The sequence below is a fragment of the Neodothiora populina genome, assembly GCF_041146345.1.
Source record: "Neodothiora populina strain CPC 39397 chromosome Unknown canker_contig_17, whole genome shotgun sequence".
In the NCBI taxonomy this organism is placed as follows: domain Eukaryota; kingdom Fungi; phylum Ascomycota; class Dothideomycetes; order Dothideales; family Dothioraceae; genus Neodothiora; species Neodothiora populina.
Window position 1 is genome coordinate 606,792 of NW_027191406.1, and position 469,373 is coordinate 1,076,164.

Below are 469,373 nucleotides of genomic sequence, written 5' to 3' on the forward strand. Positions count from 1 at the left end.
ACTAAACGGTCATACATAAAGTATCTCGGTCGACTGTGCTGCTCAGCTCTTCTCATGCAAATTAATGGGGTCTCCGAGAAGGCTAAGCTGAAGAGTAGCAAACATTCTCGATGGAGTATTGAGTACCGTCTCGAGACGTTCAGTAATTAAGTCACTAAGTCATGTTCGCCCCGCCGGCCTCGCCGTATATCCACAGGGTGCATTGCACGATACACTACTACTAAGGTAAGTAACGAACAAACCGAACACCCTCGGGCGGATTACCATATCGGTATGAACCTGCGTACGGCACTTTGCTTCTTGGTCTCACTTTACTCTAAATTTTTCCGAAAAGCAATGCAGTCATTTTCTATACACGTGCGCATACAGGATACAGCCGCTGCTGCTGGTGTATTGCATACTGCAAAGCATGAATGTCACACCCTTGCAACAACAAGGGCAGTATCTCGAAAAAGAAAACAGCAGGGCTCGCGCACTACGTCTGCACCTGCAATAGTTTGCCTCCTCATAAAACCTACTCCGGCTTGCCTGCCTGCCTCCTGCATTTGCATTTCCTTCTTTCTTGCCATACTATTGCCCTCTTGCCTTGCATGGCATTGCATCCGCAGCAACATCCTCACCCTTGTACACACCGCTTGTTATTTCTCCGTGCTGGAAACCAAGAAAGAATGGCACATGACCCTTAACCTACTTCCCTATCTCCCAGCACCGCAGATATTGTATGCATACTGCAAAATGCAACATCTCAATCTGCCGTGACATTTCAGGCGAAGCCATTGCCGCACGTGGACGAAGAAGGAAGAAGTAGAAGCCCTGAAAAGATTCGCCGCGCTGCACTGCGCCTATGCTTCTGTTGGGATACTTTCCTTTCTCTACGAATGGAAATGGTACACACACACACACACGTCAAGCCCGTTATCTATCCACCTCGCTCATCCCAAACCCTTGTATCCCTGTCCTCGACCTAGTTTTGTTATCTGCCCTCCACCCAAGCCAGTGGTTCCCGGACCAATGCAACCCACTAGCCTAACCAGACGCTCGAATCTCTGTGGTGCCAATCAAAGGGGCCAACTGAGGTAAACACACGCCGTTCTTCGGTAGTAGCACTCCTTACTGCCCCCCGTGTCGGTGTGATTTCAATCGTGCTTTGTACATTGGGTGCGCGGGGCTGGTCTGTCCGATCCTAAATGGGCTTGCGAGAGACGGATGTATCGCACTGCTGAATCGAGTGTGCGAGCTATAGGTGGCTGGCGCCTTGCTTGCTTGCTTCGAGGTGGACGGCTGCCTGAGGTAGATAGTCTCCTATACACGTTTGTCTCGGCGGCTTTTGAGCATTGGGAAATCTCTACGATAGTGCGGTAGTGGAGGTTGGTATTTTTCTTGAATCATCATATGAGGTTGCACGTGGAGCGAAAGTGAAAAGTAAAGGAAGCCAGAAAGTCAATTGAATCTAAAGTATTATGTACTTAACAAAGCAATAAAGAAAAAGAAAAAATCCCCCAAAAGCGAGAGAATGTGGTGTCATCTCTCGAAACCACCAAGAAAGCGAAAGAGAACTCAAAAGTGTTTCTTTTCGGACCAGAAGGCCAGTTCAGTCATGAAAACAAAAAAACCAGCTAAATCGGAAAACTACCAAGACCTCATGAATCGAAACGGCGAATGGAAGAAGAAGAAAAGGGTCATAAAAGCATCTGTCCATTCCATTAAAAAAGTATCAATCTAAATTTCCAGTCCCCAGCGTGAGACGGGTAAGAAGCTTTGCGTAAGCGTGTGTATTTTTTCTGTTGGTTGGAGCGTAAGAACACGGCTCTGGCACGTTTCCTCAGCCCAAGGTTTCATGGTCGAGTCGTTATCCAAGCTCCAGTTGTAAGATAGTAATAGGTATCACCGTTAGGGAACAGACGTTGAGGCACCCATTCTTCAGCCCAAGGTCAGGGGCTTCAAGTATGTTCCACTCTCGGCAGAGAAGTCGGAGGGCAGATGTTGGAAAAGAAAAGGAAAGAGCATTAGAGTGTATAGACAATTTAGAACTTCTTCAGGCCCTCAGAAATGAGACGACCAAGATCAGTTGCCTAGTGATGTGTTAGCTTCTATGTTGATCGAGTATGTCGATGTGAGAGATGAAACTTACGTGAGGGTCCTTCATCATGGAAAAGTGGTTTCCGCCCATGACACCGTACTTCATGTTCTCGACACCGCAGAGTTGACCCCAGCCGTTGTCGCCAAAGTCTGTGCGGTGGTTCAACAACCACTTCATGGGAGCGGGGTCCTCATCCTCAGCTGGAGGTGGGCGTGGGTCACCGGGGTTACCGGCGACACCATCACGGCACCAGATGGCGTATGTCGATATAGGTGCAAGCGAAGGTTGCGGCTCGTAGTCGGATAGCGAACGGATTGCAGCTGTGAAGTGAGGTAGGAGCCACTTAGGAGTCTTGGTTGGGTCACCAGTGCCTAGAAGTCCAATCTCGTTGAAGAAGATGTGTAGACGAGCAGGGAGAGGGTCAAGCTTGACTGGGCAAGGAGAGTCAAGCAAAAGGAGCTTCTCGACCTTCTCGCCATTGGCAAGAAGGGCTTGCGACACAGCGTAAGCGATGACGCCTCCTGCTGACCAACCACCGATGATGTACGGGCCTTGAGGCTGACGACGCTTGATCTCTGCAAGGTAGATGAGCGAGACGGTCTCAATGCCGCACTGCCAGTCATCTGGGTTCTTCATGAATGGACAGTTAAGTCCATAGGCCGCAACGTCAGATCCGATGTTGGGAATGCTCACGTATGATGTGGCAGAGCCTGATCCATCAGGAAGAAAGAATATCTTTCTCGTGGCTGTCTTGGCATTACCTTGAAGAAGTACAGATGTAGCTGGGGGATATTGAGAAAGATCGGTCAGCTTGGCATTGACCTTGTCCAGCTGAGGGGTCTTTTGCTTTCTCTCAGACTTGGGAGCAGAGGGAGCTGCAGCCTTGGGCTTTGGCTTGGGGCGCATACCCAAAGCATTCTCAATGTCCTCGATGCAACCGTTAGTAGAAAGGAAGGTGGATGGTAGATCGATGCCGGTCTTCTCGCGAAGCTCTCCCAGGATAGTCAAGCTCATCAAGGAATCCATGCCGAGTTCAGCCAAGTCCGCTTGGTCAGTGATTTCGGAAATGTCTACTCCCATTTCCTGTGCGATGATGTGGCGTGCTAGACTGACTTCGCCAACTTCCGAATCAGGAATTTCGCGGACGGGTGAGTCAATATCGGGTTTGCCTGCGTCACTCGGTGCAGAGCTAGGGGCAGAGCTTGCAGGAGTGCTCACGTCATCTTCGTATGGTGTAGCCAAATCGGTGGAAGGCTCAGAGTCGGATTCCGAGAAGTCCTCCTCATCGACTGGTCCGGCAGCACCATCGAATTGGGAGAAGTGCTTCTTCATCTCTCCAACGGTGGGGTAATCGGTGAACAGAGAAGAGCTGATTTCCATCTCGAGATCCTCTCGGAATTTGGCAGAGATGGTAAGCGACATGAGCGAGTCAACGCCCAGGTTTTCAAATGCTGCCTCTTCGACAAGTTCGGACTGGTCCACATCCGTCTCAGCTGCGATGATCTGCATCACACGCGAGCTGACTGTTGCTCCTTGGGACTTCTTAGCTGCGACCTTCTTGGGTGCTCTCTGAGCCTTGGACGCAGGCTTGGAAACCTGGGCCTTGGTCGTTACGGGTGCAGCTTTGGCTACAGCAGTCTTGGTGGCGATGGGCTTAGCGGCAGCGACTGCTTTGGCAGGAGCTGCGGCAAGTGGTGCCTTTGCTGCGGTACCAGACTTCTGTTGAGGAGGCAGGAAGGTGTTGAGAACGCGACGGGGGATTTGCTGAAACTTGAGGCCACCAACAACGGCGACAATCTCGTCGCCCTCCATCACATAGACATCGCCAACGTAAATATTACCAGGCTTGGGTTGCATACGGACGTAAGAACGATATTTGACATCGGCAGACACCTTCTTCGAGATCCTGATGGACTCCCAGCCGTGCGAAATGCAGACGTTGGCGTCAGAGTCAACAAGGTCGGTAGCGTTGACAATGAAACCAGATATGTGAGCCATGCTGTCGATCCAGTAAGGAGCGCAGAAGAAATCGCCGTCCTCAGGCTTGGTCTGGAATTGGACCGAGGCTGTGGCTTCTGTAGTGTCGTTGTTGAGGATAACTTCTTCCATACCACGGTATTTCTCGTCATAGTCGACGAAGCACTTGAAGAGCTTATAAGCCATACCGCGCTGAATCACGTGAGCTTCTCTGCGCTTGCTCTTCTCCTTGAGAACATCAATTTGGGAGTTGACCATGAAGTTGATGCGATCCCAGCTCTCCTTCCACGATGATATGTCCTCGTACTTGACCAGGCAGTGGGCATGTTCCTGGATGAGCTTGCCCTCGGGAGTGACGCTGCGGTACTTGAGGTGAACAACTCCTTCGTCAAGATCTGCCTTAGCCTCAAGTTGGATGTGTTGTCCTTCAGCGGGCTGGTCAAACTTGGCAATGAATGGCTTCGGTACTTCCATGCTTGCAACGTTCATTCCAATCTCTGGAGCATTAGGGCGAAGTTGCTTGTACATGTAGTCAGCAACAGTAAGAGCCATGTCTCCATAAAGTGAAGATGGGCACAATGCAGTGCCGTTGACCTGGTGACCAATCACAGCAGCGAAGAGCTTAGGCTCTGCTACATTGGACTGCACAACTACTGTGCCAGTGTTCTCATCGAATTCTTCGTGTACGACCTTCTGGCAAGATGTGGAGAGGCGTTTGACGGGCTTCTCAACAACTGGAACAGACTTTGGAGCCTCAACAGCCTGAGGTGCTGCTTGTGGAAGTTCACCCTTGGTCAACGTCCAGTTGTTCTGGTAGTCGAGCCAATATTTCTTGTCATCAAAGCTATAGGTGGGGAGGGTGAGCAGCTCTTGGGCGTCGTTGAACTCGCGATGATACTCATCAAAGTTGATAGCAACTCCAGCAAGACTCAGTGCGCAAAGGGTGGTGGCGATAGTCTTCCAAGCATCCTCGCCACGACGAAGGGATGGGACGGTGACTGTTGCACCAACAGATGCCTTGACCATGCCTGAGCATACTGGGTGGGCGCCCACTTCGAGCCAAGCAGTCTTCTCATCGAATACCTTGTCCTTCTGGCCACTGGTCAGGGCTGTCCAGAAGTTTACGGTCTCACGTGCATGGCTAGCGAGGTACTCAGGGCCGACGATACCGGCATCGCGAATGACATCGCCCGACAAAGGCGAGAGGACTGGTACCACTGGCTTCTTGAATACTACAGAAGCAGCAATGCTCTTGAAAGACTCCAAGATGGGGTCGACCTGGGCAGAGTGGAAGGCGAAGGGAACATTGAGCTTGGTAGCCTTGAAGCCTCGTGCGCTGAGAGTGTCGTTCGCGGCGCCAACGACCTCTCCACTGCCGCAGAGGACAGTCTCTTCTGGACCATTGATGCAAGCGATCTCTGTCATCGAGGAACCGAGTGCACTACGTATGGCATCAACACTGCCCTTGACGGCGAGCATACCATGCGTGTGAGGAGTGCAGTCTTGAACAAGAAGCTCGGCACGACGACCAACAAGCATGACCATATCGCTGGCGGAGATGACACCAGCAACATGGAGAGCAGCGTACTCGCCGAGACTGTGTCCAATCACAGCGGAGGGAGTGATTCCCCACGAAGCCCACATGCGAGCAAGCGCGACCTGGATGCAGGCCATACCGAGCTGGACCTTTACCGGAGAAAGAGTCTGAACTTCGGTGCCGTCCAGAAGCTCGAGGAACGATGGAAGACCTTGGGAAATCGCGATGTCGTTGAGGTAATCAATGTCATCGCGGAAAGATCTCAAGTCTTCGTAGAGCTTCTTGCCGAGACCAGTATATTGGGAACCCTGACCAGTAAAGCAGAATGCAGTCTTCGTGGGTACCATCGGTACAGGGCTGTACGATTCCTTCGTCTGAGCTTGTAGAGCATCGTTGACCTTGGCGACATCGGCGATGGGGAAAGCCACGCGATAGTTGTGTTGGATGCGACGCGCCGTGGAAGTGTAGGACAGACTGGTCATGGTAGTCTCTGGGTTCTCAGATAGGTAGGACTGAAGTCGCTGGATGTTACGCTTCAAGGATGCGATGGAACGAGCGGTGACTGTGACGGGAAGAGTACCTCTGGGATCGGTGACCTTTGGCTTCTCGGCCACAGGTCCGTCCTCTAGGAGGATAGCCGTGTTACCACCAGCAGCAGAGAAATTGTTGAGGAAAATCTTGCGTTTGGATGCTCCGTTTCGAGGGAAAGCCACCTGAGTTTGAGAGATGTGAACGTTGCGCTCGCCAAGGTCCTTGGGGAAGGTCTTGTTCATCTCGCCCTTGATACCAACGTTGGCGGGGATCGCGTTCTTCTTCATCATCATCATGACCTTGATGAGAGAATTGATACCAGATGCTGCTTCACCGTGACCAATGTTCGCCTTGATAGCACCAAGATGAAGCGTTTGCTCGGGGTTACGGCGTCGGTGGCGAGGCGCGAATACATTGGTAACAGAGGTCATCTCGATACCGTCACCGGCCTGAGTACCGGTACCGTGCATCTCGACGTAGCTGATCTCATGAGCGTCGACACCAGCATTTGCCAATACCTTCTTATACAGGAACTCCTGGGCACCCGCATGAGGATGAGTAATGGAGACCGCTTCAGCAGAGTGGTTGGTAGCAGCACCCAAAATGCAGCCAAGGATATTGTCCTTGTCTGCGATGGCGTCCTCATATCTCTTCAAGATAACAGTTCCACATCCATCGCCACGGCAGTACCCATCAGCAGCATTGTCGTATGTCTTGCATGAACCGGTCTTAGAGAGGAATTGACCCTTCGAAAGACCAGAGAAGATATCGGGGTTGGTAAGCACGTTAAGACCACCGGCGCAAGCAGTATCGCAATCGCCAGCCCATAGTGAGGTACAGGCAAGCTGAATGGCAGCTAACGATGACGAGCATGCTGTGTCGACCGAGTATGAGGGACCACTGAATTTGAAATAGTAGTTGATTCTACCAGGAGCGAAAGCTCGGACACCACCGGTGATAAAATAAGTATCGACATTTTGCGCAGCGTTGATCTCACGCCAATCATCGGAGGTCTGGCCGTAGAAAGTACCAATTCGGTGGAGTTTCGTTGAGGGGGTGCGATTTGGGACATAACCAGACATTTCCAAGGCCTCATAAGCGGTCACTAATGCCAAGCGACCCATCGGATCGGTTTGTGCGGCCTCGCGGGGCGACATGTTGAAGAACCGGGGGTCGAAGAGACCAGGCTCATCGATGAAACATCCGAACGGGGTGTGAGACTTATTCTTGCCCTTTCCGGACGGATCACAGTGAGCGTCGGCGTCGAAACGGTCCGATGGAACCTTACGGTGGACATCGAGTCCCTTCTCGAGTAACTCCCAAAGCGCCTCATGACTGGCAGCACTAGGGAAGCGGCCAGCCATGCCGACAATGGCAATTTTGTCGTTCTGGGTACGACCCTGAGTTGCTCGCTCGTCTGGAGCTGCCCAAGACGTGTAATCAACAGCGGTGACAGAAGACGCGCCACCAGCTTTGATAGCTGAGACAAGACTGTTGGCAACATTGCTGACGCCGATAGCAAATACTGTAGCTGGAGCGCTAGCATTGGCTGTGATCTGAGAGACACTCTCCTCAAGGAGGTAATCCCAACGCACTGGAGCTTTGAGCATATCTACCAAAGACAGCTGAATTAGTTCCAAGGTGTTTTCAGCGACGTGGCATTTTCCACTCCAAGCCGAGTGAACCAAGGAGTGCGGTTGGTAAGCCTTGAGGATTTCACGCGTCTCGTCACCAAGGATCTTCTGGAGTGAGATATCACTGTACAGATGATCCGCGTGATAAGGAGCATAGACAGGCAAGGACACCTTTTGGTACTGACGAAGAGCCTCACACTCCTCGAACAGTCGCTTTGTAGTCGCCGGGGGGCCGCTTATGGTGATTGCCATAGTGCTGACAGCACTGATGTAAGCTTTGCTAGAGATAGATAGTTTCTTCTCTGCATGGTAAGCGTCAAGTGCCTTCTGAGCTGCTTCGTTGGTGACTCCGGCGACAATAGTCGACCAGCTTTCCTTCTTCTCATCGCCCTGGACGAGAGAGAGTTTGGCGTTGTTAACGCAGTTGCCGACGCGGAAAGCAACCCGGACAGTCTCAACGGCCAAGGGAATGAGGTCAGAGGTTGTCTTTGCAGAGACGACGGCAGCAGCTGCAAGAGAGCCAGTGCAAAGTGCAAGCACACGGGTATTGGCCTTAGTGGGCAGATCGTCAGAGTTCTCGGAAAAGTAACTATGTACAATTAGTAGGGTGGCAAGATAAGCCTATTTGACTCGGTACTTACCCGATATAGTGTCCCAACTGTGCAATGGTGACTAGGGCGCTTTCCATTTGAGGCAGCTTGAAGCCAGTCAAGCCTTTCTCATAGTAGGCTTCGACGAGATTCGAAATGGTAAGGAAGTCGGGAATCGCATCACGTTGAGTACGAGGGAGGGCGTTGATCTCTTCACGAAGAACAACACTGGCCCTTTCAAGAAAGGTAGATACCAAAGGATTTTGGTAGCGGAGGACCACTTTGCGCAGCAAAGGGTACTGCTCTGCAGTCTGATCTCCGAAGAGCAGGACGTTCGACATCTTGCTCAAAAAATAATTGAAGGGGCCAAAAGGGTTATGACTACTTAGTTGGATATGTCAAATGAAACAAGAAACCTAGACTCGGGATCTTGCTAGTGCGGTACGAAGGTGAGGCAGTTCAATGTGGAAGAAAGGACAATGAATGAAGTGTCAGTACATATGCTCTGGGCTGTGAGCTATGTCGAAATGGCTGAGAGATAAAAGGAAGGGTCGATCGAGATGTGGGCTGGACGTCTCGAAGCAACGAAGGGTTGGGATGATCTCTGGAATGATAGCAGGAAAGAGGTGATGGTATATATTCGCATAGCTATTGAGAGGAGCATGTGCATTGGCAAGGCTAAGATAGCTTGAATCGAACCACATCCCTAGTGTAGAGCCTTGTTAGTGCCGACAGCGGATCTTCGCGAAGCATTGATACGACGGGTCGACCATGACCTCCTTGAAGGCGCCGAAAGGGTAGCATGTCAGCTAGGATCCATGTTCCTGACGTTGAGAATAATCGAGTGGATGTGCAGCGGTAACCGTACGGCCCACTCCTGCGGTAAACTAACGTTAATGAGCAGCATGGCACAAGAGACGTAGGAATCTCCGACCATGCTATTGATAGCCAAGTCTAAACTGAGCTAAGCGGCTGGGAATGTCCAAAACGAAACCAGATAGACAGAAACAAACCCATCGATGCTAGGGTGCATCGATCTTGACGGGTGGAGAGCCGCCGGACAAAGTCCGTGTGCTTGCCTGCCTACCTGTCTGCCTGCTTGGGTTCATGCTCAAAGAGTAAGACAGGATCACCGGAAACAGAAGGCTGGCAGCAAGGTTACGGACAGCATGTCGAAGTAATGATGCGATTGCCGAAGATCATCGAGTCCGAAGGGTCAAGTCCGTATCGAATATGCACGACAACATTCAGAGAAGATCGAGGTGCTATTTCCTTACAAAGCGCCCCATCATATGCTACAGTCTGGGGTTTGTCACGGCTTCTGTTACCTGAAGACTGATAAAGATATGGATGTGTTGGCTTGGGTGCGTTACAAATGTCGTTCCTTGGCCGTTAGAGTAACGAGGTTGGTCACGTAGGAGACTCTGACGCTAGTTTTCGAATGTCCGACGTGAGCGGGTACCGTACCTGTATAGTAGTGTCAGAGATGCAGCTGAAAATAGACCAAGATAATCTTGGGTTTAAAATTGTTATGACAGATGCTGCGCGCTGCCCATTTGAGACCAGTGCGATATCTTACCCCGAACCTACGGTCTTCGAACACAGCTATTTCGAAGCGGACAAACGTGTTTGCGGTATGGCTGGATGCTCTCCGCAAGTGGAGAGGTCCAAAAATAAGGTCCTTGCCTTATCTACTGACTGACTTAAGGTACCGTAGCTTCCTTGCCTTACCTTACTTTACAGCAATGATCTAAGCACAGACCCTACAGTGGGTTCACTTCCTAAGGTACGATCAAGATGCAGGACTGAGATGAATAATCAAAATCTATCTTCGGGAGCTGCTACTTCGAATATTATCAATCTTATGCTGCTTTTGCGTCCTTCATTGCGAGACGATCTTGTTAGTCAGACTCGATGCATAGAAGATGTTCTCGGGTCTGCAAGTGCAGCTAAGCCTGGGATTGTTTTTCTCCTGTGAACCAACACTTTCATCACGGTCCCCTGTAAATCCGTGTTTGAAACACAAGTTATTCTTATTGCAATTACATCTCGGTTTCTGTTAGGCATACTCTCCAGTGCAGCCTTGCACAAATTGAAGACGTATTGAGTTCTGGCCACTGAAATCATGTGAAGTTCTCGAATGACAGCTAGCTGATATTACCATGCTTCATTTGTCATCTTTATGTGAAGCATATGGCGTGCCAATGCCATGTGAGCAAGTCAGCTCAACCGTGAGAACGCAAAAAATTCAGATCAAATACGAATGCTGCGACGGAAGTACGTTTCATTGTACACACTTGCTGCCTAGAAGGAATGTTATCGTAATTGAATGATAACATTGTCCTTTGACCTTGTCCCAGTGTCTGTGGTGATAATAATGCCCATGTGAGATGCGTATGACTTGTGTGTGAATGCATCGGGGTGTCCTTATCAGCCGCTTCAGTCCGCATGACACTTTGTAAATCATCGGTGAAGCATCATCGTCCTGATCAATCCTGCACAAGAAAAGCAGCCAGTCAATTGCTTTACCATACATGGGTTCCTCCTGTTGGTGCAACACGCCTTCCCTGCAGACCTGGCCCCGAGCCATGTGTGCTACCGTACGTATGGGCGTCATTGAGTCCCGTTTCACAACTTATGCAGGGCAACCCTCACAGCACAGAGGGTGGCCAAAAGCTACACTGCACTCACCAGCTCACCGCACACTGAGGACGGCATCTTGATGTCGAGCGGCTTGATAAAAGTCTCAGAGGTTGCAGTGATACTGCGATTCGAGTGATGCTGGAATGCGAATATGCATATTCGTTGGCTAAATCTATGTGCGCAAGTTGGCTGAGGTGGGCTGAAAAGTTGGCGGCACACCCAGCTCCAGTCATTCGCCACTCTCATAGAAGTAGACGATAACGATGATCTTCGCCTGGTATATCTCGAGGTTGGGCACTTTAACATGACTATGTCAATGATTGACTCGGTACCGCAGCTAGCCTCGTCATTGGAGATCGACGTGCCGAGAGTGTGTTGTATGCAGGGATAACCATTATTTGGACTGACACGCCGATAGGAGAATTATATGTTTTCCTTGTTGGAGGCTTTTGATGATGATCTGTGCGGTGATGTCTTCTGGTCACGAACGGCTGTAAGAAAGACTGTACTGTACTCAGCTTCACGATCAGTCTCCTCGTATTGTTCGTAGCAGTCCTTTGGGATGCAAATAGACTTAAGCTCATGCGGGAGGAAGTGGTATGTCATGACATGTAGCCAGCTGAAGGATGAATGGCTGACTGCCAAGGAGATAGAGCTTTGCCCTTCAATCTCGATACATACCTTACCTGACTTAGTAGTCATACAGCACAGCACGAAGGCAGCTGTACAGGTAGTATTGGATTTGTCGATCATCCCCGTGGAGAAGCAGTGGTGGCTTCGAAAACACAGTAGCTCCGTACCACGTACTGCAGCGGACGAGCAGCGGTCGAGCCATACGATCGGACAATTGCGATGGGACCAGCTAAATCCCAATTAGGAATCACGAGTGAGGTACGATGGCCATTTCGGTCCGCAAGGCAATGCTCAAGGAATATTTCGACAAATCATTGTGGTGGGACGGAGAGCAGGGACTCGAGCTTACAGGTGGCGGTCCGTGTTTACCGGGTGGAGCACAAGGTGAGATAGTCTCCTTCATCAAGTCTTATGTGCTCTATGCAATCAATGCCTTAGTGTGTGCAACAGGGTGCCGGAAACCTGACCAACTTTTCAAGAGTTTGACGCTATCCGCCTGCTGACTCAACTCATCAAAGATAACCGCTTATCGACTTGATCATCGATAGAGATATGTATCATGTCACATCCAACTCACTACGATGAGCATCCAGGACATTATTCTACAGACATAGAATGCAAGCTTGAAGAGGTCTTCCTTCCAAAGAATACTTTAGATGGTGGCGGGCATCCAGAGCACTATGGTTGTCAAGGTTTCGCAGCCTTACTGGCGTAGATTCATCTTATCTTCACGTCCAAGCTTTACAAAGCTGTCGTCAGATACGACACTCTTGGCGCATTCTATTAACAACCTCAACTTTGCAACAACGTAGCACTCGTTGTTGTATCAGCTTTGAGCATACGCGAAGATCTCCAGAATGTATGGCATGATATTCGGTGGTATTATGTACTGTTCTTCTATACAAAGGACATGCGAGTTGCATATGGGGAAGATCTACCGTAGTTTCCCTGATGGTATCGTGTCACAGTCAGTCGCATTCGATAAATTCTCCGACGCATCATACATTATGCATGCGAGCAGGCGTTAACACCGAATGGCATACACACGACAGGGAAGCCTTGTTTGACGAATGGCTGGTACGGCTTTGACCGCCCTAGCCAGATTTGTGTAAGCGGTGAATTGCTTATAACCACACCAAGGTACTTGTCAGATGTACCCTCGCGGGAATGAAGTCCACATGTTTTGGAGTCGTTACATTATACTGTAGGAAGTCAGAGTCACGATATCTAGACATCGGATGCATGGCCCGCGGGAGATATTCGAACACATTGTGGCTGTAGTACAAACTGTATCTAATACCCGCGAGCCAAGCATCATAACTCGTTCCGTCGACGAAACACTCAGGCAAGGTACCTGATACATCTCGGGGTACGGCAGGCAGCGCCCCGCGTAGCAAGGGTATGCCTGACAGAGTTCGACACGGGCGAATGGCCTTCTCCCATGGATCAATAGGCTTCAGGCAGATCTTATTTTTGGTGGGGAAGGCTGGTCTTTCATTCCAGCCTAGAACTCTTTCCTTCCTCTACCGCCCCAAAACATGTTTGTGGTAAGAAATCAGGATAGTGACAAGCAGCATGTCAATCGTGGCTGCCCATCTGTATTCAGGAATTAAGACGGATTGTTGTTGGTGAGACTGGGGGTCCTGACCATGTGGATCGTCAATGGCGTGTTTTATGCTCCGCAAAATAGGTCCTCCGTAGACTACTTTAGTTCGCACTTGAAGCTTAGTAGCGATCTGCCTTTTCTACTCCGCGAGATGTTACCTTAGTACGAGGAAGATCTGCACGGATACCGCGCACACTGTTATTGTTGTTCATCCTGTCAGCTCAGTACGGAGCATAAATCTACCAATAGCGACCAGGAGTGTCCGAATGATCGTACAAGGGTCTTAGACGATGATGAACACGCTTGTAGATTCTATTAGTGGCAATACTCATCTTCGGAGGATTTTCGCCAGCGACCAGCTCGAGTATACTTGTACACAATGTGCATGGTCGCTTTATGGCATCCCAGCAGGTTGTCCATCGATTTCGTCACCACTCTGATATGGGCTTCCAGATTGTGTGCCCGGCAAGCCCGTTGAAAGCGGGCCAGATCCCGGGTTTGACAACGGTACTTTTGTTGCATTGCTGGGTACGCCACGATACAGCACAACGTCCATAGCAGATTCATTACCTCCGACTTTTCCAGGCAAGCAGCATACAACGATAAGAAGGATATGTGAGATTGGGCAAGTCTTGTAGGACATAATCCTCCGATGTGCTCATCTGTTAGTGAGGCTGGCACCACTGTGCCACGCACATGCGAGGCTGAAGGACAAGCCTTACAGGGTAAGCGAGGTTTCCTGATAGAGAAACCTCACTGCATCGATGCCGTATAATCCATGCACATTGAAAGATTCGATCTGCGTTAGGATTAGCGCCAAGCATACCGGGCTGTCGCGCGGGAGCTAGTCCTCACGTTTGTTTATCTCACCGTCCGTTGGGGCCATGCGGACTGGTTGATGACTCGTGAGATCATGCAAGAGCCAACCATGCCGTTATCGTCAAATGCTTCGATGGTGTGGTTCGTGGATGGAGTCCATGCTTCGAGTATGCATGGAACTACGAAACGCCTCTCATGATACATCGATTATACGCTACCAAACATTCTCCCCCTGGGATTACATGCCTCGCTTCACCCGCACCTTTAGTCTCGAAGTCATGAAGTATGCAAGACCCAAGATGCGCAAGAGGAGCCAAATCAAGCCCAAAGCTTCTCACTGATCCCTTAGCTTTTAATAACATATGTTGTTCAGCCTGCACATATATTGCTCATGCCGGGCTGACTATTGTGACACCCCTTCTTAGCCTGGTGCTTCTGCTTTCTCCTTCCAGTCTTGTTATATTGTTTCCAGTTCATACTCTCTTCGGTCTTCACCTTTTCCACTTCTAGACTTTCGATTCACCCTCTCTACTGCTGTAATATACCTCTGCAATGGTTTTCTGTACGTACTGTGGACATTCGTTCACACGTGATGAACACCTCGAAAGACATATATTGACCCGTAAGTATACGAGCATGAGACCATGTATCGGCTTCGGTGATCTAACATGAAGATTAGATACCAATGTCAAACCTTTCAAATGCTTCACCTGTCATATGTCCTTCGCCAGAAGGTGAGATATCCTTGTATCCTTGTGCTCCATGCCGACCCCACTGACCACGACCTCAACAGGGATCTATTACAGCGCCACTATACCGTTCACGGAAGAGACCAGAATCAAGAACCTATCCCAGCTGCCAATGGTATGATCCCAAAGTCAGCGGGCCGGACGCCGATTGCATGCAGCAACTGTGCAAAGACAAAGACCAAATGTGATAAGAAGTTCCCCTGCAGTCGATGTGCAGGCAGGAATCTTCGTTGCACTCTTCGACCAACTCGTCGGTCCTCCAAGAATGCTAACAGGATGGGGCTCATAACTGCGGAGACGATCGCAAATGGGGTGGCAAACGGTGCAATCCCTCCAGATCAGACCGTGGCGGCAGAGAAGGCTCCTCACGGCTCTCCCAATGGTGGCGAGCAACATGTACATGCAAAACCTACGAGCCCCAGCATCAAGACCCAACCCATCATATTGGAAGAGAAGCCTCACAGTGAACACCAGCCACCTCAATACTTCGATCAACCTACAAGCGGACCGTCTCCCCCGACCCCTGCAGTCATGTCTCCATTAACAACCCCACTGAATGGCTTCATGCAATCCACGCCCCTGTCTGGCTATGACGAATTCATGCAAGCCTCCAAGGAAGGGTCGGAAGAGTCAAGTCCTCGTTTCATGCTTGATTGGTCACAGATGCCAATGCCAATGGGATTTGACCCGATGTCACGTCCCGAGATGATGATGGGTCCAGAAATTGGCTTCGATCCTACCCAATTGAATATTGTTTCCTCCGCCGATGGGATGCTGACCATCATGCCGGATCTCACAACGAATGTGGCACCTCTTATAACACCGATCGAAACACCAAAGATGGAGCGGGCATTCTCAGATCTAGAACTCGGCAATCACATGAACACATACAACCCTCACGGCAGGCAGATGTCAGCTGCCTCCATTGGCTCTAGCAATGCTCACGAGATCAGTGCCGTGGTTGCTGCTCAGGATGGATGGAACGTATTCAGATGCACTCCAACCATCCCGCCTGGCACTTGTCCTACGACTGCAAAACAAAACCTCGAGCAGCTTGAACAGACGCTTCGAAATCACGAAGGATGGAGCACGTGGACGCCTGCATGGGACGAAGGTGACTTCTCCGGTGGCGAGCCATTGACGGTGATGCAATTGCATGAGAGTACCCGGGACAAGCTGCTTGCCATCACGCAGACCTTCTTACATCGAGCCCTTGAAACTCATCGCGAGGTAGTAGGTGGTTCGCCTACAGGTCAATCGCCTCTCTCGAATAGCGGTTCAAACTTTGTTCTACTGCCTCCTGCGCGCGTACTAGAATACTTCCTCCGCTCGTACGCCAATAGCTTCGAGAAGTACTATTCTTTGACCTCCCGTGGCGTTCTCGATGCCAACGAGCTGATGCATTGCTACAATGATAAAGCATCAAGCTTATTGATACTCATGATGATAGCGCAAGGAGCAATGAGCATTCCCTCCATCGAAGCAAGATGGCTTACTGGAGGCCTCACTGAAGCCTGCCGGATATCTCTGTTCGATCTCATTGAACGGAACATATCTATGGCTAGCGATCCCATCGCGCTTCACTCAGCTCTTCTGTACACTGTCCAAGCCGCCTGGAGTGGCGACAAGTGGCAAATGGATATAGCTATGGGTCAGAGAGGCATGTACTCATATATGCTCCGACACTCAGGGGTCTTGGAGAACAAGCCTGCCGTCCCGACGACTTTCGATCACCGATCCAATCCGGATTCGCTTTGGAATGAGTGGATACAGCATGAGAGTCGTAGCAGATTGATCTACTCATGGGTCATGGTCGATCAAGATTTGGCCCTTTTCCACGACACTGCCCCGTTGTTCTCAGTAACGGAGTTTGGTGCTCCCATGCCGGATGCAGATCGACTCTGGCAAGCCAACAGCGCTATGGAATGGTCATCCGTTTTCGAACAGGTGCACGAATTCACTGGGGGCTTCTCATCTGTTGGATCTGGAGCACGGCCTCTTTCTTTACGTGATCTCTTCCAACACTTCCTTGACGATGAAATGGTCTCGCATGGCATCGAGATGACCGCCCTACAGATGAGATTACTGCTACACCCTCTGCAATCCATGGTATGTCACTATGGTCAACTCATCAGTTGTTTCTCAGATCCGGCTGCATCACGGAACAAGACTCGCACTGTCACCGCTGCTTCTACTCGTTGTCGACTCGAGGAAGTGCAAGCTCTGCTTGGACGTTGGTACAACCTTGCAGAGAGGTATCTCAAGTCGAATCCTCTTTGTGCCATGATGCAAGCAAACCTGGTGATTTTTCACCTCATCAGTCTGAATGCAGTCACCAACTTCACAGAGATTGAACGATTGGCCAGGCGCGAGGCATTCGATGGTACTTACCAGCAATTGGTATGGATCCACAAGCGATGCATCTCCGATGTTGAAGAAGCCATTTTCCACTGTGGCCAGATCTTGCGGACCATCAGATCTATGCCTCGTGGCGTAAGACCTCCTTGGTGGGCTGGCGCTGTATACCGTGCCGCATTGGTCCTATGGACTGACAGCTTGACCAACAAAGAGACGCCGTCTCCCACTGTTGGCCGCAACTTTCTCCCAGCTGCTGCTCCCTTGGTTGCAATTGATGCTCTACCGGCAGATCACCCCCTTATTGTTCGATATCTGAGCAAACACGAGGGCACGCCAAGCCTCAGTAAACGAGATGGGTCGCAGGTCCCAATGGATCATGCGTTCCCAGTACTGTCACACTGTATAGAGATCATCGATGAGGGTGCCGCCAACAGATTTTCTGATGGCATACGCAATAAACTTGACAGACTGATGAGAAGTTAAGCGATGCACTAAGTGCCACACCTAATATTTAGGATGTCTCCTAGTGGATTCTGGTGCTCATCCCTGTGGCGGGTGAGTTGGTTGGAAATTCGTGGCGGCTTCTGTCGCGGGGCAATTTAACGATAATGACTATTTGATACCACAGCAGGCCTAGAATGGAGTTAGTAACAATGAGACAAAATGATAATCATCTCAACAAATGTATTGGCATATCCGTATAGTCGATTGCGATTCGTCAACGTGGACATTCGTCTCCGCGATAAATCCTGTTTCACAGATCTGGAAGACACGATTGACCATCCTGTATGCGTACAATGTTTGTAATTGCAAATTCCACGAAACGATTTATCCAATGCTCAAAGACCAAGTGGACGACAGCAGCTTTTATCATAGGAATCGCTCGAAAGGCTCTCCAATCGGACAATGAGGGGGAGCAATCGTAACAATACTGCGAAGAAAGCAAATTTATATTTCGGACGTCCGCCAGTTCTATTTTAATTTATCCTGCTTCCTCCCCTCGCACTTCAATCAAGGGCAAAAGGAGATCTTCCCCTTTTATGTTTTTCAGAAAGCTCAGACTTTATCATGTATGTAGGGATCCCCACGATTCGCTCCGTATTGTATGTTGATCATGGGGACAATGACTTTTATGCAGAAGAGGAGGCAAGTTCTGCGGAGGGCGAAAATCTTCTCTGAATATCGAGTGATCAGAAATAGAGAGATGCTGTATATCACGTTTTCTGCACTGAGTCAGTCGCCTGCTTGGATGGATGTCCTCGACAATTCGCGTTGCGCTCGTAGGCGTGCTATTGTAAGGACACCAGCCCTGGTGTATTGTCACGGAGGAAGGTTGCTATGCATTACAACCAGCCCTGTCGTCAGCTTTTGCATATTCAGCGACTGTATCTATCCATTGGAAAGGATACTTGGAATAAGAACATAGTCCAACGATGTGCATGGTCCTGGACAAATGGAGAAAACAGTGGTGCGATCCCAAAGGATGAAGACTAACGAAACACAATCTTCTATCCAAGGCATGGGTACCTTGACAGCGTACCGGCGTGAGTGTGCTTAGCTGAGGCTGGCGTGGTAAGGAAAGCGCTAGCCAGGATCACGAGACTCATTGTAGCAACAGCTTCGCTTACCCCATGTATGGCACAATGACAACTGTAACAAAATACTGACAGTGGTCGTCTGGTCGTTCCGGGAACAGCTAGCGTTGCTTCGTCATGGGTGGTTTGTGAATCATAGCTGGCTTATGTCAGAGGTCTGGTAGTGCAAGGCCGCTACCAGCACTCGAGCAGCATACAGTACGCATCATCGCCCTGCGTGTCAGACTGATGACCGTCAAGACGGAACCGCCATGAGACCGACCTCGTGCTTCGCAGCACAATCACCCTGGCTAGCCTGGCATACTACGAGGCCGCTGGGACATGCATGCAGGTTGTCAGGCTGATCGCATTGATTACCCACGTGTTGCTGTAAGGAAGATGCTGACCATGCTGGCGCAATGGAATGATGCGTGACATGTGTGGGACGAAGATACAGCATTTCCAGGGATCCTCAGCACATGTACCAAGCGAGGCCCGATAGCCTTAATGGGCTCGAGATTAGGTCGCAGATGTGCGAGTACAACAATCGTATACCCTGACGACTCGTTACTTGCACGACTTAGTTGTATTGCATGCATACGGGATATCCGATAGTCTTTGCGGTATTGACATTCTGGCGATCTCTGTCGGTCGACGCTTGACTTACACAAATAAGGCTCACTACTCGAGAAGGTTGTGGCAGGTCCGTGGAGTGGAGACCGATGCAGTAGACTTACTGCTACACTGCCTCTTGACTTGATGACTGCGTGAGGTAGTATCTACTTCGACTGAGTATGTCAGTCGCTCTTGTCCTCGCCTCGGGCATGAACGTGGTTCCGTAGCCACAAAACTTCAGTTCAGACTAGCATTTTCCCGTACTCATACTGTATTCGATTCTGGAGGGTCCGACATGTTGTCGAGTCGGCGAGTTGGCCACGGCTGGTCGTTCAAACAACGTTTACGGGATGCTTTATTTAGGCTAGCGCCAAACAGTTCGGCCCCCCATCCCGAGCTCCACTTGCACTATACAAAAGTAGATATCACTAGTACCGGAGTCCGAAGCCTTGGCATATAGATTTACTCGGCAGAACCGGTGCGGCGTCTATGCACCGCTATTCGAGCATAACCAAGTCGCGACGCGATCATAGCAGATCTGTTCGACGATAGCGAGACAATGATTCCACAACCCTCTATCTCGAAACCGTCGATGTTTGGCCACCCCGAGCCTCAACGTGCCGGTTGTTACAGAGGGACCGTTGTGTTTGAGGCTTGGAAGTTTCAACCGGTGGGTCTATTGTGGAGATATCGTGGTCGGTCGAGGACTTGAGGGTACGTGCAGACTCCATTTCTGTCCTGCGGCAGTTCGCCCTTCGGCGTTCGAAGTTGCGCGAACCTCTGTGACAGTTTGAGTTGAGAAGCCCAAGCCTTTCGCGCTTCTCTGAGACCGACAAGAGGCTTGTTGCATCGATATACCCTAGAGCAAACCTGGGCAGTGGAGCGGCTCTCCAAGATGGTACCTTGTAGATCTAGTAATTCTCCGAAGAGCATCGGCCTCTCGAAAGTGCGAGATATGTCGAGAAATACGATATATAAAGCTGTATTGAGATTCAAGATGTGGTATATTCATCAACAACAGCAACTCAGACAGACAAGCATTCGCTAGATCAACTAACTCCCCATCAATCTTCAAAAAACTTGTCAATTCGACCAAATCACCTTCTTCAAAACCAATCCTCAAAATGTCTTCTACCTCTCGTCTTGATGGCAAGGTCGCCCTTGTTACCGGTTCTGGTATGTATACCACTGAAACATCCATTTGAGTGATCCCCAGTGCTAATGCTGATTTCTAGGCCGTGGTATTGGAAAGGCAATGGCCACCGAGCTCGCTGCTCGTGGTGCCAAGGTTGTTGTCAACTACGCAAACAGTGACGAGGCTGCCAACGGAGTAGTCGACGAGATCAAGAAGAACGGAGGCGACGCCATTGCCATCAAGGCCAACGTCTCCGACGTCTCTCAGATCGTTGAACTCTTCAACAAGGCTGTTGAGCACTACGGCCAACTCGACATCGTCTGCTCCAACTCCGGTGTGGTTTCCTTCGGTCACATTAAGGATGTCACCGAGGAGGAGTTCGACCGTGTCTTCAAGATCAACACCCGTGGACAGTTCTTCGTTGCCCGTGAGGCCTACAAGCATCTTTCCGTTGGTGGTCGCATCATCCTTATGGGATCCATCACCGGTCAGGCCAAGGCTGTACCCAAGCACGCTGTCTACTCTGGTTCCAAGGGAGCCATTGAGACCTTCGTTCGCTGCATGGCTGTCGACTGCGGTGACAAGAAGATCACCGTCAACGCCGTCGCTCCCGGTGGCATCAAGACCGACATGTACCACGCTGTCTGCAGAGAGTACATTCCCGGCGGCAAGGACCTTACCGATGACCAAGTCGACGAGTACGCCGCCACCTGGTCTCCTTGCCAGCGTGTTGGTCAGCCCATCGACATTGCTCGTGTCGTGTGCTTCCTGGCTTCCCAGGATGGCGACTGGGTCAACGGCAAGGTCATCGGCATCGATGGCGCCGCTTGCATGTAAAGCTTTAAAAAGCCAAGCAAATCTGCGAAGATGATAGCGAGGACTATTCGTAGTAGATAGTCTGGATAAGCAGGAGTTCGACTGGACTGCATATAAACAGGCGCATGGAATGATATCCTATATAAGGAATGAATACAATAATTTTACATCTTACTGCATTTTCAATGTCGTCTATCGGCGATGTCAAACGAAGTCTCACCCTCGAGTACGCAGACATTTAGCTGATTACGACCTGTTTTCATTTTCAGAGGTGGCCCTTGAGCAGTTCGCCTTAACACAAAGAAAACAGAGACGAATATCTAGGTAGCCAAACCAACAGTCCAACCATCAGATAACCTCGCAAACCCACTAACCCACCCATCCCTCCGAATCACGCCGCGGGAAGGAGCAGCTGTCACGAATCCCACTCGTATCACTGCATATGTCAAGAATATAGTCTTGCGTGTGCGAAGTTGCCTAGAGCATAGTGTGCATTAAACGTCGAGGACTGATTTAGCGATATATGGCCACATTAGTGTAGGATTCTTCCCGAAGCTAGGTGGTTGCTGGTGGATGGGTCTTGAAATAGATCGTTGGTAAATGGTCGTTTTTAGGGGGAATTGGTTTGGTGCGCGATTCGGGGCTTTTTGAAGGGGGACCCTGTTCGTGCATGTCGAGCGTGACTCGGGTGATCTCGATCTCGTCCTGAGTGCCTCGTATACTGGCTATATGGTACTATTGTAATGAAAGGGACATACAGTTGATCGTTCAATGTCCTGAGTATACACAACAGGTTTGCGCGGCCTTGATCTTGACCTATGTCCTATGGAGTTCCACATAATCTACGCTATGATAGTACACATACTCTCGGAGTGACAGGAGTATTATAGCCTGGAAAACTGCACGATCACACCAAAGAGAAGGTAAGAAAGATTGTTTCACACATACACGTATACGCATGAAGCAAAGATATACAGTAATTTGAATTTATATTGTACTTGTTGACGCAAGGCATGCATGCCTATGATATCAAGCTGCTATAGCAGACCTTTGCATCCTTTGTGATACATTTGCGCGCAGCATATTTACTGTTCCCCTTCCAATCCATCGCAAATGACCATCACTACGTTCGATCGAATCCTGAGCCCACTGGAACAAGAGTCTGAGGTTCCAGAGCGCGTCTCTATCATGCGATTTTGCCACGCTCTTCATCAATGCGAGTCTTGTATCATAGACTGTTCCATGCTCATCGAGATGTATAGCACTATGCACATCGGCTGGCAATATAAGATCCAAGAGCGTCTGATCGAAATCGCTAAATGCAGGGAGAGAGAGAATCCACTTCCACATCCCACGCGAAGCGACCAGACCGGTTTGCACGTCGTTGATCGAAGCCAATGCGGAGCTGAATACCGTGCTAGAGGAATCGTAGGAATAGCTGCGCCGCACAAAGATTGTTTGACGTTGGCGGAAGGCTGAGATGTGGTCCGGATTGGTCGCAAAGTCAATAGTAACTTGCCAATAAGCAGGATTGTGCGTGCTAATGCGGGCAATGGTATCAATTTCTGGGAGCAGACAAGGAGCAGTCATAAAACTTTCTGTGCCATCGCGTAGGACAACACTAAGGTTCATGTCGATAGGTCGTGCAGTGTCAATGTCTTGGACTACCAGACATCGAGGCTCTGCTGCAAAGACCCAGAAATGCCTGAAGGCTTGCAAATGGACGCGATTGTCAGAGACGTCGCTAGGGAAGAGAGGGTAGAAGGCACATAGTAACGCAGCGATGGCAAAAATGGAGGTGCCGAACGTATAAGTTCCACCACCCAGGAACAGAGCCCCAATAGCGAGATGGGTAGCCATGTGAGATCCGTATGAAGTTTCCGGGTCGATCCGTCCATGCAGGGAGCGCAAATATCGAAAAGTTTCGAGATCGCCTGTGCCGGCCATAATGGTTGCAGCCGCGAGGGCTAGAACGTCGATACAGCGTCGCACCGTGTTTCGTGCTAACTTTGCATCGTAATAGAACGCCTCCTGTTTTGCCACGGTGATGAATAGTTTCAACGCACCCAGAACATCATCACGCGCAGCTTGATTGCCACTGCCCGCAAATCTAAGGCTTAGACTCCAAGCTAGGCCAGTGACAACATTGAAGAAGGGCACATCAGCACTCTTTAGTTGTGGAGACCTAGCTGTTTCATAGATGAGAGCTGAGTGGTCATGCCCATAGTAGCGACTGCCCATATGCTGCGGTAAATTAGCGCGGATCCAGCCGGGTCTACCAGTAATGTCGTTCCACATGATCAAATGCTTAGCCACCGTCCGTAACAATAGCATGTCTGGTCTTACATGCTCGAGTTGCGCTACAGTGTCGGGGACTGTGATTTTCTGCGCCACTGACTGATCCCCTGTCTTCATGTAGATGAGCGCAATCGCAATCACGGCTCCAGCAGTAGCCTTATCCACAACATGTACAAGGTCGACTGGCCGAGGACCGATCGCAACATTCAGCAATCTCTCCAACAATCTCATACTACGGAGACCTTGTAGGTTGCGTCCTTTCCCAAGGTTGATATACCCAAGAGCAAAGCCAGCTGCCAATCGGTATGACTCGTCTCTGAGTACGTCCATTGTACTGCCAGGATCTTCAATTTCCCGATGTTCAATTTCTGATAGCATAACCTCACTCATCCTCCGGTGTTGGGTGTTATAATACAGTAAACCGATACCCATCAGCCCGGCAGTCTGAGTTGATGGAGAAACATTGAGCTCGGCCGCACCCGGTGGCAGCATACGAGTAATGTGAACCGAGAGCATGCGAGTTATCAACGTGTCCATCGATCCAATATGCGATGCCGACAGTCCTAGTAACAGTCCGACAGAAGTCATGTTGTGTTTTGGTGTCAAGTACTTGAATGCAAGCCACTTCGCAAGATTCCGCAAATGGCCATTGATTCCCAGAGCTAACAGGAAGCCTGCATGTCGGTTCCCAAGCTCATGAGGTTTGTTGAAGACAATCCACGAGGTGTCGATACCTTTTGCGTTTTGTGAGATAGTGAGACCAGCTGAGACGCCGGAGTGGAAGAAGGCCCACCCAAATTTATCCTCGGTGAGAGTAGTACGGTCTGCAGTGATTGTGGTATCCATTGGTTTCATCTGACAAGAAGTGCTGAAGCCTTTAATGGCGAAATGTTCAGACAGTAATGGTCGCTGACTTTCAAAATGAACCATAGCGAATCCAGGAGCCAATGCTATTGTCCGAACCATGACCCAGTTCATGACCCGCTTTTGTTGATCAAGATGTTCAACTTCCGACCATTCGGGCTGTGGAGGACACTCAGCGACCTGTACAAGTGTTGGGTTCAGTAGTCTCAGCGCATCGACAAAGCGCCTGTCTTCAGAAAATATCAGTGAGACAATGGCATGTCTGTCGGCCTCATGTGACTTTGATAACAACGAGACGCGATCTGCACTTGTGTATATTGTTTGCATGTCATGTGGTGGTATTAGAGCTTTACTTCCGCGGGAAGTCCTCTTGTCTTGCCGCACCATCGAGTCGGGCTCAGCAAGAACTAGTAAGTCCTCGCGTCCTATAAATTGCAAGAGATTCGAGGGCCAGGTCGTAGGAGGCTTGCTTTGACAGCGAGTGATTGCCTCTCTAATTGGTGCAAGTACAGCTTCGGGTAAGGTTGCGATTACTCGCGACGTCAAACCACATGCTGCAAGAACCTCTACCGCTGTTTCCGGCAAAGATCCGATTCGATCGAATTGTCCAGCTAATTGCTGTAGTGCACACGAACGCGGAAGAACCTCTTTCTCCAAGCGAGTTCGACTTGAAGAAGAGCGCGCGGTGGCTCCAATACTCGCTATCTGCTCTAACGTAAGGTAGGCCTCCTTGTTGCCCTTCAAAAGACTCTGGCCTATCCACTCATATATTGAGGGTGGTCGTAAGTGGTGAATAAGAAGCAGTGCGTTCGTCTTACGCATGGTTGATGAAGACAGCTCCCATTGCCTAGGAGTGCACTCGAGATCATAGTAGCTTTGCGGCCCGAGATCCCATTCTTCGAAACCAAGCCAATGACCAAATTGTGCGATGATGGCAGATAGACATGCCATCGTCGACCTACCAAGAGGAGACTCAAAAGTGATGTCCAACTTCGACTCTTCGCGGAACAAGTGCAATGCGAGCATTAGTTTACTAGCACAGAGCGTCCTGGCATCAGCACAGTCAGAACTGACCAACCATTCGAGCTCATGAGTCGCCACATCGTGGAGAAAGTGGCGAGCCACGGCTTCATACTCGGACATGGCGACTGGTACAGTGTTGTCAGGGCTGGAGTGCATACGCTGTTTGCTCTTTGTTCGAGACTTGGGGGTAGGCCTCTTCTTAGGGGTCGTTGAGCTCTGCAGCCAGCCCCAAGCCTGCTTTGGCAATGTCCTAGTTTCAGAGGAGGCACTCCTAGATGTGAGCTGACTATCGTATGCTGCAGTCGGATCTCCAGGCTTCGGCTCAAGATGATGGGCATGGGACCTCGGCTTTACTGATCTACCAATGGACCCTACAGCTACGGCGAACAAGGCGACAATTAGAGCTTCCCACTCGATATCGAGACTCCCCTCAGGTTTCCGAAGCTTGCCAACAGCAAACCTCTGGTATACACTACACCATAGCATGGGTAGAGATCTGCCTTCCCGTCCTCGGAGTACGATCTGACAAGTTTTGAGGATTCGCTTGATGACTATGTTCCTAGGGCTTAGAAGCAAGCGGAGGCGATGATCCCCACTTGGTGTCGCAATCATGATCTCTTGTGAGTGACGTGATGTACCGAGGTTGAAAGGTTCGTCAGGAAGGCTGATAGTCCTTCGGTGTCCGACTTCTCGTCGGGCTCTGTCGAACATGTGATAGATGTGCGTCGGGTCGGACAACCTGAGTTTTTGAGGGAGGTAAATTGGGTAGGCGAGCCCCTGGGCGGGCACCATTCTCAATCCGCCTTTGGTCATTGAATAAATGAGAGCGTTAGAATTTCCATCTCTATAAGTTGCCACATCATGAACGTCAGACACTGTTTTGCGATCGTCCATTACGGGAATCGGCAACATTTCCGGATCAGCCTTGGCTTGGTCGCGAGGTTTCGATTCATGCTGTTTTCGGACACGATATGAGACCACCACCACATTGCCAGAATCTCTGTCAAGGACATGAATGTCGATGTGACGGTCATCACTTTTGGTAGGTAGGTCACTCAGGAGAGTGAAGACTCTGACATGACCTTTCTGTAACAAATGCCTTTCATTTGGCTGTTCCGGTCTGTGTAATGGGATCGAGTCGAGCTTTCGGGTCACCATTTCTTTCCTCAAGCCGTCTGGTCCACAGCCGAAAGCGGAGTCCAAGCTCCCGCTTTGGAGTGTGGCACCGATCAATCTTCCTGCAGATGCGTATTCATCATCGAGATATTCATCCTCCAGACGTAGACCACCACCTTCCGAGTGATCGTCAGCAGCGCCGATGCTTCGACCGAATACGCTTCCAGGGGTAGATCCGCGGCTCTTCCGATACAGATTACTACCAAAGCTTCTGCGATCGTGAAAACTGCCAATCGAGGGGCCCCGCCGTCCGCCACCACCAAAACTGGCACCGAGGGCGGTCTGCCTTATTGATGGATCTCCACTAGGGGCTTCAATTCGTGAAAGCATTGAGCTCACTCGTGTTGGAGCCCTACTGGAACGCTTTATTGGCATGTAGTCTGGATCCATTCGCAACTCCATTGACTCTTCGCCGTCCGGTAATTGTCTCGATGTACCAGAATATTGCGACATTGCCGATTCCGTGGGAAGACGAATGGAGGCAGCCAAACTTTCTCGTGCCCTATCCATCTGTCTGATAGCAGGAGTAGTGAGACCAGTAAGAGTTCCGCTCGTTTGAGAATCTCCTTGTCGGATCCTCGCAGCCTTGTGCGCTGCTTTCTGGGCAAGCATGTCCGAGAGATTTTGTGGTTTCAGATACCATGCTTGCCATACGTTGACATCCCAAGTCCGTGAGTTCAGCGTCACCATGAACAACAGAGGAGCACTTCCTACAGGGTTCACAGATGCGAGCTCATCTTCAGTGGACATATATATCAACTGTTCGTCTTGATCCATCGGATCGTAATCTACGATCATGTCATCAGGGTCCTCGGCACGCGAGAAGCGCGAGATGCGGGAAAGAACATGTGATACAGGCGCAAAGTCGGAAAGTGGGTTCGCAAGAGAATAGAACATAGGCAGTGTGCCCGGACCTTGGACGGAGTTCTCTGTGCTGATCACATTGAATAAAGCCTCAAACTGAGGGTTCATCCAGATCCGTTCATCCAGTGACCAAGCGCTGTCAGGCAAGGTAGAATTTGCACTGGGCTGGAGTGAAAGACAGGACTGAGAGGCAAAGGATGGATGCGGAGGAGGAGGAGGAGGTGGTGGTGGTGGTGGTGCATGATTCGGACTGAGAGCCTCCTGGCTTAACGGAGGCAATTTTCGCTGTATGACGATGCCTTGGTATGAAGCAAAAACTTGCTGGACTTCGAAAGGCAAGTTGACCACCCGACTCGGGCCAGACAGATAGTGGATTTGCACTTCATTCATGAGCACAATGACCAATGCTCGACTCGACCTCGAGACAAGAGGAGATGGACAATCGGCCAAGGGTATGGCGAATTTGGAGTCGGAACCTCTGCTACCCCAGCGAGCCGTACGCTGCATCTGCTCCTGAGCATGTTGATTACCCGTGTGTCTCAGATGGACAGCATGACCACCAGATGAGAGTGGCTGGTTTTGGGTTGTGTCATGAGGGAAACTTGTCAGTAGAGCCTGACACACTTTCTGCTCTGGCGAGGCAAATCTGTAGACTTTCCTCACATTGCCACCGATTGACCACACGACGCAGTCGGCGGTGTATAGGACTTCTTCTTGATCACCATCGTGTTTGGAATTGCGAGTGAGCCAATGATAGCATGTCGAGTCGGCTGTTTCTGGTATGATGGACTCGCTAATCAGATAGGAAAGTGCTGAAGGACGATTCAAGCCCAGAGAAACAACATCAGCCATGGTAGGGTACGGCACACTCTGCAACAATCAACATGATTGTGCAATAGCAATTGCGGCAGAAAGATGATCGACTGAGAGGCAGTCAATTAGCATCGTGGTGTTGACATTTATTTTGACTTGATCTGGTCGAGACGCGTCGTTTACGCCTTCCCCACACCCTTTGGTGTTGATCGTCTTTGTGGTGTCTTCAGTTCAAGCACGGAAGCCAAAGCTTCTCCACAACATGCATCTATCTTTGCCGACATCAACAATTAACAAGCATTGTCGCCACTTCTGCCACACCGCCCGTCATGTTCGACGAATATGATCGGACAGACAAGTTACCTGACCCGCACGTTTCGCGTCACGGAAGGCGGGCTCACTTGAGGTTGGTCTTCACTGTGGGCGGAAAGCGATCTCAAAAGACTGATTCATCTTATTGACTATCATATCAGGTATGAGACATCACAGCGACTCTATCTCTCCAAGGTCTATCCCACGCGCTCACATCGAGGCGCCGAGGTCATCGTCTCTGGCCATGAGGACGGTGTCAGCATCATATGGAAAGGCGGCAAACCTCTGAGCGCAAAGTCGCGCATGGTCATCGCCCAGGACAAGAAAGACCCCAATGGAGCGCCCTCAAAAACAGAATGGAACGGAGTGGTCTCTGCCCAGGAGCTGGATCAAGCAGGCAAGCCTTTGGTCACACATCCAATCACTGGCGACGACAGACCGGCTTTCTCCTCCGAGGAACAAGAGCCAAACGAGGACGGAACGAGCATACCTTTTACCCAGGAACTCAACCTCTCATTAGGTAGCCCTGTGCTAGACCTGGCTTTTCCCACTATACCGCCGCCACCATCTTCGAGTCCTCTATTCGACCCACACGTACCTTTACTATGTCAGACCAACATCGTGTTCATCGTGGTTTGCGCAGACGCTTCGGTGAAGCTGATCACAATCCCACTGACACCTCCGAGTGCTTCTGCAAAGCGCTCGAAAACTCTGGGAGCCCAGATCTGTACTCTTTTCCATGCAACGCCTGGTCGAGAAATTCCTAGGGCTGCTACACTCACCTGGACTTCCCGGGATAACACGCCTTCTGACACTGCCGGCGATACTACGATGGAAGATGCTGGTCCATTGAACCCGAGAGATCAGAAGCTGGATCTTCTTGTCGCTGTGGCTGTCTGTGAGACGGCCAGCGCCTTACACTTTTTCCGCGTTCCTACCGAGTTCGATCCGGCCTCCGGAGGAAGGCTCCCTGCGGCCGCCCAGACTTTTCAAACAGTCCAGCTTGCTGCTCCAGCCCAGCACGTCTCGTTCAGCCCAGCAACATACCCATCTCCTTGGCACTCACAACTCTTGCTCACTGATGCAAAAGGTATGCTACGCATATATGACCCTCTAATTTCCGACACTTCGCACAGCCGGCCCTCTTCCCGAGACTCTGTACAAGCTGCCCCAGCTCCGCTAGGAGCATGGGTGATATCATTCAGTAGCCCGTTCCATCTCACAAAGGAGACTCTCAGCGCCCACTCCGCACTAGCTCGGCGGAAAAGCATTCTCGACGCATGTTGGGTTTCAGCTGGCCGTTCCGTCATGGCCCTTTTCAGTGATGGAGAGTGGGGCATATGGAACGTTGAAGCAGCTGCGCCCAAGTCTTTGAACAAGGGCCCAGCGACACCACTGAGCTCTTTTGCCCTCCGAGGCTTCATCGCAGAGGGATCGGGTACCGATCATGCTGCAGCGGATCTGAGAAGCAGGTCGAATCAGCGGCTTGCACCGATGACTCCCAACACGCGTAGAGTACGTCAAGAGTCGCTCTTCAGTGGCCCTACAAATGCGGCTTCTGGCAATGCACGAAGGGGAGGGATATCCGCCGTGTCGACTCACGATACCCACGGTTCGGCCGATGACTCGATTGTTTTGTGGTTCGGAGGCGAAGCGTACCACGTCCCTAGTCTGATCTCATACTGGCAAAGGAGCGTAAGTAGCAGTGGAAAGGATGTTGGCTCGCTGTATGGCCCAGGTCTCGCCCGCATCGAAGGCCTCGAGATGTGTGGGGAGATTCTCAACAACGTTGCGCAATTCCCTGCCCCCCATATGCCGGTCAGCCTCAGCGGTATTGCTCACAACGAAATCATCGTGACTGGCGAATACCGTTTCACAATTATCACAACAGTGCGACCAGAAACGCCGGCGCGCTCTCTGTTTACCCGTGACACGAGCCATGTCTCCACGGCGATCGACTTGCACCTCCTCGAGAAGGGAGAACTCGATCTCGGTGGCGTTGACCGACTTCTCGACGATATGGGGCCTCTTGGCGGTGAACATATCAATGGGTTTGGTGGCAGGCCAAAACGGGTTGGTTTCGCTCGTTGAACGCTTTTCACGAAACCCAGAACGGCACAGACGCAGGTCAAGAGCATATACCCATAAGGTTTGGATAGATATCAGCATTGCATCTTCCCACCACCCGCAATCTCTGCATCACCGCTACTTCCTCGTGACACTTTCCCTCTCCCATTCTTCACATTCTTCGCGTTGCAAGGTGGAGCATTACTCGATCAAGTGCCATGATCTCTGCTCAGTATTCAACGCGATATATTGAAAGATCTGCAGCGCGCACAATGCGACAGTCTTCCTGTTGTTGAGAGCGCGCTCGGTCAAGACATCTTTTATCGCAAAACCCTGTATCCGTTGTTTCTGCATTCCTTTTTTGTCCGAGTAGAGGAGAGAAACGAGGACATGGTATTGCATTGAGCCTTTTCCTTTTTTACTGTTTACTTCTTCTTTCGGGATCACTCCCGAGAGATAGATATAGACGGTGATTCAGATTGCTCCTCGTTCGATATGCTACTGTGTTTCTGTTTTCTCCTTCTCTCTGATGTGGACTGCTTTGACGTAGGGGTTGGTGTCACATTTTAGTCATTTCTTTTGTTGTCCTCATGTGCTATCTTCGTGTGTTGAAATGGTTATATATGTTTCGATTACTTTGCTCAATCATCTTCTATTTATGACCGAGGAGGGGGTATCTTCGATGGAAAGGGAAAACAGAAAAAGACTACCGGGACGTGGTATTAAGCGACGAAAAGAAGTGACGTCCCTGGACCTGCTCGTGTATATATATATATAGGTCCCCTCTGCCCGACCTGTATGCCCATCTGCCTGACTCGGCGTCAACCCGAGACATACCTATGCACCGCCAAACGCCAAGAACACCCACCTATAAACACCAACCTTTAGCCCTGGCAACGACCAACAAGCACTACTCACCCTCTCCCCGCGCGTAAATCAACGACTTCAAACTGCAAACCGTCCAGTTCACAAACGTGGCCGGGTCTCAGCGCGTCGGTGTAGAGATTCGTCTGCGCGTGCGGGTGGAAGATGCCCGGCTGGTTGCAGCTCAGGATGGCGTTTTTGCCCGTCGGGTCTGTCAGGCGGAAGATGCCATGGCTGGGTTGTGCTTAGTGTTGCGTCATGAGAATGTGTTGCCACGGAGGGAGAACAGACGAGAAGCAAGGCAAGGAAGGACAGGGGGGGGGGGAGGGATCCAAAAACATACTCTGGGGATTTACTAGGCGCACACACAATAGCCACACTCTCCGGCAGCATGACCTGATAGCCAACACTAGTATGCAAATCTCTAGAGCTCAAGAAACAGGTCTGGGAAGGGTGCGTGTGGATCCATCCGCAGACAGTCAGGCCCTGACCATCGACATGATCAAACAGATCGACGTCGCCTTGCTCGGTGACTTCGCATGTGTCGCTTGTGCTGATCTGGTCGGGCACGACGAGGCGCGAGATGAAGAATGCGTTGGAAATCAGGCTGCCGCAGAGGATGGCGCAGGTCTCGAGGTTCGAGGCTGTGTTTTTGGCGGCGATGGAGAGGAAGGAAGAACGGAAGGCGGTAGGCAGGAAGAGGGTGCGGAGAGGTAGGCCGCCTTCGGTCTTGGCGCTGCTCTCGAAGGTGTAGGATGTTGATGAGAGATCTTCTGTCTTTGGAGGCAAGGTAGGAGCAGTGCTAGACGGTAGCGATGTGTCGAGAGCGTGTTTGGAGGGTAATGCTGGTGCCTTGGAAGGGACGAGTGGTGGTGAGGAGATGGCAGAGATGGCAGATTTGGGCGGAAGAGTAGGCGCTAGAGAAAGATCGCGCGACTGCGGCACTGTTGGGTAATTGTACCGTGAGGCCAAAGGGGTTTTGCTGTTGCTGTCCTCGGTGTGACGTGACTTGGAGCCGTCGAGCTGCATGCCGATTGCTCTGATACCATTGCTGAGGTCGTCCATGTTCGCGTCGCCGTGCTCCTGCCTGCTCGCATCGATCCTCCTCAACTCTCGATTGGCCAGCATGAGGGCGAGCTCGTTGTGTCTACCAGCGTTCAAGACCAACGAGTCTGAGCCGTCAAAAGACTGTGAAGGCGACTCGGATGCAAGGACGGCATGTTGGGCTGCGGCCTCGCCCTTGCCATCCGCCGCGGCTTGTCGCGGCGCACTTCTCCTGCGCATGAGCTCCTGGTATCTCTCATGTCGTCTCTTCAGCTCCGGCTTGAGCACCTCCAGACGCGCAATGTCCTGGTTGACCTCTTTCCTGACCCTCGCCAAAGCAGGTTTGAACTCGGCACTCGTCTTCGCGTCCGGATGCTTTGCGATTTGCGAAAAGTAGAACTCGGCATGCCGGTAGTAGAAGAGGTACGCGGCTTCCGCATTGCCGTCTCGCTCGTAGTTGGCAGCCTAAGAGTGCACAAGCTCGGGTCAGGACGTTTCCTTTCGATTCATGGTGATTGATGATGCCTGCAAAGGAAACACGGAGGAATGGATCGATGGCTCATACTTGGTTGAGCATGCTCTGGGCTGTGCGAAGGGCTATGCGCAGCGGGTAGCTTGTGTCGTGGTCGAAGTTGGAGGCATCTTGGACGATTTCCTCTATGCTCTTGGGAGGCCGTGGCTTGTCAGACATGGCGGTGTCTGCGGACGGTGTACAGATGAGTCTGTCTGGTGTTTGTTTGTTCAAAGTGTACGAGGGGAAGTGGACAGGGTCACTTCCAGTGAGATGGAATGTGCTGCTGCACCATGACGTTGTCGTCGTCGCTCTTTCCCTTTTCCCCCACACTTTGCGGAGAGATGATCCCAACACCCCCGAACCTTTTTTTCTTTGCGGACGACAATTAATTAGTAGAATTCGATGATCATTTCAAGGAGCATCTCGAGAAGATTTATTTGTCCTCTACATACTGTACGTTTCTCGTGTCGGAAACGCGTGAGTCGGTGTCTTCTATAGCATCTCTCTCCAGACTGCTGCACCTTCTTGTTTCGTGGCGCATATCAGACTTTCGGCCTCCATGTGAGCCTGTGCTCCTTCCATAGAACTCATGTCTGCAATTCATATCGACTCTCCCTACAACTAGACCAGAATGGCCACAAAGACGGCTTCGAATATGGCGGCAGTCTTAGACACGACCAAGAAGTTTCCCTTGAGCAAAACTCTGGCTTCCATCTTCCCTTATGACACACTCGGCTTCACCAGAAGAATAAAGGTCTCGGATACTATTGACATCGTGAGTCCCGATCTCTGCGGTACGTACGCAGCCGTGAGATGCTCCGACCGAGTCGACTGATTACAAAACACAGACGATGTACTGAACTATATCGGACCCTCCTTGGAGGAATACAAAGGCTGCGACATCATCGACATACACCCCGGAGCTTGTCTGTGGTCGCAGAAACTTCATGACTTCCTCAAGCCCCGTCGCCACCTTCTCATGGAGCCTGACCAGAGATACTATGAGCCGTTTGTAGAGCCTCTTCTAACGACTCCCGGTTCGACCTATCGACACACGCTCTTGTCTGGGGCACACCCCAAGGAATACTTTAGCTCTTATGAGCAGATCTTCAATGACGAGGAACTACTTTACAAGAAGAAGCCGCTTGCCGCCGGCGATCCCCAGTTGCGGAAGCCCAACAAATCAATACTCGTCACTGGCACCTTGTCTCGACGCTACAGAGACAAGCGCTCTCACATCAACCACGTCAATCATGCAAACATGCTGCTCAACCACATGGTTCACGCCTCCCAGACCAATTCTCTGTTTCACGTTCACGGTCTGGTCCGCATGCTCTTCTGGCATCCCGACATCTCCAGGACCTCTGTGATACCCGGTATGGCCTCGATAAGATCTGGCTTTTCCGCCGCCTTGGATGCCGCCGCCGATCTGGTGGAAGTAGCCGGACGGGACAGATCCATCTACATGGACGAGGACGAACACGAGAACAGACTGTCCGGCAAATACCGCAAGCCTGATCTGGAGATACTGAGCGCGGAGAATGTCATGGAGAAAATGGAGCGCAAGGGCATGCATATGCCTGCATGTCGTCAACCAATCCTCTACAAGGCGGCGCTGCAACGCAAAGGTCTGTCTCCAGCCGAGAGAGCAGATACTCTCAGAGCCCAACCCATCGCCCATCTCCCGGAGGACTTTTCTTTGCCCGAGGCTTTGGATGCGCATGAGGAGAGACTCAAGAACTTTTGCAAAGTAGTCCTGAGGACAACAAAGAGCCCTCGAGAAGTGTTGGATTTTCCTTACAAGTACAAGTTCCCCGAAAGTGCGACGAAGACACTGAAAGAGAAGGAACGCGCGCGCATCGGACCCTTTATGGACATCTGGGGCGACCATCTGGCACTGGAAGTGGTGCTGGCGAAACAGAAATCAAAATCTCCAGACAAAGTCTCGGCTGAGGTGGAGCAAAAGCTACGACGATTGGCGGTGCAATTGCGAGAAGCATTCTTGCACAAGAACATGATAGCCAAACAGTCACGTGTGCATGCGCAATCCATGGTCAACGAAGCGCACGCCTTCGACACCAAGATGCTGGCGCACGACCGCCGGCCGTATGAGACGCTGGTGGTCGAATCCAACGAGTTCTGGCCCCGTTTCGGCATGTTCCTGCTTGACATCCAACCGAGACAAGAAAACATGGCAGACGAGGTCATGTCGGCGGTCACGGCCAGCACGACAATGCGCGAGCTGGTGACGGCGCTGTTCCAGCTACATGCTTCGTCAGTAGCGGTTGCTCTCGACCGCATGGCACCTAATGCCGCGCAAGATCTGTTGCCACAGGCACCGTCGATAATGGATGCGAGCAAGGGTGGACGACTGGATGCCGAAGACATGACGGTGCGCATGCTCACGCGGGATATGATTCGGGAGCTCACGAGCGCATATCTCGAGTGGCCGTTCAAGCCTGATTCGACCGAGGATGGCGGCACTTAGTGTAGTTGTTGTCCGGTATTGTTTCATCTGTTCACACCATGTAAATCATCATGTAAGTAGACCATATGCCTGTATGAACATAGAAGAGCAGTTATAGAAGGTTGAAGGGCTTTTCTTGTGTCTGCTGTTGTTACAAAAAATGTCCCTGATCTGGGGATATACACATGTCCACCACAGCGATCGCATCCGCCGCATTCACTTCGTCTGTCTGGGCTTCCCTTTTCTTCTAGTGTGTGCCCGTCCTGAAAACGCCCGCTATCCCATGCAAACAAAACCCCGCTTTTCTTGTCCCCGAGGCAGCCACCAATCTTTAGGTAGAGCAATCCATCTACTTCTCTCCACCCTTGCCCTTTCCGCTCCTCTTCGCTTCATCATTCGAGCCAGCAGCACCTCCATCAGCAATCGCCTCTTGCCCGTAATTCGCAATAAGGTCGAGCAGAGACTCCTCCTGCACAGAAGGATCCAGCGCCTCCTCTCCATCGCGAGCCTGATCATGTCCTCATTAGCCAAACCCCCCCCAAAAGCGAAAGCAAAAAAAACAAAAAAAGAACAAGGAGAATCCTCACCTCCTCGGCCCCAACAACAGTCTCAGCATCCCAACCCCTACCAAAGCGGCCTCTGAACCTCTTGAGCCGCCCGGCCTCGTCCTCCTCGATATTCAACAGCTTCTGACTGCTCGGGTTCCACAGCGCGCTGTTGCGCACGTCTTTGGTGCTGCGGTAGATGGGCATCGGCGACGTCGTGCGTTGCGTGAAGGTGCTGCCGTCGGAGAGCGTGACTAGTTGGGTGAAGGTGTAGGGCCGCTTTGGGCGGCGCAGTAGAGAGGCGTGGCGGGTTTGTTGGTGCGTGATGGTGGTGCTGAACTGAGCTGTGCTGCTCGTTCGTCGGGTGGTTTGGGAGAGCATGGTTGCAGGTTGTCCTTTCCAGTGGATGGGCGTTGTGGGTCCTGACCTGGGTTGTCGAGGTGCTGTTGTGCTGTATACCTCAGGTATACTCAAAGGGCGTCGTCCAAGAAGTTTCAATGCCAAGCCTCACCTCCGTCTTCCGCTCCGCCCCCACATAAGATAGATAGAGTCCGAGGGAAGGGAACATCGTCTTTGAAGATCGGCCAGAAACAAGAGACGATAATAACAATATCGATATCGCTGTCTGTCGACCGTTGCTGCAAGAAAAGGCATTGGCCACAACAGAATGGCATCTAAGCATCCGCTCGTCCAGGTGCAAGATGCTGCCAGCCGCTTCTATAGTGCTGTCTTTGCCTGGTCCCGGCAGCGGTCACTTCAATGTATGACTCTTCTTCAGTGAACAATAGAAACCCGATGGTTGAACTGAAGTCGTCTTTCCAGCATCACATGGTCGGGTCATACTCTCCCAATACCGTGCCACGAGATGCTCGTCCAGGCACTATGCGACGACATCTCCTCGTCCTCCTCGGCCTGCACAAACAACAAGAACAGAGGACACAAATGACACAAAACCACAATATTATAGTCAACTCAGATTTCATAAGCTCCCACTCATGTTGCCCGCGAAGCGACGCACCATCCATCTCCCCGCGGACTATGCCGAGTACATCTTCATGGAGTGTGAAATCGCGCTCAGAAACATGACTCGGCTCACGGGGACAGACTATCAATTCGACATGAAGTCTTTGGACAGGGAGTCTAAAGTGCCGCGCCGCCTGTTCTTCACTGGAACAGAAGAAGGCATCTTAGAGGTGACTGGCCGACTATTGAAGCTCTGCGACTCGATCGCCAAAGAACTGAAAGATCAGCCTCGAGGGCGCATCGAAGATGATGCTCTCTTCCGCCTCGGTCGCATTGTAGATGCATCTACGCCAGATAGGGTGGACCCACCCGAGGCTATACGTGTAACGCACATGGGCTTCACCCCGGCGGAGCGAGAGGCCCTATATCTCCTGACATCCCCAGCTCTCAAAGCGATAAAGCACCGATTGCGCCTCAAAGAACTCGAACTTGTGAAAAAGCCCCAAGACCCTGACCAGGTCGCCAGCCTGCGCCTCAAGGGAAATCTCCCGTCTATCCGAGGCGCGTGGGAAGAGGTCGTGACTCTCCTGAGTCCCCACGTCGACAGGGTCCTTCAGACCGACTTCAAGACAGCCATGCGAGCCGTCGCGGCCCCGGTCGCAGTCCTGACCTGTTGCATCCCACCAGACCCGGCCAAACCTAGCAAAAAGTCCAAGTCCCCCGAGAGCAGATATCGAGGCATGACCGTCTCGTCCTTCACCGCAGTGACATTAACCCCCAAGCCCATCATTTCCTTCAACATCCGCGTGCCGAGCCGCACCTGGGACGCCCTGCGCAGATCCGGGACGTTCAACCTGCATATCCCTGCGACCAACGAGCTAGGCAAGACGATAGCGCACGCCTTCACGAAACCGCACACGAACCCGACGCAGACGTTCGACGAGCTCAAAGCGCAACACATCCCCGTCGTCTGGGGACGCAGCAAGGCACCGCAGATCAACGGCTCAGGCATCCAGCTGCGCCTCGACTGTCGGCTGTCGGACATCACACCGGTCACGGTCAGCGATCACGTCGTCGTCTTCGCAGAGGTCTCGAACGTCTTCGATAGAGATGCACACGTCAGGGCAGCGCATAGGCAATGGGCTGAGAGGGAGAAGAAGAGGATCAGCGGCGAACAAGACTCTGCCGCCGACACTGCTACTGTCGGTAGTTCAGGTGTTGCAGAGGAAGTGAAAGACGACTCCATGGCGCCGACGGGTCTGGTCTATGCTCATGGCCACTACGCGCGCGTGACGGAGCTGGACAAGGAAGAGGCAGACGAACCGCTCTCTGCTCCAGCTGATACCGCTGACGCTACTGGCGCCTACGATGCCGACACTACTGCTGCTGTTGGTCGCGCAGAAGCCACCAGCGCCGAAGACGCCGCGCCCGCCGCCGTCTCGTCAGAGCCATCGACTCCCTCATCGACCGTCAAAGCCTAAGGCCGGAGAAGAACCGCGAGTATATCGACCTACATATATGAACAGAGGCCTCGTAGGATGTGAAGGGAGAGAGGATGAAGTAAACAAATGCACGATAACAAGGCAGAAAAACACAATAATCATAACAATCAGACGACATCCTGCAGGCTAGGTACCCGCTTATCTAAATCACCTACAGTATATGCAAGCGTACGTACATTGTGAAGCCACTGATAGTACTCGCCGACCCATCTCATAGACGGCGAAAGATAACGTGAAGAAATTATCGAACACAACAACCCAGCGGAGTAAGACCTGATATAGACCACATATCAAGTCTCCCACAAAAGCATCATCAGACGAAATCGGAAAGAGGGCTGCAGAACAAAAGGATCTCTGACGAAGAAAAGTGCCCCCGAGTGATTATTTGGTTTCTTTGTTTGCGTTACTTGTATCCGCGTATAGGTGTGATCGGTCATCAATTCGACTTGATAGGTGAGTTTCTTTGTAGGTACCTATTCATCTTCTGTCCTGTTGAGAAATGCCTGATCCTGTTCCCGTCCGTTCCCCTGTTTTTCTGCTCCTTCCGTTTGGCTTATACATGATTTCCAATTTCCTTTCCCGCTCTCTGTTCTTTTCCTCCAAGTACCTGTTGGGCAAATGCTGCTAGCGGTTATACATGTACCCTTTTGGCAGGAGGATCCCTCGTTGTCTTTGGTTGTATTGGTTGGTACTTTGGTGTCCGAGCAAGCGCATGAGCAGTCCTTTTCGTGTGTCTGCTCTCTACTTTCTTCATCTAGCTTTTGCGTTAGAAGTGAAAACGCTTCTTGAAATCGAGGATCGTTGAAATTATAGTCCTGCGAGATCCAAGTATGTCGCTTTTCCTTGGTCAGAGAAGTCTGAGATGCCCACTCTTCTAGCTGAGACGCTTCCGAGCATCTCTATCACGTGACATTTTTAGATCCTCAATTGCAAGTCTAGGGACGGTCCTCCCTAGTGGACAACTCGCCACAGTGGCTCCAGCCTCATGCATGTATGCATTCCCACACCCCATATCCTCTTTTCGTCCATTTTTTCGTTACCGTAATGTTGACCTTCTCTCTCATGGCAAATAGGCACCGCCAGCCAGCACCAGATTCATCTGTGTGAACCGAACCTTGTACACAGGGCTCTTCTTGGTGGGGAACGCAGAGATTTGATCAGGCGACACGACGACGTCCTTGCCTTTGCCCTTCTTCTGTTGACCACTCGCGCCTCCTGCTCCAGCGCCAGATCCTGACTTAGATCCTGATGCGCCGCCACCGCTACCGGTCGCTGCGTTCGAGCCGTCGAGTTTGGCGACGGCACTGCTGCTTCCGGATTCCGTCGACTTCCCGCCGTCGGCTGCACCACTGCCACCGTTTGCGGCGGCGCCGGCGGTAGCAGTGCCGGAACTGCTGATGCTGTTGCTGTTGGGATTCGGAGGCTGCACATCCCAGGTTCTCACCGTACCGTCTGCGCCACCGGATGCGAGGACGCTGCTCTCGACGCTCCAGTCCAGAGTCCATATTCCTCCGCGCACGTGGCCCTTCATGCGCTTGACTAGTCGTCCGGTCGCGAGGTCCCAGAGTAGTATTTCGCCTCTGTCGTCAGCGGATGCAACGAGCTTGCCGTTGGGCGCGCAGGACAATGCTGTGATGTTGCCTAGGTGGCCAGTAAAGAGACGGACGGCGTTTCCGCGCTGAATGTCCCACATCCGTACGCTACGATCTGGGGAGCCGGACGCTGTGAAAATGTAGGCCGAGTTGGGATGCCACGCGGTGACGTCGACATCAGAGTCATGGCCTACGAACAAACGGTGCGGTGCGATGTGTGCTGTCGACCACAGACGCGCCGTTCGATCTGCACCAGAAGAGACAAAATAGTGGCCAAAAGGTGAGAAGCGTACGTCCCAAACGGGCGAAGTATGTGAGCGGTAGACGACAAGATTGGTAAAGGTGTCCAGAGACCAGAGGCGGATCGTCGAGTCGGCTGAGCAAGAAAGTAGATATCGAGGATGTGATGAGTTCAACTGTGGCGTAGGCGTCGCGCCATTTGTTTGCGTGTCGTCGGATGGGACAGCGATTGTGGGAGAAAATGACAGCGCATAGACAGGGCCCGAATGGCCTACTAATCTGCGCGTTGAGGAAGGTTGTTGTGAAGCGGGATCGAGAGGGGATGTGAGTGGCTTGTTGTCCAGTGACCAGACGCGAATGTAAGACTCCGAGGTTCCTACGGCTGCCAGTTGATTGTCTCCAGAAAATTCTATGCAGTTGAGACTGTCGAATGTGTTGTGAAAGGTAAACATCGTCACGCTTACACCAGGACCGACACCGTCAGTCCTACCTTCGATCTTGAAGCGATCACGATTTTCCCTGACGCGTTGCACCTGCATCGCAACGTCTCGAGCAAGTGATGGCGGAAACGGAATCCCCTCGCGCGAGGGCGCATCGTCATTGGGCTCCTGCTTTATTCGTTGTTCGAACTCCTCGAGGAGCGTGTTGCGACCAGGCGGAGGAGGGTTTGCAGCGTCGTTTTCTTGCAGTTCCGCTTTGACGTCTTCCATCAGATCATCCTCTAGCGGCATAGGCGCAAGCTGTAACTTTGTGAGAACCGGTGGCGCCTTGAGATCGGTATTCGCAGAGCCAGGATTGTGACCAGGGATGCCCTCGTCTTCGGCAGGTGTTTCAAACCCGTCTGTCGGGGCTTGCATAATCCTCGCCAGACTGCGCTCCTGTCCAATGGCCGCTCGCTCTCTAGCCTTCACGTCCATATGGGTCTGGACGATGTTCAAAATTACAGAGCCACCTTCGACGTCGTTAGCCTCCAGGAATTGCACAAAAGTTGAGAATGCGCTTTGGGTCAGTGTAATGCGGTAGCGGTTATTGCGATATAATTGTGCGGTCTGATTAGTTTGAACATGCTCCGGGAGGGAGATGTTGGAGAGTGCGCGACAGTCATCCTGATGTTCCTTCTGGAAGCGGTCGCTATATGCCTTGAAGAAGTTCTGGCACTGTCTAGGGTAGTGCTCAAGAGCCAGATTCAGAAACGCGTGGACAAAGATGGGCCAGAGAAGACGGCCAAGCTCGCCTTTGTAGATGTCGAGTGCTTTCTCCGTCCATCCTAGAATCAGTGTATATGCTCGGTCATACATTTCGCCACCAGCCTCCTCCGCTCGGGAAATGATGGGTCGTCCGTCAGGATCTTGGTTGGCTGATTCTTTCCTCAGCATAGCTTCCGTCCGGTTATACCCCTTTTTGGCCAGATACTCCAGAACCTTTAAGTGAAATGTGTTATTATTGGGTCATAGGGGAAGAGAAAGCAAGTAACTGGAAAATGAACAAGATATATAGAAATTGCGAAAACACGTGCAATCTGTGAGTCGAAAAAGGACACTTGTGGAGAGCATGATAATCATCAGGAACGAAGAAATATAGCAACAATTGAACATGCAATGCCTCCATGACATTCATGTTGCGACAACGAGTGCCACGCTTCGAGACTTGCTCAAAGTGAACATCGATGACCATCCACCCATTCACGGAGTAGACTCTCAAGGGCTCTTGCTGCTTTGATGGAAATCGTACATACTATTTGATTTAGATTTTGTTGCGACTGCGGTTGGCCTGGAGGCGGGGGAGGTGGCTGCTGCGGAGCCTGGTGATGCTGCTGGACCACATTCTGAGGGCCTACGCTCGCCGTTCGCTGCGGCGGAGGCTGTGGACCAGACATGTTGGATACAATCAATGGATGTAATCGCAGGACAGATGCGAGTGGGAGAGAATAGTCTTGGGTGAAGCGCAGATCATACAGTACATAGACGAAGCGCGGCGATATCAATCAGGGACGTGAAGTCGCGTGAAGGTCTTGGCACGCTTCCCCACGCTTTCCTGTTCGACTGTGGGTGGAAGCATCAAATGAATCTATTTCGTGAATTGGATTTTGTCATTGTCACCTTCATCTCAATGGGCTGATTATCTACTGTCATAGCAGGGGACGAGTCCTGCGAGCTATATCCATTCTTTGTCATCATGGCTCCAGCACCAATGACACCCGCCGAGCGCATACGCGAGCTGTCTGCAATCAGCGCCGACGTGCCGGCCATGCTCTCCTCCGCGGGCAATGCAATCAGTGCTCTTACCAACAAGCCCATTGATCGCGAGGAAGACGAGGAGAACGGCACGAATCCCGGACCCAGCAAGAATGCGAGCGTCGTCGCCCACAAGGAACTATTTACAGAGAATGCGAAAGCATACTTGGTGAATCTACAAGCCATCATGGCACGCTTGCGCCGTCAAGCCTACGCGCTCGAAGAGGCCGGTATCATCGCACCTGAAGCACCGGCATTGAGTTCGACTGGAGACAGTGTCCAGAGAGCAGGTGCAGCAGCCGCCGCGCCCACTGCAGGCATGGCCAGGCGGGGTGCTCCAGGGCAAGGCGGTGCCGCCTCGCAGAGACAACAAAACACCGACGATGGAGAGAGAATCACAAATGGCGGCTTAGGCAATCTTGACGTGGGACTGTTGAATTCGCGAGGCAATAGCGTCGGGATTGAGAAGGAGGCTGAACTTATCGCCGAAGCCAAAGAATTGCTCAAGGAATTCAACAAACCAAAAGGATCAGGGGAGTGAACAGGACCATTGGACACATGGAGGTGCTTGCCACCATCAGCCTATGAAGTTACGACCAAATGCCCGTCTATAACCTGGTTGCAATGCAGATTCAGTCAGGTTCCTCGGGACAGCCAGATAACCTCGAGAGCACGGCTGTGTTGAATATCAGCCAGGCTTCATGTGATATCTGACCAGCCCTGTGAAACTACGATACTGCCTCATGACATGGTAGAACTATCTCATAGACAAGGTCGAAGAGCATGTGTCAGACAGAGAGGATATCGATAACCGTGGTGGACTTTTACTCCACAATCGGGTACGAAACATGTCCCATAACAAGAATCACAGAGAAGATACAGTAAAGTAGATCAAAGCAAAACCAACGGTCATAGTTTCTTGTCTCTTGCATGCCCAAGCCTCACATCCACAAGATACCTTGTGATTTAACCAATAGTGGTGGCATCAAGCACGCACGCGGAGACAGAAGCGGGCAGCAGACGGTATTGCCAAGGCCCAGCGTGATTGGACAGAATTTTGTGCAAGTCGTCGCTCCCACATCAGAAGTTAAAGTAATTCCCCTCGACAGTCCTTGTCTAACCCAACTCACATAATATATCAGAACATCCAGCAAACATGGGTGTACCTTTCGACTACGCGCCCGAGCGGCCAGAGCACATCGATGCGATCCTCAACGGGCTAGATCGCTACAACCCGGAGACGACGACGGTGTTCCAGGACTATGTCGCCCAGCAGTGCGAAAGCCAGACCTACGACTGCTACGCCAACCTGGCCCTTCTCAAGCTGTGAGTCCCACCTGATTCTCAGAGAAAAAGAGCATGCTTGTGTGTTCGGAGAGACGGGGGAAAGAGGCGGGGAACCGACAAAATCGAAAGAAGGCGCAAGATGATGACTACGTTTTAATCCACGTTTCCTATTACCTGATGGGCTACCTCGGGGCATGAATCACCCCAAGCCCAGCTGCTGTTTTATTATTAGCTCTATCTGAATAATTGCGCCTTTCCGTCTCTTTGGACACATAAATCGCAGTTCTGGCAGACTTCATGCACTTTTACAGAAAGAGTCCAAAGAAGGAACACCCTGGCTGACAGGATGGTTGTCGTTTCGCGACCGTACAGATACCAGTTCAACCCTCACTTGACCCGCGACGAGACGACGACCAACATCCTCGTCAAGGCCCTGACCGTCTTCCCCGGCCCAGACTTCAGCCTCTGCCTTTCGCTCCTGCCTCCCCACTCGCTCAAGCCCAACCCAGCCGCCGACTCGCTCGCCGAGGCCGTGCAAAAGCTCGCCGCGCTCGACAGCCTGCTGAACAACGCCCAGTACGACCAGTTCTGGTCGTCTCTCGACGGCGACGACCTCTACGCCGACCTCATCGCTGATGTGCAAGGGTTCGAGGACCTGACGCGCGTGCGCATGGCCGTCGTCATCAGCCAGAGCATGCAGAGCGTCGACAAGACCCTGCTCGGCGCCTGGCTCAACGTCAAGGACGAGAGCTTCGACCACTTTGTCAAGGAGGTCTGCGGCTGGACCGTCGAGGGCGAGACGGTCACCATTCCCCTTAATAAGGAGAACGAGGCCCGCGGCACCGTTGTGAGGGAGAACGTCAAGTTTGATCGTAAGTCTTTTCTCTTCTTATCCTTGCCTCATCTACAGCACCGCTAATCACAAAACGAACAAACAGAATTCTCAAGAATGATCAAGCGCGCATATGAGCAACCTGCATAGATGATAAGGGGGAAAAAAAGGGAAAAAGATTTCTACAAGATCACAAGTCTTTCTTATGCTGACACGAGCATGGCGTTTTTTGTGTTGACGGTTACATAACAAATGAGAGGAGAGGAGAGAGTTGAAAAGCAGGACCGGTGACGGGGGAGAGAAGCGACAATTTACGGCTTCCTAATGAGAAGCCGACGGCGCGCGTGCCTGGAAGAAAGGGTGATCCATCAAAAAGTCCACGGATGTAGAGGAGATGCTTGGTTCCGATCGTGTAATTGAATCGTCTGTCCCAAGAAGCCTAGAGATACAGGGCGGGGTTCTCTAACCAGTGTTTCAAAAGCGCTTGACCTCGAACCCCTCGAGCGTCCTTTTCTTCTCAATGAAATCCCATAACAAAAGACCGACCTGAAATGGATAATCGTGATGTTCTCCACGTTAGCATCTAAATCTAGTTCTTGACTTTTAATGCATGCTACTCTACTCTACCCAACCCCTATCCCGATCCCGTTTATGTCTCGTACAACTCTCTGACCAATCACTTCCTCGACACCTGCTCCTCCCACTGCACAGCAGCATACTCCTCAACATACCCAACCTGTCTCGGCGCCGCACCTCTAGCAACACAGTCCTTGGCGCAGACACCCAAGATGACAGTACCCCACTCCATGCCCTCGAGGCCCAACTCCTCGGCTTCGAGCTCGACGATGGCGTGCGGCGTGAGCTGGAGTTCGAAGACGCGCTCGGCGCCGCAGTTGGTGCAGCGCGGCATACCGCTGCTTGTCTTGACACCAGTAGACGCAGAAGAAGAAGAAGAAGAAGAAGAAGAAGAAGAAGATGAAGAAGATGCGAGTTTCCTGCCCGCGGCGTCCGTCTTGCTATACAGCAACGGCGAGCCGGCGAATTCGTAGCGCAGCACTTGCTCTGGGTTCTGGGCCAGTCGGTCGGCGAATTTCTGGAAGGTCTTGTCCATTGCGGACTCGAAGGCGGATTTGTTGTCGTCGTTTGTGGAGGAAGATGTCGTCGTCGAGTCTTCCATGTTGTCGATTTCCATGTCCGTCACGCGCGCGTTGGCTGGGACCGCGTCGTCGGGCTTGTCGAGGGTTTCGTAGTCTGCGTCCAGGTAGTATGATGGGTATGAGGGCGGGAAGGCATCGGCGGCTGGCCAGGGTTCTGCTGGGCCTAAGGGTTGTTTTGGTTCTTGCTGTTCCGATGGCGCGGGAGAGGAGATGCGGGCCTTTGAGGCAAAGGTTTCGGATAAGCTAGGGGGATTCGTCGCTGCTGGTTGTTGAGGCGGCTTGGCTGCGAGCGAGGATGTGCCCGCGAAGGGGTTCAACGGGCTTGAGTTTGAGGCGAAGGGATTGGCCGCCGGTGAAGACGACGCAGATCCTAGAGAGAATGGATTCGCAGATCCAGATTGCGAATTCGAGGGTTTTACACCGAACAGCGACTCTCCGATCTTCGGTTGCTGCTGCTGTGGCGCCGGTGATGGCTCTGGCGCAGATTCTTGCGTCGGAGCAGACTTCTGTTTCGGCTCCGGTATGTGACTGGCTCGAATGGCGCGGAACCCTCTGATACTACCCTCCTTCCTTCTGCATGTCTTCCTTCTGCATCCAAACAGATACAGTCGTCGTTCGTGGCCCGGGAAGCGTTCAGGAAGGTCTCCGTTCAGCTGCAGGAGCAGAGTGAGCAGGTTGTTGCATACTTTGCATTTTGCGAGACCACCGGGCGGTGGACTGTCACTATCTAGCCACGTCTATATGAGAGAGGCATCAGTACTTTTTTCAATGTCAAGGAGCTCATAAGACTGAGAGTCATACCGGTAGTCCACCCAATTGGTTGCTTGGATCATCGGTGGGTTCTTTCGAGGCGTATCCGAGCAGGACATTCGTCTCGGTGAAACTCTCGTCGTCATCTGCGCCAGAGGAGTCGCTGTCGTAGGAAGCCATTGTATAAAGCACTTCTGTTTCTATTGTCTGGTTGTTATGCAGTGATACAGATTTCCCTTTATCAGAAAAATAATTGGGCTGATCGTCATCTTTCTGCCACCCCGCATCTTTTTTCTGCACGGGCCATTGGTCTCCTCTTCGGGCTATACCAGACGACTTCATTTGTTTCGAGGACAGTTATACACAGTAAGGTAATCAACCGACAAGGTCACTGAGAATCTAACCTACTACCCGTTGGCGTTACTGGCACTGGTCAAAATATGTAGTGGGGCTTTGCTCGTAGTTGAAAATGTCCTCAAGCCGTGCCTCGGAATTGTGTCTTGTAGAATAGAGAAAGAATACCTTACGAAACCCAAACACCCCCCTTACCAATGACACCATGTCCATGCTAACCTTATAAACTGTAGCGCGCGGGCCCATTTGACCAAGTACAAAGTGATCGTGACGGATAACAAAAGTAAGCACCGTTATCCATCTCAATACTTCAGAGATCCCTTGCCTCGCGATTTCCTGACGCCCTCCAGCTTCTTCATGAGTGTTTCATGCAACTTCTTGTTGGCAGCCCATGACTCCTGCAACTTCTTCATGCGCACCGTCGCAATGACCATCAATCCTACTGACTTCAGAGTTGGACGAGTCTCGATGAACGTCGTGTGATCGGGCGTGATGCCAATCTCCTCGAGAATCTTGAGATCTGCCTTGTTGCTGTTCTGTCTGTTAGCTTACTCTATCGCAGAACAATATCGAAAAGAAGACCTATTCATGACTTACCAAGCGTCGTACATCTGGATCTGCAGAAGCATGAAGTGTTTTGAAAAGGAAAGTCCCTTGCGGAAACCCTCCTCGCGGCTGCACTGCGCACGAAGGTACTGGATCTGTTTCGCCAGACCTCTGAGCTCGCTGGCGTGTGTCTTCTCTTTCGCTTCGATGATGCTCCTGATTTCTGTTTGGACAGAAGAACGATTGCTCTCCACCTCGGCGCGTAGGTTCTTGAGCTTGTTTCGTGCTTCGTTCTCGCGAGTCACGGACGTTTGCAGCTTGCTCTCGCGCTCTGCGAGTTGCTTCCGCAATCCGTCGTACTCGACCTGAAGCTCCTGCAATTGTGCTTGGAGCTCATCACGTTCCATGTTGACCGTGTCGTCTGAACTGCTTTGAACATTCTTGAGCTTCTCCTTGAGCTCTCTCTCCCTCTTCTGTATCTTCTCGATCCGCTCGTCCCTTTCGGCGATCTGGAGCTGCAAGTCTTCCAACTCGATGTTAGCATCTCGCAGCTGGATCCGGAGTTCAGCTTCCCGACGAGCGTGTCCTGAGCTGCTGCCCTTGCGCTCTCCAAGCGCTAGTTCCATGTCGTACAATTGAACTTTGGCCTGTCTGAGATTCCACACTTGTTGCTGAAGCTCTCTTTCCTTGGTCGTGAAGCTGACAACCTGCGCGTCTCGCTGCTCCATCTCCTCTTGAAGGGCCCGAAGATCTCTGTGAGATTCGCTGAGCTGAGCCCGAACCTCGCCTTCCTTCTTGACCAGGCTCGCGATCCGCTCGTCACGTTCTGCTATCTGTAGTTGGAGGTCTTCGGCCTCGATCTTCGACTGTTTGAGCATCTCGTGGAGGTCTTTGCGCTCTCCAGCCATTGTCTTGTCTTGTTGCGCGGACTCAAGTTCGAAGTCCAAGGATTCGATCCGATTCTCCAGCTTCGTTATCTCATTCTGTGCCTCGCGAAGCTTGACTCTGAGCTCGTTGCGTTCACGAACAGGAGTTCCGTTGGCCTTTGCTTTCCAGGCTTCGTCGAGCTCCGTCTCGAGATCGTGTATTTGCCTTCTCATGTTCTCGCGCTCCATGTCGGCGTTCTTCAGCTTCAGTCGTAGTTCGTTGCGCTCGCGAACGGGGGTACCGTTCCGTTGCGCGTTATCCAATTCAGACTCGAGACTCTTGACCTTGCGACGAAGCTCGTCACGCTCGCGAACAGGAGTTCCGTTCTGCCGCGCAGATTTGAGTGCGGTCTCCAGGCTTCGCACCTGCTCTTGTAGTGAGGACTTCTCGGCTTCGGCTTCTTCGAGACTAGACTCAAGCACGAGAATCTCATCCTCGAGCGCCTCTAGTGCTTCTTTGTGCTGGCTAGCCATGTCAGCCTTGGACTGCGCTGCAGCCTTTTGAACTTGTTCGAGCTGGTCCCTTGCATCTGCTCTAGCTTGCTGTATTTGACGATCGAGAGCTCGGATTTCTGACTCCTTCTCTTGCTTAGCCTTGCGTAGCTGGCCTTGCAAGTCAAAGATCTCGTCTTCCTTCTCTTTTACCACCTGAATTTTGGCTTCGGCTCTCGCTTGCTGCAATTGGCGGTCGAGGGCTCTGACCTCGGATTCCTTGTCTTGGTTGGCCTTTCGTAGCTGGTTGTGAAGCTCTAGTATCTCGTCCTCTTTTGCCTCCACAAGCTTTTGCTTCGCCTGCACGTCATCATTGAGATGACCAGCGAAAGATTGGTCCTTCTCCGTCGATTGGAGTCGTTCCTGGAGCTGCTGCACCTTCTTCCTGTGCGACTCTGCCTCCTGTTCGACGTTTTGTAGCTGTGCTTCGAGCTCGTCGAGTTCGGCATCCTTTTCTTCCGCCAAAGACTTGATGGTGCGTTCGAGATTGCGGATCTTGTCGGCCTGTTGTGTCAGGGTCTTTTCCTTCTTGGAAGGGGACTCTGTTGCAGCCAGGCGAGCCTGGATCGTGCGCAACTCCTCGGCCAGTTGTTGTGCTTCACGATCCTTTGACTTTACGTCTTTCTCTAGTTGCTCGATACGTGCAATCTTTTGACGCAGCTCGTCTTGATCATGACCTTTAACCCCGCGCAATCTTGATTCCAGGTTCTTGATCTCCCTATCCTTTGCTTCAAGCAAGTCATCCTTTTCATCAAGCTCTGCATCAGCTTCAGCAGATGATGCTCTGAGCGTTTCCTGGAGTTGCCTGATTTGGCTTGCTTGCTGTTCAAGTACATGATTGTGTCGAGCTGTGGCATCATCAAGTCCACCAGCACTGGCTCGCAGCTTAGATTTGAGATCCGAGATCTCGCCTTCACGATCCTCCACTACACGTGTGAGTTCCCGGAGACGCGATTCACCTTCCTGAATCAGACGGTCCTTCTCCTGCAGCCTGACATCTGTTTGCTGGGCCTCTACGTCCCAGCTGCCTCGTGCGGTCTGTAAGCGTTCCTGCAGGGAGCGCAGTTCTCCCTCCTTTTGCTCGAGAAGGCGGTCGTTCTCCCTCAAGTCGCTGTCCTTTTCGCGCAGCGCTGCCGAATGAACAGACTCGACATCTTGTAGCTTTCTCTCCAAGGACCTCAATTCCTCATGTTTCTCGTCGATGATCTGGTCTTTTTCGCGTATCTGGTTTTCCAATTCAACCAAGCTACCACGTAGCTTCTTGCTCGAACGATCTCGGTCCTGGGCTGATTCAGCCTGTTTCCTGACTTGTCGGAGTTCCTCGTCGCGCGTTGCAAGTTCCTGGTCCTTGGCGTCCAGCTCTGCTTCCAGGCTCGCGACATCCTCTCTCAGTGTTTCGAGCTCTTCTGAGTCGCCCGATGCCGCCCGGAGTTTTGCTTGCAGTGCATCTAGTTCTTCGTCCTTTTGGTCGATTTCGGCTTCCTTGGCCCGAAGCTCGGCTTCCAAGTCTGCCACGTCGTCTTTGAGATCCTGAGCTTTTCCATCGGAGCCCGTTTCTGCGAGTTGAAGTCGTCTCTGCAAGCCATCGACCTCCTGTTCTCGTTCGTCGGCAAGCCTCTGGCTCTCTTCAGCAAGCGAGCGCAGGCGTGCCAGCTCTTCCTTCATGATGCCATCCGTGTTGTTCTTCTGGACTTCATGGGCATAATCGCGTAACTGAGTTCTGTGGGCATCTAGGTCTTGTTCGGCGCGGTCGAGGGCCTTTCGTTGTTTCTTCATCTCTGCTTTCATGCTGGTGACATCAACCTTGAGCTCGGCATTCTGCTTGAGGGTCTCTTGTTGATATTCATTGCCGTTCTTCTTAAGGTTCTCCTCGAGGAAATGAATCTTCAGCTTCAGGTTGAAGTTTTCCTTCCCTAGCGCATCCAGTTTCTAGTACGAGAGTCAGCTTCATCAACGATACCTCGCTAGAGTTGGACTGACCGCTTCCTGTTCGCGCAAGGTAAGGATGTTTCCTTGGTCAAGAACACCGCCTTGTCCTCTTTGTGGTAGTACCGGAATAGGCGTGGACATGATACTGCTGCTTGCCACATTCGGGGGCACAGGCGTGGCTTCGCCTTGTGAGCTCCCTGTGTAGTCATCCTCGATCATACTGTTGGTTGGCAGTCCTGGTGTGTGGGATTCTTTGTAGCCGGGCTTGAGGTATGCCGGTGTTGCTGGAGCGCGTCCGCTGAGCACACTACGCAACAAATCTTCGTCGTTCTCCTTGTCTTCGGCCCGGCCATAGTTGCGGTAGCGATTCTGTGCCGCGCTCTTGAGTAGTGGAGTGAATTCGTTCCTCGCCGGAGCGTTTCGTCGATCGACCAGGTTCCTTGCGCGTGGCGTTTTCATCGAGTTCCCACCACCTCGAGATCTCATCTGGCGCACCAGATCATTTGCTGGATCCTTGGATGGCGAAGGGAACGGTTGCACCATGGAGAAAGACATATCGCCAGCGGTGAAACGCGTAGCATCTGCGTCGGTACGCGGCGTGTCTGGATAGTTGTAGGCCATGATGAAGGGGGATTATATGTTAGTATGCCGCTACTGCATCCGGACGCGTGGGCGACTCGAGATAACGAGTGCTATACAAAAACAATGGTCGAGGGATATCCACCTTGGAGGATTCAAGGTAGAGTTACAGATACAAATGTTTGTGCTTTGCATCAAATGCTTAAGAGTTGTTGCTTTGTTGTTGACGCAAATCAACAAACTATTCCGCATCGAGAAGGAAGCTCGGCCCTTGGGTTCCTGCCAAGCTTTCGGACCTGAAGCCTCAGGCGCTGACGCCCTGATTTTGGCTTTCTGATTCGCCCATGTGGAAGGTTTACTTATTTCATATTGCTGTCGACCTTGCTGTATCTTGCTACAGATAATTATTCACATCTTAGCAAGTGAGTGCGGTCGCAAGTCGTCGCTGAGGTTGTTGATCAACCTGTTTGCGCGCATCTTTGGGAACAGCAATGGCTTGAGACTTGCAAAGTAATCTGCTCGCTCATGTCAGTGTGCCATCTGGGTTCGCATCTGTTCAGACAGCCATCGATGCCTCACAAGAGACGTGCTCTCCTCTGTGCAAATGTAGTCAGCAGTCAATGGCTACACAGCCTTCCAAAACACACATGTCGCAGCTACTATAATGTGCGCAAACTTCCACCATCTGCTCCCTCAGCCGGCCCTCCACTTGACGAGCAGGAGCACAATGTGGATATCGATCGGCCGTCTCGTGCTTTGCCAACTTCACCGTATCTGGATCCGCGAGTGACCGAGCAGAAACTATCAGCAGCCTACAAGTACGCAAAACCTCGGCAGGATCCCTCTGATCAGACCGAGTTTCAGAGACGCCTCGCCCGGAACCCATATGGTATGGTCTTCCCCTGTCGCTCATTGTGAGTGCGCAAACCAGCTGACTGCCTTTCGTCGTCTAGCCCAAGCACTTTCTACAGCCGTGCGTCACTGTAGTTACTCTCAAACCAGGTTGCCTCAGCATTTCCTACTTCCTTTTGCCACAGCATTTGAAACTCGTGAAGAAGCTGGCAAGATTACCAAACTAGCGCCTACTATCACCTTGCTAGGTAAGGAGAAGAAACCGGCTTGCAAAACTCACCTGCTTGGTTCGAGGGCAATATTGCGTCGCATGAGCAGAAAGAAGACATGGCAACGGCTGATCAGTCGAGAAATGCACGAGAGATTCAACGTCAAGGCCAAAGGGGAATGGAGGTGGCCGGAGGACATTGAGGACATTGTGTTGCAACATTTGAGGAGCGATGTCGTCGCAAAGCTGAGATGGGCCTTTGATATGGCCAATGCTAACTTGGTCATGCCCGTCGATGCAGCCAAGCTTGCGTCCGGCGAGCATGCTTGTACACTGCGTCTTGCGGCATCCGCATCCTCATCCTCGAACGCAGACGCCTCTGACACAACTCCACTGTTCGATCTACCGGTGTTGCTGGGCGATGAGTTCTTGACAAAACTTATCCAGGGCACAAGATTCGCGGAGAACGATTGCGTCGTCGTCGCCGACAGCCACCTCACGGTTTCGGCTCGCATGCGCTTGCTGAGACTGCAAGACTTCCTGGATGATGAGACCAAGTGGACCTCATGATGCGCAAATCATTATGATATACACCATATACAGGTAGGCCTGGCGCAATCTCCCTCCCTACACTTATGTACGTCGTGTTGCTCGAAACACTTCTCAAGCAAGCCCGGTCTGCCTTTGTACATGTCGCAATGGTCACCGTCCACTACTTCAGCAGGACCGGTGCTACCTGCTTCGCCTTGTCGGCAAGCTTTTGCAGCTTCTCCGCGCGGATCTTGCGCACATATCGGAACAACAGGATAAAAAGCAGCTCCATGCGCTCCTTAGTCATCATCAAAATGCCTTGTACGAGCAAACCCTTGAGGATCTGAGGGCCAATGCCCTTGAACAGGCCAAGCAGGCCCTCGTTGTCTATGATGTATCTCATGACTTCACTGAAAGTCTTGAAAGGCTTGCCCATCCTGGCGGGCGGGGGTCTAGATTGCAGGCCTACTTTGGCGACGATGAGGGGTTGTGTGACAATGGTAGCCAACGCCTTGGATAACGCCCCGAGGACTGTTCGGCAGATTAGTACGCTTTCCAGATACTCGAAACGGAAAACCACTCACTGAATGCCTCATGCGGCCTCAAGCTCGCTTTGCCAGGGTAAAGCGCGTCCTTGAGTCGCTGGTATGCGCCATAGGTGATGGCGGGATTTACTACTAGCACTAGACTAGCCTTCATACCTCTCCACAAACCAGTCCATCCATCCTCACTGTCAATCACCTCCTTTGCCGTCTCGAACAAGCCTCTCTTGTCGCCCTTCGGCTGCGTCTGCTGTCTGGTCGTCACAACAGCGATGGGGATGGTGAACAACTGCGCCAGCGCGCCAGCGACAGCACCAAGCGACAGCTCAATGGCAGTATTTGGTGGTTTCGGCGCCGATGCTCGCGACATGTAGACCGTGCGAACGACAGAGTACCAGTAGAAGTACGCAAAGTTAGTACTCGCCACACCGATCAACGAACCCAGCATGCCAGAATATAGACCCGCGATGCCCTCGTCTTGGATGATGGATTTGATGGCGTGTCCGGTGCCCTCGTAGTGCCGATCGCCAGTCGTCGTGGCGACTTCGTCGGGCTTTCTCTTGACTTGCACTTGAAGCCGTGTCTTGACTCTGTTTTAGTTTTCGTGTCAGACCGGACCTGTCAAACAAGTAGTATCGTGACTCGTGGCCTTCGAAAAAGAGACTCACATGTCAAGGGGATACACGAGCGTGTTGGCCATGACCGCACCCGTCGCTCCAGCCACAGCGAGTCCCCAAGCTGGGATCGCCGCCTCCTTGGAATGAGCACCCATCCTCTCGTTCGTCGTCGGTTCACAGAATATGTGCTTTGACACACGAGGGAGCTTCCAATTATGCGTGATGCGCAAAAGAAAGGCGTTCAATAGAGACGAATGGTGCAGATTTCCTGGGGGAGCCCGCTAGACCAGATGGTGGTCTTATCCTTTTGACACTGCTGCGTGGAGTTTCCTTGTCGATTGTATCTACTTTGCGTCTCTGTATACGTGAGCTGTTCAGATATATATCGTGGACTTTCGACGAGACGTCTAGGTGTTAGATCTGCTTCCGAGAAGCACAAAAGAGGTAGCTAAGGTAAGGAGGTAGACAAGGTGAGGTGTGCAACGATACGCCCGCCGGGCTCATCTGCTGCAGCTCAGTACACCTTAATGGGCGGGCAGCACAACTCTTTACCGATAAGGCGTAGCATATGCGCCCTGTCAACCGAGGTCTCGGGGTTAAGGTGACGAAAGCTGAACCGCGGCACCGGTTTCGCAGCCTCAAGAAGCAATGGAAAGCAATACGAGGGCAGCTCCAGCTAAAAGGTAGGACTGTGTGTGGGGTAGATGAACTGTCGAATACCTCGAGTCATTAGTGTGGTTTCTGACATGCGGCTATTTGATGTGCATTATTCGATTGCATTTACTTGCGACTTCATAGTCCCGTTGATTCTGGGCAGGATTACAAATAGCGAATAACTACTGAAAATCACAATCGCCATCATGATCAAGTCGCCGAGTCGTTAGTGGATGAGCTTTTTCTGTCCATATGGCTACTCTTTCTGTCGACGAGCTTGACCGACTGAGATCGGAAGCTGAGGTAACGACGCGGACAAGTGCATATAGCCGCTGGAATCCACTAACCATCTCAGCGACTAGAAAGCAAAGTGCCTCACGCGGACTCGAAAGACAATGCACTCGAGTTGGCTCTATCGGCAGCAGAGCTATCGATGAAAGCGCTCAAGCTCGCTGATGATCCCATTATTCGAAAAAGCATCAATGCGAAAGTGAAATCGCTCCTCGATGACGCAGAGCGTATCAAGTCCTCGCCAGATTGGACGCCGGGGCAGACTCAACCCACTGCGAATGGTGCTGGTCGTGAAGAAATCGATGTGGCTACGATCAAGAACCTCGCTGAGCCGGTCTCTACGCGTGTGTTGACTAAAGCCGAGGACATTCTCCTGCTCAGAACATCTAAGCTCAATGGATTCAAGTTTCCCCCTTGGAAGGGATCGCCTAGCAATTCAGACTTCTTGCGGGCAAATGGCGAGGAACTGTTCTTGCATGTACTATCGCTTCTGCGTTTTCGCGACTCATGCTGACATTATGGTAGTGACAAGCCGGAGTTGCGTCTGTCATCGATGCAGATGAAAGTCTTCGATGATTGGAAACGACCGGCCGAGGCGTTGCCACCGCCCCCGTGGCTAGCTAATCAGGAGGATCACTCAAAGCTTGGTCCGACCATGTATTCGGGCAAGGGCATTGATCTGGTGCAAGATGCTGCCACCGATTGCTCTGTCGTGGCTAGTCTTTGCGCCTGCGTCGCGAGAGGAGAACGTGGACATGCTCCGGTCCGTATCATAGTCTAACATGCAACTCAGACAAGGACACCACTCTCATGACAGTCACAGATCCTGCGCAATGTTCTCTATCCTTATGATCGAACGAACCATCAACCAATATTGTCTGAGAACGGCAGATACATCCTCAGACTCAATTTCAACGGCGCATACAGGAGGGTCGACATAGATGACAGACTACCTGTTTCGAAGACATCTAGGGTCATACATGTGGCTGATAGACAAACGCCTGGCCTGCTTTGGCCTGCTTTGGTCGAAAAGGCATATTTGAAGGTCAGAGGTAGCTACGATTTTCCGGGGAGCAATTCCGGGACCGATCTGTGGATCCTCTCTGGGTGGATCCCAGAGCAAATATTCATACAAAGGTAATCATTATCTAATCTTACGACTCTATGCAACAGCTCACATCCTACCTTAGCGATGACACTGTTCCCAATTCTGTCTGGAAGAGAGTCTATAGAGCTCACAAATTTGGAGATGTTCTACTCACCATGGGGACTGGCAAGATGTCTGCTCGCGCTGAGAAAGAAACGGGCTTAGCAGGAGAACACGACTACGCAGTCTTGGATCTTCGCGAAGTGGACGGTCAGAAGCTACTTCTAGTGAAAAACCCGTGGTGTGAGGGTACGTCATGGACCGGAAGCATGCCCAGGATCGAGGTTCATGATGGCCAAGAGCTCGATGTCAACAACGACAGTGAGGTGGTGCGCAGCTCTCGTGATTTGTTGAATGCAGATGATCAGCTCACGCCGGGGACTTTCTGGATCGACCTCAACAGTGTCTTACAGCACTTTGAGTCGATATACCTGAATTGGAATCCTGGATTATTCAGAAAGCGGCAGGACATTCACTTTTCGTGGAATCTGTCACTCACAGATGACCCTACTGCCGTGCAGGGAAAGTACAGGAGCTTTGCTGCCCATCCACAATTCCGCCTCACCGTAGGAAATGATGGGCTGCTATGGATACTGTTGTGTCGTCACTTCTCTGATGCTACAGATGAGTCTCAGAGCAAGCAAGCGCGTGACACACACTCGGCCGGCTTTATCAGCATATACGTATATGACAACAAGGGCTCCAGGGTGTTTTTGAGCGACAATGCTCTGGAACGAGGACCATTTGTCGACTCGCCACAGACACTTTTAAAGCTTGACAACGCGGTCGCTGGAAGACAATACACGATTGTGCCAGTGGAACAGGATCTCGAACATCGCATCCATACTTTCACCTTGTCGACGTTTTCCAATTCAAACATCACCATTGATCACGCGTCGAGCAGGTATCCATACGAGAAGACTGTCCCAGCCTCTTGGACTCTCGGTACTGCCGGTGGTAACGCGCATTCCCCAGAGTACCGTCAAAATCCGCAATTCAGCCTAGGCCTGAGCCACAAAGCGTCTCTGAGCTTGCTGCTTGAAACGCCAGTGGAGCATCTCAATGTCCACGTAAAGCTACTGCTCGGCAATGGTAAGCGCATGGAAAGCGTCCGGTCGCGCGATATTATAGTCGACTCCAAGGACTACCGACGCGGCTGTGCGCTCGCTACCATTGATGATCTGGACGCGGGCGACTACACAATTATATGTTCGACTTTTGAGACTGGACAGACCGGGCCGTTCACTCTTCGTGTAGACAGCACGCAGCCCGCCCAGCTGAAATTATTACCACGCGAGGGAGCAGGGAGGGTCAGAATGCAATTGAACAGTCCCGCATTCGAGACTCAGCAATTGAAGGTAGCGGCCCAAATTTTGCCCAGTCGACTCTCCAAATTGCGGGTATCAGTCAAGCATAGCAGCAATACTCAATCGATGCACCGCGAGCGTAGCATGCTTCGTGTTAGTATTGAAGCCGGGCGTGGACCCGAACGTCAGGTGTTGACGGTCAGCGGCGACGGAGGGTACAGCGATGGTATAGCAGGCGTGCGCACCGACGAGATCGATCTCTCGCCTCAGATGGCCAGAGAGACATACATGTGGCTGGTCGTCGAGCGGATGTTCACGCCGCGTGATTTACCAGCAGAAATGCTTCAAGTGGAAATATTCGCCGAAGCACCCGAAGCGGTGCAGGTGGGCGGTTGGAGGAGGTGGGATGATTGAACTTTGGGAAAAGCATGTCTGCCTCCGGCACATTATCTCAGCCTAACGGGAACGAGGCGCGACTGTCAAGCGGGGCTCGTGATGCTACTCTACGTTTCGTGTCCTTCTCTTGTTGTTTGTTGTACAACTGACAACATGATTTAGTTTGTGTATAATCAAGAGATACATAGCTAATATCTGTAATAGATGGACCGAGGATTGATGCACTACCATCGCAGAGCGAATACACTATACAAGTACAAGCAGAAGTACTACGAAAGGAAAGAAGAAGTTGGATTATTGATTTTTACCATGGAATCTCGACTACCCCACGACGACAATCGATCAGGCGATGCATTTTGAAGCCGCAGGGTCACTAGCAGCAGTAGCACGGCAGTAGCACTTGCGATACAGTAGGTCTCGGCGCCGTCGGTCTACGGTGAGTGATGTGAAGTGACGGCGACTTGGCCGCCGTAAAAACGCCGTGTGGAATTGTCGAGGTGGGGAGATGATTGGGAGAGGATTTCGTGGTTGAGGAGTTTGGCGTGACGTAGCTGGGTGCTTTTCCCGAAGTCAGAGCTCTCGCTTTCGCTTTCTCTCTGTTTCATCCAACCACGTTCAAATACACATTTATCCTCTTTCTCTACACCAAAGTCTTTTCTGCAAATCTAAGAAACAACACATCTGCAGCTCTGCAGTTGACGTATACACATTTAACATCTGTTCACGTCAATCCATTTTAAGATAATAGCAATCACTGGGAGAAAAAAGATACCCCGCCATGGCGCAAGTCAACACATCACCGCCCACGATGCCTTCTGGCAAGAAGCGAATCGCCGTCATGACCTCTGGAGGTGATGCTCAGGGTATGTCTGGAGCTGTCAGAGCCGTCGTGCGTCAGACCATTGCTTCTGGCTGTGATGCCTTTGCCGTGTACGAGGGCTACGAGGGTCTCGTCAAGGGGGGAGACATGATCAGACACATGTACTGGGAAGACGTGCGTGGCTGGCTCTCCGAGGGAGGCACTCTGATCGGTACCGCACGATGCATGGAGTTCAAGGAACGTGCCGGTCGTCTACAAGCGGCCAAGAACATGATTGCCAAGGGCATCGATGCACTTATTGTGTGCGGAGGTGACGGCAGTTTGACCGGAGCAGATAGATTCAGAGAAGAGTGGCCCAGTCTCGTCGAGGAGCTGGTCACCACAAAGGTCTACACGGCAGAGGAAGTCAAGCCCTTCCAGCACCTCAACATTGTCGGCCTGGTCGGCAGTATCGACAATGACATGAGCAGCACAGATGCCACCATTGGCTGCTACTCGTCCCTGCAGAGAATCTGCCAGGCTGTCGACTACATTGACGCAACCGCCTTTTCCCACCAGAGAGCCTTCGTCATCGAGGTCATGGGCAGACACTGTGGATGGCTCGCACTCATGGCCGGTGTCAGCACCGGTGCCGACTTTGTCTTCCTGCCCGAACAGCCCCCGTCGGAGAACTGGGAGGAGGAGATGTGTGGCATTATCAAGAAGCATCGCTCGCTCGGAAAGAGAAAGACGATTGTCATTGTCGCCGAGGGCGCTCACGACGCCAACCTCAACCACATCGCGCCCAACAAGGTCAAGGATCTTCTATCGAACAAGCTCGGACTCGACACCAGAGTCACCACTCTCGGCCACGTTCAAAGAGGAGGAACTGCGTGCGCTTACGACCGTATGCTCGCCACTCTGCAGGGTGTCGAGGCTGTCAAGGCCGTCCTCGACTCTACTCCTGATACTCCTAGCCCCGTTATTTGCATTGTCGAGAACAAGATTGTCCGCAAGCCCCTGGTCGAGGCTGTCAGACTTACCAATTTGGTCGCAGAGGCGATTGGCAAGAAGGACTTCAAGACGGCAATGAAGCTACGAGACGCCGAGTTCTCCGAGTACTTTAATGCCTACAACATCACCACTGACACCGAGGACCCGGCACTTCTACTGCCTGTCGAGAAGCGTCGTCGCATCGGTATCATCCACGTCGGTGCCCCTGCCGGTGGTATGAACGCAGCCACTCGCGCCGCCACCGCCTACTGCCTCACCCGCGGCCACACTCCCATCGCTCTGCACAACGGCTTCCCTGGTTTCGTCCGCCACCACGATGACAAGCCCATCAGTTCCGTCGAGGTCATCTCTTGGCTCGACGCCGAGAGCTGGGCCAGCAAGGGTGGTTCTGAGATCGGCACCAACCGTGCCCTGCCCTCGGAGTGCGGTTTCGAACACACAGCCAAGGCTCTCGAGAAGCACAACATCGACGCCCTTTTCGTTGTCGGTGGTTTCGAAGCCTTCCACGCCGTCAGTGAGCTTCGCCAGGCGAGAGCCAACTACGAGGCCTTCAAGATCCCCATGGTCATCCTTCCCGCCACTGTCTCCAACAACGTGCCCGGTACCGAGTACTCTATTGGCAGCGACACTTGCCTGAACGCTCTTATCGACTACTGTGACGCCATCAAGCAATCCGCTGCTGCTTCAAGAAGACGTGTCTTCGTCGTCGAGACCCAGGGTGGTGCTTCCGGATACGTCGCTACCATTGCCGGTCTGTCCATCGGAGCCGTCGCCGTCTACACGCCCGAGGAGGGTATCCACCTCAAGATGCTCGCCAACGACATCGCCCAGCTCAAGGAGCAATTCGCAAAGGACAGGGGCCAGAACCGCTCGGGAAAGATCATCCTGCGCAACGAGAAGGCCAGCAAGACATACACGACCGAGATCATCGCCAACATCTTCAAGGAGGAGTCAGGCGGCAAGTTCGACTCGCGTTTCGCAGTGCCCGGACACGTGCAGCAGGGTGGCATTCCCTCGCCCATGGATCGCGTGCGTGCGGTGAGATTCGGAGTCAAGTCATTGCAGCACATTGAGCAGTTCATCGGCAAGACGCCCGACGAGATCGCCGCCGACCCGATGAGCGCGGCGGTGATTGGTATCGTCGGAGCCAAGGTCAAGTTCAGCGCGATGAGGCAGGTCGAGGAAGAGGAGACGGACTGGAAGGACCGCAGGCCGAAGAACGAGTTCTGGATCGATCTGTCCAAGATTGTCGACACGCTCAGTGGCCGCAAGAAGCCCGTGAACGAGGAGATTGCGTGAGCGTTTGAATGAACTGAAATAAAATCAATGAAGACTTTTCGAATAATGGCTTCTTCCTTTTCTTCTGGTTTTGGTTCTCATGTTTTCTTTTTTCTGCATGCATGCATGCATGCATGACTTTACGGCACATGGATATTGTCTTCAATCTCTGGAGGGGAGGGGCAGGAGACGGCAAAGTAGACGAACAAAACAAGAAGATACAATAAACTCAAAGGGTGCCGCAACAATGATTCTCTTGGTGAGAAAAAATGTCATTCACATCTTCTGTACTCTGTTATCGGCGGTTAGGATTTTCCCTGTCTTATTCTTGAGGGCCTAGGTGAGGCGATCAAGTATTCCCAAAGACAAAGACGCCCTTGCCATGCCTGAACCCATCCAGAGTCCCCTGAACGGCCTCGATGAGCGTCTCGCCCTTGGTCTCATAATCCCACCTCGTCTCGCTGACGGGCACATCCACGAACTTCTTCTCTCGAGTGAGCTGCAAAACATGTTCCAGCGTTTTGGCTTTTTGTTCAGGATGCGCCTCGGCCCACCGACTGACCCAGAAGCCATCGAAGCCGATATCCTTGAAGATCTGCAGACTGGCAGGCACAGAGACGGGCTTGCGCGACATGGCGCCGTACGTGACGACTCGCGAGCTGTCCGCCAGGATCTTGGCCATGCTGTTGACCAGCGGGCCGCCGACGCAGTTGAGCGCCAGACGCACCTTCTCGCGCCCGCCGTTCGTCCACTCTGCCACTTGGCTGCGGAACTCTCGAGACTGCGCTTCGGCGTCTGTGATGACTATGTCTGCGCCCAGAGCCAATAGCTCGTTTTTCGTTCTCTCCGTCTCCGCCTCGTCGGCGCGTGCTCTGATGATGTTGATGCTCTTGTAGCCCCATAACTTGCCGAGCTGGATCGCGGCGCGGCCGACGCCCGAGTTGGCGCCGTTTTGTATGAACCAGTCGTTCTTGTCCGGGTTTGGAGAGACAAAGTCGAGCAGCATGCGATAGGCGGTGCACGGGTTTATGCTGGCGGTGCCGACCTGCACGGGCGACAGGTCGGTCTTGTCGGTTATGCGCACGAGGTTCTCGACCGTCGTCTGCGCGTGTGTGCGCCAGGTTCCGAAGCCCGGTAGCCGCATGACGACCCAGTCGCCTCGGGAGAAGTTCTTGACGTTGCCGCCGACGCTTAGCACTTCTGCCACGCCCTCGTTGCCGCCGACTGCTGTGGGCTCTGGCGCGCCCAGGGTCGTGCTGAAGGTTGGTCTCGAGGGGTACACGCCTTGGATCTGGTTGATGTCTGCTGGGTTGATGGGCGAGGCTAGGAAGCGGAGCGTAACGAGGTCTTTGGACGCGGGAGGGATTGAGTGTGAGTGCAGTTTTAGAACGTCCTTTGGTTCGCCGTATTGCGTAAAGGCGAGCGCTTTGGTCTGCTCGTAGCCGTACGCTGAGAGGTGTCTTTTGGCTGTCATCGTCGTTGTTCTTGCGATTGTGGGTTGCGTTGCAGCATGGCGTAGTAGTGGTGATGATGATGATAGTGAAGAGCTGCAGCCGAGACTACTCGGTGCTTTGGTGAATTGTCGTAGTGCTAACGACATAATGGATCCTCGAGTCGAAGAGAAGAGTCGAGTTTTGTCGTGGTGTGATGGTGTATGGTAGAATGATTGACTGATTTGGTTAGACCTTCTCAGACAGGTTACTGTAAGTCCGCCAGCCGACCACTGAACAAACAATGACGTCGCCCGCCATGTTCCGACGCCAAGCTCCTCTCCACTCCTCCGGCCCTCTTCCTCCGCCCCAGCTAACACGATACCTACCGCCTGGCAGTAATGCGCCTCATGCAGAGGGGCCTTCCCTGGACTCTATCGCTAACACCGCAATGGTCGTCGCCAGTACACACGGATATCACTCTGGACAGGTACAAGCACAAGGATACTGGCTGTTCTGTACTCATGCCCATCTCGCCAGCACTAGAATTGTAGAAACAAGAAAATTGACGTGCGGTAACGTGGTCAACCTGATAAGACGACTCACTCCCTCTCCCCTGTATCTGTCTATGTGCTGGAAGGTACTTATACATCCATAGTCCTCTTGTATGAGATATACAAGACCCTTGCAGTATCAAGAGATAAGGTAAAAAAGCAGGAAGCAGCGAAGCGAGGACAAGATGTGACGATAACAAATCAATTGTTTGTCTAGCCGCAAGTGGCTAGTCTGTGCTCGAACTAGTTGCTTGAGGAGCATGTGGCAATCACTAGGTAATCGAGCGTTGGTTACAGTGTCTACTGTGTGGACTTGAAGAGCTGATTGGAGAACGATCACCCATTCATACGGCAACGAGAACAGCAAGCATATCAATGACAAGTAAAAGGAACTCCACAGCAGAACTGACGACAAGACCCAATCCCCAGAATCACTGATGCTCATGATACCGCCGACACATACCTCTAAGCCACGGCTTACAAGCACCAATCTCGCCACTGGCACCAATGGCCGCAAACGACGTTGTAGCCCTGGTTTGGAAGAAAGAAGAACCCAGCACCCTCTCGTTAGTGCCACCTCTCCCTCCTCCTCCTGAACCCTCTATTCCGCCCTCAGAGTAAGTAGGAGGTTGACAAAGCGCGCGAACACAACTCCCGCAAAACGCCCTCTCGCAGACCTCGCAGCGCTCGCTGTTGATGACATGTGCATCCACCGCCGACGACGACGGTCCACCACCACCAGGTCTGATGAGTTCCCTGCACGCCTCGCATGCCTTCGTGTACGGCCACGTATCCGGCTTCCACGGCACGAGAGCATGGCGATCGAGATTCTCGATGCCAGGTCTCTTGAGCTTGACGACCAGCTCTCTCAGGAAGCGAGGGTGCCATTCGTCCTTGTGCGTTTCGAGCAACTTGTCTGTCTTCTTGTATGCGAAGAGGTCGAGGATCAGACGGCGGGTGGGCGCCGAGTCGCGCATCGTCGAGTCGTACAGGATCCATGTGTCCGAGGGGGTTGGTACGCTGTTGGTTGATTCTGATAGCCGCGCGATCGTGTCTAGGATGTGGTTGTTTAGCGCCAAGGACAGGAGACGGTCGGATAGGCTGTAGAGGTCGAGAAGCAGGAAGTATTTGGGGGAGCCGTGCGAGTTGCGCAGATCGCCGTCTGAATGTGTAATGGTCCAGTGTGGGCTAGAAGGAGGAAATGGAGAATAAGGGGTTGTCGGGCTGTGAAAGGAGTGACGGGTCGACGACGACATGCCCGGGCCGGCGTTGTGCAGTCGCAGACCCCATCGACTTGTGTCTGGCATGGCTGGCGCAGCTTCATTGCAGGCAGGTGACAGGGCGGACGGAGTGGTCAAGCATCCTGTGTACAGCCACCAGATGAACCACTCGAAAACCTCCGGCTTCTCTTCTGGCAGTCTCACCGTCTGATCTAGGCCCTCGGTAAAGGTCCCGTTCAGTGCAGCAGCGAAAAAGGGTGAGGCCGATGTCAAGAGTTCGCGGTGGATGGTGTATGTAGTTGGACCATGACTGCCTTTAGTCGATGCTGATCCCACGACAACGGTAGCAATCGAGTTGAAGCCCTTGAAGCTTGTGCGCAGGTTGTAGCGTGGTTGAGGATATTGAGCTGTTGGAGCGCACCGCAGGCTTGGTAGGGGTCCCTCACATGCACATAGCAGCTCGGAAGGTGTTGGCGATGGTTGCAGATCCTCTGCCATGGTCATGCAAGGGAGCAGAAGACTCTCGCGCAGGTAGATGGGCATGCAATCGTGCAGTTTCACCCCCCAATTGCACTCGTTGCCACGTAGATTGTACGTATCGAATCTCACTGCACCAGGGCAATAGCAATCTGCCAGAACAACCTGCGTCTGAGGGACCATGGGACTAAGAGGCAGGGGAAGTCGTGATAAGTATCGAGATTGCGCTGCATGGTGTCTGACTTCCAGATCTCTTTGTTAAACATGCAAGCGTGTTTGTCAAACTGCCGAAAACGGACAGCTTCACTCTCACCTTTAGCTTCCCATCGACCGGATTTGTGCAGGCGTATGTACGCTTGGATTATTCACATTTGGCCGAAAGGGGGTTGGAACGGAGGACAAGAGAGTGTGCGTGGCAAGAAAGATGGCAATTTTGGAACAGCACGAGAAAACCCACTGGGAACATAGGAATGTGCGCAGCGTACCTGCAGTTGCTAACATATTCTTATGGAATGCATCCACTTTAGGAAACCATCCGTTTCGGTAAAAGTACAAAATAAAAAAAACCCAATTGCTTTTTTGGTATGCCACTTGACAATATGTTCGCTCTAGTGGGAACGCAAAAAATATCGAGATCTTGAGCTATAATCGAGGAAGTGGTCAAAGCCCTACTTCTGACCTGCCTGCACTTGACCTGAACCGGGGGTGTTAGCAGAATTAAACTACTGCGGCGGAATAAAGAAAACTCACCAAGACGAGAGTAGAGCATGAACAATGCCATCTGGTTGCACTCTTGTGTACCAGTAATCGTGACGAGACGCTCGTTGCTGTTATCCTGAGGTTCGTTGATTTTGATCACACTTCCGGAAAGCTGTCTGATCTCATTGATCTTGGCGCCACCCTTACCGATGATGGCACCAACCATGTCGTTGGGAATGAAAATCTGCTGGGTCAGAGGCTGGCCGGGTACCATGCCCTGCACAGGTTGTTGTGGAGGACCTGCGTGGCCGGCCGAAGGTGCGCCACCGTGAGCACCGTAAGGAGTCGGCGCCTGGGGACCGACACCGACATAGGGCTGAGGTTGACGTGGAGAGGCGGCGCTGTAATGGATAGGTGCAGCTGGGTGCGGCTGTGCGGGCTGGGCATAGGCGGGTTGCATGCCATAGCCTGCCTGTGGGGCGCGCTGTGCAGGGTTTTGGCGACGGAAGTTGTCAGGAGGTCCCCATTGGCCGCCAGCGGGCTGTGGAACGTAGGGTACCACCTGCATACCACCGGGCACAACACCGGCGGGAGCGCCGCTGCGTGTGGCGTAGGCTGAAGCTGCAGCGCCGCCAAATCGTTCGGTCAGCTGTTCAACGAGGGTGCTACCGACGTAGTAAGTGGCAATGTGGACGGCATCTGCAACACCAAGAACGACAAGAGAGCGCTCGGTGGAAAGAGGAAGACAAGAGTCAGAGGCATTCAAACGAGCACCGGAGGCTTCCTGAATCTCGCGTATCCTCACACCGCCCTTGCCAATGATGGAGCCGATCAAAATGTGAGGGATCAGTAGGCGGAGCGGATATGTCTTTGACTGGGGTGTCGAAGCAGCCTCGAGGGGCTCCATGTTGAGAGTGCGAATAATGAGACCAAAGGCCTTTGCCACGGCATCGACAAGACCGCTGACGGTCAGAATGCGCTCTACGGCACCTCTGGAGTAGTCACTGACAGTACACTTTGCACCACTCATACGACGGATCTGAGTGACATTCTCACCACCTTTTCCGATGACAGTAGCTGCCTCGGCACTGGAGATGATGGCTCTTACGTGCAGCCAGTTGCTCTCGTCCTGTTGGTGGTATGCACCTTGATCCTGTGCGGCGTGAGAGCCGTTGGCGGCGCTAGACTGGATAGGTTGGGTCTCGAGGACTTGGGCAGCCGAGGGCATTCCAGAAGGGGGAGCATCGGGAACGACAGTGTCGCCTTGGCCGTCTGTGGCACCATTGGTCGAGGCAGGTGCTTCTGAAGTGGTGGTGGTGGCGGCGGCGGCGACTTCTGTCTCGGGCTTTTCCACAGTCTCTCCTGCGGCGGCCGGAGCAGCTGTGGGCTCTACAGTCTCTTGCGGCTCTTTCTTGTCCAGGGCGGGTCTCTTTGCGTCAGGCTGGTCGGTAGGGCCATTGGGCGATGAAGGTTCCTCAAGGGGCCGCTTCTGCGAGGGAGCGGTAGTGGGAGCTGGTGATGCTGGCATTTTGATGTGTAGTGTGGGGTGTTTGCGTCGAATCAGAGGCGTGGTTTACGTTCAAGCCTTCAGTTTCAAATTTATTTGCACCGACGGTCAAGTCGCGAACGGGAAAGTGAAGTTGTTATGGAAGCTTGTTTTGTTTATTTCGCAGATCTTAAAGTACAGATTAAGGGGCTTTTCTGGTGGTCGGAGAAAGAAACGGTGTCGGGCGGATTCTTGTAAAAGGTGTTGGAAAGCGGATGGAAGACGACGAGGACGCAGAGAAGAGGATGGTGGTGATGGTGGATCAAGGCTCGCCAGCAAAGTGTAAGACGGGAGATGAGTCTGTAGCAGTGTGCGGTGCTGTACTGATGGAGTGTACTTGGAGTATACTGTGCTATGCAGGGCAGCTGATGTTTGAGTGGTGGTGGTAATGGTGGTAGAGTTGTGCTGCAGAGAGAGGTTCGGCTAATGGACCGAGGGTAAGATGGTGGGCAGCAGAAGGAAGGCTGTCAATGTTTCGCAGGAGAGAATCTCTGACTCGGACGCAGATGATTCCGTGTATACTCGGAAGAGGTGCTGGTGATGGCAAGATAGAGGCAGAGATATGAAGGTTTTTTTTGGAGAAGTGCGATGTGCGATATACGGAAGGCGCAGAGCTAAGAAACCTCGAATCCACCTGCCAAACCTTTGATCGCGTTACGTCAAGGCGAATGAACGCTGATGTGGCGCGAGAAGAGAAGAAAGAAGAGAAGAGGGGGGGAACCGAAAGACAAGAGAGAGCAGAAGGGAAACGTCACTCGATGTGATGTAGTGGACGATGTAGAGATGGGTGTTGTACCTTGGGGGATGAGGTAAGTGTAGAGGCAAGTGCAGGAGGAGCAACTAAGGTACGGCACAAGTAGAGTAAGGTAGGTACGCTATGTCGTTTTGAGGAGGCTCAGAGCAAATAAGAGCAAAGCAAAGCAAAGCAAAGCAAAGCAAAAGCTGGAGTGAGGAGCTTCCCGTGTTCTCTGTCAGGGCTTTGCTTGTCTCTTGTGCGCTTGCGACCATGACTGCGCTATTTTCTCGAGGGGGCCAGCTGGTATCACGTGCACACTTCGGCTCTTTCGATAACCTTAAGGCAACTCCCAAGGCACCTCACGCGAGGCAGTCGACAAGGCGCGGCACGAGTCAGGTATTCTACAGTAGATAAAGAAATGTACAGGGCAATAATGAATTCGACGAGTGCCTCCTGCCTCCTGCCTGTGCTTACCTTGATCTCGAGGGCTGATCGCGGGGCTGCTGCTGCTGCTGCTGCTGCTGCTGCTTCGTGTCAGGTACTCTGTGTACCAGAGGATGCCTTGTGTATAATAAGGTAAGGTGTTTGTGTGTTGTATGTAGTGTGTCCTATCATGTGTACAGTACTAGAAAGTGTGTCAAGTCGAGCCTTGGCGGAGAAGAGAATACCGCTATCAATGTTCACGGCTGGAATAAATTGGTAATTGGAGTAGCCACCTAGTTGGTGAAGGAAACGAAGTGACTCGGACACACAGATCATATGGCTGCACATGTTGTAGACTTCTATCTAACCAGTGTCCCCTTTTGAACGCAGAGTAGACAGAATCAATCACAATATAACAGCAATGATTATAGAAATGGGATCAGTAAAAGTGACGCATTATTAGGGTTGTTACCGTGTTGCAGCAGGCACAGCGAAGCAAACCACCACCAATCCCACCCTGCTCCATAGCGTACAAAGACGTCGTCGTCTTCTTCTTCTCTCCTCCCACGCATCCATCTGCCTCCCCCCCTCTCCCGCCATCTGCACCCTGTCCCTTCAAGTCTGCGTGTTGCTGTCACTATTTCATCCTGAGGTGGATTTAACTATTCATTTCAGCCAAGCAACCCAGCCTAGCCTGCCGATTTCTTCGATTCATACCGTACCATCATACCAGCATACCAGCATACCAATTATTCTTCTCCCTCCCATCGTCACAGTCTTTGTTCACAAGACCCATCACCTGTGGCTTTAACTAGTCATGGCTCAACCGACCCAGCTCGCATGTGAGTATCATGTTGATTTCTGATACACATTCATGACATGTGACACATACTGATGATGGCGCTGCACAACAGATCGCACCGCCAAGGGCGTGGGTATCCTCGATGCTGCTCCTGTCTACGAGAACCTCGCCGGCTTCCAGAGGCCCGAGGGAAACCTCCGTTGCTGCGTATACTCTCCCGACGGCAGATTTTTTGCCTGGGCCTCCCCCGAACAGGTCACCATCATCGACGCCTCTGTCGGCCACGCCGTCTCCGTCCTGCCGGCGACCAATGTCTTCGAGCTCGGCTTCTCCCCTCTTGGTACCTACATCATCACCTGGCAGCGATACTCCAAGGACGAGGACGGCAACGCTACAAAGAACCTGAAGGTCTGGAAGACCATTGACGACGATGCAGGCGCCGAGGGTCAGCGCTCTGTCGTCGGTCAATTCGTGCAGAAGAACCAGACTGGCTGGAACCTGCAGTACACGCAGGACGAGCAGTTGTGCGCCCGCTGCGTCACCAACGAAGTCCAATTCTACCAGCCCTCTGACCTCGGCACTGTGTGGAACAAGCTGCGCGTCGAGGGCGTCCAGGACTTTGCCCTGTCTCCTGGCAAGCAGCAGAATGTCGCCGTCTTTGTGCCTGAGCGAAAGGTAAATCAATAGCCCATAATCAATCATGCAAAGCATCGTCGCTGACGTGTCTTGCAACTCTACAGGGTCAACCCGCTGCCGTCAAGGTCTACAACGTCCCACAGTTCAACCTCCCCGTCTCCCAGAAGACGTTCTTCAAGGGCGACAAGGTCCAATTGAAGTGGAACAACCTTGGAACCAGCGTCATTGTCCTCGCCCAGACCGAGGTCGACAAGACCAACAAGAGTTACTACGGCGAGACCAACATGTACATCCTCAGCTCCAATGGATCCTTCGACGCTAGAATCCACCTCGACAAGGACGGACCCATCCACGATGTCTCCTGGTCTCCCAACTCAAAGGAGTTTGGTGTCGTCTACGGCTATATGCCCGCCAAGACGACCATCTTCAACCAGCGCGCTGTCGCTCAGCACAGCTTCAACCTGGCCCCTCGCAACACCATCATTTTCTCGCCCCATGGCCGCTTCGTCATCGTCGCCGGTTTCGGCAACCTGGCTGGTCAGATGGACATCTACGATATGGAGAAGAACCACACCAAGATCTGCACCATCGAGGGTAGCAACACCAGCGTCTGCGAGTGGTCGCCAGATGGCAAGCACATCTTGGCTGCCACCACCAGTCCCAGACTCCGTGTTGACAACGGTATCCGCATCTGGCACGTCAGCGGTGCCTTCATGTACAACGAGGACATCAACGAGTTGTACCACGTCACTTGGCGCCCTCAGTCGGCCGATCAATTCCCGCTCGGCAACCCTCTGAGTCCCGTCCCTGCTCCTCACCCTTCGGCAGCATCATTTCTTGCTACCAAGAAGACACCTTCCAAGCCTGTCGGTGCTTACAGGCCCCCTGGTGCTCGTGGTACCTCGACTCCTCTGCATTTCAAGCGTGAGGACGAGGGCGGCGCCGCTTTCATCAACACTGGAATCTCCTCGACCAACGTCGGATCCAATGGCTTTGGCAAGCCCAGGAGACGCGAGGTGCCCGGTGCCGAAGCTGTTGACCAGCTGCCGCCCGGCGCCGCTCCTGGTGGAGGTGTCAGCTTGACCGGCACTGCAGAGGGTGACGAGAACCTCAGCAAGGCTGCCCTCAAGAACAAGAAGAAGCGCGAGGCGAAGAAGGCCAAGGAGGCCGAGGCCAAAGCCGCCGGATTGGCTCCTGAGACCAACGGAGACGGTCGTCCCCGAAGTCGCTCAAAGTCAGGTCGTGATGGCTCTCGCAGCCACTCTCGCCGTCGCGAGGGTGACGGTGGAGCACAAGCCAGCCACAGACAAAACAACAAACCCGCGCAAGCACCCGTGACTGCTGCAGCTCCCGCACCCGCCGCTGCCGCTCCTGCCATAGACGTCACCAGCCCCGCCGATGGCTCGCCTCAGGACAAGAAGATTAGAGCTCTCCTCAAGAAGCTTCGCGCCATTGACGACTTGAAGATGCGTCAAGCTGGCGGCGAGAAATTGGAGGGCACTCAGGTCATGAAGATCGGAACCGAGGAGGGTGTGAGGAAAGAACTGAATGCTCTTGGTTATAACGAGTAGTACATGTAAACTGGCGACGAACATGACATGATCAGGACATGCCTTTCTTGACTGTAAGGAATGAAGGGGAGCAATAACAAAAGAACAAAACATTCGATTACAAGGAACCAAAAAGAAAAGGCAATCGCTTTGCCACTTGGGATAGTATTTATTCCCAAGTACTGACTTGTGTCGTCCCCGTCCCAATAATGATGCGACTGCTGCTGACTAGTGGATGTACTTGTAATGGAAGGAGAGCAGATGGTCGTCCGTGATCTCCTTGGAAGTGACGTGTACTCAACGTATATCGAACCCAGATGACCGAGGACAAGGTATGCCAACCCAGCAAAAATCAAGACATCTTCTAGAAAACTAAACAGCAGGGAGAACAAACCCACCACTATAACTAGAAAGACGGACAAGAGAATATACGTACACAGCCTGATTCCCTGCACCTCCAGCCAGCCAGCCAGTTAAGCAGAGCGAAAGAGAAACAGGACGTAGAAGTAAAGAATGTGAAAATGAATAATAATGCAGCTTAGATCGCAAGAACAAGAACAATGTCATCAGACTCCAATCGCTGAACTGTATCAACGACTGCAATGTCTATGCAAGCATAAGACCCTGCAGTGTCTCTACTTCTGCTTGTTTTACTCAACCTTTCACATCAACCGTCAATCGTCCGTCATATAGAGTGCAGTGGATGTGAACGTGCAGCAGGCCGAAGCAATTGTCGCCCTAGATTCCGACACCGTACCAGTAAGTGAATACAATGGAAAAAAGGAGGAAGAGGGAGGGAGAAAGGACAGGGTTTCCCTCTGTATTCCTCACCACCCCTTCGCTTTGGGCCTATTCATTGCCTTTCGCAGACTACAGTATAAGCCAGCCAGAAGAAAGATTCAACCGTCATCTACAGCAGTGCAGTGATGTGCATGTGCCTTACTCAACCATCTGTGCCTATGTACCTATGCTGTCCATTGTTTTGACCTTACGTTACGTTGCGTTGCTTTTGCACTTGCAACACTCGCTTCGCTGTATGAATGGGCGGTTGGACGGTCACGTGGGGATCTGAGAGTTGATGTCATATTGCTTGTTAGACGAGATGGAGGAGTTGGAGTTTACTAAGGTATAATTCGCGAGGGGTTGGAAATTACTGGGACTGTACGGAGATCAAAAACAGGATGGGGTTGGGGGAAAGGGTGGGTTCTCGCTTTACTGCAGATGTTCACGTTCTCTGGTATTGGGGTTTTCTTTTATCAATTTTGTGATCTATCTGGTTACTTGATGAAGTACATCTGAATGCTAGAGATTCCAGAGCCAGACACATTTGAGGTTACGGATTTCCCCTTGAAAATGTCTGTCTTGGCCAGGGTGGATGTGTATGCTATATCGCCATCTTCCATCACGTGTGTGGTGGAAAGTCAATAGAAAAGAAAAAAAGAGGACAGTGTAACTCGCGCCAGGATATCAGCATGAACAAGTGATCTGGACCAAATTGGGTATATGGATAAGATAGCCACCTCCTACTCCCCCAGAATGCATACCAACTCCCTCAAAGCATTGCAACAAAGAAAACAGAAGTCAGAAATCCAACAATAACCAGCGCTCTGGTCACACCAGCGCGGCGATCCTGTTCCAGACCAGCATGAACACCAACGACCGCACCAGAAGTCTGAGCCTGCTCAATGATTCTTGGCACGTGGCGCTTCTCAACGTACGGCAGCGAGCGCTCCGAGATGTCGATGACAGGAATATCCAGAAGCGAGAACCCAGGCGTTCCGTCACGCTTGGTCTTCGAGGACGAAGCGTCAGCCGTTTCCTGGTACATCTTGATCGAATTGATGAGCCAATACGCATTCGCGAAAGCGCCGGGCCGCTGCCCTACAAACGAAGTACAGTCCGAAACGCCCGTCTGCGCGGCACACCCTCCAGTGTTGTAGACTTGGTCTGGCCAGTTCTGCTTGCCGCAGAAACTCTGGTTGATGACGATGGAGAGGTTCGACAGGTGCGCGTCGAATTCGCAGCCTTGAAACTTGGCCACGGGCTTCTGCGACCATGAGGATGGGTCGGGCGAGGACCCGGCGGCGAGGTCTGCGGGGACGGTGCCACGTGGGTAGAACCAAAAGGTCAGGGCGTCTGCTTCCCAGAGCATGGCGTAGACTCCGCCGCCCTGCGTGTTGAACTTAGGTCCTGCGGTCGAGTGCGCTCGGACTTGACCATTCATTTTGATAGTGTCGTTGACCGGCGCAGTGATGGAGCAGCCTGCGTTTTTGGGTTGCACGGGATCGTTGACATCACAGTCCACGGTGGACATTGTGCCTGAAAAGGTAGAAGAGTCGTTGCGCACTGCGCAGCCTGCAGAGGTGTGTAGAGTAAAAGCGTTGGTGACTTGATTGTTCACGCCCTCGAGAATGTCAATCTCTCCGTTCTCTCCAGGCCAGACTGGATTGTGGGAAAGCATCCAAAGAGCAGGCCAGGAGCCGCAGCCGGAAGGAGAAGCCTGGATGTCCGCGACGAGAAGACCGTGAGTCCAAGCCTGCTGGGACTGTATGCGGACGCTCTGACGACCTGTAGTGGTGACGGACTTAAAGTCGACCCCGAGATACACAGACGAATCTGTCTGAGAGCCCCCGACGAGACCTATGAGCTCGTTCTTGATGGCTGTTTTGGAATCTACGTATTGCACAAAACCATCAGTGGGGTCACTGGCAGTGAAAAAGTCGAAAGTGTCGAAGAATGAGGCGCCTTGGAAGGAGTCCGAGAGAATGTAACGTGCATGTGCCGTCAAGGCAAGACATGACACAGCGACCAGCGCTGTCAGAGAAATGTTTGGGGATGCGGAAGGCATACTGATGATCTCGGTAAGAAAATATAGCTTTTTGGAAGTTGATCAAGGAGAGTTGCTATTTGTAAGGACTGTGCAAGCGGGCACCGAAGCACTCGCAAGGTAATGATCGAATGCCGTGGCAGGAACAAGAAGGAAGGAGGAGAGTCTTGGACATGCTGATTCATATACTGCGAGCAAGGACATTGTCTCAATGGTTAGTTGCACAAGGGCGACAATGGAGGGGACAATGAGCGTGTGTAACAAAGGGTTCGAACAACGCAGCGGCAGCGCCTTCACGCTCTACCAATCGAGTGGTGGGGTCCATTGATAGCATTCTTTCATTGATGTGTCATCCTATGGATGATATCTATTACAATTGGTTATCAAGGACAAGATGAAGTCGAGATGGGAATAGCAGGAAAGACTTAAGCGCCCGCAATGCGCGCTTACCAAAACTTGACCAATAGGGGACGTGCGCTGCGACTTTTCGTGAGTGATGAATTATGCCCAGCTCTTCTGGATAGGGACCTAGCAGCGTAGAAAAAAGATACATCATATCTCGATAGACATTTACAACTTGCCCTCCGCCTGTGCTTCCCTGACCTGTTCAAAGACCTGTAAAATGGATTAGTACGGAACAAACATTCATTGATTAGGGCCGGACTCACCTTGAGAAGCTTTCTGCGCGCTCCGAGTGCGTTCACACCTCTGGCTTCCAGTCCAGCATCGTCAAGTTGCACAAGCTCTTGCCAAGGGATCTCCTTGAGATTATCAGTGTACTTGTGTAGTCTCAAGCTACGAAGCCAATTGGGTACATCGGACAACAACGCGATGTCAGTAGGGTCCTCTGGGGGCTTGGAGCTTCCTCTACGCCCACGTGGGGAGCGACCGCGTGCGTCAGAGTGATCCGACAGATATCCCTCATGTGAGCCAGGCATGCCCATGTTCATGCCCATGCCCATTCCCATGCCAAAGTTGCCGAGGTTCAAAGCGCCGAGACCGTTGTTGAGCAGAGTGGCCTGATCGTAAGCGGAGAGGAAACCGTTGCTCTGAGGAATCGGCAGGCTGATGTTACCCATACCGGGCGGACCAGAGATTGCGATTCCAGGAGAGCTGGGTCGAGAACGAGAGCCCTGCTGTCCCTGAAGTTGAGCAAGCTGTTGTGCCTGCAACTGTGCAGCCTGCTGAGGAGTGAGGACTTGGCCGAGCTCGTTCGTCATGAGGATATTTGCGCTCGGCATGTTGTTCTGCATGTGCTGCTGACCCTGGCCTTCGCTTGAGCGAGCGCGACGGTACTTTTTGACATCGTCTAGCTGGATGCGGTTATTGACGGTCGACAAAGCAGCGAGTTTCATCGCGGTAGCGTTTGCAACCATATCTGCCTGGTTTGCACTCTGCTGCTGAGAGAAGTTTGGAACCATAGGAGTGTTGACCATGGAAGCCCAGCTGCCATTGGGGTTGTAGGGAGACAAGATAGACATGCCAGCTGCCGACTGATCAGGTGTGCTGATTGTAGTGTTCTGTAGGTTGGTATCACCAGAAAGTTGGAAAGGTCTCGGTGATCGCAGGCCGGCAGAGGCTGGGGGCTGAGCGAATTGACCCATAGGCTGGTGCTGCTGGCTCTGGGAAGACTTGGGTCGGGTGATGGGAGCAATGTTCTCACCACTGGGTTTGTTCCATGGCGAAGGGGAGAGCGGGGCTGCAGCGGCGTCCTTCTTGAGGCCATCATCGGGAGTGGAGATTGTGGGGGCGATCAAGGAGGAGCGGTCGCCGATGGTGCTGTTGCGGTTTGAAGTGGGAGTATTGCCAGTGTGCTCTTTGAACTCAGCCTTTTGCTTAGCAATGGCAGCCGCGGCATCGGGGAACATAGAGTTGATAGTATTGGGGTCTAGACCAGATGCACGCTTTGCACCGGGCGAAGGAGGAGGCTTGCCAAAACCAAAAGAGCCGCGCGAGGAGTCGATGTTGAGCTTGTTCATGGCGTCGTTGAGACGAGCGGACATGGGATCTGTGTGATGATGCCGATTAGCATGTGTCTCATGTACAAGGATTCTGCTGCTCTTCGGTACAGTGCTTACCTTTCTCGGCAAAGTTTGCTGGTGACAACACGCCAGACATGGGATGGCTCTTGGCCATTTGCTGCAGAACCTGGATGAAGAAACGAATCTGCACCTGAGTGGTCTGCTGCAACAAGGCGTAGAGAGCAGCGGTGCGTTCAGGCTCGCTGAGCACACGGAACCACTGCTCGATGGCGCTCAGCTCATCCTTGAAATCCTGGTCCAAAGTGGCGGCAGCCATGTCTTCCAGTGTGGTCTCGTACTGGTCAATATCGGCAATCCACTGTTGCGCCGCCTTCTCCGCAGCGTCGTCAGCATTGTTGATGCCCTGACCTTGCTGAGACTGAGAAAAGTAAACCTCCGAAGCGGGACGAATGCCACGAGTGGCAAGGGGCGATGAGGCGGAGAAGGCGCCCATGTCAGCAGACGCGCGCAGATGGTGGCCGGCAGCCATGTTGCGAGACGAAGGGGGTCTCAAGGTCGAGCTCGACGCCTCAGGCGTGCTGTTGCGGTTGCCAATCATGTGGCTGGCCGACATGTTGACTGAATATCGGATACTTTCAGTGAAATCTGGCCTCACTTGACCAATCCTGGTTGCTGGAAGATCAAACCCCAAGCTTTGTTGTGGTTTTCAAGTGAATCTCGAAGTCAGAGATAACCGAACAAACAGTAGATGTGCAAAGAGACACCTGTATCTTGTCGCCTGAAGTGAACAAAACAAGTAGATCGGCGGAAAGGAGTGTAATAAGTGATGCGAATTACTGTCGGAGAGCCTGCAGTTCCTGCTGACCTCAAAGGTCTCCGCTGAGTGTGGGTTTTTCTTAGGACGTGGTGTATAGGAGTTTTGATGGATTGTGTTTGCAAGTCAAATCAAATGACTAGCGCGAGCTGCTTCTTCCGTACACCAAACGATTTCGCCGTGGTTGCGCGACCGTTGAATGCTAAGCCAGATGCTTGCCTCCTGTGTGGACGGAGCTTTGACTCGGTTAATTTCTTGACGTTGACAAGGGCGAGGGAGAGAGAGAGGGGGCAACGGTGGGAGGGAGAGTAAGTAGAAGTACAAGACCGCAAACCCAATGCAGAAAGCGAAGATATGATCGAGTGGGTCAGCTCGAGGACAAAGAGTGTAAGAGAGTATGAAGCAGTGGTGGATGAGAATCACTGAGGAGCGACGGTGCTGAGATGTGTGGAATAAATGGCCCTGATGCTTTTACACCACACACACCAAGCAACTCACTAGCGGGGGACAAGCCGCGAGCACCAGCGAAGATGAAACAATCCACTCTGCTGCAACCAAGAGAGGGAGCGCGCCTCACACCAGTACTGTACAAGTAGTCAAAAAGAGGGTCCAGTGGTCCAGGGGTCGACCGCGCTTGAGCTTGTGCCCTTTCGCTTCTGCTATTCTGGAATAGGCCCCGTGGGTTTTTCTCCGATAAGCCGTTACTGCACGACAACATCCATGCTCGCTAATACTGTGCATTTCATGTGTCTACAAACCTTGGAAGCAGAGGGTGCGAATACTCAAAGTGTTGTTACATGCGGTCGCCTTTACACCTGTTTTCACAGAAGATCAGGTAGACAATCCCTGGAGTCTCTTAGTACACTAAATCCAAATCCAAATCCAAATCCAAGACCAGATCCAAATTTCGCACTCTGGTGCATGACGCTGGTACAACGAACACGGCCGACTAAGGTAACGACGCTCCGGCTTGCTCCACGTCGTGTCGAGAGCCGTAATGAAAGCATTACGACAATCTGATGGACATTCCTATGTGATCCCGAGAATCCCCTGCAACTAGGCCAGATGATCACGTTCATCTTCTAAAAACATTGCGTTTTTCTGAAGATCATATGCCAAGACGCCTCTTCAGGTGTGGTTCGCCGCGCGCCAGTCAGCCCGTGAACCCCTTTTTACATCTGACCACTACGTAAACATCACTGATTCGCTTAGCGACATAGTTGCTTGTAGATAATTACATCTCCCACTTGCATCTACTGTATCTAGTGGACAGGCGGAGCACATTGCGCCTATTGATATCAATTGGACAATCACAATGCCTGACGAGGAACGTCAAAATTTCAGAAGCCTGTCTCCAGCTCCTCCTTTGTGTATGCTCTTGTCTTGTGCTCTCCACGGATGTGCACTCTCGGTCTCCTTCTGTCCAGCCGCATGATCTACTATGTTAACCATCCCCAATCATTCAGAAGCACCTTAGCTGTTGGCGCGACAATGACCGTCTACACTCGAATCCATGCCATTTTGATTAAGGTATGAAAAAGCACTGTGTGGATCAGGCCAAGGGTAGCCGATTCAGTGCCACCAAACGAACGCCCGATGATCCAAGTCATGGACATCCAGCTGCAGTCGCGCTTTTGCCCTGGGTGCGGTGCCCTGCCATATCCCACCCCTCGCTCCTTGGCCCCTTCCCATTCCTCTAAACCATGCGTCTTGTGTAGATCACATGGATTTTCCTCGCCGCCATGACAATTGCGTGCTAATTAGAGAGTCGACTCATCACTCGCTGGGACCCTCGCTCATCGCGGCCCTGACGTCTGCCGCATCTGCCTCCAGCTCCACGGCGTCAGCCTCTAGGCGAGTCGCCTGAGCACGCAAACGCACAGCGCGAGCGCGGATCTCGATAGCTCTGACTTCGAACTCAGTAGCCCGACGTCCGCTCTTCTCCACGCGGTACGATGGGGTCGTGGCCTGTCTGTGCTTGTGACTGCTACGTCCTGCTGTGGGTGGCGTGGCCTGGTAAGCGTGCTGAGCCAACGAGCGGGTGCTGTCGCCTTGGGCATTGGTGGAAGCGTTACTGAACATCGTATTGTCGACCTTCGCGTCTGCCTCGCTGTTGTGCTGCTCCGCCTCTTCGTTCCAGTAGGCCTCCCCATCTTCTTCGATGTTGTCCTCCTCCATCTCCCCACCTGCCTGCTGGTCGGCCTCCTCATGTTGATTGCGCCTCATGCCGTCAATGACTCGTTGAACGTCCCCAAGGAGGACCTCGACGATCTTGCGCTGGGGATGCTTGGGATTCTGTTGGCGCTGAGTGACTTCAAGATGAAGAAGCTCCTGTGCAAATGACAGCTTTGTAGAGGTCATGGTCGAGAGCTCTTCCAGACTGCGAAGCAATTCGACGCTCCAGTTCCACCATACTTCTTCCGCAACGCCAACGTCTCCAATTCTGGCTTTGGCACCTTTCTTGAGCTCCATACGAGGACGGAGGTGAAGTGGAAGACACTCTTGAATGTTGCATGTCCAATTAGATTCTATACGTGTTTTGCGATTGACCTTGATGGTCTGGTCTTTCGGATGCAGCTCAGTGAACTGTCGGCGTTGGATTTGATGTGGTGCCATAATTCCAACGCAGCTTTTGAAGAGGTCCAACGTTGCAACGACCTTAGAAGTCGAATGAGAGAAAGTACAGATCGAGCATAGATGAGAGAGGTTTTGGTTGGTAGTTGGTCAGGAAGGCGCAGGGTGCATGTGAGAGAACGCACGTGCCTTTCTAATTTCAAGGCAGAAGGCAAGTCAAGGAATGGTCGTTGAGTGTATGTGTACTATCAGTGAATAGGTAGGATGGATGATAGTCCTCAACACCTGCTTGATAGCGATGTGATCAACCAATCTGAAGCCTACATTGATGGCGGAGACAACTCAATAGATGGCCACAAGAGAACATGAACAACATTATAGATGACCACTGCCTCTCCGCACCTAGAGCGATTTGAAGCCCGCGAAAGTTGTGCTACTGATAGAGGCCACAGACAGGGAGGCTGACAGGCAGAATCCCGAGATTGACCATTTGGATGTCCACTACCTTCTTTCTCTCCTTCTTACCACAGTACGCTGATCGACCGACACGCTTACAGCATGGCCGTGGGCCGCTTCGATAGCAACGTTGTCTTGAAAAGCCATCCAACTTTGGGAGAAGGGACAGATATGAGATTATGAAAGCTCAACATACCTTGCAAGTCACTACCTTACCTACATGGGTCACCGGCTGACGAGAGTGCTTGTCACTTCGCCGACTCTCAGGGCTTGGATGGATGTGAGTGATCTTTGGATACCCCATTCGATCGGCGGGGTCAGAACGCACTCTCTAGCTCGACGCTGGCCTCTCGCACGTCAGCGACGAAGATACTCATAGTAGAGCCAGCGAAACATATTCAGAGCTGCATGAAACAGAGATCTGTTCCGCCGTCGGGGGTACGCACTGTCCCAACAATCTACAGACTTATTGCCGACTATCTCTAGGTCGTGGTGTGTAGTAGGCTACAACATTGTCGCAAGGAAGAATGTCCGGTAGTAGTGCCTGGCTCGCGAATGGTGGATTTTGAGTCATCGCCACGAAGGTTTGTCCCAGGCACGCATGAACCAACAGATGTATCTGAGCTATGCATCGAATGAGAAGGTGATCTGATGCAGGAGGGCTAAGCGTGGCAGGGCACCACATTCCTCATGGGTAAAAATTTGATCGGTGAAAGACATCGCTGTAATTGGTATACCGATACTATGTTTGCAACATCTCGGTCTATGCCTAGTCTTGACGATCTCGGCGGTGGACGAGAGCATCCTGTCTCGGAGTGTCCGGGAGGTTTAGATTGACACCCCGGATTCTCGAAAGATTGGGATCGCAACACGACGGCTCAAGGTCACCGAGTCGAAGCTGCACATATGCTTGAGGCTCCATCGGTCCTAGCACAAATTATCGCTACCGGCATACTGGGCTACGCCATACTTACCTTACTGTCCGTACCTTAAAGGAATATCAAAAGTACGATGATACACCACAAAAGTACAGGTACGAGCATCCATGGTACTCTTCTGTAGGCAGAGCGCACGGACGATGGAGGAGGTCAAGAGACGAAGTGTGTTTAGACAGGCACTTACAGCCATTGCTTTCATGCTATCATGGCTCCGTCACGACCCGGGCTCCTCGCAGCAGTACCTGAGCATATTCACCAAGGCGACGCGCAAAGTAGTAGAGCGAGTACCTCTGCATTACGGGCGTAGTCGTTGTTCAAGGATGACTGCCATGGGAGGGTGGGGGGTTCATGACCTGTCGGCTATGCACGCGCTATAACCCAAAGGGTAAATGGTAACGTAATGTCCGTGACACCAACTGGCGGAATCCTTCACCGCTGCAACAAATCAACTGCGCCCCATGCGATCGAATGGCTCTCCCCGACGATTTATCTGGGGTCATCCTCTGCTGCATGATGGGGAAGGGTGAATAGACTCTCCTGCTCCCATACATGATGACGGAACGCCATTACAGAGTTACGCGACGGTGCCTCGAGGGTCCTCGATGTACTCGAAGGTCATTGGATGTGTCCTTTTACCACATGGCTGCTGCTTATCAATTTTTGAAGCCGAAGTCCCGGACGGACATGCTCGCTAACGCCGTCTCATGGATTCCTACCCTGACATTGGGAATTGGGGGCCAAAGACTTCCCATGATTGGACCTGCATGACTGGCCGAACACTGCGCCTTACGATACCTATTCTTAATCACACTCAATTAACATCCCGCGTCATGTGGAAACGGACCATGCAGCCTTGCAGGGCTGTGTTCCTAGCTTAGAGTCACGGTTGTTGATCCTGCTATACATTTCACTTTAGACATGCTTCTGAATCTGTAGGTCCTTGTCTCTCAGCTGGACGTTTAGCTGAATTTAGTTCATGCCCCCCATCGGGTACGCCTGCACTGAGTGAAACGCATACTTGACCGGTTTAGACCCTGGAATATGGGGCCAATGTGAAGCCTATGGGAAGCATATTATCACAGATCGTGTCCACAACCCATCATCCTATTCTTTTCTTTCCATTCAATTTGCTTCTGTCAATTCCTCATCATCTATAACAAGAACTACATCTACTTTACACTTCACCTCTACTAAAGCAAAACCTTGACATATATATTCGTGATACAAGTTGCAACCATGAATGTGAGCAGTGAGGCATACTACCAGCCACTCTTGTTCCAGGCACAAGATGTGAGCGGCCTTGACCTGCCGGTTGTGTTCTCCCAGACCTCTATGGAGTCAGAGCAAAACATGCAAAGGCTTGCCTTCCAAGACGTCGAGAGTACCTTCAACCCATTTGACATGTCATACTCTTCGCCCATGCCTTGCACTCAGACATTGCCGGACACTCCCCTTCAACATTGGACTTATAGTACTGAGGAACAATACACACTATCCCCATATCCTCGTCCTGAATCGCTATGCCACAGCCTGTCCCCCGCTCCGGCAGATATCGAATGGGAACAGCATGTACGCAGCCAAGCCAGAGCAGTATCCAGGGTTCCATCATTCACATCCATGACGAGTTCATGGACCAGCTGTGAGCAATCTTGCCACACACGATCAGACATATCGCGGTCAGCATCACCCAACGCGAATGAGATGGCCCGGTGGGGCAAACAGGAAGGCCAAGGCAGATGGCGATGTGCTTATCCAGGGTGCACCTCGAAGTCTACCTTCTGCCGTGGATGTGACCTACGCAAGCACTATCGCAGGCACACCAAGTCACTCTTCTGCCGAAACCCAGAATGCAAGCAATCGAGAGAAGGGGGTTTCTCAAGCGAAAAGGATCGCGCAAGGCACGAGGCCAAGCACGATCCCAAGATAAGATGCGAGTGGAAGAATTGCAGCCGAGTGTTCAGCAGAGTTGATAATATGGTACGTTAACACCAGAAGATCCACCTTTTCCCTTCTTCAACTGCTAGCAAAACATACTAACGGACAGACAGCGCGATCATGTCAAGCGGATACATCGCAGGAGGCAGAACAAGTAAACCAGCATCGAAGAACGAACAACAGCTCAAGCGATTTATACGAATGATTATGATAAGTGCATGGCGTTTTGGCGTGGGATATTGACTTGTCGTTCGCTTCGACTGTCGAGATGGGGTGGCATCTGGGATGTGATTTTTGTTTCCAATTACAGCTTAAAGGATGGATCCCAAAAGTGGCGCAATGGGTACTGGACGAGACATGGCAAACTCCAATCAGAGATTTTATGACACATGACAAAGCTATAGAAAAGTTCATAGCTGAATTAGCAATCTTACAGCAAGTGTACTAGACCCGTTCCTGAATGCCAAAGTGAGGGAGGGGTCTGTTGGAGCGTCGATGATCGCTCGGAGTAACTGCTACTCGGTAGATAAGGTACCTTAGTCGTACGAGTGACGTCTATGAAGTACTGGGTACAGTAAATCTGTTACCAGATCGTTGTGTAAGTAGTAGCCAAGGATTATAAATCGTGATGTACCATATCGCAAGTCACTGTAGCTTACTGATCTTACCCTTGTGTCATGTGGTATCGTAGGGTATCCTAATGCAAGGTAGTATCGGTAGGTAACTACTGTACGAAGGGAAATCGTACTCTGAAAGAGCCCCAAGCAGCTAACTTTACGAGAAGTAGGTAAAATAAAGGGTCCTGCAGTACAGTAGCTGATGATGATAAGGTATAGTGTTACAAAATAGACTAGAGCTTTGACCAGCGGTGTCCCGGTCAACGTCTATTTACACTTGCAAACAATGGCGGCTGAGCTTCCTCCATTTCTTTCGCGCATGATCAAGTGTATAGCAAAAAAGGGACAACCCATATACTCATAGGACAAAATGGGTCGCAAATACTCTTCGGATAGCAGCGACGACGGTCTGCCTGAGCTTGACGATTTCATCAATTCCCATGTGAACAACCTGCACAATCTACGAGCGCCGACACTCATTCCAACAAGCCGGCCGTTTTTGGTCGCGTCGCCTGAGCGAGCTTCTGCATCTCGCACAGCACAGAAGGCCGGTGCTTCGCGCGGTACTATAAGGACGGCAGCCGTGAAACAGGAGGCAAAGAGTAAGCCTGCTGCGTCGAGAGGGACTCGGACTGTGAAGACGAAAACTAGCTCGAAGTCGACCAAATCTAAGGACACCCGTGAAGCGCAAACCTCGACCTTCTCTACCACGAGTAAATTGCGTGCGACTCCACACAGGAAGGCAAAGAATGCCGTACCAGTCGCTGATCTCCTTTCTGAAAGCGACGATGACGATTCGGAGTACATGACTGCCGAGGAAAAGGAGCAGTCAGATGTGGAAGAGAGCATATGGTGTGACAGTGAAGTCAACAACCACGGTAGCGAAGGTAGCGAAGAGATCGAAGCAGATGATGGCGACGATTTTACTTTCGTCGTGAAGAGGACCCATAAGTCCAAAGACGATATGCTGTCTCGGCTCAAGTCGTTGCAGGTCAGGACTATCACTCCAGATACTGAGCTGAGCGACTCGAATGATGATCTGGATAGCAATATTTTCAGATCAAGAAGCCCGCGCAAGGCTTTGACGACGTACAAGAGCCCTGGCAAAGTCAAGAAACAACCGATGTTCCCTAGTACAGACTCTTCCGACAAGGAGAATGACAGTTCCGTAGGATTGAAGCTGTATGTTGATGTCCTTACCGGCTGGAGCAAGTGTGATCGGACGCTAACCTGAATACAGACCGACATTCACACTACCTCGACCTGGACCTGCATCCACGATCGACAGGCCATCCACTCCACCTCTGCCTCTCTCACCATCCAAGTCAAAGCTGGTATCTCCTTCAAAGAAAAAAGCTCGCATCCCAACTCCGCCCCACCGACCCAGTATCGATGCATTCTGGAATCCGCATGCCGTGAATGACTGGAACGACCAGTACTCTCCTCAGAAACCACTAGTATCTCCCAAGAAACATCGTTTCCTGCAGCTTGACACCGATGCATCGGAGACATCAAACTCTGCACCAAAAACGCTTCAGAGTCCCACCAAGCGGACTCGCGCAGAGATCCAGGCCAAGAAAGACTTTGAAACCCGCAAACACAAATTGTGTGAAGAGTTCTTGGAAGAACTTGATCAGCAGGTCACAGGTGGCAAGATCAAGGAGCTGGCTGCGTCAACAGGCGGCGTTCACTTCGTATGGTCCAAGACGCTCAACTCCACCGCGGGCCGCGCCAATTGGCGCCGAGAGACAGTGAGATCAACCAACGCAGACGGGACAGCAAAGTCAATAAGCAAACACCACGCTTCGATCGAGCTAGCGGAGAAAGTGATCAACGACGAAGAACGTCTCTTGAACGTCGTCGCCCACGAATTCTGCCACCTAGCCAATTTCATGGTCAGTGAGATTAAGGATCAGCCACACGGCCGACAATTCAAAGCCTGGGGTGCCAAGTGCACGAAGCTGTTCGCCCACCGCGGCGTCGAAGTGACGACGAAACACTCGTACGAAATCGACTACAAGTACATCTGGGCATGCACAAACGACTTGTGCAGACAAGAGTACAAACGCCATTCGAAGAGCATCGATCCCTCCCGTCATCAATGTGGCATCTGTCGAGATAGCCTCATGCAGGTGAAGCCTGTGCCTAGGAAGCAATCGCAGCAGAAACCAGGCGGTAAAGCTGCCGTGGGCGGATACGCCGCATTTGTGAAAGATAACTTTGCCTCTATCAAGCAGAGTATGGTGGGTGCGAGCCACAAGGAAGTCATGACTGCACTTGGACAGCGATACAGAGAGCAGAAAGCTGCTCTTGCTGAAGCAGAAGAGGTGGAATCGGCAAAGGGTGTGGATGATATGGTCAAGGCACTTGAAGTGGTGACTTTGGATTGAAGGGGGGAAACAAAGTGCTGTTTCTATTTGTAGATTTTCTTGTGCATTATACCCCTGTTTTTCGTTCCTTTGCTTGGTTTCTTGTTCTAGCAGTAGGTATGATATGTACATACTCTTGCGCCTGACGTGCTTGATCCTCACTTCTTACATGTAGCACTAACACGATGTTGTTGATGTGACGCGATCGGTCTTTCCCTGTATCTACCCATCTCCAGCCCCTCTGTGTCTCCACCACAATCGCCCCCTCTGACCCTGATGTCTTTCAGAGATGAATTAGATGGATAACTAAGTTCTACTTCCACTGGGCGGCCCTGGTTTCCTGGAGTCTTAACCCACAAATCGCCCACTCGCCCCAGGAAGTGCAGACTATACCCAGACCACCCAAAACCTGTAAGAGGTAGATAGTAAAGCTAATCCCGAGAACCACTACACGAAAAGCCCCCACTCCCTAATCTCAAAGGTCTGCAAGATCCTCTCTCTATGCGCCAAAGCCCTCTCTATCAGCGCGCCTTTCTTGGCCGCCTCGAGGTTGACGTCTGCGGGGTCATACTCGCCTGGTGAGTGAGGCACGTTGATTGAGATGACGATGTCCGTCTTGTGAGCTTCGAGACGGATGAGCAAGATGGTTATTGCTGTGAAGTCTGGAGTTGGTTTGGGGGGTTTTGAGGTTGCGGTCGATGTTTGGGTGGGAGGGGACTGGTGCTGTTGGGTGGCGAGGAGAGTGTAGGATTGGATCGGGTTTGTTGTTGTATTGCTGTTTGCATGGATGATGAGGTTAGTGGTCGTGCATGTTGTGTGGGTTGATATTGCGCTTTGGTGGTCGGGATGCAGAGTCATGTGTGAGATGGCCTCCCGTTCGATCGATGAACAAGGTGATGAGGACACTTGCTGGGCATGGAAATGCGAGAGAAGAGTAACGATGGAGGACGACCAAATATGCCCTCTTTATACAAAAAGGGAAGTATCTCTCGACAGACGAAACAGGAAAGAACAGAAGAATAACTTACGGTAGCTTCTGAAGAAAAGCGCTGTTCGTCTCCCAAACCTGAGTTCCTTCCGTATCATCCTCGACTATATCTTCCAGATGATACTTTAGGGCCTCGAGATCAGTCTTGCAGTTTTCTTCCTCGCCGACACGCTCGAGGATGTCAAAGACAATACTCGTGAAGCCGTCTTTGTCAAGGAAGACCTCTTGTGTGTCTGGAACCTGTCTGATGTCGCTACAGTTTGCAAGACAAATGTTGTTAGTCTCTTGTTATTTGATATACATTGACAAAAAAAAGTTCCAGTGAGAGTAAAGGCTACGATGACATCTTCCCTAGCGTTTACATGGATAGGAAATGAGCATGCGAAGGGAAGAATAGTGGGTTAGACAATATAGATGTATACGATGACTTGAATTTCCCTTGCTCTTTCGGCCATAGAGGTGCCCTTTCAACAAAATAGTAATCAGTCATACAACATACCTCACATCTCCAAAATTTGTTGGTAGATCGGCTCTGATGGCACCACCGTAGAGATCGACACTTTTATATGCAGCCATATCTTGCGACCTGTGTGTGATTGAGCTCCAGGATTGTGGTAACGAATTTAAAGTTGGATTTCCGCTGGCTCGCAACTCTGGACCGATACGGCACCTTTTCTTTCAGTAGATACTTTACATAAACAATATTTACAAATCTGTCAAGGTGGATATATCACATGTATGATCACATGGCTGAGCTGCTGTTGCCTACCATACCACGGTAGTTGAGATGCATGACTAAGCACTTGGGAGACGATGTACAGTAGGGCAGAAAAACACTAAACGCAGACACAATGCATGAGGTATACGAAAATTGTGATGTTAGTGAGATTTTCTTGTATGGCAAGTAGTTTTGCCACTGAGAGGGGCTCTATATGAGCTACAGCTGTTTCACTGTCAAGCAACATTTGGAAGCCGCAATTTTGGTGTTGTTTTGGAAAACAATTATCCAAGTCTATATCCTGCACTGCACACCGCCTCCTGATGCCATGGCAACGTTTTGCTGTCCATTCTGCATCCTCTATACGTTTGTTGCCAGGCAGCCAGAAGCAGCGGATGAGTTGCGTAGCACCATGCCTAAGCTAAAAGGCTTCTTATAGTTCCAACTGCATCTGGAGCATCCCAAATGTGCTGTTGCTGCGACTCGAGCCCTCTCCCCTCGAGTGTAGTCGCATCCGTGGCAGGTAGCCCTTCGAGATCAAAGTCCTGGGTGCCGTGCAGTAATTCCTCGCAAGTAGGTTTCGGCCATTTTAGGCAGTTGCGCTAAGCGTCTACGAGGACCTTGGCCGAAATCGATGGGTCGGGAAGTGGAGGAAAATTGTGGTCGTGCCCGCATCGGTCCAGCTTCACGTACTCTCTCCCAGGCCGTCAATATCGGTCATGTCTTCCTCGACTGTCCTTTTGCCATTGTCTGTCGTGATACCCACGGCAAGTTCAGCTTCTTTTTGGGAGTAGGGTTCGTCCTTCAACTGGCGCACTCTGTAATGATGTTAGCATGGCGAGCTCCAAGAAGCGTACAAGGCCAGGCGCAGCCCAAAGCACATGCACGAGGGAAATCAAGCGATTTTTCATCTTCGTAATCACTTTTGAATCTCTTGAAGAAAAATTGCAAGAATTTCAAGCAGGCTCACCTTCTCCTGTGAGGCTTCCCTTTGCCATGTTGTATGAGATTGAATTCGGACTCGAACCATTTTGCACACTCAGTGCAATACCACTGGCCCAAGCCCGGCAGGTCTTCTGCTACTTTGGTTCCCTTGTACTGGTCGAGATGTTTTTCCTTATGCAGATCTGCATGAATCTGATCGAGATCGCGCGTATGCCGTCTCGTCTTCTTCTTAGAATCGGAGCCACGGATGGCCGGCATGGTTGATATTAGAAGGGCGCAGGACAAGAGTTGTCGCAGACAGATTGTCAAAACCGAGAGATTGTTCAGATGTGAAAATGTCGCTCCGCTGTACTGTAGGTGCTGTATAAGGCACTGTGCACGATCGAGCACGATAATAATAAATTTGGAGTGATTACCTTTTAGGGCTCCACCATGCGGCGGTGCGGCATGTGAAGGCGGAGATGTGCGGGCCGTGCGCTTGAGCCACCCACAACAACGAAGCTAGAGGGAAAACTCGGTCTGTCTGGAAGTGCTATTGCCGAGGCCATCCGTTGGCGCGGGCAGCATATACGGGATTGGTGCGAAGAGGGAGAGGCAGGAGGGAAGAGCGAGATAGCAAGTGACAGAGGGTGATGGCAAGACTGTAAGTGTGTTCATGTTTTTTTTTTCGTGGGTTGTGTCATATCCACCTTATCAAGAGCTATACGCCAATACCGAGCTTGGGGGGGTTCAGTTCACGGTATGTACAAATACTCGCATCGGTCGCGATGACCCCGTAGCAAAAGCACCTTCACAAGCTAGCGACCTGCCAGCCAATCAGAAGATAGGCAAGATTACCCAAGGCTCTCCGTCGGCACGAGGGGACTAGCAGTCTTTAACGTGTGCTTGTCTTTCTCCAGTGAACTTGCTTTCCTTTCTCTCCACCATCCTCCCCAGTCCACCATTTATTCTTCTTCTTCTTCTTCTCGTGGCCACTAAGCCGACAAGGCAACTGGTCCAAAGTCAACTGCCTCTTGCCGTTGACATTCACATAATGCTGTCCGCACGCGCAGCAGCGCGCAAAGTGGTATGTTTCTTCTTTTTTCCCGCTTCTATCTGATAGATGAAGAGCTTTACTCATGCCCATTGCAGCTCGGCCGTCGCGCCTTTGCCACTGTCAACGATGCGCCTCTCACCAAGAAGGTCGAGATGACCCCCTGGGAGAAGGGCCACTACATCAACTACGCCAAGATGAACGAGAACCTTGCAATTGTCCGCCAGCGTCTCAACCGTCCTTTGATGTACACGGAGAAGATCCTCTACTCCCATCTCGACGATCCTCACGGACAGGAGCTCGAGCGTGGTGTTTCTTACCTCAAGCTCCGCCCTGATCGCGTTGCTTGCCAGGATGCCACCGCTCAGATGGCCATCCTCCAGTTCATGTCCGCCGGCATGCCCTCTGTGGCCACCCCCTCCACCGTCCACTGTGACCATTTGATTGAGGCTCAAATCGGTGGCGAGAAGGATCTCGAAAGAGCTCAGGACATCAACAAGGAAGTCTACGACTTCCTGTCCACATCTTGCGCCAAGTACAACATCGGTTTCTGGAGACCTGGCTCTGGAATCATCCATCAAATCATCCTCGAGAACTACGCTTTCCCCGGTGGTCTTATGATCGGTACCGACTCTCACACTCCCAACGCCGGTGGTCTCGGTATGGCCGCTATTGGTGTCGGTGGTGCTGATGCCGTCGATGTCATGGCTGGTCTTCCCTGGGAGCTTAAGGCCCCTAAGGTCATTGGTATCAAGCTTACTGGCCAGCTTTCTGGCTGGACCTCTCCTAAGGGTACGTTTCTTTTCTTGTCCATATATCATCTCTTTTTCCAGATCAGAAAACTCACACCGTCACAGACATCATCTGCAAGGTCGCTGGCATCCTCACCGTCAAGGGTGGTACTGGTGCAGTCATCGAGTACTTCGGCGAGGGTGTTAACTCGCTCTCTGCCACTGGTATGGGTACTATTTGCAACATGGGTGCTGAGATCGGTGCCACCACTTCTCTGTTCCCCTTCAACGACAGGATGTACGACTACCTGAACGCCACCAAGCGTAAGGACATTGGCGATTTCGCCAGAACCTACGCCAAGGAGCTTCGCGAGGACGAGGGTGCCGAGTACGACCAGGTCATCGAGATCAACCTCTCTGAGCTCGAGCCTCACGTCAACGGTCCCTTCACTCCCGATCTTGCCACCCCCATCTCTCAGTTCAAGCAAGCCGTCAAGGACAACAACTGGCCCGTCGACCTCAAGGTCGGTCTCATCGGCTCGTGCACCAACTCTTCGTACGAGGACATGTCCCGTGCTGCCTCCATCGCTCGTGATGCTCTCGACCACGGTATCAAGGCCAAGGCTCTTTTCACCGTTACTCCTGGATCCGAGCAGATTCGTGCTACCATTGCCCGTGACGGCCAACTCGCCACCTTCGAGGAGTTCGGTGGTATGGTCCTCGCTAACGCATGTGGTCCTTGTAAGTCTTTTTTTCCCCCACTATTTCATTGAAAAGCAACATCACTAATACAAAGAGCAGGCATTGGTCAATGGGACCGCAAGGATGTCAAGAAGGGCGAGGCCAACTCGATCATCTCATCTTACAACCGTAACTTCACTGGCCGTAACGATGCTAACCCTGCAACCCACGCTTTCGTCACTTCGCCCGACCTTGTCGTCGCAATGACCATTGCTGGCACTCTCGACTTCAACCCTCTCACTGACAGCCTCAAGGACAAGGACGGAAACGAGTTCAGGCTCCAGGCTCCCACCGGTGACGGTCTTCCCGCCAACGGATACGACCCCGGTATGGACACCTACCAAGCCCCCCTGCCGACCGTTCTTCCGTCCAGGTCGCCGTCTCCCCTACCTCCGACCGTCTTCAGCTCCTCTCTCCCTTCGCGCCTTGGGACGGCAAGGACGCCCTTGACCTTCCCATCCTCATCAAGGCCGCCGGAAAGACCACCACTGATCACATCTCCATGGCCGGTCCCTGGTTGAAGTACCGTGGTCACTTGGACAACATCTCCAACAACATGCTTATCGGTGCCATCAACATCGCCAACGGCGAGGCAAACAAGGTCAAGAACGCCATCACTGGTGCCTGGGATGCCGTCCCCGCCACCGCCCGTGACTACAAGAGCAAGGGCATTCAGTGGGTCGTCATCGGTGACTGGAACTACGGTGAGGGTTCTTCCCGTGAGCACGCTGCTCTCGAGCCTCGCCACCTTGGTGGTCTTGCCATCATCACCCGTTCTTTCGCCCGTATCGTAAGTACCATTCTACTTTGAATCCTTATCGAAATCATCACTAACAAGGAGCTACAGCACGAGACCAACTTGAAGAAGCAAGGTATGCTTCCTCTTACCTTCTCTGACCCTGCCGACTACGACAAGATCGACCCCACCGACAAGGTCGACATCCTGTGCACTGAGCTCGCCGTTGGCAAGCCCATCACTCTCAGAGTCCACAAGCAGGACGGAAAGACTCTCGACATCAAGCTTTCCCACACCTTCAACGAGGGACAAATGGACTGGTTCAAGGCCGGTTCCGCCCTCAACTTCATGAGCAAGAGCAAGGCTTAAGTTCGTGAAGCTGTTACGGGGATTTTTTGAAGAGGAAACAGAAACCAGTCGGAGTCTTACCAACGCGTTCGATTGGACGTAGAAACGTCTTGTCGAGGAGTTTTATGGAAGAGAGAGATTGAATGAAGAAGCGGCATCGGCATCTTTGTGTATACCTTGTATTTTTTTAGGCGCATTTTCCAAATTTCATTTTTGAACACAATTATTCCTTTTTCCATGATCATCTGTTTTACCTGTGACACTGAAATATATTTCCTCGTGCTTTTGCCACACAACTCAGCGAACCTGCTTGTCGGTGCCCTTGCCCTCGTTGGCATTGCTCTTTTTCCGAAGTCACTGCCTCGGCACTCAGTTCTACCTCAAATTCTGGCCTCGCTTCTCCTTTGATCCGTTTGTGTGTAACTCTGCTTTCTAGTATTGAAACCGAAATGATGAAATCGTAGCTTTGTATTTAGTCACGTTCCTTTCTGAATCGAATTTAGTAATTGACGATATCATAAACTTGTCTAGGAGGGTAGTGTTGTTCTATTCTCTTTCTCTGGACTTGCATGCTTATCGCTGCCGTGACCCTGGCCATTTGCCTTAGTAGTCCAGTCGTTTGTGGCTTTACGATGTCTCTGCTCGACATTACATGTTCCTAACTTTGATCAGATGTGAAGATCACCTCGATCTCTGGTTGTTTTGGCAATTATGATATTCGAGGCTTTTAATCTAGTTTCTTCTCAAGCCCATGTTCCGTCATCTCCCACAGAAGCTTCGCTTACACAAAATTATTGCGTGCTCAATTATACATATTTCTACCACGTCTATTCTTTCAAGTAAACTCCATCCTTTGGGTTGGAACTAGTGACATATGTTTGACGATATATGGACCAGTATAACCACGTTTTTATCCTACCTATGACGGGCGCTGAAAAGTCCGAATGTCTATAGTACACGAAGTAGTTGACTTCAAGCGAAATCAACCAAACTTATTTCAGTTCTTCATCAGTCTGCTACAGTACTTAAGTTCTCCTCTCCTTACTCCCACCCGGTTTTATCTGCACGCGCGGAGAGATAAAAGCCACAGAGGTTCCCATACACCGACACTATCTTGCGTGATGAGATCGAACGCCGTCGATCGCCGGGCAAAGGACAGGTCTTCCTTGTATCTCGTGACATATCATCGGAGTGATATAGTACTCTCACTTGCTTCAGAGAGTCTTAGCGTCACATGCTCAACGATTGGGATCTGGGCACATGGTAGGCAATGACAAGGTGGACCACAGGAGACGACAACCTGGCGCGAGGGGCGAGCACGCGAGTGATCGACGGCCGCGAAGTCGGCAGTATAACCTGAGGATCTAAAGCGACTTGAGAGGGAGATGGGAGTAAGGGATAATGTACGTAGTACTGCTGCTAGTTTTGGTGATGATGATGATGATGGTGGTGAATACGAATATTTCAATGAAAGTACAAAATTGTCTTGTGCTGGTAGTGAAGGGAAAGAGTAGTGAATCTTACCGCACGCAACGCGAAGTGTAACTTCTACCAGTCGTGTAAGCACCTCAGGGTATCCTAAGAACTGACATGCGCCTGTATATCATTGCAATGCTATTCTACTTACTGATATTGAAAATCTACCAAACCATCGAATGCCGTGTCAGTTACATGTTCGATACGACTTCGACCCCTCGCTTTCGCAGTACTAAAGAGATACATTTCATATCCCTCCCACATCAACGCAAGGTGATACCAACACTGAGTATAATCTTGCTGTAGGAAAGCAAGCAAGCAAATAATAATCCAGTATGTCCAATAATCACTGCATGCAATGACCTGTCCTGCCGTCCTCACGCACATTTGCAGTAAGTACCAGAAGTAGTCGGGCTTTTGACGATTGTACCGATGGCACGTGCACGGACTTGGCGCTGCAACACTCGCTTAGGAAATGGGCGGCCCACCTGGGCTTCAGAACTTTTGGCAGCTGAACGAATCTGCACACAACCAGTTTCATCGCATCAGTCAACCGTCGCAATGGCCAGTGAGTAGTGCTCGACGAATATTGCTGCTGTGAGAGTACTAATGGATTTTTCCAGAGTCGAAGAACTCGTCTCAGCACAACCAGGCCAAGAAGGCCCACAAGAACGGGTACGCGATAAACCTCTGTCCAAATTGAAGAAGAAGCGCACCGGATGCGCTTGAAATTCATCTTCAATTGCTGTCGCCTTACTGGAACCTGGACTAGTGCTGACGGAGAAAACCCAACAGTATCAAGAAGCCCAAGACCCACAGATACCCTTCGCTCAAGGGTACCGACCCCAAGTTCAGACGCAACCACAGACATGCTCTTCACGGCACCATGAGAGCTCTCGTATGTTGCTCCCCAACAAGCGACTACATCGACATCCAGCAGCTAACGTCCCTACAGAAGGAGGTCAAGGAGGGCAAGAGAGACGCTGCATAGAGGACTTCATGATTAGTGTCGTTTCTGGGAACATCTAGCGGCGTCATTATGGATCGGAAGCTTTGCTAAGAGAGCCTGGAAGACTCCTCAGTATGCCATGAAATTTTTCTGGTTGTGCCACGACATGACAACGATCGTCAAATCGCCCAGTTCGCCCAATTTCTTTCGTCTCCATCTTTCATCAGTCTTCCAAAGTCCGTTGCAGGACTTCCCCACCCCCTCCCGACTCCATACCCACTTCACAGGAAAAAGGCATTTGTGTGTACAGCAACCCGCATCATTCTCAGCGTGGTTGTTGAAGGATAATTCTACGTGCCAATATCATCATCCTCTTCATTACCAAAAACTTGATCTCTTTCTCAATGAGATACTTGTTCATGGAGAAGAGGATACATACTCAAACCACCATTTCCTAATCCTAAGTCTTGAGCATGGCCCTTCCCAGAAACAGAATCAAATAACAAAACAATAAAAAGTGAATCGCCTTTTGATGCATTGCTCCGATGAAACTGTATAGCGAGGTCCACCAATCTTGGTAATGTGACTTGGTCGCACCTTCTAAAAACAAATAAGGCAGGTACCCATCTCCACCATCCCACAGCTAGGTGTCCTTCCCATGCCGTTCTCGCAGCAACCTTCTCTGTTCACTACCCGTATCCACCACAGACTAAAGATGCCTTGGAGATCGCAAGGATCACATACCCCCAGCGACTACAACAGTGCAAGCCCTGCTACGATGGACCAGTCTTTAGCAATGGCTGACATGGTCCAATGGACGCGACGGGTCCAATCACTACGCGTGCGGACTCCTCTTCCTCATGTCGATAGTGACGACGTCTCCTCAGACATGGTCACAGCTCTTACGACACCCAGGAAAAAGCTTCGTCCTAGATTGAGCTCTTACTTCTCTCATCATATGCCATCAACTGGTATTGATAACCTGCCCCGTTCAAGTCCCGACCTGGTCTCTATGCCTCAACAGCAGGAGCAACCGGACTCGCGTGACACTTATGTGTGCCAGATCGAACCCCAAAGATTGATGGAGTGCATATTGACTAAGCTGATGGTGGATCCATTCCACACGCTGGATGCTCGGGACAACAGTTCGCTCCTGATGATATTCGAGTCTTACCGCACTCTCTGTGACCAAAACGCTGCACTTTCCGAGAAGCTGCAGAACGAAGTTGACTGTAGGTATGCTGTAGAAGTCGAAGCCGAAAAGACAGAGAAGAGGTGGCAGCAGGAAAGAGAGGACTACAGAGCTGAAGTAAGACGGTTAGAGATACTTGTTGCGAAGGGCCAGCGCGGTCTGGTCGACCTGGTGAATGCCCGACAGTACAGCACCCTCCGGAGAGACAGACGTAGAGCAGAGGTCGCAATCGACGCAGATCATAAGGAAACAGTCTTTGAGTTCTTGGAAAGGACCAGACTCGAAGATGCTGAGGCCAAGAGATCTCAGAGAGGTGCGTATCGGTGGAAGCCAGCTGACTGGCTATGACTGACCTGTTACAGCTTACCACCATCGTCGGACCGAGTCACCGTCACGCAAGATGGCAGTATTGTCAGCGCACTTTTCTATTGATGACTTGCACATAGAGCCACCAGATCAACCCTTTACAGATAGCAGTGAACTACCAAACTTGTTCGACACACCCGAGCTTGACGAAAATCTGCATGACAATCAACATTTAAGCTCGATGCCGGACCAGTTGCTGCTAAGCCCAGGATCAGTAAAGTCTGGAGAGGAAACAACGACTTCTAGCCAGTCCAGCAATTCGATTATTGAGGACGAAGCCGCACGAGCAAGATCTTCAAGCCAAGGTAATCGATCGAGATCAGAAGACCAGGAAGCACTGGTAACGTCGCAATGGGACAACTATCATCATCTGGCTGAAAGTGGCCATAAATGGGCAAGCTGGGAAAGAGGAATGCCGAGTAGTAGATCACTCTCCGACGCAGTAGTTAATGTCCAAGGACATCAACCATGGCAGAAAACTAGACCTCAACCTCTACAGCTTGTGCCAGCGAGGCGCTTCTCATTCGACGCAGGAGATGATCACACCATGGAGAGCGAAGAAATTTACTCGCCAGAAGCAGATATCCGAAGCTTTTCTTCCAATGAGCTCCATACACGACGCAAAGATAAGGTCGCATCAACGGCGCCCCAATCTAGTCTGGTAGACTCGAGACTGCTGACATGGTCGCCTCCAAGCCTCTCTCCTCGAGTATTAACGCCAAACGCCCCGTCCAAGATTCCTAGCCCAAGTTTCGACTCGTCTCTTGCGAAGCGTAGACGTGAAGATTCAGATTCAAGTGTCCTTACAGCCGTAAGACACAACGATCAAAGTGTATCGCGGAGCAGTAGGGCAAGCTCCCGGGGTGCTACATCCTCGAACCTAACCGACGTAGGGTTTAGAAGCCCACGTGCTAAGGATCAATGCAGCTCTAGCGAGACCGAAAGACCAGCAAGTGGCCAACAACTCATAGATTACCAGAACGGCCTACGTAGAAATCCTAACCTTGCTATGGCAGCTGCGCGAGCAGCAACAGTGGCGCCAGACGAACAGCGTTCGGCACAGAACTATTCTTTCAATCACTACGGTTGGAATCTCAGCGGCTCATCGAAAGCCTATACGCGGCCGAAGCAGACGCGACCCGGCCAGGTCGCTTACGAGAGAAGCAAGGAAAACTCCGGGCCACCGCAGAAGTCCATGGACAAGTAGAAGGACGCAGACCCGAGATTGCCTGCCAGACTACGAGTGGAAGCACTAGACTATGTCAAAAGTAGGAAGGGTGGAGGAAGGTTCCTCTCCAGAGAAATTGTACTTCAGCGCATGATGTAGAGCAACTCACCAGCCACTCATGCATGGCAGCAGAACAGCAGTGAAGCACGTGTCCTTGGTTCGCTCTAGAAGGGATGCACACCCCAACTACCTTAACTAGCTCACCTCGCCACAGTGCCACGCAGCTATCCAGCGCATCATGTTGTATCAACAAACCACGTGCCAAAGTGAAGTCCTCGCCGATGACTGAGAGCCTTCGAGCACACGTACTGTACCTAGGTGACTTGGGGAGAACATCCCACTAATATCACAGCGTTTTATGGCATGGTTTGGGCAAATCTACTTGGTCCGCACCTGCATGTCTTTGTCCCACATGTACTGCAAGCCCCTCGTGGGACACGCCAGGCACAGCCCCAGTTCGAGAAATGAGCAGACCCGCGAATTCTACCCAATCCCACGGTAAAATGGGGACATGCGGAGGGATTCTCGGCCCAGGATGACACAGTAGTAATATTTTTCTTTGTATTGAGCAAAAATTTAGAAACCGGATGCTCACAATGAGCTCCGCGTAGCATTACACCATGCGCCCTGCAAGCTCCTCTTTGAGAGCAGGATGATCTCTGGGTCATCGTGAAAGTGTGTCATTTGGCCCGTGGAAAGGAAATGAAACGTGGAAGCGCCAGCCACAAGAGGGCCAATCTCGCGGGCTCCTCTTGATGGGCGAGAGAGCCCAGCTCCCGTAACAGCCATCTCGTGATGGGGTAGACAGAAAACTGTAAATGGGCACTCGGGGATGGGCTCATGCAAGTCTCACATCAGGTACCAGGCACCAATTGGAGGTATCGTGAGTGAGTGAGACCCGAGTCGGAAGAGTCTGTACCAACCATGTCCGGGTCCGAAAGGGCTAGATGTGGGTGTGAGGCTTTGCCAGTTCCCGTGGAAAGTTGGTTCAGCGCGTGCGGCAGGTAAAAGATACCTACATTACCTACCTTTGTGTGCATCTTTAGGTACCTCTCAACGTGCCGCGAATACCTCACCTTTCGAACAAAGGACCACTAGCCACACCCCGGCCTCGGCCTGCACAGCCACAAAAGAGGGCAAACTACCTTATGGTTGAGCGCCACTAGTCTACTAGCCACAACCTGCTCCCAGGATCGGGAAAGAGATGATCGCAGGAAGAGGTACCAATCCCAATTGAGCTCCAGCTCGTGATTTATGGAACATGTGCCGCATTTTCCGATGACAAGCCTCAGATGTTGTACACAGCAAGCAGATGATCAGCGTGTTTAGGATCCCTGGGAACCGTCCAACACAGTGTGCCTGTAGAAAACGCGTACAAGACTCCATCGTGGCAGCGCATTACGGGGGAGGGGTCAAGTGCAATCAGACTTGCATCATGCCCCCGAAATTTATGACGTTCTGGGATCGCTGCTCCCTCGCTCGCTTATGTACGTATACTCGAGTTCCTATTCTTAGATCACGAGAGATGCTCGAATACCAATTGACTTACGAGGGAGAGGGGGAGCAACAAATCCTCCGTATCAGCACGAAAACGGGCAGACAAAAACACACCTGGCTGATTGTTTGCATCTTACGAGAGGGGCCACGACACAGTCCCCTAAGGTTTGAGTGACATCCAAACAAAGAATGGTCGCAACACAAGTCCCGCTTAGGGAAAAGTACGCTTGTACAGTCAAACCAACAGCCAGCTCCAGAAGTCGCAAGCGTCTTTTGGAAAGTAAGTTGAAATTAAGCTTCGCAGGGCCGAAGTGCGACAGCCACACTCGCAGATGAAGCTGGGGAATGGGAGATGGAGATGGGAGAAAGTACCTTACTGAGGGGATCACGGCGGCACCACCGACCCAATCTTGCTATGACGGGATGGGGGGGGGGGGGGGGCGATAGCTGCGCAGCATACGACCAGCGGTAGCAGCGAGGATGAAATGTGAAACAGCAAATTGACGTATAAATTCATGACCACAGTAATTGCATGGGAGGATGAAATGAAGGACACGGGAGACATGTCACTCTAGGCCCAACGCCAGCCGCGCCGAATAACGAGGTCTGAGTGCTAAGCTGTCCTCGGTAGGTGGACGCACTTCTTCGACGTCATAGGTGAGGTGCTTTGGGCACAGAGCAGGAGGGGAAGGACCAAGAGGAGCATGTGCGGGTAAATCATATGTAAGGTGTAGATATGGAGTGGTGCGCATCAGCTGACTCTCTCTGTCGAAAAATGTATGGTGATTACGAGTATACGTACGGGGATTATTCCGGGCGGGCCAAGGTGATCTGTCGACAGTACCCGAGGCGATGCAGGGCTTGCGGTGGGAAATGAAGATCATGTTCGGTATGTATTATCGCAGGCGACGGTGATCGAGGCGTTATGGCAAAAAAGGATCGGAGGGTAAATGATCGAAGATCGAAGGTCGATTAGACATTGGTCCAAGAGGGCGTCCCACAATGATACGACTCAAGCGCCGTTCTCACCGACGAATGGCTCCTTCGGCCTGCGGGGACTATGTCGAGGCTTGGAAAGTCTACTTGAAGTAGTGTGGCGCTCTGACTAGGTAGAGACCGCGACGAGGATTCCGTGCAACACCCTACCTCTACCTTAGCCGAGCCTGCGGGAAAGCCTAGGTACCCTAGAGTACGGTAGTGCAGAACAGCGGTTTGTGCCACACAGGGCAGGTCTTGCACAGCCACGCGTGTGGCGTTAGCTCCGAGATGCATTCAGAGGGGGCTAGCCTGTGTCTTAGTTTCTACAGCGAATCGAGAGCAAGAGAAAGGTGGACTACGATCATCCAAAGCGATTGCGCAGGGCTCGATGATAACTCTGATGCACTTGTTGACAGCGAGGGCGGGCAAAGCTCAGCACAAGCGCAAGCGCAAGCGATGCGGCGCAGGATCCGTGCGCGCGGTAGCTCCTCATCGGCCCCTGTCACTGCGCCAGACTAAGACAGTCAGTTTAATACTTAGGTTAGCCATGCTCCGCTGTGCTGTGGCTTGACTGCTCTGTGCCCTTCCTTATTATTGCATGCGTTTCATACTCAACTCAGTGACGAACTTGACGTGAATACATACGGAATTTCCTGGCCTTGTTCAATGTTCATCTCTCGCTGAGCACTTTCTCTTTTAAAGACTCTGCCTGTCACCTGCGAGTATTGTGGCCTGCAAGCAGACATGTTCGCGAAAAGGTGAGTTGGAGCCACAGCTCTCTTTCCTTTTTTTCACTGCCACAGATCCACGCCATCGTACCGACTGTTGCTTCGAGAGATCAATCATTACTACCGCGTCTTAGCTGCATGAACCATATAGCTGACAGTGAGATTTCCCACCACAGAAAGAGTTCGCAGAAGCCGAACGACGAGCTATACAACAACTTCAAGCTCACGTTCCCCCAGCTACATGGTCGCAATGAGAACAATGTTTCCATTTCGCCCACGCAACCGGGCGCACACCAACTAACAAATCATGTCAGCGACGCTCTGGATGTCGCTTTGAATCCTCGGTATGCGATTTGCTGATGCCCGTCGTTGTCAGACTGCATATACTTATACTAATTATTGCGACAGTCAATATGCTGAGCAACAACAACAGCTCAAGGACATGGATCCAACTCCCCGTGGCTCAAATGACCCTTGGGCCTTCAGCACCGGACTAACCCCCTCAGTGCTCGATCCTAACAGTAATTCCTTCAATACATTTGCCAACCAGATGCCTGGGTATTACACTCCCACTCCTGGTGGCACGAACACTCTATTCCACCCTCAGGCAGGTGATCTTCACACTCCGGGCATCTTGGGCCTTGGTACTCCTCTTTCCATGCCGACATCAGACAATGCCATTCACTCAGGTCACAACATGGGCATCTTCCCTTCGCAGATGCACCAAATGAGTCAGAACCACTTCTCAAATATGAACCCATTTCACATGCATCATCACCAGGCCTTTCCGCCCCAGAGCTTCCAACACCAGCCGGCCATGTTTGAGAATATGCAAGCACATACTTCAGACTCTCCTATGGCTGATGTCAACTTTGATGTGGACATGCAGAACCAGCCGACTGAATTGACCTTCGAACCTCAAGGACTGAGCAATGCAATGATGAATGCTCCCCCACTCCATCCTTCGACTGAAAAGTATGTGGCCCTTGCACTTCCCATGAAGAGAACCAAATACTAATTACTTGTGTGCAGATTTCGTTACCATGTCACACTTAATGCGCCTACTGCGATGATTAGACATGCTGACGAGATTCCCATCACCTATCTCAACAAGGGACAGGCGTATACTCTATCAGTGGTAGACACCGCTCCGCAACAATCTGTCGTCGGTCAACTTAAGTACCGCACATTTGTTCGCGTCTCCTTCGAGGACGAGTCGCAACGTCAACGTCCAGGAGCATGCTGGCAGCTCTGGAAGGAAGGTCGCGGTACCAACGAAGCACACCAGCGTGGAGGTCGACTACAAGCAGTCGAATTCGTTGAGCCAAACCAGATGAACGGAGGAGGTGAAGATCCAACCCGCCCACACATCGAATTGGAGTCTGCATCATTTGACGGTTTCTGTGTCACCTGGACTCCTTCTGGAACTGGAGTAACCGAGTGCCCTATCTCCGTTCGTTTCAACTTTCTATCTACAGACTTCAGCCACTCGAAGGGCGTCAAAGGCATTCCCGTCCGCCTGTGCGCCAAGACAGAGCTACTCCTCGATTCCATGCCTCCTGCATCGCCTCAACAGCCAGTCCACGAAGTTTGCTACTGCAAAGTCAAACTTTTCCGCGACCACGGCGCTGAACGCAAGCTGTCCAACGACGTTGCTCATGTCAAGAAAACGATCGAGAAACTGTCTCAGCAGATATCGCAGGCCGAGGCTGGTATGAGGGACATGAACAAGCGGAAGCGCAGCGGATCCATCTCCAATAAGGCTACTTTGAACCATGGCCCGGGCAAAGTACCCAAGCACAGGAGAACTTGGTCAATGTCTTCGACGGCGTCTGGCAATGGCAAGATGTCCGCCGAGGACGACCTACAGAGAAAACTCATCAGCATGCAGGACATGTTTGGCTCTACTCGTCCAGCTAGTGTCTTGTTCCTACGCGGCGAGGAAGGTGATGATCCGGATGTTCATCCTGTGCACCTTGCCGGAGAGCCTATCGACCTTACCAAAGTGGAGCGCCCGGATACCGCAATGTGGGAGAAGCAAAGCTTGAAGACCACCTCCTCGATCGTCTCACCTACTCCAAGTAGTCAATCTCTGGCTTCGAACAGTCACCGGAACTCTGTCAATCAACCCTCGGCCTTTGCCCCACCTTCTCGCGTCGACTCCTCCATTGAATGGGGTAAACAATCACAGAGTTCGTCTATGGACCTACAGTCCTGCAACCCGCAACAGCTAGCCAGTCCACCTGATCAGCCGGTCAAAATACAGACCCGCTCGCCCGCCACTGGTACCTTGTCCGGTTGGATCGAGAGTCTTGGAGTTGATCCATCTTACCAGCCACCTGCGGAAAGAGCGATCAAGCCTGGTACGTTTTCTTCCTCTACCCCTTTGCTTTGTATGAGCCCATTACTAATAACACGTCTAGTCGCATGCTTTTTCATCCAACCAAGAGTGGCTGGCAAAATGGCGGAAGACGGTTACTACCGCGCAGTCTACCTTCAGCAAAGAACACAGAAGGACTTCACCAACGCAGTCGCCATGAAATGTGGCATCGAACCAACTCAAGTTGTCCGGACCATTCGCATCAGCCGCAACGGTCTGCACGTCTTAATGGATGACGAGACCATTCAAGAGATGCCTGAAGGCCAGGACATGACTGCAGAGTTCACCGAGGTCCAGCCCTCAGGCACACGACGCACTCGCGAGTGGGACTCTGGTTCCACAGACATACAAGTGGATGGTGACCTCTCTAGCATCAGTGATCACCCGTCTGTTGGTTACGAGCTCAAACTTCTGTACTAAGTCTCGAGCTTGACACTCAGCCATGATGCTTCGACTTCCAGTCGACCGACACGAACGTTACGAGACAGAAACCTTTCCAGTTGGTGTGATCCTGGCACGATTGCCCTGGGCGCATCAACTTTTGGATCACACCCGCCCAGCTTCATCGGAGATATCATGCCTTCATTTAGGATCGAATTGGCGAACGAGATACCCACGCCTCGATATCGGGCCCTGTTTTTCACTTGCGCTGTTTATTTGATACCCTTCTTTGCGAAATACGTATTACCTTTTAATGCACATCTTCGGTGCGTCTATCAGACCGCCTTCATTTCTGTCTAGCCTTGCTGGCACAAGATCATCACGCGGAGGGATATTGGTTTCATCAGGTCAACCCTTCACAGGGATAGCAAATGGTTTTTTCTCATTCCTTGGTTGGCGGGACACTGGTGTTTTGGATATTCTTGTGATACCCCAATATCAACCGCGCGTTGATTTTCCTTACAACAGTACATGAATTTCATCTCCTATCACAACAAGGAGCATTGCGGTCGTTCCTCTTCCAAAACACCAAAATTTCGCTTCGTGATTTCAATGATAGGCTACGTACACATTGGGACTATGCACAGAGTCAGCAGAGCCACCGATTTTCTCGATCTATGCACGCTTAGATGAAACTGTGGCACTCCACTCAACGCTGCAAGCACGGTGATGTCAAGTGACGCCTTGCCGTTCCCCGCTAGAAGTACGCGCGTGCATACTTTCGGTCGAGGAAATACGTACCGCAACGATAGTGGCGGTGACAGCGCACCACCGTTGCGTTTACGCCACATCTGTGCTGACTCGTTCATGGCAATCATCATCAACGGACGCCGATCGAAGCATTGGCCATATGGGTACCGTGCTTCGGGCATGACCGGATCAGCCGAGTAGCGGCTCGGCGTCACAAATGCTTGGGTCCGGCATGCCAAAAGCTTGGAGGGTTGAGGGTGAACGGAACGCCATGCTTCCTCAGCCACTACATTTTCTACAGTCATAATGGATATCTTACTTGTCTTCATTTGTTGCAAGGGTTTGTCTATGCTACGACATCCGCTCTAGGCGTGCTTGTACTGATGATGCAGATTGCAATCCGCCTAGCGCCATCGTTCCACACATCTGCTATGCAGAGGGCAAACCAGAACTGCGGGAAAACGAATACAAGCGTGCTGCGGCAGATCAGAGCCATAACTCTCCGAAGGAGGGTTCATGAGGGAAGCGAAATGGGAAAGTCGGAAATACGATATCTGGAATATTGTGCGAAAGCTTTCGCGATCTCCATCCTTTCCTTTCCGCTTGCACCATCGCCATGTCATGTTCTGCGTGCGCGACCCTCTCTCAAGATTAAACGCTGCTGATTTGATGGCGGACAAACCTCCGATAATGCGACAACGCCTAGCGCTGGGCCCTTTCGCGTTCTCGTCCATTATGGTGTGAACCGATAGTGCGTGTCGCATGGTTATGACATTATTTTGGTCTTTATTGCAAAATAGTCCATCAAACCAAAGCGATTTGCCTTTAGTGGTGGTTCATGTACCACAGGCCAGATAGCTGCGGCGGTGAAGGCCGTTCGCTATGAGCACGACTGGTGAAGATCGTGTAAGCGTATGACATCGGTGGTGAATTACCCACGTGCGCGCTTAGACCTGCTTCCTTCGACACTGTTACATTGCTGAGCCACTCTTCATGTGGTAGTGCACTGTAAATCCGAGCTTTTCTGAAAGAGTTACTTGGCGAGAGATTGTGAAAGCTTTTCGCAGCCTGTGCCAAATGAGGCCGCATTTGGCGATGCAGTACGCAGGCCATGTGGTAGTTGCTATGGAGTCGCGATTTCCGAAGTGTGGCTAGTGAGAATGCAAATGATGGAGCTACTGCACTAGACGTTCATCCGTACCTTACCCGCCAAGGCTACATGTCGAGATTGTGTTCTCTGGTCCCCCTTAGAAACGGGGTCCTAGCTACATTAACCCGCCCACCCACCGGGAGCGATATATTAATAGTGGAGACATCTTCCTACAGCAGTCGCACGCCAGAGCCGCCAAAATAATCGGTCTTCCTCGCGAGCCTCAATTTCGCTTGAGGGAGGGTGTGTCAGCCTCATCGTTCGTCATCATGACGACCCCCTTCTGGACCATTTGGAAATTTTGACGTGATGTTTGCTCTATAGCAGATGTGTTGTATGTACACTGGTACTCCTGGTCCCCCTTCGACAATTCTATTTTTGTCCTCACGCTTCATCAGACCTGCCGCCTCACGGACATTGTGTAATTTCTTCGACTGACCAACCAGCTTACGCAAACGATGATTTGCTGTGCACCTAGAGTTGCCCTATGACAGTACAATCCCATCACTTGGCGACAAGTAATCGCCAAGGGTGACTATGGATTTGCTCACGCACTATTACTTACTGCTAGACAACGTAGTCACCCTTAGCCGTCCATTTACTTGGGACAGAGCTCGGGCGAAGTTCGTTATATGTGAAATAGAACGGAAAGAACGAGCCTACCGCTGTATAACACCGTGACCCAAGGATAAGTGATTCACAGTCCTCGGTTCCATCGGAACCCACAAACTAACGGTTCACTTGGCTTGTCATATAATGATAGTCCAAATTGTCGGCCATCACTCCATCTTGGAAATTGATGTAGTCCGGCAGGATAGCGGTCTTTCCGAAGATACAATATTGTAAGGTGGGACTTGTGAGACGTGTGGATACCCATGGTCGCCTACCATTCCTTTGCTCAGCACATTGTGTGTGCTTGTAAGCATTGCGCATATCTACTTACACAAGGTCCCGCTACTATGTGCAAGTGAAACAGCGTCCAGAGTAAAAATGTCTCTGACTTTCTGATAGCTCGGCATGTGTATTTCGTAGGCCTAATTGGGATATAAGTTCGGGAATACCCTATGGACCGCCGAATCACGTCAATCATGGCAAGCATTCTCCCGAGGCACTCTGGCATTCATACACGACGTGACTGGACTGATAGATGCGCCACGCGGCGGATGCGACGCCATTGGAATGAGAGTAAGTATCATTGATAGCGGGATCTTGGGCAGGGCGGGAGCGCATAGCTTGGTTGCCGATCATCGTAAGCGAACGTAACCATGGTTCACCAGCGAGCTTCATAACGCTGCTCCGTGAAACGCAATTTGAGCAACTCGTGGTTGTGGCTGGAGCGTACAACTACAGATGTCTCGAAGAACTCTAACAGCCACTCCATTCAACTGCCGAGCGATATGTTTATGGGGATTGAGCATGGTACACGTGAGCAACGAGACAGCGCCGCTGGTTGGGGCGTGGTGCTATTCATGGGTCCTATCTCATACTACGACTAGTATCAGAAGCTCGCTTTCAGACCTAGGCACCAGGTGACAGAGTCTGCACTACGCTGTACTTTGCCTTCCTGTTCCAACTTCTTCAGGATCTTGAGCAACCCCCCTCGGCCGGTGCGTGGAGAGACTCAGGATAGTCCTTGTATATGACTTCCACTATATCTATTGACTTCCATTGCATGCCTCGGCCTGAGTTGTCTTTACTCAATACATCCAGGACCTGCCGTTCTCGCTCCTGGCGGTGCTTGATATATTCTTGTATTTTCGACTTGCCGTCGTCGACAACTGCACCATGACCAGGGTATGCTCTACCTGAGAACTGATGCTGCATGTTCTCCAGACTCTGCATGTACGCAGTATAATCCTCGAACACAGCAGTGCCATGGCCGAGAACGTTGTCTCCAGTGAACATGGCATCTTCCTCTTCGAGGATGAATGCCATGTGGTCAGTAGTATGGCCAGGGCAGTGAAAGGCTCGAAGAGTTGCCCCTTCTATGTCAAATCTTTGACCATCGCCAATATCAAGCTGATTCGCTCCCGGTCGATTCTTGTATATCTTCGCATCTGGGGATATCTTTAAAAGGTCATCAACACCGCTAACATGATCATGATGCCAGTGAGTCAGTATTACGCGGTCCACAGTGACTGCTTCTTCTTCTAGCACTGTTTTCACGGACTGTGCCCACGCTGGGAAACCTTCTCCGCTATCGACTAGAATGCGTTTAGGACCTTGTCCGACAAGGTACGTATTTGTGCCTGAGTTTTGTGAATATTAGTCTTTTATGTCACGCACACATGTCTTAGTAGACCAGGACACAGAACCTTGTAAAGTGAACTACTAACATCAGTATCTCTCCATATATATTGACCAAGGATGGAGTGTACCTTTCCAGGATTTCCCCCTAGTATCCGAATCACTCTTGAGCTCAGCCTCTCTATGTTTGGGAGTTGAACAAGATTCGAAGCCATATCTACCAATACTCGTCTGGCTGCTGAAGATAGTAGGATCAATTCCTACGACGAGTCTCACTCTATGGGACGTGTGGAAGCTTGAGCACGGTATTGTGCGTTTGTTACTGCGACTCTAGATCGAGTGTTCTTGTACACACAGAACAGTCCTCGCTTGAGGCAGGTGTGCTGCTCCTTATGTCTGCCTTGAGATCATATGGCATTATACTGTGAGTAAGCAGGGCAGGACTACAGCCTCGGCTTCGCGGAGACTTCCAGATCGTACTCTGTAGAGCATTCGCCTGTGCAGTCCTGTAATTTATTGAAACACGTACTGTAAAAGGTCAAGGGTCTTCCTTCCTCATTTGTACTATTCTCCCTCGCTGACCACTACTCGGTGCAGCACTGCGTTACACTGGGCAATCGACCACGATACAGTACAGTACATTACTGTTCAATACATTGCTGTGATACAGACCTTTGGAGACAGGATATTGGAACATAACAATAAGAATTACAACATCTGTTGAAGTTAACGAGCATCTTATACACAACTTGCGCTATTGTACAGCTTTTTCGCTACGGGGACCGTAATATACCGGATATTTGCATCCACTTTTTCTCAGTGCACTGTATCTAAACCACAAGACATGCCACACATGGATGGAGACGACGACACCCCGTAAGATCAAGCAAAGCAAGAAATCAGCAATCTCAATGAACTTGATCTAACACCCGAGTAGCGTTCTTGCGCCCTCGGCACTGGCCGCTCTACGAGAATTTTACGTAGAGAGGGACACTCGAGAAAAGCAATTCGAGGATCTCAAGGCAGCTGCGGAGAATGACTTTGATGATCAAGCGCCGATTGCCATGGAGTTGTTCAGCGAGAGTTGGCAGGACAGTCAGTTCTGGTATAAGGATGCCACGGCCACGACGTTAGCGGAGCAACTTCTCGACGGCGTCACACAAGATAGCAGGATCGCCGTCGTGTCGGCGCCGACAGTGTATGTCAAGCTGAGGAATCTACTGGTAAGTGTATTGTCAAGCAGCTCGGGGATGAAAAATCACTGATAAAGGTTCTAGCTTGACCGCGAGAGATATCCTATCCGGCCACAGCTTACACTACTTGAATTCGACGAGAGGTTCGAGGTCTTCAAGGACGAATTCGTACCTTACGACTTCAAGCAACCGCTCAAGCTACCTAGTAAGGCTAGATTGACGGTAGACATGGCACGACAGATGACTGACAGAAGTTGCTAGAATCCTTGAAGGGAGCATTTGACCGAATCATCTGCGATCCTCCTTTTCTAAGTGACGAATGTCAGACAAAAGGTACACCGCCCATTCCACACTACTAGACCGTACGAAAGTTTCTAAAATTCCATACAGCTGCTTTGACTGTTCGCTGGCTAGCAAAGTCTTGGGTAGGACCGTCTAATGAGGCGAGTGATCCGGTGCGATTGATCTTGTGCACAGGCGAGCGCATGGAGACACTTGCTCGCAAGCTGTATGGCAAGGCCGGCATGCTGACGACGACGTTCCTCCCCGAGCACTCCAATCCATTGAGCAACGAGTTTCGATGCTATGCGAACTTCGAGTGCAGTGCATGGAAATGGCAACCGGAAGCCATGGCCACGAAGCCTTGAGGTTATGGAGGACTGCGTTGTATAGAACGAGTTTTGGTTGAGTGTCATGGCAGCATCGTATAGTCGCTCAATAGCTGGACTTTGCGCTCACGCACAATCTGTGTATTGTACAATGAACCTTGCCAATCACAGAGTCGTGAGTGTCTTTGATCGAGACCCGAAGTACAGTAAATACTAGTAGACCGGTTTCGGCTCACAGTAGACCGGGCAAAGACCAGAGAATACCTCACAGTACAGATACTGCCTCGAAGCACGCGAAAGTGATCGGCATCGTCATCAAAAAATACCCCACATCAACATTCCCTCGGGCATTTCTTGGAGCTCCAAGATATGAGTGATATGGTGCCGCAACTGATAACAATCTCACCTTCTCCCCAACTATCAATCCATACACGTTTCGTAGACCTTCGCTTTCTTGAAAGCAAAGTAATCTAGCAATCATGTCTGCCGCATCGTGCATCTTCTGCAAGATCATCAAGGGTGAGTAGTCAATCTATGTACCTGGAAAGTAAAGATCTCATACACAGTATCTGACCAAAGCCGCGCAATGAAGGCGAGATCCCATGCCTGAAGCTATTCGAGAGCGAAAAGACGCTGGCCTTCCTGGACATCCAGCCCCTGTCGACCAACCATGCGGTGCGTCCCGTCTCATTCTCTTCTGACTCCCCAGTCTACACAACAAGAAGGAAGCCAGAAAACAGAAACCCGAAAGAGACAAGACTGACTCGGGCGGGCACCTCCAGCTCGTGATCCCCAAATACCACGGCGAGAAGCTGACCGACGTACCTGACGACCACCTCAGTGAGGTCCTCGTGAGCCACCCCCGTTGCATACCCTGCCGATAAAGACCCAATGATTGAGTGATGAAACCAGTCCGTCCTCAAGCGCCTAGCTGCAGCCTCCGGCGCAACCGACTACAATATCCTGCAGAACAACGGCCGGCTGTCGCACCAAGTGGTCGACCACGTGCATTTCCACATGATCCCAAAGCCCAGCAAGGAGCAAGGATTGGGTATTGTTTGGAATGGAACTGATCCGGGCCAGGAGACGCTTAAGAAGGTTGCTGAGGAGTTGAGGAGTAAGATGTAGATTTCTCTTGCTCTTTTTACATCCTGGGGCAGAAGAAGAGAGGTTAGGGGGAGGGGGCGTCAAGTGGAGTGGGTTTGATTGATCATGAGCAAGGGAGGCGGAGAGGGAGTTACTTTGTTGGAAGAAAAGGCATTGGAAGGAGACGAAGAAGAAGAATGGACAGATGAGTTCTTGGAATAGGCGCATTGCGCAATTGTAGAAGCAATCGGAGATTGCGGCAAGCCGCCCTTCAACTTGGATCGTAAAATGCCCATGATAAACTCAGTCGCATCTGTAGAGAGTGGTGTTGTCGCGTCGCTTGTCCATTTGTGGAAGACAAAACACCACGAGTGATGTACTGAATATGAGAGCGTTGACAGGACACGTTTTAATTTATTGCCAATACTGCCTTTGGATACAGAATCGTGCGATTTCGGCAACCGGTCGACTGCTCGTGGAAAGTCTACATCATACCACTCAGCAAGACGACACTACCGCACACCCAAGCAGGCCACCACACAATCCAAACGGTCACGGCGGTCCACACTTTCTCCACCTTCCAGGCCCACGCCGCCGCCTCTAGCAGGTCGACGAAATGCTTGCGCGAGAGGTGACTGCCAATCATGAGAACAGCAGGAGGAGAAGTAGCGATCATGACGGCCACGGCAAGTATCGCCAGCAAGACTCGGACGACAAGAGGAGAAGACTTTGGCGGCGAGAAGCTGCGCACGAATGACAGAGGTGCGGCCAAGATGCCGACGAACAGAGCTTGAGAGAAGTTTAGCGTTGCGAGGGTCGAGAGGGCGGCGCCGAGGAGAAGTAGGGAGAAGCATTGCATCAAAAGGTAGTTTTGCGCGGATAGCTTCAGCACACGGGAGAAAATGGCGGCGATGACGACGGGGGCGACGACGGTGCATGCCAGAGAGAGGATGGTGAGTCCGTCCGAGGTCTGTAAGTGCGAGTCAGTATCGTAGTCGAAGTGAAGAGAAGCGAAAAGGGACATCACCTTTGCTGGAGCTTGATTGAAGACATAGAAAGGAACCAGGCCGAGGACATGGACAGTGAAAAGAGCGGCCAATGGAAGGAACATGTCTCTCTCAGCCACGGCCAAAGACTCTGTTGCAATGACAGCAATGTCACCACCTTCCTTGATCACGGTCATCTCTGGTTGCTTCTCCGCTATGGGAGAGGCAGGCTTCAGGTCTGGCCGAACAGGCTGTCCACTCTTGACCCAGAGCAGAATAGCAGTGATGGTGAAATTGACGGCAATGAGCATGGCACTGGGCAGGTAAGTGCCGATACTGACGAAACGATGTTCATGCATCAACAGATAGAAAAAGAAGCTCTGGTGCAGATGCTCGAGCAAATTGTTGACGCTTCGGAAAACACTCTCGACGACTCTTCCAAGAGACATCTCATCGTGCCATCCAGCGCCGACAGTCTGTAAGGTTATGGCATCGATATGATAAGGCATGAAGCTGCTGTGGGGACCACTGGCGTGGCCGAGAGCCTGGCTGAGCATGCCTCTCAACATGGTCTGAAGACGAGAAGGATACTTGTCGTCGTGGTCCCACATGCGCTGAATCGTGCAGCCGATGCCGATTTGGCCATTGGCGATGTTCACCGCAGTGTTGAAGAGATCGAGGTTGGGAAGTTGTCCGTTTACTCCGTCGTAGACGATATGCAGTTTATCGAAGCGATGGCCCCATGGGCCAGCCGGGTAATCGATGGCCACAGCAGCCTGCAGTGCTCCTGCCTTGATGTCGAGTGCAGACACAGTTGAGGGATCGTGAGTGTCGTGATAAGCGTCGACCCAGGCTTGCGGGCCGTAGGTGCTGTCGGAAGGGATGACAATGATGATGTCCTTGGACCAGATGGACCATCGTTTGAAATATCGTGCCAGACTCAAAACCAGAGAGACTCCGCTGTAATTGACCTCGCCGTTCATATTGCGCCACGCTCCGATGAGGACCATTGCCTCTGTGGCATCTGCTCTCGGTCCCTGGAGGACGGCGTAGACATTGCGACCACTCTTAGCCTGGCCGGACACGTGATAGGTGTAGTTCTGGATGCATGTCTTCAGACCGCTGGCGGCGAGCATGTCTGCCAGCTTCTGCGTCCTCTCATCCTCGGACAATTCGTTCATGGCAAAGACTTCGTGTCTGTAAGCGCGGAACACATTGTGCTCACTGCCGCCATAATAAGTGTGGACCTGGCCGGGCAGGATGGCATTCTCGGAGACATAGGTGCGTCTCGAGTAGTCGTCGAGGGGGAGCAATAACAGCCATGCGACTCCTATCAACACGCACAAAGCAGACAGATACGGGGGGGCTCGCAGCAGACGGGGATCATGCCGAAGACCGAGCACACCAGCTTTTTTGTTATTATCGTTGTTAGTGTTCCGACGTTGGATAGATAAATAAGAGGACAAGAGAGGACAGACTTACATAGGAGTGCCATGACACAATCAAAAGGGACAAGTCGGCATCACCCAAACCATCAAGGAGAGTGGTGAACAGCTACGGTACCGTACAACAATGATATTGTACAGTACAGCATATCTGGCGAGCTGTATACGATCTAGTGCACCATACTAGTCCAGCAGATAACCCCGGATTTACATGTCGTCAAAACAATTCAATTGCACGATTCGCTGTTCTGTAAGCCCGCCGTCTTTTTGCTCATTCGCGACGCTTTGGGTCTTCTGCTGCCCCCCTCTACCCCTCGACATTTTCTTCTGCCACTGTGTCATTGTGTGCTGTATCTGCTATATTGTCCTTTGATTCTGCACTGTCGGGCTACTCGAGCCAGAGATCAGAAAAGTCATGAACTCCTCCTTTCTGCAATTCGACCCGCGTCGCGTGCGGTCATACCTCTTTCGCCTGCCGCTATGCACCAGACTATTGGTTGTCGCCATCGTTGCCTTTTACATAGCGAGCCTGACATTACCGTGGTTCACTGCTTGGGCATCTCTGATCCCCAATGAGATTGGAATTGCCACTTGTATGCGATTGCCCCTCTGTTACCCTATATGTGCCGCCACTGATCGTCTCGCAGTGTATCGATTGAACACATTCCCTCTTATCCATCTGGGCTTTTTCCATATGATCATCAATGTCTTGGCCCTCACTCCTCTGCTTGAGAGGTTCGAGGCGGAGAACGGGTCATTGGTCACTCTTTTATTGTATACTGGCCGTCAGTGTTTCATTCCCGCGTGAGCCGCTTCTGGTGGTACACAAACTGACATGTCCACAGCATTCGGCCTCATCCCTGGCTTGATCTACACCGTCATCGAGCGCTTCATCTTCAGAGGAAACACGAGCATAGCAGGCGCGAGGTGAGTGACTATTTCTCTGTCGCCTCCTCCGACACTTGAGACTGACGCAACCCGCTAGTATCTGGGTCTTCTTGCTCCTGTCTGTCGAAGCCGTCAAGACATACAAGACGAATCCATTCTTCGCTCTCGGCCCCTACAACATCCCTACGTGGACGACCCCCCTGATTGCAAACGTCGTCGTTGCTGTCCTGGTCCCGAACACGAGCTTCATCGGGCACTTGTGCGGGTGTGTGGTTGGTTACCTTTGGGGGTTTGGCTACATCCGCTTCCTTGCACCCCCCGAGAAGATCCTGAGATTCATTGAGGGAAAACTCAACCTTCTCGGTCGCATTCCTCATTATGTGTCCGTCGACCAGAAGACATTCGGAAGATACGGCGTTCTGCCCTCGACATCGACATCACCCAGAACGGCACCCATCCTCGCCAATCCTGTCGGCCCTACACCAACATATGTCGCCACGTCGCAACGATTGGGTCCTTGAAAAATTGCCCACGCCATGTCAAAGAAAATACAGCTTTAGTCAAGATAAATAATTATGTAATAATTCATGCAAGAACTAGTCCTCTAGTTTGGGAACGATGCTTTCCAACCACACAAGAAGGTCCTGCAGCACAACAGGCGAAAGAGCATGGCCCAGGTCTGGGTATTCCTTCAACTCCAGAGCCGAGCCGAAGCCGAGCTCCTTGAGTTTGCCCACAGTCTCATCCCATCTGGTGTGAGGAATGAGCCTGTCTTGGCCACCACGACCGAGAAAGAGCGGGACTTCGCCAACAACATGCGGCAAGCCGGCTTCGGAGCGCATGGCTTGGATCTTGTCTGGTAGAGGAAGATATCCCATGAGGCCTGCGATGCCCGCAAAGCGACCCGAGTGACGTGATGTCAGTTCGGTCAACAGTGAAAGGGCGCAGCCTTGTGAGAAGCCGGCGAGCACGATGCGGTTTGTCGGGATACCCTTGGAACAGAGACCATCCACCAGCGATTCCACATACGCCACGCTCTTGCGCAGGCCCTCTTCGTCCTCTTCCTCCGCTAGCTCCGGTCTTCCTGCAGGCGTCGCCCTCAGCGGCGTGGGATTGTACCAAGCGTTCTGTCTGGCATCGTGATTGTGAGGAGCATTTGGGAAGATCCACTGCAGATAAGGCAGCTTGTTTGCACGTTGAAACTGGTTGGCAATGTCTGACCGAGTTAGTTTTGCCTTTGGTCAAGTGTGCATGTCCTACCTTCCCAGCCGTGGGCATCATCGTCTAAGCCATGTAAAAATATAATGGCAGCCGAGTGGGCAGGATCTTGCGTAGGTGATTGCGCAGGCTTGATGATGGGGCAGTCTCTCTGCTGTCCGTAAGACATGTCGAATGATAGAGGTGAAGGTGGTGGACGGATGGGAAGGGGAGCGTAAAGTGACATGGTATTAAATGGAACTCTAATTCTACGATTCGTATGAATAACATATGGCAAACTGTACTGTAGCTTGGAGAGCAGTATTGAACCCCTCCACCCCTCCTCCTCGGCTCGAATGTGACGATGATGAGGTAAGGTAGGTCTCCAGATCATCATCACCATCACCACCACCACCACCACCACCACCACCTTTCTTAGCTACGGTAAGCTACCCTTGGCTGAACAGACCTCTCGAGTCGCCGAGTGCCACCAGTACACTGTGGCTCACTCCACTTTGTTTCATCATGTCATCGGTAGTTTGCGGATGGGGCTACGAAAATCACAAGGTGAGGCCGGCCAACAGCCCAGAGGATCAACGACTTTGGTCAAAACACTGGAAAAAGAAACTCCCATTGGACCGTCGGTCGTGTCAACCCACCCCCGCTTTCCCGCTACTCGACTTAACAGAAACAATCAAGCGTACTATGTGAGCTGCGGTAGAGTTAGTGGTGGGCGCAGCACTTTGTACTAGAGTACTAGCAGCAACAGCAGCAGCAGAGATGGCAGAAGCATCATCATCACTATCATCATCATCAACATCATCATCATCATCATCATCATCATCATCATCATCATCATCATCATCATCATCATCATCATTCGATTTCGGGATGAGTCGGTGGATGACGGAAGTCATTCGATTCGACTTGCGGGACCCATTTGTTCTCTTGACTCGTGGGGTTTTTGTGGTTCTCGACTTTGATAATGCGGTGTGGTGACAGAGTGAGATGGTAGTACAGTAGACTACCTACCTAGTAGTCCATGCCTGCCCGCATTTTCAGATAGTACTCTATCACATGTCAGATCTCCGCAGTTGTGCTTGCTGTGAACAGATATATTCATCTCTCTTCTTTCTCTTTCTGGACCCAACGCGAACATGACACGACACTACACACGACATGACATGACACGACACGCTGCAATCAAACATCAACAATAGATAGGAAATTAAATTATTATTTTAATGCCGCACATCGAAGAACTACCCACGACCGCAAAAGCCGCAGCGCCAGGCTACAGCTACGTGGTCGACAATGGCTACGACCCGTCCAAAGTCGCCATCAACCCGACGAACCGCAAGCGCGTGCGCATCTCTACAACTGGCGCAGCAGCGGGACCGAGTGCGGGCGACTTGAGCGTGCGGCAGCAGACGGCCATCCAGAGACAACTAGACGAACTGGACAAGGACAGCCATCGGGCTGTCAACATCGCGCTGCCGAGACGCAATGATGGAGCAGGCGCAAGGAAGAAGCAGACGACGAATGTCAAGCGCATCATGAACTCCGGCAAGGACTTTTCGCATTATCTCGAGGAAGAGGAGGCGGCGTTGGCCATGAGGGGTGGTGGTGCTGGAGAGACTGGGGGTTCAGATGCGCCAGTGACGAACACGACTGGTATTGGCGCTGTGTCGTTGTCGTCGTCGTCGACTGATCCACCGCCGAAGCCACCGCCTCGAGCCTCCAAGACTCCCATCGCCAGACGGAAGAGCGCCATCGTGCCAACTGCGACCAATACCAGTGGCGAGTCTAGTCCTGCGCCTACGCCGGCTTCTGCGAAGACTATGCTGCCTCCTCCTCCTCCGGCCTCGGCCTCTTCTGCTGCTGCTGCTGCTGCATCTCAACCCACGACAAAAGACCTACCACCCACAAGACCCACTGCTTCTTCGGCGCCTACGTCTACGTCTACTGTCCCACGATCAGACCTCCTCCTCGCACCAATCCACCCCACCCCACCACCCACAACCGCTGAAATAGAAAGCCTGCTCTCCGCCTCACGTCTACGCTACTCCGCGGCGAGATCCGCTCCCCCGCCTGCTCTTCTCGCAGGTTCAGCGCGGCCTCCTCGTCGCGTCTTCTGCGAGATTTGCGGCTATTGGGGCAGAGTCAAGTGCATGAAATGCGGGGCCAGGGTCTGTGGGTTCGAGTGTCAGAGTGCGCATGATGAGAGTAGATGTATCAGGTTTTGAAGCGAAGAACAAGACTGTCACCAAGACATTTCGGATGGCAGAGGAGGAGAATGGCGAGGAAAAACTACTGTTGTGGTTTCTGAGTACTCGGCATTTCTCTCTCTTCCTGCTACTCAATTATATCAAGGAGAGTAAGGAGCGTCTAATGTTAGGTTCATTCATCTCTCCCTGTCTTCATACGGGAACCCGTCTTGCGGTCGATGTCACGGTTGACCCACTCCTCGCTTCAGATGCCTCGACAGCTGAAGGAGGCCTTGATGTATCTTGTTAGTTCAAGACGACTGCACGCTGTGCGATGAACAGTCCAGTACACCACTCTACAACATATCAGACCTCTGCGTCTGCTTGGTTCCTGTTCTGTCAGAAACAAGAAAGGTGCAGGATGCACGGTGAATAAAGTAGATGCTTGGCCAGGACTCGGTGTCTTCAGGGTTTTCTTTGAAAGGATGCGACAGGAGCTAGCAGCTGTGCAGTCTAGCTTGGTAGAAGCTACTGCTGTGATATATTGCAGCGGTAATCAGATCATGAGGTGTACCTAAGGTACCTTGCCTCAATGTGCAGAAGGTTCAGGTGCGGCACGGTGCCAGCGCAACACACGCAGAGAAATTGCAATACCGTGCAACGTGGAGATAGTGTGCAGTACAGAGCGGAGATTACTAAAAAGAAGGGGAGATGTTGTCATATACAATTAAATGTGTTATCAAGCCTGTCACCTTTGGGCTACCAGACATACGTTACCGTAGCACAAGAAAGTACTCTTGGTTATCTCCAACGGTCGCAGTGAAGGCTTCTTGTAGTCGGTGGTAGCAGTGTAAAAGGGAGATACCCGAAAAAGAAAAGAGAAATGCCCAAAAATTCATTACGCTCCCCCCCCCCCACCCAAAAAAAACCGCAAACAGGAAACTCCGATAGTTCTGCCAAACCAAACCAACGATGATCCTCTGAAAGATGAAGGAAGTGACGCCGATCAACACCGCCATGACACAGCATACAAGACTCGTCTGTCTAGCCAAATTGTCCTTTTCTTTGGTCTCAAGAGACACCGCTATCGCAATGGAACAGAGCGGAAAGTGGTGGACAGAAGAAGGAAACAGCTCATCTCTGGCTCTGGCGAAGCTTCTGAATTTCCTCCCTCACGCTGCCTCCACTAGCTCTCCACCAGACATCACCGCCCCAGCGAAGCAATCTCTCGCATGCAGCGGTGGGAGTGTCGACGGCGGGTCTGACATCCAGAAAGAAAACCGGCTCGCCCGTGGGCTCGGGAGGACCAGAGTAGTAATCGATGACATAGCGCCTCTCGGACTCATTGCCGTCGAAATCGAATCGTCGCACGTACCAGTCGTGGCGATCAAAGGGGGGCTCGGTGTTGTATTTGGCGGGGTATAGCCACCCCAAGACTTGCATCATGCGTGCCTTGGGTGTGATCTCGTCCGGGCGTCCCATGAAGCGCACGAGAGATGGGTCCTGCCATTTGATCTCGCCTTGGCGGGCTGCGGCCAGACGTTCCTTTCGCTCTATGAGCTCCGTCACGAGCGGGGCATTCTCTTCTCCTCGCCGCGAGATTTGCCATCCGCGCGCCAGTCCGCCGCCGAATCGGCGCTCCCAGTCGTAAATCTCCGCCCAGGCGCCTTCATTGAGGAAGTTGTGCACAGCCACCATGGACTCGACGTGCTCGGCGGGTGTGTCTGTGTAGCCCTTGCGCAGCATGGCGTTGTACATTTGCTGAGGAGAAGGGTATTCCCACATTCCGGTGCCGTCGCCACGCGGGATGGTGGATGCCTCACGGTCGAGAGGGAGATTGACACTCTGGTTGTCGGCGCGCTCGTTGGAGATGACCTTGGGCATGTAATTGAGCGGATTCAGCTTCGAAAGGGTCGAGGCATTGCGCGGTGGTGTGGTTTGCTTGTCGTCTGGTCCCTTTTCAGGTGGTACATACGGGCAGGCGCTCGCTGAGGTTGAGGGTTTTGTTACTTCCGTCGGTGCTGGGTTTTTGGGAAGGAGAGGCGTGGAGCCAGACTTGTGCATGGGGCATCCCGGCTGCGAACAGTGTCAGTATCGTATATCCTCTGTTGCCGCAACACATGCGACCTACCGGAGGAGTAGCACTCATGTCAGCTGGCATTGGGTGCGGCGCAAGTGGCGCTGACGGCGAAGTGTTTCCATCTGCCCAGAACCAACCCATGACGACTTTGAGGTGTGGAGTGTGGTAAAAGTATGAACACAGAGGCACTCGACGGGTCAGTCTCAATTATGGAATGACCAGGAAGACCAAGAAAAGAAAATATTAATATCAATCGATAGAGAGGCAAAAAATAACACAAGCCTCACCTTCCTCGTCTCGTACACACAAAAGTTGCTTCTTTCCCCGGCCATAGCAGTGCCAAGCTCCGAATCTAGCCGCTTCCGCATCGTCCTCTCCCGATTGATTACCGCTTGCGCCATTGGATTGATGGATTGATTTTCTAGTCTGATATTTCTCCTTGTGCATGCTGTACTGTATACATGACTCGTGCTTTGTTTGACTGTCAATGCAACAATCCACCACTTCTGATGGACGACGAATGACACACCCCTAGCAACATTCGGGCTTCCCTCACGATTCTGCCTTCATGGCTGCGAGGCTTCCCGTTCCTCTGCTCGAGAAAATCGCCATGATACCAAAGCCAACATAGAATAGAGCCAAGGGGTAGGCCACCAATCCTCGCATGCCAGTCATCCTTCCCACTGCGCAGAACATGGCGCTGCTGCTGTACGTGCACCAGCAGATTGCCGCGCTCGTCATGAGATACCCAAATAGCGTGTCCAGGGGTAAACCAATGCCCACAAACGACGTCAGCACGAGCGGCAAAAGACAATAGCCCAGCACCGAAGCCGATCTCCAGATGGTCAAGGTAGATGATAGATGGCCCTCGGACTGTGAATTGTTTGGGTCTTGCGCTGCTGATGCCTCAGCCGGTGAGAGAGGTGGCGACATCAAGGACAATATCCAGTGTAGGGAAATGCTGCCCAGAGCCGCGAGGCCGTAGATGTAGCCAAAGTGTAGCTTGCCGGACTACGCCAGTTAGCTCATTTCAGATTGCTTTTGCATGGATGTATCACACTGACCAGGAGTAAGAAGGTGCCGAACAAAAGAAAAAACAAGATTGGACCAGCGAGGTCGGAATCATCCATGATGTGCTGATCTATCCTCGCAAGCGGATTCAATACAGTGAGAGTCTGGTGGCACGCCGGCATTAGTATCGTTTATAATCGCATGACCCCCCTTCCCCTTCACATGCCTGCTATGACGCCTTACCTTTGTCTTGATGTGTCCAAAGTTCACTCCCAGCTCTTCCAATAGTGGCGGCTCTCCATCATAACCTTCTGTGCCAAATGCAGCGAGCCAGCCTGTTCTGAGCCCACCTTGCTCTCCCATGCGACCAGACACTCCTGGTTGGCTTCCGAAGCCACCACCGAATCCGGCTTGTGCTCCACCATTGAAGGCTTGGAAAGGCGTACTCGTTCCTGACACAGGCTGCGTCGAGTAGGTGGAAGGATAGAACTGGAGGTTTTGCGCAGAGCCGTAGGGCTGTTGTGGTTGTGGTTGATAGTACGCCATAGTTGCCTAGTGATGATGCTGCTGGCACACCCTGTGGGCTGTATCCGCGGCGTGAGAAGTGTTCGCTGAGGGTCAGGTCGATATGCACAAACAGTATCGCGTTGTATGTCCAGGAGATATAGGGGCACTAGACCTGTAACGACAAAGTAATTATCTTGGGGATTGTTGTTGTAACATGTGTTTGATACAGCGAGACAGCTATCAACTTTACTGTAGCAGAAACGCCAAGTGTTGTGGGGTCGGTTCTGCCTACCAAGTATGCCACTATCTACTTTGTCCTGTCGACCCGATCTCCGAGTCCTATTGTCTAATCTCTGCTCATGGCTCCTCTTCTTCGACAACAAGACTGATACCTGCCTTGCGTTCACTCGCAATACATATAGAGTGCTGTCTGCTGGTCTTGGACAGGGAGGTAGTCTGGTTGCTATAGGTCGACCCATGCGTTGGTGACCTTGACTATCTGATCATCCTCTTTTTTTTTTACCTCCACGCGGTCGATCGGAATGTCATAACATCTTGTGTAGCCCTGGAAGGACATGGCTTCACAAAGAGCGAGAGACATCCATGCCAGCTACAGCGGTGTCATCGGTGGATCGTCCTTTGTTTCACCGAGAGGGCTTCTGCTTTTCCCTCCATGACGCTGTTCAAGATGAAAGAAAGACCACCACCGACGTGCGAGTAGCATCGTCCCTCACTCCCAAAACGGCCACTTTCATAGGCGACAGTTGCCGTCGGAGTCAGTGGCCTGGTCAGCGACTATGCGTATACTAGATGCGGTGCATATTCGACGATATACTTCCTGAGATCGTCGATTGTCGTGTCATCCCCCGTCACTTTACGCGAGTCCGACAAAGCAGCCTTTATGTAAAGGCAAGTCAGAGTCAAACACATAAATGGAGGGTGAGTCTACGTGATGTGAAAAAAGGCCTATTATCTTTTCGTTGCGCATACTCCTAGCAAATCACTTTTCTCCATATCGCGGCTTCTTCCTGTACATAATTCTGTCTTGTAATGATGAATAAGATTCTTCACTGGGAGCAGCGCATTGCTCTCGTCCGTCACAATCTGCACGCGGCTAGTCGCAGTGGTGACTTCACTTTCTTCAAATCACTCCAGGCGCACGGCTTCATGGCCGGTATCAACTATGTTTCCGCTCTTTCTGCTACACTTGGAGACGAGGCCGATGCCGTGTTAGCAGGACTCGATGATCTCAACGCGTCAATTGCATATATGCACCAGGACGCCTTTAAGAATGTCTATAACAGTGTCAAAAGCAACTATGTCGAAAACGACAATAGCAGCGCCGATCATTTTGCAGACAAGTCTAGCATCTACGTTGATGCCACCATGCAGAAGCAGATGGCCGATCATTCCATATACAAAATGACGAGTTCGGCCATCGCGCTGATTCAGCAGCAAGCTGAGCCGGCTCAAGATGCAGCGGCACATGTGTGGATCACTGGCAACACCATTGTCGCTGATGCCATGGAGATATGTCTCAAGCATATCGATCTGCTCGAGAACAACAGGACAGACTTCATCCGCCTTGAGGATTCTTGGGAGACTGTGAAAGCTTCTGTCTGTCTTTCAACCACATCTCTCAAGGCTGTGTTTAGCTTGATGGCTGTCGAAAACAGCGCCAGTGATTGTCAGCAACCAAGCACCTCAGTCGGGTCCTTCAATCTCGGTGGAAGCAGTATGTTCAGGCGCTTGTCCAGTGCCTTTTCTGGGGGTTCAAATCCTTCATCTCGTCGTTCCTCCATGTCGATAGCGCCATCTCCTACAGGACGGAGAGACTCGTCGACGTCCGAGTACAAATCACCAACCTATCTGCGCAACTCGGTGTCCAGCTCGGTCCCGACTTGTTTGCCTCGTTCCTCGAATCCCTTTTCTCCCACACGGCTCGACACGATTCCACCTACCCCGATGTTCGATGAAGAAGTCAATCCTTTTGACAATAGCGTTCCTTTGCCGCCTGTTCCTGCTCTGCATGTGCCAGAGAATCGGGTTAGCCAGGCTGTCATGATCTTGATGTAGGGTCGTGGTCGTGGTCGAGGATGTGAATGACCAGTGTACTTTTTTGAGCAATAAACAATTTGGCGGGCATGTACATAGATTTTGTTATATTCTTCACTTTGTTTTTGAGATGATGTCTTCTTCTGCGCCTATCTACTGTGAACTTTCTCTAAGGTTAAGCGGGCAGTGTGTCATCTATGTGACATTGCTATCTGCCAAGACTTTACGAAACGACAGCATATTACTCTCGTAGTTATAGTTATATAAATACACCATACCACAAACACAACGATCAAAGTAATCAGTATTATAATAGCAATGGGACCGCCAAACGAGCCATCGATCTCAATCCGCGAATGGATTAAATGGGCAAGTCATCCCCTGCTCTTCATAATCGTGATAGTAAACAGGCATGACTTACATATATATGCTCATACACAGATGCCGGACGCAGAAAGCGAGCCAACATCGACTCTAGTCCTGACGTCTTCACGCAAACAATTCGTCGATGTGCGTATCCTCAAGCCCACTCAGCATGGGGAGCCTGAACTGCCCAGGGAAGGTTTGTGATTTTCTTTCCTTTGCGGTTTTGCCGATTTATTTTTTGTTCTTCAGTGAGGAGATGTCGATATGCAGTCTGAGGTATAAGCGATATATGGTTTTATGAGCTGTGATATGCCATTATCAGGATCTCTGTATCTTGTTTCTTCACAGGTGGAAAACAAGAAGCAAGGAACACTTGAAAAGCAAGTTCAAGCTCAAGAACAACTACTATACGAGGAACTCTATGGGACCAACTCATCTCCTTCTCCCCTTCCCTCTCAAACCTACATGACCAAGAACAAGCGCAAGAAAGCACATGACATACCACGCCAAACCAAACCCCCCAACCCATACTAACCACCTCCCCCATCTCAACCAGGCGGCCCCATGGCCCGCCTCGAATGGGGCTTCGCAGGACACTCCCACTCAACCATCAGCGACCCGTCCTCGACGCCTCCCACAGTACACTCAACCTGGACGCACACAATCGACTCCCAGCACAAAGACTGCTCCAACGTCAGCGACTCGGGCGACATGTTCGCGTGCGCAGACGGGATCCACGTGCTCGAGCGCGGCGAGATGGTCAATCCCGCTACTGGCAAGATGACTGCGTACGAGGAGTTTTGGGCAGATTATCCCGCGGGGTATGTGCGTGAGAGTGGAGAGGAAGAACAGGGCAAGCGGTGGAGCGTGGTTGTTGCGCTTGAGGAAGCGGATGCGGGCGTCAAGGGCTTGGTCGTCAGAGTCGGCGAGTGGTGTCAGGGGATCATTAGAGTCGGAGACGAGATTTGCGTTGAGAGGTGGCGGTGGTCTTCGACTTCTGCTTCTGATCCTGCTTCTGGTGAGCGAGGAGGAGGAGAAGAAGAAATCGATAATGGCTGGAGACGAGTCGCTAGACTGGGCAGGCTCTTCCTGCCTTGCGCCCTCACTTTCATGCCTGCTGGTCTCAAGGAGGGGAGTAAAGTCACGTATGGCGATTATAAATGGGAGGCGCAGGAGGTGTTCTCGTGGTGAGGATGATGAGAATTGGAAGTTGGTTGGATGCTGTGCCGGCTGTCTCTTGCCTCGAAAGAACGCTCGCGATTTGTCCGTTTGCGGGATACTGGATACTGGATACTGTTTGCTCAACTATCTGACTCCGAGTCTTTGTGCACCACCACCATCAAACTCTCTTCATGAAGCTTTGTTTCTCATTCTTCCTTCGTATTGCTTAGTTTGTTTCATACATGATTTATTTTTGCGTATTATACTTTTTTTTTCTTCTATCTCATAGGTAGTCGATTATCTCTCCCGCGGTCATTAAGCTTTACATTGCCTTAGGTCAATTCACCAGCGCTGTAGACATGGGTCGAGTTGTACTCGTAATCGCCGACTCGGTGAGGACCGGCCATTTCGCAGTGGAGCACACCGTCGGAAATGTTGAAGGTCGGCACGAAAGCGAAACCCGGCTTGATTGTGCGCAGTAAGTTGTCGGGCTGATAGCTGGGGTCGTAGAGGGTCGTAAGAAAGAGCGTGGCAAAGCGAGATCGAGGATTACCACAAGTAGTTCACCGAACACAAGACACGCAGGACCGCTCCATTGTAATGTTGCGACTAGAAGAACAGATGGTAATATCTCAGGTAAAGTACCTAGTCTACCTTACCTACCTATGATGTTGTGCTTGCGGGATACATAAAAGGCTACAGGTATAAGGTAGGTAATTAAGGTAGATGACGTGCCGCGTAGAAGGCGCGGTCTTGGCGCAACCCCAGCCAACGGGAGCTTCGTCGTCGTCGTCGTCGGCCATGTTGAGATACAGGATACAATTATCATCTCTCGTTGCATCTTCTACACTCATCATTTTTTGTTGCATATACATCAAGATGTCCGAGGGTCTTTTCTTCAACATCACTAGTGGCTACATCGAGGGCATCGTGCGTGGCTACCGGAACACCCTCTTGACTGGCCAGCAGTACAATAACCTCACCCAGTGTGAAACCATCGATGGTCTGTCCGCCCCACTTGCAGTTGCCTCTCCATTATCGCTGACTATTCTATACAGACGTCAAACTCCAATTAGGCCCCGCATACGGTGACTACCTCGCTTCGCTGCCTCCCAACCCCTCCACATCCTCTCTCGCAGACAAGACGCTAGACAAGCTGGTGTCCGAGTTCAGATATGTCCAGGCAAACGCCACGGGTGCTCTGTCCAAGTTCATGGACTATCTTACATACGGCTACATGATCGACAACGTTGCGCTCCTCATCACCGGCACGCTGCACGAGAGAGACACGCGAGAGCTCCTGGAGCGATGCCACCCCCTTGGCTGGTTCGAGACGATGCCTGCCCTCTGCGTGGCCACCAACATTGAGGAACTCTATAACTCTGTCCTCATCGAGACCCCGCTCGCGCCCTACTTCAAGGGGTCCCTCAGTCATCAAGATTTGGACGAGCTCAACATCGAGATCATCAGAAACACGCTCTACAAGAACTACCTTGAGGATTTCTACGAATGGGTCAACTCCCACCCTGAAGTTGCCGGCACTCCTACTTCCGAGGTCATGTCAGAGGCCCTCGAGTTCGAGGCCGATCGGAGGAGCATCAACATCACTCTCAACTCTTTCGGCACCGAGCTGGCCAAGCAAGATAGAAAAAAGCTCTACCCCAACTTCGGCAAACTCCACCCGGAGGGCACTCTTATGCTTTCGAGAGCAGACGACCCCGAGGGTGTGAGAATAGCCGTGGACGGTGTCGCCGATTACAGAGCATTCTTCGATCAGACTGGTATGGGTTCGAATTCTGGTGTTGGCAACATGAGTGGTGGCGCTGGTGACGAGGGTAAGAGTCTGGAGGATCTGTTCTACGAAAAGGAAATGGATCTGTCCAAGCTGGCTTTCACGAGACAATTCACCTTCTCCATTGTCTACGCATGGGTAAAGCTTAGAGAGCAGGTCCGTTTTGTGTCGCATGTCATTTGTGATAGGTTGAAGCTAATCTGTGTCACAGGAAATCCGCAACATCACTTGGATAGCCGAGTGCATCGCACAGAACCAGAAGGACAGGATCGGAAACTACATCAGTGTGTTCTGATCGTGTCTTTGTGGTTTCTGTAGCTCCCTTGTACTTTATTTGCATCCATACCCTGTTAGCGTAAGAGAATGAAGTGATCCCTTCCCGCCCTTACTAAGTGCCTATGATGTCGTTCGTAAAGTCGAGTCTCGGCCTATGTCGTTTGACCCAATTTCAAGGCGCGGCCACTCCAGAGGCGCCTTCTCCGGTTTTGGGCGTTGGTCTGTTCAATGTCTTTCCACTTCTCTTTGTCATCCTTTTCTTCATCTTCCTCACTACACTCTAGCCCCTTTGCATAGTAATCTTCCTCGAGTCGTGAATCGGGAAAAGACATACTGAAGTTTTGTTCCTTCAGGCTTGCCTTACGTTTGTCGTTGACCCGACTCGCAGTCTTCTTACCTCTATTCGCGAGCGTTTCGCCTAGCAAGGCATACCCATGGCCCATTACGATTTTGGAAGTGGCATGCCACTCCCTGTCCACACATCCAACACCAGTACTCTTATGCTCGATCCTCCTGGATATGCTGACCATGCGGACGCTTCTGTCTATCCAGCAGATATTGGTCGCAGCGGTGCCGAAGCTACCGACATAGGTGATCAGGATGATGCTCAGAGCTCAGACGCCGACGCAACACGCATTTGTATAAGTGATAGCCAGCAAGTGAATCATGAGGAAGTGCACATTCCAAGCAAAGCCGCAGTAAGTCCTAATCGCCATATGCGCAACTGGTCTAATCCCGACAAATCAGAACGGCATGCCGCAGTTCATGCCACGAATGGATGAAGAAATGCGCTTCTACCTCACAGCCCGATACATATCTCCTCGTTTTCTGATTGAGATCGATCGGTTCCTTGCCGACCATGCAGAGTTGGCCGAGCTCAAGCCCGACTGGTGCAGGACATTGCGCGAGCTCCTACCTCTTCAAGCCTACTTGTTTTTCGTGAGAGGATACACCAAGCCTGCGCGCTATGTCCCCGGGTTGAGTGAGGCAAACAGCTATGCTATTGACATTGATCTACTTGTCGATTCAAGACTAATGCCTCTGACAAGGTTATACCCTTTACATCTCAAGATCTCGGCCACAAACGGATCCCACCATTTGTCGCTCCTGTCGCCCATAGATACGATGCTGAGCTGGCCGACTTCCTGCAAAGCCATGCATATCGCTATGACTTGCTACAAGCTCTTGACCAGCGCTTGGGTGAAGTGATCATGAAACTACGCCTTGGACAGGCCATGTCGGCCTACGAGTACAAGCTGCTTGGCTATGGCATATTCGCCCACGCAGTCGATGCTTACAAGTACTTTGAGTATGAACATCGAGAAGGCTGGCTCCCCCTAGCTATTACCCTGACCATGGTGAGAAACTTGCGCTGACACTGACTTCTGTGTCCTTCTATCTCACACTTCATGCTATAGTCATCCTGAACGAGCTCCCTGAGAAGCGCGACCACTGTGAGCCCGAACCCGACGTTCCTCCATTCCCGGAAGATGGCTCCAGAACTTCATTGGACTATCTCGAAGTCCGCTTTGACATGGCCTGTGCCCGTGATGCAGGCGCCAATGTGATAGATGTGTTACTACAGGCAATGAGAAGACTCCTCAGAAAGCGTGGGTTCCAGGGTCGCGAAATCAACCGTGCGCACAGGCAGGCGATGCGGCTGATTGAAGAGCAGCGCCGTGTCCGCGATGGCGATGATGTCGTCACCATGGTCATGAGTCTGGCTATGTCTAGAAAACTGATGATGTCCAGAACGAAGATCAGCGAGCACAGTATCAGCGGATTACGCGATATGCTGTTGAATTTCCAGGCGATGGATCAAGACAGCCTCAGCGAGAGACAGATTGCCACGCGTCATGCTGCTGAAAGGAACATCGTGGTCAAGGTCATCAATAGGGCAGAATCGACAAACTCGATCACTTCACAGGAGGTCTACAACTTGCTGGCTGTCATGCCACTCACCGGTCGTCTTCGCCGCAAACGTGAGAGGAAACACGGCCGACCTGACATGCTTGGGTTACTGTAGCAGTGGATCTAGATACCGATGATATTCGGAGGGTTGACAGACGTTTCACCATCACTTCTTCTTTCGGACATGGATTGAGATAAGGCGTGTGGCAAGGTGTATCTCGGGGTCGCTTGAATAGTGCGATGAGTAACGCACACACGCTGGCCAGATCAACAACACCATCCAAGGAAGCAAGGATCTTGTAAGAGTAAAAGGCCATCGTGAGTGTGCTTATATTTGCGACGTCATCGCGTCGATGATAATGCAAAGTGCCAGTTGGTCCCATCCCGAACGCCATGCTGTAATGCGTTTCATGTTCGTGAGCTGCTGTGCCCATTCGTACACAACACTAAAAGCTTTTCCGATACTTCAATCGCCTGTGTCAAGCTCCAGATCAAGCTGGACACCATTACTCACGCCGTAGTCTTCAAGTGTCAACTGATCCTTGAAGGGCCTCTCACCCTGTCTCTTCAGCATGATCTCATGAGGTTGTCGACCAATTCTCGCAGCCACCATGGCCTTGAATGCTTCTACAAAACCAAGTTAGCACAAGCTTTTCCACGATATGAGTGACAGAACAAAACTCACTGACTGGATCCGAGGCCAAGCACGGAATAGCAGCCTTGGTGCCCAACCTGTCGTTGACATTGACAATGATCATGGGCTCCGTCATTCTGGGAGCAGCAACAGCAGCGGGTTTGGCAGCAGCCTTCTCGCCGCCAGCCTTGTCCTTCTTCTCCCTGCGCTCGTCTTTCTTCCTGTCGTCTCTGCCCGTACTCCCATCTCTCCGTCTGTCGCTGTCTCTCCGCCTGTCTGGATCCCTCCTTGGCGAGCGATCCCGTGGTCGGTAATTGTCGCCTCCTCCGTTCCTGCTGTCTCTGCCGTTGCGATCACTGTCCCGTCCATAGCTGCGGCGATCGTCCCTGCCGTCTCGGTTGTCCCTGCGAGGCGATCTGTCTCTACGAGGCGAGCGATCCCTATACCCTCGGTCGTAGCCACGTGATGACGATGAATTGTTGTGACTGTTGCTGTTGTCCCTTGACTTGTCCTTCCATCTGAATCCTGAACTTGAGGATTTTGGTTTCCGCGGTGGTGAACGTGATCGGCTGTGCGTCTTATCGTCGTCGACCTGCGTGTCTGCCATTATGACGGGTTTGATCGCAGCAGGCTCCTGCCGATGTCTACTACGAAGATATGTATCAATAATTTGGTCCACCTGATGGTGAACTATCAACACAGATAGATCTACGAGAAGTTATGAATGTTTGAACTTATGACGCAGGTGACGCCGAGGTACATGCCAAGAATGCCCGCGAGTCATGCTATATCAATGTTCGGAGTCGTCCTCACGCATATCGAAGTCAAGTTCGTCGTTGACAATAACACTGCATCCATGCATTGGACGACGCAGACATTGCTAGCCTGTCGGTGAGGCCCCTGGTTCAAGTACGAAGGCGTGCGCGATCATGCTCACGATCAAGCGACCGACGCCGACAACAGTCCTCTACACGGTGTCATCTCGCTCGATGAATCGAACCATTCCCGAGCAAGTGCAGAGATATACAACAGCGATACTCAGAATCCTAGTAGGCACATTCGCATCTCTAGTCCTGCTACAGGAAACCAAAACCTTCTTCCCGTCTCACTTGAAAAGCCTTTTCTTATTCTCGGATTATCTCATCTTGGACCACTACCCGGGTCAAGTAGCCTACTCGATCGCGTCGACGACGTCTTGGAAATGGGTCGTGCCGCTGTGTCTCCTGACGCTGTGGTTTGCCTTTCGCAGAGGCTACACTGAGGAGTCATTGTTGGTCATCAGGGGCCTGGGCGTGCAGACTTCTACGTCTTCTCCTACTTATCTGTCTACTTCTTCGACTCGCTTCATCCCCACGTCTATGGTTCAAGATATCTTTCTTTACGAGGCTTTCAAAGGCTTCGAGGTCAAGTTCTATCTTGCTATCGTTGTTGAGGGGGAGGAGGAGGTGGTTGTCGTTTTCCCAGTAAGTTCTCCGGATTGCTTTTACCTAGTATCCAGCAGAGGAATGGCAAGCATGCATGTTTCTTTTGTTTTCATTTTACTCATGCAAGTGCACAGAGCCTGTTACCAGAACGCCAGGTTTTGGAAGACGTCTGGCGAGGTGCGAGAGCTTGTCTATATGAGCCTAAAAGCTGAGACGCGGCTCAAAGCCCTATCGCCCACGGTATACAGCTATCTATTCGACCATCTCGTCTACTTGCTCCTTCGGCGGCCTCTTGCCATTGACATAGCCTTTTCTCTCCGCATAGCGAGCGTTTATGACGTCCACCGTATCCATGCGTGCCTTGTCCTTGATCGGGGTGTATGTTCCCACCGGACGAGCCCAATTGCCACCATCAAACACTCGAACGCTGCGCTCTGAGTGCGGCGGAAGACCTACTTGAACTGAGAAACCCTTGCCTTGGGCAGCCACGACATCGAGTAGACTGCCGGCGAGCACCTCGTCTATTTTCCGTTCATGCCACACCTGCCAGAGATCGTCCATGATCCCACCACGGCCATATTTGCCGTCACCTCCATCTTTCTCCTGACTCTTGTTGGTTTCGCGGCCGCCTGTGTCTCCAACATAGATCCAGTTCAAAGTATCTTCTTGACTCTCCTCTCCGAACTCTAGGTTCCCAGGGAAGATGCAATCCCACAGGACTAAAGGAGCGTCCGTCGCCATCTCATATTTTGGTCGGGTCGGATACTTTTCCATATCCAGCAGATCCGAAACAACCGAGGGTGGCTCCAGTCCTTGACCTACCAAGAACATGACAGCAACAAGGTGTCGCACCTGATGCCAAAGAAAAGCAGATCCGTTGACGTTGAACGTATACACTTTGGGCGGTCCTCCTGGTGTAGCTTGAGCGTTGCTCAAACTCGTCAGGCCCTTAGTCGTAGACCACTGCGCAAACTCCGGCTGTCCAACGTATCCAACTGGGCCGTCATTCATAGGCACCTCGGTTACACTTGCATGGAAGATGCGCCTTTCAAAGTTTGTAATTTGCTTTGCAGGATCCACCTTGCAGAAGTTCCTGAAATCATGCAGGCCCTCAAGACGCTTTGCGGCGTCTTGCATGGCTTCGATATCCAGCCAGCCTTCGCGCATGGGCTTCGAACCACGCTCTGCGGTTTGCTCGATCATGCCCTTGGACCCTGGCACAGGCGCAAACGCAGGCTGAGTGAAGAAATATCGATATCTTCTTTCTCTACACGAGAAGCGAGCAGAGAAGCCCTCGGGCGGAGTAGGACACCATGCCAGCATGCGGATATCCTCAGGCAGGACCCGATTCAACAATTGAATGTATGCCAACTCGTCGGCGATCGGATCCCAATCCTTCTCTTCCTTCCTCACATACTCCTTTCCGTCTGCCTCGGCTGCCTTTGCCTCGGCTTCAGCCTTCGCCCGCGTCTTTGCAATCGTCTCTTCTGTCGGTCGACTGCTTCGCACACGAATCCCTATGACCTGTCCAAAGGCGGAGACACCTCTATCTGTGCGTCCACACTTGCTGTACTCGGTTCCCTCCCAGTCAATCTCGCCTTCCGACAACTCAGCGAGCCGCGTGGGAAATATGAGGCGAGTCTTAGTCAGCGCCTTGAACAGCTCTTCCTCGATCGTCGGCAGAGGCGTGGTGTTGTTGGTATGATGCTCGAAGCCATTGTAGCGTTGACCCAGATATGCAAACTTCAGCGCGATGAGACGGGTGTGGTATTTACTCGGGTCGAAGGGCTTCTTCGGCTTTTTTGTCTTGACGAATTTTGTGAGGGGAGGAGATGTGACTGCTGCAGAAGCAGCATTTGGTCCATGTTGGAAACTGTGAAGAAAGTCCTTTGTATGAGACGTTTGACGAAACGATATATTTCTACATAAAGCAGACCAGGATTCAAAACAAAGAAATGCAAGCCTGCCTCTTTACCCCCCTTCCCTCGTGGCACCATCATCGAACTTCGACGGAAGAGGTGAGGTGTGGAAGCAAACAAAAGAAAACCGCAACTCGTGATATCAATGTGGGACCTACCTATCATTCTGCTTCTTCAGCTGCGCCTCGAGCTCAGTGACTCTCTTGACCAACTGCTCATTGCTCCACGCAGCGTAATCCGTCATGGCGCGCACTTGATTCTCTGCAAGAGTGGCAGTGGTGAATCGCAAAGACGGCACTCGCCCTGCCGCGAGACTTCTTCTCAGAAGGTGGCTGCTTGTCCTGCTCGTCTGTGTCACGGAGCTGCGCAGTAGACTCGTGCGTAAGGCCGTCATTCACTGCCGACTGGCTAGGTATTTGGGTGACTGACCGTATGACTGCTCTTTGCGCACACGAGAAAGGTCAGGTCGTGAATGTTGACGTCCGGTGTGGCTTACCGTACGGTTTTTTTTGGCCCTTGGAGCATTGGAGAAAGTATGATGCATAAATGGTCGATCGATTTAGGCTTGGCGTTTGCATGAGTGAGTTATGCTGTTATACAAGGCATTATGTATGTTATTATTTTCATAAGTAAGTATGTACAAGCATATTTCGCTAGCATAACTGCCCTGCATCTCCCATTCGCACCAACACCACACCTAATTAGCAGCCACCGCAAGCAAGTGAAATCTCCACAGCAAATGCGACGTGCAACACACTGTCACCCTCGACAGGGTGATACTCGGGCCTATCCAAAGACCTAAAACCCAATCAAATCGACCAATCAATCACAATCTCTCGATGTCGGAGGATTTGACCCCCATCTGCCGTCAGCAAAGTGCACATACACACACACACGAGAGAAGAAGCGAATGTAACCGGAACCGGGGAACAGAAGATCGCGAAGAGGGGCAGAGACCAACAACAGATCAGCCAAGGCCAAGACAGTAGAATCTCGAGGAAGAAGGCTATTAACAAGGCACACAGGGAGGGGGAAGAAAAGCGAAAGACAATTGTTGCGAATCATGGGTGGGTCTGTGCGTGGGTGTCGAGGGCCCGACACACACACAACGAGAACCTGAAAGAGAGAGATTGCGTTGCGTTGCGTTGCGTTAGCGGCGATCCGGCCTTACAGAGTCGGTACTTCTCGAGCTCAATCTCGGGCTCATTCTTCGGGCTGGGCGTGCTACGATCTACGCCTACATTTTAGATCTCTAGTTGCGTGCTGTGCTGCACACTGCGCACCACCCCACTACTGCCCACTCTGCTTTTGTGTTTGCTATGCTTTGCTTTGCTTTGTTAGTAGGTGAATGCGGCGGGCCGCTGCGGAGCAGAGCTTTAGGTGCTGGGGTGAGATGAGGTGGTACTCCACTGGTACAGAGTTACAGTACATGGTGACTGTACTGCTTGTACACGATACACGGATACCAAATTCTGATGTCAGTCGAAGGTGAGAGTTTGCCTGTTTCTCCGACTCGGCAATTCATGGAAAACTATCGAAGGAAAATCATAGAAACCAGTACTGTATGCGAGAAACGCAGGTTTATCAACTGTTGGAATCGGATCTACCGGCCGGAAGTGAGGTCCAACTCAGATTGACGGAGAGAGAGGGGGGACAAACCAACCAATACGTAGATAATTTCGCGGAAACGGTGCTATTATTGCCCAATGTTATTAATGATCTGTGGAGATGGTTAGAGCAAGCCGGAGAAGAATGTTCCTGAATTTTATTATATTGATGTCTCTGAATGCTCTACACTCTAATATGTGATTGCAGTCATTTCATACAGTAGCTGGTGGGGTATCGTGCGAATACAAGCAAAAAAAAAAAAACAATATTCTTCAGTACAGGTCCAATCAGAGGCCATGCAGCTGTGCAAATGGCTCTCGCACATCTCGCTCATCCATCCATCTCGGACCGCGGGGCACTTAGTGCACGGACTATAGTCGTCTTTTGTCTTCGAACGCCAGTCCGTTCACCACGTGCACCATGCTATGGTTTGCAAGACATGGCAAACTGGCAAGGCAAGGAAGGAGAGTGGTTGCAAGGAGTCATACGCCTCTGCGCTCTCATTTCTCACTTGTCGGACTCGACAAGCTGCATTGTCGGGCGTGTGGCTGGAGCGTTCTTGCGGCGTGCACGCGGTCTTATTTTCCCCGCCAGGTCCGCGACTCTTTTCCGGACACTTCCCCGTACAGGGGCAGAGTCAGCTCCCCGACTGGTCTTTGCTCATTCACCCCCAACCTCGTGCATGCTAGATGGCTTGTCGATTTCCCAACTTGCTAAGGAAAGGAGCTCCACTTTGCTCAGCGAGGAAGTCCCGCAATTGTTTGTGGAAACAAGTTCGCTGTTTTCCAGCAAAACTCAAACCAAGCTGACGAGCAACGTCGAAGCCTTCGGCGAGTTCTCGGTGAATGTCAACGTCCCGTCAATACATGCTGACCCAACACGTTTGTTGGGCCTTTAGCATTGCGGTGCGACTTCGTCGTGCGGGTAGGTAAGAAGTATCATACTTCCCAGTGTGGCTAATGCTTGCCTTCACTGTGAAAAATCAAGGCCCGCCAACGTTAAAAGGTTTGTTGATGAGGTCAAGAGTTGGCAGCTCAGTCCTATTCGGGTTGAGCGACAACCAGGCACGCTCGATGATGGTCAATAGCCATGCTTCTTCTTCCTGGGCCATCTTTGCTTGCACCTTGGCGATTTTTGTTCGCTTGACCCGCATGCCTGGCTGTTCCGGAAGCTTGGGATACATGGTTTTCGATGACGTTCCAATTGTCCTTCTTCGGTTTGAAAAGTACGAAAAGGATGGGAGAGGTGTTTCCTCGGGCGTTTGAGGTGGCGTCATGACTTTCTCGAGCTTTTCACATTGCTTGATCAAGTCTTGCATGCCAAAGTTAAGATCTTGGGCTCTCGTTTCGGCGTGCTCGTAGTAATCTGGTCCCCAAAGTTCGTCCTCCGCCAAGGCTTGTCTCAACACGTTGACGAAGAAATCGAATGATGGCAACGTAGGTCCGCTCTGTGGTCCCGGTCCATGTGCATCGGAGAGCATGCATGCGGCAAGAAGAACACGGATCTGGCACTCTCCATCAATGCTGTGCTGTACGACGCATCCTGGGCAAGCTTTGCTCAAACACCAATCTTCGTCATCGGCAAGAAATGATTGTAGCCATACAAAAGCATTTCGGCCTCTGCTGCGGAAAGCAAATTCTACGTCTGACGGACGTTCGGATTTCGTCCATTTTTGTGCCGTGTGTGTTGCGTGAGATGTGAGAGCAACAATAGGCGCTAGAAGAGCATGTAGAATATCTCTCATGACAGTCCATGCTTGGAGGTCATCCTCGTCCTCTGAGTTGTGTTCTTCGCAGAAGGTGTTGCATGAGTTGTCTGCTAGATATTGGCGTAGAATAGAAAATCCCTCCGAACTGTCCAGTAAAATGGCATCCTGCACAGTAATGATGAAAGGAGTGGCATTCGGTGATGCCAGACAATGTGTGCTCATTGTGCTTTGATCCATGAGCTAAGGAGCTCTTTTTGACGTGGTATCCAGTGCGATAAAGTGAAATAACTTCCCTTGTATCATCAAAACGGGGAGAGGAAATGGGCCTCGAGCTTATATAAAGGTACCATTTGTCGAATCGCCAAGCAAATGATCTTACCCGACTACAAACAAAATCACTCACATGCACCCGGCGCTGCGCCGGTCATTGGGGCTCTTAGGGTGGAACCTTCATTGGGCGCATGTGACTGCGCTTTGGTTTGTCCAAGTTGCCGCGAAGCAAGGCCCAAAAACGAACGTGGCGCTCGTTTCGGTCCAGAGCTGAACCCTGACTCGGGATTTGGAGCGCCTGCCACGGTTGACGCTACTCGTGGCCCTGTCAGATGCACTTGCTATTGTTTTAGTATCAAGCTTCCGGGTTCTCTAGCAAATCTACCGATACTGCGAAGCAAGATGGATTGCTGGCATATGAGTGTGGAAAACATTCAGGAGTATTCGTGTAGACGTGTTGGGTTCAATGCCTTCTCCCTAGGTAACCACGTATACCCGGCGGCTATGTTGTGATGGGTGGCACAAGTAACGTGAGCGAGCAGGATGATCCTCGGAAGGGGGCTTTCATAATTGAGATTTGATTAACGTTGAACGCGTTGTCTATCGGCGAAACATGGGCCTCCAGGCGTTAGGGCTCTATTGACACCAAGATGCCCGCTGTGCCAGCTTTGCTTCCACTTGTACTTTGGGCTCCATCTTCCTGACAATTCGAGAAACTCCGATTTAATAAACTCCGCACCATTGGAACCAGATTCTCCACGATTGAATAGCGACTGGCGGTGGCAGGTATGGCTTGGTGTTAGAGATGGCGGCCTGGACCAACCTGACTGCTTAATCTTTCTATCGCTCAGAAGTCCCTGTGCCACCTGCTCAAGCTCCTGTATGGAATTACAGATCCGTCGATCCTATCCTTCTGTTACGGTGTAGGTGTGTGCTGCTGTCGTGTGTCTACAGTCAACGAATAGTCACCGTCACTATGCAACGTGCTGACCACGTCACGGCTCAGCATGTGTCGCCAGACAACCGTGCTGTAATCTGTGTGACGTTTGTCAACAGATCGTCTTCTCAGGATCACCATCCAACAACACGTGCAACCATAGGTCGCTTAAACTGCCGTACACCGTGATACTGTGGTAGACCTCAAAGTAAAATTCATCGGCTTACGCTCCTCTTGCGGACGATTTGGAAAACTTAAACCCTGTGGTACCTGAGCGCGGGGCCCCGCTTGTTCTGGATCATCCAACTGTCCGGTTATGATGATGGGCATACAATCAGCCCTGAAACACCCTCATGGAACCGCGGCATCACGAGCGTAATGGACACAGGTTCAATGTTTGGGCGTTTCACTCGCGCATGGTACGCAATCTGACTAACCGCACGGATGTCCACTCATCTCTTCTATCGATTTCACTGTCTGGGAATCGCTAAGACTGAAGTCAGAACGCACTTTTTCGGCTTTTGCGAAAATCATAGAGCCGCTGAATACGAGATCGTGTCCGTATAATTGCCTTTCGCGAGGTCTTCGTTATGTCTTCACCCCGCAGACTCCATACTTTCCCCTCACTTCCCAGATTAATCTTCTGTCACCATTGCTTAGCATCGCTCTATGAGGACGGAGGACAGTTTTGCCCAAGACTCGACTCCTCAAAGAACTTGCACTTCTTCCGTCCACACGAGGTTTGGATGTCTGTATCTATGTGACCATGCTCCATCTACACGGAGCAAGTTGCGCCGACTGCTACCATGCGTTCTATATATGAAACGCATGCGGGACTCGATGTAACAGCGGACGATGGTATTCAGATCACACATAGATGAGTATAAGAGGAAGGCATTCTCGTCGAGGTAGGTGTTGAATCGTGCTCGGTGTCCGTCCAATTCCAGCCATGAGATCCTGTGGTATTTCGCCTATTTGCAGTCTGCTGGCTGCCTCAGCCGGCCTTTCGTGGGCCGCTGATCCTTCGTATCCAATTTGTCAAAGCAAAGCAAACTTCGCTAAGACCATCGATGGTCGATACTTTGATTTCAATGGTACCGGCACGCCGAAATACTTTGCAGGGACCAACACTTGGTGGCTCTCTCAGATCATGAGTGATGCTGACGTCGACACCGTATTGAGCGAGATCAAGAAAGTGAGTTACATGTCATCTGCTGCTCCATTCAGCCGCCCGATCTGGGCGGCCTCACGAGTAGGGTACACTGACTGACGTCCAACATCAGACCCAGCTTCAGATCACCCGTGTATGGGGTTTCAGTAGTGTGAACCAGGACCCTGGTCAATACGTCGTATGGTTCCAGCTTCTCAATAGTACCGGCTCTTACATCAATTATGCCGACAATGGCATCCCTCGCCTGGACGCAGCAGTCTCCTATGCCGAGAAGCACAATGTCAAGTTGGTGGTGAACTTCGTCAACAACTGGGGCGATCTCGGAGGCATCCCATCGTACAACACCGCGTTCGGCGGCGACGGCACTACTTGGTACACGGATGCCACCAGCCAGAAAGTCTACAGAGACTACATTGAGCTGTTGGTCAATCGTTACAAGTGCAGTCCAGCCATCTTTGCCTGGGAGTTGGCTAATGAGCCTCGCTGCCATGGATGCCCAACATCGACCATCTACGACTGGGCGAAGAACACGTCGTCTTACATCAAGCATTTAGACCCTAACCACATGGTCACTCTCGGCGACGAAGGTTGGTTCGGTTCTCCTGACAATATCGGTGATGGCTCCTATGCCTACGGAGGAGGTGAGGGAGTTGACTTTGTCCTCAATCTCGGCATTGACACCCTCGACTATGGTACCTTCCATCTCTACCCCGACAGCTGGAACTACAACGAGACATGGGGATCAACATGGATCAAGGAACATGATACCGCTGGCGCAGCAGTTGGCAAACCAGTCGTGCTCGAGGAGTACGGCGGTCCTCAGACCGCTCACGATCATGCCTCTGTCGAGGGTCCGTGGCAGGATACTGTGCTCAAGGACACCAAGATTGCGGCGGACCAGTTCTGGCAGTTCGCTACGATTAATCTGACGACCGGGAACAGCCAATATGATGTCAATGCTATTTGGTACAATGACACCGAGTATACTACTCTGGCAAGGGAGCATGCGGCGGCGATGCTCGACAAGGCCATTTAGCGCTGTAGCTCGAGCTGTGCTGAAACGAGGCTGTGTCTCAAATGAAGCGAAGCACCTTTGGAGTAAATTACCCTGGGTAATAGAAGCAATGTGCACGATTTTGACGCTGGGACGTTATATCTACTATTAGATATTAGACGTCTAATCTCAGAGCTGACTTTCGCAATTGGACCAATCTCGTTGAGTCAGACAGTGCTTTTATGATTGAGGTGTGTTTGGTAAGAGGGGTGTCCAATCAATTTGCAACATTGAGCACGTGAAGCCTGATCATATTCATCAATTTGAATGTATGTAGACAGGGTCGCCCTATATTCGTAGATTGCACAAAGACGAGTGCTTCTTTTCAGACCAATGGAAATCGTACAATAATTTATACATACACTTTTGCTGTAACTTGATAGCCAAAAGTGCAAAGGACTACTTGATCTTCTTGGCCTTGAGCTTGATGGTCTCCCCGTTGACAAAGATACCCTTTCCTTTGTATGGCTCAGGTTTCCTCCACTCGCGAATCTCGGCGGCAAATTGCATGACGACTTCCTTCTCGATTCCCTCGATCAAGATACGTGTTGGCTGAGGTGTGCTGGCCTTGACGCCCTTTGGGATGGGTAGTTCGATGGGATGCGAGTAGCCAACCTTGAGAGACACGAATTGCTGACCGGGAAACTCGGGCTGTTTCGTCACTGCGGTGTTCTCAATCGTGGCACGGTAACCGACACCGACAAGCCTTAGAATAGCATTATGACCCTCGCTCACTCCGATCATGTGGTTTTGAAGATATGCGCGTACAGTCCCTTCACCTTTGTGTCAGCAATAATGTACAAGTGATTCTGATCCTCTTCGCTTTTGCTGTTCACTCACCCCACATTTCCCTCTGATGCCTCTCCTTGTCATCCAGAATGCTCAATGTATGCGAGCGCTTCGCTTCATCGGTGTGAATGGTCATGTATGCAGGAATCGGATAGCTCATTTTTCCCAGCGGTCCTTCTATGTCCACGACGGCTCCCGGTTGATCCCTGCTCACACGTGCACCTTGTCGCGGAGCAGGCGACTTGTTGATGGTGAAGGTGACCTCCGGCGGTAACGAGATGGGTGCGCTGCCAATCTTCGAACGACATGATGTGCTTGTCGAGAAAGCGAGTGATCGCTGGGTCTGGAAGGCCGGAAGAAGGAACGATGGGATGGACAGCTCGGTAGCTTGCGTACTACTGGCTGCGTTCAGACAGCGCCGTCGCGCTGAAGAGAACATGTTGGTCGTGAATGTGTGTAGATACAGTAATTACCGTCGCCTCAAGTCTGCGGAGTGAGCAAATCCCAAAGTTATCCCGAACATGTTCAGAATGAAATCCCGCCCCGCTGTCCTTGGCATCTCCGTGCACCAGACAGAAGCTCCGCCCTGACTTCAACTCCGCGCTCTCACATGCTTACATCAACTCAACTGCCTTATACGCATAGAGTGAGTGGAGTATGGCTCTACGCCGCTGACTCGAATCTGAGATACGAATAATCCTCGTAGACATACTTGTGGTGCACAGTGACTGGTCGAGTTTCTTCAGCTCTCATGGAATTTCGTTCAAACATTCGAGGTTGTAGGTTCGGCATGTAGTATGTTGTGGCTCCTTCCTTTTACAATCAGAGTTCCTTCTATATGTTCTCTCTTAGCCATCTCTACCAATCCTCCCTCCTACCTCAACTCTTGTGATCGTAATAATTGCTACTTGAGCGAAGAGGCTATTCATCGCAGACCCTGACTTGGAAGACGACGTTGCACATCTAGCTGGTGACCTTTAGCTAAAGCACTGTCCGCTCAGTATGAAGCTGAACATCAAGGATGCTTTGCTGGTGGTGCCTCTAGTATTGCACACGACCCGAGCCTCTTCGGTAGCACATGAGACATCTCAGCAGATAGGTGAGCATGGTGCTAAGCAAAGTTGTAATCTATAATCTCATGCTAACAGACTTGAGGAGACCTCGCCGCAGCGATAGACATGTCACTTACTCCTGATATTGGTCTGCCGGACTCGATCAGCACTGTTGCACGTACCATGCAGTCAGTGAACAATATGCCATCTTGTGCCAAAGTTGCCTCAGCTGCATTACTCAACTCTTGTGCTCAATTGGATTCCGATGCTGCCGCAAAGATGAATGAAGGACTCGACATCATGCTTGACAAATCAAAGTCTATCTACGCCACTAGGCTAGCAGTCTGCGAGATACTGGATGTCGGTGCCCACATCACCAGCGCCTGCTCCACCTTCAAACCAAAAACACGCAATAGTAGGACATCAGGTTTCACCGCCTATATTCGACGTCAAAAGACCAGTCCATCAATGGCTCATTATGATGTCTATGATCAAGAGACTATCAAGCAACTCGATAGCTGTAAAGCTACGCTTCACGCTACTCCTCAGTCTTGGACGTCCTTTTCTAACGCTAGGCAAAACGCTGTCGTGATGTGCAACGCCATGAGAGCAGAGGTTGAACGAGGTACGCCTGTTCGCCATCAATTCAAGAACAAGTCACTAAAGATCGCTTAGATGATGCCATTGCATTCCATAAGATTATGATGGAATACCATGAAAACGCCACCAGCAACATGGGTCAGGCAAGCGACATACTCTCCTCGGTCTTGACCAATTTCAAGTCGGTTCGACAGGGTATGGAGAGCTTCCATACCGAGCTGAGCAAAGACAACGAGGCCATGTCTGCCGCAGTTGCTGAGCAATGGTCACGGATTCGACAGGCTCTTGACAGCATCCACGACGGGATAACTACGGCTCAACAGGTATGGCTCCTCGTTTACAACTCTGTCTCATGCCACTGACCCTCGCAGGCTACACATGAACTGAACGCCGATCTTGATGGATACAAAGCTCAATCCGACCTCATTCACGAATCGTCGGTCACAGCTTTCAAGGACACGCAGCATCGACTGAAGCACGCTCAAGAGCTTGTTTCGGATCTTCAGGTTTGGAGTATGAATATATCCGACCTCGCTACTTGTAGACTAAGAAATGGTTAGGCGAGATCGCAAGCCTCACTGGCTAGCCAGATGGAAATGGACGAGACGGTCAACGTAAGGTGTGATTTATCATTGCAATCCCAGCGGCACTGACAGAAGCTAGACGCTACACATGAACACAGTCAGCGCCGCTGAAGTAGTGACCTACCTCCGAACCATCGTAGAAGATGTCCAGATGGGCCTGATGACCATCAACGTGCAGGTGAACAACACCCAATCTGCTCTCTCGTCTCTCCGAGCAGATCTTGGACCACTTCAAGAATATGCACACTTGTTCAGCAATGTATTTGGGTCGGGTCAATCGTTGAGAAACGCATTCGTGAGGATGCTGCTCTGGAGCACGATGTCTCTAATCATGTCTACATCGATCTCGATGGTGCTGTCGTGTCGAGGCTGTTTCCGCGGACAATGGCTTCGTCAATTGATACTGTCTCTCTCACTGAGCTGTGGTACGTGCTCTGCCGACCTGAATGATGGCCTCTGACTGACCGACGTATAGTATTCACATGTTATTTGAACTGGTGCATCCCCTGGACGGCTGTGTCGAAGTGGGGATACTCTTGCCGCGACTGGACCCTACTGGCCTTGCCCATATGCTTCCTCGAGATCGTTGCTCTCGCTGATGATTTGCAAAACAATCGCCTTTTCAACATGCTATACTGCTCAAAACGCAAGAAGATGGAGGAATTTGGAGTTGACGCCGATGATGCGTCGGCTGGTACGATCAGCAATTGAATTGCGATGCGAGCCTGGAAGCCTGTTGAGTCTTGACCGACTGGTTTCTACGGCACACTACGAAAAAAATAGAGGTGTTGATACCTCGAACGATTCACGAATTCAAAAACACTCATAGTATCTGTTTAGCAACAGGGCACCCTTCGTCGCTGAATGCTTATAGCCAGAGAGAAGTCTGGTGCCCTTAGACGAGTTTTTATTCATTTACAGGATACTATTAGCATCAATCTACAAATGAGCGCGAATGACTGCAAGACTGTTGTCAGCTATCGAACGTGTTCAGTGCCGTGTAAGGTACAGTAGTCTCCCAGTCGAGGACGATTAGTAGGTACTCTGTAAGGTAGGTACTCGGAGGCTCTTGCCCTCTACGGCTACAGATCCATCTCGCTTGAACTTCGGCTTATAGCGATAACTCCCAGGGCCGATACTGTGAGCATTTTGGTATTTGCGACAGACTTGACTTCTGTAGATCTACCCTAGACGTCATCTTTGTCTGCGATACCATATTGAGAGAGAGCAGGAGCCAGTAAGGTGCATTTCAAAAAGGGGGTTGGACAGGTGCGAGCTCAGAGGCCAGGAAAAGATGGCGGTGCCGGAGGACGACAGCAAGACTGGCAAGGCCTACAATGTCCTTGTACGACTTGCATTACCGCCGTATACGATCCATTTCAAATCCTCGACCTACATGAAAGATGCGACAATGGAAATGCTGGACAGAAAAGTGTGCAAGGAGTGTCTACGGGCGACGGCGCAAAAAGCAGAAGTCAGGTCAGCATCAGCAACAGCATCGGCAACAGCCACCACACTGGCAAGGCCAGGCCTCGCGCGAAGCACGGCAGGTGCTAACTGCCAGCAGAGACGCTCTCGGTGCCGATCCTTCTTTCTGGAATGAAATGGTTATTCTGTTTCGCGCCGCTATACCCTCGCTGGAACGCCGGTCTTTCGCCGTCTGGGATCCATCAGCCGTCGACTACGAGTCCACATCTGGCAATCTGATCGCAGCACACTACCCCGGCCTATGGAAGGACCTTGAGAGACTGAATGACTTGGTTTCGATATCCAGGAACATTTTGACGATAGGCGAAAGAGCGCAAGATCTGGCTGCAGAGTGTGCATTTGACCAGGAAGTCTTCAGGCTGGTGAATTGCTGCGTCAGAGTCACGGCCAGAGGCTTCGATGGCGACGCCGGGACTGGCGATGAGGAGAAATGGCAGTGGATCGTGAATGCTTGTGTGTCTATCGAGGAAATATCATCTATCTCAAGGCCGGACGCTAACATCAGGAACAGATAAGAAACTGCTGATCACATCACTGCAATTCCTGAACAATCTTGTCGCGCAGAATGAGCGACGCAAACTCATGCTTTGGGTCGCTCTGTTTGACAACTCTACAGAGAGCATATTGTCAGACGATCCGGACGACTCAGCGAGCCCCAGTTACGCCGGGAAGATGCCCGAGCCACCTGTCTCGACAAGTGATATCTTGGTCGCCTTGGGAGAGTCAGACCAGGCAAAGGTTGATGCTGCCGCAGATGCGCTAAGAGCGAAGCGACTACTCGCGGGTAAGGACCAGCTGAAGCCACCTTCGAGACCTGTTTCAGGCTATGTCCTGTTCGTCAAGAACTTCCAGGCAGAGGCCAGAGATGAACTTGGTCCCTCTGCCACACCTGATCTGGTTGCAAAATCGCTTGCGACTCGGTGGGCCAACATCTCGGACGCCGACCGATCGTCGTGGAACCGTCTCTACGACACTCTGATGCAGGAATACGAATCGGATCTGGCAGCTTACAACGAAGCCAAGCGCGTCGCACAAGAAGAGAAGGCGCAGTTGGACAGGGCACACACAAGCCAAGTTGCAGCTCGTCTTGCGCATCTCGAGGAACAATTGAGTGATAAGTTCCGGATTGATGGTGCACGAGTGGCGCCGCTTGAGATTCCTGTGTATGCCGAGGATGGAACCGTGTCCTTCCCTGAAGAGCGACATGACACAGGACCAAGGCCTCTTGAGGAGGAGGACTACAAAATGACCTTTTCTGCAGAGGCAGGCACTAAGATCCTCGAAAGTGGCAAGTCTGAGCTGATGAAGAGACTGGAAAACTACCCGGTTCCACCTCAGCAATTACAAATTGCAAGCCCTGCATCCCCGATTGTCTCTCCTGCATCACCAGTGTACGACAACCATACAGACGAAGGCGACGAGGGTCTGAAAGAGGAGAGCGAAGAGGAGGAAGAAGAAGAAGAAGAAGAAGAAGAAGAAGAGGAAGAGAGCGAAGAAGAGGAAGACGACTATCCTGGTTCTACCGAGGATGGACGCGGTCTTCTCACTGACGTTCCTCTTATTCTTGGTCCATCAGAGATCGAAGTGCTCCCGATGATAGTAATGTCGGGCATTGTCCCTCCGGCCAATTCGCCTCACATAGCGTCTACGACAGAAGAGACAAATGCGATTGTCAACATGCACACAGTGAGATGTCACCTTCTGCTGGCTCAGGACAACGGCAAGAACCTCCTGAGGGAGCTGCTTATATTTGTAGCAGCGTGGGACTTGCGAGAAGAAGAGCTTTATTTCAAGTTCATGGTCAAGATCATGGAAGCGATCCTCATCAATGGTTTGATGCCCTATGCTTACCACGCTTTCCGAGACAAGTCGAGATCGAAAGATATCATCTCTCCGGCTCAGGCGGTCATCATGAAGCTGTTGACCAATATCTTCCGCTCTCGTGCCGAAGCTGCGAAAGCGAAGCCTTCACCATCTGTTGACCTTCCATCCTACCCATTGAAGGTGGATGTTCACATTGTCAACTTCATCTTCACCGAGTTCAGACAGCACATCATCCCGCAAACTTGCGCCTTAATATTCCTTCAAGGCAAGATACACCAGAATCTAGCATCACCAGAAGATTTCCCGCTTAATCTGTGGGACATGGAGAGGATGTACGAAGGCGTGTATCAATACTTGGAGTTCTTCGCCGTGCTCACCGAAGAGAGCATCTGGAAGGACGTCATGGCGGAGTGGGAGGTTGCGAGCGAACTAGTCACTTTACTAAAAGAATTAGAAGCAGCCATTCCCAAACTTGGACCTGGCGGCGTGACCCATTCGCCAAGTCCAAGGAGAGCCGTTCAAGCCTCACAAGGCAGCGCCTCGCCGCATCCACCGCCTCCTGTTCCCACCAATCCTAAGACTCCGCCCGTCAGTGTGGAAAGACCCTTTGATCTTTCTCCTGAGGTGGTGCCTACTCTCCCGCCTCTGCCGATACCGCCAGCTGAGTCTGCGCCTCCGAACACTACCATCTTCGAGGCAGAGACCCCGCTGGCCTATCCCGAAGACCCGCAGGATGAGCCGTCCGACTTTGAGTGGAGGAACCTTAAGAAGTTGACTGTACTTGTCTTGTCATCGCTGATCTGGAAGAACAAGAAAGTCCAAGACCAGGTACGAGAGTACGGCGGTCTCGAGGCTTTGGTTGGATGCTGCCGACATGACGAACACAACCCCTACATCCGCGAACATGCCATCATGTGTCTCCGTTTTGCGGTGGAAGGCAATGAGGAGAATGCCAAGGTCATCAAGAAGATGGCAGGTCTGCACATCGAGGGTGGAAGCATGACGTTGAACCCGTCATCTGCACTCGCGGGGTATCACATCGAAGGATCAGTGCCTCAGGAAGTGCTCGACACTAACGGCTACGAGACTTTCATGGACGGCAAAGGCCAGGTGGGACTCCGGAGAAAAGACAATCCCGCCATGGCTGGCGCGAGCAACTACAGCATTCAGCAAGGACCAGCCAAGCCCAAGACGCAGACCAAAATGACCGCGGAGAAGGCGGCTGAACTGATGCAGACTGCGCTGAGGGACTTGCCTCTGGGCGATAAGATCCTTGGTGACAAGGACAAGAAGGAGGCGCTCGCCAAACTGGATAGGGCCTTTGAGCAGCAAGACAAGGGAAAAGGCAGGAGATAGAATCTTCCACGAGAGAGGTTTGCAGAAGATGGCAGACCTCGACTACCGAATAACTTGACCGGAAGACAAGCAGCTGAGCGCCTGCAAACGTCGCTGCAAGAGCCGCCGACGCAAGATGGGGCGCCACGCCAACGGATGGAGACTGTATCATACATGAATGCGCCGCAAGGAGATGGCCATCACAACAGCAAGTCAGGAAGAGGACCAATTTCCGAAGCGCCCGTGCACGCAACAGGTGCCCTTCATGCAGCTACAGATACAGCTGTTGGCTTGACAGGGAAACACGCGGCGCAGCTCATCGGCGCAGCGCTAGGAAACCCCAGCCTCGAAGCACCTACCATGATGGTGAACCGCAGTAAGAGCGTCAGTGGTGACTCGACTTCTGGTGTGACAGCGCAATACGCCTCGCAACGCATCAAGACCGCTTTACGTATGTCGCGTGAAGGATTGCATCCCTCGAAGCCGTCAAATGATGACTACGATCGAACAGCTCAGCTCTTGACTCTAGCACTGAACAAGTCGCCGGGCGGCAGGGCGTTGTTGAAAAGCAAGCCAATGAGTTGGATCATCGCCGCAATGATCCAAATCATGGAATGGAGCGACAACGCCAAGAAAGTCAAAGATGTGACTGCCGCCGCCGCCGCCGCCGCCGTTGCCAGCAAGGGAGTAGAGGCGGATACGACGAGCATCGATGTAAACCCTACTGGAGACAGCGCTCCTACAGGGCGCTCAAAAGGAGGCACCGAGACTAGATTCAGAAAGCCGGAGCATCAGTCCAACGAAAACAAAAACAAAAGTACGAAATCACGAGACACGAAGACGACTGCATGGGAAGAGGAGTACAGAGGGGCGATCAGACAGAACGAACACACCATTCTTTCGCAGCAGCAGACAAATGCCATACCCAGATCTTCTTCATCTTCTTTTTCAGCTCTATCTTCCTCGGTCGCTTTCATGCCATCGACACCTCCATCAACCATTGACCGACAAGAAAAAGCTCGACGGTACTACTCTCGGAGAGCGACGAAATGTAATCAAAAGTCGTAAGATGGGTAGTAAGCGACCTATAGTCTGCCCCTGCATGTTTTATCCTGCATCACCGCTCCTGGACGTGATGCGCCAAGTACACCAGGGAGATAGGAGAAAGGGAATCACGGACTTGGTTATCCTTTTCTTTGGATAGTGTTTCATTGCTTGTATATACACCAGGGAGTTGTCATTTCCAAGACGAAAGCACCATTATGGGGTTGGGGAGGAAGGAAAAGGGAGGGATGTGAGTGTTTTGACTAGCGATGCCTTTGGGTACAGAAGTCTCTGAAGAGGAAAAAGGGGCGGAGTATTGTTGTGCTTGTCTATACCTTGTTCGGCTCGCAAGCAGGCTGTAGAGTAAGAGGAGGGGCGGCTTTGGAGTAGCATTACTCTCTGCGGTTGGCGGTAGTGTATAAGATAGGATTGATAGCATCGTCAATATCAATATCGAGTGTCTCGTCGTGTTGGTATGTCACTGCTTTGTTCTCCTTTGTGTTTGCACTGCGCACGTAGATCATGTATAGCACATGAGTGAGGGAAATAATATATCTCGTAACAGGTGGCTTTTTATTTTGTCGTTACTATCTCTGTATTTTCATCATCAATTGACAGACTTTATCTAGCCATCGAGATCGAGTGAAAGAAGAAGAAGAAGAAGAAGAAGAAGAAGAAGAAATCTACTCCTTCTTCGCGCCAAGCACACTCTTAACAGCATCGAGAACCTCCCCATGCAGACCCTTAGGAGCAGCGACAACGCCCTTGTTCTTCGCCAGCGTCCTGCCCTGTCCAAAGTCCAGTCTCGCACCACTGACGTCCGTGACCTCACCGCCAGCCTCTCTGACAATCAAGTCTCCAGCAGCGTGATCCCAGATTTTCTCCTGGTAGTCCTTTCGGACGGGCAGACGCAGATAGACCTCGCCCGCGCCGCGCGCGATACTGCCGTATTTGGCCTGCGAGTCCATGCGCACGCTGGGCTTGGTGATGCCGAGTTTGGCGGCGATGTCGGCCTGGTCGCCGTGCGACGAGTGGCCGGCTTCGACAGACTCGCAGAAGGTGGCGTCTTTGAGCGAGGAGATTTCGCTCATGTGGATGGGCTGCGAGGGGAGGAGGGCGGCGCGGCCGAGGGGCCGCGAGGTGGCGCCTTGGGATTGTACGGCGGAGAACAGGACGCCTTTGCCCTCGGAGTCGGTGGCGTTGGCGCCTAGGTCTTCGGTCAGAGGCACCGAGTCGTCGACGGGGAGGTTGGGGCAGCCCAGCACGCCGACTTTGACGTCGCCGTCGACCATGAGCGCGAGGCACACTGCGTATTGTCCTCCACGGAGGAAGCCCTTGGTGCCGTCGATGGGGTCGAGAGCCCAGATGCGGCCCGTGTTGCCGCCCTTGGAGGCGCCCTTGTCGAGGACGTCGAGCATTTCGCCGTCGGACTTGATGGCGCCTCCGAGCTCTTTCTCGCTGGCTTCGTCGTCGAGTTTGGCGGCTTGCACGAGGTCCCACACGGTTGCTTTGAGTGAGGCCGACTCGCGGAGGTCCTTGGCTTCCTCTTCCCCGACGATCTCGTCGTCGGGGAAGTTGTGCGCGATGGCGGCGATTATGAGGGCTTGGGCGCCGAAGTCGCCAATCGTCACCGGTGAGGCATCGGACTTATTCAGCGTGCCCTTTGCGTGGCTGTGGAAGACGGTCTTGGTCAGGAGAGTGGCACGTTGCACGGCCAGTTCGGCCATGTGCAGCTCCTTTGCGTATGATGATGAAGAGGCCATGATGTTGTTGGTGGTGGTCGAGGAAGAAAAGGTAGCGGTCTGAGGTGTGAAGTGGCGGGCGAGGAGGCGTAGACGGGGAACCACTGTTGGGAAAAGCGAAAAGGCCAGAATGACGATTGACACGAGGACAATTGATCGAATAGAGGTGAATCCGAAAGAAGAAGACGACGACGGTGACATTTGTTTCGTCTAAAAGCGCCGTCTGGGAATGATGTGATGCTTCTTTCTGACTTTCTGGTGGGGTTGAACGGGGGCTTGGCGATGGAGGGGTATTTCACTGCATTACCTATTGTTCCGGTCAATCATTCTACTGAGTCTTCCGAGCCACTGTATGATCTGTGGTTGAAAATAAATCCGGCCATTGCTACTTGTACTGCACCGAGTCTTTGATACCTGCTGCAATCACGTCGGGTAGTCTCATTGGATAAGGTAGGTACCTCAGGCCATTGTGCAACAAAGTATACGCGTCCCTGAAGCAGATTCACAGCCCCTGATGGACGAACATGCGATCACAACTACACATCTCTAAGAGACTTGCGAATTATGAGAAACACAATCTTCTGGCTCTGCTTGGACATTTGCTTACGCCAAACAGACAATCTCTTCCCAGATCCTCCAACACAGTACAGGTATAGCAAGGTACATGTATCTCATGCACTCTGTGGATTGTGGCTGATTGGCAACAAGCCATGACGCAATGGGGCTCCTGCAAGCGAACATGAGGATCAGCAAGAAATCAGGTTTGTGGCACGGCGAGCATTGCTGTGCTGCCACGATCAAAACCCCAAGGGCCACCCCATTTCAGCCACCAACTGTGGCTAACACTTCTTTTGCTCTTGTCTGCCTGTGAAATACGAACAAATATACACTGCAAATGCAAACCCAATCCTCTTTGCCTTGCTAGAACTATCAGCCACAAGACATGGCTTCCGCTGCAGTCACTCAAAAACCGGCAAAGACCCAGCAGGTCTCCAGGTCTGCGAACGAGCAACCTGTGATGCAGAGAGAGGAGAAGGAGGCTAGTGCTAGTGGTAGTGCATCTGTGGGTGACAACCCTCCCTGTCTCGAGAGCATAGGATTCGCAGCCTGTCCGAGATACTGCGGCAGCGTCATTGAGAAATGGCTGGTCATTGAAACGCACTGCAGAACATCCATCACTGATGCCACTCAATCCATAGGCTGGTCTGAATCTCAACATCTTCGGTGCCATCTCCGGCGCTTTCTCCGGCAAGTCCAGCAAGCAGCAGGAAAATGATGGCTCCTCCATAGAAAGAGAAGAGAAGACCTCTCACATTAGTGGAGTCGGTATGGGTCAGGCTAATGCAGCCGCTGCTGCGAATGCTGAAGCCAGGGCTCGACAAGAGCGTGAGCAGATCATGGCGAGCAAGTAGTGCGCGAATCGTCGCTATCGCCTATTGCGTTATGGCACGCATGAAACGAATACACGAATAGAATGACATAAATCACAAGTCGCCGAATCCAGCGTATAATGCGTCCTATATTTCCTATTGAGCTTGTTGTCGTATGCCGGTAGAAAGTGGTGCGGCTTTACTGTATCTCTACTGCCGTGCGTAGCCTTGCATTGAGTGTAGTCCATATCTCTGTCGTGATAGATCAACCCCGCTAGAAAGTAGCAGCAGCCGTACCGGTGGCGACGGTGTGATTCATGATTCATGGCTTGACAAGTTGTGTAGCAAGTCAATATAAACTGAAAAGGAATGTCTCAGGAACACGCAAGTGAAGGTAATTACAGTAACAATCTAAGCACAACCCAGATTGTGGGGAAGGACCGCAATCTTGTCGGAGACGTTGCCGATCTCAGGAACACACAACGCCCCTGATGGAATGTTCCTTGTTCGCTAGTAAAAGTCCTTCTCCTCGATTTCGAGACACGGAAACATAAAAGCATGCCAGGCTCAGATTCGCATACGAGTGCCAGGAGAAATAGAGGTGTGCAAGACGGCTCCGTGTCGGGTCTGCTCAACAGGGTATGGCTGGTTTGTGTACGTTCACTTGTGCTATGGGCCCGCAGCGCCGCAAATATGGATCGAGTCAAACTAATCCTGGATGTCAAGGAACCCTATGCCGCCGACTACGCTGGCTTGGCCGCTCTTGTGACAACATATGTGGTCTCTCAGATATTTCTCTTTGATCAACCGTTTCATCGCATGTTTTCTCTCGATGATCGCAGAATTCAATACCCTCACGCAGATATAGAACATGTTCCTGTCGGTATGTTTTGAGATGAGTAAAGATCGCTGATATAGAATTGCTGATATGCTCTGCAGTGTGGCTGCTCATATACGCCTTGGTCCTCCCTTGTGCTATCATTACGATATGGAGTCTTGTGCTTTTCAAACCGCACAAGATTCACGTGACCATGCTTGGTTTCGCCGTGAGCATGCTCCTGACGCTGTTCGTAACCGATGTAGGTTGCCTAATGTTATGCATATCTATCATTCAACATCTAACGAAGCTAGATCGTCAAGAATGCTGTTGGACGTCCGCGCCCGGATCTCATCTCTCGCTGTAGGCCGGTACGTTTTGTTCGCCCTTACTTGTTACAAGCTGTTCACTGACATGTCCTAGGCAACTGGAACACCGGAGCATGAACTTATCGACTGGCAGAGATGCACACAGACAGACCATCATGTCCTACATGACGGTTGGCGGTCGTTTCCTTCCGGACATAGTTCCTTCTCCTTCAGCGGCTTCGGATACCTCGCTTTCTTCATGAGTTGGTCCCTCGGCATCCATCTTTTGGCAGCATTTGTTGACGATTACCCTAGTGAGCCAATTCCGCGTTTGCTTGCCTCGCGCTGGGCTGGGAAAAACGCTACTTGCCGTGTCACCCTTTCTAGGTGCCTTACTGATAGCGGTGACGCGCTTGGAAGACTATAGACATGATGTTTTTGATGTCGTGGTGGGCTCGCTCATAGGCCTTTGCATTTCATATCTGAGTTGGCGGAGATATTATCCTGCACTATCGTCTGCAAAATGCAGTGAGCCGCACAAGGCACATGCCGATGAGACCACCCACTCCAGGTTTGGTCGGGTCAGAGACGAAGAGGAGATGATTGGAAACGCGAGAGAGTTCGAACTGAGTGAGGATGAGAGCAGGAATTCATTATCCATGCCGTGGAGCCGATAAGGTGTAGGGTGCTAGATGTACTGTAAGATAGATAGTGGTCGGCCTTTACACACGCCGACCAGTTCGAAAGAGGGTCCCTGTCACAAAATCATAACAGGACGAGCAAGCGTCAAGTTTAGAAATTTCATTGGATTGATTATGGTTTGGATCTTACCGTAGAGGTTATAAAAGTCAGGGTCAAGCACCGGCCAAGAATTTATGCCACGTTCAAGCAACGCGCGTTCGAGAAACGGCCATAACGAGGGTGAGATCGCATCGCACTTACTTCTATTGTCAAACACGACTGAGCTCAATTCAGTTGACTTTCTTGTCTTGCATAAAGAAAAGAACCTGAACATCTTCACAGAATGTCCTTCACCTGAGTGCTTGCAGGTTGATACTCCCAGTGTGGTCGCTCGTGTTGGGCCAGAGTGCAACAAGGATTCCTCGGGCAGTACTTCCGACCCCAGATAAGCGAGCCAGTTCACGCTAACGCGCGCCCCTGTCTAACCGTCAAAGGTCCATCTGTTTTAGCATGCGTACAGTATGCTTCTGCGTCGGGTATCGACTTTTGAAGCGGAGCATGATGATCGCCATTGCACATGTCGCATCGTCGCTGGCATTCGGGAGAACAGTATATGACTATCTGGCGTCGAGTCAGTTTAATGGAAGACCATGATAGCAGATCATCAGAATAACTTGTGCGACTGAGGCGAAAAATGATCGTCGCGCGGGTCCCCCGTGGAGTGGAAGGTTTGAGGCTCGCGCGGGCCCAAGCTCAACTTGTTCTGGCCTTGGTCATTAGCCTTTGCCTCTGAGAATTGTTCCTTGGTCTGCCCTGCTTAAGGTATAGAGGACGGCAGAGTAGCTCCTACCTATTTCAACATCTCTGCTCTCTTTCCCCCTCCATCTCCGACCGTCTTTCGGAGAAGAAGAAGAAGAAGCACAGCGGTCGCTCTTGTGTCATTCGTTATCACAGACCCGCGCATATTCTCTCGCTTTTGGCTCTTTTGCCTTGCAACTATCGCCTCGTGTTGATCGCATCTAGTCTCGACTTCCTGTGGTGTTTCAGATCTGTGCTCTCCCAACAGAAATACTCCTAATTTACACATTAATTGATCTCCCGCATCCCAACCACGTACAAGTGTTTCTTGTTCAGACTGCTTGCTGCTGAGAAGAGTCACTACACACAAGATGCGCTCAAGTATTGTTCTCGGTTTCACCGCTCTTGCGGCATCTGTTACTGCAATTCCTACCATCAGTGCCAAGGGTACTATCAATCCTTTGCAATCTGCGATTCTTTCCAGGACTGACACTTCCCAGGCGCAAAGTTCTTCACTAGCGAAGGAAACCAGTACTTCGTAAAGGGTGCGTAATTACTGGTCTTGTGTGTCTCAAGATCATTTCACTCATCCAAAGTAGGTATTGCGTACCAACTGACTCCTGATGACCCACTCGCGAATGCCGAGCAATGCAAACTCGATTCTGCCCTCATGAAAACATTGGGTGCCAACGCGATCCGAGTATACCATGTCGACCCGACTGCCGACCACACTTCATGCATGTCCACTTTTGCCGATGATGGAATCTACCTATTTCTTGACCTGGACACCTTCACTTCTCAAATCGAGCAGGTATGTCATGTAGACTACAATAAAATCCATGCAACGCCAGCTGACCACAAGGATCAGGAAACCCCGTCATGGACTGAATCACAGTTCTCGGCTTTCCAGGCTGTAATGGACGAGTTCCAGCAGTTTGACAATACTGCCGGCTTCTTCGTGGGCAATGAAGTCTTGACCACAGGAAACAACTCCGTCGCCGCGCCATACGTCAAGGCTGCTGCTCGTGACATGAAGGCTTATCGCAACTCCAAGGGATACCGTGAGATTCCTGTTGGCTACTCTGCTGGTTAGTGAAGATCTCTTTCGCACTTCCATGGTATGACACTAACTCAAGACTAGCTGACATTTCATCTCTGCGGCCAAACCTCCAAAATTACATGGCATGTGGTGCAAATGCATCCGAGGCTCTCGATTTCTTTGCTCTCAACGCGTACGAATGGTGTGGCGATTCATCCTACACCGTCTCTGGATACTCCCAGCTCAATGCGAACGTGACCGACTACAACATTCCTATCTTCTTTTCCGAGACTGGTTGCAACACACCAAAGCCCCGTACTTTTGACGATCAAGCTGCTATCTTTGGCTCCGATATGTCTCAGTACTGGAGTGGCGCCATCATCTACGAGTGGATCCAGGAAGGTAACGATTACGGCCTGATTTCTTACGGACCGACCGTGGCATCGACTGCTACCGCCAATGGTGTCTACGATGGATACAGCCGCACCGGAACACCGACGCCCATTTCTCCTGACTTCAGCAATCTCAGCACGCAGTGGGCAACTCTGACTCCTACCGGTATCGCAATGTCTGCGTATACTCCCTCGAATAGCGCTCCCTCGTGTCCAGCTTATACTTCGGCGCAGTGGGACGTTAACGGGGATGTCGCCCTGCCTAGCCTTGGCCAGATCTACAATGCTGAGGTCTCCTCTTCCATCACCGCAGGTACTGCGGCAGCGAGTGCAAGCCCCTCAGCATCTGCAAGCGGTAGCGGGAGTGCTGCTGCTGGCACTACCGGCAGTGCAACGGGGACAGCAGCATCCTCGACCAGCACAGGTATGGCAAACCCTAGCAAGGAGATTGCAGGCATGAGCGCTGGTCTTGTTGCCGTCATGATTGGCTTCGTGTGGTGGCTTTGAGAAGGCTTACCACTAACCTGACGAAGTGGAGGAACTCATGCGCATTTTTTTACTTAATTTCTTTATGATGGGCGTCAAGCCCTTTTCATGATTCTTGTACCATAGATCTCATCAATCTGGGCCAGTTACTAATGTGGATATTGGAGGTGGAAACGGAGGTACTGGGTTACACTGACTATGGAGGTGTATCAGTCCCTCTTTTAATCGTATCAATCGAATGATGATACCCAACGTATACCTTGATAGGAGTTCGGTTCTGTTCACAGAATAATCGTTGTAGGATACATGCGCCAGCTTGGCCATTTGGCAACTACGCTTCGTGCACCAGATTTTTGCTCCAGTAACGATATCCCGAAAGAGCAGTCCACTACTATAGTCGTGCGACCGCGGTGACGCATGCGCAAGCCCAGCGAGATTCCCAGCTCGTCCATGGTCGGACATGCAGACCAATCGACGAAGCGTGAGTGGTCGAAGAAGACAAGAAACGATATCGGTAGATAATACAGATAATGTCCCGTTCGAGAATTGGATCTCGTCCCGACCAACCGCGAACGTCTGTGGATATCCTTTCAACGAGCCACTGACTTTGCTGTGCGAGTGTTTCTTGTTGCTTGCGTGAAACGAGATAGTCCTGGTGTGTTGGAGGGAAATGTGGGTGTAGCTCAGGTGCTGGTCGGTCGTCGCCGTCCGAACGTTCTATGCCTGTAGGTGTCGTATGTTTGTCGAATGCCTTGGACATCTTGAACCAGTCTTGCTTCTTGAGCGTGGGGTTTGTGTCGGGTGCTGGTTTGGCTTAGTCGAGTGGGTGGGCCGGTATACTTATAGTTCTGGTTGATCGTTACTGTGCATTTGGTTCGATGTCTTGACGGCAACCTGGTTTCGACAAATTCGGGATTGGGCTATAGTGGTATGGATAGGGTTGCCCTCCGTGCAACGCGAAGTTTGCGTCCGTCAAAGGACGTCATCTCTAAAACGTCCAAAAGGTCCTAAGAGAAAGACGCATCGAGTCGCGCTTCCAGCCACACACATACACACACTACATGACCACGCAGGGAGGCGGCTCACTCCTGCCTCCAGCCGCAGTAGTGGTCATCGCAGCGGTCCTAGCGAGATCCTCAAACACCTGCGCGCACAACTCACCCGTGTTAGCCGAACACTCGCAGTAGCGATCGCACCTCATTTCCTGCGCCGTGTTGAGGCCCTCGTAGGGCATCACCATGCCGTCGACGCCTTCGCGCCTCAAGTCACGTTTCAAGCCCAGCAGGATGACGGGCAGCGATTCGTCGTAGTTGAAGTGAGTCTCGACGATGTGCTTCCAGGTTGTTTGCACAGATTTCAGCGTGGCGCGAGAGGTGACGTCGTAGCAGAGGACAATTAGATTGGGGCGCAGCAGGGTGTAGTTTTCTGGACTGCTGGTGTCGGAGAAGTGGAGTCGAAAGGGTCGAGAGCCGAAGGTGGCGTCGAAGTTGAAGGGCTGGTTTATGTCTCGTAGGAGAGGGAGAGATTGTTTTTGCTGTCCTGACCCTGGGCCGAGGATGATTCGCCTGTTTGGGTTGGAGACAAGTGTCAGATTTATGAGAGGCTTTGCTAGCAAAGGTGGTTGCCGAGCATATCTACAAGTATGTCAAGCCGCCGAGGAATGATAAATGAAAGATGATGAGATGAGCAGGAAAGCTCAATGGCAAGACCATGAGTATGTGACTGATCATGTCTGGTCATTGTAGTCTCGATTCGAACAGAGGAGGATATCGACCAGGGCGAGATCAACATAGCATATATATTGCTTGCCATTCCTTGCCAAATACAAGCACATATATCTTGACTTCAATGCAGTATTGAGAGTGCAGTAAGACGGAATAACCATGAGGAGAAACACGACAAGAGTCTCTTGCGGACTAATTGATATAGAAAATAACACTTACGAGAGAAAGGCTGATTTGCCCACATTGGCATCGCCCAACAGCAAGATGCCGATCTCGGGCACGCTCATGGACAAGAAAGAGAAGCAGTGGTGGGAAGACAGACAAGTGAAACGAGGGATGAAGGGAAATCAAGGTACAGTACGATATGCACGAGCTTCGACGTCGCTGACTCTCTGAGCTCCCTTTGGTTGTCTTGCTTCGGAATAGGTGGAGAGCTGCAGGGGAGCGGGCGCATTGTGCGTGGCATGGCATCAGTGCATGGCAGATGCACAGCAAATGGCGGGCATATGGCGCAATCCGGCGTTAGCGTCTTTTGTCGATCCGTTCTTTTTGAGCTTCCCCAAGTTTCAGGAAAAGTCTACTTTGACATCCCACTATGAAGAACAACGACGTTGGAGCCTTCCATTCTGTCCTTCATAATTTCAGTATTTCGAGAGAGTCCCCGAGTAGAGAGTGGACCCTTGCTCTTCTGCGTCCAGATTGAAAGTCCCCGTCATCTGGGCTACAGCCGACTTTTCTTTCGCTCCAGTTGAAAAACCAAAAAAATTGAGAATTGCCCTTCGACTCGGACTGACTCACCTTGACGAGACGGAGACGAAGAGTAAGAAAAAGAAGAACAAGAACGAATAGCGCTGCGTCGCGATCCCACAACATATCTCTCACCATGCGCAACTTGGTGGTCATGGGCGGGAGCTCCCACCCAAAGCTCGTCGAGGTGATCTGCAACCACTTGGGCATCGAAAAGGCGAATGTTCTTCTTTCCAAATTCGCTGTGGGAGAAACCAGAGTTGAGATCTTTGACTCGGTTCGCGGCAAAGACGTCTTCATTATCCAGTCTGGTGGTGGAAAAGTGAACGACAACCTGATCGAGCTCCTCATTGCCATTTCTGCCTGCAAGACCGCCTCGGCCAGGCGCGTCACAGTCGTGGTCCCGCTTTTTCCATACTCGAGACAGAGCGACATCCCGTACAACAAGGTCGGAGCCCCTCTCGCAAAGATTCCCACCCACGGTGCCAGGCCCGACAATTACACATTCGATAGCCGCCCAGCCACGCCGCTACCAGGTCAAGCTGAAACCGGAGGAGTCAAAGGCGGAGATTTGCGAAAAAAGCTCATGGACATGCACTTGGCCAATGGTGACAAGGACTTTCCAAAGCAGGGCAGGAGGTCCACTGTGAACTCCGTGACCTCCGAGAAGTCCGAGTATCAGGAAGACAACAATGCCCTCACGCCCGTCGTGACCAACGGCAGCGTTGAAGGTGACAGCACCCTGAAGAGGACCCGCACAGCGAAGCCTCCCCACTTCGAACCCCAGCGAGGATACAAGCAGTGGGTCGCTCAGGCTGGTACACTTGTGGCCGATCTCTTGACCTGCGCGGGCGCCGACCATGTTATTACCATGGATCTCCACGACCCGCAATACCAGGGCTTCTTCGATATTCCTGTGGACAACCTGTACGGCAGACACATTCTGCGCAAGTACATTGAGCGCGAGGTTCCAAACTATGAGAACGCCGTCATCGTTAGTCCGGATGCCGGTGGCGCCAAACGTGCGACCGCTATCGCCGACGCACTTGGTATGCCGTTTGCTCTGATACACAAGGTAATAGTGAAATGGTGTAAGTGACGTTGTCTGGTATGAAACTGATGAATTATTGTAGGAGCGTCGTCCCACCCAGATCACCGATCGTCAAAATGCGACGATGATGCTCGTCGGTGATGTTGCTGGCAGAACCGCCATTCTTGTCGATGATCTGGCGGACACATCAAACACCATCACACGCGCTGCGAAGCTTGTGAAGAAGGAAGGCGCGACCAGAGTCATTGCTCTCGTTACACATGGCGTGCTTAGTGGCGACGCCATCGAACGCATCAATGCAAGCGCATTAGATCACGTCGTTGTCACCAACAGTGTGGATCAGACCGAGCACTGTGAACAATGCCCGAAACTCGAAGTGCTCGAAATCGGACACGTCTTCGCAGAGGTAAGCCACACAAATGCTGTTGAAATGGGACATGAGCCAACACTGCCTGTTGTAAGACACGAACGATCGATTGACTTTTATTCTACAGGCTATCAGGAGAGTCCATCACGGAGAGTCCATCTCAGTGCTCTTCCAGCACAACTAAGCTGATCAAAAGACATTTCTTTGCAGACATGGGAATGTAGGAATGGTAAAAGTAAACGAGCAACTTAGGCGAGACATTGCACAACTGTATCGCGAGAGGTAAGGTAAGCGAGAATCATGATCACGGGCCTGTGATCTCATAGTGTACTCCACCTTCGAACCCGACAGGCTTGTCGAAGGGGCTGGTGTCACCACTACACAATTGCTGTTTTGCACCGCCTGTTATGGATGCCCTCGAGGAACAGATACTGTACAGAAAGATATACGAACTAGATGAAAGGGCATGAGGATCGTTATCCTCGCCGTCGGATTAACTAAAAAGGGCTTACTCGTTTTGAGATAGTGGTGTATCTCAGATTTCACATGTCACTGATCTAGATGTGCTTTCTAGTGAAATTTGTGCAATCAATGCTTCTTGTTTGTGTTGTCCTATGTGCACATGAACTTTCCTTCTTCGCTTTCCCCTTCTTTCTTTTCCACAAGTTCGAATATATTGAAGTCACAACAACTTCAATCGCAACAACCTCTTCACCTCTTTAGCAATAAGCTTTACACAACCTTAGGCTTAAGTCGAGCCTTCCACGCAATACAGGATTGCTTTAGCTGCTCCAACTGCCTCACTTGTTATCAACTACTCTCAACACGTCACATCACTTTCACATCGGCCTTTACATCAATCATTACCAGCACACTGTACCTCCCCTGTCAGTGCTCTTGATATTCAACTCTTCTCTTTGCAACAGAAAACAACTTAAGTTCTGCTTGATTTTCGATTCACTTCTGTACCATCACCCTCTGCGCTTTCCTCATCCATCATCAACAAGAACGGAACAAACGAAAGCAAGGACAGCAGCTGCGACAGCAGCTGCATCATCATCATCGTATCATCAGTATCATCATCATTGTCATCGTCATCTATTTCAATAACAACCTTCTATCTTCTACAAGGTAAGTTCAATTGTCTATCCACTCATCACATCTCGTTGCGGTTTGCACTTTGAGCAAATAGCGCGACAGCGCATAGCGCAAAGCTTCCGCGTCAAAGCTCGGACGCTTTTGGACTTTTGTTACCGCACCTGCCCTTTTGACTTGATGCGTATCGATTAATTCCCTTGCTTACACCCGTATTTTCACAGCATGCCTCCAAAGCGTGCCTCTCGCGCTGGCTCGGCCAGCAAAAAGACCGCAGCGACCGGTAAAGTCGCCAAACGACCATCCAAGAGGGCGACAACGCCCAGTACTGAGCCTGTCCGTCGCAGCACGCGGCTGCGAGCCTCTTCGGCCGCGCCCAGCGACTCGGTTGCTGAAACCAGCGTCGCCGGCAGCTACGCCGGTACTCCAGAGCCCGAGGTCCCCACAGAAATGGAGATGGAGGAGCAAGCTGCTGCCGTCGCAACCGTTGAGGAGGAAGACGACGACGAGGATGGTATGCGCCCCGAACTACTGGAGTTGATTCTGGCTTTCCCGGACAAGATTCACAAGCTGACCAAACGCAAACGAGAAGACGTGTACAAACAAATGCGCGACGAGATCTTGCGTCTCAGACAGGCAGTTGCAGCAATGGAGAAGAAGGCGGAGGCGGCAGTCGTAGTGATGCCAGGCCCCTCGACCGCCCCCGTGACCCCTCGTGGCCCCGTCATGACCAGCTCTGCTGCCACCGCTACCACTCCAACCCTCGCCACCGGTCGCAGAGATCTACGATTCGACATTTCAATCGCAAGGCCCGCCGCTGAGATGGCTGCCGCCGCCGCAGCTGCAGCAGCGGTCGCGGAGAAAGAGAGAGAGAAGATCGAGGAGAAGCGCGTCGTCGAGGCGCGACAGCAACTACAACTTGTCCAGGCATCGACAGTGGCAGCTTTCTCGCCGGCGCCCGCCTCAGCGCCATCCTCCTCCTTCCCTGCTTCCACCTCTCCACAGGCACCAAAGACTCCCCCCGCTGCCCCCGTCAACACTACCAACAATGCGGTCAGCACTCCCTCACCCTGGGGATTGCGAACTCTCTTCGGCTCTGTCGCCAAGCGCGCCTTCGGAAGAAGCGTGTCTAGGTCAGAGCAGAATTCGGCAGGCACCCCGCAACAGCCATCGCAGCAGTCGCTCCTGTCCCCCGAAAAGAATGGAATGGCTGAGATTCCCTCACCGACATCTCCCACTCCAGCTCCTACCAGCTTGACGACCCCTGGTGCTCTGGTCAAGACACCCACGACCACGAACAGAAAGTCATCGAGGATGGACCGTTCGACACAGCCTCACACACCAAGTGCCTCCCGTGTTGAGGAATCGCCATCAACTGCTGTTCGCCAGCGCCGTCGCGGCTCAATGCCTGGTCAGATCCGCACTCCCAGAGCCAATTCATCTCTATCCATGTCTCGCCCCAAGCCCTCTCGTCCAGTCGAGCCAAACGCCGACAAGAGAGCACAGATGCTCGAGAGCGCAGCAGAAGCCAAACGTCTTCGGGACGAACAGGCCGCTGAACGTAAACGCATCCAGGAACAGGCTTCAATGCTTGAGGAGCAGAAGCGCGCCGCGGAAAAAGCGCAACAGACCCTCGACGAACAAGACTCAGCCAGTCAGCAAGCTGGCAGCAAACGCAAAAGAGTGCGCATCGACGACCTCAAGGAAATCCCAGCTCGTCTTCCTGGTCAGTCTTCTGGCACCTTCAGTTTCAGAGAAGAATTTTTCGAATACGATAGCGACAGCGATGGCGATGATTATGTCGAGATGGACGTTGACGAGGCGGAGCTTCTTCTCAACACTCGTCCAGCCAAGAAGATGAGATTTGAGGAGAATGTGTTCCAGTCATCCACCCCGCAGAAGACTTCCACACCTTCCACCGCATCTCCAGCCACTCCTTCCACTCCTCATCCTAGTGCGAAACTGCAACAGCAGACCGCCGTCGAGCAGCAAAGACTTCGCAACTCCCAACACAAGCCCAAGAAGCCATCTGGTCTGCGTCAAGTCTCCAGCATAAGCCCAGCTGCTTTTGCCACTCCTCAGCAGATATCTGCAGCCACTCCAGCTCCAGCCTACTATCAGACCCCCGCTGCTTTGACCGACATCACAGAGATTACAGAGCCGTCTGATACCCCAGCTGCTCCGTATACCCCAGCTGTACACGCATCCTCTCGGGCATTCGCACCTGCTACCCCAGCCGCCCCAGCTACATCCATGTCTGATTCTCAGTTCAGCTTCGCTGGCGGGGAGTCGTTGTGGACGAGTATGCCCCACATCTTCAACAAAGACATGGTGGATGGAGCTCTTCAAGAGCACGATGATCAGCAGCAGATTCAGAGTGCTGCGTCACGTTTCGCCATTGCCTGCAACGATCGTCTCCGACGTGAGCAATCCGGCGAACTCCCTGTCCAGGTTTCAGCATTTTAGTGCTGTTCGTCAGTGGACTCAGCAACAATAGCGCAACTTTACGACTATCACGACAACAGTCGAGCACAAATTCTCCTCTGATTGAATCATCTTTCGCGCATGGCGTTTCTCGGTCATTTACTTTTTCGATGTCGTTCTCTGTCTATCATGCTGCTCATTGTCAAGACAACCAATGTTATCGTCAAGACATACATTCCTTGATCTGAATGCTTACCGTCAAGATAAGAATCGCAAAACACAACCTCTCTGGCTTGAATGCTCAGCTCGCTCGCAAGAGTTTGCAGCCGGCATAAAAACAGCCGAGACCTTGTTTCTTGTCTTCTCTGGACTTTGTCGGCATTGCAATATGGCTCTGTTACTGTTGAGTTGTGGTAGTGATTCGTTCACACGTTGGGGTTTCCTGGCTAGAGTACTAAGCTCGCTCGCAAGAGCTTGTAGCTGGTGCAACATAGCCGTTGCCTCTATGTCTACTTTTGCTGTTCAACATCATCGTCGTCATGGGGCTTTGCAAGCATGACAGAGCGCGGAGAACATGTTTTATCTGCGACACACCCTCTTGATCGCTTCTCCTGTGGTCGAGATGTGATGGCGACACATCGGTGCCCTCGGAGTCTCCTGGCTTGAGTGCTTAGTTCGCTCATTTGAGCTTGTAGCTGGCGCAATACAGCCGTTGCCCTTGCGGTCTCCTATTGTGTCCTAACATCATCGTCTTTGGCTGTATTTGTATGCTCGATCGATTTGAGTCTTTGCAAATTTCTCTTCATTCTCCTGAGTCTAGGTCTTACATGAACGAGCAGTGGATTCTTCACTTTTTTTTCTCGGGTTTTATGCTGGGTGGGCCATATCGGTTCAAGGGATATGCATAGGCGGCGTTTTTCTTTTCTTCTCCCAAACTCAATTCATGGGTTCTTTGTATCTCCGCAAGCAAGCGAGCACATGAGGGTCGTCTTCTGCTGTCAGCAAGTGTGTTTTGTTCATCAGCCCGGTTCTTCCGCATAAGATACCCCACTGGGAGGAAGGTTCAGCAATTACAAAAAAGTTCTGTGTTATTTCTGCTCTTTCTTCTCTTCTTTGCTCCTTTTTTTTCATTTGGTGATAGTCGTCAAGTGAGAATGCGTGATTGAGTTGGCGAGGCATCATACTGCAAGGGGTTCGTTTCGTCGTGGCAGAAAGCCATGCATATGCTCATTTGTGTCTGCCCGAGCAGTGAGTTCTATACCTGATAAACACAATCTATGTACAACCGTCACATACACCAAAGACACGGAGGATATCCCTGCGAAGAACGACTCCTTTTCCTTTCAAACAAGCTGTCATGCCCACAATCCATGTCTTCTCCGAGCTCCTTCGATCTTTGACCCTTCTTACTTCCTGTTGATCGTGCTATGCAGAGTATGCTGCCTAATAAACAAACCAATAAACCCACCGAGCGTAGCAAGCACAACAATCAGCACCCAAACGCCCCTCAAACTCTCCATATACCCGTCCTTGACGCCCGCCTCCCAGCCCCGCGGCACACGGGTCAAGTCGCCGATATCATCGCGGATAGACCGAATAATCTCCGCGGCGCCAGGCAGATCGCCGAATCTCGCCCACAGGGACTTCTTGAGGATGTTCTGGAAGACAGCGGACGCGAGCGTGATGCCTATCGTTGAGCCTGTGGAGCGGAAGGCGTAGCTCGCGGACGTGATGACAGCTTGGTGCTCGTGGCCGACGGATGCGAGGAGCGCGAGGAGGGTGATTGTCAGGACGCCGCCGTAGGAGCAGCCGTTTAGGTAGAGGATGATGAAGGGGGGCCAGACGGCCATGGTCGGCGTGAAGGTCACGGCGATCAGGACGACGGTTGTGATGGTTAGGATTATCACGATGATGTTCAGCGCGCGGTAGCGCCCTGTGGCTCTCATTATTAGGCCTGCGCCGAGCGAGCCGGTGGAGGCTCCGAGCGATTGGGGGATCAGGCGGACGCCGGCGCCGGTTGCCGAGTAGCCTTGCACCGATTGGAAGAAGATGGGGAGGTAGTAGAACATTGCAAAGGTGACCATTGCGAGGAAGAAGTTCATCAGGCAGGCCGCTGCTGCGGTTCTGTGGAGGAGGAGGCGGACGGGGATTATGGGCTCGGCGGCGTATTTGTCTTCGACGATGATGAAGCCGAGAAATGTGATGGCGCTCAGAGGCAGACTGACGAGAACCAGAGGATGGGTCCAGGGGACGATGTTGCCGCCGCTGTTCAGACCTAGTAGCAACAGCACCAGAGTAGTGACTAGCAGAAAAGCACCGGAAAAGTCGACACGAGAGATGCGGCTCTTGTCGGTCTCTTTGACGGGGACGTTGACGAAGATGCCGCCTAGGATGCCGACAAGACAGATGAAGGGGACCTGGATATAAAACGCCCAGCGCCAGTCGAAGTGGTCGTTCATGAATCCACCAAAGACTCCTCCGAGACCCATGCCGGCACCGTAGACGACATTGGCGAAACCTTGCCAGACACCGCGCTTACGAAGGGGAATCAGGTCACTCGCAATGAATACGGCCGTTGTGTTGATACACCTGTCAGGCCTCAGTCAGCATGTTCCGAAGGATCCAAGCGTCACAGTGCACTCACCCTCCACCAATACCAGCAATAACACGGCCGGCAATCAGCATGGGAGCATTCCGTGCGCTACCGCAGATGAAGGTACCAATGGCAAAGAATGAAGCAGCCCAGATGACTCCGGCCCTGCGGCCAAAGATATCTGTAAGTCTTCCCGATAATGGCTGGAAAGCAGCATTGGCAATGAGGTAGCCGGAAGCAATCCAAGACAAGAGTGTAGAGCTTTGGAATTGAGAAGAAATGGGCGAAGCGAGTGTAGCAACCATTGTAGAGTCTAACCAGGTAAGCTTAGTATCGTAGTCTGCGTGCTTGTGAGTCTTTCGTATACTACATACCTAATGCTGCGAAGAAATTGCCCATCCACATGGCGAACATGATGACCAGAATCTTCTTCAAACTATGCTCTTCAGGTAGCGGCTCAGCAGATTCACCTCCATCAGACACATCATCCTGCATTGTGCCATGGTTTGGTTGACTGGCAGCTGCATCTAACAGCGGTCTCCGCTCATCCTCCAAGGGTGCGGGCGGAACCTCTCTCAGTCCAGCATCATTAGTTTGCGGCATGATGGTCTGCCTCGATATCTCTGAGCTATTTCACGACTATTGGCACAGTCGAAAATAAAAATAAAAAGTTCGAGTATGTAGTGTAGGGAAACACGACTCCAGTTAGGCGTGGGCCAGTACTCGTATATGCAAAGTTCCGGAGCTAAGCGGACAAAAGCAGTAGTGGAGCGCCGGCACCCATAACTTTTTTCTTGCGAGAGGATCCTCCGTCGTTGCGGAACGGTTGTAGGCCTTGTTGGCCAATCACGTACGACGTTCATTCGGATGCCATTACCCACAGACTTCCGGGACTAGCAGGGGATATCCACTATTCGGACTTTATTGTATGGCCTTTGGAGATTAAGGCCGAGCGCTACGTCTGAGATGCGTCCTTTGTCTCCTTGGGTTTGCAATATATAAACAAGGGTGAAACATGACACGACTATGCTGGAGCCCGCGTTTGGCTACCATTTCTCTCCTTGAGATCTTCAATAGGGAGACCCTGTTACCGGTGCAAAGTGAACATCTGCATGCAGCACATGCATTGGTACCGTCAGTGACAGGGTCCTTCTATGATGACAGCCGCCAAGCAATGGCTGCCTCTCTTGTGGTCTGTGTCTGCCCCTCTGGGGCTTTTATTTAGACAGACTTTCGGGTGCTCCCTCTTGCAAGTACGAGCTCCAGGTCGTGTGCGAGCGTCATGGAACGTATCGTGGTCAATTCCTTGGTGCATCTACCAATATACTTTATGAAAAGGTAAGACCTGATCAGTGTGTTCAAGAGGACTGTTTGTGGGTGGAGGATCAATGTGTTTTATTTCTGAAAAGCTTGCGATTCCCTTTTCTAATCTTCTGGTCGCCTGTCGAAGAAGCAATAACCAGTGGTGAGCAACTTGGTCGCGAAATCTTCGAAACAGAGCGAGCAGCAGACCAGTACAATCTACTTCCATGACTCGCAGGAGTCGAACCTTGGCTTGAACATCGACAATATTTCAGAGGCTATCTCTGATCTATATCTCTGATCCATATCAGTGTGCATCTGATTGAACATCTGACGGTCGATGAACGTTGTTGACTGTTCTAGTATTCTCTTTTCTTTGTTCTCGAGTCCGCGTCGCTTGTCCTCAGTCGGACCATCTTGCGCATGCAATAAAGTCTCAGGAGGCTGAACTACGGCTGCAAGATAGTGAATATAAAGGAAGGGAAACCAATATTATCATGGCCTGGACCAGGCAAAAAAGGCGGACTGCGCCTTCAGGATATGAAAGAGTCCGATTGACCTTCCACGCGCTGCGGACGGCGCAATTGATATGCAGTCTGATCGTGGGTGGGATTATGTCGTTTTTCATGTACCACCTTAGTCATGATCATTGGGGAACACCGTGGACGTTTATTGTTGTAAGTGTATTTGAGCATTTCACGTCTTTCGTATCGAAACATTTTCTTTCTTTCCGTCCTCTTCGTTATTTGTATGAGAGTTGCGCGATTGCACACATAAGAAGATGCATCATAACACTCTTATGCTCATACTAATGAGGTACAATAAACAGCTAGCGACAGTATCTCTTCTGACAACTGCATGTCTGGTCCTCACCATCATGCTTCATTGCTTCCGAGGTCTGAGCCCGACCTTCAATCTCACGCTGAACAGCTGTCTATCGCTCCTCTGGGCTCTCGGATTTTCCATGTTGTCTTATTTCGCCTGGGCGACGACGCTGACCCATTCGTGCTCGTTGGAGCATTGGGACACTGGGCTCGGAGTCACGGTGTGCAGGATCTACAAGGCCGTGTATTCGTTCTCTCTGATCGGATTGTGAGTATCCCAACACCCTTGCTTTGCCACTTGCACTTGTCCACCATGTTCCTACCTCCAATATACTCTCCAAGTAACAAACTGATCGCCCAGCAGCATCTCGACTCTAGCCGCCCTCTTCTTAGACCTGCACATCCTAAACCTCTCCCGCCAGCGCGGCCAACACCACCGCATCGACTACGACGACAACAACAACAACAACAATGCCGCGGCCAACAACGGCCTGGTCGTCGACTACACCGACGGCGCCTTCGACCTCGACCTCGACGACAAACCGTACTCGCTACGGAAAGGCTGGAGGACCCAGACTTCCTCTGGGGCTTATCAACAGCAGCATTCGCGCGGGATCAGTAGTCTTGATTTGAACGACGATGATGAGGGGCTGGATGTCGTGCCGTTGCATAGTGGTGCTGATGGGACTGGGGCGAAGCAGAGACAGTGGGGCGGAGGGATTGGAGCTGGTGGCGTTGGCTCCACGGGGTATAAAGTCCCCTCTGGGCAGTTTGATGAGGACGATGAGGATGACGACGACGAGAGACAGCGAAGGGGTTGGGCGGATACGTCGTATCATGGCGCTGCTGCTTCGTCGTCGACTCGATTGCGAGGAGGGTTGTGATTGTCTTCTTGTTCTGGGTCTTCGGGGCAGTTTAATAGGATATGGTTCGGCAATGGATTCGAGATTTGGTGGCGAATGTGAAGGGGCTATCATTATTAGAGGACGAAAAAAAAAACATCATATATATTCTTCCGATCTGAAGAGACGAGCTTCTTTTCCTCTCTTTTGACTGCTCCTTAATCGCCGAGCTTCTGCATCTCATCAGATATATGTAGACCGAGGTTCATCAAAGAAGAGTAGACTGAGGTCTCACCGCAGCAGGACCCGAAGACGAAGAAGACGGTCTGCCTGCCCCACTGCTACCAGCACCAGAAGCGGGAGCGGAAGCAGAAGAATTCTTAACCCGATTAAACCCAAACACAGACTTCAATCTGCGCAGCTTAGAAGTCCTCTCTTTGTCCAGGCGTTCGGTCTCCTCTCGCGTCAGTTCGGGCATTAGTTCCGTGCCGAAGTCTTCCTCTGTTGCTATTTCTCCACCCTGTCTTTCTCTGCTTACTTCGTCGTTGTTTCCAGCAATAGCATTGTGCTCGACGAGCTCTGAACTCGCCCGACTTGGTTGCTGGTGCTGCTGTATAGCCGGGAAAAGACGATTTCTCGATCGTCGGCGGTGTTCGTCTGCGTAGCGCGCTAGAATGGTATGTAGGATCTTCCAAGCCGGGAAGCCGGCGTAGTCGCCCGTGGCGGATTGAGTGGTTGCGTTGCGCCAGGGGCAGTGTTCGCGATGCAGATCTAGGAGGTCGAGGGTGCGGTCTTCTTTCTCGTCTTCTTCATCTTCGTCGTCATCTGCTGCTGCTGCTGCTGCTGCTGTGCTGTCTGACCCATTCTGCTTTTCGTGGTTGGTAGTCGCTGCTGACGAGCTCCCGATGACGGGCGACGACGAGGCGGTTTTCGTCTTGTTGTAGTTGGGTTGGTACATCCATAGTCCCACTCTCTGGAAGCAGGCGTCGCAGCATAGCAGTTCTGTGCCGCAGTCGATGACGCCGTGCCAGCCGCACATGGCGACGACGAGGGCGCGCGCTCGTGCGGGTTCTGACGCTGCTGGTTGGGTGATGTGCTGCTGTGGGGTGCTCGGGGGCCCATTCGTCGGTGGCGGCGACAAAAGTGTGACGGGCAAGTCTGCGAGCAGTTTCTCAGGCGAAGGCTGCAGCTCTTCAGGCTTGATGTGCACAATCTGCAACGAAGACGATATCTTCAGCAAAACATTGTATCTCTCTCGTAATTCTGGTTGCCAGACCGAGGTCTTGACGATGGGCAAGCGGTAGATGTCGGGCTTGCATCCTGCTTGGCGCCACAGACACCCCTCGGCGTGGCCGTCGATAATCAGATCCTTGTATCTCTCTACCAGTGCCCGTTCCAAGTTCTCCGCCGCGTCGTCGTCGATCCCGTCTTCGTCTTCAGAACCATCCTCCTCCTCCAGGCCATCTCCATTCCCCACTCTACTCCTCCGCCGCCGTCGAGGCTCCGGGTCAACATCAACCAGAACCCGCTGTCCACACCCTCCCTTGCAAGAAACAGTATTAGTGTCCACGCAAGACCATCCTCGCTTGGCCCACTCGACTTCACCCACCGCCTCGGGTTTGGGATGCCACAGCGTGACTCTGCTGAACGTGCGCAGACGCGAGAGGAACAAATCGTGAGACCACGGCGCAAAGTTTGGCGGTTCGCGCGCTGGACGAGGAGGGGGCGCAGAAGGAGGATAAGCCGATACGGATGCTGGACGGACTCCTGTCCTGGCCGATGCTGCTGTTGTCGCAGTCGTTGTCTTGTTCGGTTGTTCTCTTGTCGAGAACGAGCGCACAGAAGACAGCGAGGTGCGGGAGGTGTTGCGATCTGTCAGAGTGCTGCGCAGAGATGCTTCGCCGGAGCGGATGCGCTTCGCTGCTGGCTCTGCCGCTGCGCCGGCGACGGTGATTCGGGATTCATTGACGTTGCTGGACGCGCTGGGATTTGTTGTTGCTGAGGGTGGCGGTGGTGAGGGGGCCTGAGAGGAGCCGAATCGACTGTCGAGGAGTCTATGGAATTTCCTCTTGGTTGTTGCCAGTGCCTCGGGCATATTTTGTTCTTTTGTTATTCTGTCTGATGTGTCGTGGTGATGTCGGTGTAAACACAGCTGCGAAGTCTGCGTGGATGGAAGCTGTTGTTTACAAAGTCAAAAGTCGGCTATAAAAGTGTATATCGGTGACATTCTTCTAAACACCATATAACCAAGGTATCTTGATGATACAAGTAGCCTTCACCCACGTCAGCGCAGCTGTCGCAATGTTGATACCCTGTTGATGCCCTGTGCTTTTCCGGGGGGCGGAGACATCCAACGCGCCAATCTAAAGTGTTATCCTCATGCAGAGTAGCAGCAAAAGAATCAGAAACAAAGCGGCTTCCTGCTATTGTCTCAGATGACAAACATTTGTATCCTGGAACCTCTGCGCTGGAGACCTCTGCGGTGCTGTGCTGTTGTCTTGTTCTTTATTCACTCTACTTAAAACTTGTTGCTATAAAAGAATGAGAATGACCATTAGTTCCACACACTATCCTGTATCCTTTTACTGTGTTTCATTCCTTCGGCAGCCCGTCATCTCGCCGCAACATCTCCATGAAGGGGGCAAGCAAGCATCTCGAACGTTGACTCGAGCGCCCAGTGCAGCCAGGGTACGGACTCCGTTATGTTATGCTTCCGCCACTGGTTCTTGCTCATCCATCGATTGATGACATATGGCTCGGCGGCGCCCATCACACGCTTCGACGACCCCTCCTTGAGCTTGTAAACCATACAAACCATGACTTGATGCTCTGGTCGCTCCTCTGGCTTCTTTCCGTCTGCCGGTGCGTTGTTCCATGACCCATGAATGCTGTATTCCCTTTGAGCTTGCGATGATCCCTTTGGTGGTTCCCGACCATTGAAACGAAGAGTGCGTCCGAATCGATCAGGGACCGAATCCCAACCTTCGAGGCCCGCTCTACTGAGTAGCGTTGCTCGCTCAACCTTTGCGTGACTCGACGGTCGGAAAGGGTGAATGCCATAATGTGGTGTGGCAGCGCCAGCCACTCGTCTGGCCGAGCTGGCCGGCACGTCGACCATGGCATGGTCGCATTCCGTGATCCAGTCACATATCCTTCGATCAACGCTCAGCTTCGCCAAAGATGACATCCATTGATCGGTCCCGGCATCAGAGTCGCCATCTGCTTCAGACAGAGGTATCGTAGAAGGACGCGCGCAGGCGTGTCGTATCTGCGCCAATGAGGTGCCTGGCCCCCCAGATGGTGGCAGTATAGCTTGGGCTATGCAATCGTGTTCTCGAACGTGTTGTGGATTGCCTTTTCTCATGCCAAAGCCCGAGTACTCAGGATGATGGCCTTCAAAAGAGTATATGTTCTCTATATCGTCGCGGAGCGGGCCCTATCCTTTGCACGATATAGAGTCTTCCAGATCCTGCAATATATGGGCGCGTACACTTCTCCCCAGAAATGCCGGTGCGGACACGAGTTGTGGACGACCACGCTTGAGGTCCGGTAAAGGGACCAACTTTCCAACGGAAAGCCCCACGTAGTCAGCTCGTTTCGACGTGGCCATCTTCTTTGTTCCGGGTAGAGTCCAGTTCGGCTCCTCGTCTTCAAACTCTGAATATGTGAGAGAAGACAAGAGAATTCGTCCAGCTTCGCTGACCAACACTGGCACCGTTCGCACAATGATATTTCTCACGATATCAATGTCCGTGCTGCCCAGTCTGTTGAACAATTTATCAGACCAATCGAGAAATTGGCCTGGTGTATGCTCATATCGTTCGCCGTCGGCCTTTTGACACTTGGGTATAGGACAGAAAGCGTGGCTGATGGGCGTTGAGAAGGGCCCGCGGAACCATTCGCAGGGACATGTCGAGTCTGGCAAGGGCAGGTGCATTGGCTTTATGCCGTACTGTATTGGTACATCATCTAGATTTGCTTGGAGATTCGGTGAGACGGGTAGACGATGTTCGTTTGGCGTGGGGTGTTGATGTGTCATAATGGCTACTTATATCCAAATACCTAGCTGAGTATAGACTTGCCCCATATGACGAATAGTCGAAAAATAGTCGAACAGCGAACCCTCTCGTGTTATAGTGTGTCGTTAGCGATAGTGTGATAAATCTACTGCAAGAGTCCTGTCTGACGGATATTCAATGGGCATCGCAACATGAACTGAAAGGCCAAAGTGCCGCAGTCAGAGCAGGAGAATGGCAACATGGCTGAGCAGGAGGGGTGTCATGGCAATCTTCGTCATGAAAAGTTTTCGCGACCGCACCTTCCCCTTAGAGAGAAAAATGTCCCTTGCCGTTGACGACCATAGGATGAGCCACGGCGAGAATGATCCAGAGAGACACAGGATCGGTAGCACGAGGCAATGTGTACAACATCTGCGTTGAATCATGGCTTCGGCGTCCAGACGAGCTGTGCATTGTCGAGTGATTCGAATATCTCATGGTGTGGGGTATCAGTATACAAGAAGCGAACATAGACTGCATCTCAAAAACAAGACTTCAGTCGAATCCCTCAAACTCCTCCTCGATGCCCTTTTCTTTGACAGCGGCGATCATGCGCTGCAGCTCCATCTCCTTCTCCAACTCGGCAGGGTTCATGGCCGCTATCCGCTCTGCTTCGCGCTTGCTGTGCTTCTTTTCTCGTCGCATGTCTCTCGTGGCCTTGATGTCCTTTTTGACGCTCCATGCCTTCTCCTTCTGCCTCTCCTCTTTCGTCTTGCTTTCCCTCGTCGGTCGTGGGTTCTTTTCCTTTTCCGCTTTGTATTTGGCCATCTCCTCCAGCCTGTGCTTTTCCCGCGTCTTGTCTTTGAACGAATATGTGTCGAAATCAATGTCAAGGCCCAATCGCTTGTCTCCCGTGAAGTTCTTCAGTTCGGGCATCTTAGGCAACCTCAACAGACCCCACGAGTTGGCCTGTTCGGTCCAGTCAATGTCCTCCTTGCGGAAAATTGATGATGCCGCGTGCTTGCTGTATGCTTGCACCCAACTGACGAAGGCCCTCTGCGCCTTGTCGTGGATAGAGCGGTCCTTGAGAACAACGTCTCGAATCTTCTGGGTGGCTTCCTGACCTGCTTTTTCCGTAGGTTTGATTGCCGGGGTGCTGAGTGGGTATATGGGTGTTTGTCGAATGCGCAGAAACTCAATGTAGTCCTCCTCTTTGCCCTCGTTCAGGAAGGTGACTGCCAGTCCTCGTCGCCCAGCGCGGCCGGCACGTCCACAACGATGTAGGAAGGTCTTGGGATCGCTAGGTGGGTCCAATTGGACAACCAAATCCACCTGGGGGATATCTAGTCCACGCGCTGCAACATCGGTGGTCAACAGTATTGACGGCGAGATCGAGTCGACGAACTTGTTGAAATTCTTGTTCCGGACATTGGACGGGTGCTTTCCGTGCAAGGGAACGACCGAGAAGTCGCTTGGTATTAATGATGGCATCACATACTGCCAGTAGTCAACGGCGGCACAAGTCGAGACGTAGAGGACGGTCTTCTGGGGCGGAGTGGGCAGATCAGTGAGTAATCGCCGTAGCGCAGGGATCTTGAGCGTCGGTTTCGTCACAAGGTAAGACATCTGTAGACTGGCAGGGGTGCGCTTGTCCTGCGCTCCAGAAGCACTCTTTACTTTGACCGCTATCCTCACAGGATTGCGCAGACCCACGCGAACCAGTTGATCCAAAGCCTCAGACACACTTGCACTGAAGAGTCCAGTCCTGCGTTGCTTGGGCAGTCTCGACAGGATCTTCTGTAGCGTGTCACTGAAGCCAAGATCGAGCAGCCTGTCCGCCTCGTCCATGACCAGAGCCTCAAAGGACGACTGGGGACAGTGGACGTGCGGCGAAGAGAGGACTTCTAGCAATCGTCCTGGAGTACCGATCAAGATATTCGGGCTTGTTTTGAGGAAGGTGGATATGTCTTGCTGCGCCTTTGTGCTTCCTCCTAGAAGTAGTTGCGGCACAACCTTGGGGGTGGAGGAGGGGAATTTGGGCAAGGGCGGAGCCTCTTCACCATCAGTCATGGGCACATCCTCATCCTGCGCTTTTATGGCCGCCATTGCAGCAGACGACGGAGGGTGGTATGCGAGTAATGATAGTAACACCGAGTGTATCTGCGTCGCCAACTCTCTGGTCGGGGAGATGATGATGGCGCCAACGTGGTGCTTCTTGATCGGGTCTTCCAGCCGTAGTAGCCGCTCAATGGTCGGTATCAAGAATGCGAGGGTCTTTCCACTTCCAGTCACAGCCTCGACGACGACATCCTTGTTTCCCATGAACAGCGGTATGGCACTGGCCTGGACGGGCGTCATGCGCTGGAAGCCCATACTGGAGATTGCATCCAGCATCCATTCTGACAAGCCAGGCGTCGGCCCTTGCCAAGCTCTTGCTGCCGATTTATCCACTCCCTTTGGCGCGCTTTTCGTCTTGTCCTGCGCCATTTCTGATGTTTCGTATGGTTGTGGTATGGAAAGGCGCAAATGTCTTTCCTGCAATAATAATTTGATCCGTCGGAAAAGTTGCTGCAAACAAGGCAAATTCTTATCTTATCGCTTCGGCACCAAACGCCGCCTCGGCGGTTCTTGAAGCCGAACGAACCTGCCCGGGCATATATCTGCGAGTACAGTCGATGACACACCTACTAACCATGTCACACGCATCATGTCGTATGAAGACCGTCTGGCTCTTGCCGAAGGCATCAGACAGGCTATACATGGTCTAGAGGACGATGACCCCATACACGGCTGTGGTGTGGCGCCACTGCGCATCATAGAAAAAAGACCATCCGATGTACTTTCGCTCGCGCACGTAAAACTACACACGTGGAAGTACTCCGAAGTATCGGTATGTTGGAGACGACTGTACGAGGAGGCAAGCCTCTGGAAGGTTGTGTCTGTCTTGTCTTCCGAGCGTGCTGTTCTGCCTCTCCGTCAACTAAAGCGCAAACGAAGTGGATCTCAGACGCCAGAAGTGAGCGGAATCGAGTCTGTCGACAATGCTACCGATTGGATGACCCATGTCGTACATGTTCTTGATATGGCCATCATTCTCACAGGTGCTCCACGTCGGCGACCTCTGATTCATCAAATCTTTGATTCACTGCAAGCATTTCTACCTGAGACTGTTGATCAGCCTGTTCATTTGCCTATGCCTCCTCCACATGTGCTTTCACAAGACACAATCGCTCGCAAGGTCAAACCTGACTTTCTAGCATTCCAAGCACATCTTGACGCCGGTCGAGGGCCGCTTATCATGTCTCACGCCATAGATGACTGGCCAGCAATCGCTGACACTAATCACCTCTGGAGCGATCCATCTTACCTGCTAGAGTCGACGCTTGGAGGCCGTCGTCTGGTGCCTGTTGAATTAGGCCGTAGCTACACAGATGAAGGTTGGTCACAGAAAATCATGACGTTCGGTGAATACATGCGGGACTATCTCCTTCAGCCAAGGCAGAAACAGACTGGTTATCTGGCTCAGCACGATCTGTTCGATCAGATACCAAGCCTGGCCGCCGATACGAGAACTCCAGACTACTGCTACACAGATCCGCCGCGGTCGGAGACGGTGCAGTCGACCACGACTACTGTCCGACTGGACGAGCCACTACGAAATGCATGGCTGGGACCTGCAGGCACCATCAGTCCAATGCATACGGACCCATATCACAACATATTGTGTCAAGTAGTCGGGTACAAGTATGTACGATTGTATGCTCCGTCAGAGACCCCTAACCTCTATCCGCGAGGAATTGACGAAGCAGGCGTCAACATGGAGAACACATCGCATGTCGATGTAGCATTGGCGAGAATATTGTATGGCAGCTTGTTGCATGAATCGTCTGCTCCGGCGCTGGAGTCATCAGATGAAGCTATCAGCAGTCGCAAAACAGAATTCGAGGCCAAGTACCCGCTCTTCAACAATGCTAGCTTTGTTGAAGGCGTCCTAGGTCCAGGCGAGTGCATGTACATTCCTACAGGTTGGTGGCATTATATCGAGAGTCTGAGCACAAGTTTCAGCATGAGCTTCTGGTGGAATTGAAGCACTAGAGTCATGAGATTGACTCGACGACTCGCCACGGTTGTGTCTGTTCCAACCAGAAAGACGACTGTACATTCGGGCGAAGCTAATCCAACCATCGGTAGACCATCATTGATACCAAGGTACTCGCAGTTCATAAGATACCTTATGGAAGCGAAAGCGGCTTCTTCTCCGCTTCGGACCCCGCGCTGTGGGGGGGTTTGATGCGGGGTATCGGCATACAAGAAGGACCACAACTCTACTGGACCTCGTTGCACTTTTGATCAATATCTATCGATTCGGTCCAATTGTTCTCAACAATGAAAGAAGGCAAAGAAAGAAGCACCCTTCAAATGGCTAGTGATCGACTCCAGGCCCTCAAAGCCACCATAACCGGCACACCAACCGTCATCTTCCCCGCCTTCGACGACCTCCCTAAAGTCGAAGGTCAACCTCAGGGCTGTTGCTGGGGTCTGTTCGACAATGACAGTGGCAAAAAGGACGAAGTCGGCACAATCAATCTGCTGACTCCTCCCGTTGTCCAATCTGCAGCCAAGGAGATCAAGACAGGCCGGCACGTACAGCTCGATTGGCCTCTGGAGAACGTCCAGTTTCCTGGATTCAATCGGAAGGAGTTTGGCCAGAAAATCCTCGATCATACCGAAAGTGGAATCTATGCCCTGGACGATGAACTTCATATCAACACCCAGTCAGGCAGCCAATGGGACAGTCTCAAGCATTTCGCTCATCAAAAGACTCGCATGTACTACAACGGTCTCGAACACTCCGAAGCCCTCAAGACGACGACAAACGGCACTCACAACTGGTGTGAACGAGGCGGCATCGTCGGCCGCGGCATCCTCGTCGACTGGCTACGTTGGTACGAGCACAAACACGGCAACCCCCCGTCGCCCGTGACCCGCCACGAGATCCCGGTCTCCGAACTGATCGAAACAATGAAATACCAAGGCCTCGAGCCCCGCCCCGCCGACATCCTGATCGTTCGCTCGGGCTACGTGCGCTGGCACAACTACTCGAACAGCGAAGAGCGCAAGCGCGGCACCCGCGACAACAACACCGCCATCGGCGTGCAGAACAACGAGGACACGGTCCGCTGGCTGTACGACAACCACTTCTCCGCCGTGGCGGGCGACACCGTGGCGTTCGAAGCGTGGCCGCCGCCGTTCGAGGCCGGGTGGTGCTTGCACGAGTGGTTGCTTGTGCAGTGGGGCACGCCGATCGGCGAGATGTGGGATCTCGAGACGCTGAGTCAGGTGTGTGAGAAGGAAGGCAGGTGGAGCTTTTTCTTGACTAGTGCGCCGCTGCATGTCAAGGGTGGGGTCGGCAGTCCGCCGGGAGCCATTGCCATTTTCTAGTCTTCTCCGTTTGTGTTGATGGCAAACACGAGGACTGAGGCGTGAGCGGATACGATCATTCCTGTCCTTTTCGAGTCGAGACGAGAGATTGACAATTGGCAAATACCGACACCCATGCATATGTGTATTGTATTCTATGACCGAGTCCATTCCCAAGCAGGGAAGAATGTCTCCATTTGGATAAGTAACAAGCAAGTATTATTCGGAGCTAGAACACGTATATATATAACCAACAACCTGCGAAAAGTCGTGTCCTACTCTTCTTCTTCTTCCTCTTCTTCTTCTTTCTCTTCAGCTTGACAGAAGTGTCCAACGTCAACCCCTGCCGAGATGAACAGTCGCTTACATACATCTATGCCGATTATGCCCCTGGAAAAAGGGAGAGGTGAAAGGAAAGAATAGCACAGATTTGCGGCCAGGGAAAAGTGTGGCGAAACTGGGCCTGCGCAATCACCCGCGTCTTCTACTCCTGAGCTCACGGCCCTGGATCTCAAGCGTCTTGCGGCCGTCGTCAAACACGCCCTTTTGAACCAGCGGCTCCTCGTTCAGAATCTCCTGCTTGGTTTCCGCGCTCTTGCTCTTGCTCTCCGCTCTCTTCGTGCCCAGAGGCGGCTCGAACCTGCTCCGCAGCGTCTGGATCATCTTGTAGAACCAATAGTAGTTGAGAACGTTAAGCACAATGTTCGAGGCCAGATAGCTCAGCGCCAGCCAGACGGGGAGTTCCCTGCGGCCGGCGAACTGCATGACTCCCGTAGCGTCGGCGAAGACAGGCACGCTGTCGGGCGACAGAGGCATCATGTCGTCGCCGAGTCCCGTGTGTTGCATCGCGTGCCAGATGTCTGTGAAGACGTAGACTGAGTTGATGCTGCCCCATACCAGGCGGCAGAAGAAAAAGGTGCTGATCAGGATGATTCCGTTTATGAGTTGGTAGATGGAGCCGGTCAGCTGCAGTTTGTCCATGAACCAGTGCATGTTCAGGGCTGGAGAGGAGAGCTCGTAGAGCACGAAGACGGGGCCGTAGTAGTTGAGGAAGGGACGCTGTAAGTGTTTGCACAAAAGATCAGCTCTCCATACGCGTTGCTCGACATGGCGGTTCTATCACAGAAAGAAACTTACGAATCCCAGGGAAAAGACGGTGACGGCAGAAATGGCGTGCATCAACATGCCGACACCGAAAATGTCAAGCCACCTAATGGTGATGATCAGATCCCAAATGAAGTATCCACCGGCGAGTCCTTGCAGCATTCCACTCGCGCCATCGTATCCCCATATCCTGCCCGCCCAGTTCATGTTCTTCCTCTCCTCGTCGTAGAAGATCAGATACAGCGCGACGCTGTTGACAATGAGCGACTGCGTCAGGGACACAGTGTGGACATCCCAGTTGATACGCGTGCGTTTGTTGAAGGCGGCGTAGCGCTGCGGCACGAAGAGCCGAGACAGAGCGGGCGAGATGTACGAGTGGATTGTCTGGTACATGCAGAAGGCCAGGAAGATCTCATGAATGTGGAAGGGCAGAGTGGGCAGGGCGAGGCGCTCTGCTATGGGAGTTGTTGCCTTGATCACCCACTCTGGCGCCGGTACTATGAAAGGGTCTCGCATGGTGTTCGTGGATGATGTTGTTGTTGTTATTGAGGAGGAGGAGAGAAATGTGGCAGCGGTATAGAGGTATGGGATGGAGTAATAGAGGGAAAGAGAGGGAGGAGAGAGGTTGAAGCTAGAACAGAGCGGGCTTCGATAGCTTCTATCGCATACTGTGACTGTTCTGCTCAAGTCAAGTAGAATAAAAGAACATTAATATCAATGATCAGAGAGAGATATGTGGCGATGCTGCTCCTGCACTTTGGGGGATCCCGACGTTATCGGGGAGGGAAGGTGACCCTGAGGTGATCTCAAATGTGGGGAAACGTCTATCTCGCTTCTGCTTCTATTAGCGACGCTACGCTAGCTACTTAGCCGTCATGCGGTCAAGTCATCGGTCAAGTCATCAAATGGGGTGATTCACCAGAGAGACAGAGTCATCGTTGCTCATGACTTTTGCAAGTTGTTCTGCTAAATGCATGTGTGCGTTGTCATCTGTTGTTGTGTCTGTAGTCTTCAAAGCACGCTCGAGGTTCTAGACAAGCCACGACGACGACACTTGTTAAGATCTTCCACACCTGCATGAGACATCGTGCGAATCTAGAACCATTGTCTGCATGACGATCGCACATCATCCTCAATCTCCGTCGTTTGATCATCCATCTCGCACGTCAAGTCATCTCCTCTAGTCTGCTAAACACCCGACCGATCCCTTCGTTTGTCGGTAAGAAAATCGTGTCGTGATTCGTGCCCGGCACCAAGACCGACTCGAATTCGATCATACCGTCAGTGACGCTGTTCCTCCAGCAATCTTCGAAATACTTTTGTCCGCCTTTGCCAATCAACAAGTCGGACTGCGCGAACAAGGCCATAACCCTCAGCTTTTTGGCAGGTGAATCTTCTGTTCTCGCTGCCTGCTGGACTTGCAGTTGTTCCACAAGCCTTGTGATATAGGTAGGGTAATCATCACAGACCCCCCACGGGCTTTCACCTTTCTTGAGGCAAAGCATGGCCTCCTGGCTTATCCCGCTGTTGTAACGGTCATTAGCAGTCTGCTCACCTCTAAACAGAGCATTTCCATAGACGCACCTTCTATCTTCTTCCCTGAAATAGAGCAATTGCAGTCTCTCTACCTCTTTCCTGACTTCGGGACTCATTCCATATGTCTGACTGATTTCTCTGGCCTTCTCTATCTCGGTCGCTGAGCTACTGTCATTCTTGAAGACACTCGTCAGGCTCGCGAAGACGCCACTGCTATGTCCCATGCTCGGGATGATGTTGTCTCCTATAAAGGTCTGAAGGCCACCAGTATTACTAACCCATGACTGGGGTAACTTGGACGCAACCCCTAGCAGGCCGGCCGAAGAATGTGTGGGATGAACCCAGGGAGCTAGAGATGGACACAAGTCAGTTTTCTCACCACGTTGGCATGTTCATCACAAGGCGAGTTCCTCGCAAGCATCATCGCCACAGCAGGAGACTACGGCGATTGCTACTTTCTCGAACCGAACATGATGAAGTAAGAATAGACCCACCTAGCATCGCAGCGAAAGGTCTGTCAGGACCAATTATCTGCGGCAGTCTCATCAAGGTGTTCAACAGATAAATGACCCCTGCACTGTGCGCAACAAGTGAGACGTGCTTGACTCCCAGTTTCGCTAACACCGCAGGCACCACTTCTATCCAAGCATCCACTCTGTGTTTGAGCGGCACGGGAGTCGAGCCTCCGAACCCAGGTCTAGAATGTCAGTATAGGTAAAGTATGCAGCTTGACAGATCTATTGTCACGCATCTGGAACTCGAACCCGATCAAGTAACAAGAAACATATAAAACAAAACAAAGGATCTCTCACCTATCAACAAAAATAACCCTCACACCAGCTTTCCGCGCAGCATGATCCAGTTCAAGCACCATGTATCTCGATCCAGCCATAGGTGAGCAGTACAAGATCGTGGGCACCGTCGTCGAAGACCCATCGTTGAAATCCGTCGTGGTAGAATAAGTCACGCGCAGGGGAGCATCGTGCAGATCTGTTGGTGGAATCACGAGGGATTGGTGGAATGAGGTGCTGCAGACGTATTCGATGGCTTTGTTTGTCGCGTCTGTTTTTGGCGATGATGATGATGATGCTGCTGTTGCAGATGTTGATGCTGGAGTTGCGTGCGGCATAGTGTCGAACTTTTCTTTTTAGTAACAATAGTAACAGTCAAAACCAAGTCACTGGATCCTCTTAAAGATCTCGTGCAATGATTTCCAGTACACGATCAAGATACGAGAGTAAAGGTAGAGTAAGGTACCTAGGTAGGAGAGTATGCACCGCCACAGATATGTCAAGAACCTCCGTTCTCCAACAATCAGGCAACCCACATTGCTAGCTTCCACACCGGTATCGAGTAGATAGTCTTCCTTCTACGCGCAGGAAGAGAAAACGAATCTCCAGCGCTCAAGTGCTCCAAGCAACAGGACAATACTGAACACTACTATAACAATTTCAAACACCTACAACTTGACTCACTAACCCACTACTCCGGATAACAAACATAAGAAGTAGAAGAGGGGCGCCCATGTATCGCCTGACTCGACGTCGATAGTGTCTTGCAGAGTGGAAGGATCCAAGAGGTGGGAACTCGAAGGATTCCACTAAGGTACTCTAGTTCAGCCCCGCTCTCTTGCTTGATGCTTCCCTTCGTTGATCCGTTCTCCCGTTTCGGGTGGATATTCATCTACTTCATTGTACTGCTGTAGCATGGAGTACAGTACACTACTGCTTTCCTTGCATGCGCCTGTAGGCTATAAGTAGTCCTACAAAATAGCGGCTGGGTGGGTCGGGAAGAGATCGGTCTATGCGTTATAACTCGTTGCAATAAAGATTGGGGTTAGGTGTGTGTACTGAATGTATTGTAATTTGCTATTTCGCTGGTGCGGATTGCAACTCGTCTAGTTAGTCGTGAGTGTATATGTCGCTATAATGGGCATCTAACAGAAACAAAAGCCGAGAAGTCGAAACACGACAACGTGAGGATATATCTGACCCGAAAGAAAACACTCGATCCGACCCAAATGCAAGAAAAGCAAACGCAAAACGCTGGGAACAAGTCGCAGAGGCCGTACGTTTGTGTAATGCACGAGCAAAGACACCACCTGTAGATGATTTCGCCAACATGCATGATGTGCACGCGCTCACACATGCACACACGTGGTGCAGCCAGCCCGTCACTGTTGCTGCTATTGCTGTCGTCTGCCGGCAACGCGCTTGCGTTGAGGCTGCACCTGCACGGAGGTCGGCTTCAGGCCCAGAACCTCCATGCCCTCACCCACGCCCTCGCAGAGACCCCCGGCGACTCCCTGTATCCACCACGTCACGACCGCCTCGACCATTTCGCCCACCTGGCCGTTGTTCCAGGTGCAGACCATGTTCGCGGTGGATACCGTGCGCTTGCTGATGGCGTTCGCTGTCGACCACGTTGATGTTGCGAAGCGTTCGGAGATGTGATGTTGTCTCTCGTACTCGTATGCATTACGCGCAAAGACCTGGATGTAGGGCCAGAGAAAGGAGAAAATGATGAAGAGCTGGAAGACGCTCGTGGATATGATTCGATGTAGCACTGTCGGCTCGCGAGCTGCTTGTGGTGTTCGCTCCAGGTCTTGCGGTTCGGCTCTTGGGACCAGCTGGTCGTCTACTGGCGTTTGAGGTCGAATCAAATCTTCAGGTGCTGCTACACGCAGACTAATCAGTTCTTCTTCGGTCAAATCCTCCGGCATTCCGCGCAGCACATATGTCGCGGCATCTATGTAGAGTTGCCGACTGAACGAGGGGTCTGAGGTAGGCAATGAGGACTACTGTGCAGAAAGTGATAGTAAATTCAATCCTGGTCACTCGGTTAGTCGACTGTATCTGTGTTGTCTGTCATGGTCTCCTACTTGCCTTGACTGGCGTACTTCCACTGGATACCGGTCTGCTCGTTCTCTATAAAGGAGGAACGCTTGCTGGAGCAAGGTGTCGACTCTTCTGTGCTAGCATCCTCATCATCGCAAAGCGCTGATGTCAGCGGAGCCAACGTTTCATGGTAGGCCGGTGGTGGAGTAGCGCTGCCGGAATCTACGTAGTCTATGCTCGAGCCGGTCGAGTAGCCGCCAAATGACCTGTATGTGTTGAAAGAACGGCGCAGTGATTTTACTTTGGGCATGGATCGCCGGACGACTGGCGGAAGAAAAGAATATATCAAGGAAAGCGAAGCATCGTCTTCTGACACTGCACTCTGGTTGACGGCATTCTTGCCAACGCATCCGTGGGAGATGGTCGCCATCTTTCGGATCTCTCTACCTTGCAATTACAGTGATTGGACAAGAGATGTGATCTGAGATGGAGGGCAACATGTATGAAGTTTGTCAAACCCTGAGTGGACAGCGGGAGCCCAAGGCTATCTATACTGGACCCGTCCTGTTCATGATGTGATTCCATTGCAGATAAGCGCTTGGAATGTGTTGAGCCCAAAATACTACATTGCCGTTGAACCGTCAAAAAAGATTGAAGATGCATGTGAAAGTGGGCTGCTTTCCGCGCGTGCATGTGTCAGGGTCCTGTTTCTCTAGTGACACTTGATCAGTGCCAATCGCAGCTCTCCGATCATCCCACGCTTGTATAAGCGAATGATCGTGTCAAATCACTTGCTCGCTGGCGATCCTGCGTCGCACCCGGAGTATGGTTGTGTCTCGATATTGTTGCTATCATATTTCCCATCAATCAACGTCGCTCTACTTCCGGCATATATGATAAGGAAATGCGCAACAGACGTTGAAACGAAATGTTGTCGGCTACTCTCGCAAACGCTTTCGCGCCAGGGGTGACAACAACCGAACATTGCTTGGAGCTCTGAGAGGCAGGTTTTGGCGTCTTTGTATGATGGAAACGCATGTGAAAGTGCTCTACTCAGATATCCGACGACGCTCTGTCCATAATGAGTCATGCGCGGACGCGCTCATGACGTGGGAGCTGCCTAGTGCAGTCCACGACAGTGGCAAGGCTCGAGGTTCACTTTCACAGACGACACACTGTCACACTCAAGCAGGTCGTCTGATATAATGTCATGGGTGTTGCCGGGCTATGGACTGTCGTGCAGCCATGCGCTCGTCCCATCAAGATCGAGACGCTGAACAAAAAGCGACTCGCTGTCGACGCCTCAATCTGGATATATCAATTTCTAAAAGCCGTGCGCGACAAGGAGGGAAATGCTTTGCGTAACAGTCATGTTGTCGGTTTCTTCCGGCGCATATGCAAGTTGCTGTTTATCGGTATCAAACCCGTTTTCGTCTTCGATGGCGGAGCCCCGGCACTGAAGCGACAGACGATAAGAGGCCGCACGCAACGAAGGGAAGGAAGACGAGAAGATGCGACTCGCACGGCTGGCAAGCTGCTGGCATTGCAGATGCAAAGGTTAGCCGAGGAAGATGATGCTAAACGGAAACGTGAAGCAGAGAGAGGCCGCGAGGAGATTGAAGAAGACATTGGAGAAAACCCTGTATATGTGGACGAAATACTCATGACGCAGCAAGAGCGTCAGCAGAACAGGAAGTTCAAGAAGAAGGATCAGTATCATCTCCCTGAGCTTGATGTTTCACTGGCTGAGATGGCGTCCAATGATCCGAGAATCATGTCACTAGAAGAGCTCGAGGCCTACGCGAGACAATTCGATACAGGCGAAGACATCAACGTATATGATTTTTCCAAGATCGACTTTGACAGTACCTTCTTCACCAGTCTTCCTGCCAGCGATCGCTATAACATCCTCAATGCTGCTAGATTGAGGAGCAGACTGAGAATGGGTTACTCCAAGGAACAGCTCGACACGATGTTTCCCGATCGCATGGCCTTTTCCAAGTTCCAGATTGAGCGAGTCACGGAGAGAAACGAGCTCACCCAACGTCTGATGAACATCAACGGCATGAACGACGATGGCATGTTTGACACTGCTGGTTCCGGGCGCATCGCTGGTGAGAAGGGAAGGGAGTACGTGCTTGTCAGAAACGAAGGTGTCGAAGGTGGTTGGGCTTTGGGAGTCGTTGGCGGCAACGATGAGGGTCGCACGGAAAGCAAGCCCATCGACGTTGACCAGATTGAACGCGCCAAGCAAGAGGAGGAAGAAGACTGGGAAGAAGAAGATGATGAATTCGAAGACGTACCTATCGAAGGTCTCAACAGATTACCCAAAGCGACGAAAGGACCCGATGGCGCGAAACCGATTCCTGTTCTCCAAAAGAAGCGTGCAGCTTACAACGCACGCCGTCGAGGACCTACAAAACCTCAGAGGACTGCAACAAGACCCGTAGTCGACGACCCAGACTCACTCTTCGTGGCGGACGAAGACGCTGCCCCAGTCGACATACCTGACAACGCCGACAACGAGGTCGCATCTGACGAAGAAGACTTACAACGAGCTATCGCCATGTCTCTAGAGCAAGGTGATGCAGATGAGGAGGAAGACAAGGAAGATTGGCTTGACGTCTTTGAGCAAAAGCGCGCAGATGAAGCACAGCCACTTCCACGTGGTAGAGGACAAGCTATTGCGCATATAGTCAACAACCGAGCCAACAAATTTGTGCCTTCAGCTAAGAGCGCTAGCCCTGACAAGATGGAAGCTGCCGTTGAGTCTGCAACTACGCGTCCAGCCCATTCTGCGCTTGCGGCTGATACGGATGATTCAAATGACGGCAGTGATAGCGATGATATGGACTTTCAAGCAGCATTGGCTGAGTCTCGCAAGTCCAAATATCAAGTCAAACGCAAAATCCCTCGTCCGGGGCCAGTCGAGTCGAAACCACCGACGACATCTTCGACTGAGCCTAAGAAGTCTGCTTTTGGCGGCCCCCTGCCCTTCGAGAAGCTGGACCTCGGCAGCTCCTTGCTGGGGAAGAAGAAGATGGAGAAACTCCAGCAAGAAAACGCCGGAGGCTTCGAAAAAGCAGACACAGAGAAAACCAAAGCGAAGAAAGAACCATTGCCTCCATGGTTCGAAGGCGATCTTGATGATGGCCTGGCAGCACAAAAGAAGATCGAGCAAGAAGATCGCGAGAAGGCGAAGACTTTTAGGGAGAGTTACGAGTTTCAGCAGTTACCTACTCTCCAGAGAAGGTCTTCAAGGGAGGTCATTGATCTTGATGACGAGCCCGACAATACTCAACCGACAGAAAACTTCATCGAACTCGAGTCTTCGGACGACGAAATGTTTCCTGTCGCTCGTAATACTTCGAAGCAGAAAGAGGAACCCACAATGGGTGACATTGCTGACACTATACGTGCTGATCCACCGAGTCCTGAGCCCGCGCCGTTGTCTGCCAAACCGCCGATCCCCCGACCAGCTGAAGACATGTCCATGGATTCCCAGCCCGAAGTGCATACTGAACGTGACGAAACGAGTATACAGCCGGAACAGTCCGCAAATGCACACGATGGAGCCGAAGACGAGCCTTTCGAGTGGGAGGAAAGTGACAAGGAGGAGGGACAAGAAAAGACAGGACCAATCACTAACGAAAAGAGAGAACTGTCTGAGTCTCCCCTACCAGACTTTGAGGATGCTGACGTTCCTGAGCAGCCGAATGACGCTACTGTTGAAGCTGCCCGCGAGAAGACTGCATCTCCAGATCCTCAGCCCACGCCTGCTTCGGCGCCCACTTCAGGTTTGGCAGATCAAAATCTGCCTGCAGACGCCGGCGAAGACGAGTTTGGTTATATGTCTGATTCTGATGACGATGAACTGATGCGTGCTCTCGCGATCGAAGCAGAGGAACATGCGCGATTCGCCTCTACACTAAATCACAAGACTCAGCAGCAAAACGTCGAAGACTACGAGCGTGAGCTGAAGCAGCTCCGCTCACAGCAGAAGAAAGATCGACGAGACGCAGACGAGGTCACCCAAGTAATGATTCAAGAATGCCAACAACTCCTCAAGCTCTTCGGCCTCCCTTACATTACCGCTCCTATGGAAGCCGAAGCACAGTGCGCCGAGCTAGTGAACCTCGGTCTAGTAGACGGCATAGTGACAGACGACTCTGATTGCTTCCTCTTCGGCGGCACACGTATCTACAAGAACATGTTCAACCAAGCCAAATTCGTAGAATGCTACCTCATCTCCGACCTAGAGAAGGAGTTCGATCTCACTCGGCAAAAGCTCATCGGCCTAGCCAACCTCCTCGGATCCGACTACACCGAAGGCCTACCCGGCGTAGGTCCAGTCACAGCGCTCGAGATCCTCTCCGAGTTCCCCTCCCTCTCAGACTTCAGATCATGGTTCGAAGCCGTGCAGATGAACCAGATCCCCAAGACCGAAGACGCAGGGAATCCCTTCCGCAAGAAATTCCGCCGTCAAGCCTCCAAACTGTTCCTGCCGCCCTCCTTCCCAGACCCACGCGTCGACCTCGCATACCTTCAACCCGAAGTCGACAGCGACCCTTCGCCCTTCCAGTGGGGCGTGCCGAACCTCGACGCTCTGCGCTCTTTCCTCATGGCCACGATAGGATGGTCGCAGGAGCGCACGGACGAGGTCCTCGTGCCTGTCATCAAGGACATGAATCGCAGGATGGACGAGGGCACGCAGAGCAATATCACTGCGTTCTTTGACGGCGGCACGGGCACAGGTGCGTATGCGCCGAGGAAGAAGGTCGATATGGGGAGCAAGAGGATGGGCAGCGCGCTCGAAAGATTGGCTCGTGAAGCCAAGAGGAAGAGAAAGAGTGGTGCAGATGTAGACGGAGATGACGGTGACGATGATGCTGATGAGGTGGCGGGGAGTGATAATGCTGCTGCTGCTGCTGCTGCTACTGCGAAGTCGGCGCCTGCTCGGAAGACGAGAGCTAGCAGGGCTACTACTGCAAAGAAAAGTGGATAGTAGACAACAAATAGAGACTGCGAGCACAGCATGCACGACGACAATGGTCATGTATATTTATAAGTGAAAAAATCAATTCATAATATACGGGCCAGTCCATGAAACGACTAACATTCATTCCATTTTTTGGTCTTCCTCACTCCCATCCTCATATAAAACAAGTTTTGTAACTATGTAGTGGATAATGCATCATGACTGCCTCCTCATGACTGCCTCAACTGCAATGTAAAAAAGAGTAAATCTACACAGTGATGTTCATCTCGTCCTCCTCTGGTGCAGCGGCTGCGACGTCTTCGTTGCCATCAGCAGCATCAGCATCAAGCTTGACGCCACCGTCCTCATCCGCAAGAGTTTCCTCTTCGCCCGCCGCGGCAGTCGCCGGCGTGTCTTCGGCAGATGTAGCGGCAGCGCCTGCTGAACCATCGGCATCAGTGGCGGCTTGTGGTTGACGACGAGCCTGGCTGTGGTCGATTAATGGCGTCTCGTCGTTGTAGAGACGGAGCAGCATGGCGCGGCGTTCTTCCTTGGGTAACATCAGGTTGAGGGCCGAGATTGAGCGCCAGAGGGGCAGGGTGAGTCGCTCGCTGTGTGGTTGTCAAATGTCAGTGAGATGTATCTTGAGAACAAATCTGTTTGTCATGAAGGATGAAAGAAGAACTTACCCGAATCCATCTTCGTCGGCGCTGGGCTCGACGCGGAGAACACAGCATCCCATGCCGATGTCTCGCACTCTCTCGCCGATCTCGCCTAGTTCGGTCCAGCCGTTGCCAGAGACACGAGGGAACATCTCGATGAGGAGTTTGCGCAGAGTTTCGCGCTTGGTCAAGCGTACGATTCTGCCCTCGCCGACCCAGCCTTCGAGGATGGGAAGACCCTCGCTCTGGACGCGCCAGCGGCATACGTCTTGGCCTTGGGCGTCTTGCTTGACGAACATCTTGACGCCGGAGTGGACGAACTTCATGCCGCGTCCCTCATTCTTGGTAAGGATGTCTTTCGCTAATGCGGTGGTGTAGTAGATGGCCTTGACGGGGTTGCCAGAGGCGTTTCGCACCATGAATCTGTCGCGTGGGAAACGATCGGAGATCTGATAGAAGGAGAAGATGCTCTCTAGCTCCTCGTGGTCGGGTGACAGGTACTTGAAGGGCTCCTCGTGCGGTTGGTTGTTGCGGCGCTGCTTCGTGGGCGCATTTGCTACGCTCTCCGAGGCGGTTTGACCGTTCGAGAAAGGAGCGTTTGAATCCGTCACAGGCGCCGATTTAGCGGGTGCTGACTTGGCAGGCGCTGTGTCGTCGTTCTCTCGTGGTTGTATCGAGGGAGGTAGGGGAGTATGTTCCATCTGACCAACCTCTCCGATAGTGCCACCACCAGTCGATTCGTCCTTTTCGGTTCTTGCGCGCTTGATAGAGGCGTTGGCAGAATCTCCAACTTCATCGAGGGGACGCTTGTTAGATGCAGGCTCGGGGTCTTCCAGAGCTTCCTTGTTCTGTCTCTGCGCTGCCGATGCGTTTCCTTGGTCCATGGCGACGTCGATGGTGGCAGGTGCATAGTCCTCAATGGTGTCCAATTTAGGAATCACGCCGTCCGACTCGGGCTTGGACACGATCTCCTTGGCGATAGAAACAACGGAAGGTGTGGTGTTGGAGGATTTGGTGTCCGACTCGGGCTTCGCCTTGATCTCTGACTTCTTCTCGAGGACAGTGATGAAGAAACCCCCGGTATCCTGTTGTTGAGGGTAAACACGGACACAACGATCCAGAGGAAGCTGGCTGCTCTCAGGTGCGAACATGCCAGGCACAACACGTTCAAGACTAGCCTCGAACTTCTTGGATTTGGCGTCCTCGACCTCGGCGTAGCTTCCCCAAATGCGACCTTCCTTGTCCATGATCTTCCAGTCCTTGAGACCATGGTTGCGCTTGAGCTCAGGCAACTTGGTGCTGACGTCGATGATGTCGACCTTCTCGATGCCACCACATCGCTCGATGGCGCTGGCAATGACGGCCTCGTTCTCCACAGGGTTCAGACTGCAGGTGGAGTAGACAACGCGGCCTCCGACCTTGAGCATCTGTAGAGCACGAACAAGAATGCGCACCTGGGTCATGTACAGACCCAGACCGTTGCCGGGAATCCAGTCTTTCCAGATGTTGGGGTTCTTTCTACAGGTACCGTCACCAGAGCAGGGGACATCAGCCAAGATACGGTCAAACTTGAGCCACTTGCTCTTTGGTCGCTGGCCGTTGGGTACACGGTCAGATGGAAGCTCGATGGAAGGGAAGAGAGTGGCATCGTGGTTCATGACGACCAGATTGGGGCTGTTCAATCGCTTGACCTGGTGGACAAGCATCTGAGCACGCTGGTAATTGACATCGTTGGCCACTAAGAGTCCGGTGGACCTTCCTTCGTCGCTGTAATCGCCCTCTTCCAATTCTTCGCCATCGGCCTTGTCCAAGACCTTGCGGAGACGCGATTCCTCGCCAGCATGGAGCATCTCCACGAGCTGGGCGCTCTTGCTTCCAGGAGCAGCGCACAGATCGAGAACTGTATGATGAGACTGAACATCGAGCAGAAGTGGAGGAATCATAGACACCGCCTCCTGCCTACTGATGTTGCCGACTGCCGTTTCAGACACAAGGAATTTCTGGAAAGCCGAGAATGGAGCGAACTTGCGGACGACGTTCTTGGGCGTGGTCATTGAGTAGGCCAACTTCTCTGGATACCACTCAATGGGCTTGGGAGGCTCAACAGCCTCGTCGTTGAACTTCATCGAAAGGATCTGAGGGATGTAATTGTCCTTGAGGTTCTTCTCAACGGCAAGCGCATGTCCTTTGCTGCCACAGAAACGGAAGGAGTTGGGCAACTCTCTTCGCAGCGCAGCCCAGAACTGATCTCTCTCTTCACCCTCGGGCACAATGCTGAGCTCATTGTAATATCTCTCGAACTGCTCATTTTCCTTCTTTACTTCTTGATAATTTTGTCGAGTCGTCGACCAGGCCCCACCGCCGCGGCCCTTGCTGCCGCCACCTTTGTTCTTGCCCCAATTCTGTAATTCGATTAGTGGTCGCACAGAGAACCCACGTTGCGACATGTCTACCTACTCCTCTTTTCTTTCCCATTTTTTCGATGCTTTGCAAAAGTCTAGAAATACAATCGGATTTTGGATTGTAAAGAAATCCGAAGCTCCAGAGATCTCCATGAATGCACGGACTAAAGCTAAAAGCCGGTGCGTACAATATTTCAAACTTATCAGATCAAACATTTCACTCTAGTCACATGTCGCAATCGAAGACTACACCTACCTACTCCTTCAGAGTCATGTCCTTCAATCTGGATATGGCAGTCAAGTACCTCGCCAAGGCAGTATGCAAAGGATAACAAGCATGTACACCAGTTGTAACATATCTTTCCATAAAGTATATTGTTCGCAGTTTACGCTGAAGCTTGTGCGACTCTGCAGTGCGTAAGCGGTGTTCGGTATCGCTGACTACGAATGAAACTGTCACCGAGGTAGTAGACTCACTTGCAATGCCTTTCTTTGGAGAATAATCACTAGCAATGCTTGTAGTCCTAGAAACTGGCGTGCCAGGTTGCAAAGACATGTATACGTTTTTCCTTGTGGAGGGTCGAGTCCTGAATGCAATCTCCAGCTAATACGAGCACCAATAACACGCTCTTGGCTTCATGCGCCGCGAAATTGGTGATGCATTGAACAATGCTGACTTTGATCATACCATGGAATTGAGCTCTCCCATCCAATCTCGCACGCTACTGCGCTTTTGTTTCTGGATCTCGTGAGCAGCATGGCGACGAACATGTGTCTCTAACCTAGCAGCATAAACTGCTTCAACAAGATCAGGGAGGCTCTCGTGGTTGCTGCGAGGAGCGAAACTACAGGCGAGCAGCATTTCTGTAGGACTCCATCGAGAAGGAGAGAGGAGCTTCGGCATCCTGCCAGGATAGAGGTTCCATTACTTGTCTGCACACTCCGCCCGCAGCCCGACTGCAGTACCCACGTTCAGGTAGAAATACCAAACTTTCGATGTCTTGCTCGCTAATGAACCATGCAACGAAGCTTTGCTGTCTGGCGCATATCATCTTGCCTTTCTACTGGACCCATGAGAATGTCTTCATACAGAACACGAACGATACGTGTTCCCCGGAAAGCTGAACCGCAGTGCGTAAGATATGCAGATGAAACAGCACACCACTTGCCATCTGCAACATGCCGCCCCATGCTGACAAAATGATACGCTTAGGACCTACCTCCGAATTTCTCTCGAGGCTCATAATAGCTTTGTGTGTGCATGGCGATAACGTGTGTGCTTGACTTTGTCCAAATATAAATGGCCCGACCAGCCAGGAGAATACGTTTGACTGTGCTAGAAGCAGAAAGCGGTGCTGTTACGGTATTCTGGCTGCATATGTGCTGGCGGTCTCTTCGTTCACAGTTGTTATGGTTTCAGGATCACTTGACATCATATGTCGCACGTAGCACTTTGTGGTTGTGGTATGTATCACCGGCTGTGTGCAGTATGTCGTAGCACATATAGCCAACCACGATCGACTCATCAATGTACTTTCGTATCAATAGACTCGGATCAGGGCGGCATCATCATAAGCTTGAGCATGATTTGCGGATTGGAAAATACTGTACACTCTGATTTTTGATACCAGATAGTTGCTAAAGAAAAATAATAATAAATTATCCATGCGTTGTACAAGTATATCTGTGCTTGAGTAAGGTAAGATACCTTAGTTAAGATGTCCTCTAGCGATGTCATTGTGAATAGTGATAAGAGATAGGCGAAGGTCCGTAGGCCGATCTCCGGCGGGCCATTAAAGAACGACCGCACCCCGCAATGCTGTATGTTCGGGATTAGTTAAAGCAGACCACGGTGAACTTGTCAATGAGGTAGTTTCTGAGACTCCGCCTCGATAAATAGTAACACGGCATCGTGAAGCTGCATCACTGTTCAACAGCAATATATTGCGTTATACCGTCACGTCGACTTACATCATGTCTAAGACCCCAGTGCTCACCGTCAAGGCACCTCAGCCTCTGCCTGGCATCTTCTCGCAAGCGATAATCGCCAATGGTACCGTGTACTGCTCGGGCTCCATAGCAGCAGATCCCGAAACCGGGAAACTCATCGATGGGGATATCCAGGTAATATATATCAAGTTCCGAGCAACAGCCAGATTTTTACTGACGATGCGCTGCTAGGCTCATACAGTAAGACGGGATCAACAGACGATAGATTGGCTAGAGCTCCATCTGACCGTTCATTAGCATCAATGCATCAAAAACCTCAGTGCTGTTCTAGAAGCCGCTGGTTCTTCGATCGACAAGGTCGTTAAGGTCAATGTGTTCCTCGCAGACATGGGTGACTTTGCCAAGATGAACGAAGTCTACATGACCTACTGGGGAGATATCAAACCCTGCAGAACGTAAGTGCTTATACATGGATCATTTAGTCTCGACAAGCGATGCTTGTGATCGAGGGCGAAGTCTCGAATGCACTCAAGGCGTGTCGCAGGTGCTGACAGATTTTATCTATAGCTGCGTGGCAGTGCAGACGTTGCCATTGAAGACGGATGTGGAGATCGAGTGCATTGCAGTGTTGTAGATGGCATATATATGCCATCGTAGATTAGGCGGACGAGCTCTCATTCTTGCCCGATGAGCGAGCCTGCTCTTGTTTACGGCAATTGCTCTGAAGACAATTGCTGAAAGAGTGAAGACGAAACTCTCATGTTGCAGATAACAAAAAGAGAAAACCCCTCAAGGCCGGGAAGAAGAAGGAGAAGAAGAGGCAACGAGAGTCTGTACAACGATGCTGTCTAAGACGACGCAACTATTTCTGCAGCTGCATGAAGCGAGTGCGAATAATGTTGAGCAGTGTTTGGTATAAGAAGGCACTCTGTATGCACAATACATTAGTAAAGTAGGCCGGAAGACATCTGCTGCAGCTCGGCAAGTTCCGGAATAGATTCACCGCGAATCCTACAGCATAGGATTAGTGCATTTCTTATCAACCAAGCTTGGATAAAGACCGAGGCGCGGCTGGCAAGTCAGTGAACACATACTAAGGTAGAAACGTCGACACTACTATCATCGGATGAACATCATTCTTCCCCGACCTTGTAAACCGACGACGCGTTTCGCCGCCGTGTGGCCATCATATTACGTGCTTCACTTAGTTTTGCCTATACAACACTGATTCGTTCCGCATGACACACCGGCTCTTCCTGGTGGAAGCTATGCCGCGCAGATGAACCCCACCAATGCCCCCAAAAAGAAGCGCCCTAATCAGCAGGCAAATACGAATGACCCTGAGAATAACGAGGGCGCAAGTGATACTGGCGCGAATACATCACCAATTTCTGGGGCTAACGGATCGTCGGCCATCTCGTCCTCTAATTTTCGTAACGTGAGCGCATGCAATAGATGCCGATTGCGGAAGAACCGCTGTGATCAGAAATTGCCTGCGTGTACCAGTTGTGAGAAGGCGAATGTCAAGTAGGTGAAATTCAAAGTAGAATCCTTTCGAGAGCGAGACACTGATATACATAAACTAGGTGCGTTGGATTTGACCCTGTCAGCAAGAGGGAAATTCCCCGAAGGTAAACACTTCATTTACAAGAAAAAGGCTTCGTAGGGATTGTGCTAAATGTTGTAGTTACGTATATTATCTGGAGAGCCGAGTCCAACATCTAGAGTCTCTACTTCAGAAGAACAACGTTGACTTTGCTCCTGCGGATGATTTTACATTGAGTGTCAACTCTGCAATACCGCAGACTGGTGATTCAAATACAAAGGATGCCAGCAATGGTGCTCAGCAGCAGGTCGTCCAACATGAGGATGAGCAGACTCGGGAACAGCAAAACCATAAGAAGCTCACGAACCTGGTCCACAATGTTGGGCTTGTATCTGTTCAAGGCGCCTCTGACAACCGGTATCTCGGCTCTACGTCCGGTATTTCTTTTGCGCGCGTTGTGTTTGCCGCAGTCAAAAGTTCTATATCTGGAAATGGATCAGATCGAGGTGGCGTACGACCTTCAAAGCCACTTGGTGGCGCAACAGGTGTAGGCGGCACGACGATGCGAGACTCGTTCTTTGGTTTGCACACAAAACCGGCCATCAAACCTGCCCCTTTCCCAAGGAAAGAAACAGCACAAGCTCTAGTAGAGCTCTATTTCGAGCACTCAAATCCTCAGATCCCTGTTTTGCATCGAGGTGAATATATGGACCTTTTTGAGCGATGTTATGCGACAGACGAGAAGAAGAGGACGCCCAGAGAGCTGTACTTTTTGAACATTATCTGCGCTATCGGCTCCGGAATCATCATGGACACATCTGATTCGGGACAGAACAGGTCCGCGGGATATGGAGATCCATCTGATGAGACTCTAGACGAGGCAGCCAAGACGAAAGAAAACCTACCAGATCGCCAAACGCAGCCTGAAGAATATCACTCCTCTGCTATCATACATTTAGAATCCTTTCTAGGCTCATCGCCGGCTGCAGAAGGGTTTGGTGGCGGTCTTGAAGAGCTGCAGGCTGTATTACTCCTTGCCGGATTCGCGTTGCTGCGTCCTGTCGCGCCTGGTCTTTGGTATATAGTGGGGGTTGCCGTTCGCCTTGCAGTCGATCTGGGACTGCACAACGAGGACCCTGAGGCGGTTTCCGAGCTGAATACCGAGCAGCATAAGTCTGATCGAACAGCGTTGGAGATCGAAGAAAATGGCCGTCGCGAATGGATCCGCGATCTTCGCCGGCGGTTGTGGTGGTGTGTGTATTCCTTTGATCGCCTTGTCTCGATCTGTGTCGGTAGACCTGTTGGCATCACCGATCAGGTCATCACTACTGAATTTCCTACACTTCGGGACGACAGGTATATCAGTCCCAGGGGGTTCCTCACCCCACCTCCTGATGCTTACAGCTCGATACCGAGCTACAAGCATGTTTCATACCACTATTTCCGGCTGCGTTTGCTGCAATCCGAGATATTACAGGTTCTACAACACCGTCAAACGCAACAGGTACGAGAACGAGGCGTGAATGCAACGAATCAGTGGATGCACGTTGGCCTTCCTTCGCCGTTCTTGCAAAAACATGGCAGTTTCAGAGAGTGGCGTAGCGACGTCGACAAGAGGCTATGGGAGTGGATACAGGCCTCTCCTACTCAAACAATGGCAGGCGTAGCATTCTCGCCACTATTCCTCGAGCTCAACTATTGGCAAACTGTCATCATGTTGTATCGTCAGTCCTTATCTGTACCTCCGTCGCTAGCTGGCGAGCTCGATGCCTCGACTGGAGACGACGTGACAAGCCCAGGCCATGTCGACTATGAGGAGGAAGGAGACGAGGAAATGGTCTTCCTCAAGGTCGCCGAAGCAGGTCAGAAAGTTTTAAAGATCTACCGACAACTGCATCGAGTGAGGCTTGTGAACTACACCTTCCTCGCCACGCATCATTTGTTTATGTGTGGTATGTGTTCTCTCAGGTCAATGCTTTCAAGTTAGAGCTAATTCAACCTAGGTATATCATTCCTATATGCGATCTGGCACAGTGTCGTGGTGCGAAGTAAACTAGTAAGTGATCGTATGGCATGCAACAAGGAAAAAACTAACGGTTTTAGACCTTGGACGATGTCGATTTCACAGTCCTTGCTGCAACCTCAGTGCTTGACGATCTGATATCGAAATGTGGACCAGCGGAAGCTTGCAGAGATGCCTTCGATAGGATGGCTAAGGCTACGATAGCTATGGCCATGAAAGAGACTGGTTTTGGTCAAGATGCGCTTAGACATCTACCAGAACGAGTGCAAAATTCGACTTCAAATAACCAATCTCAGATGAAACCTCCGCAGTATACGCAAGACGAGCACAACATGCTTGACCCCAATCTCCGTCAGCAGACCCAACAGCGACAGAAACGTCCCGCCCCACGCTTCGATATGGATCTTAAGGACTTGTTTTCCGACGACGAGTACCCGAGTCGAGCGTCAAAGTTACGTCGGACTCAATACCAGCCTACACACTCACCGAGTACTGCGATCAAACGGGAGCCGTCGGGCACATTCTCAACTACAAGTTCTGTGCCTCCTCAGATGAGCACACACGGCCCTTATAGGCAACAGCAGACAACTTCACCGCATATGTACTCGCCTTCCACTCCTGTCGATCCTTCTCTGCAAACGCAAACCAGGCCTACACCGTCAACATCTCCGAGTCAACATCAGCAACAAGAGCGGACATATTTTGCGAACGTGCCAAATTACACGGTTCAACAGCAACAACGACAGCAGCGACAGCAGCAGCAGCAGCAGCAGCAACAACAATCACAACGACAACAACGACAACAGCTGCCACCGTCACAACAGCAACAAGAAGGGTACGCCTACCCCGGCGCTAGCAACGCCTTTGATTCCCTTGACTTCCTCGAGAATTTCCCTGCAGCGGGCCCGCACGGGGAACCCATGCACGGCGCCGTGTCTGCGGACCACAACGGAGCCGGCGGCTTCCCGGATTACGATCTCGGGTTTGGCGTGGGCGGACTGTCGTTTGACGGTGGTGCCGGACCTTCGTGGGACGAGAGCGGGGGCTTCGATCTCTTCGATGGTTTCTTCTTCGGCGGCGGGGCTGGCCACGCTGGCGGGTAATCTAACATGATTAATACAAAACAGGCTCACAAAAGATCGGGAACCATATTAAGGGAAAGAGAAAAAAACTCAAGGCAAGGCTGGCTGGCAGGGTTGGGCTTCAATTGCGAAATGATGTCTTTTATGCTTTCACGCTTCGTAGATTACAATATGGCGGTCAGACCTCCACGGCCGGGGACACGTTTTGTTCTGGAAATTTTCGAAGAATGCGAATGACGTCGGTTCTCTTGGTTGCTGCACTGTGCTGCACAGATGGTGAATTCGCTAGGACCTTACCGTGAGCACTGTCGGCCTATCATTTTAGTCGTTCATGACTTGTGCTATGGGACCATCATTGCGAGAAACAGGCGGTGCACAGGTGCCTTGCTGCAAGCACTACGCTCGGAGCAAGTTGTCACTTCACGTGGTGCCTCGCTGGGCAATATTTATCCGACCTTTGCCAACCCCACTCCGTTGCGCTGTAGTTCCATCGCATCGAATATTACTTTATTTCACCCTGAATACATGTACTTATTTTTGGCGCAATGGAAAAAAAAGGGATCTACAACGTGGCGGCTATGAACTTTCCTTCCAGGCTAAGGGAGATTGAATTGAGGCTCTTCTCTTGTTCCATCTGCCTGTCGGAGCGGTAACTGCTTTCTAGGTACAGTATAACAAAACGCCACGCCGCACCGGTTCCATGGCAGGGTATAAAAAAAGCCTCCTTGAGGATGCCAAAACAAAAAGTCCCCGATGAATATCCTCCATTTTCCCCCCAATGCCCCACAAACCAACGAAGCATAATGGACCGTATGAAATATGACGAACGCCCCCACCCCAATTCTCTATAGCGCAAACCCTCCCATATAGCTTCATGCCCAACCAAAGGCCGCTGCAACTTCGAAAGCAGCTGCGGGGATATTTTGCCCAATGAGAAAATATGCTGCGCCTGACTGACCAACTCCCCGGTAAAACTCGCATTATTAAGCCCTAACCCTCAAACTCCTTGACGTCGGTCATTCGTGGCATCTGGTACAGCCGTACATATGCCAAAGTAGGAGACGTGGTCGCTCACGGTTGGTGCGTGGTAGATTCGGACGTACGCTGGTAGATTGGCAATGCATCCACCGAGTTGTGTTCACATGAGTACAACGAATCGGCTAAATTTCCAGACTCGAGGTTTGTGGCATCGAAGTAGGAGTCGTATTCGTCGTCCAATTTAATATTAGCTTCCTCGGCTTTGCTGTAGGCTCTGTTTTCCTCAACCATGCAGAGACAGAGAACAGATCCAATCATAGCAACCAGCCCGTTGGTCCACCATGGCAATCCTAGAGCTCCTACCGACAGTCCAGCGGACTGCACAAGTCCGGACAGAGTTGGGCCGAATGCTCTGCAAAGACTTGCAGCAGAAGCTGATACGCCGTTCAAGGTTCCTAGGATCTTCTTGGAAGGCGCGGTGTTCGCGAGCATGATGGCCAATGAAGGGAACGTCAATGCTTGTGCTGACACTTTCCAGACGAGCAAGGCATAGATTCCGGGCGTTCGTAGTGAGACCGGAATAAGTGTGAGGTAAGGCACCAGGATATACAGAATCGGATAGCTGAGTGCCACCAGACGGAATGTCTTGATGCTACCAAGCTTGCGGTTGACCATAGGGAATATGAAGATTGTAACGAACATCTGGATAAACCCTTGGACTGATAGAATAAATCCAATCTGCTTCGTTGGCAATGCAAAGCCGCCGACAAATCTGAATGGAAGTTTTGGAGCTTGGCCGGATTCTGGCATACTGAAAAGGACTGGAAGTAGTTGCTCAGCAGATATCGTGTGATAAGCCAAGATGCCGTATGAAACAATGTTCAGAATGACCTGTCGTGTGAAAGGATTGGGGAGGGCGGGTCGAGAGGGCCGCGGCAGTGGCTTGATCATGTCCTGTAGCTGCGGTGGCAAATCTGCTACCACCACAGGAGTCAACGTAGGGGAGGATTCCTGGGACGAGTAGCCTGGTGGTGAGTCGGCGAGTAGATTCAGCGACTCCTCACCAAATCCAATCTTCTCACTTCCCCTTGCAGGGCGAATCAAACCAAGAAGCCATTTTCCAGCTTCCAGACCAATGTCCTTGCGTTCTTTCTTGTCTTCGTGCGTTTCCTCTAGAAACAAAATACCGACAACCATACCGAACACGACTACTCCTGTGCACACAATATTAGGAAGCAGATACGGATATGTCGCGAAGATCGAGTCTTCACTAAAGTAGCCAGGGTAGTTGCGGACAGGATCCGCCAGAGTACCACCAAGTCCAGATCCAATGATTGATCTAAAAGCGATTAGCCAATATAGTGATGTAATCAAGACATGCACTTACCCGAGGCACCAGACAAATGGCATAATTGAGTATGCACGAGCTTCGAGAAAGTCAGTCAGAACGAACTCGATAGAGCATGCAGTAGCAACAAACCTTGATGAGCTTCTACCGTCACAACCTCAGCCACTGTCGTTTGTAGTACTCCAATGTTGCTATTCAGAGTCAGTATGAGATGTTGGTCACTTGAAGAGATCTTCTGTCACGAACCCGTTCAAAAGTCCACCCAGCGCACGCGCTATTAGTGCCGAGGTCAAGTTGGGCGCAAATCCGAATGCAAGCATACTGATACCGGTGCCAGCAAGGCCCATAAGCAGAATAGGCTTTCGCCCAAATTTGTCGCTCAATCGTCCCCATACCACCCCGGTAGAGAACTCGGCGAATGCGAAAGCTGATGTCACCATGCCAGCATACAAGGCGATCTTCTTTTCGTCATCCGTGATGTGAAAGGAAGAGACCATGTAGTAGACATATGGAAATATGGACATGAAAGCAATTGGCTCGCATATCCGACATAAGGCTGGATGATCACGTCAGTCTGGATTTCATGGGCAAGTAGACGACAATAATGACTGTTTCTCACCTAAAACGAACAACTGACGTGTGGGGAAGGCAGTCTGGCGCTTCCCGGACTGCCATTGACTGGCTTGTGGAGCTGCCATGAGTGTGGTCGAGAGCCAGTGGTATGAAGGAGATTGGTGGTGTAACTTAGACAGCCAAGGGTAAGGTTTGGGACAAGCTGTGTCAGACCTCGACCTTGAAAATGGGGTCGCTCTTTCTTATCACAAGTTCAGAGAGATCTCGGACAAGACACGGCAGCAGAATGTAGAGATAATTGTGTCACACGGGAGCAATATGATCCACAGATTCGGGATTGGAAAGCCAACGCACAGGAAGTGGCAAAGGGCAGAATGTCACCAAGGCAGAGGGAATGAACAACCACGTAGCGGGGCGTGGGTAGACGGTGAAGAAGATGATGAAGAGATGCAGACCCACGGCGGCGTGAGCAATCGCACGACCTCGATCCAATTATCGCAGCGACCCAGTGACGATCGAAACGAGGGACAGTCCCCGTTTGAGACCCGGGAACCCATCATGGATGGTCTTGTCAGTAGTGTGAGCATATGGCGATTGCTTCTGCCCCTGTCCATGGTCGAAACTCTGAAGAACGATTTGAAACCACGGCCTAGGTCCGTGACACGCACGCTAAGAAGTTCCGCGACCTCGGATCTGGACAGCCGATCCAATGGTCCTTACCGGGGAGCTCGCGGGACGGTTGCCGCCTTAAAGTATCGTCGCCCTACTCTCGTATGGCTCCAACTCACAAGTGCGCCCCGAGATGATTGTAGGTAAATTGTTGGTAGTGTCGCCGCACGTATGTACAGTGTGTCATCGGCACTCGTCTTTGCTGCTGCCCTCGAATAAACACGGCTCCGGTATATCGAGCACCTGCCACTTCTTGCAGGAAAGATGTAACCAGCGGTGAGACACGACAGCTCCGTGTCACGACCCAAGAGTCACCTCCCGCACGTTTAGCCTACCTAATAATCCTGTTCACCAGACGCGCATTTAGATGATGGAAGCTGAAATGCAGGCATGGCCCGATAGAGTGACTACGGCCATCGTGACTTGACCCGATGAGGGTTTCTGAGCTGCCTGCCGGCAAACAACAATCAAATCTATAATAACTCCACTGGGCTGCGTCAACTATGTACCAGTACGGTGATCTGGGTATCGATATGGATGAACAGGCTTCGCAGTCAAACCAGGCCGATGGGCTCCGGCTGGATCGGATATGCAGCTAGTGCCACCCAGACAGAAGCTTCCAAGTGGATTCTGTGAAGAGCATCAGTGCCCTCGCTCCCTACTCAATCTTAAGCGGCTAGTTCAGGAACCGCTGTAAGGCTTAAGGTTCAGATTTTGGCCCGTCAAGGCTACACAAATTCTCCACTTGGTGGAGGGATGGGCAACAGCCCCCCCAAAGGTAAAACGTCATATTCCAGAAATCCTTCGTGCCCTCATAGCTTGTCTCTGATGCCCACATTAAATTATCTTTAGCTACCGCACTGTCCCGTGCCTCGGAGCAATGTGTACTTGCGATGCTATGATTTTTCTTGTTCGGCATATGTTAATGCATGGCCCCAACCCAAGGCCCCGAGATTGCGGGACCGCCTCGCATCGTTCGTGTACCAAGCAATTATTGAACGCGAACCGAGTCTACAGGAACATGTACAAGTGTACCCCTGCAACAGTATATGCGCCAGCAAGCCCGCCGTCACCCCAGAAAGCAAACAATCTATCGGCAAGCGAGCAATCAGTAATATTGCTAAAGAACCCAATCTTCCTTGCATGCGGGATCGGCCATCGTCTGTGGTCAATCGTATGGCAGAATTACCCAGATGCTGGGTATCAAAATCGCTGCATGCATATGTTGTAGCCAACAAGCCCAAATCATTTGCTGAGCCTGAGCTAGTGTTGTTATAGTATCTGGCATTGCACTAATTCATTGTATCCTATGTTCAGCATATGAGTCAAGATTGGACATCGCATATCCATTTCAAGAAAAGTGATTGTAGCTTTGGGGCAAGCCGCGCGTGACCTGTCATTTTCTTGCCCCTTCGGTCGTTGCACAGCGAGCAACACAGATGTGAGGCCCCCACCTCAACCCGCAACGACTGACCTGTCAATGTCTTCCACACCGGATATGTGCGAGAGGCTCACTGCCTTTCAGACTCAGCAACGCCAACTGGACTTGTGCGTAATGTGTTCTATGTGATCGTGGTTGCCTAAAACCGCCCTGGCCGCGTAACTGACCTATCGACGTCGTATAGCGCCAGTGTGAAGCAAGCATGTCCGAAAGGCATATACTTCGCCCCTACACCTCGAGATCCCAATGTCTGGCAGGGTGTGCTTTTCGTGCGCAAAGGTGCTTGTTGCTTACAATGATTGCCCTCCACCTCTGACGTCCAGACAGGACCTTATGCATCCGCGATCTTGAAGTTCAATATATTGCTATCGGTGTCTAGCCGACCTCCAGTAATCACAATATCCACCGATGTCTTTCACCCGCTTGTCACGCCCTTGACAACGTACACGTACACAAATAGCGACACTGGGGCCGACACAGTTAGTGCTACAGATGCAGATCGTCTGCCACCTGGCGGCTTTAGTCTCCGTCATGGCTTTCCAGAATGGTTTAGCTTAAGGAATGTCCGTTCTGAAGAGGAAGAGTCGGCGATGAGCAGACAGGCCGCACAGTCAGGTCAAGCATCAGAAGAGGCTGAGTCTTCAGAACAAAGTACGAGTAGGAGAACATCGGCATCCAGCCCAACTCAGGCAAGATGTGGTGCAGTTGACATCGCGCGTGTGCTGTACTATATGAGGAGCGCATTCGATTCTGTAGAACTACTCGATCAGGTGCCCCTTGAGGTTGCCGCAAATTCCGGCGCCTGGCACGCCTGGCAAGCGCATAGAGCAAAGACTTCGGGCGACAAAGCATCAGGCAACCGTCCCGGACGTCTAGAAGGAGCTTCATCGCCATCTTCGATGGCTCAGCAGCCTGGGGGCGCGAGGAGACCTGGTCAGTGGAATTGGGAGGGTGTTTGGGAAGAGAGAGTGAGAAAGAGTATAAATGCTAGTATCTCCCAAGGCGCTCTCTACGGTATTGGTCAAGAAAGCGATCTGGTGGGTATCTATCGCTGTTCCTATGGATGCTCAAAGCTTACAGTTTCAGATCCACTTCCTGAATATAGATATCGACCAGGTTGCGCAGGAGCATATTTGGGGAGACCAGACCAACGTGAAAGCCGATCTGGTACCTGCCGCAATAGAGACATAAAAGCCAAAATTCGAATTTCCCATCGTTCCTGCCCATTCTGCTGAAAGATATACTTCACGTCTCACATTTATGAGCTAGCTTTAATCCCATCTGTTTCGTTCTTTTTCAGTCTCTTTACTGGACGCCATGTTCTCTCTAAACAAAGAAAACATACCATTGCAAGTCCGCAAAGTCCGCAAAAGGGTTGAGGCTAAGAAGAGAGAACCAATAACAGCTCAAGAAGGGAAAGACTCGATCAGGGCAAGGACCCTCAGCGCAGCGGACAAGTCAAATGCAGCACTTCACGTAGGACTTTCGTGTCTGCCTGCAATTGATTGCATCGATACAAGTGAGGAGAACACTGTCTGGATTATGGTCAGAGTAGACGGAAGAGTGGTTGACATCAGTCCTGATTACATGACATCTCTCGACGTCATCATTGTCATTGATAATTCGTAAGCTTTGCCATGGATAAAGAGACCTTGCAGACAAGTACCGGAGTGTCTTCTAAACTTAGTATAATCAGATATGGTGCGTCTGCGCTTACATTACACTGCATGAAAGCGGTAGTCAAGCATATCGTGGGCTGTTTGCATGCGTCTGGAGACCATCTCGCTGTCTTCTCGACACACTGCCCTCATCCAGGATCTTGTCTCGGAAACAACACATCTGGTTGCCAGCTGCATGCCTTTAAGTCACCAGACTCTGCATTATTGGCGCATGAAATGATGCTTCTGGATCGTACTCCATCCATCCGAACCTGGCCAAAACACGGACTTGGTAATTTCTGGAAGCAGCTTATCCGATTAATTTCTCAGCACGCCTTAACCAATCAGTCGGGCCGACCCCATTTACCGGATGTAATTGTCGTGTCTCCAGATCCAGATGAACATACCACTTATATCCAGCAGCTGTGTGATTGGCCAGTACATCGAATCAGATGCGGACTGTCGTGGAGCAAATTGGGCTCTGGTAGGGGCTTATGCAGTGGAGGCTGGTATATTGATATACCGTTGGAGTTTGCAGCCCCCAATATGTCTCATGACTCTTCGTTGGCACGCTCGTTGATTTCGAGGATGGTAAGCCAAGCTCGTTTTAGCATGCGCCCAAAGGAGTTGACTCACGTCGACATCGACTTCTCAAGCGCACAAGGCTGCAAGATCAAGGAGATCGTCAAGCCCCCACGAATTGGCACCCTGTCACCAGGGCAGTCTATCACCACCTTTGTGAAACTGACTGTATCGGCGCTACGAGCAAAGCCTGCATCCCGTGATTGCAGCAGCGAAAGTCTTTTTGATGAACTGTTCGAGATGCTCGGGGAAACCAAGAAGAAACTACTCAGCACTACCGTCACTTGGGAGGTGGCAGACTTGGGTTCTGTCACTCGAACGACAATGACAGACACTTGTTACATACGCCGCACAAATCGCCAGTCAATTTGGGCCTCGGGACTGACATCAGCATCAGCTGGCCATGCTGTTGAATACGGCAAAGCAATGTTCGTAGCTAGGACTTCGCCACCAGAGGCTGCGGTCAGGCGACTGAAACGCAGGTCCGATCCAGCATCATTAGCGAAAGATCATGAATCAGGCTTGCTACGGATACTGGAAGAACTCGAATTCCAGGCTTGGCGAGCAAATGGGCCTAATCGCACATCTTTGGCCTCTCACGATGCAGGCCTCCATGTTCCGACAACAATCACTCAGGATACGCAATCGATAGTCGAGCAAAGGTCGCGCGATGCCAGGCCTGTACCCTTGAAGGAGATATGACGCGGTCTCTTAAAGGCCAATTTACCGACGAGTGTACAGATATCGTGTTATCACGGGAGTCACTTTCCAGCTGATTGAGGAACATTCTCTTGCTTATACAGCTACCCGAGATATGTGGGATGACGTGATCAGGCAAGACAAGGTATTGGGGCGGTGAGTACAGAATGCATCAGTAATGTTAGCCTGGGTGTAGGAAGGAAACGTTTGGCAGCAACACAAAGTCGGTCACGGTTCAGCCAATGTATCTGGAAGCGGGTGGATCGATTTACACTGCATCGTGACGGGTAACTGGCATGACCTGATCTCTTCACGCTTCACGCTTCTGCTTAGACTGTGATGCGACCCCGTGCTGACGTGACATGCATATCTCTTGTAGAGCCCGGTGGAGCGGCTACCTGCGGTGCAAATAACACAGCATGAGGCTCTCAGTAGTGCGTTGGTGGAGGGTTCCGAGTTGGTCGGAGTTATGTCTGTGTACGCTAGCTGGTAAGACCCAGGGACCATATGGTCGGTTCCATATCTGGTTGGTCATCTAAGTATGGCGCTTAACCAGGTAATGCGCATCGGCCCTACGATACATGAAGAGTTGTCGTGGTCTTGCCCTGCGTTTTCCCCTGCACTCCATAGATTCGTTGGCACCAAGGGTCAAGTGAAGATCCAATCCCTATAAGGAGGTGCCCTACTGATCCATGTAGCTGTACTTTGGGTAGGTCTGCATGAAGCTTTATAGCAACTGGAGGTTGCAGGATCGAGAAAAGGCCAACCGGAGGGGTAAAGTCGATGGAGAAAGCCTAAGAAGTAGATGCATGTATTGGTACATCGCGCAGACTTTCAGGCTGAGTTAAGTTCATGACCTACCCTCATGCCATTCACCTTCTTGTCAGCCAAAGAGCGAGAACGCGGTGGCCGTAGTGTTGGTGCGAGGATTTGGATTGTGCAGGTGTAGTCAGGGCTGCAGCCTATTTGATCGTGTAGCTATATAACACGCGTCCGCGTTTGTTGGCTCACCATGCAGCATATAACAGCTGCATTCAGGATTCAAGAAGGGGGACAGTCAGCCACGGAGGCCGATGACTTACATCGACATCGCTAGCTGAAGCGCGTAGCTTTTCAGGTTGTCGCGAGCAGCCGGGATGTCCGACGGCAAAGTTACAGCGCTGCAGCAAAATTGCTGGGAGCCTTTCTCAGAGACGCGAAGCAGCAGTATTAAACCTTGTATTTATGTGTACGGAGCCAACGGGATCAGGCACACATATGATGCGAGGTCGGAATAGTAGCAGACATTCGATGGAGCGGCAGTCACAGCAATAGCACAAGAAGCCGCAGCTGCAGCCAGCAGCTAATGACGACAATACTGATTCAGCAGTGAAGGATGGGTGGGTCACTTCAACGGATGCGAAGCCGAAGATGTGGTCTAAGGGCCGTTTCCGTGCGTTGTTCTTTCTGACAAACTCGGGACTTATTTCTTTGCAACACATGATAGTCACATATGACCCACTATATCAGGATTCAATACTAGGTACAAGGAGTGAGCACAGACGGACATGAAGAAACATGATGCACCAAATTGGGAAAAGGCCAATGTACCGTAGCGACTTCATGATCTTCCGGACCGGCAAGCAGCAGCAGCACTGGCATAAGATGAAGTGCACACATGAATTCGAGAGAGGGCGCCAGTTGCAAATTGCTAACTTATTCCGATTGATTAAGCGCCCATGTGGGTTCATTAGACTTACAGTAGCTTTTGCCTTCTGCGCATATTCCGACTGCAAGTAAGTGATTTTTGATAGAGTGAGTACTTTCGTATCACGCACGGATTTGGTGTCGTAGTGGAGTATTCACACTAACTGCATTCATCAATAGTATCTCTCTACTATCCACTACCACCAGAATGACAAAAAGACAACAATCACGACTTATCTAACAGTCCTTTCGATAGCACCCCCACCCACTTTTGCGTTTTGTATACAAGATACGGCGCAACAGGTACTTGTACATGCGAGATCGTCCGATTAATTGAGGAGTAGATACCTTCATTACGCCCAAGAAATGAAAAGATTGCTACACAGCTGCAAGACAACAATAATAACAACATAAGGTACATTTCGGAGAGGTCTCCTTTGGCTAGGTACCTGAGATAAAGTAATACTGTATGTAGTGTACCTGCTTTTTATGGCTTGCTTGCTTGCTCGCACATTACTTGCTTGCTTGCTTGCTTGCTTGCTTGCTTGCTTGCTTGCTTGCTTGCCTGCCTTGCCTTGCCGTTGGACTGCTTGGGATTTGCAGGTCCGTAGCCCCAAAGACGACGATAAATAATCGAAAAGGCGACCAAGCTCTAGCTCCGTATAGTAGCATATCACAGTAGACTAAGGTGAGCTACTACAGTACCTAAGGTAGGCTTCCTTAAAGCAATGTAGTTCATCGCTCTGTTCTGCTTGCTCTTCTTCCTTTCTTCTTGATTAATTGATTGCTCGCTTGCGTGCTTGCTTGCTGCACTTGGTCTGTCTCCTTTATTCTCTATGAAATTATATTACTGCCGTCTCTGCTCGCCTAAATGATTGCTCGCCCGCTCGCTCTAGATCGACAACGTTCTTGTTTAGCTGAAAGGCTAGTATGACATGCGATACCCATGTTTTTGGAATTGTCTGAGGGATCGTGAAGGTCAATGCAAAGGCAAACTAAGGTACTGGATGGTGACGGGCCGTCGCGTACGCGATGTGCACTGCCCGCCTGTTCGTCCGTACTGCATAGCGGTTCATCTGTCTCTCTGTCGGAACCGGTCTGCCTCTTTCTATCGGATATCGAGCCTGTTGATCTTTTCAGCTATGCCTTGGTCTCGCATTTGCTTCGCTGTGGGGTCTGTCTCGCTTTGTCTTGCCCTTGCTTCGCCTCGCTTTTAGATTACTGTTTCTCTGCTCTAATGGACGAGAGGAATAATGTACATTACATGTGCAGTAGATTATACATATATGTATAGTAAGATATGGTACTATATGTACTCACCACCCGACCTTACCTTGATGTACTGCGCTCGCCGGCAGTCATGATAGCCATAGTGAAGGTGATATCATCTGCAAGGCAGATATCTCACCAGTTCTAATTATCCTTTTTCCCTTTGAAAATAGGCGGGTTTGAAGTGGGAGGGGAGGCAAATCAAGAGTCTATGGAGTTGCTCGCGAGGGAAGTAAGTAGTAGACATGATTGTGGAAGATTCTCAGGATCAGGACTGATGAGGGGGAATGGAGGAAGGAGTTCGGTGCTCTTTGTTTGTGTTGGACAGATTTCAATAGGTGGGGAATGGATGGAGTAGAGTAAAAAGATGTGATTATGTGAGTCATATTCTATGCTCTGTTGTTCTTTTGTAATTCTATCTGTTCAGGAATATCATTGAATCTAGGTAGTGTCTGCAACATCAGTTCAAGCTCTGCGAGTCACCTTCTCCAATCCACCCATCCAAGGTCTCAAGACCTCGGGAACACTCATACTCGACGTGTGCTCGTCCCAGTTGGCTTCCATGATGGCGGCCAAGACGCGCGGCACAGCGAGGGCAGTGCCATTGACCGTGTACGGCCACTCGTGCTTGCGACCGAAGCGGTCCGTCTTGACGCGCGTGGCGAGTCTCCGGGTCTGGTAGTCGGTGCAGATACTGGCGGAGGTGACCTCGCCCCAGCCCTCGTCCTTTTCGCGTCTCGAGGGGAAGAAAGCTTCAATGTCGATTTTGCGCGTCGCCGAGGCGCCCAGGTCGTGGGTGGGCATCTCGAGCACGCGACAGTGGAGACCCAGCGACGTGAGAATTTCTTTCTGGATGGCGACCATTTCATCGAACAGAGCTTGCGAGGCGGGCGTGCTGGGCTGGTCAGTGAAGTGGGCGGCCTGGGCGGCCTGGAAGTCGGCTGGGTCGATGCTGCTGCTGGCGCCGTCGTCGGGCATTGTCCAGGCGAACATCTCGACCTTGGTGAACTCGTGCACGCGGTACAGACCCTTTGTGTCGACGCCTCGAGCGCCGGCTTCGGCGCGGTAGCACCGTGACGCTCCAATGATCTTGAGGGGTAGGTCTGCTTCCTCGAGGATCGTGTTTGCTTTCATGGCGGCGAAGGGGATCTCCGCCGTGCCGGCTAGACAAAGAGTGGGTTTCGGCGACCTGGGATCGCGGTCCTTGTCCGAGCCTGATATCGAAGGCTGAGAGAGGGTGTATATCTGCTGTTCATCGTTCTGGTCGCGGGGCTGGAAACCGCATGCGGCGGCTATGTGCGAATATATGATGGAAGGTGGCGAGACAACCCGCCAGCCGCGTTTCATGGCGGTCGCCAGAGCATATTGCACCAGCGCTTGTTCCAAAAGAGCGGCTTCGTTCTTCAAAAAGTACCATCCCCAGCCCGAGGTTGTCGCCGAGGCCTGGAAGTCGAGCAGGTCCAGCTCTTGCCCGATATGGACATGCGACTGCCATACACGATCGGATGACGATGATGAAGATGGCGGTGAGGGGTGGTCATTCAGATATTCTTTCACTTCGGGCGTTCCACCATTCGGGGTGAAAGTGCTGCTGAGGTTGGGTAGTTCAATCGCCAGTCGATCGATCTCTTCCTGAATTTCTTTCTCATTGGCCTCGATGACGCTCAACTGGGACTTGAGTTGCCTGGCCTGTTCCAATAATTCTTCTCTCGTCGCCGGGACATCCTTGTCTCCAGTATCGCCATTATCATCGGTGCGGCCTAAGGCGTTCGACAGATGTTTCCTTAGGATGTTGTTGCGCTGTCGTAGACTGCGTGCCTCCCGTTGCTGCTCCTGCCACTGTTCGTGCAATTCGAGGATGCGCCATGAGTTCTTGGCTTGTTTCTTGTAATTGCGGTCTGTGCAATTCTGTTCATATAGTCCGGGAGCATTGCGGATGTGTCTGATGTCGATGGATGGCTTAGGCGCAAAAGAGGGCCTGGTGTATCTGCGTGATGCAGGTCTTCCGTATAGTCTGACGCTGTCCAGCAGGCGTCGTCGACATGGTAGACACGTATGCGATGAGTTCATCATCGAGTGATTTGTTTTGTTGTTCTTGTGTTGATCTGTTGATTTTCAATCTCTATTTACTGTATGCGTCTGGTTGTATTTTACAGAACAGTCCGATAAGAAACCTTGAACCACTAACTTTGGCTCTAAAAGTCAGAAACAAGAGCTCCGATTAGGGCACAGTAGTATCTATTGTAGCATACAGTAACAAGGTACAGCAAGATACTGTACAGTAACAGTATCAGTACAATGATAGTACTTACACAGCATTAACATGATAATCATGTCAGGCCTCTCAAGTCGGTCCAGTCGGTTCGTTCATGCATGATCTGCACAAACTGTAAATCTTGCACAAATTGCACAAAAGACCAGGATCCACGTCATATCTTGCCCTGTGTATCGCGTCTCCCAAAAGGCAGTTGCTGAAACGGTCCATTCCATTCTCACAGGGCAGTAACACCTAAAACGCCTTTGCAGTCTGCCTTGAACTGTATATCATTATGAACCTGTTCCCGTGACTCTTTTCTCTTTGCCTCTTTCTCCTGTTCCCTGCTCTCTGCACGGAATAGCCCTTGCTGCCATGGAGCGTCGAGCTTCTAGGTCGAGGTGAGTCTACAGTATATATATTCGGTGGCTGTGTCGGAGGCAAGCCATGTCCAGCCGCCGTCATTTGTTTCCTGCCCGCTGTTTACAAGTCGCGACCAACCCACCATTTCCTCATCCATTCGCCTTTCTTGCCGAATCAGTTCCTGCTCTTTGTCTTTCATTTCACATCCTGCGTTTGTGGGGAAAACTAGAGTCTTTGCGCTTCCACAGTCTGAAAGACATCGATGCGCCACATTGTCTCTATCTTGACTTGAAGCGACTATGAGACACTCTTGCACTGTTGTGCGGAGACTCTACAATATCAGAGACTTCTTTGGCATTCACGTGTTGTAGGCCATATTCCTGCGCTCTCTCCTTGATCCCTGACGTGCTGCTGTAAATCCTTGCACCCTTTTCCCTACTAGCAGCAATACCACTACACCCCTCAGATCCTATGGTGTCCCATATCGAACCTCCGGACCTTTTGCCTCGCCGTCCACCTTCCGTCACTTCTCGCGCTTCAACATCGCGGAGACATCGATCCTCTCGTTCATATCACTCTCCCTCCGCTCCGCGCTCCCAAAACGACTTTCCTATCTTTTCCCAGACTGGCGAAGTGGAGATACTGCTTACTTCACTCAACGGCCGGAAAGAGCAACGTTATCTCTTGCATCGTTTGATCCTGTCTCAGGCTTCTGGGTTCTTTGAAGCAGACCTCAGGCAGCATGGCTCTGCAGACCGTAAGCGTTGGCGCTATGTCCTTGACTGGGGGAACACTCCGGAGCATCGAATCCCCATGCTGGTTCAGCGCGATCCAGGCAACCCATTGCCCTGTTTCAACAACGCCCCGGGTCCTCCTCCCGTCTCGCGCAACAAACCGCCCGCTTCTTCGAGTGCATTCTTCCGCAGCATGTCAAACTTTTCTGCTCTGAACCTCAACAGCCAGCCCACATCCCCGCCTGCCCCGGATGATGAGCTGCTACGTGACTATGACAACATGTTTCGCATATTTTATAATTACCCACCCACCCTCGACGCTGTGAATATTGCGAATGCATATACCGAGTGCAAGTCATTACTCTATCTCGCAGAAGCATATGATGCTCTCGATGTTGTGGGTTCGAGAGTCGATCACCATCTTCTTCGCTTCCAAGGCCGTCTCTTCAAGCAAATCGCAAAGTATCCACCTTCGTATCTCAAATTGGCGTATTTGGCAAAGTCCAGGGTCATTTTCTCCGAAGCATTGGTCCATATCGTGGGACAATGGCCCCTTGCTGCTCCGCAGCTTCGTGGTCAAATCGATCTTGGTGTCCTGGATTTGATAGAAGACAAAGTGGAGGAGCTGGAGGAAGTCAAAATGAAAGTCGAGGCCAAGTTGTTTCGTCTCACTCTGACAACTAGCAGAGGCGAGCGTGTGAAGCCAGCCAACTCCTATCTGGACTGGTTGGCCATGAGCCTGTTTCGCCAGTGGTTCGCAGAGAATACAACTCCAGCTCCAGTCTCGATTCTGAAGGACACGTCGCGACCTCCATCAGGACACGCGAATCCATCTTCCAGGAGTAGGACGACTATGACGACTACGGCAACTCCATCTAGCAGGTCTGGATCTTCACACAGCCACGGTCGAGGCCACAGCCACAGCCATAGCCATAGCCATAGCAATAGCCACGACAGCAGTCAAGCGCTAGTGTCTATCCGCAATCCTCAACCTCCTCCACCGGTCACCCCATCGCCCCCTCCCTCGACAAATGCAATGCGCATCTACCGCCTGCTAGGCTCGACATCCTCCTCCGCTTATCTATCTCATGACGAGATGAAGCGCTTTCTCAAGCTCAATCCGGATCTCTACACGCGCGACAATCTGCGCAGGTTCGAACGACGCATGGACGAGCTGAAAAATCTCGCCCGAGACGTCGTGAGACCCCTTACGAGAAATTGTCTCGAACTCGATTTGGCGAGCATGGGCGATGGCGGAGGTAGCTTGGGTTATCTGACCTGCACCAAATTGCTGAATGAAGACTTCCCCTGGGATGATTGATCACGCAAGTAGGACTTCAAAGACGCATCTTCACTGTGTCATGAAGACTTGCAATACATACGCTTAATGAATTTCGGGCTATGCATACGACAGCAACGCACCATTTCTCATATGCCAAAGAAGCTGTCAGATTTGGTGACGATGACACGATGACGAATCACGAACCAGAAACATACGACTTTTGCATGGAACAAGATTGAGAACGAGCAGCCATGAATCTTGATGTTTTAGCAAGGACATCTGCCTTCAGCTAATTCGTGGCCAAAGTCCACTATCTCACTTGATTTCTATTTCCTCTTATTTCTCATACCCTCCATCTTCTGACCTTTTGAGATACCCAAGTAAACAGTTCTTCGAATATACCAATCTCTTTCTTTCCTTGTGGTAAACCATATCATCTCCCGGCCATTGGGATGCGATAGCCAAGTACATGATTCTCAAAAATCTAGACCCACGTCGCCTACAAGGTGTGAACAAGACTATGCAAAGCCTTGCGTCTTCCATCCTCGTCTTTTCTTGACTCTCCTAGACCTCACAACGAGGCAACCAAGAACAGATGCAGAAGTCTGTGCTGCTGCTGTTACTTTCGCTGAGAACAAGGGAAGGCGACAATAGTCGTACATACGTTCGAGGCCTAAAGAAGAAAAGGAACTCCAGGGCGACCCTGTCCTGATCACTCTGTGGAAATACATCCTCCCAATCAAGCCTTGCTCCTCATACTCTCTCTCCATTTCTTACGCATGGCTATGATAGCGTGCATTCTATTCTGTTCCTCGAATGAGTACCGACATATATAGGTGAATCCAGGAGGTGTCATGACTGAATCTCACATATCCTTTACCTGTCACATTCTGTTTGTGACACGATGACGGAAAACACGGCGATGGTATCTATTCAAGTTCGACATAGAGGAAGGGCACCATAACCACGAACGATGACGACACGGCGAGGAAGACGAATATGATAACACAGTAAGTTAGAAGGTATGAAGCATCTATACATAAGAACAAAAACAAAACCTAAAACAGACCTCCCAAAGTCTGTCGTTCTGTCGTTGTGGAGGTCGGTGAAGTGGGAGCTGGGGGGTATATCAAGCCAAGAGAACAGAACCACAATCAAGTAAGAAGAACCACTGAAATCATATCAGAATCAAAGGGGAGATCTAGCTGAGTACCTATGCGCTTTCACTGCTCTGCTAAAGATGCGAGAAAGTGAACAATTACTCACTTCTTGTGTCCGTTGCAGAACGGTGGGAGGGAGGGGCTCAGCTGGGCTTTCTTCCTTCAGTCTTCTGGATCAGTGCGATAGGGCATTCGAGATCTGAAGCAAAAGTGGAAGTGACGTGAAGTGAAGAGAACCGAGAAACAGCAGCAATAGGTATCGCTGAGGAACGACTCACAAAGCTTTCGTAGGACTAACTCGGAAGAGAAAGAAAAGATAGAAAAGGATGGATATCCTAGCCCAGTGACGTTCGTGTGTCGTACGCTCCATTCCCAAAAGAAAAAGTGAAAAAGGAGAGGAAGGACCGCCTCCCAGTCGTGCGTCGTCTCCACTGTCCTGTCCCTCTTGTCTCTCATCGCTCAAGCAGCCCGCCTACATCTTGCAGACTTATACCGTCGCTATCATCTTCGTTCGGCACAGGACTAGCACGCGAGTGATGCGGTGTCGACAAACTTGGTCTGCGCGAATGGGCGAAAGTACTTGGGTCTTCCGAGGGCGCGACATCTCTTGCACGAGGGTGACTGCCGCCGTCGTCTACGTCTTGATCATCATTCGGTATCGGCGTGGTTGACGGTGACGTCTGTGGCTCCTGCGGCAGCTGGGATGAGCGCCGTCTGCCAATCGCGAAGTCAGTGAAGATATTTCGCGAGCTTCGTCGTGCCACCATGCCAGGTCGTGCCGAAGATTGGCTGTTTGCGGCGAAGTCGTGGGCCGCGACACCTAATGCTCGAGTGCTGGATGAAGAAGTAGTCTGTGTCGTAGCCGCGCTAGATGTCATTGGCCCCTCTTCCAACAGACCACCGACGTCCCAAAAGGAGATACTCTTTGTGCTAGGACGATAGAGGTTCGGCGAGGAGGCTATGGTGATGTCGGCTTTGGGTAAAGCATCGGCACTGTCGTGCGGGCTGTCGTCCGAATTTTCTTCGAGATTTAAACCTGCCATGGAGCCAGAGCGATGTACGGTACCGGACTTGTGTAGTGGTGACATGGGTGCAGCGCCTGTCATAAAGTAATCTTCAGATGTCAGAGCCACAGGAGCAGGTCGCGCAACAGCTGTGCCCGGACTAGCCAGCTCAGGAGGAAGACGACAGCCAATAGAACGAAAAAGATCTTCGTCACTATCTGCAGGTATGAGAGTGGGTCGACGTGTCGACACTCTATCGATACTGTCTAGTGTGCTGCTGCGCTTGTACTTGTTGCGCTTGATGCCTCGATCGCGTACAAAGGATCCCAGCACAACAGCATTGGCCACTGCGGCTGATGCAAGGATCTCGGCTGATGCCCATACGGTGCGATACTGTTGTCGTCCATGCCGCCCTATGACTTCTGGCACGCGAGTCGCTGTGATGGCGATCAGACCTAACGAGAGGCTGAAGAGAAAAGTAAGGGATAATTTGCGTTTCAGAGGCATTCGCGCCTGTATGATGATGGGTATAGGCCAGCACACTAGGAGAATGTCGGAGATGATGTCCGCAGACCCCATCGTGATCAGATGAGCGTATCCCTGGCGGCATTGTGGACCTGGATCAGGGAGGACTTGCCAGTAATGATCAAACGGCTGACATTCGGCCAGCGTTGCAATGACAACGGCAATGAATGTGAGAAGAAGAAAGATACGAATGAAGTCCAGGCCGCGTTGGTAGCTTCGTTTCCAGGAAGCTCTCGCCAGGCGCTTGAGAAATTGAGATACAGTCAATTTGCTGACCCAGATGAACATTGCATAGAATATACGGGATGCCAGTACCAGCCGGGCTCCTATGGAGTGGAGATGGATTTGCTTCGCTGTCATGCCCTCTGTCATCACATTATTCGTGCCGAAAAGGAGGATTACATGTACGAGACCCATTCTTATTAGTAGGGGAATCTACAGAGCGTCTTAGCCACATGGTAGTCAACGTGGAAAATATTCATGCTCACTAGACTGCATAGCATGATGGTGTCCTCGCTAAAGATGCGTCCTGTACGAATCAATCTGCCAAACACTCTCATGAGTATTATGACAGCAGCGAAGCCGGTACACCTGAAATATCGTCAGCATATCAAATACTAGAATTTAGGTACGAGAAAGACGCTTGACTTGCCACCAGCTGAATAGTAAGGTAGGATAGTTCTCCTGCTCAAATGTTAAATTGTTGTCCCACGAATTATGCGACCCGGTCATTCGATTACATCTCGAGATCTTAGTGCTGGAGGATTGTCACTCCACACAGCGCGACGCAACATCGATCGCACTCTGCCCACCACCTCTGCCGCAAGAGGGGCGAGCGAGAGGGTATCCCTCTACACTCTTGAGAGTCGGACGCACTTGCGTCACGGCCTTGCGACGACCTCCGCGGTAATATATGTTGCGATTCGGAGGATAATCCTTCTCCACGTTCGGACTTATTATTATTCAGTACTGACAGAAGTCAAAATGCGGACAGCTAGTGCGGAGCCACGTGGGCGCGTCTGCGCTTACACCGGGACTACTGACAGAGCCGATGCGCCGGGTTAGCTTGACCAGGGGGCACTTTGTGTGTGAAGAACGAGTCGCTACCTAGTCAGTCTGAACAGCGTTCAACGTTCGCGTGCTGTTTGATGAGTTGTAGGAGAGATACTAATATGGGCGCGCCGCTTGAGTGAAAACGGCACGGGAGTCTCTCATTTCGCCAATCGTCCAAGAGATAAACTCACTTCCGTTACGCTGACATCTAGCCGCGCCACCACTTCGCCGAAGGCACAGATAAGGCGTTCCTTGGCGTGCGACCACGCTGCGAGGAGATCTCCATGTTGCAGGTACAATGATGAGCGACGCGGATTTCGATGGAGCGATGCGGAAGTCAATTGGCCTTTGATTACGACTTGCAGTCTATCAACCTATATATGATTATATTTGGAGGGCTAGCCAGGGCGCATTGAGACTACCTTATCTCAAGATTTGCGAAGATTAAGCCAAGAAAAGTGGGTATAACTACTGTGAACCCTCAGCCGCAAAAGATTGCAGCGCTGCTTGGGTCTGTCATAATGCTGGAAATGCAGCCTGGCTTTCACAAAGGTCCTGCATCTGAAACTCGGATTGCATATCGCTATCCCGCCGTATGCGCCCCGGAAAATTATGATCTGTAAGTCATACCGGTGTCCTCAATGCGCATCGGCTCCTTCTGGATTCACGCCTGGACGGACGGATCATGTTTGCTCCAAGTATATCTCAAAGGTCTCAGACCGAAATATATCTGACCGTCAGCAAATTGCACGTGTGCGCGTTATTTGACGCACCCTGCCATCGGGTGCTCTCATCTGGGCAGCTCAATCTCACCAACGACATCCTTGAGCAATTGCGGAACAATTTCGGCTGCGTCGCCTTGGAAGAACCAATCCTGATCCAAGATACCGCTTGCTGGAGTATCCGCTCGGTCCATGTTGATAACAGCGACCCTCGCCCCATTTTGCCTTGCACGATCAACATAGCCAGCGGCCGGGTACACCTTCGCGCTGGTTCCAATGACCAGTATTAGATCTATAGACCTCGAGTCCGCTATGAATTGATCGACGGTTGAGATGACATTGCTTGGTAGTGATTCACCGAACCAGACGACACCTGGACGAAGTAAACCTGTCTCGCATTTTGGACACCTTGGTAGATCGTCTATGCTGACTGAGGGTAAGTCGACATTGATATCCGAGATGTCTAGCTCGTGGTCTCGCACCGCTCCGTTATCGTTCAGCCTACCGTTCATGGCTTGCCGTGCAGTGATTGTGGTGGGATCTGACTCATCTCCAGGAATCCTCAATGCGGGCACAATGGGGTCGGTAAAATTCTGATCATGGTAATTGCAGTAAAATGAGGTGCATTTGACATTGAAGAGACTTCCATGTAATAACTGCAACTTCTCCGGAGGATGAGCAGCACGTTGTGAGAGACCTACCATGCTCGATCAGCACTAGTCCTGCGTAGGTAGCTATTTGGCATTGCTGTTACCGTCTACATTCTGGCTGAGTGCCATGAAGCCATCTTTTCGTCGTGCCAGCTCAGCCAAGGCAAAGTGAGCTCTGTTTGGGCGAGCCTTCATAGACATGTGCCTCCGATAGCTGTAGAATTGCCACACCAGGGCAGGATCGGCTTCGAAAGCCTCTGGTGTAGCGAGTGACATGGCATCGTGAGTACGCCAAAGGCCACCAGCGCCACGAAATGTTGGCAAGCCCGAGGATGCAGAGAGTCCAGCCCCGAGTAACGCAAGAATCCGAGTCGAACCCTGGAGATGAGCCGAGAAGGACGCAATGTCCTCGGACATTCTGAGTACAATTGTCCGCAACACTTTGACGGGTGTCGACTCCCAATAGGACCTGGCTAGGAAGTCTTGTTTGCACGGGAACCCAGGACTGACAGACAAAAGAGGTACGAAGAAACAAGACAGAGCAATAACAATGAGAGATGAATGTTGACAAGAAGTTAATTGGCACGGGTGACGTATGTCTTGTCCAAGAGTGGGATTGCGGAGTAGAGCATCTGTAGCTCGAGTAATAGTGCTGTAGGTAATATGCCCGATAAGGCAGGCTGACAGCATACCTGTACTTATTGTTACAGCAGCTTGACACTCGACTGCTTTGAGAGAGAAGCTGCCTTCTGCACAAGCTACAACTAGAACGAAACAAGACTCGGATCGGACACCTTATCGCAATCGTCGGCACATTTATTATTGTATTGTAAAGGCATAAAGCTGGGGAAAGGGTCCGCTGATTAACTCGGTTCTCGGAGCTTCTGTTCAGCCGACGGTACAAGTAGTATGCGTTGCTGGATATCATAGTCGTTGTATGCGGCGCAGTTATCCAATATTCTATGATTTGTTTGTTATAGACTCAGTGCAGTCTTGATTACAACAGAGCATGAGAGGTGTTTCACAGCTGCTCCGGACCACATTGCGGCCAGCAGCATATTTGGGCAGACCCTCAAGGTTACTGCCGCAGGCTCCGCGACGGACTCTTGTATCTGCAGCCAATCTACAATTTGGCCAGCCTCTGCATGAGACACATCCACACCTTATAGCGCCCGGCGAATGTAGGTGACTGATAATAACAATAACAATAACAACAACAACAATAACAATTCACCGAATCTCCTCTGATTTCAGTCTGCAGTGACGCCGGGAATCACTGCGCTCGAGTACCACCACCGCCGGGCGAACCTTGCAAAGGCACTTCCACGAAACAGCATTGCTGTCCTTGCCTCTTCCGACATCCAGTACCGCTCTGGCGCAGTCTTCTACGAATTTCACCAGGAGCCGAATTTCTACTATCTGACTGGTAAAAGGCGACTGTCAGCAAAGTCAAGATCCTAGGCTTACTTTACATCTCGCAGGTTTCAAGGAACCTCAATCGCTGGCGGTCATTGGTGGGTACGTCATAGCAGCATATATCAGCAGAAATAGGCGCTGACATTTTCGAAGAGAAGGGTAACTCGGATGTAGAGTATACCTTCCACTTATATGTGCGCCCGAAGGATGCAAGAGCCGAACAATGGGATGGCGCAAGAAGCGGCATCCAGGCAGCCCAGGATGTCTTCAACGCAGACGAGGTGTGTAGCTTTGAACACGGGAACATGGTCCATCTCTGATTCATACAGGCAGGAGATATCAACAACATACCAGCGAAGTTGCCCGACATCATCAATGGAGCCAAAGAGATTTACACGGATGCTCTAGGCAACATCAGATCGAAGTCTGCATTTAGCAAATACTTCGGCGGTCTATCAACATCTCAGCCCGAAGGCTTCCAGAAACTATTGCAAGCGAGCAAAGTCAAGCCTCTGCGGCCTCTGATGAACCAGATCCGACTGACGAAGAGCGAGAACGAGATTCTGAACATGAGAAAGGCCGGTCAAGTCTCCGGTAAGGTCTTCACTGACGCTATGCGTACTCCCTTCACCACGGAAAAGGACTTGTGGACAACAATGGACTACTCCTTCAAGATGAATGGTCTGGATGGCTGGGCATACATCCCTGTCGTGGCAGGAGGTCGGAACGGTCTGAGCATTCACTACGTGCGCAACGACCAGCCTCTGAAGGAGGGCGAGATGGTCTTGGTGGATGCTGGTGGAGAGTATGGTGGTTACATCACCGACATCACTCGGACCTGGCCAGTCAATGGCAGGTTCACTGACCCACAGAAAGATCTCTACGAAATGATATTGCGGGTCCAGCGCAGTGTCGTCTCGCTCTGTCGTGAAGACGCAGACATGAGTCTGGATAAGCTACATCGCGTGACGGAGAATGGACTACGAGATGGTCTGAAAAGACTCGGCTTCGATGTATCGGGAGATGTGCGTAACCTTTGTGTCGATGTTCTCGGATACCTGACCAACTGACCTGAATCGCAGGCGCTCGACGTGCTTTTCCCTCATCACGTTGGTCATTACATCGGTCTTGATGTACACGATGCTCCCGGCTACCCCCGAACAGACCGTCTCAGGGCGGGCCACTGCATCACCGTCGAGCCGTAAGTGACGCCATGTAGTATTGGTGTATTTGTGACGCTGACAGAACTAGTGGTATCTACGTACCGGACGATGAGCGATGGCCGAAGCACTTCAGGAACATGGCGATCCGTATTGAAGACAGTATTGCGGTTATGGAGGAAGGTCCTTATGTCTTGACTACCGAGGCAGTCAAGGAAGTTGTGGACATTGAAGCGCTGAGGCGATGATAGGGAGTTGAAAGTATACAGTGTCTGACCCGGTTCCTCGCAGTTGACGGCCGGAGTGTAGATACGTAGCTCCACTCTAGAACAAATTGCCAATCGCTAATGACTACCCGTCATGGGATAAGTCGTTTGCAAAATCCTTCCACTAAGGGGAAAAAGCGCGTGTCTTGTGTACATTGTCTTTGTTATTATTCCTTAGCGTTATTGGAGATGGAGATTACATTCTGGGGTGCAGCAACTCTAAAGGCGGGTTGGCAAATTTACCTGCGGTAGGTACGAGTGGCTTGTTTTGGTTATGAATGCATAAGTTGGTCGTAAACTCGTGTATGGGTAGACGTGGTCGGAGCGTTGATGCATTATATACCAAATATAAGAGCTGTGCAGTGTGCAATGCCATGCGCCTCACTCGCGATAGTGGGGTAATGCGGCTGAATTAGCAGTTGTGCACGAAGCACAGTCGTGTGCACACGTACCGGTGTACCCTCATCTGTACATCTACAGTGTCAAGGTATGATGTAGTTGTACTCCGTAATGCTCTCATGATGATCATCGGCGGAATATCTGTACAAAAAGTGTTGTTTACCGCGAAGCATCGTGCATCGTGAATCGACGACAAATTCGAAATTGGCAGTGGGGCAACTAGGCTATAATACGGCGCGACAGCGGAAGCATGGGTGGATGATTAAGTGAAGAAAAGTCAGGCATGCTATATGCATAACATTATAATCAATAAACAACAAACATTAAGAGTTCAAGGAAGAAATGGAAGGTTGAAAGGTCGACGGAGTTTCGGTGCGTCAGATCAGATTTGACCGTTGGCAACGCGTGCTTTCGCCAAAACAGAATCCGGGAACGTTCGTCGACCCAAGCGGGTGCCAGCCATCAACATCTGCAATCCATCGACTCGCTGCTGCGGTACTTGAAAACAAATACACCATCGTCCAGCCTCACACTCCTTTCTACCCTCTTCAGATCTGATCACTAATAAACACAAAGAACAAGTCTCGCTCTCTTCTTCTTCGCGTGTGGATTCAAAACATGGTGTCTTGTGTCTTGTGAATACCAGAGCGCGTCAAGATTCAGTCTTGAGAGTGTGTCGCCGCTTCCACCTTTTTGCTGGTGCTGGTGTTTATGTGGCGAGGCATCTGACTATAATTGCTATTACTGCTGGCCCTCCACTCCTCGTCCATCCTCGTCTCACTCAGTATTCGAGACAATTGCATATGGCAGCCATCTCTGCTGTACTCTCGCCTCACGCCGACTCGACCATGTCCAGTAGGCGAGTACCACTTGCAAACAATACTGCCGCCGTCAACTCCCCATTCCGGACCATTGCTGCAGTCAGCGGCAAGCGCACCCGAGCCAACAACCCCGAAGCACGCGATATTCTACATGGGCAACCTCCTTCCAAAAAACAAGCCATCGATACTACGGAATATGATGAAAACACTGCCCCGCGCACTCTGACGCGTCAATCACTCGCCCAGCAGGAGGCTGAAGCAAAACTATTCATGCGGAAACCTACTAATGCCGCACCTACCGCATTTGAGAAGAAGCTCGCTGCTGCCAGGGATAAGAAACCAACCACAACCACATCCACCCAGAAAGTCGATCCTCGGGTCCAGAAACAGGGTGATAGTCTAGAGACGATCCGTCAATGGCAAAAGCATTACAAGAAGGCTTTCCCGCAATACGTCTTCTATTTTGAAAGTGTGCCTGAGGATGTTCGAAGCAAAGTCTCGAGGCAGATCCAGTATCTTGGAGCCGTGCGTGTCCTGCCTTGTCCTTTGCGTCGTGAGACGATCATCACTCCCATCATGCTAACTTGTTCACATAGAAAGAAGAGAAGTTCTTCTCCAAGTCCGTGACTCACGTTGTGACTACACGTGCAGTTCCTTCAGAGCTCGCCAACACGAGCCCCGAGGACGGCCATCATGCCAACTCTTCCAAAGCAGAACAGGGCCATGGTAGCATGCGCACCATTGATCCCTCTCTGCTCTTGGATCGCTCTCAAGGACCTCAGCAGCTCTCGGGTGCACAGAGGAAGACTGCTAATCTCCTCGAGGCTACGCTGCAGGGTCGTAGTCATAACGCTGCTCTCCAGAGGTAAATTGACTCTCTCACTTCCACCGCAGTGTCCAGATCATGTATGCTGATATTCTGCAGTATCCATGGAGTCGAACCTCGTAGACTCGTGGCTCACAACACCGACATTCTGCACAAGGCGAGAGAGCTGAACATTAAGATATGGGCTCTCGAGAAGCTGCAAAGGATGATGACGACCATGTTTGACACTGACACTGGCGAACAGCCTTCATATCTTACTAGAAGCCATGCAGCCTCAGCTCTGGCACCAACCAAGAGGGGAAAGGAAGCTGACCTGCAGCAAATGTTGCGTAACGAGAAGGTGCTTGGTCCTACTGACCGCGACATGGGTGTGGCCGCCCAGGATATGTGTCAATTCAGAGGCTACTACCTCTACGTTCACGACATGGATGAGAAGACACGTCCCGTCATGGTCCGAGACTATCCCAAGGCGGCGCCCAAGGAAGATGGCAAGTGGCCACAATTCCGTTTGACCCCCATTGGAAGGTGCCCATTTATCGAGGATCAAGCCCATACCCGAAAACTCCGTCAGCAGGAAGAAAAGGCCAAGGAAGAAGAGAGAGAACGACAACTTGCCATTACCGCTCCCAGAACACGCAGTCGAGCAGCGGCCGTTCCGACTGCCACGGTACAGAGTCAGCAAGGCGTCCTAAGTGAAAGACGACCGAACACGCGCGCATCTCCTCGGAAGGTATCCCAAGATGCCCCGGTCGATCTCGCAAAACCTCTGGACCCGCCCAAGGCTCTCCCAAGCAAGAGGCAGGCATCGGTGGAGATTGGTAGCATGCCCCCACTCTTCGGCAGTGCTCAGGCAAACATGAGAACAATGCCACGTCTGATCGGAGGCGAGCCTGCCGCATCTGGAGTGCAACCTTCCAACATTACATCTGCAATTCGGTCACAAATTGTCTCTTCTACCGCTATTTCGTCGACTGCACCAGGAGCACGTGCTGGTACCAGCAAGGAGATACACGCACTGAAGCGCAAGGTTCTGGAAAGAGGTGCTAGTGCCAACTCGAATGGAACTATTCACTCTTCATATCTAAATGATATGAGGGCAGCTATCAATGGTGAGCGTGCTCCACCACCAAGAGCCGCCAAGCGGAAGGCACAGGAAACCCTCGGTCACATCCACGAGGATCCCGAAGGTGAGGAAGCAGGACAAGGTCGTCGTTCGCAACCTGCTCGCAAAAAGGTTGCTGTCGAGAGGGAGCTGAAGCCAGGCTACTGTGAGAACTGTAGGGACAAGTTTGATGACTTCGAAACGGTACGTCTTCGGTCTTATTTTTTTTATGTCGTGTACATCAAGCTAACGACTCACTAGCACGTGCTCACACGTAAACATCGCAAGTTCGCCCTGGGCACCGAGAACTGGCAGCAGCTCGACAATTTGCTTCGTCAACTCGACCGCCCTCTAAAGGCGAACATCTGATCATAAACTGGCGGGTCATTTCGATGACATACGTTTCACTGACTGACATAATAATTTCATCGCCTGGTGTCCTTGCAGTAGACGAAGCCCAACCGTCCAGACGAGAGATATCCGCACGATGAATAATATATCAATTCGCTTTCATTACCCCTTTATGCGGTGTATTGATTATTGGCGAATGCAACACACGGGGCGGCGGCCATTTCTGTATTGTCCTTGCCGCATTGGTTCGCATTATACCTTGTTCTTCTTGTTGGTTTTATTGGTATGCATTGCATTGCATGCACGCATACATGCACTTTGGGGGGGATGGATGAGTAAAGCATTGCCTCTTTTTTTTCCTCTTCTGTTTTCTTCTTCTTCGTTTCATGAATAACATATATATATATATGTGCGTCCTTTGGGCTACTGCTGACGAGGGGATCAAGACATTGCAAGATGAAGCATAGCTCTCCGCTCCGTTATCATCTGCCTAGGCGAGAAAAAGGACAAGGCACCAAAGAGAGATAGCGAGACTCGAACTCGTTGGGATGGAGGAGGGATAGGTGCAGAGGTAGAGAGAGGGAGGGAGTATGTGTTTGTAGACAGAGGCGACTTACCCACCTACTTTAGGCATTGAGTAAGAAGAAGCAGAAGAAGCAACGATAATGATAGTAAAGAAAAAAAACCACAGTGCTACACTGCAATCCTGAAGTCTTCTCTTTGTGACCGTGAGTAGTCAAATGATACGTGGGTGAGCGCACGCTGTAGCAACGAGAATTGAAGACAAGGAAAAAAAAAATCCAAGGTAGGATGGGTTCGGAAGATGAAGTCTAGTCTTGTCTGTCTGTCTGCAGATTGGTATGTGAATGGAAGGAAAGTAGGTAATAATACACTCGACTCCGACCCATGCCATGTCACGTCCTCCTCGCCCTTTCGTCCAATCACTATCCTGTGGCTCCCTTTGCCTCCCTTGCTTCGGTACAACAAGCCTCTATGATGCAGAACAGAACAAAATGATGAAGGAAAAAAGAAGGGAATTATATCCAATGTTGAACCCCTACCAGCCAGCTAATCCCGCAAACGCCAGCCCCAATGTGAATTTCTAGTGTGCTCGCCTTTTGCATGTTTACATTGCTTTGCTGCCTCGTACTCTACTACTCCATGCATAGCTCTCTGTCTTGATGCACATCTTCTTTAGCCTTGCGCAACTTGTGTGTTCCTTACAATGATGCTGTTCCTCAGAGTATGTTATGTTCTCTGTTGTTTGTGTTCGTCATCGACGCATACTACGCCGAGGGCACGGGAAAGATATATTTGTTGTTGTCGGGACGTGGTCGACGGGGATGATGGCGACAGTTCTTCGTCTTGTACGATTTCATGTGGTGCTTGGGAATCGTCCGTCGTGGTTCGTCGTGAGGACAGAAGTAGTGGTCTCCTATGACCGCTGCGGCAGATCTCTGAACACTCGCTTGAAGATATCCTTGCTCTTGTACAGATTGACGAGGCGCAGTCTCTCGTTATCCAAATGCGCGGAGTCGCTCGCCTGGCCGCAGGGGAAGTGCGCGGCCGGAGCACCAAACTCCTTTTCGAGGAACCTGATTGCTGGGATACTGCCGCCTTCTCTTATGTAGAGCGGTTTTCTGCGTGCGGGCTCCGTGCTGGCTGAGGCGGTTAGCGCGTTGGCGGCCTGCGCTTTTGATTCCTCGTTCAATGCCATGGGTGTGACTGCGCTGCCGTTGGCCAGCACGGACGATGTTGTGGGAGATGGTTTAGTGAAGTAGCCGTCGTCTTTCGGAATGGTCAGCTTGGGTGGGTTAGGGTGTGTCAGTGATGGTCGACGGTCGGTTTCGCGCACGGCTCCCCAGACATCCATGATTGCTTCCTCCAGTGTTTGGAAGATCTGGTTGGTGAAATCACCTAGCCATGGCTCGGCCTGGTGATCGATAACAACAGTCATTTTGTTGTTCGATCCAAGCTTGTCGAATTCGGCATGCAGGTACTTGGTCAAGCTGTCTGCTATCTCGGCGGCCTCTTGATTGGGTACAAGTCTGAACGACAAAGCGGCCTTGGCCATTCGAGGGATGATGGTGGCATTGGTGGGCCCGGAGGTCTGGAAGCCGTGGATGGTCAGAGAGGCCTCACGCCAGCGTCGCATCAAGGACAGGGCGAGCTCTTCAGGGTCGCCGAGGTCGGGATTTCGTGCGACTAGTGAGTGTGTGATGTCGGCATAGAGAAGTCTCTCGTCATCACTAAGTTCGGGAATAGGGTCGTAGAAGCCAGGAATCTTCACTTTGCCATGGCTACCCGACAGTGTAGACAACAGCATGACAAGATCCTTCAGGGATTCGTCCAGCTGAGAGCTTCCGTCGACACCGCTGTGCAAGTCTGGGTGGTTACTGTCTACTTGGACAGTTGCGTGAATCACTCCACGCAGACCGTATGTCAGACAAGGGATGCGGTCGTCCAGCCAGTAACTGTTCGCGAGAAGAATCCAATCGACATCGCCAATCAGACTCTTGTGCTGCTGCACAGCATTAGAAAAGCCACGTGAACCATTTTCCTCCTCGCCTTCGATCAAGAAGATGATGTCGGACCCGAGGGCTTGCTCGGCAATGAGCTCGGCGCATGCATAAACGGCGGCCATGATGGGACCTTTGTTGTCGGAGGTTCCTCGACCGTAGAGGTAGCCATCGATTCCCTCCATGGAGAAAGGATCCGTGAGCCATTTGCCGTGCTCATTCTCTGCAGCCACGACGTCGTAGTGACCGTAGAACAAAATCTTCTTCGTGGTGCCAGCAGTTGCCGGATTGCCCCTGAATCTAGCGTAGATGACAGGATTGGAAGAATCCTCGGTAGGTAGCATTTCTGTGACGGCTCCAAAGTTTTTGAAGACGGAGCGCAAGTAGGAGGCGCCTCTGCGGCATTCCCCCTTGTATTTGGTGTCCGAGGATACTGTGCGGTAGGAAACAAAGCGTTTCAGGGATCCAAGCATTTGCTCTGCAGTGATGGTCAGCAAGATGGGTTTTCTGGCCAAGTACATTGGCACATACCATCAATCGTCCGCTTGTTGGTCGCAGCAGACATGATGCAATCGCTGACGTCCCACACGGCCACGGCATTGTCATTGCCGCCTGTCACGAACATTGGCCGACCTTTGTGATGTGTGAATGCAGAGGTCAAGATCTGTCCCTTGTGGGCATGAAGGGTGCTGACGCATTGATATTGGTGGTCGAATTTCTGGAGACTCGTCAGTGGAAGATGGTCGGGGGGGGGGGGGAAAGGTCGGCTGTGAGCTTACTCTGACGTAGCCGGTCACAGCAGCACTGAACAGATAGCCGCCTCCTATGCAGACGGAGAGAACGTCCTCTTTGTGGGCCTTGATGCTGCGGACAATCTGCTTGGTCTCGAGGTCCCACACGTTGACCTCACCCCCCGAACGACCAGAGTAGAGGAAGCTGCCTTCGACCGCTATTGACAAGACGGACAGTCCTTCTTCTTTGCCATCGTCCAGCTTGTAGAGCAGATCAATGCCACCGGTGGGCGTCTTCTCGAGCCGCCAGATGTTGATGGCTCCGTCTCCGCCAGCAGAGATGAGCACCTCCTCGTCGACAGAGTCAGGGCCAAGTCCACGCACGATCATCATGCAGTAGACGTAGCCATAATGGGCAAAGTGGCGGATGCTGTTCTTGTCGATCTCCAAGACCTGACCACCCTTTGCATGCTTGGGCCGCACTTGCTGATGAGCGGGACGGGGGGTCCTGATGCCTCCCGGGCCGCGAGAGTCGAAGAAGGGGTCTTCTCGCAGCAGCGGATGGTTGTCCGGTTGAGGCTTGGGCCTTCTGTCCTTCTCTTTCAGGTCGTACCATTGAATCGACGTGTTCTGGGCTCCGAGATAGACCGTGCGCAGACGGGACGAGTATGCGACACAGAAGATGTCGCCCGTGTCGTAGGTCGAGTACAACGAGTAGACGCGCTCGAAGGTGGCCGAGTCCCAGACGTTGGTTATGCGGTCGGCAGCGCTGGAGAACAAAAGACCTTCATCTCGAGACCACGCGAGATCGAGGACGCTGCCTTTGTGGGCCTCGATGACGGCGACTCGCTGGTATGTGTCGAGAGAGTAGACGAGGATTTCGCCATTTTGGGTTCCTGCAAAGATGTGGACGTCTGACAAGGCAAGAGCGAGAATGGACGAGTCATTCTTCATCCGATGGGAAAGAGTGGGAATGACATGCTGTGGCTCGTCCCCATCCGCATCCTTATTCTTACTGAGCCTGACTCCTCCATTTCTCTTCGGTGACTCGACCAGTTGCTGGTCGTCGGTTTCCGAGTCTGCATTGGGTACTGCCGTCAGCCTCTGCTTTGTGAGACCGAACGCCGACATGGACATGGGAAAAACTGATGTATGGATAGACCCAAGCATGTTGTCATCGGAAAGTCCAACCTGTGGATCGGGAGAGCTTCACGACTCTTTCTTCCCCACACTTCGACCGATGATGGAAGGTCGGTATTATTGTCTAGACCTTGCTCTGTATCTCAACTTACCTTCTGTTCCTTCAACGCCTGATGTCCCCGACAGATCTGACGAATCTATCCACGAGAACCCGCAATTCATGGTTAGGTCACGGGTAGCGCTTCTATGCAGACTCCGGTGCTGCTCCTCTTATATGTTCTGGCCGACAACGCCAATTGACAGGGCGATTGCGTGCTCGTCCGGGGCCCCGGGGGCGATGGTGAATACAACCGGCCATGCCTCAAGCCTGTCCTATATGTACACCTTTATCGCGCCTGCTTTCACACGTCTCTAGCAGGGAAATGGGAGCAATCTCCAGTGTCACAGAGACATGCGTCGGCTAATGCAGCCTTGCGCTTCACGCGCCTACATGTGCTTTCATTCTCGGTGAACATGGGCTGCAAGCAAGACAGGTTCCACATCCATCGGAGCTGAGTCTGTCTTTGCAGGTGTCTGCGAATGCCGTTCATACGTGTTGTTGACCAATTGGTTCTTGATTGCGTAGTCACAAACTTTCCACATCGCCTGTCGCACATATCGTCACCAAAGGTCACCTGTCTCATCCCGAGTGGGGTTCGGAAGACTGCATTACATGCCTCTTGGGTTGCGGCTAGGCTACCACATGGAGAAAGAGTTGGTAGCAAGTAGAAAGACCTAATCGTGTTGATGATCATCAGCTGTTCGCGAAATTTACAATATATGGCCAGAGTGGGCGCAGTATGAAGGATAGGTGGTTTGATGGACATGTACACGCTCCAAGCTCTCTGAACTTTTGTTAGGAATCTGAGACCTTGTGTCTAAACAGAACTGCGATTTCAGTGGCAGCACAGACGTGCAGCATCCTGCGGCTTGCAAGTGTTGTAAGCATGCCATTGCCATTCTCATGTCCGCGTCACGGATGAGGAGCATCAAGTGGCTGTGGAGATCCTTACAACCGACGAGCCACACTACTCGGCCTGATCGATATGGATATCAAGCGGTCGTTATAGTCGACCAGGGCTGTATCTCGTCGGCGCACTCACAGACTCTAGATGGATTCTAGGTTACTACCTACCTTATCACTCACTGTACTCTACATGCTACAGTGTGGGTGACGATCGTGACGGCATGTTTACACGGGTATAAGCCGGACTTTGGTATCGATGAATGTGCTTCACCTATTGGGCTACTGTATCTATTGTACAATAGCTGAGGTGCTGTAGATAAGCTAGGCAGCGAACAAACCTTGAGGGACTCGATGAGCCGCCAAGGGGGTCGTCGTAAGGCTTCAGACGGCCACAAAAGTATGCCCAAGTGTAAGCCAACAAGGTCCTATACCGAGAAGACGACTCGAGACATACCACTCACCCCGGAGCCCATGAAACACAAACCAAAAATAGCGCGGGACGGAGGATTCAAGGCGTCATCCGGTCGGTCAATCTGTATAGCTAGCGAATGGCAATGCCCCCAGACCTGGGTGTACCTTGCAGAAGCTGTGGATCATGCGCTGCGGAGGCTTGGAAAGGCTCGGAGAAGAGATGCGAACCCGCGGACCAAGGCGGGCTGGTCATGCGTCAGCTTTTGCGGCTTTGGTTCTTATCCTTTGCACTGCCTCAACATCCATGGTCACTCCATGAAGCGAGATGAACATGACTTGTAGACACACAGCTTTATTATATGTTGCATCACAGCCATATACACAGCTTGGTCTGAAACTAGGACCTCGGAGTGTTGTAGATATCGGAACTGGTGTACTACTAACCCACGAGCCTTCATCATTGCCACCACCCCTCCTCGGACTGAATTTTGAGCTGTATTTTGAGCCAGAGGCAAACCAGGTAGCTCACCATTGACATACATTGTAATCCATAACGTGACATCACAAATCCCCAATCGCGACATAGACCTGTTAACATGTTGGACGAGAGCTTGCCGGCCTTCTTTTACAAGAGATCGCCAGATGGATTGCTACACAACACTTCGATCTTCTTCTCGCAACATGGATCTGAACCACAACCGGCATACCTGCTACAACGAGCAGATCCCTCGGCCGCATACGCAAAGAATTGTTATGCTGCTGCCATCTTCGACTCGTACAACCCAGAAGTGCTCTATGGAGAGGTCATGATCAAACCGGAATGGACCCAAGCGAGTCTATCCGCAGAGGAAATACGACGAAACAATGGCATTACCCCACCGCCGTCGCCTATTCTCCCTACCGAGTTTACCATCCAGCTGTATAACCCAGATCAGCAAGTGGTGGTGGTTCAGCGGCCAGGATCGTGGGGCGGCAGCGCCTCATACGAGTTCAGCATGCCTCAGACCACTTTCCGGACGCCATCTGCATCATGTCTCGATCGCACGCAAAATGACCCTGCTGCATCGGCGACTACCCCGAAACTGAATTTTGTGTGGCGAAAGGAGAGCAAGCTGGCCAAGGATCTGACGTGCTACATGACGGGCAAGTCGACGGCGACCGTGGTCAAGAGGAAACATCGAGATCCAGACATCACTGTTGCTCTTTACCGCTCATTGCGAGAACTCACCATTTACCAACCTAATCTGTATCGTGTCGAGATGGAAGACCCTAAAGGTCTCGAGGTCGTTCTGCTTCTCGGCGCAGCCATCATCAAGGATCTCTACTTCTCATCAAACATCCACCAGACCTTCAATGTATCCGAGCCCGCACGGAAAGCCTCGCCCCGCCTGGCACTCGGACCCGTGGGACCGCTTGGTATAATACCCATGCGACCCAACGGTCTGGCTGCCAAACGCAAGTCGCTTCCGAGACTCGAGACGACACCACCGAGTAGCGCCAAGCCTGCCGTATCACCACCCGCAGACCCACGCACTCAATGGGACATTGACGCCGAGACCGCCCGTCTGCGTGCCCAAGTGGAAGCGGAAGAACGTCAGGTAAAGGCACAGGAGGCCGCGCGACGACGCGAGCGCGAGCGCGCAGACGAAGCCGAGACACAGCGACTACGAAGGATGGTCGAAGCCGAACAGCGAGAAGCAGCAAAGAGACAAGAAGCGATAGATCGCGAGACGGAAAGACTGCGGAGAGAATACGGAGTCCCTCAGTCGCCGCCACAGCAACAGCCGCAACGTCCTCCCGTGCCAGCGAGAGACGAACGGCACTCCGCCCCGACAATGGGCGCCATCCCCGAAGACCACTATCAGCACCACCAACCAGTACAACCACCACAGCAGCCACTTCGATACCACAACAACAACAACAACAACAGCAACCACCTCCGACCCGGGCCTCACGCTCCCCAGCGGCAATCAAACGGTCTCTACCTGCAACCCAGCGGCTCACGCGCACACGCCAGTTCCGCGGCGGTGATGAGCGGCGGAAACCCGAGCGCCAGCGCATCAGCTTCGGCCGATACGAAGAGACGCATGAAGAAGAAGAGTTTCTTTGGGCTCCGGAGCTCGAGTGATGATAGCACCTCCCGGGATGGCGTCGCGGGACAGCAGAAGCTGCAGAAGAAAGCCAGCGCCATGTGGTGATTTCTTTTGATTCTTGTATATCTATACACGGCGAAACCTGTGATTTCTTTGCACGAAACGTACAATGCCGAGGCAGCAGAAAAACAGCACCAAAGAGGAAAGGCATGATGACTGCTGTAGAGAAGAAGCCGCCGCTCTTCAGAGTCTCGTGGCAGCCACTACAAAACTCGGGCAGAGGACGCGGTCGACGCAACGCAAGCGTCCGTGAATGATCTGGCCCATCTGCCTCTTCAAAGACTCGCTACTTTAAGAATAGCGAGCAGACAGAGGGGATTGAAAGCCTTATCGCGACCGTGTAGGGGCTATCGCAGCTACCGAGAAAGATATGAGGCAATGACAGGTCCAGCTACAGCGTACGCCACGCCTGTGTTCATCCATCGAATGAGAGGGAAGAAACATCATGGCGACTGCAATACGCGTCTCTAGAAGGTTGTTGTGCCCCAAGCTAGCGTTGAGCTGGCATTGATTGCCTGCCAGAAGGGATGTTGAAGACGGACAGTGAGACATGTAATGTTCAGGATTATTAGCTTGAGGTACAAGAAAGTCTAAGATAGATTTCATGTCTGAGAATCGAAAACAAACAGCTCTATTCCAAGCCACTCTATGATCTCGTAATCCAAAGCTCCATATCATGCTCTGCTCCTTTTCCCTCGTCTACCCAGTCATCTACCCACCCACCTACCTATTCACACCTATCTACTTATCAATCCCCCTCCCTCAATACTCGTCCCTGAAAACCATCATCCTCTCCCTGCCCTCATCATCAACCCAGGCCCTGAACATACCCCCACAGTTCAAATCAGCAACCACGGTGCCCCTAGGCCCACGACGACGACGTGGGGAGTTCTCGAACTCGATCCCAATCATCCCCCCCTCGCCCTCGCCCGTCCTGCCGAATCTGTCTCCAGCGCTCTGCTGCAGCATGCCGTTCGGGCCGGCGACCTGCGCTACTGCTGCTGCGAGATTGTTCTTACGGTTGCTTTTGTCACTGGTTGGCGAAGAGAATCGGGCGATGGCGCACGCGGTTCGTGCGGCGCTTAGGCGCAGGAAGGAGTCGCCGTTTCCCGTGCCTGATATTGCTGCTGCTTTTGTTGCTGTTGCTGGCCCTTGTGCTGGTTTGTTGGAGGGAGGGACGGGGATCTTTTCGGAGGAGGGGAAAGAGGTGGATGAGGGAGAGGAGGTGAGATAGTGGTTGGGAGTGGTGATGGGGAGATATGTAGTTAGGCTGGGCAGACAGTCTTTCACCAGGCTATTCAGGAGCGCTGTTGTCATTGTGGTGGAAGTAGAAGATGGGTATATGCGTGAGGGTTGCTGCTGCTGCTGCTGCTGCTGCTGCTGCTGTGGCGAGTAGTCCATTCTCTCTTGCTGTGAGACTGTGAGTTGCTGTTGGTAGTGCGGTGCCGGAGTGACTTCTTCTTCCTCTTCTGTCCATTGTTCGGCGAAGAAGCCTGCGCCGATGGTGGGTGTGTCTCCGATTCTATGGGCTACCTTATTGGTGAGACCACCCGTGGAGGTCGCGGTACACAGCACGCCTTGGCCATCGAGCACGACGCAGCCGACAGTGCCCTGCGGGAGATATTCATGTCCATCCCAGGAGGGGTCATTCGATACAGAGAATGCATGTGCATCATCGACACTGGCGTCATCTACAACAAGCTTTTCGTGCTCGAGTGAGGTCGAGGAAGGATAATCAGCCTCTCTCCTCTTCCTCTGATACGTAGCTTCATCAGTGCTCAGTCCCAGCCCGCGTCGATGCTCGTCCCATCGCCGCTTCGTCCAGTAATAGCTCGGTTCGCACATCTCCATTCCCCACGAAGAAGCGAGATCGTGTACGGTCTCGCCCGCGAGCTGACAATGACCGCCCGCGCCTCCTCCGTCCTCGTCTTCGCCTCTGATCAGCATTTCCCGAGCCATCAGAATCGGGTTCTTGACGCGTGACACCAGCATGATGCCCACGCCTCGTTTGCGATACCCCGAGGATACCATGACCGAGGCTTCGAGTTCGTGTGTGCCTGACCGCGTGTAGACGGCGCCATGGCCCGAGTTGAAAAGGGGGTTGTTCTCTAGTAAACTCACGGCATGAGTCGCCACATCGAGGGACGTGGCGCCTGGTTTCGTCAACAGTTTTTTCGCTTCTGCTAGGATGGATAGCAGAGCGCTGCGATAAGCTTGATAGGCTGTTGGAGTCAGATTGGCCCGCGTTATGTTCCCGGCACCGCCGTGTATGATGATCCGTGGGGTTATTGGTTTTGATGATGCCATATCATCCATGTCGGCTGCCGATGGTTGTTTGGTACGAATGAGAATGGTTGTGGGTGTGGTGTCTGAGAAAGAGACATCTACAGTATGATACAGCTATACCTTCTGCTGAATAGCATGATCAGTCTTACCTACTGTACCTACCCGATCAAGTTAAGTCGCGGCCTCAGTCGGGCAACGTCGATGCCGAAAATGGTCGCATTGCGAGGCCTATCATAGTACTTGTATATGCTGCTTCGGTAAAACCCACAGAATGGAGGAGGGGGAAGCAGTCGTGTCCTATCTCTACTTCAAGCTACGACGCCTACTAGCGGCCGCCTGAGCAGCACATCAACGCGGTTGTTCTTCGCCTGTGGCCAAGATACTGTAAATTATGTTCTAGAACAAAACCCAGTAGACTCAGCGTCGACGGGTAGCTACTGTACTCTCGGGGGACTATCAGCCCTACGGCATAAGACCTGGGGTAATACAACAGCTACTATGCACAGCTGAACAAGGAAAAGATCTGAATGTGAGCGGAAAGAGATAATGTCGTGCCTGCTACCTAAAGCCCATGGTTTCAAATAAGGGGTCCATGCTGAAATGTAAATAAAAGACTTGCACCTGCTGCCGCTCGTGTCATGTTCGTGGACTCGTCAATTCCGCCTCCTTTCACCTTTCTGGTACCTGGCGTCGGGGTGCGTGCAGCTGTTATCCCCGTCGCACATTCGTCTTCCCCGATATTGGTGCAAGCCACAATCTGAAGGTAGCAAAGTTTCTTCAGCTCCTCATCACACAAAAGGAAAAACCTGCATGTTGCCATGCACATGAAACTCGAATCTCTCAAACCACAGGTCATGGCAATCTTTCCAGGCTTCGAGGTTGTTTGACTTGAAAGTACTTGCGAGAAATCGCCGTAGACGGACCTGTTGCAAGCTCCTCGAGACACGTTTTCAACAGCTGCGGGACAGGGTCCTAACTCGGTATATTCGGGTGAACCCACAAATTCTACGCCACTTTTATCAGGGTCTTTGCGTACTAACTTTGATTGCGGATCCGCGCCCCAACTAATGGCCCACAAGCGTCGATCAATCTGATTCTGGCTCGGTACGCCATGGCGGTACGAAGGGATCAATTTGGATCCTTGACAGGGAATCGCTGCGTTTCGCGAAACTTCTCATTAGAAATGACAGCTCAGGGCTCGGCCAATGCTTGATTTGTACAGAGTACCTGTACGCAGGCTCTTGCTGCTCCCATCCCTTGCTGTCCGGTCTCGCCGGTCCTCACCGCCGGAAAAGATAAGTGGCGAAGAACCGAGCTCGTCAGTGTTGCGTGATGATGAGGTTTCTGTTGGATGATGGAGAAGCAGTGGTCGACGTTCGTCTCGACAGTGTGGTTGGTGTCACTGTTCACTCATTTATTCGCTCATCTTATACATAGCATAGGTAGCAAGTCTTGTATCCAAGGATATCTTATCTGTCTTCCCGTAGTATCTTCTCATGAACAAAACAAGGCACATCACACGACCTGAAACCTCGATTGGACATAGATTCACGTTTGTGTTTCTGGAAGCCCCAGAAGCGCGCTCTTCTCACCTCTAGTCAGAAACGGAATCGCCTTGCTCTCGGACCTTGCAAGCACCCATCGACGCGCGACTGTCCTTGCTTTTTATCTTCCCCGGACGACGGCAAACTGAGCTAGTGATTAGTCCCTTCCGAACGGGAACCTAACACGTACGGAGCGTCCACGGCAGCGTCATCACTCCTGAATGTTGAGGTCAGATTCGCGCTCGACTTTTCATCACAATCCACCGCTTGCACCACTTTTTCTTCACTACCACCTACTACCTTGCACATCTCTTCACTTCACTTGACTAAACAAGTGGGCTACCTGCTAACGTCAGCAAAGACCCAGTTTGCCAGCTTTCTTCTTTCTCATCTTCCTAATAATTTATCAGGCTTTCCTTCCTGTCTGATACGCCTTTTATCTTCCTTCCTTCCTATACTCCAACCAACCTCCTCAACCACTCCCAAGTCCTCAATCCCTTCTATCTAGCTACAAAAAAATGAACAGCTTCAGAGTCGCCAGCCGCGCAGCTCGCGCAACCCGGGCTTTCAAGCCTTCTTTCGCCCCGGTCAGCCAGCGTGCCTTCCTCAGCCGCTCTGCTGTCCGCCGTGACCCTGAGTCGGTGAACGAGAAGCACATTAACGTTGTTGGCTACAAGGGTGGCCAGCGCACTGAGGAGGATCTCCCCGTCAGTGCAAAGGACGAGCCTGTGGCTCCCCCTGGTCAGGATGCTCAGGCTGTCGCTACTCCTCTGAACCTCGACATCCTCCCTCAGCTCACTCCCACTCTCCGCAAATTCACCCTCCCTGGCAAGGTTGCCGTTGTGACTGGGTAAGTTTCCTTGGTCTTTTATATATACCATTCAATTCGCTTATTCGTGTTTCCCCAGTGGTGGCCGTGGTCTCGGTTACAACATGGCTCAGGCACTCGCTGAGGTCGGCGTCTCTGGAATTGCCATTATGGATGTGCAACAGGAGCTTGGAGACAAGAGCGCCCGTGAGCTCAGCGAGCAGACTGGTGTAGACGTCAGATTCTACAAGGTTGATGTCCGTGACGCAGACGCAATCAAGCAGGCTGTCGGAGACGTCGTCGACCACTACGGTCAGATCAACGTCCTGATCAACGCCGCTGGTATCGCCGATTCCAACATCAAGGCCGAGGTTTATGACACTGAGAAGTTCCGCCGTCTGTTGGACATCAACATCACCGGTACTTTCCTCGTCGCTCAGGCTGTCGGTCGCAAGATGATGGAGCTCAAGACTGGTGGTTCAATGATCAACATTGCCTCCATGTCCGGCTCGGTCGTCAACTACCCCCAGGAGCAGTCTTGCTACAACGCTTCCAAGGCTGCCGTTGTCCAGCTCACCAAGTCCCTCGCCGCTGAGTGGGCTCGTCACGGTATCCGTGTCAACTCCATCTCTCCCGGCTACATGGACACCGCCCTGAACCGTGTTCCCGCTCTCGATGCCCAGAAGCGTATCTGGATCGACAACACTCCTCAGAAGCGTCTGGGTTCCGTTGACGACCTCAACAACCTGGCCGTTTACCTCGCCTCTGATGGCTCCGCTTTCATGACTGGAAACAACTGCCTCATCGATGGTGGATACACTCTGTGGTAAATGCACACACATCGCGGTGGTCTGGTATGGCCCAAGTCTATCGCGGAGGATCTATATACCCATACACCCTCTGCGGCCTCGCGCGACAATATCTTTTTGAGGACGTGGAATATTTTCCATGTACCTCCGCCTGATTTGTTGTTGTTATTATCGAGCATTTACATGGCGTAGGTTTCGGACGAGGATGCTTAGAACCGTGTGTATATTAGATTACATGCGGATCGCGATTGCACGCCGGGGATCTTTGTTATCCCTGCGTGGCTGGCACTAGTCCAGGAAACAGAGATACCACAAGGGGGGGAAAATGTGGTATCCTGAGTCTTCTTTTCTTCTCTTTTCATTTCGGTTAATGACGATGGGACGCGGGGGTGTTTATGGTAGCTCAGGTGTTTTTATTCTCCGTCATGAGTTCCTGTGAACTCGAAAGTCAATCAATTGCTCAAATGCGGCCGGGTCCGCTTGATTCATCCTCTTTCTGCCTTGCTTGCTCGTGTTGTCCTCTTATCTGGTTGTTTTTGCTTCTCATTTCATGCATGTGCCAAGCACATGAACATTTGTAGCTTGGAAGATACATCGAATCCATAACAGAGTTAAGGCAAAGTAGAACAGACACGAAGCAGCATTGAGCCCGTCCTCGGTTGTCACTAGACATACTCCAATAACCTAGAGGTATGTGTCTAGCATATATACAATAATATATAAGCCTTGGTAAAGTAGGGTAAGGTACTATTATTAGATCCCAGTCATAAGGAGGTACAGGTAAGGTACCCTCCCACATTCCCCCGCTTTCACGGGGCCTTGAGTCAGGTACTACTAGTAGATGAGGACGAGGTGGTATGGCTGAGTAAAATACTTCTTAGGAGGAGAACGAGAAGGCAGACAGGCAGGGTATAGATGGTTATATGCTTATACGAGATCAGGTAGAATATGAGGCGCTGCATTCTTGAGATGTATTTGATTATCAGATGGGCGTCAATGGAAACGCTATCTACAGTATCTATCTAGTAACACAAGAAACGAACCATTCAGGTGGGTTGGATCTGTATAAATGGTGTTGTAGTGATGGCAAGCAAGCAAGCACGCAAGCAGAGAAGCTGCCGAAGAGTAGGTGGGTATCAAAGCGACGCCTCAAGACCGAGTTGCCTCCTTCCTCTGTCTCTACCTCGCCTCGATACCAAACAGCCTGCCCCTCCCCTCTCTGGCCCTGACAAGCAAATACCACAAACAGCAAGCCCAGCAAAGCCCGACGCCCACCCAACTATGCGCCGGCATACGAAACTTACTCAGAACGGCAATCTGGAAGGCAGAGCGCGGCACACTCACGAAATTCGCCGTCAGGGGGCTCGTGGCTTTGATGAGCAGCAGCGTCGTGGTCGCGACGGCGAAATTGGCCAGGCTGCCGCAGAGGGCCAAGAACCAGAACCAGGGCACGTCGAGGAAATAGCAGTTTCGGCGGATCTGCCTGAGCTCGCCGGAGAGTAGCACGAGAGGGATCAGGAAGGCGATTGTCAGGATCGAGGTGTAGTGTAGGGTGCGCCAGTAGGCGCGGGTTTCTTCTTTCGTGCCTGTGCTGACGGAGGTGTTGTCGGGCGAGGAGAGGTCGTTGTTGGTGTTGTTGTTGCTGCTGCTGTTCAGGGTGTCGTCTGTGACTACTAGGATGTCGCCCTGGGGGACGAGGTCGGAGACTAGTTGGCGGTAGGAGCGTAGCAGAGCGATGGGGTAGAGGGCGGCGAACAAGGAAGAGAAAATGCCTGCGAGGACGGATTCGTAGCTGACGCGCTCGCCGGGTCTGATGACTGCCATGAGGAGATTCAGGGTTGCGGCGAGCGTGGCAGACAGGGTCTGAACAGAGTGGTTCTGTCGTAGGAGAACGCTGGTCAATATGAGGGACAGCGGGATGATGAGAATGCGCGACAGCATGTACATGGGCAGGACAGCGTAGGCGTAGGAGATGTTGCTCAGAATGATCCTGAAAGTAAAGATGATGGCTACCGGGAGGACGTGTCGCACCGCCTGAGTCTGCCATTCGAACAGACCTCCGCCCGATATGCCGCCCGAGCCGTGAGTGAACCATCGCACGATATTCGTCCACGCCGACTTGTGTCGTGATCCGCCTCTGTATCTTGTGCCTCGAGTGCCTTTCGAGTAAGCCTGCGGCGGCGCGACTATGCACCCCAAGCCGACTTTGTTCAGCGGCGCCTGCAGTCCACGTGTCAGACTGGCGAGAGCCAGAAGGAGCAAGTGCGTGATGCTCAGTTGGATCAGAGTCATGGTCAACGGGTAGGGAAACTTGTACGTTCCAGTCCAGAAGATGAACCTATTCATCAACAACAGACCAAGCTGACAGCCTCCCACCCAAAACACCAGCAGTCCCAGGTATAGCCTCCAACCGACAGCTGTGCCGTAGAAGAACCTCCCTAACCCCCCTCTTTTCAGCACTTCTTGCGCAGAGAATCTCCCACGGCTGACCTGCGACGATGCAACGAGGGGCCTGCCCTGGTCTCCGTCTCCTGTGTCGTAGTCCTCGTCATCTTCCGATTGAGCTGCGCTTCTGACTCTGGTAAGAGGAGACGGCGAGGGAGACGGTGATATGTCGACGAGTGGAATCGCAGCAGATGACTCTGTCGAGGCGTGGGGAGTCAGATACGACGTTCGCGGCACCTCGTCTTCGTCCATTGTGCCTCCTCCCTTGATCCCTGCCCGGCCAGCCTCCGTGTCTGAATCGTCGAGAGACAAGCTCCTGCGGCGGCCAGTGAAGTTGATTTGGTTGTTGGAAAGGGCGGATCCTAGGTAGTGGGCGGCTGGCTTGAAGAACCCTTTTGATGCAAATGGGCTTGGGCGATTCATGAGTGTTTGTTCGTCATTACAATTATGTTGATGTCAATGCAAAGGCTACCGAAATTCAAGTTGTTATTCTATCGTGCAGACAGTCGTCCTCTTATTCAGTATCTCGAAAAAAAAAATAAGGGTTGTGAACGAGGTAGATCCAAATTTCCATGCGTACGCAACACAGAGTGTTTATATATAAAAGTAAAACAACGACTTTTTGGAGATTGTTACAGCTTCAATCCCTGCAGGGTCTCGAGCTACTCCGTATTGATATAGTAGATAAGGTAGCTCTACCCTAACAATAATGTGCTGGACAACACCGTTCTTGAATCCTGCCTTGCCGCTACTCACCGCCTCGTTGCATAGCGAGAAGGGTGAGAATCGAGCAAGTAGAGCGATGGATTTTCCTCTTATCATCTTGACTGGCTACCTTGCAGTACAATCCACCTAGGTAGGCTACCTCCAATTGAGGTGTCTAGATATACCCTTAGGATTAATTCAAGGTGCCCTAGCTACAGTGCCCTACTGCTTGCTGTAATTGCTATAAGTACAGGTACTACAGTATCCTGAACATGACTAAGGGATCTCAAGTTCCACTTGCTACACCGAGTCGTCTGCTGCGCTACCAGCGGTACTCGAACTAAGCCGTCGGCTTTGGATCTGTACTACGTGCTTGGCGCCTCGTTCTATCAACGACCGGGGTTCACAGGTGCAGTATGCTCGACCTGATGTATTGCAGATTGTACCAGATATCCAAGAGCCAGTTAGTGATAATCCAATAGGCGAGACGACCAGTGCAAGTTGTACATCATAAGGCTTGCCCCAAAGTGCTCCTTTAATCTCATTTCATCGGTCTCTCATGCTCTATCACTGGCGTGGCGAATGAGAATACACTTTGGACTCTTGCGACAAAGACAGCATGACTTGACTCGTCTACTCGCTATCAGCCCATCAAGGCAACATGTTCCAGGTAGACAACGCCACTTCTCCACCTTTGTCACTGCATCCGCGACTTCTTCCTTGTCGTCTGCATCCCAAGACATAGAGTCATCATATCCAATCACCATGGCGGAGCAAGTGTCCCGATCCGGGCGCAGTGCTGAGCCTCCGAAACCAATCCTTAATCAGACTGAGATGAGAACACTACTCAATTACCTGCATCTATCATCATCCTCGGAAGGCGAATCGACCAACGTCGACCAAAGCCAAGTCGTGGAAGCCAAGAAGAAACCTGCGGTCGTCTTTCTCTGCATTGATCTCGAGGCATATGAGTTCGCACAAGACAAGATCACCGAGATCGGAGTAGCTGTCTTGGACACACGTGAGATAATCGATACTGAGCCAGGTGAAGCATCTTCTTCGTGGCTCTCAAAGATTAAGACTCGCCACCTGAGAGTCGAGGAGTACAAGAGGCTTGTGAACAAGAAGTGGATCCCTGGATGTCCCGACAAGTTCAACTTTGGCCTTTCTGAATTTGTTCCTCTGCAAAATGTGCATTCTGTATTGACAGACATCTTCAAACACCCCGATGGCGATCAATCGTCAGTCACAGAGAAGCGCAAGATTGTACTTGTAGGGCACGGTCTGAAGAACGACACCGACTACTTGAAACTTCTTGGCTTCTCGCCGCCGATAGCAGACAACATCATACGCCACCTTGACACCCAGAACCTGTGTGGCTCTACGAAGAAGAATACGACAGGCCTGGAGCGTCTCATTCGTGGACTTGGTTTGGAACCTACTAATTTACATAATGCCGGCAACGATGCTGCCTATACTCTCCAGGCACTGATCATGATGGCCGTCCAGCACACACTCGAGCCTGAAGCCTATCTTCAAGCGATTCGAGATGTTGTTATGCCTGAGACAATGAAGCAAAGGCTTCGCAGAGAAGCTGCAGCTAGAAAAGCCGTCAGGATAGAAAGGGAGAAGGCAGCGGTAGGCAAGAACCCCCAAGCTGCTTTGCAGGCCACTGGAGCTCATCAGTCCACGAGCAACCAAGATGGAAAGAACCGCGGTGAACGTGATGTCCCTCGCACAGGGAGTAATCAACACGCACGTCAACATCCTGGGAACTGGAAGCAGCGCACGCCGAGACCGCATAATTCCGAGGGACGTGGTCCCACCCCTAGACGCATGTACACGCGACCTTGCGCAGAGCCGTCTCCTGGTCAACAGCCTGTCGAGGGCCACCGCCCATACAGGCCCATGACTACGAGAACACAGCCAATAAATAGACAGCCAGCGGGCCGGGGGCAGCCAAATACAGATTCAGATCATGCACTGCCTACTCACGATGTACCTTAGCGAAAGGGACATCGTCCCGGAATTGCACCTCCTGAGAATGAAGCACAATAGCGTAGTACGATCGCGATCAATGCAACAATTATCCCGGGCGGATCGTGCGCGCAGCTCCTCCCCATATCTATCTCCGAGTCAGCGAACAGTGGCCGATTTGCCCGCCGTAGGGGTCTATTGATCTTCTGGGGACACCCACCTAGGAGCGTTCCCCGCCTGGTCTTTAAGAACATAACGAGACTGTTCCTCCGGCCAGCGACATCGTCATGCGTGACACCAACAAGTATACCATAGAGTCCTCTACTCGGTATGGAATACCACTTACGCTGTAGAAGCGATACCAGTAGGGCTTGCGACGAGATCACAACAGAATACCTCGAGCTTGATCTGTCCGACAAGCCACCCTCTCGGATCTGCTCATCCAAAGTTCAGCAAGACTACCATTCGAGTTGGGACGAAAATGACCAGACTTCGAACGCGATCTTCGAAGGTGAAATATAAGTAATAGAGCACTTTGTTGTACATAGCATTCTAGCACAAAATATCAAGACAACATGATTACTGCTGAGGTCACTAGTCACACTCATACCTCAGACTATCGTCCTTTTACCAAGCGCTATGAAGCCTCGTAATCTGTGAAGAGACACAAGCCCAACACAAAAAGCAAGCCTACCACCACAGCAAGGCAAAATATCTATTGTGCATAGACACACAGATATAACTATCCAGCAGATCGAGGGATAGCTGAGCGGAAAAAAAATGCAAAGGAACAGGCTCCAACCGCGATTCGAACGCGGGACCTCACGCAATTTGAACTCAGGGTAAGCCCTAAGCGTGAATCATACCCCTAGACCATCGGAGCTTGCAACAATCTGTTTTACAGGCTATTGATGCAAGGTGGAAGAGCTTGTGCGTATATATTTCTCTAGCGTTGGGTCCTGCAAGAATTGATCAAGGGACGGCGTTAGATGGGCGGGTGAACGGGACGATCTTCCATGGCAGTACGGAGTCGATTGGAGAATGGTCAAGGCATGTGTTCGAATCATTTCAATCCTAAAGGAACACCAAAAGTCTCCCAAACAATGCTATAGAGTGTCAATGATAAGATACTCGGTGAATAATCACAGGTCGAACCAAAAAGCATAATTAGTGGCGGACTTCATGTACAGATCCGGACGAGATAGCCCCCTTTTATCACATGCCTCGGCCTTTGGTCATGTCAAAACACCGATCCCTCATGTGCTCGGGGAGGGGCTGATACGATAAGGTGAGGTTGTACGGTAAAAGCACAATAAGAGGCAAAGTGACGCTCTCCCCCCACTAAGCCGGGGTAAAGGGTCGAGATTGTGGCCCAGTTTTAGGTAAGGTCACTCGCAAATCATAAGCATTCGATAATAACGAGGAGAGCAGAATTGTAGTTGAACCTTTTGTTCTTGTTTCATCCCTAATAACTGCACCTTCCACCCTCGTACACTTTTTTTTTCCGTCCATCAATCAACATCCAAGACGAAGCTTTACAATAGTCAAAGCGAAGAGATACTCGACACAATGGTTGCCGACGCGCTTATCTACCACCCTGCCGTCACGCATTACAACAAATATGTCGCGACGACCCGTAAGTCCATGCCTACCTACAACAAAACCCGCGCGCGCGCCACGATGAGCTGATCAACATGTCCGTCGCCCAGTCGGTCGCGACAAGGTGCTCCGTCTAGTGCAGTACTTTTCGCGATTCCTGTCATGGTACCTGCTGCGCACAAATGCGACGCAGGCGACGGTGACGCAGTTCGCCAAACTCAAGGCCAACCTCGGCCTCGTGCGAAAGGCCATGCGCATCGGCAAGTTCGTCGAGCACTTCAAGGCCGCCGCCACGGCCTACGATGCCAGATCCGTTGATCCCTTCGTGCGCTTCTTCACCGCTGGCAGACAGCTGGGCTACGCGGGCTACATGAGCTGCGACACGTTGACTTATCTCGATGCTGCGGGTGTGCGGCCGAGTCTGGCGGCTAAGAGGTTGCAGAGAGAGGCATACAAGTTCTGGCTTGCTGGGTTGAGCTTCAGTGTCTGTAATGGCCTTTATGCCCTTTATCAGAGCAGACAGCAGGTCGCTTCCCAGTCGGACGATGCGGAGAAGACGATTGAGATCAAGGCGGTTCAGAAGTATGTGCTTGTCACACGATTACGGGTCTCGACGCAAACCTAACAACTCTCACTCCAGGCTCCAATCTCAAACCCAGGTTCAGCTGGTCTCTGACCTGTGCGATCTGACTATTCCGCTCTCGGCTCTCGGTTACGTCAGCCTCGACGATGGTATTGTCGGTCTCGCTGGCTCACTCAGCAGTTTGCTTGGAGTCTTGAGCCAGTGGTCCAAGACCGCTTAGGAGATGATGATGACGTTGAAGATTAAGAAGAATTATACTCTGGTGTTGCTCGTGCGTGAGTGTTTCCTATCGCAATACTGTACAGTTTCCTATATCCAATGTTATGCTGCAAAGGCAATTTTCTACCAGGACACTTTTCGTGATTTCGTCAATGTCAAGCTCCTTGTTTTGACCTTCCATTCACTTGACCCTTCGCTATAACCCAGGGTACATATATTCTGGGGCCTAGCAAGGCCTAGAGATGTCCTTTACTATACTCTGTGTCATCATCGACGTGTCGTCGATTCCATGTCATGGCGAGTCGGATTGGTCGCGTGTCAGCATTCCCGGTGAAAATCATCCGAGAAGTGTGTCGAAGTCAACTTCAATTTTTGCCATGTACACAACTCAACGCACTTTCTGCCCAAGAAAAGTCCGATTGCGACGAAAAGACCGCCTAGCATGGACGTAGATTCCCACTTAAATACTCAAAACTCGGCACCTGAGACTTGAAGGCATTGCTCAGACGATAATTGTGAGGTCGATCATAGTAATGACCATCAATGAACAGGGTCGCCCTCAGGACGGGCCGCCTTCGGCTAAGATGCTCACGAAGCCATCGCTCTCCATCGTCTGCAATAACGTCGCAGAGCAATTTCTCCAAGTGGGACAAAAGCATCCACGATCTCGGAACTCATTTCAAGCTACAAGTCATTTACTCCCCGTCATCGCTCTATAGCCCTCAAGTCCAGCTACGCGACGTCTCGACGAAGGGCATGCAGTGGTGATTTCACAGCACCTGGTCTGTTGACTATCAAACCTAAAGTGGTGCGACCGACTTCGGGGCAGGTCTTGAGCGTTGTATTGTTCGCGTCGCTTGGTGTTTGAGCGTATGTGAAGATTACTTCATACACGCGAAAAAGTAGTGGCAAAGGTGGTATCGCAGGACGTGAGAACAATGTTTAGTTGTATAAGGCAGCGACTCGAGCTAGGCCTATCTGGATAAGCAACGACCTACTGTAAGGCGCATCGGTCCAAGGGAAGGCCACCAACAACGACAGGGTTTTCCAGAACCTCCGTACGTTCACCTCGGATATCTAGGGGAATAACGTACGTTTTTACCACACGCAGCGGTCCGGCTAGGGCGTAGGAAGAATGATCCGATCAAGGAAAAGGTGAGGCTTTTGTGGATCACAGCAGGGACTAAAAGCGCGCTATGGACGGGAGTGGCACATTATAGTGACCTGTCCGAGGAGTCTCATGGTCGTAATTCGTTCCTACGCGCTCGACAGGAGTTCCCCCGTGTAGTCCGTAGTATCGTGTCTGTTCTGTTCCCTGGATCATTGTGACAGGAGATCGGAGATATATTCGGTCGTATACAAGTATGATGCTGATGCTAGAGGTTAGGCTTCTTTAAGCGAGCAGGCGATCTCGAAGTCTTGGCCATGGTCGTGTGTATTTCATCGAAGATATCTTCCTCGTTGTTGCTTGGTACTCTTCGCTTTTCGCTCTGATCATACAATAGCACGGCGGCATTAGTCTGCATTACAATGAAATACAGGATCAATGGTATTGTCGAAACGCCACAATACACACGTTCTTGTTGTCTTGTAAAAATCTTGTGGTCGTTGCCATAAGCTGTCTCGTCTGACTCGATGAACAGGGCTCGGATACGCCCGGCGCTAAAATCGCTTGCGCTCGAAACCGAGAAAAAATGCTTCCAGCCGCGAACAATACTGGTCCGCTACATCGCCTCGACTTGCGAGTCCCGATTGCAATGACTGCGAGCTATATGCGAAGTCAGACTCAAACAGGTCTACTCTATGCATGATCATCATCTCAACCTAGAATCGCATACGATGAACGCCAACTCGTGGCGCCCGATATGCTTGGGTTGGCCAGGCTGAGACACCAGTCTACCAGACAAGTCACAATGGATCGAGATGCAGGATGATCTGACCGTCCCAGGTGCAGACACTCGCTATCTCATATTCCCATACCAGCGGGGGAGTCACAAAACTCGGACCCAAATCGAACTATAGCAAATGATCACGGAGGAACATCATCTGAGCGTAAGCGTAGCAAGACCAACGACGAGTATTCACGATAAGTACACTGTACACATCACCGTCATCCAACAGAGTCTCCTGCTTTTTTTTCCTCTTCCATCTTCCATATTCCACCACGAAGGATTCATATTTCCGACGACGGGAACAAGAGCAAAGGAAAATAACTTTCGTCACGCGAGGGCAATAAACAACATAAACGTTACATGTAGTAGCCCAATGTAGGTTTTCAGGATTATTCTTGGCATCGAATGCCGTGATGGTTCGAAACGCATTGATCACTTTCTGGCTTTCGCGCATCACCACCGACAATACATCAGAGATATGTCCGAGATATACACCTTCAGTGGCATATCATTAACAACCAAAGTATCTCAAAGAACGAAGAGGCGTCGTGTACTTCGTAACGATAATCTGGACAGTGCGCGTCATAAGACGAGCAGGGGATATGTTTCACGATGGAACCGGTCCAATGCAACATGCGGGTTCGAGGCGTTTTTCTATATATATGTCCACCCCGTTACATGTTACGCTTGGATATCCCATACTATTCCCTGGATGTTATAGAGAGGCAAACCCAAGGCCCATAATCAAAGATCATTTAATATTTCGAACTGCAATCCAGTGGTCAACGTCAACGACAGACAAACATATCTTTCATAAATCCTTAGTGATTTGATTCAACTACCACCACAATGTCGACGAGCAACAGCTCAACAAGCACGCTAGGCCATGGCGAGGCCAAAGACGATGCCCGCGAACCGTCTGAGCCGAAACTAGACCAAAACACCCTCAACAGAGTACTCAGTGATCCAACGAACTTGCCTTACCAAACATTGTCCGACAATGCAGACATGGCAGAGTACACGCAAGAAACCGCAACAGGTACACGACTCCACGAGACCTTTTCCCATGTGTCAGGAAAGATGGAAAAGTATGAGCTAGTAACGTTCACGGAGAACGATCCCGAGAACCCGAAAAATTGGAGCAAAGCATACAAGTGGTATTGTACCATGGTCGTCGCCTGTACCTGTTTTGTCGTTGCCTTCAACTCAGGTGTTATCACTGCCGATCTGCCCGGAGTCGAGAAGACATTTGGAGTCAGCGAGGAGGTGGCCCTACTCACAATCACCGTGTTTGTGATAGGATTTGGCGTCGGACCCATGGCCTTTGCGCCCTTCAGTGAAACGTATGGCAGGAAACCGGTCTATGCGAGCACATTGCTTGTCGCAGTCATCTTCATCATTCCATGTGCCGTCGCTCAGAACATCGGAACACTCATCGTGTGTCGACTCATCGATGGCATAGCCTTCAGTGGTCCTATGGTTTTGGTCGGTGGAACACTTGCGGATCTGTGGAAGGCCGAAGAGCGGGGCATTCCTATGGCTGCGTTCTCTGCTGCACCATTCATCGGACCCGCAATCGGACCCCTTGTAGGCGGCTATCTGTCTGAAGCCGTGGGCTGGAGATGGCTTTACTGGATCCAACTCATCCTCTCGGGCTTTGCATACTGTGTGCTCGTCCTCACCGTTCCCGAGACCTATGCTCCGACGATCCTAGCTCGTAGGGCAAAGAAGATGAGGAAGGAGACCGGCGACGACAAGTACAAGAGCGAGATCGATCTCGACACGCGACCGGCCATGGAGAGGATGAAGATATTCGTTCTACGACCGTTCCAACTTCTCTTTGGCGAGCTCATTGTTTTCTTGATTTCCTTGTACATGTCCGTCATCTATGGTCTGCTGTACATGTTCTTTATTGCGTGAGTTTTTATAAGCTGTGTTTCTATGGAGTTCAAGCTGACGATTTCTGCAGTTTCCCTATCGTGTACCAGGAGGGCAAGGGGTACTCTGCAGGAAAGACTGGTCTGATGTTCATTCCTTTGGCTATCGGCGTTATTGCGAGTGCAGCATGCTCCCCTTTGATCAATATGGACTACATGCGCAGAGTGAGGAAGTATGGCGGCAAGCCCCCGGCTGAAGAGAGAATGGTTCCCATGATGTACTCGTGCTGGTGAGTAGAATGTGATGATACGGCAGCGCTTCGAACGACGGACTGACTCTGAATAGGTTCATTACTATTGGCATGTTCATATTCGCATGGAGCTCGTACCCTCATCTTTCCTGGTGGGGACCTGCAATGGGAGGCTTCTGTGTAAGTATACGCTAAGCAGAACAAGCCACGATTCGCCTCACTGACACATCATCCAGGTCGGATTCGGTTTCATCTTCTTGTACAACAGTGCTAACAACTATCTCGGTGAGTGATTTCTCATGCTTCTCTGTCTGGCTTCACTAACAAGGAAACAGTCGACTCCTACCAGCATCTCGCTGCATCAGCACTGGCCGCGAAAACCTGCATCCGTTCATTCTGGGGAGCCGGCGTTGTCCTATTCACAGAGCAGATGTGTAAGCAAACAGTCCTTTTTACATATGGCATAAGCTGACATGGATACTTCCAGATCATCGTCTCGGTTACCAATGGGCAGGAACGCTCATGGCGTTCATCGCTCTCGGATGCTGCCTTATTCCGTTCATCTTTTACTTCTTTGGTGCAAGAATCAGACAAAGATCCAAGTACGCCTACGCAGGTGATGAGGAGAACAGTGTTGGCAAGGCGGTTCAGTAAGAGAAGCAGCGATGAGAGATTGAAAAGTGATGAGCCTCAGAAAGGTGGAAGATACAGTCATAATGAAGAGAGAAGAAGAAGAAGAAGAAGAAGAAGGAGAAGAAGAATAATGCTGGCAGAGGCTGCTTTGTCTTCTCACCACAAGAAAACTTGAGGACAGCGACTCGACACGAACGGTACCACTTTCCAGCCCGAAGACCAGAGACGAGGCGAGTCCAGTTGAGTCAAGTCGATTCAATACAGCAAAGTGACCATACGACGTCAACCAACAACGGCAAGGAGCTGTGCATCATCCCAAATCGGCGCCATGGACTGGGGTTTCCAACATTAGCTCAAATCAACATGCGCAGCGTTTGAGGAGTCACGAGACCAATAGACGGCAGTCATTTTCTCTCTCCTTATTGACGCGTCGAAGAGGGAGTTTCCCCTCCGCTATGAAGTTTTGTTTTCAGACGGGAGGTGCTTCAAAACATGGGAGATGGTACAGAATATAGAGCGAGAAAGGACGTTCCAGTAATTAGAGAACCTTATAGACCAGCGATCGAAGAGCACATATCATAATATCGGCAACACAAATATCATTACTTCCATTCCATACTTGTAGTCAGTAGTCGACAGGATCGAAACACTGACTTAAATTCTCCCAGCCTTTCCTTCGCTCCGCCTTCCATCCGCCTCGCACAAACGATAAGACACTGAGATTTATTCATGTTTTGAAAGAAAAGAGAAGCTGACCTCGCACTAAGTAAGCTTTCGCGAAAAAAAAGGAGCAGTCAGTCAGCGTTGATGTGGTATGCGCTGTCACTACCACCACACACACTATGATTAGCGATAATACAGTAATGCATATACACTAATCAGATGCGCCGATAAACATTACCTCAGAAAACCGGATTCGAGAGGAGAGTGACTAGACCCAGAAACGAGGATCCAGGATCTCAGAAGAGCGGCTATACCACTCCTGGAGAGAGATCAGCTATCCGAGCTGCGCTGAGCACTTATGCACTACTATGCACGACTGACTCCACTCTTGGAATTGCACTCTTTTATGATCAACGGAATAGCGTGAGTAATAGCATACTGGGAAGGGTCATGCCTGCCTCAGCGAGTGCGTAAACGCATGCGTCTCTACCCGACCCCCCTGGAGGGGGGGGGTTTGGTGACTTTGCTTTGTGTCGGTCTTTGGCCCTCCCTGGCTGAGTATAGTCGCTCTCGGGGAGAATGGCGAGATGTGAGACAAAACATGTGTCTCAATTTCTGGCTTGTGACCTCGGATCTCCATGAGACGCGGTTTAGCATAGGATACACTCGGCGAAGCAGGATTTGGGGAAGTCATGACTCGTGTATATGTGTGATGTGTATATGTATAGGTATATACTGTATGCTATATGCTAGAGAGCAAAAGACAAGCCGGGGAATAAAACAAGAAAGGAACCAGCAAACAAAGATCTGATATGGACAGACATTACCGCTTAAACGCCTCTTGCTATGATTCCGGAAAAAGAAAACTCCACAAATGCCTGCCAAAGGACAGGGAGGGGCTAGCAGCGATGAAAATGCATGGGAAAACCGAAACGACTGCGTTCATGCGTGACTCTTGAAGAGCATCCGGAGTCCACTAGGCTCCTTCTTCTTCGTGGAAGACTTCCTCGATTTCTCCTTGGTTGTCGTAGACGAATGTGAGTCTCCATGGTGATGACGACTACTCCTGCTGCTTTTCTTCGTCCTACTCGTGCGCCCCGTGCGTGTAGACTTGAGGTCGTCTTCGCGCATGACTCCCTCTTCGATGAGCGTGCGCGTGGCGCCGGGAGTGATGAATTCGCCTTCGACACTCGTGCCCATGCTGGCTTCTTCGGCGTCGGCGATGCCTCGTCGCCACACTTCGATCCGGCTCAGCTCGCTGTCGATCTCGCGGAGTTCGTCGAATTCTTCTTCTTCGTCTGCTGCTGACTCGGCGATCTCGGCTTGTCGGGGTGGTGCCGGGAGAGGTGCGGCTTGCTCGAGCATGGGGCCGTCGTCGTTGCGCTCTTTGATCTTCTTGATGATCTTGTACCCGCCTAGCATGATGATGGTCACGCCTACGCCGACGCCGGCTGCGATCAGGAACTCGGGAGATGCTAGCAGAGCAATGACGGCTGGAAATGAGCCCTTCATTGCCGTGATCATTCCTGGCGCCATTTTGCTGGCGATGTTGCTGATCTCGCCTAGAGTGAGAGCGACTGCGGCCAAGGCATCTGGGTTCTTCTGGAGGTTCTCGATCATTGCAATGACAGAGTGCTGGACGCAATTTGCTTCATCAAGGAGACCCTGAAGCTTGGTCATCTTGCTTCTCAGCTCGACTTCTTCGCCGTGCGGCCGTAGTGGAAGGGGAGGGGGTAGCTCGCCGTATGCGAGGTCCTTGTCGATGTCATTCACAGATGCTGACCGAGACGTCTTGGGTCGGCTGACCTCTCGGACTGGAGCCTCTGAGTGTCTGCGTACTAGCTCATTATTCCGAGGGTTGTCATTCACGTCGTACTCGAGTCTCAGATTCGATGGTCGATGCCGAGGGGGGTGTAGAGGTGGTCATTTTCGTAGAAGCTGTCGGTGTATCCCCTCTCCATGATGGGCTTTTCCCTATGCGACCTCTCGCCACGAGATCGTGAAGACTTGTGAGAGTGTCTCGAGGAAGCTCGTGATGCATTGCCATCATCTTCTATGGCCAGTCTTTCTATCGCCTTGCGAGCCTGTCGTTCTGACTCCTCTGCATCGCGCAAAGCGCTGATCTCGGCTTTGCGCTCGCGATAGGCCGACTTTGCCTCCTTGAAGACGTTCACGAGGTGTTTACCAGTACTGACGACCTTGCCGGACTTGTTGACTACAGTGACGGTCTGGCCTAGAGCCATGTCTTATAACATATGGTCTGTGCTGTTGGTCCGAAGAATAGAGATGTCTTCAAAGGCTTGACCAGCAAGCGAGATTATAAAATGTGAATCTTTTTGTGGATATAAATATTGTGACTGGAAAAGGAGGTGTAGAAAAATGGAAGAATGTGGATACTCGGAATCAGAGGGGGCGGGTGTTGGTTTATGTGGCGGTGAACGGGAGATGACCAAGATCAGTCAAGTAGTGGTGAACAAAGACGTGGTTTATATCTTTGTCCTTCGCGGAACAAGAGGAAGATGCGCTAGCCTGCGCAAGCCAAGCGAGCTGTCCAAACACATGCTGGACTGGATTAAACCGCTCGTAGGCGTTTTGCTGACTATCTCCTAGGCCAACAACGACGACAGGCTGTGTGTGATGAGCTGCACATCCAGACTCGACCCCGGAGCATGGGGAGGCAAGCCGCAGCCAGTCGTTAAGCGGCGGGAGTGATGGCTAAACTTCCCGGGAAACGGTAAAACAGCGTGTCTGCACGCGAATGGTGGAAAAGGTCTGGAGCTTTGGGCGGCAAGCCTGAATCGCGCTGGTTAAAGGATTATGACGACGTTTGGCAGGTCGCGAACTTGGAGGAGTATCAAACCTTGTGAACAGCACTAGCGATATCTTCGCTGGCAACACCAGTCTACAAGGTTCAGCGGATCCCTGATCCAAGCACTCTCACCTCTACGTCCTTCAGATGCTACACACATTGTACGTATCGAGGAAGGCCTCTCGCGCGACCGAGTCTTCTTCACTGGAGAGTTTCCCCGACGCGTACCGCCATCCCGGTACACAGCCACAGACACCGCCACGAGTAATGTCACTGCATTGCACATGTGTAAGATATGACGGAACATTACATTCCCGGCGACGCGAGACCGACCACTTCATCTCTGCGCAGAGCCTCATGTATGCATGCATGCATGCATGCGTGGATGCGACAGATGGTGCGCTGGGTTGGTAATTTCGTATCGACCGCTTCTCGCAATTGCGACGCGCCATTTTCTCCGATTGTATACCAGCAGATGTTCACGTAGATCTTCCCGCCGGATTCCATAGCTTCTTGCCCGACGATCGACTGCTTTACCCGACAACCTCTGTGCGCAGTGAACAAGGTCCGTTGTGCGATAGGCGTAGTAGTGCCTCCTTAGGGCGGGGTGATCACTTTGCTTGTAGTCCTTGATATGGACCGCATGCGTCCAGCAGGCTAAGTCTAATTACGGACCAAGATGCGAATGTCATACCACCTTACGATATCGCGGCGTAGAGCAGCATCCTTATCATGTACCATACAGCATTGTTTACAGAAGCTTCAGGTGCCTTTTCGCTAACAAACGGACAAAGTCGCGGAACAAAACCTTGAAATCCCGAAGCTTGACCAAGTCGCAAGGGAACGCTGACTTACAGTACAGCTCGTCCACCTGTCTAAGTGACATAGATTCCGCCAATACCTGAAATGGACGGTATAATCGGCCCAGATAAGTCACGGTGTACCACCTATCTGGGCCGAGATGTAGAGTGTAGATTGCTCTGAGGTTTGGTCGCTTCTCCGCTGGTTTGATACAGTCATGATACGGCATCGGAGCTCCCTCATACGATATGATTCATGATAACAATACCCCTCCATCCCCAGATATCGCGTGAAGGTATAACAACATCCACATCTAGTTGACACAACCAAAGCATAGAAAATGTCTCTTGACTGGAAACGAGTTGCCGCCGACAAGCGCGATTCTATATTGGCTCTGATTCCTGAGGAATGGCGAATCTCCGCACCGCCTCCAGCGTCTGAACAGCGAGATGTCACGGGCAAGTTCATTCAGCAATATCTCAATCCAGAGGAGATCGAAATCACAGAGTCAGGCGCGACCGATATTGTACACAAAACATCCACTGGTGTCTGGAGTGCATATGAAGTAGCAAATGCTTTTTGTCACCGAGCCGCAGTAGCCCATCAGCTGGTAAGCATTGACTATCACTTGGTCTGGGACACTTGGATGTCAGATTGCTTACACGACCCAAGGTCAACTGCTTACACGAGATCTTCTTCGATGCCGCACTCGAGTCAGCCAAGGAGCTGGACGAATACCTTGCCAAGAACAACAAGCCCATAGGACCACTCCATGGTTTACCAGTATCCTTGAAGGATCAGTTCCATGTCAAGGGAGTGGAAACTCACATGGGATATGTCGGGTGGATCGGCACATTCCAGGGCAAGAAGAACACGGGCAAAGAGAAGGTCTATGAATCGGAGATGGTCAAAGAGTTGCGCCAGTTGGGAGCGGTACTGTACGTCAAAACAGCTGTGCCTCAGACCTTGATGAGTGGTGAAACAACGAACAACATCATTGATTACTGCTGGAATCCGACCAACCGGAACCTGTCAAGCGGTGGCAGCTCTGGAGGAGAAGGTGCGCTGATCGCCCTCAAGGGTAGTCCGGTGGGGTTTGGCACAGACATCGGAGGCTCGATTCGTATTCCTGCAGCATTCAACGGGCTTTATGGCCTCCGGCCAAGCTCAGGCAGATTACCTTATGAGGGCATGGCAAACAGTTTCGACGGCGCTCCCAGTATCCTCAGTGTTGTGGGACCTCTTGCACCGACGCCGGAGGCTCTGAAGCTTGTGACGCAGGGCATCCTGTCAACACAACCGTGGCTCCATGACCCCCTGGTCATACCAATGCCATGGAACGCAGACGCAGAGCGAGAGACATTGGAGCTCGCAAAGGCAAAGAAGCTTACTTTTGCCATCTTCAAGCACGATGGCATGTGCGCTGTACATCCGCCCCTTGCACGAGCACTCGACATTGTCGCCAAGAAGTTACAAGACGAAGGTCACAAAGTGATTGACTGGAAGCCACCGGGTCACAGACGACTAGCAGAGATATGCTCAAAATCGTTCAGCTACGATGGTGGCGCAGATGCTAAGAAAGCATTTGAGCTGAGTGGGGAGACGGTGAAACCCCACCTTATCAGTGTCACGCACACGGATCAGGCGAATGCGAGCGACATCATGGAGAACCAGGTGGACAAGAGAGAAATGCAAAAGGAGTATATGGAGTACTGGAACAGCACAGCAGAATTGACAGGAACAGGGAGACCTGTCGACGCAGTCATCTCCCCCATGGCACCCTTTGCGGCAGCGAGACCGAACATGTATACCTACCTCAAGTACACAGGATTCGTCAACGCCTTGGACTATACCAGTGTAGCAGTACCAATCACTCGGGTCGACAAGGAGGTTGACAAGCCCTACGAAAACTTCAGACCACAGGATGCGGTGGATAAGCTTACACAGGCTCACTGTAAGTTGCTTCATGGGAGTATCGTGTGACAGTGTGTTGACTCTACGCCGCAGATGATGCAGAGATATACGATGGTGCGCCTGTGGGCTTGCAATTCATCGGTCGTCGTCTGGAAGAAGAGAAGATGCTGGCGGTGGCCGAATATATGCAGACGATCTTGTGAAGTAGATATTCAGATAGAGGGACATGATGTTGTCTCAGTGAATGCCTTGGTCAGTAGATGATGACATGAAAATTGCAGCTACCTACCTACCTAACCTTAGGAGTGAAGAGTTGTTGTGTGCCAGAGTGTCAGTGAAGCTGGCTGGGAAGGAAGGATCGCTGCTGCTGTGCATGGCATCCCACAACGGTGTGAATTTGCTGCGCAACGTAGTTTCCTATATTATCGAGGAATCAGGATTACTTTGCCAGCGATCAAGAACATACCTTAAGGTAGATGATGCACTGTAAGATAATTATCGTGTTATCCTGAGACAGCGCTGCTCTGTAGAGAATAATAAGAAAGGTCAAGGAGCATCTTGCCTCGGACTAGGGCATAACTTCGGCTTTTGAGCTTGGTGTATCCAAACAACCTTGACCTTTCTCATTGCTTGCAAAAGTCGGGGACATGTCGTTGAATTAATTGCATCAGTCATACATTGTCTTAGCGGGTCTTTTTTCTTTTTCGATGGGACATTGATTGACCAGAGGGAGCTTGCTTCAACATGAGCAGCTTCACAGACATCAAAGACTAGGCCCAGCTTTTTGACACTTACTGTTGTTACACGTCGGACTCTCTGCTTGCTCTGCCGCAGCTGCAGCAGCAGACGAGTACAACTCTCCTTTCTTCAGCTTGCAAGTGCCGCTTCTGCGAGTGAAGCTCGAGGTTCAGAACAAGCACAACAATGGCGGAGGCAGCCTCTAACCAGACACCTGCCGGGGCATCTACGCCTTCGTCCTCGGCCAACACGGGTCTCAATGGACAGAGCCAGAGCGGGACAAAAGCCCCCAAAGACAGAAAATGTGAATTCTGCGGACAGGCATTCACCTCATCCTCACTCGGCCGCCATCTGGACTTGTACATTAAACCAAAGGTACCGTCGCTTCCGAGTGTCCCGAGCCTGTGTCTCCGGAGTCAAACCATGACCGAAACTGACACTTTCCCTTTGTGAAGAACCCCAAAGCCCCCGATGGAGTGCATGATGTGGAAAAGATCCGTGGGATGCGAGGCGGCATCACCAGAAGACAGCCAAGGGTCAGTCTCAAGGGCAGAAATGACGGAGAGGGTAGTGAAATGGGAACTCCAATGAGTGGAACCCCGAACGCACACGCTGATCGCCGCATGACGGTCGGCTCACAAGGCACATCTGGCATCAGCCCGGTGAACATGCGTGACAACATCACCAATCCCTGGCTGTTGAACAAGGCATCCTGGCAGGTATGTTGTCAATTCTCAATGCTGTCATGCTTTCTCGACCCTAGCAGTCTGCTCTAACTTTTTTTTTTTTTTTTTTTTCTGTACAGAGCACCGGGGTCATCAACAACCTGCCTCCGCGTAACGGCGACTCATCCAGCAACCCACACTCGGGCACGACCACATCCGCACAGGGGCTGGGTATTCGCAAGGACAATGGCAAGGAGTCGGAACAGGACGCCTGGACCAAGATGGCCGAAGAGAGGGACTCGGGCAAAGCGGCCGAGTTGGCGCTCAGAGAAGTCCTCGGTAGCATCGAGGCCGCCAGGTAATCTTCTCTTGCTCCCTCTCCCTCTGAACTCACTGACACTCCCGCCACCAGGAACCGCAAGACCCAACCCACCATCTTCGACTTTGACTTCTGCAGCATGAATTTTCCCTCTCTCTGTCTCCACGTCCTGCCTCCACCTCAGACACTCTTCAGCATGACACCATTCGCCAGCAGCGAGTCGTGGTCCCTGTCCGCTCCCGGCCACGCCCAGCTCGAAGCGGTACAACGAGTCCTGCATAAGCGCACACAACAACGCCGTCCTGACGCGTCGGAACAAGACGTGCAGAAGTTCCACCTCCACCTGCAAGACGCCTGGAACCATTGGTTCCACCAGCCGCCCGAGAGCAAGACCAGTACTTGGCAGGTCGAGATCCTCCGTGCCTACGCCAGAGCAGAAGAGAAGTCTCGCACCAAGGATGAAGAGCTCACCAAGGCCAAGCAGCAAGTCGCCTACATGAAGGGGCAATATGAGCAGTTAGCACGCGGCCTTTTGCCTAAAGAGTTCGCCCTTCAAGCGCCCGCTTTATTACCTGTCGACTCTGCTCTGTTGGATGATCTCTCCAACAAGGACGCCGATGTTCGTGCTTGGGACTACGACCGCCTGATCGACAGATGGAGAGGCGCGGTCAAAGCTAGCAAGTCCGGGAACCCTGTCGCCTCTTCTGCAAGACCATCTGCAGGCTCCAATCGCGACGAAGAAAACCCCGCCGCGCCTCAGAAGACTTTCCCGCCCGGCCACACCCCTTCTTCATCCCTCGATTCGCACACCAATAAGGCTCCCGTGTCAAACGGCCTTTCGTTGATGGAAGAGCTTAGACAAGGCGCCAACCGTACACACGCTCCCAGCGAACACGATGACGATGAAGAAGACGACGATGAAGATGCTGATGCCGACGCCGATGCCGACGCAGACGCCGACGGTGAAGAGGCACTCGATGACAGCCAGAGAATGGACATGCAATGGTCACAACCTCATCAGACCATGTCGGGCGCCCACAACCACAATGCCTCTGCCGCCGCCTCTTCCGTCACCGCAAATGGCGAAACCCCCGCCGCTCGATCTCTCATTAACGCCAACGGCAAGAGACCCATGCCTCCCTCGTACACTCCTGACCTTAGGTCCAAGGGCATGAAGATGTACCACGACGCACCCATGTCTGGAGACGGCGATGTGTTCGGTAGGGCTGTCGGTCAGGTCTAGTCAATCATCCGACTCTGCCTCACAATACTGAAATGAAGAGAAAGCAAGAGTAGAGAGAAGGACACGAATGAGCGCAGTCGGAGGAAAACAAACAGAACCTGGAGAACATCAGTCCTTGAGGAAAAGAAACGAAGTACAGCAGCGGTGTAAACAAAAGCATGGAGTTGAAGGGACAGAGTCTGGCAAGCATATCTGAACAGCAGACGCTTGCGAAAGTACGCATCAGACTAGATAAAGCGTGGCGGAGGCGCATGCATGGGTGGATGGAAGTCGACCCCGATTGCGTATTTATCATCGCCATCAACTGAGCAATGGATGAGGATTTATCATGTAAGAAACGGAAGCAAGAAAAGCAAGTGCCCTGGCCATGAAAGTCATTTCGACTGTCGCAAATAAGGAGGGCTTAAAAGGAGGACAAGTGACTTACTGTTTATTTTTTCGTCAGAAAAGGGACCATCATCGTCATCATCATTACCATCAATCACAGCGAAGGCGTTTTTCGAGTGTGCAACTTGTTTCTCTCTGCTGGATCTTTTTGTTTTGATTATCTGAGCGGAAAAGAAAAAGCTCTCACGCCCGACTTGCCTGGCCCATCAATTGCATTGTCTGCTTCCTCCCATCTCTTTCTTGAACCGAAATATACTTGCGACTTGTATCTCTTAGATGAAAACAGCCCGACGTTCGCAAGGTGCCTTTTCACTCGGTTCTGTCCCTGATTTTTCACATCACAATTAACTACTCGAGATCTGATGGGAGTCTTACCGTACATTAGCACACAACAAGGTAAGCTCTAGACATTGGTTCGTGAAACGGAACCTTGTTCATCTCGGCGTGTCTATAGTATGTATGTGTATTGTACTTCCCTATTTCGTTTCATTCATTGTTCATTGTTTCATAGTCCATCGTTCTCATGCCGCCATCCATGTGTCTGTTCGACCGTCCTGCCCTCATCACTTTCTCTTCTTTCTTCAACCCAGTTTCTCCTACCGTCCTGCCCCCCCCCCCAATCCCGAGTCCTGCGCTTCAGACTTGTTGTCTGAGAATTGATTTGGAAAAAAGGAGAAATAAATATCTATGAATAAAGAAAGAGTCTCATTCACAAAGAGACTCGAGAAAAAGGAATCATCGTATCCGTCCCGTGTAACGCCGATACCCATGTGAAGTGAAAAAGGAAGTCGCCTATGTATGTGAAATGCAGGGGTCGGGGCCTAGAACCCATACGTAGTAGCCCCGTGAAGAGGAGAAACAAAAAGCGAAAGAGGAGGAGATATCTCCTTCCTCCCCCATCTCAGTCGTTGTGGGCAGCATATCAAGTGCCTGACCAGCATCGTTCTCAAGATGCGAACGTGGCCAGAAGGTACAGTCGTAGACCACAGCCACAAGGAGAGTGGTCGCCTGTTCAGAGACGTTCATCTCAAGCCTGACTCATCTCCTCGCTCTCCGAACTCGTGATACTGCCTCTTGACCGTTGCAGACCTCTCTGGAACCATAAGAGGAGCAAAGCGACCATGATGAGTAGCAGGAACAGGATGATGATTATCACCGCTATTGCTATGTTGCGCTTCATTTTTGCTTTATGTCGATTTGTCTCTGGTGGTGTTTGCGTCGCTCAGGTCTTGATATGACTCGGAGTTTGTCGAGTAGTGGGAAGCCTTCGCGAAGACTTGGCTGGTCGATGGATGTGGCCAGGGACTGTGTGCTTATTGGTTGTGTGCGGCCGATGTATACGTGGTTCGTCGATGGTGCCGATGAGAACTGGTCGTGATGCTCAGAGCAATAGCAGGCTTGGAATCAATGGTCGTGGTGAGATGGCTTCTGTCTGTACGTCTCGAGTACAAGATGCTTATCGAAGTGGCGTGGTATAGCCAGTCAAGACTTCAGGACTGTTGATTGATATTCTTATTTCTGAGATACTTTGGCAAATATCCTTGTGACACAGTGACAAAGCAGTTCGATTCCTCGACTCCGCTCGACTATCGTGATAGCCTATGACAGAGATGCAAAGGCCGAAAGAAAAGATCGTCCGTCCGCTCCAAAGCAACAATTCGTGAACCTCGCAACAACAGAGCCAACAATAAATCCGTGAACGAGGTCGTATAATAATGTGAATACCACAAACAGCGGTATTGTCAAATTCACGATTCGAGGAGAAAACAACAAGTTATGAGAACCAACGAACCGAAATGGCTACCAACATGGCAGCTTTTGTTCATCTCTTCGCCCAACACAAAACCGAGGAGGCTGGCTGGCTGGCTGGCGTAGGCGTGGCTGGGACGGGATTCGCGATCAGAGGAAAACCACACACTTACTGCCATTTCATTTCTTTTTGAAACAGGCCTACCGAAGCCAGTGTTGCCTGCTGCCTTGATTGCTACGATTATAGTACTGCTGCTCAGACGACGTGCCATCGGGTAGGGATACATACCTTATCATACCGCTTATTTTTCTTGGTATCGCTTATGCGTTGTTATCGTTACAGCGAGCGGCGTTGCTGGTTCCCGCGTACCGTTTGTCTTTGTACACACCGGGAAACGCGTCGATCCCCGCATATTCACATGGAGCTTGTTTGCAAGCATTCTGTCGATCCCTTGGCAGGCACGGGGATGGTCTATGCGGCGCTTGTCATGGCATAAAATAGTGCAGATGAGATGTACTGCACTGTAGGATCACCTCATTATTTCAACTATATACTGTACTTGTATAGCATGCCATAATTTGCAATTCGCTCACACCGGTTGTGTTAAACATTCCCAATTTACTCATCAATCAGGTACCATATAAATGGACAATAGCGAAGGAGTACAGTACAGAATGTATTATGCACTAAAGCAAGCTAGATAGGTTTACTGGGTTCCTACAAAACTTCCAAAACTAAACATTTATCTCGTTCTTATCTTCGTCATTCCTACTCTTTGACCGGGTCGTCCTTGCTGAAGTTCATGCTGACGCTGTTGACGCAGTGTCGCTCATCAGTCGGCGTAGGGTAACCCTCCCCCTTGAAGACGTGTCCAAGATGACCTCCGCAGTTCGAGCAGACGATCTCGATTCTCTCCATACCGAAAGTACGATCAGAGTGTCGCGTCACGGCGCCGGGAAGTGCATCGAAGAATGCAGGCCATCCACATCCAGACTTGAACTTGTGTTGAGCCTTGTATAGCGGTGCGTTGCAGCCTGCACAGGTGTAGACGCCCTCGGTTGGCATATGCTTGTCGTACTTGCCAACGAACGGCGCTTCGGTTCCCTTTTCTCTGAGTACTCGGAATTGCTCTGGCACGCTCTATCAGTACCAGACAAGACTTACAGCGCGTAGGAGAGAAGCTTACCAGGACTCAACTGAGCCTGCCATTCCTCGCTGTTCTTTGAAAGTGGATAGCTCATCGTGTTTGCAGTGGATGTCCCGAAAAATGCGCCCAGGAAGGGAATTGTTGGCATAGAACGAACCGCAGTGGCGCGAAGTGCTGGTCTGAACGGCGCTGGAGCTGCTCGGAAGGTTGTGTTGGAGAAAGCGTAGAGTGTGCGGACGAATTGAGGGAATGAAGGCAGACGCATGAAGTATTATGTGACCTGTCTATTGACTTATGGACAAAGAAAGATAGATTTGCTAAATTAGGCAAGACAGAAGGTATACCACAGGGTAGATGTTTTGCCCCTCCATGATATATTATACGTCATCGAAACGTCCGCGGAGACTTCCGCTTTTACAAGGTTGTCCGCTCCGTATCGCGCAACGTTATGCTAAGGAGGTAGGCACTTCACCTTGCGGTTGGATAACTGCAGATATAGAGTAAATATACTGATCATTGCAAAGACCATACAGCTTCGCTGCTATCAAATGCAACGAGACTCGAGGGCTGACATGCTAACGAACTACTGAGTGCAAACGTCACGAACATTTCTGTGGAGCATCTACACAATACGCTACGTTAGAACAGGCCCAGGATACCATCTTTTAATCTAGATCGTTCCTTCCTACCTTGATTGGTATCTGATGAAAATGAGGAAACCGTACCTCAAGTAAGGTATGTACGTCATATGAAAATCGGCAAATGCATGGTACCGTACCTATCTTTGGTAAAGCATTTTGCATCTATGGTAAGGTAAGCATGATCACCTTTCTTTGGCAGACCATGGTATACCTCAATCTGTCCTAAAAGTACCCCCATTACAATACCATTCGTTATTGAAAATACCTTGTTACCAAGTCTTGTATTTCTGTTCCCGACTCGCTTCAGACAAAATCAGTAGCTGAACAAGGTTTGGTACTGACACAACATCAATACATTTCTATACATGTTATAGTCCACAGCTCGTTTTGGAATAACGCAATCATTTCTTCCGATCGTTATGATGCCATCATACTCACATGGGCACACGTCCCGAGCCCAATCAGCAGAACGACACACCAACAATGCTAGGAACAACGATCCAACGTATCATCTGCGAATCTTGCAATAGAATGGTAACACTGATGTTCTTCTTGCCAAGATGCTGGCAGTTCACGGCCTGAACCCAGACTTCTTTTATGCAGACGACACTGATGGCCTGGTTGAAAACTCCGATACTGACCTTGAAGTCGTTGCGGAGAACACACAAGATGATACAGCTCATGAACCAGTGGAACGAGCAGCACATGCCCTTGGCTAGCAGTCCGATTTCGAAAGATAGTATGGGCGCACCGTCAGATTGCCACTCAACCAAGATAGAGCATAACGATGAGGGGGTCATATCTCGTTCTTATTCTCAAGACATGCTGGTTATTGATGGTGATATGTCGAGTAGTATGAGATCTCTGCAGTCACCTGTCGTTCATCCCACTCTGGACATTGTAGACAGCCCAGTGAAAACACCTGGACTCGAACGAGACATTGCCGAGTCAGCAGCGACAGTGTCTAGCAGGCTGCATATTTCGAGTAACACTAGTGCGCATCGTCCGGCCAGAGGAAGCAGTGAAGTATACGACGTTCTCGATGGCGCTGCTAGTGTCCGTGATGACTACGCAGACAACGACTGCAATGGGGATGAGCTATCCCAGAGCACCGACGGCAGTCCAGCATTAGCAGACGAAACACATGAGCATTCACATGCACCCGAAGGCATACATTGCCCGAAAGCCTTTTCCCATATCGAAGCCAACAACGGCCCTGATCAATCATGCGATGCTACTGAGGGCGACCACACTGCCGGAACTCAAATCACAGTCGACCAAACTTGGCCTGGGTTGTGCAAAGAAGTGTTGGGATCCTGTAAGCTATCGACTCATTTGCTGCACCTGCTCAATACCGATTCAGGCTAATGACGTCTTAGTGACAGACTGCTCACTTTATTCCGCTGCCGGCCTAGATGAACCGCTGAACAACCCAGAAGTAGAGAGCACGTTCTTCACCATATTGGCGAAGCAAGTTCGGGCAATTGCGAGCCGATCGATATTGACATTGGTGCCCAGAGTAGGCAATATAATTGTCAAGCGCATTCTCGCGGCTGACCATCATACTAGACCATCTCGAGCTTGACTATCTTCAGTCGAACCGCGTCCATGATGGCTTCGTGATGACGCTGCAGCAATCCGGCTTGCAGATTGGCAGCCATGTGCCTTCCGATGGTATGAGACTTGTGGCACTTAGACAGCCGAGGCTGAACAAGTAATTACAGAAGTTACAGACGAGTTAACCAAAACCTATCTTGAAAATGACCTTAGGCCACAGCTCACATAGACATACCGTTCTGACATCATAACAGCATACTTTGCTTGCGCCATGGACTTCGGTGCAACAAAAGAACAAGTGCTTGCATTCATAGCTTCACGAAAGAAGCCGGTCTACACCTCTTGTATGCAAGACTGGCGCTCCTTTATCGGTACTGTTTACCATCACATGGAGGGAAACCTTTCTAACGGCAACCCAGAAACAATGAACACAAATACAAGATGGCTCAGTCCGCCTGAAACAAAGTGTGACAGGTATTTGACCCTGTCATCATGATCATGGCTCATTCTAACCGGTTAGCAGTTGTGCCGAGACCTGTTATACGCTCAACAAACCTACGCTGAAGATCTGCCAAAGGTGTGCGACATACAGATACTGCTCGTCTTGCGCAAAAGAAGGTCTGGCACAGCACAAAAAGGTGTGCAGTGTATCAGAATCACAAGTTGTACCACCAATTGCGCAAAACAACTGCCTTGAGAACTATTACTACACGCCTCTTTTCGACGGTGCTCAACTCCTTTATCACGAAGCATCATTGCAGGACTGCGTTCGCATCGAGATGGCCATTGCAGGAACGTACCTGCATTATGTACCTCGTGAGACCACATTTCGCATCATCATCGACTCCTTTCGTTTGAGGGAACAAGACAACGTGGTTATGGGAGAGACTGAAAATGGCCATCTGCAAACAAGATACAAAAGCTATCTTGAACTTATAGAATTGCGAGAAGGTATGAACCCGAATGGTAGGACCTGAAGGCTCGCAATACTTGCTTTACCAAGGCGACCAAGCATGCTGGTAAGGTCGAAGGATCAAACATCAAGCGTCGTTACACCCAACCGTTGGTCATTGATGATTATCGAGACTTGAGTATGCCCTCAAAACTCAGAGCATTCGCAGCAAAGGTCTACGGTTGGTCACCATGGGCGTCTTGAACTAAACAGACACATGGTAGTACCACAACACAAAAGTCTGACACAGGCTCATCAGATGTGTTGGTGATGTAACACGTCTCGAAACCACTGTCTTGTAATTTCCCCCACGTCCACTCCCCTTGCATATGAACGGATCGGGGATAGGGGAGGAATGCAAATTTCCAGCACTGTTAAGCTTGTTGATGAACATTGACGGATTAGTCTCATGCCCGGAATGCGGTCCCTGATCCCGCCTACCATCCCGTCCGAGTCTTGAGATGGGGATGAATACTTCTCCTCTGCTCGGAACCCTTCGGAGTCCTCTTCCTCATCCCTCACAACATCCGCAATCATAATGCAAACCCGATCGAAGGATAGAAAAACGCCAGAGATGGAGCCCGAGTCAGAAGCTGCTGACAGCAACGGTCATAATTCCGTTGTCGGGCCAGGCAAGGGAAATGGAAATTCTACTTCACCTGGGAAGAAGACAACATCAAAGGCCTCTCGGGACAAGAAGTCGGGAAAGCTTCCCAAGCAAGCCACGGTATCGGAATACATCAAAGATGAAGATGAGCCAGCCACCATCGGAACATCCGGAAAGACGGCTAGGCCGCCTCCAAAGAGTGCTTCATCAACGAAGGCCACTTCGTCGAAGACAACTAAAACGAGCAAAGCTACCTCTGCTGCAGCAAGAAAGGCCAAGGCAGCTGCTCAGCAACAGTCGGAAACTCAGAGCAGTCACGACAGTCCTGTATACACTGCTAAAGTGCCAACAAGACGGGTCAAGGAAGTTCATGAAGCACCCGTCCAGAACATCTATGGCGAAATAGAAATGCCATCAAGCTGCGATCAGCGCCTGGAGCAAGCCATCATTTTCCTCTCTGATGAAGGTCCAGAGACTGACTCCAACTTCAAGCATAAGCTGCGTAAGCTTGAGCACGAGTTTGGAGTCGTCTGGCCTCGCAAGAAGAAACAGGGTGAGAAAGACTACGACTACTCGGAGAATCTGCATCGTAAAGTCATGGCCATGATGGCTGTTCAGCGTGAGAGAGTCGATGCTGGCGCCAGACAGTGGTTCGAGGCGACCATGTTCCCCCAATACCCTGTCAATGAATCTGAGGAGGAGCGCGAATATCCTCCTGCTTCTAAGCCTAAGGTCATCGAGGTTGAGAAGAATAGCAAGGGGAAAGGCAAGGAAGCTGTTCGTCCGCAAGGTCAAGGCTCTGGAGCTACTGAGGATACAACAAAAGATGCAGGCGTTGGCGATACATCTATGCATGACGTCGGTGGACGTGTCATGACCGAAAAGGAGCTAAAGGAGTTTGCGAAAAATCCTTGGCCTATGACTCTGCCCGCAGATGAGATCTGGCACCGCAGAATGCCTAGCACGTTTCCGTTTGGCGATACGAACCTGGCGACATTTGAGATGAGCAAGAAGATCTCGCATGACTTGGGTGAAGGTAAGGCATTCTTTTCTATTTTCCATTTTACTTAAAATCGTCCACCTGCTTTTACACCCTCGTCATTTGGGTATAGTAGATCAAATCCCTAATGAAGACCACACAGACAAAGAACCCCTCGGAGCATGGCTATCCAGAATCATGAGCAAGACCTACCAATTCCTCACCTTGAACAATTCCGCATCAGCAATGACCCAACGTCCCTGGGCTCTGCCAGAAGTCATTCCACAAGCCCTCAACGTCTTCATGGCCAGACACGACCAGAACGTCAAAGAGCTACAGAGGTGGACTACTGCTCAAGACGCAGCTGCGAAGAGAAACAAGCGCAGGGTTGCTAATGTTTCGCAGGACGGTGTGGGAGCTGGGGCTGGCCAAAATGACGGGCCTGCTGGACACCACCATCATCACCATCACCATGGTCGTGGCGGTGGTGGAGGTGGGCTGAGAGTCCCTGTGGCTAAGAGGAGTCGTGCGTGGAATACGCTGCCTCCTGCTGCTGCTGCGGCCGATGGGGACGTGGACATGGTCGATGCTGATGGCTAGATCTCTCTGGCGATTAAACTGTCGAGAACTGTGTTTTATAATGCAGGTGAGGGGAGGTATGGATGAGCTGCTGACACTGGTAATAGGTTTTTTTTAGGTAATGAGGTTACGCGATGATTCGTAGAAAGCAGGAACAAATAACAATTCGGAAAGTACTGTTAAAGGCGTCTAGTAAGGCCATAATATGATTATTTAATTCACTGCTACAGATATCTGTATGCTACGTGACTACAAACACTATTTCTCCATGATCTCGCTAGCGAACTTGCTCCGCGCTCTGATCCTCGGTCCAAAGATAAGCAGGACGAACGGGACGAGCGTCAGCAGCGCGCCCACGCCTCCAAGAAAAGATCCTGCTCCTTGAAAGGTCATCTTGTTGAACATCTGCGTCGTGACAAGCGGGAAGACACCGCCGAGCATGTTTCGACAAAAAGACTGAGCCGCAAGCGCAGACGAGGCGTAGCGGTGATACGTGTCCGCCAGATAATTGAACACGGCCAGATAGATGCTAAAGATTCCCATTGTTGCACATCCGATCGCCAGCGCAGGGACTATCCAGGGGACACTTGGGAAACTCGACCATCCGAACCAGAAGAGACCGACGGGCAGGAGAGCGGAGAGGCCGCAGGCGATATAGAGGCGTCCCTCGGGCGTCTCTGAGATCTTGGGGAAGCGTTTCTTCGTGAAGTTCTCGGCGACGATGGACAGGATTGTGGATATGATGGCGGCGATGCTGATGGCGGAAAAAACGGCGCCGGATTGCGAGAGGGTGAAGTTGTGGGAGCGGGTGAAGACCAGAGGGATGGCGCCGAAGGTGAGGTAGAGAACGGCCCAGGCGAACGAGATCCAGAGGGAGAAGAAGAAGACGACGGGCTCGGTGAAGAGCATGTGGAATGGTCGGTAGAGGGAGATGCCGATCGATCTGGAGAGACTGGCTCGCTCTTCGTCGGCCTTGACTTTCCAGCGGATTCTCATCGACTTCACCTTGCTTGGATCTGATGGACTTGGCACATCGAGACAGTAGTACCCAGCCTCTTCGAGGGCGTCGTAATACTGATTTAGCTTCTTCGCTTTCCTTGATAGCAGGACTGAGCCACGCGTCTCCTTGAAGAATAAGACCACCACGGCTTGCACCACTCCACAGGAGATGATTTGCAGGTAGAATATCCACCTCCAGGTTGTATTCTCTGCTATGAAGCAAGATACCAGTGGTCCCAGACCTGTTCCAAACAGTGCTGAGCCTGAGAAGAGGGCCATTGCAGTGTTGCGATCCTTGGCGTGATAGATGTCTGATACAACACCGCCAACCATGGTGGAGAAAGTCGAAGAGAAACATCCCATCCAGAAGCGGGCGACCAGCATGCCGGGATAAGAGCGAGTGACAGCACAGCAGAGTTGCAGTATCACGTAAAGACAGCCTGTGATGACAAACATTGGTCTTCGTCCATTGATCTCACTAAAGGGTGCCAGGACCATGGGTGCGATGGCGAATCCAGTAGTAAACGTCGTCACTCCAACTGTGATGGCAACATGGGAGACACCCCAGTACTGTTGCATTTGAGCATCGCCGGCAGTGTATGAGCCTGCCGCATAGGCAGTGATCATTGTGGCAGCACAGGAAAGCCACGTTATGAACTGCTTCCTCCTTGGGCTCCAATTGAAGGGTGACTCATATTCCTTAAGGTTTGGTTCCTGTGGTGGTGGAGTTCCGTTGGGGGTCGGTTCTAGTATTCGTGACGGCCGTGGTAATGTCATTTCAAAAGTCAAGTATTTCCATTGTATCGGGTCATTGGAAGAGTCAGTCCATCCCTTTTCGGACTCAAAGGGGGACATCGGCTTTTTGCTGTCATCATTGAACTCTATGTTATCTCCATCCAATGTGTCATCGCTTGATGGCCGTGACAACTCGATCTCTGGGTCTGCCATTGCATCGATACCAGACAGTGCATATAGAAGAAGAATGTGAGAGAAGAAGGAGCAAGTGAGAAGAAGTTTGAGGTTTGAGAGGGAGGCGCTGGAGGCAGAGATCAACCTTACCCCATTTCTACCCGTGTATACTTCGCATTAAACAATGGCTTGCGAGGATAGTATGAGGGAATAGAGCGGGTTTAACGCTTTGAATACAAGTAGTGCGGGTGAAGATCTCGGGGTCAAGATAGTGGAGATATTTTGCGGAAACGTACCCCATTTGCCGCTGTGCATGTTCCGATACCCGGTTATAAGCTACTCCGTCTCAGAATTGACACTCGCTATCGCTCGTGTCGATGTCACCCTCTAGTGCCGAAGAAGCTCCTCATGGCAAGGGTGCAGCATACTACAGTACATAGGATCTCGCGTTTCTTGTCTGGCCATTCGCCCGGGGTCCAACCAGTGGCTGTCAAGCAACAAAGACTTACCTTACTCCTTTGCATGAGGAACTGTATGCAGCACATCAACGGCAACTCATTAATTCCTTTTCGGCAATGCGTCGGTGCTGGAGGTACTTCACAGCCACCGAGCTGGGCTCGACGGGAACATCGACGGTCACAGGTCCGCGGAATATATAGTCAGCTCGATACTTCAGCGGGAGGAGGCATGCTCGACGTTGGAATTCCTGTCTGGCGCTATTGCTGAAAAGGCCACTGTCGGCATTGCTATCGATGCCCAGCTTAGAAGGTGCCCGTTTTGTATGATTGTGAACATACACCTATAGGACCATAAGATACCTTAGGTTACCTCATGCACGGAGGTACAGCCCAGGGTCGTCACGTGCTATGACGTGCTACTTCCAGCCACCACCTTGAAGTTAAAGGCACAATCACTCTGCTCCGACATACTGTAGCTCAGCACCTTGGTGGACCCACTTGTCCGCATTCAGCATGTGCGCCTCAGTAGCATGACACAGAATACTTGTACGGCCAAAGGATGTGAGTCTTTACAGTAGTTTTCGAGTAGAGTATCTTAGGTTGCGAGATGACTAGACACCGAGGATCGAAGAACAAGCTCACGATGTTCTTGCCACTGCTCAACTTCCTGATGAGTTGATGCAGCACGTCGTGTGAACTACGGCGAAGGTTCATCCATCCACTACAGGTAGGTACTTTGTGCATGTCTAGACCAGCCCAAAAGGAAGTGTCCTGCCGGTAAAACCAGGGCGAGTCCCCCGTAACATATCCCGCGCTCTTGCGTGATCGCTGCCCAGCTGTATTCAGCAGCTTCCAAAATTTATGTTATTACCCCTCACCCCTCTACTGTATCTTGAACTTGTCTACACAGCTATTCCATCTCAAACAACACCACATTACCTATCTTCATACTTTAATATCTCATATTCCATACAAAATGTCTGCCGATCGCGCTGAGCCTCTCCGCCTGGGCAGCACCGCCCCCAACTTCGATGCTGAGACCACCAACGGTCCCATCAACTTCCACGAGTTCATTGGCGACAACTGGGTCATCCTATTCTCCCACCCCGAGGACTACACTCCCGTGTGCACCACTGAGCTCGGTGCCTTCGCCAAGCTCGAGCCCGAGTTCACCAAGCGCGGTGTCAAGCTGATTGGTCTCTCCGCCAACACCATTGAGAGCCACGGTGGCTGGATCAAGGACATCGATGAGATCTCCGGCAGCAGCCTCAAGTTCCCCATCATCGGAGACAAGGAGCGCAAGGTTGCCTTTGCCTACGACATGTAAGTATGACGGCGGAGAGCAGCAGCCCTCCGAATCCGAGGTGTTGCCACCATGAAACCCCATCTAACACGAATACAGGATCGACCACCAGGACACTACCAATGTCGACGCCAAGGGCATTGCATTCACCATCCGCTCTGTCTTCATCATTGACCCCAAGAAGAAGATCCGAACCATCCTCTCTTACCCTGCTTCGACCGGTCGCAACTCGGCTGAGGTTCTCAGAATCATCGACTCCCTCCAGACTGTTGACAAGGTCTCCTGCGCAACTCCCATCAACTGGATCAAGGGTGACGATGTCATCGTTCCTCCCACCGTCTCCACCGAGGACGCCAAGAAGAAGTTCCCTGACCTCAAGGTAGTGAAGCCCTACCTCAGATTCACTCCTCTTCCCAAGGAGTAAACCAGCAGCACCCTTGAGATTATTTGTCGCAAAAAGAGCGTTGCTATAGATCTTACGATACCTCAAACGCGGTTTAGACACATGCTCAGCTGTCCATGAGACAGACTTCTTGTGTATGCTGTGGACGAATCAAAAATAAATCACATTTTCCATAACATTTTACCTCAACTTGATTGCTCGATGTGTCTAGCATACTTTGTTTCTTAATTCTCAGGCTGCAGCTAGGTTGGCCATTCCAATCGCATGGGTGTGTTTGTGCCTGATCTTGAGGGATTCACTTCGAGTGATGATGACTATGCATTTCAATATCCATTTGTCTAAATTCCGCAGGCTGTACCTGCATGCGAGGGCCATGTCACGGAAGAGGAGGACGAAAATGTACCAGTCCAAGGCGAAAATTGAACAAGATGAAACCTTTTGATCTGTTCGAGACATCAAGAATCGGGGTCATGACTTCCATGTAGGAGATCATGCAACTAGACACAAGTAACAGATCGACGGCTGGGTCGCTATCACAATACGAGTCGTCTCAAGACATGCAGCATGTTATTCTTCATATACTGCAGAACAGAAGAACGATAGGACAAAGAGTAGAGGTGGTGACTCATGTTGCGTTGGCTACACGCCGGTTGCGTCCATTACCATTTAGTCGGATTCGGCAGGCAGGCACATCAAGATTGCTTGACAATACTACAAGTACATACCTACCTACAGCAAGAACAGTTAAAGATCCCCTTATACTGATGTCCCTTTAGACCTAGTCAATAAGCTAGGTAAGGATTCCTTTGAGCTGCATGACTCTGGACTCACGCTAAGCGGGGGAAGCTCCGCAAGAAACGCTGTGTCGGAAACTCATCATTTTAGACGTAATTATTACCCCTTTGTATTCTCCGCCACCCCATAGAACGCCAAGGCCAAGTCCAAACGCTTCTTCCGAACTGTCAGGTACCGACAACCCGCAGCCGTGATTCCTGTTTGGCTATCTCGCCCAATTGCACGGAAATCGTCTGATCTAATTCAATACATATCGCCGGGACGGGCGACACGCAATCATCTCGATTAGGGAATACACAGATAAGGACTGGACAGACACTGAGCAAACAAAACTGTGTGCGGTATGTTGATCTACTGTATCTCTGTTGACACGAGCTCGCGAGTCTGTAAATTTGTACATTATATGTAGTCTTCAAAGACTCGTAATCCGTTTGCCTAATTGAAATGTGTCATCTCGTTCGTTTGTCCTTGGAACTTCCAATCTTTGATGTCTACGAGTACAATTGAGATATCGGTACAATCAACTTCACTTGTGCGGAGCATGAAGCAACTCTACATGGGTTTGTGTGGGAAGACTTACGAAATGGCTCACCTCACCTTCACTTTGGAAAGAGCCATCATATGGCCAGAATTGGCCTAGGGAACTTCATCCTTCAAATCTCCTTCAACCCGTAGACAGACTCTGCTTTTCGATTTCAAATTTGTTCGGTATCGCTACTGCAGGACCTCGAGCGTTTGAGGAGGCTTTCGTGATGGCTGCTAACATTTCGTCAACAACAGGTGAGATCGCAAATCAGAGCGCGCTCACTGCTCTATATCTGCACGAGGAACCACAGCCGTCTCAGGACTCAGACACAACCGTTGCGGAGGAGAGTTACAAGGATACCAAAACTCCGCGGTTGAAACGTCTTCCAGCTCTACTAAAGCGTACCTTCTCTTCGAGATCTGCTAGACAGCGTGTATTCAGCGCACAGTCTACCGCGGTCAGAGAGATTTCCGTTGGCGATTTTACTGCAGTCTCTGCAAAACACGAAGACGCAGCTGAGCTTCGGCAAGTCGCGAGACAGGAGCCATCCCCAAAGCTTACGCCCCCGTCGTCGCCATGCGTGGATGAGCGCAGTGAATCCGAAACCGCATTGAGTGCCAGCATCGTCAACCCTAACAGTTCATCGGATCCGAAAGACTGTTCTACGGCACTTCAGTCTCCAAAAAGACCTCGTCTAAGGCACGTGGCGATAAGAATCCCTAGCTACGCGCACGCTACTTACAGCACTGCAGAATCTCTAGCAGACAGCTCTGTTCACACTCGTACGGCTCACTCACGTCCCAGTGAGGTTACCGCCATGTCTGTGTCTGCAGCTTCTAGTCGCACAAGCACACTTGATTCGGCGACTTCTGCGCCGTCACCAGCTCAGCTCTATACCAGGAAAGGCTCCAGTGCTCAGATCTCTGCATACAGCAGTCAATCTAGCTTAGGCGGCCGTGATGACTATACTTCAGCATCGGAGCAAGAGTCCAACCATGGAGGCCATACCTCGACAATTCAGCAAGGGCGCTCGTTTGGTGCCTCGTCTGCAGCACCAAGCACGTCTAATCAATCTAATCTTTCCGGCCTTGTGTGCAATGTTCACAGGTCAACGGGTAAAGAGCCACCGCCGCTCGTAGGTGCCACGACTACAATCTTGGGGGATAAGCTATACGTCTTTGGCGGCCGTAGAGTTTCTCGATCGAGGCCATTCTTGACGTCTGATCTCTACGAGCTTGACTTGCTTCGCAGACACTGGACTCGCCTCGACGCGAAAGGCGACGTGCCACTTCCGCGCTATTTTCATAGTGTATGTGCTCTTGGAGACAGGAAGCTCGTGTGCTATGGCGGCATGTCCCCAGAAATGAACATTGGCGAGGGAGGACTCGCTGTTGGTGAGGAGCCTCAGGTCACTGTCATGTCCGACATACACATTTTCGATGTCCCCACTTGCACCTGGATGGAAGTGTCCTCGGCGACAAAAGCACCCCAAGGTCGTTACGCGCATTGCGCAGCAATCCTACCATCTTCTGCGGTTTTCTCGTCTGCCAATGCCCCAGTTTCAGCAATACACCACAATCCTCCTGGAAATGACCCAAACTCAGGATCATTAGGCGTCCAAATTGATGGTACTGGTGGTGCGGAGATGATTGTTGTAGGTGGTCAAGACAGCGCCAACCGGTACATTGAACAAATCAGTGTCTTCAATCTACGCAGTTTGACATGGACATCCACCACCCCAATGTCTGGTCGTAGTTGCGGCGCATACAGAAGCGTCGTCACTCCCCTGACTACGATGAGTGCCTCGAAGATTGGTGCAGGACCCGAAAGACCCGATGAAGAAGACCACGATGATGATGACGATTTGGGAGAGGTCGAACAGGGGGTTTCGGGCGCCCCTATGCTCGTCTACACGAACTATAATTTCCTCGACGTCAAGTTGGAATTGCAGGTGCGACTTCCGGACGGCACACTCGTGGACAAGCCTATGCATGGAACAGTCTCGCCCCCAGGTCTCCGCTTTCCTAGTGGTGGTATCATCGACAACAATTTTGTTGTCGCTGGCACTTTCCTGACTTCATCGAAGCAGGAGTTTTCCTTGTGGTCGCTAGACCTTCGTACCCTAATTTGGGCACGTATCGATGCTGGCAGTCCACTTTTCAGCCAAGGCAGCTGGAACAGAGGTGTTCTCTGGAACCGTCGTAACGCTTTCGTCATTCTGGGCCACCGTAAGCGTAATCTGGTCGATGACTACAACAATCGTCGCCTCAATTTCTCGAACATCTGCATCGTTCAGTTGGAAGCATTCGGTCTTTACGACAATCCTCGCAAAATTGCGCCAACTTCGGACTTTGTGTCTGGCAGTGCGCCCTTGGTAAATTCTTTGAGTGTACCCGAAGCAGCAATGGGTGGACGCCAGTTGAGTATCGAGGCTGAAACGCTCGGAGAATTGTTTCTCTCGTCCCGCGATCTATCAGACATGGACTTCATGGCCATCGATGGCACGTGTATACCAGTCAACTCACATCTCATCGCGCGACGCTGGGGCCCTTACTTCAATACTCTGCTACGCGAGGGAGCTTCCATCTCAGACTCAGGTGCTGAAACAGCAACTTTGCGTCCAGTAACATCTTTGCAGTCAAGGAACTCAAGTATAACCATCACACCCAGTCTTTCGTCTTCGAACGCCACGACATTGACATCTAACACAAACACCTCCACAGAACCAGCTGATACACGAGCTGTACCGCCAAACACCAGACCAAGAACCCTGTATCTTCCTCACTCGGTTCCCACCATATATGCACTATTACATTACCTCTATACCTCCGCGGTTCCAGCGCCTCCCTCACCTCTAGCGACTCCATTGATCCTCTGCTCACTACTCCAAATCACGAGACCCTACAGAATCGATGGCATGCACGAAGCAGTCGTCGAACGCCTCCACGAGATTATGGATGGCAGAAACGCAGCAGCTATATTCAACGCAGCAGCAATGGGAGCTGGAGGAGGAGGCGACGTCCATTTCGCCTCAACCACTCCAAGTGTAGGAGCCACTGCTTTCCATCCGACGCGCTCTGTCAGTCTCATCAGCGGTATGGAAGGCTTCAGCCTCGGCGGCAACGGCAGCAACGGAGGCGATGGCGGCAGCTCTGGAGCAGGAGGCGGCAAAGGCGCAGCTCTGCGCATCGACACCGACGTCGCGAACGGCAACAACGGCCGCAAGGGCAGCGTCGCAAGCCACAGAGTCCCCGCCACAACCATTGCGTCCACAGCCGCCGAAGCCGCAGCGGCAGCATCAGCAGCTAAAATGGCAGCGAGCAACAGCGGTCACGAAACAGACGACGACGACGACATGTCTGTGCCCAACTCCGCATCCACCACTCACAGCATGGCATCCTCGCAAGTCGATCTCCGGGAGCTGACGCCAGGAAACACACCCGTGACGTCCGCAGGTGGTGGTGCGGGCGGCATTGGAGGCAGCAGAAGCAGAAGCGGCACTCGACGCGAAGACCGCGAGATCTGGACCGGGGAATGGAGCTCCGTCATCGGACTCCAGAAGCGAGGACTCAGGGGTTTGATGGAGAGCAGAGCAAGAGCCAGAGAGCATGGCGGTGGCCGCGTGGGTGGTGGCGGCACTCCCAGACTCGGAGGAGACGATACTCCTCCTGTTGGTGGAGGTGGTGGCGGCAGTGGCATGGGGCCTGGATCAGGCGAGACGAGAATCGGATTGGGCATCGCCTAGGTGAACTGTTTTCTCTCGGTTTTAATCGCCTCGATGCAGTAGCGTCAGTCAGGTGTAGATCTGCAAGTCTGTAGTGCCGCAAGATCCTATCGCCAAGGGCCAGCATAGGAGAGAGAGACAGGAGAATCCCAACGCGACCAAAAGACAAAAAATAGAGACACATCAATAACCAAAAGCCAGGAAGAAGAGAATATGGTAGCATGTAGCACGAGTCATCAGCAACAAGCACCGATGCTTCTGCAATACGGGAGAAGGTCAAAGAAAAAACAGTAGAGCAGGGAAGGAGATCAAAATCATCATCATTCCCTTTATAGCGCCCTTCTACCAAGTAGACAGGAAAGAAAAGTTATCTTCAGATCCATTGCTTGCTTTCTCTTCTCGTATAGATGTTTCCTATAGAGACATGGATATCACAGTCTGTTCGAATATCAACCAAGGCATTCGAAGGGGCGGAGTCTTGGTAATGAATCTGTGGTTTTTGATTGTATTGCATGTAGCTATACGCTTCACTTGACTAGGCCGTCCTCTGGCCCCTCTTTTTAGGTCATGATTGACCAGCCCATCTCTCCTCCTCTCGCCGAATGGTCGCTTCTCTGCAGCAGCATGGCATCCACCATTCATGATGAGTGCGAAAGAAGAGGAGAAATAACGAATACGAGAAAAACGCCGGTGTAACCTTGCCCATCGTCGCCATGATATCTCGGAGGACGTGAATATAAAACAAAGCAGAAAACAGAAAGTAAAGGGACTCGGGGAAAATAATTCGACGCAATCATTCGTGCGTGCGTGCATGCATGCGTGACTCTCAAAACATCAACCTCCGCCCTGAGCGATAAGTCGCAACACAATGCCCACGTAGTCCTTGAGGACGATATTGTGAGCCATGGCATGGAACAAGCGGTCCTTGCAGACCGGAGCGAAGACTTTACGCATCAGCGATCTCGGGCCGGTCTCTTCTCTTTCTGTTTCTGCCTCGTATGCTTCGTAGGCTGCTGCTTCTGCCTTGGCTTGTCGTCTGCGCTCGCGCTCGTCCTCGGATAAGTCTGCGTCGTCTTCGTCGTCTTCGTCGTTGTCGTCTTGGCGGGTTCCCAGGTGGAGGTGACCGTTCGTTGCGGCGGAGGAAGAGGTTGCGCCGCCTGTGGACTTTGTTGACGTAGATGCTGCTGCAGGGGCGATCTTGGGGATTGCGCGGGCGATGTTCCGTAGGACGAGGGCGCAGCCTAGAGGCACACCTGCTGCGTCGTTGCGCTCATCCATGAGGGTGCGTTGCCAAACATGCGAGGCTGAAGGCACCAGGGGCTTGGGAGCGACTCCGTCCGCAAGGGAAGTGTTATGGCGCTTTTTCCAGGCTGCGGAATCTGGAAGATGAGTCTCGACGTGGCGGGCTAGTAGGGCAAGACCCAACGCGGCTGACGAGGATGAGGAAAAAGCCTGTTGCGCGGGGATGACATGAGTGCATGTGGCCCATTCGCATTGACTCGTCAAAGTTGCACTTTGGGTAGCCGCTGCGGCGGCGCGTGCAAAGTCGAAGCCAGATGTCAGACCAGGCGTGCCTGAGGATGATGGTCGGGACAGACTGGGGTCTGCCTGATCCATCGGAGATATGCTCTTTCTTGGGACGTTGAGATGGGTGGAAATGATGTGAGCGAGAACGGCGGCACTATTGCCGAACCAGCCACCGCATCCTTTGCCATCAGAGTAAGAAAAGATGGCACCGTAGTCGCGAACAATGTCGCTATTGTGCGAGCGCCACTGACAGCGCACGAGCTCTCTGCCTTTGTAGTCGACTGGAATCGCTCGGGGCTTGATGCCGCGAATGACATATTTGTTAGATCCTGCCACCTGAGCAGATGCGCCGCTGAACGTGTTAGAGACGTTCTTGATAAAATCGCCGGCGATCAGGTGCGGATGCGTTTGAGCATAAGGCAGGAAGGTTCCTTGGTATGACTGCCACAGATGGATCTGCGTCATTTCCGAATTTGGGTCATCTTGGAAGCACATGCGGAGCCTGTGAATCATGTCAGCGATACACCTCTGTCAGATGGCGCACAGGAAGGGCACGACTTACCAATGCGAGCTACGTTCAGGTTCCGAGAAACGCAGCAGTTGTTGGACGAGTTCAGGGGCCAATCGTGGCACTTGAGTGGGCGGCTCTTCTTTTTCTTGAGGCAGTTGCGGCTGGGGTCTTGGCGGGTCCGTTTTAGCTTGGAAGAATAACAGGGATGAAAGTTGACGGACGAGGCCCTCAACATCGGTATCGAGAACTAAAGTCTCGACGTTGTCGGCGATGCTCGTGTATTGAAAGAGGAAGTCAAGGCAAGCAGTCCTCAGTTCCTCGTCTTCTACCATCATCCACCCGAAGAGACGCTCCAGCACGGAGAGAGGAACTTGCTCGAGCCGCTTGTTGGTGGGGAAAAGCATTCCGATACGTGCGATAGCCTTGAGCGACGTGACAATCTTGCCACGGTCGCTGGTTTCCAGTTGCGACAGTAATGATCGATACAGCACGTCTTTCGAGTCGAGATCGAAATATTTGGTGAGTTGTTCGGCAGTGTCGAGAGCGTAGTTCTGCAGCTCGACAACGGCAGGGTGTGGTCTGAGGTTTAGCACGATGCAGACGTAGTCGCGGATCAGGGGTAGTCTCGACAAGTATTGCGCGTTCTCCTCAAGCATGACCATGTTGCGGATGACCAGGGCTGCTTCGGCGATACGGCCAAGCTCCAGCGAGAATTGCGCGGTGTGGACGTGGTCGTCTGTGTCGAGAGGGACGCGCGACTTTAGTTTCTTGAGAACGTCGGCAGTGCCGTGCACTCCATCAAGGTAAGTGGATTGACCGGGAATCGCATCGTCGTCTTCGTAGGAAATAGACCAGTCGACATCATAGAAAAGAGAGCTGATCTGAAGGACTTTTGCGACAAGTGCTTCTGCCAAACCTGCAAATTGATCGAAGCGGTATTTGTCGCCTCGTTCGTGGGAGATTTTGACGAGATGATGCAGGGCATATTGCTCTTCTTCGGGGATGCCTGATTGCAGGGCGAGCTGAGCGCGAACATAGATGTTCGGGCCGATGAAACCCGTACCTGGCAGCATCAGGCCCTTGTACTTTTTGGCGACCTTGCTGGCAGCAGCGTCTTGTTGTTGCTTGCGCTTTAGTCTGTAGTGCTCTGGGTTATTGGCCGGTGTGGTGACTGGTTTCAGAGAAAGAGGGTACTGTTGGCGTGGCTCGTAGTTTGCAAGGGTGGTCGAAGGGTTGTGCGGGGGGTACGAGGCATGGTTCAGGCCGTTCGCCATCGCCGTGGCAGGACTCGGCGAGGGGACGTGGTTGTGATTCGAGTTGGAATTGTTGCGCGCTTGACGTGCGGGCTGCGTGTCTGGATTGAACAGCACACGCTGTGGCGGGGCTTGACGGAGGCCTCTGGACGAGCGACCAGTCGCGCTGCCTGGTAAGTCGTCGACTTCCACCTTCTCCTGCTTTGGCGTTCCTTCCCCGTTCTCGTCGTCGCTCGAGTCGCCGTTGGCCAGGTTCTCCTCTTCACGCGTGTGAGGGCGCTGGTAACTCTCCAGGGTGCGGCCCATGACATTTCCGCCCTTTGCTGTGACTTCCTCCAGGATCTCCTTTGGCGGCGGCTCCTTCTTCCAATGCGTCGAAATCTCATATGCCACGAGGTTCTTGTAATATGCGCTCTTGACCATGAACGCTTGCGCTGCCAGATGAGGACTCTTGCCCAGGAATTCTTCGGCCACCTTCCTCCACATCAATGGCTTCGCTTTCGTATCCGACACGAGATCATATCCTCCCTCTGCGACAACGCGTTCATACAGTTTGTGAAGATCCAGATGGCGCAGGCCGACTTTTGGCGTCGCTTCGAACATCGTCCTGTTCTATCTGTTACTTATTTTCCTTCGCAACTTTCGTTGGTTCTGCATCATTCATTCTACGCACCCTCGCTTCTCATGGTATTTTGCTAATTCCTCAATGAATGCATCGTACTCAGGAGTGTGTTCGACCGAAGGCTCGCGCTTGAAAGGCTGGTTGATCTTACTCCCCTTGGGCGGCATCTTCGGCCTCACGCGACTCTGACTATAACGGTGTGAAGGGTAGATATGCGCGTGTGAGAGGCATCAGATAATAAATGTCATGTGCTTGGGATTGGTCGCATTAAAGCTCGAGTGAAGTCCTGCAGACAGACACAGACACAGACGCGTCTCTAGTTCAAGCCTTTGGCTGTCGACCCTGGCCGTCTTGCCGGCGTTCTCCCAGCCCTGGGGAGGGCCTTCCGTCCCGACGCTAAACTCTATCGTGTCTCGCTTGCCGTACCTTACCTTGTTGGATACTGCGACTTCCTCCTTCTACAGTAAAGTAAGGTGCAATAGGCATTACAGGATCAGTCTGTCTCCATTCTCTTGATTGCAATATCACAAAATTCGCAATGTCGATCCGACAACCTTCTGCACCATATGGCCGCACTGTCATGTGTCTTCCTTTGGTCAAGTATTCCTTTGCAACAGTCACTCCAAACATGACATCCGTACCGTGGTCTCACAAGCAAGCTGTTGACCTGGATGTTCTGGTTGAACATGTTGGTATTGCAACCGACACAAGCTTACAACTTCGGGTCGTTCAAGCCTCAGAAACATTGGTTCGTCTTCAACAGACGATCCTCGCTGTCCTTGTTGGTTCTTACACACGGCTCTCCGATTGACTATAGTCTAGGAATGCATACCTCTTACCAGACTTGTCAGTGCTGCGTCGAGCATACAGAAAGCTCTCGAAGCAACTTCTGGCCCTTTCGCAAAAATCGAAAACCTCCCAATCTTTGCCATGTTCAAGGACAAGGCTCTGGCCATCAGGTACAACAAGCCTACGGGCGAGGTAAGTGTTCAGAGATCACACCTTGCTGCCTCATGCCCTGATCTTATCATCTGCACGCAGTCCCGACGGACCCAGATGAACTTTGGTGAGAATGGCCATCTCAGGCAGCTTCTTAGTATGCTTCAGGGTATGGGCATGGCCACTACCGAAATCAAACCTAAAGGATTGTCTCGGCTATCGAACATTTCTCCTGCTCTTACCCCTGTTCCTGTAGCACAGGCGGCTCAGGACCAGCCTCGTGGTAGGTCCTCTGATGATACTCCGTGACTTGTAAACTTATTGGCTTCGAAGACCAGACGCCAACCGTGACCTATTCCTCCTCGCCTGAGAGATCCAGCACTCCTACTGAGTCACCATGTCCCACTTCTTCCACCTTCTCGGCTAGTCGTTCGCAAAGCGAACCACAGCGTCAACCCCATGACTTCCAAACAGACCGGGTCTACTTCGAAGGACAACGACCTACCCAGGTTCCAGTCCACCGAGTTGACCATGCAACCGAGGCCACTCGCTATAGGAACGCAGCCTCCTCTGAACACCACGAGACTGATTGTCGATCTGGACAACCACACGGGGAGTATGTGTCGATAGATATGCCCATGATATTCACATCTCAGCATGACACTCCACATCATGATCACACCAGAACCTCAGTGTCTGAACCCCCACTTACGCTTCAAGATGTGCTACCACCGCGTCGCATACTGCCTTTCGCGAAGTCGGCCTCAAAGTCGCCCGCGTGTTCTGGTGATCTAGCTCCCCTGCCAAAGCCGAGATTCATTGAGGATCAAAATAACCCGGAAGTGTACGGGGCCAATCGTCCTCGATCAAGCGCCGTAGTAGGAGGATATGAAGATACATATGTTCTATCTTCACGCTCATCACACACACCCACTCTCTCGACATCCAACGATATTCCAGCGGCGTTACCTACTCATAGTGAGCCCCGCCAGTCATCCATAGACCGCAGCCAGCATTCCAGGTTCGATGAATCGATGTCCTATGGTAAAAAATCGGCTGCACCGTCGCGTCACTACAATTCAGACTCGGTGCAGACAGCCAACAGCAACGAAGTTGACCGCATCTTCGCAAACCCTAGCCTTGTCAGTGACCTTGACGGAGCGAGGCCGCGTCAACAAGCAGCCGGTTACGCAGCACAGTCGTATGAAGAGAAGATGAAGGTGCTGAACATGATGATATGTGAAAGTCTCGAAGATGAGAACTTTCGTGCTCTCTGCTCGGATCTTGACCACATATGGAGATGGAGGGTCATCGGTGAAAAGGAAAGATAGTGTTTCGTTCTTGAGGACAGATGCATCAGGGTATGTAGAAAGACGATAACACGTGATCACGGTGGTCGATGGAGGACTGTCTCTGAAAACCGCTTAGAGCATAGAGATGCTAGCAAGCAGTAACAATCTCTAGTGGCAACTAAAAGCTCTATATTCTGAGCCCGCTCTAAAAAATTGACTGCAATGACAGTGAAATGAGCTTGCTTGTATGGTCCACCGACGGGTGAACCCACATGGCTAAATGATCTTGTTACTACAAAACATGAAGCAGTGACCTTTTCGGTCACATATCGAAGACCTCAAACTAGACAACAGAACAAGGGAACGTGATACAGATCCATCGGAGAACACTTTCGCACATGCGATGTCTACCCCATTGGATGGGACAGGGTCGCTCTCAGAACGAGGATCCCACTCGCGCCAGGCGAAACAGTAGAACAACAGAGTGAAACTTCACCAAGCATACATGAGTGACCAGAAGTGAGGGAAGTAGAAAGTTGAGAGTAAATTTTTGGAGATGGAGTGAAACCTACATACACACATGGACGCGGATATATATGTGGATGAAATTAGTCTACATGTAGATATAGGCGGGTTTTGCGCGCCTCGCGGGCATACAATACATTTTCTTTTTCTGTTTTGTTCCTTCCCATCTACTCCCGTTCGTGAGCACTCGCACGCGGTCTGGTCTGATGAAGGGTTTACGAGCGTGTGTCATGCACACGACGTCCTTCTCAGCCCTTGCCTTGCCATTTCGTCGTCGTAATCGTCTTTCGTCTTTCGTCTTTTTCACTTTTTTTTTTATGTCTCGTTCCTCTACATTGCTTGCCGAAGCGAGCAGGGCGCACCGATATAGCAAGAAGAAAACTCAGTCCACGTTAAACATACCCTGCCCCAGCGCAGTGAGGTATCCGTATCGCGTGAGCATAGTAGGATCAAACCCGCTGCCCGATTTCGTCAACCTCGCCTCGCCCGTGGCGCTCACATTGCCACCTGCACTGCTTTCGCCTGCGGGCGGCGCGGGTGTCGCTCTGGCGCCTCGACTGTTGTCTTCGTTCTCGGCCAGTCTGGCTTTCTTCTTGAGCACGAGCTCCCTGATCGCAGAGTCCCAACCTGTACTGTGTTCGTGGCCGGCGAAACCCCGTCCCAGACCCAAGGCTTCGGCGATTTGTTCGATGCCCTTGATGGCTTCTTGTCTGGTGCGAGGCACGTCGGCGAGCTCACACAGCGTCATGGCGGAGAGGGCGGCGAAATGGTGGTTCAGCGGGGTGATGGGCGTCTGGCGCTGGTTCAGGACATGGGCGACTTTTGACGCGTGGCCGATGAGCTCGGTCGGTTCCGTCGTGGGGTTGAGGCGTTTGATGAGCAGGTGACAGTGATGATAGCATAGATGCACGAGATTCAGGCTGCCCCAGACACTCTCGACGCTTTCACGGAAGCGGTCGATCTCGCCGGCGAGAGTCAGACCCAACAGAGCAGAGGCGGGGTTCGAGGGCGCCATGACGTTTGTTTCGGGGGTTTTGGTCGTGGTCAGGATGGCGGCCAGGTGGCCAATGATAAAAGACAAACGCGCGAGGTGGTAGGTCGACTCGCCCAGGAGGATCTGGTCTTCGGGAAGCAGCACGACGCTGTTCTCCGGAAGTTTGAGCAGATCGGCGGTGGAAGAGGCGTGCCACCTGTCCAGAATAAACAAAACCCACCATACGCGACGAGACAGACGTTCTTCGCTGTCGGGATCGCCCTCGGTGGCGAAGCGTTCGCGCGGTCGGACGAGATTGATTTCGAGCTGACCTGCGACCCCCGCTGCCCTGCCTAGCCATTCCGAGCGCGAAGGTCCTGCTTGGCCTCGGATCGTGGCGGGGCCGTGGTTGTCACTCTCGAGCGCCATCAACAGCAGGGTCTGGAGGTAGAGGAGATTGGTGGCATTTGTGTGAGTAGATGGGTTGTCAAAGGGGTAGCCTGCCAGCAACTCTGCAGCGCGCTTCATCATCGGCGCGTAAGAACTGTTGGCGCGTAGCGTCGAGGTTGGAGAAGGAAAAGTACGCATTGTGCATTCCAAGGCGATCAGGAAAGCTTCACGCAGGCTGACCGAGCAGTCTGCCAGTCGTCGTCGGAGGTTGTTCTTCGAGTGGGGCAGCAACGGAAAGGTCTGATGAATGATGCGATAGTATTCGTCAATGACTTCTTCGTTCCAGTCAATGAGATTGTTGGCGCCCGAGCTGGGCTCGTTGGTGTCATAAGGCGTGCTGACGCTCTCTCTGCGGCCCGTGTCGCCGCCGTACTTGAAGAATGGCTGTAGACCCCCAGTGGGCGGGTTGTATTGTCTCTGGTCTGGCGGCGGTTGCATGGAAGCGGTGGGTGCCAAGGCTGCCTGCGGAGCCGGCGGAGCTTGAGGCGGAGGCAATGTAGCCATGCTCGGGTATGGACTATGGCGCAGATTGTCCGCATACGTGTTGCCATAGGGCGGAGGTCTGGCAGACTGAGAAGGTGTAGTGTCTAGGAATCCCTCGGACTGAGAGTGAGTGCGCTTCCGACCGCGTTGATCGGGCGAGTCCAGTTCGAGCTCTCGACGCGGCGCGCCAGCGGCAGCCTCGGCGAGCGACTGCTGCAGATAGTGCAATTCAGCAGTGGTTTGTGATCCATGGTGTGGGTGGATCTGTCCCTCGAGCGCGTTCAGACGTTCAGCCAGTTCCTTGATGTATCCTTTGCTCGGACCGCGCTTCATCGGCTGTCGACTGAACGCGCACGGCGCCCCGGTCCTTCTGCAACTCGAGCAGGGTGTTGCTCCTGACTCGTCTGGCGCGTCGCATCGAATCTGCAGATCGATTAGTATCCAACTGAGTCTTCGGACAAGCACGTGGGCCGCGCACCTTCTTCCTTCTACACTCATCACACGCCCTCGACACCTTCGATCGCCTGTCCTTTTGTCCAGGGGTCTCGGGTCCGGTCTGCATCATCTGCCCGGCCTGAGCATCTTGTCCTCTCATGAGAGACTGCGCGGCAAGCACCTCATTGGAGGGCGTCATCATCTGGCCATTATAGCTATGCTGTTGCTGTGGATGATGATGTTGTTGTTGTTGTTGTTGTTGTTGATGTAGCTGCTGCTGCTGCTGCTGCTGTTGCGCGCGTAAGCCGTCGCCGTTTCGCGCGTCTGCCTCGTGATCGCGAGGGATGGGCGATGACTGGGTGAGCATTGGAGCCATCTGGCGGGTCAATTCGTCTCTGAGACGCGCATCGGCTGCCAGATCCTGGCCCGAAGCTGTCGTACTAATCGGCGCATCTTCTTGATCTTGCGGTCCTTGCTGTGACGACAACGGCGGCGGCAGCTGGTGCTGTTGTTGTTGTTGTTGTTGTTGTTGCTGCTGCTGCGGTCGTGATGATTGCGACGGGGGCTGCTCCGGTTGCAATGGCTGCTGCTGTGGTTGCTGTTGTTGCTGTGACGCGCCGTAGAAGGGACCGTAGGCTGGCGACGCGTGCTGCTGTGTTGGCGAAGGGTAATTCACCGGTGCAGACGCCATTTGTTCGTCCGGTCGAGTGATGGTTTATAGAAGTCTCCACAGGGATATTTGAATTCAAATGTGGTCGATCAAGTGTCGGTACGACCAACTTGCGGGGCTAATTTTGGTTGCTCAGGGCGGAGACGACGTCGAGTGTTGCATACTGTGACGCGGTTGCGGGCGCGTTGTTGGTGGGTGATGAAGATAGAGAGAAGGTAAAAGAAAGGATCAAGGACAAGTCGACGACGCTGGGAAGACAATACAGAGAGACGTCTGTTCTTCGACACTTGGCTCGCTACTGCTGCGACGGAGCCTGTGGCTCGTCACCAAGTCTCCCATCGTCATCAATATAATCTATACTTCTGTATAACAAGTCTCGGATGATTTTGCATGTCTTTGTCTGAATCCCATCGGCTTCGTGTTCGAAGAGCTGAAAGGGTTATGACCGAGCCATGTGTGAATCGATCAAGGTTGCTGCTGGTTCGTCGGAACGGGACATCATTCTTCCTACAATTCTTTACACCTTCTCCAGTACCTTGTCCAACTTGACCTTTCAGAATTATTGACGTATCTCTACTGGAGGTAAACCTCCGCCTCATCTTCTGTGGAAAGAATTGCTCGGCGTCTCGCCATTGCTGCCTCCGGTCTAATCCAGGCAGGCGCTATTCATTTTATGCTCACATATCCAGGGCCAATGTTGACCACAATTTCCCATGTGGATCAGTCACATCTCGAACACATGAGGTAACGTTCCCTTGTCTAGGTAAACATTGCTCTGATCGCTTAGTCTGCGGGGAGGAAAAAAAATACAGGACGGCGAAAGCTACTTGTATTTTGGAGATATGCGCATGGGAAGACTTGACATTTCGAGTGGACTGTAAACAGATCTATACAGCGAACCACCAAAAAAAAATCACACGCTTTCCTCCCTTTGCATGCATGACAAACAGGGATGAATGATCCACAACGATGATATCCTGATCATCCACAGAAGGATAACCACACTCCCCGGTGGCTTATCCAGAGACACACCAAACAGAGTGTGGTTCCTCTTGGTTTTTTTTGTACTTTTTCTAAAAATGTTGGTAAATTTTCTAAGTCATAAGTCGTCAACTCCATCGATTGACCAATCGTGGGTGCTAGCTGTACTTGTCGCTGCTTGAGCCGTTCGCCCGCTGTTAGCTCCAGGGAGCGTCAAAGGAGCTGCTAGACCAGTTGGTGTCCATGTTATATGAGTTGACGAAGTCTTGATCCGCCGGCATCGACATGCCATCATCCCATTGCATCGTCCTGTAGCTGTTGTTGAAGTCTTCCAAGCCAGTGTTGCTTGGCATGCTGCATGCTTGTTGTTCGCCTACCATGGACTGCTGCGAAGAGTCGCCAGCGCCGAAGTCCATGCCGTGGTTTGAGCCGTCATTGCTGCTGACAAGACCGCTGCTGAAGTCGGGCATCAGTGCTTCCCAATTGTAGCTGTGTATGCCAGAAGTCTTGTCTTGCTGGAACATGTTGGGCGGGCTCTGCTCCAGGGGAGACTGGGAATGCACCGACTCGCCGACATTGGACATCATGGGCTGCGTCTGGAAGAGTGGCTGAGACACGCCGAAATCATGCAGGGACATGTCTTTGGTCGACGAATTTGAAGACTCGGTCGGAAGTACCATCATCGTATTCTCCTGCGACGAGAACACGGGCATGCTCCAGCGATTCGGCGAGCTGGTATTCGTGTCGAAGGTCGCGCCGAATGCATTGTTGTCAGCAGCAAAGTCGTTACCATAGTCGAAGCCTGTCAGTGGCGCTTGGCTGTCCATCGAGTACTGGGCATCGAAGCCGCTCAAGTCATCGACACGAGGGAGGTCGTCGATTTCAGATATGGTGCCGGAGGAAGCGTTCGTGAGGGCGGGCTGGGCGTCCAGACTGCCCGGATCAAGTCTATTCCAGTCCATGCTGGCCCAAAAGTCCGTCGTCTTAGTGTTGTCAAAGTCCATGGCAGACGTAGGTACAGAGCCAGGCAGGGAGAAGGCTGACGGGTCCGTGGAAGATGTTGCAATGGACATTCCACTCTGAGCACTAGGAAAGCCAAACTCTTGATACATGGTCGAATTGCTGGCGACACTTGTAGAGGCTTCCGACGACATGTACGAGGAGCTCTCGATGGGCATATTGATATCGAACGGAGACTGATGGCTCATCGATTGATCCAGAGTTGGCGATGATTGCTTTGACTGGATTTTCACAGGCTCGACGGGTGTCGGCTGAACAGCGGCAGCTGTCAGAGATAAAGGTTGCCAGGTCATGGAAGACTTGGCCCTCAGAGACGCCAGACTGTCTACAGAGCGGCGGGAGATGTTCTGACCGCTATGGGCGGTGTGAGAGCGGGGCAGCTTGTATGGAGCACCGCTTTCGTGAGCGGCGTTGTTGTGGCGATGAGCAGGCTTGTGATGACCATTCGAGTACATGGCAAGGTGGCCTTCGGACGAGCGGGTGGTCAGACGAGGTTTTGACTTGGGAATGGTCGATATGGCTTTAGTAGGACTTTCGCCGCGAGGTTCAGGAGACTCTGTACTGTGGGAGGCACAGGTGCACTTGCCGCCATGAGGACAACAGCAGTGATGATGGTCGGCAGAAGTCTCTTCGGGAACAGGGCCCAGTTCATGTACCGAGGCATGAATCTCGTCCGTGTCAGGAGTGCTACTGCCGGGAGGGGTGGTCGAGCCAGTGCAGCCATTGGCAGCGACACCGGCGGCTTTGGCCTCTGCTTCGCGCAGGTGGATGCACTTTTCCTTGGGGTGCGGCTTCTCGCCACAATCGCACTTGACGTGAGCCGATCTCTTCTTGCGCTCGGAGCGACAATGAGGGCACTGTGTTACCGGTCGGCCCTTCTTGGGCACAAAGGTGAGTTCTCGGTCTGTAGATTTGGAAGAATTAGTTTTGTGAAGTGATGCGGACTCGACAGAACAAGAGTAAGCTTGTTGCAGAAAGCTACTCACCAACATGGGTACATCCGCTCACGCGGTGTCCCTTGAGGCACGAGGCGCATGCCCATTTTGTGCCATCTTCTTTGACTACCATGCCGGGAAGGAGGACAGATCAACGCGATGAGTGGGCGCGCGGGCGATTCTTTTACCGGGTAATGAAAATAGGCTGGTTTCGGGCTTATACCAGCAAAGCGGTCTGGTTTTTGTTGTTGTTGTTGTTGTTGTTGTTTCTTCTGGTGAGAGAAACAAGAGTGATTGGAAAAGAGAAGATGTGGACTGTATTCTACAATCGCAGTGGGTATCTTTGATGCACCAAAATATATATGAGGATTCCGTTTTAACGCCAGAGTATAATGGGTTTTGGTATGGTGGTGATGGTGATGAGGATGATGACGGTGATGTTGGGAACGAGGCGACGAGAGTGACAAGACTGACAAGACGAAACTTGACAATAGCAGAAAGCGTAGAGCGTAGAGCGAGCGGGCCTGGCACAGCGAATGCTGGCCTTTCGATGGCCGTATGAACTAAATTTGGCCAACCAAAACAGTGACTATCCCTTCTCTCCCAGGTTGATGTAGAGAAGTGGGAAGGAGGAGAAAGAATGCGAATGCGGCGGGACATGCGGTTGCCAATATGGACTTGCCCGCCAGTACAAAGTTAGTGTGCTCGTGCTTGCCGGATCGAGGCACGGACTTTTGTTCACGACCTCGACCTGATGCGATTGGCCGACGCTTAATTGGCTTGACCTTGAAGAGGTCTCCTCGGATTCGTCTACACTCTCCGTTCTCCTACCACTACGGAGGTACTACTGATGATACTGTATCTTCCGAGGTCACGTTTAGCCTCAACCCACAACACGGTACTGATAATGCAAATGGTGCATCTCTCGTCGCAACCCATAGCAGTGTACTGTACTGCAGCGACTGTATGTACTCCATCACAAGTACTGACCGTACAATACAATACAATCCTCGGACGGCTCTTCCGACTTCTTGCCGAGACATGTCAGAAGCAAAGCAGAGAAACACATCATAGCCAGTCTTTACATGTACTGTACTGTACAAAATGCAGTCAAAGCAAGCATTTATCCATGCATATACAATTAGTTCATTGTCATTCATGTATTCGTCGCTGATTGAACAGACCCGTAAACGTAATGCACCGTTAATCGCCAATGAGGGGGCTCAAAATAAGGTACTGTACTGTGCAGTAATGTACACGCCCGCGTAAAGACCAGAAGCGTACATAACGTGTGCTGTGACCACGTTTTGGCAGCACTTGCATGGAGATCCGGACGGGCTTGCGCGCCTGTGTAAGGTGTGTTGTTTACCTTACGGTGGGGGTTCGACGAGATACGATGCTCATTTGTACAGGAAGGTACTGTATGTACTGACTGTACTTCGAAGAGGCGCAGTGCATGCGCATGCAATGCTGTCGCATCAATCGATCTCGTGCGATTCGACTTCAATCAACTCTACTCTGACAATTACCTACACTCTAAATCCATCCCGTACGCACACATTGCCCCAGCTTGGTTAGGCATATCAACGCTCACACCGGTGGTCGTGTACACAAACTAGATTGTGCCCCAGACTTTTTGCGGTTTACGGCCAGGCACAACAGCTTCCCAATCCGAAATCGTCATTTTGTCACTAACAGAGCACACCGCCAGAAATTCCGATTCAGACAACTCCAAGGGTCCTGCTGCGGCAGTGCCACAATCACCTCTCCTGGAAGGACCCTCTTCCTCGTCATTTTAATATCCCACCATTAATCTACCGGGCTGAGACTCTCGTCATATCCTGTATTTCGATCAGCCAGGAGTTGATGGGAAAGAGAGGCACAAGCCCATTGAAGCGCTGACCAAATAGTCACTGGGTTTCCAGTCCTTCCTCGAAAGAGCAATTGTTCACATGCACACAAAGAGGCTCGTGCATTGGATTGTGCTTTCTGCCTTTCACCTCACAAGAGAACGTCGTTCATGCTCGACACTGCTCTTGGCATCTTGTCGATCTCGCCCTTCCCACATCTGCTGCAGCACTCGTCATTCGCAGGAATCGAACCAACGCTAAAGTAAGCAAGAAATAATAATGCAGTATGATGTTGACTTTTTGGCATCGTTTATCCCATCATTGAACTCCGGCTGCCCCGATCAAAACAAAGATGCGCTTAGTCCAGTCGTCGTCGCCGCCTCCACCTATGGAAACTCACATAAGGATAATATTACGCTTAGGCAAACCCCACTCTTGTAAGCGACCACTAACGAAGTCGAGATTAGCCCTGATATAATCGGAGATCTGTTTTCCCTCCCCTTACGAGCCCCGATTTTTCTTCTTAGTCGTCTCGCTTTCGTAAGTCCAAACACGACAGGTCAGGAGTTCGCTTTCGCAGAGGGGGGCGTGTCGGGCATGATACAAGGGGCTTCGCCACCAGTGTTTGGTAAGATAGGCATGCCACAAAATGCAATTTATCCGTAGAGACAGACCCTTATGCCGGATCCCACGGATCTGCATGGTTATAGTGCACTTGTAGGTCGAGTAGTAAACAAAGCAACGAACGAGGTGCAAAACCGGGAAAAGCACAACAGTCTCATTACTCTTGTCCACACCCCCCTCGGTCCAGACCGGTCCTCTGCCCACTTGTTCGGGTGCACGCTCAAATTTGATAGATTGTTTTGTTTGATCTCCATTACCTTTTTCTTGGGGAGACATTGGAGAGCTGGGGTAGAGCAAGATCCGAAATGTGCAATGCAGTGTCTCGACGTGCTCTGATCACTCGTTTAGGCATCTACTGTAGAGCAGTGCAAGATAGGTAAATACGCAGCGTGAACCCCCGGAGACACTCTTCGTATCTCGGACCCCACACCGTAGCCTCCTCAATAACAACAACAGACTGTAGGTAATCCGTCCACCCTCAACAGTACAGCTCTGTCGACGTGTCATACATGCCTAGCCTGCAAACTTGTTGTGCTAATTCCTTCATCTGCAAAGACGATGTCTATGAACGGGTTTTGAGCCGCGATTCTGCCCCTCTTGCCCCCTCTCCGCCGGCATCCGGGGGGCCTACTATGCATTATGGTGGCTATCTAAGGATTGCCTTCTTCTGTAACGGCGTGCGCCTCCGCAGGCTACTATAGTAGGATCATCCCAAGTGTCACTCATGTGATGCGTGAAAACGATCACGGTGGTCATCTTTCCTTAGTGCAAGCAGGCTTCGTATAGGTGCTATCTATTCCTGATGTGGGTGATGGTGTTGAGCCTTGCTGTCTAGTGTGTTCTTGATGGGCAGTGCTATTCAGATTGGACGTCGGAGTTCCAATATTCACTGTCTTGTTGTTCTATGCCAATGTGGTACCGTTTTGTCAAGACATGGTATATTCATAGGTTTTATGATATTATACAGGTGTTTCCCTTCACCTAGCTTTTACAAACGGCTTTTTGTTTTGTTTCCGTCGAGTTCTATTCCTAGAGCGAGCTGATTATCAGTCTCATGCAGGCTTGACACCCTTGTAGATGGCAGCAATGCCATTAGTCAAATCCTCCTCGCCTTGCAATCCTGCGTGTTGGAGTTAACGTCGGAAATGGTGACGTACGTGTTGCGGTCATAGTTAATGTTTATATAGCGTAGTCGAGCATGCGAAAGGCAATGTCGCCGCTACCGCCTACGATGTCGAGGTACAAAGTAGTCTATCTAAAGATGAGGTGGTGTATGCCGAGGGACATAAGGTCGTTCATTAAGGTATGTCGTAGGAACTAGCGATTAAGGAGAAGACGCCGGCGGCTAGAGAAGAGAAGAGCAGGTTAAACACAGGCCTAGCTTACTTTTCGCTTGCTATGTTGAGTGTTACCTTTAGACTTTTCTAAGAACTTGTTAAGCGTCTCGAAGCCGGAATGTGTCGTCTTTTTATGCTGCCTGTATTACTCTATCTTATCTTATGGCCACTGCTGCTCCGCTAGACACCAAAAGGTCGTGAATCTACATCTTAGATGAGAGACAGGAGGTGACAGCCTGAATCACTTGGTAAGAAGGTGGCTATTTGTGTGTAGAGGGAGGCGTGTTTCAAGTATTTCAAGTATTATAGGCGGCGAGAAGATCAAGCAGATCACCGCCGAACTTTACTTTGGCAGAACCTTGACGCCAAGCATCTTCCTATGCAAGATTGAGTTACGGGTAGATCTTGCTTGACTCGCGCTACTGGCACTGGCTTAGACCGACGCTACCCGTCTACTCCGCCTGGGGTGAATGGTCGATCCCTCGGTTGGTATTGTACCTTGTACACAGAACTCATGTATGACCTGCATCTTAGGTGTGTTATGTTTGATGAGGTGTTTCCCTCTCTTCTGAATCATGTAATCATGTCCTCGTTTACGCTGTCGAGGCTGACAACTAAGTCACTGCGGCGTACAAATGCGTACTTATACTATTGCCGACGATGGAACTCGGTATCACAGCGTCCAGGTTCAGATCGGTATTTCTACCTACCTATGATACCGATAACATTGACTGATCCAGACAGAGTCCATTTCCCAGGAGCGGTGAACAGCAAATTCACCAGGAACCTCGACTTTATCCGACCGGATGAGAAGTCGGCGCTGCCCACCTATCGCATTCTCGACCAAGATGGTGTCGTCGTCGATAAGATCAGGGAGCCGCCTGACATTAGTGATGGAGAAGTACTGAAGATGTATAAAGACATGATCACAGGTATTGTATTCTATGTTGATCGGATGCTATTCATCTCGCTGATTTGATCCACAGTCAGTATTATGGACTTGATCATGTTCGATGCTCAGAGGCAAGGCAGGATCAGCTTCTACATGGTAAGTCTCTCCTCTCACCAACGATATCACATCACCAGTCAAAGTGTTTCACGAACTAATATCTGTAGGTTTCTGCAGGCGAGGAAGGCATAGCTATAGGTTCAGCATCCGCCCTCGGCTCGGACGACCCAATCTTCGCGCAGTACCGTGAAGCAGGAATCTTCCAATACAGAGGCTACACGCCTTCGGACTTCATGAACCAGCTGTACGCGAACAAGCACGATCCAGGTCTAGGACGCAACATGCCAGTGCACTACGGAAGCAGCAAACTGCACATCCACACCATCAGCTCACCTCTCGCCACCCAGATCCCGCAAGCGAGCGGCGCCGCCTACGCCGTCAAGATGCAAAACGCCCTCGACGCGTCCAGCAGAGAGCCCAGGTGTGTAGCTTGCTATTTCGGCGAGGGAGCCGCGAGCGAAGGCGATTTCCACGCCGCGCTCAACATCGCCGCCACGCGCTCGTGTCCTGTCATCTTCATCTGTCGCAATAACGGGTATGCCATCTCGACGCCGACGCTGGAGCAGTATCGCGGTGACGGAATAGCGTCTCGTGGTATTGGATACGGGATCGAGACGATTCGTGTCGATGGCAATGATGTGTTGGCAGTGCGTGAAGTCACCAAGAAAGCGAGAGAGATGTGCTTGCGGAATGGTGGCAAGCCCGTGCTCATCGAAGCTATGAGCTATCGAGTCTCGCACCACAGTACGTCGGATGACTCGTTCGCTTATCGCGCAAAGGTCGAGGTGGAAGACTGGAAGCGTAGGGATAATCCCATCACGCGCCTGAGGAAGTGGATGGAGACGAAAGGGTTGTGGAACGAGGACAAGGAAAAGGAGCTGAGGAGTAGTGTCAGGAAGGAAGTACTAGAAGCGTTCAGGACTGCCGAGAAAGGAAAAAGGCCGTCGTTGAGATACATGATGGAAGGGGTCTACGAGGAAATGACTGAAGAGCAACGAGAACAGATGAAGGAACTCCGAGAGACCATGGAGAGATACCCCAGCGAGTACGACGTCAGCGAATTTGAGGATGGACTTGACGGGCTCAAGGATAGTTCATACAACAAGTAGACCATCCACCAGCAGTATATGAAAGACAAGTGCAAAATCCACTTTGCAATTGCGAAACTCCTATGAATTTTTCTAATCCTCCATTCCAAAATCATTGACTGCACCCAAGAACTCCCCACGAACTCCGCCCTCTTGCGCCAATAACTCATCGACGTCGATGCCTCCAGAGGTAAGATAACGCTCGCTGACGCCGACATTGATCCTCTGCTTCAACAGATCATTGAGCTCCCATCGAAGCGCCTTGGTCTCATCTTTAGTCATAGACCTGGCCTCGACCTCCTTCCTCTTCCTGCCTGCTCCACGACCCCTCTTACCAGGCGCCTCCTGCTGAAACTCCTCGGAGTCATAGTCGACGCCCAAATCCTCGGCCGCTTCCCGGAGGAAATCGTTCTCGCTGTTCTTCTTCTCCTTTGCGATCGTCGTGTCCGCCAGCTTCTTAGCCAGCGTGGCTCTGGGCTTCAAACGGCCGACGACGCGGCGGTCGATGTCCAGGGTGCGGATAAAGAAGCCATTCTTGCCCTTTTCGCCTGTCTCCGCTGCTGTCGCTGCGGCGGACGTTGCGTGGACTTTGGCGACCAAGCGCCTGGTTCCGGCGACTTCCTCGGGTCCACAGATGAGGATTGAAGAGCCTTTGGTTCCTGCACGCGCAGTACGTCCTGAGCGATGCACATAGGAGTCTGCGGTACGGGGTAGATGATAATGAACGACGAGTTGGACATTGGGAATGTCGAGACCGCGGGCGGCGACATCGGTGGCGATCAGGATGTTACTTGCGTTGGCTGTGCCCTTTGCTGCTGTGAAGCGCTCTATCGACCGCATGCGTGCCTTTTGCGCCATCTGTGAGTGCAGAGGGAGCACAGGTAGCTGCAGGTTCTGGAGGAACGGGGTCAGGCGGCGAACCGCTGAGATGGAATTGACAAAGACAAGGGCCTTCTGGTTTGCGTGTAGTAGCAGAAGCGCGTAGAGGAATAGATCCTGCAATGACGGTCAATTCGAAATGCTTTTGTGACTTTTCAGACAATGTTCTTACCTTTTCGGTTCCTGCACATTCAACAAGTCCCTCCCTGAGGTTCGAGGCCATCTGGCTCAGAGGGTTGACATCCACAAATTTGGGCTTCTCCTCACGGAAGTTGAGCTTCTTCAAAAGATACTCCATGCTCTGCTTCTCATCCATAAGGCCGCTACCAAACTTTTGCTTGCCTGCCAGCTTCTGTTGTAGTCCTTTATGGAATGTCGCAGAGAAGACGAGCGTTTGTCTCTGCCTGATCTCCTCTTCGGTGATTTCGAATTCCTCCTCGTCGGCATCGGCGCCCAGTACTTGATCTTTGCGATCGAGAACATTGATGATCTCTTCAACCTCCTTGAAGTGACCCTGACTCAAAAGTCTATCCGCCTCATCGATGACAAGAAATTGAATCTGCTTCAGCCACTTCAAGATACCGTGTCCACCGCTGATGACTTCCCAAAGACGTCCAGGAGTGCCAATGACGATATCTGCCGTCTGCAACAGTCTTTGTTGCTTGAGGATCGAGAGACCGCCAGTTAGGCATGCAATAGATGGCCCTTGACCACCAAGTCTAGAACATACTTCATTCATGTGCGCTGTGATCTGGTGGGCAAGTTCTCGTGTAGGCGAGAGAATGAGAGCCAGAGCTGGAGTCCGGGTCTTTTCCTCCTCGGTCGCTGGCTTTTTGGCGTTCTTACGGATTGCCTGCAACTCGAGAAATCTCTCAATCACAGGGATACCAAAAGCGAGCGTTTTTCCAGAACCAGTGCTGGCCTTGCCAATTACATCATGTCCAGCAAGAACCTCTGGTATGGCAGCTCGCTGAATAGGTGTAGGATTCGCAAACTGAAGTTTCGACAAAGAAGAAAGAGTTTCGTCTGATAAGTTCAAAGGACGCCATGCGCTGATGTCGGCACCTTCTTCCTCGTCATCCTCGAGCAGGTCTCCGATCGCAGCAAAAGACATTCCATTCTCAGCTTGAGCATTAGAGGCCTTTTTAGTCTCGGCTTTAGCATCTTTCTTGGGCTCCTTCTTAGCTTTTGGTTCTTTCTTTTCTTTCTTTTCCTTCTTCTCCTTCTGTTTCTTCTCCGGCTTCTTCACTTCCTTGGCTTGCTCGGGATCATATTCTCTAGCAGGATGAGGCGTGACAGTCTCCACCTCCAACGTAGATTTGGTTTCTACTGGGGTCGCCACTTCATCACTTGCTTCCTCATCACCAAATCCAGACCATTCCTCTGCGTCAGAGTTTGCGCCCTCGCCATCAGGATCGAAAGGGTCCTTTGACTTTGAGTCACCTTCGCCGGCTTTCTTCAATCTGTCACCAGTTGCACGGTACGAGATCTTGCCACCATCTTTGACAATTTCAACATCATCGATTTCTTCCAATCCATAGAAGCCCTCGAAGTCGTCCAAGCGATCTGGCATTTGAACTTCCTTCCATGCCAATTCTTCAAGTCGCACATTTTTGGGTGCGACTGGTGAAGCTCCTGCCGCTTTATCTGTATGTTCTACCTTACGGCGCTTGCTGCCTTCTGTCGCAGCACCCTTGGTTGGCAACGCTCTTTTCTTCTGAGATGCAGCCATGCTTATTGTTTGAATTACAGAATGGATATGCAGATTTCTTGACGGCGAAGTCGAAACGCGGATAGCAGAATAAAAAAGTTCAAGGGTCCAGCTCTGGGGCGGATTAACTTCGGCGTGTGGACGGGGCTACAGTAGAGCCTCTTTTCTTTAGATCTATGCGAATTGTCACAATACTAGCACTGATCTTGAATATACGTTTGCCACAAGTATGGGAAAATCATCCAAGGACAAACGAGACGCTTACTATCGCCTCGCCAAAGAGCAAGGGTGGCGTGCTCGTAGTGCATTCAAATTGCTACAGCTTGACGAAGAATTCAATCTTTTCGAGGATGTCACCAGAGTAGTGGATCTCTGCGCTGCGCCTGGAAGTTGGAGTCAAGTTCTATCTAGAGTCTTGATCAAGGGCGAGAAGATTGGTCGCGCAGGCTGGGAAGACAAGCAGGCCAGGGAGAAGCTTGCTCTGCACGGACGAGCCCAAGACTCGGATATCACAAACGATATGGCTACTGTTGAAATCAGTGAACAAGAAGCCAAGCCGAGGAAAGATGTGAGAATTGTTTCTATCGATCTGCAACCAATGTCTCCTTTAGAAGGCATTGTAACAATGCGAGCCGACATCACTCATCCATCAACTATCCCACGACTACTTCAAGCCCTGGACCCGGACACTTACGATCCAGCAGCGGTCACAGCCTCGCACCCAGTTGACCTTGTTATCTCAGATGGAGCACCGGACGTCACTGGTCTCCATGACTTGGACACGTATGTTCAATCTCAGCTCATCTGGGCAGCACTAAACCTTGCTCTGTGTGTGCTCAAGCCTGGTGGCAAGTTCGTGGCCAAGATCTTCCGTGGCAAGGATGTCGACCTGCTCTATGCGCAACTCAAGATTGTCTTTGAACGGGTACGAGTCGCCAAACCTCGTAGCAGTCGTGCCAGTAGTGTCGAAGCTTTTGTTGTGTGCACAGGCTTCTGTCCCCCCAAGGGATTTAAGGCCAGCCTGGACAACCCTCTGGGCGCCGGGGCTAAGCTTCAGCCTGCACCGGGAACACAGGCGAACAAGGCAGCGCCGGTGCGTGTCGTACGTCCCGACGGTATCACCGAGCTCGATATGGGATCAGATGATGAGTATGACATTGAGGAACAGCGCTGGATTGCCCCCTTTCTAGCTTGCGGAGACCTGTCTGCTTACGACGCAGACGCCTCGTATCATCTCCCGAAGGACCACGTGGTGTTAGATCCTGTGCAGCCACCAACGGCTCCTCCCTACAAGAAGGCTTTGGAGAATCGGAAAGCAGCAGGTGGTGCGTACGGCAAGACCAAGCTAGGCTGAAGCCTAATCGTACTCCGCAGAAAAAAAAGATCTGTCGTTTCATGCAGCTTATTGCAGTTTTATATCAAAAACCTAAGTAGCGCTCGAGAGTTCGGTACCCACCAAGCCGCTTCGAACGTAAGACAGAGTAGCGGCTACCTTAATCCGCTGGCACTATCGAAGCCTGACTAGTCTGACGCCATTGGGGTTGTCTCGAACGATCCTGCTTGTGGTCAATTGATGCCTGTACTACCATCCAGACAGCCGCAGAAATAGACTTCCGCAGGGCGGTTTGTAACACAATAACGCGCGCTTCAAAGTACTACATACCGCGATGCGGCACCGAAGCGCGATGTGTAGACTGAAGCCTTCGCTGGCGACCTCACCACAAGTACGATGCCGCACAAACATCGATTGACATGACCTGTTCACAAGCTTCACTTGGCTGTGAGTATCTGGCTTGGAGAAGCAGGGATTACAAACACCTCAGACCGCTGGTTCTAGAGCAAGGGAGGAGCAGGCGGAGAACTACCCGCGCATAGCGGCGGCATTGCGCAACTCAAGATTCCAGATCCTCCCGAACCCACGGTACACCATCCGCACCTATCGTCTGATGTGCATACGAACGACAGAAAACTGGCCACTTCATGCCACGTGAAGACAAGATCGAGGAGAAGGGGCGAATTCGACACGTTAATACCTCTACTTCACAATCTCATCACAGAAGTTTGGACAGGCAAAGCACAACAGCAGGAATATAAGTCGGATTGTACTTGTACGCTTCTCCCACGTAGAGCAGACAGATCTCGCATATACCTTGCTATCCCGACACGCCCTAACCTAAAAGTAACTTGCTTTACCTTATTTTACTCCCGTTTGTCTTATCAACAAGTACCTGAGCCACAGCACCTTACTTGACTTGACCTTATCAACAAAGTACCCACCTAGCTACCTAATGTACATTAGCTCACCAGACCACGAGGTACCGCTCCCTTGCCTGCCTTATACAAGTACAAAGTCACCGTGCTATACAGAGCATTTCTCCCCAGACTAACGGGAACCCCGCCAGTTAGTCACTTTCGTAAGCCCACCAGTTCAGCCAGCCTGCAAGCCAGCCAAACGAGTAAACCAAGAAAAAAACGCTTGTATATTGAACTTCCTTCACCCTTCGTAGACGGAAAAGAAACGAAATATGAAATCAAAAAGCTTGGCGCTCCAGCTTGCTTCACACATCTACGATGTGGCGCAGGAGGGACGTGTACAGATACCAATTATTGCTGCTGTGCATATGTGTATGCGTGCACGCATGAAGACGCATTGCTAGTAGTAGTGATAGAAGCAGCAGCAGCAGCAGCAGCAGGTCGGCGAATCCCGTGCGTGCTGCTTCTGCCTCTACTGCTTCTGCTTCTGCTTTTGCGTCTCTTCATGCACACGATAGCATGACGCATGCATGCATGCACCATGTCTTCACGTCCATCTATCGTGCATGTAATCGCGCTTGTGAACGCACCGTATGACTCCCATTTGTCAGGTGCTCCGCAGAAGCAGAAGAGATAGAGAGAGATATGTTGCTTTTCAGCGCACACGTCTTTCGTTGCTGTTCTGATATTGTATGTAGCTCGCTTTGGCTTGGCTTAGGTGGGGTGGGGTTGGGCTAGATTGTTGTGTGCTGTACGAGTGGTGTTTGATGTATATTAATTCTACAATTTTTTGATTCTCTTTCTGTAAAATATACTGTATGTATGTACTGTAGGCATTCGTGTTCACTGCTTCCGTTGATCAATTGATCAATCCGTTTATTGAATCAATCAATTCTCGTCATATCGGAAATAAAGGTAAAGATTGAGACTCTTGATTGCTTCAGAGTACAGTTTCTATTGGAGTATACTAGGTAACTATCTAGCTATGCTGGTTCTGTTTTCCTTCTCCGTGATCGATCTTATCTTTCCTTCCTTTTTGTCTGGGTAATCTGTGTAATCTGGGTATGGTAATAATAACATCATCTCTTTTCTCGTCCATCGTGATCAATACATTTTCTTTGCATTCTTCTCCTCTGTGTCTCGTCCAGCGGAGATCAGGAGGGCTGTTTGGGTGGGTATCAGATTTCGGCCGTTGTAATCGTTATATGAACAAAAGAAAAATAAATCAAATGTGATAGTTTTGGCGAAGTTTCTCGGGCTTGCGAGTCTCGGTTCTGTATTTCTTCTCTCCATTAAAAGGCACCGAAGCGCCGCCTCTGCGCGGTTCGACCTCGACGATGGCGACTTCGTCTCCGCTGCCGCTCCTGCGGTGATGATGGTGCGAGTGGTGGTGGGATGAGCGTCGCTGTTGCTCTTCTTTGGAGTAGCGCTCTTCGTAGTGGCGGTGGTGCTGCACCACTTCGTCACGAGAGGAGCGGACGGGCAGAGAGGTCTTCTCTTCGTGGCGGTAGATTGCTTTTCTGGGCTCTTCGGTTGCAGTGCTCGTGTGTTCGGCAGAGTGTCTGTGGCGTCTGCGGCGGGACTCGTGGAGCTCTGTTGATGCGGTGCGTGGGGTGGCGCTTATGACGACTTCTGCTCGATCCGATGGACGGCGGGTTGTGCGGTCGTGGTGCTTGCTGTCTTCGTAGCGGGTGCGCTCACTGTGGTAGCGGCCTTCCCTGCGTTTGTTGTCGTCGCTGTCACGGCTGCTGCGTCGATCTGACTCGCGTGGCTGCTGCTGCTCGATGACGGGGGTTTGCGAACGACGATGTGATTTGCGGGAGTGTTGCCTGCTCGTCATCTTCTCAACTACTCGGAGCTGGGCTCTCATGTTGGCGTAGGCGTGAGGGACCTCGACTCTGTCTGGTCCGACGTGGCAATGAGGAACTCGCTCGAAGATCTCGCCCTCGCGCATGTAGACGTAAAAGGACACATTGTGCGCGAGCAATTCGCCCTTGGAACATAGTTGGTCGCCACGCTTGTAGACTGCGTGTGGGTCTCGACATGCTGCGCACTGTCGGCAGTGCATCTCGAAGTAGTAGAATGCCCATGCTTCTTCTGGGGTGCGCTCCCGAGACACCTTGATCAGCGCCTTGTCCGCGGGAAAATGGACTTCCTTTGGGGGCGAGCCAACTGGCTGGACGGCGGGAGCAATAGTCTTTGTTTTGATAGTAGATGCCAGGGGCACATCGATAGGACGAACAAGAGCTGGCATCAGTGTTGTTTTGTGATTGGAAGTCTTGCGAATTGGTAGTATCGTGATGTTTAGAGGGTATATTATTTTCTTGAAGTGATTGTGGGTTTGCTTGTTGATATTGTTTGCAGAGTGCTTTGTGTGGAGGGATTGTTTGAGGCAAGGTGATGTGAGTGTTTTATGTGTTGGACTTGAGACAATTGTTGCTTGATATGAGAATAGATATCCCAAAGGAGGGGAGGGCGGGAAGACATAGTTATACCTTGACCTGCCTCAGTACATCTACAAAGTAGTATATGCAGAATATGTCCACCTGAAGGATGATACGCAATGGTTGCACACCATCCTCAAAACAGACGCCGCGCATGTCGGCACAAGGATAGTACACGCATCCACATGAAACGACCCCGGCTAGATCGATACGCTAATATGCAATCACCCACCTGCTTCGGGACTGCTTTCATCTGTGTAGCTTTTTCTGGACTGACATATGCATGGTTTGCAGAGGAAACCAAGAGCACAGGGCTTCGTGAGTCGCTCTGAGCCGCTGCATCGTGAGTTGAATGGTGGGGGGCACGTCACATCTGGAAACGCTAACGCAAGCGCCAGATGATTACATGCGCCGAGACAAGAGCTACTATGATACTATTGTGATACCTGGCCGCAAATGAACTGCGGTCTCTCATCCGCAGCGCCATTGCTGCTGACACCGGTGGCAGAAGTGGCAGTGTTCACGAGGTGCGAGCTCGTTCGAAGCTTTGGCAATGGGGCGGGCGTCGAATGTTCCTTGGCGAGTCATCCGCGCCACGAATCAGCACTGCAGAAGCCTTGACCGGTAGTGGACCCCGCAATACTCCTTGCATGGAACGATTCAAACACCGTTTCGTCGTTCAATCTATCCGACATATCTTGACCGGTGGACAGCTTTACAAAATGACATCTCCTTGACTCTTCCAGAATTTCGAAGCCGGTACCCGACGGAGACCCACCAGATCAACGGGATCCGGCACGGAGAGTTGACCGGTTTGCAGATGAGTCACAATCCTGCTTTACGTGTTGTGTATCGCTTCAAGAAATCTATAGAGTATAGCCGAGGCAAGTGTTTCTCCGAAAAACCAATGACTGCGATGAATTGAGGCTCGAGCTACAAGTGTAGATTGACCCACGTGCCTGCATCAATGAGAGCCTGATGGTGAGAAAGGTTTCGCCGTGTACATCGTCAGTGTCGTGTTGAGCATTTACGATCAGCAATACGGTCCATGACCATGGTCACGGAAACCGCAGCGTGCACGGTTAGCCTCATGGTGCGAACTTGATGGTTGGGAACAGATCATGGCTGCTCACTCTGTTGCCCCATGCCTCAACTGCAACGTCTTCGTCCATCGTCAACAGCCGGTCACGGGCAGGCAGCAGGAGGCAGGGAGCAGAATGAGCATTTGCGCCTTGCTGCCTTCCAGCAATAGACGTAAAGCACGGTTTCACCGGTAGCAGGTACCAAGCTATAGATTGGCCTAGGCAATTGGCTGGTCCGCAAAGATGTGCGTGTGACCCGGGGATCTCGACGTAGGATGAGACCTGTTTTTTTGGGCATTCGCGCATCGTCTGAATAGCCTTGTGATTCTGGGAATCCGAGGAAGATCTTCAGGAACGTGCGACATCTCGCCGTGTCTTGTATTGTGTCCCAAAAATGTCGCTTGTTGGTTGCTCATGCGGTGTCTGCTCGCCTTTCGTGCCCTTGTGCATCTGCGACGTGGATGGGAGTATCTCCCGGCGCAGCATGTCGGACGCGAACATGACAGAATGTCAACTAGGTAGAGTGTCGGACCACTCTTGCGTCTCACTCTGTGGGATCAGCAGACGTAGATCAATACAAGTGAGAGGCCCGGGAGAAACTTGATCAAACTTCATTTTCGCAAGGTCACGTGTATGGACTTTGGGTCGAATGTAAGGTAGGGTTCTGATATTGAAAGCCTGTTACTGAAACTTTTTTTCGTCATTGATGGTTCGTCCCTTCATCACCTTGGCTTTTACTGCCGCAATTTTTGCCTTCACAGTCTCCTTGATAGTGACTAGGTTGGACGCAGGCACTTCGTCGGCCGCCACGAACCTCCTGACAATGAGATTGAAGACACTTCCGAATGCCATGGCAATGACCGTACTGGTCAAGATGATGACATTGTACGGCATGCTAAAATCAGGCGTCGGCAGAGGTAGGAGCAGGGAGGTTGTTCGCAAGTACATAGACTCCCCGCCTTCGACAGAAGGAAGCACACGTATAGTAGCGGGGGCAACATCGAAACCCCTATTCGCGTCTGGTGGGTACTCAGTGTATCTCAAAATAGCCTTATCGAAATCATAAGTCAACGTCACCGTTGATGCTGCCGGAATAGTGATGCGTAGCTCCAGGTGAGTGCCACGGCGCCTATCAACCGCCGGGCGGTAAACTACCTCCTTGATCGGGTTGCCGCTTTCTCCCGTGGAGACGACAGCGCGTAAAGTATGCAAGTAGGGTTTCATGAACCAGGGCAAAGACTCCAAGTAGACTAGCTGCACAGACTCAGAAGGCGATGGGTTGGTCAGCACCGTACGAACACCGCCACGCTCTTGGCCATAGCCTACGAAAGTCCTCTCCGCGTACAAACGAGGCTTCTCAAGCGATTGTGGCGAGATAAGTGACTGTTCCGCCAGGGACATGTCAAAGGTTCCGGATGAAGGCAGCTGATAATACCTCAGCATACCATCTTCGGACTGACGTTGACTGTAGGTGTTGGCAGCAGTAATGTTGATCTCAGCACTCGAGCTAGTCTCAAGAGTGATAGTCTCAGCGTTACCACTGAGGGGGCATGCGCCTCTGATGGGGCGACCGAAAACTTGACTGAGACTCCAGGGGCGTTCGGTCGTTCTGTCGACTGGGAGGCATGTATCATGGTTCATGTATGGTTTCGAGGTGTCACACTCGATGCTCTCCAGAGGTGGTGGTCTGGGCAACGGATCGTCTTCTGGTAGTCAGTCGATTGCGCTGGTGTAGTGAAAACAAGAGGGAAACATACCAAGTGGTCTCATGGACCTCTCGATGTCGAGAACCATGTCGACAGTCTGCTCAATCTGCAGAATGCATTGGCTCCCATCCTCTGGACACAAAGGTCGCACATCTATAGCCATTGACTGCCACGAGGCATCGAACAATTTGTGTCCATCTAGTAAAGTAGATATGCCCGCCTTGCCTTTGCACGGCAGTAGCTTGAGGAAGGGGGTGAGATTCTCAGTGCAGACCACTTCGTGAGGCAATGCGCCATGGAGGAGATGGAGATTGGAAGAGGAAGCATTATGCAGACTGCCCTCTGACTGGAAAGTGGACACGGGTCGGATTGTTTTGGTGGCGTCGATGAAGTTGAGTGAAGCGCAGAACAGACCGGAGAGGGAGTTGCTCAAAGACAGCCATCTCGCATTCGCCCTGAGTTCTCGAGTCAGCCATCATTTCGCTCATTGACATGAAACAAGCAGAGCCTACTCTTCATCTGTACTGGCTTCAATCCACGCCCATAACTCGACACCAGTTCCACCCTCTCTTCTGCCTCCGCGTGGTCTGGCTCCCCAAACAGGAGAGTCCCAGCGGCCGAGACTAAACCTCAGGTGTAGCTCTTTTGTGCGAGTGTGTTGCAGGATCTGGCCCAGAGAGCGGGGAAAGAATCTAAAGTTCTGCTCTTCGAATGCAGACAAGGTGGTGTTGCTCCTGAAGTCGAATGCGGCCAGTAGAGCGGAATTGGGGAGAGGTTTCAGGGAGAGATTCTCCTGATACTCAGCTGCCTCAGCCCATGACGACGACAAGGCGAGCCAGAAGATGATGAAAAGAAAAGAGAAGAGCATTGCGGCCTCATGCCGCGAACCAAAGGTGGAACGTTCAAAGCATGTATTATTGAAGTGAGTATAATGAAGTAGATGGAATGATATTAATGCGACCTGCTTCGGATAAACAATCGCGCCAAGAGTTTTGAGATGCGGAGGTGAGGCAGTCGCGCCGCATTTTACTCTACTTTAGCTGTGTACTTTACCTGTATATCATTCACGGGAAAGACACAAGCAAAACCAGAGAGATCAACGACACAAACAAGCGGAGCATATAAATCCTGCTCATCGCCACTTGTGGATCCAGTTCTACGCCCAAAGAAGAAGAAGAAGAAGAAGAAGAAGAAGAAGAAGAAGAAGAAGAAGAAGAAGAAGAAGAAGACTCGCGCCTCCCCTCACTATGGCTGCCGAGCAGAGAAAGCTGCTCGAGCAGCTCATGGGCGAGAACCTCATGGTCGCTCCCGGCACAGCTCGTGGCCCGTCAATCACCATCACAGACCCGAAAGCCTGCAAGTCATATATTGTTGGAACCTGTCCACACGACCTGTTTACCAATACCAAACAGGATCTCGGTCCTTGTCCAAAAGTGCACAATGAAGCCTTGAAGGAGGAATATGAGAATGCCGACGATCAGCAAAAGCGGAAATGGGGGTTCGAGTTCGACTACATGCGCGACATGCAGCGCTACATCGATGACTGCAACCGGAGGATCGATCAGGCGCAGAGGAGGCTGGAAAAGACGCCAGACGAGATCAAGCAGACGAACGCCATGGTGAGTCAGAGTCATCAGCAACACGCTCTCGCTGCCTTCTTCACTTGATGCTGACTTTGACAACAGCTAAAACAAATCAACGAACTGTCTCGGAGCATCGAGAATGCACTGCTCGAGATTCAGATCCTGGGCGAGCTAGGCAGCGTCAACACCGCGGTCACGGAATATTTCAAGGTCAGGCAGCTCAAACAGCTCAAGGAAGACCGCGAGAGAGAGCTCAAGGCCTTGTCAGACACATCGGGACCGTCGGGTCACCAGAAGCTGCAAGTGTGCGATGTCTGCGGCGCCTACCTCAGTCGACTGGACAACGATCGCCGTCTCGCCGACCATTTCTTTGGCAAAATGCATTTGGGTTACGCACAGATGAGAAAGACATACGCTCAATTACAAAAGGACCTACAAGGCCGACCTCCGCCGATCAGAGACGAGCCTCAGGCTGGCTCTAGGGGAGGATATGACGACGGTGGTTACGGCGGCGGAGGCTACGGCGGCGGCCGAGGGGGCTATGGAAGGTCCGGCGGCTACGGAGGTGGTGGGGGTGGAGGTGGTGGAGGCTTCAGAGGCAGAGGTCGTGGAGGGCACGGTAGATGGTAACTCAACTCATGATATCCTTGGCGTTTTGCAGGCAATGTTCAAATGGATGGAGCGTGGCGTTGGTCAAGGCAAGGCTGGCATCATCGAAAGACAGACAGAATGGGTGATGGTCTCGAGGCGTTGTATTACAAGTATGAAGCTGCTGCGAAAAGTGCCTTACAATGATTGAATTGTCTTGAATGTTGTAAGCATCATGCTCCAGGTACCGTTAGCAAGGTTCATCTTGGAGAGCGGCTCCTGAGATCTACAAATAAGCTTTGGCTCAAGCGTCATTGGGCGTGGCCGAATCCCCGTCTCGTTACGGCCTGAGGTGTCTGTTTCATCGCTTTGTCCCTCGATTGCTGAGGGGTTCTCGATTCCGCTGCTATTATATCATTCCAGTTGCAGCACATAACATCCATTCAGGATAAATCTCACAAGACACACGCTGGCAGCCCTCGACACGACCCGGTCGACCCCGGAGGTTCTCTAGCCTTTCTGTCAACCCACGTCGCTCCCCGACAGCTACCCTGAACACTACGACACATTTCACAGCGGACAACATGTCGCGACGAATGAACCCCGGTGCGGATCGGGCGGCGCAGAACCAACAGACACTCAAGACGCTGGTCAAGCTGGAAACAAACAAGAGCTGTGCCGATTGCAAGAAGAACAAACGTATGTTGGACCGTTGATACCACAACAAGCAATGGTCTTGCTGACTGGACACATTGCAGACCCGAGATGGGCCAGCTGGAATCTAGGCATCTTCATATGCATCAGGTGCGACTTGTAACAGAGTGCTGTAGTCTTGACTAAAAGAAGCTGACTCTCCATGTGACAAAGGTGCTCTGGTATCCACCGTGGAATGGGAACCCACATCAGTCGCGTCAAATCCGTCGACTTGGACTCCTGGACCGATGAACAACTGCAGAGCATGCTGAGATGGGGCAACTCCAGAGCGAACAAGTGCGTCAATTATAAAACCACAAGCCTCACAATCCAATACTCATCCTAATTCCTCACAGATACTGGGAAGCCAAATTGGCCCCTGGACACGTTCCTGCCGATTCGTAAGTCTGGCGCATGCTTCCTTCCCTCTTTTGGCTACTCACACTGACCATTCTGCCACACAGCAAAATGGAGAACTTCATACGCACAAAATACGACTCGAAGAGATGGGTCATGGACGGGCCCATGCCAGATCCTGCTACTTTGGGCGGCGAAGGCGACGACGATGTTGTGCGTGTACATGCGCACCCTCTGAAATGATAGATTCCAGACTGACCATTCTCTGTCACAGCCACTGAATGTCGTGCAAGAAAAGGCCAAGTTGGAGAGGTCGGCCTCACAGAGAAACGGCAGCGCAGGACGAGCCACACCCCCTGCTGCCGCATTGAGAAGCCCGCCTCCTCCCAGAGCAGCCCCCATCGACCTCTTCGGAGATGAACCCGCCGCTCCTCGATCTCGTCCAAGCACAACCGAACCCGCAATCTCGGCGAGACCACCACCACCTAGAGCCCCAGTCGCAGCGCCAAAGCAGACCAAGCCTGGCGATTCCCTCCTTGGTCTGGATTTCTTCGGCAGTGCCCAGAGTGCACCTCCACAACGTCCTGCGAGCGTGACTGCAGGCTCGAGCACTTCTGGTACATCTCAACGCACAGACCTGAAGCAGTCCATCTTGTCTCTATACGCCTCAGCCCCCAAGCCTGCTGCGCAGCCACAACAGAGCAACGCCTTTGGCGGTCTGGCATCGCCGACACAGCACGCACCACACCACTCGAATTCACAGTCACTCGCAAGCCTCGGGGACGCATTTGGAGGGTTGAACTTTTCATCGCCGCCTATACAGCAGCAGCAGGCTGCCAAAGCCTCGCCTTTGGCCAGTTTGGCTTCGCCGCGGTCGTCCGTCTCGTCTCCGTCGGCCTCTATCTTGAGTGGAGGTGGCTTCTTTGACAGCAAGCCACAGCCGCCGGCAAAGACCAACCCACCGCCACCACCAAAGCCCGCAACGCAACGCATGTCCAGTGGCTTCGGTGACTTTGGCGACTTCACCTCAGCTGCGCCCTCGGCCAAGTCTCCAGCTCCGCGCGCCGCCTCGACGTCGATGGGAGATCTCTTCGACCTGGCTTCTCCAACCCTCTCCTCAGCGCCTGCTCCGACACCGGCACCCAAGCCTGCTCCGTCATACAACACCTCGGCGTTCAACCTTTCACAGCCGACTCCAGCTCCCAAGCCAGCACCCAACCCGCCCGCAGTCACCTCGAGCGCATTTAGCGGGCTAGGCAACATGGACGCATGGGGTAGCAACGACGCATGGGGAACCCCTGACCCGGCCCCTGCACCCGCACCAGCGGCGGCGGCGGCAGCAGCAGCACCAAAGCCATCATTCTCCGCAGCTCCGGTCACTTCGACCTACAAGGCACCCGCCACAACATCGTTGAGCGACGATTTCGGCGGATGGGGTAGCAACGATGGCATCACGTCGAGCAGCAGCACGACTGCGGCCGCGCCCAAAGCAACAGTCGCAGACGACGATGATTTTGGTGGGTGGAGCAGTGCCGAGCCAGTCTCTGCCCCCAGCGGCGGTGCGCAGTCACAGAAGCCATTCTCGGGTAACTCTGACGATCTGTTCGGCAACGTGTGGGGTTAGTCTTGTGACGGGGAGTTGTTCGGAGGCCTCTCTTTTGATAGAGTCGAGAACATAACAAAGATGACGTTGGTGACGAGAGCGAGTGGGGGAGGCGGATGCCTAGCGCATACCAGGAGGATCTTTCCATTCTCTTTCTTGTCTTACACATATTAATGAAAGCAAAAGGCGCAACCTAGCCGGCTGTACAATTGGTAGTGCGCGCGTATGTGTGTCTGAGAGATAGAACAGAAGAAATCAATAAAGGATCCAGAAAATCAACAGGGGCCCCCCATTTGTGACTGTGCTTTTCCCCAAACGCCTGTCAACTCCATGCTATGTGCTGTGAATATTCCCCCTTTGCCCGCGGTTCGCGATGACGGAAAGCGCAGGCGATGGACGAGGTCAACCTCTATAGTCCTTGACTTGAACTCTTCTCTCGGCCTTTCGCCTTTACGCCTTCCCTTCTGCTCTCCCAGCCAATCCCACAGTCCGTCCTCTCGAGTCTGCTTCGTATCTCATACCCCAGCATCGCGAGGTAAGCCTCAGCCTCCCCCTCACGCCTTCCCCTTGCCCCCAAAAATCCAAGAAAGCAGATACCACAGCACAAAGAACGCACCCACAAGCATCGCAGCCAGTTTAAGAATCGCGACTTTGTTCCCCTGGCCCGCCATGCGGCCCAGTCGTCCAGCACTGCCTTTCAGGGATGTCGTCATATTCGAAAAGGCGTCCGAGGACGAGTCGATGACGGTCTGGTCGCGCGCTGAGTCGTAGATGTCGATTGTCACGCCGCGGAGTGCGGACACTTTGCTGCTTAGTGCGGAGAGCCGCTCGTTGTTTTGCGATTCGCGGTCGTAGGAGGCGGACATCTTTTCCTTTTTTTATTCCCTTTTCTTCCCCTCTTTCTGTTTAGGGGGAGAGGTTGTTGGGTGGGAGGGTGGGTGAGGTAAAGTACTTTGGGCAGGTGCTGGCGCTGGCGTTGGCGTTGTTGTGTGTGCAGGCAGGCTGTGGAAGTTCACTTTGCTTTGATATATTGCACGTCTGATTCCGATGCAATCGTCGTCGTTGCTTCTTGGGGGTGTCGTGATGCAGTATGGTAGGCATGATACGTAAGGCACTACTACCACACACCAAGGTACCTTAATCACTGTACTTGTATACTTGATCGGCTACAGCGGACCCTATATCAATCCGATTCCCGACTTCCACTCAAGACTCCCTCTGGGGTTTTCCTTTCCTCCCTTCGGCTTCTTCGGACCGATCGCCTTTCTCCAATTCCTTGGCTCCAAGCGACTCCCAAGACTTTCTATAATTGCGAGGTCCACGGCCAAGTGCGGCCCGGCTTCGACATCCGACTTGCGGCAAGTGGGAACTGGGCGACAGATAGATCCAAGGGACAGTGACTAACTGTATCTTGGGTTTTAGGCGGAGCTAAGGCCAAGGTTTCCGTTTACCTCTAAAGAAAGTGGTGGTGTGAAAGTCAAGAAGTACAGAGTACAGTAATACAGCCAAGTACTGTAAGTCATATGTCATCGCTGCCTGCCTGTTTCCCCCCAATTCCCGCACCTTTACTTTCATCGGAACAACGTCCCAAGCAAGTGATTACAGTACTTGTGCCAGAGTGTCTGACCTCACTCTTCCGCTGCCTGTATAGCTACCCATTACTGCTGTTATAATACTCCCGACCGCGAGAACCTGCTGCGCCTTCTCTCTTGTAGCCACGCAATCACAGCGCCTCGTTTTCTCTAATCACTTGCCACACTCGCTCCCACTATATCCGATTGCACACGTTATATAACACATCACGAAGAGTCACGCACAGTCCGACCCCCGCTGTCGCGTCTCACACAATCATGGGCTTCCTAAACAACCCTCTGCCCTCGTCCATGTCGAGTGAGTGATACGATCGCCTGCTCGATGACAAACAACTAAAACTCCCACCAGGCGAGTGCAAGAAGTGTGGAAAGATCCTTGCTTCGTTCGTAGATCCCCGCCAATCTTTCGGTCCTGACAAGATCATCCCGCCAAACATCCTGGCCAATGCAAAGGTGTGTTCGTGTCACAATTGTGTCTCCGTTTGATTCCGTAGTCTTGTCTGGTTTCAGAAACTCACACTCACACCAATGCGCATAGGGTCTAGCTATCATCACCGTCTTCAAGGCCGGTTTCCTGGGCAGTGGCCGTTTCGGATCGGGCCTCGTCGTCGCCAGATTGGCTGATGGATCATGGTACTACTCTATCAAGCACATGGCAAACCCCATGCGAGTGGCCAGTCACTGACTCTTGTTTGCAGGTCTGCGCCTTCAGGCATTGGTACCGTCGGTGGTGGTTTCGGTGGTCAGATCGGTTTCGAGCTCACTGATTTCGTCTTCATCCTCAATGACTACTCCGCCGTTCGATCGTTCGCCCAGGCTGGTTCCATCACTCTCGGAGGAAACGTCTCCCTCGCCGCTGGTCCCGTGGGTCGCAACGCAGAAGCCGCCGGCGCTGCTTCTCTGAAAGGTGTCGCTGGTATTTTCGCGTACAGTAAGACAAAGGGACTGTTCGCCGGTGTCAGCTTGGAGGGTAGCGTTCTCATCGAGAGACGAGACGCAAACGAGAAGATGTACAACCGCCGACTCACGGCGCGCGACCTGCTGGAGGGTGGAGTCCCCGTTCCGCCTCAGGCAGAGCCTCTCATGCGCGTCCTCAACAGCCGCATCTTTGCCGGTGTTGGCGGTACCGCTGGAGACACCATGTACAACGATATTCCTGTTTACGGCGAGGAAGACAGGGATGTATGGCAAGGCAAGCAGGGTGGTGCCTATGGCGAAGGCGTGCGCACAGATCGAACAGGTACCAACGACTTCGACCCACCCCAGAGAGCAAACACCTGGCAAGACGACGTGTACGACCGACCAAACTACAACTCGCGCGCGAATCCCAACGAGACGTTTGACAGGATCGGAAGCGGAAACAGAAACCGCAGCAACAGCGCTTACGCCGACCAAAGCGACTACGTGTACAGCGACAAGAAACCGTCGAGACCTACGGCGCCCAAGCCTTCTTTCGCGTCGAAACCCTCGTTCAACTCCAAGCCGTCTTTCGCATCAACAGCCAGCCCTGGCATACCCACCCCACAGCCCGGTCAAGCCATTGCCAAATTCACCTTTGACCCCGATCAGCCTGGCGATCTCGGCTTCAAGAAGGGCGACATCATCACCGTGGTCAAGAGAACGGACAATGCTGCAGATTGGTGGACTGGAAGGATAGGTGGGCGCGAGGGCATATTCCCCAGGTGAGTTCTTTTTTTTTTTTTTGACTTGGTCTCCCGTCTTGCAACCACAACAAGCATTTTCACTGACCTGGTCGATATAGCAACTACGTCGAGCTGGTGTGAAAACCGTCGTTGTGGAACGGAAGGACTTGTTGTGGAAATTAATTCTTTTTCTGTTTAGAGCTATCATGCAAAGTATATACCAGAATTCGGGAAATGACATAATGATGGAGAAGATGGAGAGGGGAAGAAGTGCAGAGGTGTTCCGTCTTCGAGTTCGTGCAACCAGCCAGCCATAGACTATTGCCTCGCCACTGTTGTGTGTCCTGCTTATATAGCCAAGGTAGGTCAGTAAGCTCGTGAGAGAGCTCTTTCGACACTATTGTGAGATCGCCGCATTCTTTTCTCTCCCGCTGCTGGACATGTATACACACGGGGGGTCATATAATTCCCCTCTAGTCTCTGCCACTCCCCCTTTCCAATCAGGCTTCAAAAACGACGGACAATCCCAAGGCCAAAGCACAGTCGAGACAGAAAGTGAAACCGCACTGTAGCCTCTCAAGAAAGCAAAACCCCACCCGTCGAAAGTTCGTAGAGCTGTGGAAACGATGCGTAGACAGCGGTCTGAACTGATCAGGTAGGTAGGTAGGTAGGTAGGTAGGTAGGTCTTCTTGGGTTTGTTTATTTTCTGTGTTGCCTGGCCTGGTGTTAGTTTTCAGTAGCTCTTGCTCTTTGGTTCTGTCGTGTTTTTCGCTCTGCATCTCAGCTGGTGGGCCTGGACACGAAATCCACCTCAATTATCACTGATGGGCAATATTACTCGTCTTCGCGGGACCACTCTGGTTCTACAAGTGGCACATTATCGCCGATATTTGTTTTTTGGTTTCGTTATTGGATTTTCCATCTAGCTGGCAACTCTGGTGGTGCTTGTGACTAGAAACGTAAAATAACCGACTGACAGTGGGAAAGCTCGCCAGATCCACCGAGTCAAAAAGAAAGAATAAGAAGAAAAAGGTATATCTGCGGGCTGAACCAACTCGACGGCCATAATCAAAGTAAACAGTGAAAGCAATGAGCAGCACTTCCAGACTTTACGCCTCCCCAGTCTTCTCGCCCTTGGCTTCCTTCCTCTTGAAGAGTCCCTTGAACGCGCCCAGCAACTTGCCCAGCCCGCCGAACAAGGCACCGAAGCCGAAACTCCATCCCTTGATTCTGACAGTGTAAATAAAGAAATACACCAGCAGCCAGTTCGTGATGACGAACATGAGGAAGATGCCAAAGTCTCTCCACTTGTCGCTGGCGTCGATGTTCAGCGTCGCGAGGAACTGGTTGCCCACCGTGTAAGGGCAGTATTGGCAGTCTGATGTCGCGTCCGGGTTGAGTAGGCGGCCACCGGCGGACGTTGCGAATGCGCCGGCATACGATTGACATGTCTGGCCTGCGGGTACGTTGAACTGCGCCGTCTCGCTGATGTCGCATTCGATGGGGATGCCGTCGAGCGTTGCCGCTAGCACGCCTCCAATCCAGTACGTCGAAGGGTTGACGTAGTACATCCAGTAGCGCCAGAAGACGGGCAGCTCAGAGTATGGTCTGACGACTCCGTTGAACAGCGAAAAGGTGACGAAGAAGAATGGAAGCACATTGGAGATGACGGTGAACGAAGGTGCAAAAGCACAGATCCATTGACCCCAGCTGTTCATGAAGAAGTAAAACAGCAGAGTCATTAGATAGACATAGCCTGCTGTCGACGAGTCGGTTGGCAGACCGGTAGGGTAGTACCAGATGAGCCAGTAGACAACGGAGCAGACAATGGCCATCGGGATCTCACACACGACCTGGGCGGTCACGAATGCAAACCAGCCGTAGATTCGGGAGGGGTGCTCACGTGCTTGCCACAAAGCCATGTTTTGATAGAACTTTGGAACAACGGCGTTGACTGCTGTTGGTGGAACAGTGAGGATCAAGAAAGCTGTGAACATTCTGTTCTGCATATCCTGGATGGAGTTGCCGAGCTGCCAGAAAGTAAATCCGTTGAAGATGCCTACAATAACGGCAGTGAAGAGCTTTCCATAGAGATATGATGGGCTTCGCCAGTGTTGGATGAAAGTGCGCTTCGTGAGCATGACACATTGTTCCCAGACAGGAGCGGCGAATTCGGTGCCCTGGTCATGCGGGCCTACAGAGAACTGACTGCGTTGGCGCTTGAGTCCATCAATTTCTTCGACCACTGCTTCAGCTTCTGGACTGTTGGCCCATTCTTGGTTCCAGTTGACTTTGCTGCCGTCTGCCCGTCTCATTGGCTTGGCTGCGGTCTCTAGAACAAATTCTGCAACGTTCTTTTCCGGAGGACAGTGGGCTCCACGGTCTCCGAAGTATTTGATAATGTCCTTGCCATTATGACCAATAGGTCCAAAATAGAAGGTGTTACCACCGGGATTCAGGGCAAGGACCATGTCAAATTGCTGGATCAAGACGGACGAAGGCTGATGGATAGTACAGACAATCGCTTGTCCAGCGGATGCAAGCTTCTTCAGGAAACGAACGATGCTGAAAGCGCTTTGACTGTCGAGACCAGACGTCGGTTCGTCCAAGAACAATAGAAGTGATGGCTTGGCTGCAAGTTCAACACCGATGGTCAGACGTTTGCGCTGTTCGACGCCGAGACTGCCCACAATCGCGTCTTGAATATCGTTAAGCTCCAGCAAGTCAATGACAGTGTCGACATAAGCGATTTTTTCCGCTCGAGGTACGTCACGGTCCTGACGGAGGATTGCAGAGAACTCGAGTGCTTCCCTAATGGTAGCTGTGCCATCGTGGAGATCCATCTGTTCGCAAAAGCCAGTGTTGCGTGCAAATTCTCTACCCAGTGGTTGACCGTCGACAAACATCTCGCCCTTGACGACACCCATCTTCTGGCGCTGACTCAACGTGTTCAACAAGGTTGTCTTACCTGCGCCAGATGCGCCCATAAGCGCAACCATGCAGCCAGGCTTTGCGTAACCATTTACGTGGTTCAACAGCTTACGCTCGCCGCCTTGGTAGGGCACAGTGTATTCAACGTTTCTCCAGGTAAAGATGCTGTCGCTCTTCGCGATCTGTGTCAAAGCTTGATCTTGAGACTGCTCCTTAGTGAGGGTGTGTCCGATAGCTGTATCGTCGCTGCTGCTTGCACCACTGTCGTCCGCCTTTTCTGCATCGGAAGGTGCGGCTGCTGCACGAAGCTGTTTCTTGGCCTTCTTTGATTTCTTGAAAACCAGCGCTCCTCCACCAGAGCCAGCGAAAGAGAATAGCTCCGTGGCGATGACAGTAACGATGAGGTACAGGAAGAAAAATGCAATGACGACACCAAAGTTGCGCCACAAGTGCGATCGTGTGTATGAGAAGGCAGATTGGAGATAGCCTGCGCCAGGAACAGTGTTGGAGTTGACGGCACCTCCCTTCACAGCACAGCCTTGGAACGCAGGATCAATACCGGGACCTTGAGGTACCAGCTGAGAAGGTGCGCAATCCATGATGCGGTTTGAGAATTCATTCGTGAGAACAGCCTCGAATGAGTAAGCGATGGGATTGAGATAGTAAAGCCAGCCGAACCAAATGTAGTCTCCCAGAAGTTGTGTCTTGGGAATAACATAGCCGGTGTAGATGACGAGCAAGTTCAATGCAATACCGGAAAATCGTACTGCAGTATCAATTTCTGGGCTGACAGACGCGAACATGCGGTAAAGTGCTGTTATGCAGAAAGTGGTCGTGTATACAAATAGCAAGTAAATCCAAAATTTCGAGACATCGACGTCGAGGTTTGTCATGAAATACATGATAATCGAGAAGAGGCAGACTTGGACGAAAATCACCGGGATATCAGCCACGACCCTTCCGAGTGACACGGCGGAAGGTCGATAAAAAGCATAGTCTTTCTGGCGAGCAACTACGTTGCGGCCAGTGACAGCCTTCATGAGTTCGGTGAGTTGGAGCCAACCTAGGAAAAGGATAGAGAAGAACAGCGAACCACCTCTGGAAAAGGTTCCGGACGTGTCGAGGGATTGACCATAAAACAACGAACCAACGATAAGACCGTTAGAGATGATGACAAAGATTTTAGTCCAGAGTGTGGTTGTGTCGCCGAACAGGAGCCAGAATTCACGCTGAGTGGTGGCCTTGACCTGGCTGAAGAAGCTAACAGTGTAGGGTGACTTCTTGCGAACGGCTTTGGACTTGCCCTCCTGGACGGCGTCCTCAAACTCCTTCGCGTCATGGAACTGCGTTTCGTGTAGATAATGCTCGTAAGTCTCGACGTCTTGCAATGTTCGAGTATAGTAGGGTGATTCTCTGTAGGCACGCTCAAGCTCATCAGGAGACTTTGGTGTGCTAGCTTCACATCCCTCTCTGAATTGACGTTCAACCGGGTCGGTGACTGCTGTCAGGAAATCGGCAGTAGTTTGTCTTTCAGGACAGAAAAAACCAAGGTCGATGAAGTATTGACGGGCCTCACTAGCGGGGCCTTGGAAGATGCATCGGCCTTGATCAATGACAAGAACCTTATCCATGAGTTCATAGATACCTTCACCAGCTTGATAAAGAGTGACCAGCGTGGTTCGGTTGCTAACATCAGTCATAACACGCAATGATTTGGCATAATCCAAAGCAGTAGATGCATCAAGACCTCTTGTTGAATTGTCCCAACATACAACCGTACTTTTGGATGCAAGTGTCTCCGCAATAGAGACACGTTTTCGCTCACCTCCGGATACACCGCGAGTGTATTCGTCGCCGACCAGGGTGTACTTGGTATGGGAGATGCCAAACATCCTCATAAGAGCATCAGCGATGACTGGAATGTTGGCTTTTGCGGTTTTGTTGGTTTTGGTCTTCAAGGCGAAGAGGAAGGTTTGCCACACAGTGAGAGTTGGCATGTGCACGTCGTCTTCCATGTTGTAATTGACTTCGCCACGGTACATCTTTGCCTGCTTATCTGCAGGTATGCCGCCATACGAAACCTCACCGAGAACGGCAGCATAATCCTCACGCTTGTTTGCCACAGTCTTGAGGAATGTAGAGCATCCAGCACCCGGTCTTCCAAGGACAAGCATCATCTCGCCATCTCTCACAACTCCAGTGAAATCATTGAGAAGGGTACGGGTTTCGCCACCGCCGAACCTCAAGAACGGGACGAACCGACATACAATGTGATAGAGATCCGGGCCAAATGTTCCAATGATGGCATCCGGAAGAGTCCTTACAGTGGTCGCTGTTGAATTGACACCTTTCACCGTGAGGTTCTTGTAAACAACTCCGACCTTCTTCGCAGAACGTCCGTTTTTGCGCTTCTCAAAATGGCCCTCACCAAGAAACGAGTCGAGCGAGAAATCATCCTCCTCCTTGGAATCAGGGGAGCCTTCCGTCCTGCCCGCATGAGATTCGTCATCTCGAGACTTCCTGCTCTGGGTTCGTGAGAGCGTGTGGATTGATTTCTGTGTAAATGATCTTGGAGTGGTTGGTCTCTGTGTTAATTGTGCGCGAAGATGTTCGTAGTCTTCCATAGCCATAGTAGTAGACATATGACCCGCATCGCTCTCTCCCCAGGTACCATCTCGATCTTTGTCGTCAGACCCGGACGACGAGCCTGGACGCTCATTGACATGTTGCTGTGTTGCCGCTGAGTCGCCAGGATTGTGCAATGTGTTGTATTGTTGATGGCTATGAGTCCGCGACATCTGCGCGTCGTCGGGGACGCTGGTACCCCACATGTTGACGGGATTACTTTCGAAGAGAAGATCAATCCCGAGGAACAGAGGTCTGGAAAGAGGAACGAGTAATTCGCAGATAAGTGAAATTGTTTGCGAGATGAGCGAACATTGAAATGAAAGAACGTGGCACTGAGCAAGCACCAGTCACCCACCTGTAACTAGATCGGCACTTACGGAGTTTAGCTTTTCAATGCATATCGAGCCATCTAATTTCTAAGCGGCACCTATTGGGAAGTTTGATGTTTACGTCACTTCGGGAGGATTGAATTCACGACAGTTGGGTTTCGTCCTCCCACGGAAATGGATCCCCACTACGCACCAGCCTGATGTTGAGCATGGCGTGTCGATCTCTCGAACTCTAACCACACGGCACACTCATCTTGACTCATCTTGACTGGTCTCGGGTAAGCTTTCCATCACCGCATACAGAAAACTAGACACCGCACATAACACGATACTGTTCTGTCACATTCCTCATTAATCTATACATGCCAACATATGAAATACGCATGCCACATCGCTCAAGCATGACCGGCAGAATTGGCCAGCAGTCTGCCAGTGCATTCCGTGAGTCAGTCGAACGGATGTACGGCGCTAATCCCCTGTGCACCTGCATCTGACTACCTAGATAAGGTACTGTATATCTCCACAGATGGCCTTAACGCAAGTCAATATGCCTATCTCCGCTTTACCTCCTCTAAACTCCCCAGTAAAAATTGATTGGGGTGAAGAGGCTGAAAGGACTTATTTCCACTACGGGTACGCTCCACACCTGCGAATATTTCACTCTATCTCGCCAAGTAGTTTGCGCGTGTCCACACTTGGCTGCACAGATGCCCTGTTGCTGGAGGTGTATTTATAATCAAGTTGTGCTACATAAGATACCTTACAGTAGTACTTTGCACATAGCTTCGCTAGCACATGATAAGTAAGCTATTGTGTGATCCTGCGCTGTATAAGGCCAAGCGATATAAGCGACTTCTTCTCATTTGACGAGCGAAGACCTTATGTCGGCATGGGTGCGCAACAATTGTTGCCTTTCCCTCATATGGTGAAGTAGCACTCGTATACTTATGCCATTACTGTGAGACAGTGAAGAATGTTTTTAGGCAGCATCATTGTACGCATCTCCAGGAGAAGGTCACACTGAATTATCCTTGGTCTACCAGTGTTGAGCGCATTTGAAACACGAATGAGCATAAATATGGCAGGTTGCCAATAGCCGGGGCTTCAACAGAATTTTCGACATATTTTCTGCATTGTCCGTTCGTGGACCCACACAGAGGTGGGCCCATCGTGCTCAAACCACATCTGTAGTGGGTACAGGTTGCACTATCTCTTTCTCTCAGTGGGGCATCTAACATTGCGTGAGTAATGCGAAAGCTGAATGCCTCCCGATATGATTCACAGACTTTACTCCACAGCTCGGTTGTTCTGGCTTCTATTATACAGTATGCAGCACATAAAGCTTCGGCTCAGTAAGGTTTGCTATTATTCATATCAATTACCTTAGTCGGTACAGCGTCTTCACGAGCTTCGTGAGTGTAACGAACATCATGGTAAGACGGTGCGCCATGCACGCTGTGCAGTCCGCGGCATAAGAGTGTATCTTACTCAAGGTACTAGGGAATATATCCTACTCTTCTTCGTGCGAATGGACTACCTTGGCAGCCAGGATGCGACTCCCTCTCCCTGCATTAAATTTCGAAATCGCGAAAGTGACTTGGCAGAACATAGCCGCGACACTCCTAATGGATATGCTGTATGCAGAAAGGAATCCTCTGCACCAAGTAAAATGGAAAGATATCGTTCTGTAAGTGCCCAGAGCTCCACCAATGGAGCTACGACCATGTGACATTTCCTGCAGTCGGATCATCTTCTGCCCGTGTTTGTGATGGACGATTTCCCAATCTACAATTACTAATCGTAAGTGTGAGCCTCAAAGCTTGAATGAAGCACGCTGCATGTGAGGACCCTTACCATGGCTTATTACCCATGTCGGCAATTACAGCCACGAGCAGTAGCAGAAGTTGATGTGCATCCGGGCCGAGGTGTGGTGTCTAATCTCATTGTACGTGTAGCCTGTTCTGCGTCTGTAAAATGACAGCGGCTCTCCTGCATGCGAAGGCAGTGTTATCAGAGGACGGTTTTAGGTCACCGGTGGCACACGAAACACAGTAGAGGGTCGGCGTTTTTCGACAGGTCGTGCTCCTCGGACCTTCCCTGTTAACACCGCATGTTCTCGGGTCACGAAAAAATCAAGGTCCTTGTGCTTTGCAATCTTTCCACCAACGTCTTACTGAATGCGTCTCGAACTTCGTCTCAAGTCATTCAAAGACCCAGAATTGTACTGATTTCCATTAACAGTCCACACACCTCCAATCCTCGGTGGACGTTGCGATTCGTCATCGCTCGAGATCTACTTGAGGTGACATTTAGGACATACATAGTACATAGCAGGGGCATCTTGTACCCAATACTGATACACCGTGTAAGTTCCATGCCTTAGTCTCTGAACACGGTGTTCTGCGTCTTTGCAGGACATCATCATGTGCTGCGTTAATCGAACGTGACCTTTTTACCCTGGTACGATGCCGTGACCTTTGCCTCTTTGGCCTTTTTGGCAGCTTCCCATGAAGGATGAAGTGGACCAGAGTCGTCTCTATGTTTCTTCGGAGGGAGTTTGCCAACGTCCTTGGCTTCGAATGTTCTCGGAGCACTTCTGCCAGATCTAGGCTGCAAGCCTCGCTTTCGAGGGCCCGAACCGTCAGTGGCGCCTCTCTTCGGATCCCATCCTTGATTCCTGTCGTTCTTGCCTGCCGCAGCTTGCTTCTGCAAATGTTTCGCGTTCTTGCCATATTTCTTTTCCAGAATAGCCTGGCGAGCACGCTGACCTCTTCTGTTCTTTCTCGGCGCAACATCCACGTCGTCTTCTGGTTCAGACTCGGAACCAGACCAGTAGCCACCCATTGTAAGAGATGGAATGAATGCTGATTTTGTCGGCTTGGCGCTCGATTTAGAGAGCCGAGTAGGTTCCGGAGATGCTGATGGAGAAACATCCGCTGTGGTAGACCGCAGAGGTCGCGCGCGCAAGGCCTTGCCCTTCTCTGGCTCTGAGCTGAGTTCTTCGTCATCTTCGTCTTCGTCCGAGGAAGCTGCTATTCTACTGTCGAATTTCGCAAAGTCGTCCGAGTCATATTCAGCTCCCAGGTCACTTTGCGCATCTTGTTCGTTCTCACTATCGCTAAAGTCATCCTCGTTGTCAGAGTGGGGACGCCTCGCCATTCTGAGTGCAGGCGTTGGATCGTCGTTGTCCGCATCGTCCTCGGACTCTTCGTCGGAGACTGAAGCTGCGCGTTGTTTGCTCTTCGCACTAATTTTAGTTGCCTTTTGCGCATCTTCAAAATCCTTTGCGCGCAGTCGCTTCTTGCCGTTCAGCGTGGTCTCAGGGATCTTCACGCCCAAGGCTAGGTTTATCTCCTTGAGTACCGACGGCAAAGCTTCCTTCACGGGATTCGAGTTGCACAGGCGTGCTATGACATTTGCAGTAGCGGTGTTAGGCATGGGGGCCGGAGGCCTTGATACAACCTTGGGAAGATCGGGAGATTCAGCAATAGCCTTGAATTTGAGAAGCGATTTATGTAGATAGTTCTTGGCCGCAGCTGCAAAGTCCAGAGTCTGCATGAGGGATTGTCTGTCAGCAACACGATCGCCGTCACCAGACTTCGGATCTACTTCATGGAGATGCGACGCCCACAACACACCTTGATCGCCTCGGTCTCGGCATCGATACGCTGCACATCTTTGCTATCGCCCTTCTCACAAGCCGTTTTGCGCCTCCGTCCCAGCTTCTGCCTCTCGAAGCCCTTCGCAGTCTTGAAAGCCCTGTTGAGCAGCTTGTAGCCTTGCTCCAACTTGTGTTCCACTCGGCGCTGTCGCATGCTCTTGCCCTGCTCCTCACCGCTCTCTGCGGCGGGGCTCTCAGCTCCGTCTCTCTTGCGTTTGGGCATGACAAAGAATGCGATCCGGTGGTCGCCGCTCGTGATCGATATACCGGCGGAGAAAAGTCAGAATGTGCGTGTACTGTCCGATTACCTCAGGTACTGCAAATCCAAGTACTTTAGTCTTCTGGTAGAAAATCGCATTTAAGTTTTGACGCTTTGGCGGCATGCGCGTCGGCCCGCCGGAGTGGTCAAGGCGGGGCCCGAGTATTTCCATAAGTTCGCCGAAGCTGTGTCGATTGGACCACATGCCTCCCCAGTCAAGTACACTATACTCACTGGTCGCAAATTCTACTCACGCCCGTAGAGCCCGTCGAGCCCGTCGCATACGTTGCTTTCCACATGTCCCACCTCGCTCAGGGGTGCACTGGGACCCCATGTTGGGTGCGAGATGGAGCTCTCGACGACTCGATTGGCTGCGCTGCGTGACCCCGGCCCTCGTAGGCGCGTAGGGTATCCCAGTACTGGGCCTTCACTCGAACTTCACTCGTCCCCCGCCGGAGACGATGCCGTTCATCGTCCACCAGGGAAATCAAATCCGACGTCAAAGGCTTCCTTTTGCCAGTAGAACGTCTGAAGAAACACTGACGCAAGGTTCGGTGTGATTGTGCAAATGTGCAAAAGCAGGTGCACGATGCAACCATCCATGTTCTGCATGTCTTGTTGCCCCTGACATGTCATGAAACCTGTGATTCCAACGGGCGTCAGCAGACAAAGAAGTCAGAGAAACATCAATCTTGCTAGAAGGTTTTGTGTTGTCATCAAAACCTCGAAATTGCCCCCGGTTGGAGGTGTAGCAGGTTCGACTTGCTACGTCCCTCTCGGTATCTCCGCACTACGCTAAGTCACAAGGCCGGGGCCTGGTCATTAAGCCAGGAGTGCTGAGCTGCGAAAGAGGTAACGGTAGTAGATCTAGTAATACCTTAAAACACCGAAGGAATTACTCCTTCCTCTATCATTCTGTGGACTGGCAGGGACGCCACGTGCGACGCCTCAAACAGCAGGTAGACAAACGACTTAGCGTCCACAGTGTCCGCGCTTTCCTCCTGACCTTCGTCCCCCATCTTACTCCACCTGTCACTTCTCACGTACCTCATGAAACATCTTTTCCTTTCCTTCCCTACGTAGCATTCCTCTTTGATATAAAAGCTGCCACCACGATCCTTGAACGTCCAAACCACACTCCTTTGACTTGCCCCTGACATTCCTTCCCTCCATCCAATTCTCACTCCTTCCTTCTTATAATCTTTTTTCTACCACGTCTTCTGTGAAGATGTACGCCTCATCTTTTCTCCTGGCTTTTTGCCTCGCCCTTGGTCTGGTCCAGGCGACCGTCTACAGCCTTGAGGATGACTACACCGATGACTTCTTCGGTAACTTTGACTTCTTCACCGGCCCCGATCCCACCGAGGGTTGGGTCGACTTTCTCTCGTATGACGATGCGTCTGCTAGCGGGCTCATCAAGAGTACAAACCCCCCTTCTTGGGGCGTTGACAACAACAACGTCATCAGCCCAGACAACTCCGCAGGTCGTCCTTCAGTTCGTCTCACCAGCAAGAAGACCTACAACCAAGGCCTGTTCATCCTGGATCTTGCCCACATGCCTCACTCCGCGTGTGGAGTCTGGCCTGCATTCTGGACTTTCAGTCAGACTGCCCAATGGCCCGCTGGAGGTGAAATTGACATCATTGAATACACCAACCTTGGGATCAACGACCTGATGTCTCTGCACACCACCGATGGCTGTTCTATCGCCGGTGACTCCCAGTATATGACCGGAGAGCTGGAGTCCAATGTCTGCGACGTAAGTGATGCTGCTCATTGATGGCCCTATAGACACGCGAACTGACATGCGCCCCCTATAGGTCAGTCAAGGAAGTGGCTGCAGCATCAATAACACTGATAGCACTTCTGCTGGCACTGGCTTCAACAAGGCCGGAGGTGGTGTTTATGCCATGGAGGTGAATTACTATTTTCAATTTCTCCTTGTTTTCGATTTGACTAATCATGTGCGCAGTGGACCCATGAACTAATCCAGATCTGGTACTTTGCAGCTGGCTCAGTCCCACCATCCATCACAAACGGGCAGCCCGACACCGCCTTATTCGGCAAGGTAACTGCTTTGTTCCAAGGCACTTGCAACATTGACAACCACTTTTACGATCACGCTATGATTTTCGATTTGACCTTCTGTGGCGCCTGGGCCGGTGCAACCTTTGGTGATGACGGCTGTCAAGTCCTGTCTGGTTACGACTCGGAAAGCAGTTGCATCAATTACGTTGGCAACAATCCCCATGCCTTTGACAATGCGTACTGGACCGTCAACTCACTCAAAGTCTACAAGGTCGGCTCAAACTCGCAAGCGTCTTCGCCGTCTTCGGGTACCTCTGCTGTGCCAGCCGCAAGTACAAGCTCTGTAGGTCTCACTTCGCAGAGTGCAGCGCTTGGTGTCAGCACCAGCATCTATGCACGATCTACTTCTGCAGCTAGCACTACCACTTCAAGTGCCACTCCTACCTATTCTCACTACCACCACGGACCTCCCAGTCGTCGTCATGCTCACCGCAACCAGTACGATTGGTAGACGTCGTGATAGTTATGCTTGACCGGGCACATGACCATACAGTATCATCTTAAGCTGCGAACTTCATCAGGATATACTGGGTCAAGTGGAATTGACCACTCATGCATGCAATCTTGGGGTCTTTTTGATTTTTTCTTGCTTCGGCTTAGATGATCATGTGGACGTGGGGTGGATACGATAGCTTTGCCTTTTTTTCCTCTTCTTTCTACCTTCATTTCATGTATCTTCTTCCTGTATCGTCATCAACACACAATGTTCACTTGGCTTCCTGGTTGGAGTCTTTGAATTGTGTCCATGATGGACGAGGTGGATTGACATGAGGATTGTGGCACATTTTTTCCTTTGTCTTCTTCACACTCCTTTCTCCTTCCCACCCCCTTTGCAGGTCTTAGGCTTTTTTTAACCTCTACCATTCTCTTATCGACCGGACAGGCTTCTTTCCTTCATCTACAACGCATCGCACTCGGTGGATTGGGCAATGGCGTACAATGTGGGGCATGGAATGAGATCGTCGTCCATGGATGCGGGCGCACATGAGACATGAATGAGATACAAACTACAGAATCATGGCATAGACAGGGGAAACCAGGGTACTTTCTTGATTGCTTTTCAATTCGTGTCTTTTATTACAACTTTACAATGCAGAATGAGAATAGTGTTTTCTCTCTTGCTCGTCTGCATCAAATATTTTACATTTCAGATTCGTGAAAATGCTGTTTACCTGACGTTTCGAGTGTGTGTTTGTTTGTTGTCCCTGTCTCTCATTTAGGTGAGGTAATCTAGAGCGTTTGTATGATGGAACACATTACCAGGTACCAGGTATGCTAGACGGCCAGACTACCCTATTTTCCCATCAACATTCTTAGCGCTCACTTCCTTTCCATTACACGAACTACCAAGATCGCTCATGTCAATTATCTTTTCATGTTTCACATATCACGAACAAGCTCCCCTTTCCCTCGTGCGCAACAAGATCCCTCGTCTACCAGATAATCTAAAAGCAAGAACTAACCGCCAGCCCACTAACCACTTGTACATAATTCCCGTAAGCCGGGGATCGAGATCGGGAGTAAGTGCAGCGACGAGCAAAGAGCAAGGACATGGCCGGACGAAGACCCGTTTAGTCTGCTCGCCATCTTGCATGTGCAGGGCGGGCGGGCGTCGCGCTGCATTGCATTGCATTTGTCCCCATCTCTCCCGCTCTCACTCTGTCGGTTTGTCGGTCTGTTGGTTCGTTGGTCTCAGTTCTGTTGTTCTTCAGGACTGCAGTTGCAGCAGGGTAGAGATGCTGCGGGGGAGGGGTGTGGTGTAGTGGGGGTTTCATAATTCCGTTTCGTTTTTTACTCGTCTTTTCTGCTTTCGATATCTGATTTATTGTATCTATGGTCAGGGTGAAGATTAGGATAGGATGGAGGTGTACGTAGCCCTTTCTGTCTTTATCTTTGGTTGATTCCTGGTTGTTCTTTTACTTCTCGGGAACAATCTTGTATATTATCCGCCGAGAGAGATGGTAGGGTCTATGTATTCGCTCTATCAAAACCTCTCCCCTTCCTTCTACTTTTAATATTCTTTGTAATGAAGCTAGCGAGGCTCACAACAGCTACTCGATCTTAAGACTATGACCTACGCCTACTGAAGACCAACAATCAGCAGCCGAAGAACCAGAGCTAAGAAACACAACAAAGTATGATCCTCCAGAAGCAAACAGCTAACCCTCAACCCACTTGCCCTTGCCATCCTCCCTATCCCACAAACATAGAAAAAGGACTAAGACACCAAAAGAAGACCTGAAACATCCCAAGCACCAACCTAGAATGAAGATGGCAGGCATGCATAGTCGTGTAGTATAGAGACCTTACAGTAGATATGCAGCACGACCGGGAAGGCCCCTGTTCCTCACTTTTAAGGTAAGGTATCTTAGCTACTCATAGACTCTTGCTCTACTATCTCCTTTTTCTTGCATGGCGTGCCATGAACCTCTATACGTCTCTTCGTCGAACCAACCGATCTCGAGAGATCTGGTTTTCTCTTTTTTTGCTGGTGGGCGCTTCGGTGCTGGAGCTTCTGTGTGGAGGATAAGTACTGTTAGAGACCGGAGATGATGGTTGTAACGGAAGGCGGGCAAGAAGGAATTGTGACGTGTGTCTTTATTTGCGGTTCATGGTCTTTGGCAGACTTACTTGTACCCGCGAGTGTGAAGGGCTTCTTGTCACTGATATCATGTGTGAGTGAACGATAACTCATACACACCTTCGAAGCGAGGACCTGGTATCGATAAAGAAGAAAAAGTGCGATGGAGTCTAAAGCTACCTATGACTTATGACTACGAAACAAAGAATGTCGTATTACACATTCAGCTTCGAGCTGAAAAGAAAAAGGAGTTCACTCCAGACACCGTCCCGTCCCTCTCTCGCCCATGCTTGACTACCTATATTCTCCCTCCTTCCCGCACTGATCCAGATTCTAGCTCTGATAGCAGAATCTGACAAGTACATAGACACAGAAAACGCAGCCATAGAACCCGTGTCTCCTCTACTCCAGCTTGGTCCAGAGAAGCTTTTTGGTGCTCTGGCTTTTTGTTCATGCGACTGAGTATTCTTTCGTAGCTCTGAACTTCGACCCGCAAGAAGTTCTCGAATGGGACGAAGCAACGGAGCCGGATAGAAGTGGGAAGGAAGAAAGTAAAACCAAGCACAAAGAACTCCTGAAACAGAAAACGAAAAAGAAAAAGCATTCCTATGGGTATCCCTGAGCCGTAGCATCGCATGAATCCGCCGTGTGCCTTTTATCGAGGCACTCCATCATCGCACTTTTCATCACTCCACATCATCCAAATCTCGTACCGCCGTGATAATGCTTTGAGAGTACGATACTGGCAGCAGACATGGACAAAAGCAGTCGCGGGACTGTGATAGATGATACAAAGGAAACAACCAACTCAAGGTCCGACGAGCCGCTTGAGCCTCCTGAACGCAGGTGATTCTTTAGCCCTGCCGTGGCGTCCGAGTCTGCCTCGACGTCGCATGCCACGATCGGTAGTCTCAATGTTGGCTGCTTCTGCTGGTTGCGAAATGTTGGTTCTATCTGACTTCCCACGAAACGCCTAGTTCCCGGAAGCACCGCTTGGGGTGAGCCCCAGGTGCGCAGAAAAGCGGCCCAAGTCTTCAGCGGCACTGGGATCGGTTGTCAAGATCGTCTTCATGCCTTGAAGGATATTTTCGGCAATCTCACCGCCACCGGCGCTTTGCAAAATGTGCTGGACAGTGGGCGCGTTGGCGAGCGGGCCTAGAATACGCGCCACGAGAGGGTTCGGGTGTGGGGGTGCGGCAGCGGTATAAGCGGCAAGGGGCGTGCCAGGGTACTGGGGTACGAGCGCAGGAGTATTCTGCGTAAGCGCACCGTATGGGTTAGGCGGGATAGCATTGCTGTTCGGGGTGCTGTAGGGAAAGCCGGTGGCTCCATTTGCGGTCTGTGGTGGCGCAGGCGAGAAGGCGGGCGCGGGCGGCTGACTGTTGATGGGCGATGCCACAGGGCCGTTGCGCAAGTGTGGCGGAATGCCATTTCCATTCTGTGCCACCTGGGCGTCTAGCGGAATGGGCGCGGTCGAAGGGTTATCCCAGTGAGCCGGCTTGTTGACGACAAAGGTGACGAGCAAGATACGATCTGGAATGGAGGCATCGAGCGAACTGTGTTCGAGGAGACCAATGTGTGGAGGCAGGGGGCCTCCCTTTTCAACGGGACTTATGTAGACATCTTTGACAATCTCGCTCATGCCATGGCCCTTCCTGATGACGGCGTAGCGTGAACGACTGGCAAAGTAGTCGAAGATCTGGTCGAAAGCTGGGCGGTTGTTGTACGGGGACAGTGCCAACACAGCAACGTCGGACTTTCTGGACCATTGTAGTCCACATAGATAGTCATCAGCGCGACGAGCCTCCAGGCGTCCCTCGATCTCAAGGGCTCTTGGCAGAAATTGAGTCCATGGCATGTATCTGCCAAAGTCGTTGCCGGCAACAAAGCGACCAGTAGTAGTTAGTTGCGTGACACCGGGCTGCACCAGCTCGCCACGCCAGACGGCACCATCCGACAGGCCCAACTCAGCAGGGTTATATTCCTCGTCGTCGTTGTCATCATCAGCAAGTAAGCGGTCTACGTCAGCGTCGACCTTTTCTCCTTTCTCCTGCTGTGCCTGCCTCTGTATAGAGCTACGACGTCTCGACGGCTGTTGAGTGGGCCGGGCATCAGGACCTTGTTCACCATCAGCAGTATGCTGTGTCTTGGCCCAAATGCCGCCAATATCAAATTGCTGTGATGAAGTGCGTCGACTGTGGCCGCCCTCTGGCTTGTCAACGTCCATGGCATCGGAAGCAGAGGCGGCGGAAGCATTTTGAGCAGCGGTCGGGCTGCCGGATTTGGGAGCTTCGGCATCAGACTCGCGGTGTCTGACGGGCCTCGAGGCAAAGACAGACTGCTCGGCTGTTTGGTTGGTAGATTCGTCGTCGACGTACTCGTCGCCTTTGTGTGTGCGTCTCATTCGAGGCTTCTCGTCTTCCTGCACCATGACCGACTGCTTCTCGACTTCCTCCTTGAGCGCGGCGCGCTTCTTCTGCTCCTCTTCGCTTGCCATGTCTTCTGGCTTCATGACCGCCAGCTCATCAGCGGTGAGGTCCGACTTGAGCAGTCGCTCGATCAGCATGTTGTTTCGCTTGAGATTGGGAAGCAGAGCGCGGAACTGGGTTGAATAGCTCTCGGTGAGCTTGGGACCATGGTTCATGTACAAGGCATATTCGATGCGTGAAGCGTGATGTCTGCCAAGTGAAGTTGCCGTGTGACCGTCGGGAATGCGATAGGAGGCAGCCTTGACTCTACTGTTGATATCGTCGGTGATGACCTTACTCAACGCCTCGGCGGCCTTCTTTCTTTCCAGCGGCAGTTGGTCAATCTCGACAAGTGCAGTTTCCGGGTCGGGTTTCTTAGGGCCGTCGACTGCGGGAGCGCTGGATTTCCGTCTCTTCTCCGCTCTCTTGGTTTCTGAAGACGAGGCGCGTCTGGTCGAAGCAGTCGTTTCAGTAGCAGTAGTAGTAGTAGTAGTAGAGGCGGCGGCGGCGGCGGCGGCGGCGGCGGGCGTAGGTGTTGGTGCAGGAGCTGACGATTCGTGCGTGGCCCTCTCCTCCGACTTGGCAGCAGCCGGTGGAGCATCTTCTTCCTTGACCTCGTCCTCCTCGAACTTCCTCTTGGTTCCCGACTCTTTGCCTTTGGAAGCTGCAGCTGGTGTCGTCGAAGGCGCGGGTGTGGGCGTAGCGGCGGCTGGAGGCTGGGATGCCGCAGTGGATGCCGGAGCAGGACTGGAAGAGACGGCGTGGGCGGCAGCGTCTGACTTGAGCTCGCTCGCTGTACTCTGGCGGTCCCCCGTCTTCCTTCGGCCCTTGCCCTTCTTCTTCGCATTGCGCCAGGCACGCAGTCTATCCTCCCACGGCTTCTCGCCCCGGGCCATGGCGGCCAAGAGGTCCTTGTGGTCGTCTGGGGAACATTGTTCACAGAGGTAGTTGTCGGGCAACAGGTCGGCGTCTAAGGGCAGGTTCAGGCAGATGTTATGCTGCCATACTTGGCACGCATCGCATTGGACATAGTCTGGAGGTCCTTTCTCAGACGTGTCTCCGCACACACAGCGCACTCTCTCCTCTTCCTCGTCGTCGTCGTCGTCGTCCTCTTCCTCGTCTTCGCCCTCTTCTTCAGCTTCGGCTTCGGGCTCTGGCTCTGGCTCTGGCTCTGCAGACTTCTTTGCCGACTTTTTACTAGCTGACGCCGCCGGTGTTGCGGCCTTTTTGCCGGGCTTTGGTGTTTCTTCACCGTCTAGGTTCTTGTGTTGTCCCTTGGTCGCACGACCAGAACGACGAGGTTCGTCTGCTGCTGATGCTAGAAGGAGAAAGTAGATGGTCAGTTCTATGCGCTATGATTGGCTGCTCCTCTGCAGGCATTCAACCCGAGGCCTTGTGGCATTGCAGATGAAACGGAATCCCAAACGTGGGTGGTGGAGATGAATGAATGATGGTCGTGATGATGATGATAATGTGATGCTTACCGGCCATGATATTTCTGATGCTCCCCCGAATGTCACGTTGATGCGGCAATCGACAAGATACAACAGGTTCAAAACACAGCAAGTCACGCGTGTAGTTACTTCTACTATGTGTACAAGCGCAAGGCAGGTACAGGACTCGCCGCGGAACGATGAGGCAGACACTTCAACAAGTGATACGGCCAAAACAACAGTTGACGAGAAGGGCCGTCTCTTAATCCAGGACTATGCTAAACTCCCAACCGATATCCTCCACCCTGCTTCTGCTTGAAAGAAAGCTGGGTCGCGTCGCGTTTCCAGCACCAAGCCGAGGGCAGCTTTTGAAGTCAAAGATGCTGCCGCTGGGTTCGCGATGGCGTGCGATCCGACGGCGGCGGTGACTGTAAAGCACGAGAGATATATGCTGCACAGAGCGATGGTTAGTTGTCAAGGGTTGACAGCTGGAGTGCTGTGCGCCGTCCGCGCGGGAAAGGCAGGAAAAGACAAGCTTGACGCGATGAACGCGCTGTGTCGTGGGTGTTTAGCAATCCACGTTTCTCGAGATGGAAAAGTAATGTGTAGCAGATGGACCGACAGCACGCGTGTCGAGATCAGAACGCGATCGCAGTCAATCGACAGGGAAAAGGTGGGAGAGATGGCGGCTTGATAACTTCGTATCTGCAGAGAAGAATGGGCAGGTGAGGGGAAAGCAAGCTCGTATGAGTAACGCGAGAGTGGAAGGTGCAAACGGAGGCAAACGCCCGGATGCCAAGACTATGCATAGAGAATCGCTGTTTCCTGACAGTAAGGTAATTGTCAGCCTGTGCGCAGCATAAGTGGTGTGTAAATGCATAAAATGGTCATAAGTCATATCATGCATTAAATCCAGCTCCCAAACGCCAGGGAACCTTGGAGTCGAGTACACAGAAAAGGTACAGGCACTGAACCCGCTTCTCCGTTTGCGCCTTCCGCATGTGACGTGACGCAAGGGCGCAACGCAGTGTACAGGGGTGGAAGGAAGTCTGGAGCGGCTTCTTCTTCTGGAGCAAAAGTCATAAACCAACACACTTTGAAGCAAAGAAATCACGGCACTCTGCTATATTCCAAGTATCCAAGGCTTCTCTATGATTGCACTCGTCTGAGTACAAGCGTCAAAATCACCTACAGCCATGGCCGACGTCCGATCACTCTTGCGCAACGAGCGCGCTTCTCGTCGCATAAACCATCCCCATGCTTCATATACAGAATCTGGGAAACTACTATGTACGGTCTGCGCATTACAAATAAAGACGGAATCACTGTGGGAAAGTCATATCAAGTCACCGCAACATGCTCTGCGTCTTCAACAGATGCGTGACAAGGCTCCCCCGAGCAAGAAGCGCAAGGCTGGAGACTCCGAGGATGACACCAGGAAACGAGTAAAAGCTGTGCCTGGCGACTCTTTCGATGATTCTGGACCTCAGGATATTGTCGACGACGAGGTGGATATGCTGCCACCTGCGGATGCATCTGTGGTGGAGGACCTGAGAACAGACACGACATCACAATTGCCCGGCCACAGCACAGCCCAGCCTGTCCCTGTCCAGCCGGTTTCTGTCGATGAAGACGAATGGGCAGCGTTCGAACGAGATCTCGCAGCTGCTCCAACTCCTGCTGTTCCCACAGTCAGCGCTTCAGCAGTGATCAGTGCTGCTCCCTTGACAGCTGAGGACATTGCGGCTCAAGCGCGCCAAGATCAGAGCGTCGAGAAGGGCAGGCGAGAAGCTGAAATCGAAGCAGAGAGAGAGGATGCGGCGAACGCTCTGCAAGACGAATTTGATGAAATGGAAGAATTGGAAGATCGCGTGAGGAGGTTACGCGAGAAGAGAGAGGCGCTGCGCAAGGCGCGAGAAGCAGAGGATGAGATTCTGCCCGATATAGTAGACGATGCGCCCAAGTCGTATGTTGCTGCAGCGCAAGATTCATCACTGGGCGATGAAGACGAGGAGGATGAAGAAGACGAGTTTGACGACTGGAACTTCGGGGCCAATTGAGGAAAGAAGAAAACAAAAGAAACGCTATGACTTTCGAAACTATGATACCCGGGTTTAGCTATGCCTCAAAAGGCCTTTTTTTAATCTACGTCCGCAAGCATACCGGGTATTGATCTTGGTGCTGCATGAGAGCATGTCCTCCATGTCTGTGTTCATGTTACTCATGTCCCGAAACACCACCTTCTGCTTGCCAAGCCGTGCGGAGGTTGATACCATCAGATGTGGAATGTGGACCAAAGTACACCTTGCATTACCTCCGATACGGACAGTAAGTTTCCAGAACCAAGCAAGTCATCTCCTGTCCACGCTTTGTTGACCTCGTCTCCTCTTCTTCGTTGTTGTTTTGCACCACTGTCGTTCATCTTGTGGCAGGTCACACCAAGAAATGAGCACGATTCGATGAGCATTTCTTTTGTTTCCCTGATCAACTCCCGTGGGCCAAGGGGGATATCTTCGAGCCCCTTATTCTCTTCTTTTCTTCCCTTTGCTCTACGTGCTCCTCGCAGTGGCGTCAGCCTGAACGACCAATGCGATGCGACCTTCCTGGCCTACAGTGCTTCTGTTTGCCTGGCCAATGTCATCGGTTTCCGCACACAGCAACGCAGAATTTACACTAGGCACTCCTCGGCGACCAAGGATCGTCAGCAAGCCCTGTGTCAACAGAGTCACGAGCAACGTGCTCTCGCTGAAAAGAAGCGAAGACGCGAGATCGCAGAGCTTTGAGTATCTCAGTGCGGTGAGGCACGAGGATCATGTCGATGGGGTTTATTCGCGGTCACAGGTTAGCCGTTACTCATCTTAGGCTGTATACATATTGTGCCATCTATCATTCACTAACGACGATCCTGTCGGTTCGACTCAAGCAGACGCACAATTCTTCGCTCCTCGCTGTCCAAGGTGGCAGTGTCTTCCTAGCCCCCATGACGGCGGGCAACCAATCTTTCAATGTAGTGGTAGACACCGGAAGCAGCGACACCTGGCTGATCGCCAACCAGTAAACATGTGTCTCCGCTAATGGAACCACACAGGCCCAAGCAACCTGTCGTTTCGGACCAAGCTACAACCTCTCCGCAACGGCCCACATACTCCCGGACCAAAACTTCAATATCAGCTATGCGGATAATGAACTGCTCAACGGAGCCATGATGACCGAGAACGTAAGCATGGCAGGAATAGAAGTGTCCCAGCAAGAAATGGGAATTGTCGACTACGCATGCTGGCACGGCGACACGCTGTCCTCGGGTCTCATCGGGCTCGCCTACCCCCTGCTCACAGACGCCTACAGCGGGCAAGATCCCAGATCCGACAGTCCAGACACCAGACGACACTACGACCCGCTATTTACCACGATGCAAAAGCGCGGACTCGTCTCGTCGCCAGTCTTCAGTCTCGCTCTGCAACGCGCTTCGTCGCCGACCGCCTTGACTGCTGTGGGAGGCCTGCTGGCTCTGGACGGGCTGCCGTCTATTCCGTACGGTGCAGTCTTCGTTTCGGCGCCTGTGGCTGTCACGGGCGTGGATTCGCTGACTGGCGAGACCCAGCATCTTTTTTATCCCGTGTCCATCTCCGGCTGGGCCATGTCGCGCGACAGAGCTGTCATTTTCGACGTCAGAGGCACGGGGAACGAGCGGTATACGCCTATCGTGCCCGCTGGAGAAACAGAAGATGAAAATAATGATGATGGCGATGCGGATCTCGTTGTCATCGACAGTGGAACCACGCTTATCTACGCGCAGGATGATATCGTCGCTGCTCTCGCGGCGCTGTATGACCCTCCTGCGCGACTGCAGCAAGAGCAGTATGGTCTATACACTGTCGACTGCGCTGCTCATGCCCCTGTCTTCGGAGTCGTGATTCAGGGAAAATTGATTTACATTAATGAAGGCGATCTTGTGCTACCGATCAGTGGTGGTGGTGGCGTTGACAGCGTTTGTGCAATGGGTGTGCAGAGAATGGGCCAGGGTAGGACGATTCTGGGAGATGTGTTTCTGAGGAACGTCATTGCTGTGTTTAACATTGAGGCTGGCGAAGTCAGGTTTGCTGCTAGGCAGTTTACTGGTGCTGGCTAGTGTGTCATGAGACTCGATTACACATGCCAAGGAATCAAGCTCATGGGGCAGAAGTGTTTAACCGTGAATACTCATGTTTTTATCTCAGGCAACCGCATTTGGTCATCATCTATTTGATCAACATTATTCCGCGCGAATTACTGAAGACTGAAGGTTTCGGTAATCGGTTGATTCAATGTAAGAACACGCACCATATGCACTCATCATAATCCTATGTCGTGTAATCACAGGGAGGAGACAGAAAATGGAGTGTAGAGAAAAGTAACAGTTCGTCATATTCTGTAATATCATACATTATATTAACCTCCCATAGCTGTCATAACCTCCGATATCAGGGCATCGAGATACCAAGACGTAAATTATCACAACATGCTCCCAGTTTACTTGGTAGGGTGGATCTTCTCAGGAAGGGCATCCTCGAGACCCTTCGGGGCGATCTCCTGGATCTTCTGAGGGACCTTTGAAGGGCCAGTGGCGTGGGAGACGCCGCCACTGCTCTGGGCAGCCTTGTCTGAGCCGGCACCGGTGTCGTGGACGCTGTTGGGCAGAGCCTTCTCAACGCCGGCGGGGACCTTCTCCTGGACCTTTCCGGGGACTGGAGAACAAGTTAGCTGGTGGTGTGTAGAGAAGGAACAGAGAGGAGGCTACGAACCCTTGGAGCTGTTGACGGGGTCAACTGCGTGGGACTGGTTGGTGGAGGACATTCTCTTGGATCTGAGGATGAACGATAGAATGTTGTTGTTGGACTTAGTGGTGCGTCTTAGAATAGCAGATGAGTTCATTTGGATGATGAGATACAAACCAAAACGAGCATGAGCATGGCATCTTATATACTGCTCCAAGTCTCACTAGTCCTTCATCCTACCTAGTGCATGTGCACTCTCACACGCCTTCTACGCCTCATCGATGACTTTGCGCATGCGCAAGGGGACGGACTAGTCATCGTCAAGGTACTGCACCAGTCAGTCGGGAGATGTCATCACGCAATTGATCCCTCAATGTTCGGAGCAATGCAGCAGTCCGGTGTGTACGAGCCTTGCCGTTACCTCGCTAACCTCTATTTGGATAAATATACGCTGATGACGTTTGTTTCTTTCTTGCCACATACGGGTTTAGCTTCAGTGAGATGGTACAACAGGGGACCCCCACCACACCCCGCTTTTTGTCTACTGTTGGAGCTGTCACTGGATGGATATGACCTGGCTTCTTACGAGTGGTCGTGCATTTGGCGATGACAAGGAGCGTCAATGCACAGCCGCGATCTGGGTAAAGTCAGGTACAGTGAGATAGACTGTCTCACGGCCGATGGTCGAAGTAAGTTTTGTTCGGGGTGGAAGTTGCTCCGAGAAACGCAGACACATGTGCGAGTACGCCACCTGAATGTGATTCCGTATCACGTTGCATCAAGGTCTCGACAAAGACTGTACAGTGCTTTACTGCTCGCTTGCTGTTTCGCATCGCTATGCATTCCCTTTGACCAGTAGGAAATGCAGTGGATTCATCTTTTGTGGTTGCCCGACCATGTTCTCCAAGACCGGGCAGGGGTCTACAGCCACATGTGGGGAGGTCAGTCTGACAACCATGACGAGACTTTTGCTAGTGCACATCAATCCCATGAGCACAGAAGTCGACGTGGCATTTCCAGCATCTGGCCTGGTCGCTTGGCCTCTGTCTGATTCGTTGCTGCCTGTTCGACTTCCTTCGGGTAGTGGAAATGGCGTTTATTCCTTGACTCTTGTCGTGCTCATTATGATGCGTACAAGCTTGAGCTCTGAGGCGAGAGTGCGAGGTGGTCTTACTCCTCGGAAGCGGGGAAACGAATTGATCCGGGCAAGGTAGTGGAGATTGCTTATGGCGCTCCCTCGCGCACCTATGCATTCCATTGACATTGACAATACTTGATGACGTGGAGGCATTTTGGAATAGCTTCGTGGGTTGCTGTCGAGTTCAGGTAGAAGCGAAGCATAGTCTGTATCTGGACGCATCGTAATCATGACGGGATTCGGTAGAAGTGCCCGGCCTTCAATCCAGGTCGCGATCAAAAGCCGGGTTTTGACGGGCACCCTGTCCGCCGCACGAGTGAACCAAGTCAATGATCTCAAGCACCTTCAGTCAAATCAGTCTTATATTTGACCTGGATTTCGAGGTACTGGAGGGCTCGACCGAATGAGGTGCATCTCATTCTGCTGGCCCTTGTGCTTTCGAAGACTATTATCACTCGTAATCACTGTTGAAACGTAGCTTCCATAAGGAACATACAACATATCTCGTTATTTCTGGCTGGCCCCCAAGTCAAACCTTTAGAACAATACCCATGTACAAAACTACTTATCACACCCTTTTCACTTTTGCCAATTACACACGGTTCTTGGCCTCCCACTCCTTCGTCTTCATGACCGTAACACCCCACCCCTTGAGTTCAGCAATAGTGTCATCCTTAAGCTGCTGCGTCGGGGCCTCGGTGGCGTCCTCCAACAAGATGACCTCGAAGCCCAGCTTGATGCCGTCGATACTCGTGCCCCTGACACAAGCGTTTGTGACAAGACCACCAATGACAATCCTCTCGATGCCGTGAGCATGCAGCTCGGTCTGCAGAGTAGTGAACTGGTAATGCTGGTTATCGGCGAACGCAGAGTAGGAGTCCACGGTGTGGTTCTGCGCCTTCTTGATGTAGTTGACTGATGTCCTGAAGCCCTCTAGGTTGTGCAGACGAGTGCTGATGCCGTTCTCGAGCTCAGAGCCCCAGGTCTCGGGGACGCAGTGAGGCGTGTAGAGCGTTTGCAATTCCCACTTGGTGGTCGGGTCCGCGACGAAGGGGTCCATGACTGTGTCGCCACTGGCCTTGCCCGGGTGGCTGGTGTAGAAGCTGACATGGTCCGATGGGTGCCAGTCTTGAGACGCGATGATCAGGGGCCAGTCATGCTTGTCCAGCAGACGGTAGAGTTGGGGCAGGATTGCCGGGGCTCTGAGACTTCCCAGCGAGCCATTCACAAAGTCGTTCTGGACATCGATGATGACAAGAGCCGTGTTCTTGTGCAGGTGTGGGTTATACTACATCTGTTACTTTCCGAATCGAGGCAGAAATGTGTTTGCTTACATACTGGCACAGCAACAGCAGAGGAGATGATGCTCGCTACAGCAAAAGCTACAGACTTGGAGAAAAGCATGATGTGTAGAACGTGACACGGTGATCGAGTACGAGTCTTACTGTCTATACCAAACGAAACCAAAAACTACGGATCTCACAAAAAAAAGATGCCATACGACTTGTAGTATTTATATTAGCTTCGACCAGACCACACACGTCCATGGACCCACTATCGGAAAGCCGATAGATAGATAGCCGTGTGTTCCTGGCGGGCTGATATGCAAATGCAAGTCAGCGAGCCGATCCTATCATGAGATCTACCAGCTATCAGCACATTCCGATATAGGGCAGGCAAGCTTGGCGGGACGGGGGCTTGGGAGATCTGTTGCGGCGTCGGGACTGGGCGATATGTGCGAGCTGAAGAGATAGCTGACCATGAGTGATTGCCAATCCCGTCCCAGGCCTTGTTGAAAACACATACAGGTAGGAGTTGATGGGGGAAGATGGCTCGGCCGGTGGCTTGAAAATGTTCCAGACATCCTGGCTTAGCTCGCCTAGACTTATGTGAAGGCTCTTCTGAACTTTGATTAGGGTACGAGGATGTGGCTTTGTCCTCCACTCTTGAGCTGTTGTGTACTTACTGAGTAGCTACAGTCAAAGTTGGGTCGAGATAGGTGACGTCCACCGAGTAAAGAGGAGCGTGGAAAGTAAGCGAGTGGTGGACAGGGTCGCCTCATCGCTTGGTGGTGGGTGGAACGACGGCGGAGTGGAGGGCGGAGGGGGGAACACTTGGCATATTGGAAACACCGCAGCTCCGCCCGCCGCGCGTGGGTGAAGCTGCCTGGAGCTACAGTGAGGCAATGCCTTGATATTAGATGTACATATACAGCGTTCATCATCTCTCGTCAACCGACAATAACCACTCGCTTGTTTTGCATCTGATCACTTCTCTTCTCCAAAGCCATAGCGAAAGACTGCTCCTCTGCTGCTCGTCATAACACAACAACAACAACTCGCGCAGCCACAATGTCGAGAAGATACGATTCAAGAGTACGAAGTGCCTGCCTGTCTCTGCCGTCATCATCTTTGACTAACCTTCATTGCTTCTCCTTCTAGACGACCATCTTCTCCCCCGAAGGTCGTCTGTATCAAGTCGAATACGCCCTCGAGGCCATCTCACACGCCGGCACCGCCATTGGCATCTTAGCACAAGATGGAATCGTCCTGGCGGCCGAACGCAAGGTCACCAGCAAGCTATTGGAACAAGACACATCCGCCGAGAAGTTGTACATCTTAAACGAGTGCGCATCTGCAGACCGTCGGAAACAGACCAGATCAGACCTCTAATCTCTCCTTCACAGCAACATGATCTGCGCAGTAGCAGGCATGACAGCAGACGCCAACATCCTCATCAACTACGCCCGTCAAGCAGCCCAGCAATACCTCCTGACCTACAACCAAGAAATCCCCTGCGAGCAGCTCGTCCGACGACTTTGCGATCTCAAGCAAGGCTACACCCAACACGGAGGCCTTCGTCCCTTTGGTGTTTCCTTCATCTACGCCGGCTACGACGCCCAGCGCCACTTCCAGCTCTACCAGAGCAATCCCTCCGGCAACTACGGCGGCTGGAAGGCCACCTCGGTCGGCGCGAACAACGCCAGCGCCCAGAGTCTGCTCAAGCAGGACTACAACGAGGAGTGCAATCTCAAGGAGGCCTGTGGACTGGCAGTCAAGGTGTTGAGCAAGACCATGGACTCGACCAAGTTGAGCAGCGAGAAGCGTACGACTTTGTTTTCCTTTCATCATTCCCTGTATCTCTGCTAATCCACATCTGTCTAGTCGAATTCGCCACCGTCGGCCGAACAAAGTCTGGTCAAATATACCACCACCTTTGGGGCGCCGAGGAGATTGATGCCCTACTCAAAGAACACGGTCTGGGCAAGCCGGCCGACGCAGAAGTGGCAGATCAAGATGCCGGCACCACCGGTCTGGCTTGAAACGAAGACGGAGGAGAAGGCATAATCCTTGGTCAATGCAGGGGAATCGAGCGACCATGTACAATTAATCATCATCAGACAATCAAGATGGAATGACAGCATCTCGAGTCAAGTAGGCGAAAAGCTGCGCCGACAAAGGGAAAATAAGAGCAGGGAGAATGAATGAGAATAGTAACAAGCACATGGTCGTCTTTCCGCATTCCTGCTTATGAAAAGGGGGGAAAAGGGAGAGACTACCTAGACAGCAGCAGCGCTCAGAACAGCGCCGAAGAAATGCCAATTTTCGCGAGCTCGGCTCGTCTTGACTCGGTTTGGACTTCAACGTAGGAAGCTATAATCTTCAGAGCAGATTCTCGAGTCCCATGCTACGTACGTCCAAGTTGAAATTGTAACCCGTATCTCTTCGCGACTTCTTCAGTCTTTCGATATCCTCGAAAGGAAGATAGAGGATTCTGAGAACACAACAACTCAAGTGAGAAGGTGGTAGTGTAGTACTTACGCTACCTTGCTACATCACACCATCGCATCCAAGCAGATAAGAAAAGAGCAGAACAAGAGAGATAGAATGAGGCGGGTCTGGTGTATAGGACGATAGTATTATAGTATATGATGAAATCCAAGATTGTGTTAGAATATAAGGTAGGGATCGAGGACTGAGAAGAGGTGTCAGAGCTGGCAGGAGCGAGCTGTGGATGAGCAAGCAAGGCCAAGTAGCAACAACAAAGGAAGGTAGCGATATCTGGTCAAAGCAGATGCTTCGAGACAAGGGGCTGAGGTGACAATTTAAACAGAGAACAGTCTGACCAGCTAAGTAGACATATCGACAACAAATCAACCGAGTACGATGCTGAGAACGGATGCAACAAGATTCGAAACACAAAAAACAATCATCACATAACGTAAAGTAGACAACAATAACAACAGAAACAGTGTCCTGACCCCTTCTCATTCCCGTGGGATAAAAGAGGATGAAGTTATTCCCGCAAGACAAAAAAAAACGATTGGAATAATGGTATCAGGAATGAATAAACAAACACCGGTAAATGGCAAACCCTATCATCATCATCGTCTCCTTCTTCTTCCTTCTCTTTACCTTTCCTTGAATCCGCCCTCTCTGACCTTTCTTTTCCTCTTTTACCACTCTTCGCCTTCCTCCGTGGTTTTGAAGAGTTGTGGAGCAAATGGAAATGAATGATGGGCAAGAGCATGTACCATCCAACCGCTCTGCCTCCCTCGCCTTCTACTCGACTGGTTGTGTATGAAAGAGTTAGGAAAAAATGGAAACAAGACATCCAAGCAAACGAATGAACAAAAAACGCCTTTAGTCGCCAATGTCTATGATTGATGTTCAGATCATGTATTGAGGATCTCGGTTGTTGAGAAGGGCAGCGTCGATGTACAGGGGTAAAACATGTCAATACTGATCTATGACGTCCGGTCCGTACCAGTCGGTGTCGGCGGTTATGTTAGATGTTAGGTTTTGATGTTGCAGACGTGCGGTGGACATGGTAGTGAAGTGAACGACTGTCAGCTTCATAATGCTTACAGCACTGCTCGCGCATCGTGTGGTTTCGGGGCCAGACACTCCGCACGACCAGATGTATATTCGTGTGAGCTCTTCGAGAGCGATTCTCAATTGCCAACAACCACTCTGGCGCCTTCTTTGCCCAAAACACCTCTTTCTCGCTCTTTGCCTGCCTTGGGACTTCGATCTCTGCCCTTCTTGCGGCCGAGGAAACCGAGCATACCAGATGGTTTTTGCCGCTCCTCGGGGACTTGTATTAAGTTCTGGCTTTGGTTGGCCATGTCGGTCCAGCTACCCGTCTCGTTGAGGACTACCTGCACGCCTCCACTCATAGACGTTGATCTTGTACTCCCACGAGGCCTGTGTCGACCAGACGAATGTGACGTTAGGGGGGTTCCTTGGCAGCTGCCGAATCGTCGTATCTGACATTGCGGGGTTTCTGGGAGGGCTGACCATGACCTGGGGCTCCGTATTCGTGCCTTCCCGGCGAAGTAGACGGCGGCGGCGGCCCTGCTTGCATGGCCGCTGTGACCAGGGGCGGCGAACCATTTGGTGAATGTGTTGATGATCGTGCTCGTGATGCATTATGGGGAGTTTGTGACAAGGGTGTTGGTATTGATTGTGGTTTGCTGCTGTAGTCTTGCACAGGCGCTTCGCCTGATCTGGAAGGCGGCGGTGCTCGCCGAGGGGAGCCTGTGGACAGCTCGGCCGGATGGTCCGTGGTAGTCGCGGTACCTGGCGGCAACGATGCGGGATTTCTTGGTCATGTTAGCGCATACACATAATCGATTTCCCGCAGAACTTGCCTTTGCTCGGGTACAGTGGTGTAATTGAATGGCTCGAACATTGTCTCGATCATGCGATGAAGCTCGTCCGCTCGAATCTCGGCCTCGGTGGCGTCCGGGCGGAGTTCCGGCCGAGGCTTCTGCTTCCTTGTTCTTGCCTCCAATGGAGCCTCTTCCAGCAATAACTCCTCCAGGTCGTAGGTGGCATCAAAGTTCGTCTTCTCACTGGACGGTTTGAAGATGGGGTCGATTTCTTTGTTTTCTAGTGCTTCGAAGTCGAGTTGACGGAAGAAGGGGTTGTCCATGAAAGACTCGAATGAGGCGGCGCCTATTCTCTGGCTCTTGTCTTTTTCTAGAAGTGAACTTATGGCGTGCATGCACACCATCGAGACAGGAGGGTTGGTGACGGGGAAATTCGGCTCTCCTTTGACGATAGATTGTATTAATTGATCGTGGTGATGGCCTTCGAAAGGTCTCTGCAGGGGTGATGTCAGCTTTTGTACGATAGCCGGCGGGAAACTACATACCTTGTTATAGATACACTCGTAAAATACAACACCAAGCGACCACCAATCGCACTCGGCACCGTAGCCTTTACCTCTGTAAACCTCGGGGGCCAAGTAAGCTAGTGTGCCTGATCTACTTGTCAAGGCTTTTCCTGGCGTTAGATCTGTCGCTACATTCTAGAATGGTATCAGTACCGATGCATGAAGAAAGTTTGGGTGGCATTGTACGTACAAAATCTGCCAGATGAACATGGCCGTCCGAATCTAATAGCACATTATCGGGCTTGACATCGCGGTGAACGATGTTTTGGCCGTGGATATACCGTAGAGCACACCCGAGCTCTGCTATCCAGAATCGAACAGCCTCTTCTGTAAAGGACTTTCTGGAAATGTGAAAGCGTAGGTCACCACCTGTCATGAGGTCCACAACAATATATCTGATGTTGTCAGCTCAGGGAGGTAAGTGTAATCAGAAAATAATGTAACATACAGATACTCGACATCTTGAAAACTATATCTCAAATTACACAGGAAAGGGTGATTTAGATGTTCCAGCATGCGTCTCTCGCGGATCATGTTGCGAACGCTCTCGGATCGCACGACTTGATAGATGTCAGATGATGGCCCAATGCTTCACGGTAGCGTAGCTGATGGCTTACCTTCATCTTTACGGATGTATTTTAGAGCAAAGGTCAGGCCTGTGTCTTTGCGCTCTACTATCCTGACTTTTCCAAAGGCTCCCTTGCCGACTACTCGTAAAAGGCGGAAATGGTCGAGGCTGACTACAATCGAAGAACTCATGTGTCAGCTAAGTGTAACCATGACTTCCAAGCTCTTTTTCTTCTCAACATGTCCCGAATTGCCTATGCTACCAGCCCGTAATTCCAAATGGGGCATGTAGAAAAAGTAAAAAGGGCGGAGGGAGGTGCCTCACCTTCGTTGGTAAAGACAATGGGCTTGCCACTCGAATTCCCCATTCTTTCGAGCTCTTCGTTTCGTTTGGGTTTCAGCTTCTCTATCAGAAGGGCGGCGTGGATTCGTCTTTCATTCAATAATCATGATCATGTGCTGGTGAACGATGTGTGGCAGGGAGAGTTGCGGTGTGAAGGGCCGCGGACTGCTCTGGGTAGTTCGGGGGAAGCGAGCTCAAGCAGAGAGCAGACACGGAAGGCTTGTCGAAGACAGCAAAGACATGACCCGGGTGAATGTGGTGCAGGGGAACCATGTAACAGCGGAATAATTGCAGTGGTTGTTGTTATTGTGATGATGGTAGAGTAGAGTGAAGTGTGGACTGGACAAGTCGCAATCCTGGCGTTCTGCAACGTCGTGCCTGCTCGAATTGAAATGTAGAGAGAGAGTTGTCGGCCCAGGATAAAGAAGGTACAGTAGCGCACTACTACTACTGAGGCAGGCACCCTCTCTGTCTCTGTCTCTCTCTCTCTCACCCAAACTCCACTCAGTACCCTCTGTACCCTTTCAAGTACCTCTCGTACCTCACTTCTAGGACAGTACAGCAACCTTGGACAGCTCTAGTACCACTCAGGGAAACGTGCGCGTGCAGGGCGGCCAAGCTTGGAAACGTCCGTCGACTAAAATTACCCCAGAATCAAGAAAAAGTACATTATTAGACCGAAACAGCTCGCTGACCGACGTAGCTGCGCGTAGCTGCGCGTAGTTGCGAGGGTGCAATAGCTTAGGATCCTGATCAACTACTCCTCGATCAGGGTTAGGAGCTGCTTCTTCTTCATATCCATCTGTGCCTGATCTGCCTTCTGAAACCGTGAACCGTACTTTCTCTGATAAAACTTATTTCTTGGTATGGGGAAAGGGCGTCTGCTGCCCATGAACCCCCTTTCCCTGCCCGTCAGCCTATTGGCTATCTGCACCCAGGACCACCTGTTGACGTCCATGCCCTTGCTGCAATCACCTTTTTCTACTCAGGGCCTCTGCGGCTTATCAGCTTCGCTTCTTACTCGAATATCTTATTTCACGAATTTCCATAAATGGTGGCATTGGCCAGGCATTCTGTTTACGCCTTTGTGGATCAGCCTGGTGTCGACTGACTCTACACTTCCGAACGAACAAGACCTGTTGCCACGTGTGCAGCCAGTGTCTAGAAGCGTGAGCGTGCATATCTGACCCATGAGTCTGGTAGATTACCAGCAACGCAAACAACTGTGGTACATCTCATCTGTAGCCCTTTGCAAACCGAGGGTCATGACTTATCTCAGCTTACTTCATCTAACATTATCATCATCAGCGGGTTCCGCTGGACACGACTCGGGTCTCAGCTCTGTTCCGGAGTTTTGTCCTTAGCCCGCCGTTCGCCGCCATATCTCTCATTATTTTACCACTGTCCCTTCTCTACTGCGACGGTACCTCGGGTGCCTCGCATGTAATGTCACCAAACAACAACTTGTACTTGCGGATATGCACAAAAGGGTGAGAAGTATATCAGATGCTGCATGCACCTTAGCTCTCTTTTGTATGCCATCGAAACATCTTGCAGACTTCTGGAAGGGCTTGGCTACCCATGTACCCAGCGGCCCACAGCAGTAGCTGAACTATGATACCTAAGGTACTGTACCTTACCTTGCCTGCCCTGTGTGCTGCACTTTTCTGTCCTGCTGAGGGTGTTCCCGGGGAGGAGGTTCCTCTCCGCCGGCAAGCAGCCCCACTCAGGGTAGCCCTATACAAGTACAAGCTCGGCAAGTTTTATGGGAAACGTTGGAGCTCGACCCTAGGACGAGGATGCTGCTGTTGTGCTAATAACCATGCTTCCAATTTCCCCATGATATAGAAACCCATGCGCCAAAGTGAATGCCTACTACCGGTCCGCGCGCTCGAAGTGTTATAAAATATGCGAACCTCGGTTCGTCCAGAGATATTACTGTCAGCACGATCACACCTCGTCCATGGTCCCGGCTGGCTCTTCATCGTCCGCACTGTCATAACTTCCTACGCTGCTCATCTCGTCATCGTCCTCCGAGTCCTCTCCCGCGTCGTCTGCGGCCTCCTTGGACGCATACTTGGTCACGTATTCTACCTTTCATCAGTATGCCAGTAATCTTCGACTGTTCTGTATGCTTCCCATCCTCTTACCTTTGACCTTTACATCGTAATTTTTCGGATCCCTCATCATCAATGCCGCGGCTTCTCCGTTGAGCGGATCCGTCGGGTTTGGATATCGGAGTAGTTGTGGAAGGAAAACCTCAAAGATGTTGACCATGTCGTACATCGGCGACCAGGTTTGGTTGATCACATCGAGACAAACACTGCCCGACCTAGAGATGAGGAACGATGGTCAGCTCTATTCATATACGGACACGGAGGACCATAAGGTATAGGTACATAGGGCATCTTACAATTCATCGATGTTTGGGTGGAATATGCGATTAACAAATCCGATACTTGGACTCTTGTAAGGGTACTGATCAGGTAGCTCCACGTGTATCTTCCATAGTCCGCCGGCAAAAGGTGCTAGGAGATGTCAGCGCCGTCTCGATCCTTTGCGATGCTGTCCGTACTCTCTTCAGGTCCCTTGAACCGAACATAAAACTCTTGCCTAATTATGGTCAGTCAGATGGAGAGACTTTTGCGACGATGTTATTGCGTAGGAAAACTGACACTATCAAAGTAAATCAGTAGGATGCTTTTACAAAATGTAGCGAATTGAACAGCTGCAAGTGCCATCATTTGTTAAAGGGAAGTCATACTGTTATCGTTGACTAGAGTAACCTCATAATCACTCATGAGCCTGGTGCTCTTGGTCAGTATGTAGATTCGCTCGGACCTTCAACGCCCTCGACGCGACTATGCAAGTGATTGTACATACATCCTGCCATTATGTCAGTACTTGCAGATTATTGTACTTGTCGACTACGACCTACTTCATGACCTGTTACGCATAACAAGATCTGTCAGCAGCGTATTCTTCACCCCGATCGCCAGTATGCTGCTTGGACCTACGTCTGTTTCGATCCGACGCTTTGGACTACTCATTTTTGCAACACCGCCACTACCTTTCGGTCTTGCTCTTGTGTCCGATGATCAGGTCTGATCGCTGTTGCTTATGGTAGCGAGGTGACCCTGGGTCTCAGTGGTGTATAGTAGCTATTGATGCCGGTGATGGTCCGCAGGTGCTGCGGCGTCTCTATAAGCTGATGGGTGAGGAGTCTGGCTTGACAGCCAGAAATGGACAGAGTGAGGATGATAATGTGGACGAGGTTGATGATATCCGGGGATAACGAGAAACACAAAGTAATAGAGGGGTAGGTAAGAATATGGAGTCGAAGGTGAGATTGTGGTCTGACGACACCGAAGGGCTTAGGTTCGTGATCATACCAAGCATCCTGACGATAAGAGCCGATAAGGGTAGGGTGCCTCTAAGGCAGGCACGTGAATGCGCAAATAAGGCTACGCACAGCACGTGAACAATTGCCCGTGCCACCGAGGCAGGACTGGACGTACAGTCAGGTAACCATCACAACTTGATAGACACTGTACGGAGAGCCCCAGACGAATGATTATATGCTGAATAAACACGGGTGCATACCTCACTGTAGCTTGCAACACAGACTGTACTACAGACTAAGGCAAGGTACCTTAGGGTATAAGGTAACTCTTGCTGGCACATGGAGTGGTGCTGCGTCACATTTCGATCACCAGACGCTGCGATTCCCGGAACTCTCGGCTCGGTCAGACTCGACTCTTTCCCCATATGTGGTAGGCTCGGCGACTGTGATCTAAGCTTCCGCTGAGGGCAATTGAATTGACCTTTCCCGGGAAATGTAACGAACGGCGAAATACAATGTGAGATAAAGTAATCAGATCCTGCGTCGATGCAAGATAGATCCATAGAGGGTCCGATGGGTGGGGCAGTGGACGGTGTGTAACGGTAGACTTCCCAGGCTGCACTCCCTCAACAAGGCGTACGATACAGTACCGCATCTGCACTATAACAGGTTCTGCCCAATGTCCAACAATGTCACTTTTGTATTGAATCCTCGTCAATACAGAGCGACTTCCCGCCTAGGAAATAAAGGCAGAGTGAGCATAGGGAAGAACCTGATGACAGGCACAAGCATGAGCACGGACGAAGATATCTTGGGTGCGAGTGGATGCGTCTGAAACTTGGCCCACGCACAGGCCCCAAAACCCGTTAGTCCAGCTCCTCGGTGCTTTAACACACGGTCGGCGATCTGCTGGTCACGAAGTGCTGCAGGGGGACAAGGGTGTGGCGGCCTCAAGGTCGTCAGCGTGGATTCTGTCAGTGTGACTTGACGGCTGTGGCGCCGCGTGTATACACAGAGTAATTTCAAAGTACCGGTACTTTACCGGGCTGGTGGTGGAGCACAGTATAGACCAACGGGGGGACATGAATGTACAGCATACCGTACAGTACCTTACGAGAAAGCAACCGCAAGTCATGTAGCACGCAAGAGGTAAGGTACTAATGTACGTGGGTAAACTAAGGCACAGAGTACCGCGCAATACTTGTACCGTAAAAAGAATGCGGGTAGTGGGAAGAATCTGCCTGCACACTGCACAATGCACAGTCGCTGCTTGCGCAGATCAGCACTCTCCACGTTGATCGCATTCATGCTGTTTGCGCGTTGCTTCTTTCAACCAATTCTGGATCCTTCGTCCCCACGGGCTCCCTTTGTTAATGCCTTGCGGCTCTGCTGAGGCTCTGCTAGGGTAGAGGAGTGAACAAAGTTCTCCGTTCCCACTCTGTGCTGGTCTGGCCTCGACCTTTCCCTTGGGCGAGTGTCAAGACAGAAAAAACAGTGAAACCTCGCATCGTACTGTATGGACCTTTAGACGTGGGACTTGAATCGGGATCCTTGGCTTCGGCGTGGCAGCTTCCCGCCGCTTCATCTCAACCAAGAGGTTATTTTCGCTTTGATTCCCTTGCCGAACCAAATTCATATCAACGTGGCAAAGCAGTTGTTTCGATCAGCACCGTTTCTCTCTCGCTCCCAGTCTCTCTCTTCCCCGTTCCCGTACCCAGCGTTACGGACAGAGGGCCAGCGACGGGCTACGAGTGTGCGTGTGCGTGTGTGTGTGTGTCAAGTGCAGGCATCATCACCTACTGCCGATATTCGAGATTGAGTTTGCGTTTTCCTTTCCCGGTCCATTTGTGGAGTTCAGTCCGCACAACACAACCTAACGTCGCACCCCTCTGCGCCACGCTGCTGTCGACCTCGTGTCGCGACCTCTTCATCCTCAGGTCGTCAGGTCTCTGACTTGATCATACCACACAGCGCTGTGCTCTTCGAAGCGCTCTCACGGCATTGCATATGCTGGCGCGATAGCAGTCCCAATCGACAACAGGTCAAGAGGTGGGTGGCAAAAGGCGCTATTAGGTGCCGATAGAATCGGCCCCCGCGCACACAGCTGCGACCCGACAACCTCGACTCTGAATTACAAATCTGGCTCCCTCCCACGCAGGAGACTGCCATCGTACTGACTCACACGAGCCGAGTCTGGCAACCCTCTGCCGCACACCCTCAAGGCACATCGCGCGGCATGCGGCCGGACTCTTCGCCCAGGGAGCGGCATGGCGCAGCAGCGGGCTTTACTTCCTCACTGTCTCCTGTCGAGAGTGACACAGCGTCGCCTCACGCAGATGAGCCGGTAGCCTCTGCTACCACGAGGCATCAGCCCCGGTCGGATGCTTCGAGATACCAAACAGACACCGCGGGCCAACCAGGCGGAGGTGTCACCACCTCGTCTCAGAACACCGATGCTCTAAGTCCTGGTGCAACTGATAGAGTCTTCCCTATCAGGTCCGTTGTGTCGGTCGATCCTACTCCTACACCGTCACATCGCTCCGACACTAGCGGTGGCGGCTACTTTGGTTACCATGCATCCCAAAACAGAAGGTATAGTGTTGCCAGTCATTCAGACAAGTCCGTCCAGAACACCCCCGCCAAGCCGATGAAGAACGAAGACTACAAATCAGACGCTGCATTATCCGTCGAGCAGGACGACCGCAGCCGGCAGGGTTCTACCTCAACGAGCGGCGGACAATCAAAAAGTGGCGATCAACAACACCGACATCCGCCCCAAGTCTTTCAGGATATCGCCGCCAACAGGCCTGCGAGTGAACGCACAACAATAGGCTCCAGCTCTCAGCAACCGTCACTTCAGGCAGGATCGATCAAGAGTACTCAGAGTGACTTGGACGAAACAGGCACGGGGCTCATCACTGCAAGGTTCAAGCACGTCGTATCCGAAGGTGGTCATGCTATCATTACCGGCAGAGATGGTGAAACTCTTCAGAGATGTGAGGATGAGCCGATTCACATTCCTGGCGCTGTGCAAGGGTTTGGTCTTCTAATCGCTTTTGAGGAGGAGGCTGAAGGTAAACTCGTCGTCAAAATTGTGAGCGAGAATTCGAAGAGAATGATCGGCTATTCCCCAAAGCAGCTATTCGCTCTGGAAAGCTTCACGGATATTCTATCTGAAGAGCAGACCGATAATCTACTGGACCATGTCGACTTTATCCGAGATGAGGACGCTGATGTCACCACAAACGGGCCTGAGGTCTTCACCATGTCCATCCGATCACCCCAGCGTAAGGTGCAAAAGCTCTGGTGCGCAATGCACATCAACGAGCGCAACCCTAACCTTGTCATATGTGAATTTGAATTGGAGGACGACGCGGTGCATCCTCTGGTGCCGACCAGCGAGCATGGCGAGGAGCCGCCCGAAGATACATTACAAAGCGATCCAACGCCACAAGAGCTCGCCGAGAGTACCGAAAACTCCAGTCGACCTCTGAGGGTACTTCGCAGTGCAAGGAAGCGTAAAGGAGAAGCTGCAGCCATGGAGGTCTTCAACATCATGTCGCAGGTGCAAGAGCAACTTGCTGCTGCGCCGAATCTCGAGAAGTTCCTCAAAATCCTAGTCGGTGTAGTCAAAGAGTTGACAGGTTTCCACCGCGTCATGATTTACCAGTTCGACAGTCAATGGAATGGCCGTGTCGTTACCGAACTTGTGGATCCCCGAGCCACCAAAGACCTCTACAAAGGGCTTAATTTCCCAGCATCTGACATCCCTAAACAGGCCCGCGACCTTTACAAGCTGAACAAAGTACGAATGTTATACGACCGCGACCAGGAAACTGCTCGTCTTGTGTGCCGCACTGTTGAGGATCTAGAAACTCCCCTAGACCTCACTTATTCTTACCTCCGCGCCATGTCACCAATTCATCTCAAATATCTCACCAATATGGCTGTCCGATCGTCCATGTCGATCTCAATCAGCGCTTTCGATGAGCTCTGGGGTTTGATCGCTTGTCATTCATACGGATCTCGCGGCATGCGCGTTTCCTTCCCAATTCGCAAGATGTGTCGATTGGTTGGGGAGACTGCGTCTCGCAACATCGAGCGGCTGTCGTATGCTTCTCGTCTACAAGCACGCAAGCTCATCAACACAGTACCGACCTCAAACAATCCTTCTGGATACATCATCGCCTCATCAGATGACCTATTGAAGCTCTTTGATGCAGATTTTGGCATGCTGTCTATACGCGACGAGACCAAGATTCTTGGTCACTTGGAGCATTCACAGGAGGCCCTGGCGATGCTCGAGTATCTTCGGATGCGTAGAGTAACAAATGTGATGACATCGCAAGATCTGCGCCTCGACTTCCCGGACCTTCGCTACGCCCCTGGATTTCGCGTCATAGCTGGTCTCCTCTTGGTTCCACTCTCCAGCGGAGGTCAAGACTTCATTGTTTTCTTCCGTAAAGGTCAATTAAAGGAAGTCAAGTGGGCTGGCAATCCTTATGAGAAGTTCATCAAGGAGGGCACCGAGGGATATTTAGAGCCGAGGAAGAGTTTCCGTACCTGGAGCGAAACGGTCGTCGGCAAGTGTCGAGAGTGGACCGAAGAAGAGATCGAGACTGCCGCCGTGCTCTGTCTTGTCTACGGTAAATTCATTGACGTCTGGCGACAGAAAGAGGCGGCACTACACAACAGCCAGTTGACTAGACTGTTGCTGGCTAATTCAGCTCACGAAGTTCGGACGCCGCTCAACGCGATCATCAACTACCTCGAAATAGCTTTGGAAGGAGCACTAGATCAAGAGACGCGCGAGAATCTCTCCAAGTCTCACTCAGCTTCGAAGTCTCTTATCTACGTTATCAATGATCTTCTCGACCTCACCAAGACAGAGGAAGGCGGTGAGCTGATAAAGGAGGAGGTCTTTGATCTTTCGTCAACGCTCAAAGAAGCGACCGAGCCATTCTCAGGCGATGCACGACGAAAGCAAATTGACTTTGAAGTGGTAGAACACCCTGGGCTACCAAAGCATGTCATTGGCGACCAAAGGAAAATTCGCCAGGCAATTTCCAACATTACCGCCAATGCCATTCAGAACACGATACGCGGTGGTGTCGAGGTTCAGATGTATCTGGCCTCTCGTGATGAACGGCACGTTGAAGTGGAAGTCAGCGTCCAAGATACCGGTGCTGGCATGAGTGACAAGAAACTTGATTCACTGTTCCGCGAGCTCGAGCAAGTGCAGAGCGAAGCTATTGACATGCTCGATGGTCCCAAGCAACCCGAGGACAGCCGTATCGAAGCAGACCAGAAGTCCGAACACAAACGTACACTTGGTCTTGGTCTTGCAGTGGTTGCGCGTATCGTTAGGAACATGAATGGGCAGATGAGATTGAAGTCAGAAGAAAACAAAGGCTCCAGATTTGTCCTTCAATTCCCATTCGACCTTCCGGACTCCGAGCCGCAACAGCAGTCTGTCGGTCGCCCTTCGTCCATTTCGGGCTCAACCTCGGGCTCAGAGACCCCTCACGGTGACATGGGATCATTCGATACTGGTGAAGTGACGCTTGTGAAACCGCGACGCAGTTCGGCCGAGGGGACAATAATGAGTCGCAGGACGAGTCAGGAAAGTGTTCACAGCAAACGCAGTCTTCGGAGTTTGAAGTCAAATCGAAGTGTTGCTAGTGCGTCATCGGCACGAAGCGAGGCTGATAGGCTGATCGATGCCATTCAAGCACCAATGGAGACTGCGAGTGCACCGGATCGATCTCTGACTCATCGAGCTAGTAGTAAGGGTAGCATGCCGAGGCCGAGACTTGACCACAGAAGTAGCACTTCTGCCGCTCTTTCTGGTGGAGGTCCGCTCCGACCACGATCTCACAGCACCGATGTCGCGAGCCTGCCAGAACAGTCACGGCAGCAATACGCTGATCCTCCCGGACAAAGCTCTGTGCAGGACCAAAGAACTCCCATCAGAGCCGTCAGAATGCCCGATGAGCTCGATGCTACGTCTCCTACGGCGCATATTGAAACACGCCCGCCACAATTCGCGATCGAGAAGAACACGGGGTCTCAGGATCAGGATCATAGCGAACAACAGCCACCCACTGCTGATCACTTACGTGTGCTCGTGGCAGAAGATGATCCGGTCAACAGCAGAATCATCAAGAAAAGGCTGGACAAAATGGGTCACGAAACCTATCTGACAACTAATGGAGAAGAATGCTCGAGTCTACACGGAGACAAAGGTGGCTATTTCGATGTGGTCCTGATGGACATGCAGGTAAGTGCTACGGATCTCAACTACAAGATTATACTTACTGACTGACTCTGCGTCTCAGATGCCCATTGTTGATGGTTTGACGTCGACGAAGATGATTCGTTCCCTCGAGAAAACGACACCTTCGCATACATTGTCCAAGAGAGCATCATTAAATGGACGCATCCCTGTTATAGCTGTATCGGCCTCGCTTTTGGAAAGAGATCGACAGAAATACATTGACGCTGGGTTCGATGGCTGGATATTGAAGCCGATTTCATTCCCTCGCCTCTCCGAAATTTTGACTGGTATAGTAGATCGAGACATTCGACGACGCAATTTATACCGGACCGGCGAATGGGAACGAGGTGGCTGGTTCGAGGAGTCTCAGGCAGACGTCTTCGCGGCAGACACAGAGCCCGAAAGTGAGAGACAGCCCATGTCAAACCCCAGCGAGGAGGTGAAGATAGCCGCTGTTAGCGACGACCCACAATTGAAGGAAGACACGGACAGCAAGCAGACTCAAGAACAGCAGAGGATGGCTGCGGAGCAAGAAGCTGATCGACAGAATGACGACGATGCTCAGTCTTCTAAGCAACAAGACACGCCTGTAACGACAGAAGAGGGCGATGCGCAATCAGTTGAGGAACAGACTCCACAGAGATCAGATGAAGTGGAATAGCCAGATTCATGAAGCGATTCGAGCAGCATCAAAGATCAAGCTCGCTGTCATTACTGCGCATTCTTACGGCCGGTGTAAAGCGAATGGAGCATATGCATTATTTGGAGTGTCCTGGGTGGTTAACGCGAGTCATTGAAGGGCTTGTTGAGCGCATTTCAGCGCTTCCAGGGTGTCAGATCTTCGCAGTCTGCACGACATGATCGTCGTTCGCTAAGCTCAACCGATTCTTCCTGGTGGCGAGGAAGTTCTTGTATCCTCGTTTATCTTGATCTATTTGAGTCATGCGTTTGTCAGGGTCGATACTTTGCCTGCACAGGTGCGTAAGGTCAAGCCGATACCAGGACTGCTTGACAAGAATCTTTGGCATAGACGTCGCCCTATCATGACCTTATTCCTTCTCATCTCTCTGGCTCCGCAATCATTTGCCCAAATTCAACAGTCGCTCTTCCAAGAAGGGGTTTCGGCCAGCAATGATCACAATGAGGGTAGCAAACCGTAGCACCATGACTATGGTGATGGTGGAAATGACATTTCTTTTTTTTTCTTTTTGGAGAGCGACTTTCGGCACTGAAGGTAATGCCGATCTAGGTAGAGACAGCAGAGTGACACACTATTGTGTATGGTAAACAAGAGCATAAGGGGAGATTAATCACTGAAATGAAAACGATGGAATATTGATTATGAGATAAGCGACATGGACTCTTGTCGTGTGGTGTGCGATTCCCTTCTGTTTTCCCTGGCTCGTGAATGGCTCTATATCCATAGGAAGACAAATCCTTGACGATCCTTCTTTCATTACATGCCAATGAGGAATCAAGTTCAGCCTGTGACTTCTAAACATGAATGTATAGCGAGCAGAAAAAACAATCTCACGTAAAAAACACCGAACAATCAGAGCACCATCACATCAGAAATACCACCTATCTAACCACCTCACTCCAATAAGAATTTTAACATCAACCGCAAAAAGGCAAGAAGAAAACACACTCCAATTCCTAGCTTTCCATGCCATTCATAGCCTCAATGTACCATTCCACGACCCAGAAATAGAGAAGAGACCGAAAGCGTCATACTGTAAGTCGCACAAAGACAGGATCGCCCTGCCCACAACCACCGTGTCCTCATACCTTGTGGACACGAAGGGCCTCGGGAAATCCTCGCAGCCGTATCGGCCATCAGCGTAGGCGCGCGAGTCAGGGATAGTCAATTCATCCGAGGCTCTCGTAACAGCCAAGCCCAGCCAATCGAGCGCCAATAGGCCCATGCGGAAAAAGCTCATGTGTGCGGGAAAAAGCCATGAAGCCATTAAACCAACGACCAGTTCCAACGGATGGACCGCAGACACAGAGCACCGCAACAAGCAAGCCTCGGGAAGTACGCCTGGCCGTTGTGTGTGCACCCTGTGTTTGCACTGTGGACATTCTGTGTGGGATGGGTAGACGTCATTCTCTCGTGGTCGGTGGAGGAAGGTGGCGCATATGTTGTGAGTGGGTGAGCCACTTTCAGCCATTGTACGCCCGAATTGTGCGCCTGTGGCGTTGTGGGCTGTGGCTGCGATTCGGGGTCAGGTGTGTGTGTAACGTCTTTTGGATGATAATTCGGGGTTTGTGAGACAGAGATCTCCGACGGGCATTGGACCTCGTCATCAATGTCTTAGTTCTTTTTTTTCTCTTAAAACGTGGGCTGTGGTTCTGGGTCATGAGTGTTGCCTATTGCATTTCAGTGGTCGATGAAGTGCCGAGGCTGTGAGCAAGAGATATGGAGAAGACACTGCTTGTGGATAGCATAGAAAAGGAGATATGAGTGAAAGTCATGTAATAATAATTATTAGCGCTATATATTAAAAGCAGATTTACGCTGAAATCAGTCATGAAAAGCGCTGGAGTACATGTGAGTGAAGTCCTGCTCCGATGGATCATCAAGATCATATATTTGCCGTAAAGCTCTATAATCATACCCATGTATCCCTCTATTAAATTGTCTGTTTTTTCCTTTTCTTTTTCTTTTCTTTGATGGTTCTTATGACATGATAGACAATGAGCAGAGAGCCAGCTCTTACTTCTTGGTAGATGTGACAGTCTTCTTGCTGCTACTGCTAATCCTGGCAGTCGAGGTTGCTTCAGTCGAGGTTGCTTTCCTGGTCGAGGTTGTTTTGTGGATAGACGTTACTTTTTTGGTCGAGGTTGTCTTCTGAGTAGAAGTTGTCTTCTTTGTAGAAGTTATCTTATTGGTAGAAGTTGCTTTCTTGGTCGAGCTTGTCTTAGCAGTGGTAGTTGGCTTGACTGCCTTGACAACTGTAGTCTCGACCGACGAGGCGGGCTTGACCGACGATGTAGTCTTGATGGTGCTGTGTTTATCTTTCAATTCCTTTTCCGATTTCGCGTACCATTGTGTACAACAAGCAGAGATCCGGCTCTTACTTTCTGGTAGATGTGACAATCTTGCTGCTGCTGCTGCTGGCCTTGACCGATGAAGTGGCCTTGACTGATGACGTGGGCTTGACCGACGAGGTCGTCTGAACCGATGAGGTGGTCTTGGTGCTGCTTGATGATGCCTTGGTCGAACTGGCGACCTTCTGCTGCACAGCTGGGCTGCTGGTGGAAGACACGATAAGTTTGGCACCGTGGATACCTCTGTTGCTGTAGACAGCAGCACCGACGGATTTCTTCATGTAGCAAGCTGAACCAGACATGCTCACATCACTATAAGATATGTCAGTGGAATGTCCCAAGAATGTGAGTGGCACGTAAAACTTACACGCAATTCGTAGTGTTTGCGCATGCAGAAATGCAAGCCTTCAGGTCCTTGACATAGACAGATCCCATGTCACCACCCGAGTGATCAGTACCGCACTGGACCTCGAATTTAAGGTTGGTGATGGGATCAGTATACATAGTTGCGTTCAGGCTTGGGCAAAGAGGAACATCACTCGAGGCTGCTGCCGAAGTGCTAGACGAAGTGGCTGTAGAGCTGGTCGACACCTTGGCGGACGATGTTGCGACGGCCGCCTTGTTTGTGCTCAAGGTCTGCGAGCTGCTGCTGCTGCTGCTGCTGCTGGTTGTGACCTTCGAGGAGCTGCTCGTGGAAGAGATGCTAGTAGCCCTCGAAGAGCTACTTGTGGAGGAGCTGCTGCTGGTTGCGCTGGTAGCCTTCGAAGAGCTGCTTACGGAGGAGCTGCTGCCGGTAGTGCCGGTAGCCTTAGAAGAGCTACTTGTTGCAGAGCTGCTGCTTGAGGCCATAGACGAGCTAGAGGAAGATCCAGCAACTACAAGCTTCGCAGCTTGCACATTCGAGCTGACTTTGGGGACGCTGATAGTGTTCTTCATGTAACAAGCTTGGCCCGAAAGACTGACAGCCTTGCAACCCTCGGTAGCGCCGCAGGCATCAATACATCCCTGAATACCACCATCGGTGTATACCATAGTCATATCGTAGCCACCATGATCCATACCACACTCAAGAACGAAGGTGGTTCCGTTGGGGTTGGTATACTGGGTATTGTTGCCTGAAGGACAGAGAGCAGGAGTCGAAACATTGGCAGTGTAGTACAAACTGATGGAATTAGTACCACCGCAGTACTGAGTAGAGTTGCCAGAACAGGGTTGAATGCAGTTGCCAAGAACACCGGGAACAGGAGCGCGGTTAGATGGAATATTGTCGCCACAGTAGCACTCCTTTCCGTTCTCGGCACCAGAGTAGTGGTAACCTCTGCTGTTACAGTACTTCAAGCAAGACTCAATAGTGAGAGATTTCGACGTGAAGGCAGTGGCGTTCAATGTGCGCGAACCATAGGTGTCTGAGCCACAACCAAGGTATTCTGAACCGGTAACGTTTGAGTAATAGGTCTTGGCCGAAGAGATGTTGGTCTTGGGACAGGTGTCGTAGTGGGTAGGTGCCTCATCAGGGCCCCAAGTCACTGGGTTACATCCAGGCAGCGCATCCATCTGACCAGTGACTTGCTCGTTGACTTCAGGTGCGATAATACAAGCCTTGCTTTGTGAATTGGTGAAAAGCGCATTATCGAAGACATCGCAATCGGAAATAAGACCGCTGTCGTTCAGGCATCGGTCAGTAGCGTTCTGAAGAATATCTACATCCCAACCGTTGAGGAAATCGCCGTGGTAGCCGTATCCAGTAGGGTCTCCGTTAGCCCAGACGAAGGGTTGCTGAGTGCCGTTCCACCATTCGAAACCTGCGGTGGAGTAGATGACTTCGAAGAAGATTGAGATCATGTGAACAGGATGGCTGGCAGGGCAAGGTCCGTTGTCGTAAGAGTACTTGGTGGGGTAGGCCATGTGTGACTTATGGTCTGAGGAGTCAAGATTCACGCCATCCCAGCAAGATGGGAAGAAGACCTGGGCACGAAGACCATCTGGGCACTCCTTGGTGGGGAAGTTGTTGGTGTATGTGGACTCTCCCTCGTAGTCAAGGCACACATAGCTGACAGCTTTGCCAGGAAAGTCATCAGTAGCTGCGCGCTTGAATGGGTCGCCTGCAATCATGCGGAAGCCTTCAGGGTATGCCTTCAATTTGTCGTTATTAGGACCTCCACGTTGCCTATATCACATGAGCTGAAGAAGATTAAGACGTGCTCCACTGCTACTCACAAGTAATACACTGTCATGCCACCATAGCTACCAGGACCATCGCCGGATTGGGGAACATATTGAAACGTTCCATTCTCAGCTTGATAGTAAAGTGTGGGGGTCCAGTAGTTGGAAAGATCTGCCTTGATAGGGCATGAAGAGCAAGAGGATGAACGAGCCTGCTCGTAATCCATTGAGAAACTAAAACCATTACCTACGTTCATTAGTGACTGAGCCTTGTGAAGTGGTGTTGCTGTTATGCTTACCTCCACTGACAGTGTGAACGTGTCCAGACACGCCACCAGGGTTGACGATAGGATCGGCTCTCTCTGTGACAACGCGGCCAGGACAAGGCATACGAAAGAATGCAGAACTGGGAGTAGCAAAGGACAGTATGCTAAACGCAGCGGCGCTCACACCGAACCCTGTTGATCGCATGATTAAAAGATATTAGGCTACGATCGAACCGTTATTAGTATTATACAGGTGATCTGAAAGAAGATTGTCGCTGAGTGTGATGATTCGAAAATATGCATGGATTCATGGCTCCATTTATATGGATGCTGATCATAGTCGCCCGTATCCTCAGACGTAGGAGGTGTTGGTGAAGGATACTACACAAAGTCCTTACACCGTTGAAGTGGAGACAACAAACAACGTACAATAGAGGATTTGAGCTATCGATATGAATTCTGCAACGGTCGATGGCGGACAACGTCTGAAGAAACGGTCAGAAACTCCACGACCCTCCTGGCAGTAATCCAAGCAAAACCAAACGGAGACATTTCCATGTGGTCACGATACGCGACAGCGCATGAAAGTGATGATCCAACAGTTGCCTTGCTAGGAGTTGTTGTCAAATGTATTGCGCCAGAGCATCTTTGCTCCACGTTATGGTGAGGGAGAAGGATGGACGCTACTTGTGATCTCGAAACGCGGTCGAGGCTCTGCACTCTTCACGACACCTAATGATCTCTGCCGCGCATTCAATACTGCGAAAGCGGAAGAGTTCACGGAGAATTCTCATCTTGTTATAACGCCGCATAGGTGTTGTCGTTCGTACAAGGAATAAAGTCACTAACGCAGCTACCGAGCGAGATGTGCCAAAGCCGTTTTGGGACCATTGAGGCTCCGGCATTAGGCTGCCGATGAGCAACCTTACCCAAAACGGATAGATCTGGCAAATTGCATAAGGTTTCCGCCTCCCAAAGTGATAATTACCTAGTACGCAGGGTCGTCCGCGCCTGCAGCCACGGCCCGTCTGGCTGTTGCCGAACGTCAGTTCGTACACTGTCCTGGGATTTCCTCGCAATCGACAAAAATCATGTCTCATAGGTTCCACTCCACGACAGCACTTATTCCCACAACGTGAAGTAGGGGATGTTTTCGCGAGCGGCAGTTCTGGACTTGGATGGAATCCATATATTCTCGAAAAGTCTCGACTGATAGCTGTTTCGAATAGCAGCAGTTTAGTTCTACGGGGAAATATAATCAGGCATACACTCTTCAATGCTCGCAGCATGGCTGTAGTTCCGCACTTCTCTTACGCCTTCATACGCCCATATCAACGTGGAGGCTTCAGCCAGGTGCCACATGCCTGACAGAGAAAGGCCTACATATCATCATCTAGTGCGCCACGCAGTCATACACACTGCTTTGTACGCCGTGGCAATGCGATGGCTGATTTGCGAGTACCCTGTGGAACGTCCCGTAAGCCCTCTGCGAAGCCCTCGAGGGTAAGTGTACGGAAGGATATTGGTCTCACTTCTCAAACGTTTTCCAATATAAACTACACCCAACGGTTTCCTCAACGGCTAGGATTGCCGTATCCAAGACGAACCAAGGACATTATATGAATTTCTTCACCATTTCGATGACTACACTCCACACATATCAAGAGATTTCTTGCGCCTACATAACGAGATTTACGCCCCTGGCTCTCGCGGCTTATTATTTTGTTTCCTTGTGGCTTTTGGGCTTGATAGGTTAAGCCTTGAAGATGAGTGCAATGCTCAACTCCTAGCCACAATGACTTCACTCACGGTCGGCAAAACTGAAAGCATGCTCCGCTCGACCATGGCTCGCATCAAATGACCAGTGGACGAGTTTGCTACTGATGTGGAATTATCGTTGAACTGAAAGTTCTCCACTCGAGCGGACCATCTCTTAGTACAGTTGACAGGGCGCATGTATACTCGTCAGTGTAGCTTCCGCTTTGAGGCCTCCTGTCTCTACCTGGGCTATACCCGAAGTTGTGACAATAGTACTCGCAGATCAATATCACTGCGATCCGGTAAGGGTGGTAAAGACTAGCAATTGTTGATATTTTAGTCGTACTTGAGGCTTTCACGTGACGGGGCCATTTTTTCCGTAGTAGGCAATTCAGAAAATGCGAGTAAGTCTTCAACACTTCTTTTGTCCAGTGATATCAAAAATCACAGCCACACACGTATGCTCTCCGAGCGATCTCCGTGTCACAAAGCTCGTATGGTCATCTGATACGACGACCATACTCGACAGTCAGCTAAAAGAGAGACGGCAGTTGGCATGCCTCGCTTGAAGGCACACGCCAGAATCTGTGAGCTTTTACGTGGTGAACCAATTTCAGCATTCACCTATCTAGAATCGTTGAAACACAAGTCAAAGGTTAAACTTGAAACTGCATAACCCTCAAAATCTTCAGTCTGTAGCTCAAAGCTGAGGAGAGATCCTACTTAGCCCTCGCCAGTCCAGACCTGCCGGGTGGGAATTAAGGTGTGCTTTCGATAAAACCTGCTCTGCAGTCTGATTTGTGCTTCAATGCGCTCGGCCGTGTTCAAAGAGCCGCGTCAGATGTCAAAGCCATGAAACTTACCTTATACATCAACGTCCAACGCTATGGGTTTTGGGTTTCGTAGCCTATATGCTCCACTGAGGTACATTTTACTATACGTGAGTGAGGACAGGTGATATGTTTCACTCTACGCCTAGGCTATAGTCCCGAAGACTCAGGTCTTCTTGCAACGGACTGGTAGATCACATATACGAGCGCTGAGCGACTGTTGACCTCAGCCATAATCCAGTCCAAACTTGCGTCAGTCCTTGGTCATGATCGTCGTCTGCCTTCCGACGTTTAGAGTAACTTCTCCATATACTGCCTACCTAACAACGCTGCGAGATGTGACCGTGTGAGTTTGATCAATAATTCACTGACCCATGTTCATGGGTAGGATTGACCTTGATGTACAAGTGACTCAATCCAACGAGATCATTGGCAAGCAAAGTTTGAGTTTCTATCTTATCACAAGATAAAGGACTATAAACTATGATTTAGAGGTAGAGATGACTGTCAGTGTGGTGGTCGTGAAAACTAACGAAGGGCAATAGTAGCAAAGGACAAGCAAGCCTTCTAGATGTATGAGCAAAAATGATTCCGCCCGGGTTCGAACCGGGGACCGCCTGTGCACAGAAATATCTGTTAGACAGAAGTGATAACCAACTACACCACAGAACCATTGATGAATCACAACTCGACTAAACAAAGTCATATCCTTTTAATGCACTAAGCGACAGGCGACTCCAGTAGTCAAGATCATGAGAGGCGGATAACGGTGCAGAATTCTACAAAGGAGCAAAAATGACCAATGACAATGTTTGAGCAATGACACTGGATACAACGCTGATGGATCTCAGTGATCCTACCAGAGAAAGACGCATGAGCTGCCCTAGGTCATGCTAATTATGACATCTTTCTGTATCGGTAGACCAAGGACTCAGGCCTATATAGATAGCTTTGGGACTGACTTGACACGACACAAAAGATCCCCACAAGTCCTCGTTGTCCAACACGAGAATCCTCCAGGTATTTCATTCCAATAAAGCATGCCATTATCTCGGGATAAACACTTGCCCTGTACAGTAGCTCACGAAGTAGACGAAGGATTACAGGGACCGTGAGTACGGGAAGCCGTTTTCGTCGATCGCCCATTCGCTCAGACGAAGGACACATGGGCAAGCGTCCATAGGGACAACAGAGACGAAAGAAAGGACCTTTTTTTTATATTTTTCTTTTAAGACCGCATTCGTCCTTGCTCCGAATAAACGATGCTGCGAACTACTATAAGGAGTTGTTATCTACTCACGGGCCCTCGCTTATATTCTAATAAACGTGGGTATTTTGACCGTTGAAAGCGCTGTATAGCAGCGAAAATCTCCGAGTAGTAGCGGCCTTTTAGTTAGCTGAAAAGTCGATAATGCTCTCGCTTTTTTGTTCCAACGAGGCCACGTTTGGGTCAGCATCCGTACGGTTGTTCGCATTCGAATTGTGTTCGAATTGTGAGAGTGGAGACCAACACCGTACTACTGGGACTGCTTTATTGTTGGCATTTCCAAATGACCTCACTAGCTTGAAGACGCTACAGTGGTGCGTTCATCGATCGAGTCGTTTAAATCACCGTTGTCTATCTGTACTTTCGTCGATTGGCTGCTGTGGCTCTCCTCAGAGCGCATCACAGGTCGCTTACAGTACTCTATGAGAAGATCACCGTGGGTCGAATAGCTGAATAGCCGTGCCTCTCAGATTGCTTGTCTGGTATGGCTGTAACTCAAAAAAAACTATCGGTCAGTATATACTGCTAAAATTAAATCTCTTTTCATGAAATCCGATGTGGTCTAGTGGCTAGGATTTGCCGCTCTCATTATTCAGATGAATGAAAGGTCCGGCAAGGCCGGGGTTCAATTCCCCGCATCGGAATATATTTTTGCCATTTCATCCTTGATTCCTTCCCGAAATATCTCCAGAAGCTGCCATGGTTCGGAGTTAAGGATCCGGTCTGCCAGCTCACAACGCTCTTTTTGTTCAATGCATACATGCGCCGAGGTCATATTCAGATTGACCTTCACGAACCAAGTGAGTTTCGGATAGCGACAAACTCTTGACTGCGATCTCTGAGAAGAGTAAATGCACAGCAATAGTAGTGACTCGCCGAGGTTAGCAAGCCACCTTTTATCGTTTCCCCATTCATAAGTTCTACCCCATTGGTCACATTCCACCAACGCCGCAGCTTTGATTATTGTATACCACATCGTACCTTAACCTACGCAAGAACAGATAGCACAATCCTTGTCAAGATTGGCGAACGCCCGTGAACGACGAAGACTCAGGAAATCTGATCAAAGAGGGACGCATGGTGCGATTCTCTATCAGACTAAAGCAAGACGAACCCAGGTAAGGTGAGGCGAATTTGAGTGCTTGAGCAGCACCTTATCTTCAACGACGGGCAATGCCTCGCGCCTGCTGGTTGACTGACTGAATGCTGCTGCTGCTGCTGCCCTGTCTCTGAATATCCATCTTTACCCCCCGTCCAAGAAAGGTCGAGCAGTACTCTATTCTGCCATCTACGGCGGTGAGTAGTGATCTTACACATGCCTAGGTTCGTGTCGGATCACTTGACTCCGAGGCTTATTTGCTATAGTATTAACCCCGCTCCTGTGAAATGTCACATCAACGTGTCAGTTATGTCGCTACATAAAGTGAAATGTCGTAGCCTGCATTTTGGTCAATGTAAGCCTGATTCGCAAGCAAGTGCGCAGTGACAACAGCAGTGAAGCGGTGTAGATCTTGTTATATAGGTCTTGTTTCTTGAGCATTCTTCGTCTTGTATCCTTTTCACATTTGCTTGTCAAGGGAAAAGCAAAAGCGATCATGGCGAGCTCAATCAGGGGACTCACTCTCACACCGGTTTTGACCGCCTCAGCTCTCTATGTTCTGACTCGGGGTCCGCCTTCTCTCCAACAACCACTGCTAACCAAACTCCTCACGTACATCAGTCCTCGAACTCTGTCTCGTCTGATCACAGGCTTGAAAGTGCTGCTCGGTGCATCGCTCCTCAAGACTCTCAACCTATCACTAAGCGCGTGGGCGGGCAACAACTTCACACTATTTTCGTCGACGAAAGGCTGGGACTGGCCGAATGAAATCGCCGTCGTGACAGGCGGCAGTTCAGGCTTCGGCGCCCTGTTCACCGCAGACCTGACCGCAAAGGGCATCAAAGTCGTCGTGCTGGACATCAACCCTCTGCCGGCCCACCTGGCCTCGAACCCCTTGGTGACCTTCCACCAATGCGACGTGACCTCGCGCGTCGCCGTGCTCGAAGTCGGCGACAAGATCCGCGCAGAGCTGGGTGATGCCACGATCCTGATCAACAACGCAGGCATGGGCGCGGGCAAGTCCATCCTGGGCACCGACGACGCCTTCCTGGCGCGCATCTTCGGCGTGAATTTGTTTTCCCACTACTACACCGTGCAAGCCTTCCTGCCGGCGATGCTGAAGCACAAAAAGGGCCACATTGTCAACATCGCGTCCATCGCGTCGTTTGTGGCCCCCGCGACAATCATCGACTACGCAGCGACCAAAGCCGGCGCCCTCGTCTTCCACGAAGGCCTGAGGAGCGAGCTGCGCACTCTGCACCACTGCCCGGAGATCAAGACGAGTATCATCCACCCGTCGTGGGCGGACACGCCCCTCATCGCGCCGGGCAAGGCGCATCTCCAGAAAGCCGGCGAGAAGATTCTGGATCCGCAGGACGTGTCCGATGCCGTCGTGGCGCAGATTCTGAATGGCAGGAGCGGCCAGATCGTGCTCGCTGGTAGCGGGGTCAAGGCTACGTTGATCAGTGGTCTGAGGGGTATGCCTGGCTGGTGGCAGGAGATGATCGGCCGGCTGACCGAGGACAAGTCGCATAAGGTGACCGAGAAGGGGGTGGATTCGTGGAAGACCGCATGAGCCCAGAGCGCTTCTTGTTTTTGTTATCTACTCCCTTATCATCGTATATACCTTACAGTATGAGGAAACCCAACGCTGCATGGACCCCCACGAATTTGATCATCTTACACAAATAACAATTACAAAGGAGATTCCAACGCCGCACATCGCGCACGAAGTCGACTTCTACCAAGTCTGCATCACTAATCCTATATTGACCAGGGCCCAACATCAGTGACCGGACGCAAGACAATACCACTATCCGAGGCACATGACCCTTCCATTTGCAAAAAACCCAGAGACGACAGACTGGCGAAGGTAGAAGAAGTATATTCCATCCCTAATGCTCACCACGACCAATCTCTTCCTCAACGATAATTGTACTAATGCGGGAAACAAGAGACGAGAGAAGGAGGAACAAGACACACAGAACATTGAATTTCTCACAAGCTACACAGGACAGAGGCAGACCAGACCACAGCCAGACTTACCACTGTGCACAGATTCTTCGACTATCCTAAGGTTAGTTCATCCTGACCTTTAGTCCCCCTGTTCTCTGCGCTGCTGGTGCAGGAATGAGCAAGGCGGATACAGACTGCCCTGTCCCTCTCTTCGTGCGTGCAGGAGCAGACGAGTAAGCAACGATGAACCAGACACAGAGTCAATTGATGAAGCAAATCTATCGTGAGCTAGTATCTTTGGTCTCTAGCCACTCTTCTCGCCTCATTTGAATCATTCATATCTAGGTAGACAACACCGGTATGAGTTGATTCACATCTCGTAAGAAGTATATGTGCTTCGTTTTACGCCCTTCCCTTCCTCATCTCTCTTTACTTGACCAGATCCTATACTGCCTTCCTTTGGACTCATCTAGAGACTATCAGCAGTACATGGCACATGCATCTAGTTCCGTTTGCATTGTATCACACTTCTCCAGGTCTGATCCGACCATGCTCCTCGTTCCTTTCCTTTCGTCTTCCAAGACCATGTCTAGAATACAGATGACAACACTTCGTTCGAGGTTCTGGTCAGAAACAGCAAGGACATGTTCGGGGATATCCTTTCGTGTCTCCAACGGTAGGAAATAGAGGGGCAGAAACAAAACCAACAAGTGCTCATGAGACCCAGTCGACCATAGTTTTAACAGAGAAAACAAAAAAAGACATTTTCCCTCAAGAGACTCATCTATGCATACATTGTGGAACTGACTAGGTTACTTCATGTCCTCTGGTTGAAGAACCAACTACTCCTCTTGGCGCCGGCTTGTTCAGACTGATGCTGTTGCTGTTGCTGCAGGCCTGCAAAGGTGGGCACCATGGGACCCTGCTCGCCAGCAGCGGCTCCACCACCACCTCTGAGCGGCTTAGCGATTCGGGAAAAGCCACCGCCGAAACCGTTGGACTGGTTGGAGGCGCTCATGTTCAGGGCGGAAGGGTTCGACGGAGCGAAAGGGCCCGATCGCGCAGACGAGATCTTGGCCGCCTCGAGGCGCTCCTTCACCGCCGTCAATTGCGTTTCGAAACTGCGACGCCGTAGTGTTAGTTGTGTCAATATTCGCGAGGATTGGAACGCATTTCTATCATGTGCACGAAAATCAAGGATGCGAGGAGGATTGTTGACATACCGGTGGTTGGCTTGCATGAGCTTCTCCTGGCTTTCGCCCAAGAGCACTTCCAAGCCGTGAATTCTCTCCCCTCTGGCCTGCAACTTGCGCTCGGCAATGGCGACTTCCTTCTTGAGGCCGGCGTTCTGCTCTACCAGCTGTCTTTGTACCGCGGTCAATTGCTCGAGGTTTCGCTCGAGGAATGCAAGCTTCTTCTGCTGCTGCTTGCTGTTGGCCGATCGCAACACGGAGTTGTACTGTTCCCGCGTACTGTCCAGAGAAATCTCCAGTTCGACGACGCGCTCACAGCGGTTCTGCAGGTCTCGCATGAGTGACTTCTTCATTGCGTCAAAGTCTGCGAGCTGCTTCTGCAGAGTCAGAGAGCCCGAGTTGCCTGTCTTGCGCAGGGTGTCGAGGTCGTGACGAAGGCGAGCATTCTCCTCCTGGTGTCGCGTGAGAAGGCTCTGGATCTCGGCAGGCGGTGTCGAGTCCGCGTGGGAAGCCCGAGATTCCTGGAGCTTCTTCTTGATCTCCTCGACATCGGCTTCGGAAAGGTTCTGCTCAAGAAGCTCCTCATACTTCTGACGCACTTCGGCAACCTTTTGTTGTAGGATGAGCATGTCGGCATTGTTCCCTGAACCAGCAGAGCGTACGATGCCTTGAGTCTCGACCAACTTGTCCCGCATGCCCATCAGGACGTCCGGAGAGATGGGCTCTCCGGTGCCTCCGTGGACGAGCATGCCGTCGTTGGCGAGGTCCAGGAGGCGGTCAACCTCTTCGATGATCTGGCGAACGCTGGCCTCATTGTCGGAGAAGACTTCGCCGCCTATGTCGAAGCCGGCCATCATCTCGGCCATGCGTTCCTTCTTGAGCTTCTCCTTCTCGTCCATGACGGCGGACGTCTCCTTTGCGCTCATCTTGGCCTCGAGAAGCTCCTTCCTCAGGTCCTCGAGCTCGGTGGACAAGTCGGCATTTGCCTCCTTCAACGAGTCCATCATGATGCTATCTTCCTTGGTCTCAAAGGTGACTCGCTCGACTTGCATCTTGAGATTCTCGACCTCGCCAGACAGGCGCTCATTGTCCTTGTTGGCGCGGCCGTGCGTCTCTCTGAGTTCCTTAAGCTCCGACCTCGCAAGCAGCAAGTTCTTCTCTGCATCCGCAATGGCCGACTCTTTCTCTGCCAGTTGGTCCTGAAGCTCGTTCTCCCGTCGCAGGAACTCGTCTCTTTCGTCTTTGTCGAGGGCGATGCTGGGGGTTCCGGCACGGTCGAGGTCGAGCCGTGATTCGGGTCTCCTCGAGGACGGCGTCTCAGCACCGCGCTGTGATTCGCTCTGTGCTAATGAGGGTGTGGCGGGTCTTGCAGGAAGCTTTGCAACTTCCTTGATTGTGGGAGTCCACTGTTCTTTGGGGACACTCTGACCTTTCCGCCAGGTGCCGACCTCGGACTCGAGGTTGGAGATGTAGTTCTCGAAAGTGGTGACTTGGGTCTGGGCCTTGCGCAGCAGAGCCTTGAGTTCGGCGGGAGAGAGTTCCTGGTTGACCTTGGCCTTGTTCTTGATGCTCTTGGCTCTCACACCGAAACGGAGGGTCGAGAGGGTTTCGGCGTCGTTGTAACTGGAGGGTGAACAATTGATGATGAGGGTGGTGCGCGAGTTGCCACCGAGCGACTCTTGCAGGATACGGGTGAGCTTGGAGTCTCGGTATGGCACGTGGGTGCTCTTTCCGTCAGTCAAGGCGTTGATGACCATACCCAACGCACTCAGACTCTTGTTGATCTTCTTTGCCTCCTCGAGAGTCTGACCGCTGGCTCCAGTCTTGCCGACCTTCTCGGAACCTGCAAGATCGACGAGGAACAGCTGACCTGCCTTGGCACTGCCGGTCTCGAGGTTCTTCTGGTTGATGGTGAGGAGGAAGATGGAGTGGGAGCGGGAAGACTCCTGGTTCATGTTTGTGGCCGCAACAGCTCTCGCCATGCCACCCTGGTCCAGGATGTGATAGACCTCTTCAATGCTGCTCACATAGACCTGAGACAGACCCTTGACGTAGACACCCTTGTTCTTCTCCTCGTGGATGGGCAGATTGTCGCATTCGGGTCGTAGCAGATCTCTGATTCTCTCCATGTAGATTTCCATGTAGCTGACACCGACCGTGTACTCAATGTTGCTCTCGCTCGCGAGGATGCTCTCGAAGATCTGCTCGGTGATGCGAGGGATGACACCCTTCTGCTCGTGGTTGGTGATATCACCGCCCATCATGGTATAGGATTTACCCGCACCGGTCTGACCGTAGGCAAAGACGGTTCCGTTGTAGCCATTCAGGATGTCGTCGACGGTCGGGCGGATGGAGAAGTCGAAGAGATCCGCCTGTCGACATGACATGTCGAAGACACGGTCGAAGGTGAATGAGGCATTTCCGGCTTCGCGTGACTGTCATGGTCGATTCAGTGAGATTGATGCTGGTGGTGATGATGATGATGATGATGATGATGACGATGCAAATGGAAAGCAGATTGCAACATAGACAAGTGACAGTGACTGACCTGGATCTGACAAGTATCGTCCGATTCGAAATCCACGATCGGGGTACCACCGCTGGCCAATTCGACTTTGTTCTGCGGTCGAAACCGAGCCACGACTGCGCAAACAAGTCAATAAAAACATGGTCTTGTGTGTTGTTCCTGTATAGATCTGTCCTACCCTTGATGGTGTTGGGGCTCCTGTGCCGAACATGTTAGCCTATTTGTTGATTCCATGGTAAGGTAGGCAATAGGAGAGAGACGGAGACGGAGACGGAGATGTATCTCTGATGAGAAGAAGATAAAGAAGACGAGCAGTCGGAACTTACGCCATGATGGCGCTGTGTGCAGAGAGCACCTGCGCTCTTCTCCAAGATGACGAGCAGTAAGAGTCGGGTCGGGGCCTGATGCACAATCAAGTGTCTGCCGCGGTCAGGAGAAGAAGAAGAAAGGCAAGGAAACAAGAGAAAGTTTCGAAAAAGTGGCAGCGGCAGCAGCAATTGCAGCAGGAGCGGCAACGACAGACAGCGACAATGCAACAGCAGTTCGAGAGTAGTGTGCGCGTGCAGGGCGGTGACTGCAGCGCCGGGGGAGTGGGCCAACTCAAGGAAGATCAACGTATACAAGTATGTATTGGGTATTAGGATAGGGTAAAGTAGGGTTCCAACAGGAACAGAACAGACACGGAACACAGACACACACCACCACAACACAATACACACTGATAACTGATAGTAGAAATCAAGGGCAGATCACAAGGGACTCTCTCTCTATCTCTCTCTTCCTTTCTTACACACACTTCCCGCGCTTTTATTTGGTCGGTCACTGCCGCCCTTTACAGTGATATGATTGATTAAGGTATCTTGGGATGATTAATCGATAAGCAAAACAGAGCAGGCACCTCCGCAACAACAATCGACCCAAACAATCTTCTCTCTGGCTCACCCGTTACAGTCGGATAGAAACGTAGATGATGTCAGGGAAACGGAATGTTATGATGGCATCCAAAATGAGTGAGTACTCCACTCTGGAGAGTACGAGTAGAGTAGTAGACAAGGTAACTACCCGGTAAAGTGAGGTGGGTTGCTTGGGTTGTATTGATCTTGCGGTCACGGCTTGGCTCAAAGTGGCGGCGTATTGTTGTCCTTGTGGAGTTGCAGGAGACCGAGCTCCCGGTTTCATCTTGATGGGGCTGAACTCTATCTCGCCCCGACAGAGCTGTTGCAGCAGGACAGGGACGGCAATGCAAATGCAGGGAGAGTTGGCGCCCGTCTCGTGATGCTCTAGAGATGCTGGCTATGACTTCCTAGAAAACATGGAGATATGTGAGGTGATTTGTTTCGAGTTGCCCAGGTACATGTCGCTAGAGACTCGACCTTCTGGAGCAGCCTTGTCTTCACACTTCAAAGATATTCGGGCACAAAAAGATCTGCAAGAATACGCAACGCCAGGACCATTACTGAATGCCCGATTTATAGAATGGAAACCGCCTGGTCATGCCGACAGCCCTCTCGTTTGTCTCATTGTGCCATGTGCTGCTGTCCCTCATGCTGCTATTCCCTATGCCGCTGTTCCATCCGCCGTCTCCATCTGGTAAAAAAAGGAAACAACCCTTTCTTCCACATCCAAATCAGGCTGCATTGCATGTCATGTTGCAACGCTCTGTCCGCAAAACGCCTCGCTGAATCCGTCATGAATACGTGGGAAATGCTTGCGATACACAAGCTGAAGAGTCGAGACGTGTCCTTGCCTTTGCATTCGCTTTCTCTACATCTTTGTTGCTCTCGAGCCTCTCGAGACAGGAGGCTGTCTTCGACCTCCCTCGTGTCCCCCATCAAGGTACAAAAGTGATGAGTACTCGGGACCGCCGGCTCAGTCATCCCAGCTCTTCTCTACCGTCTCGCGTACCCGCTTGGTGTATTCCTTGCGGTTGTCTTTGTATAGATTTGACGCCTCCACGTTTGCCGGCGAGCTGGTGTTTGGATCGTTAAGCAAACTGTGGTTCCTCTGTCAGTTTTTGTATATTACACAGCTCCATTTTCATGTTGCCTGAACGCCCGAATCCACGCTGGCGTGTGGCGTGCCCATTGCTTGCATAACGCACCTCTGAATGCTCGTCAAGATAGCCGCTACATCGTACGTCGGGCTCCATCTGTTCTGTAGGATATCCAGGCAAAGCTCGCCCGTGGCGTAGACATTCGGGTGGAACATGGTGCTGATGAACTTGACGCCCGGCGGTTTGTTCGGATATTGCTCTTCGAAGTGCATCACTAGTCTGAATGTGCCATCTTCGAAGGGCGTGTCTGATGGTCCGATGATTACTGCGTTCCTGGAGGGGTGTGTGAGTAATGCTGTTCCGTAGTCCTTGACCCACGAGTGGCGTTGCCAGCCGTGGAGTGTGAGAATCGTACCATGTCATGACATTGTCTGCAATAGGTGATGCCGAGACGCCTGCGGGAGGATCTGTTTGCATGCGCTATACAAGAAACATGTCAGTCGATCTGTGCTTCTTGATCTTCTTCTTCTTCTTCTTCTTCTTCTTCTTCTTCTTCTTCTTCTTCTACTCCGACGACCATCCTGCACCGCCATTCACTCCCGAAGCCGCACGCCTCGGACTCAAAAAGGCTAATGTCCGCCGTACCTTGAAGTCGCGCATCAGACGACGGCGAGCTGATGTAGACATTATGAGGACCGGTGTGGTCTGTGTTGATAATGTCGAATGATTTGGCCGATGGCTAGCGAGATGTGACCGGGTTGGAGAGGAACGGAGTCAAGATGTCATATGATGAATCAGATGGAAAGATGATGAGCTGATGCAAATGGGGGGCAAGTCGTGACTAAGGTAACGACCAACGCGGCCTGTGACGCTGTGGAGAAACTCCGCCAGTCCCTCTTCGCTTCCCTTTGGACAAACGGAATCTCTCCCGTCTTCGACCTGTCACACACACACTATGAACGACCGACCTATCGCTAAGACTCTGAACCAGAATCCCTCGAATATCTAGACGCTTCTGATGTTGTGAAAGTCCCATGGGCTGCAACGTGCCGTCGCATCTTGATCTGCCCAAGAGGCAGGCCATTATCGAGGCATGCCTCTAGGCTTCGTGCACATGCCGTGACACGTCGCTAATGTCCGCTGACATGCAAGAAGCGTTATCGATATGTGATACGTCTTCCACCTTAGCCATGTCTCGAAGAACATCCAAGTACATGCATCTGCGAGTCACGGCCGGAATATGTTTGCCGAGCACGAGAGATACTTGTTATCTTTGTACATTAGAACTACATCTCGGCATTTCAACTCTTTAAAAAATTAATAGACCTTGTCACCTCCCATGCATCAAAGTTTCTAATCGCTAGCTGTTACCGCACTGATTGGCGCCGCCTGACTAAAACTGCTGACGAACAATGTCACGTCAAATGGACTCGTACGTCACGTTGGCGTACGCTCTGGCCCATCTCCTACATAAAAACTCGCTCATAGTATGGTACACAAGAGAAGAGAGGCTCCAACGCAGCCCCACAGAGACAAGGGTAATATCTTGGACCAAGCAGCGCTGTCTGAAGTGGCGCTGGTGGTGGCAGCTGCAGCTCTCGTCGAGGAACCAAGTCCAGAGCCAGAAGTCCCTGTAGACGTAGCACTGGCAGCAGCTTCACCCGTGGCGCCGGCGAATCCTGTCGAACGAGGGAATCCTGTAAAGGAAGAGGAAACGGTGGACAAGGCAGCGACAGAAGTCACGGATGTGGTATTCTAAGCGCAACGGTCAGTTGCTGAAGATATGAATCGAGAAATGGCGTGGTCTTGACATACTCCGATCTGAGCCTCAGCGGCTTTGCCACATACGAAGCCGATGGCGTCAATGCCGTAGTTGCTCACATACTCGTAGTGAGGAGCAAAGTACAGCCCCGAATCGCAGTATGCATCGCCGCTGTCACAGTAAGAACGTGTCTTGTTGATGTACTGCAAGCAGCCACTATCGTTGGTGCGAGGAAAGATGCCATTGTTAGAGCTAGAGCCGGAATCAAAAGGTAAACCACCGACGTGAGCTGGGTCACCCATTTGTACAATTGCGATGACTGGTCAACAAGTCAGTAAGTGCTCACCGGCTTGTAATCCAAGAGCATACTGTTATCGTTATATTTGCTGTCCAAAGGCGAGGTCGTCTTGAAACCTGAAGAGCTGATCCCGCATACCGTATCACCCACTACCTGCGCGCCTTGAGAGTATCCAAGCAGTACAATCTTACTGTTGGGACAGCTGGCGACATATTCTTCAATGAGCTTTGTAGCATCTGATAGCAAAGGTTTAGCTCTCGTCGGCTTTCACTGCTCGTCAAGACATACTGGATACGCCCGTGCCGACGCTTTGCCCATACTCGATCAAGGTGGCCGGGTAATCGACAGGTACAGCATCAGAGCCAGGAAGAAATTCCTGAATACCCGCAACCACTGGTGCGAGCAAAGATCCTATGCCTGTCTCTTCCGTCGATGCTCTGGCGACTATCATGTGTACACCCGTCGTCGTGCAGTTGACACTGTCCATGGTCTGTCGTTCTTCGAGTTGAATAGACGGCAGTGCTTGCACCGCCACGGCAATCACAATGGAGAGCAATGATAGTGATTGCATGGTTAACATAGCACTCAGGAGTGTTGATGGTGCAACTTGAAGGAGTAGAGACGACGAGGACTTCAGGGAAGTGTGTCGCATCGAATCAACTTACGACTTGAGACATACTTTATGTTTCGGGCTATTGACTATTGTCCAGCATCAACGAACTTGCGTCAACGGTCACGGTTTGAGCACTTTGCAGACCCTATCTGAATGCAAGCATGACCACAGATTAAGGGCAAGTCCCAGTCCGATGAAGCTAGATCTAATTCATAGATCCGACAGCAATAGTTTGGACGACGCCGCAGGGACGTCACGGATTGATACATTCAGTGTCGAGAGTGTGTCAATAGATATCTGCTGGGAGACCTACTTAGGGTAATGCTCTCGTTAGGGAAGCTTAGGATGCAACGGCATTGCCGAGACCCACGCTTGCCCAACGGCCTGTAAACGCTATTCAAGATCTGAACAGGAGTTCGAGTAATTGTGAGGCTGGTGACGGAACTTCGAATATATACTGGTATGGCCGCACAAGACAATAATGGAGATCACTGAGCATGAGTGTGCCAAACTCAAGGATTTTATGTTTGCATTGGAACTCCTTCAAGCGTCAGCGGAGGATGGACATCTGAAGGCTTCAGCTGGATGGACATTCGCAAGAGTGTTGTTTGAGGGAATGACTTCGACCCACAGACATGATGAGCAGTAGCTAGCATGCTGGTCCCAGAACAACGGAATATTCAGCGCTGGTACTTTGCAGGCAGCATAGTACCTAGTATGTCAAGGTAAGGTATTGAGCAAGGCAAGGTACCTTCTTGAGGTACTTCATCTGACTTCAAGGTAGTAAGGTAGTTCTTGTGCCCAAGTCCCCCGGTGATGTCGTTGCTCAAAATAGCTACAGAGCTCGGAAGTCGGAAGGACATCTCGCCGCATTGTGGCTTGGCACAGGATTGATTGACTGACTTGTTGCTTCGCCACCCTTGAGCTCCTACCAAACAATAGGCAGCAGTAACGCTCGACGCCCTGTGTTCTATATCTCTCCCTCTGCACAAGCTTGTATATTGCAAGCTTTCAACAACTATCAGTCATCGGTCTATAATTCCCACAGCTTCAACTTCTTGTGCGAGCCAGTGCAAGCTCGAAAGGAAATCAGCGCTATGGTTGGTCTTCACGTTGTAGGCCATTTGGCCCGCCGCGCTCTTGATGGAAGCCCGGAACAATTCCAGGTCGAGCAACTGAAGAAAGCAGCTCGTCTTTATGAGGATACTCCAGGCGCAGAAGTCAAACCAGCTGAGATGATTCCTATTGTCCTTACTATTATTCTGTTCATAGTGCTATATGCCTCGGTATGTTACAAGTCGAATCACTGTAGCCATTACGTCACAGCTAATGTAACCTTCAGGTCCGCTATACCCTGGGCGAAGTTGTGTCTACTTTGGCGATGATCGAGCAGCCCCAGTCTACTGTAACCCGTCAGACTGTTGATGCTGATAGCATCGAACCCGATGCTCCCCTTGACAAGGAGGAGAAAGAACGTCTGATCTTCGAGGAGGAGGTCGTCGTCAAGCAAGAACCGCTCACCCGCAGTATCCGTAAGACCATCCGTCACCTCCACTCTGTTGGCGGCTTCTCTGCACGTTGGAGAGGTTTGGGCGTCTCGGCAGCATACCACCTCGCCCATAGTCTCTGCTCCAACTTCATCGCTTCCTTCTTCCACGACTTCGCTATTGTGCAGGCGATCACGTACATCGTCTCCAGCGTACTTCTTGCTCGTATTCACATGACCTGGACCCACGTCATGATCTCTGAGCCCTCGCCAAAGCCGTGGTTCCGCCGCATCGTCAGTGATGCAGGCGTCTGGAGAGCTCTGATCTTGCCGTCTGCTGTTTACGCTACAGCTCAGATGACCACCATTGGCTTGCCTGTTATTGCCTTTGTCACCTTCACCTCCGGCTCCGGAGTAGCCAACTACAGCCAGATGTGGATCGGATTGCTGGCCTCTGTTATGGTTATGCTTGGACTTAGCCTTCTTGTTCTGCTCCCTGCTTCTGTCACTCTTACACGAATCGAGGCAAGCTTTTTGCCCGAGGATGAGACCACTATTGTCCCCTTTGATAGGACCTTCGGTGGAGCCAAGAACGGCAGCAAGAGCCTCTTCATTGAGGCCTGGAGGTCGTTTGATATGTCTTCCCGACTTCGCCTGATCGTGTTCTACGTCAAGATGGCTGCCATTCAGATCATGATTGTCAATGTCGGAATCCATGCAGTCATGGCCGAGACCTGGATACTCGGCATGGACAGGCTGTCTATCCTTGCTCAATCAGGCAGCGCTCAGTTGCGTCTTGCTGCTATGGGTGTTGACCAGGACTAGATGCACGACTCCCAAGGTCGAAACATCTCTTTTGTAACAATATTTGTCTCTCTTCTGGTGTTCTCACAGCTAGTTGCTTCTGTTCTCCTGTAGCACAACTACAGTATTCGCAATCTTACCGACCGAATGCCAACATCTCGCCGTTTATGAAGTGCCGCTCTTGGGCTGTTCCAGCATATCAGTGTACCTTTCCCGCATGTTTACAAGGTACATGAAAACTCGTGATAGCAAGGTAAGACTTTCGTAGCTACGAATACCACAAATATTCGAAGTGATATTTTAAGAATTGGCAGAGGATCAATAAGCATCTGGCAGACACTTTTGATTCGGTGGATCACCACCAGCCTGCATTCCTGCCGCACGCGAGTCGGCTGCATCTGAGCTCAGCCGCAGTTTGCGCCCCGTCATCTGGGCTATCTATAACACCATTTCCATATCAGGCACCAACACACCCACCTAACAATGCTCAGCCAAATTGAGAGCGAGATCGCATACGTTCTCGTCATGCACATGAAGCGCCGCTTAGTATGCTATTGACTCCACGTGCAGTTCTGGTTCAAGTGAATGGCTACATGACAGATAAGTTTCTCCTTTCTTCACTCTTCTGTTTCCATAAGTCAATATCAATTTCCACATCTCGGTCGATTCCCTATCCCTTTTCGGGGTTCTCCTTATCTTTCCTTCCTTCGCCATTCTTCCTTTCTGGACTTTCGTTAACGGGAGGTATGACATGATTTGGTGGAGGATACCATTCTTTCTGTTCTTTCTATATTTTTCTGCACCGGTGTACCGATCATAGCAATATTGCTGTCGAGGTTGCTGCCAGTAAGTCGTCTTGAGTGTAAAATATTCACTTCTTTTGAACTAAGTCCATGATCAGCCTCGCGAAGTGACAGAATTCGGGTTATACAGCCTTTCTCGCACTCCTTCGCCGGAGCCCACAAGCCTTCTCAGAGCACCCGTAATCTCAGTGGGAAAGCCACCTCCTTCCGCCTTGAATGTGACTCGAGCACATTACCTGCGCTAAGGATCACTTGTCGGTCTGCATCGCCCTCGGGACTGCTAGATATGCCGCCGTACGCAAACACAACAGCATCAGCTCAGGAAACTGTTTCCAGCGTCATAGACTCTACAGCAACAATCAGGCTCTCTGACTATTCCATTCCTACGAATTCATCAGAACTCACATCTCTACTGAAATCTTTACTGGACCTCGCTACAAGAACATCTACGCCTTCAGCCGGCATCAGTCTGACAACCACAATTCCCACAGGGTCATTCTGGAATTCGTCTACTATTGCAAGCTCCACAATGTCTAATTCAACCCTACAGGCGGCAGCGACATCGTCCAGCATCATGCACACATCTACTACGTGCTGTTCCAGGACGACAGTCCCAATTGCGACAAGATCGACAGCCTCGCCAGCGGCAACATCATCGCTTGCTTCCACGGTCGTGAACGAGTCGCAGAATGAAGCCTTGTCGACCCCACAGATTGCGGGCGTGATCGTTGGTTCCGTGTTTGGAGCAGCAATTATTGTCGCAGTGATCCTATACCTGTTTCAGTGTAAAAAACTCAGGCGTCAAGAGAAAACGCTTCCCTTCCAGATGGGCAAACGGAGACCATGGTCGAGCCAAGGAGCCGCATACCGACGAAGAAGAAGTGACGATCCCGAGAGAAGACTTGAAAGTGCCTGGCTCTACGATCCTCCCGTTCAAACACCGACAATTATCTTCACCGCACCGACTCCGCCGCCACAAGTGGCACCTCAAAGACCACAGCGCCGTCCGTTCGTACTGCCGCCTCGCACCGGCACGATGCAGAGTCCCCTTTCTTCAAGTCCGCCGAAGCATGCACAACCTCGTGCAAGAATGCTTATGGAAAGAGTACGGAGCCACAGGAGGACAAACTCAGGACTCAGTGTACGAACAGTGTACACGGAGCCTGGCAATCCTTTCGCGGACGACGCAATCGAGGAGAACAGTACCGAGCATCGAAGGAATGCAGGTACACAAGCTTATGGACCTAGTAGCTCAGCAGCAGCAGTACCAACAGCAGAACCGAATTCACCAATAGTCGTATCACCACTTTCACCGAGTTGTACCGGCAATGGACCTAGTAAGAGCAGCGTATGGGAGAATGTAGGAGTTCATAGATTACAACACCAGCAACATCAGCGTTGTCAGCATCAGCATTTGCAGGGATTGGCGCCATTGAATACCAGCATAGTACCCAGACCAAGGAGCGATACCTTTGAGCTGGATAATACGGAGGTCGGGACTCCTTCTTGAAGCACATACGAAATACACGTACTTTTTTCATCTAATTCGGATTTTGTCGGATCTGTTTCTTTCTTTTTTCCCTGTACATAATACCCATTCTCTTTCTTTCTTTCTTCCTTCTTCTCTTCTTTTACCTTTGCCTGCCAAGGTTTAAAGCCGATTCAGGAATCACAGTACACATATGACATTACATAGAGTCAGCCAGACCTAATTATCTTAGCAAGCGAACAACCAGACATTTGATTGCTTTGCCGATAGCAGAACTACCTCTTCCTACGCTTCTAAGGTATGCTTGAGTCCTCCAGTCACATGGATACTTAGACCATATAAAGGTGTACTACACAGTAGTGTACCCCTTAGCCTGTGCTCATTATTGCAAAGCGGGTTCGCGGATCTTAGGCGAGGTACAGTGCAACAGCCACGGGAAGAGAACATCTTAATCCTGCCTGTGTGCTGGCGCTTTATACAAACTACGTACTAAGACCCCACCCCCAGCTTGAAATCTAAGATAAAAGTACAGAGAACTGTACCTTGTTCCTTCGACCTGTACCTGAGCCGAAGTGCCTTAGGTACGGTATCTTCGTACAAGTACAACAGCACAACAACAAGGTGCCACGCCCCGCAGACGACGCGTGAGTTTCGCGTTGTTGTTGATTCTTCTGACCGTCATCCGAGAGATCTAAAGGGGTAGGAGAATCGGAAAGCCTCTCCAGAAACAGCGCGACAGTACAAAGATTATAGCGACTAGACGTGATGTGAAGTCAGATGCCCCAGTATGCATGCGGGATCGGCTCCACTCTTCCGTGTAGTAGGCCCTGTACTGTACTTGTACCTACAGGATAGTGTAGGTAGATAAGGCGTATCAACACCTTAACTATCTGATTGACCCGAACTGATGCATATCAACGTACCTTACTTTAGTTTAGTCCGGACGGTTATCTTGACCATTGATGAATCCCTCGCACATCTTGTTCACTCAGTAGCCTAGATCAAAAGATCCAGTGGCGCTTTTTCATAAGCGTTTATTGGGATCTACATCATATCTTGTTGCTCAGGAATATGGTTAAGACGATACTACACTAAAACCGTTGCCCCGCGGAGATCCTAATATATGAAAACACCAGGATTTTCACAAGACTATATGCCAAGGGCGATGGTGAAAAGTTTTATACGCAGTGGGGAATAGAAGACACAAGCGAGCTCACGATCCAGAAAAACTTGAAAAATTGGTGTTGATTAGGCGCAATAGCGCTATCCTTTTCCTCACCCAAGTAGGCGCCCCGGAATATGTACGCCAGGGGGTATCATTATAATACATTAATTAACTATCGTGCGTGTTCTTCTCTCGTAAAACATGTCTCCCGGACCTCGCGGTGAGGAGGGCAATGTCATATGTTCAAGCCTCACACTTAGAAAAGAGCAAGAGCTGCAAGGGCAGCAGCGCCGAGCATAGGTGCGGCGGTCCTCATTGGGACACCAGCGTTGGAGGTGGCGGAGCTGGCAGCAGAGCCAGCAGCACCGGCAGCAGAGGATGCAGCGCTACCAGCAGAGCTGGCCCCAGAGGAAGCAGCAGACTCGGCAGAGCTAGCACCGGATGAAGCGGCCGAAGCGGCAGAGCTGGCTCCAGAGGAAGCAGCAGAGCCAGCCGAGCTGGCACCAGAAGAGGCACGAGAGGCGGCAGAGCTGGCACCGGACGAAGCACCGGAAGCGACAGAGCTGGCACCGCTGGTAGCAGAGCCAAGAGCACCAGTTCCGGAAACAGTGGTAGAACCTGTGGTGGTGGTGATGGTGCTGCCGTCAGTGGTGATTACACCGATCAGAGGAAGGACGGAGACACCGGAGCCACCGGTGGAGGTGGCGTTACCACCAGCACCAGCCTCACCTGTGCTGTAAAGGGTAGAGGAGCCAGTGATAGTAGTGAAGGTGCTGCCTCCAGAGGTGACGGTGGCGGCAAGGGCAGAAGTGGTGACGGGAGTGCCTGAGACAGTGGTGGAGCCAGTGGTAGTTGCGATGGTGCTTCCATCAGTGGTGATGGAGCCGATCAGAGGAAGGACGGTGGCAGTAGCACCAGAGCCGGTGCCAGAGCCGGAGCCAGCGACGCCAGCTGTGGTACCGTTAGTACCTTCGGTGCCAACGGTAGCAGTGGTAGTGGCAGTGGCAGTGGCAGACGCGCTAGAATCGTCACTGCTGGAGCTGGCAGTGATGGCAGTGGCAGCAGGAGCAGAGCTACCGGAGGCAGTCGCGTATTCTGACCAAAAAGTTAGCTACTAGTCAGGACTATCAAAGTTTGACATAAAACGTACGCTGGCAGAAGCTCTGACCGACGCTGATAACCTGAGCTGCGTCTGAGGCACCACAAGCTTCATTGGAGCAATCTCTAATGCCGTAGCCAAAGTCTGGGTTGCTGCACAGACAAGAGATGTCGGTTGAAGAGCAACCGAGCGCGGATGCTGCACCAAGCATGTTCTGAATGCAAGTTTGCTTGAGTAGATGTCAGTCCACGCGTTCCACGTTTCGATGCCATGGGCAAGAAGGTTACTTACACCACATTGAGAGAGGCCGGAGAGCGCGCTCAAATCTTGCGCGGCGACAAGGGCGGCAGCGCCAATTGCGATCACGAAGCTCTTCATTGTGGAGTGTCTGGGTGAGTTTGAGATGGGCAGACTGTTGTAACGTTCGATTGACGACGACGGCGCGTAGGTCGTATATGAAGAGCACTTGCGACTGTGGATGAGTTGCGAGGAGGAGATGGAGAGTGTACCTGGGATGCTGGGAGACTTAAATCACTTTCAAAGTCTTCAGGTGTGACCTACCACCTCATGCACGCGAAGCAATATCGATCAGCCAATTAACCCTGTAAGCTTTGGTGATGCAAAACAAGTCCTGCACTAAGATATCTGGTTCCTTGCAAACCTGTTTGTGCCTGGGTATCGAAACAGGGTCCTGCGCAAGGTCTGGACTACCATTAGAGCTGCGGGCCGGTCAGACTAGCAAAGGGGAAAGTAATGGCAGACCAATCGTACGCAAGCGATCATGTCAACAAAGGAAATTGGTTGTAGCTCCTCTAAAAGCTTGTTTCGCCGTACTCAGCCAGCACCGAGATGCACGTGTCTCCATCGCGCGAACTCTGACAACTTTTACCAGCCTTGTTGACAGCACGGGCGACTACTTTCCATGGTTCACTCTATACTTTCCACTTGCCTGTCTACCCCAATCTCATTTGCGAACTCGAAGCAGTGGCTGATGATAGCCGATTGTGGTTACACGGCTGAGTCGGACTTCAAGCAAGGGAGGCCGGTTCGGTTGAGATCTCATAGTGTAGGGCAGGATCTTGGCTCAGGTTTCCCCGCACACATGATATGTGAGCACGGTCATCTCTACACACACCCGCAACACACAGTAGATGTCATAGGCTCCACTGGCCATCGCCAGCAATTCGGCGACTATCGAGTTGTTTCTCCTTCGTAAAACGTAAAAGGATTTCGATGATCACTAATGACGACCATAAGCTATCGAAGTATCATGGTGGAATGTTGACCCTGAAAAGACTGTGCTCTCATCTGTGCTCATGTCCTCCGTGCACAATGATGCCGGTGTCATGGCTGGACTTAGCCTAGAGACAGGGGGCTGATCACCACTACGCCAATCGCATACAGTACAGCACCCCAGCCTGAACTTCTGCATATCATATAGACCATATTCAAAAACTTGGATGCACGTGTATACAAGCCGTATTTGTTGTACAGACAGCACACATCGACACGTTCTGTTCTGCGCCAACTGCATGCTGTGCACGTCGCAGCTTGCCAAGGGATGTAGTTCGAGTTGATCCGTCGAGGTTGAACTCCAGGCACCGCCTATCTTACATCATATGTGCTCAAAGCGTTTTTCTAGTGCTGACCGCAAGATCGTCCCACCGTGTCCGGGGTTCATCTAAAATACTTGACGTGGATAATATATTGTGCCCGACTCTTGTTTTTGAGGTAAACAGATCCGATGACTTCATCCTGTGATGCTCACTGTCAGGTCTGTTATGTCTTAATTTTATACCGAAACCAATGTATGACTTGGACAGAAAGCTGCACCAGAAGCTCCGTTCGCTCCCCCATAGTTTGACAAGATGCAGCATCGTTAGTAGCAGCCAGATCGAAGTTACAGCTGCATGCCGTAGGCTCCGACCGCTTCGCTACCGTCCCGCCTCCCTAGCCCCCGGTGCAGAGACTTAGTTTCACAGCGCCTCCGACGCTCTATTCATTCGTATTTGTACCGCGTTGAGAGTCAGAGAGAGTCAGAGATGACGACAATGATCCATCGCATTATGTGAGGGCAGTCAGTCCAGCTACACCACATGACGCGCTTCTCAGAAGTTTTGCAGCGCAATCTGGATTAATCAATACAGGAAGAGAAAATGTAAGACTCTGTAAGCACTCGTAGCACTGACTGCGCTACTACTGTACAAGCTTCCATGCAAGCGCGCCTCTTGTCAGGACTAACGACGCGCGTATAATTGCCTGCTGCCAACTGCTCTCTTGATCAACCGCCCATGCACAATGTCACAGCTCTTGTTCCCCAAGCTCTGGCAGTCAAGTCCGAAATGAGTATAGGCTTGGAAGTACCAGCAGCCGAAATTTTCGAGAACAGCATGATCGATATGCTTCTGCGCATGGAGCAATCACACTCTGCGCAACGTTACTGCAGCGTGTGCGCTGCGGAGGACATGTGCCGTTACATGGTAACGTCGTCGTCCCCGATGTCCTCTCATATCATAGTGGTACAAACAAATCAGAGAGGCAGATCGACAGATTCCCCTGACATTACTAAGGCGGAGATACTAATGTCACCGCAAGATACACAGATATGTCATGTTCATCATGCGACTCTGCCATGCTCGTCAGAAACAAACCACTATGCTTTCATCGTCTCACATAGCTTCTTCAAGAGAAGCCTTCAACATGCAAGATGAGCAAAAGAGCCTCATCATAGCACTTACAGCCCAAGCGTTTCCCCAAGATTACAACAAACGTTCATAATCTTCCAATCGGTGCTAGACAACGGGCCACGATCATGTGTGCCTCTGGAAGCCTTTCCCCTGTCCTGACAGTTTCACGTGGTGGGCACATCTTCACTATACAAAAGTGAGATTGTCGCGACACCAATGCATGTCTGAAACCTTGCCCTTCGGAACCAGTCGACAACGGCTGTGCGTGTGGTCTGGGGTCCAAAGGAGATATCCGTCTGATTGCTCTGTTTCAAGTGATTAATGCTTATAGGGGATGTTGTAGAGATACTGTAAGTTCATCCCCGCATACTGTTCTTTGATGCGAAGACAAGTTATCTCCCCGTTGAAATCTTCATACCTCGACCTCGCTTGCTTCTTCCTATGAACAAAAGCTCTTGCCAATCGTTTCATTGCACCGGTAGGTAAGCTAGCAACTCTCTCTCTCTCTCCCCTGCCTCTACTTTTACAAGGCTGTATGTTCGATCGGCTAGTCTCCCCACCTCGGACCACTGATCATATGCTCCTTCGGAGAATGGTGTCTTCCAAGAACTCTTGCCGGAACTTTCTCGACAGACGACAAACACATTTCGAAGATAAGCAGAAAGACCCCCAAATGGACAACGAGTTACATACCACGAACATATCCTTCCCAAGCGCCGCAACCAGGTTCATAAATAAGCATACCACAACAATCCGACGTTCTCCTCTTAATGTGGTTCTCTGCCAAGGGCTGTATCCAAACTCTTCAAAAAGGAAAACATCGCAATCTCGCCTTATCACATCAAACCCCTCCCTTCTCTACATGCCCTAGTCCGAATTCCTAATCACATTCTGGAAAGTAGAAGAGAATGTATCCATGAGATGTAAAACCCGCTATTGTCATCCAGTTCTGTCATTCATATCCCATCTTGCATACCGTATCACATGTTCAACATCTATCCCTTCCTTTCTTTCCCTTTTTCTTTCCCGCTAATCCTGGAGTCAGTAGTCTTCTGTAGTAGATAACCTTCCTGTTCTACTCTCCCTTGCATTAAGTGCTCCTTCAGGGGATTGAGAGTGGGTTGTATATCCCACAAACATTTCGTATGAAGTCTACTCCGGTCTGTACTAAATGATACGTATGCAGGGTCTCCTCTTCATTGCGGAAAGGTGTTGTGATGCACGATGTAAGTTATGTTCTTGTTCGTGACTCGGGAATCGTCTGGAGCAATCTGCGTGAGAAGTGCAGTGACAGGGTCACCCTGTCGGTCTGGTGTCTTAGCCCTGAACTGTGTGACGAGCATAATTATTGGAAAGTATACCACTCGAGTGTACCCTCATGATGATGATGGACGATCATGGCTGAGTTTTCTTTGACTCTATACCAATTCAAGGAACGAAACATGGTGGTGCTGAGTCCAATCCACCCCTCGCATGACGAGGCTATTTCTTCTGGTTAATATTGATGCGTCGTTATCATACGGCTGATATGCTAGTGAAAGAAGAAGAATGACAGTAACAATCCAATAATGCTCATCCAATGATAGTTTACCTCCCTTGTCCTGGAACACCAATACCCTCATTACCCACCATGCTAATCGCTAAAGTCACTGGCTTTCCCCTGCTTAAAGTCCACGAGGCTGCGATGGGTTATCCAACGGGACTAATGGAAGGTTGCGCCTCATAGGCACACTGCCTCCAGCTCTCGGATTATGCCAGCCTTCTCGCTCGGCCCCCAAGGCTATGAAAGGATCAATGTCAACCTTGTTCTCCCGGTCACCGAAAACAGAAGGATGAATCTGGCCCTGGCGCGGTGGCATAAGAGTTCGTCGTGCACCATAACGTGGTGACATGAAAGGGATGGCAGTGAGTTCTGCTGTGCTGGGCTCAAGGCGAGGCCATGGTGCCGATGTCGACGCCGGGTAACTCCTACGATTGGAGCTCGTCTCTAAGCTGGAAGCTGGACTCAGGACCGGATTGGGTGTCTTTGCAGCTGGTGGTCGTGATGGGCGCCATCTACTGACATCTGCAGGAGTTTGAGGCTGTCTTGCTGCAGGTAACTCATCATCGTAGATCCTGAAGCTTGGAGTCGTCCCTGGCCGAGCATGCAGTCCACTTGGGACAATAGGAGATGTTAAAGCACCGCGACGGGGAGGAGTCCTACGCTGAGTGGATTGCATGAGCAACGCCTGCGGGCCACTAGGAAGATCTTGGTGCGGCGGACTCGAAGAAGGTGGCGCAGGTGGCATTGATGTTGTTGGCAAGGAGTATGTGGGGCCTGATGTCAGAGGCGACATGCGCGCAGGAGACAACGGATCGGGAAGTGGGATCGAGCCCACAGAGTAGACAGATGATGCAGACGGAGATCTGCTCGCAAGATGTTGTGACGCGCCAGTCAATCCGAGGGGAGTCGAAGATGCTATGATAGTCGGCTCACGCGCACGACTGGCTGGTGCGATCAAGGCGGGAAGGGTTTCGAGTCTTCGAGAATCCGAGACGTGTCCGACAGGCGGCACTTCCTCGTCCTCATCACTACCAACGCCCCCCTCATCGTACGTGGAGTCCTCGGAACAACCAAGTCCGCCACTGAGAAGACGTCCTCGAAATGGCTGTAGACTATTTGAAGAATGTCGGTCTGTGGATACAGAGGAGAATTGTTGCAGAGCAGCTGTCAACTCATCCAAGGGTGAATGATTGAGATAGTATGCTTGAGATGGGTATCTACGACGCGCATTTGGAGCGAGTGGAGCATCGGGTGGTACAAGGTCTCTTCGGATCCTGTTGCGGCCTGGACTAGCCGGCTCTGAAATTCCATTGCTTGATGCCGGTCTGTCCCAAGAAAGCGAGCTGTGTCTGGAATGTATCATTGAAGCACGTAGTGAAGGGTCAAATAAATCCGGGACTGAGTGGCTTCCAATAGAAGACACTAACCTTGCAGACGAACGACGTGCTCCGATGGGTCTGCTCCTCGCATCAGGAACATCACGCGAATACTGCCGATCTGTTTGATCGATTGGACTCAGGTCATGAGACAGCATCTCCCGCTCCGACGGTAAAGCTGTAGGTGAGGAGGTTGAGAGGGGAGATGGACATGATCCTGGTATCTTCATGACAAGATATCTGTCTATCACTATACCCGACAATGATGCTGGTAGGTCCGATCGACGACCCAAGCTACTAGGTCGCTGCCTCTGGTACTCGCGGTCGCGTTGGGGTTGTTGATCATCGTATGGCGATCTCTGGGCACGAGTGCGAGGAGCATATGAAGACGCTGGATCAAGCTGACTGTTATCCGGATCTAGCAAAATTGGATTACGAGGCCGAAGTGACTGCGCGCCTCGATTGTTGACTGCGTAAGAAGCAGCACGTCGAGTGTCGGGATCATCCGCTGAACCGAATTTGATCCTGGGGATGAAAGAAGGTGCCATAGGATCCAATGACGTTGGCAGAGTGAAGGCCTCATCGTGACCCATCATCCTTGGCAGATGAGGCAGTCCGCACTCGTCTGGAAGGCCTAAGTTACGAGAAGTCGAATCGTAGTAAGAATCGTCAGCATGGCCACCACGAGATCGATAGGGCATCTCGCTGCTTCCATCAAGTCTTGGAGGCAAACCGCCATCGCCTTCTAGTCCGCTGTTGTCAGATGTATACAGAGGCAAATCGAAGTAGGAGTGACCCGAGTTTCGGTGAGAAAGTCCCTCAGCCCTTGGGTTCAGACTCGACCTGGAGCTTGCAGCTGTTTGATCACGATTTGCGTCAACAGCATCGATGGCACGCCTAGCCTCTGCAAGACTCTCTGCAACGGTGAGACTGCTAACATCACGATCATGCAATTGAGTATCAGACAAAGTGTCCTCTTCGAGCTCACTCGACGTGTCAGTGAAGGGTGCGAATTGCGGGGAGACGTGAGCATGAGATGGATTCACACAAGATATGGCACCACGAATGGGACGTCGAGGGCTAGGGCGGAGGATTCCTTTGTGCCACACAGGAGGCTTTGAGTTTTGTGAGGGCTGAGATGCTTGCACAGTGAACCAGTCTGTACCTTGGGCGGGTCCAAGCTCTGTCGGTCGTCTTGCTATGCGGGACTTGAGGTCTTGTATATCAGCTGTCGTGACGCATAGCTTCGAAGGAGTAGGGCGAAACATCCTGGACGACGGCTTTCAAGGTTGTACGAGATGATATTGCCGACGTAGGGGACATGATTAGGAACACGCACGCACTCAACTTCAGGGGAGGTCATAAAAGTGGCATAGCTCGCAGTAGAAGGATAGACGCAAGAATATGGAAACTACGACGACGGCTCCTACCTGAAAGAAAATACAGAGCAATAACTCATTGAGGGAAAAAGGGGAGCGCATTCGTGGGAGATGATCTTGCTCAAAGAAATAACGTGGAGGAAAGTGCGATCAGAGCCATACCTGCCTCGATCGATACACAAATAATCCGCAGCGCACGAAAATCATAACCTCCTGCTCAGTTCACATGAAATGCGATGCGAATTTCTTATAGCAGGACATTGCAAGAATGTTAAATGCTCGACTTGTCCCTCGGCCTTCTCTGCTTGCTCTTCAGGAGGCTGGGGATGTGTCTCACAGCTTGGTGCTCCTTGCGTCGCGTTGACATTCACGGATGTGAGGAAGGAAGTCGGCAGAAAGTCGGGACTCGCAGCGAGTGCATGCCAAGACGACCAACAAGTCGCGTGGGCTGTTACCAGAAATAGCATTGGCGGTGTGTAACAGCACAAATCTCATATTAGATGTGGCGCCTATGAGGTCAATCGATGACTGTGCGAAGAGGAGAGAGTGGATACATGGTCTAGTAGCCGAATATCATCAGAGCGGATGTGGAAGCAGATATAGGAGAGGATTGGAGTGACATCTCGCCGGAACAGAGGAACAACACTGATAGCTGTTCATATCCGTAGATGGACAGCTAGGACAAGCCATGGAAGTGATATGAATGGTCGAGGATGATTACTGGACCTGGCCCAAGCTTCGTAGATGCAACCCAATGCGACCAAGGGCAGACAGGTACGATTACGGTAGGTCTTCCGTACACTTAATGTACTGTAAATGACACTGGGGGGGGGGGGCAACAGTTGCACAAGACATTATTACGACGAATCAAGAACGTGTGTGAATGGAGAGCCGCGCCGCTTCTTATCGTAGAGATTTCCTTGCGTTGCCGTACCTTATCTGACAGTGGTAGACCACGAGAAGCCACGATAGCCTTGTCACTCTGTCGCACTTGTGAGGCCGCCACAAATTGTTATCGAGCTGGTTCGATGGTAGAACAGTAAATTTAGTTTTTTTTTTGTTGTCCCAGTTGTTAGATTTCGGCATAACAAGACGAAAGAACATAAGGGTCGTCGTCAGCCTGAAAGCCCGCAGTTGTTCTATCCCGTCTGATCCAAGTAGAGAGCAACGCAGGCGCAGGCGTAGCGGAGGCAGCAATAATAGGTAGTCACAGTAGCAGCGCGAGCATCGGCAGCGGCATTATCATCATCATCATCATCATCACCAGCAGCAGCAGCAGGTACAGAGGCTGCTACAGGTACGCGTCTCGACACAGCCGGCGCCCGCTGCCCGCTGTCGATCCTGGAGTGTGCCCTCGTTGGCTTTTGCACAGCACAATTGCTTGTTGGCGTGTGGGTTGTCGGCTTCTGTGCTTTTGGGAGTGTCCCTGTCCCTCTGTGGTCAGAAGTGTGCACATCGCCAGTCGCAGGTGGTCAGAAGGGAGACCACGGGACTGCGGGACCACTGTACACTATTACTGTACTGGACTACTGAAGGACGGCAGACGGACAGAAGACGAAACGACGTTTCTGTAAAACGACGATCACCCACCCACGCTCTGGCTCTGGCTCTGGCCCTGTGGCCCTGTGGCCCTATTTGGCGTCTCTTCTGGCGTCTCTTCTGGCGTCTGGCTCTGGCTCTGACTCTGGCTCTCTGAGGCTTTGTCGCTTTTGGCTCTGGATTTGGCTTTTGGCTCTGCCTCTCTGAAGCTTCGAGGTTTCCCTTTACGATTATTATTGAATGCCGTCTTGGCTTTGTCACTCGCTTTAACAGTTGACACTATCCTCCCCAATCAATCAACCACCCAAAAGCCATGAACGGCGACCTGAGTCTGTCGCAGTCTCTGGGTGGTTTGCGTATTGCCAATCCAGACGACGACGAGGACGACGAGCCCGCTGTTGATGTCGATGTTGCTGCCGCTGCCGGCGCCTCTTCCTCACAGCCTCCTTCCTCGCAGCAGCAGCCCACCTCCTCCTCCTCGCAGCAGCAGTCACAACAATTACGACTACCACAACAACAACAGCAACAGCAACAACAGCAACCAGAACAACCAAAATCACAACAGGTCTTCGAACCCCCGGCCCCTCCTCTCCATACTGCCTCCACGTCACAACCACAGCCCCCTGTCAGCTCAACCATCGAAGACAAACGCCCTACCATCTCCTCACAGTCGTCTGGCAGCACGATACGAGACTTGCAGCGGCCTCTGGGCTTATCGCAGATTTCATCCGACAACGGCAGCAACAGTGGTTCGTACCACAGCTATGTCGAGCAGGGAGTGGGTGCATATGCAACACCTGGTGCAAGCGCAGACTCGGCTTCAATCTCGGGTGCGAATGTCATGAATACAGGTGCAGCAGCAGCAGCAAGCAGAGGCACGAGTCCAGGAGCAGCCCACCGAGATGGTCTGCTGGAATCATACAACCCCCAGAACCCCCAGAAGCCATACCGCGCCCCCTCGGTGTCCTCCGATCATTTCTATGTCCAGTCACGCATGAGTCGACAGCCTTACGATACGCAATCCCAGTACTCTCAGAACTCACAATACAGCTCCCGCATGCGCGATCCCAACGACCCGAGGACGTCGGCCCGTCCGCTATCCATCTACAACCATGGCAACGCCTCGAGCAGTTCTCAGATCTCCCACGCATCATATCGATACAACAATGACAACATACAACCGCCACAGCCCAACATGGGTCTGTCAAGGAGTGCCTCGAGGGCCACCGCATCTGCCGCTACTGCCGCCATGGGCGGCCAGATGCCCACCAGGCAGCCTAGTCGGAGCTACAGAGGTGATCCGCAGATGCCGGCATCGTCAGGGATGATACTGCCCCGAAGGAGCTCGAGGAGGGTGGCCCCTTCATACAACGGCACTGCCGCTCCTCCACAGGGTTCTCCTTACGCCATGGAAGGTGGTCCATTACCGAGCAGTGAGGAGTGGAAAGACAAGGGGGCCGCTGTGGCCACCCGGCAAGAGATAGACGCTAACGGAAGACCAGTGCAAAAAGTTATCAAGAAGGGGGTCAAGGACTTCAATTTCGGCCGCACTCTGGGCGAGGGATCATACAGTACCGTTCTGGCTGCAACCGACAGGCAAACGATGCGGGAGTACGCCATTAAAGTGCTGGACAAGAGGCACATTATCAAAGAGAAAAAGGTCAAATACGTTAACATCGAGAAAGATGCGCTGAACCGCCTGACCGAACACCCTGGTATCGTGAGGCTGTACTACACCTTTCAGGACGAGAGATCTCTCTACTTTGTCTTGGACGTTGCAAATGGAGGAGAGCTTCTGGGCGTTCTTAAGAAGATGGGCACTTTCGACGAAGATTGTGCGAGATTCTACTCTGCTCAGATACTCGATTCCATCGCCTACATGCACTCCAAGGGCATCATCCACCGAGACCTCAAGCCCGAGAATGTGTTGCTCGACGACAACATGCACACAAAGATCACGGATTTCGGAACAGCCAAAATCCTCGACATCAAGCGGACGATGGACGGGGGACCTGGAAATGACAATGTCGGTGATACCATGGATGGTGCGGACCAGGAACGAGCAAATTCATTCGTCGGCACGGCAGAGTACGTCAGCCCCGAGCTGCTGACTGACAAGAATGCTTGCAAGGCCAGTGACCTGTGGGCCTTTGGATGCATTGTCTACCAACTTCTGACTGGGCGACCACCTTTCAAGGCGAGCAACGAGTATCAGACATTTCAGAAAATCGTTGCTCTGGACTACGTTTTCCCTGAAGGCTTCCCTCCTATCGCTAGGGACCTCATCGAGAGGCTCCTGGTACTCGACCCCTCGCAAAGAATACCAATCGACCACATCATGTCACATCCTTTCTTTGATGGCATCCAGTGGGGCAAGAGTTTATGGAAGCAGAAGGCTCCACGTCTACGAAGCTACATGCCTCCCCCGTCTGCTCCCATCAGTCTGAACAACAATGGTTCCACTACGAATCTCGGCAACATCCCCGGCATTGCAATGGCACCCGCACCTTCCCCGTCACATTCGATGCATCCGCAGCAGCAGTCGGTACAGTCTCCACCTCAGCAGCTCTCGCCGCCACAGACTCAGCCAGTCAGACCACAACTACGAGCCATCACCGAGGTCGCACCTCCCAGTCAGCTCGACCTGGACTGGTCCTCTGTGCTCACGCGGAATAACGAGCGCATCCTCAAACTCGGAAACATGAACGTCTTGACAGCACCAGCCCCACACTCGCCAAATACGAAACCTGGCGGAGATGGTGAACAGAAGGAGACGCCGAACAGGAAGTTCTCCCGGTTCTTTGGTGGAAGCACTACGAAGAAGAGGGAGCGGCTGGTCATCATCACGTCTAGCGCGAGACTGATACTCGCGGCAGCTGGCGGAGGCGAGAAAAAGGCCAAGATGGAGATAAACCTGCTCATACCTGGAACGTCATGGAAAAGCTACGTGGACGGCCGAGGTTTGACTGTATGGAGTGTTGATACGGTAAGCGTTTTGCTATTCTCTCTCTGGGCCGACAGCGACTGACACACGGGTTACTAGCGCGACAAGCACCTCTCTTTTGACGATCCACGCTCAACGCCTTCGGACCCTGAAGGTAGCGTATACAGCACACAAGAATGGCTTGAAATGATCGAGCGGGCCAAAGAAGTGGCCATGTCTCAATCAGCCGCACATTCCTACTCCAGTGAGTCTGCGTATAACGATTTGGCATCGAGCGTTTCCAGCCCGGCCAGTGCTAGCGGGGGCGATGGTGTTGATGGCATGCAACAGCAGGGAGGGCCTAGTGGCTTCGGCGGGAAAGAGGGCAGAAACACATTGCGAAAAGATCCGGGAGACACAGAAAGCTTGAAAGGGCGGAAACCACGATTCTCGAAGAGACATAGCAAGAGCGGGCTTGCCGCAGTGTTCTGAGCAAAGGGCTGTACAGACACTCAGAAAAGGGAGGAGGAAAGAGAAAAACATAGGACGGACAGGCGCGCTCATGAGTTCCACGCCGCAGCTGCACGCACCGCGTCTTGTCAACATCTTCTTACATTGGTCCAGCCGTTTTGGTTTCGTCCTTGCCCGTCCTGCGTTTTCTGCCAATTTTTATTCGAACTGGTCTTTGACAGGAGACTAGCATGACTTATGACACTGTTTGATTCAAGGGCATGTTCTTGTTTCATGTTTTGTCTGTTTATTTTTTCTCACCTTTCCCCTTTCTGTCGTCCTCCTCGAGTAGTTCTTGACCCATCTTGTTTCTGCCCGGCGTTCGACGGCCCATTTGTTTCACTGTCTGATTGTTTCTCTTTCTTCGGGCCTGGCGAGCCCTTGCTGCACTCATCTATACTGCGATGGCCATTCTATATCTTCTCTCTCGTTTTCTTTCTGTTCTGTTTCGCGGTTTTTGACCTACTTTCCTAGCTTTTTTCTGTCCCGTTTCTGCTGGAGGATGATCGAGGGCGCACAAGTGACGGCCATTGCATATACACATACAACGACTACCAGAGCGCATGGTGTTGCGGAGTGTCTCACAAGCTTTGTTCTTGTCAGTCGACCTCAATTTTTTTTTTCCATGTTACTCGCTGGGATCTTATACTATTTTTGTTCCAGTTCTTTTTCGTTGGTGTTATTTTGTTCTATTCATTCACCTTACCCTCCTTTCCCTACATCTCCCTTATTGACATGGGTCGAACCAGAAGTACATGTGTTCGACCTTGACGCTTTTGAGATACAAGAGGAGGGAAATTGATACTGCGTCAAAGGCAGGAATATACAGGCACTGTGCATACAGACCGAAAGCAAGAAGAAGACAGGGTTGCAGAGTGCGACTCATGGGGAAAATGGAGTTGAGTGTTTTTAGTCCGGCGGTGTATAGCGCATTGAGAAATTGTTCATCCTTTGGTTTCAACTTTTTCGAAAGAAGCGGAATAGCATGTTGTTTTTCGATCCAATACTTCCAAGATTCTTCTTCATTTCGAGCTTCTGATTCTACGAGTGACACAACTCCCGTGACTCAGGGAAGGAAAGGACAGGATACCTCGGCCAGCAGCACTGGGCTTCTGACAGTGAACGTACGATGATCATCTGCTAAGGTACCTCCCGACCACAGTTTAGCAACTGTGCGAGCTTGTCATTCTACGTCATTCGCACGAGCTGTCTACACCAGCGCGTTTGATGTATCAATAGCACACCGGTATTGTCCAAGACCCTTTTCTTCTGCATATCATCATGGCAGGACAGGAAGAAGGGGGGTGGGTTGGTCCTTCGGAAGAATACCTTACGGTATACAAAGATAGCTTCGAAGATGAAGAAGATACAGGGGCGCAGTCGGGCGTCAAGAGGTAAGTAAGGTTTAGCGATGTTGCTGCTGCTACTACTGCTGCTGCGGCCCTGTCTGCCTGTTTCTTTAGAGGGGATAGAAAGGGCGCGTGGGATTCATTTACATGTGATGCGTGGGCAGAGCCCCGCAGCAGCAGCAGCAGCAGCAGCAGCAGCAGCAGCATTGCGTGGACTTCCCGTCGCCTTGGAAGAGGTCCATCGAGTGCATGCGGTGCTGTGCTGTTTGGCTTGTTCCTGTTTGATTGACTGGATCGACTACAGCGTTAGTTGATTGGTTGATAATCGTAGATGGATGGACTATTCTGCCCTGGAATGGGTCAAGGCAACTGCGGTAGCTAGACCAAGGCAAGGTAAGGCAGAAGCAGAAGCCAAACACGAGTCACGCCTCTAATTACTGGCGTGCATTCCTGTGCGTGAAACCCAGAAGTCTGGAGGTGTGTATTCGCTCATCTCTATACCTTGTACATGTTTCATGGTCTCCTAGTTTGACCAATTTCTGGATCTGAACAACGACAAGACTCGATCCGCTCCACAGTCTTCTTCTTTCTCGCCGTATTTTGTAACCGTCCATTTGGCGAAGCTTTGACATTTACAGCATAAATTGTACTGTTGACAAACTAAACGTCGGCCAAACAACAGGTGAAGGTCGGGTCTGATTCACTCTACACTCTGTGATGCAACCTGTTTAATCCACGACGAGAAGAGAAAACAAGTCTTTGCCTCTGCTCTGGAATCATCAACCCTCAGGATCTTCCTCTCGGCTTCCTTGGTCCTGTCGCACCGCCTCCCACATCTCCCAATCAAAGGCAGGGATTTGTTTAATTGGGCACACCCCACCAGCGTCAACGTCCACTTCATGTCAGGCCGCATTGTACAACACACTCCCTGACGACCATCCATCTGTCTTCTTGTCATTTACTTCTCACTTTTCCTCACCATCTCACTTGTTCCCCGGACACCGGATGAAGGGTGTCACAGCGTCTTGTCGCAATCATGCCGCTACGCGCAGACATCAAGATCAACTACTATGCTGCCCTTGAACTGCCCGCCGATGCCACGATTGAAGACATCAAGAAGCAGTACCGCAAGCTCGCTCTGAAGCACCATCCCGACAGGGGAGGAGCGGTAGAGAAGTTCCAGGCCATCCAGGCTGCCCATGAGATCCTAGAGGACCCCGCCTCCAAGGCCAAATACGACTCGGATCGCAGGAAGGCAGGACTTCTACCCACCTTCGGCCGCACTGCCGCTTCTGCTGCCTCAGCTGCCAGGCCTCAGGCATACACGACTCCTTCGAGTGGCGGCTTTGCCCCTCCTCCCAAGCGCAACGCGAGCACGGGAGTCCCGCCCGGATGGCGACCTGGTGCCACCCCTGGCGCTGATCGTTTCACAAATTTCCCCCCGACCCCCTGCACCCACGAGCAAGAGAGAGGGAGACAAGGCGAGCAACTTCAGTGCGTGGCAGAGCATGTACACGGAGAAGAAGGGGTCTGCGCAGCAAGCGCAGCAGCAGCAGCAGCAGCAGCAGCAGCAGCAGAGTCAATACACAAGGCCGCAGCCCAAAGGTGCATTTGGCGCCTCACCCCAAAAGCCACGTCCCGCTCCTCCGCCGAGGAACGACACGCGTCTCCCCACCGAAGAAGAGATTCGGGCGGGCATGAATTATCGGCCAGCGCCAGGAGCCTCGTCGTCCTCGGACCGCGCACCGCCTTCATGGGCAGACTTCCAGCAACAGAATGCAGGCAAACCTGGCATGGGTCGGAGTAACACCACCAAAACCCCCAAGAGAGGTGGATTCAACCCCATGTCTGGCGGTGACGAAGGCCAGGCCGGCAGCACCGCCAACTACTCGACTCGAGCGAGGACAAAGTCGGATGACACACGCGCTTTCCCACCCCCTCCTCCGCCACCTGCTCGTGATCCTGAGCCAACGCCCGAATCTCATAGCTACAGCAATGATGCTCCGTACACCGAAGGCTCCAGGGTCAGGACGCCATATTCCTTCCATCCCGGCCAGAAACGATTCACATCCAGCGACAACCTGCGCCAGAGTACCCCGACGAGGGAGTCCGCTGCGAGAACAAGCACGTCTAGAGCGAACGGCTCTGCCCAGAAACCTGTCATTATTGACTCCGATTCGGACGACAACTCCAGCTCTGCAACCGACTCGACGGCCACAACGCCTGAAAATGCGAACGCGCAGACAAAGCCTAGCACCCCATCTGCGCCCAATCCTTTCGCGCCCCGACCACGACGTACCCCCGTGCCTCCAAGTAGCCGGACCGCCTCACCCTTCAAGACCTCGAGATTCGAATCTGCTTCACCCGGCAATCTGGCAGGCAACAAGCCGCATGCAGGCGCAACCGATGGTGCTGGAGCTGGCCACAAGGCCACTTTTACCGGCTCAGCAGCCAATGGCCAGCCTGCGGAACAGGGCAGAAACACAATGTACGATCCTCCATCCCTTTCGCGTTTTGATTTTCCACCAGCCACTCCTGTTTCGAAGTCTTCTCGTGCTTCGACTCCTGTAAAGTCTGAATGGGCCAACATTGGTACCTGGGCGATTCCTTCTTCTGTGAAACCACCATCACATCTTCACGAGTCAGGTATTTCTCCACAGGAACACAGGCGTCCCTCGAATGTGGAGTGTCCAGGGCTTAATTCAACATCGGTCCCGAATGGAACACCTCGAGTTCGTGGAGAGGCTCGTTTACCCAGTCTTTTCGATCCTTTGTCCTTTTTCAAGCCTGCTTCTCATGGAAAGAATCCTCCTATGGTGAATGGCAGTGCCAATACATGGTTTGTTTTGCCATGAAGATTCTGTTTTTGCATCGTTCTCTTGTCGTAACGCTCGGCATGAGGATTTCTTGCTGATTTTCTTTCTGATCTAGTTTTACGTTTCCGATTGACGCCAGCACCTTCGGCACGCCTGGAGTCAACAGCACGGCGACAAGCAAAGGCGATGGCCCGATCAACACGGACTTTACTCCGGGCCTATGGGAGGGCAAGTTCTCTGCCCCCAATGTGTTCGCCGCTCCTGTACCTGCTAGAAAGCCATCTTCTCCGACTCGTAAGTCTTCGAGGATATTCAGGACGCAAGCCAATGGATCTGCTACATCGGAGTCGAATGGGGGTGGGTTTGCTGCTTATAGCGGCAGCACAAACACGGAGCCTCCCCCACCAGCACCATCACCGCCTCAGAATCCCGTGAAGTTTAGTGCCGATGAGTGGGCAAAGACAATGAGTAACCCCTCTTGGATTCTACAGCCCGAGCCCTCGAGATCGAGCTCGACCGCGCCCACTTCCTCGCGACCCTCATCGAGAGGCAACAGAAAAGCTAGCGCAAAGACGTCGGCCGTGAAAATCCCGGCGACTATGCCCAAGCCTGCCAACGTGACTCCGGTCGAAGACGAAAGCACCAACGACAGGGAAGCTCAGACAACGAAGACTGCTCCTGCTCAACCACAAGCTTCTCAGCCTGTACCTGCAGAGGATGCCATGGACATTGACATGGGCGGTATCTCTCCAGCCCCTAGCACTACGTTCGACTTTACAGCATCTGCTTCTCAAAAGAAAGAGCCAAAGTTCGTGCAAGTGGACCCGTCGAACCTGCGTAAAAGTGCAAGTCTAGGTGAAGTAAACAGTAGCAACACTGGGCTGAGGACCAAGCTTGACGATCTCGCCGATGTTCTGTCTCAGTCCACCACGGGGTCGGGCCTGGCAGACCTTGCCGACGTGGCCTCTACTCTGCCGTTCCAGTCCAAGCCATCCACGACCTTGCCAACCAAGAGCTACGCCCCACAACTCCTCGTCCTGCCCAAACTGCCAATCGCGCCCGAGGCACCCGTCAAGCTGACCAAACAGTCCTGGCAGCGCTACTGCGAAGTGTTTTCTCGTTACATGACTAGGTTTCATGACTTTGACGGGACCATCGTGGGTCACTTTGACAAGCGTCGGGTCGAGGCCAGGGAGATGCTCTTGCGCGGCGCCGCGGAGCTGGAGAGCGTGGGCGCGCTGAAATGGTTGGACTACAAGAAGAGTGTCGAGGAGGACGAGCGCGTCAGGGCGCATTGGAGTATCGGACACGAGAAACATCTCGACGCGGTGCGTGGGTTTGAGGCTGTCAGGGAGAGGGTGCGCAAGTTGTCCGAGGGCACCGGGCTGGCTGATTTCTGAGCCCTTTTTCTTCTTCTTTTTAACAATGACATGAGTCGACGTGATTTTGACCAGGGCTCTGCTGCTGGATGTTTTTCTATTTTTCTTCTTTCTTCGGCATCTCAGGGGAACAATAACACCCTGCCAACACTCGACGGGCGTATGGTTTGAAGGACCGCCGCGCTTGCTTTTCCGAGCTCACTCGTCTTACTCGCCTCATTATTGGGAAACACATACAATCAATATCCACACGACGTCACAAGATCAGGCGTGTAGAGGTGTCAGGAGCAACGCCGTCATATCACAGCTTTCTTCTTGATCATTTTTCTGTCGTTGTCAGCCACGCACGAGGTCATATGAGGAAATGTGGTAGTCATGGACGGATGAATGGCATGAAAGGAACGGGAGTTTACCGCGGCCTTTTTGCTGTTCGGTCGTAGCTATGATGGTATGATAGAACGGTTCGTATGAGATGAATAGAGACCATGAATTCTCTCTTTGTTTTTCATTTCTCCTGTTTCAGAAGATACGCAGAGTACCTAAGTTCCTATAGTCCCTGCTTCATCACTAATGCCCTCAACCAATGGTAGGTACACAAAAAGAACAGGACCGCTATTTCCCCGCCTTCCCCAGAAGCATCTCATAAGTCCTGCGCACCTCGGCGCTCAAATACTCCCAAACGACCTCGTCGGAGTAAGGCAACGCAAAAGAATCCAACCGATCAGGGGGGTGAAACCAGTAGTTCAACGCCATGTGGATGTTCGCATCGTTTTCTAGTCGTTGTTTTCCTTTTCCTTTTCCTTTTGCAGATACAGATCCATTGCTTTTGTTGTTGTTTTCGTGGTCGTCGCTGAACGACGTCACTTCGTGCCACCATGAAGTGGGTAGGTAGAGCATTTCGCCTGCTTTGAGGTCTACGATCAGAGGTTCTGGAGCGGAAGCTAGAGATGCGCACGGGATGGTCGGTGTTGCCAAGGAGAGGTGGTGGTGGAGTTCTTGGGTAGGGATTTGAGAAAAGGAGAGGGGTTCGCTGTTGCTGCTGCTGCTGCTTGGTTTCAAAGGGTTCGTTTCGTCGTCGTCGTCGTCTTGTTGGTTCTCTGACATGTCGTCGTAATCGTCGTGGTCATCGTTGAGTGGGAAATCGTCTTCGTCTTCGTCTTCGTCTTCGTCTTCGTCTTCGCTGTTTGGCTTGGGGGCTTTTTTGGCGTCTGGCGTTAGCTCGTCTTCTGCTTTTCGCTTGTTCGCAAGAGATGAAGAGGAGGCGTGCGCGTCGGCTTTGATTTGGGCGCTGATCTTTTGCATCAGTCCCTCGAATTGTTCGTCGCCTTTGAGATTGTCCGTTTCGTCGTCTTCTTCCTCGTCGTCGAGATCGTCGTCGTCGTCGTCGTCGTCCTCGCCCTGCGCCTCCTCCATGGCGAAATCCATCATCTTGTCGACAGCTTCATCGTAGAATAATTCCAGCGCCTCGAGTTCTGCGTCTGTCCCGTCTTGATCTCTCAGCAGATCCATCTTCTTCTCCAGAGCCTTGACTTTGATCTCGGCGGCGTCTCTTTCCGTTAGTCCGTCTGCTCTGATGCCATCTTTGCCCGGAGACTCGTCGAGGCCCGGCTGTCTATAGACGATCAAGCCGTTGTCGTGAATCTTTTCCAACTGGCCATATGGTTTGGCGTGCTTGGCCATGTCGGGCGGGAAGAGAACAAAGCGTTTGCGTCCTTTGAGAAGAATATAAAGATTGTCGTGGAAGTCATGATGCAGACCAGAGCTGGCGCCCGATGACCTGGTCCTGCCGACCCAGAGGTTCATTTGTTGTAGAGAGAGATTGCCCATGAGGGACGGAGTGAGGGGAACGTCTCTGAGCAGAGACCTCACAGGCTCAGGAAACGCAGTGGCGGCCAAGTCCTCGTCGAGTGTGTTTTCTGCCTCTTCATCGTCATCGTCTTCCTCTTCCTCGTCGTCATTCTTCTCTTCAGCGTACTGCGTCGTCAAATAATCGTAGACGTCCCTCTCCTCGCTCAGCGACTCGAGAAAGTCCCCGAACGTCGTCTTGACTCGCTCGACGTCGGTGCCGTATTGTTTCTTGCTGGCGTGCATGGGCTCGACCTTGACTCTTGCGTCGCCCGCATTCTGCTTGAGGTAGCTGATGTCTGTCCATCTCTGGTAGGCGAGGAACTCCGGGTCTGTCGGTACGCCGGTTATGACGAGCGGCTTGCGGGTCGAGATGTGGTGCTCGAAGAGGTATTCCGGCGTCAGGGTTTTGGTGTCTTTGCGCTCCATGTTGTCGTCTGTCTTCTTCTCTTGCAACAATGAAAAGCAGGGAGGGGATTGGGGTGGATCAGCAACTGCTCTGCTGGAGTAATTTAATAGAATAAAATAAAATAAACTCGTGGAAACTCGACTTTGCGCCGGAGATTAAAGTCGGGGTTTGGATGGACCTGTAAATCTCTTGGCATGTGCTATTACTGTGTCTAGGTATTCACCTGACATATCACTTTCGTGGCACTGGTATCCCGTAGCTGATAATAATATCATCGAATCATCTCGTTACTTCATTGCACAGCTTGAACCCCATATCAATCTTCTATCGGTATGAGATCCCTCATAGTGCATGACTCGTGACTCTAGTGCCAAAGGGCGGAAGACCATGCTAGGATTGTGAAAAGGTCAACGGGGTGGTCAGCAGAGAAATCGTCGCAGAATCAGCATGACGACTCCTGAGGCATCTAACTATCGTTGTAGACTACGAGGATACAGTCGACTGTTCTTGTGTACATGTGTGGCATGTGGTGGCACCGACATCTGAGACCTTTGCACCGGGAGATCATGAAGTAGCGGCAGCAGTGAAACGAGCAGAGCCCAGCGTAGCACAACCGTCGCACCTATCGAGATCTTACCGAGTCTCGAATTCCGATCACTGCTCTGAGCTCTTCTTTCTTCTATGGAGCCCCGGACGGGGAGGTGTACATCATTCAGTGGTGCGTCTCTCTATAGTACCTATGAAAATGATAGGGAAGAAGTTCTTGGCAGCATGAAGCCAAGCTCATCAAGCAAATCCAAGCTCGCAATCCCGAATCAGAAGAAAATCATCAGAACAAAAAGCCAACCGTTCTTCCATGTCAACGACTCCCCCTGATGATCATGTCTTTTACTTTCAATGTCTCCCGGTAACAATGTCGAAATCAAGGACTTGCAAAAGATGATTGTCATTATTCGTACATCGATCAAATCAACAATATCCGGCTTACGTCTCTGTGCCTCTTTGCTGAATCGTCGCATGTGTTGCGATAGCCGCCTGACGCGGCCTCTTGCACAGCACATCTCATCACTACCACATCCGACCCGTTCGTCCTCGAAAGATCCTCAACCATCTTGAGACCCTGTAACTTGCAAGGATGCGACCGTTCTATACCTCTCGTGATCTCCACCCAGCACTTACGAATACGGTAGGATGGTACCTGTATCTACTCGTGGTACACGAGATGATCGACCCTTGTCTGCGTCAAGCCCGGGAATGAAGACCCACCGATCAGCCTGCCTTCGCGTTTCAAACTTCTTGTGACAGCCACAAGGGACCTTGCACACGAGACATCCATGAGCGCGTAAACTTGGGGTGAAGATCCATGTGGGTTCGTCGGTACAAATTCATCATCATGTCTGCGCATCTGTGTTCTTGTATTTTTGTTTCCTGGTAGTCTTCCCATCTCCTGCTTGCTTTTCGTTGTGTCATTCATTCTCCCATACTCGTGCCTGTTTTCTTTATCGATTGAATTGTAAAGAATTTCGTATTGTGACTGTCATTTCTGGTTCCCATCTTATTCTTTTTTGCTTCAACTATATACCCGCATCAGCTTTTCGTTATGCAACTTTCTCCTACTTCACCACAGCGCAGATGCAGAAAGTATGGACAGGCTGTCCTGAATGTGGCAAAGGCTCCTCGATGGAGAGCTTTGATTTTGACTTCTATCTTGTTGCTGATCACATGCTGGACATGGCGAGCGAGTCACGGCAACATCTCTGCAGCAAGACTTCCTTCATGGAACAAGTCCGCATCGTCTGGCCTGCAGGACCAGAGTGCTGCGAAGCCGGCAACGCTGCAGATCTCTAACATTACGATCGATCTCGAGTCAGGAGAGCACAAGACAGTTCCTGCTCGATTGAAGAAAGAAAACCCGCAATTCCATTTACTCATACATGCCCCCAAGATCAATGCGGGTGTTTGCAGATGCCTTCTGTCATCATACATCCTAAACTATCCCCCACCTACCTTGGTGGGATATGAGCCACCCGCAAACCAGCCGGAAGGGCAGACTATCATTCCTACCCCGAGGAACTCGACGAATGACCAGAATGGGATACCCGATGTTTCACACTACCTCAAGACGCAACGGAAGATCAAGGATCAAGATGCTGTACTTCTGGTGGACGGAGAAAGTACCTTGTTCCAATTGCCTTCCGAGGTCTTGTTATCTGCCTTCACCGAAGAAAGCGCACGCCACAATCGCGAACTCGCGCGAAAGTATCCACCAGTGACATTACAAACACCTCATGAGCCCCAGTCCGTGCAGAGATTCAACCAATCTGTACTTTTCGCATCATCGAATCAACGATCAGGCGGCGAGAGCTCGAACGAAAGATCCTATAGCATCTTTGGTCTTCCGACTCAAGCTGTCGCGAAAGCGGCACAGGAGCCAAGCGTGAACGATGCAGCTATCATGGGCTCAGCACATTCATTGCGACGTCTTTTCAAGTCTGCCAGCGTTTCGAACAACCAATTCGTGCGACCAGATCTGACCACATTCCGCACTCTTCAGGCTCAACAGTCACGCGTCAGAGACGCAACTTTCCATCCTCAGCAACAGCGACGAAGCGTCTGGCGCATCTGGAAGCTTTGGCTATCCGCCAGATTGTCCGTTGATCGTGCTGTGCGGTTCGAGCAGGACAAGGAATCTCGGGCTGCGGCCGTTCGGGATCTGGGTATTGGTGTTGATGAGACGTCAAAGTTGGTATATGCTGTTCCTCCTGTCGATGTAAAGGAGCAGACCCAGGACGAGGCAGGTCTTGAAGAGACCATTGCTACTGAACAAAAACAACGACTCGGGATTGTCAAGAGCGCCGACGAGTCTGGAGTTCGTATTCCAGGAGTGCTGAGAGCGAGCAAAGATGTGCAGGGCCCGTTCGGCATGCATCCCTCTCATCTACACATGAACGTCACCGCGCCACCAGCCTCCTCGGCGCGTGCCCGACGAAGCACAGATGAAGACTTTGAAGAAGACGAGTTTTGGATGGAGCCTGCACTTCCGTCTGACGACACGGCATGGTCGCAGATTCCCCTGGTCCTAAATCCAAACACTGGATCAGTCGCACCTGTAATCTCCACATCTTCTTCGACTTCCACGCCCGAGACCAACGAAGCGACCAATACATTAATCTACGAAAACCTCTGGTTCCACCCTTACGCCCGCAGTCTGCTCAATCAATATCTGCTCCGCGGCCAATCAAAAGAGGTGGCCTCGGAAGCAGCAGTCGGAGGAGAGAGATGGTGGGACAGCCGAGGGGGCAGAGGCGGCGTGTGGACCGTCGATGGCGAGTGGATCGACGCAGGGGAGCTGTGTGGAGAATTTGGAGCAGATTTATTTGTTGATGGCGAGGACTATTGGGTCGACGAGGAAGAAGTCTTGCCTGTGGTTGTCGTTCCAGCCGCCGCCGCTGCTGCTGCTGCTGCACCTGTTGCGCAACCTGCGCCTGCGGAAGATGCATCTGCGAGTGCTGCCACCGCAGAGGGACGCGAGGATGAAGAGCAGGATGTGAATGGAGAAGAAACGGTCGAGTCGACTGCTTCTCCTTCTTCTGCGTCATTGACTAGCGAACCTTCGACACAGTCTCCCGAGACTCCCCCACAAGAACAGACTCAACAAGCAGAGTCTGCTTCTCCTTCTTGGCCATTATCATCATCATCACCACCACCACCACCACCATCGTCATCCTCATCACCGGCATCAGTATCCCCCTCAACACCAGTCGAGGACGAAACCAACGACGTGCCGATAGCCATAATGGCAGACGGCACGAAAAAGGCATTATCCGAAGTGAGCAAAGCATGATCTTTGCTTCTTCCTCCTTTTCAGACGTTTTTCCTGTTTTCTTTGTCTCTTTTGGCTTCTAGCCTGTTTGGCGGCAAGCAGATGAACGGGTGGATGGATGGACATATCGGGCTGGGATGTTTCCTTACCATCGGTGTCGAAAGGCGTTTTTTTCCCAGCGGCGTTTCAGAGGCCCAGAGATGTTTGTGTAGTATGTATGTATGTAGAGACTCACGAGAACAAAACACCATTTCCCTTTTTTCACATTATCTTTTTTCAACTTTTTTTCTGGGACACCGGTCTTTCACATGAGTGAGAAACGAAATCGTCATAATGTCTGATCTGGTAGCAGAATCTTCAACATGGAAAAGAAAGTCTAGAAGAATAAGAAACGGAAAATATAACATTCTTTTTATCGTTTCGTCGAGAGGCGCGTTTCGCCTGTTCCCATCCCGTGCTTTTTCTCTTTCCTGCCCGCTCCAGTCCTCGATTCGGAAGGGTCGGAGCCAACGACTCTTTTTTTTCCTGTGATCGTGCTTCGTTTTGAAGTCCGACGCAAGCTTCACTACTGATCGGTCATCTTCGTTTCTCCTTCCTCGTTTCATGGCGGTCCGTTCGTGTCACTCTGCCTATGTAAAATACTGAAAATTTGGTCTGGATGAACAGAAAAACCCCCCACTAGCAGCCCTTCGATTCATCTCGTCTTTCGTCCTCGTCTCGCCTCACTTCAACACGCCGTCGTCATCCTCATGTAGAAGGGGGGTGGGTGGGTGGGTATATGCTTGCGTTGTTGCTTTTCGTGTGCAAGAATTCTAAGCGGCGGTCTCGTCGGTGATGAGCTTGGTGATCTTGCCAATGGCGATGGTTTGACCCTGGAAGATGAGGTGTTAGTATAAGGAATATAGTGACAGTGGCAGAGAAAGAAAACTTACCTGGTCTCGCAACGTGAATCGTCCGAGTTGGGGGTAGTCCTCGAATCTCTCCACGCACAAGCTACCCGCACCACCGGTGACCTCGAGACGAGCGATGATGCTCATGCCCTTTGTGGCGAAACCGGGAGGCTTCTTGCTCTTCCTGCCCGTGCCCTTCTCGAGCTTGTGCAGCAGAGCGGTGAATGTGACTTCTTCGGTGGCGGCGTGCACGTGGCAGACGCAGTTGAAGCCGGCGGACAGGATCGACTTGATGTCCAAAAGGACGATCTGGGCCTCGAATGCAGCGACGTTGTGGACGGGTCTGCGAGGCGAGCACAGCACGAATCCCGGCAGGATGTCTTCTTCTTCCATGCCCTTGATGCGCAGACGCACCTGGTCTCCGCAGGTGGCGTATTCGACCTCGTCTTCGGTCTCGCCGTACAGCGCAGAGATGGTGATCTCGGTCTTGGTAGGCATCATTAGATACTTGATGTCCTTCTTGAGCACACCGGATTCGATCTTGCCCTCGATCATAGTGCCAAGATCGCGGTACTTGGCGGCGACGGGCATCATGAAGGGTGCGTTGAGCTTGCGCTCCAGCGTCTGCATGTTGTCGAGATACTCGAGCAGGGAAGGAGTGTCGCCGATCCACGGGCAAATCTCCTTTGGCACGCGGTCCTTGATACCGACCGTCGTCTGGGCGGAGAGCGGCATGAAAGTAAGATCGGTCTTGGGGTTGTAGCCCACGCCCTTGAGGAAGACGGCGAGCTTGCCTGTGCACTCCTTGTACCTCTCCTCGCTCCAGTTGACAGTCGGGTCGTCCATCTTGTTGACGACGACAACGAGCTTGTTGACACCCTGGGTCTTGGCAAGGACGGCGTGCTCACGGGTCTGTCCACCTCTCTCGAAACCGGTCTCGTACTCGCCCTTACGCGCAGAAATGACCAGAACACCGACATCGGCCTGCGACGCTCCACCGATCATGTTGGGCACAAAAGTCTTGTGGCCAGGGGCATCGAGAATAGTGTAACGTCTCTTTTCCGTCTCAAAGAAACCACGACCGACTTCGACAGTCTTGCCCTGGCTTCGCTCCTCCTTGGTGAGATCGAGAGCCCAAGAAAGATACCAGGTCTCACGACCGGCCTCCTTGGCATCACGCTTGTACTTGTCCATTGTTCGCTCGTCAACCATGCCGGATGCATAGAGGATAGAGCCACCAAGAGTCGACTTTCCGGCGTCGACGTGGCCGAGGAAGATGACGTTGACGTGCTCCTTGCCATACATCTCCTTGAGCGTGGCGTCGTCGACATCGGCGGCCTGCTCTTGAGCGACCAGATCGGCCTGACGACGCTCCTCGCGCTGCTCGGCCTTGCTGGAGGGGGAAGCACGGCCAGAGGGAGTGGGCGAAGTGCGTCCAGACACGGCAGCGGTGGGTGTGCCGGTCTTCTCGATGGCCTTTGCTGCCGCGACGGCCTTTCCGGCACCAGGCTGGGCCTTGTCGACGCTGTCCTTCTTCTCTTCCTTTGGTGCTGCAGGAGTGCCGATCGAAAGCACCTTGGATCCGCTGGCCGTCTTCTCGACCTTGGTGGGAGCGGCGGCGGCGGCGGCGGCGGTGCCGAGAGAGAGAACCTTGGCTCCGCCTACAGCCTTCTCGACCTTGGGAGCTGCGGCGCCAGTGTCGGCGGCGGACAGAGAAAGAGTCTTGGGCTTAGGTGCGGCAGCAGAATCGGCGGGCTTTGGCGATGCTGCGCTGGAGACGGCCTCGCCACGCTTGGCGATGGTGGGCACGCGTTGCTGTGATTGTGAGGGCTGGAATCCCTGGTTGTATGCTGCAAACTGCTGGCCCTGCTGGCCCTGGTGACCCTGGCCATATTGTTGTTGTTGCTGGTAGCCGCCCTGTTGGCCGTATTGTTGCTGGTATCCACCGTATCCTCCCTGCTGGCCGTACTGGGGGTAGCCGCCGTACTGTTGCTGCTGCTGCTGCTGCTGCTGCTGCTGTTGCTGGCCGTAGCCCTGGTAGAACTGCTGACCGGGGTTGAATGCCTGAGCACCAGGCGTGAAGCTGCCGGCACCAGGAGTGAAGGTAGGAAGCTGCTGAGGTCGGCCCATGTTGAGCTGCCGCTGTGCCTGCCTGGAGAGTTCTTGGTCCTGAGCATCGGGCGAATCCTCCCACGAGTTGAGATCCGACATGGTGGCTCTTGCGGTGGAGTTTCGAATTCACGTGCTTCTGTGACTTTGCGCAATCGTATGCGGCTTCTGCTGTTTCGAAATAAAGACACAAGAGGATGATCAAAGGGGGCGGCTGCTCGTGATGTCTTGTCTTCCTCACTTTAAGGCGCCGCTCAAGATTTCTGGATCTCGTCGCCGCGAAACTTGGTGGGGCAGGTGCGCTCGCCGCCTTCTGCATCTGGTAATTGTCTTTCGCGACTTGGCAGAAAAGAAGCGGATTGCGTCACGTGCTGATGCCCAATTTCTGTGCCTTTCTAAAACCACCTACCATTCTACTGTACTGTGAGTTCACTTACGAACGGGAAATCGTGGCAGTGAGTGGTACAGCATCCTTGATGCCTCATCATACTTGTGACTACGGCCAGCATAATGTCTGCGCACCTCTGTTACTCATGATAATGACGTTGTGTCCACTGTGTCTAGAAACATCTTTCTCTAAGTGAGCCCAACACTGACAGTCAACAGGAAAGTGTGACTACTGTAAGGTAAGGTACAGTACTCAATTCAAAGCTACCGCGCGGGCTGTCTGGTAGTGAATGCACCTTCCTTTACGTTCACGCTGTCTTCTCCGAGTACAAGATTCTATCCTTATGTTAGTGATCTTCACGTTGAAGGTAGGTGAGATGAGTGCTTACCTTTCTAAACTCCCATACTTTCAACAACCTGCTCCTTTGGTCATGCCCACCTTCTCGAGCACAACGAGATCTGCTCTGAACGGCGCAATGGGCAAGTCAATCGGATTCATAGCCGCATTAGCAATGTGTCAATTGGCGCTCCATCGCTTTCACAATACACACAGAGACTGACACTGTCATGACAAACACCACTGTTTTAGCACTCCGTCACTCAAGGCGATTTCTGCGAGTCAACGACGTTATTAATGAGCTACGTTGTGCTACCTTCGCACCCCTAATCAATTCTCCTTTACACAAAGTACGACACGCCAATCTGTCCCATCCGTCAAGACTCCCTTCACATTCCACCAGTCTGCGTGTTACATATGATGTTAATCAGACGTCTTAGATGTATGTCGGCTTGAGATAAACATCGACGCAGCTGGAGGGGAGTTCGAGGTCAAAGTGACTTTCACAGATTTAGTTGGTACACAAGTATCTGACACAACAATCATACTGACCTCAGCTTTGCGAACAACTGAGGAACGCCATGCCACCAATCGCATACGATCCAGCCACCGAAAGTAGTGGGTGCACTGTATTGCAACCCAGTCTCATTGAGATAGAATGCAGCATCACCCTGCCCAACATTTATTCTGACTGGCGCCCAGGCCGAGTAAGAGTTGGCCGGTTGAACGCTAAGCCCCCATGGAAAATCGCCTCCCAGGTCAAATTCTTGGTGTTGATAGAATCCACCATCTGGCAAGGCTATATTTGTGGCATTGGTGAATCCCTTGATGGGGTCGGATGTGCTTGGATACAACACAGCGTCATTCAGGGCAGCACCTGTGTGCGTTGTGCCCAGCGACAGATTGTCGTACTTTTCCTTGCCTGGTTGACTTGGCTTCAGCTCAGTTCGGAGTTGGTATTCTTGAGTAGTGTTCAGGCCAGCCGACATCGCCAAGGTGGCAAAAGCAAGGCATTGGAGTGCAGTGATGGAGGTCTTCATGTCGTATGTTGTAATGTGAGTCGCGGTACTATACTAGATCTTGATGGGTATGAAGATGTAATTGCTGATACGAAAACTCTCGAGGACCATTGCTTTTATATTCGATATGGTTTGAGCATGACTCGTCTTACGTCGAAAGAATACGAGGGATGCCACTCGATACACAGTATCATCGGCTGTCCCGAAATGGAAATAGCTGTACTATTGCATTATACGAACATGATAGATCCATCGTGCATGTATTTGCACTACAGTATGTGAAGAGCTGATCATGTAGAGAAGCCGGAGCTCAACGGGAAAAGCTTGCTATATGGCAAATATAGCAACCACAAACGTTAGACTGACAGTCACATTCCTTCGACTTGTAGGACCAGTGTAGAATATTTATACTTCTAGATTCAAAAATACATATATCGAGAAGATGATATCCAGCAGCGCTTACTGAAGTATATTGATGCGGCGATGCCGAAGTAGGCAATGACCTCTGGTCACGCCGATTCATCATACGACACCGATTACTGGCATACGACGTCGTACTGCGAGGAGGAGCGACGACCCTTCGTATCACTAAACGGGAAGGCACGAGTTTACATACGGATGTCATTACACCAAGTCTTCTTAGCCTTCCTTAGCACATGCACACGTCTCACCTCAGGTGTCTTGGTTTAGGCGTCCTGCTCTAGGCGTCCACTGCTATAGTAGAATTTCCAGACCTGTATCAATATTCCTAGAAATGGCAAGTGTCTCCAGATCATCACCTCACCATACTATATGCACCGAAGGCAGTACCCTTGATGAACCTGACCTGCGTATCCTACATTTCAATGACGTCTATCATGTCGAGCCTAGCGACCACGAACCAGTCGGTGGCATCTCTCGCTTCCAATATGCATGCGATCATTTCAGATACGATTCTCAGTACCAGGGACAACCAGAGCTCATCTCGTTCTTTTCTGGAGATGGCTTCGGTCCAAGTCTGGAAAGCAGTGTGACAAAAGGTACATCCGTCACTGATTCACTTACACAACCGCATAGAACTGAACAGCTTGTGGAGGTAGTCATATGGTTCCGATTCTCAACAATATCCCCACGGCAGCAGCCTGCGTTAGAGTGTGTCAATTCCGATACTGGAACGGACCACGAACGTAATGGCTGATGTCTCTGTCTTCTTAGAACCACGACCTCGATCTTGGAGTTCACCAATTCGGACATTTAGCTTCTCAGTGCAAGTTCCCATGGCTACTTGCAAATGTCCTAGATCCTGCACTTGGCGATGGTGTCCCGCTCGGACATGCCGAAAAGACTGTGATCATTACAGCATCGAATGGCATCAAGGTAGGTCTGATAGGCTTAGTAGAAAAAGAGTGGCTGGAAGCTATCAACGCGCTTCCACCCAATTTGATCTACGTCGATGGTCCAACAGCTGCGACCCAATTAGTTCCTGAACTTCGATCTCGTGGTGCAGAGATCGTCATAGCTTTGTGCCATCAGCGAGAGTATCACGACAACAGGCTAGCAGAAGAAACGCCTCCTGGGCTGATAGATATCATACTTGGTGGACACGACCACCATTATCGCTATAGCAAGATTCGGGATACACATGTCCTCTGCTCTGGTAGTGACTTCAAACATCTGAGCTATGTTGAAGCACAACGGCGCCGATCATTTTGTGCTGGAGCAATAGCCCAGGAGCGAAAATGGGATTTTTCGATCACTAGACACGACATCACAAGCGATGTCCCTGAAGATCTCAAGACGCTCCAGATCATGGACAATCTATTCTCTTCCCTCAAGCATAAGCTTGAGAAACCCGTAGGCTACACGGCAGTACCACTGGATTCTCGTTTCATGACAGTCAGGACGCGAGAGTCCAACCTTGGCAATTTCGTCACTGATCTGATGAGGTATTACTATGACACGGACTGTGCAATTATAGTTGGTGGGACGATAAGGGGAGATGTTGAGTATCCTCGCGGAGTCTTACGTATGAAGGACATCATAGACTGGTGAGGAAACCCAACCTTTCCAGCATTCGTAGCTCATTCGAGATGCAGTTTTCCCTTCGAAGATCCCACTGTGGTCATTCAAGTCAAAGGGGGAGACATCCTGGAAGCCCTCGAGAATGGCGTAAGCCACTATCCAGCTCTAGAGGGTACTTGGCCTCTTCTGTACAATTCATATCTAATATTGCTGCTGATTCATCTATAGGTCGTTTCCCACAGGTTTCAAATATCCACTTCGGTTTTGATCCAACCAAACCTCCCGGTCGCCGCATTGTTGAAGTACGCATAGGAGGACAGGAGCTGGACACAACTAGAGACTATTCCCTTGCGACAAGAGCCTACATGGTCAACGGAGGAGGTGGAATTGTGACCGCCTTGCAACATATACCCAAGCTAATGGACTGTAGATGGATACATAAGCCTCGCTCTTGGTGGTCATGGCGGACACGCTATACCTCTCGTCAAAGAAGAAAACGGAATTCTGTTATCGATGCTCCTACGGCAGCACTTCCTGTCGAGCATGACTCTTGGTCGCTGGATGAATTGGGGCGCTACTCTCGGCCAGCACTGGAGTAGTGTGCATGACCAGTTGGCAAGAAGTGGTACCACAACTACAACACCAAGTACGGGACAAAACCTGCTCAACAACACTACCGAAGCGAAGAGCTCGACCGATCAAAAAGAGCATACGTCGAGTCTGGTCGTCAGATGTATCCGACAGGAGACCTATCGACCAATGCCTGCACAGGTCGTACCTCCTCTACTCCCGCATGAAATCAACATTTCGTCATCAGAAAAACCCCTTTTCTCACACGAGCAGCTAAAACCTCTTCCAGAGCCCAAAACCCAAGATCTTCAAATCATCGACAAACACGCAAGAAGAGATTAATCTATCAGACTCGGAAGATGAAGTCGAACATTTGTCGCCATTTGCTCCGACAGCTTCAGGCATCGAGCACGCAACTGAAACTAGTCAAAGCGACCGAGAAATCCTCATTTCGAGGAAAGCCATGCGGAAATGGTGGAGACTCGCGGGCCTGAGCAAGGGTAAAGGACACGAATTGGGGTTCGAGAAAGGAGAGGAAATCGGCGTTGCCTGGACTAGGGGTATTTGTCCTAGAGTCGAGGGGAGGATCAGAGTTGTTGGTGGTGAGGGGGTGGTACAAATCACTGACTAGAGGAGAGAAGGAAGAAGAGAATCCATAGCTTTATTATAGAGGCCTGAGACTCGACCACTCCTAACCTAAGAGTCCACAATTACTATTTCCACCCTATCACAATAGAAGATAGAGTTCTCAGAGTCCTACGCGTTCTTTCGTGCCCTTTTCACTCTCTCTATATCCGAATAAGCATTTGTAGGGCTGTAATTATCCAAAGCCAGCATCAAGCATGAATCTAATCAAACAAACTAATCACTATTCAACCACTCCGGCTCAGCATCTTCGTCTTCAGGATCATGACTCAACAACGAGCCTTTGTCGCTTTCTGCTCCTTTGTCTTGTCCTTCTCCGTCAATGTCGCCAGCTTTGTCGTCGTCGTCGTCGTCGTCGTCGTTATTGTTGTTATTGTCATCAGCAGCAGCAATATGCCTCTGTGGTACATCACCACCATTCTCAGACGAAACAGTCTCGAGGGTTTTCTTGTTGCGTGATGCTTCGCCGTCTCCTTCTTCTTCTGCGTCGCGTATGAATCCTCCGCCTCCGGAATCACTCATGCTCACATCTTCTCGAGTCCCAGTGTCATCCTCGACGTCGACGTCGTCCTCTGGAATGAAGCCCCCTCCTCCGCCGCTCATCTTCACGTCCTCATCAAGTCCGGCTTTATTTTCTTCGTCGTTCTCGAGAATGAATCCGCCGCCTCCATCATCGTTGGGGATGAACCCACCGCCTCCGTCGTCGATGACATCGTCGTGTACGTCCGGAGTGGGGTCTACGACGAAGCCGCCACGAGTATCAGCTTCTGCGGCATGGTTGCTAGTGCTTCCATGCGTCGCTTGTGCAGAGGAGGGGTCATGGGAGTGAAAGAACCCCCCATCACCTACACTAGCGCTATCGTCGTCTACGCTGTCGCTCGCGAGATCAGATAGTGGTGATGAGCTTGTCATGGCGGATGGGATGACGGCATCACGGGCTAGACTTTCATGCTGCGTGTCGTGGTCGGGTCCATCTTGTATTGCTGGGGGTTCGTCGTTTTCGGCGCTGGACTCCTCGGCGAGTTTGGCTTGGGATCTGGTGACTCTTGTGCTTCGTCTTGTGGCTTGTGTTGGTGTTGGTGTTGGTGTTGCTTTTGTCTTTGGTTTATTTCGTGGGGGTTTTGCTGGTTTGGGATCCGGAGCATGCGCTCTGCCTTGTTGTCGACGGACTGGAGGTGGACGGATCGGCTCAGGGACGAAGTCGTCTTCGCTGTCGTTATTGTTGATCTCTTCTGCTTCGCTTTCGTCTTTGAGGGTGATGTTCCGTTGACGACGCAGTCTGGGCGCTGGCTCATTTACTTGCTCGCCTTCGTCTTCGTCTTCGCCGTCGTCTTGGTACGTTGGGTGTTTGTCTGCTTCGTCATCGTACATTTCTGCGTCGGCTTCCTCTTGCGCTCGAGCAAGTAGACTCCTAGGCTGAGCAGCGCCGCCGAATCGGCTTGCGGTTGGAGCGGTCTCTTCAGCGGCATCAGGAAAAAATCCGCCGGCTCCCATTGCTTCCTCCTGCTTTTCCTCCACTTCATCGAGCTGTTTCCTCACGGTTTCAATCTTCCTACTGCTAGGCTTCGGGGCGCTGTCGTTGTCGTACATGCCTAGTCTGGCGCCGATCCTGAGACCTGTGAGAAACCTACGCCAGAGACGTAGAGACTCAATCGTCCTCTTGGCGTCTTCTTCCGCCTGAGCGGCATTTTGGAATCCTTCGATAGTGGCTCTCATGGACTCTTCATACTCGCTTGCGACTACGACACCGGCTTTCACGGCTTCGCCTATCCGACCTTTAAAAGTGAAGCCAGTGACCGCGTCTGCAAAGTCTATACCTAATACCTTGGCTGCTCGGGCTGCTAGTGCATGTCTGATGTGTACGGCTCCTGGAGGTACCATGGACGGAACATAGACGTCGAGATTTCCGAAACCATTTTTGGGGATGCGGCCATCGACAACTCGTGGAGGAATGTAAAGAGATGTCTGCGAGTAGGCGTACAGAGCTGTCGTTGGGTTTTCTTCGTCTAGTTCCTCTTGAGCTGCTCGTACACCTCGTCTAGCAGGGACATGTTTGAGGGCTTGTTCGCCAGGCTGCAAGACATTGTCAGCACAATTAACTTCATGCATATAAGTATGGGAAGTTTAAACCTCAATCTCACGTCCGACTCGATACCATTTATCTGCACTCCGTACCAATTGCACATCACTTCGTCGATATACACTTTCCAGATTGCTACTTGAGCTTTTGCCAGTATTTATCTTGCCGACTTCACGCTTCGGGAATATGACTTCGTGTCGCTTTAGGTGTCGTTCCAGAGCATAGTAAGGGTGGCCCTTGAAATCTTGTACGTTGTTGGGTAAACCCTCGGCGGCTTCTTTCGTTGCCAATTCCGCATCCTCGACTTGGTCGCGATCTGTATGTTTGCGACGGCGGAATGGCTTGAGAGCCTTCCGCCACCACTTGTCCCCGTTTTCGGTCGACTCGATGCGGGACTTCCTAGTCTTTGCATTGAACGCTTTGGCGTACCGCCGTGTCACATCCCTCGCGCATCCATTACTCTCAAAGGCAAGCACATAACTCATAGAGTTCTGCTCATAAGATGCGGGCGGTTCCAGCTTTGAAGGCTTATTGATGACACCCGTCACTGTCGCATCAATAGGTACCCATCGCTGATATGCAGGATTGAATGCTTCGACCCAGAAAATGGGATAATCCAGCTTGCGGATGGAGCTAGGTTTCTTCTTAGGTTTGGCGGGTAAGTTGGGAAAAGGTTGGCCTCCTCCGGGCATAGCCATCATCGGCTGGCCGATCCTCCGCCTCCTACCCCTCGGTGTGCTGCTTGTGTCTGAAGCAGACCCTGCGGCGGATCCTTCTTCGGCGCTGGTAGTTCCGTCTGCGTAAGTGGTTGGTTTTGACCTGAGCGGCGTGCCGGACTTGACTCCAGCAGTGCTGAAAGGTAGAGCTTGAAGAGAGCACACCAACCGAGCTTCCACACCGACGCTGCGAAGTAGCGCACAGAAAAGCTGGTTGCCAAGGTCTTGCGATCCTTTCAGCGTTGACGCTCGTTTGATAAAAGTATCTTTGTCTATGGATGGGACTTCGTCTACTATTGCAGCGATTTGCTGGTCGTGGAGTTAGCATGACGATGGGTTTTCTGACATTCTGGGTCGTACTTTTCTGATTGTGTCTGGGTCATCTGCCCATTGCGGTCTTCGCATGCCGTTCTCCGTCACTCTGAATCTAGACTCCCATATCTCTACAGCGATCTTAAGTCCATTGATAAAACTTTCAGATCTACTATACTGGATTAGATCTTCCCTCGGGTGCATCAAGCCAACAACCTTGAGAGGCAAAACACCACGCAGACGTGACTGAGGTCATTAGCTATTGAGAGAAACATACTAGATGTGGGGACTTGGCTTACATGCACTTCATCTGAGTTGCACCACGCATTCCGTACGTGGACATGAAAGATTAGAAATAACAGATGCGATTCATGCACTGCCAGACGATGCAACTTTTCGGCAGTAGTCACTGGCTTGCGCTTCGCTGCAACTTTCTTAGGGGTAGTTTTAGGTCCGACCTCAACTGCAATGTCCGATATGTCGTTATCGGCGTCTTTAGGTGCGACGGATGGTGATTCTGTCACTTGTTCTTGATCGAACCCAATTTCCTCCCAATCAATGTCGTCGTCGTCAGAGCCAGAATCGAAGACTGTTTGCTGTGGGAGTGACTCGAGTTCATTCTCGCTAAAATCTCCGGTCACAGATGGTGCTTTGCCACGGCTCTCCTGAGCCTGACGTTTTGCGGCAATAGGTGCAGGCTCATCACTGTCCAGTCGTCTTCGCTTGGCTGATCTCGCTGCATCTATGTGTGGTTCCGGCGGCGTTTCAGCCTCTGAGAGCATTTCCCTGAACACATCTGGCACGCCATTCTGTCGCCTCGCCGCTGCAGCTGCTTCACTGCGTGTGGATGAATTTGCGATAGCAGCAAGGCGATCCTCGGCTCTGATCTGCGCTTTTGACTTTCCTTTCGATGCGACCATATCTGCTAATCAAGATGTCTCGATTTTGTCGCGAAAAGCTATGTTATCCATACTTGTGACCAGCACCTTCGTCGTAGGATATGTCACCAACTGAACATTATTAGGAACGTGCCATGCAAAAAGAGATCAATGCCAGGCTCAGAGAACTGCAAGTGATTACTGTTTCCAGATAGTTGGTATACCAGTCTGATCCCACGTGAGCCGGTGGCCGGTTTGGGGGCATGACGTAGCGCCAAGTGACTGCGATGGGGAAAGCGCGTCCTTGTCGCGACAGGCGCGTCGTCCTTAAGTCAGTCTTGGCATTAATGGAACAGGCAACTACGACACATTGACGAAACATCAATCACTTTGACGGTGGTGTCTACTCGGATCGTGGTGTGTTAAATTCAGGTCCCAGTAGGAGAAATTCCGCATCTCTACTAAGACAAAGAGCAAATGGAGTTCCAGCATGGCTCCAGCAACAAAGAAGGTGGCAATGGATGATGATGTGGTTTATAGTTCTGGCACGACATTCCGTCAAAGGAAGTTCCCAGATCGTAAGACGAAAGTGAAGCAGCCGAGACGATCCTTACCTGCATCAAGTAAGCCAACGCTGGCAAAGCAGTCGACTCTCACTCAAAGCTGGTCTTTTGAAGGGAGCATATCTGACGAACAGGATGAGGTTGAGGAGATTGAAGACGTGGAAGATGGGGATTACAAGGCGGAAGAACCAATGAGAAAGAGACGGCGAACATGTTCCAAGCAGCAAATAAAGAGTACGATGAGTGTGAAGAGGCAAAATACCATGACTCAAATGGGGTATATTAAGCCGATGGGAAGCAGCCACGAGGGCCAGGAACAGGAAGACCAGACGACAGACGAGGAAGACAATACTGCTGAGAGTGACGGACAAGCAACAGTGGATGAAAACGAGATTGAGCGAGTGCCTGAGTCGATAGCTTCCCAAGACACTCTTTCCCCAACACGCCCTGTCCAGGCTCGTTATCAGGAACGGCAGGGTCCTAGTCCAGAGCTGTCGTTTTCATTGCCTCAGCCTCGAACGCCGCAGAAGAACTTTCCTTCGGAAATCCCTTCGTCAAACACGCCACAGAGCGCTATTTTGTTCTCCGCCATGAGCCGGCGTTCTCGAAGATCTCCGGTCAATTCCCCCTTGAAAGCCCGCAGTATGGATATATCACCACCACGCCAAGCCGCCGCGATGAGTCCCGTACACGAGACACCGATCAAGGAAGCCATCCCCTTCTTCCCTTGGGCGGTGCGGAAGACCCCGCTGTTTCGTGTTCCCGAGATGCCTAGTAGAAGGATGCCTAAGCTCAAGCATCGGACTACCATTCCTGATTCTGATGACATGCCTGTGCTGGAGACTCAACACCAACCATCTACTGCTGTGAATGAGCCAGGTCGGAGACTCGTACGAGTGCTGTCGACTATCCAAGACAATCAGTTTCAAGCCTCAGCCGAGACACTGGCAGATGACGTGTCTGCAGCACGGGCTCGAGAAGACGAGTATGTGAGCGGTGACACTTACCAAGCGACTTTGGAGTATAACGGTCCCTACTATGACACGGTCGCCAGCGCCTTGGACCGTGACGCTGCAAGATGTGACCAGACTCAGAGGTTGGAATTCTTCCGTCGTGCTCGACGTCCCAATGTCGTTCTGGACACCCAGGAGGGCTCTGCTGAGGACCTCTTGTTGGGCAGGTCTCGTCAACGGCAAAGAATGCCGGCTTTGTCACAAGCAGTAAACCCTCAAGCTGGCGCAAACTCGGCCGCTGATGATCAGTCTGTCAAGTCCGAGTCATTGCCTACCACGCCAGAGAACCCTGAGAGGCAGCACCACCGATCTCGTTTTCATGATGTCAACGTCGTTGATCTCACCGCCGACTCGTTCGATCCCTTGATACCGACAACATCAGACTCCCCTACGCCAAGGGCAGATACTCAGCAACCACCAGACATGGCTCACTTATTGTCCTCACCGGCAGTCGAGAAGAACACTCGCATGACTTCTTCCCCTCCTCCGGCTTTCGACCGAACGAACGCAATGATAGACAAGAACGTGGAGTACCTGACGTTGAACGATGTCCAAGTGAAGCAGACCGCGACTTCTGGATCCCTTCCACCACCGTCGACGCAGCGCCAGCGAAATGATCATTTCCGTGCACGCGAGGATGCTTCGCATCTCAGCCAAGTGTCTACGATAGGGTTCCCAACCCAAGCCTGGAGTTCGCAGAAGCAAAACATGCGGATCAAGCAAGAATATGACGACTACTCTTTCGCAGAATCTCAAATACTGCACAGGGGCGAGGAGGAAATGGATCTGGACCCAGATATCGATAACATCGTCTCTTCCGAAGCAGTCCCACCACACCACCAGCCTCAGGGAGCAGTGGAACATATCGACCTCAGCGACCAAATCGAACCCCCAGAGACAGAAGACGATGATTACGTCGATATCGATGAGGTTAATCGCCGCCATCATATAGTCAAGGGAGAAGCCCCATTGCCCAGCTCTCCTCTGCCCATCGCACCAGGCCACACATGGACAGAATACGACGATGTCCGTAACGAGGACATGTCATCAGATCTGCCAGCTCACTTGAGTCCTCCACCATCGACCTCGTCTGAACCGATGCAAGCGGAGTCTCCAGAGTCTCACACCAGCCCCGCAACGCACGTCCTCGCAGCACAGGCGCATGTTCCAGACATAAATCAAGAGACGACGCCACGCGCTCGTGGAGCTAAACTCAAAGCCGAAGAAAAGACAATCTCACAAGCACCAGCAGCACGCGGCCTAAGTGAAAAAGCACTGGGAAAACGACCGCTGTACACGATCTCCTCGTCGGAATCTGACTCGGAAGACGAAGAGCTATATCTGCTCGCAGACGAGGAAGGTGAAGAAGGACCCTATGACACCGAATTCCCAGACGAGAGGCCTCGCTTCGACGAGCAACACTCGTGGCACTTCAGACCCGCGAATGAAATCGTTCCAGACACACAGTATAGCTTTGCGATTCCGCCGGTTCCGCCTTCTTCCGAGGATGATGGGCATCATTATCGTTCCGCTCGGATCATGCAGCAGAGGCAGCAGGGAGGATGAGCGTGGTTTAGCGTAGTCGGGCACGGTGGTATTGGAAACTAGGATGGAGTACTTGGAAGCAACGACCTAATGTACCTATGCGTGTCCCAAGCACGGAAGCAGAATGAGTGTGAAAACGTTAGATCTATACTAGAAAGTGGGTCTATCACCATCTCTTGCCAAATCTATCCTGCGCACACCTAAGCTATACGCAAGATGAAGATCCTTACCAAAGCAAGAAAAACTGTATGATGATTCCATGAAGTCATGTTCTCGCCATGTGTGTAAAGATCTGTCTGGGGCAAGAATAGAAAGATATATGTACATGTATATGTTGTAGAAGAGGTATCACGACCCCGACGACGACTACTGCGACAACAGCAACGAGGAAAAGGTCGGCACAGGACACGATCTTGGCCTCTCTCTTTCTCTCTCTCTCTCTCTCTTTCTCTCTAGCTTTCCCCTCTTCCTTCCTCTGCTACAAGACAAAAGGCTAGGTCAATGGCAACACACATCGGAAAAACAAAAGGAACTCCCAGCAGAAGTTCAGAATCAGAATCAGAAAACGAAAAGAGGAAGAAAAAAACTGAGTTTTGAGCCTTCCTCCCTGACAAGCGACCCTATGCATGCGACACTCCTACAGCCTTCCTTCTATCTGCCACTGTATTTGATTTGCTTCGCTCAAAGTTCTTCCCTAGCAGTAACAAAAGTGTCCAGAGGAGGTCGACGCGGCGCGTCTGGCGCCAAGTGGCTGTTCTCTGCTACGCTCTGCTCGTTCGGCGATGGTTGATGGCCCTTGTTGTGACCACTCATGAGCCAGGCGTGGCTGCCTGGTTCGGTGCTCTCCGTGTCTTGCGCGTGGTTGTCTGGTCTTGTGGGGTCTGTGGTGTTGGCTGTCTCGTGAAACACTGCTGCTGTTCCTGCTGCCGGTGACCGATGAGTGGATCCGTCTTGTGGTTCGGCGGATCTGGGGTCTGACGCGGAGGGGTGATGGTGGTGGAGATGGGACCTTATGCCTGCCATGAGCCAATGGTGTCCGCCTGGCTCGTTTCCTTCTTCGTTTCCCTTGTGTACGCTAGCACCCTCGACCCGCTCATCACCTGGTGGTGAACTGGGACGACTGGCATCATCGTAATCAATGTCTCTAGAGTTCAGCGTGGCCATGCTTGCGCTAGCTGCTGGCATACTATGGAGCTTGAATGGGTAAGCGACAGTGCCGTTGTGGGGACGAGCGCTGCTACTACTGAGATAGGTGTTCTCGCTTCCTTGGACTTTGTGGGAGTCCTGTGCGGCTAGGACGCCACCTACACCTGCCGCGCCTAACACTGCACCTCCGGCGAGGACGGCGACTCCACTGTTACTGTCCTTCCGCGCTGAAGCTGGATCGGCATCACTAGCTGTTGCTTGAGCTTCTGCGTTTGGAATGTCCTCTTCTGGATTCCTGGTCGCCGCGATGCCCGTGCCCGCCTCGGGCAAAGCGACCGACAGAGTAGGTCTCCTGCCGAATTTCTGCCTGCGTTCGATGGTGCTCTCGTCGTGCTTACTTCCCCAGCCACTCCACATGGCCATGGCCCAACTCTTGCCCTGTCGTTGCAGTTGCTGCATCATGCCCTCCTGTCTTCTACCTGCCAGAGCCGTAGGCGGAGGTGTTTCACCTGCGAAGACATCGTAGCCTTTCCTGAGCTCCTTGAGACGGGTCTTCTGCACACGGCGTTTGCCCCTCGCGAACCGTGTGTCCCATTCGAGCTTCTTGGCGAGCCACTTGCGCACGGGACCAGGCTTGATGACACCAATGCTGTTACGATCCATTTGTAGACCAGGAAGCTCGGGAGCCGGTAAGAGAGGGAAGATCATACCGTGTCGATCGACTCGTTGACGGATCATGTTGTTGATGAAGGGTGGAAGCGGATCGCCAGCTTTGCCGACGGCACCGGACGAGGTGGTAATCCTGTGGGCACGCATTTGTACGTCACCAGCCGACTGCGCCTCTTTTCGGTCTCCAGTAGCGTCAGAATCAGATCCTTGCTGCTCCTTCTCGCTCGAGGAGCCTCCGGAGGAGATGATGGAGATGTCGTCGTCGTCGAGAATGGCCACTGGTCTGTCTTGCGCATGTGCCAGTGCCCACGCGCCGAATTGCGCCACTCCTCTGTACATGTACTTTGCCGGCCGCGTGAATGACAGTGTATGAGGAACGTGGCAGAGATCATCCCAGACCTGTAATTGTACTTTGGTGGGCTTGTAGCGGTGCAACATCTGGCTGTCGAGGTCCCATTCCCGCGTCACAACGGATGGAGGTGGGTATGCCGCAGGATTGGCAGCCTTGTGTGCAATGTAGACTTGTTCATCTTGCAGCAGCTCACCACCGCCGACCTGAATCAGTAGCGGAGGCAGGCCGCCTAGCGATGGTTGCATGACAGGAGAAACTAGCGGGTGGGCAAGTAGGTGGTTCGGAGCGTACATCTGGATTTGATCCTCAATCTCGATATGTTTGCCGTCGAGCTCGATAGTCAAGTTTTGGCCAGGTTTTGGGACACTTCTTTCTGGATCCAAGGGTCGTTCGGAGGTGGCATCTCTCACAGAAACTCCCTGGGCAGCATCTGCTTCATCCCTCTTCTGATTCGACTTTTCGGTCGATGATGATGACGAAGGTCTGCTGCCATCTGAGTCGCTGAGATCGGGCATCTCAGAGGCTTTGGGAGGCGGCCAGGCCATGGAGGGCTTGTGATGGAATCCCATTGCTGGGATATAGTCGAGTTTTCCGTCACCAGCAACACTAGGGAAACTATGCGTGAGATCCACCCAAGGACTCAATAAGATGGCACCTGCAGGTAGCGGGATGCCTTGGTCGCGCAGAGCGACGAGCATCGACAGCACCATACCACCTCCAGCCGAATCGCCGCCAAGAAGAATGGTCCGAGGGTCGTGATCTTGAATGAGGAACAGATAAGTAGCAATACAATCCTGCAGGCCGCAAGGGAAAGGAAATTGAGGGGCGAGTCTATATTCGGGAGCCAGGATCTGGGCCTTGAGCTTTCGCGCGTGTCTCTGCATCTGGTAGCGGTGCTCGCCAGTAGAGCCGAAATAGTAAGCTCCACCGTGAACATAAAGAAGAATCCTGTCGCTCTTCTCTTTGCCCTGTGCTTTGCGCTCGTGTAAATCGTTCTTCATTTCCAGCCAGTCCGCCTTCAGGGGAATTTCTGGCCGTCTCCATTGCCACCAATTCTTGCCACCCACAAGTTCGATGCCCTTCGGCCCGAGCTGGGCTTCGATGAGGTCTGCTGCGCGTGAGATACAAGAGTCGGCAATGACGACTTCCTCCAGGGAAACCCAGGTCGGACAAGGCACCCATTGTGCGGTGAATGCCTGGACATCCTCGACGGTATGCTCCGAAGCATAAGTAAGAAACTGACGGATCAGGTTCAGGCCTTCATGATATGAAATATGAGCTGTGGGCTTTTCTTTCAATGGCTTGCGATTGAGATACTGCGAATGTGCATGAGCATATTTGTCTGACACATCAGGGTAAACAATGACGGAAGACTCACGTGCGAGAAGAACGTCTCGATAACACAAGGAGTGACGTCTGCAGCGACACCCACAGTACTGAGGACCATGGCGCGCACAGGTTGGGGAAAGGGTTCAGTATGGAAAGGGAAGGTTGTTTTGTGCGAGGACGAATAGGAGAAGATGAATGGTCGCTGATCTATCTATTTTGTATTTACCCCAAGACGGCCAGTTTTATTGGCAACCCAACAGTGATCATAACAAGGATCAAATATTCAAACAACAGGATTATATCCTCGGGGAACGGACGTCAATCAAAGTGTCGGCGCACACTCCATCTCACACTGTCAGTAGGAAAGAGACCACAAAGGCAGTGATACTGTATATAGGTGAGTAACTGATGCTCCACTCCACAACGCGGTGTGTATGCGCCGATCCACTATATGTCCAGTAGGCTAGAGACTCGCGAGCCGACTCTCCTCTCCTATACCAGAGATATTCCTTTGTAAGCCCGAGGAGACGGAAACACGTTAGCCGCGTTAGACGACGTCATAGCGCATGCCAAGTGACGCGGGGGAGATTCAGCACAGCCCACCATCTGCACAAACCCGTGTCAGGGTCTTGAAATTTTATGAAACGCGAACAAAACAATACCGTAACCATCTCGAATTATCTTCTGGAGGATCTAGGCAGACAACCAAGCAAAGGGGCTTACACATCTTACGTACCCTCAGACTTTCCAGCAGTCCAGAATGGCTTCATCAGGTACGCATAGGCTCCCCGTTCTCGCACACGGCGTCGGCTCCTTTCTAATCCCGTCGGCAGAGGCGACCCAGCAGTTCGATTTCGGCATCTGGTACACAATCTCCCTGTGGCCCGCCCTCACAGTGGCTGTACAGAACAACTGGGGAGGTCCAGACAGCGCGGGCAAGCGAGACTGGTTCGCAGGCGCCATCTCCGAGCTCTTCGACGAACGCCCAGACACGGACCAGATCGACGTCGAGTCCGTCCTGCTGCAGGTCATGCTGGACGAATTCGAGGTCAACGTCGAGGACGAGAGCGAGATCCCCGTCGCCCAGGAGATCATGAAGCTGAGGAAAGAGATCTTCGAGGAGGGAAGCTTTGCCGGGGTCGAGGCTGTCAAGGCGCGATGGACCGCCAGAGGTGGAAAGGCTGTGGCCAACGTCAATGTCGTCACGCAGACCATTGGAGAGGACGGTCAAGAGATTGATAGTGACAGCGATGATGAAGACGGCGAGGATGTCGACATGGACGAGGCGCCTGACCTTGCCCCCCGCTCACCGAAACCAGAAGCCGAGGTTGACGATGATGGCTTCACGAAGGTTGTTGGCAAGAAGAGGAGGTGAAGAGACGTCCAACAAGGACCACACCAATACCAGCTGCACAAGTAAAAGACTCATTACAGATACCTCGATCGGCATACGCTGAATGGCTTCTGCTACCAAGGATGCTCAGAGTGTCGAATACTTCGACGACCAGGACGTCACGTGAGGTGGCATAGTGCTTGGGAAACCCCTGTGGCCATCGCAGAACTACCACTCGTGACCAGCTCAAGGCGACAGCGCGGTAGTAATGATGGCTCCTCATCACCATCTCGAGTGTCGTACACAATGTTGACACAGACGTGGTGGAGAGGTCGTTCCCCTGACCATGGTACTTCCGCAGATTGCAATGAGATACCCGCCGAGCACGTACATGAATGACCTATTGAGCCCTGTTCTCATACAAACTCAAAAGTTGCTAGAAATGTTCGCCACTTATATATATATATATCCACAGACAGTATTCGATTCAATGAACAACGTTGATTTGTCATTGAAATGAGAAACAATAGATACGCCTCTTCCAAGTGTAATAAAGATATAAAACCAGGTGGTAGTATCATCAACACGAACAAATCATAGGTAGTCGTAGACCTCAACGCCCAACAACTAACGGAACAGCTTCTTAACCATGAGAACCACAACGTACCATCACCAATCTTTGCTTCCCCTCAGCTTACCCCTGACAACCTCACTTTTCCAAAACAGAACCCGCTCCACCAGCATCAGGAAACCCACTCATCCGAGCTCCCTGCCCCTCGAACCCCACATCACTATGTGACACTCCACCCTCCCCTCCTGCAGCACCACTGGTAGTCTCGGGCTCGGTCTTGCTTCCCCTCCGAAACAACTTATTCAGCACCTCCTTCGTGCTGCCCCCGAGTCCGGAACCTGAGCTGCTGTCTGCAGAGCTCAGGGACCAGAGACTTGTTCTGCGGTGGCTGCTGTGGACGTCGTCGCTTGTTCCACCGGCTGTATGGTAGAAAGTAAGTGATCTGGGCACGGAACAGTCGAGAGCACGATTTGGAAGAGTTATACTCGTCAAGATTCTAGAATTGGAGTAAGATGGTAGGGTCCGAGAAGATAGGACTTACCGTCAGCATTTGTGCGTGTGTTTATTGCTGTCAGCTCTTCAAGCTCTTTCTGCGCTCTTTCGCGGTCTGAAGGACGGCCTGTAGCAATGGGGTCAGCTCATTCGAGGTCTCCCTGTTTAGGAAGCAGCATTAGAGCATGATACAAAGATACTGTACTACCATGACCTACTTACGCAGATTTCCAGCGCCACCGATCCCAAACGAAACCCTACGCTCCGCGGTAGTGTTTATATCCGCCTCTGTCATCGCAGGAGACTTGAGGTTGTGATTGACAAGAGTAGGCGTCTCGCTCTGCCACGACGTGATAGTATCCTGACTATCTCTCGACACCGCAAGATTTCTTGTCGAACGCCCAGCAGGGACAGAATGCGAAAGAGAGGTGGAATTTTCCCGATCGTGACTAGAGGACAATGATTGACCAGAAAGAGAAGACGAACGATAGTAAGACCGAGATATCTTGTCTATAAGCATCCAAGCTATTGTTAATCACGTGCCCCCGGAGGACAAGAATAAGCAATTCACGAGTCAAAGATAGCTCGTCGGCGTGCATGCTTATAGCCAGGAAGGGAGGGCTCTGGCTGGCCTTTTAGCTATCGACTTCGCTGGCCCCTCTTCTGACATACTTCCGGGTGTTAAGGTTCGTCAGACAAGGCTCCTTGGCGGGGTCACCCCATGATGCTTGATACTTGATCTGCCGGCGAATGAAGTCGAGGAACAGTGGTCAGTAGACGTGACGAGTCGTAGGTCAAGATAAGCAGATGGTGTTGGATTGGATACCGGCCAAGGACAACCCGTGAGACCCTGCAAAGCTTGTGTGTGAACAAGCAATTGTCGTTGCGGGGTGGTACTGGTACATGCAGGGTGACGTGAAAGGTGAGATATGTTCATGCCTTCCTATTTGTTTGTTCGTGGTACCTTTAAAGTATCTCAATGAGGTGGTAATTGAGTAGAACGCTTACCATAGGGTTTGGGTTGTATGAATATAAGAGCTGCATAGCTCGTGTGCTGCTGGACTTTCATCGGTATGAGGATTTCGAGAGTATTCCACGTTGTTACAACTTCACCTCCTTACAACTCACGACTCAATAAGCTCTGGACCCGTACTTTGCACTGTCTCCTGATAGGAAGCTGCAGACATATGCCGAAAATGACTGTCAGCACCGAGATCTGACCTTGAGGTGTCTTGCAAGCATTTCTTTAATCTATCACCGAGCCTAGCAATGTAGAGCTCCAGTCGACTAGGCAGAAAAAAGCCGACTATGGACAAGTAAACTGGTAATACTGCATAATGTTGGATCAATATCAAGTTGGTGGGCTATGTTGTCGATACTCGTTCTGACATTCGTGTGTCAACTCCGATACTAACGACTACGTTACTTCTATGTACTACTATCTACACATACACATTACTCAATCTACTGACATAATCCTCCAACGCATGACTCATTTGAATGTACAACGTCTAGTTTGGAATCACACCAGAAGTGTTCGCAAAGACAACACCATCGTAGTCATTGCCGTTGGTCGGATCGGCAATGGTGTAGTTGGCAAAGCAAGCGTAATCGTAATTGCTTTGGGCATAAGCAGTTTCCTGGCTGCTCAAGAACTTATCCATAGCACACATGCCGTCTGTACGACCGACACAGGCACCACCACGGATGGTGTCGAGTGGCAGGATACCGTTGTTGAGTCTCATCCTGATAAACTTGTGGGTAGCATTAGCGGCGTTGTAGCCATATTGATCAGGACGATACTGAGTCCTGTGCTTGTGTACGGCAACAGGGCTGGGCGAGGAACACCCGATGACTTCAGTGACGAGACGAGCTCCGAAAGGTGTCAGCTTGGCCATGTTGAAGTGACGCTTTGGATTGGGAGGAAACTGGGTCAGACTAGGAGCTTCGCGGAAGTAGTCGAGGGACATGGCAGCCATGACACTGATGATGATATCGTCGTGGCTGAAGTCGGCATAAAAGGGGCGTCCAAGAGGGAAGTCTCTGGCATTGTCTGTGAGAGAGCTGTTGACCGAGCTGTTCGAGCTCGTGATGTACTGGTTCGTGAGGCGGGCAATGAGCTCTTGCAGATAGCCGATACCTAGCAATTCGTTAGACTCCGTCTACATCAACGCTGAACGGGAGCATTTCTTACCCTGCGCACGGCCAGTGGGGTTACCGTAACCGTAGTCGTAATAGTACTGGATATCAATGGTGTTCTCGAAGCCATCCCATTCGTCCAAAGTGAAAAGCGAACAAAAGTCAGATGAGCTAATGTAGTTCTGCTTACGGGTCAGAGCAGTCAATGTGCTGATACGGCATGTGCGCTCACCTGTTCGTATGCACATATCGACTGCATAGCATAAGTGTCGTTGAGGGTCAACTTGAACCCAGCGGGAGCGTAGGCTTGCAGACGGGCAGTAGCATTGACCAGGTATCTGGGAATGTACTTCTCGACGTCGCTGTCGCCGAGATCGCCAATGCCGGCAGTGTAGTCGTTGAAACAAGAGTCGTACGAGGCAAGAGTATTGTTCTCAGTGCCTCCTTCGGGGATGATGACAACGTCGAACAGGTCTCCATCAGTGAAGTTCTTCAAGGTGGGATCAGGCACGGTCTGGAAGGAAGGACCAAAAAAGCCCAGAGCCCAGGAGATCTGACTGTTCTCGATTCTTGATTGGCCGGTGGTTCTGAGAACAGGCTTAGGTCGCGCAGTACCGTTAGCTGCAGTGGCATTATAAGCCAATTGACCCGGAGCTGCGTTGTACAAAGTTCTTCCGTAACGATTCCAGAAGGCAACGCCGGAGGAAAACTCGGTGGCAGCGCCCAAGCCGGTAAGCAGGGATTCGCCCAGCAAGTACTCGTACGAGTTCAGGAAAGCGAGAGGTCCGATGAAGGATGTGGCAGGGTGTGCCTGAGTCCAGTTCTTGACCTTGGCTGCGAAGTTCTCGTCGTTGATGCCATCTACAAGGTACGAGGTAGGAAAGCGATTGGCATGTCTCTGCAGGGTATGTGCTTGCTCTAATTGACAGCGGTCCGGCAGACCGATGTCATTCACGCCAAAATAATCGTCCGCATTGTCAGAGTAGGGAGAGACCACGCCCCAATAATGCGAGATGGTATTAATATCTGTCACAATGCTCTGGTTGGTGGCCGCGACGGCTGCGGCATTGATAGCCAACAACGAGAGTGCCGACAACTTCACTGTAAAAGCAGACATGATCACGAGAAGAGCCGAAGTGAGCGTACCTGCATGAGATAATCTACATCGATGGGGGATCGACCTACTTGTATGCGCATATCACCCAAGTTCACATATCTGAAGCACCCTCCGTCATCGGCTAATTGGTTGAGTCGATCGAATTGCTAAAGCGTGAAGCATCGCAATCCAGAAGCAAGACCAGCTAAAGTGCAGGGATAGTCATGACTCGATTGAGCTATCCAAGCCACGTCCGCGCTCTCCAAGGCTTTCTCAAAAGTGTAAACAGGCCACCGTCATGACAGTGGTATGCACTGCACTTAGCAATCTACAACGTTCGCGGAAAACGCACCGAAAAGGAATTAGACCCTCGATTTCATACTCGCTATTATGTGGTGAGTGAATCTGTGCATTGGAGATAGGGCAACACATGGTATCGGATCTCTCGCCCATCAATTGATCCGATAAGAAGTCCGCAAAAGCACCATGGCCTGAGCGTGGGTTGGCGTTAAAATGTATGACGCAACCGGGTCAGCAAAAGCATGAGAGTTGAAATCGAATTAAGCTTAACACAAAAAACTGGCGAATCAATGACAATTCAATGTACCACGGATCGGCCATTGGAGAAAACGTATACAAAATAAACTGGAATAATAGAAAATCATATTCAGTACTGCATGTATCGTGACTGCAGCTCTATTGTGATCATACAGCACTTCACGAAACAGACAGGCCGGAATTGATACCCAAGACTCAACAGCCCCGCAGAAGTCCCCCACCAAGTCGAAAAGGTGCCACGGCAAATCAACATTCAGACAAATACACTTACTTTCCTTAATTCGTTTACACCGCGACTTTACGACTCAACATCTTCTATACCGTGGCTGTGTAGATCATGGCGCACCACAGAATCAAGAACATCGCTCTTGACGAGGATGACTTGGACTACTCGGACGGTGACGACTACTATGGCGATGACGGGGTTGTGGAGGGAGGAGATGAACTGAGTGCAGAAGATCAAGAGCAAATGCGCTCAGGCACAATCAGTGTCAGGCAAGCCTTAGGAGAGCAATACGAAGGATTCATCATAGATGCTCAGATACACGAAGCGTTGTGGCACTACTACTACGACGTGGGCAAATCGGTGACATACCTGAAAAGTGAATAAGACAATTTGATGGTTCATCAGACTCGACTAATGAGTCCTTAGATCAGGCAACAACTCCCCAGCAAGCGCAACCAACAAAGCAACAAAAACCAAAGCAAATATCAAAATTCGATCAGGCAGCCGCAGCATCTGCAGCCCAAGCACCTGTGGTTTCAGCAAAGTCCAAGAATGGTAAGCAAATGTTCTTTCTCTTTTTACTCAATTTTTCTTTTTCTTCTGCGTTCAACGAGCACCATCACCACCGCGCAGTGACACTATGACACTGTGACAATGCGGCGATACTGGAGTCTCTAATCCCAAGCACTCAAATTCACATCCACTTCCACGGTACGCAATCGCCCCCCGCCGCCCAGCCTCCGCCGATGCAAGCAGTATCTGACAGTCCCGTCTGTACAGATCGCGACTCTCCAGCCCAGCCATGGGATTTCTTCAAGAACGTTCCCTGGCACAATGTTCCAGAGGAGAGGAAAGGCACAATAGTCACCGAAGCGCTACAACCACCATTGCGACTCCTGGGTGGAGCTCCCTCAAAACTAGCTGCTCTGGCAGCCGCGAGGAGGAAGAAGGAGGCTGAGCAGAAAGCAAACAGTCAGGCTACCGAGCAGGAGGGGTCTGCAGGTCTTTCCCTTATGGACCGTCTAGGGACAAAGCCAACGCGACCTTTACCACCACAGCCGCTCCAATCCTCGTCAAATCAGCCCACCCAAGACGAGAATGCGTCGCCCGCTGCTTCTCGATCTTATCCTATACGAAAGCGCAAGAGTCCATCACCACCCCCTCCTGTGGCAGAAAGACGTCCCACTCCGTCAGAAGCAACGATACCTCCGTTAAAGCCTGCTGGACCCCGTGCTTCAGACATACGTGCCAGCCCCTCCATATTTGCCCAAGCCATGTGCGGTGGTGGTGCTCCACGCCCTTCAGTGCATTCCGAGTCGCTGTTGTTCAGCGAAAAGATTGCTCCTTCTCTTTTGGATCATCGTCCAACTCTTGCTGACACCAATCCTTTTGCAGGTCCAAGTCCTGATGATGTAGTTATGCAGGCTCAGGCAAAAGGTTCGACGCGACAGTGAATGCGACATCAACATGCACTGACCACAAGCATTAGCATCAGCTTCCAAGAAGCAGAGCGGCCAGAAAAAGGACTCCAAGTCTGTATCTGGTGTGACCAATGGCGTATCAGAGATGAGCATTGATGACGCACTGCAACCAAAGTAAGGCTCTGTATTTTGGACGTTCGGCGACCACTGTACTGACTTTACATAGGGTCAAGAGCAAACATCTAGACGTGCTCGCAGAGTATGAGAGATCAGACCGCAAGAACGCAGCAAGCTTTGTAGTCATTGGTCATGTCGACCATGGCAAGTCGACGTTGATGGGTCGTTTGTTGTACGACTTGAAAGTCGTCGACCAACGGTCGATAGACAAGCTACGCAAAGAAGCAACCAACATCGGCAAATCATCTTTTGCATTGGCCTGGGTCATGGACGCCACGTCGGAAGAGCGGGAGAGAGGTGTTACTGTCGACATTGCCTCAAACAACTTCGAAACAGACAAGACGAAATTCACCATTCTTGACGCTCCTGGACATCGCGACTTTATTCCGAACATGATCGCTGGAGCAAGTCAGGCAGACTTTGCGGTCTTGGTCATTGATGCTGGTACGAACAGTTTCGAGGCTGGCCTCAAGGGACAAACCCGCGAGCACGCTCAGCTTGTACGTAGTATGGGCTGTCAGCGAGTCATCGTCGCTGTCAACAAGATGGACAGCGTGCAATGGTCACGGGATCGCTTTGAAGAGATCCAGCAACAAATAGCTGCTTTCCTCGAGAAGACTGGCTTCCAGGCCAAGAACATTGCATTTATTCCTTGTTCAGGTCTGACTGGCGAGAATGTCGTTCTGCCAGCTCCTGAAGCAGCATCTTGGTACACCACCAGCAAGGATACCCAAACACTAGTGGCAGCACTCGAGTCCTTCCAGCCTACAAAGGCCGCCTTGGACTCTCCTCTGCGCTTACCCATCTCTGATGTCTTCCGTGGCGGAATCACAAATCCACTTTCGATATCTGGTAAAATCGAGGCCGGTACCTTACAAGTTGGTGACCAGATCTTAGCCATGCCTGTTAGTGAGACAGCAACTATCAAAGGCATTGAGATTGACGGTCAACCTGCCGAATGGGCTGTCGCAGGCCAGATCATCACTCTTCATCTCAATGATATTGATCCCATCCACCTTAGAGTGGCAGACGTCCTGTGTGACCCACGCAAGCCAATTCGGAACATCAAATCCTTCACGACCAAGTTACTAGCATTCGAACACGTGTTGCCTATGCAAGTAGATATCCATAGGGGACGCCTGCACGTTCCTGGTCGCATCACACAATTGCTTGGAGTACTTGACAAGTCTAGTGGAGAAGTTCAGAAAAAGAAACCAAGAGTCGTCCAACCCGGAGCAATCGCTAGGGTAAAAGTGGAACTGGATGCGGCTGTTCCTCTCGAGGTTCCGAGCAGGATTGTTCTACGAGCGAATGGTGCAACTGTCGCTGCTGGATTACTCGAGCAGGTGCATGCATGAATGGATAAAATATTAGATCTCATGAGAACTATGAAATAAACGCAATACTCGAAATATGATGCATGTTCGTGCCATGCCCTTCTGATCTTAGTTGCGTTTGCACACTGCATCGCACTTTCCTCGACAGGGATACCTTGGGCTTGTGTAACTCATCTTACTCTCAACACTTTGGCTAAGTTGCATTAGTCCCGTAGCCTTGGCTAACTCAGCCCCAGATCTTACCATCTGTCGATACCTGAAGCTCGAGTAGGACTGATTTTGTTTCAAACCATCATACCGTTCACTGGGCTCAAAACACCATCATCGCCTGAGAAATCATCCTTTATGGAAGCCAGCACATATGGACGCAGCCACAGGACTCATCGGGTTAGCTGGTGCAGGCGCCCAGATCGTCTCAGCACTTTATAAATATGGTGAAACGGCTTATCACGCAAATGATGATATACCTGAATTAGCTGGACACATCACTCTGACCAGTAATGTACTGAAAAGCGTCGGCAATGCCCTCAAACAGAAGGAATTCATCGCTCTGATCAGTGGAGATGCTCTGCAACAAGTGGACGACGTCAAAGAAAGGTGCAATTCTATCTTCCAAGATATAAGCGCTAGTCTCGAGAAACGTCAGAAGGTGAAAGCGGATGGCTCTGTCGATGTCTCTTTCAGAGGAAACCTCGTATGGGCATTCAAGGCAGATAGGGTTGAGAAACAGAAGAGGAAGTTGGAAGGACTAAAGACAGATCTGTTGATCTTATTGAACGTACTCCAATTAGCATCGAAGAGTGCTTCGACGTCAGTTGCTTCGACTCCTTCATGTAGCGACTCTTCGAATATCCACTAACGTTATTTCTCTAGACCAAATACAGAAGCACGACCAATAGAAAGCCCAGAGGCAGAAGCTATCCGTATCCTAATGACGAAAAAATCCTCTGTCGATCGCGCACCTCGGGGCAGCTCTGGAGCGAGTTCTGAGATGCTAAGAGACACTGCTTCCTCTCAGATGTCTTCCGCCGTATCGACTATGAAACCTGGTGATGTGACTATGAACGAACATCCTCCTCCTATTCGTGCCTCTTCCACAGAGGCCTTCAACACGCATACCATCATCCTCAATGGCGCAGGCACAAGTGCTTTCACTTCGCCCAGTGATCCCCCGATCACGGAAGAGTATACCCCAATCACGCTCTTTCAGAGAGAGCTCAATAATTGCAGCGAGCTCATCGAGGACTTCGTCTCAAAGATCTGCGAGGCGCAAGAAACCCTTGGCCGAGATGCTTCTCCTCGCAGTGCTACTGATGTACAGAGTAACGTACGCAAGGAGTTCTACAAGACAAGCCATGCTGTCCGCAAGATATTGAATACACCGATCGTAGAAACTAGGTATATGACTATGAAAACCAGCGAGGACGAGGAATTCGGAGGAGCATCATTCAACCATGAGATGGAACTTAATCGCGTGTCAGACTTGACTAAGCTTCTTTCTCCCGCTGGGCGTCGTCAGTTGAAGACCGTTCGGTCTCCTCCTTCTGTTCCTCCCTACGTACCAGCAAATCCATTGAGAGTGTTTGACGATGACACGCAAGCATCGCCAGAATCGACACCAATCCTCGAAGGGGAAACGTGGGATCAAGGACTAGAACCTGATACTGATCCCATTGCCGATCTCGTCTTCAAACTGACCAATCTTACCGAATTCGATGGCAAGACTCGGCCCGCGAAAGATTAGTGGACAAACATGCTTAAGTGCGTGGAGTTCTCACATTTCCGTATGATTTGGAATGAACCTTATAAATTTCTTTCTCGGCTTAATTTGTGGGTTATGAAGAGACGCTGATCTACCATGACGATCCTCTCGGGATATTTGTTATTCGCGATGAGTCACACTACCGTACCAGCTATTTGATATGCATATCAAGAACCACTGCTGGCGTAGGAGCCCCTAACGAGACACTGTACCACTTCACACATAGAACGCTTGATGAATCATGAATAGCATGTTGTATCATAATGGAAAGTTCATCAATTAATCATGTTGTTTGTCTGTTTACCAGAGCATTTCTTCATAGTCATCCATCCACCGAAAGAGAAGACGCTTCTTGTCCGCACCATTCGGCAGAGTCTGCACTATGGTCTCTCTAGTATGGCCACTTCCAGCTGACGTAGTCATCGGGGTCCTCGCCGGTTTCGTATCTGTGTGTGGAAAGTCAGCACATGTCTCATCAGGTTTTGGAAATTTAGATTGGGCGAAACTTACGCATGACTGGCGGAAGCAGTCTTTCTGTCCGCAAAATGCTCACGAGCAGAGGCACCCTTGTTGCCCAAGACGCCCTTCAAGCTATCAATGGCGAGGATGGCAAGACTGTACCTGTCGGTCTCGTTGCGGATGGCGAGCTCGAGCGGGGTATCGATGTTACCCTTCTCCTTGTAGCCGCGCACACGCATGAGGTTCTGGCCCTTGCGCTTGTAGGTCAAGCGGTGGATCAACCAGGGGTAACTGTGGAAGTTGAAGACGACGGGCTTGTTGTCGGTGAAAATTGCTGCGTACTCGTCGTCACGGAGGCCGTGAGGGTGATAGCCGTTTGGCTGGAGCTTGAACAGATCGACGACGTTGACGAAGCGGATCTTGAGATCTGGGAGATGCTCACGGAGCAGAGCGGTGGCGGCGAGGGACTCCTGGGTGCTGGTGTCGCCGCAGCATGCCATGACTACGTCGGGCTCCTGACCGGCGTCGTTTGAAGCCCACTCCCAGATGCCGAGACCCTTACTGCAATGAGCGATGGCCTCTTCCGTGTTCAAGAACTGGAGGTGATTTTGCTTGTCGGCGACGATCACGTTGACATAGTTGACGGAGCGGAAGCAGTGGTCCATGCAGCTCAATAGACAATTGGCATCGGGAGGCAGGTAGATGCGAGTAACTTCGGGGGATTTGTTACAGATGACATCCAAGAAGCCGGGATCTTGGTGAGTGAAACCGTTGTGATCTTGTCTCCAGACAGTGGATGTGAGCAGAATGTTGAGCGAGGCAACCTTTTCTCTCCACGAGACCTCTGCACACTTCTCGAGCCACTTGCAGTGCTGGTTAACCATGGAGTCGATGATGTGAATGAATGGCTCGTAACTGTTGAGAAGACCATGGCGTCCACTCAGAGTGTAGCCCTCCAGCCATCCCTCGCAGGTGTGCTCACTGAGAATTTCCATGACTCTTCCTGTGGTTGCCAATTCGCCACCGTCACTATCGTAGTTGAGCAGCTCTCCCATCCATTGCTTTTTGGATACCTCGTATACAGCATCAAGCTTGTTGGACTGAGTCTCGTCAGGACCGAAGAGACGGAAAGTCTCCATGTTGTTGCGGACCACTTCAGCTAAGAACTTGGCGAAGATGTTCATGCTGGGGGCTGATGAGACACCCGCTTTACGTAGATCGAAGCCGAATTTTCTGAAGTCGGGCATTCTCAGAGGTCGATACAGTACGCCTCCGTTGGCGACAGGGTTGGCGCTCATGCGGCGCTTACCCTCGGGTGCAATGGCCCTCAATGCTGGGATCAATTTGCCATCCTTGAACAACTCTTCGGGCTTGTAACTTCTCATCCACTTCTCGAGGAGGCCTAGTTGCTTCTCGTCCTTCAAGACTTGAGTCAATGGGATTTGATGGGCGCGCCAGTAGCCCTCGAGCTTGTGTCCATCTACTTCTTTCGGGGCAGTCCAACCCTTGGGACTGCGAAGGACGATCATCGGCCACATCGGTCGAGTCGCCTTACCCGAGTCTCGAGCTTCCTTCTGGTACTTCTTGATCTTGGTCACGCAAGTCTCCATGGTAGCAGCCATGGCCTGGTGCATTGTGGGCAAGTCACTACCCTCAACAAAGTGAGGCTCCCAGCCATAACCCCAGAAGAGCGCACGGAGTTCTTCATGGCTAATTCTGGCAAGGACGGTGGGGTTGTTGATCTTGTAACCATTGAGGTGGAGCACGGGCAAAACGGCACCATCCTGAATGGGATTGAGGAATTTGGTGCTGTGCCAGGAAGTGGCAAGCGGTCCGGTCTCACTCTCGCCATCTCCAACCATAGTCAAGGCGATGAGCTCTGGGTTATCGAAGACGGCACCGAATGCATGAGAGATAGAATAACCGAGCTCACCTCCCTCGTGTATACTGCCGGGTGTTTCGGGGGTAGCATGGGAGCCAATGCCGCCAGGGAATGAGAATTGCTTGAAGAACTTCTGCAAGCCTTCTACAGTTTCTGATTTGTCCGGGTAAACCTCAGAGTAAACACCCTCGAGGTATGAGTTGGAGATGACGGCAGGAGCACCGTGTCCGGGACCAGAGACGAAGAAAGCATCAAGGTCATACTTCTTGATGAGTCGATTCATATGAATCCATGTGAAGGATTGTCCTGCATCCGAACCCCAATGTCCCAGTAGTCGAGGCTTGATGTGCTCGACCTTAAGTGGTTCTTCTAATAACGGGTTGTTCTTCAGATAGAGCATACCCAGACAAAGGTACATGCTAGCATTGAAGTATCTGTTGATTAGATCTAGCTCTTCCTTGGAAAGAGGTTGTTCCTTTATGGTGGACCTTGCCTCTCCCCATGGAGAGAGGTCTCCGACCTCGAGGTCTTTCTCTGCAACTCCAGCCATCATGACAATGCTGAGGTTGGATTAGTATAGCTATGGGTGTGTGCTAGGAGGGAAGCTGTCCTGGCAGGGAACGATGCAGCTCTCACTCTTTTAAAGAGCTCAACGCTCCAGCCAGCAACGGGACGACCGGCCTACGCATTTCAAATAAACGTTAATGGATAGCAAGTACCCACCAAAGTGGTGGAACACACGAAGGGGTGCTACATAATGATGTCATTCACGCCATTAGGAGATTGAATAGTTCCGTCCTCCGACATTAATTGTCTGTGCCATGTCCGGCTCGCTCGGAAGTATAGAGTATTTACAGTCACTTCGCCTGTCATCTCTTCACGGGCTAAGAGGTATCAAAAGCTGTAAGGTTCATCGCCTCAGCATGATTGTAATTCGATGCAGCAGCTTCGCAGGTTGCAGGACATGATCACCTTGTTGCGCAGCGATCAAGGTAAGCTGCAGGATCACAAAGCTTATGCTTCAGAGCTTGGGCCATGTCCCTTGAAGTAAGGTAAGGTAGGTGTGCAACCCCGCGGTCAGACAAGAGCTGCCCCTCCTTCTCCCGAGTTGACCGAAGCAATGAAGGATGCCTTACGTACGAGTACTTACCTTATGATACAGCAACCACGTGTCCCTTAGGACGAGCTTGCGTCCTCTACCATCTAAGCGGATGTTTTGGCGACGTAACAGGTGGATAATTCGGCCTCGGCCGATTGCTGTTGCCTTTCCTATGCGCACCTAGTGCCAGTATGATAACGCCTCGGGCCCTGCATGAACTAATCCGCTCACACCACCTCAACGACCTTGATTTTCCTGATCTCCTCACGCACTGTATGCTACCATGTATGCGCTTGTATACCTAGGCTCGTTCGGCATCTGTCCTCGCATCCGACTTGCTGGTTCAGGGATGTGCACATGATCGACGTTGGCAGCAGTTGTTGCCGCATACCTTACCTTGCTTCGCACCCGTATAACCCTTTCGCAACGTTTGAAGTTTATACAGTGCTTCTATGACTACTCTAGATCTTGAATTCTCTCGACCACTAACATGACCTTCTTCTGATGTGACTACTTCCATTGGGGTCGGCAGCTGCATCTCAATGGAAAAGAAAATTAGGTTATCTCACGCTGACCAAGTCCTCTAGGCCCTCGCCTATCAGAGCTTGATGATGCTACAACACTTGAAGAAAGATTTGTATCGTTGTACAGCCAAGAGCATGCATGAGGGGCATCCAATGATACTCAAGGATGTCTTCTTGACGACGATGAGCTTCAAAATGAAGCCTCGACAGCTTCACTGTAGCTCTCATTACGCAGTTCTGTAATACTCTTGCATCATGCTTCCGAAAGATGACACCCGCGTCGAGAAAGCGACGGCAGATTTGCACGATGGACGAACTTCGACACGTAGGACGAGTACATGGAGTCGAAGCAGGTAAGAACACTGAAGTTTATGTTTGATGGGGAGGCGCTCATGTTTCCAGCTACACTGGCACACTAGCTTTCAATATTTGCGCGTTCATCTTGCCAGCTCTATATGGCACATTGAGCAAACTTTGGGTAGCGAACATCGATGCGTCGATGGTCGTGACTACAGATGCTTACACCTATATCGGTGTTGTGGCCGAGTGTTTGAATGAAGGCTTACCGCGAGCAGCATGGAACGTGATAGGTGATAAGGCAAACCGATCCTTGTCGTCACGGTATAGCTTATCGTTCACGATGATAGCATTTCAGGCCATTCTCGGACTGATCATGTCGATTGCATTTGTGGCGGCAGCTAGACAATTCGCCAGCGGATTTGTGCCGGTCGAAGTGCGTGGAGCATCACTCACATACATCCGCATCTCAGCATTATCTGCTCTCTCGTCGGCCATCGAGACAGCCGTCACAAGCAGTACGCGTGCCCTTGACAAGCCAGACGTACCCCTGATCATCAGCTCAGTCAAGTTTCTCATCAACATCATTCTGGACTTGCTAGACATTTCGAAGGTGCATGTTGGAAGATTCACGCCGACAGTGAACATGCAAGCAGCTACACAGTTAGCATGCAACATGACTTCAGCACTGGTTGGACTTGTCTACTTCTGCAGTGTAGCAAGGCGTGACCACAGGAGACCTCTTGAAGAAGCTGAGCCGGTCAATCTGAGCTTCACCTGTCTAAAGACGTTAGCAAGGCCTGGAGCCCTGACCTTCGCAGAGTCGGCCGTCCGAAATGCGCTATACCTATGGTTGGTTAATGGTATAGTATCCATGGGTTCTGATTATGCCACTGCGTGGGGTGTTTTCTCCTCCATCAGATGGGGCTTGTTAATGGTACCGGTGCAAGCGCTTGAAGCAACTTCTCTTGCATTCATTGGCCATTCCTGGGGTCAGTGGAGGAATCAAGTAGGAGAAGACCGGAGGCCCGTTCTAACCAGACTGAAGCTACGAAGAATTGTTCGTCCGGCTGTGGTATCAAGCTTGATCGCAATCGTCGTCGAGGTCCCGTTATGCATCTTCCTTGCAGAGTACGGCGCTCGCCGCTTTGCTTTCTACCTCTCCGAGTCTCACACGGTGGCTGTCATTGTGGGAAAGATGTGGAAGACCATCGATTGGTGCTACATCTTCTACGCTGTCTCCACCCAACTGGTGACTATTCTGCTCTCGACTCGACCTCGATGGTACCTCTACCAATCTCTCGTATCCAATATCTTTTGGGTGTTGCCATGGGCAGTCGTAGTAAGCAATGTAGGCATTACGCCAGACGATGCATGGACATATCATTCCATTGTCTTTGGTGGATCTCTAGTCTTCAGCTTCTTCGATATTCTGCTGATCGATATATTATGGGCGTGGAGGTTGTTACGTGGAAAGATGAAGCTGCCTGCGATCTACTGAGCGCAGAGCTGCAGCAAGAAGTGGAATGCTTGTATTGTGTAATAGTCATGTTCTTCGTAGACCTGCTAGTGCAGGTGATGGAATCTCCGGACTTCAACGGAGTTATATTTGATAACGACAGTGGTATAAGGTATCTTAGCGTCGGATCATTTACTACATCACTATTCGTCGCTCATCCGTACAACATCACAAGCACAAGTCGCATCATGAATTCAAGAGTCTGGCAGTAGATCCGAGTAATCCATATATGCATCTCCATCCTGCAGACAAACATAAACTGCGACAACGCTTACAGATCAGCGAAGTCGGTGTGTGCTTGCATTCGGTCTTTCGGCACTTCCTGTGCATATTGTGCAACGATGACGTGTGGTACTTATAAGTCCAGATGCGATATCCGGTAGGTCATGGTCTACTCATTCTGCCTTATTTTTGCTTCATTGCTGTCTAACAAGTGACAACGTTGTAGAGCAAGACATATACCATCTAAGTAAGGATTTAGTCAAACTTGGTCTTAGACTGACAGGTTGAAGCACTTGACGTCTCTCGAAGTTCAGACCTCCGTCGTAGTTTCTTGAAAGTAACACACGCCTATCTCTCTTCCACCTCGTCAAAATGAGTGAATCACTGCAAGCAAGCAATCTGTTCTCCATCAAGGGCATGGTGGCTGTTGTCACTGGCGGTGCTACAGGTAACCATAAACAATCATGACGCATAAGACTCGGAATATAAAGACTAATGTACACCTATAGGCATTGGCCTCATGATAACAAAAGCTCTCGCCCTTAATGGAGCCCACAAAGTATACATAGTCGGCCGTCGAAAGGACAAACTCGACGAGGCATGCAAGATCTCTCCCAACATCGTCAGCATAGTAGGCGACGTGACGAACAAGGAATCTCTCAAATCCATGGCCGCGCAGATCAAATCCGAGACTGGGTTCATCAACCTGCTCGTCGCAAACTCGGGATCCATGGGTCCTTCTAATGCGATCAAGTCTGGTGATGCTCCTTTGGCTGACTATGCCAAAGCTGGCTTCGAGCAAGACTGGGACGCTTTCAATAGCTGTATGAACGTCAATGTTGCCGCTGTCATGTTTACTGCTTTTGCGTTCATGGAACTGCTTGACGAGGGCAACAAGCGCAATATCATTCCCGAAACTAGCAGCCAGATCGTCGTGACAGCCAGTATTGGAGGTTTCAATAAGGTTGGTACCATCGTGCTTAATGTACGCCCCTTAGCTCATGAAGGGTCAAAAGTTGAGTTTCGCTAATCTTCTGCACCTTTCCAGCAAGGAAATATGAGTATGGCATATAAGTCCAGTAAAGCAGCTGTTACGCTCATGGCGAAAAGTCTCGCCACAGAGTTAATTCCGTACAACATCCGCGTTAACTCTCTCGCGCCGGGAAGTAAGTTTGCTGAACTTGGTTGCGAGTCGCACTTTGTGCGCGAAAGCTCTTGCTAACAAATCCCAGTCTTCCCGTCAGACCTCGCAACGTTCCTGTATCCAGGAATCGATGATCCGACTAAGCTGGGTTCCTTCAAAAAGGACTATGTTCCGGCTACCAGGGCTGGTAAGGATGAGGATATGGCTGGTACAGCACTCTATCTAGCAAGCAGAGCTGGCGCATACCTCAATGGACTGTCGCTTGTCATTGATGGAGGTCGTCTGTCGGTACTGCCGTCAACGTACTAGAAAACTCGAATCATAGTGGCTTGCACTTGAGCCGCGATGGGATCTGGCGCACTGCAGACAATCATGGTCATAGATTATGGATCATGCAGTACGCCTAGATCCTGGCCAGGAAACCAGGCATTCTGAGTACGGAGGGCGTATCGTTCGAAGTCATTGCAGCCAACATCATCTTTTCCCGATACCGAGACCTCTACCGAAGTATTTTTCGTGATCGCACTCCTCGTTCCCATCATTTCGACGTCTCGAGTTATATGAGTCCAGTCTTCTGTATCCTCGCTTAGGGCTGGCGATTTCCTACGTCTGAAGGGATTTGTTCGCTTTAACAAGCTCCGGTACATGGACCGCAAATGGCCTGTGGTGCCGAAGAGTAAGAATACTAGTAGACTGGCCGTTGCGCCAGGGATGTAATTCAATGTGTCTATTGCGAGATCAGCAGTTGTCATGGATAGGTCACTGAAAGTTGAAGCCTACCCGTGATGGTCGCAGCTACTCCGAAATCAGGCTGCTTCTGCCTGGCTGACTTCTGTATTTTCCGATACCTGCGGACTTCAAAAGTGATTAAGAACACCTCCAGGAGACTGAACAATCAGCTTCAGACATGGCTAACAAGATCGGACTATAAGCGAACATACCACAGGAACAAGAAAGCGATCGTGAACCTCAGGACCAACCAGGGATCCACTCTGAACTTCAGCCCAGACCACATCGAGCGGTGGACTAACGTTCCTGGTCCCTCAGCAGAGGGTGCGTTGCCTGTGGAATAGCTGTCGACGGTAAGACGAGCTTGCAAGTATTTCGTGAGTATCAGTATGATACAAATCGTGCCTATGGAAAAGCTGCATAACACTGAGAATTGTTTAGCTACAGACCGACCTGCTGTGACGATATTGGACTTACAGAGAATATTGAGTAAGACTACAGCAGATGAGAAATTGATCCGAAGCTGATATGCTTTCCGAAGACTTATGACTAACACTGGCAGGACCCATGCAACCACTTTCGAAGTGATACCGATCCAGTATTGATTGTGCTGTACCTTGCGCGACTTCCACCCCCAGACGCTGAAGACAAGTGAGATCGCCCTATCAACAAAAACGTGAGTAATAGTGATGTGGTATGGACTACGTGTCATATACCAAAACATCATGAGCATTGAGTCGACATTGTAAAAATACAGGACAGTCCAGAAAAGTGCTTCGTTGGGGCCTTTCGCGAGAGGCCCCAGAGCTAACGAGGGTTTATCATATGCTGCGAGCGATGCCTCGTACTGTCCTTGCCTCTGGTCGTGCCAGTTGGCAAGGTAATATATATGCTGGATCATGTTGAAAGATGTACTGAGACTTGTCGAAACCGCTAGGAGGAAGACATCTGTACGCAAAGTGAGTAGGCATCTTGAGGTGATAGATAGCAAGCAAATCTACAAGAAGATATGTCTCTCGTGGAGACAAGGACCCAAACCAGGAGCAATCCACAAGATAGACATATGGCAGAGTACACCAAGACAAATACAGCTGCAACCACAGCCTGGAAAGGGATGGTCGCGCTGCTGAAATCCATGTTGGATCTCTATAGTGCTAGCCTAAGGACTCATAGACCTTGATCTACATGATTGATGAGTCCAAGTCGGCGGGGCAAGCAGAATACATATTTCACAGAAAGTGTCTTGAGATTAACATGATAGTATCAGATGGGAGACGTAGCATTAAGCAAGGTAAGCATGAGTCTAATGCGCCGCAAGCGTGTGCGAGTTTCTTTAGTCGATCCCAGCAAATCCAGAGCACTCGATCATAGACTACTCTGAAACAGAGTGACTCCAGAGTATTGAAGTGGTAGGATGAGCCGCTAGGTGGAACACTTGCGGGACAGCAAGCTAGAGGAGTTCCGTGACGGTCCACTGCATGGTGGAGTCTAGCAATCTGATAGTCTAGGTAGTCAAGCCGCACTTGTCACACAATGCTACGAATGGTCCATTTAGACGGGACAGTCTTGTCAAGCAGACTTGAACTTCAAGACAGCACATCCCGGGTCTGAGGGCCCCCCCGCTGAGAGGGATGTTTCATAGACCTGGTGAGTATTTCTTTTTGGGGGCCAGGATGGTGTGATAGCTTAGTAGTTCTCCCGAACACAGTTTCTCAAGAATGAACCCTTGTGGGATGGTTGCTTGTTCTTGACCCAACATCATTCATGGCTAATGCAGACTACCCCTGCATTCTGACCCTCGGGAGCAGATCTGCTATCCCAAAAGGTAGGTCGCTACCGTGGACACGGAAGAATTAATGACAAGAGATTGCAACTCAAATGTGTTCAGGTATGCACTCGGTGCACAGGCCACGCCGGGCAGAATTAGTAGGTCCATCGGAGCCACTCGAACTACTCCGAAGTAAGAAGCCATGGAAGAGTCGGCACCTACATATCAACGTCGGCTATCAAAAGTGGAAGGTGCCAAAACACCAACCACCAAGAATGGTACATGAAAGAAATATCGGTCCACATATAGGCCGTAAATGTTGGCACTTGCACTTAGTCGCGTGCTTCCATGCCGCCGGATTGGGGAGGACATTTTGTTAGTTATGTGGAGGGAGCACTTGGAATTGTTGGTGCTCGTAGGCTGTCACACCTCATGATCTAATTCCCGTGAATGGGCTTCCCGCCGTTGGAAGGGGGCCGGCCGGATCGTCTACTTTGACAGTCGCTTAAAAATCGTTCATGCCTACTTTACTTTGCATGTTCGAGTTGCGTTAGTTCAAGCCATAGTGAGACGGGTTCAGCTAGCTATCGCTTTGCATGTCCAAGGTCGTCAATCCTCGGCCGAAGTGAAGGTTCGATGTGATCATCTCGACGTTCGTGACACGCATTTCTCTTTTATATGACTATTTGCTTAGATCTCTACTTCAAAGATGCGGCACGTGGAAACTCGCCAGCGCCAGGTTGACGATACTGAAAAGACCCTCTCCGAGAATCAATCCGCTTGCCAAGATGATGATGGGGGTTTCACGCTCCTTTCGCCAGCTTTTCCAATACCAGCTGACAAGCCCGCCAATAGTGCGAGCAAAAGTGAATGAGGGTGTGTTGTACATGCCTGGGCCTCAAAGTCAGCATTCGTAATCACAAATGTGTCAGGAGAACTTCGATGAACGTACCAACGGCTACGGCGATGCCACCAGGGATGAAAGGGGTCCAATTTGCATCCGTGGCATTTCCGTACATTCTGAGGATAGTGAGCACAGAAAACACAATTGCTGCCCCTGTAGCCCACTCGCCCACCATAGGTGGCAAACCCTGACCGGTGACTAGTCTTGCAGTGAATGCCCATACATAGCCTGTCGGGACCTGGAACATGCCTCCAGGAACTTCGTATACATTTGTGTAAAGTTTGTATACACAAGCACTGATCACTGCACCGATCGCACTGCCGATTATTTGACCGTAAAACTGAGCCTTCGGGCTGGCGCCGAGGTTGTGTCCGGTGCGTAGGTCCTGGAGCAAATCCCCTTTACATTCATGTCAGCCTGCCTTCGCACAATATATATATTCGAAATAAAACTTACCAGCCTGGAGAGCGCCAGACTCACTGATGGCACCTGCAATAAGGTTGATGATGACCGCGTTCGGAGCACCTTGCGGAGTAACAAGGGCAAATACAAGCTGCGTGATCTTCGAAATACCAGAAACAGGGTTCAAGTCAGTTTCTCCCAGAGCGCGGACACCCATGATCGAGAGAATCAAGGCAAGCACGAGAGCTAGAACGGTGAGGCTGATGGGTATGAGACCAGCGAACGTATAATGTACGGCGCCCATACAGACAATGAGCGAAAGTATGAGGCCTATCACGGTGACTTTCCAACCGATGAGGTGCTCTGGAGGTGCATCCGGCTCTGGCATATCCTTGCCAGATTTCGATTTCGATGGGTTCGTATTGGCAGCTCCGTAGTCTGGAGAGGTGCGGCCATTGCCCTCAAGACCAACTGTTCTGTAGCCCCTCGCTTTTGGATTCGCAAGTTCGCGAAGTTCTTGTTTTAGAGTGCCTCTTCTGATGCCCTCGATGATCCTCGGCAGATATAGCCGGCCGTAAGTTATGATAGGTCGCAAGACAAGCCAACCAAGGCTGATGATAGAATCAGCTAGCATGATAGCGAGACTGATCCAAACTATCCATCCCTTGCTTCCAGTCTCCCAGTCACCGACAGGACCGGGTGCCCAGTGTTTCGCTTTCGCAAGTGGCGACAGTACGCCCCATCCGATGACTGCGCCAAGTAACATGTGTAGTGTGGTAGCAGGACCCATGATAATGCCTTGTCCGACGTACGCAGGTGACGGGTTCAGCGTCCACAGCCAAGACTCTGCTATGTACATTCCAAAAATTGGCAAATCGTGAAGACGCGGTATAAAGTATGAAACAACAGTCTGAGATTGGTAAGCTATAATTCAGGCAGGAGCCTGCAGTAATGGAGTTGGAGTCCAATTCTTTCGAGACCGATATACGTACATATAAAGCGGAAAGGCCAAAAGATAGTGTCAGCAACCTAATTCTTGCTCTCCAATCAGCGTGATCGTCTATACTCGACGCATCGAGATCAGCTTGAGATAGTTCTCCTGTATTCTGTCTGTCACTTGTGGAGTCGGGAGCATCTGCCATGAGCCGCTGCTCGTCCTCGGCCGCACGCTCCCCCTCGTGCTCACCGTCACCTTGGTCATTGATGGTGTTCTTCTCGCCACCGTGAAGTACACCGATCATCAAAGCTGTGGCCGTACCAGATGGAAACTTCAATTTTTCTCTGATAATGAACTGCTTCCTCAGCGGCACTGCAAACACGACTCCAAAGAAACATAGGCCCAAAGCCCAAACAATCAATTTCCAAAGACTGAGGTGGAGTCCGGTACTGCCATCCGGCGTCTCATCAGGCTTCAGAAGGAACTCCAACGCGGGAATGACCCCCACAAATCCACATCCGAGAGGCATCGTTCCTACTGAACCTGCCACTGTCTGGACCAGTACGTTCTCGATAGGCGTAAATGGGAAAGCTAGGTGCTTGGATACTGCCTTGAACCAAGCAAATCCCATCAACGCACTTGGCATGGCCATACTGGATACCCATCCTGTTTGGAGCCCAAAGTACGTGTTGGAGAAACAGATCACAACTCCGATAAGAGTGCCGAGTATCACGGATCTGACTGTGAAGTGATGTCCTTGTTCAGCCCGTTCAGCGAGCAGTGTCTCGGCATCTTCGCGGCTTCGTCGGTTTGAGTATGAATCGCTCAACAGCGAAGTCTCGTCGCTATCTCTGCCCGACATACCCCTGTCTGGAGCTCTGTCGTCCAGTTCGCAGGGCGAGGGCGAGTAGGGTCGCATTTGTAGAGGTTGTGATGGGGGATCCTGATGTCGTGCTCGAGTGGTCATAGCTTCGGCGATAGGCAGGAGATAGACGGGTCGATAGGCCTTTTTCGAGGGTTCTCCTTCCCAAAACGGGGAAATCTTGGCGCCTGGCTGGCAACTGCGCAGCTTCAGTTGACAAATTATTAGTGACGAGCCAATCGAACTACCACCTCAGCCTACCTCTTGATTATATCATGAAGATTAAAGAGACAATGGTCCGTCCTGAGGATGATTTAAGCAGTGTTAGTAGTGAAGAGTCAATTGTACGACCTGACAGTGAAGGTTGGGAGGATGCAGAGCCTGACGAGGAAGTCATTCAAGTCAAAGACTTTTTCAGTGACAAGACTTTCCCTGATGCAGCCTCTATGATCAAATTTTGTGCGACTGAACATGACTTTGATTTTTTGAAGGTCGCCAAAAACTTTGGTGTGTATGTTTGGAAACCTCCGAAATATGAAGAATAGTCGCTTATGCATTGACATTAGATCTTGACTTTCTTGGTGGCATCAAGCTTGTCAACTACATCCGTAGTGAGGCAAAGAACGGAAACAAAAAGCCAGATGTATCTTCCAAGGATCTTTTCGAGGATGACAAGTACATGCAGCCCGCCCTCGAGGACGATGCTTTACTCTTCTCTCTAGATGATGTTCTCGATGGACAAGAAGGTGATGAGGTCTCGTCCAATGAGGTGCCAGCCGGCAGTTCAACAGACAAGGTCACAGCCCTCGAGGAGGAATTAGCGGCTCTTCGCGCTCAATTTTCAGAATACAGACTTGCTGTCGAGAAGACGCTTGATGACCGATGGACCGAGCCTGGAAAGGACGAGGTTGATTCTGGCAAATCTGGCAAGGACGAGAACCACCAGGACCCTGGCTATTTTGACTCGTATTCTTACAATGGTAACGTTGATCATTATGCTAGCAAAAATAATAACTGACAGACATCAGATATCCACCAGACAATGCTTCAAGACACTGTCCGCACTGACTCATACAGAGATTTTGTCTATGGCAACAAGCATTTGTTCGCCGGAAAGACGGTGCTCGATGTAGGCTGCGGAACCGGCATTTTGTCCATGTTCTGCGCCAAAGCCGGTGCAGCGCGTGTGATTGCCGTCGACAATTCCAACATCATCGACAAAGCTCGTGCTAACATCTACACCAACGGCTTTTCGGACCAGATCACCTTGGTCAGGGGTAAGATTGAAGAAGTCACCCTTCCAGTCGACAAAGTAGACATCATCATCAGTGAATGGATGGGCTACACGCTTCTCTACGAGGCTATGCTGGACTCTGTCTTGTATGCCAGAGACAGGTACCTTCAACCCGATGGTCTGATGGTCCCGAGCCACTGCACTCTGCACATGGCACCAATCGCAGACCCAGACCATGTCGCGGACAACATCTCCTTCTGGAAGGACGTGTACGGCTTCGACATGACAGCCATGCAAGAAAAGATCTACGAGGACACTCTCGTGCGCTACCCCGTCAAGGACATCATCGTCGGTCGCACAGAGGACGAAATGCCCTTCAAGGTCCTCGATCTGCACACCGTCACAACCGCAGAACTCGACTTCAAGGCGTCGTTCAAGTCTCAGCTCGGAAAGGACATCGATGAGCTCGACGGTTTCTGTATCTGGTTCGATACCATCTTTATGCAATCTCGCACGCAGGAGGTGCCGCAGAGCATGTTGCAGGGTACCCCACCCAAGAAGGCCGACTCTGGTCCTGTTTTCTTCACTACTGGACCTTTCGGACCCGAGACTCATTGGAGATCAAGCATCGTTATGATCGATCACTCCGAAAGGACTGGTCCCGCTTTGAAGAAAGGGCAGGCCATCGAAGGAAGCATTCAGTTCAAGAAGAACAAGGACGCGAAGAGAGATTTGAACATCACGATAGCGTGGGAGGCTGAGAGTACCGAGGAGAAGTCTAAGCAACTCTGGTACACCCGATAGAGGATTCATGGACTCATGTAGCTCGCTTTCGAGGTAGATGAAATGCATCGCAATCAAAAGTTATAACAAGTCCACCGTATCGCCAAGACGCCGTCCTGTCGTTTCCTGCTCGAGTGCACAGTCTGCACAAATTTCCCTACATGAAGTAAATCAATTACCCGACCATCATTCTCCGAAGCCATCTTGACTCCAAGACATCAGCCGCCGAGATCCGCTCTCGAGGATCAAATCTCATCAGCATCCGCAGTGAATCTCCCACATCATCTATCTCACGAAAATCATCTGGTTTAGACTCGTCGAAGTAAACCTCCTCGAGCCATCCCTGAAGACTAAACCCCTGCTCCTCTGTACAATGTCAATAACCAAGAAGCTAATAACGAAGGCAGGACCTTGACAGACATACCAATACTCTGTATATCAGACACCCGAAGCCGCCAGTTCGCAGGAAGGTTACCGATTGACTGGATCATCTGACGGATGAGAACGGGTTTGTCACCCAGGATACTGTCGAAGGGCGGTTGGCCAGTGACGAGCTCGAAGATCTGGATGTTCGGGACTTCGTAAGTTTGATAGGCACCGTGTATCCATGTTTTTGTACGAGCGATGTCAATGTCTACTTACCGTGCACCCGAAAATCCAGAGATCGACCCTGTTGTCCCATTCACCAGCGAACAGGACCTCCGGCACGTGGAGTGCTAAAGGCGTGCGCAAGGTACCGGTTGGTGTTCGGCGTTCGGTTGATTGAAGAACAGACACTCCAAAGTCCATGATCTTTACATCATCAAAGATAGTCGGTGCACGCTGAGAGAGTGAAGCTGGCCAGACTAGATAGCGAGGGACGTGTGCGCTCGCCGTGAGTGGTTTACCGTATGGAGCTAGGACTGGACTTGTCTGTGGTAGACCGAGTTTGTTGATGACTGATTCTTCGGATAACTGATCCAAAGGAGTTTTGTTGGTAAAGGCAATGTTCCCTGTGTGTAGATCTGGCATACCGGGTTAGTATTGTCTGGTATATAATCCAGCGTCTCTCGCGGAGCAGAAGAAAGTTGTGACAGTGATGAGGCACGTAGAAGAACACACCTCCATGCCCGACATCATTCTCATGCAACAATCGCAGTCCCTGTGCAAGCTGGCATGTTAATCTCCTCGCGACAGCACCAGGAAGCCTGCCATCTGGTGCATGAGCAGCAATGGAAACTGGAATGCTGGGCCCAAGCAGTTCGAGAACCAGGAAAACATGTGTCCCGTTCGGCCCAGGAGACTGAAAATGATCTAGCAATTGTGCAATGTATTGCGCGTTTGTTGAGCCGTGAGTGTTCTGGTCAAGGACCTGCATTACCTGTATCTCTCGACGAGCTCCCTGCGTGCTGTCGGACGTGGCTATCTTCACAGCCACGTGTTTATGCAGCCTGACGTGGTCAGCCCAAGGCTTTACCTCTAGATATAGATGATAGAAGAAGCACTTTACATAGTATCAGTAGCCAACCGAACAGTTGAGAACCACCCAATGACCTAGCTTCTGGGTTACTTTGTAACGATCGCCCTTGAACGTGTCTCCTAGGTGCATTGGATGGTAGCCTCCGGGGCAGTATCGCTCTATAGGCTCGGCATCAACAGCACAGTAATGCGGAAATTTTTGTATCTCGGGAGATACCTGAGTGCTGGTCTCAGGTAGACGCGGAATAGACGACGCATATCGAATCTTGCTGAGCAAAGGCTGCATATGAATACGGCTGCCTATAGTGAGGCGTAGCCGACGAGAGCTCATGTTTACCACGATCCAACGCATAGAGCAACGGTTGAGGTGATAGGTTTCTCTGATGACAGGATAGACCTGTCATAGACCTTCATGCTAGACTGTCAGATAAATCACATGCCCAAAATTACTTTCGTCCGTCGTGCATGCTTCGCTGTAATCGAAACTTGCTGCCCTGAGATATATGATCAAGACAGTAACGACCAATATCACTCATGTCTTTGCTAAATCATCTCGAGTTATCTTCACTCATCAAGGCACACGTGAATGATTGTAATTGTGGTAAGACTTGAAGTGGCCTGCATATCTGTTACCTTCTCGGGGAGATGATGCTAAGACACACAATTGATGGTTGCAGCGATTATGCAGTGCAGCCACCTGCAGCGATTCCTTGTATGAAAGAAGCTAAACTTTCAAACGAGCGGATTCAAAGTGTTTCCGCGTGCTTGTTCACTTGCCTCCCCCAAGGTAATCCCACCCTGTGCCCGCCAACACTTTGATCAGAGCCAGATAATCACGAAGATCAATACACTCGTCTCGCCTCGCCATACCCTCTGGAGAAACGCCAAAGCTATAGCCCGGAACACCCAGGTATCTGAAATGCTTGACGTCCGTGGCACCCATACTGGGGATGCCCAGCGGTCGGTTACCTTCCCCTAGCACAGCCTCTGCATTGTCGGCAATCGCAATCGCCAATGGATGCTCTGGCGCACATGCATTGGCTGGGTTCGACGCGGCTTCGTGCACCGAGTACTTGGCTTGGGGGAAGTCTGTCGACAGCAGCTTGTCGATCTGTATCAAGATTGTGCTGGCGGTGAGGCCAATTGGCAGGCGGATGTCGACTTCGAACACGCATTCGTTGGGGATCACGTTTACTTTGCTTCCGCCGCTTATGGTGCCGATATTCACGGTTGGTTTGCTCATGATGGCTGCTGCGCCTGTACCCATGATGGTGTCGATCGTTGCCATCACGTCTGGTCGACGGAGGTGTTTCTCGATGTCAGGAGGCGTGTGAAAGTCAGTGGAGTTTTCGATCAGCGATATGAGACTGGTGATCAAACGCGTAGAGATGCGTATCGCGCCTTCGTCTAGATGCAGAAAGGCGCCGTGACCCCCTGGGGTTTGCACGGTGAATGTCATTCGAAGCGTGCCTTTTTCGCCGAAGCGGTAACTCTGAAAGCCAGAGGGTTCGGCGTTCAGCACGGCGCCTTCGCGCCATAGCTCGCTGTCTTCATCCTCGTTGAGGAGGTACGCCGTGCCCCACTTGCCGCCTGTCTCTTCGTCACTTACTGTCTGGAGGAGGCAGGTCCCGTGAAGTTGGTTCTTGAATCGAAAGAGATATGCATACGCGGCTGCGAGAGCGGCTGTCCCGGCTTTCATGTCCACAACGCCTCGACCGTATATCTTGTTTGTTGAGGTATCGATTTCGCCGGCCCATGGATCGTGAGTCCATTGGTCACCATCTGAGACGGGAAAGACATCGAGATGGCCATTCATGATTAGTTTCGGAAGAGCATGCTCATTCTCGATATTGGAGCTTGTGCAGACGAAGTGTGAAACTACGTTTGGTGCATCGACCTTGGGGGAAATGATTGATGACTCGATGTCTTGGTGGGCGAGAAAGTTGGTCACTACGCGTGCTGCAGCTACTGTATCACCTGGTGGGTTAGGCGACGCGGCACGTAGGAAAGACTGAAGGAAGTGGATCTGCAGGTCTTTCTCTGCGTCTGAGTCGATCAGTGCAAGGAGTCCTGCTTTAGACATGCTTGATCCTTGGTGATAGATAGCAGTTGTAGAGGCAGAGTCATAAATGAAATAGAGGTAGCAAATGAAGGTGAGCATTGCAGACCTGACCGCCGACTACAGCTGGTTTTATATCAAGCAGAGGCAGTCGGTCCCTTCACCTTCGCCTGGTTGTCACAAGTCAATTCCGACGAGGAACCTACCTTGGAAGTAATGGTGTCACAAGTGTGGTACCCATTGTGGAAGGTGATTCTAGTGAGTCACATTGCAGAAACAACGAGGCATGGATGAATGATGTTTCTGTAGCGGGTCCACGCCGACCGTTGAGGGGTATGAAAAAGCTATGGGATACGTTCTGGTTCAATTGAGCGACACCCCAATAGGATTGCATGCATAGTATCAAAGAATCGACTGTACTGGCAGGTCCTTGTCGGCAATATCACGAAAGTGACTGGACAGGTAAGCGTGGCCGACGAGCGTACAGTATAGGATCAAACAGGAGGAGGTCGCCGAGCCGCGTTGACCATGACTCGAGAGCTTGATATGAGGTTAGCCTCATGATTCGTGTCTATCAGCCAATCGTGTCTTACATTGGAATTGGAATGCTTCCATTCATCTCTACACATATCTGTCACTGCCACTCAATCAACTCTGCTACACCATCTTCTTGCGCTTTATCGAGAGTCCCTTGACTCAGCCCTCCATTTGGAACAAACCCGTCACTATACTGAGGGCACCCCGCTCTCCCGACCCCTCTCAAGATGCAAGGCTTCAACATGGGGCGGTACATACCGCCCGAGCACGAAGGCAGGACAAGCGCCAACAAACTAGCGGGCAAGCACGCTCTGGGCGCGCGAGCAAACAAGTTAAAGTCCGAGGGCATCCTGACCGTACGCTTCGAGATGCCGTACGCCGTGTGGTGCAATCACTGTCCCAAGCCGACCATCATAGGCCAGGGCGTGCGGTTCAACGCAGAGAAGAAGAAAGTGGGCAATTACTACTCGACGCCGATATGGAGCTTTCGTATGAAACACGTCGCGTGCGGGGGCGTTATTGAGATTCGCACGGATCCGAAGAACACGGCCTATGTTGTTACGGAAGGTGGAAAGGCGAGGGATACGGGCGAGGATAAAGTGCGCGAGGGAGAGGAGGGGTTGGAGATTCTGAGCCCGGAGGAAAGAGAGAAGAGGAGGGCCGACGCTTTCGCTTCGCTCGAGGGGAAGAAACAGGACGAGGTGCAGCAGAAAGAGCAAGGAAGGAGGATCAGAGAGCTCTACGAGGCAAAGAGTCGTGACTGGGAGGATCCAGATGATGCGAACCGCCGGTTGAGAGGAGACTTCCGCGTGGGCAGGAAAGAGCGAGATCAAGCAGCGAAAGCCGACGAGAAACTCGTTGACAAAATGAGCCTGCACGTCGAACTTTTACCTGAAAACGAAGACGACAAGCGCCGCGCAGAATTCATTGACTTTGGCGCATTCCATGACGCGGACGAGAGCGCGAGAAAAGCAGCCTCGAAGCCCTTGTTCTTGCTAGACGACAAGAGCGCCACGACCAGACACATCGATGGCGACAACACACGCATCGAAAAGAAACCCAAGAAAATATCCACCTCCGCAAAGCGCGCAGCAGAAGCCGAGCGCAGACGCACCGCTCTACAGCAGGAGATCCGAGACAACACGCGCGCCGCGAAAGATCCTTTCCTTACATTCGCCTCCGTGGCTCCCACGGGCGATACTGCAAGCGTGTTTCAACCCATCTCCGGCATCAAGAGGAAACGCAACGCGACCGAGGGGTCTCTGTCCGATGAACATTCGACTCTTCTGCCTACGTCGTCTGGTGCGACTATGAAGCAACTGACAACGACGACGACGACGACGATAACGAAACCTGCCCTGGTGGCCTATGACTCCGAAGACTCCGAGTAGTCTTTTGCTGGCTTAATGAATTGTGTAACGACCTTCTTCTTGATTTTTTGGCGCTCTATACCCCCATAGCATTTGATTATTTGACATTCTTCTTAATTGAGCCGTCGAGCTCCATATTGTCTGCAAGCAAAGCAACCTCTGACTACGTCGCATATGAACGCGATTCCTATATTTGATCAGAGGAAGACACACCTCGTCTGGTGCAAGTAAATGTGTAAGCAAAAACAAGTCTGGGTATAACGCCGTAGACTCCACCTTCCTAATGCCTCGCAAATCGATTCCCCTCTCAAACACAAAATCCACCATTCGACAAAACCCTAGGATGCATTGCGTACTCTCTTGTTCACGTCTTCTAGAGCGACAGCTTCTCCACAGGAACCGGCTTGCTGCTCTCCTTGTACATTTCGTCGATGAACTCACGGTAGTGTCTGCCAGCTTGTTGGCGCTTGAGTTTAAGGCTGTACGAGGATCATGAAACGTCAGCAGAGTTCTTTTCCGGTTCTCAAAATCACGCTGAGGTGCAAAGGAAGAAAGTCACTTACGTCGGAGTCAGAAGCTCGTTTCCAACAGTAAAAGGCTCAATCATCAACCTGATAGCCTTGACCCGCTCGAACCCATTGAGTCCGTTCTTCTTACCCACAGTCTCCAGCTCCTTCAGCAGCGCTTTCTGAACCGCCGGCTCGGCGCCCGCGCGAAGCAGTTCCTGGTTCTCCATCAGCACATCGCGGCCCAGGACTTCTTTGGCGATGGCGCAGAATTTATCCGGTACGATGCCGAAGATGGAGACCAGAGACGCCTTTTCGCTGTCGCCGTGCACGAGAGCCTGCGAGGCCCAGGTGATGTTCGCGAGGTAGATGTTCTCGATGCGCTCGGGTGAGACGTATTCGCCTTGGGCCAGCTTGAGGATGTTCTTCTTGCGATCGATGACTTTGAAGCGGCCCCTATCGTCGACCGAGCAGATGTCGCCTGTCCTGAACCACCCGTCTGAGGTCATGGCGTTTTTCGTCTCTTCTGGGTTGAGGTAGTATTCTTGGAACAGAGTCGTCGAGCGGATGAGGAGTTCTCCTCGTGAGTTTGGCGAATCGCTCGTGTAGTAGTCTAGGTCCGGAACATCTTCGAGACACAGCTCTGCTGCTGGCAGCACGGCTCCGCAGTTGCCTGCGCTCATATCGCCCTGCATCTGCGCCAGTGCGATCGAATATGATTCTGTGAGCCCGTAGCCTTGGCTGAAGGTGTTGCCGAAGACTGCGCGGAGGTACTGGTGCAGAGATGCGTCGAGGGGCGCGGATCCCGTCACCATTACTCGGCATCTATCGAGGCCCAGGGAGGCGGCTACTTTGCTGCCCCAGATGTAGTCGTAGAGCATGTTCTTGTTGGATGGGTTGACTGGATCCTCGATGGCTGCGAGCTTGGATGATGTGATCCAGCGAGACATGGTGCCCATGAAACCTGGAGCTTCGAGAGTGGCGGCTTTGATGGCTGCGCCGAAGCGGCTGTAGAGACGAGGCACGTTGACCATGTTCGTCGGTCGGAGCTCCTTGAGGTCGGAGACCAATTCGAACATGTTGCCGTGGTAGTAGCCTATGGCTGTGCCGGCCCACATAGCGCCTGCTTCGGCCGCACGCTCGAAGATATGTGCGAGTGGGAGGTAGGAGCAGATGATGTCTTCTCGCTTGAGCTGTAAGATGATGATCATACACGATGCTGCCGCCACATGGTTCGCGTGAGTAAGAAGCACACCCTTGGGGAAGCCGGTCGTGCCTGACGTGTAGTTCACAGTGATGATGTCTTGCGGTCCAGGAACGTGGTATGGACGGGGGTTGTGTTTACCCATGGCCTCGACTTCATCAATCGTGTAAGTTTTGATACCCGAGTTTGCGAGCGGGGACATCATAGCCTTGGAATCTCTTCTGTTCCATGAGTCTCGGGCCGCGGTGTCCAGAGACACGATCATCTTCAAGGTGGGACATCTTGGTGCCATCTCTACAAGCTTGGGAATGTGTTCTGCGGAACAGCAGATGACGTGCAGCGAAGCGTGGTTTATGATGTATTCTGTAGATTCGGGACCTAATGTGTCGTACAACGATACCGTGTAGTATGACTGTGACATGCATCCGAGATCTAGGCATAAGTCAGCAATGAATCACCCAATTTGTTGTAAGCAGAACATACCAACAACTTGCCACTCCGGGCGATTCATGCACCACAGGCCGACCGCTTCCTGCTTCTTCATGATACCCAAGTTCTCATGTAGAAGGGCAATGCCTGCACCAAAGTTCTTCCGCCTCTCCTGGACCTGAGCATAGGTCTGCCATTGATAAGGACCATAGGTCTTGCTGACAGGGTCAAATGGCCTGTAACCCAAGAAGTTCAAATCGGGTACTTCGGAAGCTTCGCTGATGGTCAGATCGCGTTCATATACATACTAGTGGGTTGAGCGAACATACCACTTTGCTCAAAGATCTCATGTGCAGTTGTAACCTGTGGATCCAAAGTTTTAAGGAGACTTTCCTGATGATTGAAGTTCCTATAAGTTTTACTCCTTCCTGATTGTTCTGAGCCGGGTTGAGCTACACTGTAGGGCTCGTTTGCTGGAGGAGGCCGTTCCAACTCTTCAGCCTTTGCTAATGCGGCACTCATTCTTCGTATCTGACAGATATGTAGATGTAATTTTGCTAATCTCTGAATTGATAGAAGGACGCAAGATTGCAATTAGATACAAGAATAGAGCAGGGAGGAATAATCACGATGCGGAGATAGCTGCGATGCCACGATTATGTCATTCCCATGAGCTGCACAGAAGAGACCGGCTGGAAAAGAAAGTTGAGACATTGTTTAAGGATGTGTAGCCATCGTGGTTGATATAGCTTGAGATTCCACATGTATACGGCGACATGGCATTGGCCTGGACCGGCTTAGTCGACCTCAATCAGGTAAGATCTATTGGGCGGAAACAGTATGCACAGCTTCCTTCAACGGCGGTTTACAGATGTCCAATGCCCAAGACAGCAAAATCAAAGGAAAAAAGAAATGGCTGGTCGTAGGTTAACTTGTTACTATCAGACGTTGCGATAAACGTTTAACTAAGATCCGTAGTTGTGGAGTAGAATTCTAGAGTCCTGCAATGTCCATCTGCAGACGATCAAGAGTGGCGTCCGGCCCTGTCACGCTTAACAGACTCGTGTCATATCTCTGTATCGTTCGCACAGAGCCGAGTGGTATTATGTCAAGGTAGGCACCCAGAGATACTTGCAGGAAGGTGGTATCATTTTGGCCGGTTATTCGGCTAAGAGTATCAACTGCGATCGCTTCACCTCGATCTAGTGAAGCTTGAGTTCAACGGCTCCGGCCCGAGAGGTTCGCCCGCAACCAGGACTAGCCCACGTTAATTTTTTTTATGGCGTTCTGCTCACTTCGAGGAACACGTTCTCATCAATGCTTGTCGTAATACGATTAGTTTCTGTATCGAATTAGCACATTAAGCTCTTAGTCTCGATATCCTTTCCATCTTCGATAGTGATCTGTATCGTCGCTATCGCCAGAAAGGCTTGCTTATCACCTGAACTAGCATATTCATAGTATACCTCATGTTTCCTACAATCGTTGCGATACACTGGACAGCCCTTTCCGTTTGCGGTACATCCGTTTGAGGTCAACATCACCCTCCGGAGTCTCGACTCTGTGCTGAAACGAGCGAGTCTACACATCCGGTACGGGAGCTATATCGACAGTGCAATTAGAAACGTTATTGGTTGCCTTAAGGCAATGTCCCCGTCGTTGGAATCTGCAATGCCTGCGGTTTGTCCTCGCCTGTCAACAATCCAGAAGGCTCATGGCGCCCTGATGAGTTAGGCAATGACTCCATTGTCTCACCTCGCCGAATCGGTGGAGCTTTGGCCTTCGTGTTCACATGTCAGCTCCCTTTCGGTCCATTGACTTTGTCTATTCTGGACTGTCCCTTTTGCTAGGTACTTTACATGTGTGTCTGGGGCGGCCGAAATGTCTTGCTTAGGCATTCTTGGACTTCGAGAGACAAACGTCCGGTAAGAGCGACTAGTCTCAGCATTATCTCCCTTTTGACGAAACGAGTAAATGTTCTAAGGTGAACGATCACCTTTCCATCTCTCTCTTCCTATATAGTCGATGACCTTGGACTCCACTGCGGCCAGTTCTGCGTCCTCTCCTTCGTTGGAAATCAACTGTTCTGCTTACGTATAGTCGCGAGATAGGAGTCGCCTCAGCAATCTGAATCCACTATCATACAGCAGACTCTCTGTCCAGTCAGACTACCAAAATGAAGTTTGAACCTTTCCTAGTTGACGAAGCCGCATCGAGTTTCATGCGGCGAAAGTCCTCGTATCTTTTCTCGCAAAGAGATCTTCCAGAGCCAAATGCAGATGCGTCATCCGCGTTCCGTAGAGGATCTGTGTTGGCAGCCGAATTCGGTACACCTTTAAGGCGAGCATCCGTGCTGGTAGCTGAACAACAGCATCTCGTCCAGGAAAAGAGGCTGCATCCTCTAATCACCGAGGTCGATTATTTCTCGGAGTCCGAGCCAGAGTCGCCGGAGTCGCCAGCTGGCCCGGTCAAGATATTGATGTTACATGGTAAGAAATGTTGATCACACGTATGTTGCCAGGAAATTGAATACTCACCATGAGCTAGGTTACACACAATCGGGAGACTTTTTCAGCGCAAAAACTCGTCGTATCCGAGAAGGCATCAAACAAACCATAGAATCAGATCTACGAGAGCAATATCCTGAAGGTGTGGAGTTCTTCTATCCCGATGCTCCATTATTGAATGCCTCCGGTATCCCAGGATACGAAGGTGTTGGCGAGAAGAACGAAGATCTCAGAGGATGGTTCGACATTAACGATATGTCTTTCCGTGGTCTCGAAGAGTCTCTCCGCTGGGTCATGGAGTACATGCGTGGCATTGGTCCTATCCATGGTATCGTTGGCTTTTCCCAAGGAGCCGCGCTGGCAGTCATGATTGCGTCACTTCTTGAAGCACGACAAAATCCCGCACGCCTCTCATCCATCTCCAGTCAGCAAGTTGCAATGGACTTGCAGCCCCCTCAAGGACCTTTAAAGTTTGTGGTATCTATGTCTGGATTCAGAGGCACCTCAGATCACTACTTGGGTTTCTACAATCCCATCATTGCCACACCCGGCATGTGTATCATCGCCGAGCTCGACACCATGATCAGTGAGGACATCAGTCTCATGCTGGTAGGATCGATGTTCGCCCCAGAGGTGATTCGTCATAAGGGAGGCCATTACGTTCCTACGGACAAAAAGACCATTGCCGCTATCATTGACTTCATACGTGAGCGTCTCACGAACGAACCTCGGCGAGAAGATTCTATACAGGGAGACAACTCCCACTCCCACTTCAGGAAGATCGAGTACTGAGCTTCGCCCATTGTTTCACAACACGGCGCCTGAAACTTGGGAGCAATGTACGATTTACGACATGAGCATGTTGCGTTAGAGCTGCGGTGTCAGCTTTGTTCTGTCTGAATATTCAGATGTATACAATTTCTTCGATCATCATTTATTACCACCTCAGTTAGATGATAACAAAAACTTCTATCAATCTACATCTCTAATTCAACAACCACTTCGATGTTCATGAACTTCCCTAATCGGAATAAGGTTTGAGTGTCGTTTCAACGGGGTGGATTGGCGCATCGAAACGTCAGGGTCGAGAACCACATGTCGGTAAGAAATAGGGTTTTGCTTATTCGAAGATTGAGATATTATGACATATGATGGTTTTCATTGTCTTGATTTCTGAGTGTTATGACCGCTCTCAGTTATGCATGACAGGCAGTAATCTTCTGAATACGAGTCAGAATGGTTGTCGTAACCCTCAAGACGTGCCAACATTGGTTCGTTGTTCATTTAGACCTACGACGTCCAAAGTCAGCCAGCTGGTTACATCAGATAATTGGCATGTCCACTAACTTACTATGCGATCGTTGGGTGACAATTAGTCTCTTTCACGACACACTTATGATCCTGACTTCCTCCACTCGGAGAGTAATTCTTGAACATCTTCAGCGTCCGCCTCATCAGCCAATTCTCCCTTGATGATATCCGCTGCTTTTTCCGCCACAGCATATACGCTTGACTGGATGTTTCCTCTTGGTATCAGTGGGAAAACACTTGCATCCACCACGCGTAGACCCTTCGTTCCATATACTTTCAGCTTGCTATCAACCACGCCCCCTTTCCTCTCTGGCATCATCGCGCAAGTGCCGCAGAGGTGGTAATGTGGCACAACTCGATCAGTGGCTATCTGCTTTGCCTGCTCCAGAGTCATCTTTCCTGGCTCTGAAGGCATGGGCGGCAAACGCTTACCGCCTGGTTTGAGCAACTTCGAGAGAGGGTCTGCCGAGACTAGGTTCTCGGTCCAGAGGATATGATGTGCGATAAGTTCAAGATCAAGGGGATGCTCCAGTAATCCGGTGTCCAGCGAAGGTTTCGCGAGTGGGTCGGACGAGGCAATGTGGACCGAACCGCGTGAGAATGGATGATTCAAAACGCTAACGACAGAGATAAACTGTCCTTCCTCGCTCATCCCGTAGACGTCTTTGAGCAACACACCTTTGTCCGGTGTTATTTGGAAGTGAGCAAAGGTGTATTGGCCTGAAGCCTCCTCGGGATCATGTAAGATCTTGCGTAACAGCCTGTACTGGGACTCCTTGCCTGGAAAGTCTTTGTATAGATGCTCAGGGGTATCTAGGTACCTCTCCAATAATGCCTCCAACTCGTTCTGGCCTTCTTCGCTGGCGAAATCAACGATCGGCATGTATGAAGAAGCTATAGTGCATACGCCGAGGGGCCCAGCTCCTCTATTCTCTGAATAGTAATCAATCAGCTGCTTGGCGACAGCAGGATCACGCAGCATATCTCCCGATACGAGGCCATCCGCGACTTCGTAGCTCATAGGCACATAGCCATGCTCCTGCAGGTTCTCGCCCACGTTTGGATTGTCGACTTTGACTTCAATACCCTTGGATTGAAGGATACTAGCATCGCCGATCCCAGAGAGCTCTAGTATTTGAGGGGATTTGACAGCACCAGCTGCAAGTATCACTTCAGCAGCGCTGAGAGTCTGTCTCTCCCCATGTTTTGTCATTATCTCAACACCGACTGCTACGAATGAGCCAGCGAAGTCATCTTCGAGTAGGATCCTCGTCACTACTGTCTCTGTCATGATCTGCAAATTGCTTCTGCTAGCGACTTCTTCATTCAGATAAGCATTGCCTGCATGACTGCGTTGACGTGTCTTCGGATCGATGGTTCCTGTATTCGAGAATGCACCAATGGCGTTTCCTGTCAACGGATCACGTGTGGTCATTTGATGCAACTCCTTGAAGGCCTTAGGCCAGGCTTCATTGTATGGCGTATATGATAAGATGTCCTCGCCGAAGCAGGTTTGGATCGGACCCGAGGTGCCGTGCAACGCCTGATCGATATAATCGAGACTAAGAAGATTCTTGATGCCGTCGCTGGGAGGATGAAAAGTATGAAATTTACGAAAGTATGGGGCCATGCCATCCCAACCCCAATCCGGGTTACCTAAATTCTCCCACGAATTGAAACCGGACAGCGATGGGTATATCATGAGGCCCAGGTTTATTGCTGAAGAGCCCCCGAGGCCTTTACCAGCAGGTTGATGCAGCTGCCGGCCATTAAGTCCACGCTACATCACTCCCTCAGTATACTTGGCTAAACATGACCACGAAATGTCCAACATACCTGTGGTGCTGAGATATAGGTCCAGTCAAAGTCAGGGTCTCCGTAGACTTGGCTTGCCAGTCCAGGGACCACAATCCGTGGATCAGAACGATGATCGGCTCCAGCTTCTATCACAAGCACTCGAAGAGATGGGTCTTCTGTTAATCTGGAAGCGACTACCAGGCCTGCAGTACCCCCTCCGATAATGATATAATCGGCCATGATCTCGTCCGAATATGTGTTTCTAAAGCTAGGCCCACCGACGGAAGGCTCAGGAAGCGGAAGTTTTGCTTGAAGAGAGGCTTACATTATATTTGCTGCGGCACCCACCACGGTGCATGCCCCACAGTACTAACTCTAGTTGACATCCGCATGCCAGAAGGTCATCACTGCAGGGTGATGTGACCGGCATCCTCGTCTGAGCACTACCGAAGATGCGCTACAGCACGCCGATGAGGGTGAGGGTAGAGCTCGCCAGACCATAATCATGTGCCCTCAATAGCTATGCGATAAGCAATCGCTGCGCCACCACTGATGTCGAATGGTCGAACTCATGCCACAGATCGAGGACATCGTGAGACCATATGGTAAGTGTGCCCCGCTCCCATCATCGTATTACTACCCCACTGCATGACTCGTGGTGGGAAGTGTATGGCGAGATGTGGGATAATGCGGATATGCTCTAGACCCCGGTGCTCGAATGATCAGCGCGCTACACCTCTCAAATGTCGCTCAGCGAAATTTAACACACCTCTGCTTACTTCTCCGAACATTCCGCACCATAAGCTGCTTGGCAGTGTGAGTAGTGACAAGAACACAAGATTACTCCCTTATCAACGAGCTGGTGGCAAGCTAGGTGATTGGTTATTGAGCCTCTACTCGATACTATCTTATACCTGCTGGTCAGCCTTATCAATATCACAATCTCGGATAGATCTAAATCGGAAGTTGGGGCATCGACTACTGAAAGAGCGGTCTTGGTGCCATATTCCTCAGCCATACCAGTGCTGAGTGGGGCTTGAAAGCCTCTTTCTTACCTGCATGACCCTTTCTCGACTAATGGGACTGTACTCGGATGGAATTCGTGTAGTGAGTAGAACATTGGACAAAAGCGTTACAGGCAAGTGACTCTCAGCTAAAGAAATACGCCCCCCTTCGCACTACTGTCTTTACAATTTGAGCAGCAGTAGTAGCATCTAGATGGATAGGGTGAGCAAGGCATGATTGACGTGTCTCGGCCCTCAAGCCCGAGACTTTTGAATTTGACAAGATACAGCAAGCTATACTTTTATGCATCCCTTATCCATGGACATCCTCATCGGAATCATGACTCGACGAATATCTTCCTTTCGTGTTCCCAGATCTCGTATGTGGCTCCTCTCTGCAGTTGAGGCCATCTATTTGCAGCTGCTCGAGCCAGAAATGAACTCTCCGTCGGAGTTCTCACATCCGCACTCGCCGTTGTTGGGGTCCTTGATGCATCCTGCGCCCTCTCCGCTGCTCTCTCCCTTGCCGGTCCAGAAGAAAGTCCAGCAGTCCTCGTTGGACTCGGTCATGTCAGCGCTGGTGGGAGCGGTGGAGGTGAAAGCCTCGCAAGTGCCGTAAGGAGCACCGTGGGACTTGTCGTACTTGTGGTCGGTGGTGAAGACAGCGTAGGTCTGCTGGCCAGACACTCTGGTGTTGTGGCTGCACTCGGCGGCCTGGATGGCCTTGGAGGTCTTGACAGGCGAAGAAGTAAACTTGGACGAGGGGCATTTGCCCTTGGTGTTGGAGGTGGCAGGGTCGAGGGTGGCGCTGACGGCGGTCATGGCCATGGCCAGAGAGACAAGAGTAGAGATCTGGAACTGCATTTTGACGGTTTTTGCTAATACAAGATAATCGACGATTTTCTGTTTTCTATTGAAAAGAACGATTGTTTGGTTCGTTGAAAGTAGGCCTGCCTGACTGTATAGAAAGAATGGATGGGAAATGGAACTCGAATCGAAAAGGAAAAGCGAAGAAACTACTTATACTTGCACTTTCTGCATATTCGCAATACTATGGCTGGGATCGAGAGTTGGCGTCACAGATGAGTAGATCAAACGACAAGGGGTCGTTTGCAATCCTGCATCACAAAAGCACCGACGTAGGAGATATATTTATTGAACTCGTGTTTCGCCATGTACAGTAAGGTGTACAATGCGGGCCGTCCCTACCTAGGGAGCACATAGCCACATGTTCATATATGTAAATGTAGATATATATATATTATTCTCGCGATACGGAGAAAGAGCATATAAAGTCAAGAGTTCGAGGAGATCTATCGCGAAGAGGTTATACAGTACGGCAGAAGCGCTGCAGTAGTCAGACTCGAACTGGACTGGAAAGAGCACTGAGCGATCGTCGGGGAAGTGCTGTGCCATCACCCGACGTTCCACATCCATGGCGCACATACCACGACTGCGACTTCAGCTGTCATCTCCGCCCTTTCTCAATGATACTCTTACCGAGTTGGCTCTTCTACTTGCCTTACCCTTGTCATGGGGTGGAGCAAAATGTGCAGGTAGAGTGAACGACGTTTCACACCCTTCGTGCTCTTTGCAAGCAGAGAAACGCACTCAGGCCCTGATGAGGAGTGGAAGCCACGTCAATGTCAGCCCATCCATCCATGGGGTCTAGAGGCTTCCAGACGTTGATCAACGATTCCGTCTCAATTCCCGTCTCAGGATGGGCGACTTCGCAATATTCACAAGGCTTGGCAAGCATGGAGCGCCACACGCGTCTCTCGTGGGGCATAGCGTGTTATACTGCACACCCGGAGGTCGTCGGTCGTCGGTCAAAGTCGTATATTTGTTGCTGTATAATATACCTTATGGATAGGAGTATCGCTCGCAGATTTAAACTATTCATCTACAAGGGGCAGTGTCACTTCTAATTACTATCCTCCTTAAATGGATCAGTTTACGAGTTGCCGGAAGCTGATGCTGAAGGGAGACTATGGCTGTGCTTAAAGTGTTTACTCCCGTGCACGACTGCTCATCGATACTTCACAGCATCGTATGTAGCAATATATTGCTCAGTCGAGTCCGATGCCTTCCTTCTCTCCTGCACGGACTAACATGTTATCTACACCCTAGGCCACATATTCTCAAACGTGCAAACCGACCCGGTACCAGCGAATGATTCCTTCCATTCACACCCCGATCTAGTACCAGTCTCGGACTAGGTGGGTGCGTCGTATACTCGCATTACTCCGGCAGACTTTCTCCCTGCAAGTTTCCCTAATTTCAACGAGTGAGATGACCATGACATCTCGAAGCAAATCTTCAGTCGATCCGAAGAGTTCAGGATCTACCGCCAAACACTTCGTTATTTTCTTCAACAACGGCTTTGCGTGTGTCCTTGTACACAGTGATATTGCTTTTCTATGTCATGGTAGGTGGTATTGGCCAAAATGGTCAGTTCGACTTGCTAAAGGCATTGCTTCGACTGGTGCCGGCGGTGTTCATGTCTACTGTTCCTCATGATTATATGGCCATCACAACGGCTAAGTAACCTCCTGTAAACCGATGTCGAATGGAAGCTTGTGGTGGCCTCGATGAGCTACATCAGTCTAGCGTTTAGTCAAATGAGACAGGCAACGTTCACTCTGCTTTTCGCATTCTTTGCCAACACGTCAGTTGAGATCTGGTGTCAGAAGAGCAAGGTAGCCGAAACAAAGACGTTGTAGGTCGACGCGCTGTCAGTCCGCACTGCGACTCATGATTCGCTTGAAACCCATCGCTAGTTATTCTTTGATAGTTGCTCGTGAATACAGAAAGAACATTTTCAATACTAAGCTTCCTAAACGTCGTTCTCACACGATCATCATGAACGTTCTCGACAGTCCGAGTCATCATATCCGGAACCCTTTCTCTTCTGGTCAGCGATATGTGAAAGCCGTTGCAGTGATAAGATTACCCGCCATTTACCCCCTAACATCCACCATATCATGTCTTCGGCGTTTCTTGACACTCGACTCTTCTCTGTCGTCACACTCAATGACCAGTGCAGTCTACCAGTTTTCTGTTCATCGTTGGAAGAGGGGGCGATGACGGCGATCGCGACGGATTGGTTCGATGTCTATTCAGTGAGCCTCACGCAATCATCGTTGAATAGCACTCGTTTTTCGAAAATGATGGAGTATACCATGCAACACGACTCTTTAGCAGTGTAGCCAGATATTGTGGCCATCAAGCCACTGCTACGTCGAGTCGAACTAATTAACCAACAACAACTCTCATGTCATTCTCTTAAGACGCATACTTTGTGCAGTGATGAGGACATCAATAGAAAAGGTCAAAAAGAATGATATAACAGCAAGAGCACGTTACCACCACCGCAGCAGCCAGCCATCTACATCCCATTCATTTAGCAGTACAGTACAGTAGATCTCAAAAGCTCGGCACACAAAAATAAAGTAACGGTTCCTTAGGCACGCCCGTTGCATAATCAGCCCCTTGAATGTCATCTACACGTCCAGGTACCTGACCTTACCTCACCTTGCCTAAGGTACAAGTAGCGTTGATATGCACCGCCGTTTGCGTCATTGTAAACATCGAAGCCATTGTTGTCAACATGCTTATGATTCATTTCATCATCGTCGTTGTCGTCATTGTTGGTTGATTCTACATACATCATACCATTAGGACCGGTTGTGATCACAAGATAGGTACTGCAGGGGAGGTGGTAGACTAAGGTAGATATGAGATAGGCTGGATAAACAATGTGGAAAGATAGATGCAGTACAAGGGAATCAGCATGTACGCTTTCATAAGTAATGTAAGATGTGAACAATGCAAGATGGGGTGTGCTATAAGTACCTACTTTACTATACCTTACTAAGAAGAGAAGGCGGGAAGGCACCATAGTGTGTGTAATGCTTCACAATCCATACCTCCGTAGTATCATATACTAGAAGAGATCAGTATCAGCCCTTTTTATTCCTCTGTTAATTTTCAGCGGGATTTAGAGGACAGTAGTAGATCAGATCTGAGATAATGCTCTATTGTACTATCGACGATAATGACAATCATAGTATTAATGAGATAAGTATAGATTGCGCTTCGATAATCGCATCAATCGCATCCCTACATATTCGTTATAAGCGCGCAATGAACATGTAAACTGGAGTCAAGCGACGACGAGCCTGCCAGGATATCTTGTTCTTTGTTTCATGTTACCATACGTCTGCCCTCAAACAAGACACGGCAAGACAGTGAGAGATCTTCCCGACGGAGACAGACGCAATATAGTCACATAGTACCACACTTTAATGAGAACGAGGACTAATCAAGAAGGAAAGAAGAGAAGAATCGTGCTTTGTTTTCCCGAAAATGACGTCTTTCTAGATCGATATTCTGAATCGATAATACTACTAATCTAATGGTAAAAAGAGCACGGTAAGGTAAGGTAAAGACACCGGGAATTTCTTACGCTAGCTAGCCAGCCAGCTCCGGATTTCTTCCTTTTTGCTTCCTTCCTCCCTTCCTTCCTTTCTTCCTTACACAAGTGAATGAAGTGTATTGCGTATTTAGATTCGACAGAAAGACCAACTTCGGAAAGGCAAAAAACAAGAATAAGGAGAGCGATGGGGGTGAGAGAATAATAAGAAAAGCCAACAAGGGAGCAAAGACTGCACGATAGCACAACTGATAGCTAACCTCCGAGTCAAGCGCCTTGAAAGACGACGACATCTGTCGAGGAATGGTAAATCTGCATGTGTATCGGCAGAGTTGCGAGAAAACAAAAAACTTGTGGCGTGAATAAAG

The 469,373-nt window shown here is 51.4% G+C and overlaps 148 protein-coding genes across 175 annotated transcripts; 73 read left to right on the forward strand and 75 right to left on the reverse strand.

The window, feature by feature from the left end:
- Positions 1-2,024: 2,024 nt before the first annotated feature.
- Positions 2,025-8,690, reverse strand: AAFC00_004123 (uncharacterized protein; the record flags this gene model as incomplete). Of its 2 annotated transcripts, XM_069348140.1 has the most annotated exons (4): positions 2,025-2,072; positions 2,132-3,762; positions 3,793-8,348; positions 8,401-8,690. In XM_069348140.1, the coding sequence occupies 4 exons, from the start codon at positions 8,688-8,690 to the stop codon at positions 2,025-2,027; spliced, it is 6,525 nt and encodes a 2,174-aa protein (XP_069202263.1). The 2 variants fall into 2 exon arrangements, with proteins under 2 accessions (XP_069202263.1, XP_069202262.1); XM_069343710.1 differs by having other exon boundaries at positions 2,132-8,348.
- Positions 8,691-14,602: 5,912 nt separating this feature from the next.
- On the forward strand, positions 14,603-17,640 carry AAFC00_004124 (uncharacterized protein; the record flags this gene model as incomplete). Its single annotated transcript, XM_069343711.1, has 3 exons — positions 14,603-14,672; positions 14,730-14,784; positions 14,844-17,640. 3 exons carry the CDS (start codon positions 14,603-14,605, stop codon positions 17,638-17,640), a joined length of 2,922 nt encoding a protein of 973 aa, XP_069202264.1.
- A 2,830-nt stretch (positions 17,641-20,470) lies between these two features.
- AAFC00_004125 (uncharacterized protein) lies at positions 20,471-21,318 on the forward strand (the record flags this gene model as incomplete). Its single annotated transcript, XM_069343712.1, has 2 exons — positions 20,471-20,522; positions 20,582-21,318. The coding sequence occupies 2 exons, from the start codon at positions 20,471-20,473 to the stop codon at positions 21,316-21,318; spliced, it is 789 nt and encodes a 262-aa protein (XP_069202265.1).
- A 1,008-nt stretch (positions 21,319-22,326) lies between these two features.
- Positions 22,327-28,374, reverse strand: AAFC00_004126 (uncharacterized protein; the record flags this gene model as incomplete). Its single annotated transcript, XM_069343713.1, has 1 exon — positions 22,327-28,374. One exon carries the CDS (start codon positions 28,372-28,374, stop codon positions 22,327-22,329), a length of 6,048 nt encoding a protein of 2,015 aa, XP_069202266.1.
- A 290-nt stretch (positions 28,375-28,664) lies between these two features.
- AAFC00_004127 (uncharacterized protein) lies at positions 28,665-30,738 on the forward strand (the record flags this gene model as incomplete). Its single annotated transcript, XM_069343714.1, has 2 exons — positions 28,665-28,741; positions 28,809-30,738. The coding sequence occupies 2 exons, from the start codon at positions 28,665-28,667 to the stop codon at positions 30,736-30,738; spliced, it is 2,007 nt and encodes a 668-aa protein (XP_069202267.1).
- An 890-nt stretch (positions 30,739-31,628) lies between these two features.
- Positions 31,629-33,313, reverse strand: AAFC00_004128 (uncharacterized protein; the record flags this gene model as incomplete). Its single annotated transcript, XM_069343716.1, has 3 exons — positions 31,629-31,812; positions 31,922-33,087; positions 33,188-33,313. The coding sequence occupies 3 exons, from the start codon at positions 33,311-33,313 to the stop codon at positions 31,629-31,631; spliced, it is 1,476 nt and encodes a 491-aa protein (XP_069202268.1).
- Positions 33,314-33,767: 454 nt separating this feature from the next.
- AAFC00_004129 (uncharacterized protein) lies at positions 33,768-35,624 on the forward strand (the record flags this gene model as incomplete). Its single annotated transcript, XM_069343717.1, has 2 exons — positions 33,768-33,930; positions 33,985-35,624. 2 exons carry the CDS (start codon positions 33,768-33,770, stop codon positions 35,622-35,624), a joined length of 1,803 nt encoding a protein of 600 aa, XP_069202269.1.
- Positions 35,625-35,952: 328 nt separating this feature from the next.
- Positions 35,953-36,529, reverse strand: AAFC00_004130 (mitochondrial 54S ribosomal protein bL31m; the record flags this gene model as incomplete). Its single annotated transcript, XM_069343718.1, has 2 exons — positions 35,953-36,111; positions 36,191-36,529. The coding sequence occupies 2 exons, from the start codon at positions 36,527-36,529 to the stop codon at positions 35,953-35,955; spliced, it is 498 nt and encodes a 165-aa protein (XP_069202270.1).
- A 3,144-nt stretch (positions 36,530-39,673) lies between these two features.
- AAFC00_004131 (uncharacterized protein) lies at positions 39,674-42,321 on the reverse strand (the record flags this gene model as incomplete). The annotated part of the gene is made up of 2 exons (XM_069343719.1): positions 39,674-41,866; positions 42,181-42,321. The coding sequence occupies 2 exons, from the start codon at positions 42,319-42,321 to the stop codon at positions 39,674-39,676; spliced, it is 2,334 nt and encodes a 777-aa protein (XP_069202271.1).
- Positions 42,322-42,620: 299 nt separating this feature from the next.
- AAFC00_004132 (uncharacterized protein) lies at positions 42,621-43,220 on the forward strand (the record flags this gene model as incomplete). Its single annotated transcript, XM_069343720.1, has 1 exon — positions 42,621-43,220. One exon carries the CDS (start codon positions 42,621-42,623, stop codon positions 43,218-43,220), a length of 600 nt encoding a protein of 199 aa, XP_069202272.1.
- A 615-nt stretch (positions 43,221-43,835) lies between these two features.
- Positions 43,836-44,948, forward strand: AAFC00_004133 (uncharacterized protein; the record flags this gene model as incomplete). Its single annotated transcript, XM_069343721.1, has 3 exons — positions 43,836-44,005; positions 44,339-44,838; positions 44,905-44,948. The coding sequence occupies 3 exons, from the start codon at positions 43,836-43,838 to the stop codon at positions 44,946-44,948; spliced, it is 714 nt and encodes a 237-aa protein (XP_069202273.1).
- A 526-nt stretch (positions 44,949-45,474) lies between these two features.
- On the reverse strand, positions 45,475-46,885 carry AAFC00_004134 (uncharacterized protein; the record flags this gene model as incomplete). The annotated part of the gene is made up of 2 exons (XM_069343722.1): positions 45,475-46,692; positions 46,757-46,885. The coding sequence occupies 2 exons, from the start codon at positions 46,883-46,885 to the stop codon at positions 45,475-45,477; spliced, it is 1,347 nt and encodes a 448-aa protein (XP_069202274.1).
- A 476-nt stretch (positions 46,886-47,361) lies between these two features.
- AAFC00_004135 (uncharacterized protein) lies at positions 47,362-51,573 on the reverse strand (the record flags this gene model as incomplete). 2 transcript variants are annotated; one of them, XM_069343723.1, is made up of 4 exons in its annotated part: positions 47,362-47,590; positions 47,657-48,735; positions 48,817-50,952; positions 51,004-51,573. In XM_069343723.1, 4 exons carry the CDS (start codon positions 51,571-51,573, stop codon positions 47,362-47,364), a joined length of 4,014 nt encoding a protein of 1,337 aa, XP_069202275.1. The 2 variants fall into 2 exon arrangements, with proteins under 2 accessions (XP_069202275.1, XP_069202276.1); XM_069343724.1 differs by having other exon boundaries at positions 47,657-50,952.
- A 483-nt stretch (positions 51,574-52,056) lies between these two features.
- Positions 52,057-53,161, forward strand: AAFC00_004136 (uncharacterized protein; the record flags this gene model as incomplete). Of its 2 annotated transcripts, none has more annotated exons than XM_069348141.1 (2): positions 52,057-52,420; positions 52,485-53,161. In XM_069348141.1, the coding sequence occupies 2 exons, from the start codon at positions 52,057-52,059 to the stop codon at positions 53,159-53,161; spliced, it is 1,041 nt and encodes a 346-aa protein (XP_069202277.1). The 2 variants fall into 2 exon arrangements, with proteins under 2 accessions (XP_069202277.1, XP_069202278.1); XM_069343725.1 differs by having other exon boundaries at positions 52,102-52,420.
- Positions 53,162-53,303: 142 nt separating this feature from the next.
- AAFC00_004137 (uncharacterized protein) lies at positions 53,304-54,436 on the reverse strand (the record flags this gene model as incomplete). Its single annotated transcript, XM_069343727.1, has 3 exons — positions 53,304-53,653; positions 53,707-54,254; positions 54,333-54,436. The coding sequence occupies 3 exons, from the start codon at positions 54,434-54,436 to the stop codon at positions 53,304-53,306; spliced, it is 1,002 nt and encodes a 333-aa protein (XP_069202279.1).
- Positions 54,437-55,368: 932 nt separating this feature from the next.
- AAFC00_004138 (uncharacterized protein) lies at positions 55,369-58,094 on the forward strand (the record flags this gene model as incomplete). The annotated part of the gene is made up of 4 exons (XM_069343728.1): positions 55,369-55,700; positions 55,752-55,989; positions 56,044-56,363; positions 56,417-58,094. 4 exons carry the CDS (start codon positions 55,369-55,371, stop codon positions 58,092-58,094), a joined length of 2,568 nt encoding a protein of 855 aa, XP_069202280.1.
- Positions 58,095-58,854: 760 nt separating this feature from the next.
- On the forward strand, positions 58,855-61,188 carry AAFC00_004139 (uncharacterized protein; the record flags this gene model as incomplete). The annotated part of the gene is made up of 1 exon (XM_069343729.1): positions 58,855-61,188. One exon carries the CDS (start codon positions 58,855-58,857, stop codon positions 61,186-61,188), a length of 2,334 nt encoding a protein of 777 aa, XP_069202281.1.
- A 328-nt stretch (positions 61,189-61,516) lies between these two features.
- Positions 61,517-62,767, reverse strand: AAFC00_004140 (uncharacterized protein; the record flags this gene model as incomplete). 2 transcript variants are annotated; one of them, XM_069348142.1, is made up of 1 exon in its annotated part: positions 61,517-62,767. In XM_069348142.1, the coding sequence occupies one exon, from the start codon at positions 62,765-62,767 to the stop codon at positions 61,517-61,519; it is 1,251 nt and encodes a 416-aa protein (XP_069202283.1). The 2 variants fall into 2 exon arrangements, with proteins under 2 accessions (XP_069202283.1, XP_069202282.1); XM_069343730.1 differs by having other exon boundaries at positions 61,517-62,641.
- A 2,749-nt stretch (positions 62,768-65,516) lies between these two features.
- AAFC00_004141 (uncharacterized protein) lies at positions 65,517-67,075 on the reverse strand (the record flags this gene model as incomplete). Its single annotated transcript, XM_069343731.1, has 2 exons — positions 65,517-65,542; positions 65,599-67,075. 2 exons carry the CDS (start codon positions 67,073-67,075, stop codon positions 65,517-65,519), a joined length of 1,503 nt encoding a protein of 500 aa, XP_069202284.1.
- Positions 67,076-69,069: 1,994 nt separating this feature from the next.
- Positions 69,070-71,261, forward strand: AAFC00_004142 (uncharacterized protein; the record flags this gene model as incomplete). The annotated part of the gene is made up of 3 exons (XM_069343732.1): positions 69,070-69,094; positions 69,167-69,729; positions 69,795-71,261. 3 exons carry the CDS (start codon positions 69,070-69,072, stop codon positions 71,259-71,261), a joined length of 2,055 nt encoding a protein of 684 aa, XP_069202285.1.
- Positions 71,262-72,792: 1,531 nt separating this feature from the next.
- Positions 72,793-74,088, reverse strand: AAFC00_004143 (uncharacterized protein; the record flags this gene model as incomplete). The annotated part of the gene is made up of 1 exon (XM_069343733.1): positions 72,793-74,088. The coding sequence occupies one exon, from the start codon at positions 74,086-74,088 to the stop codon at positions 72,793-72,795; it is 1,296 nt and encodes a 431-aa protein (XP_069202286.1).
- A 549-nt stretch (positions 74,089-74,637) lies between these two features.
- On the reverse strand, positions 74,638-76,662 carry AAFC00_004144 (uncharacterized protein; the record flags this gene model as incomplete). The annotated part of the gene is made up of 3 exons (XM_069343734.1): positions 74,638-74,682; positions 74,736-76,075; positions 76,146-76,662. The coding sequence occupies 3 exons, from the start codon at positions 76,660-76,662 to the stop codon at positions 74,638-74,640; spliced, it is 1,902 nt and encodes a 633-aa protein (XP_069202287.1).
- Positions 76,663-82,067: 5,405 nt separating this feature from the next.
- AAFC00_004145 (uncharacterized protein) lies at positions 82,068-82,924 on the forward strand (the record flags this gene model as incomplete). Its single annotated transcript, XM_069343737.1, has 2 exons — positions 82,068-82,808; positions 82,880-82,924. The coding sequence occupies 2 exons, from the start codon at positions 82,068-82,070 to the stop codon at positions 82,922-82,924; spliced, it is 786 nt and encodes a 261-aa protein (XP_069202288.1).
- Positions 82,925-83,753: 829 nt separating this feature from the next.
- AAFC00_004146 (uncharacterized protein) lies at positions 83,754-85,773 on the forward strand (the record flags this gene model as incomplete). The annotated part of the gene is made up of 2 exons (XM_069343738.1): positions 83,754-84,565; positions 84,624-85,773. The coding sequence occupies 2 exons, from the start codon at positions 83,754-83,756 to the stop codon at positions 85,771-85,773; spliced, it is 1,962 nt and encodes a 653-aa protein (XP_069202289.1).
- A 426-nt stretch (positions 85,774-86,199) lies between these two features.
- On the reverse strand, positions 86,200-87,316 carry AAFC00_004147 (uncharacterized protein; the record flags this gene model as incomplete). The annotated part of the gene is made up of 3 exons (XM_069343739.1): positions 86,200-86,527; positions 86,781-86,993; positions 87,240-87,316. 3 exons carry the CDS (start codon positions 87,314-87,316, stop codon positions 86,200-86,202), a joined length of 618 nt encoding a protein of 205 aa, XP_069202290.1.
- Positions 87,317-88,143: 827 nt separating this feature from the next.
- Positions 88,144-88,661, reverse strand: AAFC00_004148 (uncharacterized protein; the record flags this gene model as incomplete). The annotated part of the gene is made up of 2 exons (XM_069343740.1): positions 88,144-88,276; positions 88,429-88,661. 2 exons carry the CDS (start codon positions 88,659-88,661, stop codon positions 88,144-88,146), a joined length of 366 nt encoding a protein of 121 aa, XP_069202291.1.
- Positions 88,662-89,436: 775 nt separating this feature from the next.
- AAFC00_004149 (uncharacterized protein) lies at positions 89,437-91,429 on the forward strand (the record flags this gene model as incomplete). Its single annotated transcript, XM_069348436.1, has 4 exons — positions 89,437-89,469; positions 89,535-90,228; positions 90,294-90,908; positions 90,969-91,429. The coding sequence occupies 4 exons, from the start codon at positions 89,437-89,439 to the stop codon at positions 91,427-91,429; spliced, it is 1,803 nt and encodes a 600-aa protein (XP_069202292.1).
- Positions 91,430-91,464: 35 nt separating this feature from the next.
- On the forward strand, positions 91,465-92,013 carry AAFC00_004150 (uncharacterized protein; the record flags this gene model as incomplete). Its single annotated transcript, XM_069348437.1, has 2 exons — positions 91,465-91,698; positions 91,756-92,013. The coding sequence occupies 2 exons, from the start codon at positions 91,465-91,467 to the stop codon at positions 92,011-92,013; spliced, it is 492 nt and encodes a 163-aa protein (XP_069202293.1).
- Positions 92,014-94,029: 2,016 nt separating this feature from the next.
- AAFC00_004151 (60S ribosomal protein eL29) lies at positions 94,030-94,459 on the forward strand (the record flags this gene model as incomplete). The annotated part of the gene is made up of 4 exons (XM_069343741.1): positions 94,030-94,036; positions 94,092-94,143; positions 94,264-94,366; positions 94,424-94,459. The coding sequence occupies 4 exons, from the start codon at positions 94,030-94,032 to the stop codon at positions 94,457-94,459; spliced, it is 198 nt and encodes a 65-aa protein (XP_069202294.1).
- Positions 94,460-95,213: 754 nt separating this feature from the next.
- Positions 95,214-97,182, forward strand: AAFC00_004152 (uncharacterized protein; the record flags this gene model as incomplete). 2 transcript variants are annotated; one of them, XM_069343743.1, is made up of 2 exons in its annotated part: positions 95,214-95,922; positions 95,972-97,182. In XM_069343743.1, 2 exons carry the CDS (start codon positions 95,214-95,216, stop codon positions 97,180-97,182), a joined length of 1,920 nt encoding a protein of 639 aa, XP_069202296.1. The 2 variants fall into 2 exon arrangements, with proteins under 2 accessions (XP_069202296.1, XP_069202295.1); XM_069343742.1 differs by lacking the exon at positions 95,972-97,182 and having other exon boundaries at positions 95,214-95,957.
- A 3,240-nt stretch (positions 97,183-100,422) lies between these two features.
- AAFC00_004153 (uncharacterized protein) lies at positions 100,423-103,206 on the forward strand (the record flags this gene model as incomplete). Its single annotated transcript, XM_069343744.1, has 5 exons — positions 100,423-100,436; positions 100,583-100,750; positions 100,815-101,381; positions 101,439-102,769; positions 102,830-103,206. The coding sequence occupies 5 exons, from the start codon at positions 100,423-100,425 to the stop codon at positions 103,204-103,206; spliced, it is 2,457 nt and encodes an 818-aa protein (XP_069202297.1).
- Positions 103,207-108,158: 4,952 nt separating this feature from the next.
- On the forward strand, positions 108,159-109,154 carry AAFC00_004154 (uncharacterized protein; the record flags this gene model as incomplete). Of its 2 annotated transcripts, none has more annotated exons than XM_069343746.1 (5): positions 108,159-108,190; positions 108,252-108,537; positions 108,592-108,712; positions 108,769-108,840; positions 108,898-109,154. In XM_069343746.1, the coding sequence occupies 5 exons, from the start codon at positions 108,159-108,161 to the stop codon at positions 109,152-109,154; spliced, it is 768 nt and encodes a 255-aa protein (XP_069202298.1). The 2 variants fall into 2 exon arrangements, with proteins under 2 accessions (XP_069202298.1, XP_069202299.1); XM_069343745.1 differs by having other exon boundaries at positions 108,168-108,190.
- Positions 109,155-109,594: 440 nt separating this feature from the next.
- AAFC00_004155 (uncharacterized protein) lies at positions 109,595-110,243 on the forward strand (the record flags this gene model as incomplete). Its single annotated transcript, XM_069343747.1, has 4 exons — positions 109,595-109,634; positions 109,708-109,790; positions 109,898-109,966; positions 110,028-110,243. The coding sequence occupies 4 exons, from the start codon at positions 109,595-109,597 to the stop codon at positions 110,241-110,243; spliced, it is 408 nt and encodes a 135-aa protein (XP_069202300.1).
- A 442-nt stretch (positions 110,244-110,685) lies between these two features.
- AAFC00_004156 (uncharacterized protein) lies at positions 110,686-112,682 on the reverse strand (the record flags this gene model as incomplete). Its single annotated transcript, XM_069343748.1, has 3 exons — positions 110,686-111,171; positions 111,229-112,595; positions 112,670-112,682. 3 exons carry the CDS (start codon positions 112,680-112,682, stop codon positions 110,686-110,688), a joined length of 1,866 nt encoding a protein of 621 aa, XP_069202301.1.
- Positions 112,683-113,047: 365 nt separating this feature from the next.
- On the forward strand, positions 113,048-114,041 carry AAFC00_004157 (uncharacterized protein; the record flags this gene model as incomplete). The annotated part of the gene is made up of 4 exons (XM_069343750.1): positions 113,048-113,225; positions 113,280-113,417; positions 113,478-113,559; positions 113,618-114,041. 4 exons carry the CDS (start codon positions 113,048-113,050, stop codon positions 114,039-114,041), a joined length of 822 nt encoding a protein of 273 aa, XP_069202302.1.
- Positions 114,042-114,116: 75 nt separating this feature from the next.
- On the reverse strand, positions 114,117-114,964 carry AAFC00_004158 (uncharacterized protein; the record flags this gene model as incomplete). The annotated part of the gene is made up of 2 exons (XM_069343751.1): positions 114,117-114,736; positions 114,781-114,964. 2 exons carry the CDS (start codon positions 114,962-114,964, stop codon positions 114,117-114,119), a joined length of 804 nt encoding a protein of 267 aa, XP_069202303.1.
- Positions 114,965-115,961: 997 nt separating this feature from the next.
- On the forward strand, positions 115,962-116,963 carry AAFC00_004159 (uncharacterized protein; the record flags this gene model as incomplete). The annotated part of the gene is made up of 1 exon (XM_069343752.1): positions 115,962-116,963. One exon carries the CDS (start codon positions 115,962-115,964, stop codon positions 116,961-116,963), a length of 1,002 nt encoding a protein of 333 aa, XP_069202304.1.
- A 1,095-nt stretch (positions 116,964-118,058) lies between these two features.
- AAFC00_004160 (uncharacterized protein) lies at positions 118,059-119,145 on the reverse strand (the record flags this gene model as incomplete). Its single annotated transcript, XM_069343753.1, has 2 exons — positions 118,059-119,000; positions 119,056-119,145. The coding sequence occupies 2 exons, from the start codon at positions 119,143-119,145 to the stop codon at positions 118,059-118,061; spliced, it is 1,032 nt and encodes a 343-aa protein (XP_069202305.1).
- A 411-nt stretch (positions 119,146-119,556) lies between these two features.
- Positions 119,557-120,561, reverse strand: AAFC00_004161 (uncharacterized protein; the record flags this gene model as incomplete). Its single annotated transcript, XM_069343754.1, has 3 exons — positions 119,557-120,015; positions 120,069-120,179; positions 120,259-120,561. 3 exons carry the CDS (start codon positions 120,559-120,561, stop codon positions 119,557-119,559), a joined length of 873 nt encoding a protein of 290 aa, XP_069202306.1.
- A 1,014-nt stretch (positions 120,562-121,575) lies between these two features.
- On the forward strand, positions 121,576-122,598 carry AAFC00_004162 (uncharacterized protein; the record flags this gene model as incomplete). The annotated part of the gene is made up of 1 exon (XM_069343755.1): positions 121,576-122,598. The coding sequence occupies one exon, from the start codon at positions 121,576-121,578 to the stop codon at positions 122,596-122,598; it is 1,023 nt and encodes a 340-aa protein (XP_069202307.1).
- Positions 122,599-122,895: 297 nt separating this feature from the next.
- Positions 122,896-124,134, forward strand: AAFC00_004163 (uncharacterized protein; the record flags this gene model as incomplete). Its single annotated transcript, XM_069343756.1, has 3 exons — positions 122,896-122,946; positions 123,019-123,139; positions 123,500-124,134. The coding sequence occupies 3 exons, from the start codon at positions 122,896-122,898 to the stop codon at positions 124,132-124,134; spliced, it is 807 nt and encodes a 268-aa protein (XP_069202308.1).
- Positions 124,135-124,983: 849 nt separating this feature from the next.
- On the forward strand, positions 124,984-126,191 carry AAFC00_004164 (uncharacterized protein; the record flags this gene model as incomplete). Its single annotated transcript, XM_069343757.1, has 3 exons — positions 124,984-125,107; positions 125,163-126,052; positions 126,108-126,191. The coding sequence occupies 3 exons, from the start codon at positions 124,984-124,986 to the stop codon at positions 126,189-126,191; spliced, it is 1,098 nt and encodes a 365-aa protein (XP_069202309.1).
- A 2,358-nt stretch (positions 126,192-128,549) lies between these two features.
- On the reverse strand, positions 128,550-129,324 carry AAFC00_004165 (uncharacterized protein; the record flags this gene model as incomplete). The annotated part of the gene is made up of 2 exons (XM_069343758.1): positions 128,550-128,710; positions 128,769-129,324. 2 exons carry the CDS (start codon positions 129,322-129,324, stop codon positions 128,550-128,552), a joined length of 717 nt encoding a protein of 238 aa, XP_069202310.1.
- A 322-nt stretch (positions 129,325-129,646) lies between these two features.
- Positions 129,647-130,353, forward strand: AAFC00_004166 (uncharacterized protein; the record flags this gene model as incomplete). The annotated part of the gene is made up of 2 exons (XM_069343759.1): positions 129,647-130,180; positions 130,276-130,353. The coding sequence occupies 2 exons, from the start codon at positions 129,647-129,649 to the stop codon at positions 130,351-130,353; spliced, it is 612 nt and encodes a 203-aa protein (XP_069202311.1).
- A 40-nt stretch (positions 130,354-130,393) lies between these two features.
- On the reverse strand, positions 130,394-132,454 carry AAFC00_004167 (uncharacterized protein; the record flags this gene model as incomplete). 2 transcript variants are annotated; one of them, XM_069343761.1, is made up of 2 exons in its annotated part: positions 130,394-132,014; positions 132,219-132,454. In XM_069343761.1, the coding sequence occupies 2 exons, from the start codon at positions 132,452-132,454 to the stop codon at positions 130,394-130,396; spliced, it is 1,857 nt and encodes a 618-aa protein (XP_069202312.1). The 2 variants fall into 2 exon arrangements, with proteins under 2 accessions (XP_069202312.1, XP_069202313.1); XM_069343762.1 differs by having other exon boundaries at positions 132,219-132,304.
- A 2,196-nt stretch (positions 132,455-134,650) lies between these two features.
- On the reverse strand, positions 134,651-135,598 carry AAFC00_004168 (uncharacterized protein; the record flags this gene model as incomplete). Its single annotated transcript, XM_069343763.1, has 1 exon — positions 134,651-135,598. One exon carries the CDS (start codon positions 135,596-135,598, stop codon positions 134,651-134,653), a length of 948 nt encoding a protein of 315 aa, XP_069202314.1.
- Positions 135,599-137,532: 1,934 nt separating this feature from the next.
- AAFC00_004169 (uncharacterized protein) lies at positions 137,533-138,790 on the forward strand (the record flags this gene model as incomplete). The annotated part of the gene is made up of 2 exons (XM_069343764.1): positions 137,533-137,778; positions 137,867-138,790. 2 exons carry the CDS (start codon positions 137,533-137,535, stop codon positions 138,788-138,790), a joined length of 1,170 nt encoding a protein of 389 aa, XP_069202315.1.
- Positions 138,791-139,207: 417 nt separating this feature from the next.
- Positions 139,208-140,036, reverse strand: AAFC00_004170 (mitochondrial 54S ribosomal protein uL6m; the record flags this gene model as incomplete). Its single annotated transcript, XM_069343765.1, has 2 exons — positions 139,208-139,581; positions 139,649-140,036. 2 exons carry the CDS (start codon positions 140,034-140,036, stop codon positions 139,208-139,210), a joined length of 762 nt encoding a protein of 253 aa, XP_069202316.1.
- Positions 140,037-140,599: 563 nt separating this feature from the next.
- On the forward strand, positions 140,600-142,544 carry AAFC00_004171 (uncharacterized protein; the record flags this gene model as incomplete). Its single annotated transcript, XM_069343766.1, has 7 exons — positions 140,600-140,696; positions 140,756-141,274; positions 141,325-141,572; positions 141,621-141,755; positions 141,810-141,863; positions 141,913-142,258; positions 142,309-142,544. 7 exons carry the CDS (start codon positions 140,600-140,602, stop codon positions 142,542-142,544), a joined length of 1,635 nt encoding a protein of 544 aa, XP_069202317.1.
- A 583-nt stretch (positions 142,545-143,127) lies between these two features.
- On the forward strand, positions 143,128-146,501 carry AAFC00_004172 (uncharacterized protein; the record flags this gene model as incomplete). Its single annotated transcript, XM_069343767.1, has 3 exons — positions 143,128-143,312; positions 143,401-143,774; positions 143,833-146,501. 3 exons carry the CDS (start codon positions 143,128-143,130, stop codon positions 146,499-146,501), a joined length of 3,228 nt encoding a protein of 1,075 aa, XP_069202318.1.
- Positions 146,502-148,207: 1,706 nt separating this feature from the next.
- Positions 148,208-149,467, reverse strand: AAFC00_004173 (uncharacterized protein; the record flags this gene model as incomplete). Of its 2 annotated transcripts, none has more annotated exons than XM_069343769.1 (1): positions 148,208-149,467. In XM_069343769.1, one exon carries the CDS (start codon positions 149,465-149,467, stop codon positions 148,208-148,210), a length of 1,260 nt encoding a protein of 419 aa, XP_069202320.1. The 2 variants fall into 2 exon arrangements, with proteins under 2 accessions (XP_069202320.1, XP_069202319.1); XM_069343768.1 differs by having other exon boundaries at positions 148,208-149,287.
- Positions 149,468-150,209: 742 nt separating this feature from the next.
- Positions 150,210-150,678, forward strand: AAFC00_004174 (uncharacterized protein; the record flags this gene model as incomplete). Its single annotated transcript, XM_069343770.1, has 2 exons — positions 150,210-150,329; positions 150,466-150,678. 2 exons carry the CDS (start codon positions 150,210-150,212, stop codon positions 150,676-150,678), a joined length of 333 nt encoding a protein of 110 aa, XP_069202321.1.
- A 516-nt stretch (positions 150,679-151,194) lies between these two features.
- Positions 151,195-152,438, forward strand: AAFC00_004175 (uncharacterized protein; the record flags this gene model as incomplete). Its single annotated transcript, XM_069348143.1, has 6 exons — positions 151,195-151,290; positions 151,363-151,519; positions 151,576-151,715; positions 151,768-151,824; positions 151,877-152,024; positions 152,077-152,438. The coding sequence occupies 6 exons, from the start codon at positions 151,195-151,197 to the stop codon at positions 152,436-152,438; spliced, it is 960 nt and encodes a 319-aa protein (XP_069202322.1).
- Positions 152,439-153,611: 1,173 nt separating this feature from the next.
- AAFC00_004176 (uncharacterized protein) lies at positions 153,612-155,178 on the forward strand (the record flags this gene model as incomplete). Its single annotated transcript, XM_069343771.1, has 5 exons — positions 153,612-153,687; positions 153,741-153,785; positions 153,840-154,051; positions 154,109-154,328; positions 154,382-155,178. The coding sequence occupies 5 exons, from the start codon at positions 153,612-153,614 to the stop codon at positions 155,176-155,178; spliced, it is 1,350 nt and encodes a 449-aa protein (XP_069202323.1).
- A 1,036-nt stretch (positions 155,179-156,214) lies between these two features.
- AAFC00_004177 (uncharacterized protein) lies at positions 156,215-157,168 on the reverse strand (the record flags this gene model as incomplete). The annotated part of the gene is made up of 2 exons (XM_069343773.1): positions 156,215-156,722; positions 157,101-157,168. 2 exons carry the CDS (start codon positions 157,166-157,168, stop codon positions 156,215-156,217), a joined length of 576 nt encoding a protein of 191 aa, XP_069202324.1.
- A 596-nt stretch (positions 157,169-157,764) lies between these two features.
- AAFC00_004178 (uncharacterized protein) lies at positions 157,765-159,230 on the forward strand (the record flags this gene model as incomplete). The annotated part of the gene is made up of 3 exons (XM_069343774.1): positions 157,765-158,703; positions 158,762-159,085; positions 159,174-159,230. 3 exons carry the CDS (start codon positions 157,765-157,767, stop codon positions 159,228-159,230), a joined length of 1,320 nt encoding a protein of 439 aa, XP_069202325.1.
- Positions 159,231-163,971: 4,741 nt separating this feature from the next.
- AAFC00_004179 (uncharacterized protein) lies at positions 163,972-165,761 on the reverse strand (the record flags this gene model as incomplete). The annotated part of the gene is made up of 3 exons (XM_069343775.1): positions 163,972-165,154; positions 165,210-165,471; positions 165,533-165,761. 3 exons carry the CDS (start codon positions 165,759-165,761, stop codon positions 163,972-163,974), a joined length of 1,674 nt encoding a protein of 557 aa, XP_069202326.1.
- A 1,313-nt stretch (positions 165,762-167,074) lies between these two features.
- On the forward strand, positions 167,075-168,168 carry AAFC00_004180 (uncharacterized protein; the record flags this gene model as incomplete). Its single annotated transcript, XM_069343776.1, has 3 exons — positions 167,075-167,137; positions 167,290-167,552; positions 167,649-168,168. 3 exons carry the CDS (start codon positions 167,075-167,077, stop codon positions 168,166-168,168), a joined length of 846 nt encoding a protein of 281 aa, XP_069202327.1.
- A 226-nt stretch (positions 168,169-168,394) lies between these two features.
- On the reverse strand, positions 168,395-170,221 carry AAFC00_004181 (uncharacterized protein; the record flags this gene model as incomplete). The annotated part of the gene is made up of 1 exon (XM_069343777.1): positions 168,395-170,221. The coding sequence occupies one exon, from the start codon at positions 170,219-170,221 to the stop codon at positions 168,395-168,397; it is 1,827 nt and encodes a 608-aa protein (XP_069202328.1).
- A 2,458-nt stretch (positions 170,222-172,679) lies between these two features.
- On the reverse strand, positions 172,680-174,611 carry AAFC00_004182 (uncharacterized protein; the record flags this gene model as incomplete). The annotated part of the gene is made up of 1 exon (XM_069343778.1): positions 172,680-174,611. One exon carries the CDS (start codon positions 174,609-174,611, stop codon positions 172,680-172,682), a length of 1,932 nt encoding a protein of 643 aa, XP_069202329.1.
- Positions 174,612-174,831: 220 nt separating this feature from the next.
- Positions 174,832-176,211, forward strand: AAFC00_004183 (uncharacterized protein; the record flags this gene model as incomplete). The annotated part of the gene is made up of 1 exon (XM_069343779.1): positions 174,832-176,211. The coding sequence occupies one exon, from the start codon at positions 174,832-174,834 to the stop codon at positions 176,209-176,211; it is 1,380 nt and encodes a 459-aa protein (XP_069202330.1).
- Positions 176,212-176,510: 299 nt separating this feature from the next.
- Positions 176,511-177,566, forward strand: AAFC00_004184 (uncharacterized protein; the record flags this gene model as incomplete). The annotated part of the gene is made up of 1 exon (XM_069343780.1): positions 176,511-177,566. One exon carries the CDS (start codon positions 176,511-176,513, stop codon positions 177,564-177,566), a length of 1,056 nt encoding a protein of 351 aa, XP_069202331.1.
- Positions 177,567-178,016: 450 nt separating this feature from the next.
- On the reverse strand, positions 178,017-179,165 carry AAFC00_004185 (uncharacterized protein; the record flags this gene model as incomplete). Its single annotated transcript, XM_069343781.1, has 2 exons — positions 178,017-178,604; positions 178,683-179,165. 2 exons carry the CDS (start codon positions 179,163-179,165, stop codon positions 178,017-178,019), a joined length of 1,071 nt encoding a protein of 356 aa, XP_069202332.1.
- Positions 179,166-179,815: 650 nt separating this feature from the next.
- Positions 179,816-181,314, reverse strand: AAFC00_004186 (uncharacterized protein; the record flags this gene model as incomplete). Its single annotated transcript, XM_069343783.1, has 4 exons — positions 179,816-180,173; positions 180,234-180,534; positions 180,680-180,882; positions 180,998-181,314. 4 exons carry the CDS (start codon positions 181,312-181,314, stop codon positions 179,816-179,818), a joined length of 1,179 nt encoding a protein of 392 aa, XP_069202333.1.
- A 1,668-nt stretch (positions 181,315-182,982) lies between these two features.
- On the reverse strand, positions 182,983-183,452 carry AAFC00_004187 (uncharacterized protein; the record flags this gene model as incomplete). Its single annotated transcript, XM_069343784.1, has 2 exons — positions 182,983-183,014; positions 183,071-183,452. 2 exons carry the CDS (start codon positions 183,450-183,452, stop codon positions 182,983-182,985), a joined length of 414 nt encoding a protein of 137 aa, XP_069202334.1.
- Positions 183,453-184,232: 780 nt separating this feature from the next.
- On the forward strand, positions 184,233-188,027 carry AAFC00_004188 (uncharacterized protein; the record flags this gene model as incomplete). Its single annotated transcript, XM_069343785.1, has 1 exon — positions 184,233-188,027. The coding sequence occupies one exon, from the start codon at positions 184,233-184,235 to the stop codon at positions 188,025-188,027; it is 3,795 nt and encodes a 1,264-aa protein (XP_069202335.1).
- Positions 188,028-188,268: 241 nt separating this feature from the next.
- Positions 188,269-191,137, reverse strand: AAFC00_004189 (uncharacterized protein; the record flags this gene model as incomplete). Its single annotated transcript, XM_069343786.1, has 3 exons — positions 188,269-188,611; positions 188,690-191,064; positions 191,120-191,137. 3 exons carry the CDS (start codon positions 191,135-191,137, stop codon positions 188,269-188,271), a joined length of 2,736 nt encoding a protein of 911 aa, XP_069202336.1.
- A 3,156-nt stretch (positions 191,138-194,293) lies between these two features.
- On the forward strand, positions 194,294-197,686 carry AAFC00_004190 (uncharacterized protein; the record flags this gene model as incomplete). Its single annotated transcript, XM_069343787.1, has 5 exons — positions 194,294-194,541; positions 194,601-194,645; positions 194,702-196,512; positions 196,564-196,616; positions 196,664-197,686. 5 exons carry the CDS (start codon positions 194,294-194,296, stop codon positions 197,684-197,686), a joined length of 3,180 nt encoding a protein of 1,059 aa, XP_069202337.1.
- Positions 197,687-198,736: 1,050 nt separating this feature from the next.
- AAFC00_004191 (uncharacterized protein) lies at positions 198,737-200,689 on the reverse strand (the record flags this gene model as incomplete). The annotated part of the gene is made up of 5 exons (XM_069343788.1): positions 198,737-199,982; positions 200,031-200,070; positions 200,124-200,182; positions 200,238-200,547; positions 200,611-200,689. The coding sequence occupies 5 exons, from the start codon at positions 200,687-200,689 to the stop codon at positions 198,737-198,739; spliced, it is 1,734 nt and encodes a 577-aa protein (XP_069202338.1).
- A 2,024-nt stretch (positions 200,690-202,713) lies between these two features.
- AAFC00_004192 (uncharacterized protein) lies at positions 202,714-203,865 on the forward strand (the record flags this gene model as incomplete). 2 transcript variants are annotated; one of them, XM_069343789.1, is made up of 4 exons in its annotated part: positions 202,714-202,781; positions 202,859-202,953; positions 203,002-203,711; positions 203,761-203,865. In XM_069343789.1, 4 exons carry the CDS (start codon positions 202,714-202,716, stop codon positions 203,863-203,865), a joined length of 978 nt encoding a protein of 325 aa, XP_069202339.1. The 2 variants fall into 2 exon arrangements, with proteins under 2 accessions (XP_069202339.1, XP_069202340.1); XM_069348438.1 differs by having other exon boundaries at positions 202,732-202,781.
- A 7,791-nt stretch (positions 203,866-211,656) lies between these two features.
- AAFC00_004193 (uncharacterized protein) lies at positions 211,657-213,240 on the forward strand (the record flags this gene model as incomplete). Of its 2 annotated transcripts, XM_069348145.1 has the most annotated exons (2): positions 211,657-212,801; positions 212,880-213,240. In XM_069348145.1, the coding sequence occupies 2 exons, from the start codon at positions 211,657-211,659 to the stop codon at positions 213,238-213,240; spliced, it is 1,506 nt and encodes a 501-aa protein (XP_069202341.1). The 2 variants fall into 2 exon arrangements, with proteins under 2 accessions (XP_069202341.1, XP_069202342.1); XM_069343792.1 differs by having other exon boundaries at positions 211,657-213,240.
- A 1,573-nt stretch (positions 213,241-214,813) lies between these two features.
- On the reverse strand, positions 214,814-216,684 carry AAFC00_004194 (uncharacterized protein; the record flags this gene model as incomplete). Of its 2 annotated transcripts, none has more annotated exons than XM_069343794.1 (4): positions 214,814-216,325; positions 216,379-216,481; positions 216,546-216,574; positions 216,631-216,684. In XM_069343794.1, 4 exons carry the CDS (start codon positions 216,682-216,684, stop codon positions 214,814-214,816), a joined length of 1,698 nt encoding a protein of 565 aa, XP_069202343.1. The 2 variants fall into 2 exon arrangements, with proteins under 2 accessions (XP_069202343.1, XP_069202344.1); XM_069343793.1 differs by having other exon boundaries at positions 216,543-216,574.
- Positions 216,685-217,733: 1,049 nt separating this feature from the next.
- On the reverse strand, positions 217,734-218,732 carry AAFC00_004195 (uncharacterized protein; the record flags this gene model as incomplete). The annotated part of the gene is made up of 2 exons (XM_069343795.1): positions 217,734-218,362; positions 218,420-218,732. 2 exons carry the CDS (start codon positions 218,730-218,732, stop codon positions 217,734-217,736), a joined length of 942 nt encoding a protein of 313 aa, XP_069202345.1.
- Positions 218,733-219,324: 592 nt separating this feature from the next.
- Positions 219,325-221,139, forward strand: AAFC00_004196 (uncharacterized protein; the record flags this gene model as incomplete). Its single annotated transcript, XM_069343796.1, has 7 exons — positions 219,325-219,496; positions 219,577-219,741; positions 219,797-219,829; positions 219,885-220,012; positions 220,061-220,756; positions 220,814-220,932; positions 220,983-221,139. The coding sequence occupies 7 exons, from the start codon at positions 219,325-219,327 to the stop codon at positions 221,137-221,139; spliced, it is 1,470 nt and encodes a 489-aa protein (XP_069202346.1).
- A 1,220-nt stretch (positions 221,140-222,359) lies between these two features.
- AAFC00_004197 (uncharacterized protein) lies at positions 222,360-224,674 on the forward strand (the record flags this gene model as incomplete). Its single annotated transcript, XM_069343797.1, has 4 exons — positions 222,360-222,902; positions 222,974-223,242; positions 223,303-224,509; positions 224,567-224,674. 4 exons carry the CDS (start codon positions 222,360-222,362, stop codon positions 224,672-224,674), a joined length of 2,127 nt encoding a protein of 708 aa, XP_069202347.1.
- A 1,417-nt stretch (positions 224,675-226,091) lies between these two features.
- On the reverse strand, positions 226,092-229,268 carry AAFC00_004198 (uncharacterized protein; the record flags this gene model as incomplete). Of its 3 annotated transcripts, XM_069343798.1 has the most annotated exons (4): positions 226,092-227,653; positions 227,707-227,893; positions 227,955-228,985; positions 229,199-229,268. In XM_069343798.1, the coding sequence occupies 4 exons, from the start codon at positions 229,266-229,268 to the stop codon at positions 226,092-226,094; spliced, it is 2,850 nt and encodes a 949-aa protein (XP_069202349.1). The 3 variants fall into 3 exon arrangements, with proteins under 3 accessions (XP_069202349.1, XP_069202350.1, XP_069202348.1); XM_069343800.1 differs by lacking the exon at positions 229,199-229,268 and having other exon boundaries at positions 227,955-229,043; XM_069343799.1 differs by lacking the exon at positions 229,199-229,268 and having other exon boundaries at positions 227,955-229,037.
- Positions 229,269-231,059: 1,791 nt separating this feature from the next.
- AAFC00_004199 (uncharacterized protein) lies at positions 231,060-232,661 on the forward strand (the record flags this gene model as incomplete). The annotated part of the gene is made up of 1 exon (XM_069343801.1): positions 231,060-232,661. One exon carries the CDS (start codon positions 231,060-231,062, stop codon positions 232,659-232,661), a length of 1,602 nt encoding a protein of 533 aa, XP_069202351.1.
- A 717-nt stretch (positions 232,662-233,378) lies between these two features.
- AAFC00_004200 (uncharacterized protein) lies at positions 233,379-234,932 on the reverse strand (the record flags this gene model as incomplete). Of its 2 annotated transcripts, none has more annotated exons than XM_069343803.1 (1): positions 233,379-234,932. In XM_069343803.1, one exon carries the CDS (start codon positions 234,930-234,932, stop codon positions 233,379-233,381), a length of 1,554 nt encoding a protein of 517 aa, XP_069202353.1. The 2 variants fall into 2 exon arrangements, with proteins under 2 accessions (XP_069202353.1, XP_069202352.1); XM_069343802.1 differs by having other exon boundaries at positions 233,379-234,923.
- A 2,032-nt stretch (positions 234,933-236,964) lies between these two features.
- Positions 236,965-238,084, forward strand: AAFC00_004201 (uncharacterized protein; the record flags this gene model as incomplete). The annotated part of the gene is made up of 2 exons (XM_069343804.1): positions 236,965-237,296; positions 237,355-238,084. 2 exons carry the CDS (start codon positions 236,965-236,967, stop codon positions 238,082-238,084), a joined length of 1,062 nt encoding a protein of 353 aa, XP_069202354.1.
- Positions 238,085-239,242: 1,158 nt separating this feature from the next.
- Positions 239,243-240,931, reverse strand: AAFC00_004202 (uncharacterized protein; the record flags this gene model as incomplete). Its single annotated transcript, XM_069343805.1, has 1 exon — positions 239,243-240,931. The coding sequence occupies one exon, from the start codon at positions 240,929-240,931 to the stop codon at positions 239,243-239,245; it is 1,689 nt and encodes a 562-aa protein (XP_069202355.1).
- Positions 240,932-244,759: 3,828 nt separating this feature from the next.
- Positions 244,760-245,592, forward strand: AAFC00_004203 (uncharacterized protein; the record flags this gene model as incomplete). The annotated part of the gene is made up of 3 exons (XM_069343808.1): positions 244,760-244,826; positions 244,900-245,371; positions 245,430-245,592. 3 exons carry the CDS (start codon positions 244,760-244,762, stop codon positions 245,590-245,592), a joined length of 702 nt encoding a protein of 233 aa, XP_069202356.1.
- A 2,740-nt stretch (positions 245,593-248,332) lies between these two features.
- Positions 248,333-250,265, forward strand: AAFC00_004204 (uncharacterized protein; the record flags this gene model as incomplete). Its single annotated transcript, XM_069343809.1, has 6 exons — positions 248,333-249,399; positions 249,453-249,650; positions 249,707-249,791; positions 249,848-249,896; positions 249,947-250,045; positions 250,099-250,265. 6 exons carry the CDS (start codon positions 248,333-248,335, stop codon positions 250,263-250,265), a joined length of 1,665 nt encoding a protein of 554 aa, XP_069202357.1.
- Positions 250,266-251,849: 1,584 nt separating this feature from the next.
- On the reverse strand, positions 251,850-252,587 carry AAFC00_004205 (uncharacterized protein; the record flags this gene model as incomplete). Its single annotated transcript, XM_069343810.1, has 1 exon — positions 251,850-252,587. The coding sequence occupies one exon, from the start codon at positions 252,585-252,587 to the stop codon at positions 251,850-251,852; it is 738 nt and encodes a 245-aa protein (XP_069202358.1).
- A 203-nt stretch (positions 252,588-252,790) lies between these two features.
- AAFC00_004206 (uncharacterized protein) lies at positions 252,791-253,150 on the reverse strand (the record flags this gene model as incomplete). The annotated part of the gene is made up of 1 exon (XM_069343811.1): positions 252,791-253,150. The coding sequence occupies one exon, from the start codon at positions 253,148-253,150 to the stop codon at positions 252,791-252,793; it is 360 nt and encodes a 119-aa protein (XP_069202359.1).
- A 1,707-nt stretch (positions 253,151-254,857) lies between these two features.
- On the forward strand, positions 254,858-256,634 carry AAFC00_004207 (uncharacterized protein; the record flags this gene model as incomplete). The annotated part of the gene is made up of 3 exons (XM_069343812.1): positions 254,858-255,127; positions 255,190-256,471; positions 256,525-256,634. The coding sequence occupies 3 exons, from the start codon at positions 254,858-254,860 to the stop codon at positions 256,632-256,634; spliced, it is 1,662 nt and encodes a 553-aa protein (XP_069202360.1).
- A 721-nt stretch (positions 256,635-257,355) lies between these two features.
- AAFC00_004208 (uncharacterized protein) lies at positions 257,356-259,396 on the forward strand (the record flags this gene model as incomplete). The annotated part of the gene is made up of 4 exons (XM_069343813.1): positions 257,356-257,544; positions 257,625-257,888; positions 257,975-258,192; positions 258,247-259,396. The coding sequence occupies 4 exons, from the start codon at positions 257,356-257,358 to the stop codon at positions 259,394-259,396; spliced, it is 1,821 nt and encodes a 606-aa protein (XP_069202361.1).
- Positions 259,397-262,301: 2,905 nt separating this feature from the next.
- Positions 262,302-262,945, reverse strand: AAFC00_004209 (uncharacterized protein; the record flags this gene model as incomplete). The annotated part of the gene is made up of 2 exons (XM_069343814.1): positions 262,302-262,663; positions 262,720-262,945. The coding sequence occupies 2 exons, from the start codon at positions 262,943-262,945 to the stop codon at positions 262,302-262,304; spliced, it is 588 nt and encodes a 195-aa protein (XP_069202362.1).
- Positions 262,946-263,990: 1,045 nt separating this feature from the next.
- Positions 263,991-264,944, forward strand: AAFC00_004210 (uncharacterized protein; the record flags this gene model as incomplete). Of its 2 annotated transcripts, none has more annotated exons than XM_069348439.1 (3): positions 263,991-264,639; positions 264,701-264,840; positions 264,891-264,944. In XM_069348439.1, the coding sequence occupies 3 exons, from the start codon at positions 263,991-263,993 to the stop codon at positions 264,942-264,944; spliced, it is 843 nt and encodes a 280-aa protein (XP_069202363.1). The 2 variants fall into 2 exon arrangements, with proteins under 2 accessions (XP_069202363.1, XP_069202364.1); XM_069343815.1 differs by having other exon boundaries at positions 264,144-264,639.
- Positions 264,945-266,368: 1,424 nt separating this feature from the next.
- Positions 266,369-268,016, forward strand: AAFC00_004211 (uncharacterized protein; the record flags this gene model as incomplete). Of its 2 annotated transcripts, none has more annotated exons than XM_069343816.1 (2): positions 266,369-267,473; positions 267,580-268,016. In XM_069343816.1, 2 exons carry the CDS (start codon positions 266,369-266,371, stop codon positions 268,014-268,016), a joined length of 1,542 nt encoding a protein of 513 aa, XP_069202365.1. The 2 variants fall into 2 exon arrangements, with proteins under 2 accessions (XP_069202365.1, XP_069202366.1); XM_069343817.1 differs by having other exon boundaries at positions 266,405-267,473.
- A 237-nt stretch (positions 268,017-268,253) lies between these two features.
- AAFC00_004212 (uncharacterized protein) lies at positions 268,254-269,942 on the reverse strand (the record flags this gene model as incomplete). The annotated part of the gene is made up of 1 exon (XM_069343819.1): positions 268,254-269,942. One exon carries the CDS (start codon positions 269,940-269,942, stop codon positions 268,254-268,256), a length of 1,689 nt encoding a protein of 562 aa, XP_069202367.1.
- Positions 269,943-271,337: 1,395 nt separating this feature from the next.
- Positions 271,338-272,088, forward strand: AAFC00_004213 (uncharacterized protein; the record flags this gene model as incomplete). Its single annotated transcript, XM_069343820.1, has 2 exons — positions 271,338-271,684; positions 271,764-272,088. 2 exons carry the CDS (start codon positions 271,338-271,340, stop codon positions 272,086-272,088), a joined length of 672 nt encoding a protein of 223 aa, XP_069202368.1.
- Positions 272,089-273,614: 1,526 nt separating this feature from the next.
- Positions 273,615-277,133, forward strand: AAFC00_004214 (uncharacterized protein; the record flags this gene model as incomplete). The annotated part of the gene is made up of 1 exon (XM_069343821.1): positions 273,615-277,133. The coding sequence occupies one exon, from the start codon at positions 273,615-273,617 to the stop codon at positions 277,131-277,133; it is 3,519 nt and encodes a 1,172-aa protein (XP_069202369.1).
- An 813-nt stretch (positions 277,134-277,946) lies between these two features.
- On the reverse strand, positions 277,947-281,192 carry AAFC00_004215 (uncharacterized protein; the record flags this gene model as incomplete). The annotated part of the gene is made up of 3 exons (XM_069343822.1): positions 277,947-279,141; positions 279,202-281,010; positions 281,077-281,192. 3 exons carry the CDS (start codon positions 281,190-281,192, stop codon positions 277,947-277,949), a joined length of 3,120 nt encoding a protein of 1,039 aa, XP_069202370.1.
- A 2,971-nt stretch (positions 281,193-284,163) lies between these two features.
- Positions 284,164-286,813, reverse strand: AAFC00_004216 (uncharacterized protein; the record flags this gene model as incomplete). The annotated part of the gene is made up of 2 exons (XM_069343823.1): positions 284,164-286,110; positions 286,166-286,813. 2 exons carry the CDS (start codon positions 286,811-286,813, stop codon positions 284,164-284,166), a joined length of 2,595 nt encoding a protein of 864 aa, XP_069202371.1.
- A 1,157-nt stretch (positions 286,814-287,970) lies between these two features.
- Positions 287,971-289,861, reverse strand: AAFC00_004217 (uncharacterized protein; the record flags this gene model as incomplete). The annotated part of the gene is made up of 2 exons (XM_069343824.1): positions 287,971-289,697; positions 289,780-289,861. The coding sequence occupies 2 exons, from the start codon at positions 289,859-289,861 to the stop codon at positions 287,971-287,973; spliced, it is 1,809 nt and encodes a 602-aa protein (XP_069202372.1).
- A 4,261-nt stretch (positions 289,862-294,122) lies between these two features.
- AAFC00_004218 (uncharacterized protein) lies at positions 294,123-295,657 on the forward strand (the record flags this gene model as incomplete). 2 transcript variants are annotated; one of them, XM_069343825.1, is made up of 4 exons in its annotated part: positions 294,123-294,235; positions 294,284-294,471; positions 294,526-294,587; positions 294,656-295,657. In XM_069343825.1, the coding sequence occupies 4 exons, from the start codon at positions 294,123-294,125 to the stop codon at positions 295,655-295,657; spliced, it is 1,365 nt and encodes a 454-aa protein (XP_069202373.1). The 2 variants fall into 2 exon arrangements, with proteins under 2 accessions (XP_069202373.1, XP_069202374.1); XM_069348440.1 differs by lacking the exon at positions 294,123-294,235 and having other exon boundaries at positions 294,252-294,471.
- Positions 295,658-295,729: 72 nt separating this feature from the next.
- AAFC00_004219 (uncharacterized protein) lies at positions 295,730-298,247 on the reverse strand (the record flags this gene model as incomplete). Its single annotated transcript, XM_069343826.1, has 2 exons — positions 295,730-296,632; positions 296,688-298,247. 2 exons carry the CDS (start codon positions 298,245-298,247, stop codon positions 295,730-295,732), a joined length of 2,463 nt encoding a protein of 820 aa, XP_069202375.1.
- A 208-nt stretch (positions 298,248-298,455) lies between these two features.
- Positions 298,456-299,580, forward strand: AAFC00_004220 (uncharacterized protein; the record flags this gene model as incomplete). The annotated part of the gene is made up of 1 exon (XM_069343827.1): positions 298,456-299,580. The coding sequence occupies one exon, from the start codon at positions 298,456-298,458 to the stop codon at positions 299,578-299,580; it is 1,125 nt and encodes a 374-aa protein (XP_069202376.1).
- A 5,106-nt stretch (positions 299,581-304,686) lies between these two features.
- On the reverse strand, positions 304,687-306,579 carry AAFC00_004221 (uncharacterized protein; the record flags this gene model as incomplete). The annotated part of the gene is made up of 3 exons (XM_069343829.1): positions 304,687-305,708; positions 305,763-306,166; positions 306,224-306,579. The coding sequence occupies 3 exons, from the start codon at positions 306,577-306,579 to the stop codon at positions 304,687-304,689; spliced, it is 1,782 nt and encodes a 593-aa protein (XP_069202377.1).
- A 379-nt stretch (positions 306,580-306,958) lies between these two features.
- Positions 306,959-307,924, forward strand: AAFC00_004222 (uncharacterized protein; the record flags this gene model as incomplete). Its single annotated transcript, XM_069343830.1, has 2 exons — positions 306,959-307,330; positions 307,397-307,924. The coding sequence occupies 2 exons, from the start codon at positions 306,959-306,961 to the stop codon at positions 307,922-307,924; spliced, it is 900 nt and encodes a 299-aa protein (XP_069202378.1).
- Positions 307,925-308,466: 542 nt separating this feature from the next.
- Positions 308,467-310,556, forward strand: AAFC00_004223 (uncharacterized protein; the record flags this gene model as incomplete). Its single annotated transcript, XM_069343831.1, has 6 exons — positions 308,467-308,581; positions 308,641-308,686; positions 308,750-308,872; positions 308,932-308,976; positions 309,040-309,145; positions 309,207-310,556. 6 exons carry the CDS (start codon positions 308,467-308,469, stop codon positions 310,554-310,556), a joined length of 1,785 nt encoding a protein of 594 aa, XP_069202379.1.
- Positions 310,557-311,089: 533 nt separating this feature from the next.
- AAFC00_004224 (uncharacterized protein) lies at positions 311,090-311,401 on the reverse strand (the record flags this gene model as incomplete). Its single annotated transcript, XM_069343832.1, has 1 exon — positions 311,090-311,401. The coding sequence occupies one exon, from the start codon at positions 311,399-311,401 to the stop codon at positions 311,090-311,092; it is 312 nt and encodes a 103-aa protein (XP_069202380.1).
- A 984-nt stretch (positions 311,402-312,385) lies between these two features.
- AAFC00_004225 (uncharacterized protein) lies at positions 312,386-313,911 on the forward strand (the record flags this gene model as incomplete). The annotated part of the gene is made up of 5 exons (XM_069343833.1): positions 312,386-312,425; positions 312,477-312,580; positions 312,666-312,760; positions 312,826-313,809; positions 313,890-313,911. 5 exons carry the CDS (start codon positions 312,386-312,388, stop codon positions 313,909-313,911), a joined length of 1,245 nt encoding a protein of 414 aa, XP_069202381.1.
- Positions 313,912-314,879: 968 nt separating this feature from the next.
- On the reverse strand, positions 314,880-319,532 carry AAFC00_004226 (uncharacterized protein; the record flags this gene model as incomplete). The annotated part of the gene is made up of 1 exon (XM_069343834.1): positions 314,880-319,532. One exon carries the CDS (start codon positions 319,530-319,532, stop codon positions 314,880-314,882), a length of 4,653 nt encoding a protein of 1,550 aa, XP_069202382.1.
- A 2,559-nt stretch (positions 319,533-322,091) lies between these two features.
- AAFC00_004227 (uncharacterized protein) lies at positions 322,092-323,542 on the reverse strand (the record flags this gene model as incomplete). Its single annotated transcript, XM_069343835.1, has 2 exons — positions 322,092-323,210; positions 323,297-323,542. The coding sequence occupies 2 exons, from the start codon at positions 323,540-323,542 to the stop codon at positions 322,092-322,094; spliced, it is 1,365 nt and encodes a 454-aa protein (XP_069202383.1).
- Positions 323,543-324,806: 1,264 nt separating this feature from the next.
- Positions 324,807-326,117, forward strand: AAFC00_004228 (uncharacterized protein; the record flags this gene model as incomplete). The annotated part of the gene is made up of 3 exons (XM_069343836.1): positions 324,807-325,337; positions 325,399-325,494; positions 325,551-326,117. 3 exons carry the CDS (start codon positions 324,807-324,809, stop codon positions 326,115-326,117), a joined length of 1,194 nt encoding a protein of 397 aa, XP_069202384.1.
- Positions 326,118-329,220: 3,103 nt separating this feature from the next.
- Positions 329,221-332,206, reverse strand: AAFC00_004229 (uncharacterized protein; the record flags this gene model as incomplete). The annotated part of the gene is made up of 2 exons (XM_069343837.1): positions 329,221-332,033; positions 332,200-332,206. 2 exons carry the CDS (start codon positions 332,204-332,206, stop codon positions 329,221-329,223), a joined length of 2,820 nt encoding a protein of 939 aa, XP_069202385.1.
- A 1,138-nt stretch (positions 332,207-333,344) lies between these two features.
- Positions 333,345-334,208, forward strand: AAFC00_004230 (uncharacterized protein; the record flags this gene model as incomplete). The annotated part of the gene is made up of 1 exon (XM_069343838.1): positions 333,345-334,208. The coding sequence occupies one exon, from the start codon at positions 333,345-333,347 to the stop codon at positions 334,206-334,208; it is 864 nt and encodes a 287-aa protein (XP_069202386.1).
- A 2,449-nt stretch (positions 334,209-336,657) lies between these two features.
- On the reverse strand, positions 336,658-337,091 carry AAFC00_004231 (uncharacterized protein; the record flags this gene model as incomplete). 2 transcript variants are annotated; one of them, XM_069348631.1, is made up of 3 exons in its annotated part: positions 336,658-336,872; positions 336,930-337,023; positions 337,080-337,091. In XM_069348631.1, the coding sequence occupies 3 exons, from the start codon at positions 337,089-337,091 to the stop codon at positions 336,658-336,660; spliced, it is 321 nt and encodes a 106-aa protein (XP_069202388.1). The 2 variants fall into 2 exon arrangements, with proteins under 2 accessions (XP_069202388.1, XP_069202387.1); XM_069343840.1 differs by lacking the exon at positions 337,080-337,091 and having other exon boundaries at positions 336,930-337,059.
- A 1,541-nt stretch (positions 337,092-338,632) lies between these two features.
- Positions 338,633-339,444, reverse strand: AAFC00_004232 (uncharacterized protein; the record flags this gene model as incomplete). The annotated part of the gene is made up of 2 exons (XM_069343841.1): positions 338,633-339,328; positions 339,379-339,444. The coding sequence occupies 2 exons, from the start codon at positions 339,442-339,444 to the stop codon at positions 338,633-338,635; spliced, it is 762 nt and encodes a 253-aa protein (XP_069202389.1).
- A 947-nt stretch (positions 339,445-340,391) lies between these two features.
- Positions 340,392-341,362, forward strand: AAFC00_004233 (uncharacterized protein; the record flags this gene model as incomplete). The annotated part of the gene is made up of 4 exons (XM_069343842.1): positions 340,392-340,415; positions 340,482-340,666; positions 340,727-341,145; positions 341,205-341,362. 4 exons carry the CDS (start codon positions 340,392-340,394, stop codon positions 341,360-341,362), a joined length of 786 nt encoding a protein of 261 aa, XP_069202390.1.
- A 1,632-nt stretch (positions 341,363-342,994) lies between these two features.
- AAFC00_004234 (uncharacterized protein) lies at positions 342,995-343,219 on the reverse strand (the record flags this gene model as incomplete). The annotated part of the gene is made up of 1 exon (XM_069343843.1): positions 342,995-343,219. One exon carries the CDS (start codon positions 343,217-343,219, stop codon positions 342,995-342,997), a length of 225 nt encoding a protein of 74 aa, XP_069202391.1.
- Positions 343,220-343,272: 53 nt separating this feature from the next.
- On the reverse strand, positions 343,273-345,155 carry AAFC00_004235 (uncharacterized protein; the record flags this gene model as incomplete). Its single annotated transcript, XM_069343844.1, has 7 exons — positions 343,273-343,645; positions 343,694-344,148; positions 344,200-344,355; positions 344,411-344,615; positions 344,669-344,780; positions 344,838-344,960; positions 345,113-345,155. 7 exons carry the CDS (start codon positions 345,153-345,155, stop codon positions 343,273-343,275), a joined length of 1,467 nt encoding a protein of 488 aa, XP_069202392.1.
- Positions 345,156-347,080: 1,925 nt separating this feature from the next.
- AAFC00_004236 (uncharacterized protein) lies at positions 347,081-347,416 on the reverse strand (the record flags this gene model as incomplete). The annotated part of the gene is made up of 2 exons (XM_069343845.1): positions 347,081-347,220; positions 347,281-347,416. The coding sequence occupies 2 exons, from the start codon at positions 347,414-347,416 to the stop codon at positions 347,081-347,083; spliced, it is 276 nt and encodes a 91-aa protein (XP_069202393.1).
- Positions 347,417-350,709: 3,293 nt separating this feature from the next.
- Positions 350,710-355,411, forward strand: AAFC00_004237 (uncharacterized protein; the record flags this gene model as incomplete). The annotated part of the gene is made up of 2 exons (XM_069343846.1): positions 350,710-354,753; positions 354,812-355,411. The coding sequence occupies 2 exons, from the start codon at positions 350,710-350,712 to the stop codon at positions 355,409-355,411; spliced, it is 4,644 nt and encodes a 1,547-aa protein (XP_069202394.1).
- A 2,055-nt stretch (positions 355,412-357,466) lies between these two features.
- AAFC00_004238 (uncharacterized protein) lies at positions 357,467-360,435 on the reverse strand (the record flags this gene model as incomplete). Of its 3 annotated transcripts, none has more annotated exons than XM_069348147.1 (5): positions 357,467-357,548; positions 357,832-358,113; positions 358,169-359,968; positions 360,019-360,211; positions 360,264-360,435. In XM_069348147.1, 5 exons carry the CDS (start codon positions 360,433-360,435, stop codon positions 357,467-357,469), a joined length of 2,529 nt encoding a protein of 842 aa, XP_069202395.1. The 3 variants fall into 3 exon arrangements, with proteins under 3 accessions (XP_069202395.1, XP_069202396.1, XP_069202397.1); XM_069343847.1 differs by having other exon boundaries at positions 357,467-357,758; XM_069343848.1 differs by lacking the exon at positions 357,467-357,548 and having other exon boundaries at positions 357,828-358,113.
- A 5,245-nt stretch (positions 360,436-365,680) lies between these two features.
- Positions 365,681-366,760, forward strand: AAFC00_004239 (uncharacterized protein; the record flags this gene model as incomplete). The annotated part of the gene is made up of 1 exon (XM_069343849.1): positions 365,681-366,760. One exon carries the CDS (start codon positions 365,681-365,683, stop codon positions 366,758-366,760), a length of 1,080 nt encoding a protein of 359 aa, XP_069202398.1.
- A 1,197-nt stretch (positions 366,761-367,957) lies between these two features.
- On the reverse strand, positions 367,958-371,191 carry AAFC00_004240 (uncharacterized protein; the record flags this gene model as incomplete). The annotated part of the gene is made up of 5 exons (XM_069343850.1): positions 367,958-368,261; positions 368,364-370,768; positions 370,882-370,976; positions 371,039-371,058; positions 371,187-371,191. 5 exons carry the CDS (start codon positions 371,189-371,191, stop codon positions 367,958-367,960), a joined length of 2,829 nt encoding a protein of 942 aa, XP_069202399.1.
- Positions 371,192-372,729: 1,538 nt separating this feature from the next.
- Positions 372,730-373,540, reverse strand: AAFC00_004241 (uncharacterized protein; the record flags this gene model as incomplete). Its single annotated transcript, XM_069343852.1, has 4 exons — positions 372,730-372,853; positions 372,962-373,186; positions 373,269-373,333; positions 373,499-373,540. The coding sequence occupies 4 exons, from the start codon at positions 373,538-373,540 to the stop codon at positions 372,730-372,732; spliced, it is 456 nt and encodes a 151-aa protein (XP_069202400.1).
- A 795-nt stretch (positions 373,541-374,335) lies between these two features.
- On the reverse strand, positions 374,336-375,364 carry AAFC00_004242 (uncharacterized protein; the record flags this gene model as incomplete). Its single annotated transcript, XM_069348148.1, has 4 exons — positions 374,336-374,608; positions 374,669-374,934; positions 374,985-375,149; positions 375,202-375,364. 4 exons carry the CDS (start codon positions 375,362-375,364, stop codon positions 374,336-374,338), a joined length of 867 nt encoding a protein of 288 aa, XP_069202401.1.
- Positions 375,365-376,623: 1,259 nt separating this feature from the next.
- On the forward strand, positions 376,624-377,837 carry AAFC00_004243 (uncharacterized protein; the record flags this gene model as incomplete). The annotated part of the gene is made up of 2 exons (XM_069343853.1): positions 376,624-376,812; positions 376,869-377,837. 2 exons carry the CDS (start codon positions 376,624-376,626, stop codon positions 377,835-377,837), a joined length of 1,158 nt encoding a protein of 385 aa, XP_069202402.1.
- A 3,692-nt stretch (positions 377,838-381,529) lies between these two features.
- Positions 381,530-382,750, reverse strand: AAFC00_004244 (uncharacterized protein; the record flags this gene model as incomplete). Its single annotated transcript, XM_069343854.1, has 3 exons — positions 381,530-382,368; positions 382,424-382,601; positions 382,664-382,750. 3 exons carry the CDS (start codon positions 382,748-382,750, stop codon positions 381,530-381,532), a joined length of 1,104 nt encoding a protein of 367 aa, XP_069202403.1.
- Positions 382,751-386,723: 3,973 nt separating this feature from the next.
- On the reverse strand, positions 386,724-389,246 carry AAFC00_004245 (uncharacterized protein; the record flags this gene model as incomplete). Its single annotated transcript, XM_069343855.1, has 1 exon — positions 386,724-389,246. The coding sequence occupies one exon, from the start codon at positions 389,244-389,246 to the stop codon at positions 386,724-386,726; it is 2,523 nt and encodes an 840-aa protein (XP_069202404.1).
- Positions 389,247-391,209: 1,963 nt separating this feature from the next.
- Positions 391,210-394,311, forward strand: AAFC00_004246 (uncharacterized protein; the record flags this gene model as incomplete). The annotated part of the gene is made up of 2 exons (XM_069343856.1): positions 391,210-393,882; positions 393,940-394,311. The coding sequence occupies 2 exons, from the start codon at positions 391,210-391,212 to the stop codon at positions 394,309-394,311; spliced, it is 3,045 nt and encodes a 1,014-aa protein (XP_069202405.1).
- A 2,875-nt stretch (positions 394,312-397,186) lies between these two features.
- Positions 397,187-399,894, forward strand: AAFC00_004247 (uncharacterized protein; the record flags this gene model as incomplete). The annotated part of the gene is made up of 2 exons (XM_069348441.1): positions 397,187-398,166; positions 398,610-399,894. The coding sequence occupies 2 exons, from the start codon at positions 397,187-397,189 to the stop codon at positions 399,892-399,894; spliced, it is 2,265 nt and encodes a 754-aa protein (XP_069202406.1).
- Positions 399,895-400,485: 591 nt separating this feature from the next.
- Positions 400,486-402,147, reverse strand: AAFC00_004248 (uncharacterized protein; the record flags this gene model as incomplete). Its single annotated transcript, XM_069343857.1, has 1 exon — positions 400,486-402,147. One exon carries the CDS (start codon positions 402,145-402,147, stop codon positions 400,486-400,488), a length of 1,662 nt encoding a protein of 553 aa, XP_069202407.1.
- A 4,615-nt stretch (positions 402,148-406,762) lies between these two features.
- Positions 406,763-409,051, reverse strand: AAFC00_004249 (uncharacterized protein; the record flags this gene model as incomplete). 2 transcript variants are annotated; one of them, XM_069343858.1, is made up of 3 exons in its annotated part: positions 406,763-406,822; positions 406,883-408,442; positions 408,518-409,051. In XM_069343858.1, 3 exons carry the CDS (start codon positions 409,049-409,051, stop codon positions 406,763-406,765), a joined length of 2,154 nt encoding a protein of 717 aa, XP_069202408.1. The 2 variants fall into 2 exon arrangements, with proteins under 2 accessions (XP_069202408.1, XP_069202409.1); XM_069343859.1 differs by having other exon boundaries at positions 406,883-409,051.
- Positions 409,052-410,109: 1,058 nt separating this feature from the next.
- On the reverse strand, positions 410,110-410,713 carry AAFC00_004250 (uncharacterized protein; the record flags this gene model as incomplete). Of its 2 annotated transcripts, none has more annotated exons than XM_069343860.1 (2): positions 410,110-410,173; positions 410,226-410,713. In XM_069343860.1, the coding sequence occupies 2 exons, from the start codon at positions 410,711-410,713 to the stop codon at positions 410,110-410,112; spliced, it is 552 nt and encodes a 183-aa protein (XP_069202410.1). The 2 variants fall into 2 exon arrangements, with proteins under 2 accessions (XP_069202410.1, XP_069202411.1); XM_069348149.1 differs by having other exon boundaries at positions 410,226-410,662.
- Positions 410,714-411,446: 733 nt separating this feature from the next.
- On the forward strand, positions 411,447-413,605 carry AAFC00_004251 (uncharacterized protein; the record flags this gene model as incomplete). The annotated part of the gene is made up of 6 exons (XM_069343862.1): positions 411,447-411,711; positions 411,768-411,823; positions 411,887-412,719; positions 412,768-412,865; positions 412,922-413,074; positions 413,124-413,605. 6 exons carry the CDS (start codon positions 411,447-411,449, stop codon positions 413,603-413,605), a joined length of 1,887 nt encoding a protein of 628 aa, XP_069202412.1.
- Positions 413,606-414,124: 519 nt separating this feature from the next.
- AAFC00_004252 (uncharacterized protein) lies at positions 414,125-417,936 on the reverse strand (the record flags this gene model as incomplete). Its single annotated transcript, XM_069343863.1, has 4 exons — positions 414,125-415,981; positions 416,039-417,013; positions 417,065-417,262; positions 417,316-417,936. 4 exons carry the CDS (start codon positions 417,934-417,936, stop codon positions 414,125-414,127), a joined length of 3,651 nt encoding a protein of 1,216 aa, XP_069202413.1.
- A 448-nt stretch (positions 417,937-418,384) lies between these two features.
- On the forward strand, positions 418,385-421,036 carry AAFC00_004253 (uncharacterized protein; the record flags this gene model as incomplete). Its single annotated transcript, XM_069343864.1, has 1 exon — positions 418,385-421,036. The coding sequence occupies one exon, from the start codon at positions 418,385-418,387 to the stop codon at positions 421,034-421,036; it is 2,652 nt and encodes an 883-aa protein (XP_069202414.1).
- Positions 421,037-421,696: 660 nt separating this feature from the next.
- On the reverse strand, positions 421,697-424,629 carry AAFC00_004254 (uncharacterized protein; the record flags this gene model as incomplete). Its single annotated transcript, XM_069343865.1, has 2 exons — positions 421,697-424,498; positions 424,561-424,629. The coding sequence occupies 2 exons, from the start codon at positions 424,627-424,629 to the stop codon at positions 421,697-421,699; spliced, it is 2,871 nt and encodes a 956-aa protein (XP_069202415.1).
- Positions 424,630-425,271: 642 nt separating this feature from the next.
- On the forward strand, positions 425,272-425,886 carry AAFC00_004255 (uncharacterized protein; the record flags this gene model as incomplete). Its single annotated transcript, XM_069343866.1, has 2 exons — positions 425,272-425,284; positions 425,345-425,886. The coding sequence occupies 2 exons, from the start codon at positions 425,272-425,274 to the stop codon at positions 425,884-425,886; spliced, it is 555 nt and encodes a 184-aa protein (XP_069202416.1).
- Positions 425,887-426,553: 667 nt separating this feature from the next.
- AAFC00_004256 (uncharacterized protein) lies at positions 426,554-427,202 on the reverse strand (the record flags this gene model as incomplete). The annotated part of the gene is made up of 3 exons (XM_069343867.1): positions 426,554-426,834; positions 426,957-427,034; positions 427,130-427,202. The coding sequence occupies 3 exons, from the start codon at positions 427,200-427,202 to the stop codon at positions 426,554-426,556; spliced, it is 432 nt and encodes a 143-aa protein (XP_069202417.1).
- A 1,216-nt stretch (positions 427,203-428,418) lies between these two features.
- Positions 428,419-430,163, reverse strand: AAFC00_004257 (uncharacterized protein; the record flags this gene model as incomplete). Its single annotated transcript, XM_069343868.1, has 3 exons — positions 428,419-429,047; positions 429,102-429,228; positions 429,279-430,163. 3 exons carry the CDS (start codon positions 430,161-430,163, stop codon positions 428,419-428,421), a joined length of 1,641 nt encoding a protein of 546 aa, XP_069202418.1.
- Positions 430,164-431,037: 874 nt separating this feature from the next.
- AAFC00_004258 (uncharacterized protein) lies at positions 431,038-433,882 on the forward strand (the record flags this gene model as incomplete). Of its 2 annotated transcripts, none has more annotated exons than XM_069343869.1 (5): positions 431,038-431,302; positions 431,353-431,481; positions 431,707-432,363; positions 432,416-432,521; positions 432,574-433,882. In XM_069343869.1, 5 exons carry the CDS (start codon positions 431,038-431,040, stop codon positions 433,880-433,882), a joined length of 2,466 nt encoding a protein of 821 aa, XP_069202419.1. The 2 variants fall into 2 exon arrangements, with proteins under 2 accessions (XP_069202419.1, XP_069202420.1); XM_069343870.1 differs by having other exon boundaries at positions 432,322-432,363.
- Positions 433,883-436,014: 2,132 nt separating this feature from the next.
- AAFC00_004259 (uncharacterized protein) lies at positions 436,015-438,517 on the reverse strand (the record flags this gene model as incomplete). Of its 2 annotated transcripts, none has more annotated exons than XM_069343872.1 (2): positions 436,015-436,069; positions 436,134-438,517. In XM_069343872.1, 2 exons carry the CDS (start codon positions 438,515-438,517, stop codon positions 436,015-436,017), a joined length of 2,439 nt encoding a protein of 812 aa, XP_069202422.1. The 2 variants fall into 2 exon arrangements, with proteins under 2 accessions (XP_069202422.1, XP_069202421.1); XM_069343871.1 differs by having other exon boundaries at positions 436,134-438,514.
- Positions 438,518-439,842: 1,325 nt separating this feature from the next.
- AAFC00_004260 (uncharacterized protein) lies at positions 439,843-441,385 on the forward strand (the record flags this gene model as incomplete). The annotated part of the gene is made up of 2 exons (XM_069343873.1): positions 439,843-439,940; positions 439,990-441,385. 2 exons carry the CDS (start codon positions 439,843-439,845, stop codon positions 441,383-441,385), a joined length of 1,494 nt encoding a protein of 497 aa, XP_069202423.1.
- Positions 441,386-441,997: 612 nt separating this feature from the next.
- Positions 441,998-443,078, forward strand: AAFC00_004261 (uncharacterized protein; the record flags this gene model as incomplete). Of its 2 annotated transcripts, none has more annotated exons than XM_069343876.1 (4): positions 441,998-442,073; positions 442,135-442,610; positions 442,674-442,791; positions 442,858-443,078. In XM_069343876.1, the coding sequence occupies 4 exons, from the start codon at positions 441,998-442,000 to the stop codon at positions 443,076-443,078; spliced, it is 891 nt and encodes a 296-aa protein (XP_069202425.1). The 2 variants fall into 2 exon arrangements, with proteins under 2 accessions (XP_069202425.1, XP_069202424.1); XM_069343875.1 differs by having other exon boundaries at positions 442,135-442,589.
- Positions 443,079-445,969: 2,891 nt separating this feature from the next.
- AAFC00_004262 (uncharacterized protein) lies at positions 445,970-448,476 on the reverse strand (the record flags this gene model as incomplete). 3 transcript variants are annotated; one of them, XM_069348150.1, is made up of 4 exons in its annotated part: positions 445,970-446,157; positions 446,219-446,569; positions 446,627-447,482; positions 447,565-448,476. In XM_069348150.1, the coding sequence occupies 4 exons, from the start codon at positions 448,474-448,476 to the stop codon at positions 445,970-445,972; spliced, it is 2,307 nt and encodes a 768-aa protein (XP_069202427.1). The 3 variants fall into 3 exon arrangements, with proteins under 3 accessions (XP_069202427.1, XP_069202426.1, XP_069202428.1); XM_069343877.1 differs by having other exon boundaries at positions 447,565-448,428; XM_069343878.1 differs by having other exon boundaries at positions 447,565-448,371.
- A 188-nt stretch (positions 448,477-448,664) lies between these two features.
- Positions 448,665-450,409, forward strand: AAFC00_004263 (uncharacterized protein; the record flags this gene model as incomplete). Its single annotated transcript, XM_069343879.1, has 3 exons — positions 448,665-448,878; positions 448,938-449,351; positions 449,400-450,409. 3 exons carry the CDS (start codon positions 448,665-448,667, stop codon positions 450,407-450,409), a joined length of 1,638 nt encoding a protein of 545 aa, XP_069202429.1.
- A 329-nt stretch (positions 450,410-450,738) lies between these two features.
- AAFC00_004264 (uncharacterized protein) lies at positions 450,739-451,399 on the reverse strand (the record flags this gene model as incomplete). The annotated part of the gene is made up of 2 exons (XM_069348442.1): positions 450,739-450,951; positions 451,031-451,399. The coding sequence occupies 2 exons, from the start codon at positions 451,397-451,399 to the stop codon at positions 450,739-450,741; spliced, it is 582 nt and encodes a 193-aa protein (XP_069202430.1).
- A 1,216-nt stretch (positions 451,400-452,615) lies between these two features.
- AAFC00_004265 (uncharacterized protein) lies at positions 452,616-453,929 on the reverse strand (the record flags this gene model as incomplete). The annotated part of the gene is made up of 1 exon (XM_069343880.1): positions 452,616-453,929. One exon carries the CDS (start codon positions 453,927-453,929, stop codon positions 452,616-452,618), a length of 1,314 nt encoding a protein of 437 aa, XP_069202431.1.
- A 740-nt stretch (positions 453,930-454,669) lies between these two features.
- Positions 454,670-455,833, forward strand: AAFC00_004266 (uncharacterized protein; the record flags this gene model as incomplete). Its single annotated transcript, XM_069343881.1, has 1 exon — positions 454,670-455,833. One exon carries the CDS (start codon positions 454,670-454,672, stop codon positions 455,831-455,833), a length of 1,164 nt encoding a protein of 387 aa, XP_069202432.1.
- Positions 455,834-456,185: 352 nt separating this feature from the next.
- Positions 456,186-458,473, reverse strand: AAFC00_004267 (uncharacterized protein; the record flags this gene model as incomplete). The annotated part of the gene is made up of 4 exons (XM_069343882.1): positions 456,186-456,291; positions 456,376-457,954; positions 458,006-458,224; positions 458,281-458,473. The coding sequence occupies 4 exons, from the start codon at positions 458,471-458,473 to the stop codon at positions 456,186-456,188; spliced, it is 2,097 nt and encodes a 698-aa protein (XP_069202433.1).
- Positions 458,474-460,127: 1,654 nt separating this feature from the next.
- AAFC00_004268 (uncharacterized protein) lies at positions 460,128-461,250 on the forward strand (the record flags this gene model as incomplete). The annotated part of the gene is made up of 2 exons (XM_069343883.1): positions 460,128-460,440; positions 460,499-461,250. The coding sequence occupies 2 exons, from the start codon at positions 460,128-460,130 to the stop codon at positions 461,248-461,250; spliced, it is 1,065 nt and encodes a 354-aa protein (XP_069202434.1).
- A 601-nt stretch (positions 461,251-461,851) lies between these two features.
- AAFC00_004269 (uncharacterized protein) lies at positions 461,852-463,806 on the reverse strand (the record flags this gene model as incomplete). Its single annotated transcript, XM_069343884.1, has 2 exons — positions 461,852-463,549; positions 463,606-463,806. The coding sequence occupies 2 exons, from the start codon at positions 463,804-463,806 to the stop codon at positions 461,852-461,854; spliced, it is 1,899 nt and encodes a 632-aa protein (XP_069202435.1).
- A 1,175-nt stretch (positions 463,807-464,981) lies between these two features.
- Positions 464,982-465,434, reverse strand: AAFC00_004270 (uncharacterized protein; the record flags this gene model as incomplete). The annotated part of the gene is made up of 1 exon (XM_069343885.1): positions 464,982-465,434. One exon carries the CDS (start codon positions 465,432-465,434, stop codon positions 464,982-464,984), a length of 453 nt encoding a protein of 150 aa, XP_069202436.1.
- Between the last annotated feature and the right edge of the window lie 3,939 nt (positions 465,435-469,373).